This window comes from Carettochelys insculpta, chromosome 14, assembly GCF_033958435.1.
Source record: "Carettochelys insculpta isolate YL-2023 chromosome 14, ASM3395843v1, whole genome shotgun sequence".
In the NCBI taxonomy this organism is placed as follows: Eukaryota; Metazoa; Chordata; order Testudines; family Carettochelyidae; genus Carettochelys; species Carettochelys insculpta.
The window spans coordinates 3372142-3874163 of record NC_134150.1 but is presented as its reverse complement, the minus strand read 5'-3'; the positions used below and the strand labels follow the sequence as shown (position 1 = coordinate 3874163).

The 502022-nt window shown below is 48.6% G+C and overlaps 12 protein-coding genes and 2 non-coding genes across 48 annotated transcripts; 8 read left to right on the top strand and 6 right to left on the bottom strand.

Moving 5' to 3' along the window:
- Window positions 1–7053: 7053 nt before the first annotated feature.
- On the top strand, window positions 7054–14628 carry LOC142020638 (uncharacterized). 2 transcript variants are annotated; one of them, XM_075008689.1, is made up of 6 exons: window positions 7054–7229; window positions 7452–7538; window positions 8347–8473; window positions 8996–9109; window positions 11199–12353; window positions 13964–14628. In XM_075008689.1, exons 2-6 carry the CDS (start codon window positions 7524–7526, stop codon window positions 14086–14088), a joined length of 1536 nt encoding a protein of 511 aa, XP_074864790.1. In that variant the 5' UTR covers window positions 7054–7229; window positions 7452–7523; the 3' UTR covers window positions 14089–14628. The 2 variants fall into 2 exon arrangements, with proteins under 2 accessions (XP_074864790.1, XP_074864789.1); XM_075008688.1 differs by having other exon boundaries at window positions 11196–12353.
- A 6582-nt stretch (window positions 14629–21210) lies between these two features.
- Window positions 21211–33802, bottom strand: TPPP3 (tubulin polymerization promoting protein family member 3). Of its 2 annotated transcripts, XM_075008723.1 has the most exons (5): window positions 33722–33802; window positions 31059–31272; window positions 27168–27361; window positions 25270–25423; window positions 21211–24785 (listed from the first exon to the last, which is right to left on the bottom strand). In XM_075008723.1, exons 2-5 carry the CDS (start codon window positions 31269–31271, stop codon window positions 24597–24599), a joined length of 750 nt encoding a protein of 249 aa, XP_074864824.1. In that variant the 5' UTR covers window position 31272; window positions 33722–33802; the 3' UTR covers window positions 21211–24596. The 2 variants fall into 2 exon arrangements, with proteins under 2 accessions (XP_074864824.1, XP_074864825.1); XM_075008724.1 differs by lacking the exons at window positions 31059–31272; window positions 33722–33802 and having other exon boundaries at window positions 27168–27355.
- Window positions 27377–88270, bottom strand: ZDHHC1 (zDHHC palmitoyltransferase 1). Of its 6 annotated transcripts, none has more exons than XM_075008681.1 (13): window positions 88114–88270; window positions 84312–84530; window positions 78978–79153; window positions 76690–76791; window positions 73631–73755; window positions 72735–72893; window positions 69186–69298; window positions 61712–61800; window positions 54931–55024; window positions 51171–51288; window positions 47531–48850; window positions 43474–43711; window positions 27377–29181 (listed from the first exon to the last, which is right to left on the bottom strand). In XM_075008681.1, exons 2-11 carry the CDS (start codon window positions 84528–84530, stop codon window positions 48324–48326), a joined length of 1722 nt encoding a protein of 573 aa, XP_074864782.1. In that variant the 5' UTR covers window positions 88114–88270; the 3' UTR covers window positions 27377–29181; window positions 43474–43711; window positions 47531–48323. The 6 variants fall into 6 exon arrangements, with proteins under 6 accessions (XP_074864782.1, XP_074864778.1, XP_074864784.1 ...); XM_075008677.1 differs by lacking the exon at window positions 27377–29181 and adding an exon at window positions 35064–35217; XM_075008683.1 differs by lacking the exon at window positions 27377–29181 and adding an exon at window positions 35064–35217 and having other exon boundaries at window positions 51171–51285.
- A 4042-nt stretch (window positions 88271–92312) lies between these two features.
- Window positions 92313–115500, top strand: SLC38A7 (solute carrier family 38 member 7). 3 transcript variants are annotated; one of them, XM_075008702.1, is made up of 12 exons: window positions 92313–92407; window positions 99308–99789; window positions 100878–101076; window positions 102245–102389; window positions 105583–105681; window positions 108152–108209; window positions 108365–108566; window positions 109792–109906; window positions 110255–110402; window positions 110833–111032; window positions 114112–114166; window positions 115112–115500. In XM_075008702.1, exons 2-11 carry the CDS (start codon window positions 99523–99525, stop codon window positions 114140–114142), a joined length of 1464 nt encoding a protein of 487 aa, XP_074864803.1. In that variant the 5' UTR covers window positions 92313–92407; window positions 99308–99522; the 3' UTR covers window positions 114143–114166; window positions 115112–115500. The 3 variants fall into 3 exon arrangements, with proteins under 3 accessions (XP_074864803.1, XP_074864805.1, XP_074864804.1); XM_075008703.1 differs by lacking the exon at window positions 92313–92407 and adding an exon at window positions 98053–98138; XM_075008704.1 differs by lacking the exon at window positions 108365–108566.
- Window positions 115501–123781: 8281 nt separating this feature from the next.
- CNOT1 (CCR4-NOT transcription complex subunit 1) lies at window positions 123782–211947 on the top strand. 10 transcript variants are annotated; one of them, XM_075008675.1, is made up of 49 exons: window positions 123782–123918; window positions 136900–137165; window positions 143605–143712; window positions 144511–144609; window positions 145793–145861; window positions 145964–146018; window positions 146636–146839; window positions 149294–149462; window positions 153022–153148; window positions 153466–153576; window positions 154136–154306; window positions 158396–158523; window positions 159265–159505; window positions 160412–160531; window positions 161636–161758; window positions 161986–162137; window positions 167082–167232; window positions 168516–168714; window positions 169208–169336; window positions 170802–170926; window positions 172978–173264; window positions 174662–174740; window positions 176213–176443; window positions 176932–177072; window positions 178330–178509; window positions 179951–180067; window positions 180451–180561; window positions 181560–181637; window positions 181859–182036; window positions 184551–184681; window positions 185340–185636; window positions 193157–193297; window positions 193378–193482; window positions 195183–195302; window positions 195859–196050; window positions 197510–197652; window positions 198251–198359; window positions 198449–198618; window positions 199487–199718; window positions 203184–203432; window positions 203893–204056; window positions 204321–204438; window positions 204962–205063; window positions 205466–205639; window positions 207319–207468; window positions 208442–208622; window positions 210120–210252; window positions 210435–210569; window positions 211583–211947. In XM_075008675.1, the coding sequence occupies exons 2-49, from the start codon at window positions 137064–137066 to the stop codon at window positions 211659–211661; spliced, it is 7110 nt and encodes a 2369-aa protein (XP_074864776.1). In that variant the 5' UTR covers window positions 123782–123918; window positions 136900–137063; the 3' UTR covers window positions 211662–211947. The 10 variants fall into 10 exon arrangements, with proteins under 10 accessions (XP_074864776.1, XP_074864770.1, XP_074864772.1 ...); XM_075008669.1 differs by having other exon boundaries at window positions 199487–199739; XM_075008671.1 differs by having other exon boundaries at window positions 169208–169351.
- On the top strand, window positions 167568–167703 carry LOC142020941 (small nucleolar RNA SNORA50). Its single transcript, XR_012647566.1, has one exon. It is a non-coding gene; the product is annotated as a small nucleolar RNA SNORA50 (small nucleolar RNA).
- On the top strand, window positions 179418–179554 carry LOC142020948 (small nucleolar RNA SNORA46). Its single transcript, XR_012647572.1, has one exon. It is a non-coding gene; the product is annotated as a small nucleolar RNA SNORA46 (small nucleolar RNA).
- An 852-nt stretch (window positions 211948–212799) lies between the features above and the next one.
- SETD6 (SET domain containing 6, protein lysine methyltransferase) lies at window positions 212800–225441 on the bottom strand. Its single transcript, XM_075008705.1, has 9 exons — window positions 225345–225441; window positions 222825–222926; window positions 222205–222349; window positions 221465–221606; window positions 220065–220259; window positions 219690–219813; window positions 218398–218578; window positions 217052–217194; window positions 212800–216073 (listed from the first exon to the last, which is right to left on the bottom strand). Exons 1-9 carry the CDS (start codon window positions 225369–225371, stop codon window positions 215762–215764), a joined length of 1371 nt encoding a protein of 456 aa, XP_074864806.1. The 5' UTR covers window positions 225372–225441; the 3' UTR covers window positions 212800–215761.
- A 2239-nt stretch (window positions 225442–227680) lies between these two features.
- NDRG4 (NDRG family member 4) lies at window positions 227681–313684 on the bottom strand. Of its 7 annotated transcripts, none has more exons than XM_075008709.1 (17): window positions 313385–313684; window positions 296269–296360; window positions 292873–292917; window positions 258987–259092; window positions 250670–250790; window positions 250121–250183; window positions 248331–248391; window positions 247226–247312; window positions 246006–246062; window positions 245259–245362; window positions 237351–237407; window positions 237212–237263; window positions 236171–236218; window positions 235525–235560; window positions 235009–235060; window positions 233990–234028; window positions 227681–231442 (listed from the first exon to the last, which is right to left on the bottom strand). In XM_075008709.1, exons 2-17 carry the CDS (start codon window positions 296335–296337, stop codon window positions 231288–231290), a joined length of 1152 nt encoding a protein of 383 aa, XP_074864810.1. In that variant the 5' UTR covers window positions 296338–296360; window positions 313385–313684; the 3' UTR covers window positions 227681–231287. The 7 variants fall into 7 exon arrangements, with proteins under 7 accessions (XP_074864810.1, XP_074864811.1, XP_074864813.1 ...); XM_075008710.1 differs by lacking the exon at window positions 313385–313684 and adding an exon at window positions 313256–313370; XM_075008712.1 differs by lacking the exon at window positions 313385–313684 and adding an exon at window positions 312633–312764.
- A 37371-nt stretch (window positions 313685–351055) lies between these two features.
- Window positions 351056–360574, bottom strand: GINS3 (GINS complex subunit 3). Its single transcript, XM_075008717.1, has 3 exons — window positions 360161–360574; window positions 357569–357802; window positions 351056–355416 (listed from the first exon to the last, which is right to left on the bottom strand). Exons 1-3 carry the CDS (start codon window positions 360494–360496, stop codon window positions 355186–355188), a joined length of 801 nt encoding a protein of 266 aa, XP_074864818.1. The 5' UTR covers window positions 360497–360574; the 3' UTR covers window positions 351056–355185.
- On the top strand, window positions 360354–405918 carry LOC142020639 (diacylglycerol O-acyltransferase 1-like). 11 transcript variants are annotated; one of them, XM_075008693.1, is made up of 20 exons: window positions 360354–360469; window positions 361425–361543; window positions 361874–362343; window positions 365142–365247; window positions 368099–368186; window positions 370319–370359; window positions 372166–372251; window positions 374785–374837; window positions 375675–375780; window positions 378066–378191; window positions 380232–380318; window positions 383279–383382; window positions 384460–384498; window positions 386731–386772; window positions 386875–386919; window positions 391299–391411; window positions 398026–398091; window positions 400206–400293; window positions 404144–404206; window positions 405383–405918. In XM_075008693.1, the coding sequence occupies exons 4-20, from the start codon at window positions 365156–365158 to the stop codon at window positions 405548–405550; spliced, it is 1407 nt and encodes a 468-aa protein (XP_074864794.1). In that variant the 5' UTR covers window positions 360354–360469; window positions 361425–361543; window positions 361874–362343; window positions 365142–365155; the 3' UTR covers window positions 405551–405918. The 11 variants fall into 11 exon arrangements, with proteins under 11 accessions (XP_074864794.1, XP_074864792.1, XP_074864798.1 ...); XM_075008691.1 differs by lacking the exons at window positions 360354–360469; window positions 361425–361543 and adding an exon at window positions 360509–360584; XM_075008697.1 differs by lacking the exons at window positions 360354–360469; window positions 361425–361543 and adding an exon at window positions 360528–360584 and having other exon boundaries at window positions 362197–362343.
- A 16809-nt stretch (window positions 405919–422727) lies between these two features.
- PRSS54 (serine protease 54) lies at window positions 422728–427695 on the top strand. Its single transcript, XM_075009123.1, has 7 exons — window positions 422728–422746; window positions 423626–423797; window positions 424449–424521; window positions 424950–425385; window positions 425571–425582; window positions 426374–426501; window positions 427204–427695. The coding sequence occupies exons 1-7, from the start codon at window positions 422728–422730 to the stop codon at window positions 427690–427692; spliced, it is 1329 nt and encodes a 442-aa protein (XP_074865224.1). The 3' UTR covers window positions 427693–427695.
- Window positions 427696–427697: 2 nt separating this feature from the next.
- On the bottom strand, window positions 427698–444847 carry CFAP263 (cilia and flagella associated protein 263). Its single transcript, XM_075008714.1, has 9 exons — window positions 444680–444847; window positions 442028–442154; window positions 438586–438747; window positions 436926–437081; window positions 436315–436395; window positions 435569–435724; window positions 434080–434187; window positions 431016–431171; window positions 427698–428347 (listed from the first exon to the last, which is right to left on the bottom strand). Exons 1-9 carry the CDS (start codon window positions 444793–444795, stop codon window positions 428255–428257), a joined length of 1155 nt encoding a protein of 384 aa, XP_074864815.1. The 5' UTR covers window positions 444796–444847; the 3' UTR covers window positions 427698–428254.
- Window positions 444848–463479: 18632 nt separating this feature from the next.
- CSNK2A2 (casein kinase 2 alpha 2) lies at window positions 463480–501524 on the top strand. Its single transcript, XM_075008715.1, has 12 exons — window positions 463480–463847; window positions 464607–464718; window positions 477817–477918; window positions 479193–479243; window positions 487445–487504; window positions 489436–489519; window positions 491827–491937; window positions 492144–492245; window positions 492666–492766; window positions 494881–495029; window positions 495298–495391; window positions 499562–501524. Exons 1-11 carry the CDS (start codon window positions 463744–463746, stop codon window positions 495372–495374), a joined length of 1053 nt encoding a protein of 350 aa, XP_074864816.1. The 5' UTR covers window positions 463480–463743; the 3' UTR covers window positions 495375–495391; window positions 499562–501524.
- The last annotated feature ends 498 nt before the right edge of the window (window positions 501525–502022 follow it).

Here is a 502022-nt window from a genome sequence, read left to right as displayed (position 1 = left end):
CCGGGAGCTTGCTCAAAGCTTGTGGATTAACCAAAGACCAGCTCATATTACCAACCACCACCTAATGGTAACGCTCTGCATCTTTTTTATGTATTTATTAACGAAGCTTTTGCAAGTAGGACTGGCAGGCTGCATCTACATGACACAGTTATTTCAAGATAACAGCTGTTATTTTGAAATAACTTTTCTAGTGCCTCCAGTACACACACACTATTTTGAAATAAATTCAAAGCTGCGGGTGCATTATTTTGAAAGCAGTAACCCTCCTTACAGGAGGAGTTAAGCCTATTTCAAAATAGATATTTCAAATAGGCGCTCTCAAGACACAGGCTAGCGCTATTTCAAAATAAGCCAATGGCACTGTTTCCAAATAACGTTATGTGGCCAGACATGCTATTTCGAAATGCACTTTGTGCATCGCGGTGTTATCTCAAAATAAGCAATGTCAAAATAGCTGTTTTGAAACATCTTTTTGAAATATCTCTGTAGTGTAGCCGTAGCCTCGGTGACTTTAAAAACCCATCGCAGGCACTCGGCCCCTACGTAGAGGTCAAAAGGTCGAATTTCGGCACTCCGCCCCGGAAAGGTCGCTGACCCTGGTTTTAGCCAATTACATCATGGTTTGTGGTTCTGCAGGATAAACGAGCCCTCAACGTTACAGTCTTACTTTACAAGCTGCTAGGGTCAAGGTTACCTTTTCGTATACTTCCTGCCACTTGCCCCACACTCACATGGTTGCTGATATCTAGAGAGATGCTGTATTTAACTTAGTAACAGAGAGGGAGCCATGCTAGTCTATATACTATGAAAACAATAAAGCAGTCCAGTAGCACTTTAAAGTGGGTCTGTCCCATGAAAGCTCATCACCTAATGAATTATTTTGTTAGTCTTTAAAGTGCTACTGGACTGCTTTTTTGTTTTGATTGTATTTAACTTGTCTCTCTTCCTCACAGAAGATGGTCCTGTAGAAGACATTAACTCAGCCACCAGTCGCTGTGATTTCAAGAGACTGCTTTATTTTCAGCACTGATTCTTCTGAAATTCTATCATTTCTGGATGCGCCAGAACTACTTCTCTGGCTATAGTAATGGAGAGATAGCCGTGCTAGTCTATGTACTATCAAAACAAAAAAGCAGTCAAGTAGCACTTTAAAGACTAACAAAATGATTTATTAGGTGATGAGCTTTCATGGGACAGACCCACTTCTTCAGACCAATTTTCTTCTGATTTGTCAACCTTGTTTACTATTTTTGGTTCTCTGTGCCTTAAATATTGAGGCTGTTCTGGTCTGGCTATGGTCTGAAGAAGTGGGTCTGTCCCACGAAAGCTCATCATCTAATAAATTATTAGTCCTTAAAGTGCTACTTGAGTGCTTTTTGTCTGGCTATATAACTGACACAACCAGGGACATCTTTTAACTGGTTTTGCACAGCCATAAAAAAAATGCAGTGATTAGCATTCGAAGCATTCATTCACACCAAAAGGCAGTAAGGGTTAGAGTAGCTGTTATATGAATGCATTTGCAAGAAATCCAGAAGTCCCAAGGTTTTTTTTGAAGACCACTATCAACCGGGTTCTTGACTGTCACTCCAAAATACCTCTTTGGAAAACTAAAACAGGAGAATAGTAACAGAGAGGGAGCCGTGCTACTCTATATACTATCAAAACAAAAAGCAGTCAAGTAGCACTTTAAAGACTAGCAAAATAATGTATTAGGTGATGAGCTTTCGTGGGACAGACCCACTTCTTCAGACCAATTTTTTTCTGATTTGTCCTCCTTGATTACCGTTTTTCGTTCTCTGTGCCTTAAATATTGAGTCTGTTCTGGTCTGGCTATGGTCTGAAGAAGTGGGTCTGCCCCACAAAAGCTCACCTAATAAATTATTTTGCTAGTCTTTAAAGTGCTACTTGACTGCTTTTTGTTTTGCTAAAATAGGAGAGTAAAAGACGTTATTGTTTTTCTCTCCGGCTGTCCCCAGTTACAGCTCACGGGTGTTGGCAGATATGAGACAGGAATAACCAAAGCGTGCCTTTCTAATCAAGTATCGGAGGGGTAGCCGTGTTAGTCTGGACCCTTCGTTGCCCTTTCTAATCAAGGGAACTTTGGGTTATAAAGTGCTTTGGGAAACACACGGCTTTGAAATCCATTGATGGAAAACACTGTATAAATGCCAAGTATCAGTCTTGTGTGCAGTTTTGGTGTAGCCATGTTGACGTTAGAGAGACAAGGTATCACCAAAGAGTGGGGGAGTTAAGGGGCCCTGCACCCCCATTCACAGGCAGATGGGACTCCCACTCAGCAGGCAGAACAGATGGTTGAATTATTTGACAGGGTCACAGTGTAGAACAGACTTGTCAGCACAAGAACCAGAAGTCATCCGTATGAGCCATCCTGTCCCTCCCCCGCCTCATAAGCCAGCCGAGATTGACCCATTTCCAACTCCTGGTCCCAGTCCTCCAGTCGGGCTCCTCTTCTGGTTTTTGTCCTGGTTCCTGGGTGAAAGGTGTCACCTGGTTGCTTCTCCTCCCAGGCTCAAGCTACAAAGGGCATCAGCCAATGCATACCTGTGGAAGGCTATCACACAGAAATTGCCGTCAGCAGCTAAGTACAGTGCCCAGGGAAACCAAGGCACAGACACAGGGTTACCATATGACAGTAGAACTCACATGCAACATAAGGCAAATAAAATCCCCACTTTGTCACACAAAATGGGTGAGGAAGTATCTTTTACCAGAGCAACTTCTGGGCGTGACAGAGACAATGTTCAAACTTACACTGAACTCTTCTGCTCTCTTTCACCACAAGAAGTTGGTCCAGCAGAAGATATTACCTTATCCATCTTCAAGAACAGCAAGAAGCCCTGTGGCACCTTATAGACTAACAGATATTTTGGAGCATAAGTTTTCATGGGCAAAGACCCGCTTCATCAGATGCATGGGCAGGTCTTTACACACGAAGGCTGATGCTCCAAAATATCTGTTAGTCTGTAAGGTGCCCCAGGACTTCTTGTTGTTCTCGAAGATACAGACTAACACGGTGACCTCTCTGATGCTCATCCTTGTTGACTCTCAAGTACTGTATTACTCTCATTTTGCAAGATATTGAAGAGAAGAGAAAGTGCCTTAACAGAAAGGCCAGGTGGGCTGAATGAACATCTTTTATTGGATCATCTTCTGTTGGTGGAGAGACAAGCTTTTGAGTTTATATAGCCCTCTTCTTCAGCCAAAGTGCTTTAGGCATTTCACAGAAAAGTAAGGGTATGTCTTCACTACCTGGAAGATATCTGCCAGGGATCAGTTTCACGCACCTCTTTGGAGATGCACTAAAGCAAACTATCAGGGGTCAACAGTGGACCCCTGTCATCCTCAAACTCACTAGGAGTAAGGGAGGTCAACAGGAGCCCTTTGTGAGGACAGCCGGGTAAGTCGATTGTAGATAAGTCAAGTCTAGCTACACAACTGCGGTGGCTAGGATTGCATATCTACAAAAGACTTTAATGTCTAGGGTAGAGCTGGCCTACAAAGGCAACCCTAACGCATATTCCTCAGCAGATTACCTGTAATTATCGCCTTTAACTCGGCTGTCACAAGTCCAGTCAAGCGCTCTCTCCTGGCCACTGCTGTGAGGGATTCCAGTCACTCGTATTTTTCCATCAAATTTCTGTGATGCCAGCTATGTCAGAGTTGTGTGTATTTACTGGCATATTGAGTTCTTACTGCTTATTCCTCAGACTTCTCATACGTACTACAAAGCAAACCAAAAAAGCAGTAAAGCAGCACTTTAAAAGCTAACAAAATAATTGATTAGGTGAGCTTTCGTGGGACAGACCCACTTCTTCAGACCATAGCCGTACCAGACAAAGCAGGTCTTTGCCTATGAAAGCTTATGCTCCAAAATATCTGTTAGCCTGTAAGGTGCCCCAGGACTTCTTGTTATAGTGGGTATGGAAACCATTTCAATGCCCGGTGTGGTTATTGGCCCGAAATAGGGTGCCATGTGAGGTGGCTAATGAAAGCTGACGATGCCCTGAATCTGTGTATGCCACTCACATGTCTGTGTCGTGTGCGTAGGTCAAGTTATAGATTTTAGCTCTGTAGCTGTGTTACAAAATATTTCAGTGCTGAGCTTCACAAGAGGAGGTGTGAATTCAGCCCCAGGCAGGACACTGGGCTGAACAATAGGGTGGAAACCAGGTGCTCAGCCACCAAATCCACATTCCAGATGCTTGGATGCAGCCCAAGGGTCAAGTGACCTGAACTAAAACAAAGGAACAGGTCAGTTTCAGAAATTGGAAACTGTCTCCTGGGATTCAGCCAATGGCAGTTTGCCACCACAGCCCACCTGAGTCAGGTGGGGGGTGGACCCTCAAGGAACTATGGGAAGAAGAAGGGGCTTTGTCCCCGAACACGAGAGACAACACAAGAGAGAGCCATGTGGTAGACTTAGCAGAGTCCATCTTGGATCCTTTGTCTTATGGTCTCCAAGGGGCCATGTGCCAGCATGTGGCCCCTTGCGGGCCAGATCTACAATGGTTTGACAACTGAATTTATGTAACCTGTAATGAACTTTCAGAGACTTTTCATGAATCAGCAAATAACATTGGGGGCCTGCATCAGTTATGCCTGATGTATGTAAAGTATTGGTTTAATAATTCTTCTCTCTAACACCGTTCCTCCTTTTTCTTATTAATAAATGATTAGGTATTAGATCTAAAGAATTGGTGAGTGTGTTGTTTGGGTAAGATCCAAGTATATATGGACCAGGGTCTGGAAGAATCTGTGTGGTGTTGAGTGAAACAAGCTTAAGAGCCTCTCACCTGAATTTGGGGGTTGTTGGTCTGGGCTGGTCCAGCAGCTGAGATGTCTGTGGGTTTGCTTGTGGGGCTTCTAGCTGGCCAGTGGGGCTGGCAGAGGTGCTGTGATGGCTGGTTGGATTTGCCTTAGTAAAAAGGAAATCCTAGCCTGGGGCTGTGAGTTTAGCCTGGATTTTAAGCAAAGGTACCCTGGATTGATTTCTCTAGCTGTGCCCAGAAACCCCTTCCTATTACAACGGGGTTCCTTCTGTAGTACCCAGAGGAACTGAGACCTCATCTAGGGTGAGTGAAGTCTCTGTTCTACAGCCTCAGCTGACAGTCAGCTGGCCTATCGCTCATGTGGTAGAGGGCAGGGCTTTAGCCCCTGTGCTTGCAGGTTTTACCCATGGTGCAGACAGCCTGGGTCTGCTGGTGTTACATTCCAAAAGGAAGCCCCACTTCTGAAAGCATCCTGAGGAAGAAGGGTGCTTTTGGAAGTGTACTGGAGCACATGACCTATGAGGAGAGGCTGAGGGATTTGGCCTTATTTAGTTTGCAGGAGTGAGGAGCAATTTGATAGCAGCTTTCAACTTCCTCAAGGGGGTCCGTAAAGAGGAGGGAGAGAGGCTGTTCTCAGTGGTGACAGATGGCACAACAAAGAGCAAGTAGCTCTCCCTCCTGTTTCCTGAGAGATTCCACCAACAGGCACCTTTCACACAGTGTGGCCTCCCCGGCAGGGCTTTCAGACTGTGAGAGTTACAAGCCACAGTCTCTGCAATACCACCCCAGGTTCTGGGTAGAGCCATCCATGGTCACATAGTCTGTCTGCCTACAGGAGCAAGCTCAGGCCTCCGAACCGGCAGGATATCTGACGTCCTTTGTAAAGCCTTTGTGGTGGTCTAGCTAAGGCACATGTACAGCCCCACTGTAAAACCACATTTTGAAAGGGCCCTGAACATACTTCAAAAAAATCTCCTCTTCCAGGATTACAGGGCATAGAAAGCTTCAAGCCAGAGCATAGTCTTTTCAGTTTGTCTTGTATTAAACCAGCATGTCCCAGTTTGATCTGGCCATGGAACCCTTTTTAAACTGGAAAAATATTTTCCAGAAGCCCCTTCCCAGCCTCCATCCCCTGATTGTGTCTCCATAGACAACAGGATGCTTTGCATGGTACCAGGCCCCTCCGCACTTGGTACCGGGACATTCCCACCGAGGTTCAGCGTCTGGTGGAGGTGACAGCAAGCTAGATAGTGACGTTTTGATCAAGGCACCTGACACAAGGGAGTGAGTGGGTGATGTTTAGTTAGGCCCCAGGGAGGTAACGTATGAAAAGGGGAGGTACCTGGAATATGTAACGTACGCGTAATTGTTTGTAGCAGGGTATAAAAGTGTTACACAAAAGGGGCGCATCGGCCGACGTAGGGGAACAGACTGGGGCCCTCTGTCCCCGTAATTGTGCCATGGCCATTACTGCGGAGTGCATAACAGCTAGCGTTAACGTGGACGCCTATGGCAGGCGCGCGGGGGCTAGAGACAAAGAACCTCTCCCAGCTCTTTCTGACCTGGCTGGGTTGGGGGTGACTGGCAGGGGCTCATCCCCAGGGGGAACTGTCCCTCTTTTCTCTCTGGGGAGAGGGGGACACTAACCCCCCCCAGCGGCTCCCACAGTACCAGGACCCCCCCTCCTAGGCCATGGCTTGGTACCCCTGGCTCCAGCTCCCCCTTACCGCACTAGTCCCTGCCCTGCCCCCGCAGCACATTGTCGCGTGTGTACAGAGCGGGCGCCAGGCCTGACCCCCCGCACGTGTGAGAATGAGGGTGGCAGCCACAGCCGTGCTCACTGGGCTCACGCAGTATCCCCCCCCCCCCCCAAAGGAAAATTCCCACCGTGTGATTTCAGTAACGGCCGCGGCTCCAGCTGGTCCGTGGGACCCGGAGCATCCGTCGCGCGTCACTATGGCGGGCGCTGGAGCCAGGGTCTGAATGGGCCCCCACTGGCCCCTGGCTCCTGGGTACGGGTAGCTCAGTGGTTTGAGCATTGGCCTGCCAAAGCCCGGGGTGTGAGTTCGATCCTGGAGGGGGCCCGTTAGAGATGGGAGTAAATAGACTTTAACAATAAACAAGGAGGGCGCTGGGGCCTGGTCCCGCCCAGCTCTCGGAGACGAGTGGCGCCCGCGGGCTGCCCGCTAAAGCGGTTTAGCGCTAGGACCCAGCGGCAGCCGCCGGGAGGAAGTGACCCGGCAGCCGGGCGAGGGGGATCCCCGGCAGCGGCTGACACGTGTGGGGGGGGGGAGCTGTAGCTGCCCCTCCCCCGCTCTGCGCCTGCAGCTCCCGGGGGCGGTTCTGGCTGGGAAGCGACGGAGCAAACACCCGGGGCTGCAGAGCAGGGCGGCTCCGTGCTTGGCTGCTGCCCCCCCAGGGTGCTGGAGGAGGCAGGTGTGTGGCTGCTCCTGCTAGCGGGGCTCTGGCGCTGAGCTCCCTGGGCTGAGGAACAAGGGGGTCTGAGCCCCCCAGGGCATCATCCCTGCAGCTGTTTTTGTGGGGCCGGTGCAGAGATTGCAGCCGCTAAAGCCCCCCCTGTGTTCCGGCCCTGCCTGGTGGTTGTCTGCAGGGAGGGTGTCGGGGTGGCCCCTTCTGACCCCCTCTTTCGCCCCACAGGCCGAGGGGATCACGCCCACGTTTCGCTCCAGGTCATCTCATCTTCCAGGAGACTGGCAGGGGCTGGCTGCGATGGAGACAGCTCAGGTAGGGGATTGCCGGGGGGGCGGATGTAGGACACACAAAGGGAGAGGCTGGGTGGGGATGGGATGATAAACCTGCTGGGTTATGATCAGCCTGGGCCAGATTTTCTGAACAAGCCCATGGGGGGGGTGTTGGGGATGCCCCCCCCCTTTCTGAACCAGGAAACGCCCCACTGGGTAAATGGAACTGACATCCAGTGCTGGTATCTGGCACGCCAGGCCAGAGGCTGCTGGGCAATGCTAAGGGATTCCTTTCCCTGTCCCCAGCTCTGCACCCAGCACAGAGGTCCAGCACCCTCAGGACCTGAGTGGTCCCATACAAGGGAATTTGCCAGACCGGGGCGGTCAGGCCTCCAGGCTCTCCTGGGGGGCTGCCCCTCCTGGCCACCCCTTGGTCTCTGCTCCCAAACTGTCTGGGGTCTCCACTCCTGGTGGAGCTCCCCGGCCAACTGCCTGCTGCCCCAGGGCTGCTGGTGGGGCTCCCTGCCACCCGTGAGGGTGGCCCACTAGCCAGACCAACTCTGAGCACCTGGGACTCTCTGGTCCAGCAACATCAATGGACCTGCCAGACATGGATATCGCCAGAGGAGAGAGTGCTGGATGAGAGCGTTTCAACCTGTCGACGTGTGGGAAACGGGAAGACCCTGCCCTGTGCCATCTGCTGGGGGAACAAGGAGCTCTCAGCTTCTCGCACGTCCTCCTGGCTGCTCTGAGCCACGCGGGCGTGAGATTCTGCTCTTCTTGGCCTCCTCCCAGTCTGAACAGTGGCACTGTGACTGTGGGCGCTGAGCGGGGGACATGTGTTGTTTCAGGTGGCGGTGACCTTCGAGGAGGTGGCTGTGTATTTCACCCCGGGGCAGGGGGTGCTGCTGGACCCTGCTCAGAGAGCCCTCTACAGGGAGGTCATGCAGGAGAACTATGAGATGGTGACCTCGCTGGGTAAGGGATTCCTGTGCTGTTAGGGTTCTGCCCTGGTCAGTCGCATTAGCGGTGGAGGCTCACATAGTCCCCAGTTCCAGTGTGAGAGCCACATTCATCCAACAGGTGACCAGGGGAGTCAGAAACCTAATGGACAGGGTCATTCAGCTCCATCTCTCCAACTTTCAAGGGGCCAGAAGCAAGGTATGTACCTTTCTGTGTTGTTTCTCTTTCACACAGGGGTCATCTTCATTCCTGGGACTAGTTCCAGCTCTGGAGGAAGGCTCCAGGTTCTGCAGGCTTGGAAATAGGCAGGACTTGGCACCCGAAACTGTGTGCATGTGTCAACAAGTCCCGTAGACCCATCTATGCTGAGACCTCCTACGGAGATCTGACAACATTCCCCGCCCCAGGGATCTAAACTACCACTTTGCCATGTTGGGATAGATTAAACTCAAGGAATGTCCCTTGTGCCCAATCCTCCACCAAGATGCCATGTGCTACCATGTGCTTTGACCTTGCCTGATTTCACTGTCCACACAGGATTTCCTGTTCCAAAACCTGACCTGATCACCCAGCTGGCCCGAGGGGAAGAGCCATGGGTCCCAGCTCTGCAGGCTAGCAAGGAGAAAGAGAGCCCAAGAGGCACCTGCGAAGGTGAGGAACAAGGGAAACTGAGGCAGAAGCCGCTGGGACTCCCAAAATGTGCAGTGGGCAAGTGTTACCGGATTTGCCCATTATTTTGGGGTGTGCTCATTTATTAGGGTTACTCTTGGGGCGGGCGCAGCTGATAATTCTATCAATGTGCAGCTGGTATTCTGCTAGTACAGGTTGAACCTCTGTAATCCGGAACTCTGTCATCCGGCTACATCCGTCGTCCAGCATGAATGTAGTTAACCAGACAACCACATATCATGGTTATGGCCGAGTTTCCCGTGGTCCTGTAAAGTTTGTTTCCAGACCCCAGTCCTGGCTGTCAGTGTTCTGGGCTGTTATTTAGCTGTAATTTATCCCCAAATTGTAAGAGCCCAGCAGGCAGTGGAAGTGTTAGTAATGCTGCTAAACAATATTGACCTATAGTCCAGCAAATTCTCTTGTCCAGCACCAGTCCGGTCCCCAGTGTGCCAGGTTAGAGAGGGTCAATCTGTAACCCACTTGATGAGCAAACCACACAAGATTCTGGGGACATGCAGGGATCTTAAGCTTAGGAATAAAAACCGTTGTTGCAGAGTGAATGGGGAACCCAGAAAAAGCACCCTCAAAAGGTTAGTTATTTCCAGGGGAACCAACCAAACAAAACAGTTATAATATTAAATATTACTTAAATCTGATTACAGATTGATTTATTTGGTGATGAGCTTTCATGGGACAGACCCTCTTCATCATATCTGAAGAAGTGGGTCTGTCCCATGAAAGCTCTTTGCCAAATAAATCATTTTGTTGATCTTTAAAGTGCTACATTTCTGCTGCTTTGTTTTGTTGGAGTACAGACTAACACGGCTACCTCTGTGTTACCATTCTGATTACAAATGTTAGGGCTAGCGAGCCATACCAGATCACATAAGGCAGGGTCAGCATGTTATACCTACAGAGGGAGAAACCTTACCACTCCGTGAAGCTTGAACTGATCAGGATTGTCAGGTTGTAATGGCAGCTGGGGGTTCCCAGTGTTGGAGCAGGGCCCGCTCAGGATGACCAAGTGGAGACAAAGGCATCCCAACAGAACTGATGCAGAAGTCAGATCCAGGTAACAGAATTCTTTACTGTAGTAGGAGTAGGGGTTTCTTGTAGGGAAACAGCACTGGTTCAGTGTAGAATATTGGATTTGTGTATGGGTAAACTGATGGTTCAAGGAAGTATTCCCAAGTTGTTTTATTTAGGCTAGATGATAGGACTGGATCCTGCCTGGCTATGGGCAGTGTTCCTTCGAGGGAGCTCATAATACAATTGGGCAGCTTCTGTGTTTTGAAAGCCAACCATAAAACAGCAACAAGCACCGGCTAGATCAGGGTTTGGCAATAATTTCCACGGAAGAGCCATGCCAAGAAGTTTGGTATTGGTCGCAGGCCGGCTCTGGGTCCCCCAGCAAGGGCAGGGCCTTGGGCAGAAGAGGGAGCTGGGGGCTACAAAGAGAGACAAAACGAGTGAGAGTGAAAGAGAAACACTTTGTGTGTGAGACACACACTTTGTGACGCTGAGTGTGTGCTGCAGTGTGTATGTGACAGCGACTGGGTGCGTGTGTGGCACAGACTGGGTGCGTGTGTGCTGGCTGCTGCTGGTAAGTTTCGGAGGGAAGCCGCCCTCTGTCTCGTTAAGGGAAATCTGTCCTGCTCTGTTCTCCTGAGCGAGTCACTGACCATCCATGCTTCAGACTGGAGCAGCTCTGCTGTGTGTCTCTCCCTCCCCGGTCCCTGCTCTGCAGAGGTGGGGTTCAGGGACAGGGGAACACTCTGACCTCAGCACTACCCTCACCCCTCCACCTCGGCACAGCCAGCAGGAGAATCCCAGGAGCAGCTCGGCTGCAGGCGGAACAAGGTTGGGGAGGGTCAGCTGAACACCGGCTGCTGGCTGCAAGTCCGCATGCTCTGCTCATCAGCTGGGCGGGCCGGAGAGAAATGCTTGGTCAGCTGGATCTGGCCCCAAGGCTGTTTTTGCCCACCCCGGTCTAGATGGTCCCTCTTTGCTTTCTGTCCTTTGCTTTGGGCACAGGCAGTGACTCCTGTCTGGCTTCTCTCTCACTCAGCAGGTGATGGGACAGCAAGTGAGAACAAGGAGGTGAATCAGCAGCCAGAAGGGCCTGGGGATGTGGACCCACAGGAGGCATTTTTGAGAAGAGCTGACGGGAATGTTTCCCAGGGCTCGGAACAGGAATGTGCCTGGGGAGACGGCGACCAATCAGACGTTCAGCTGGGAAACGATCCCGGGAAGAAACTGGCTGAACCCCTTCAGTGTGGCGGGGGACGCAGTGATCCCAAGGACACGACAACCCAACGGACAAGTCACTGTGAAGAGAAGCCCTACCAGTGCCTTGACTGTGGGAAAAGTTTTAGCCATTGCTCAGGGCTTAGGTACCATCAGAGAACCCACACTGGTGAACGACCCTACAAGTGCCTGGAGTGTGGGAAAACTTTTGGGCACCGCTCGAACCTTAACCAGCACAGGAGAATACACACCAAAGAAAGACCCTATAAATGTCTCCAGTGTGGGAGTAGTTTCACCCTGAAATCAACACTTTGTAAACATCAGAAAATCCACAGAGAAGACAAACCCAATAAATGCCTTCAGTGTGCAAAGAGTTTCATTCAGAAGTCCCAGCTCCTTACCCACCAGCGAGTGCACATGGGTGAGAGACCTTTTAAATGCCGGGAGTGCGGGAAAAGTTATTTCGAGAACGCAAAGCTCACAAGACATCAGCGGAGCCATACGGGAGTGAGACCTTTTCAGTGCTCGGAGTGCGGGAGATCTTTCAGCCTGAAATCAAACCTCAAAGTACACCAGCAAACCCACACAGGAGAGAAACCCTATAAGTGCTTGGATTGTGGGAAGACGTTCAGTCGGAGCTCACACCTCATCCACCATGGGAGAATGCACTCGGGAGAAAGACCTTACAAATGCCTGGAGTGTGGGAAAGGGTTCAGTGTGAAATCATCCCTTAATACGCACCAGCAAATCCACACTGGAGAGAGACCCCATAAATGCTTGGATTGTGGGAAAACATTCACTCAGCGTTCGCACCTTAATAGACATGGGAAAACCCACAGGGGGAACCAGTCTTATGAATGCCTGGACTCCAGACCTCCGTCCCCCACCAGCCCCTGGACTGTGCTGTCCACGCCCTTGTTCTCTGCAGGCAGAACGTCTCTGGGAGCAGCTAACGCCTCCCCTCCCTGCATCCCCCAAGGTGCTAGGCTCCGGAGAGCAAACATTAAGGGACCGGGTGGAGGGGGTATAGAGAGAAAACTGGGGGCCGAGTGGTGGGAGCTGGGGAGCTGGGGAATGGGGCTGGAAGAGACATGGGGCGGGCAGGTGCCCACGCAAATGCCTTTGGCGGGAAGGACAAGGGGCAGAACTTTGGGGGGGCCCTCGCAACTACCGAGGGGCCCCTGCACTCGCAGCAGAGGAGGGGCCCCTCCCACGCTTACCGGCAGCAGTGGAGGGGAGGGGAGCGACCTGGCCCCAGGCAGCTTAGCCCCTGCAGCCAGGAGCAGGGGGTGTGGAGCGGCCGGGGGCCACATGTCTCTGTGTCCCCCTGCTGCTGCTGTCAGGAAGTGGGGTGGTGGACAGACCCCACTGCCAGCGCCAGAGCTCTGCTATTCCCCTGGGCCACACCCTTTGGGGGAGGGGCTCTGAGGGAAGAACCAGGGAGAGGAGCAGAGGCCTGGGGCAGAGGGGGGGTTGTCCTGGACATCCCCCAGGATAGTAGTGACATGGGGAAGAGTCTGGTGTGTGGGAGGGGGGTCACATGGCCAGTGCCCGTCTGTGTCCCCCACCACCTGTGGCTCAGGAACCACCTCACCCTGCCCAGCTGGGACCAGTGGTGGCCCCCAGCTGTCTGTGGTGACCCATCTCTGGCTCCTGGGAGCTGTGGATACCCCCTCCCCTCATCCTGCAGCAGCCCTGGTGGGCAGGTTTTGGCTGCTACAGAGGGCAGGGGGACCCTGGAGCTCCGAGCTGCCACCAGCTGAAGTCACGGAGGTCCCTGGAAGTCACAGATTCTGTGACTTTTGCAACCTCAAGTTTCTTGGCTTCCGTGTTCCAGACCCCTCCCCCCGTTAGCAGAAGGATCGTTAGTCCCTGAGTGCCCCGCCATTTGGGGCCTGCTTGTCTCATTCCCCATTTGACCCACGTTACACCGGGCCCTGCTGAGCAGCATTCGGCCTTTGTACGTTTTCTCCCTTTTGCATCCAACTTCACTCCTGCCAAACACGGGGAGCAGAGACCATCAGACCCCAGCCGTGGGATGGAGCGTTTTAGCCCGTCTCTGCTCTGCCCAGCTGTGGGGTTCCTGTAGGACTGTGCAGCTGCCTAAGAAGCCCCACCAGGAGCTAAGGGCTGCCCTGCAGGGAGCTGCTGTGGCTGGGACAGACATCCCTGTCCCCTAGCTGCGGCGGCTCCCTGGTGGGGTCAGGCGCACATGCCCTTCTGCTGACCGTGGGAGCCCCAGGTTGGAAGCAGAGGAGAGGCGTGCTCCTCTGGACCCAGCATCAGGACCGATGAAGCAAAGAGCTTGAGTGTCTGCAGCCCAGGCCCCTGTGTTCCATGCCAGCCCTTCCTGGCCATGGAGGGGTGGCTCTGCCCACAGCTGTTTTCCCCCTCACCAGGTGTCACCTGGTTCTCCATGCTTCGGAAGGGTAGTTTTGATGTCTGTGATCCTGACTCAAACTCCTGAGTGCTGCAAAAGAAAGAGCCCTAGACCTGGGAGTGAGTGGGCAAGTCCTGCTGAACCTGAAGCAGAGTTTGACCTTGCTGATCTTACACCTGTTTCCGTCTGTGGCTTTCTCTGCACTGCAGGGTTACTTCTGAAAGGAGCATTCCCACTGCAAGAGCATTTTGAGACGGAGCAGTCATGCCAGAGAGCCCAGTTTCAAAAGAAGAGCAGTGCTGGGAGGCCTCCCTGGAGGCCCATGAAGTCATGATGACCTCTGTTTCCTACCCACTGAGTCAATTTTGGAATTGAAAGGCGGAGGGGGAGTCAGTGAAAGTCATTTGTTTTGGGGGAGTTGTTATTTCAAGTTCAGTGCAGACCCAAGGTTGTTTTTCCCACCCCAACTCCCTGGAAAAAAGTGAAGACAAGCCCTGTTGGTAAAATTTCTTCCCAGCTTTTTCTAGGCTTGACTGAAACCCTTGTGGTCCGGGTGGAACATAGGTCCTCTACAAGTCTCCTCCACTTCACTCCGTCTCAGGACAAAACTTCTAGCTTGTTCCAGGAGTGCCCCAGTTGTTGTCCTTCAAGCTCAGTAGATCTCCACGTTATGCGAGGTCTTCCTCTTTCGCGTTTTCCTCGTGGGTTCCATTGGAAAGCTTGATGGACTCTGCTTGGGTTTCCGTTCCTTGGGCAGGCCGTTTGGACGTGGTCTTTGATATTAGTTTGTCAAATAGGGTGTAGTTCAAAGTTATTGAAGACTTCACAAGAAAAAATCATTTGCTGGAATAGACTTTTTGTACATATTATTTTACACACACACCCTTTGGCGTGAGTTTTTTTTTTTGTGTCATTTGAACAATGACAGCGATCCGTATCCCTCAGCACACACACTGGGGGTGTGAACAAGATTGGCCGCCAGAGGCAGAGGCTGAAATGGAGAATGAAGTCACTGCCTGATCCTTGCAGCGATGGGCAATACCGTGACGAGAGGGCGGGGTTGGGCTTATAAGAAGCACCCAGAATTTTTTGAAGGCAAAAGGCACTATGCTGCCTTCACTGAAAATACAACACAGATGCCACATATACGCACACGCACTCACGCTGTCCTGTAGGTGGTTTTACAGTTTCCATTCTGCTGTGGCTCAGATCAGTCTAGTGGCTAGTTACTTTGTGGGGAACCTCAGGAGCAGAGCCTCCGTATTAATGCTGGTGTCCTATGCGGCCGAACTCACATTCTACAGAGGGCGTGACCACTGTTGGGGGAGACTGCAGAGGTAGAAGCTTTGGGATGCAGGGGGTTGCCAGCTGTCCTGGACCAGATGCCATTTGCTGCAGTAGCTTCTTGTCCGGCCGGTCCCACTCTGCAGCAGGGCAGAAAGGGGTGTTGTGACCATGCTACCAACTGGAGAGAAGCCAGGGTTAAATGGATTTCTCTCCGGCTGCATGGCCACTCTGGAGTCCAGCCCATGCTCATGCCGCTTGCCACCATCTGGTGAGCAGGGGCTGGGCACTGCCCAGTGGGGCTGGTGGCCAGGGCATGGAACTGGGGATCTCGGAGCCGGCACTGCCTGCAGCTGTGTAACGTCCCATCCGTAGGTAGCTGCCGCATTTGCAGCCTGGTATGGCTAAGAATGGTCCTGCCAAGGAACTCTGGAGCCTGGAGCCTGGAGCCTGGAGCCTGCAGTAAGGAATCCCCTGAAGGTCCCAAGCTGCTGGAACGTGGGGCATGAGCCTCTTCAGCTCCTTCGTCTCTGCATGCAGGTAACCCCGGGAGCTCCCTGGCCATTGCACCCAACAGAGGAGCTCCTGGAGCTTTGAAGCCTGGCTAGAAGTCCCTCCCTTCTGCTCCCCAGTTGGGGTGAGGGGTCTCCCAGCCCCCCAGCCCGTCTCTGCAGGGAACTGGGGTACTCTAGCTCTCACAGGTGGGCAGGGGCAGAAGGCTTCCAAGGTGCTTAGGTTGGGGGGTGAGAACAGGGTTGCCACCAAGGTCCCATATAAGCTGCATGGCCGTGCGGCTGCCTAATAAGCCCCGTGCAGAGGCTCAGGGCTCTCATGCACAGAGCTGTCACAGCTGGGGAGGAAGCCCCGATCCCCCCAACAGCTCCCTGCTTGGCCCAGGGGAGAGCCCCTCCTCCAGCCTGGGAGAAGAGATGCATCCCTTCAGCCCCAGCAGTCTCAGCCCCTTTTGGAGGGGAAGTAGGTAAAACAAATATCCCCATTAAATGCAGCCCTGCCTTTAAGCCAAAACATTGGGCACTCTTCAGCCCCACCACCATGTTTCGTCCCTTCCTTTGCAAACTGTACTCCTCATGGTGTTAAATCTCTTGAAAACATTTGTTGGATTGCTTCCTTCTAGCTTTGAGGGGCGTCCCAGCTCTTTTTCCATCACAAAAGACCCCCAAACAGCAGCTTGCCTCTGTGAACTTGCAAGCTAATGTGAAAGAAAAGCTTGGGAAATGCTCAATTAAGTACTCCTGGACTTTACAGAGCCACAGGAAAAATGTCACCACTACAGTTCCCTGGCTCCAGCACATCCTTCACCCACACCTCATGGCGTGTCATGGTGGAGCCCCATCCACTCTCTTCCGGCTCCAGTAGGCAAAGGAGGTGACACAGGCCCTGCAGCTTTCTTAGACTAGCTTGCTGGGCCCTGATTGGCTGTTTCTCATGCAGTTGCTCCAGGCCAGGGGTGTCCAACATGTGGCCTGCAGGCCAGAATCTAGCCCATGGAGCCTTTTCATCTGGCCCATGCACTTGGCAGTGGCGCCATGTTGAAAGCTGGTTAGGTGGCTCTGAGCCACATGTGGCTCTTTCAGGAGCCATTTATGGCTCCTGCTGCTGCCACCGCTCACTCCTCCAGCTCCCTGCCCTGCTGTGCTGAAAGAATAAAATGCAATTTAATTGGTTTAATGGCCACAACTCTCCGGCCGACCATTAAACCAATTAAATTGATTCCCATTATTTCGGCGCGGCAGTGCAGAGAGCTGCATATGCTGCAGGTGGGGGAGGAAGTAGGAAGGTTTGCGGGGAGCTGAGGATGAGACATCGGCCTGGTGAAGGTGCAGCAGGAGGCAGCAGCACCCAGAGCTTCTGTGTAAAGTAAATTAATCCTGGGTTTGAGGCTGTGAGGGGTTAAGCCCAGGGCCAGGGGAGCAGTGGTTTGGAGCTGTGAGAGGTTTAAACCTGGGGGGATGGTTTGAGGCTGGGAGGGGTTTAAGCCGGGGGGGGCCATAGTTTGGGGCTGTGAGGAGTTTAAGCCTGGGGGGTGCATTTTGAGGCTGCGAGGGGGTTTAAGCCCGGCGGGGGGGGCAGCTTGGGGCTGCAAGGTGTTTAAAACTGGTGGCAGGTTTGTGGCTGCAAGGGCCAGTGGTTTGGGGCTGCAAGGGTTTAAGCCTGGAGGGGCAGTTTGGGGCTGCGAGGGGTTAAGCCTGAGGGGTCGGTTTGGGGCCATGGCTGCTACATTCTATCCTGAAGAGGGCAGTAGAGGGCCTCTAAGCTGCCTACAGCAGGGGTGTCCGACCTCTTGTCATGGGGGGGGGGGGCACATGACAATTTTGTACATGTTCTGCAGGCTGAACACAAACTGGCCCCATCTCCCAGCCCAGGCTTAACCCCTCACAGCCCCAAACCAACTCCCCAGGCTTAACCCCTCACAGCCCCCAAACTGCCCCCCCCGGCTTAACCCCTCGAAGCCCCAAGCTGCACCACCCGGCTTAACCCCTGTGACAAGGCCTCAGGGCCTCGGCCACCCTGTCCCGGGGCCCCAGATTGCCTGGTCTCCCTGGGGCCAGGCCCCATTGGCCCATGCAGTAATCCACCACTGGCTGGGGAAAGTGAATATCACCCCCTCTGCCCTCATTACTGCAAGCAGCTATTGTTTCACCAATCCTAGAGAAACCTTCACTTGCTCCCACTTGGCTCTCTCTGCCCCATCTCCCTCCACCCTTTTAAATTCCCTTAGCAGGGTATCCATCTCCATGTTTTCCTCTACGTCAACAATTTCCCGAGCCTTCTCTTCTCCCAACGTCCCCTCACAGAGACTTCTTGCGATTTTGCCCCATCTCCAAATGGCAGTTTGGGCAGAAAAATAACACTTGGAAACGATTATGGAGACGATGAGGGAAAAAAAAAAGATCTAACACCAAAAAGGTTCATTACATTTTTCCTGGGGGCAAACTTGCCAATATCCCCTGAAATGGCCTCATAGGCCAAAAGGGTGACTTCTTTACCGTAAGTATCAAGATGGGGAACGAAGAGTTAATCATGGGATCTCCAGTCCAGCAGAGGAAGGGTAAACACCATCCAAGGGCTGGGAAAAGAAGCCAGATGTGACTTGAAATAAGGAGCAAGCGAGAGTAATGAACCTTCGGACCAAGTTGCCCGGGGCTGCGGGGGCCTCTGCCTCCCTGGCAGTTTTTAAATCAAGATTGGCTAATTTTCTACAGGCTCTGCTGTAGAAATTATTGCGGGGAAAGGTCTCTGGGCTACCTTATGCAGGAGGTCAGACTAGATCAGCCATTCTCAGACTGAGTCAGAACCCTAAAATGGGTCATGACCCCTTTGAAATGGCATCACCAGGGCCAGTGTGCAGCCAAACCCTGAGAGCTTTGGTTTGGCTCAGACGCGAGCTCCAGAAATCACTACTGCCCAGGTCATGTAGCAGTTCCTACTGCAGAAAGGAATCACAGTCCAATGACCTGTTAAGTGAAAGGATGCTTGTTCAAGCCCACCAAGGGACAGCAGTGATGCTGGGTGACTCAAACGCTCCCCTTTTAATTAGGACAAGGAGTAATGGACTTAAGCTGCAGCAAAGGAGGTTTAGTCTGAATGTTAGGAAAAACTTTCCAACTGTCAGGGTGGTTAAACACTGGAATAAATTGCCTAGGGAGGTTGTGGAGTCTCCATCACTGGAGATATTTAAAAGCAGGTTAGACAGACACCTGTTAGAGATGGTCTAGATGGTGTTTGGTCCTGCCATGAGGGCAGGGGACTGGCCTTGACTGCTTGTGGTCCCTTCTAGTTCTAGTGTTCTATTATTTTATGCAGCATGACAACTGCTTGATTAGTTGATTTCAGAGTTCCCCTGCAGCCCAGTAATCTACGGGTCTTCAGGCACTCTTAGCAATGGGGGTCCCCTGCTCTTTCTAGTGTTGGGTGTAAAAGGGATGAGTTTAAGACATCAAAGGCACTTGTTTAACATTGTTTGAGTGTCTCGTAAGCCAGTTTAGCTGGATTTACGCTGGAGCACCTTGCAGACAGCACGACTCAGTTCAAATCACACTTTGGGCTCCTTGGGGTATCATTAGAAAGCACAGACTCAGCAAGGAAACTTTCAGCTATTTGTGGAAAGAATACAACTATAACCTCTGAAATGGAATGTCCCTGCTGCTTCTTAGGCCTGCAATCGTAGAAGAGGGGAGAGCTGACCATGGGGCTTGTCCAGATGCCTGGTAGAGTACAATTCCAAATTCTGTAGCTTCTTTTGTCAGTAGGGCAAACTTTTCTTCTTAGTTCAGTAACCCTGGAGGAATAGGGGGGCTAGCCATGGGCATTCAGCAAAACTTTGAGGTCCATCTTCATAAACCTCCATATATACACTTTGCATTGGGGTTCGCCAGAGAAGAACCATCCTCTTATTTCTACTGAACAATTTTCAAGCAGACTCTGGTTTCTATTCCGTTTTGCTGCTGCTTCCATCAATATCCAGTAGGTGGCAAAAGAGTATAACACGTTTCTTTTATCTTTCTTTTTATTATTGTTGTTGTTGTTGTTGTTATTATTATTATTATTATTATTATTATTATTGTGTTCCATTGTTTTCCAGGGCTATATTTCTGTCTCAGATGCATTATTAAACAGAATACCTCCTTTTCCAAACCATTTCTTTACTACTTCTAAGCTAGATCCTGGTTAGGTGCTTTTTACATCTTTCCTTTTTACAACTTACATCTTTCAATATTCTTTTTCCCTCCCACACTATACGGTTCATACCATTTCAAGAATGAGAGCCAACAAAATCTTTATAGCTACTCTAAATTTAGTGTACTTGTTCCATACATGTATTGGTTATATTCTCCTCCCCTTTCATTTCACATCATTCAGGAACTTACACTGTGATGAGGCTGGCAACTCTACAGCTCTTGATTTGTGGTGCAAGCTGGTTGGCTCGGCTTTTCAGGTGTGTCAGGAGGTTAGATCCATAAAAATCTTTCTTTTCTAGAGGTCATACAGGGCATTATTTCTATTCATCTTAACTTAGTGGGTTTCACACTCCTCCGTGCACTTGATGAATTCCAGGATGCAATGTCCACTTCTTGGATGTCAACATTTGGGGCAGTTTTTATAGTTGTGTGAGAGAGATGCACAGGAAACCCTATCTACATGTAAATTATGAGCTTACAGAAATTGAAACCATTGACACCGTAGAGCTGTTCTTAACTTAAAACCTTGTACACTGGATGGTGCATAGCTCTCCTCCATTTCACTCTGTCTCAGGAGTATGCCAGTTGTGGTCTTTCAGTTTCAGTAACTCTTCTCCATGCTGTCCAACGTCCTCCTCTTTTGCATTTTCCTTGCAGGCTCCAAGGGAGAGCTTGACAGACTGTGCTGGATGGTGGTTTTCTGAGAGTGTGACCTAGCCAGCCCCACTTTCTTCTCTTGATTTCAATGTCAAGTTTCACCATCAACAAATCAAGAGAAGAAAGTGGGGATGGCTAGGCTGCACTCTCAGAATACCATCATCCAGAAGAGGCCATCAAGCTCTCAAGAGCCCTTAAATGAGTGAGTAAAATTTGGAAATGGCGTGTTGTCTATACTTTTTCCACAAGCAAGTTTCCTAGCCAGAACTCCCTATAAAAGCATCAAAAAATTACACCATCCTAAAGTAGTCTCTGCCAGCCACTTCTTGCGACCAGAAGCCAGTTTGCTCCTGCAAGGGACTCTGGGACACATATCCAACTTCTTGTTGAAAAGGCTGTTTAGTGGGTAAGGTGCTTGTTGTTCTGCACAGTTGTCAGGAGTCTTTGGCCTGTGAGACCAGCGGGAAAGTGCCAGGAAGTAGCCTCCACAAAGAAGCAAATGGAGAGAAGGAAATAGTTAATCAACCAATGGGGTTATCTGAGCTATTTGCTGTAATAAGGCAGCATGCGCAACAGGGACCTGCAGTATTGAACCAGAAACCTAACATCATATTAACTTTAATAATACTTTCTTACCATTCCTCTGCTTAGCCCCTCCCCCATGCTTCCTCTCTTTGTGTCTCACTCCTCCCAGTTCCATTGGGATGATGAAATTATATCCACTGACAGACTCTTGAGTTCTCTAGGATGTGTTTTCTGTTCTGTAAAATTCCTAGCACACTTTACGTGTTAAATAAATAATTCAGTTAAGGCCGTGTTGTCACAGGCTCCTGCCATGCTTTATGAAAATTGGCATTTGGACATGCACATGCATAACTTGATGATGCTTTTTGCAAAACAGGCCATGTAACATATCTATTTTAATTTTACAATCCACTGACTGGGTGTATGTCCTATTTTTCGTGTGTGTATCACTCTTGTATGTAAAGTTAGAAATACGAAGTGTGGGGTCTGTTTAAGGTTCTAAATGTGCTAATCAGGGCCATTACTGAGGTCCTGGAATCTGGATGACTCAGTAATCAAGTCAACGACCTGTGATTAGCCTTGTTTGTCCTGTAAGTTCAGACTGTAGTTGGGCCTAGAAAGACATGAAGCCAGGCCACCTGGTTCTGAATCCCACTCTGGATCTGGTCTTTTTCCACTCAAGGTGAGAAAAGTTTGAACTGAGTTCAAGTAATTCCCACCTTAAGCAAAATTTTTACACAGAGCAAGATGTGTTTATTTGGGGTTTTGGTTCCATGTGGGGGGGTTGGTTTCCTGGGCACTGAGCCCTTATAGCTGAACCCTCCCAGAGTTGAACTGGTCCGGCTTCTGGTTATCCTGTGGGCGGGGGGGGGGGGGGGGGCAGGGAGGGCATTTACCCCAACTCTGGGGTTTGGCTGGAGAAGACCAGAGGATCTTGCCCAGCAGGACAAGGTCGTGGGGAGCCCCAGACCACAGGAAGGTGGGCATCGTTAGTATGAACAGCCCACAGGGGAACAATCCCAAGGGAAATTCTGTGCTTCACCCATCACATTCATCTCTGGTGAGAAGAGAAAATCCAGACAAGAGAGGGTTTAGGCTTGTGGAGCATCAGATGCTGTGATGGTGATGTCATCGCAGCATGGAATGCCTGGAATTCCTCCAAGGTACATGAACAACAGAAGGGTTAGGGCTACTCAGGGTGTAATATCTTTGACAACTGCCATTGGTGAATCTATCTTCTGTAAACTCAGCTAGGTCTCTCCTAAACCCCCCCACTATGTTTTTGTCCTTCACAACACTCTCTTGCAATGCATTCAGGTGGGCCATGTGTTGTGTTAAGAAGCATTTCCTTGTGTTAGTTTTAAACCAGCTGCCTGTTAATTCCCTCCTTGGTTCTTGTATTATGGCAAGAGGCAAATACCACATTTTTTCTCCACAGCATTCATGATTTTATAGACCACTATCAAATCTAGGGTTGTGGACCTTCCAGGATTGCCCTGGAGAGCACAACCAGAAGTCCTGGGGCACCTTAAAGCCTAACAGATATTTTGGAGCATAAGCTTTCATCGGCAAAGACCCGCTTCGTTAGCTGACGAAGCGGGTCTTTGCCCACGACAGCTTATGCTCCAAAATATCTGTTAGGCTATAAGGTGCCCCGGGGCGACTTCCTGGTTTTGAAGTTACAGACTAATTCGGTTACCTCTCTGATGCTGGAGTGTACAGGAATGAAAGATCAATCTTTAGTTGACGACGATGCCCTTTTAGGAAACCTTCAGGAATACATCCAACCAAAATTGGCATTCCTGATCCTACCCCTCCCTCAGTCACCCCGTCTACGCTGCGGCCTCCTGAGGCAGTGGCGTGAGATGGCTCAAGATGGGGAAGCATATTGACATCACTCCTGGACATACAGTAGCCCTGAGGGCTGGTCTCTGATGACCTAGGTGTTCTGGCACACTCTGGTGGCCTTTCTGGCCTGGTGACTCTGGGATTTCTCTACTCTCTGACTTTAGAGGAGAGAGGCCCACCAGCTGGGGAAGCAATTCCAGACCTGCTCTCAGCTGATGTGACACCAGAGCCCTAGACCCGGCTATTTAGGTGTCTGGAGTTAAGTATCTTTGAAGAGCTGAGCCTGAAGCCTTGTCTGAACCACAGCAAGGTGGAGATACTGGGCCACATCTATGGGATGTGCTGGTTCCAGTTAAGCCCCAGTTACCAGGGGCTTGTGTGTTTGGTTGCAAACACTGCAGCAGCTGGGGCCAGGTGCCTGAATGTTTGTGTGTCTCTCTGGTTGCTCCGGCAACATTGGGGCACATGGACAAGCCCAGAGCTTGCCAGAGTCATGAGGTGGTAGGCCCAGGCCTGCATCACTCCCCACTGAAGAGTATGACTCACAGCCAAGCCAGACTGGCCTGTTTGATCTGAACCTGGGCGGGGAGGAAACCAGACGCCATCCTAAATTGTCTGCGTTATGTCCCCGCAGGAAAACACACACACACGTGCACGTGTGCGCGCGCGGCACTACTACAAAATGGGAGAGGTTTATTGCCGAGCCAGGTTACAGAGCAGGGAAGCCTTTGGCTTTGGGCTGGCGTCTCAGGCTGGGGCTGCTGCAGGCCCCATCTGGGAGGAGACGTGAGGGATGTGGGTTACACGCCATGCAGGCCAGTTCTCCGGGGAAGCAGGATCACCTTCACGAGGAGCCCTGAGGAAAGAGCACTGTTAAACTCTCATGACTGATGTGCCCTGAGGAGGACAAGGGGTATCATTGCTCTCAGGGCAGGTGAACACCTCAAAGCTGCATCGGTGCCCCTGCGGTAGTGCCTCAGAGAAGATGCTACCTATGCTGATGCCATAGGGCTGCTTTCCTCAGCGTAGCTATGCCACCTCCCTAAGCCCAGCCCCGATGCCTATGGGAAAAGCACTCCCGTTGGCCTAGTGCCGTCTGCGCTGGTGGGGCCAGGTCAGTATAGCTACCTCGGCTGGGGCAGGGGTGCTTTCCACACCCCCCGAGAGAGAGTTGTACCAAGCTCCTTTCCTAGTGTAGCCTGGCGTTAGCTGAAGGGGCGTAGCCTTGGAAAAGGCCCATCTATCACTAGCAGGAGGGAAAAATGGCCTCTGTGGCGGGCAGAAGACCTCCCCAGTGGAAGACATACAGGCAGGCACCTAGCGGTATGAGTAAGAGAAGCTCTCGTTGGAGATAGTGAGAGGAATGTGGCAACCTGGTGGGGGTACAAAGGAAGAAGGCAGCAGGAGAAGCCTGGGTGCCCAGCGGGCATACAGGGAGAAGGTCTGGTTGGCACTAGCAGGAAGGTCGTGGCATCTTGTGGGGTGCACACAGGGAAAGGTCTTGTTAGTGTTCTCGGGAGGGGCGTGGTGCCTGAGCGACGGGTGCGGGAGGAAGACTCGTGAGTGCCAGCAGGAGGGACACAGTTCGTGATGCATCTGGAGCTGATGTAATACTGGGAGCAAACTGCAAGGCCAGGCCAGGTTCTAATCACATCAGCCCTTGGTGACCAAAGGCCCGTCAGCCTTGGCTCCATGGCTAGTGGGTGGGCCAGCCTAGTACCCCGGAAGCCTGTGCTGTTGAGGCCAGTTCCCAGGGCTGATGTGATTGAAGGCCCAGAGGCTCCGGCGCGCCTGGGTCTAGGAGGGTCAGGGGCTCTTCCAGTCATCCCTATTTCTTCACTTTGGCGTCATAGGTGCCCGCGTTCTTGTAGGCTCCCACGTAGCCGCTGTTGTCCACAATGTTCTCCCGCCCGCTCTTCCCTTTGCCCTTGCCGGTCTCGTCGAAGCGCTCCTTGTGGGAGCCCGTGTACTTGCTGGTGTCCGTCAGCCTGTCCACCGCCCCACCCGTTGTGGCTTTCTGTCAGCAAGAGCACGGGGCAGGGGAGTCAAACACAAAGAAGTGGTTATGGTCCTTCCCAGGCTCCTGCCTCCCTTCCTCCCTCCCCCAGATGCTCCCAGACCCCACACCGTCCATCACCATCTGGCCCCTTCATTTCCCACGTGCTCCCGAGGCCCGGCTCAGCCAGTGTCTCACAAACCATCACCTTGGTCCTCGCCCCTGCAGTGTCCCTCCTTGGCCAGACACCTCCATCCCCCTGGCGCTATTAGATCCCAGACTGTCCACCTTTGCTCAGGGTCCCGCCCTGAGTCCTCTCCACTGTGTGGTCACAGCCCTCCCAGAGCCCCGCTCTTCCAGACCACTCTGCTGTGATACGTGGCCTTTGTGGGACTCTCCAGCTGCCCAGAGCCACGTCCGTTTGTCCCCAGACAGACCCCACACTCTTGGCCAGGCCCCTCACCGCACTCCCCCTCATTAACGTCTGAGAATGGCCATCACTCACTGTGACGCCTATGTGAGCCGGTTCCTTCCCCGCTACCAGCTGGCAGATAGACTCATATGCTTCCTCCTTGCTCTTGCCCTTAAACCTCTTTGGGGCCAGCTCCTCCAGGGCCTTCTTGAACTCTTCATAACTAATGACTCTGGCTGTCTTCCCTCTGCAAGGCACAAGGGTGGGGAAGTGATCTAGCACAAGCTCTTCACTAGAACAGGAGCTGCCGCAAGAGACACCCGGGCTGCCCTTCCAGTGGGATGTACGCCCCAGCTGTCACAGCAACTGTCCCTGTTCCCCACACAGGTGGTCTCTGTAGGCCCCCAAAGAGGAACGTTTGATGCACCCAGTTACTGGAATAGTTAACAGGTAAACTGCTGTAAGTACGCAGGGATCACTGATTCAGAAATGCAGCCACTGCTGAGCAGAACCTGGCGCTGGCCTACCGGACAGGTTAGGACAGGAGAAGAGAACCTGAGGTCTAGCTGAGACCTCGGGCGACCCTAACCCTGCTGGGCACAGGAGAGGTACTGCCTTGTTAGGGGGCGGGCTGGTGCAAGAAAGGAGTGACCTGGTTGAGGGGTCTGACTTCAGGGGGAGGTTCATGGCTGTCAATCCTGTGCAGCCTAGAGTTAGGCGCCTAATTCCCTGAGGTAGGCAGAGCTCTCCCCTTAGCATTTCCTGCTGTCTAGTGCAGGCAGCTCCCTGCTCAGCACAGTGGCTGCTGTGGATCCCCTCTTTAGGCATCAAAGGCCTGGACTGCGTTAGAAAATTAAGTCGGCTTCGCTATGTCGGTCAGGGCTGAAAAGCCCACATGCCAGAGCAGCATGGATAAGCCAGCGTAAGTCCCTGTCTGGGCAGCACTAGGGGAGCAGAAAACTTCAGCATGGGTGCTACCTGTGCAGATGGGAGGGATTCTCCTGTGGTTTAATCCACCTCTTTAAGAGGCAAGGCCTACGGTGATGGACGAATTCACCTCTCAAGGTGGGGGGCGGGGCGGTATGCCAGAAGACTCCTTCCCATTTGCACTGGAAGTGTCTACACTAAAGCTAAGTCAGTTGAACGGTGAAACAGAGACAAGCTCTAACTCTCCACAGGCCATGGGCCTAACTCAGGGCTCTGGGTTTCACTACGTCTACACGAGAGCCCCGATTAGAAATAAGATATTTCGAAACGGATGTTTCAAAATTAGCCTTACTCCTGAAACTTTGAGAGTTACCAGATCCAAAATAAGTGGCTCGCTAGTTCCATTTCATTTCAAAATAGCGTGTGCATCGTTTCGACGTTTGCCAATTTATCTCAAAATAACACAAGCTGTTTCTACATAGCCCTGTGGCGTAGACAGAGCCTCGTTGGCAGGGTGGCTCCTGGGCTGGCACTCTGCTCCGTTTAAGTCCCCTTTGTGAGTATGGCCCAAGCATCTCTGGCATCGCCTCTACACAGCAGTCAGCATAGAAGGCCCCACACGCTCTGTGGACAGTTGCGCCCAGGCTTCAGATTCTGGATGTTTTGCAGCCACCTCAGATGCCTCTCAAATTGTGGTTCTGACAGAACCAGATGTAACCGTGAATAATCCCCTCTGCCCAGCGGACCCCACCTTCTCTGTAGTCGCGACAGGTTACAGGCTAGCCCAGGCATCAGGCTGGGGAGTCATTGCCCTCAGAATTTGTCAGTGTGAAGAGGTGACGCTGGGCTCTGGGAAGGTGCAAGAGACAGGCTGGGTCTGTGGGATAAGCATGCAGCTTCCTGGTGAGCCTGGCAGGGCTGGGGATGGCTAAAAGGAGCGGCCTGAGAGCGTGACTGGGGGTGACCTACCAGCCTGCACTGCGGGGCTGGCCCTGTTGAGCTCCAGGAGTCAACTGGCTGCTGCAGAGCAGGCTCTAAGGAAGGGCAGTCAGGGAGCCACTTACTTCACTTTGGAGAAGACGATGTCCACGTCCGTGCTGGTGACCCCTTTGCCATCCATGACTTTACAGTCTTTGCACAGTTTGGCCCAGTTTTTCCCATTCATTTCGTGCCCCGTGGCTTTGGTGTCTCCGTAGATGGCAAACTTCCGGAAGCTCTCTTCCAAAGCAGCCATGTCAGGGCTCCCCGCCATGCTGAGCTGTAGCAGGCAGAGGAGAAATGGCCCCAGTTACTTAAGCAAACTCCAGCCAACCGATCAGATCCTGGGCACGCCACCCACACAACACCCTTATACACCCCACCAAAGCCTGGGCCCCTCACCACTAAGCTGCAATGGCTCTGGGGAGCCTGGGCCTCAGATGGCGTGGGAGCTGCAGGTCAGGCTCATGGGGCATCTGTGTGTGGGCCCCAAGGACAGAATAGCAGAGGGGCTGTGGGTCGGGACTGGGCAGCTGGGTGCGGGCCCCAAAGGGGAATAGTGAGGATGCTGTGGGTCAGGACAGGAGGGTGTTGTGGTAGAGCCATGGGGAGAAACATCTCCAGGCAGCGTTAACCTGCTGTTCCCCCAGCTGAGGGAAGGAGAGCGGAGCCACGTCCTGCCCCGCCAAGCAGAGCCCTTGGCCTGGCTCCAGCCCTGGCTTGCCTGGCTCTGGCCCAAGAGGCTCTGGGCGCTACACCCCTCACCCTGCAGCGGGCTGGATGCTGGGGAGGGGAGCCCCAAGCCTCGTGGGCTGGAACCAGGTAAACCACAGACGGGAGCCAGCCCATGGGCCAGCCCATCCCCACCCCTGCGGCAAAGCAAGCTCTCAGCTCCTCTCACCCCCACTCCTGCTGGCTTGCAGAGCCCTGGAGCCTCCCAGCCCCAGGGCAGAGGCACCAGGTCTGGGCTGGGCGATGGCCTAGCCCTGGGCCCTAGTTACAGTCTGACATTAAACACAAACAAGCGTGTGGGCTTGTCGGCTGGCCTGAGTTTGTGCTGCCTGGAGACGGTTGCTAGGGAGGGCTGTGCTGCTGGGAGCCGTTGCTACGAGAGGCATGGCTGTAGCTTGACTATTAGCATATGCTCTCCCTCGGGAGGGAGGGACGGGGCGGATGAGGTCAGAGCTTTTCTTGGGCCAGCTCCTGCTGGGGAGACAGACAAGCGCTGGCGCTTCAGGGCTGGGAAGGGGGCTCCCTGCATCTCCGTATTAACGCTATTACATCACCCACCTTGTGTGTCCAATAGCTGGGGACCGGCAGGGCTACAAATACACTTTGCGGCCATGCAGCCAGCCAGGCCTCTGTTCCCTTACAAGGCTGCCAGGACCAGGGCACTCCTTCCTGGGCCAGGAACAGGGCCCCGGGGGGGCACCACAGCTTCTAACCTCCTGGCAGCACTGAGGCTCGCTCAGGGCAGCTGCCCTGCAGCTGCCAAGGAGGGGCATTGCAGGAGACACACCCAGCCACACATCCACACGCACGCAGAGCCACTCAGCTACGTTCCAGGTCCCAGGCGGGAACTCATGGCCGCGCCAATGAATTGTGGTAACTCCCTGTCTCTATTTTCAGGCTCCTGGTGGATGTAGGGCACCAACAGTGCCATTTATGAGGCACTAGAGGGTCCGTAGCTCCCCTAAACTTTGGATTTTGTACTTAAGGTCTGCTTATAGAAACACCCACAGGTGGGCTCAAACCTGGGCCCGCTGGATCTTAGTGCAGGAACTGCTATAATGCGAGCTAATCACCAGCTGGCACTGAGCTAAGACTGTTGAGGTGACTCAGACTCTTTCTGTATAATTGGCTAGATGCCACTCCATGGGACAGTGAATCACTCCTTATACCTGCACCTCTACTAATATAATATACGCCATCATGTGCCAGCAATGCCCCGCTGCAATTTACATTGGCCAAACTGGACAGTCTCTCCGTAAAAGAATAAATGGACATAAATCAGACATCAGGAACGGTAATGTACAGAAGCCTGTGTGGGAACACTTCAATCTCCCTGGACACTCAGTGGCAGATTTAAGGGTGGCAGTCCTGAAACAAAGAAATTTCAAAAATCAAATGGAGAGAGAAATCTCTGAGCTGCAATTTATTTGCAAATTTGACTCCATTAACCAAGGATTAAACAGAGGCTGGGAGTGGCTTGCACCTTACAAGGGCAGCTTCTTTGCTCTGCCTGTTAATATCTCCCCATTAGACTCTGACAAAGGCTCACATCCCCCTATCTGAACAAAAAACAGTCGAGTAGCACTTTAAAGACTAGCAAAATGGTTTATTAGGTGAGCTTTCGTGGGACAGACCCACTTCGTCAGACCACTGTTCTGGTCTGGCTATGGTCTGAAGAAGTGGGTCTGTCCCACAAAAGCTCACCTAATAAACCATTTTGCTAGTCTTTAAAGTGCTACTCGACTGTTTTTTGTTTTGATAGTGTATAGACTAGCACGGCTTCCTCTCTGTTACTATTCCCCTATCTGATCTGACTTGTTTTTTCTCCTTTTGATAAGTACTGTTGATACTGGGCCATTTCCACCTCGCTGAGTAGACCTTGCCAGCTCTGGCCCTCCCTCTTACTGGGACCCCCCTCTTTAAATACCCCTCTGAAACCACCCCCCCAACTCATGCATCTGGTGAAGCAGGTCTTTGCCCATGAAAGCTCATGCTCCAAAATACCTGTTAGTCTATAGGGTGCCACAGGACTTCTTGTTGTTCTCGAAGCTACAGACTCACACAGCGACCTCTCTGATACTAGGTGTGTGGGTTACACAAAAAGCACATGCCCTGGCTCTAGAGGCAGTTCTTAACTGTAACAGACCTGGTGCAGCTCCCACTTTGCCTTTGGGGCAGGGAGTTTGTTTATAAACAGAGGGAGGCAGGGTGACAAAGATAATTGAAGGGTTGTTAGATGATAATTAAAACATTGTCAACTACTCCGCTTAAAAGACGGGGAAAAAGAGGAGGAATTAATAGCAGTGTGCTCCGGGGGTCTGCCTGGACCACTGCTGTTCAAATTACTCACAAACGAGCTTGGAAAAGGGGTCAAAAGCGAGGGGGCAAAATCTGCAGACGATGCAACATTACTCGAAATAGGTCAGCCCAAGGCTGACTGCAAAGAGTTACAAAGGGATCTCCCAAAACCAGGTGACTGAGCACCACAAGGGCAGATGGAATTCAATGCTGATGAATGCAAAAAATAAATGGAAAAAATCTAATCCCAGCTAGACATACAAAAAGACGGGGTTTTAAAGTAGCTGTCACTAGTCAAGAAAGAGATCTCACTCATTGTGGATTGTTCCCTGAAAACATCCACTCAATGTGCAGTGGCAAACTGAAAAGCTAACAGAATACTGGGAATCATTAGGAAAGGAACAGTTAATAAGACAGGCAATAACATATTGCCTCTATATACAGTCATGGCACGCCCACATCTTGAACGCTGTCTGCAGAGGTGGTCACCCCATCTAAACAAAGGTGTCTTGGATTTGGAAAAGGTGCAGAAAAGGCACCAGAAACAATCACGGGTGAGGAACAGCTTCCATAGGAGAAGAGACTAACAAGGGTAGGACCTAGCTTGGAAAAGAAATGACTAAAGGGTGAGGGGATTACTTTGTGGTCTAGAAACTCATGACTGGTGTGGAAAAAACCAGAATAAGGAAATGTTATTGAGTCTTTCGCTAACGTAACAGCCGACGCTCACCCAGTGAGATTCAAAGGCATTATCTTTAAAACAACCAAAAGAAACAATTTCTTCATGGTCAACCAGTGGAGCTCTTTGCCAGGAGATGGTGGAAAGGCCCCTCCTCTAACAGGGTCTCAGTAAGACCAAGCTAAGTTTGAGGAGGATTGTCCACGGATGGGCAGGGACAGTTTCTGTTTGCCAGAAGCTGGGAATGGACTACAAAGAGGTGGATCACCTGACGATTGCCTCTTCTCTTTGTGCCCTCTGAAGCACCTGCCCTGGGCCACTGCTGGAAGATAGGACACTGGGCTAGATGGATCCTTGTTCTGGCCGCTCTTATGTTCTTATATAGAGCCCAAATATAGCTGCTCCTGCTGTAACCCGCTAGACTCCCAGTTCTCTTCCAGCGCTGAGCGTGTCCGGACGCCTGGGGTCGGTCTCTCTCCATGCTGGTTGTAACAATGTAAGAACAGCTTCTAAAACGTTCAGGCTAACCAGTGTCCCCAAAGTGACTTGCCACAGACGGTCAGGCTCTATTAGTACAGGCTGAAGCTCTCTTGTCTGACCAGGGCCAAACGAGAGAATTTGCGAGACCATGGTCCTGCCCTCCCGGCCCCTTCACTGCTTGATTTGCAATGAGCATGCTCAATAACGCTACTGAAACCAATTTCCTCAGTCTGCCCCGCCCATGCTCCCACTCCCCCCACCCCGCATCACAGCATGCACTCCCCACACCACCCCAGCACAATCTGAACTGGTGCCCCATGGGGCACTCCTGCGAGAGGACTCGGCCATGCACAGGGAGGGAGTTCACAGCATCTGGCCTTCCTGATGGGAATCGACTCAGGGCCTGGTGCAGCAGAAACAGCTGCCAGCCATTAATCAGTATGTGCTCAACCTGCCAGCAAGCGAAGCAGCCTGTCCCAGCCAGATGGGACTATGCCGTCCCAGCAGCTGGGCCCAGAGAGGGCTCTGGGCATTTTCTTGCTCCCAATTCGCCCAGGAAGCCGGCCTAACAAATGTGCCTCTCTCCCTGGCTCAGGCATCTTTGGTCTTCCTGAACCGAGCCGAAGGCCACAGTTCAGCTGAAGGACACGTTCTTCCCAGGCAGCCCCACAGCAGGCTGCCCATACATGCTGTTTGCAGCCAGAGGGAGGACAGGCCAGCTATTTTAGGCCCCCCGTCTCCTGAAAAGCACGGCCTAACACCCTGGCATTTGTGCTGAGCAGACCAGCCCCTGCGAGCTCCTCTCTAGCCTGGAAGCTGCCCCCAGAACCTGGAAAGAAGAGATCTTCCAGGTCAGGATTGGACCCTGTTTTCCCAGGGATCCCAACCTGATAGCTCACACCTGATTCTTACACCACTAAGCCACCCCTTCCAGCTCTGTCTTCTCTTTCACTAGGACAACTTGCCCCAGAGCTGGCCAGGACTGGCAGGCCCACAGAGCCTGCCCTGGCCAATGCCCCTGCAGGAGGAACCCCTCCAGTGGCAGGGCAGTGTGGGAGAGGGAGGGTCTGGCAGGGGGCAATGTAGGTCCTGCTGTAGTCCAGCTGCAGCCATTCCCTCTGGAGAGGTCCTTGCTCCCCCGGCCGGTCACCCTGCCACCAACCCTCGGGTCAGTACTGGCTACAACTAACCTGATGTCCCCATTTCCGGACTGAGTGGGAGCGGCGGGGGCTTTGCACAGGTGTGCCGTGTGCATAGGGGCTGCAAGGAGCGGGGGAGGCAATCAGAGGAGGAACCTGCCAGCAGGACACAAACCTCCCACAGGTTGAACCTCTCTAATCCGGCACCCTCGGGACCTGTCCAGTGCTGAACGAGAGAATTTGCCGGAGGACGGGAGGTCAATATTGTTGAGCACATCATCAACACACCCACTGCTTCCTGGGCTCTTAGCAGACATTCTGGGGTAAGTGACAGCTAAAGAGCGGCACAGAGCACTGACAGCCAGGACTGGCGGCTGGAAACATTCCCACACCCACGCCCTGAAAATGGCACCACACACGTCTGGCCCTCTCTGGGGGGCACGCAGGGAATGCACAGAGGTGTGAAGCGGGGGACAGGTCCCAGAGCTGTGCACCCTGGGGCAGCCCTAGGGCCTGCACTTGTGAGTGATCAGGCACCATGGTGTGGGCTGGGGACAATCCTGGGAGTTAAAAGACCTGGTCTAGCTGTGCCACTGTCCTGCAGGGTGATCCCATGACTTACCGCTGGTCTCAGCCCCCACAGCTGTGCAGCGGCGGTTGGATCTGGCCCATCCTTTGTCAAAAGCTTAGCGCTCTAGGGCTGGAAAGAGCTAACTACCTCTGTAGTGGGTTGGGCAGGGCACGCCCATGGGCCAGCCTGTGTGTGTGCGCTGAGGGGGCCCACACAAGCGCAGGGGAGGGGGAGGTGTGTAAGGCTGAGGGGGAATGCTCCTGGGTCTGCAGGCTCTGGGTGTGGCTGGGGCGATGGATGGGGAAGGGCTGTCCGCTCCTACCCACAGCACCAGGTTTGCCCCCACTGGAGGCACGGAAGGCAGCCTGGACGCTGGGGAGGGGCCCTGGCAGAGTACCCCATCTCCCCCGGGCTGAGCTGGGGAGCAGCCCTGCAGCCAGCCCACCACTGCCGGGCGCCTCCTTTTCTACCCTGAAATCCCTGGACGCAGCACACACGGATGAGCTCCACCCCTCCTCCCTCCAGCCCTTCACGGCAGCCTGGAGCTTCCCCATGGGCACAGGCCCCCAGAACACACGGCCAGCTCCCTTCCCTGCTCCACACCCCCAGACTGGGGGAAATCAGCCACCTGCCAGGGATGCCAAGTACCGGCACAGAACAAGACCAGCCCCCCGCCACCCAGCGCACCCTCCTCCTCTTCCTGCAGCCGCAACCCACCAGGCTGCTGCTTTGCTGACTTACCGCCTGAAGCGCCTCTGCGGAGCAGTGACCGGCTACACGCAGGAGCCCTGCTCCCTCCTGCTCTCCAGACTGCAGCGCTGCTCCCAGGCTGCTGTGTTATTATCGGCTGTTTATTCCCGTAGTCATAGAGACGGGCTGCTAAACAGGCAGGCAGCAGAACAGCCCTGTGCTAACGCAGGAGGGTGACCAAGGTCACCGCCGAGAGCCGAGCTCCCTTCTGCCGCAGTGCCAGAGCTGCCCCGCCCAGGCGGGAGAGGGTTCGTGCCTCCATCAGCCGGCTGGAGCACAGCCCAGGGGTCCCTGGGCGCCTGCTGCTGGGAAGGGGGAGGGCGCGCAGAGCTGGGAGGGGAGGCTCTTTCCCCGGCATGGCTCCAGCTTGGCTTGTTACCTGGGAAGGGAAGGCTGAGCCGGGCGTCTCCTCAGGCAGCACCCATGGGCGTCTCTGCCCATGCACGGGGGTGGCACCGCTGCCCCACAGGCTGCCCGGGCCCATAGGCTGTGTTAGGCAGCTCATAGGGGGCGAGCCCCAGGGGGCACCAGGCTGCCCTGCCTACTCTTCTCTGCTGCCAGGCCAGGAGATGGGAGCTCAGGGCTCCTGGTTCAGGGCTGGGTGGTGGGGTCAGGGGCTGCTGCCAGAGGTGACTGGTGCCTGCTGGGGGGGGCCAGTTGAAAGCTTTGCCCTCCCAATGGCTTGGGGCGCTTCCCCGCAGCCCCTCCCTGCAACTCCAGCTGTCAGCACCATGGAGAGGCAGCCAAGGGCAGGGAGTGGCAGGGAGGGGCTGTTGCTTTGGCTCCCTGGGGAGCCACGGGAGCTGCTGGAGAGGGACACGGGGGGCACCGGCCAGGCAATCACTCCCTGCATGACGCCTCCTGCACTCGCAGGCAGCTGCCGGGGTGAGTGAAGCACCCCGGCTCCCCTCCCTACTAACCCCCCAGGCTGCCCTGGGACAGCTCTGCCTCCCCAGCTTGTGGAGCCCGGCTCCTCCCCTCCCATGTCTGGGGGGGGCTTTGTAGAGGCAACCGTGAAAGCATCCGCTCTCTCCCGGCACTGCCCAGCTGTTACAGCTGCCTCGCCGCATGGCTGCAGCTTGCCACCTCCTGCAGGGAGGGGACCCGGCAGCCCCATGGGACTGAGCAAACCCAGGCACGAATCTGGGGCACATGACCAGCCCCCCCCACCCATGCCTCACCTCCAGCTTCTGGGGAACAGATGTGTTCTACTCTGCAGGGCCAAGGATCCACCACCACCAGCACCCCAGATACCTCTGAAGAGTCAGGCATGAGTCCCTGCAGTGAACAGCGAGGAGCAGCTGGGGACAGATGACCAGGGAAATCCAGCTGTGACCCACAGGCGTAGTTTAACTTCTCTCTTTAGGGACAATGGCTCCAGTCAGGCCCATGGTCTTTCACAGGGGAAGGCAAACTCCACTTGTGCCACAGCCTTGCCACACTCCTGCTCCCCTCAATTACACCTAGGCTGTTTTGTGAGCCAGGACCTATGAGGGCAACCAAAATGATTAAGGGCCTGGAGCACTTGACCTATCAGGAGAGGCTGAGGGATCTGGGCTTATTAAGTTTGCAGAAGAGAAGAGTGAGGGGCAATTTGATAGAGGCCTTCAACTTCCTGAAGCGGGGCTCTAAAGAGGATGGAGAGAGGCTGTTCTCAGTGGTGTCAGAACACGGAGTAATGGTCTGAAGTTGCAGAGGGGGAGGCGTAGGTTGGATATTAGGAAAAACTATTTCCCCAGGTGGGTGGTGAAGCACTGGAATGTGTTGCCGAGAGAGGTGGTGGAATCTCCATCCCTACAGTCTTTTAAATCCCAGCTTGACAAAGTCCCGGCTGGGATGACTGAGTTGGGGTGGATCCTGCTTTAGGCAGGGGGCTGCACTCGATGACCTCTTGAGGTCTCTTCCAGCCCTGGGAGTCTATGACCTGTTTTCAACTCCTCTGCAGCCCGGACAGTCCCAGCAGCTAAAAACGGGCAAGACTGAAGCAGGGAAAGGAACCTCGGAGAAGGGCACAGTGTAATTTTCAATTACAGGGCGCGCATCCCCCAAGTAGCAGACGTCTTTTGACATAATTAATTGACTTGTGCTAGGAGCAGCAGCGGCTCACCCCAGAGAGACAGAGATGCTGTCCCTGTGTCCCAGGTCACAACGGAGAACACCAAATTCAGGATAAACTGTGGAGAAATAGAACAGACGCCTCCCCGAACTCGTGGTTATTCACCCACGACATATCACACCAACATCACAGTAAACTCCTCTTTCACCACACCGGCAGCCAGAAAAGCAGATCCCTTCAGCATTCCAGACCTTATATGACCACCAAAAAAGCTTGACATAACGATGAGTGGTTATCAGGGTTCCCTCTAATTTTTTCCATCCAAGGGCAGAATAAATTGTGTTATGCGCACCAAGGCCTGTGCAGATGTGCACTGTCACTAAAAACACAGGCTGCCCATGGGTGGCTGAGAAGGCACTTTGCTAATCAGCTGGGCTGCCTCTGATCCTCTCCTGGGCGGCTGCCTAAGCTCTCAGCTTACAGGGAACACGGGCGGTTATTGAAAACCAGTTTAATCAAACAAAGGGTTCTTCTGATCCCAAAGGACCAGCCCTGCGCATACAGGTCAACAGGTCACTCAGAGCTTATCCAGTAATCATGCTGTTGCATGTAAAGGTTCATCTATAAAGAGAAAGAAAGGTGAGCATTTAAATTGGCTAAAGGATTCAAAGCCTACAATAAATTTCAAAGTTGAGGTTTGTAGGAACAATGGCTTGAGTCAGGTCTCTGGTTCCTTCTCAGATTTCACCGTCCCTTGGCTACAATACTTCCTTTAGGACAATTCAGAGTCCAGAGGGTGGAGCAGGAATGGGGCAAAATGGAGATGTTTCCTGAGCCTTTTATAGCTTCTCTACACCAGCAACACCATTATAGGACCTAACCAGATCAGCCACACCATCGTGGGTTCATTCAGCTGCACATCTACCAATATAATTTATGCCATCATGTGCCAGCAATGCCCCTCTGATATATACATCGGACAAACTGGACAATCTCTACGTAAAAGAATAAACGCACACAAATCAGAAATGGCAATATACAAAAACCCGTAGGAGAGCACTTCAATCTCCCAGGCCACACAGTAGCAGACTTAAAAGTAGCTATCCTACAGCAAAGAAATTTCTGGACCAGACTCCAAAGAGAAATTTCTGAGCTACAATTCATCTGCAAATTCGACGCCCTCAGCTGAGGATTAGACAAAGACTGTGCATGGCTGGCTAAATACAAAAGCAGCTTCCCCTCCCTTGGTGTTCACACCTCCAGATCAACTGCTGGTGGTAAGCCTCACCCTTCCTGACTGAGCTAACCTTGTTATCCCCAGCCTTGCTCTGGCTTATTTATACCTGGCCCTGCAGATTTCCATGCCCAGCATCTGATCAAGTGAGTCTGTGCTCACGAAAGCTCATGCTCAAAACTTTTCTGTTAGTCTATAAGGTGCCACAGGACCCTTTGTTGTTGTTACTGACCCCAGGGTAGTCTCTGCACATTGATGGTGTGAAGCTCAGAACCTGCAGCATAAGAGTTTCTGGCCAGCAGCTAATTGATTTCCTACCATGGACCAAGGGAATTATGCTGGTGCCAGTTGCAGTAGATGGGAATTCTCACACTAGGACTATACACCAGGTGAGCTTCGCCTCATGCAAGGGAAAGAATGCTGAAAGGACACCAGTTCATGTTCACCGACTGGTGTGAGCAGTGCCGAGTTCCTGGACTGCCAACAAAAGCCCCACACGTGGCTGAGCTACTTTCCCTAGGCTGGGCGATGTGATGCTTAAATACTTTTCTGTTTCTTGCAGACCAGACTAAACCAAGGCCTAGTAGAGATCCACTGTTGGCCGTTCTCCAGCTCCTAAAGGGGGCACAGACATGGGGCTTGATCTCTTGCTGTTTCAGTCCTAGATGGGCTTGACTTAAACCTTTGTACTGCGTGTGGAGCACAGGTCAGCTACAAGCGTCCTCCACTGCACTCTGTCTTAGGACAAAACTTCTAGCTGATCCAGGAGTTCCCCACTTGTTGTCCTTCAGCCTCAGTAGATCATCTCCACGGCGTCTGAGATTTTCCTCTTTTGCATTTTCCTTGCATATCAGTCCTAGACCCGCACCCAAAGCTGCATTGGCATTACCTCCAGAATATTTGGCGCGCTAGCTAAGTAGCAGACTAGCTCCTTAAGCGTGGGTTCAGAAGCTGGTCTGGGAACACTGCTCCCTGCATGGACTGGCTCTCAGAAGGGCCCAGCGTGGCACGCCTCTCGTCTGGATTTCGGACAGTGAAAAAAAAAAAAAATCAAAATCTGACTTAGTTGCTTGGAGCAGTTGCTTAAATTTGCTTAGTGACTGTACGCCGGCCATGCCTCCCCCATATCTTCATCCTGCTGGGGGCTGAGAAGCTGAGAAGATGAGGCAAGACCCGCTCGTGTCTGCAGAGCTGCTGCAGCACTGTGCTTACCCCTGACACAGGGCTGGCAAGCTGCCCCTCCCCACCCAGCTGTCAACAGAGGGTTGGGTTTCACAGCAGACTTGTTTTCCAAGCAACCGGTTCTGTTATGTGCTAGTTGTCACCATAGCACCTTGGGATACACAGGCCTCACATTAGGGAGCGGGGGAAATGGGGGACCTATACCCACAGGTCGGGGAGGAAGCTCCTCGAGATGCAGAAGGAGCCCAGGGGAGAACAAGACCACGGAGAGAGACGCTCTTGGAACGGAACACCTAGGCTGGTTGGCACCAAGCGGCTACCAAGGAGCTGCACGTGACCCTTCCCCGCGGGCTATCCCCGGGTCAGGGGGCCTGTGCCAGTGCTGGAGTGCTGCCTAGCTCCCTCACAAGCACCCATGTCCAAAGGCAGGGAGCGTGCAAGCCAGGGGGACATTGTGCCCCCTCTATTCCTCAGCTGTCATGAAGCCTATGGGCACCTTGCAGGTATTGTGCAAGTCAGAACCACCCTCAGCGTCCCCAGACTGGGATGGGGGCACAAATCACCTCTCCTTTGCCCATCCAGCGCAGGGATTGTGCCCCTCCACCAGAAATTCCTTCTGGCTGGTCTCTTGGGGGATGCACAGAACTGACACCAGAGAGGCTGGGCGGGCAGGTAGGCTGGCCTCCAAGCAACGGTGCAGGGCATGCTCTAATGCCAAAGCAGCCTCCGCCCGCCAGGAGGCAGCCCCAGCAGAGAAAACCTCAGGGCACGGTGTGGCAAACAAGCCAGCACTGGGTCTTGGGGGATGGACGACATGGGTCCTACAAGGGTTTGGCCATCTGTCCTGTGACCATGGGCAGCAGGTGTAAGAGGCAGTGGAAGTCACTGCCTTCCCACGCTGCCTGTGTGGCTCCACCCATGCTCTGCCCCTAGAAACCTTCCCCCTTCAGAGTGGCTTCCCCAGTCCCCTGGGGCTGCGCCAGGGCTTCAGCCCTGCCAAGGCTGGGGTTGTGCTGCCAAGCTTCCCGGAGCCTGGGAGGTTGGAGCTGCAGCCGCTCGCCCTCACAGTGCTGCCAGGGATGGGGAAGGCTGGGGCCAGATGCCCTCCTGGGGCTGGGGCCTTGGGCAGCAGGCACGGGGCTGGAGTTTTGCTTCCTCCAGACCTAGGTTTACCCATTGCCCACACCAGAGAAAACAACAACAAATGGCCAATGGACAGAGGGGTCGGCGCTCTGAGCATGCCCTGCCCTGCAGCACAGGCCTCTGCGGGCCATTTGCCTTTCGTAACTTCCAGAAAGGGTCGATACCCCCTAGGCCTCCGTTGCTCCCCATGGCAACCTCGATTCAAGAGGCTCATTGGCGTCTATGTCTCTTTGGGTACGTCTACACGACATAGTTATTCCAGAATAGCTTATCCTGGAGTTATTCCAAAATAAACTATTCCAGAGTAATGCATCCACACTACAGTGAAGCCCCAAAATAGGCAAGGCTTATTCCGCAACAGCGTGTCCACACACAGTAAAGCCTATTTCAGATTTCTTCCAGGGGCTCTAAGCCAAAATACTATGTCTGATCTGAAGAAGTGGGTCTGTCCCATGAAAGCTCATCACCTAACAAATTATTTTGTTAACCTTTAAAGTGCTACTGGACTGCTTTTTTGTTTTGATAGTATATAGACTAGCACGGCTATCTGTCTGCTACTCTCCACTTTTGCTGTGCAGATGCTCGCAACGTTATTCTGGAATAACTGCTGCGTAGACACACCCTCTTTGACTTACCGAGGTTGGGGGAAAACACCTCCATGCCAAAGGATTCTTTAGGCTAGGGCAGCGAAGGGCAACCTAGGCTGGTGAGTGTACCACATCAGAGCTCTCCTTCATCTCAGAAGGCTGCAAGATGGTTGTAACCAAGACAGTCTCCCGTAATGGGATAATTTTGCTAATTATCCCTTGTGCACCCGGAATTTGCAGCGAGTGTTGACTGAACCGTAGCAGCTCTTTGATGGAATGTACACGGAGGGCCAGGCTGTCACAGTGCTGTGCGCGATCGATGTGCACCTCGGTTCATGTGCATGTCTCTGTTGTTGCACTATTAGGGGGAAAAATAACCTCTGAGACCAAAAACCAGAGAATGTGGTAAGCCCATGCATGGGTCAGCCAAAGCTCACATGGGTCATACACAGAACCCCAAGAGGCTGCACGCAGCTGCAGATTACCCGTCACTGGGCTAGGGCCATCCATTGGTTAGATAATACTCCAGCAGGTTGCTCAGAAGCCATCCGCACTGCTCCAGGGATACGTGTAGTTCTGTCCTGAATGAGGTGCAACGCCCCTGCGAGGTGGACCGTCACACCAACTTACCAAACTCGAGGAGCTTATTGGAAACATGCAAATCACAACTCCCGCTCACACAGGCAGAGCTCATCTCCTTCTTAGTCCTCGCGAACCAAGGCCACAAAGGTAGGTCTACACCACAGCTGGGAGTGAGCCTCTCCGCCCAGACAGACTTAAGCTAGACGGTCCCATGCTAGGACACTAAAATAGCAGTGTGGAGACTGCAGCTCCGGCAGAGGAGACAGCAACCTGATCCTCTGAGCATCGGTTGCCCATCTCAACCTCTACTGATGCCAGGGCATCCACCCCCATTTTTTGCACATTAGCACAAGCTGCACTCGGTCCCAGCTCCAGACCCGTCACACCCCCAATATATTGTCAAAACAACACAACAGAAAGATAAGAACAGCATCACCTATTGCTGGAGGTGTTGTTCACACTGGCCACTACTACCCATCCCCCGTTTTTAGTTTCATAAGAATTTGAGCACAGTAACACAAGATTTATTGATGTAACGCCAAGGAATTCCAGCGGTCTGCCAGCCACTCAGATTTCCATGTTGGTCTGCCTCTTGAGTGCTGTATCCTGGAATGGAGCATCTATCATCCAGCAAAGGTTTTGTGTCCTTTACACTAGTCCTATTTATTGTGGGTAGCTTCTGAGGTCATACCAGCAATTTCTTGTCCACAACTGGTCTCCAACTAAAAGCTCTAAGAACTGGCTGGGGTATTTCTGAACCCACTTCTGTTATGGAGTAACCTTAGTAACAGCTTGCTTCTGTCTTTCAACTGAACTGCGCACCAGCTCTCATACACTCTTTGGATTAACAAGGGTAAATTATTTAGCTCCTTAGTTATTGTGTCCCCTTCAGACAGGAGTAAGTTTGGTCTTTTTTCCTGGCTGCCTTTTCTAGGTGCATAGCCACACCTTCTCACATTCCTAGATGGACACACCAGTCTTCTTTTTCCTTGTCTTTTATGGCTGGCACGTTTGCTTCGAGCTCATCTGTTTCTTCACTTCCTACGGTGCTAGGCTCACATCAGTGCCACAGTGCCCTCTGTGTTGCTGGCCTTGCTGCCTGAACATCCTGTCACAGGAAAACATAAGTTTGGGGTTCAAAAATAATCTCTTAAGGGGAGGAAAGAATAGCTGAGTGCCAGCTTCTATTGTATGCAGAGATGAGAAAAGGTGACTTTGTATCCCAGCCTCATGGGTCTTAATGTAAGAACCTCAGAAGAGCCATACTGGGACAGGCCGGCGGTCTTTCGTTCCCAGGATCCGATCTTGTAACAGTGCCAGTGCCAGGTGCCTCAGAAGCGAGGAACAGACTAGGGCAATGACCAAATGATAATTATCAAGTGATAATCACAGGTAATCAATGTCCTTCACTCACAGCAGCTGACAGTCAGAAGCTTAGGGACCCCCAGAGCATGAGGTTTCATTCCTGAGGGCCACTGATACACCTACACGCCATGATCTTATTTCATTCTTTTTTTGAATCCAGATGTGCTTCTGACCTTCACAGCATCCCCTGGCAAGGAGTTTCACAGGACAACTGTGCGTTATGTGTAGAAGTTCCTCCTTGTGTTGCAAGCCTGCTGTGCACGCAGACAGCTCCTGAGGCTGTTTATCTGGAGTTGCTGGCAAACTCCGTGCAACAACTAAGATTCAAATGCCTTCCCCTGACTACTGCAGGACCTGAGCCACAGTATCATTTCAAATCCAGTACACGCCCTATTTCGTGCAACAGCCCATTGCCTACCTGAGGGACAGGTGAGGCCTGGGCTGGGTGTCCTCTTTGCTAGATAGGGATCACCCCAGGCTGGCCAGCAGGGGCACTTTCCTGGGGGGGCTTTGTGGCAATCTCCATTGACCTCATACTGAGCTGGCAGTACACAGGCAACCCTACAAAGACTCCACCAGGATTAGCTGCAACATCTTCAGCCTGCGTCTGACTCCTGGGGATGGACATGGCTTGGAATGAGCGAACCCAGCTACACCAGTTCTGTCTGGGTCTCACCGAGGAAATGAAAGATGAGCTTGACCGATGATGAAGACTCCACAACCTCCCTAGGGAACTTATTCCAGAGCTTCACCATCCTCAGTTAGGAAGTTTTGCCTAATGTCCAGCCTAAATGGACCTCACTGTGCTCTCACAGGGTGCCTGGACTACATAGGACTGCGGTGTCCAGTACGCTTAATTGGACACGGTGGTGTGGCAAAATATGGCTCCTCAGAGCCACGCACGTGGAGCCCACTCGACACATGCACTTCACCACTTGGTGGGCCAAGCATTTGGCGGTGGCACCTGCCTGGTGCAGCCCCAGCGCAGCTTGCCTCACGCCGCTCGTGCAGCCCAGTGGCAGCTCTGGAGCCTCGAGCAGTTCGCATGGGAGGGAGGTGTGCCTGGCTCTGGGGGAGGACATTTATTTGGCGGGGCGCTGTGGCAGTCCTTGAACTTCTATGGGACACCACTGATAAAGGAAGACCCTAAGAGAAGCACAAAGCTGTCTGAGCAACAGACCATTGCTAGGTGCTGCCTAGATTGCCTTGTCCTGCTGCTGGCTTTCTCACTTGACCTTGCTTTCCCCCACCCACTGACTGGCTCTTCCTACTCCTGATCCCCATGATGCCCTCAGACCCACTCCCTCACACACCAGGAGCAGAAATATTGCTCCCCACTACGCATGTCCATTTACCATGCAGCGACTGTGGATTCAGAGGGAGCACTGTGCCCTCCCTCCCAGCTCTGCTGGCCTGGGGAGGCTGCAGTGCCACCATTCACTCTCCCTCCCGGTGCTCTGCGGCAAGGGAGAGGGGGCCTGCTGGTACTAGCCAGCTTGGACCAGAGGCTGGCAGCTGCAGTGGGGAGGCCCTGGGCTCCAGGGGGTATGGAAGGGTAGGGCCTCAGGTGGAAGAGGCAGGACTGGGAGCTTACCTTCCTCCAGACAGTAGTTCATGTGTTGTCCGTGACTCAGCCAATTATCTGCCACGACCCCAAAATCTTTCTTTGCTTCCCTGGATAGAATCCCCCAATCTTGAAAATATGGGCTACATTCTTTGCTCCTAGTTGTAAGTATTTAAGTGTATTGAAATATCCATTGTTTGGTTGAGCCCAGCTTATCCATCTTGACCTGTCCTCTTCGTTAGTTAGCAGCCTCCAATTTTTGTATCATCTGCAAACAATCAGTGATGATTTCATGTTTTTACCAAGTCACTCAAAAAATATATATTAAATAGAACAGTGCCAAGAAGGAATCCCAGAGGGCACCCAATAGAAATACACCTGTTCAACGACAGCTTGCCATTTACAATTACACTTTGCCAACTATTGGTTATCCAACTTTTCAGCCATGTAATGGGCACCATATTCATTCCAAATCTTTCCAGGTTTTCAATCCAAATGTTATGCAATGCGAAGTCAAATACCTTACAGGCATCTCAGTGTAGTGCAGGCATCTCAGTATATTGGAATAAAATTATCTACCTTTTGCAACCAAGTTTGTAATCTCATCAAAAATATATACATGCAGGTAGCATGACAGGATAAATAGTTATGAATTATATTCTCATCATCATGACCAACAAATATCTTAGGTAAAAGTATTTTTGCTATCTTGAAGCTGCTGCTATCAGTTGTTACTACAGCTAATCAAAGTTTTCAGTCAAATACTAAATTTAGAGGAAAATGCAGTTTCACCAATTTAGGACAAATACAAAAAGTGTTTAAAAAAAGTCAAAATGGGTCATTTCACCATTTTCAAAAGGAACTGTTTATATACTTAGTTTCTGAATGAATATGTCATTTCGAATCAACATTTTTCAAAATGTCGTTTCTAAATGTTTGAAACCTTTTTTTCCCCCTGACTTTTCACTTTGGCGTGCAAAGCAAAAAATAAAATAAAATAAAATACCACTTTTGGCTTGACATGGATTTTTTTTTCTATTCAGCTACCACATCAGAAAGTCACTAATTTGCTCAGCTCTAGTTTAATACTTGCTTATAGCAATCAAAGGATTTATTGCAATGATGCAAGGAACAACTCAAGCACACACAGGCAGGACTTATCACCTGCCCCACCCACGCGCCGCAGCCCAAAAAAACAAAAACAAAAACAAACAAAAACAAACAAAAAACAAAAATAAGACAACATGAAGAAAAAGATACAGAACCACCTATTAGCAGAGTTGCTGTTTACATGCCATTATAATCTCCCTGCTAACTCAGCACATTGCATTCTGGGCAATATTTGATTAGCTTTATGAAATAGCTTTGGAGGCCCTGAGGAATTGTAAGGCCAGGCAAACCTCCTTCCTATTTGGCCTCCCTCATAGCCTTCATCTTCTGCTCTGTCCTCCCCTGACCCTCCCATGGAGTGTGCTGGCCTATTCTTCTCAGAGGAAGGGCAAGCATCAGTCCCTGGCTGGCTCTGCAGTGTCTGGGGAGGGAGGATGTTGCCATGGAGACATGGCTTCTGTGATGCCAGTTGCTACAAAACATGGTGAAGTGTTTGGGGGGGCTTGTGCAATATGTGTACATTAACCCCGGCAACATCAACGCCAGGAGACAGAAATGTAGCTCAGCTGTGTTTGACCAACATCCAAAGCTTGGTCCTGGGGCCTTTGTCCTCGTGCTAGAACAGGGGCAACAGAGGAGACTAAAACAAAACAAAAGACCCACTGTGCCCACAGCTGGGTAAGCTGTCATTGAACTGAGACCAGAGAATAAGACCTCTTGTCTTTCGTCCAGGCCAGGAACAAGAGGAGAGGAAAGGACAGCTGGCTGAGCCCTCCAGAGGGTTCCATAACCCTGTGCAGCCAGCAGTGCTGGGGCCTCTCTCCCTCTTCTGCTTAACTGGGAAAGTGAAGATGAAGCTTCTTGCAGACTTCTTAGAAGTCTGGAGTGTTTAAGGGACAGGTTCACTTTCTGATCTCAGGAGTCCCTTGAGCAGCTGAATGCTATTCTGCTTGCATTCAGTGCTGGGGGTGAAATTGCCTGGAAATTGTCATCTTCATTCTCACAGAAAGAGGACAAAGAGAAAAGCCCTCGAAACAATCTTCCTGTCCCACCCCTTCTGAGGCTGCTAATCAGGGGCCCAATTAGCAGCAGTGGCTGTGCATTAGGAACTGCAATGTGACCCGCTGATTAAGGGTGAAGTAGTTTCCTAGACTCGGCTTACTCCTTCATTCCCCCTGGCAACTGGCCCACAGGAGCAATGTAACGAGTGATATTTTACATCCCGCAACAGGTTGTGTTACCCGAGTTTGTAAAGTGTCTCGGGGCTGGCACTGAGGCAGGTAAATTGATTGTAGATAAGTCAATTCTAGATATGCAATTGTCATAGTTACCATTGCGTGCCTGCGATTGACTTACCCGGCTGTCCTCACAGAGGGAAGTCGATGGGAGAAAATCTCCCATTGACCTCCCTTAGTTGTCACGATATTGAATACAGGGGTCGACTGCCAACCTCATATAGTTCCATTTCACACGTCCCCACCAGAGGTGTGAAATCAAACCCTGAAGATTGACCCTGCCCAAGCTGAGCCTCCACATAGTCTAGATGTACCCTCAACCAATGCTTTTCGGAACTCTGTGCACCTGCTCTGTTGATGTTAACCCCTCCAATTCTCTAAAGAGATGCCCTTGGTTTCACAGGGATTCAACTCCTGTGTTTGTAACAGAAAACAACCAAGGAAACCTGCACTGACTTGCATTATTACCGAATAACTATTTATTGATGGGAGATAAACTCTCTGGAGTGGGAGAAAACTGGCAGTACATGTTGACACACTGTCAATCACAGATGCGAAGGCGGGCTCTGGGGCAGCTGTGCCCTTATGCTATCACACAGCAGCGTGTGCTGCCCTAAAGAATACGCTGAGGAAACAACAGCTGACTCTGGCTCACAGGGCACATGTGCACCTGGAGTGGAACGGCCACGTGCATTTATTTGAAAAGAACGGGCTGCTTCAAACTGCAAAGCAACAGCACCCTTGGAAGCCACTGCCTCTAGCATTGACGAGACAGCTAGAGGAGGACTCCTCTGGCAGTTGGACACAGTATGGGAATGGGAAGGGAAAAGAACGTGTTGAGTGGGGTAAGAGCCTTTGTACACGTTAGGTGAGTGCCCAGCTCACAGCAGGAGGTTGGCCTGTGAAGAAGAAACGTGCTAGCAAGGGCCTAGCTGTACGAGCAGTCTGCCGCATTTCTAAGCACCTGATTCAAGCAGAACATGCCCCTGCCTGCAGCATCCGGGCACTGTTCCCTGCCTGCTCTCCAGCTCTCCTCTTGGTAATAGCTGAGTGCCAGGAGTTCCAGCCTCAGTTGTCCCCTAAATGAAGCAATAGCTTTTCCTGCCACAGATGACCCACTGCCCCTGCCAAGTGCATCACAGCTGTGGGATAAAGCAGCCACTGAGATTGCTGTTTCCTCCTTGTCCTGCCTCTGCCCAGCCACATTTCACCCCAGTTGCAGCAGTTCTGATGGCCAGTGAGATGCTGTGCATCCGGTTTCATTCTCACCGTTGGCCTTATGAGAATTAGCTGGGACAGATGAGCTAGGTGAAGCTGCCTCTAGATCTCTTAATCCCCTTGGCACCACCAAACAGCCAGAGACAGGGGCACAAAGAGCTACTGCAACACAGACTGGCAAATGATTAGCAAAGGTCATAGAAAACTTTATTGTGGCCAGAGCTGATTATGGAGCTCCACACAATAAAGACTCAGAATATTGCTGCATGAGGAGTAAAGAAAGGGATGAGTCTGATTCAGCGGCTATTGTTTGAGAGAATTTCCCAGCCCTTGCCAGACCAGTGAGAACATTCAGCTTCCTCTTCACTTCAAGCCCAGAGTTTGCACCAAGTGAGTTGCACCTAGATGACAGATATGCCAATGGCAGATGTGAGCGCTTGAGGTGTGGTGGCTCTACCCCACTAACAGGCTGTAGGGGCTCCGCCACCTTTAGGCACTTTTCACACACATGCATGCTCACAGACCTTTGTTACTGCATGGCAGCAGAGGAAGAAAGCTGCAATCCGGACCAAAGCTGTAAGAGTCACCTCATGGAGATTTAAGCATGCTAATTTTGGTGGGTAGCACATACAGATCATCCACGTCACCTTCATCCAACTTCTTTCCAAGACAAGCCGACACACAGAGATGGTAAAAGAGCAATCCTCAGATGCCTTGGCTCAGTGTACCCCTCCTTCACACTCAGACAAGCTAACCTTAAACGGAGAACAACTTTTCATAAGGCTGGAATGCTGGTGGAGTCAGCACAAGTTTCAGCTGCCGAGGAGAAGCAGCTTTCCACAGTAACGTAAGGTAAGCAGAATTCTCTGGCCCACCACTCATACCCTTTGCCTGTGGTGGGAGGGCTGGCAGCAATAAATCTCTCATTGCAGTCTGATGGTCGCCACAGTTTGGGTGTGGGTTTCTCCAGCACACTGGGAAAACACCTGAAGTCCAATATTATCTTCTATGACCCCAGGAAACCCACTGCTCCCCCAGGGTAATATGGGGGGAGCTGAGTTGCTAGCATCTCACCCTGCTCTGCTGCATTTGCTGCTGATCTTGAAGCAAGCAGCAGCCAGAAAGGAGGCACAGCAGGTCTCTTTCTGCTCTGCTGGAGCAGGAACCATCCAAGACAGTGCACTTAGGGACTCCAGAGCATAAGATGAGTCACTGGAATCAACATCTTTGGACATGAACATATTTGTAGAGTGAATGACCTCCTTTCCCCTCCCTTGAAGGCAAAACCCAGGCAAGTAAACTCTCGAAGGTGTATCCCTAAGCTGTTCTCGTGTTTGTCCTCATGTCCCACAAGCCTGGTTCCTGTTCATCCGCATGCTGTTTGCTGGTGCACTTCCTGTGCTGGGGCTTGGCTGCTATCTCACCAGGTTGGACTGGAAGCTCACCACTACTCTCGCTCACAAACACAGCAGGTATCTTATAGACCAGCTCCAGCTCCTGTCCCCCATTGCTGGTTCTCGGGCAGTTTTTCCTTTCTGCCTGGTGCCCAGGATAGGGACTCTTCTCTTCACCACCTCTGGCATGGGCTGAGGACAAGGAACGATGGTGAAAGCTGTTAAGGCTTTTGTTGGAAACCCCTGGAAGGGCTGCGCTCCCCAGGCGGGTCTGAGCTACTGGGATCTCATCCATAGACTCAGCCGATTCGGAGTGGTATTCAACAGGAGGTCCAGCTGCCTGGACATGGCCAATGCTGCTTGTGGACGTGGTTGCTCTGTGAGGGAAAGCTGGCACGGGGAGAAGAACGCTGTGGGAGGATGAGGAGACGGCAGCCAGGGCTGAAAATTCTGAAGGGGGAAAGAAAGGGAAATGGAAGCATCAGGAGACTGTGGTTTCCCTCATCCCCAGACCCAGGACAAATTAAGATAAAAAAGGGACTGATTCACCAAATTAAAGGAGCCCACACTCACTCCTGCAGAACCAGATGTAAGAAGGCCCATGACTCTACTCTCGGAAATGGAAGAATACAGGCCCCGCATATTTTGCAATATTCCCAACACCACATGGCCCACTGGTTTCTCCTTCTAAGGCAGGTTATATACTCCCTTTGCTGACTTCCTACACTCGCTTTATCTTCCTTGCCACATAACGTCACTCTGCAGTTCCGTTCCTGTGTGTCCTGGCACTTGAAATCACGTGTACGCCACGGTACAGAATGAGAAAGTGAAAGGCATGAGTGCATTTCACAGGATTTGCCCTCATCTTCTAGAGACGTCTCATTTTCCTTGTGGGTCACATCCTGCACCCTGGATCTCTGCTGTGCAGAGCTGATGGCAACCCTCTGCAGCTCTGCCTGACCTTAGAGCTGCAAAGCGCAATTAGAGTCTAGAAAAGGCAGTGAAGCTAAATCCTGCCTAGTATTTTCTGATAATATGGGAGAGGTGGACCAGGCAGGGCTGGCATTTGGCCCCTTCTGCAGGGAGGTTTAGAGCACAGCTGCTGGTGTCCTTTCCCTGCCAGTAGTACACGGGCCTGCCTCCAACTGGCCAGAGGAAAGGGAGTGCCCTGCGTGGGAATCCGCTCCGCTATCCGTGGATATGCAGGGCTCTCTACAGATAGGGAAGTCACCCTTTCCGCTGCTGGATGCCCAGGGTTCACATTTCTCCAGTCAGCCATGCCTAAGGCCCACAGGAGGAAACCCTCTATCGCCCCTTGGAAAATAAAGACCAATGGACATTTGCACCCTCAAATAAGAGAAGGCCCTGAAGTACGGGATGGTGGGTGCTCTTGTCCTTGCTGTCGTTCTCAGTCTGGAAGTATCTTTCCCTTGTCCTGTCCTTTTAAGGGCAGCCTCGTGGGAAGAAGCCCAGTCAATGCTGCTCATTTTGACTGTCCTTAGTATGAAAAGTGATTTGTCTTCCAAAAGTTCATCCCACACTCTGCTTTCACTCTTCATTGCATCTCCCTCTTCCATCTATTTTCCTCCACCATCTCTTGCTCCCCTGCACAGTCTCCTCCTGCCTATACCAACAGTCACTCAGTCCTCTGCTTCCCCTGTGTGACCATACTGCTTGTCTGCCTCATTCCCTTTCCCCTAAACCGTCCGTCCTCACTGGAGCATCAGGCCCTGGGTTGGTCTCATTTTCCCTCCATCTTTTGAAGCTGTGGCTCCTAATAAAAGGAGTTGGAAAGGCTCTTCATAGCTGTTTCCAGCCTCCAGCCTTGTTGCCATGGATGAGCCTCGAAATCTGAAGGAGGAGCTATGACTAAGTGCGAACAGCCATCATGTGACAAGCCAACTCTCCACCGAGTTCAGTTTAAAGCTGGTCACCCTATGATATTTGGTAACTTCATAGACTCATAGAACACTAGAACTGGAAGGGACCGCAAGAGATCACTGAGTCCAGTCCCCTGGACCAAGCACCATCTAGACCATCCCTAATAGGTGTCTGTCTAACCTGCTCCTAAATATCTCCACAGATGGAGATTCCACAACCTCCCTAAGCAATTTATTCCAGTGTTTAACCACCCTCACAGCAAGGAAGTTTTTCCTAATACCCAACCCAACCTCCTCTTGCTGCAGTCTAAGCCCATTGCTTCTTATCCTATCCTTGGAGCCCATGGAGAATGATTTTTCTCCCGCCTTCTTGTAACCCTCTTTTAGGTACTTCAGAACCGCTATCATGTTCCTTCTCAGTCTTCTCTTTTCTAAACTAAACAAGCCCAGTTCTTTCAGCCTTCCCTCATCACTCTTGTTCCCTAGACCTTTAATCATTCTTGTTGCTCTTCTCTGGACCGTCTCACATTTCTCTACATCTTTCTCGGAATGTGGTGCCCAGAACTGGACACAAGACTCCAGATGAGGCCTAATCAGTGCATAGTAGAGCAGAAGAATGACTTCTCTTGTCTTGCTCACCACACTTCTGTTAACTCTTCCCCATCCCTCACTCAGGGACTTGTATTCTTCACTTTGTTTTTCCATTTTTCTATTGTTCCCACACTATTTCTCTTACATTTCTCCTAATAGTGGGGCTCAAATAGAGGAGATCCTTGCTGGTCTCTCACTTACCTGGTTAGGATGCTGGGAAGGGGCTCTCTACGATATTCACCTACTTGACTGTCAGGTAAAGGTGGCTGGAACATAGGTGCTTACTGAAGCACACTCACCTGGTTGGATAGCTGGGAGAGGGCGCCTGGGCTGACTGTTTGCCTTGGATCTGTCATCCACGACTGAGGATGGAACCTTATGCACCTTTTTCTTCTTCTTCCTCTTCTGCTGCTGCTGCTGAGAAAACAAGAAGCTCAGCTGAAGGGAGAGCCACTCATTCCTTCAAAGATGTGGCACTGACACTTTTTATAGCAACTTCCTTCATTTTTAAATCAGTTTTAAAAAGGGTTTCACTTTAGGGCCGTCTCAGCGTGAAGTGGGAGGAGACAGCAGCCATTTTGTGAAAGGGAGGGGTTGCAGCATACATACTGCAGAGAGGGTGAAGAATTTGTCTGGAAGTATCTGGGGCAATGGGATGTCCTTATGTACGTGAGGTGGGGCTTGGGGCAGCCAGCCCTGGCTCTGTCCACCATGCTTTCTCAGCGCTGCTCATGCAGAGATAGCACAGTGCTGCTGTAGCCTTTTAACAGGGCCTGGAGCTCTGGCTGCTGCTGCTTCAGCAGAGGCCGTGACCAGAGCTGTGGGCCCCTTTGAAAGGCTGGGGCCCAGGGCAACTCTTCCCTGTAACCCTCCCTCCACCAGACCTCATCTGTGGACCTGCCCAGAGAGAGTTTTAAGAAGGAACCCGCCCCTCATCTGGGCGCATCTTAGATGGTGAAAGATAATAACTGTCCTTTTGTGGGCTAAAACAAGAGATTAATGGAGATGGTCTGAAGCTGTTGTTGTTAAAGTCCAATCCCATTTGCTAGAAGACAAAACAAGGCACCCACACACTAACAAGGAGAGAAAAGAACAACGATGATAAAAATTCTGCATCTATCTCTGTTGTTGACCTTTACTTACAATCTTGCTGCTGGAAAAATACAGAGCCTGCACGCTGTTTTATTAGCCATGCCAAACCCCAGCAAACTTGAAGCAGCCGCAGTCTATTCAGGGCATTGAGTTATCTACCTTTCTGGTCATAGACTTATAGCAATATTGCAAAACGTACGGTCTTGGCTGGTTAAACCACTCTTATTACACAGACAGCAAAATGAGAGCGAGGGGAAAGGAAAAAAATAAGGTGTGAAAGCGAACAGACACACAAAGGCAGGGTGATGACAAAGTCATATTCTCTAGAGATTAAACTGAAGTCATTAGTGGTGTCAACTGGGTCCTTCTCTCTGAGCCAGCCAGGTCATGACATCTCGCAGGATTAATATAGTGATGGCTCAGTGGTGTTTTGGAGCGTCCCAACAATGAAAGCGCCAGGTGCAATGATGAAGCTCACTTGCTTTCGGCCGACAGCATTCTCGTCCATCCATCTTTTGCTTCCCACATCTTTTTCCTTAGGACCTCAAAAGGTACTGTAGCATGGAACAGTCCGGCCCCTCAGCTTGTTCGCCAATTAGACTGAATTTTGGGGCCATCATTGATGTGTGGCTGCACATTTCCCTTCTTTATCAGGAATGACTGTAACACTATCCCTGAGTTATATCACAAGGTCTTTTTGTTTGGACTAATTCATTTTATCATTGGAGCCTTTTCCCATCACCATTTGTTGCTAGAGGTTATCGTGACATTTTATAAACCTTTAGCCACTTTTCTACAGTTAGTCTCACAAGGATAGACCTACCAGCACCCAGCTATCATTCCAGGGGTACACAAAACCACCATCATTGTGGGAAGGATCCATGGAGGGAAAAGCAGGGGGGTCCACACAAAACCGCTGCGAGGAAGATCGGGGAACCTGGAATGGGAGAAGTGGGAGAGTGGGGATGGGAGGAAAGGAGGGGAATAGGGACACAAAGCCTCTGCCACAGGGGGAGAATGAGGAAATCAGGAATGGGGAACACACAGACCCCATAGCAGGAAGGGAAAAGTGGAAATGAGGGGAGAGAGCTGGTGGCATGGGGGGGAGGAAATGTGAGGTACAGGGGGAGGATGGGAGAGTGGATCCAAACAGAGCCCTGCCATGGGGAAGAATCACTGAACACTAGAACTGGAAGGGACCTCAAGAGGTCATCAAGTCCAGCCCCCTGCCCAGACCATCCCTGACAGGTGTCTGTCTCACCTGCTCTTAAATATCTCCAGTCATGGAGATCCCACAACCTCCCCAGGCAATTTATTCCAGTGTTTGACCACCCTGACAGTGAGGAATTTTTTCCTAATGTCCAACCTAAACCTCCCTGGCTGCAGTTTAAGCCCATTGCACCTTGTTCTATCCTCACAGGCCAAGGAGAACCATTTTTCTCCCTCCTCCTTGCAACCCACTTTCAGGTACTTAAAAACCACTATCATGTCCTCTCTCGGTCTTCTCTTTTCTAAACTAAACGAGCCCAGTTCTTTCAGTCTGCCCTCCCCTCAAGAGCCTGAGAGAACCATGGAATTAGATGAGCAGAAAATGGAGGGTGCACGCACACCCCCCCCTCCTCCTGAGGAAATCCGGTACAGGAGAAGGGGAGAACACAGAGTCCATAGGAGGGGGACACGGGGGTGCTTTGAAAAAGATTCTTTTGAATCTTTGAAAAAGAGTGGCAGGAAGAGGACTGGAAGGGCAGGAAACTGATCCAAGGAGACCCAGCGGAGTGCAGTGAGTTTGGCCTACACAAGTGTACACCTGCCTAACAAGCACAACGTGGCTTAAGCCCCGAGAGAAAAGAGAGCATATCCCACTAAGTAGCAACTTTCCACCAGATCCAAAATGAAGAGCAGCGGCATACGGGCCCAGGTGACGGACCTCTAAGCACACCGGGAAGGCCCAAACACACAGACCTTCCCTGCACAGAGGTTCCAAGGGAGCCCAAGATCCCGGCCCTTTTCACTCTGGAAAGGGCTTGTCAGCCACTGAAGGGTTCTGCGTTGCACCAAGTTGGTGAAAGATGAAACAGCGGGAGAAGGTGTTTGCTGCGCGCGTTGCCGTGGGGGCACATTTGTGATGTGACTTGGGCTGTACGTGTTGGGTCCCTGGGGACAGGGTGTGTTCTCTGTGAAAGAACAGGGATGCTGTGCATATGTGGGTGTTTGCAGGAACAAAGTGAGGGGACAGCAGAGTGTATGCATGAGTGGGAAATGAGGGGTTGGCCCATGTCTCTCTGTGGGCTGGTCTACACCAGAAAGTTAGCTCAGCCTGGCTACGTTTAGGGGGCTAGAGCACATAAGCTATGAGGAGAGGCTGAGGGATCTGGGCTTATTTAGTACACAAAACAAAAATATGAGGGGCAGTTTGATAGCAGCCTTCAGCTTCCTGAAGCGGGGCTCTAAAGAGGATAGGGAGAAGCTGTTTTCAGTGGTGTCAGATGGCAGAACAAGGAGCAATGGTCCCAAGTTACAGGGGGGAGGTCTAGGCTGGATACGGGGAAAAGCTATTTCCCCAGGAGGGTGGTGAAGCACTGGAATGCGTTGCCTAGAGAGGTGGTGGAATCTCCATCCCTACATGCTTTTACATCCTGGCGTGACAAAGCCCTGGCTGGGATGATTTAGTTGGGGTTGATCCTGCTTTGGGCAGGGGGCTGCACTCAATGACCTCCTGAGGTCCCTTCCAGCCCTAGGCTTCTATGATGCTCAGGGGTATGTGTAAGAACCCTGTGTTACTGTGGTTAGTGCCTATGCAACAGTGGCTCAGACACCTCCTGTGCGTGAACACAAGAAGAGAAACCAGGAGAAGGCATGCGCATGAATGAAGTGATCATTGTCGCTGTGTTTGGATGTGTCCGCGAGAGACATGGTGACTCACTATAAGTGCAGCAGCTCGGAGTCAATAGCGAGTCTCATGCTTACCTGTGTATGGACTGTGGAGCGAACAGCTGGGAGTTCAGGAGAAGAGTTGAGCTCAGGGTCTGCTCTGTCGCTGGGGACACTGGACTTTGAAAGGCTAAAACACATGAAGAATACACAAGATATTGCAGCTTTCTTAAAGAACAATGAACTCTTGATGCTCATGTAACTTGAAACAGCTTAGAATCATAGAAGCCTAGGGCTGGAAGGGACCTCAGGAGGTCCTCTTGTCCAGCCCCCTGCCCAAAGCAGGACCAACCCCAACTAAATCATCCCAGCCAGGACTTTGCCAAGCCGGGACTTAAACACCTCTCGGGATGGAGATTCCACCACCTCTCTCACCACCTAGCTTGGCTAGGCTCCTTCCTTGCAGGATGTCCCAACTGCTCCTCCCACCTCAGACACTGTTGTGCGCAACTACCCATCGTGTTTCCCCCTCCTGTTCAACGTGCCCATGGGACTGATCAGATGGGAGGGTTAGCTAAGAGGCATGGGTGACAGCCAGCTGGTTGGTGCTCAGTCGAGCATAGATGAAGGTGATGTTGGTAGTCGGCGGACGGAACCAAAAGTTACAGTAAAGCTAATACTGCCTCCTTTGATAGAAGATGGGGGTCCCTTTCTTATTTGGGTGGATTACCATATGTTGTTGGATGATCACCTTGCAGCGGTGCTCAGGAACACTTTCCACCATCTGTGCCTGGCCGGGAGAGTGGAGGGGTTAATCTGCTGTGCAGCAGGCTTCTAAGACCCATGCTTTTGTCACTACGAGGCAGAATCACTGCAATGTGCTTGATGTGGGTCTACCCCTTAAAATCAATCTAGAAACTTAAACTGGTACTGAATGCAGACATCTGCTTGTTAATGGTACTTCTTGGTAGCAGTGTGAGTCACCTGGCTGCCTACTAGTTTCCAGGAGGACTATAAGGCATTGGTTTTGATGTATAATCCCTGAATGCCTTGGGATCTGTACACTTAAAGAGAGCATCTCTCTCCCATGCCATACTGCCATAGCTGCAATCTGCAGAGAAATCAGAGCTCAGTTCTCCATCGTCAGAAGAGAAACTGACAGGATTTTCCTTAGAGGAGTCTCTTTTCTGTGAAATGAATCTGAACCAGCCTGAATGACCTTCCAGACACATTACAAAGCCCAATGAGTATTGGTGGACAGCATTCAAAAGTAAGATCTTTCTGGTAGGCAAATGCAGTGGGGGTTTAGAGCTGCACTGGTCACGACCTACTGATGCAAGGTAGGAAGAAGTGGTCTTGCTGTGATGAATTTTTACTTTATGTCTCCTATACTCTCTTGGTTTCTAAGTGTGTATCAAGAGCACTTAGCGCTGTGGTGGGGAGTTTGGATAAGACTGAAATGTACATAAATAAAGCAATCACCAGCTAGAGTTTGGATTTGGTGCTGTTTCACCAGGTTAGAAGTCAGCTTATAAAATCCCCAACTTGCCTGTGGCATTTGAATTTTCCTTGGAGTTTCCCTTCCCAATCCTCGCAAGCTGAGCCTGACTTTGCTGAGCGACTGAGAAGCTGACAAGAGCACAGTCCCTGGCTGAAGACATGCTAGTAAATCATCCTGAAGTGCTATCGACTGACAGCCACTTTTTAGTTCTTGAAGGGAATGGGGTGCAAATAGGGCACCTGTCCCTCATGTGCCCACTCCCACACAAAAGAGAGGGACTACAGTAAACCCTCCACATGCGCATTAATGCGAGTTAAGCACAACTCAAAATCCCCCCTGCCCCAGCCCTGTGTGGCTCTGGTTCAACACCCTGCCCCGCCCCTAAGTACAGCTCCGGCTCAACCCCTCCCCCCACCTACACACAGGGCCAGTTGAACCCCCCCTCGCCTCAGTTCAACCCTCCCTGCCCACCGGTTCAACCCCCTGTGGCCTGGCTCACCACCTGGGCCCTGGCCAGGCTTACCACCCCCGCATGTGGCTCCAGCTCAACCCCTTGTCCTGGTTCAAACCCCCTGCCCTGGTTCAAAACCCCCGTGCACAGCTCTGGCTCAGCTCCACCCCTCCTCACCCCAGGCTTGTCTCCCCTGCACCCCTCCCATGGCTCCAACCCACCACTGGGCTTAACCCTCCCCAACTGCTCCCAAAACCCCAGGACTTACCTTTCAAAAGGAGCTCCAGGTGCTCCTGCTGCTTTCCCGGCTGCAGAACATGCGTTCCGCTGGGGAAAAAGCTGCCCCTGACTTATGCAAAATTTGAGCTATGCAAGGGTGCATGGGAAACACAACCCTCGTATAACTTGAGTGACGACTGTACAGGTTGAACCTCTCTAATCCAGAACTCTCTCACCTGGCAACATCCGTAATCCGGCATGATTGCAGTTCACTGAATGATCATTTATCATGGGTGTGGCCAAGTTTCCCACAGTCCCATAAAGGTTGTTTCCAGGCACCAGAGTCCTGGGTCTCAGAGTTCTGTGCTGTTATTTAGCTGTAACTTACCCCTAAATGTCTTCTAAGAGACCAGTAAGCAGCGGAAGTGTTGGTGATGCTGCTAGACAAGATTGACCTCCCGTGGTCTGGCAAATTCTCTCATCCAGCACCCGTCAGGTCTCAGCGGCGCCAGATTAGAGAGGTTCAACCTGCATTTATCATTTGCTCAACACGACTTAAATCCCTGAGATCTGTGCATTGTGAGTGAAACATCAGGAAAGCTTAAATGTCTGCTCCACCATAAAGCTAAACTAAGGGCTCACGTACGCCGGTGCCAGACCAGTCTGTGGGGGGATGAGAACTGCAGAGCGCTGTGTGTGTTGTGCTCTAACTGCCCCATGCAGACCCTCCTGGTGCGAAATGAAAGACACTTAGTGCACTAACATAGGCTTCATGGAATCAGGACAACAAAATAAACTGGACAATAGCATTGAGAGACCATGTGAGAGGCATAGGTGGGAAGAGTGTCAAAAAAGTTACTTGAGTAAAAGCAAATTTGCCTTTACCTCTGGATACTTGAGTACAATACAGATGTGATGTGTGAGCGCAAACGTGTGCATGCACTTTTACTCAAGTAGTTTTCCAGAGGGATAGCAGGAACTTGTACTTAAGTACATCTTGCCCCCCCGCCCCACCCCACCCCACCAAGCAGCTGTACTTTTACTCAAGTTAGGTGACTTTTCCCAATTTTAGCACTGGAAGGCCAATCTCAAAAGCGATTTAAAAATACATATTTGAATTAAATCGTGCTCTTGGGGGGTCGTGAATGAGAGGCATCACAGAAAACAGGAATTTAAATAAAGAAAGGCTAACTCCTTTGTTCAAAAAGGAAGAAGAGTTTGAAGAGTAAGGGGCAGAAAGAAGCTGCTGACAGGAGAGGGAGAGAGTTGGAAAGGTGGCTTGTGCGGAGGGGAGGAAATAGTCATTTCTAAAAGATGTGCTCTACATCACAAATAAATGGGGGTCTATAAGCCCCCCCATTGAGCATGGACAGAGGGGGAGGAAAGACTCTTTTGTTGACCACATGCCCACGCAGAGGCCACAACTGCCAGCCATGGACCACCCACAGCAGCAGCAAGAGAGGAAACAAGGTCTGCTGTAAAGGGGAGAGTCCAGAGGAGGAGTGGAAGGCTGAAAGGCCTGGGACAGCAAAGGGGTGACACCTTCACATCAGGCTGCCCCCACAAATGGAACCAAAAGCCAGAAACAGACTCAGTTAGAGGCGAGGGCCCAAGATCTACGCTGAGGTCAAACTAAGGAGGGAGAGTCAGGAGTTGCAGAGCCCCCTCACAATGCCCTGCCAGGAGCTGGTGACACCTGTATTATGTTGGAGGTCAGATGAATGATCACAGTGATCTATGCACTACGAGGGAAGACTGAAAGAACAGGGCTAACTGTCAGGGTGGTTAAACACCGGAATAAATTGCCAGAGAGGTTGTGGAATCTCCATCACTGGAGATATTTAAGAGGAGGTTAGACAGGCACCTATCAGGGATGGTCTAGACCAGTGGGTTTCAACCAGTGTGCCATGAGAACTGTCCATGGGTGCCATGAAATTTAATCAATTTCCCCTGACTGTGGCTCTCTGCAGAGCCCCCATGGCACAGGGAGGGGGGCTGATAACTCATAGAACCCCATTTACTCCAGGAGGCAGGTGAAATGCTGCTTCTCAGCCTGAGTAAGCTGGCAGGGAGCCCCATCTCAATCTCTGCTGTGACAAGAGAGAGGGAGGGCAGGAGCCTGTTGGAGTCAGGACAAGGTTTAAATGCCACATCCTGGCTCCAAGGGGCTGGCAGGGAGGGGAGCTGCTTTCACTGGTTACTTGTTCACTCAACATCTCTAACATGGTGTTGAGCAGATTTTGAAAATGTGTCTGTGCATGGTGTTTTCTGTGCTGGATTTGAAACATTAATGCAGTTGATCCTTGTTTAGCTTGTTGTGTGCACTACTATGTTGCTAACACCTCTAGTAAAACTGTAACCATAGTAAATGTAAGTAAACATGATGCTTATGAGCAATCGATTCAGCTGAGAAAAGCAGGTGTGTTGTGGATCTGTGTCCCACTGAAGTGAGCCTGGCTGCTGAACAGGTTGGGAACCACCCGTCTAGACAGTGCTTGGTCCTGCCGTGAGGGCAGGGGACTGGACTCAATGATGTCTCACGGTCCCTTCCAGTTCTAGTGTCCTATGATTCTAAGATCTCTGCTGGCCTTGGAATCCGAGAACTTTGGCAGACCAGATGTTTGAATACAATGTGGACAGTGAGAAGGCAGCACTGAAGGGAGTGAAACAGCAGAAGGACATGATTTGAGTGTCATGAAAGGAAGATTGATTTTGGAGGAATTGGATAGGAGAAACAGGACAGGCAGGAGGACCAGAGAACAGAAGGTTGCAATAGTCAAGGTGAGAGAGAACCAAACCTGGCTCCCAGATTTTAGCAGTTGGCCGAAGCAAGATAAGGCCAAGGCAAGGGAATAACATAGTATGGTTTGGTGTGGGTCATATTTGAAATCCAAGAGCTACTGGGGTGTGTATGTGGGAAGGGGAACCATGTGGTTAAACTTAGCAATGTTCCCCTTGTCAATGTGGTGAGAGCAGGGGATCTCAATGTGAATGAGGACTGGGGAGAACCACCACTTCCACTGAGCATTCTTTATAGTGTAAGTCACAGGGCTCCTCATCAGAGAGAAGAGACCCCAAAATGCAGGGCAGGTGCGAACTCTCTCCTGTATCCTTTCTGCAGCCCTCAGGCAGAAGATGCCAGGGCATGTGACCTTGGTTCCCACCCCTCCCACAGGAGAACAGTTGGTTGATGCTATTGTTGTGTTTCAGAGGAGGGTTATACCTGGGATGGAGTATATCCAGTTGTCCAATTCTGCCTTTTCCTACTGTTCTAACTGCATAAAAATCGGTGGTATACATTCCTCTCTGTCCTTTTCCTCCTCTCCTCTCTAGCCCTTTCTTGGATGGCCTGGCCTGATGCTGTAGTCCTGGGTGAAGAGAGAGGTTGGAGGGAAGCATGTGTCCCATACACACACATCTCCTTCTACTTAGATTAACAACATCCCCTCACTGCTCCCTCACCTGCACAAACATTTTAGCAAGAGCCACACACTCAGCTTGAATTAAAGTCTGTTCTATTACATACTGATCCTGAGACACTAGCAGAAGCTGTGGGGAAACATGTTAGGCACAAAGACGCAAGAGCATGTCAGTTACAGAAATCAGAACTCAGCCCCACCATCTGGAATAAGAGCACAAGATCTCAGACAGCAGCTTCAGCCTCGAGAGCTGAAGTTATGAGTTACACACATATGAGTTACACACACACAAGTTATGAGTTACACACATAACTCAATTAAGGCACCCCGGCTCAGAGGTGACTACTGTCACCAGCTCAATGCAGAAAGGCTAAGTCGCTTGTCCAAGGGCACAGAGTGAATCCGAATCAGAACCAAAAGAGGAACTCAGGCTCAAGCTCAAACTATTAAGGCTATGCCCCTCTACTCAGCAGCCACGTACTGGATGGCATGGCCTCGTTTACAGTGAGCAGCTGGAAGGCTGGTCACTGTGCATACTGGAACGATAAACGCCTTCAGTTTCACCGAAAGATACTTAGATAAGAGGTCTCTTCTGCCAGTTGAATCCCCTAGGGCAGGATTTTCTTCATGAGTTTATACAGGTTGAACCCCTCTAATCTGGAACGCTCTCATCCAGCAACATCGGCAATCCAGCATGAGTTTAGTTAGCCAGACAACCACTTATCATGGGTGGACCAAGCTTCTCCTGGTCCCACAAGTTTGTTTCCAGCCACCAGTCCTGGCGCTCAGCATTCTTTGCTGTTATTTAGCTGTAATTTACTCCAAGATGTCTTCTAAGAGGTAAGCAGTGGAAGTATTGGTAATGCTGCTAGATAATATTGACATCCTGTGGTCCAGCAAATTCTCTCATCCAACACTGGTCAGGCCCGAAGGTGCCAGATTAGAGAGCTTCAACCTGTATTAATCTGCCAGATAGTAAAGTTCACTGTTTCTTTACCAGGGTAGTTGTCAGTTGTACAATATCAGCTATCTTGAAGAGATTTCATAAACTGGTGCCCAAGAACAATTAAAAGGTAAGGAGAGCAGAGAGCCAAACACCCCGTACAGCAGAGCCTTATTAAGTCAGTCTCAGATACCCATTTGCTGCCTACTCCAATCCCAGTCATGCTCTCAGACATGCCTGTCCAGCTCCCAGGCAAGCACCCACCACTATCTGAGGACAAAGCTCAGCATTCTGGTTTCCAGTCATGTTGCCAGGATCCCTTCACTAGCATTCGTGGTACTCACTCTCTGCCTGCTGTTGCTGCTGCTGAAGAGTCCTCCATCTCTAACTCAGGGTTGGTGTAGCCCAGGCTTCCTGCATAAAAATGCACCTCCTGAAAAGAACAAGAATTAGCATTAACAGAACAATACAGGCATCTGAATGAAGGAGCCCCACACATCAGCAGAGTTAAGCAGAGGGGCCTTCCCTTAATCAAAAGTTAAAAGGAAGCTGTTGTGACATGCAATGGCCTTCCCCTGATTGAGGCAGAAGAAGCCTGTCAAATATGTTGGTGGGTGGGCCCAGAGCACCATTGTCCGGCCCTGCAGTGAGTGGCGCCAGTAGCAGGAAGTGCTAGAGATGGGACTCGGGGCTCATTCAATGTGTGGCCTCTATTGTCCGCTGCCTGCCCTGCCCAGGGCCAGGGCTTGTAAATTGTGTTGCTCAGCCAGGCTGGAAGGCGCGGAGTTATGGGTCCTGAAACATTAGTGGGGTGTTGTGTCCTCTTCTGTCCTGGAGGGGGCGACTCCCCTGGCACAGACCACTACAAAAGGCTTTCTGCACAGCCAACCAATTAATAAGACGCATTAGTGGACCTTACTGTTTAATGAGATGAAAAAATTTAGGGTTGAGACCCCCCTACCATGTGAAGTACTGACTGGAACAAAATAACTAAGACCACGTCTACAGTGCAGTCAAAATTGAGAAATGAAAACCAACCTGTTTCTTTAGACTTATTTTTTTAAATCCACTCCGTCATCAGACTATGAAACGCAAAAGTTTTGGTTAATTCAACACAACATTGAGACTGCAAATGGAAATGTACAAAAGCCAGGAACCACAAAAGTGAAGGTGAGCTCTGCTTTTCTGGCCAAACAGTTTGTACACATACATGCATCCATGATAATGCATGAGCTGGAATTTATAGATTACACTGGGATGTCAGAGTACAAGAGGGCTGAATTAAATCTTTTAAATCCCAGCAAAATTGGATTAAGGGAAAGACCTCCAACCTCTCTACCACCCCAATACATAAATAAGACTGGTCGCACAAGGCAGATGACCAGCATTCAAAAGCATGCAACCTGGAATCTAGCTCAGGCTCTCCTGAGCCAAGTTGGTCTTCTCCGATGACTACGATATCTAATTCACACTTTTTCCAACTGACCTGAAACCTGAACAACTACCATACCCTTTTTCTCCAAGACTGATTTAGCTCGCAGGTTTCTTGGAGATTTTAAACGTAAGCTAAACAAAAATCACTAAGATCAATATAATGTGATGATGACACAATTGTTAAAACTGAATCGTGACTTTGGTTGCCTGCTGTGACATGCCAAGGCACAACTCAGATCAGTCAGGGGCTACATCCAGGGTGCCTTACGTTGTCTTGCTGCTGTACGTCCTACATCTATGGCCCCTTTTCCTCTCAAGAGATGGTGGTTAGCAGTGGTGGTGAGGATCTATGGGCAGTGTTTGAGTTTGCAGCATCTCTCATGGCTTATCCACCCAATACTGGATTTGCACGGTTGATTGCAATAACCGCATGTAAATCTATTTCCGAATTCTTGAGTCTGAGAGTTTTTCCTTCTAAGATGAAGTTCTTTTGCGTCGCTTGTACATATACTATCGAAGGATGACGTGCCCTGCCGTAGCAATTGTTGCCAGGTATTTCAATCTGATGATGTAGATTCCCGAGATTTTTGGATCGATGTTGAATTTTTTCATGGCATTTTTGCATGTATCCTGGAATCTTAGCTTTGATCTTCTTCTTGTTTTCAACCCACATGACAGTTCACCAAAGAGGATTTCTTTGGGAAGACATTTGTCACCCATTCTTCTCACATAACCAAGCCATTGTAGTCTTCTGCTGTTGAGGATCGCTATGAGGCTGGGTATGCCAGATCTTGACAGGACATCTGCATTTGAAACTTTATCTTGCCAGGTGACATTCATAATCCTGCAGCGGCAGTGAAGATGGAAGCTGTTCAGTTTTTTCCTCCTTGGTCGAGTGGGTGGTCCATGCCTCAGAACCATATAGCAGGATACTCAATACACATGCCTGGTAGACTAGTCTCTTTGTTTGCACTGTTATCTTAGGATTGTTCCATGCTCATTTTAGAGTACAGTAGGCATCCTTCAGTCTGTGTAGACTATGGATCATGCCCTTCTTAGTTCCATTTGGGATCATCATTTGCAGCGTTGACTGTGACTGTGAAGGCCCACATGAGAGTGACAGTCCTTGCTGCATCTGTTGCATGTGTAAGGGGTGTTTCTCATTTTGTAAGCCTGCCAAAAATATTAGCTGCCTTTGTGATTCTGATGTTCGGTTCTTTGTCCATGGATATGTTTACCTAGGTTACCTGTAAACAGCCTTCCAGCCTGCAAGTCACACCCTGAGTACCTTGTGAAACTTGGCCAGCCACGCCACAGCTTCCGTTGCTCGCCAGCTTCTGTTGCTTCTGCCGGGCAACTCCAACACAATACCAGAACTAGGCTTTCCCCTCTAATTGAATGTCTTGGGCTCCACAGCCCTTGCCTGGACAGTTCAAATATATTAAGCCTATCATTCCTTTAAGAGAATAATACACACATCTTACTCCTTAAATAGAGATAGCTAGACCCCTGTCTGAAAGATAAAAATGCTTTCTAGTACCTAGCTTAACCACCTATGTTAGATTTAAAACAAAGTTTCTCACCACTTGCTTCCAGACAAGAGGTTTCATGGGCTGTTTACCTCTCCTTTTAGAACTTTCAGTCCCTCTCTTGAAAGACATTTCCAGCTGAGAACCAGGAGACAAAGAGTCTGTGTGGAAGGATGTTCCCACTGTTTATATTTACATGCAGGTTTCCTTTTGTTTCCTCTGTTCCCCTTACTGCTTGATGAATTCGTTTCTTGCTTCAGTGCAAATTAAGGCACAACACATTTCTTTGTTTAGTGTAAAACTGTTTGCTGACTTCTGTATGAACAGTGTTGTAGGGTTTGGAACAGGCGCAAATATCAGGCATGGCAATTTTAAAACTTCACATACATTATTACTATATATATTTCATCACAACAACAATTACTTACCCGGGAGGTAAAATATTTCGAATGATACTTCATGCGGCACATTTGTACAAAGATTGTTACACGTGCGTGTAGGGTATGAATAGAGAGGTGTATTCTCTCACACGTCTTAGGAAACCTTGAAGGAGCTTGCTCTTTACAAAATTCTGAGCACGCAGCCCCTTCAAGTTGGGCACCCAAAATGGTAGGCACTGAAAATCTTGGTCAATGTTTAAAGGACTCTCTTTGGCGGTCACTCAATAACAAGGACATCTTCATGTCACCCTCCTATTTGTGAGTCTGTTGATGGCTGGACAGCCCAATTCTGGACCTGCAAATCTTACCACACAAAGGGAAGGTATTGGTCACTGTTGGAAGGCTGTGGGGCAGCTGTTAGAGGGCTCTAGTACCATCTTAACTCACAAATAAAGGAAAACAAAATGTAGGAATATTTCAGAGCTGCCAAATTTTTGAAAATGCTCTTGTCTTAAACGGATCTTAGGAAAGGAAAAAGGAAAGAGATTCCACTTGATTTTAAATGTTCCTCATTTTAGAACTATTCATTTGGTTTTTTTTAAATATTAAGACAAACGTGACAATCAGTTTAGTGGATTTAAAGATGTGAACTTTTTGAAGTTAACAAATCCATTTGGGAATGTGAAATTCCCTAGCTACAGAGAGGTAGTCGTGCTAGTCTGTATCTTCACAAAACAAAAAAAGCAGTCCGGTAGCACTTTAAAGACTAACAAAATAATTCATTAGGTGATGAGCCTTCATGGGACAGGCCCACTTCTTTCGATCTGAAAAATGCTGAAATTCTCTTCGTCTCAGTTCTCCATTGATAGAAAGATAGGGGGAAAAAAATGAAATGAAAACTGATGAATCAGCTAGATATGACAGAAGCAGGGGCAGAGGGGGAAGAAAAATACTTACTGCAAGTGTTTATTAACTTAAGCGGGCTGCCTAGGATCACTACGAATTTCAAAGATGGGGAAACTTCCTTGTAATGCACAAGGTAATTGATATCTTTATTCAGTCTGAGGTGGAAAGCATCAAACTTGAGAATGAACTCAAACTTCCTAGCTCTTCACATTCTATGAACAGAGTATATGTCAACTGAGGTGATGGGGAGGCCACCATAACAGACAATCTCACACCAAGGCAGACACGTGGCAGGAGAGATTTAACTTTTTAGATTCAGACATGTGGCTGAAAAGAGCTGCTGCTGGAGAGATCCAAGCAAGACTTTGGCCAATGGAGGGGAAACTATAGGAGTGACTGGGGCTCAGGGTTTACAAAGAAAGGATTTCCAATGCTGAGTTCAACCTGCCCAAACAGTTATTGCTCAGTAACAAAGTGTGACATCTTCCTCCTTAACAGAGTTGGATGAGAAAGGTGTCAGCAACAAGGCTCTCACACAGCTTTCTCATCATGTTGATCAGTATAATTTTCATCACTAGACAATGTGTTCTGTTGTTCTACAGATGAGGAAGCTACCCACTAAGACAAAAGGAACATTGATCATCTGTTGTGGCACACATTTTTGGAAAACAGTCTCTGCTATGTTCACAGAATACAAACACAGGACTGAACTCCAGGGCAGGCTTGGCAACACCAATAAGGTTAACAAAGTACACATCTTAGGAATTTTCTGAGCAACGCTCTCCTAGGGGGGGAAAAAAAGCTTTCTGAAACCCATGTCAGTCATTTTAGTCTTGTAAAGCACATGAAACTATAATGGTTACATGGAACCCTGACAGAGCAAGGTGTAAGGGCTGACTAGTAAAAACAAATGGAAGCAGACATGACAGCTAGTAAATGGGATGAACTCTCACTGCGTTACAACCAGGGTTCCCGCTAATTTTTCCAACCATGTGCAGAATAAGTTTTATTATAAGCACCAATGCATGTGCACCACCAACAGAAACATATGCTGCCCACTGTGAGTGTTGTGGGCATTTTGCTAATCAGCCAGGTGGCACCTGAATCTCTCCTGTGTGGCTGCCCAAGTGCTAAGCTTACAGGGAACACTGGTTACAACTGTAATACCGGGCAACCCAGCCACAATCCCCTCTTCAGTTCACAAAGCACCATGTAACGCAGGGATGAGGAACATATTTTGTGTCAGGTGCCACTGACCCACAGAGAAATCACACGGGGGCCACAAACAAGCGAGAAGCAAAAATCAAAACAAACAAAAAACCCTCATGGACACGGCCATAAAATAGTAAGCGGGGGCGGGGGGGAAGAAAAAGGAGAGGAATACATGTGGCTATAGAATGGAGACAACTGCATACCGGGAAGCTGATCCCTTGCTCACAGTGACTCTCACAAAAGAGCAACAAAAATGAATAAAGGTCTAGAAAGCATGACATATGAGGAACAATTTAAAGAACTGGGTTTGTTTAGTTTGGAAAAGAGAGGACTGAAAAAAGGGACATATTAACAGCTTTCAAGTACCTAAAAGGTTTTTACAAGGAGGAGGGTGAAAAATATTCTCCTGAACTCCTGATGATAGAGAAAAAGGCATTGGGTTTAAATTGCAGCAAGGGAGGTTTGGGTTGGACATTAGGAAAAACATCCTAACTGTCAGGGCAGTTAGTCACTGGAATAAATTACCTAGGGAGGTTGTGGAATCTCCATCACTGGAGATTGTTAAGGACAGGTTAGATAGACACCTGTCAAGGATAATCTAGATCAGAGATGGGCAACCACAAATAGTGGGTGGGCTGCATGAGTGGTGTTCCATCTGTGGCCCCATGACCCCCCCCCATGTGCCACCCTTCCCATATGCCTTTCACACACCAGATCCCCACACTTACTGGCTCCTCCCCCAAAGCACCTTCAGAGCATGCAAATCACCTGATTTACGCTCTGCCCCTTCTTCCCCCTCCCACCCAGAACTGGAATGTGGCAAACAGCCGATTCTTGATGTTCCAGCTCTGGGAGGGAGGAGAAGGAGTTGCGATGGAGTGGGACTTATGCAGTCTGCAGTTCTTCCAGAAGTGCTGGGAGGAAGGGGACAGGGAGCAGTGTGCGAGAGGGGCGTGGGGCAGGGAGGCAGCTGGGGGTCAGCAAACTACTTAAGGAGTCCCAAAGAGCCATATGTAGCCCAAGAACCACAGGTTGCCCACTATCAGTCTAGATGGTTCAAGTGTGAGGGCAGGGGCTGGGGCTTGATGACCCCGGAGGTCCCTTTCCACTCACCCCTTGTCTGTCCTGTCAATTCGAATTGCAAACTCCTTGAGGCATAGCCTGTGTCTTCTTACACGCTTTACATAGCACCTAGTACAAATGGGGCCCAAACTTCAGTTATGGCCTCTAGACAGTACTAAATAATAACAACCAATGCAATGTTAACTTAAACATTCCAACATCTGAGACTGGGAACCAGAAGCTCTGCCTCTTGTTCAAATGCACTAAAAATACCATCTTTAACTGCTACTGTATTGTTGAACTAGGTTTCATATCTCCAAATGGATTCAGGATGGAGAGAGCGAAAATAATTTTTTTTTTAAACATCCAAGTAGCTTTTGTGAAAGGTAACTTAGGGGTAAAGAACTAGAAGGAACTGCAATGAAACAGAGAAATGACACAGGACCTCCCAATTTACAACGCAACCCAAAAGGATTTGTAAAAATATGGAGATGCTTCAGTAACAGACTGTGATGCAGTGGGGGATACTCATGCATGTGTGTGGCTCACAGAGGGTGTGGGGCTCCAGCTGAGGGTAACTGAGGGGACACCTCTGTTCGGCAGACAAAGGAGGAGGTGGAGCCTGATGGTTTTGAATTGGAACTGGGAGTTAGAAAGCAGTTAATGGGGGGTGGGGAGAGACAAAGGAGGAGGCAAGGCCCAGGCGGAGGGGTGGGGGGAGCTTACGACCTCCTCTCCACAAAATGGATTGGACTGGCTGTCTCTGCCTGCTGTACTGACACCTCTGTATGACGCTGTGTCCCTATCGAACAATAAACCTGCTGTTCTGCTGAGTGACTCACTCCTGCCTGTGGATGAGGTGCAGAGTTTGGGGACCCCTGAACTCCATTACACAGATTACACCAGTGCACAGGTGTGGATAAGATCCCTGAAACTTACCTGTTCTCCCTTGTTCTTTAACTCCTGGGTTAAGCTAAAGATTACACAGAGTGGCTGGCCACTCTCCAAATATGATTTATACTCTATTTCATAGATAGTACAGCCTGCTATTTGGTGAAATCCTGGAGCCTTGTACAGCTCTGTCAGTGCATCTCAATTATAACCTGCTAGTCCTGTGCAGGGTCCCACAAAATTCCACCAAAATACCTCACAAAAGCTGCCTTCAGCACCGCCTAATGTCCTGAATGGAGATTCTGAACAAAGCTGGATTTCCCCCTGAAATGCACCACAGCATTGCACAGCAAACAAAAGATTTTTTTTTTTTTTGGAGTAAAGGCTGAAAGCACAAGCAGTACCTCAATAGGCCTCACTGGGGGAGGACAGGATTCCAGCTGTTTGTTGGCCTCTTTCATCTCTTGTCGGGGACGCTGCCGCACAATGTACTCGTAGGTGGTCAGTTTGTTCCACACTGGCGGGAAACAAAGACATTTAAGCAGGTGGAACTGTGTCTGCATTTTCATCAGGAGCATTATAATTACCAGTTAATTATAGTTATAATTTCTTAGTTACAATTATTAGCTTTTATAGTTATAATTTCCACCCTGTGGCCCATTCCTTGTCATGGTGAGTAGATCTCGGACAATGTGGAGAGCTACTGAGATTGAAGGACAACAACTGGGTACTTCTGGGGTCAGATAGAAGCTTTGTCCTGAGACAGAGTGAAGTGGAGTTGATGACCTATGCTCTGCCCAGAGTACAAGAGTTTAAATAAATAAATAAATAAATAGCAATAAATAGCTTAGTTGTATTTCCCACCTTTAAGTTCATGCTCCAGTTTTTGGCATCTCTAGGTATCACAGTAATACAATTAATAAGCATAATGAATAAAAATCTGATGGATCATGAAAGCTTTTAAAACGTACAGAGGGAAGGACGAGAGAGAGGCAATGGGTTTACACTACTGAAGAGCAAATTTCTAATCTCAGCAAAAGTTTCCCAACTGGAAGAATGGTCGGACTAGGGAACAAGACTGCATAGAGAGGTTGTGGAAGCTCCTTCACTGGAGGTTTCAAAAGGAGCTTGGACAGCCATCTCTTGGATGGTTTATACACAACAAATCCTGCATCTTGGCAGGAAGTTAGAAGTCCATGATACCATGATCCTAACTGCAATAAAACAGCACCACCATGTGGAAGCTGTGTATTGTACACACACAACTTGCCTTGGATTTGCACTTTGGGTATGTCTATAAGTACCGCTCATTTGACACTCTGTGAACAATCATCTGGAGTTTGATTTGGCCATATCTGTGGCAGCATAACTGATCTCTCTGGGCTCGGCTGTCGACCCTGGTACCTCACACAATAGTAAGTAAGTAAGGGACACTGGCACAAGCCCAAAGAGCCCCAGTCTATACCAGGGAACAAAGTCAATCCTGATACGTCGATTCTAGCTACATTAACAGCGTAGCTAGATTTGCATATCTGGGATTGATGTTGTTCCCTCGGGTAGACCATGCTCTAATTAAATAGATTCTAGTCATAGGGAACATTCTCTGAGCCTATGTCTAGGCTACATGGAAGATCGACTTGGACAGGTTTGATCTTTGTCAGTTCAACTTCGTGCGCCTGGTAGAGACCCATGTAATCCAACTATCTGGAGTCAGCAGTCGACCCCTGTATTCCTCAGTATCACGGGAAGTAAGGGAAGTCAACAGGAGATTTTCTCCCATCAACCTCCCTCTGTGAAGACAGCCCGTAAATCGATTTCAGATAAATTGATTCTAGCTACGCAACTTTCACACCTAGAATTTCATATCTACAGTCAACTTATCTGCCTAGCGTGGACCTAGCTTGATACAGCCGCAGTATTTATTTTGTTTTTAGACTTTTTTCTATTATGAAACCAGCCCTTTCATTTTTCAGATGTTATTATTATTCCAGTACCCCTCGTGTCACCTTCCTTAGAACTGCAACTTGCCAGATAGATCTTTTTGTTTGTAACTGGCAAAAGCTTGTCAGCTTCATTCTTGGTGGAGACTGATAAAAGGGTGCTCAGAGAGGGTTTCAATGCCATGTATGCTTTTAAATGTGAACATGCCTCCTGGATGAGGCAGCATATGGGAGTGCCCTTCCATTGTGCTTCCACCTACCTCTTCCTCCAAATCTCACTTTGCCCAAATGCAGTGCAATTTTCAGAGTGATTATCAGGGGATAACAAAAAGTACAACTTCCTAATGGGAAAAAATGGCTAAAATTAAGCAATATATTCAGTTATTTAAATATTGCCAAAATATTAATAGTTTAGTTAGAGTTTATTGCCTCCTTCTAGCCCTAAATTCAAGAAGCCATCACTTGAATTAAGGACTTAGTGACTGCTGTCCTGTCTTAAACCCTTTTCATGGGGTGGTTCTGGATGAGAGGCTGTGTCTACATGTGCACAAATCTTCGAAATAGCCATATTTTGAAGATTACCAATGAGGCGCTGAACTGAATATTCAGTGCCTCATTAGCATTAGGATGCTTCTGGCCACGGCGCTTCGAAAGCGTGCAGCTCGGCATGGCTACACAGGGGTCCTTTTCGAAAGGACCCGCACCTTTCGAAATCCCCTTATTCCATTCAGTGAGCGGGATAAGGGGATTTTAAAAGGTGCACGGTCCTTTTGAAAAGGACCCCCCGTGTAGCTGCAGCTGGAAGCGTCCTAATGCTAATGAGGCACTGAATATTCAATTCAGTGCCTCATTAGTAATCTTCGAAATGGCCATTAGCATGGCTATTTCGAAGATTTGTGCCTGTGTAGACTCACCCAGATTGCTGAAATGGCTGCAACAGGGTAACTCTGAGTTCAGCTGAATTGAAAACTCGGTAGAGTACTCAGAAAGTATCAGTATATGGGCTCGATGATCTCTTTGTGACAGACAAGTCGAGTGTCCATGCTGATTTATCTGTCAGCTGCCTCTGATATCGTTAATCACAAGTGCTGCTTACCCATCTGGGGAAACCTGGCTGAGGTAGGAGTTTATTTACAAATGGCTTCATTCTCTCCTCCTGGAGAGGTGCAGTGAGCAGCTATCCATTCACCTGAAGAAAGACAGACCAGCACTGATTCCTAGAGATAATTAAGGCTCAGCTGTGCCTTAGCGTCCCTGAGCCAAAGGCTCTGAGCTGCAAAGAGTTCTTCTGCAACTGAAGGATGATAGGACTAATCTAGGGGTACGTCTAAACTCATTGGCAGATTGACACAAGGGCGGGGAAGTCAATTTTCTGGGATTCCATTTAGCACATCTAATGGGGACGTGCTAAATCAAACTCTCATGATGCTGCCTTTGATCCTAGACTCCTGGCAGTCACAAGGAGTAAAGGAAGTCAGTGGGACAGTTTCTCCCATCCACCTCCTGCTGTGGGGATGGCAGCAAAAGTCAATTTTAGATAAGTCAGCTCCAGCTACACACTTCTCATAACTGGACGTGCGTATCTAAAATTTATTTTGCGTCCTGGTGTAGACCAGGCCTTAGTCTCCGAGGCATCAAGAATATCCATTTCTAGACCTGCTGGCTAGAGGGATTAAATGGGTATTGTGCTGAGCTATCTCATCAAAAACCAAGAGTTTGCAGAGTTTCTTCTCCCTCCTAGATTCTGAACCAGACCAAAAGAATCACACTTCAGTTGGAGAAAGAGTCAGGAAAAAGGAGCGAGAGACAAAGATTTCTTCTACTCATTCTGCAGAAGGCAGAGCAAAAGCACGAACTCAAGAAGAATCAGGAATGCCAGGGGGTGGTCATAACTTCTGCTCTTTGCTTGGTGCACCTGCACAATTTGTGTGACAGGTCCGGGTGAAAGCCCAGTGAGTGAATGGCATGAAATGAAAAGAGACGCGAGGGGGCAGGCAGGCATTTGATACCTACTAAGATAGATGTGAAAAATTAGCAGGTGGCCTAGCAGGATTACAGTCAGCAGGCCCAGAAGAATGAGAATCCCAGCTAAGATCAAAATGGCAGGAGCTTGGGTCTCGATGGGAGCTGCAGGTAGAAACACAAACCAGATGTCCGTGTGGTTCTTTAAAACTGAAAAAGAGAAACACAACAACGAAATGAAAGCACAGCAATAGCACCGAGCAGGGAGTGACAGTGAGCAATCACTGCAGTGGGGATAGGTGTGGGGCGGGGAAGTGGTCAGGCCAGGAAGAAAGGCATTAAGAGGTGGAGGGAGATGATGACTTGGCCAAAGAACTTAGAAGATAAAAAAAAATGCAAAACAATAAAGTGGGGAGAAACAGAATGTTTGGGCATTAAACACTTCTCATTGACTAAAGCTCTTAGCTGGAAACACTGTAAGTTTGATGAAAAACTAACTATAGACCTGATCTGCTGTCCGAAAGCCACAGAATGCCTTTAACCTTGCAAGACCAGACAAGTCCAGGACCTTGGACTTGTCTAAGAACCCCCCTGATTTCCACTCCATGAATTTGACAAAGTGGGTTTTACCCACAAAAGCTTATGCCCAAATAAATCTGTCAGTCATTAAGGTGCTACAGGACTCCCCGTTGTTTTTGCAGATGCAAACTAATAAGGCTACCCCTGTGAGACTGAGAACTCCCTTGCAGAGCACTGGGTGTTGGAGGGACATATTTGGGTCACAGATGATTGTAGTCACATAATCATTTGAAGCAGGGTAGAGGGCTGGAGGCTTCTCTTGCATGGAAGGGGTCAGAGGAGTCCAAGCCCTGTGAATAGCTGAGGTTCAGGCATTATGGCTGATGCATGGATGAAAAGCAGCTTTTATCCAGAATATGGCAGATTACCTTCAAAGTGGTGGTTGGTGCGCAGCATCATGGGGTTAATGAAGAACTCCACAAAGACATAGAACGCAATGAGCAGCAGGAGGACCAGGCCTAAGATGGCAGATATCACGCTGTTCAGAAAGAGCCTGCCAAGAAGCATAAGAGACCTCAGCATCTTCAGAGCAAAAGGCAAAACCCACTCCCCTTCAATAACCCTACATACGTACAAATAAACAAAACCCGGCCTCTATTGGCTGGAAGGAAAAGACAGACAGGGAAACAGCTCTGCCTATGTGCCATAATTGTAGCTCAGATGCCATGAGTGATGGTACTAGATAACTACACCCTAGCAATTTCACAACCGTGAAAAATGGGTCCTGGAACATCAAATTAATCCTTCCCTGTGAATGCTGATTGCCCTGCTGCTGCTGAGAGGACTCCAGCTGGGGGGCAGAAACACTTCCAAGTGCCTCCCTGTGACGTAGGAAGCTCCAGCCCTGGCAGCAGCGCTAGAGGGTCCTGCAGCTGGAGAAGTCTTGGAAAGATGGGTCCAATTCCCCCTGCTACTGGGAGAACCCCAGCTGTGGGGCTCTGAGCTGCAAATCCTTGCCAAGATGGGGAAGGACAGATCTCGTTCTTCCCCTGCAGGGCTTCTGGGGATGGGGTGGGGAGAGATCAGACCCACTTTCAGGTACCTTTCGGGTTGGGATCCCCAGAGTTACAACACCCTGATATTTCAGGGGTAAACATGTGAAAACATAAAACTGACCAATTTTAAGACCTCCTGGCCTGTAAATTGATCAAAATGGGCTGTGAATTTGGTAGGACCATACAGATAATCCATCTAGACCAGTGGTATATCCAGTATGTATGGAGGCTCATAATTGTGGCCTTAAGAGTAAGTGTGGTAAGAAAAGCAGCGTGTATTTGCTTATGAGTGGAAAATAAGCTCCCTGTATAACCACGGGACCACCGGAGCTTAGTACAGGAGCCTTTACAGTTTGAGCTAAAAGCCAGTTGACTATAGAGAAGACTCATTCAATCTCTGTGTAAATGGCCTAAGTGCCACTACATGGATAGTGAACCACACCCCTAGGCATGTAAGTTACACCTGTGCAAGAGCTTGTATGGCTGAAAGGGACAACGCTTGCCTCCTCTCTCCTTATGCTGCCAGAAGCAATTCTGAGCAGCCGTTCTCCTGTCCCTGGGCACCAGGCTACTCCTCCTCCTTATCTACTACTTCACAAGGGCCAGGGAATAGCTCTGGTTGTTCTATTTCCTGTACCTAGCACAGGATAGCCCCATTCTCCCATACAACCGCCTACTGCAACTCAGAATGGAGGGAAAGGAAAAGCTGTGCAACCATTCAAGCTACAGCTCCTGGGTTCTCTGCCGCAGCCCAAGCATAGGTCACAACAGACTCTGCACTGGTCTAACTCATACCAGCTCCCAAGTGCTCCATGACGCAAGTATACAAGCAGAGAATAATCAGAGCGGAATATGCATCAGTTACTGTCCAGCCTCCAATTGCTTCAGGAGCTATGGGAAGGGAGGGGTTGGAGGCAACTTGGCTAGCTGTATGCTCACGGAGAATCCCAGCTGGGCACTTTCTGCTCTCTTTAATTTGAAGCATAAAGGGAACAGAATAGGATAGAGAATCTGCCCCAAAACATTGAGTACGGGGCCTTAGCCTTTCTGGATAGATTCAGTCCTCTGGCAAGAAAACTCGCATGCCACTTCTCTAGACAAATACATGATAGGAAGAAGGAACACTTTGCCGCCCCTTTCCCCTTAGCGCATGTACTCTGGCCATCCCAGGAGTCCCTGGCCTTCTCTGCACTCACAGTAGACAAACAACACACGTTTTCTTTTCTGCTTTCCCTGCTGCTGCCCCTTCCAGAGCATCACACATTGAAACTGCTGCCTGGAGACAAGAAGAGGAAAACAGAAAGTTTTAAACTCCTGATCAGGCTAGGTAATTCTGTGCAAGCCTGATCAAATAACTCCCTCCCATTCACTGTAAAAGGAAAGGGTCACAAAACAATCCCTTCCCTAGAACAAGGCAAGGAACCCTACACAGCTGTCACTCCCGCATCTTAGAGCAGGACAGGGATCCTAGAATAACCAGCATACCAAGTCTCAGAACTTTTAGGGATACCTGTAAAACTTCCAATAAATATTTCCTAACACTCCAGACAGAAGCAATTACGAAAATAGTCATGATTCAGATTTTGGTCTAACAGAGGTATCATGTGAAATAGCCCCCAGGGTTGAACTGCGAGACCATCAAAGATACAAACCACAAATCAGCCAAAACAGCAGGTTTTTTCCCCATCCCATCCCATCCCATTTGATCACCAGTTTTGTGGTCCTATCACTCAAGAAGCATATAGCTAGCCATCTCCTACTGAAAGTCAGTGAGAGTTGGGAAACTCCTTCCCTCCTTTGTGCCTTGAAAAATCTCCACTGCCCGTTCACACCAGAATCATCCCACCTGCCTCAGTGCTGGCACAAGTGTTGACTTAGCCAGATGGGCTTTGTACCACAGCTGGCTGTTTTGGACCACGCCAGCAGCTCCTTCCCTCTAATGAAGTGGTGATCACTCTTCAGGAACTCTGTTGATTGTAGCTGTGGCACTACTGCATCAGGATCAGTTACATACAAGAGGTTGAAGCCTGAAGCAGCAGTCTTGAGCAGATACACTAGTGAAGTCCCTTTACAACCCTCGAGTCTGAGTCTAGGACAGGAGCAGCGAATCTCACCCTAAACCTCATGATCCTCTCCACTTGTCTGGGTATCACAGCCTGCTCCTGTTTTCAATTTCTCTGGTTTCTGGCTGAACCGCACTAATTTGGCTCCTTGACAGCAGTCATCTCTAAACCACTGTACCAATTCTTCCAGTCCTCCACTAACACACAGCAAGAATGAGTACAAAGGAATCTGCAATCTCTGCAAGAGGGGAGAGGCGGGGGTTCGGGAAGCTTAATATAAATTGGATCAAGACGTGAGAAAGACTGAAAAGTCCTGTACTAGCATTTCCTGGATGGCTTTGCACTGCTGTCAGAGTGCCAGACCCTTACCAGTAGTTCCTCTCCCCCACGCAGTTATTTAGCCATTTGCAATGATGATCAAAGCCACAAACACACTTGTTGCAGGTTCCACAGTGTTTAGACTTGGAGCTTCTGCCAAAGAAAGGGTCACGTTAATGTAGATTAAAACCAGAATAGCAACAGTAACTCAGAATTACCTGCCTAAAGACCTGTCCTGGGAAACAAATGTTCAGAGGAGGGCTGGGCCACAATGAGAACATTAACTATATCCGAAACACCTATACACCCTTTATTCACTTTTCTCCCACTGCATAAATGAGCTTCTAAACTTAAAGCATTATTCTGCACCTATCAGCGCCTCTTAGATTCCACTGGACACATTCTATTCCTTCTCAATTCCTATTACTTGCAATCCACTCTCATGTGCTGGCCCATCAGCCCCCTGACTTACTTTATCCTATACTACACCAATGGGCTCATCTTTAAATTGGACCATTCTAGCTTCTATTTCTTTGTCACTGACAAACCTATCTAGCACAGAGTTGGGCTAAGCACGTAAAGCAGTGCAAATACCCCTCCTTGTTTCCCTCTTTATGCCGATACAGCGAGATAACCAAGCAAAAAAACCTTTTTGGAACCTTAATAAACTACCCCTTTGATAACTTATAGCCACCAGCTACAATATTTACCAAAAAAAGCCCCATCATATTTTCCTCCTCCAAATCTCTGCAACAGATTCAATCTTACTTAAGCGTTGCCAATTTATAGCACATAAGCAAGTAACAGGCTACACTGTGCACTTTACTAGTCTACATGAAATGGTGTTCCTACTGTTGTTACCACATCATTCCTCTCACCTATCTCTACCTGCCTGATAAAAAAAAGACTGTAAGAGGTTTAAGGCAGGGAACAATTTATTGCTTGTTTGTGATGTACCTAACACAATGGACCCCTGGGGACCTCTAGGCATGACATAGTAATGACAAGAATCATAATCTTCCTTATCTCCTCCACAAATGTGTTAAATTCAATACTGACCTGATAATATAGTGTGTATGTATATACAGTAAACTCTTTCATATCCAGCAGCCCCAGGACTGGGAGGTTGCTGGATAGTCAAGTATTCTGGATAATAAAGAAGTATACCCTGCAATGTATAACACTAAGGAAAAACAAGATTAGCTATTAAGAACAGAAAAAATATATGCAGAGTATTTTATTTACCAACAACAGTAGTATGGTACACTGTAAACTTATACTGTATTTGCTGCATTTATTTTCACCATACTGTTCTCAATTTACATATGGTTAAAATGCCAGTTATTAGAGAGTTCTGGATAACAGAATGCCAGATATGAAAGAGTTTACTGTATTACAGGTTGAACCCCTCAAATCCAGAATTCTCTCTTCTGGCAACATCTGTGAGCCAGCATGATCTTAGTTAGATGGATGACCACTTATCATGGATGTAGCCAAGTCTCCCGTGGGTCCCATAAAGTTTGTTTCCAGCCACCAGTCCTGGCTCTCAGTGCTGTTGTTTAGCTGTAATTTACCTCTAACTGTACTCTAAGAGCCCAGTAAGCAGTGGAAGTGTTAGTAATGTGGTAGAAAATATTGAATTCCTGTTGCCCAGCACCATTCAGATCTCAAGGGTGCTGGACAAGAGAGGTTCAGCCTGTTTAACCCTTCTTCCATAGTCCTATGAAGTCAGAAAGATTTCAGTTGACATCAACGGGTATTACATAAAACCCAGAATTCCATGAGGATGATCTCTCTCAAGACATAATGTTCAATATTTCCAAAACTACCATTTCTGAGTTTCTGAGCCTTTTCTCTAAATTTTGATATTTCTGATCTGGAAATGACCACTAAAATGCTGTCAATCTGTGAATCTTGCCACCACACATTAAGCTTAATGTCTCCCAAACTATCCAGCTTCAAACTGATACCCGCCTAGAATCCAAACAAACACACAAAGAAAGATTCAAAGGCCAAAAGGGACTACATCTAATTTGATCTCCTGTATAATAGGCCAGGGAATCACATGTTGCTCTCTGGGATTCATGTAACACAGAACTAAGCTCAGTACAATCTCTCCTGCAGAACAGGAGCTTAATTAAAAACAGAAACACATACATACATAGTGGGGAGCTCAGAAGTCTTTATGGTCATGAATTTGGAGAGGAGAACATTATGGTCAGTTTACTATTCCAAACTCATCACTCTCAAGGCTTTAGGGAACCCCTCCCATCCACTCTTCTAACTGTGATGGAGAAGAAAAAAAAAAAAAGAAAGGGAGGGACCTGGGAGGTACTTACACATCCACATCACAGACATGGCAGTGGCGGTTTTCGATAACATGAGCATGTTGGCTCCGGCTGAAAGTGGACAGCTGCCCTAGGTACTTATTCTCTCGCACGTTGGCATCTGCTGGATCAATGGAGACCGCGGTGACATGAACCACTAGGTGGCAGATAAAAAACACTCCTGGACACTGATGTATACAGTTAAGGATTCGCTCGGCTTGACATCTCATCATCAATGAATAAAATACAAACAAGCAACCAATTTATGATCTGCAATTAGAAAGTCTCATGTAGCCGATTACATTAACAATAAAAAATCTGCTCCCCATTAAGGCACAGAGTTGTCCATCTCTGCCCTCAATTGGTCTTTCTCCAGGCAAACTGAGCTAGCGCTACTTGACTGCTTTTTGTTTTGATAGTATATAGACTAGCACAGCTCCCTCTCTGTTACTATTGAGCTCGGTCTGAAGGACCGATGCTTCCTGTGACCTTGTGAGGGAGTCCAATGTAATAATTACCTTCCTGTTACAGAGATTTCAAAAATCTTTACTTTACTTGCCAGTACCTGTCCCTTCTTTGAGTGGATGGTCTACATAATCCACACTTCTCAGTCTACGCATTCCTCCTAAACCAATACCAAAACCTTCAGAAAAGGAAGGACCAGTTCGGACCAACCAAACTTTCAGAATGAAGTTAAATAAAAGAACTGTGACTCAGATGCCATCAGTTCCTTTTGCTTATTCAGAATTACAGATTGGACCTCTGTCATCTGGACTTCTGTACTCTGCCAGCATCTGCAGTCCGGCATCCCTGGGGGTGTTCCCAGGCTGAAGCACTTGTGGGAAAAAGCCATGCCCTGTGCAAAGCAACTGCTCCCCGCACATCCTCCCAGAGCTTTTGGAGCACTACAGTGTGGCTAAGGAGCTCCAAGGAGCTTCGCTTCGCTCCCGATCCTTGGTGGCTGCAGAGCCTTCTCCCCTGAACAACCTCCACTCAGTTTCCACTTGGTCAATGTCAGCCCCCCTGCTGCGCTGGCAGCAGTAGAGGAACTGCCACTGACTGAGTGGCAATGGCAGGAAGGGTGTCACTAAGGGGAAGCGGCAGAGTGACTGGGGAGCCCCACATCTGGGGGAGGGGTGGGACTAGGAGTGCAGCATCTCACGTGGTGGAGGGGGCTGGGACCACAGCCCTGTGAGCTCCTTCGAGGCTGTACTCCTGACCCCAGCTCTGGGGCTCTGCAGTCACCCTACCTCTTCCCTGAGCACCCTTCCTCAAAGCCGGCCCCTCTAGTGCAGCCTCACAGACAGCAGCAGCAGAGGGGCTGGCATTGATTTCCCCTGGTCCAGCAGATTCTCTGGTTCAGGGCTGGTCAGGCTGCAAAGATACAGGACCAGAGAGATACAACCTGCAATAGAAAAGACGGACGAAACTGGGATCTATACAGACAATATACTGGAAGAACCACAGTTCCTAGAAAGTAACTTTCCTTTTGGTAGCTATCGTCTCTGCAAATCTCCACTACTTGTTGTACCAACTCTTTAAGAAGATGGGTTCTGTTCTAGAGAGGGAGTTACTGAGAGTGCTGATTAAATAGATACTGATCTTCACCTAATCTAGCATGTTATTTTATGCAGTGTTGTTGTAGCCACACTGGTTCCAGGATATCAGAGAGACCACATGGGTGATGTAATATCTTTCATTTGACCGATTGCTATTGGTGAAAGAGACAAGCTTTCAGACTACAGAGAGCTCTTCTCCAGGTCTGGGAAAAGCTGTCCAAGAATTACAACTAAATACAAGGTGAAACAGATTGTTTAACATAAGCAGTCAACATACATTCTAAGTGACCATTCAAGGTGGAATGGTTTGTTAACATGCACCCCCATCTTACCTGGCCAGAGCACTCTTACGGAAGGAATATGAGAGCTCAGAAACCATCCTTGAACCACTCACCACACCTAGGGCCAGCTTCCTCCAGGACATATCTCACCTCCTCTACAAACTCCTCAACATTAGCAACCTCCCTCAGAACACCAATCCTCACCAGCATGGGTGTCACTTCCCTAAATACCAACACCACTATGACAGCATAAACGGCCTACTTAAAATACTACAAGAGAGTGGAGACCCACCAAGAGCACCCCAGATGCATGGCCAAACTCATCTATTTCATCCTCACCCACAAGAATTTTACTTTCAACAACACACACTTTGTCCAAACCATGGGAACAGTTACTAGGATGATTCCCCAACATGCCAACCTCTTCCAGGACACCCTGAAGAATTTCTGGACAAATGCACCACAAAAATGATGATATAGTTAAAATACATAAATTATATTTTAATCCTCTGGACAGATGACTTCAACACTGTTACAGATTTCCACCACAGCTCCAAAAACCATCTTTCATCCATTAAACTCTCTCTGGAACACTCCCACACTCGGACCAACTTCCTGGGCACTACCTTCTGCTTCAGACAAGTCATATAGAGGAAACCCACAGATCACGTCTCCAGTAATCACCCCAAACAAACCAAGAAATCAGTTATCTATGGCCAGGCACATAGGTACCATGGAAAAATACTCCAAGGAGAAAGTCCAGGATATATGCCTTAGCACACTCAAAACCATCTTCACCAAAAAAGGTCACTCCACCAGAGAAATAGATCACATCATGGAATAGGCCACCTAAATACCTGAGAAAACCCACTTCAGTACAGAAATAAAATGCCATCTGACTGCACAAAACTTAGTTATCATCCCTCAATGGAACCCAGACTGGGTATCATCAAATAACTGTAACTCACATTCAATGGGGACCCCATCCTGAAAGATATCTTTCTAGACCCTTCCATGCTAGCCTTCAAACAATCCCAAACACTTCAAGCTCACTGTTAGAAGCAAGCTCCCCACAGACTGGAACACACGTACTCAAAGTGGCACCAGATCCTGCCAGAACAAAAGATGCAAACTCTGCAAAACAGTTCCACTGCTACAATAATCAACGTCCCTCACAACGCATTCTGCAAAATCCATGAATCCTACATAAGCCTCTATCACAACATACGGTATACCTCACCCAGGGCACTAAAAGCCCCAATAACAATGTGGCTGAAACCAAATACCATGCTCTCAAATGAACTCGCACAGGACAATTTTAAAAGAAAAATACATTCTATCAACCCCAAACCTAGCTTAAAACTGTTGATGTTGAGCCGTGAAACCATGACTGAGGCCCAAGCCAGATGCGATAAAGCTAATTGGTCATTCTTTGGCATGGAGGACAAGAGACAAACAGAGTTGCATTTTAGCATACACGGGTGAAAAGGAACAGTACAACACCTCCTATCCTCCAGACTCCATGTCTCCTTACTGGATAGAGGTTTACCTATGGGATTACTTTTAGGAAAATGCATTTCCAAAGGTGACTAAATTATAAAAGTGAGGGGCAAAAAACCCCCCCATATTATGTCTTCCTGTCCATCTGTCTCTTTTCGCCTATTAAGATCAAAGAAACAGCCACTGAAGTTTGAGAGCAGATCATGGGGAAAATCCAGGACTGAGAGCGTGTTGGTGCAGCCTGCATAAGGTAACAAAGTCTGATTAAAGCAAAAGTGTAACTGTACTGTACTGGCAGGCTGCAATTACGCACAGAAGTTCAGGGTGTTACTTGAATGCTGGAAGGCTATTTGTGAGCAGCCCAAATAGTACAACAGCAAAGCATTACTAGACACCCAACTTTGCAGGGTAAAGAACTGTGTGCATATCACTATTTTATTAGATGCTGGACAAATGCCAGAGAAGCCAATAGGCTGGTGGTGCCAGGGAGCTGACACCCAGTTAAAACACAAGCAAGACTCGCACCTGGTGAAGGCAAGTGGGTAAAAAGGACACCCAGTCCTGAGTACTCACAGAACCATCATAAACAGTGACTGGGTTACCTTAAAACATTTGACTCTTTGGATTCACATATTCCTTCTAAAATAATACAACAGACCCCCATTGTGCTAGGAGCTGTACATATAAAAAACAAAAATACAACTCCTGATCCCAAAAAAGTGCAAGAAAGGAACTCCAGGTAGCAATCTTGTAGGTTTCTGAAGTACATATGTACTGTGGAATTTTATTGGACCAACATCTGGTGAGAGAGACATGCTGTCAAGCCACAAAGAGCTCTTGAATACTTGAAGGAGTTCTTGTATGACTCAACAGCCTGTCTCTCTCACCTACACAAGTTAGTCAAACAAAAAATATTACTTCATCCATCCTAATCTCTGTTTCCCCAACACTCACATTTACGCACACTAATTCCGCTTCCATTAATAAATCCTATGATAGCAGTTAGTTGTACAGAAAACTAATTTTAGGAAATTAGACCATTTTCAACCATCTTTTAACATGATTTAGCAACTGAAAACAAGTAAAGCCAACATCATGTAACTAGCCATCTTTCTGCTGCTCACCAGTAATGCTCTGTGTGCCTGAGTTTGAGACACTCTGACTTTATAGAATCCCACAAATTTACACGGCATTCTTCAGAACAGAAAAAAAAATGAGGCCTGTACTGTAACGGAATTGCAGTCCAACTCCAAATATCAATACAAACATGGAACAGTAGTTCATAACATGAGAACTGTGGCCATATCCTTGTAAGATAGATCAGCCCAGGAAGGCTTCATGCAATAAATCAGTTTACGGATTTGCATAGGAGCTATTCCAAGCTCAGGAGGCAGCATGAGTGGAGTCAAGATGACCAGATTAGAAGTAAAGACAAAAGGCACCGGAGGATTATAGGGAGCAAAGGATGAAACAAAAGAGAGGTAGGCAAAGGTAGAGATAGGAAGACCCCTGGAGGTAAGGATCACTAGCTTCAACATAAAGAGAAAAGAGATAGGAAGGATAGAGTCAAATAATAATAATAAAGTAGTGGAAGAGAAAAAGTCTCAAAAGAAGTATTTTATATAAACCAGAGGAGAGCAAGCTGGTGGTTATGACAGTTAATGCAGGAAATGAGACACAGATGATTTCAGTCTCCAGAGCTCTCTACAGTATCAACAGCAGTAGCAGCAGTAGCATCCTTCAGTCTACGTAGACTATGGAACGTGCCCTTTGTAGTTCTGTTTGGCATCCTCATTTGCAGCGTGGGCTGTGACTGTGAAGACCCACAAGAGAGTGACAGTCCTTGCTGCATCTGTTGCATATGTAATGGATGTCTGGCAGGTCCTTGCTGTGATTTCTGTGGGCTCGCTTCTCCTATCAACATAAACTGTAAATTACCATAATTGTTTCATCACAGTTCAAGGTGTGTTTGTGATAGAACATTAACTGTCAGTCTAAAAGGATACAATGTATCCAGCAGGCACCCAGTGGTGAGGCAGGAGAGGCACAAGGATTCCAAAACCAGTCAGAGCAAAGAAGAGATATAACAGCCAGGCAATAATCTGGAAGGGGTGTAGAGGCCAGCTCCAGCCATTTCTTCGGGCGCGCTGAGACTGGACCTCAGGAGTTGTTACACCCACATCCTCTGGAGCTGTCTTATTAGGAGGTTTGTTGCAGATGTTCATCTACAGAAAGTATGAAAAAAATAACAAAAAGATAATCCTAACGAAAATTCCTTTGTTGCACTTGGCATTCTCAGAAGGTATGGTCGGAGATTCCAAGGCCAGAAGGCATCTATTTTGATCATTCAGTCTGACCTTCTATACAACACAGACCACAGAATTTGTAGAGCAGCTCCTTTAGAAAAGTAGCCAAGCTTGATTTGATCACGATCCTTGGTGGATTGTTCCAAAGGTTTACGGCAAATTTACACATTATTTCCTGCCATAATTTGTTGAACTTCAACTTCCAGCCTTGGATTGTGTTATACTTTTTTCTACTAGATTGACAAGCACATCATTAAACATGTGCTCCCCATGTAAATACTCATACATCGTAATCAAGGAAGCTCTGTCTGCTGATAACTTGGCCATGACAGATTATGTCCTGACACATATCAAATGCTTTCTGCAAATCTGATTAACCCCTCCCTTTCCAAAGGTCCAGCATAGTAAAAATCTTTGCAGGGTAGAGTCTTTGTAAAGCGCATTATTGAGAGGGGAAAAAGCACTGATTTTGAATCATGACTCTTTAACTCCCAGTAGTCAACACAGAGTTTTGGCATTTTTTTTTAAACAAAGAAAATTGGATTTGAGTGCCTCCAACAACTTCATGAACAGGGCTTTGCACAAGAACATCACATACCCATGCAACACAATGAGACTCCAGAGCTGGGGCCATCTATCAACCACTGACTCCTCTCATCAGGCCCATTTACCCACCAGAGTGAACCTCTTCAGAATCACCAAGAGCTACTACATCTTGGACTTATCCACACAATGCTTTCCTTTTGTACTCATTAGCTATGATTCATACATTCTTCAGAGGGCATGCACAACGCAGTTCTGCTCCCACCTTGATGACAAGGCTGTGCCGTAAAACCCAACTGTGGGAACCACAGACTGGGAACTCTTTGTGGTTCAGTCTGCCTTCCTCAGGATTCTCAGTCTGAACAGGAAGTCTCATTCCTCCCAGCAGCCTGATCTGCTGTCCCTGTGTCACTGCTCTGCTAGTATTCAGCAAAAGGAACTCTGCTACCCCATCACAGCTATAACTGCCCCATTGACCTCCAGCCTGAGGCAGAAGTCCTGTCTGGCTGCAATTATACTCGTTCAAAGCCAGAACTTCAGGCTCTCCATGACTACCTCCAGGAAATTCTGCAAAAAGAGATTTTCTGTACTTCCACATCTTCAACCCAGGCTCCAATTTTCTTTGTTTAAAAAAAATGCTAAGACCCTGTATTGACTACTGGGAGTTAAACAGAGTCATGATTCAAAATCAATGTCTTCTCCCGCTCATTAATGTGCTTTACAAAAGACTCTACCCTGCAGAGATTTTTACTATGCTGGACCTTTGCTGCGCCGATGGCTTGATCCGGATTAGAGAGGGAAAGACATGCAAGACTACGCAGAAGACTCACATCTCCCTATACTGAGGGGAGCACAATCTAAACAGGAGGACAAATGACTGCGCTATGTGTCTGCTCTGCCCAGCAACACCCCTGCCCTGATCCCAGCTCTGAGTTTGCCACCTGCATCGGGTGGAAGGTGATCTGATGTGTGACAAACAAAACATTAGTACTTCTTCACACAATACATGGTCAACCTATGGAACTTTTGCCAGGGGATGTTATGAAGGCTAAAACTAACACTGGGTTCAAAACAGCATTAGTTAAGTTCATAGAAGATAGGTCTATTTATGACTATTGGTGGGGAATGCAAGCCCCTGCTCCAGTTATCCCTAAACCTCTACCTGCCAGATGCCAGGAATAGACAAAAGCAGACGAATCACTTGAAACAAATAGGTTTGTTTATTTGGTCATTATTCCAACAGTGTAATAAGAATTCTTCAGGAAATCAAAGACTTAAACTCAACATGCAACAGCTTCACAAGTCTTGAAAATATAACTTTACTTCATAAAAGAAAGTGAGGGGCCAGGCTAGGCCTCAGCGGGGAGCCCCACTTTAATTACTTTAATGCACTGAGCTCACTCAAGAGAAATGAGCATTCACTTCTCACTGTTCTCTGTGGAATGACAGCTATGCTTTTAAAATACAATTTTAGAGCCGCTGTTGAACTTTCAGTCACCTTTTGCTGAAGCACCAGACATTAGCAACAGTCAGAAGACAGGCTACTGAGCTAAATGGACCATTGGTCTGAACTTATATGGCCATTCTTCTGTTCTTATATGTCAACATATTGCTCAAGCATAAAGGGTCAGGCTGGAGAAGTGACACACAGGTGTCACCAGACTCTGCAAGTCACAGGGCTCTGTCCTTTGGGGGACCTGAGAAGTCTTTGGTGTACAGCCACTTGAAACAAAAAAGCAGTCATGCAGCACTTTAAAGACTGACAAAATAATGTATTAGTTCATGAGCTTGCCCCATGAAAGGTCATCACCTAATAAATTATTTTGTTAGTCTTTAAAGTGCTACAAAACTGCTTTTTTCTTTTGTGAAGATAGAGACTAACACGGCTGTGTAACTAGCCACCCAAAGCCACTTCCTTTACTTGAACAACTCCTAGTTAAATCCAGCTACAAGTTGTTACCTACCTCATAGAACTTGAAGGGACTTTCTGAGGTCATGGAGTCCAGTCCCCTGCACTCTCTGCAGGGCCTATCACCAACCCTGACATGGTCTTTTTCCTCCCCATCTGTTTGCCCAAGATCCCCAAATGGCCCCCTTAAGGACTGCACTCTCAAGCCTGGGTTTGGCAGCTAATGCTCAAACCACTGAGCTATCCCACCCCTCTGCACGTAATTCAGTCCCCCTTTACTGGGGTAACACTGCTTCTGTTGAATCTTACACCCATGGTTTTCCCCAGAACATGCCCCCTGGAAAAAGGGCCTGGACCCCACAAAAACAGAGCCCAGACTAAGGAACCCCACAGCCTGGCCCCCCACTGAGCCCCAGCCTGGCCCCTCACTCACCCTCCTGCCTGGCCCCCCATTGAGCCCCTGCCTGGCCCCTCACTCACCCTCCTGCCTGGCCCCCCACTGAGCCCCAGCCTGGCCCCTCACTCACCCTCCTGCCTGGCCCCCCACTGAGCCCCAGCCTGGCCCCTCACTCACCCTCCTGCCTGGCCCCCCATTGAGCCCCAGCCTGGCCCCTCACTCACCCTCCTGCCTGGCCCCCCACTGAGCGCCAGCCTGGCCCCTCACTCATCCTCCTGCCTGGCCCCCCACTGAGCCCCAGCCTGGCCCCTCACTCACCCTCCTGCCTGGCCCCCCACTGAGCGCCAGCCTGGCCCCTCACTTACCCCCCCCCCCGTTTGGTCCCCCACTGAGCCCCAGCCTGGCCCTCCGCCCGCCCGGCGGCGGCTATTTGCAACGCCGCCTTGCAAAGGGCAGGGCAGGGGCCGCCCCGGACACCGGCACACGCAGCAGCAGGCCCCATTCCTGGGGCTCTCGGCCCGCCGGCCCCGCTCCCAGCCCCGCACCCGCAAGCGGAGGCTCCCCCGGGTCGCCTACCGGCTCCGTCCTCCGCAGCCGGGAGAACCGCTCGGGAGACCCCGCTCCTCCCCTGGGCTCCCCAGGCCGCGGCTCACCTTCCCCCCGCGGTCAGAGGCAGCTCCGCGCACCCCGCTCCCGCCTCATCCTGCGGGGCGCGCCCCGGGCCAGGCTGGTGGCTCCGGACGCCTCCCGGGGCCTGGGTCAGGCCGCTAGCCCCGTCTCCATGGCGACGGCTACGGCGCGGCGCAAGGACCAAACGGCGCAGGCGATGGGCTCGGCCCGAGCGCCCGCGGCCGGGAAGCGGCCTCCAGTCTGGAAGAGGCGGGAGGCGCTTCTGGCTCCCCCAGGGCTGAACCCCGGATCCCGCCCCCCCCCAGTGTCAGCCATAGGGCATCCCAAGAGCCCGCCCCACGCTCCCCACACTCACAGCCACTGCTCCCCCATAGCCACTAGCCCCCCGCCCCACACTCACAGCCACTGCTCCCCCATAGCCACTAGCCCCCCGCCCCACACTCACAGCCACTGCTCCCCCATAGCCACTAGCCCCCCACTGCACACACCGCCACCAGCCCCCCCGCCCCACACTCACAGCCACTGCTCCCCCATAGCCACTAGCCCCCCGCCCCACACTCACAGCCACTGCTCCCCCATAGCCACCAGCCCCCCACTGCACACACCGCCACCAGCCCCCCCGCCCCACACTCACAGCCACTGCTCCCCCATAGCCACTAGCCCCCCGCCCCACACTCACAGCCACTGCTCCCCCATAGCCACTAGCCCCCCACTGCACACACCGCCACCAGCCCCCCCGCCCCACACTCACAGCCACTGCTCCCCCATAGCCACTAGCCCCCCACCCCACACTCACAGCCACTGCTCCCCCATAGCCACTAGCCCCCCGCCCCACACTCACAGCCACTGCTCCCCCATAGCTACTAGCCCCCCGCCCCACACTCACAGCCACTGCTCCCCCATAGCCACTAGCCCCCCGCCCCACACTCACAGCCACTGCTCCCCCATAGCCACTAGCCCCCCACTGCACACACCGCCACCAGCCCCCCCGCCCCACACTCACAGCCACTGCTCCCCCATAGCCACTAGCCCCCAGCCCCACACTCACAGCCACTGCTCCCCCATAGCCACTAGCCCCCCGCCCCACACTCACAGCCACTGCTCCCCCATAGCCACTAGCCCCCCACTGCACACTCTCAGCCACTGCTCCCCCATAGCCACTAGCCCCGTGCCCCACACTCACAGCCACTGCTCCCCCATAGCCACTAGCCCCCTGCCCCACACTCACAGCCACTGCTCCCCCATAGCCACTAGCCCCCGCCCCACACTCACAGCCACTGCTCCCCCATAGCCACTAGCCCCCAGCCCCACACTCACAGCCACTGCTCCCCCATAGCTACTAGCCCCCCGCCCCACACTCACAGCCACTGCTCCCCCATAGCCACTAGCCCCCCACTGCACACACCGCCACCAGCCCCCCCGCCCCACACTCACAGCCACTGCTCCCCCATAGCCACCAGCCCCCCACTGCACACACCGCCACCAGCCCCCCCGCCCCACACTCACAGCCACTGCTCCCCCATAGCCACTAGCCCCCCGCCCCACACTCACAGCCACTGCTCCCCCATAGCCACTAGCCCCCCGCCCCACACTCACAGCCACTGCTCCCCCATAGCCACTAGCCCCCCACTGCACACACCGCCACCAGCCCCCCCGCCCCACACTCACAGCCACTGCTCCCCCATAGCCACTAGCCCCCCACCCCACACTCACAGCCACTGCTCCCCCATAGCCACTAGCCCCCCGCCCCACACTCACAGCCACTGCTCCCCCATAGCTACTAGCCCCCCGCCCCACACTCACAGCCACTGCTCCCCCATAGCCACTAGCCCCCCGCCCCACACTCACAGCCACTGCTCCCCCATAGCCACTAGCCCCCCACTGCACACACCGCCACCAGCCCCCCCGCCCCACACTCACAGCCACTGCTCCCCCATAGCCACTAGCCCCCAGCCCCACACTCACAGCCACTGCTCCCCCATAGCCACTAGCCCCCCGCCCCACACTCACAGCCACTGCTCCCCCATAGCCACTAGCCCCCCACTGCACACTCTCAGCCACTGCTCCCCCATAGCCACTAGCCCCGTGCCCCACACTCACAGCCACTGCTCCCCCATAGCCACTAGCCCCCTGCCCCACACTCACAGCCACTGCTCCCCCATAGCCACTAGCCCCCGCCCCACACTCACAGCCACTGCTCCCCCATAGCCACTAGCCCCCAGCCCCACACTCACAGCCACTGCTCCCCCATAGCCACTAGCCCCCCACTGCACACTCAGCCACTGCTCCCCCATAGCCACTAGCCCCGTGCCCCACACTCACAGCCACTGCTCCCCCATAGCCACTAGCCCCCTGCCCCACACTCACAGCCACTGCTCCCCCATAGCCACTAGCCCCCCACTGCACACACCGCCACCAGCCCCCCCGCCCCACACTCACAGCCACTGCTCCCCCATAGCCACTAGCCCCCCGCCCCACACTCACAGCCACTGCTCCCCCATAGCCACTAGCCCCCCGCCCCACACTCACAGCCACTACTCCCCCATAGCCACTAGCCCCCTGCCCCACACTCACAGCCACTGCTCCCCCATAGCCACTAGCCCCCCACTGCACACACCGCCACCAGCCCCCCGCCCCACACTCACAGCCACTGCTCCCCCATAGCCACTAGCCCCCCGCCCCACACTCACAGCCACTGCTCCCCCATAGCCACTAGCCTCCTGCCCCACACTCACAGCCACTGCTCCCCCATAGCCACTAGCCCCCCACTGCACACTCACTGCCACCAGCCCCCTGTCCCCACCGCCCCACACTCACAGCCACTGCTCCCCCATAGCCACTAGCCCCCCACCGCACACTCACAGCTACTGCTCCCCCATAGCCACTAGCCCCCCACCCCACACTCACAGCCACTGCTCCCCCATAGCCACTAGCCCCCCACTGCCCACTCACAGCCACTGCTCCCCCATAGCCACTAGCCCCCCACTGCACACTCACTGCCACCAGCCCCCCATCCCCCCGCCCCACACTCACAGCCACTGCTCCCCCATAGCCACTAGCCCCCTGCCCCACACTCACAGCCACTGCTCCCCCATAGCCACTAGCCCCCTGCCCCACACTCACAGCTACTGCTCCCCCATAGCTACTAGCCCCCCACCGCACACTCACCGCCACCAGCCCCCTGTCCCCCCTGCCCCACACTCACAGCCACTGCTCTGCCATAGCCACTAGCCCCCCACCCCACACTCAGAGCCACTGCCGCCCCCACAGCCACCAGCCCCCCACCCGAGTCCCACACTCAGAGCCACTGCTGCCCCACCCCCACACCCCACACTCACAACCACCAGCCCCCCCACCCCCGAGCCCCACACTCACAGCCACTGCTGCCCCCGTAGCCCCCTGCCCCCACACTCAAAAGGCGGTGCGAGTGTAGACAGAGTTGGTGCAGTAAGTTTTCCTAATATCCAGCCTAGACCTCCAGCTCTGTAACTTGAGACCATTGCTCCTTGTTCTGCCATCCATCACTACTGTGTAGAATGATTCCACCATAATCCAGTGACATTTTATACTCTGTGCTGGTATAACGGACCACATAAGCTGCCAGGCAACAGGGGATCAGTCCCAGGGCCAGCGACACTAGGAGAGGGCTAGAACAAACTCTATGGACAGAACCTAAGAGGTGCTTAGCATTTACATCTGCCATGAAAGCCCATGGGAAATGCAGGTGCTCAGCACTTGGGGTCTAATTGTGTAACTAGTGAATTATTTCACACTTTTGAGTCATTGCATTAAAGCTAGTGGCCAAAATTACATGCTTAAAATATTTTGCGGGGGTGGGCAGAGGAGGTTAATAATCTTTCTTTCCCCCCTCAAGTGAGCATCACCCACCAGCCTCCCAGCAAGGCACTAGCCTGGCCTAGTTAGCCTCCTCTCCCTCTCAAGAACCTGATCCTCTGAAGACAAAGGTGCAGCGAACAGCTGGGGGGCAAGACCTGAAACCTGCCCTCCTTGCTTATTGCCCAAGCTTGGAGGGAGCCAGCTGCGGGGGGGAGATGCAAAAACTTCACACGATTGTGCTGACATGGGAAGCCTCGAAATGGAGAGGGAAAACCCAACACTTGCTGAGTGCGGGGCGAGGAAACAGGAAATGACTCGCGGAGGAGAGCCCAGGCTGCTGAGAGCCGGCTGCGCTTGGAGAGAACTACAGTTCCCAGCCTGCTGCGCGCTGGGTTGCACGCGGTGCTTAATCAGCTGCTTAGGGTGCTGGAGCCGGGGCTGAGCTGCGGGCGTGGGAGGCTGATTCTCCCCTTCCTCCAGGTATGAGCAAGGGCGGAGGTAGGGCCAGGCGGGGGAGGGAGAAAGGGGCTGCTGGGTGAGGGAGCCTGGGAAAGCCGGCGGGGAGGGCTTGGGTGCCCGTATGCACTGGCCCTGCTGTACCATAGGGGGGGGTTGAACAGGCTCCGTAGCAGCTCTAGGGGCATCATTTCCTAGTCAGGGCTGGGCACCCAACCTGGAAATCCCACCGCCACCCCTAAGCTACATGCTTCTGTGGATGCATCCAGGTGATGCATCTGCTGCCAGCCCCATGGGGGAGTTGCTCCCTGCTGCAAATATTGATTGGTCCTCACTTCCCAGCCCCCACTGTAATAACGATGGTTACTGTTCCCTTGAGGTGCTTGGTGATGGTGTAACCCAGACATGTACTGGGTGGGGTTCACTGTTCCTTGTCCTGATTGACACGCTTCTTACAGGGAGAAAGAATGAGTCTTTTCTGCCGCCTTACTAGGCTTTTATCTCAAACTGCAGAGTCTCTTGAAGTTCCAGGTTTGAGTGTGCCCATGGGTTGTTACCCTGGTTCCAGCCTTGTCCTTCCTTATTCTTTTGTCCCCATTTTGTTTGCTACTGGTTCTCCTCTTCCATCTGATGTGCAAAAGAGGGGCTGGTTTTTGCCTGTCTGGAGCTTTCCTTGTTCAAGGCTGCATGTGGCCTGGCTATTTGGTGCCTGAATTTCAGCAGTAGCAGGGCATGGAACTAAGAGTCTTGTTCCTAGTTATATAGTTTCCCTACTGTCAGCAGGTTTCAGGGATAAATGCCCCACAAGGAAACTCTGCAGCAGAAGCAGGAATTTAAAAGATTTCTGTGGGGCTGTAGTTCCGCTAAACAGATTCATAAGAATCATCTGTTGAAACTAGACTGTTAGTTGCAGAAGTTTGATTCTCCTAGCTGTAAGAAGGGACAAAAGCCATCTTCTTATAGGAAAGACTAATCTGAACATAAGAACTACCATACCTCGGTCAGACCAAAGGTCCGTCCAGCCCAGTAGCCTGTCTGCTGACGGTGGCCAGTGCCAAGTGCCTCAGAGGGGGTGGACTGAAGACAATGATTAAGCAATTTGCCTCCTGCCATCCATCTCTCGCCTCTGACAATCGGAGGCCAGGGACACCATTCCTACCCTTGACTAATAGCCTTTTATGGACCTAACCTCCATGAATTTATCTAGCCCTTTCTTAAATTCTGTTATAGTCCTAGCCTTCATAGTCTCCTCTGGCAAGGAGTTCCACAGGTTAACTATGCACTGAGTGAAGAAGAACTTTCTTTTATTAGTTTTAAACCTGCTACCCATTAATTTCATTTGGTGTCCTCTAGTTCTTGTATTATGGGCACAAGTAAATAACTTCTCCTTATTCACCCTCTCCACACCTGTCATAATTTTATATACCTCTATCACGTCCCCCCTCAGCCTCCTCTTTTCTAAACTGAAAAGTCCCAATCTTTTTAGCCTCTCCTCATACGGGGCCTGTTCCAAGCCTCTAATCTTTTTAGTTGCCTTTTTCTGAACCTTTTCCAGTGCCAGGATATCTTTTTTTAGGTGAGGAGACCACATCTGTACACAGTATTCAAGATGTGGGCGTACCATAGATTTATACTCCTTGTCTTATTTTCTATCCCTTTTTTAATAATATCTAACATCCTATTTGCCTTTTTGACTGCTTCTGCACACTGCATGGATGTTTTCCACGAACTATCCACGATAACTCCAAGATCTCTTTCCTGATTAGTTATAGCTAAATTAGCCCCCATCATATTGTGAGTATAGTTGGGGTTATTTTTTCCGATGTGCAAATCCCCTCTAGAACACTGGATGGCAGGTGCTGTGCTGTTTGAGGGTTTAGTGCGAAATAAGCTGGGAATGGAGAACATTTATTTTTGACATTTATGAAGTTTGTCTGCCGGCTTAGGTATTGTAAGTGTGATTCTTGTCTAGGTATGTGTCTAGTTGAATAAGCTCCAGAAGAAATGCAGCCATCTCTGGGCTATCCTGTATGTGCAAGTTCTACTAGTTAGCTGTCTAGTGGGTTAGAAGTTATTTATGAGCAGGGATATGTGATCCTCCCAGAGTGAAAGGTAGCTGACTAACAATCGCAGTGATAGGTGTTTGAAGTCATTCTCAGGACTGTGTCAGGAGGTGCTTCTTCCATGCTGTATGCAGCGTTTATAGACATCCATTTTCTGTGTTAACAAAGACAATAACAAGGAGGACATAAAGATCAACTCATACTTTCTCCCAAGCATGCCTGCTCCTTAAGCTCCTCCCACAAGAGTGCTCAGCCTGGACCCAGGATCCTCTATGCCTGTAGACTTCTTCCCAACTCAGTTATGTGGTATAACAAGGCACCTGCCTCAGTATTAAACCTCCTCCATGAGGGATCAGGAGCTGCTGACAGGGCTGAGGCAAAAACTTCTGGCTTGTTAATTTTATGGTTTAGTTTTGTTTTTGCTACTGCTGTGCTATAATGCTGATGTTGCATGGCTGAGTTGCACATAGTGTAAGGCCCCAGAGTGACAGCTGGGAGTTTATCTTACTAATCCTTGGGTCTTGGTTGATGGTCCCATGACAGGGCAAACTCCATTCTGCTCCTCATTCCTCTCTGTGTGTTTCCTGCGTCCTCATCGGCACTAAAATGAGCCAAATAAAAATAAATGCACTGTGGCAAGCTGAATTTTACCAGTTACTAACTGCCCTTGCCCCCGTTCTTTACACCCTCGGTCCTTCCCCTTTGGGGGGGGCTCAGAGCTGGGCCCCTGTCTCACCTTGTCCCAGGGCCCACAGTGGCTAGTGACACCAATCAGCAGGGCCATTCCTTTTTTTATGGTGGAAATAGTGAAGTATCTCTCACTTAATACTGTGAGGCAGCATTTCCCAAACTAATTTGGCCGTGGAACACTTTTGGGTTTGGAATATAGTGATGGCACACATCATGTGCTGGTCTCAGGGAGGAGGGGGGCTTTCATGCTGAAAAATTGCCACATATAATGCTCAGAAATTGATTTACGAGTTAGATTTACTTTAGATGTCTTTTATTTACAAAGAAGAAAAAACAACAAGAGAAAAATCTGACTTAATAACTAATGTCCTTCTGATCAGAGGATGGTTAGCAACCCTATAATGAAGTATAAAAATTAAAAGTTAAGTACAAACCCAAAACAAACCATCAATGTAACAGTCAAAAGAAGTATGGTTAGTGTCGTTCTTTTGTACAAAAATAGAAAAGACCATATTTTTTCAAAAAAGGGCTGTCCTTCCTTAAAGCTTAAAAATCTTTATGAAAAAGAAATGAAAAATAAATTAGGAACAGAAAATATTTTTAAATTTTGTATCTTTAGTGTGTTATTTTTGCAGAAAACTACTGGAAAATAAAAATAACTCACATTTGACAAAAAAAAAATAACGAAGTCCTGTGGCACCTTATGGACAAACAGATTTTTGGAGCACAAGGTTTCATGGGTAAAGACCCACTTTGTCAGACGCATCTGACGAAACGGTCTTTCCTCGTGAAAGTTTATGCTCCAAAAAATCTGTTAGTCCATAAAGTGCCACAGAACTTCTCGTTATTTTTGCGGCTACAGACTAACAACAGCTACCCCTCTGTTACTTAATATTTGACAGTTTTTAATGGGAAGAGTATTTTTGTATCTCTGTTTCAGCACAAGTGGCATAATAAAGATATTATTATGAATGTGTTTAAAATATTAATATACCTATAATCTAAATACTATTTAAATACCTTAGTATTTTTGATACACACACAATTTATTTAATGTTTTTGAGGGAAAAACATTGCTAGTGTAAGAATTTTTTCACAGAATACCCATTCACGTGTTCCACAGAACACAGTTTGGGAAACACTGCTGTCAGCGATAAGCCAGTAACTGCAGAGTAAAGCTGATGGACACAGTATAAAGGTCCCCTGTGAAGCCCTCACTGCAGGAGAAGGGAGCTAAAATGAAGTCCGACTCATAGCAAGATGCCTCCCTGCTTCATGACCAGTTTTGTAACGTGTAGTTCAACTGTCAACAGAGCTTTGAGGACAAAGCAACCAATGCAGACAGAAGTTTAAACCAGGGATGGGCAATCAGGAGCATAGTGGGTGTAGAGTATGGGCACATCCACAGACCTCCCCAGGCAGCAGCTTCACCTATGGCCCGTGATTACTTTCACGACTGAACCTCTCTTGTCCAGCAAAATCCATAATCTGGCATGATTTAATTAGCTGGATGATCGCTTGTCATGGGTGTGGCCAAGTTTCCTGTGGTCCCATAAAGTTTGTTTTCAGGCCTGACTCTCAGTGTTCTGTGCTGTGATTTAGCTGTAATTCACCCCTAAATGTCTTCTAAGAGCCCAGTAAGCAGTGGAAGCATTGGTAATGTGCTAGACAAGTGTTTCTCAAACTTTCTGTTCTAAGGTATCCCTTTTTTAAAGAAAATAGTAAGACCCTCAGACTTCTGTCACATAGACCTAAGGGTACCCATGTCACTGGTTAAGAAACTTGGGCCTAAGGTAGTCTGAAGTCACGAAACAAGTGCCATTCAACCTTTCCAGATTCCTGTACCCTTTTCAGGAGTCAGATTTGTTTTGCTTCCGATCAGGTTACACCTCACTTAAAAATACTTATTTACAAAAACATACAAAAATATCACAGCAGACGACTACTGAAAACTTGATGACTTTCTACCCTCTTACTATCAAATCAAACAGCTGGAATAGAAATATTGGACCGACATTTCAGTGTAAGGCATATGAAGCAGTAGAAACAAGTCGTTGTCTGAATGAGCTTTTTAGATTGTACTGATTTTATTAATGTTTCTACGTAGCCTCTAGTTGATGGACCCCCTGGAAGACTTCGATGGACCCCCGCCTCCCCGGGTACATGTACACCTGGTTGAGAAACACTGTGCTAGACAATGTTGACTTCTCATGGTCTGGCAGATTCTCTCGCCTGGCCCTGGTCAGGCTCTGGGGGTGCTGGAGAAGAGAAGTTCAACCAGTATTATCATTTGTGAAATGTTGTAGCAGCTGGGAGCCTTAGAGGTGAACTCAGGCCCGTTTGTGCTGGGTACTGTATAAACACAGAATAAAGACACCCCCTGCCCCAGAGAGCTTATACTCTCATTTCTCGTCTCTACTTTTGCCCTGTCCCCTTTGAGTGCTGGCAGTAGGTCTAAAGAGAGGACTTCTTTACACTTGTGCAACTCTCTGAACCTGAGCTGAGGGGCTTACACACAAATGGGGAAGCCCACCCTAGTAGCCAGAGGTGGAAAACTTACCCAAAAAGTTACTTCAGTAAAAATGCAGCTGCTAGGGGCTTGGGGAGTGTGCTTAAGTATAAGTCACTTGTGCCCCCCTGGAAAACTACTTGAGTAAAAGTGCACGCACGTCACATCTTGATTGTACTCAAGTACCCAGAAGGGAAAGCAGCTGCACTTTTACTCAAGTCACCTTTGGGGAACTTTTTCCACCTCTGCGGGCAGTGACTGTGTCTTTTTGTGATGCGTGCATGGACAGCGGAGGCACCTGGAGTGAAGTGCTGCTCCAGATTTCTGCATGGTCTGCTGCGGCGAGGGAGAGGGGCTTATGGCCTCGTGGCATGCTTGGACCCAGTCCCTGGTGCGGAGCTGAGGCAGGGAATGGAAGGAGTGGGACGAGCCACTGAGGACAACCCTCACCACCCCATGGCCCCATCTGGCCCTGGGAGCCAGGGAGAACCCTGTAAGCAGAGACGCATGGGATGACCATGTGCCCCCTCTCAGATTGTGACACCCGAGTTGTGTATGTGGAAAGCTGCTGTGTCTCACCGGGCCTGAGGTGCTCCCTGCACTTTGGCTCCTGTCAGTCCCACAAGCGTCTCTTCAGGCCTGGCTCTGAACTGTGTCCCACAGGAGGGCCAGGGCTGCTGCTGCTGCACTGGCAGAAGTGTGGATTGGGAGGAAGGAAGCTGGCTGTGAAATGCAGCCGCGCTGGGGGTGTGTGTGTGTGAATGACGTCCAGTGACAAGGCATCAGTTCGACAGTCCTGTGGCTTGACGTCCTCTTGCACCACGTGACGGGCGTGGCAGAGACAAGGCAAGCTCCCTTCACGCACCGGCCTTGACTCTGACCTAGAGGGGCCCATTGTGAAGTAGTAGAGAGGGGCTCTCTTTCTGCCCGTCCCACCCCGGGTCTGTCAGCTGAGACAAAGGGGACCAATTGTGCAAAAGTCTGTCACACACACCAGGAGCTGAGCTGAGACTCACTGTTGATGATAGCTCTGAGCTGTTGAGCTCGGGCCATGGAGGCTCAAGCTGTACAAATTGGAGGTCCCAGATTGAATTCTCACCAGGGTTCCCTCTAATTTTTCTCCATCCATGGGCAGAATAAATTTTATGTGCACCGAGGCATGCATGGATGTGCACCACCCCTAGAAATACCTGCTGTAGCTGCGGGTGACTGGGGGCGCTCTGCTGATAGCTGGGCAGCACCTGAATCTCTCCTGGGCAGCTGCCCAAGTGCTCAGCTGACTGGGAACACTGCTTACAACCTACCCACAATGCACTGTCACCTTTGCATGAGAGGGTAAGCTGTGCAATGGGTGTTAGGGCCCAAATTATAAATATATGGAAATACAGATCTCGTAGAACTGGAAGGGTCCCAGAGAGGTCATCTCGTCCAGTCCCCTGCCCTCTTGGCAGGACCAAGCACCATTCCTGACATCTATTTGCCCGCCATTGCTAAATGGCTGCCTCCAGGATTGAGCACACAACCTTGGATTTATCAGGCCAATGCCCAAACCACTGAGTTATCCCTCCCTCTGAGAGGAGCCTTGGGCCAGCAGGCCAGTGAGGTCTAGCCTTGTCTGTGTAGCCATCTGATGGCAATGCTCCTCCTCTGCTTCTCTTCTAGGTGCGGTGAAGGAGCCTGAACTCTGTGCCTGGGGCCCACCAGACAAGGCCCTCGCACCAGCCGCAGAAAAATGGATCTGGCTGCTTTGTGACCGCTTGGAGGCTGCGCCTGGATGGAGTCGACGTGGGCTGCTGTTTCCTTTGCTTGCGGTGGTGGCATGGTGATGAGGCAATAGGGGGACACAGAGAGGGGCCAGCGTGCTGCCAGGCAGGGAAATGGCCCAGCAGAACGTGGGGATCAACACCGAGCGTGGAGACAGGGACTGGAGCACGGATGCTGGGGAACGGGCCAGGCTGCTGCAGAGCCCCAACGTGGAGACGGGGCCGAAGAGCGCTGAGAGGCAGGGACCCGGGGCAGGGACCACCTCTGCCCTCGGTGCCATCTTCATTGTGGTGAACGCCGCCCTCGGGGCCGGGCTGCTCAACTTCCCTGCCGCATTCAGCACGGCAGGCGGCGTGGCAGCGGGGATCGCGCTGCAGATGGTGAGCCAGGCGGGCGGGAAGGGCTGTAGGTGCCTGGGATTCTCTGCAAGTACACAAATCTCTTTACCCCTTCCTCACTTCAGGGACACACGCACCTTCACCCAATCCCTGGGGCTCAAGGTGCAGCCTTGTTAATTCAAACGCTCACCCTTACCCAGTTCCCTAGGGTTCAGGGTGTAACTCTCTGCAGGATCTGTGCCACTGAAAAAGCCTTACACAGTCATATTCTCTATTTATTGACAATTACCAAGCAGGCAGAATACAAGCTAAGCGCTCAGCGTCGCGCTCGCCAATCCTGATAAAGGCAGGCAGCCTTCCCCTTTTGGCCAGACAAAGTCAGTCTCTCCGGATGCTGGTTGCAGCACCTCAGGATGGTTGTGCAGAGGAATTCTGGCAGCTCTGGTCCTAGGCTGTGCCTTGGGGATGAGTTTGTCCGCCGGATCTTTTCCTCCTCCTCCACCTTCCTGTCTGTCTTTCCTCTTGCTCCTCCTGTTTTCCGTCTTGGACCCCAGATTAAGTAGTGAAACCCTGCGTCCTGCTTAGCTATACCGTGACCACTTATTTTGGTATAATGTTACTAACCAGTCGTAACCGACTATAACAAAACAATCGAACCAATCAGACCCCACCACTTTAGAGGATTTACACCTAGCAAAATTAATTATACAACAGTCAAACAATTGCGAACCAGACTGAGATCATACAGACAACAGTAGGAAAGCGAAGACCATCTTCACTGAATAAGGATTCCACAGTCTCCGCTATAGATCAGTAGTTTCTTGCCAGACAAATGCTGCTAACTAAGTTTTCTGTAGCCCCTGCAGCTGTACTTTCTGTATTTGGTGACAGTGGGTGGTGTTGGGACGGGGTGGCCTTCTGACAGCCTGGTGCGACACCATTGTAATGAGATTTAGACGGAATGTGAGGGTGGGACTCTAGCTTCACAGTTACTGGCTGCTGCTCTTCATTTTGGCCGCAGCAGGAGATGTTGTAGTAAATGATCCCAGAGTGAGATGCCAGGCCCAGACTCAGTGCTGGGCGGGATGGGACAGACACACACAGTTCTGACTGCCTTGCTCTTCCTGCAGTCCCTGCTGGTGTTCATTATCGGAGGGCTGGTGATCCTGGCTTACTGCTCACGGGCCAGCAACGAGCGCACGTACCAGGAGGTGGTGTGGGCTGTGTGCGGCAAGGTGCCCGGTGTGCTCTGTGAGGTCGCCATTGCTGTCTACACCTTTGGCACCTGCATCGCCTTCCTCATCATTATCGGGGACCAGCAGGACAAGAGTGAGTGCTGCGGGCTAGCTAGGGCTAGTGCCTGAGAGGGAGGGGCGGGGGTTGCAGCTGAGCAGGGGTATGGAGCAGAAGGAACCTGCTTCTGTGCTTGTGATGTGCTGGGCCCTGCTGCCATCAGGAACCAGGCTGAGGGGATGCTCTGAATGACTAAATAATAAATTGCCCAGGGAGGTTGTGGAAGCTCCATCACTCGGGATATTTAAAACCAGGATAGGTGGCAGTCTAAGGCTGGGTCTACACGTGCCCCTTCCTTTCCAAAGGGGCGTGTTAATGAGCGGGATATCGCCAGATAGGAAGAAGGGCTTTCAAAAACTGGGGGGGCGGGTTCCTTTCGTAAGGTCCTGTCTCCATGGGCGGTGCGCTATTCGAAAAGCTGCACTTTTGAATCGCCTCGGCCACCATTATGCTAATGAGGCGTTGCATATTCATTGCAGCGCCTCATTAGCATCTTTCAAACCCGCTCATTAACACGCCCCTTTTGAAAGGAAGGGGCACGTGTAGACCCAGCCTAAGGGAAAAAACAGGTGTGGATAGAATGCAAAGAACCAAGTATTATCTGTCTTATCTATGAGAGGGGGAGAATATATGGCTCTTTGCGCACTATCCACAGCTATTTTGGCTCTTAGTCTCTGTCTACCTACCCTCCCCCAGAATCAGGCACCCCCCACTCTAACCCAATCCTCCTCCCCCCCCCCCCGAGCCAGGCACCCCCAGCCCTCTGCTCTAACCCAGTCTCCCTCCCCTCCTCCAGAGCCAGGCACCCCCAGCCCCCTGCTCTAACCCACTCCCCCTCCTTTCCCCCACAGCCAGGCACCCCCAGCCCCTGCTCTGTCCCATCTCTAGCCACCCCAAGCTAGATGGTGCTTGGTGCTGTGGCGAGGGCTGGGGACTGGACTCGATGGTCTCTCGAGGTCCCTTCCAGTTGTAGTGTTCTCTGAGTCTGACTGAGTGCCACACTCTTGCCAGACCTGTGTCGTCTCAGGGCTGAATGGTTCGTGCTGGGGCCTCATGAGCTCCCTGCCTCTGTTCCAGGCAGGTTCCATCTCCCATCCACACCCGTGTTCCCGGGCCTGGGTTTGAGATCTGCCCTCCAGCGAGAAGCTGGTACTGGGGTGGGTGGTGTCCTGACCCTACTGTTCTACCCTCGTCTCCTTCCCAGTCATTGCAGCCCTGATGAAGGATCCTCCGGGCACAGATGGGAGCTGCTGGTACACAGACCGCAAGTTCACCATCAGCGTCACGGCCTTCCTCCTGATCCTGCCCCTCTCCATCCCGAAGGAGATTGGCTTCCAGAAATACGCCAGGTGGGTGGCTGAGAGAAGCTCAACCAGGAGCTGTGGGTGGGAGGAGGCTGAAGGGACCGGCCGGCAGTTGTCTGATCAGTGTTCAGTGGCTTTCTAAGACAGAAATGGAGCTCAATGAGTCCAACGTTGGACTGGCATCAAGGAGACCCAGGTTCTAGTCCCAGCTCTGCTGCTAATCTCTGCCTCCTTCAGCCAAGTACCTCCACCAGAGGTGGGGAAAGTACTCTAAAAGTTACTTGAGTAAAAGTGCAGCTGCTGGGGGCGGGGATGACTTAAGTACAAGTTATCGCTGTTGCTCTGGAAGACTACTTGAGTAAAATCACACGTGTATGTGTGTCATCTAGATTGCACTTACGTATCAAGAAATAAGAGCAGCTGCACTTTTATTCAAGTAACTTTTGGGGTACTTTTTCCACCTCTGACCTTCACCACTCTGCCTCAGTTTCTCCACCTGTAAAATGGGTGTAAAATGCTTTCGGGTGCTTGTATGAAAAGCACAGTATAATTATTTTGGTGGGGGCGATATTACATATATTTCTGTATCACCCCTTTCTCCAGCTCTTCTGTGCCAAGCTGTAGGAGGATGCCAGATGGTGGGAATGGGTTCCCTGCCTGTCTGATTTTTCCCTGGGGACAACGAAGATGGTCCCATAGAGAACCAGGAGGTCTCTGCCAATGCTTTCCTTTGCATGGCACACAGTTTGCAAAGCTAACAGTGTCCTCTAAGAGCATTTGGTGCTTTAACCGTCTGGCCCTCTAATTGCTTGGGGCAAGGCGAGAACTCAGGAGTTGTTGTGGTTAGAAAATCAGTGGCTGATGATGGCCAGCCTATCCTAAGGCTACCGCTGGAGGCACTGGTTTGATTTGGAGAGGACGGGTGGGGAATTTTGCCCCACTGCACAATGCACAATTTTGCAGAAATTCACATAGTGCGGGCAGAATTTCCTTTCCCCCACCAAAGCAATGGGGTACAGGGCTGCTACATGCCACTCGGAGCGACACAGAAGACGCTGCTAGAGGGTTCCTGGCAGCTGCAGTTTCCAGCAAGCCTTGAGATGAAGGAGAGGGCAGCTGGCAGGAAACCCTTTGCAAGCCTGAGGGTTTCTTCCTCTAGATCAGGGTGGACAGGATAGGCCCCCGCCAAGCCTTTTAATCTGGCCTGCGGCAGGCCCCTAACATTGCGGAGGGGGACCATAGCTTCAACTGCTGCCCCCGCCCCCCTCGGGATATTCTCTCAGCTCCTATTGGCTGGAAATCAGCCAACGGGAGCTGAGAAATTGGGCTACACTGCTCCACCCTGAGCAAAATGTCTCAGCTCCTATTGGCAGGACACATGAAACCAACAAATGGGAACTGAGAGAAGGCACAGTGCAGCACAGTTTCTCAGCTCCCATTGGCTAATTTCTGGCCAGTAGGAGCTGAGATTTTTGCTGGGGTGGAGACAGGAAGCCCTCCTACCTAGCGCTGAGAGCCACATGGAACAGCGCTGGGGCTGGGGCTGCTGGCAGTCAGGGAAGCCTGCCTGAGAGTGCTGCACCCTGCAGCCGCTTCAGTAAACGCCCTCCGGCCAGAGTCCACTTCTGGAACTGCACCCCAACTCCCCTGTACCTCCTCCTACACCCCCTCCCCTGGCCAGAATCCTGTCCTGGACACTGCACCCCAATACCCTGGCCCAGGTCACAACCGCTCCTTCAGCCACACTCCCTCTCGGACCTCCCCCTGGTTCCTGCATCCGCGTCTACTACGCTGAGCTCCCTTTGCACCAGACCTCCATCCCAGACCCACGCTGTAAAAAGTGCACTTACCAAAATCTGGGGGTGGCCCCCCATACAAATGATTGCTCATCCGTGCTGTAGATCCCTGGGCTCTGGGGTGGAGAGGGGTGTCTGGAGTAGGGAGCTATGTGGCTGGGCTCTTGGGGGAAGAACTGTGGGTGTCTGGTCCCCCAGCTGGGTTTGAGGGAGCAGAGAAATAAGGATTGGGTTGTCATAGGGCTTTCATTAACGCTACTCTTTGGGGGGCCTTTGTGTGCATTTGTATTGTTACAAACATACATGCTGACATTTATTTTGAAATAAATTACTAAAATAATGGATAACAAGCAGTCCCGTAGCACCTTACAGGCTAGCAAGTTTATCAGGTCATGAACTAAGACGTTCTTACCCATGAAAGCGCATGACCTAATACATTTGTGAGTCTGTAGGGTGTTACAGGACTGCTTCTTATTTGTGACGCTAAGGCCTAACACGGCTCCCCCTCTGAGACGAAAATACAGTAATCCCCCACTTTACGCGTCTTCAGGCTGTGCGAAACTTGCTTTAACGTGAGTTTCACGCAACTGGAAGATGCATGGTTGTCAGCCTGTCTAGCTTCCTGCAGCAGCCGGCAGCTAGACAGGCTAAGAGCCCCTTCCCCCTGCTAGGCACTGCTCTGAGAAGGTAGGGGGAAGGGTTTTAGCCTCACAGCTGCCTGATGCCACAGGCAGCTAGAGGGGCTCATACCCCCCTACCCTCCCAATATCAGCCTCCCCACCATGGCCCTAGCTCAGCTCCAACCCGCGTGTGGGGCTCCCAGCCCCTAGCGCACTACAGCCCCACATGGGGCTTGGGCTTCAGACCCCAGCACAGCACCTCCGCGGACCCTGCTCCAACTTCTGCAGACCGGGCTCCAACCCCCGAGAAGCCTGGCTCAGCTCCACCCTCCTGATCCCCTGGAACCCTAAACCACCCCAGGCTTAAGTCCTTGGCCCCAACCCACTGCCAAAGCGACCTCCTCTCCCCGACTTACATCAGTTTCAAGATCCACGAGGAACACAACCCTTGCGCATCCTGAGGGACTAATGTAATTGAAACTGGCCTGATTATGTAATGGTAACAAATTTATTGCAAACTTTTATTTATTTCTTGGCACTGACTGCCCCCAGGAGTCACGGGATCAGTGGTAGGAGGCTGGAAGCAGCCAGGGTCATAGAGAGAAAATGGCCTGAGTGGAGTGGGATGTCGCAGCTAAAATCAACTCCCTTTGGCCTGCTGGGAGAACCATGGGAATGCACTGGGGGGAAGGGAGGAGCCATCAGAAGATGTCTCTGTCCAGGCCCAGTAGATTCGCCTCAGGGAGGCTCTGAACAGGGCAGAAGAGATGCCCCTCATCTCCGTTCACTCTCTCATCTGTCTGTCCGGTCTCTTTCTTGCAGCTCCCTGAGTGTGATAGGCACCTGGTACGTCACCACTGTTGTCATCATCAAGTACATCTGGCCCGACAAGGAGATCACTCCAGGGTACATCCCTACACGGTACGCAAGAATGGTACCCACGCTTCAAAAGCTGGCCGTGCTGGATCCCAAGTTAGATTAGGGAGCTAAAGGGTGGCCCTGGAAGGGAAATCCTGTTCCTCCGGTCCCAGAGCAGCTGCCGTTGCTGGTCAGTAGGGAAGGTCAAAGAGCTAACAATGCTGAAATGTAAACGGTCATAAATTCGCACGCCGAGTTCAGCCTCCAGTCCCTGCAGGCCCGCACACAAGAATTTCTGTGCAGGGTGCTTTTCTTGTAAACAAGGCCTGCAATTTTTTTAAACAGAAAGGAGTTCAGAATAGTCATGCATAGGAGACGTTAATGAAAAATTTGAGTGGAAACAGCGATTGGTAGAATTTTTTTATCATGGAATCAGCAATCTTTTTGAGGTGGAGTGCTGAAATTTCACCTTTGACCTCTATGTGCAGCCTAAGTGCCGATGATACTTTTTAAAGTCACCAATAGTCCTGCTTACAACAGCTTCATAAATAAATGAAGATGCAGAGCTGAGCCAGTTAGGTGGTGGTTAGTAGCATTAGCTGGTCTTTTGTTAATCCACAGGCCTTGAGCATGCTTCCAGCTGCGTGGGGGAAGAGGAGCGGGGCTGAGCTCTCTTCTCTCCTGCCAATGAAAATTGGCTCGCTTACCAATCTTGGCATCTGCGTTGTGGGTTGCTGACCCCTATTTTATAATATACTAAAAATTTATATCGGAGAGGTAGCCGAGTTAGTCTGTATCTTCAAAGACAAGAAGAAGTCCTGTAGCGCCTTATAGACTAACAGATATTTTGGAGCATAAGCTTTTGTGGGCAAAGACCTGCTTTGTCAGATGCATGAGTGGGGGGGGTTTCGGAGGAGGATTTAAAGAGGGGGGTCTCAGTCAAGTGGAGGGCCAGAGCTGACAATGTCTACTCAGTCAGGGTGGATATGGCCCATTATCAGCAGTTCATGTGGAGTTATGAACATCAAGAGAGGAGAAATCACGCCAGTTCAATCAGGGGGGATGTGGCCCATTGTCAGTTGGTAATGTGGAGGTGTGAACATCAAGAGCGGAGAAATTGCTTTTGTAATGTGCCGACCACTCCGTCTCTGTTCAATCCTTGGTTGATGGAGTCAAATTTGCAAATGGATTGCAGCTCTGAAATCTCTTTTTGCATTTTATTTTAGAAATTTTTTTGTTGTAGGACTGCTCCTTTTAAATCTGTGACTGAGTGTCCCAATTTATACAGTAATTAAGGTTTTATAGAAATTACTTTTAGGGATCCTGCTGTAATATCGCATTTGAAAAACAGTAATGAGAACCCCTGGGGTGGGAGGGGATTTTTTTTTTTTTTTTTTTTTGAAAAGCCTGGTATCTTATTAGTCATTGGGGCTAGAAAGAGCTGTTCTACATAATGGGCAAACTGGGATTTGCTAACGGTTAGGAAGGAAACCTTAAAATGGACACTCGGAACAGGCAAAAATAGGGTGTTTGCCTAGCGGGTCAGCTTTCTGCATCCCAGCAATGGGCAAAAAGTGAAAAAAACAATATTCCGAAATATTTCCTTTTGATTGTGGCCAAGGGCACGCTGGGAAATGTAGGACCCAACAGGACTCTTCTGTGGTTATTAATCTTATGCCACAAATATCCTCAAAGGCTAACAATGGAAGTATCCATTTGGCTAAAATGAAATGTAACGAATTCTCTTGTGGCTTACAGAGAGGGAGCCCATTGCAGCTGGCCTTTGTTAAACGTATCTGTAGTTACGGTGTATTTTATGGCACGTTCATGCAAGGCATTTGGTTCGTGGTCTCCAATCTCCCTGTGCTTTTGAGTCTGTCCTACACTGTGTGTGGGTGAGGCACTGATCACTTTCTGCTTTTTTTTAAATTCCATCTCTTTGCAAGTATCTGGGCCAGTTCGAGCTTGGGTGTCTGTCTCACGCCTTTGGACTGGTCTCACACAAAAAGGCTCATTATAATTTTAATATTTTGTCAAATAACATTATTTTCTTACACATCCTTACGCCCACCATCCATACTATGGTCAAACAGATTATAGATCTAGCCTGGTAATCTAATCGCCTTTGAACTTTCTTAGCAGCAATGTACAGATTCCACCCCGCCCCTCCGAACAATCTAATCAGAGAAACAGATTTTAAAGGATGGCTAGTGACTTTCGGGGTACCTCTATTTTGGGGGTACCTGATTGAGATGCCTTTTAGAGGGCTGTGATTTTTTCAGAGGCTGGACGGTCAGCACTTTCTGAAAATTGGGGCCCTTTAAGATGGGCAGTGTGGTCCCCAAAAATCCCCAGTGCCTTTTGAAAATATAGGCCACTGCAAGGCCTTGGTGGTTGTACAGAACTGCAGTGAAATGAGCCCCGCAAATGCTTTCTGGAGGGCGGTTGTTTGTGTCCTGTTGAGATTTGCTGCTTAGCTTAAGTATCGGTGCTGGCAGCTGATGTGAATTGTTTGTGATTTCTCTCTCTGCAGCCCCTCCTCCTGGATGGCCGTATTCAACGCCATGCCCACCATCTGCTTCGGATTCCAGGTACCGCTGCTCTCAGGGAGGCCTGGGACGATGGACAAGTTAGGAGCAGGAGATGCCCATCTCAACTGGCCTAGTTCGCTGTCCTGCTTTTGGATTGTTTTAGGTTGTCCCTCCCCTGTGCTTTAATACCAAGGCTCCCTACTTGTCCCTATTAGGGCCTCAGACAAGGCAAGAGGTGGGATAAAGCCCTAAATAGAAGGACGCAAATGAAGCGAGAGTGTCTGAAAACGAGCGTGGAAGCTGAGGACAGAGATGACCTGCTGTGCTCTACTCGGTCCCCTCTGGGAGGCCAGAGCTGGCTCGTCCCCCGCAAGACTTGGTCAAATGTTGTGGCCAGTATTTTTCTAACTGGCTCAGGTAATGGGATTTCCAGCTCTGCCTTGAGAGATTCTTCCCTAGCCAGAGATTTCGTGGCCTCAGGATGTTTCCTTAGGAATTCCAGCTACAAGTCCCTCTAATTTCACACCAGGACTCCAAATGCTGTCCCTGTGCCAGTGTTTGCATATTGTTAAATTCTGTCACTTAATGGTCTGTCTTCATTACATGGAAGATTGACCGGGTCAGGATCGATCTTCCAGGGTTTGAATTTGTGCGTCTCACGGGGATGCTCAAAATCAAACTCTCAGGCGTTGACAGTCGACCTCTGCACTCAATATTGCGAGGAGCAAGGGAGGTTGAGAGAAGAAATTCTCCCGTCGACCTCCTTCTGTGAGGACGACCAGGTAAGCTGACTGTGGAAAAGTCGATTCCAGCTGCGCAGTTGCCATAGCTGAAACTGCATATGTACAATCAACAAAACATCCTGTGGCACCTTATAGACTAACGGATATTTTGGAGCATCAGCTTTTGTGGGCAAAGTCCCACTTCTTCAGACAAAGCGGGTCTTTGCCCATGGAAGCTGATGCGCCAAAATATCTGTTAGTCTATAAGGTGCCCCAGGACTACTTGTTGTTTTTGAAGATACAGACGAACGCGGCGACCTCTCTGATACTTAGACGTTAAAGTTGACTATAGATACAAGACCTGGCCTCAGTCACGCCCGTTCGATTTGTTCTTCCCCTTTCCTCCTTCATCAGGCTTTCTGCTGGAGGCAGGGGGAGGTAAATTTAGACCGAACCCAAGGAAGAGCTGGGAGGTGGGCTCCCCTGGTCCAGAAACAAATCCAGGTGTCTCTTTAACTCAGGCCAGGTCTACACCAGACCTTAAAGTCGATTCCAGATATGCAGTTCTAGCTATGGCCATTGCACAGCTAGAACTGACTTATTTACCTGGCCGGAGGTCAATGGGAGAAACTTTCCCATTGTCGTCCCTTACTCCTTGCGGTAAGGAGGCGTACGGGGGGGTGGACTGTCGACTCCTGACTGCTCAATTTCATGCATCCCCAGAAGGTTGACCTAAAGACATACCCTCACTTACGTTCCCTGTTTCGATCACCTGTTCAGGTCACGTGTTCGGGCGGGCAGGCGGGCTGCTTCTTCCGGGGCCCCCTCCTGTCCTGTGAGGCGGGGATGGCTGGGTCCCACCGGAGCACCGAACACCTGGCTCAGCAGCCCCCTCGGTGTTCCCTTCCTGTCTCTGCCAGTGCCATGTGAGCAGCGTGCCGGTCTTCAACAGCATGAAGCGCCCAGAGGTGAAGCCGTGGGGAGCGGTGGTGACGGTGGCCATGCTCATTGCGCTCATTGTCTACACGGGGACAGGTAGGTGCGTGGGCTTGGTTCTCCAGCCCGCCCCCCAGGGCCCGGCCACTGCCGCTGTAGCGTGTTCGCCTCAAAAACTGCGAGCTTCCCTCAGGTAAAGCCGCTGCACGAGAAATCCGAAACTGGAAGAGCTGGAAAATCTCTCTCGGCGGCGGCGGCGGCGGCGGCGGAGGAGGTGCCGTCACCTGTGTGCGTTCTGCACCCCGACCCCAGGCTTCTAGCCTGCGGATCCAGCGAGAGCGTGGGCCCAGGGACAAAGATGGCCCCTGCTTTATAGCAATCCTTGTGCGAACCATCCTTCCGCGAACCGCTGCTGGCATGCTCCCCTTGCTTTCTGCTCCCCTCCAGGCGTCTGTGGGTTCCTGACGTTTGGGGTGACCGTGGACCAGGATGTGCTGTTGTCCTACCCCTCCAACGACATCCCTGTCGCCATCGCGCGGGCCTTCATCACCCTCTGCGTGCTGACGTCCTATCCCATTCTGCACTTCTGCGGCAGGTGAGAGGAGTGGGAGGTGGCCAGGAGAGGTCCAAACGCCCGAGAAGTGGGTGGGGCCACAGGTATTCGGAACGGCCTGGTCCTCGTGCCGCCCCCCTCTCTCCGAGGCCGTGCCCTCACATTGCTCCGTCTCCTGGACGCAGCCCCGTTGCTCACTTCTCTCTGCCCCCAGTACCAGGTGGAGGGGCCCCTCTCCTGTTCCAGTGGCCATGGAGGTGGCTCATGAATCGTGCGTTCCAGACTAAACGAGATTGGCCCTTTCCTGTGGAGCAAGCCAGGCTGTGCCTAGGTTACTAGAAACCCGGCAGTTATGAACACAGGTCCCGGATACCACATCAATGGTGGAGGAACAGCGAGAGCTGGGATCTGATACGTGAACTCTGGGATCCCAGCGGGCCCTGCTCCTCCCATGTCTCTGCCTCCCATGCAGGGCTGTGCTGGAGGGTCTCTGGCTGCGCTACAAGGGGGAGCCGGTGGAGGAAGATGTGGTGCGCGAGAGACGCCGGCGTGTGTTGCAGACGGTCAGCTGGTTTCTCCTGACTCTCCTCCTGGCCTTGTTCATCCCAGATATCGGCAAAGTCATCTCGCTCATTGGGGGCCTGGCGGCCTGCTTCATCTTCGTCTTCCCCGGTACGAGTGCCAGAGGTCCCTGGCAGCCAGCCGGCGTGTTGAACAATGCGCTCTGGTTCCTTGGATTGTGGAATTAGGCCCTGGGGTGATGCTTCACGCGAATCCCGGAGGCTTATGTGCCGGGGAGTCAGTTCACCTACATGCCTCTTCCCAACAGGACAGTGCTGGGCAACCTAGGCTAGCGACGGGGCTGCATCAGTGGCCCTCCTTTATCTCTGCAGGTTGCAAGAGTGTCATAACGAAGCTGGTCTCAGGGAATGGGGTGGTTTTGTGAAGCGTGCTTGCGTACCTAGAATTTGCAGGGCATGCGGATTGAACCGGAGCCGTGTTCGACTGGATGCAGCCCGGAGCGCCCAGGTGATGCGGTGTGCAATCAGCACGCGCCTCATTCGCGTCCCCTGGCGTGCGTTAGACCGGTAGGAAAAACAAGTAGGTGGCTGGAAACCAGCAGAATCTGGCAACCCTGTGGGGGGGCCGATGGCAAACAAAATGTCTTGTGAGCCGGCTGTGGAACTCCAGTGGGCCACACGTGGGCACAGATTGCCCACCACTGCACTAGAAGATCAGGGCAGGTTGTCTTTCCCCATATCCCAGCCATCTCAATGGCATGGGCGGTGGATGTAGGAGGCCAGGGGAGACTCTGCCTTGGTCTGTACTAGGCAGGTAAGTCGATTGCAGATATGCAATTTTAGCTCTGTGAGTGCTTAGCTGCAATCCACTTATCTGCAATTGACTTAGCTGGCTGTCCTCGCTGACGGGAGGTCGGTGGGAGAGTATCTCCCCCGTTACGCTGTGCGGTATTGAGCGGGGCAGGGGGTCCACTGCTGACCCCGGACAGTTCGGTTATTTTTTTTATGCTTCTCCGCCAAGCATGCAAAATCGAATTCTGGAAGCTCGACCCTGAACGGTTCAGTCTCCCAGTAAGCATAGGCAAGCCCTGAGGGTACAGCTACGCTTGCTGGAGATCAGATCGCAGTTGTCGTAGGTGGACCTGCGTAGCCACGCTTGACTTTAAGGTCCAGTGTAGACCTGCTCTAAACCTCCCCAGACAAGATGCAGCGCACCTCCCTTTCGTGGCCTGCTGGCTTGCTGCCTGTGGAGCGCTGCCAGTGAAAAGGCACCCGGGTCATGGCTTCGTGCTCCACCCCAAGGCCCTTTTCCCCCGAGGCCCATCCCATGCTCCATCTCTTCTTGCCCCTTCTCTGCCTGTTGCTAGCTCCTTCCTCCCCTCGGGGGAGAGGCATGGGTGGCGGGGAAGCCCTCGAGGAGGGAGCTGAATGGAGGTGAGGTGCAGCAGAGGGTGGGCGCAGGTGCACTTCTAGGGAGGTTCAGTTGCTCACGCCCAGCCTCCCCAAATCCAGCCCTGCACTACAGTCTCCTGAGCATCATGCAGCTCCTTAGAGCCAGAGTTTGGAGGCAAGATTACAGGAAGAACAGGGCAATAAAGCAAACGCAAACAGACCCACATACACCCCAGCCCTTCTCAATACAACCACAGTCTGGTGGTTCTGAGTGAAAACCCAACTGTATCCCCTCAAGGACAGAGATGCCTCAAGGGCTCAGTTCTCAGCAAGGGAGGCCCAACGTCGGTGCCCGTGTTTTCCTGGCTTCCCAGCCCTGCCCCTGAAAACTTGGCCCCAGATCATTAGAAGCAAAATGAGGTTGTGGCTGTCAGTGGCCTGTACTTAGTATGCTTGCTGGGTGAGAGAGACACCTGGTTAGCAGAGCACTTAATACCCATTCGTAGAAGGGGGGAACTCTTCCCTTTCTAGTCCCCTTTGAGCAGACAATAAAACGGAGCACATTAGGATGGACCTGGTAGTGACCGACTGTGCTGTCTCCTGCCATAGAATCATATGTCACCAGCACTGGAAGGAACCTTGAAAGGTCAGTGAGTCCAGTGCCCTGCCCTCATGGCAGGACCAAGCATCGCCAGACCATCCCTGATAGGTGCCTGTCTAACCTGCTCTTAAATATCTCCAGTGATGGAGATTCCACAGCCTCCCCAGGCAATTTATTCCAGGGTTCAACCACCCTGACAGTTAGGAAGTTTTTCCTCGTGTGCCAGCAGGAGCTCAATACTGTTGAAGGATTTGGAGAATGTGTCCTTTAGAGAGCATTTGCATGAAAATGCAAAGGCCTGCATGCTCCCCGAGGCACCCAGGTGTGTGTGAGTTTCCCAGGCTACTGGGTTGGGGTTTGAGGTGGTGCTATGTGAGATGGATGAAAAGGAACCCCTAGATGTTCAACCCATCCTTGGTTGCTGCCCACTCCTTGCAGCAGAAGGGTTACACTAATGTCCAACCTAGCCGGCTTTGCTGCAGTTTGAGCCCATTGCTTCTTGTCCCATCCTCCGTGGCCAAGGAGAGCAATTTTTCTCTTTCTTTCTTGTTCTGGGCTGTTTATTCCTGGGTCATCCACTCCTGGACAGGAGAGAGATCATGCTGGAGTGGGGAGCAAAGGGAATTCCTTGATCCCCTTAATCTAAAGGGGTGCAAAGTGGGGGGCAGGCCTCAGGGCAGGGCAAAATTTCATAAGGGGGGCACAGCACGATCGGCTGCTGGGTCTCAGGCTCATTCATCTCCTTTAAAATGTTGAAATCTGTTCCTGGTTTTTATACCTGTGTAGTCGCATTTATAGACCGAGTCATAAAGTTTTTACATTCTAGATATTTTCTTACATGTGCTGAAAGGGTTTTTGTTTTTGATTTCTGTTTTTCATATGAACATAACCAAAATTTCTGCCAGTTCGGATTACATTAGACAGGTGGGGGGAGGCCCTGCTAATTGCAGGGATGAAAAGTGGGGCCTGACAAAAGGTTTGTTCACCCCTGCCTTAATCTATTGATTAGCAGTGCTGCTGCTAAGGCAGCTCCTCAGTCTGGCTCCTGCTCCCAGGCTGGGAGTGTGGCTTATCTCAGGAACAAAAAGGAAGAACAAAGAGCTCTTGACTCTCTGAAATTCCTGACTCCTCTGCCTTCAGGGTGTAGCTGTGTTGTCTCTACTCAGGAATCTTTTGACTGCTGATTACTATCATTATGCTGATGTTCAGCCTTGTTCCCATTCCTTCTCTCCACTAGGACTCTGCCTGATTCAAGCCAAACTTTCTGAAATCCAGGAAACTAGGCCCACCAGGTAAAAAAAACAAAACAAAACAAATTCCCCTTCCTCTTCTTCCCCCACCCCCCGCCACCCCTTTTGCAAGATGATTCAGACCCCAGGTTCCCATTGAGGGGAACAGCTAGATGCTGTGTCAAGGTGACAAGTATCAGAGAGGTAGCCGGGTTAGTCTGCAGCTTCAAGAACAACAAAAAGTCTTGTGGCACCTTATAGACTAAGAGATATTTTGGAGCATAAGCTTTCATGGGCAAAGACCCGCTTCATCAGATGCATGAGTTGGGGGGGGTGGTTTCAGAGGGGTATTTAAAGAGTGGGGTCCCAGTAAAGGGGGAGGGCCAGAGCTCACAAGGTCTATTCAGTGAGGTGGAAATGGCCCAGTATCAACAGTACTTATCAAAAGAGGAAAAAACAAGTCCGATCGGGGGGGGGGGGGGGGGATCACAACAAAAAAGCAATCAAGTAGCACTTTAAAGACTAACAAATAATTTATTAGGTGATGAGCTTTCATGGGGCAGACCCACTTCTTCAGACCATAGCCATACCAGAACAGACTCAATGTTTAAGGCACGGAGAACAGAAAACAGTAATCAAAGTTGACAAATCAGAAAAAAATTATCAAGATGAGCAAATCAGAGAGCAGAGGGGCGGGGGGGGGGGCAGTCAAGAATTAGATTAAGCCAAGCCAGACGGGGGATGTGAGCCTTTGTCAGCATCTAATGGGGAGCTATCAACACCCAGAGCAGAGAAATTGTATTTGTAAGGGACGAGCCACTCCCAGTCTCTGTTTAATCCATGGTTAATGAAGTCAATTTTGCAAATCAATTGCAGCTCAGAGATTTCTCTCCCCATTTGATTTCTGAATTTTTTTTGTTTCAGAACTGTCACCCTTAAATCTGCCACTGTGTCAAGGTGGGTTCCCTTGTCTAACAATGCACACAGATCTGTGTTCTCTATTCACAGCTGGTGGGCATTGGTGAGCTACGGGACATTCATGGTCACGCTTGGAGCCTTCATCTTTGGACAAACCACTGCAAATGCCATCTTCATGGATCTGATGGCCTGACTTGTTCCCCAGGACTGGGCGATTGCAGTCCTTTGGGCCAGCCCCAGGACCGAAGGAGAAATTTTATTTGGCTTCTGATGTTTCCAAAAAGTTGATTGGAGGGGATCATGTTCCCTTCCTGCTTGGGATTTTTTTTTACTCTGTTTCACTGAGAGTCCTACTCTGTTGTATGTTTGTTGTCCAATATGCCAGCAAGTCAGGGTTTTGTTTCAGCTTCTGGATCCCTTAGTAATTGCAGAGGATCACTCAGCAGTGCTGAGAGCCTCCAAGGGTAAGAGGGGAGGGGGTCCTGTCTCCCTGACGTCAGAAGGGGTGGGGCTAAGAGTGAAAGGGGTGGGGCTTAGGGCAGTCAGCTCTGGCATGCCCCCCACAGGGACCCGGAGGCAATTGCCCCCTTTGGCTCCTCCAGCGCCCTGGTCCGCAGGCCGGGGGTCACTACAGAGAATTCAGACACTAGCCCAGTGGGAGTGCATGTTGTGATGCCCTCTTGGGAAGAGATCATGACAGAAGCCTTCATACAGAGCTATGCATTGGAATCCCAGGCTGAATTCTTGTTGCTCCTTTTGGAACTGAAATCTCTAAAGAAGTCACTTGGGATCTGCAGTGCGTAACAGGCAGTAGCCCTCCACTGGGCAGGAGATCAACGCTTTGTTCTAATGGTGAAGTTACTGGTGCCATGTTTGTTGTATAAAGGGAACTGGTGACCTTGCTTTATGAACGTCGGAATTGTTCATGCCCAGGTTTTTAACTTCAGATAAGAAAACCAAAGGGAATTTTCCCTAGGAAACAATATGGCAAGAAAGTCCTACTCCATTCTTGCATGATGAGACGCTGTCTCTCAGTCGTGGTGCTTCAAAGGAAAGGGACTAGAGATCAGATAAGCTGAAAAAAGGGAATGCATTTTTAAAACACTTGAGTGTAATTCCTCAGTCATGCTTAATGGTGAACTCAATCTGTTAAATTCCTTTCTTTGGTCTAGGCTATCAATTTAGCTTCTATAGAAAAAATTCTGGCATATCACTTGGCTCGGTGTTTTTAAAAGCTGGCTTTTTCATCTCTCTTGCTCTGTGCTCCGGTCCATCTTTCTGTTCTCGCTTATGTCACCTGGGGAATTGCTTAACCTGCCTGTGATTGGTTTACATTTTTTACTGGAAGGTGCTGCTGATTGGCTATTTTGTGTCAAGCACTTTTTTGCTTCTTCATAATTGGGTGGAAACAGGACCTGGAAAAATCCAAGGGCACATCCTGTCCTGACGTGCCACCGGGCACCAATGAAGCAGTGTGATGTTTACAAAACCAATATTCCCCCTTCATACATTTTGGGGGCTTTCTCACTATGTAGATAGGGTGCTATGACTCTGTAACAATTATGATTCTAGGGTTCAGAGTCTCTTGCTATTTCAAATCCTGTTCTTCCAGGATGGATGTTTGCTGGGTGGACTGATAATCTTCAGTTTAAAGGGATGCTGGCAAGGTAAAAATCATGCCTTACGAAGCTCTCGCAGGTGGATTATATTAAACACTTAGAATTATTACTACTGAGAATTTGTAAATTGTTTCCTGTTGGCTATTAATATGTCTCTCTGAGTTGGCATGAGGAGAAACAAGCTGGTTGGTTTCATTTTTGGTTCTGGTCAGTTTCATTTTTGATGGCCTCTGGGGTTAGTAGAGTGGCTGAGCCACAAACTCTGTAGTGGGGGGAGTTAAATCTTGGTGGAAAACTGTTCTCCTTTGAATTTGAAAGCAAATTTCTGTTGAAATTTTTGTTGATCTGTTTTTGGTAAACAATAAATAACTAAAATTAAAAATCTGGATTGGTGGTTTAATGTAAAACCTAAATGCGGAGTCTAAGCTGACTTGATCCTTCTTTAACATAGCCACATTCTCCAAGTAACAAAGAGATAGCTGTGTTAGTCTCTACTCTATCAAAACAAAAAAGCAGTCCGGTAGCACTTTAAAGACTAACAAAATAATTTATTAGGTGATGAGCTTTCGTGGGACAGACCCACTTCTGGCTATGGTGTGAAGAAGTGGGTCTGTCCCATGAAAGCTCAGCACCTAATAAATTATTTTGCCTTTAAAGTGCTACTGGACTGCTTTTTTGTCTTCACATTCTCCAAGGGACCTGTGTCTATCCCTGAATGTTTGTCCCTATTGCTTGAGAAACGGGTTCCCAGGAATGCCAATATTTCCTGACACTGAGATTTGCTGACTGTTGCCTCCCCTGTGGTGTTCAGTATCTGAACTGCAATGCTCTGTTTTTGATCACGTGTGTGTGTGATCATCGTTTTTAGTCTCCTGTGCATAGACCACTGGGGGTGAGCCAGTGGGAGTCTGATTAATTCATTATAATGTTTGCTGTCTACAAACACTCTTTGCAATAAAAGACTACAGTAGCACAACTCCTGAGAACGTCAGACCCTGGCTTCATACGCATTTTATGCCCCCCCTCCCAGTTTTCTGACACTAATACAGTAAACTCTTTAATATCCAGCAACCCTGGTACCGGGAGGTTGCCAGGTATTCAGATATTCTGTTTAATAGAGAGCAGCTGGGGAGAGACACAAGCAGAGGTCAGTGGCTGCCCAGTAAGAAAATTCAGCCCCTCCCACCCCCAGTGCCGGCTCTGGCTCCACTACTGCCCTCTTTATCTTTTGGCGGGGACAAGATACTTTTGCCCATTGTGGATATGGTAAATCTGGATCAGTGGCTTCAGACCCGGCCTCTCTCTCTACCGCCTGTATGACTCCTCCCTTGACATGGGGAGGACAGCGCTTCCTGCCTGCAGCCTGTGGGCCTCCGTGAATGAGCACTGTACCTGTGAGGTCTGTACTTTCAGCAGCAGCAACTGGATCAACTCTGGTGAGTTGGTTGCTGCCGTCTGGGTTTAATAATTAAACTGGGCGGTTCAGCTTTGCACCCTGTGCTCTCCCCAGAGCGGGGAGAACCCAGGGCTTCCTTTTTTTAAAGAGAACCCTGTTTGCTTCATCTTTCACACAAGGAAGTGGTGCACAGAGCTGACAGGTGATTGGTTTCATATCCCAGAGAGGGGGACTCAGCTTTCAAGTTGGAGAGAGGCTGCTGTGCTGGGGCCGCACAACACCTGGAATAATTTAAAAAGGGCCATGGTTTGAGTTTCCTCCTCTAACGGATCCATTGTAATTTGTGGCTTTGACAGCAGGAGGCCCAATGGAATGCACTGCCAGCTTTATCCCAGAAGGATGAGTCAGTCACGGTGCTAAGCAGTCCAGTGGGGTTGGATTCCTACCGAGTTACCACTGACTCCTGTAATTGCTTTTATAGGAACTCCCTTGGCCCTGCTTCACAAAGGTGAAATTTTCCCCCAGGACTGATTCATAGCTTCAAGGCACTCTTCGATCATCTGAATCTGTCTGATTCAATTTGAAAACCCGTCAGTAGAGAGAGTCAGCATAGATCCGCCAGTGTGAGAGTGGAGATTCTTCGCACCTTTGTATCTGACTATAGGAATAAAACAAGGTTGGGCTTGCCCATCTCTAACTGTTTATCTGCTGAAAGATCTACCTTCTGTGGACACCTCTTCAAGGTGTCGCCATATGCCAAAGGATCTGTCCCCCTCTCCTCCTGGAATATCTGCTCTGCTTTGTATTATTTTTTACAATCATTCTGTAAAAAGGTAAAATTTATTTGATATGTATCATATTATTTTTGCTGTGTCCGTCCCATCTGTCTGGGCAAGGTTCTACCATGTTCTCCTCACCAGATTCTGGAAAATTCTACGACATTCTACAAAGCTTCACAGGAGTCTACCAAATTTTTCAGTGTTCTAGATCACCCTGCCTCTCAAACCACGAATGAAGATCACGCTGTTAACGGAACTTAGCACCAAATGAGGGTCTTTCCAATGTCACCTGTCTCTTGGTGAATTGGGTGGTGAATGGACAGCTCCGAGAGGCACCTATTGCAGGAACAAACCATATCACACTTATTCCATGCACTGCATTCCAACCTACCAACAATATGTTTCCATTTGTGTGGCAGAGAAGTCAATTCCCAGTCCAGCTCGCATTTGCCATCATCATCAATAACCGTGGGCTCAGCGCCCATTGGTGTCTGATGCCTCTCTCACTATTTCCTTCCATCTTTCCCTGTCCAGTGCGCAGTGGCTTAGTTTCTGTAAACTAGCTCCCCACAAATCTAGTATATCATCTACCCATTCTCTGTGGGGTCGGCTTCTCCTATTCAAATGGCCCATTATGCCGAATAATCAGGCTCTTCATTTTTTTTCTTCATCGTTCATTCTGCAAATATGCCCGAATAGCTGTAATTTGTGTTGTATAACCTTCTGCAGTAGGTTCTCTTTTCAGCTGTATCTTCCTATATAATTCCTCATTGGTGACCTTCTGCATCCATCCTATTCTCAGGAGCTTTCTAAACCACTCCTCTTGAACGCCAATATTCTTCTCGTTGAATCTTTCATTATCACCCGTCTCACATCTGTACAACATGCTGCTGAATACACACGTTTTCAAGATGCTCAGCTTCGTTCCTAAGCTAATCACTTTGCTTTTCTGGATCTTCTGCATCACCTTCAAACTCAGGGCAGCCACTACAGAGAGTCCATGTCTACCTATAGGACCTTGTCTTTGCACATGGACAACTCAATGTTGCTGCTTCCTTTGTTGGCAGCCCAGACAACATCCTCTTTGTACTGCCTCACAGCCTAGACAATAAGATTCAGGACACAGAAAGCAGTGTTCACAACATTTCAGGATAGTCTAACTTCTCCAAGCATCAGTTTCTTTGCATCGTGATGATAAATAAACTTTGGACGTGTATTATAAGTTTCTGTCTACAACTTTCTTCCAGCCCAACTTCCACTTGCAAGCGGAGCTGCAAGGGGTCCTCTACTAGATAATTAAAGCTGTTCAGTGAGCAGATTGTTGTGTGTGTTATAGTTTATCCCATAAGGAATAATCCTGGCTTCTGTTTGGAGACCTTTCTCAGTCAAAGGTGTTAATTTTAACAGTCAATGTCTGTGGGCCTAGTTCATGTTACTCAGAACCTTTGTGCTATTGTGTGAGGCTCAAAGGTGAGCAGGGAGCCATGGGGATTCGTATAGCTGATGTCTGGTTCTGCCCAAGTTTTCTGAACAACCATGGGCACTAGGGTTTGCAGCGGGTGGAGCTGGGCATTGGCCCTTGTAACAGAGTTGGCTGTCTCTCTGAAGGCCAGGGAACAGGGGGTCTGGTTGTGGAGGGAAGCCCGGCAGGCAGGTATTGGGAAAGCACCCCTGATGTGGACAGCAGCTGATGATTCAGACTCATTCCCAGCTGAAGGATATATACAAGGGGTGTCTCCAGCCACCCGTGGGTGGCTGGGATTGCTGAGTATAGTCACCACAGGCTGCATCAGCAAGCTGTGATGGAAGGGCAGGTCTCCTACCCTCCTCCATAGCTAAGGTGGTCCAGAGCTTTTTAGAATATGCCTAGGCAGCAATAAAAGACCCATGACGCAGGCATAGTTTGTCTGGATCAGCTGACTTGGCCTCAGTGGGCTGGAGCTGATGGTTAGTGGGTGGTAGCACTGACAGTTGAAATCAGGCTGGAGCCTGGCCTCTGGGATTCTAGGGCTTTTGCCTGAACATCTACGCTGCAATTTTATAGTCCTGTGAGCCTGAGTCAGCTGACCTGGGCTCTGAAACCTACTGTTAGTTAGTGGAACTCAGGGAGTTCTGCAGTCTCATACAAAAACTGGTGAGGGAACACAAAGGGGAACACCAGGCATGTGATCCAGCCCCCAGCATGGGGAGGGGCCCGTGACAAACCCCGCCTCTTCCTGCCCTTGTTCTACCTGTTGCTTGCCCCTGATCTTCCATTGACCCGCCTCCAGGGCTGGCCTGAGGTGATGGGCTTGGGGACCACCCCAGCAATACCCCAGACCCTGCCCTTCCACTGCTGCAACCATTGCCCTGCATAACCCCCAGCCCAAGATAATCCTCCCACCTCATTCCATCCATGGGACAGCTTAGGCGGCTGCCAGGGGGCCCCCAAAAGCACAGGGCCTGGGGCAGCTGCCCCGCATCGTCCTACGGATGGGACATGTCTGCCCTCCTCCTTGACCCATCTAATATCGCCCAGGGGACCAGCGGGACCTGGCAGCAGCAGTAGGGGTCCACCCACCACTCAACAGCAGTGGCAGGGGCAGCCGAACAACACAGCTTCAGCTCTCTTACCTCTCCCCAGGCAACACACCTGGAGGAGCAGATCAAGTTAGGGCTGCATTGCTTTACTTCCCCTGCCACTGCATGGGGCAGGGCTAGACCCCCTACTGTGGGTTCCAGCCAGGCCCAACCACTAGCCCTTGGGTTGCCCAGAAGTTTTGGACCCGTTAGCTTCTGGCTGGTCCCTTTCCCATCCTACCTACAGCATTTTGTGGCAACATGTGCCCTTGACAGCAAGCAGGTTGCGTGAGTGGCCTTTCTCAGTACGTTGCATGAGTGTTATAACCCAGATGGTCTCCTGTAATAGCTGAGTTTTGTTAACAGAGGGGAATTAGCCCAAGTGGCAGAGCGCTTGCTTAGCATGTGAGAAGCAGTGGGATCAATACCCACATTCTCCAGTGGATGGTGCGTCCCTATTTCTATTTTAGGGGGGAGAGATAGCTCAGTGGTTTGAGAATTGGCCTGCTAAATCCAGTGTTGTGAGTTGAATCCTTGAGGAGACCATTTAGGGATTGGGGCAAATAGATGTCAGGGATGGTGCTTGGTCCTGCCAAGAGGGCAGGGGACTGGACTATATGACCTCCTGAGGTCCCTTCCAGTTCCAGATGTATATCTCCAATTATAATTTTATTTTTTTATAATAAAAACCTGCACCTGCATACCTACAATTTGCAGGATGTGCAGACTGAAGCATAGCAGCAGTTCTCACAGCTCTCACAGTCCAACTGGTGTGAAGTCAGCACACACCTCACTTCATGTGCCCTTGCTTTTCGAGTGTGTCACTGTCATAGCAGCATTATAAGGGAAAAAAAACAGGGACGGAAACTCGTGAAATCTGGCAACCCTGAGTGCACAACAGTAAACAAAACATCTTGCAGGCCACACATATAACTGTGATGGCCTGCAGCTTGCTGACCGCTGTTATATAGTAATACAATAGTCGTAGCTATTGAATGGGGTGTTACAAGTTACAGAACAAATTCCCATGACATCTTGTTTTTATATATATATCTTTGACTACATGTATTTCTTACATGTTAATCAAAAATTGGGTAGGTGTGTTAGATTTTTTAAAAGGTGAATATACCTCAAGTGAGTAAATAACAAATATCTAAGCACCCACCTGTCCTCGACTCTGTTTGTTATGTAATTAGCACTAACTGCCCCACACCTTTCTGTTTTTGAACCATTCTGCCTGAGTGGCGCTATTTTCCGTTTCCCTGGCCGACATTTCCATTGGTCCATGGGGGGAAATGTGACATGACCCTGCCATGGGCTGGGCCGGGCCAGGCCCTGGTTCTGGCCCCACAGAAGCTGCGGGGAGTGGGGTGCAGGGGGTGTGGGAGTGGGCCAAGCGGGGGGGGGGGATGCTGCTTCCTGGTTGGCTGGGGGCGGTTGTGGTCTGTCTCGAGGTGGTCTGACCCCTGATTGACAGTGGGGGCACAGCACACCCCGATTGCCGGATGGAACCTGGACCCTCGCCTGCCCCCCACGCCGTTGCCATGTGCAGAGCTACTGGGGGGGGGGGCGCTGGCTGGCATGTCATGTGACCGGAGGGCCCATGCGCAGAGCGGCCTGGGAAACCGCTGGCATGTCATGTGACCGTGGGGCCATGTGCGGAGCTATGGGGGCGCGCTGGGGTGTCATGTGACTGGGTAGGGGCTGGAGCAAGGCGGCCCGTACCATGGCATAGCGCCTCACGGGGAGGGCTGAAGGGGAAAGATGCACGCGGCCCATACCACAATGGAACAGTGGCGAGGGAGTGCGGGGGGGGTGGGCAGAAAGGACCGCTGCTTGCGGCTCATGGGGTTGAATGCAGGTGGACTGTACCATTGGGCGTACCGCTCGCACCATGAAGCCGCGCCTCCAGCAAGCAAGTGGACTGCACCATCAGGTAGCGCCAGGCGGGGAGGGGGGTGTTGTCCCTTCGTTTGGCGCTGGGCAGCCACTCCTCTTTCCCAGAGAGACTCCGCTCGCCCTTTCCGGCCTCCTCTACTTCCCCTTCCTCGCCCAGCCGCGCTCCCCTTCCATTGGCCAAATCCTGCGAGCGCAGAGTCCATCGCCGAACGCTGATTGGCTACTTCTCTTAGGAGCGCTGACCTTTGATTTGCCTACGGGAGGGAGGAGACCTTCCATTTCATTAACCAATCAGCGCCCGCTCTTTGCTTTGGGGAAGAAACTCGAGAGTTACCATTTTTTCCCCGAATGAGCCCCAGTCGCTGATTGGGCGGAATGGCACCCGAACGCAGGCGCCTTTGCTACCTGCGTGGAGCGTGATTGGCGAGAAACGCGTACGCAGGGGCGGGAGGGCCGTGGCCCCGCCCCGCGCGTGGCGTGCCGCGAGGGGACTGGGGAGGGGAAAGGCCGCGACGTGAGCGCGCGACCCCGTCCGCCATTTTGTATTGAAACCAGTGGAGGCGAGAAGCTGAGAAGGGGATAAAAGCGCGAGAGGCTGAAGCAGGCGCCCGCTCTGGCCCCGCGACCCCCGCCCTGCCGCCTGAGGTGAGCGCTGCGTGTGGGCGGGCCGCGTGGGCGGGTCCGGAGGCCGGACACAGCTCTGGGTTCAGGGGCTACGGGGCCCGGAGTCCAGGCGAGCAGGACCCGAGCGGAAGGATGGGAGCTGGGGGCGGGTGGGCTCCGAGCGGTTCTGGTCTGGTGCTGAGGCGCTCGGGGCCGAGAATGCGACGTGCCCCCCCCCCCAGTTTGGGTGGGGAGCCTGTAGCGGGGCCGTGGGACGGAGGGCAGCCCGGCTCCCGTCCCGGAGGCGAGGTGGGAGTGGGGAGTTGCGGGCGCGTTTGGGGTGGCGGAGCCCGGCCGGAAGCTGCCGGTAGGGGGAGCCCAAGGTGAGCGCCGAGGCCCAGCCGTGTCCCGCGGGGGGGGCGGGGGTCAGCACGGTGTGCGCCCTTTCCACTCCTCCCACGGCAGGGCTGGGCGGGCTGGCGCCCTCGGCGAGTGTGGCCGTGCTCCCGCTCCCCGGAGTGGGGCGGGGGGGGGAAACTTCCCCTTTCTCTCTCGAACCTGCGCGGGCCTTGGAGTCACTCGAGACGATCGTTGGGAGGGAGCCTAGGGGACAGTCTGTCTCTTCCCCCGTTGGGCGGAGGAGTGATGGACTTGAGGTGCCCCCTTTCCTTGAGCTCCTTTTGCCTCCCCGTGAGTAACCGGGTTTGGAAGGGGTTGGAGGATGTTTTTGTCCCTCACTGATCATATCTAACTAGCAATTACATTTGTTTTCTTCTTGGTAGACGGCTTGGTACTTGCTAACTGAGCTACTAAAACTAGCTGGTTATTTGGTTGAAATTCAAAATACTGAATTTGTGTTGTTACTTGCCCCTTATGAGAAGTGTTTTTTATTAATAAATCAGTTTTTATCAAAGACTTTCTGCTAACTTAAAAAGTCTCAGGGAGGTAGCTGTGTTAATCTGTAACTTCAAAAACAACCAGTGGGCTGGTTGCATCTCGGAGACTAAGAAACTGATTAGGTCATGCGGTTTTGTGGGTGAAACCCATTTACCCAGGAAAGTTCATGAAAAAGCTCAGCACTTTGTTAGTTTGTAAGGTGCCACAGGACTGCTTGTTTCCTCACTTAAAAATAAGCACTCATATATTTCAAGTCTATCGAAACAAAAAGCAGTCAAGTAGCACTTTAAAGACTAGCAAAATAGTTTATTAGATGAGCTTTCGTGGGACAGACCCATATTTCAAGTCCGTTTATCTCAGTGCGATGGCTTTCAATGTGTTGTGGGCTGCTTGCAGTCCAGTTGGTGCACAGCTAGAGCCTATGTGCATCCACATGGCAAAACAAGTACATATATCTTGTGTGGATGTAGTCCACGTAACTGCATATTCCACCCACAATGGTGATTAGGTTAAGAACCCCTGTGTTAGCGTGGAGGGAGTGCAAGGGAAGGGAGTTGATGACCTTTTGGGATCGCTTCCAGTTCTAGTATTGTGTGAAATTCTTGAATATTGTAAATGTCACTATGCAAAATATAGTTGTGGCTTCAGAAAGGTGGTTTTTTTTTCTGGGACAAATTTAAGAATTAAAATAAGTGTTGGTTATTCTAAACTGAGACTTGGAAGTGTGGCATTTCCCACCTTGCGCCTGCTTTGTAGGCTTACTGAGTAACACTGAAACTTTGATCTCTTGAAAGGCAGAATTATTTAGAATCTGCAGACTGAAAGTGTGTGTGTGTGTGTGTCCTGGGCATAACAATAATTTGAGTCTGTAACTCATATGGATAAACTCTCTAGTTTTAAGAATGTGTCTGTCTGTGTATATAGTGTTGGTCTATAGGTCTAGCCTGAGACAGGTTCTTGAAAAGCTTAGTTAAAGGTCTTGATGAAAATCACGTTTGCAAGACAGGGCTATTATGTTACACTGGTTAATGAAAAAAAAATTCCTAAAATGGAGTACTTATAATGTTGTGAAGCAATAATCTTTAATTTCAAATTATTGCAGTGTGCCAGAAATAATTAGGTGTTCATCTGAAAGGAAGAAATATTTCTGAATGGTGTCATCCAGTTAATAACATTAATAAGTAGCTGCTTAGTCCTAACTAGCTTAGTTCAAAACCAGGAAACTTCCTGCAATACTGTTGTTAAAATAGCTTCTTTGAAATGAGCATTCCTCTCTTGCATAATAGCTTTTCCTTCCCTGATCTTGAAATTAGAAGGTGACTGTCGGTTAAATTTAAGAAATTACGAACAGTTACTTACAAATGGAGTGATCTACAGGGTCCTTAAATATAATGAACAAATAAAAGTTGACACTGACAGCCAAATACGCACTGTATGGAATATACAACTTAAAAGTTTTTAAGTCTCCTGTATTGTCATGACTGGTTAATGCACATGCTTTGTGAGCTCTACTTGGAGGACTCTGTATGTAGTGGAAACCATGTATAGATGACAGCAGCTGTCAAGTTAAAATAGTGACACGAAGGTATTTCTAAAGAGAATTATATGTATTAAGAATGAATTGTCCTGCAAGAAACTTCAGGATGCTTTTTGTTTCCAGGATAACTGTACCTTGGATTGAATAAGATTAAGGCAAAATTAGCCCAGGCAAGACCTTGTAAACAGGAAGCAGCCTTGGGTGGCTGTGGAGAAATCAATTTTCTGTCTTACTCCTGCACCTTAATTAGGTATTATACCACACTCCATATCCCTATAAGTAGGGCTGTCTCAGCTTCTGACCCTCATCTTCTTGCCAGACAACCACAGTCTTGAGTCTCCCTCTATCCTTTTCCCTAGAGAGACTTATTTCTGTTCATTCTTCTAGTCAGTATTTACTTTAAAATTATGTTTAATATCTCAATTGGACGTGTAAAATTTCATGGTCATATAATTAAATTGTCGTCCATGTGGCTTGTGCGAGGAGTTTTGCAGTCAAATTTAACTTTGAATCATAGTTCCAGTTTCTTTCCTGAGTAATTCTGGGGAACGTATGCTTCATGAATTCTAGTTATATGTCAAAACAAAAACGCATTAAAGTGGCACTTTAAAGACTAACAAAATTTGTTAGGTGAGCTTTCGTGGGACAGACCCACTTCTTCACATCATAGCCATACCAGAACAGACTCAATATTTAAGACATGGAGAAGCAAAAATAGTAATCAAGGTTGACAGATCAGAAAGATCTTGTAGTTTTTGGTCTCTGTCAGTGGGATCAGGGCAAATGTGATTGAACCTAAGGGCTTGACTGATGGGTGACCATGTTCCATCAGAGAGGAGTTCTGTAATTTTGCTCCTCTGTGTTTTCCTTATGTGGTGTCTTACTGAATTTATATTCCAGTAATGGCCTCTCATATTTGGCTCTGATAAAATGCTAACCTCCATGTTGGTGGTGTGGGATTAGTTGTTTTTCTCATGAAACATGTGGGAGAGCTTGTCTAGTACCTTGAAAAATTCTTAACTTCAGATTAAATCTTACCTGAGCCATTTTAAGACATGTAGAGGGTCATACTGAAATATTTCAAAGCACTGCATAAGCATTTTCACTTCCACCTGCTCAGTGGGAAAACGCGCAACTGAGCTGCCACATGACTTATTAGAATACTATATGCATATGAAATGTCATAAGTAGTTTATAGTGCATTTGTTTGATTTGTAGATTAGCAAAATCATTTCAATAATGGTATGCTAACTTCATCTGCAGAGTGTTTGTGCTCTGTGTTAAGTTACTGAATTCGTCTAGAATTTTTGTTCCTGTATTTATAGCCCACCTGAATTCTACAATATTAGAGGCACTTCACAAGCTGCATCGATTACCAGCTAAAGTTTAAATGTTACAAGAGATTCTTGCGGTGTACCGTTCATTCTCTTTAGAGAACATAATGATCCCATGGAACACTTCTAAACAAACTAAAGTGGTTATTCTGTACCACCTGAAATAAAATTAATGTTTTTCTGTGGAGTATGGATAAGTGCTAATACAAATTAAGGTAATCATTTAAAAGGTGACTGAAGGGCTGAATCTGTTATCACACAGGAACCAATACCTTAAATACTTTAAATGGAATGCTGCACAGGTACAGAATTTCTTCTTCCCTCTGATCTGCAAACATGCCCCATAGATTTGTAGGGTTCTGACTGTGTTCTGATAAAATTGTCTTGTAGCAAAATGTGTGCTGTCTGTGCCTGTCTTATCTTGAAGTAGACAAGATCAAGGTATAGTCTTGGTTTGTTAGGTGTATTAGGTGAAGGAGTGCAGTTTGATTGTCCCATTTGGTCACTGAGCTTTGCAATGTAACATTTGAGGAGACTGCCTTTCCTTGCTTGTTTAAATTCTGGACAGCCTTATTTTAAATGTTACAGCTGAATAAAAAGATTTTGTCCCTGATGATGGCTGTGTAAGCCAATGAAGTAGTCTGTAAGCCCATTCTTCATATTATTCTCAAATGTTTGTATTTAACAGACTTTTGTGTCTCCCATCCCATTCATGATTGCACAGTATCCCTGTGGTACTACAGTGACAGCTTAGATGGAAAAATAATAGTTATAGCTTGAGCTTTCAGTGATTCTAGGGAGTCATCATAACATGGTATACTACATCAATGCATCAGATGCACCAGTAGTTATGTGAATTAAATCCAGACCGTCACTTCACTCTTGAAGGAACTCTTAGAAATATAAGAACGAAAACACCATATAATGTGAGGGCAAATAATGCGATAACTCCATATTGGATCTTTTAGTACTTGTCCTCAGAGGAAATTTGCATAACATCTTCAGAAGGCAAGCATTGGAACTACATAATTCTGTAGGCACCTAAGAGTAAGGATTTAACAGGGACACTGATCTTGTGACGACAACTTGTAGTATATCACACTGTTATCCTTCATCTGCCTCAAATCCTTTATGCATAACAATGTGGCTCCAAGATGCCACTTGATTTCAAAAGACTGGCTCCAATATGCTTTCTCTCTCTTTTGCTTTCCTGTTTTTTCCCAACTTGTGTTTAGTTCAGCTACCTCTTCCTTCCCCTGAAGAAGAGCTCTGTTGTTGAAGTTACAAACTTTACAGCTACACAGACATTGGTCCACTGAAGGGTATATTGCCTCACCTACTTTTTGTCTCAAGAATATACTTTTCTTAATATCTAGTTATTTTCCTCTGGATCTCATTACTAGTCAGAGTTTGATCATTCACTGAATGTTGCAAGATCTGACTACTTGTGTAAGTTTTCTCGAAAGCACTGCAGTAAAATTTTTAATAATCTTAATTGTCATTCATTTTTTAGGAAGGGAAGATGACAAAGGGTTCAAATGTATTTTCTCAGTTGACATAGTTGTCTTAAAGTTCTTTGTGGCATGCCTTGTACTATGTGGATAATAAAATATAATCCAACCCTGCTTACATATGCTTTGTGTCTAAAGCATTGAAATGAGGCTCCTTCCTAGAATTTGCAAGGGCCATCGCTACTGTTTCTTCCTTGAACGATAGTATCCCCTTAGGTGCCTCACATTTGGCTTACTTAAAATCAGGACCCCAAATTTGGCTTTCAGTTTTAGATTGCTGTATGGCCCTGTGAGGAGATGCTGCTGCTGTTGCTCAAGCCTTAGAAGTAGGAAAACCTTGTCCTGGTGAGTGAGGAGTTGGGAGAAGGGGTTATGTTATCAGCTTCCTCAGAAGTTAAGCCTTTGTTTCACTGTCTTTTGTTGCCACTGCGGTGGTTTGTTTTTCCAAATGCAGGGTAGAGTGATGCTAACAAAGCTCTGATCAGTTTTTCTATTGCTATCCACAGGGTACTGCATTTTTTCAAAAACCTTCTACTCTAGGTAGAGCATACTGCATAGTAGGTGATGAAAAAGCAAGAACCATATGAACAATATAGCTTTCCAATGAGTAACCTGTCTGCAACAGAATTAATTGAACAATATGGTAGAGAGTGGGGGAAACAAATATAAACAGGGTTGTGGGTGGTACCCTGCTACTTCTCACATCTGACATCTTTGGCCTGAAATTTCTTCTTGCTTTTCAGCAGCCACAGTAGTGTTCAAACTTGGGTTCTGTACTAGCTCCTCAAAACAGAACCCATGAGCAAAATCGAGGTAGTGTGTGGCATATGGTCTAGGAACAGCAATCACTGTGGAATCGAAGTACTCTAGTGAAGGGAGGGTGAATAATTCTTAGTAAGGAGCTTGACTTAGGCACTGTGCTGGACCTAGCTGGTGGCCATTTTCTATCTTTCATAGTAGACTAGTAGATGTATAGCAGACTTCTGAATATGTGCCATTGTGGGACCAGTAAGCTGCCTGTCTGCACAGTGAGAACTTTTGAAGCATAGGTCCAGGAAAACTAGTCACTGAAACTTTTTCTTTTAGCAATCTAGTCATCCTTTTTAAGCTACCTTTTACAATGTACAGTTCCTTCTCAGATTACTTCCGAGGGCCTTTGTAAATTTAAATCACTTTTTGTTTCTGCTGAGGTAGACTCCCAAACATGGTAAATGTGTTACATGCTCTGAGTAAAACTGAAGGAACTTCTCTAATCTTTTTTTAGTCAGATGTGTTCAGTGTCTAACTTCTCCCTCTGCAGTGCAAGTAACTGACACTTTTTTATAAGTTGAAAGTCTTAGGTTTCTGAAAGTTGAAGTTTTTTTTTTTTGGTTTTTTTTTTTTCAAATTTTAGGAATTTTCTTCCCAACTTTTGAGCTTGGGCTTTTTCACAAACGGTGAGAGTCTGACTCCAGTCATAAAGCAAACATTGTAACTTGTAATTCTAATTGAAGGGGAAGAGATGGACTCTGCAACTAGGAAGTCCCTTTTCATAAATTGGGAAAATTCTTGGTTAAATTTGAGATGACAGAGGTGAAGAGCACAGGTTTGTCAGCTTGTTGATATTCTCTCGCAATTTTTGTTGAATAAGCTTTGAATTCTTGTGCGGCAGAAAAGCCATTCTGGGTAGGGCCATAACTTTTCAAAGAAGTGGCTTTCTAAATTGAGTTGCTGCAAATACGGGATTCAGAATAGTACCATTCACCCTACGTCTGCCCTCGTAAAACAGGCTATGGAAATGTGTCCCAACATGTCTGATCGTGTTAGTCAGAGTATCTTCCTTGCCACATAGTAGTTGCGTATAATGTTTACCCTTTGAATAAGGGGAAGTCTTCAGACTCTTAGCAATTCACAAACTTCTGTTTTTGTTTGTTCTGGCAAATTACATTTCACTACAGACACTCAACAGCTGATAAGGTTTTCTCTACCTTTCCTATACACGTGTAAAATTCATGTTATGTGCACCAGTGTGGAAGTGATGTGACGCTTCATATCCATATTGGTGCACATAACAGAATTTGTGTGGTAGGGCCTAATGTGTGCAGTTCACAGGGAACAAGTGTGGTGGTACAGGAGGTATTTACACTCTGCCCCTCTGATAGTGGAGCTGCACAGCTGACAGCATGTGTTCCCATCCCTCCCCCACCTTAATCTCCTGCATATGCTTCCAGTATGGACCCTGCTGCTAGCATTGTAGAAGTGGGTAGTGCTGGTCTTGGCAAAGATGTACCTCATCTCTGTAGAGAAGTTGGGAGGGAAGGTGTGGAAGAAACAGCCTAATTCAGGGAAGAAATTCGACCTAGTGCAGTCTAAATGGAGACTGCCTGATGTTTGAGATTTCCACAGCCCCCACGCTCTCCCCCACCCCCTTCATCTACTCAGGATGAGGAGAGGACAAAGTCAGGTTCAGGAACACACTTGCTGTGCTCTGAGGCCAACTTTGAAGTGAGTCCTTTCTTAAAAGTGCACTTTTTAAAAGTGCAGATTTCCTCACTCATACTGTGTGGGGTTTTTTTCCCCCCCTTTCCTTGTTCTCTCCCCACCTCGTTCCTCAGGCTGGGGAGGATAGGCAACAGGTGGGACTTCCAAGCTCCAAGGTGACCAGTGTGCTGCTGCTGGTCTCAGAGGCTGTGTCTGCCTCTGGCCCCGGGGGTTGGGGCTCAGAGGCCTGCTCCTGATGGTGGTGCTTTGGCTGTGGGGGGGCTGGAGTGCCAAATAAACACTGAGGTGCAGGGGTGATGTCTTCCCCACCCTTCCCCCTTGGATGTGGTGCAGCTCATAGGGGCAGGTGGCAGGTCCTGCCTGGTGGTGTTGGCCACGGCCTGGGCCTGTGCGTACCCCCACTGGAGCTCTCTAACTTTTGCCTGGATCTGCTCCAGTCTGCAGGGGATGGAGAGTTGCCCTGTTCCACCAGGCTGGTGGTCACATGGATGCAGGGCCAACAGATCCAGGAGGGCCTGCACCTTGGCCCTGCTTCAGGAGGGGGGCCTGCCTCTTGGTGCCCCAGGGTGATTCCTGGGACTCCTCATTCTGCTCCCTTGAAGGCGTGGGGGTGGGGGGGGCTCTGTTCAGGGTGGCTGGCTGTCTGCCATTTGGGACAGCTCTCAAGAGAGGAATGGCTGTGAGGGCCTGGGGGACTGCAGGTGGTACCTCTGCTGCTACTACTACACTTTCATCCTCCTGCTACAGGGTTTGCAGGGCTCCATGTGCTTTAAGAAGGGCTGGATCCTGGCACCATAGAGCGCTGATTGCTGTGGACAGGGTGTCCCCTGGGGCACCCTGCAGGTCTTTTCTGTCAACAGCATGCTAGAATGCCTCCCAGAACATCCAGCTTAGGCCTTCTTCCTCATGGGGAGTGGAATAATATTGTTGACAAAACTGCTGCATTCTGTCCACTTACTGTTGACAATATGTTTTCAGAATCCAGATGCTGCCTGGGTTTTGTTGATGGAAGCCCTCTGGTGTAGACATAGCCTGTGTGCTTTCCCTTCCAGCAGATGTGTACAGTTTTTGCTACTACAGTAAAGCCTTGAGTTATGCAGGAGCTACATTCCTTCAATTGCCATGTAACTCAAATTTTTGTGCAAGTCAGTAGGGCGAGACAGGAACCAGGGAGCAACCTGGTTCCTGTCTCCCACTGATTGCAGAACCTGGGAAACTGATCAGCTCATAGCTGGTCAGTTTCCTGGTTCCTGCCAGCACAGGGCAGCCCAGAAGAAGGCTGCGCTTGGTTCCCAGCTCACCATTGTTTGTGGGACCCAGCATCTGATGAAGTGAGGTCTGTGCTCACGAAAGCTCATGCTCAGAACTTTTCTGTTAGTCTATAAGGTGCCACAGGACCCTTCGTTGCTGTTACAGATCCAGACTAACACGGCTACCCCTCTGATAATTGCCACAATGTGCACATAGCCACCACCCTGTGTGAGCTGTCCCATGGCCCTGAGCGAGATGCAGGAGGAGACCTCTTCGCCACTGACACCATGCGCTTGTCTCACCACGTGATGGGATGTATGGGTGGAGGGTGCTCCATGTGTGGCTCTAACGAATCTTTGTCACAGTGCATTGTCCAGTTTGCCACATGTGGCAAAAGGACGGCATATTGGACACCATGTGTCTGCGCATTCATAACTTTGATCTCTCTTGCTTTTAAATTTTGGGTAGTGAGTATAAACATTCCTAACCTGTTGTGGCTTGAGTAACTATAATGTAACTTCTTAAAATCAAGTGTGTGTTTCTGCTGATGGTGGACAACAGCAGTATGGATCAATGCACATTACATGTATTCCACAAGTAGATAGAAAAAATGAGATGAAGCACTGGAAGTGGGTGCGATAGGATTTGTGGTGTGGGAAGGGGGCTCATAGCTGGAGCAGAGGATTGAGGTGTGGGAGTTATGGGGCCTGGGAATGGGATGAGGGAATCAAGACTGAAGTGTTGGTGGTGACGGCTCAAGCTCCAGTTGTGTGCTCCAGGATGAGGATTTTGGGGTGGTGGTTACCCAGTGGCTGTGGTGGGGAGTGAGGGCTCCTCTTCCCTTCCACCCCCCTTCTTCCAGCAGCAATACCTTGGCTGAGGGAGGAGTGGGGATATGTTTCCCACCCCGGCTGTGGTGAGGTTAGGGGAGAGGGCATCTTTCTCTCTACAGTCTTAAGTGTGTGCGTGGTGCTTAATAAATTGCTGTTTAACTTAGAGGGGTCTGGGGGGCTGATTGATTACAGTCTCTTGTCAACAAAACAGAAATGTAGCACTTTAAAGGCTAACAAAATGATTATTCAGTGATGAGCTTTCATGGGACAGACCCGCTTCTTCAATCTGAAGAAGCGGTCCGTCCCATGAAAGCTCCTCACAGAATAAATCATTTTGTTAGTCTTTAAAGTGCTACATTTCTGCTGCTTTGTTTGTGTGGAGTACAGACTAACACGGCTATCCTTCTTATGAACATAGTTTGTTTTTTTTTTTTTCTTATGAGTCTTGAAGAATAAAAGACATTTCAATATACATTTCTTGTTTGCTAGAAGTATAAAATTTCATCCCCAGTCTTAATGAGCCTTAGTTTTATGTAAGATTTCTTACCATCCTGGTAAAGTAAGTTGTCAAGATTTGCTTTTGTGATTGGAGAGCTGTTTGATTTACCCTAAAATTTTAGGGTTTTATTGAAGATCTGTGTACCTTTTTACAGTTGCTTGATGTGATGTATGGCAAAGTAAAATTGCACACTGCAAGAATATTGCACGTAGGGTCCCTAAAACACGTGGCTGAAGCTTGTTGCTCTGTGGTATTTTAAGTGTTCTCTCGTTCTCCTTGTCTTTTAGCACTGCTAACGAATTAGAGATACTGAGCTATCTTCAGTGCCCCCCCCCCTTCTATCTTGAGCTTTCTTCCTCTTGAGAGGTGCTGGAAAGCTGCATAAATAAGGCTGCGTAGGGAAAAAGTGTAACAGAACTTTGTTCTGTGGATATTGCACTTATGGTACCGTGAGAAATTATGTAAGCCAGTGTTTCCCCAATGTAAAACATTTGTGTACCCCTTTCAGACTTTGTCCTTATTAGTGTGCTGCCTCTCTGAATGCTATCCCAGTGCTTATTGCCTGATTTTTGAAATTTATTTTCTGCTGCGTACCGCTTGAAATCCTTTCATGTACCACCATAGGTATTCATACTACTTTTTTGAGAAACTGATCTAAGCCCTGCTCCATTATATTATGCAAGACTTGTACATTTAAGTGAAATGATCAGGAAATCCATGAAATTTCTTTAGAGGGATGGCCTTGTTAGTCTGTAGCTTCAAATAAGCAGTCCTGTAGCACCTTAGAGACTAACAGATTTATTAGGTCATGAGCTTTCACGGGTAAGACCCCCTTCATATGAAAGTGGAGTATAAAAATATCCCTGGCTCATATGGGGAGGAGGGGGTAGCAAAAAGAAGGTTACTTGTAGGACTAGTACCAGAGAGCTGTTTTTAGTCTATATTCTATCAAAACAAAAAGGCAGTCCAATAGCACTTTAAAGACTAACAAAATAAGCTATTGGGTGGTGAGCTTTCGTCGGACAGACCCACCACCTAATAACTTATTTTGTTAGTCTTTAAAGTGCTACTTGTAGGACTAGTTCATGAAACAAATTGGGATGTGTCCCATTCCTGCAGCTGTCAAAGGTGGGGAACTTGCCTTTGTGTAATGCATAGCATAGTTGATATATCTGCTCAGGCCTAGTTTAAATATGTTAAAATTGCAAATGAATTCTGGTTCAGATGCCTGCCTCTGTCATCTTGTAGTTAAAATAGTTTTGTAGAAGAATGGCTACTTTTAAATCTGTTATTGACTGCCTAGGGAGGTTAAAGTGTTCCCTTATAGGTTTATGTACATTCTAGTCCCTGACATTAGGTTTACAGGAAAGTCTTGTTTAACTGGTATTCAATTAACCAGCATGACTCACAGTTGGGCAGATCTGGTCAGGGGACACTAGGCAGGAGTATGGAGAACAGTATGAGGGCTGGGGTTTGTACAGAGCATGAGAGCAACACCTCTGGAGTGAGACTGGGGAGCAGCCTGCTCGTTGCTGCCATGTGTCCTCCGAGCTGCCTCTTAGTGCTGCTGGCAGGAGAAGTGGTGTCAGGGCTGGGGTTTGTACGCAATGTGGGAGAGCAGCAACCCCCTCAGTGCTGCCCTGCATCCCTCCATGCTGCATTTGAGTGCAGCCATCAGGATCCTCCACTCTCCTACCTAGTGTGCATACTCTGTTATCCAGATTATTTGATTATCCAGCAACTGTCTGGTCCTGTGGATGCTGGATATCCAAGAGCTTACAGTATGTGTGTTCATCCTTTGAAGAGACTGTCCGGTTTGTCCATTGACAGAGGGGCATTGTTGGCCCACGATGGCATATCACATTAGTGGATGTAAAGGTGTGAGCCCTGATGGTGTGGTTGATGTGGCTAGGTCCTGTGATGTTCCTTGTATAGAGGGATATGTGGACAGAGCTGGCAACAGTTTCTTGTAAAGATAGGTTCCTGTGCTAGTGTTTGTGGTATGGGGTGTGGCTGCTGGTGAGTGTTGTCTTGAGGTTGTGTGGCTGTCTGTAGGCTGTCCGGAAATTCCTTGCTACCAGAATTCCTTGTCAGACTGTAAAGCCTGGTAACTGACTCCTTTTCACCATTTATTTTACATTGCACTCCTTTTGGACAAAAACTGAGCTGTGGTCTATGGTGACAAGTATCAGAGGGGTAGCTGTGTTAATCTGTATTCACAAACACAATGAAGTCCCGTGGCATTGTATAGACTAACAGATTTATTGGAGCATCATGTTTCATGGGCAAATGCATCTGCCAAAGGGGGTCTTTGCCCACAAAAGCTTATACTCCAGTAAATCTGTTTAGTCTGTAAGGTGCCACAGGACTTCTTGTATAAGCGGTCATCTGTTTTTATGCTGTTTATAATTTTGAATGTCCAACAGTGAAGGAAATGATTTTCTAACTCTGTTTTTAATAGAAATATCTAAAAACAAAAACGCAGGAAGACCGGTTCAACTTTGTAAAAGTTCTTCTCAAAACGCCATACTTCAAGTGATTCAGAAATGCAGTGTATAACTTAACTAGTATAGTGACTAGGCTTGTTTCAGTGAGAGACTTGAGTGGATTTCGAAAGTTGCTGGAAGGGATTTTAAACTGATGCAAATTGAACCTAATGCAATATTATTTTATGTTGTAGGTGCCATGTTTCAGAACAGAATAAGACCACTGGGAAAGAGCTGAAGAAATAACACAACAAATATAGGCTAATAGGAAAAAAATTAACCTGTCTCTGAGGTGACTAAAGGGGAATAATGGTGATTTTGCGCCGGGCTCGGCCGCCTGCTTCCGCCCCAACCAGCAATGAATCTTGACTCGCTCTCGCTGGCCTTGTCTCAAATCAGCTACCTGGTGGATAATTTAACCAAGAAAAATTACCGAGCAAGCCAGCAGGAAATACAGCATGTAAGTAAATTGAAGTGCTGCAAAAAAAGCTTTGGAATGAAAGGATAGAAGAATCAAATGGTCTCTCTCCTTTGAATTTGTACCTCACAGCATTCGCAGTAAATGTGTAGCAATATTAACTCCTCTCCCATCCATGTCCAGAATTGCTTTTGACAGCAAGTCTTGTTGGAACTGTCACTAGGTGATAAGGCAGTTCTTCTCTCTCCCTTAACTGTCCTTAGTCTTACCATTTTCCTTTTTCATGCCTACCAATTTGTTGTTCTGATAGCCTTTCCTGAAAGAATCTACTATGCAAATAATTCTACCTAAATTCCTCCATGTCAGGACCTTTAGGTTTATATACTAAACTTACCAGTTGTTTGCTTCATACGTCCTGTTCAAAACAATGTCTTATTGAAACCTTGTATGTGATAATAACTGTAATTGTAGAGTCATTGTTCAGTGTTCTGGCAAAATCTAAATGCTCCTCTAAAAGGATACTGTTTTAAAGATGTTAAATGCTTTTAACTGTGCTTGTAACTTAGTTTTTATTTTAATTAGCTACTGGTTGGATGCTTGTTTCACAAGGAAAAATAAGTCAAGTTCACTTTGTTTCTTATTTGCCACCCAGAACCAGAATGTCCACTCAACACTTTTTAACTTTGTTAAAATTATTTACCATTTGTTAGTTTGAGGCAGCATCTAGAGTTAAGTAGCCTTTCTTTGTCAAGGGAGCCCTTGGGCCGAAGAGTGTTGTCCACAGTGGATTGGTGAGAAGGGAATGCATATTACTGGACCAGTTTCTAGAACTGGATTGCCTAAAGCAGCTGGTCTTCCAGATTTGTATGAAACCAGTTCAGTTGAATTCATTTCCAGGAAGTCAGGTGACTACATCAGTCTGCACTAGTCATCCTCTTTGAGTAATGCCAATAGAGAAACAAAGGGCTGAATGAGCATGGAGACTGAACTAACCTGTCACCTGTAGAGCAGTCATTCTGCATCAGGATTGCAGTGTCATGGCAAACGATGGTGAGCAGTGCTGCCTATTGTGAAGTTTGGCTTTTGTGGAAACTTCATTTTCTAGGTCTGTCAGCATAGTACCCTTGAGCAGTAAACTAAAACTTGATTTGACACTTCTAGTGCAAACAGTTAAGCAAGTTTTTTGATACAAAATTTAATTTATTTTAATTTGTTTATATCTCAGCCATTGGCTGAAATTGAATGGCTTTGGTAAACTTGAGCAAGTGAGTTCTATTTGGAGCTGGCTTTCAGAAACTCTAGGTACAGAGATCACCTTTTACTTGCTACTGCTCTTGCCTATTGGTCACAACAAAAAAGGGCTGTGTCTTTTGGTGAGAGGTTCTGTGTAAGGGTGCAATGTAGAAAGACCTGCTTCCTTGAATTTTAAAAAAATAAATCTGAGGATATTACATGTATTTTGCCTTAAGTTATCTAGCTCAGCATATGGTTACTGCTATTTTAATGAAGCTCCTTAAAGATGTCTAAACTAAACTTGAACTATTAAACATTTACAGATTCTGCAGGACAGTTTTTATTTAGTCGCTTCTGATTTGTAGGCATTACCATGGTATTCTGGCTTACACCACTATAGAGGAATACATGTGTTGGGAGGATGTTATCTGTCTATTTTGAAACCTCTCCAGATTTATGTTGTGAATGGTTTTTAATTAATCTTAAATTATTTCATGTTGGGGTCCTGCTAAACTCTTGAAGCAGATCTTCTAGTCTGAGTTCCATAAAATTAGAGACCCATTTTAATCACTCTTTGTGAACTGCTCAATCCTTCTTTCCCCGACAAATTTATTTTATGGCACTAAGTCCGTTAGCAGACTGTTTACTCTGTTCTGTATAGTTTTTCTTACAAATCTGTTATGGAAAAACCCTTGAATGTTATGGAGGAGAATCTGCCACTGCTGTGTCAGTTTAGGAAATACAGATAATCTGCCTCTAAAGTGACTTACAATTCACTTAGTTTTGATTGCTTCTGAGGTTTGACTGGAGAGCCCTTAAGGTTTGGCTTGTGATAGGATGGTGGCTGTTTTACAGGAGGAGTCTGGATTATATACATTAGCCCCTCCTTGAAAACCTAATCTTGGACTCCTAACTCTTGTGGGATCTAATGTTTTAAGTTCCTCTAAGCAGCTACATGTTTGCTCATAAAATGCTGCTCAGAGCCACTACAGCTGTGGGAAAGGTGCCTCGACCCCATGCTGCTTCAGTGAGAGGGTTGGAGGTATTCCTTTCCACTCCGGGCAGCCTACCCCCAAACACCTCATATCCAGAGCCCATGCCCTTAGGTGGTACCCTCCTCCCCAAAAGGTTGCTGAATAATTGTGGTAGTAAAACTTTTTTTTTAAATGTTTTCAGTGGCTTTTACTCCTGGTTGACAGGCACGTTTATGCATTCAAGACCATTCTTCTTTCCATCGGCCTGTCATTGCAAGGAGCAGACGGGCAGAATTTCCTTCACCCTGCATAGACATGTAGCATATGGTAGGAAATACTTTAAGTGAGGGAACAGTCTTATTCTCGTGCTATACCAGTCCATGGATGTTAGTGTGGAGGTGCAGTTGTAATGTTGGCATTATATGCATACTCATTCACTTTTTACCTTCAGTAAACTCATTTGAGTCCACAGATTTATTTGGTGTAGCATGTGGAAGAGGCGGGGTAGTAACTCCCTTCAGAAGTCTGGGGTAGAGCATGGGAACTAGTTTTGAATACCGCTTTGGAAGCGATTTGGATCGCCCAGAGTTCTAGATGGAGTCTGAAGCCTGGACTAATAGATTCACTCTCAAAAGAGTCAGATGAATTTTTGGTTATAGTGTGTGTAAACATCTGGACTCTTCAGGTTTGTTTTTTTTTTGAGCATGACCTGTTACAAAGCTCTCATGGACATGGAGTTGAGTAATTGTCTGGTATAGATGGTAGTACTACTCTTCTGTTGCGTAAACAAAGAAACCTATTAAAAGAGCATGCTGATTTCCACAAAATGGGAGGGGTAAAGAACCAGGCTATAGAAACTGAGTAGGCTTGATTACTGAAAGGTATTTATACACCCATTGTTTCACAGTTCAGTGCCTAGAGATGTTGACAGAGTAGTGGTGGTGGATTCTGCTCAGAATATTTAATGACTGAGGTTTAGGGGATCTTTTTTTTAAAAGGTCCATAATCTGAATTTGGGGAAGGAAATAGATGAAAAGTAGCAATAAGTAACCATTTCTGTGTAGAAAGTGGTTCAAGTACTTAAAACAGCGAGGGGCTGTACTTGAGCTATGACATACTCTAGAATGGGGTCAGCAACCCTGGGCATGGGTGCCAGGAGTGGCACGTTGGGCCAGTTTTCATTTGCACGTGAGGCAGAAGCTTAGCCCGCCCTGCACCTTCTCCCCCATGCAGCAGGGAGCTTGCCCAAAGCCTTGCCACCTTAACAGAAGACCAGGTAATGCTACCAACGACCACCTAAACAGTAATGCCCCTCATCTTAATTTATTGACGGAGCTGTTGTAAGTAAGACTGTTAGTGGCTTTGAAAAGTGTCCCCAGCCTTCAGGCTGTACGTAGAGGTGAAAAGGCCAGATTTTTGGCATTCCACCTCAGAAAGGTTAATAACCTCTGTCCTAGAACTTAATCAAATAAGACGAGTAAGGTGGGCTTGAAAGACAGGCTGTACTGTACTAAGTTTCTGTAATGGCAAGGTGACTTCTTCAAAATATGGGTTGAACCTCCCATTGTCCGGCACCCTCAGGAGCTGACCGGTGCTGGATGATGGGACGTCAATATTTTCTAGCACATTACTGACACTTCCATTTAAGGGTAATTTACAGCTAAATATAATAGCACGGGACACTGAGAGCCCAGACTGGTGGCTATAAAACTTTATGGGACCATGTGAAAGTTGGTCACACCCATGATATGTGGTTGTCCAGCTAATTAAAGCATGCCGGATGATGTTTGCCAGATGGGAGAGTTCTGAATTAGAGGGGTTCAGCCTGTAGTGAAAGAATAAACTTGATGCTGTCACCCTTGCTGTGCTATTTGACAAACTAGTTTTAAATCTTTGGATCAGGTAGACTGATACTGAAGAGAAGTCTTGGTGCAGAGGCTTAGCTTTCTGATGTAAAATCTGTGTTGGAAAACTTGCTGATCAGTAAAGGCCAAACTCAGTTTCTCTTGAGACTTGAGGGTTTATTAAGGGAGTAAAGAATAGTGGGGTACTGAGATTATTTGTACCAGTCTATATGTAGTTCAACACCCTGCAAATGGGTGAATAGTGATAGTGAATCCAGAGGGGCTTGTGTTTCGGAAGAGGTGGTGGAGCACACTGGTTTTATGGAGTTAAGTATATGGCTACTAGTGGAAACTGCTGCTACACCATGGCATCCCATCCAGAATTAACTAGAGCAGTTCAATATACAAACCCTTGACATGCCAAGTTCACAATGTTTTTTTGATAGAATCCTTCACCGTACTCAGCAGTGCAACAAGGGTGCCTGTTATCTTTGCTGCTCTTAGTCACAGAGCTCTGGATTATAAATGGGACAACAGACGGCCATCAACGGAGCAGGCAGTGGATGCTATTTTTCAGACAGCTAGAGGACATTGGTTTTGCTGATGTTACCCTCCATTCACACCAATGCGAAAGCATGGAAGAAAAGGTTACAACATTAATCAAAATTGCCTCAGTGACAGGACTGAACATTAACAAGGGAAAGATCAAGACAATGACGATCAACCAGTCCAACAAGACCAGCATCGCACTGGGAGGGGATGACCCGGAAGATGTGGAGCAGTTCACCTTCTTGGGGCGTATTATGGGCACAGATGGAACAGACAAGGATATCAGTACTAGGATAGGAAAAAGAACAACTGCATTCAAGACTATTTGTCCCATATGGTGCTCACATGATGATATCTGTGAAGACAGAACGGCGGGTCTTCAACACAAATGTGAAGTGTGCTCTTGTATGGATATGAGACCTGGCACACTAAAAAGTCTTCAGCTCACGAGCCGCAGACATGCAAAAACAGATGCCTGAGGTACGTCCTTCACATCAAATGGCAAGACTTTGTCACAAATGAGGAGCTTTGGCATGGAGCAGGACAAGAACTACTTGATGTTCAAATAAAGAGAAGAAAGTGGGGATGGCTAGGCCACACCCTCAGAAAACCATCATCCAGCAGAGTCTGTCAAGCTCTCCCATGGAACCCGCAAGGAAAATGCAAAAGAGACGACCTCGGGCAACATGAAGGTTTACTGAGATTGAAGGACAACAACTGGGGTACTCCTGGTCAGCTAGAAGCTTTGTCCTGAAACTGAGTGAAGTGGGGGAGACTTGTAGATGACCTATGCTCCACTCAGACTATAGGGGTTTAAGTCAGTCACTAGTGCAAGGGCACAGTTGACACTACAGAATCATTTCTCTATATGACTATACTGAGGGGAGTGGACTAGAATCTTGAACAAGTGTCAAGACTGCTACAGTTTTATGCAGTATGGGGAGGATGTGGGACAGGATACCCAAGATTCCTCTTAGCTTTGTTTTTAGATCACTCCCAAGTTAGTTTAAACTGAGCTATTTAATATGGGATTTACAAAAAGCTGTGATGAGTTAGCAGTTCCACTCTTAAATAGTGAACTAGACTGAAGGACATGTAAAATATCTGATGTTTGTTTACTTTCAAAGTGGCCTGTGATCTTGACTTCCTGTCTTAATGAGTCAAAAATTTATTTTAACACTTACCTGAAATTGACTCCTACTGTATTTCCGTGCCCATTTGTATACTCCCTTACCACTGATTGCCCCTTTCTTTCAAAGAGAGAAATTGAGATGCTAGTGTGCGTCAAAGGAGGGGGACCTCCTTAAGTGGTCAGTACCAGATCAATCCTGTTAAATATGGTGCTAACATACTACTAGAGAACCTTTATTCCAACTAAGATGGCTCCATCATCAAACCTCAGTTAAGTAATTGGTAAAACACCACCAATATTTTTGGTTTCCCGTGTTGGTATCTGACCAAATAAATGCTAACACACGCTTCAGTTGTACAGACTGTCTGGGATTCTTCCAAGTATTGGAGCTGAAACGCTTCTCATGCCACCTTGGCTCTCTCAACTAATATGCAGAATAGTTCCTTAATGTGAACAGAAGGATCCAAGATTGCAATTTGGAATTATAAGATTGGGGTTCTATTCCTGTCTCTGTTGGACTGCTTTGATTTCAGTCTTTCCAGCCACTAATGGGGTTAACCTTTACTACACAGGTCTGTTGAGATTTAACAACCAAGCTATTGGATCCTCAGTGCCTCCTATGTGAACTTGAGTATTCCATTGTGCAGATTAGTGAAATTGCTAGAGTAACCAAAGTATTGCTGTCCCATTAACTTGTCTGATAACGTTCCATAAAAATTTTCGTGATGGTTTTGTTCTTGGTTTTTCAGATAGTGAATCGGCACGGTCCCGAGGCAGACAGGCATTTGCTACGCTGTCTATTCTCCCACGTGGATTTCAGTGGCGATGGTAAAAGTAGCGGCAAAGATTTCCATCAGGTAAAATCTACATGTGGACAGTCACTAACTTTTCAACTGGCTTATTGAAAGCTGTCAGGCCATTTTAAGCACAAAAGTCAGGTACAGATTAGTTGTCAGTTAATTGAAAGAGAATATTCATGCACAGCTTTTGAATTTCAACCCCTTTTGTTGGCTCTTAAGCTTGTAAGAAAGTGGAATATGATTCTGCGGGTTACGGGGATGCTCTCTGGCTTTTAAGGGATTGATACAGAATACCTTGTACCAAATTATGCTGACTCTACTGTTTGTTTGCCCCATGAAAGACTTTCTTAAACTCCCTCACATTTTTAAAACTTAGTTGCTCATTGTATTATTAATTTGGACTGTCTTACGCACTTCTGAACTAATTAGACTTTTGGGGAACACCTATTTCCTGGCTTAGTCTGCGTTTGTTTCCTAAAATCTCTTGCGAAACATTCCTTAATTTGGTATACTGTGCTCCTGTTGAGCTGTAGGAGCTTGAGGCAAATGATGACGTAAAGGATCACACTTGCTTATCCAGTTTACTAGGTGACAGAGAAATTTTATTTCGTTAATTTGTCTAGTCTGGCAAATATTAAAAGCTAATGTCTAATGACAAGAAAACAGATGAGCATCCATCAGAATTTGACTGTCCTTCCATGTTTCTTGGTACAAAATACTGAATTCAAAATCTGAGGCCCTGTAACATCTGACTGGGTTATTGCAACTATGTCTGGGGTGAGTAGACATTATAATGTAAATACAGTTGCAATATGTAATGCGGTAGCAGCTTTTCAGTTACTTTGTTCTCTTCAGACTCAGTTTCTGATCCAGGAGTGTGCGTCTCTGATTACAAAGCCAAACTTCATCTCAACGCTGTCCTACGCCATTGACAATCCACTGCACTATCAGAAGGTCTGTATACCCTGTTTGAAAAGGGACAGCATTTTTATTATGGAAAATATTTACAATGCGTTATATTTAAAATAGCTTTTGTCAAATGAGGCAGTAGCATTCATGCAGCGTGTAACTGTGTAGTAGCAAACAGAAAAGGGGCATGAGGAGTATGATGACGCAGGTTTTGCTAGAGTTGGGGCGGGGAAATGGTGTACCCCATAGGAAAGAAATTAGCTATGTTTACCCTTCAGGAACTGTTGTTCTCTGATGGATTAAAGCCCCAGGGTGAGCTAAGTTTGGGGGGGCATAACATTTCAAAAGTGGGGCACAGCATGATCAGCTGCTGCATCTCAGGTTCATCCATCTCATTTAAAATGTTGAAATATGTTGCTGGTTTTATGTCTGTGTATTCTCTCTCGCACGCACGCACACCCCAACTGATAACTTTTACATTCTACACACTTTGTTACACAAGCCAAAAGGATTTTTATATGAGCATGACCAAAATTTGTCAGTTTGGATTACGTTAGACAATTTTGGGGGTGGGGCTTCTAGCTGCAAGGATGAAAAGTGGGGCCCAATGTTGCCTGAAATCCTCACAGGCCTTTTTTGTATTTTTGTGCCCTCTTTGCATTTAAAACAATTTTTCTCTTCTAGTACTATTAATTTTAAAAACTGAATACAGTAAGCCCTTGAAATGCATTATTTTGAGTTGCACCTAACTTGTATTAGTGCATGTTAAGCACAGTTCAAAATCCCGCTTGCCCCTCACGGCCCAGCTTACCACCCGCACACGGCTCTGGCCCCCCGCCCCCCCCGTGCCCAGCTCCAGCTCACTGCCTCAACCCTGCATGCTGCTTCATCTCAGCTCCACCCCATCCCCTCTGCAGCCCTATGCCTCCCGAACTGTCCCCCCCCTCATGCTACTGTATTATGTTGACCTGGTGTTGGTCCTGAACACGCAGTGGCTTAGAACTGAACTGTAACTCTTGGAGTATGAGTGGATTTCAGCTTCCTACCAAGTATGGATCACCTTGAGATTAGCTCTTGAAATGTACTTTTTTGACTGCCCTATTGAGAGTTGAATGGTAGTCTCTACAAAATGGCTTCACTTCCTGCAGATGTCCCTCTCCTGTATTCTCGTTATGTCTCCAGTTATAAAGTAGACCAGCCATATAATTCATGCTTTATTCTGTTTCAGAGTCTAAAGCCTTCCCCCCATTTATTTGCCCAGCTGAGTAAAGTTATCAAATTAAGCAAAGTTCAAGAGGTGGGTAAACATTTTTTTCCCCCAAACTAGCCAGTTAAGTTTGTACAATACAAAACTTGTCTGAAATTCATGGCGTCTTGCTTTCCTCTCACTTGTTCACAGGTGATTTTTGGTCTTGCTTTACTGAACTCCTTCAGCCCAGATCTACGCGGTTTTGGTAAGTGAGGTGTTACCAAAATGTTGCAGCAGAGACTTGTCATACAACACCCTGATGGTGGCATAGTGACTGAGTTACTGAGTTTGCTCCTGCAGTTGAAATCAGTAGGCACTGGAGCAACAGTTGTTCCCCTGTCCTTCCCCAGTTCTGACTTACTATAACTTATGCGGGAGGGATATCTCCGTGGTTTGAGCATTGGCCTGCTAAATCCAGGGTTGTGAGCTCAATTGTTGAAGAGGTTATTTAGGGGTCTGGGGCAAATAGATTCAAAAAAAATTGTGAGGGATGGTGCTTGGTCCTGCTAAGAGGGCAGAGGACTGGACTTGATGACCTCCCAAGGTCTCTTACACCTCTCATAGAACAGGATCTCCCTGTATCTCCATGTCTGTTCCAGACCTGCTGCAGAATCTGTCTTGCTTACTAAAGGTGGGGCTGAGAGGTATGTGGTAGGAAAAGGATCATGCTCTCTGAGCAGTAGACAACTGTTTCGGTGATGTGGAGTCTGTTAAATGTGCCCAGAACAATAGATGACTGACAGACCCAAACTGAATCTTTGGCTATGCTAGTCTTTAAGGTAACATTCAGGCTTTAATTGAGCCTCTCTTCTCTTCCTGAAGCTGCCCAGTTTATCAAACAGAAACTTCCAGATCTTCTGCGTTCTTACATTGACGCAGACGTCAGTGGAAATCAAGAAGGTGGCTTCCAAGATATTGCAATAGAGGTCCTGCACCTCCTCCTCTCCCATCTCCTTTTTGGGCAGAAGGGAGCCTTTGGGGTTGGACAGGAGCAGATTGACGCTTTCCTCAAAACATTACGTAGAGGTAAGTATAACGTGATGGACTTAGTCTCTTTGGATGCCTTTAGTTATGCACCAGCAGCAGTGTTGTGGTATAATAGGATGCTTGGCGTGTAAGATTTTGGCCAAGTTATTTTTCTTGAACAGGTACTGTTGTAGTGTCCTCCTTATTCACACTGGTTTTAAAATAGCTGTAGTCTTTCCACTGGTATGCAGTAAATGTTACCGTATACTTAAAACCTGCACAGTTGTAGAGGTATGCAACCCACCTTTAGTGATGCCCACATGAGCAGACATTAGACGATGGAGAACACCTGTCCTGTAGCAAAAGTTCATTTGTTGTAGCTACTTTTTTGTAGCATTAAACATCTGTTGGTTGGGTTGACACTTTTGAATCCAGCATTTTCTCATCCGTGAACATCCATTGTCCGGCAGGATCATGGATCTTGCAGGACCAGAGTCATGGGGCTGGGAGAAGGGCCAGCCAGACCTGCGGCAGGAGCCCATGGCATGGCAGACACTGCTGGCCTGGTGGCAAGTAGGAACCAGCAGCAGCCAGGGAGCCCAGGCCTTGGAGCTGCAGCAAAACAGCCTCACCCCAGGCTGGGAGCAGTGACCAAGGCTGGCTGGGCAGGAAGCTGCAGCTGGGGTTGGATAGAAAGCCCCAGGCTGGAGAGCGGCGGCTCACAGAGCTCATCACCATGTCCAGGTGGGAGGCCAGTGGCAGGAAGTGGGGTGTCAGGGAGCTGTGGGGAGGGGAGCCCAGGAGCAGTGGGTGGAACACCAGCAGTGGGGGCAGAATTGATCACCCCTGGTCCAGCAAAATGCCTAGGCCGGGACTGCTCAGGTCCCAAGGTACCGAACCAGGGAGGCTGAACCTGTACATGAACTTTGTAAAATGGAATTTTTTGGAATGCTAAGGAGGGGAATTAGGATGGACAGGAAATAGTTCAGGCTATGTAATACTTGGATTAAATCAGCATCTCCTGCAGCAAGTCCTAGAATACATAAATTTCTTTTGGATACCACTGGCCTAAACTTTTTCCTGGAACTTAGCAGTTGCCGCCCGCCCCCCCACCCGGTCAGGTACCCTAGCCCCCCACAAATTGCTGGTGGCTTGCTGGAGCCGCCTAGCCCCACATCTGGCTGCATGGAGCCACCCAGCCCCTTATTGCACTGCCCCCCGAGCCAGCTGCAGGGGGAGCTGCCCCTGCCACGTGCTTGTCCCACCAGGTGGTGAGGTGGGGGGTGCTCTACATGTGTGTCTCTAACGAGCCGCTTTGACACACCACGCTGTCCAGTTTGCAACATGTGACAAACGGACAGCACATTGGACACTGTTTTTTAGGGGAATGTTCAGGTGTATTGTGGGGGATGTGGCTTTGTATAGGAACCCTTATTGATGCCATATGTGTTGTGGAGAATACCTCTGTGAGACTGTGGCAGCTGAAGTAGGGTAGTACATTTCCCTAGCTTTCAGTGTTTTGAGATGGGCCGTGGCAAAATACTCTTAATAAGAGAGGCTCCATGTACTAGATTTAACTTGTTTAATCTACTCTTCTGCACATGCTTCTTCAAACCTCTGTTGTTCTAAAAAGAAGTAGATATTTATAGGTGTATATACAGTGCGTATAAAAGTAAGACACCTGCTTTGTTTTTGCATTATTACAATTTATGCTCGTAAGCACTGTCTGCTCTAAAGAATCCGGTGCGCTAACTGTCCTAAGGTCCCTTAACCAAGCCAGTAACTTGCCACAGAAGTGCCCAAATGTACATAAGGAGCCGCATGGTCACTTGTTTTCAGGAGAGTAACCCCAAGTAGTTCTCCACTGGGTTGATGTGGATGTTCTGCTGACATAATAGCCCAGAACATAAAATTAGTCCTTTACTACTACCATGGTTCATCTGCCTATTGACACCTCTTCTTCCTGGAATGGAGCAGTCCTAAACTGGTCCCCTATTCTCATGGGTGAAAGAGGACAGCTGCTGTCTATTACTGTTCTCCAGAATATGCTTTTTGGGTGGTTGTCCCCAGTGAATAATTCTAGCACCTGTTTCTGCTGCAGTTAGTAGTTTTTCCCAAGCAACTGCAATGAAACTGTAGCAGTCTTGTCAATTTCTTGTTTCTGCTGCTTATGGAAGCTGTAAATAACAATAGAGGACTTGGATTTGTGTTGGTAAGGTGGAGCAAATCACTACATCCACTCACGTTTAGTGGATTTTCTGTGCAGCCTTACTGGTTAGAAAGTGAAAAGCTTTAATTCTATAGGCGTTTGAAGCTTTCCCAAGGAAGGTTCGGCACCTTCATTTTCCTGGGGGAAAGTATTTTTCAAAACCATTACAATCGTCATTTCAGCATAAGCCCTTAGAAACAAAGAATCCTAATGGTCTTGTGTGATTGGAAGTAGTATTGTAGAATTTCCTCTTTATTGGGCCAGTCTAGTGCATTTTAATACATGCTCTTTGCTCTCATTTTTAGATTTTCCCCAAGAGCGTTGCCCTGTGGTGCTTGCACCACTTCTATACCCTGAAAAACGGGACATCCTAATGGATAGGATCCTGCCTGATTCTGGAGGGATAGCCAAAACAATGATGGAGAGCTCTCTGGCAGACTTCATGCAAGAAGTAGGCTACGGCTTTTGTACAAGGTTTGTAGGAAAACTGTGGTGAAAGAGCACATACATATACAATCAAACATCTTGGCTGGGAGCAGTCATTTTTTTTTCCTTGAGGTAAAGAGAGGGAAACGTTAACTTCAATAAACTGTATCCACCAAGTAATAAGATTGGATCGCTTGCTCTTAGTTTGTAGTACTTTGACTTCCAGGGTTGTGTAGTTTCTCAGCAGTAAAAGCACCCAGTTCACTTACAAATCCCAGCCATATTTTCTTTTTATGGAAAATACCAAGGTAACTTTGTTCTTAGAATTTTCCTTTCGTGTAAGTTGTCAAAAATTGGTGAAGCTTTTAAACACGACTTAGGCTAGTGCTCACATGAGGCTGTGTGAGTTTTAGACTGCGGGGCAGGGAAAGCGTCACAAAGTTTCACCTTGCTTCATGCATGAAGCTTTTAATCGTGCAGCATTGTGAGCAGAGGTGTCAAGGAATGGACTGTTTGGCTACACTTGAGAATGGACAGTGAGCAATAAGATGGTGGCGGTTTGCTAGGGTTAGGTCTGTTGGGCAGTTGCCATTATACTTACCCGTGCCTCAGCAGATATGGGTGCTTGCAGCTGCCATTGGCTGTAGTTTGCTGTTCCTGGCCAATGGGAGCTGTAGGAAGCAGTGCAGATTGGCCCACTGCTTCCTCTAACTCCCTTTGGCCAGGTAATGGATTTGTGGCAAATGTGCATTACATGTGCCTGTACTTGTAGAGATTCAGGTGTAAACAGTGACAGTTGCCCTCCAGGAGTGAACTCTGGTGAACTGGATCTAGTCCATGGGCTTGTATATGACCACCACTACTTAAGTGCCTTCCAAATTGTCCCTAAAGCTGCCACCAAAACCAAGTACCCACCAGACTTCCCATTTAAGTGCTAAGCTTCCAGTAAGCGAAACGTTGTTTGGTCAATACTTGATCTTCGCTTCAGTTCACGTTAACGTGCCATACTTCACTTATGAGCAATCTAGACAGGTTGTTGCTGTGAGGGTACATTAGCATGGCAAGTAGAAAGTCCAAATCTAATTCCACAGACTTGGGCTCTCCATGGCTTTGAAAAATAGTTGTTTTTATGTTCAGTCTTGGGCTCTAAATGTTGGTGGTGGGCTTCAGTCAGATCTCTAGCTGAAGCCTGAATGCCTGCACAGCTATTTTTAGTATTGTAGCATGAATCCAGTTCTGTAGACTCTGGCTCGGACTCATGGCCATGGATTTCTACTTGCAGCGTGGGCGCACCTTATGGCTGTACCTGTGGTTTTTAGCCGGAAGTGAACATTTAAGTCTGATTTAACCTGTTCTGTTGGAGCCTTCAAAAATTTGGTGAACCCACCACAGAAATGATATACAGAACTGGATTCATGCTACAATGCTAAAAATAGCTGTGCAGGTATTTTGGGCTTGAGCTCGAGATCTGACTGAAGCTGCAGCTACTTGAAAATCTGTGTGTACAGCATCAAGTATAGTGGACATCTGGTGGTTTTAATACAAATAACCCACCAAAACCATCAGGAGGGTGCAAGAATGTCTGCACATTGACATCGGTTTTTAAAATGCATTTTATTGTAGGATGAAGATAATCTGACACTAGCAGTGGTTACGTGGGAGCCTGCAAATAACTTCAATCAGGTGACCACTACCAACACCATCCTCAAATGCCAGTTTTAAAGGGAGACTTAAAAGATAGCTCAGTCCAAATTTACTGTGTGGTTAGATGGCAGTAAAGCTTAAGAGAAGCATTAGACTGATTCCCCACTTCAAAAAATTCTTCTGGACGTCCTTAAGTACCTCTCTGCAGCATCTGAAACCCAGAAATGGCATCAGCAAGAATCCATTGAAAATAACTGATTATTTAAATATAAATGATTAAATAGGGCCTTTTCCTCATTGATGGAGTTTATTTTCCCCATTCAGTCAAAAAATAAGTGGACTAAATCAATTTTTTTTAATTTACCTATGGAATTGGTAACTTTCACACAGAGCAAAATCAACTTTAAAGGATATGAAGCCCTAAGCTATAGGAGATATTAGCCTTTTATATTTGGTTCCCATAGTTAGGTTGTTTTGCTAAAGATGACTTTGGTACAGTTGAGGAAAACTTTGATATTTGTAGAGAATTTACACAAGCGTGTACAAATTTCCCATAAAGCATTTAGTCAGTCTAAATTACCTGCTGTGCATTGATATTAAAATTTTCTGTAACCTTTGAATACTTCATTTATGACCATTTAAGATGGTGTTCATGAGTAATCTACTGAGTCCTGTCCTATGTAATAGAGAGCAAAGTTGCAAAATCCTTCAATTTAATTGGTATGGATTGTATGCAGAGGTCTACTTTATAGTGGTCAAATACAGATCACAGTTATTACTTAGTGGCAATAGTTCCTGTAACTTTTTCCATCAATGTGCAAAAGAAAAAATTGTGTGCAGAAGAGATTTGTGTCACCAGTAGAAACAAAAAAAGCATCCATGCATGCATACATATTTGTGTGTATGTATAATTTTAAAGTTGGAGAGAGAACTCAGCCAGAACAGGTTAGGCGTTCTAGAACTCGCTGCTCAGATTTAAATTTTAAGTGTGTGAAATGCATAGACCAACCAAACTAAAATTACATCCTGAAAGAATAAAATTACAGAGAATAGATATCTAAAATATACACTTGAGGAAGTAACAAGTAAGGATAATAAAATATGTGGGAGATGTGTGGAAAAACTGCTTGTCAGGGTGACTGTGATAGATGCTGTGCACTCTCGTGAAGGCAGTCGCTGAAAGCTTTTGATCTCAGGTCCTGTCCTCCCTTTCCCCTCTGTGGAGATGGAGTACTTTGGGGGGGGGGGGGCGGGGGGGAAGACAGTGCATGGTCTGTAAGGCTGTGTCTGCACAGTGGGTGCTAATTTGGGATATGCTGGTATCCCGAAATAGCTGCTCGCATATGTGGAACGCACCCATTATCTCAAAACTGTTTTGAGACAACTGATACGCTATTTCATCACGGGAGTAGTACAGGGATGCCTTGAAATAGTGCTTTATTTTTGGCATGTGGCACAGGAAGGTCTTGGGAGCAGCTGCCTAGGGGATGTAAGGCAAAGGAAAGAGGTACCTGAATACACACTAATGGGGTGGGTGTGTGTGCACGGGCGTGTGCGCACGCTAATCAAGTGTGCAGCACATGAATCTTTCCTGGGTGACTGTCTGGCCCTGGAGAGGGAATGTAGCTTAGTGGAGCTATATGGTTTTGAGTCAATAGGGGAATTTACCCAAAATATTTTTCTAAACTGCCATAAAAATCCAATGTTGAAAGTAGTCATCTTGGTCTAACCTTAAATAGTGCATATCAGGAAGTGAGAAGTCCTCCTAACTGCAATCCTAGCAAAGCCAAGCAAGCGTATACTCCATATGTGCAAAATCAATTTGACATAGGGTGCCTTTTGACTTCTTTTTCACCAGAAAATCAGAATATCACACTCTAGTCCCTCTTGCATTATGCTTCCTGTCATGGTGAAACCTGCTCAGGTACGGAGTTAAGTGTTTGTCTTCTGGTTATATTTTTAGTATTGAAGAATGTCGCAACATAATCATGCAGTTTGGCGTTCGGGAGGTCACAGCTGCCCAGGTTGCCAGGGTTTTGGGAATGATGGCTCGCACTCATTCAGGGTTGACGGAGGGTATTCCATTACAAGTGAGTAATCTAATTGAAGGGTGGTGAAAAACAGGAGTGAACTTGTCACTCAACGGGGGGTCACTGGGAGTTGGTATTCCTGGATTCCTTTACTGTTACCTTAAGCAAGTCACTTAACTTTTGTGCTTGCTTCATATTCCATTTGGATTCTGCAGAATCGCAGTGAGGCATGTCCATAAAATGTTTGCTTTTTTGGGTTAAGGATGCTATCAAAAGTGCAGAGCTCTTTCTTCCCAGTGTAATGGCTTGATTTCACTCAGAATGCAGGCAGTTCTGGCAGTTAAACTAGTATCTGATCAGATGCATTTAACTTTCAGTCTATTTCGGCTCCTGGCAGTGGGATCTGGAGTGATGGGAAAGATAAAAGCGATGGAACGCAAGCTCATACCTGGAATGTGGAGGTCTTGATTGATGTTCTAAAAGAGCTGGTAAGTTTGTGGCATCATGATTATAGTGTATCCGTAGAGATTATTTGTAATTAGTAATCAGAGCAACCAGGAATCAGTTCTTATGTACTCCTCCTTAGGAGTAGAGTAGTAGCATTTCAGTTCAGAAATACTGGTCTCTTTTTTACTTGGAGGGGGAAGAAAGTCTAATGCCAGCAGAAACTAAACATGAGGCTGGCTTAAGGGACTTCTAGACTATTCCTTGCTGTTTAGTCCCATCTTACATGCACCCTAATATGCCCTATTCTTCATTACAGAAAATCTTTCATAAGCAAGCTGGCCTTACAGGATATGTATATTGTGTGGAAGAGAGTAGCACCTATTCAGATTCTGATCTTTTCTAGTTGTGATTGCACCAGTTGTTGGTGTTAAACTCCATTGTATGATCATACGTTCACTTAACTTACATCTTTGCCAAACTCTCTGAGCTGAAATTTTCCTAATGACGTGTACTAATAGCATTGAGGGCCTCATTTACTTGCATTGAGGAATATCTATGGATGTTATCTTGATACTGGGTAACCTGTCTTACTGGTTGCAGAATCCTAGTTTGAACTTCAAGGAAGTAACCTATGAACTGGATCACCCTGGGTTTCAGCTTCGTGACAGCAAGGGTCTTCAGATTGTGGTGTATGGTATCCAGAGAGGGCTAGGCATGGAAGTCTTCCCAGTTGACCTCATATACAGGCCTTGGAAACATGCTGAGGGCCAGGTAGGCTTGTTTTGCTGCTTTTACCAAATCATCTACAGAATCATAGAACACTAGAACTGGAAGGGACCTTAAGAGGTCAGAGTCCAGTCCCATGCCCTCAGGGCAGGACTAAGCTCTGTTTAGAGTAGACTGTCTGAGACATGTCTAACCTTCCCTTAAATATCTCCAGTGATGGAGATTCCGCAACCTCCCTGGGCAATTTATTCCAGTGTTTAACTACCCTGACAGTTAAGAAGTTTCCCTAATGTCCAACCTAAACCTCCCTTGCTGCTGTTTAAGCTCATTGCTGCTTGTCCTCTCCTAAGAGGCCCAGGAGAAGAATTTTTCTCTCTCCTCCTTGTAATCCTCTTTTAGGTACTTGAAAACTGCTATCATGTCCCCTCTCAGCCTTCTTTCCTAAACTGAACAAACCCACTTCTTTGTCTTTTGGTAAATTAATGCTACTCGACAGCTTACATGTTGAACATTTACAGTTGTACTGGCTTAATATCTTTGTGGTAAGGAACATCACTTAGTAAGTTAGAGTAGTGCCAGAACTAAGAATGAATTTGGAACTGTCTGGGAGTGACTGGATGTAGAACACACAATGGCAGTAAGATCTACTTATCTGTGTAATTATTTTCTTAACTCTTTGGTGATTCACCTTGTCATGGAGAGGTGGGCTTGTGTGTTCCAGTGAACCCAAGAGCGGTGCCCTAGGGAGTCTTGTACTCCCGTCAGTCTCCCGTTGTGGCAAGGGTCAGGAGGGAGGAGGTCCAGATGGTGAACGATCCTAAAAGTCCTCAATGACAGAACAGCCAGAGGATAGCACAGGTAATCCCTACAATGGCTGTGAAGGCTGCAGTGCACAGGAGATGCCCATGCTGTTGGACTTGACCCTTCTATCCATCAAGAACCGTGTGATGGATGCAGTGCAACAGCTTCCCCATGTTAAAAGATGTCATGCACAGGTGCCTTCCTCTGCATACTACTCTCCTAAGCTTAAGCCCTGTGGACACTAGCCAGTGGCGATGGGAGCAGGGTTGTGAAATCAGGAAGCTTTTAGTCCTGGACCAGCATGTATGCAGTGGATGTATGTATCACTCATTTAACTTTGAGGCCTAAGATGGTAGGATGGTCTGACTGCTGCATCTGCGACTGAGCAGCCGTATTTAGGATCTGCTCTCCCTATGTGGGAAGAGGCCTAGAAAAGGTGCCCTAAATGTAGTCCACCGTTTCAATCTCAGGAGACCGAAGGCTAGAAGCAAGACTTCCACGACCTTGATCGTGGAGCTCAAGTATGCGGATGACACCGTAGTTGCTGCTCCTCCTGCAGCCCTTCCGACCAGTGCCTTTGAAGCATATGAGAATCTCAGCCTCACACTGAACATCAAAAAGACCAAGGTGCTCCACCAACCCTCGCCGAAAGGACAATCTCGTGTACTTTCTATTGAAGTCAATGGAGAACTGCTGGAAAATGTGGAGCCCTTACTGTACGTTGGAAGTGAACATTGGTGCAGAAATGCAGCATCGTCTGAGCTGTGCACATTCGGCTTTAGCCCACGTGAGACAAAGGGTCTTCAAGAACCGGGACATCTATGCCAAGACAGAGTGCCTTGTATACCATGTGGTGGCTCCAGTGCTACTGTAGGTGTGTGAAACCAGGACAACATACATCATTTGAAGGCACTTGAACAACATCAGTGCTATCTCAGGAGAATCCTAAATATTCCTTGGGAAGATAGGTGCGTGAACACATGTGTTCATTGCTCTGGTCATGTGGTTGGGATGCCTGATCAGCGCCTCCCGAAACAAATTGTTCTCAGATTTGGAGGAAAGACAGAGGAGCATTGGGGGCCAGCAGAAGTGGTAAAAAGACATGCTGAAGGCACACATGAAAAGGTGCAGCATCGATGTTGATACTTGGGAGAACCTTGCCCAGGACCGTTCCCAGTGGAGAACAGTAATCTGAGATGGTGGTGCAATTTGAGAGGTCCTGCCGCAGTGCAGAGGAGGAGTGGTGGAGAAGGAGGAAAAAAAGTGTTAAACTGCCCTGTGCCCCTCCAAAAGATACCATTACCTGCCCCTTCTATGGTAAGATCTGCAGCTCCAGAATCAGACTCATCAGCCATAAACACTTACAAATAGGAGGGTGATACGAAGACATCCTACTCATTACTGAGTGACTGCCAAGAGAAAATGTAACTGTCTGAAGACTTGAGGGCATTAAAGAACATTGAATTGAAGGGCAGTGAATATCCTTGTTAGAGAAAAGTTACCCATGCTATTCTAACCTGTAACATAGGTGGAACTGAATCTGTGTTCAACGGCAGTATAGTGCCAAGGCAGTAATCTTGTTAAACAATAAAACTAAAGTCCTAGATAAAATACATATTATTCAGTTTGTAAGCAAGTTCCCTGGCAGAGCTGTGTGGATGTATCCTGAGAAGGCGAGGGGCAAAAAATACCCGCAGTAACCTTTTGAGTCCCTTCTGAAAAAATCTAATGATTATCAAGTAAAAAGGAGGGCAAAATTAGAAAGGCTGAGGCAGAAAACAAGTGAAGGGAAAACAATAACTGAAAATGCAGAAGTGGCAGCGGAGTTTTGTTTTGGATTGCACCAAAAAGTTTGCTGGTGATTGGATGCCTAACATGGTGAGTACTAGTGAAAATGGGGCAGGTTCAGACAAGTTAGATGTCTCAAGTTGCCAGGACCTGATGAAATACATACTAGAATAGTCAAGATGCTGATGGCTGATATCTGGGCCATTAGCTACCATCTTTACAAAGTCATGTAATACAGGAGAGATTCTGGAAAACGGCAAAACAGCAAATATAGTGCTGTTTAAATATAAGGACAACCCAGGGAATTAGACCAGTCAGCTTAACTTCTGTACCAGGAAAGATGATTAAACAATTTAGGAATCAATTTGCAAACACCTAGAAGATAAGAGAATTGGTTTGACAGATTTTGTTCTTGACAAATGCATCTGATTGCTTTCTTTGACAGGATAAGAAACCCTGTGGGTGAGAGGGAAGTAGGTGTATAATTATCTTGCCTGGCCTTCTCGTTAACAAATTATGGAAATACATCGTATGCAGCGGCTGCATAACTGGTTGGATGTCCAGAGAAAAGTTAATTCCTTCCTGCTGGAAGGACATAAGTGGGATTCTGCAGGGTTAAGTTTTGGAACTACTTCTGTTTAATATCTTGATCAACGATTTAGATAATGGCAAAGAGTACACCTACCAAGTCTGCAGCTGTAACTCTTCCCAGCTGGGTTTCAAGCGCTTTGGAGGGTGAGACAATGCTGGACAAGTTGAAGTGGTTTGTGGTAAATAGGATGAAATTCAATAAGGACAAATGCAAAGCACTCCACTTAAGGAGGACTAATCAGTTTCACACTTAAAATAACTCTCTGAGAGGGAGTATTGCAGAAGGGGATCAAGGAGTCATAGTGAAACACAAGCTAAATGAGTCCATGGTGTTACCCTGTTGCAGAAATGGCAAACGTTATTCTGGGATGTATTAACAGTGTAAGAAGCCTGACATGAGAGGTGATTCTTCCACTCTGTGCTGGTTAGGCCTCAGATGAAATATTGGGTCCAGTCTGGGGTCCCTGTTTCAGGAAAGATATGGGCAAATTAGAGAAGGTTCAGAGAAGAACCACAAAAATGATTAAAGGATTAGATGACCTATGAGGGAAGATTGAAAGAACTGGGTTTGTTTAGTTTAAAGAAGAGAAGAATGAGAGGAGGTGTAACTGTCAAGTACCTGAAAGGTTGTTAGGAGGAGGAGGGAGAGAAGTTATTCTCCGTAACCCCTGATCGGACAAGAAGTAATGGGCATAAATTGCAGCAAGAGAGGCTTAGGTTGGATACTAGAAAAAAACTTCCTAGTGGTCAGTGTGGTTAAGTACTGGAATAAATTGCCTAGCTTGCTTTTAGAAATCTTTCTAGGCAAACACCTGTCAGGGATTGTCTAGATGATGCTTGGCCCTGCCATGAATTCAGGGGACTGGACTTGATGGCCTCTTGAGGTTTCTTCCAGTTCTGATTTGTCATTTTGTTGATTTGTCTAAATTGGTTGTTTTGATCATTTTGTTCTAGCTTTCCTTCATCCAGCATTCCCTCATTAACCCAGAGATCTTCTGTTTTGCTGACTACCCCTGTCATACTGTTGCCACAGACATCTTGAAAGCCCCACCAGAGGATGACAATCGAGAAATTGCTACATGGTAAATCTACCCATATGGTTGCATTTATTTGCTCATAAGTGGAGAAGACAAATTAGACAGTTTAAAATGTGGCTTTTTTCAGATGACTTGGAAATTTTAGCTGCACACATAATATAACAGTATTAGAGCACTTCCAGCTTATACCCAAGGTTTTGAAAAGGATGCTTTACCTTTGATCTTTTCTCTGTGTTCAGTTCGAACTCTCCCAGGTAGCCAACTGTGATTTGGGAGTGGTTTTTTTCACTACTAAAAATGTTGTTCTGTTCAAGAACTGGGTTCTGTGATGTGGTTGGGTGTGTTCTCAAAGTAGAAATATCTGGGAAACATTAGGCACAAATGTTCAGAGCTGACTTCAGGGAATGCGGAAGATATAATTTCTGGGGGCCCCCGCTGCACGCAGAATGACAGTGGAGAAGCTAGCCATACATCTAGCCATATATTTTAATTGACCGATTGATTATTCAATTGGAAATATCGTGGTGGGTTTTTAAACCCCCTTCGCTACAAGAGTAGTTGACTCTGACCTTTTTAAAACCTTTTATTAAACACTACGTACCTAAAAATCAGGAATATTCTCATTGCAGGCTCGATTGTGTTCAACAAACGCTAACAGTTGTATGACATTGTCGTCTTTGAAACTGGCATTAGTCAATATGACTTTACAGCTGGCACTTAATAATTGGCATTGCTTGCAAACCGGAATCCTGTTAGTCAACTAGTATGTAACTTTGTTTTCGTTAGGAAGAGCCTGGATTTGATTGAGTCTCTGTTACGGTTGGCAGAAGTTGGCCAGTATGAGCAAGTTAAGCAGCTCTTCAGTTTCCCTATCAAGCACTGCCCAGATATGTTGGTATTGGCCTTATTACAGATCAACACTTCCTGGCATACCTTGCGCCATGAACTCATCTCTACACTTATGCCAATTTTTCTTGGCAACCACCCCAACTCTGCCATTATTTTGCACTATGCATGGCATGGACAGGTAAGTTTCAAACGAATACTGAAACGCTTTGACTTGTTTTAGAAGCTTGTGTTTTAGGTTAATTTGATAGCTGGAACCCTCACAGACGTGGCCCTCAGCTGAAAGTCAGGGAACTCACGTGCCTTAATCCCCTCAAACTCCACCCAGGCGGTTGGGTGAGACATTGAGGCTCAGAGCTTCTCATCAGGGCTGGATTAACTCTTCTGGGGGCTTGGGGCTAGTAGCTTTTGGGAGGGGGGGGCTCCCCCAGTGCTCTGAGTGGTGGGGTGCAAGGTCTGGGTGGGAAGAGGCAGGGTTGGGGGTGCCTGCCTTATGCAGTTTGGGGGCAGGTCTTTGTGTGGCTCCGTGCACTGCAGGGAATCAGTCTCTGAGCTCTGCCTTTGCTGCTCCTGTTGGCCGAATCCTGGCTAACGGGAGCAGCGTGAGACAGTGCCTTCTGGGAGCACTTCCCTTCAGTACATGTTGCTGCTCCCTCCCCTTGCCAGGCAGAGCCCATAGGCTGAATCTGGCCCCAGCTTGCCTTGTTGTGGCCTGCAACGATCAGGGGGGTCTCCCATGCAGCAGTGTGAGCTGGCATTACCACTCCAGCCCCAGGGCCCTGCGTGTGGCTGGAGTGCTAACATTGCTGAGGTGGTCCCGAGTGAGGCTTGGAAGCCGTAAGTTCCCCACCCTGATGTAGAATCAAGTGTAGAGGATGATTTTAGGCTCTTACGGTAGACTGTGTGTGAAATGTAACTTGCATTAACTGCAGAACTTGCATGTAAATGCTATTAAAATTGTGGTGAATAGGTGAAGTATCTTGTTTGAGCTATTCCAAACATCAGCTTTTGAAACAGTCTTAGATATGTCTTGGCTGGCTTTAAAGCAGCCCTGTATAAAGTGAAATCATAATTTAACTTTCCCTAGGGCCAGTCTCCTTCAATACGTCAACTTATCATGCATGCAATGGCTGAATGGTACATGAGAGGGGAGCAGTATGACCAGGCAAAATTGTCACGTATTCTTGACGTGGCCCAAGACTTGAAGGCAAGTATTTTTTTTGACTGTTTGTTACGTATTTCAGATGGCAGTGTGTATAAACTTGGGCCCTTTTTATAAGGGAAACTAAACTGGGCAGTGATAAACTAGTAAGAATTGTATTACTAGAATGAGTCTGGATTCACATGGCTCAACTTAAAAATTATAGGACTCTGCATAGTTACAACAAACTCCTTGAAGATGGTTGGAAATGGGGACATAAGCAACTTCCCCTAGAACTGCAGTGTCCCCATTTGCCAGTGTATTGGAAATGAATTGTGGTGAATGCAGCTCGGTGGGCTGGTGCAGCAGTTCGGGGGCTCGCGTGGCAGCTCCTCAGGCACCACGCGGTGGCTGCATGTGAGCTTGGCTGCCATGCTGTGCACCTTGGGGTTGGGTGGCTCCAGGGGCTGCTCCAGTGAGTCACTGGGGTAAGTGGAGGTATACGAGGCCTGGCTGCAGGGGTGAGGTGGGGAGTATCTGGCGATCAGGTGACTTGTTTTTGGATATCACTGCCTTGGAAGCTTAATTTTCTTAAATGTGGCTGTTATACAGCGACCATAGTTTAGTATGGAAAGTTACTGGTCCACTGGAATTATGTGCTTTTGCAGTTTCAGCTGTCCTGTCTTTGAGGTATCTGTCACTTGTTCATGTGGATGTTCCAAATTTGGAGTGTCGTTTGGTATAGCTGGACAGACTGCCTTCTATAAGTGTTGCTTTGCATCAGCTACTCTTGACCATGAGGCACTTTGAGAATGGATATAAAAGTACACTTATACGTTGTACTCGGGAGGTCATTAGGATATTTTGACTACACTTTTCTGTGATCTTGCAACCAACTGAGATTTTTATTACAATGACTTTTTTTAGCAAGACTTCATATTAAGACTGTAAAAGCCCAGGCACAAGGTCAAGTCTAGTTGAAAGTAGTGTCATGCTTTCAGATCTAGAACCGCTTGCTTAGCAAGAGACAATTATGAAGCTAATACTATCAATTTTTTTGTTAGCCAAAACTTGTCCCCAGAGTAGGTGAGGAGCAGAGATTGTAAAGAACAAGTAGGGTAAGCTGATATTTTGACCAGTGGTCACTTTTTTTTTTCTCCCCCCATTTAGGCCTTGTCAATGCTGCTAAATGGTACTCCATTTGCCTTTGTTATTGACCTTGCTGCACTTGCCTCTCGACGGGAATACCTCAAACTTGACAAATGGCTCACAGATAAAATTCGGGAGCATGGGGTAAAGCAGGATTTTTATTTTATTTGTGCATTCTATTTTGGGTGACTTGAGTCGCCTATAACCATTTTAAATAGCACTGAAGTATAGAACATTTCCTCAGTCTGACGTTCAGTGATCTTGAAATATCTAATAGCTGAGTGCAAATCTTTGCACCTTCCAGTTGCTAAACTTGAAATTATGGCTGGTGTGCAATCTGAATAGAGGTTAAAAGAATTTCTCTTCCCCAGGAGCCCTTCATCCAAGCCTGCATGACCTTCTTAAAGAGACGATGCCCATCTATTTTGGGTGGACTTGCCCCAGAGAAAGACCAGCCCAAAAGTGCTCAGCTTCCTCCAGAAACACTAGCAACTATGTTGGCCTGCCTACAGGCTTGTGCTGGGTAAGACGATTGCATGCTTATGGTAACTGCATGTATGTGAAAACTCTACTGCAAGTGTCATAGTTGCAAAAGGGTCTTAAAACTGAGATTTAGATTCCCTTGGTTCATGGGAAAGATGGAGCTGTAATGTTTAGAGCTGGTCCCAGGTACAGCCAATGTAGTCAGTCTTACTGCTACCTCCTTTTAGCAGTACTGTCCTCGATTTTTTTCATAAGTTATTAAAATCTTGTTTATATTTGGATTTAGAAAGTGTTAGCCTCTACATAGTGGTCATTTTAAGAACAAGCAATAACTGGACTGTGCTCTGAATCCTAATGTGCCCTGAGCTGGAGAAGTAGATGATCCAGAACAATTTTGTCAATCTTTCGTTACTTCCTGAGGATGGTGGTTATTCCTCGTAGTCTTTTAAGGACCAGAACCACTTGCACTCAAGAAAAATAACTAAAAGAAACCAGACTGAGAAGAAAATAGTCTTCTATTCAAACTTGGATTTCAGTCCTAATTAGCAATGAGTATTGTAGTAAGCTTTCTGATTGATGTTAATTCCAGATCTATTGTAATTTGAGAGAGTTTTAAAATAATTGAGCACTCGAAATTGCGCCATAGTGTAGCATGTATTCAAGAGATCTCTATAAAGTGCTACTGTATCTAGCTTCATGTGCTGTGCCAGGGATTTTTAGGGATACCAAAATATCCTAGAAACTTTTAGCCAGAACACTTTGTCCTTTGGAAGTAAACACAGCAGTCTTGTTCTATAGCAGTAAGTTTGAAGCAGTTCTTTACTGTAAAGAACAGTTTGCAATGAAATCAGATGAGCATAAATAATTGTTTCTGTTGAAAAAGTGTCTGAAATTCTCAGATCACTAAGGTACTGGAAGAGGAAAAAAATCCTCCACTCAAAATAGACATGTTTTGAGTCAGAAGCTCCTACTTAACACCACGCCCTTTTTTAAATGAGTGTTTATACAGATTTTATGACCCTAAAAAACTAGTCACTGGGCTAAAACAAGATGTCATTGTTCTTTTCCCAGTCCTTCCAAACATGCCTTACCTGCTCTGTGTAGAGGAATTAAAAACGAAAAGCGTTCTTCATTCACACTTATGCTCTTGGGAAAATTGTCATTGTGTTTCTCCATAGGACCCAGTACCTGTTGCTGTGTCTGGCTCTTGGATCATTGTATCAAGTAGAGCCAGTGCAGGAAAGAGGAAGAAGGGATAGTGCCTCATTTTTTCCACTCCTGTCGTACAATAGGCTCCCTTCTCTGAGCAGGGCTAGACTCCTCTTGATGTTGAAGGGGCAGAGTACATGGAAGAGGAGGAAAAAGTGCAAGTGTGGGAATCAAATGGTTTGGAGAGCAAGTCTGCCTTTGTGCAAATGTAGAGGAAGGAACTACTGAGATCCTAGGATAGGGAATTCCCCAGAAGGAGGAGAGGCTGCTTGTGTTGGGACATGCTTGGCATAGGATGCCTTCTGCTCACTTGGGCTTGTAGGAAGCTTCATGGGAGAGTACTTTCCTTTTTGGGGAAGGAGGAAGCTTCTCTCTTTCACTTGCTTGGTTTTTGAGGGGAGGGTGGTAGTGTGTGGACTTGAGTGTAAAGCTGGCTGGCAAACTTAAGTCACAGGAAGAATTTTTGGGTTGGAGAAGGCAGTGGAGCTTGGGAGACTGCAGACTGAATACATGCACAAAGGAGTGATGGCCTAGAAAGGGATGACAAACCTGGGGAAAAAAGGATGAGAAGGAGAATATAGGAAAATGAGGCGAGGAGGGTTGAATCAAGGAAAAGAGTAAACAGGTTTTACTTACAGGAAGAAGTGACAATTAGTACTTATTTTAAACATAGGTATTTAAAAGGTGGGGCCAGGTCAAACGGTCTGTGCAGTCTTTTGTAATTTGCGCAACATTTTCTGATCCTCTTTTGCCTGGTTGCAGAGTACAGAGGTGAGGCATTTCCTGTATTTTTCAAGAGGGCTGCTACAGTGAAAATGGGCTTCCATGTTTGTAATTCTAAATGGGGCCCTTATTACACAGTTAACATTATGCAGAGATACTTACTTTAAACTGAGAATGTGGTCACATAATGGTCGCATTGTGTGTGCACTTCTTTCTTTCCCCTGCAGAAATGGATTTCAGTGCTGCTAGCCACGACTAGGGGTTGATGGATGAGGCGGAACCCAGCTCTCTCTCTCTCTCTCTCTCTCTCTCTCTCTCTCAAAATAATGTGGGGAGGGATGGGGAAGCTGGGTGGATCTTGACAACTACCTAGCATGCCCTGAAGGAAGGAGAGGACAGCACCCAGGAAACTCCATTAAAGTCTGAGACATGGTATCAGACTGTTTCTCCCTCAAGATCCCTGGGCTCTGGGGGGCACCCACCTATGGGTGGGGAGGAAGTATGGGTATCTGGGACAAGCCCCCCATCCTGTGGCTGAATCGGGGAGGGAAGGAGCAAAGGAGGCAGGGAAATGAGGAGGAGAAAGTGGTGGTTGTAGGTAGTTTCTTAGCTCTGTAGTCTGGGAGAATTTACAGACATCCTTGCTCTGACAGGTATCTTTAAATTACCAAAATAAGTGGAACGTAGCATTTTTGCCAAATAAAATGAGCAAAATTGTCCACTGAATTAATGAACAATTAATGAATGAGTCAAGATTATGGAACTAGTAGATCTCATCCTGGCATCTTGTGTGTACATAGATTAGAAGAGGTTTCCCTGCTTTTTTTTCCCCCAGTCTCAGTTGGCTTAATTTAGGAATTAGTCATTGACCTGAAGTAATTGAATAAATTGAAATGAAGAAAATATTCTCTGCTACTGCTGTTGAAAGGTGGTCTAGCGCTTAACCAACTGGAACCAGACTTTGTTGAACTAGTGACTTCAAGTTAATTTGACTTTAAGACCTGGTACCAAATGTACTGCTTAATACTTCTTGCATTTCATTTCAATGCTTTTAGTAGATTATTTTAGGCCTTAATATAGATTATCAACTTTGAATGGGTTTACTTTTAAATACTACTTGTGTTTAATTTCAATAAAATACGAGTATTTAGTTTTTATTCCTTCTGGCTTCAAATTTTCCTAAGTGTGAATCTCATTTAAAGAGATTGCAGAATGCACAGTCTCATCTACACAACCATATAGCATCCATGCAGTGATTACAGCAGAGGGTTTCATAAAAAGGACTTTCACTAAATCTTTCAGAAGGCCAACTCTCTTGATGTGAATTAGCAACTACAAATGAGAGTAAGGATGGGATGGTCTTGTGGCCAGGGAGGTTAGCCTCAAACTCTGCAGATGTAAGAGCAAGGAATTGAACCCAGCCTACTATGTAATCTTGAGAGAGATGTTAGAATGGTCTCTCTCCCCCTTGCACGCTGCTGAGACTAAACATTTTAGAGTGGCAAGGAAATGCCTCTAGTTTCCTCTTCAGTCTGAGTGGAACTCAAAAGTTCGTTGTCCTTTCAAAGAATCACTGCTGAGAAGGATGCTGAAGCTGGGGGGACCTAATTCTGCAGAGTATGAGAATGGGAACACTTGAGACTGTGTGCGCGTTTCTTGTCATAACCAGTGCTGGACTTAGGTCCGCAGCTGCACCGCCTCTTTCATGGGTTAACCAGTTAAACCTAGCAGTTAACCAATTAAACAGGATTTAATGTCCCTAAATTAAACATCCCTCACACCTTAAGACTTATCACAGACAGACTATTGCTTACTCTTAATTAGGATGTACTCAGTTGAAATATCCTCTGGGGTTTGCTTCAGCAAGTAGATCTAAATCAAACTTAAATTATGCAGATTGTGGGGTAGAGATTCTTTTGCTTGCACAGTGTCTTTCAAACTGATTTAAACATACCCTGTTTGAGCAAGCAACTAGTAGTCTGTCTGCTGTGTTTAAAAGCAGGCTCATTAGCAATGGGTATGTTCTTTTGTGGAAAAAGCACTTCCACTATTCCCATACCATACCTGTCTCTTGGTTTATATATTAAATTTTTTCTTATCCAGAGAAGCTGTTAGTGACTGGTCTGATCTTTTCTTTTGATGTGAATGTGTTAGATCATCCTGAGATCTTGTTAAAACATCTTAAATTTTTTCACCATTGTTTTAGCTCCTTTATTGACAATAGAAATCCCATTCTTTTGAAGCTTTCCTGTGAAAGTAATCATCAGCTAGGTTAAACCACAGCCCTTATATCTGCAAAAGTGTCAGATAATGGAACGGTCACAAATTAGTCTGTAGTCTTGGGTTTATAGCAATAGAATTGACTATCAAGGTTATATCATATAACTGTATCTAACACATGAGTATTGACATGAGAAAACAAGGAAACACGTTTGCCAGGCTAGCCACACTCCTCTTCCTAGGTATTGAATTTGGAAATCAAATAAAATGTAGCTAAGTTTCATTACTAATATAGTTTTGCAAACGTTTATGAACTAGCAGGTATGAGAAGACTTGAGGAGGAGGCAGCATTTCATTGCTCTCTGAGAGCCAATGTTGGTGACTGATTTATTCCTTATGTTTTAGTTCATGGTCAAATGTGGGCCTGAAAACCATGCATTTCAAGATATTCCAATAAGTGTGACATTGCAGAAGTAGATAAGATTTTGCAATTGCTTTACAATAATTTGCCTACCCTACGATCCTTTTATTAGGCTCACAAAAAGGTCTAGTGACTTGTGAAGCACTCAAGACTTCCAGAAGCTGCAATCCCAGAGCAGTGACAGCTGTGTTTTAGCATGTCTCTCTCAAGCATCCCACACTTTAAGGCCAGGACGGATGGTTGAATGATTGCATCTTTAATGAAAAGTTATAAACTTAAGATAATATGCCTGTGTACATGCCCCCAGTTAAGAAGATGCAAGTTCCTCTTGCTAAAGAGAAACTAAACAGGTTGAATTGACCAGCCTCAAGAATGCTATCTGGCTTTATCACTTAACTCTTCTCTACTCAGGAGTGTTTCTCAGGAACTGTCGGAGACCATTCTCACTATGGTAGCCAATTGCAGTAATGTCATGAACAAGGCTAGACAGCCACCACCTGGAGTCATGCCAAAGGGACGTCCGCCGAGTGCTAGCAGTTTGGATGCCATCTCTCCTGTACAGGTATTTTAAATGACAAGCTGCAGTTTCAGGACAGGTGATAATTGGCAATAGTGTTTGCATAAACTGAGCTATGGTAATAGAATTAAATGTAAGTTGGCTCCCTTAATCTACTTATACACACCTGTCTACATAACTTGATTGTGTATTAGCTACAAAATAGCATGTAATGGGTTTAGTTCAGAGCTATCTTTTTGCTTCTGGAATGTTTTGTAACAAGTAACTGAATTTTAGTACAGTGGGAGCAGTAAAAAGTGAAATACAAATTTGGCGTGATTAAAAACTATAGCGAAGGTTTCGTTAAAGTGATAAAGATTTAACATAGACTTTTTAGGATTAAGCACTGCCTTTGAACCTGATGTGTCTTGTTTGTAGCTTCTCGGGCCAAGCAACAGTGCTAGAGCATAAGGACTTGTTATAACTGGGGCTCTTCAGCTCTCAACTGAACTGCTCTTTTAAAAACAAGGTACATTTAAGTTACTCCCTGCTGCTCACCACCCCTTCCTCCTATGGAGGCAACACATTCCAGACAGACTTTGCTTCTAGCAATTACATTCAATGGCACATTGACATTTTTAGAAATGAACTTTTCTGTAAATTATTGGCACTTCAGTATGTCTATAGATGTCATAAGCATTGATATTTTGCAAGCTAAAGAAGTAAAGCTGTTTCTCAGCTCTCAGTAGTGGGGAAAAGTGCTGCTTAGATAACTATTAAATAATATCCTGTGAACACACTACAAATGGCTACTGAGAGCAATTAGAGCAGCAGAATATTTTAGATTATTAGTCTGTAGCCTGGCCATCTTCTGGATAGATGGTGCAGCTTTAGAACTCTCTCTCGTCTTTATACAGTGATATCTATAAATAGCTTTGATCACGAAATTTCTCTGCAGCCAGTAACTTTTAATGTGATCTGCAAATGAAATTCATAAGTTGCTGTAATGGTAGATGTAAAAATACTGCTTTTAACCAATTCTTGTTCTTGTATTAAGTGTTTAACTTCTAATACTAAGGTCTTAGCTCTCTGGAATGCCTTAAGCTTGGATTTTACATCTGTAGGGTTGTACCAGATTTGGGTTAAATATTATTAATATGGTAAATGTCTCACATTTTATAGACAAATTTAAATCTTGTTGGGGTGACCTGTATTTTATTATAGGCTAAAGTTATAGCTACATGTCAGATAGCTCTTAAGAGGAGTATTGGAGTAGTCTCTGTGAGCTATTGCAAAGAAAGAACAGATAAATGTATGTGGCTGATTATAATTTGCATTTCTTTATTCAGATTGACCCGCTTGTTGGGATGGCATCTCTTAGTTTAGGTGGTTCAGCTGTTCCACATACCCAGAGCATGCAAGGCTTCCCTCCAAATTTGGGTTCAGCTTTTAGTACACCTCAGTCACCAGCAAAAGCATTTCCTCCTCTTTCCACCCAAAATCAAACAGCTTTCAGTGGCATTGGAGGACTTTCTTCACAACTTCCAGGTACTATTTGTTTGCATTTTGAGGTAACAGAATAAGTATTGCTATAATTGGTCTGGTCAGAGTTATTGGGCAAGAACAGCAGAACACTTATATTTGGTAGTATTTAATGAAAATCACATTTAGCTTTTGTTCCCACTTCCATACCAAAGCGCTTGGTATAGCATAACAAATCAATATGATGTATTATAACAAAGGGGACAGTCCATTTGGAAAAAATAAGTATTGGTATGCGATTCTGACCTGCTTGGAATGTTTCACATATTTGTCTGGAGTGTTGCATTTGAATAAAAGGATGAGACTTATTTGGAGCAGTCTGAGCCTTTTAACAAACTTCAGTAGCTTTTTAGAAGAACTAAAGAATTAAGTTTGAAACTGGATAACGGGATAGTTGTGATCGCCTTGTCAAGTTGGTGGGAATAATAAGCATTTTTCTGGCTATACGCAAGTAGTGGAGTACAAATGAGATGACTGATGCCTTGTTTGGCCCCAGTAGGTGGTCTTACTACGGGTAGCCTAAGTGGTATAGGGACTGGGGCTCTTGGCCTCCCTGCAGTGAACAACGATCCATTCGTGCAAAGGAAACTGAGTACATCTGGATTGAACCAGCCTACATTCCAGCAGAGTAAGATGAAACCTTGTAAGTGGTAGTGTTGTCTGTGACTGAAGTGTGACTGTGATCTGTTTATCCTGCTTCTCCTGGAGTGTGGGCATGGGGCCAGTGGATGGCAAGTCCCAGATACGTGGTTTTAGTTTTCGCTCTCCAGCATGAAACAGGCTACTTTACAACTAGACATTTGCCAAGTAGGCTTGAGAGACTAGAAAGAAGCAGTTTTGTAATGAAGTAAATAACTCTAAGTGTTGTATCTGCATGAACAATGTTGCTCTGCTTCGTTGTTCTGCTAAATATTGAATATGTGCCCTTTTTATAAGGGGTTGTATAGAGGTATGTGTGGTAGCCATAGCACAGAAATTCATAGAGGAAACTAATGAGCCATATTTACTTTGAGTGGGATATTACCAACCAGTAGATATGATAAAGGGAAGAAGTGCTGAATTAAGATGCTAAAGGTCACGCAGGGGAGGGGACTAATTCATGATATAGTAAACTTTCATATCCGGCATTCTCTAATCCAGAACTCTTAAATAACCGGCATTTTAACCATAAGTTCATTTCAGTTAGGTTTTCCATAACTACAGTATATTGAGTAAATGCAAATATAGTATGTTTACAGTGTACTATACTACTGTTGGTAAATAAAGTACTCTGCATACATTTTTTTTCTTAATATCAAATCTTGTTTTTCTTTAGTGTTATGCATTGGTAGATATACATCTCTATTATCCAGAATATTTGACTATCCGGCTACTTCGTGGTTCCGTGGCAGCCGGATATGAAAAGGTTTACTCGGTTTGGTTTCTGACAATGGAATATTAGGTCTGCCCAGCCCAGCCAGGAGTCTTTCTGGCAGTAACTGGCACAGCTGAATGTCTTCACTCTGCATAGCGTCAAATTTCATACTGTTCGCTTTGGTTACTGTCAAAGATGTGCAACCAGATAGTAAACCTTTCAGGCCTCATTGTGTCAGTAAGGCCACTATCTGGCAGCTTGTACATAAAACTGATATGCAGAAAGCTAAACTAATAGGCTCTCAGCAAGTGTACAACTGGAAGTTGATTTGGGCTAAACATTCAGTGACTTGGCTTGAAGTGCACTGGTTGACCTGAAAGTGCTTGTGTGAAAGACTGTCTGTCTGCATGTTTGTTTCGTGTAGCATGCTTTCTTTGTGTTCACTTGCATATTGGTGTAGGTCTGAATTTAACACCTTTTAGGGGTGAAATCTATTCTAGGAGTATTCGCTTAAGGGATCAATTTGAAACACACTCCATTAACTGCCAGTGGCTTTAGATAAAATTACTGGCACTTACACTCTCACCTAGGAGCATTCTGTTTCAGCCCTTTTAAGATAGTCTGTATCCATGTTTAATTAAATACCTGAAGATGAAAAGACTTTTTAAAAAAAAAAAAAAAAAATCATTTGCTAAGGACTCATCTCACTACTACTGTTTGCTATCCATTTTCCCAACAGCTGACTTATCTCAGGTGTGGCCAGAGGCAAATCAGCACTTTAGTAAAGAAATAGATGATGAGGCAAATAGCTACTTTCAACGCATTTATAACCATCCACCACACCCCACCATGTCTGTGGATGAGGTGAGTTTCCTTCTGTAAATGCTCATATCACCAGTCCAGAGACTTATTTTTTATTGAAAACAATTCTCTTAATGGCTTTTCTAATAGACAAATATGGAAGCAAATAGCAACATTGCTTTTTGTTTGGTTGCAGTTTGAGGAAGTAAATTGGGCACATGTTTTTCAAGAGCCTGTGTCTGATGTACGCAGTTTTTGTTCAACACTCAGTTGCACTTGTGTAATAAGCGCAGTTTTAAGTTCTGGCTGCTGGAAATGTTAAATTGGATGGACCTAGTTTTCTGAAATCAAAGCACAAGTATTCAGCATTGGTGCCAAAGCTTAAAGGGACAATGTCAACTGAAGTATTTTATCTGAAAAGAATAAGGCATGTAGTTAACACCTAAAATTTCTATAAATGACAACTGAAAAATGCACCCTTTGGGTTTAGGTCAAACAGCTGACTACTTTGTTGCGATTTACTTTTTTCTTCTGTCACTAGTCAGTTTCCCCGTTGGGTCTCTTGCATGACAGAGGGAGGGAAGTGCTTTATCTGCTTTCTTTTTTTTCCAAGAGAAAAATTTAATGGTGATTAGTGGCATGTTATAGTCTTGAAGTTCAGTTTTTCTTGTTGAAATAGACTATTTCAAGTTAACAGTGTCCGAAGTATATCTGCACACTTACAGATTATTGAAAAGCGCTGTTTAACAATGTTTCCTACATTTGATCCTGAAACAACACAAGAGTAGAACGTAGCAGTATTAGCAAAGTCTCGTTTGAAGACAACTGCTAATCTGACATTATAAATAGAAAAGTGGTCTTCAATATCTAATAAAGGGAAAAATGGAAAGCTTAACAATATTGTAGTGGGTTTAATCTACAACATTCTGGAATGCCTTGCATTCCTCTCCAAGCAATTGTTTCACAGACCAAAGGCTATAAGAATTTGATACTGAATTTCCAGTTCACGTGTATTGAAGCTGTTGGTGGAGGGGATTGGAGTGAAAGCATTTTCCCTGCTAAAATGTCAGACCAGGGATTTGCTTTGAATTCAGAAGTAAGTATGTCAGAAGTTTAGATCTGACAGTGTTGGAGAATGTGAAGAAAAATATTTTAACTGCCATGTGGCCTGAGTAAAGCAAGCTTTGGCCATAGGTTTGAAGAACTACCTTTAAAATAAAAGCTGTTTATCTGCATATGGGAGGCTGTTATAAGCAGTAATCTCATTTTATTTTCATGGATGGGGATGCAATTAGGATTATTGCTCTGGTGAACAACTAGCATGTTAAGTATTTGCCCAAAAACTTATTTGTGCTTGAAAATGCTCGTTTTGCGAAGCATGGGGTATTTTCGTAATTTAAGATTCCTTGAAGATTTAAAAGGACATCTTCGGATTCTGTTTTGGTCCAACTTAATCGACTTTACAAGTAAAGATCTGTATAACTGCCAGTCCTACAAACTCAATTTTAAAAGGAAATTCAAATGAGGTTTGACTTGTGTATTATCCTGATGATTCTGCAATCAGAATTTAGTCCTGAGCCAGGTGAAATCGACCTTTCATTCTTGTTTGTGCTGTGCAAGTGAGGTCTTTGTAAAATAAAATCAAACACAAATGTGAGCTCGGATATGTCGAGCAGATTTGAGTGAGAGGGAAGCAGTTTATGTGGCCCCTTTTCTGACCGTAATTGTGCTTTTGAAAATTAACACTTTGCAGCTGTTACTATGGTAATAAACTTAACCAAGTTTGAATGTGTACAGGTGAGGTGAGGTCACCTGATCTGTAAATGTAGCAGTTCTATCAGGTAACTGCTTGAAAGCTTTTTCAAAAAAGGTGCTGTTTTGGAATCTGCATAATAGCTACACTAAAAAGCTTCTTGCCAAGCCACCCTTTGACAAGATATTTTTAAGTCTGAGCTTCACATATAGCTCTCCGCCCTCCCCTTTGGCAAAGTTGGCCTGGGAACTGGGCTTTTCCAGTGCAGTGTTTGAGTAGTTACTGGTGCTCTTGAACCCTCTTGTGTGAAAGGACTGAGATGAAGTAAGTCTCTTTGGTAACAGTTTCTATTTCTTTACAGGTGTTAGAAATGCTACAGAGGTTTAAGGACTCCAACATTAAGCGGGAACGAGAAGTGTTTAACTGTATGCTGAGGAACTTGTTTGAGGAATACCGTTTTTTCCCCCAGTATCCTGACAAAGAGCTGCATATAACAGCGTGCCTCTTTGGTGGGATAATAGAGAAAGGACTGGTTACTTACATGGCATTGGGTCTGGCCCTGCGCTATGTTCTTGAAGCCTTACGAAAGCCTTTTGCATCCAAAATGTACTATTTTGGTATTGCTGCACTAGATAGATTTAAAAATAGGTAAGTTAATTTTGAATTTTTTTAAAGAGATCTTTTATTAAACTTATGCTTACTGTAGTTATATACTTAATAGTGGCTATACAGGATTAATGGTATAGGTCATCATACTGACACATCTTACAACTTGTGTAGTTTAGAATTTGGATTAACATACAAACCCACCTCAATCTGTTTTGTTAAAAAATTAAATGTTAAATATAGTACGTACAGTCAGCATGGGCTTGAAGCTGCATTCAAATATCTCTAAAACTCAACTGAGCATATTTTATGAACTGTAATTCTTTCAGTGTTAAGGCTTGACTTAAGGTATGTCTGCACAGCAGGCTTATTTCAAAATAAGCTGTTCTGAAATAGCTTATTTTGAAGTAACACTGCTACACATGAAAATGAATTTCAAAATAGCACTTAGCTATTATAGGGGCTGCTGACAAGGGGAGTTTTGTCCAACAGGACCCAGTCTACATGGCTTGTATTGTAATGACAGAAGCCTCTGCTGGGACAGTGATGCAAATGAGCAGCCATATGCATTGTTGAGTTTCTTCATTTTGCATGACCCTGGCAAGCAGCACTGCACCATGTAGACGCAGCCTTAGATTTTCCCAGATATATTGCAGAAAGGAGTGTAGGCTGTTTGCAAACAGTCTTAACAGAGCTGGATTTTCTGGACAACTTTAAGTATCCCTGGACATGTGAGAAGTCCTCTTCTTTATGTTGTTACATTACTTCAAATGTGACAATTTTAGCATCTTTAAATATGCCCCTGAGTAAGTGCTTCTGCCTGTACCTTTTAATTCTTTACTGCGGGCTACATTTAAGATACAAATAGCCGTTTTACATAGTTAGAATGTTAATGTCTGTAGCAAGACCATCACCTAGTGAACAAAATGGCATGGTCAAGATTGACCTATACAATACTAAAGTAGCCTGTATTTCTCTGTGTAAAATACACACACCATTACAAATGGGAGTTTAAAACTGGGTACTGATTAATGACTATCTAGCATTTGCAAATACACTCCAAATAAAACTGCATATACAGCGAGAGGTTTCATTGTCAAGCATGGGGGCAACTGTAAACATTGAACTAAAGTATAATCATAGTGCTGTTACTGCGTATGCAAAATCCAGCTGCCAATTAGCTTGTTAAGCTGTTAATTACATGGAATAGATGGGTCATTTTGACTTACTAGCAGTGCAGTTCAAGGGTAACCACTTTAGTTTGCAACACCTCCTCTTACAAAAAAAATGACTTGTATAGCACAGCTGCAAAGTTCAGAAGCAAGTTTTAATGTGTTAGGGAGCAACATAGCCAGTAACCAGCTTGTATTGCTCTGTGGTATGTTCTTTATCAGGGCTCACCTTTCTCTCTGACTAATGGATAGTTTTACTGTTGACAGATTGAAGGACTATCCCCAGTATTGTCAGCACTTGGCTTCTATTAGTCACTTTATACAGTTCCCTCATCACCTACAGGAGGTGAGTATTTAAAAATGATAGCAAACAAATTCATTAATTTAAGAAACAATCTACTGAGCTGATTTCTATTTGCATTAAAAAGTCTAAACTTTCATAAATTTTGTATGACTGTGCAAGCCCATTTAAAAAAAAAAAAAACAAACCCAATTTTAAATGGCTTGTGTGAGCAAACCATAGACCTGAATGTGTGTGTTGCCCTTGGTTTTGGGGGAATGGTAGTAAGGGATAAAAGCTGGTGCCTTCCATTTTTCTGTAAGTTTATTTGGATTGCTTGTGTTGAAAATAAGTGCCTAATCTGTGTAGCCATATGGCCATCCACAGGATATTGCCACTTGGAAAGGCTTTAAAAAGTGCTGTCCTATATTAATGTCTAAGGTCTAATCCGTGCTATGAATCTTCCTTGGGTATACATTCTGTCACAGCCAAAATTTTAGCCTTCCCTTTTGAATAAATGACTCTGCTGTGATTAATGATCGAATTATGTGCTCAGACCTGCTAAAAGTAATTCCAAGGAGGGGCAGAAGAATTAGGTTCCTGAAGAACTGATCAAAGTAATGGGAATGCAGTGTAGCCCAAACAGTAAAAGCAGTGTTGGTCTCAATGGTGCTTCTGTTGGGGTGGTGCAGGGGTGTGTCCGGAAGCTTATCCTAAGGATACACTCAAGTGTCTAGTTGCAACTCAGTAAAGGAAGGTTTGCCATGCCACCAAGTAGACAATGCTTAAATCTGCAAATGAAGCAAAATCATAGCTGTCTTGGCTAGTTGATTTTACGCAATGCATCTGTGTAACTTTGGATTGTAAATATCTAGGCAAATGCACCACTATATGTTGACAATTACAGAGTTGTTTCTGTAAGCGCTGAAACATGAGGCTATTTTGAATAGAAGCTTTCCTTCCTTCCTTCACGGTTCACCAAATGCTTCAGCAATGGTATAAAAGTGTGGACTTTTTTATCCACTCTACATAATAGGGCTTTTGATAACATATTCCCTTTTATATCTTTCTCACTCCACAGGCTAGTATGTGGGAGGATGCAGGGTGGTTGTTTGGATTCATGGAGACCAGCCTTGTGGCATTCAGCAGCAGCCTCTCTAACTTGGGAATATTGATTTAAATTTTAGTTCAAGAATCACTCAGGAATTTTCATTATAAAATTTGCTAGTGGCAATTTTTTGTGAAGTTCAGTGTGGTGAACTACAATTTGGTGTCTGAGGGGCAACTTTTAGTCTGTAGCTTAACGAGTAACAAGCCGTTCAAAAGTGCCTTAGAATAGCAACTGCATTAGGTTATGAGCTGTGTGGGCACTTCATCTGAAGAAGTGGGTCTCACCCATGGAAGGTCATGGACTAATAAATTTGAGTCTCTAAGGGGCGCTGCAGGACTGCTTGTTCATAGTTTGGAGGCTTCGTGTTATGATGCGGTTTGATTGCGACCCGTGACTTTCAGTATGTGTCTTGTCTGCCATGCTCTAGTACATTGAATATGGACAGCAATCCAGAGATCCTCCTGTGAAGATGCAGGGTTCAATCACCACCCCTGGAAGTATTGCACTTGCCCAGGCTCAGGCCCAGGCCCAGGTTCCAGCAAAAGCATCTCTTGCTGGCCAAGTCAGCACTGTAGTAACCACCTCAACCACCACCACTGTTGCAAAAACCATTACAATCACTCGGCCAACTGGAGTCAGCTTCAAGAAGGATGTGCCGGTAAGCAACCCCATCCCCTTTTATGGGGCTCTTATTGGGAGAGGAAGAGAATTCGGTTATGGCTGGCTGGTTTTCATTGAGTACCTAGAGGCTAACCACTTGTGAGAAATCTTTTATAGTTTTGGTTATCAGGTTGTGGTCCTGTTTTTAAGATACAAATATAAATCCAGAGCATTTAGGCTTTCAAAGCTTGGTTTAGTAGTAACTAACTTTATTCTTTACAGACAGCCTTTTTTTCAAAGCAGTCTTTAGCTAAATTTTGTTTTTAGACTTCAAAATATTAAATGGGGGACTGGGGTTTCTTGTTGCAGATTTTTAAGGGAGGACTAGCAAGTGAGGAATGGGTTGAATATCCCTGCTTCATGAACAATACTTCCCAACTCTTTAGGTCACCTTTCTCAGATGTTCATAATGTTAACTGGAGTGTTATACTGAACAGAGTCCTTCAACTTTTGCTTTATTTTTAAAATGTCACTTGCTTCCTGCAGCCTTCCATTAATACGACCAACATCGATACCTTACTAGTGGCAACAGATCAAACTGAGAGAATTGTGGAGCCCCCAGAAAATGTTCAGGAAAAAATTGCTTTCATATTCAATAATCTGTCTCAATCAAATATGACACAGAAGGCAAGTGTGGCAGAAATTTCTTGTTCCATTTCATTTTCTGTTTCTAGCAGGAAGTAATCTGTTCTAATGCCGGCTGTTGTGAGGATGAAGAGAAATTCTTTCCAAAAAAAAAAAAAAAAAAACCCTTGTCAGTCTTCCAACTACACTTTTTTTAAAAAATACTAAATTCATTTGAAAAAAAAATCTGAATTAATAGCCTTTCACCTGGGGGGAATTACAAATGTACATTCCTACAGAAGTATATTGAATATCTCCATTCTCTGTTTTAAGGGAGGCCTACTTTGAAATCTCATTGCTTACTACTTTGGTCTTTTTCAGAATGGTTTCAGGTGCTACATGTGTGTCATGTAGCGACCTTGTTTTTTCTTTTTTTTTTTTTTTTAAATCATGGTAACTTCAGGAACAGGTTTGGTAATTGAAACTATTACTGACTTCTTAAAATGGATGGATTTCAAGTGCGTCCTTCTAAAAGACTCTTTTGAATGGTATTTTCAAAAATTCACCCAGAGATAAGAGTACAAGAAGAAATAGTAATGCTCATGTTAGTGTTATTGTTTCATCTCAAAGAAATATTTGGGCTACAATAATCTTGAATAGTGAACAGCTCTCATTCAGTGGCATTGCATTATTCTCCCCTCAAAGCATTAGCTTTTGTCTAAACTAAAACTGTATATTGTCACGTTCCCTGCCCCTGTGGTTCCAGAGGAACACTCTGACAGATACAGTTTTTATAAAAATGTTATGCTTGTTATATTGTTGTGCGGTCAGCGCTTTGTAATCTAGACAAATATTTACATTGCAGAAAATGCAACTACAGTTAATACCTGTTTGATAATAAGAACTAAGGGTTGTATAATTAGAGATTAAGCTAGTCTCTTCCCAGGTCTTTAGGTTGGAGTTTAGGTACATACTAACAGTAGAAACCTGCTCAGGTGCTGCCAACCATGGACTCTGGCCAATTAACAGGCACCTTCAGTGTCTGTTCAGTTAAGTAATATTGAACTCAACTGACTTTAATGATTTGGTAATACAGTAAACATTCAGCATGTCACAGAAGATGGTCACTGCATTTTAAGTGCTTGTGACAGATTTTTAAGTTGATTTGTTGGCTAAGGTAATCTTTGACCACCATAGTTCTGAAATCCATCCAAACACCAGAGTGTATATGGTAACATTTATGATCAGTACTGTTCTGATCACTTTACCACTATCTGTATTTAATATTTGATTTTCAATTTTGTTTTGTGATGGAGACAGGTTGAGGAGCTGAAGGAAACTGTGAAAGAAGAGTTCATGCCTTGGGTTTCACAGTATCTTGTGATGAAGAGAGTCAGTATTGAGCCAAATTTTCACAGCCTATATTCAAACTTCCTTGACACTCTTAAGAATCCAGAGTTTAACAAGATGGTTCTGAATGAAACCTACAGAAATATCAAGGTGAACAGCATATCACTTCTGGCACATGCAGTTTTCAGTAATGTGGGCACAGCACCACTATCCAAATGCAGCTTGGATTTTCTAAATTAACAGGTTTTTTCATAATTTGGGCAGGAAAAGTGCTGTGAGTGCTTGAGGGTGGGGAGGGTTTTTTCTTTAGGCTGTTTCCATTAGAGCTGTACCATGACGTGTAATTCTATTGACTGTACATTATTTGTAAGTTACCAGTAAGCAAAGAGACATTTATAGGGATGCACACCAAATTTTTACTTCCATAAGTTATGTGAAAGACAAGAGGGGAAGAGAGTTACCATGTGCAAACAATCTGTATAGATAACTAGAAAATTTACCTGGCATTGCTTGGGTCTGTAACATCCCCGTATAAATTGGGGGATGGGGAGAAGGAAGCTTCAGTGCCACCCCATGGAGGTGGGAGACTCCAGTGGATCAGAGGATGAGGCATTTGGTATGCAGGCTGCCCCAGGGAAGAGAAGGCTAACCCAGCCCCCTCTTTGCAGCAGCTTGGGGTCAGGTGAGACATGCCTCTGTTGGGCTGCAGCAGGCACAGCAATGGGAGGGAGGCACCTCCCCTGCCCTGGGCAGGTCTAGGTTCGTCTGACCACTGCATTCCCCAACCTGAGTAAGGAATGCCGTAAACGGTCCATTTCCCCTCACCCTGTGATGAAGGGGAACAACCAGTGGACCTGTATGATTCCGAGGGGTGGGGTTGGGTGGGCAAGGAGAGGCTTCCTTTTGTTTGCCTTGTATTAACTTTGTTTGGTGACCAGTAGTGAATCAAGTTGAAATGAAAGATGAAGTGCAGGCAGAAGATGTTTAAAACTGGGTTGTGTAGAAACAGCAATGGGAAAGTGGAAAATGAGTGAATTATCTATCACTAAATGTCACTTGGCACTATTTTTAAACCTATGGATGGAATTCCCCTCCACTTTAGGTTACGCTGTAGTGCAAAATAATATCTTGGTAACTTTCTGAGCACAGCTAACTTACCATTTTAGTTGATGCTACTATAAACTAAGGAACAGAACTTTTGGCAAATACACACTGTGTTTTAAAAGATCTGCGAAGACCAGAACGTGACTCATGATTTGTGAAACCAACTACTTTCATGTCACTGCTTGTGGTTCACATGCTACTATATGGGGGAGATGCAGTGTGGTGTATAGCCATGTTTGGTCCCAGGATTTGACGCAAGGGGCGTGAGTGAAGCTTTCATGGGCCTATGAAGAACTTCTTCACATGTGGAATATGTACTTGTTGTTTATAGGTAAATGCAAAGTGTGAAGCATAAGTTAACATGCTTTTCAATGGATCATTGAGGTAATGGGCCATTTCGCCTTGCAGATGTGCATTACTTATCCTAAACAATTTTTTACTTCAGAGATTTTTCTAAGTTTATTTTTCCTTTTTAATCATCGCTTAGGTGCTGCTGACATCAGATAAAGCTGCAGCTAACTTCTCTGATCGTTCCCTTCTGAAGAACCTCGGCCACTGGCTGGGAATGATCACATTGGCTAAAAATAAACCAATCTTGCACACGGTGAGCTCGTTAAGTCTGTCCTCCCCTCCCCTTCCCACCCCACCCCCAACTCTGGTCATCTTTTTGATGGATTTTACTACTTGTACAAGCTCGCTGAACTATGAAAATCTGATTCTATAGTTTGACCTGTGAAAACTGTGATCCTTATGTATCAAAGGTTTTAAATACATCTTTTTGTGAGATTAACCGTAAATATACATATTAAGTACATAGCAATTACTTCTCAGAATAAGTAGACTGTTATAGAGCTGCTAAGGCTGTCCTGATTCAGTAGATGTCAAAGCTATAATGGAACTGTAACACTACAATAAAGTGTTTTTGTTTGCATTATCACCCCTTCATCCCCAGTCAGCAAGTTTCACTGACATATTTTTTTGTTTTAGGATTTGGATGTGAAATCATTACTTCTGGAGGCTTACATTAAGGGGCAACAGGAGTTGCTTTATGTAGTGCCATTTGTTGCCAAAGTCTTAGAATCTAGTGTCAGGAGTGTGGTAAGTTTGTGGGTTTTTTTTTTTTCTTCTCACACCTACAAAATGAGATGCAACTATTAAAGTGGCTCTAGAACCTAAGTAGCGATGTAACAAATGTCAACTAAACGTGGATAGTTTAACAACCCATTCTAAACTAAATCTCATGTCGGGTGTGGAACCGAAATGGATGAAAACAAGGTGTAGAAAGATTTTAGTGATGCCTTGTGACTTGGAAGCAAAGAGACAGGAGACCTTGTAGATGTTGCAGTTCGTTGTGGAAGAAGGGATTGGCTGGAACGTGTGCTTAAACAGCTCTGCCTTGTTCCTCTGTTTACGTACAAATAGGGAAGTCCCAGTGTCTGACTTTCTTTTCAGGCTGTGTCTACACTGGCAATTGAGCAGCAACCTTTTAGTTCAGAGGTGCTGCCTGGCATCTGAAAGACAAGTTTTGCTGCAGCAAGTGTCTATGTGAACAGTGTGGTGTTGGCAGGAGTCTTGCCAATGCGAACACCACCATTGGCACTTTTGCTAATAAAGGACTTCCGCCCCAATAAACAGTGGCTACACTGCCCTATATTTAGCAATGTAGCCAAGTTGACATAGTTGTCACTAAAAGCTGTGTAGTGTACATGAAGCCTGCAACACATTAGCTTTGTGTCGCCTTCTCCTTCCTGTCTCAGCTTTTCTATCCCCTCGCCTCCCCCCAGTTCTGTTTCTGCAGTGGCATTGTTGATTGGCCAATTGGAAGCCACAATGAACTGGTTCCTTCTAATATTCCAGTTTGGAATTAGCTTCCTATTTAACTTTCCTTTAATGCTAAACTGAGGCCCTCAAAATATCCTACTCAGGTAGGATATTGCTGTACTTTACACCGTTATTGGAAAACATGCTCACACTTTTGCAGCTATACAAATGGATGTTAGTTTGCATTGTGGCTTTAACCTCTCCTTTAAATTAAAACTCAGTTCACTGCTTGGAAAGGAATGTCTTGTCTGATGCTTCCCCCGGTGATCTTGTAGGTTTTTAGGCCTCCAAACCCTTGGACGATGGCAATCATGAATGTTTTAGCTGAGTTGCATCAAGAACATGACTTAAAAGTAAGTTGCTTTAACGTTGTTCTGTGCTTATGTCTTGGGTGATTTAACTTTGCAAAGTGTAATATTGGAAGACTGACTTCCAAATGTCAATTCTTAACTCCATCTTTAATGTATTGCTTTATTTGGCTGAATCTGGAGTCTAAAGATAAGAGGAATAAATAGAGATGGGGTCTCTTACTAGTGTAGCCTGAAAGGATCACGTTGGAATTGTTGTCATGCAGCTAAATCTGAAATTCGAGATCGAGGTGCTCTGCAAGAACCTTGCACTAGACATCAATGAGCTGAAGCCTGGAAACCTCCTGAAAGACAAGGATCGATTGAAAAATTTGGATGAACAGTTGTCTGCTCCAAAGAAGGATGTGAAACAGCCAGAGGAGTTACCGCCCATCACAACAACCAGTAAGAAATTGTGAAATTTAGGTGTATCAGAAAAATGCAATCTGCTGCTTTGTGGAATTAAAATGAGGCTAGGTAAATTTCCATGTAGCAGCAACTTTTAGTGATAAACCTTGTATTTGGCACAGTTCGTAGGAGGAATTGATTAGAAAGCTTCTAGGTGTGTGTCATTCACCAAAACCTGAATCCTTTGGTGCCTTATCAGATCTCACTTTAAGGCACAAAGCTTCCTTGTTTGTATCTCCTGTTGGGCAGAACACTATCTTGTGTTTCTATGACACAACTTTTTTACAACAATACATTGTTTGTTTAAACCAGTGCTACCCACAGTTCCTTAATTCAGGAGCTACATTTGCAACCAGCCTTGACTAAAAGAGCCGTGTGACTGCTATATGCCCTACAGACCAACTTACCAAACGCACAATAGTTATTTAATATTAAAATAAAAACAAATTTCAAATTTTCAGTACCAGGAAAACTAAATTTAGCCAGCTTATTTTTGTGTGCTGTCAACACGAGTTCAGTCTTTCTTTTTAACATCTACTTAACTCGTGGGCCCAACCAACAGCTGGGAGAGAAGTGCTCACTGTAAAGATGCCATACCTCGTAATGATTTGTTGCTGCTAATTGCGTCTTCTGTGCCAGCTGCAGTCTGAGTGCCAACACTCTGGCACACCCCACAAGTTCTGATGAATGTTTTTGGGGACAAATGCCTTCGCCTCAGAGGCTGCATCCAGGCCCCTGGAGCAGTAACACCGCTAACAGTGCCAATTGCTGAAGTTTTTCTAAATCACAGCACATATTCGGTGTTGGTCTTAAGGGGCCTGCTCCTGGAGTTGCCAGATTAAGTGCTAGACCTGCCAAGGGGACAGTTGCCCAGGGGCCTGGCCCATTTGAAAGGGTTCAGCAACTCCAGTTGTGCAGAAATGATTCAGATGCTGCCTGGCAGAGTACAGTCAGCAGCATGTATTCAGGTGCCCTTCCCTTCAGCTCTGTCCTGCAGCAGCAGCTCTAGGGATACTCAACTTACCTGTGCTGCGGGAGAGGGGGAATGCTGCTCTCTGGGCCTCCTGCCTCTGTACCCCATTTCCTATTAGGAAAAAGGGTGTATAGACAGCCACTTGAGGACTTGAGTCAGAACTCACTGCCTGCCTGCCTTGCTTGATTTCCTCAGTAGCCAGCTTGGTCTCTGTCCTCCTCCTCTTGTGCTCACATGCATGGGTGCCTCTCAAATTTCAAATGTAATTCTTTGAGTAGTGAGTTCTGAGATGCCTCACCTGTCCAGGCTGGAGTAATTATTCTTACGGTAACTTTTTATTTAAAAAAGGTACAGCGAGGTTTGTGTTTCTACTGATGATGCACATCTGTACACATACCGGGGCGCACAATTTATTGCTCACTGGGTGAAGGGGGAAAAATAGGAAACATGCCAGCAGTGCAGCTGGTCATAGTTCATCTGGGTGCCATCAATGCAGGTCCAAGCAGAACGTGTCTGAGTGGGCCTATTTATTGACTGTCCTTGCCCTGTCAGCAGGCCCGTGAAATCCTAAGTGTGATTTTTGCTTTATAGCAGTCACAGAAGGCAGGGGAAGAGTGGGGATTCCCTTTTTCCAGGAGTGCACCAAATCAGCATTTTGCTGTGCCCTCAGAGGGAACGTTGTAGAGCCAGGGGCTGTGCCTCAGAGTTACGTTCATGTTGTTGTGGACTGAGTGTCACTCCTTTAAACAGTCCGTCCCGCCCCGCCCCCCGCCCCGAATCTGGAGGACTGGTGGACCGCTTTTCATCTGGTCCTTATACTTTGACCTGTCTAACTTGGATAATCTTACCAGGAGGTAAAACTCCCTTTTGTAGAGTGCCTGGGTCATTGACATGTCAAGGTGCATTTCCCAGCAAAGGATGTACCAAAAATTACCCACATGCTCAGTGTACATCGTCTCTCTTGAGGGGTGAAAAAGCAAGGTGGTGAAAATCACTAATTGATGTATAGGATTGTTTTAAAATTCTTTGTCAGAGTAATATAATTAGTGCAAGCTACACTGGACTGCTTAGCTGACAGGAATCTGATGTGGAGGGGTTTGAAAGAAAAGCACATAGGTACAAATTCTCAGCACTTGAACACCACAGACAGCGAGGTTAATGAAGTGAGAAGCTTAAGCGTTTGGAAAAGCAAAGTAGCATAGTCTAAAGATGCGAGTGGAAATACTTGCTGGGCTAGGATGACAAGATGGACTTGTAGAAAGGCAGCCAAGGATTGCTGTAATTGTTCATGATGCTGTCTTTGTCCAAGCTAAGTGGGAGGGGTGTAATCTGCTGATCACCCTAAGAGGAAAAAGTACAACTTTACCAAACAATTTTTGGGGAAAAAGCAAAAGCTTTGCAATTTAAATGTCAAAGCTTAATTCAGATTATTTACTCCCCAAATGGAGGGGGTAAGCACAAAGCTTCAGTTTCTCAGTGAATTAGTTTTTAATAAGGAAGCAACTCTAAAGATTTCTTTTACAACTTGTGTTCCACAGCTGCTTCTACAACCCCAGCTACCAACACCACTTGTACAGCATCCGTTCCTCCACAACCTCAGTACAGTTATCATGACATCAACGTCTACTCTCTGGGAGGGCTGGCTCCACACATTACGCTAAATCCAACTGTAAGTACTAGAGTTCATTGTAGCTTTCATCTGTAGCCCATAGGAGAAGATGGACTGTGGGACTTCCATCAAAAAACGCTCTGCTTCTGGAATTGAGGGGAATAGTGACATGTGAGCTAAGAAGCAGTGATTGCTGGTTAACACTGATAGTCTTTTTAAACAAGCAAACTGATTTCACCCTCTATAAAAGATCTAGGAGATAAACTGGCTGTTGCAAGTGTGCTCTGGAGATTAGTCATTCTGTGATGATCCTGTTCAGAATCTTGATGTAGATAAGTCTAAGCAGCTTTTCCATGTGTTTTGGCCAGCTCACGAGTTACCTAGATCTATTGGCAAGTTAATTCATTTGAGCGTTAATTAGGAAGTCACACTTCATATTCAGATTTCTCTCCTGAGTTACATCCCTATATTTGAATAAAGTTTTTGACATAAGAAATAACAGGACTGATGAAACTTAAATCTTGACAGTGATGGAATTTCTGTGGTCAGCATGCTCAGGTCACTCATCATTGCTGGCTATAAATGTTTTGAAGTGTGGGATATTTTTGTGCAGGCAGAGGTCTTGAAACACTAGTTTTGCTGGTGTCCTTGTGCACTTTGACCTTGGTTTGGTTCTCTCGTTGCCTAATTACTAAGTTGGTTTCATTTTCCCCTGTAGATTCCGCTGTTCCAGGCCCACCCACAGCTAAAGCAGTGTGTACGTCAAGCTATAGAACGTGCGGTGCAAGAGCTTGTCCATCCGGTAGTAGATCGGTCTATTAAAATTGCCATGACCACCTGTGAACAGATAGTCAGGAAAGACTTCGCACTGGACTCAGAGGAGTCACGTATGCGTGTAGCAGCACACCACATGATGCGGAACCTGACTGCTGGTATGGCCATGATTACCTGCCGGGAACCTCTGATGATGAGCATTGCTACCAACTTGAAGAACAGTTTTGCTACTGCACTGCGGGTAAGATGGTGCAACTTGGTTGAGCTCCACTCGTTAGCTCTGGCTTTCTCATTGCATCACCATGAAGTGTTTTCTCTTGAATGTTACCTGAATTCATGAACGTCAGGGAGAGGGGATCCTGGAGAGCAACAAATTGCGTGACTGGGGGACATCATGGCTAACTGAAGCAGAACTAAGTTGCTCTTAAGATAGTAGAGGGGGAGTTATCCCTCAGGCTTTACAGACCACTGAGCTGCATCTTCTGGTGTCTTTGTATCATCCTTCATAGAACCAGAACTTCCTGATTGATTTCAGCTTTCTTGGGCTTGGGGTGCATTTAGCTTTTAAAAGAAAACCCAAAGCAGTAGGGGAAGAGTCCTGGTTGCTGAATACTATATTTTTGGCCAAGTATATAAGTTGTCTTGATATACATGTTTCAGACAGTCCATTCCATACATATTCCGTTTTCAAATATAAACTTTAGAGATGATTCTGTACATTTTAACCTGCTTGATGTATTGGCTTTTCTTTAAGCTGTTGTCAGGTCTCTAACATGTTTAAATTTTCCATGGGGCTTTTATTTTCCGTTGGCTAAATTTAATGTAAACTAGTCTTGTTTTAAACTATTAACTGCCAGGCCTTAAAAATCACACAGTAAGTCACTAACTAGAAAACTTACCATACTCCTCCCCAAAACTCAACTATATGAACCATTTTGGATAGCTCTTGAGGGTTGAAGCATCATGCAAATTCAAGGTACAGCTGTCAGGAGGGGTAAAACTGGGGCTTCAGAAGAAACCTGTTGACACCTTGGTTGAGGGTTAATCTCCACCCCCCCCACCTTTCTGTCTGAAGGGATCATACTGTAATAGAATGGCTCTGTTGCATGGTAGCGGGCTTGAGGGCAGGATGTCAAAGCTCCATGTGAGGGATTTGAAAGGCTTAGTAAGAATGACATCCAACCTTCCATCACAATTGACCTCTGGAGCGCACCATCCCACCTGCAGACGGCCTAGCCGGAGATCACCACCTCCCTACTCTGCAGCATCACAAAGTTCTGCAAACTCGAAGTTTGAAACAGTTAATGAGGCTCTCCTCCTAGCACCGCCTTGATGATGCTACCAGAACTCGATAGAACATTTATAGCTAGTGCACTGTTGGTACAGCTGGTGTGCATCTAGCCACTTCTTTCCTGTAGTACACCAATGGATTTTCATTTGGTTCTCTTGAAATGAACAATGAAGTTATCCTACAAAAACTCAGTCACACTGGCACCAAACTGTAGTCTGAATGTAGCTCAAATGTTGGTTCAAGTTGCCTGATCTTGTAAATTACTTGACCTATTTCTTAATTTCAGCGGAATGTGCAGAAACCCTGTTACCAGGCCAAGAAGAAGTTTCCATGCAATCCTTTTTGGGGGCATGAAAATTAAACCAGGAAAGCCTTTAAACTCCTTAATGCCTTGGCTTTAACTTTTCCTGGGTGCGAGCCCTGTCTCTAAAGCCAGCTTGCATCCTAGCCTTCTGTCAGCTCTGTCTGTTGCGGTCCTCTGGCAGGTCGTCCATTCAATTTTTATGTTCCACCTGCCACAGTTTCCTGCCGTTGGTCTAAAAGACTAGCTGTGGGCACTCTGGTTGTCAGTGGGGTGGCGCATGAATCTCTTGAGTGGCTGCCCAAGCACACAACATACAGGAAACAATGGACAGAACGTACCCCTGCACCTCACATGAACAAGGAGACAGTACCATGCCACAAGAAGATTGCAGCACCAAGCTCATACCATTGTATCCCCCGGTACCCAAGACTCAGGCCAGTTTGCCTTCTATTAGGCTGTAGTATGGTCTTCTCAAGGACTGGGTGATTTTAGGTTGATCCAGAATTGCTGACATTTTTGGACTAGATAGTATCGCAGAGCATCCCTAAATTATTGGCACACCTTTGGCCAGACCCAAGCATCAGCCATGCTGTAGTCAGTGGTTACTGTGACCGTTTGGGTGGTCACAAGGTACACATGGTATCGAAGGATAATGCCTGTTCCTCAGAGAAGCAGAAAGGGGTGCCATTGGTTATGCTGTGGGTTCAGAGACCAAACATCAGCCCAGAAGCTCCTAGATGCCTGTACCTCCTTGTCGCCTGTACTGTTGGGCTAGGGATCAATAGGAGGCTCCATGGGAATTGACTCTGTATCCTTATGATTCCACCCACTGGGCTCATGGGGTCTGTACATGGGATCCCTGACTGCAAGGGCACTGGGAGTGATTTTTGACAGCAGTGCCCAGGGAAGAGCCTTCGGTCTTTCCAGATGGCTTTGAGCTGGAACAACCAGTCCAGCTAAACCTACTGGTAGCACTTCATTCCTTTCCAGAAAAGGCAGTAGTGGGGACCTGCTGAGGAAGATTGCAGAAACTCTCCAGAATCCCCTAGAAGAGGTTCGAGAGCTTACTCCAAAACTGAATACTCTCCAGACTGGTGCCTGCTCATTGGCACTCCTTATAAATGAGCCCTGATTGGAGCCCACTAAGATACGTTGACGTACCCCAGCTCCCTGTACCTCAAATCCGTTTTTGTTTGTTTCAAGTGGGTGGAATGTTTGGTTTCCTACCCTACCCAAGCTATAGGCACTGGGAGATAAATAGGTGCCCTGCCACTAAGACCACCTCTTTGGACAAAGGTGCAAGGGAGACTAGATCTCTTTAACAAAAGAACTTTTGCATCAGACAGGTGACTTCTGTGTAGTACACAACTAGGCATTAATGTCCAAGTATTACAAAATTAAAATAAACTGTCAGAATTAGCTTGCTGATAAGCTATTACAGAAATGTGGGCCCCAGTTCCTGGACAAAGGGGAACTAGCTATTCTTCCCCCTCCCACCCCCCCGGGGCAATGCAGTGGACTTGGCTTACTGCTCCTGGTCACTCCAGCAGCACTAGTCAGTTTCCTGGCTCCCAGCTCTGCACTACTCATACAGGACAGGAAACTGTTCAGTGGTGCTGTGGTGGTCAGTTTCCTGGCTCCCCTGAGTAACGTGAAATTTGACTTCTGTGGGGTCGCACAGGAATGCAACTTCCATATAAGTTGGGAATCTACTGTATACCCAGACACTCCATAAGACATACTTCTGGTTGTCGTCTTAGTAGTACCTCCTGGCTCTATAGCCTGTGAGCCTCCTAGGAAATGCTGGAGGACACAGCACAACAGGTAAACCACAGCTACTGCTTTCCCCTCTTCAGTCTCACCTGCTTTCCAGGAGGCATTTCAATGGTGTGGGGAGGGGATAGGTCAGTGGCTTGAGCATTGGCGTGCTAAACCCAGGGTTGTGAGCTCAATCCTTGAGGGGGCCATTTGTGGAGCTGGGGCAAATAGCTTTGGCTTTTTAAATCTATCGGAGATGGTGATAGGTCCTGCTGTGAGTGCAGGCGCCTGGACTCTGATATCTTGAGGTCCTGTCTCGTTCTATGATATAGATGTATATCCATATTCAAGGATCCTTGAGGGCTGTCAGCCAGTCCCTGCATAATCAGTTACTACCGCCAACCCAGGGGGCTGCCTGTTCAGTTTTTCCCAATGTGGTGGCACATCTCGTTGGGCCAATTATTGTTAGGTATTAGCTCAACAGGCTACGTGATTCCTTGCTGCTCCTTCTCCAAACTGCCCCTCCCGATCCTTCTCAAAGACTCTCTCTTGAGCATTCTTCCACAAGAGGTGGGCGTGCTAATCCACTTAGGGGCCAGTAGAGTCCATAACTGGACCCCAACAAGGAGTGAGAGCTTTTATTTTAAATATTTCTGTTCCTTAAGAAGTGGGGCTGAACACCTGTTCTGGATCTCTGTAGCTAAATGTCTTCATTGGTCACTGAAAAAAATGCATTGATGTGCCTCTTGATTGGAGGATGCTTACTTGTATGTAGATCTTCACACCCATATGCCAGGATTGGGAAAACTTCTTTGGGTTGGGGGCCATTGACTTATAGACGAATCGGTCAAGGACCACACAAGTGAGAATTAAAAGCCTCACGGTGGTTCCTGACTGCATGGAGTCCAGGGCTATGGGGTCTGTATGGAAGAGAAGGTGCAGGAATGGGCCTGGCCCCGGGTTATTTGATCCGGCCTGTGAGGTTCAGGGCTCCAAATCAGCCACTCCACTGCTAGCCAGGTGCTGTGGAGGGCCAGACTGTGGCCAAAGATTGCCCATCCCTGTCATGCACAGAAGCTTCCTGTGCCTTACAGTGGATTTGGGCACTCTGAAAGTGCTCTTAACAGACCCTTGATAATCCTAAGTGGTTTTTATGAGGGTACTGTTCTGTGCTGACAAGGCAGCCTGAGTTTTCCCTGTCATAGTTGATTAGCTGCCCACGGGACAGTGAGAAGGCACAAGGAGTTGCCTGCTTACTCAACTTCTTTCCATCTATTGGACTTCAGACAGTCCAGAAAAATCTGTTTTAATCCCTGCACGAGTTACAGAATGTGTAAGAACATGGGAACGTGTGCGCAAGCTTTGGCTGCTTGTCTTGGGAGAGGCACAACTTTGGCTCAGCCTCCAGACTCAAGTTCTACTGGTCCATGATAGGGCCTCATGACCTATATGATGCCCTTCACAAAGCTGCATTTATTGTTCCACCAAGCATGGTCGCAGGCGGTTCATACCTTGAGCAGGGAGTCACTGCGCAGATGTCTTGCTGCAGAGCATCTGAGCGCTTAGTTCTCATATCGCCTGCAGACACTCGTTACGGATGCCTCCCGGATGACCATACAGCTCAGGGCCTCTGAACTCTGCCAGAGTACCGATTTACATATCTATTTTTCCTCAAGCTTCAAGAAATATATGAAGTGTGCAAGATATTCCTGCCTTCCATGTGCCCCACGCATTAGGTGGGGCAACATGACTGTTGACTTAAACAAAGGGATGTGACATCCGTCCCGTTAAGCTCTGGAACTGGCTCTTCCAGGGTGTATGTTGTTTTTTGCAGCATTAGGGATTTCCATGGGGCAGCCGTGCAACCCAAAAAGACAGTGATTACCTGTTTTTCCCAAGCTGCCTAGGGCACAGTTTCGGAGGTGATGCCTTCCTCATTCAGTGGCTGGACTCTAAAAGATCAGGCTTGGAAAGGCAATGGTAATCCTGGTGGTGGCTAAGGCAGCTGTAATTCTGCCACTGTCCTACAGATGGCCTATTTCTCACACAACATCTATTGCCTCAAAATGGAAGCATGAATCCCAACCCTTCCCTTGTCCCTCTGGTGTGGTGATTGTACAGACGGCAAAATTTTAGAGAGCAGATTGACAAGTAGTATAGTCTCTTTCAGGATTGTGGGAAACCCTCTACAAGGAAGGGCTATGCCACCAAATGGAATGACTTTTTTCCATTTGGTATCAACCATGTCACTTACATCTTGTGTGGCGATTGTACCTCCCCATCCTGTCTTCAAAGACTAATCTGTCAGTTGACTGCATGTACACTTAGTAGCTTTTCTTCCTTTGGTGGACTACTGCTTGGTTTAATCATCCCACAGCAGTGAAATTTGTAAAAGGCATTATCGGAATGTTCCCTTGGTATTAAAACCTGGTGCTGTTGGCACATAGAAATTTGCCATTTGCACCTATGAGCATTATGCCCTAGTTGAAGCTTCTGCTGATGGCACTGCCTTTTTTTCCCCAACATTCCTGCAACCTGTGGTGTGGAATATTTCCTTGTACCCTCTGAGCCCTGGTGGGAGTTCGCTCAGTGCCTACCCAGTACACGAAAGAAGGAAGGTTACTGCTTTTTTTATTAACTGTAGTCTTTCAAGTTGTGTGGTCCCTACAGTATTCACTTCTTGTCCGCCTTTTCCTCTGCTCAGATCCTCGCTCGTTTCAGGATAAAATAGGAACTGGGAAGGCAGTCGGTCTGCCACACCCTTTATACCTTCGACTTGGAGGTATAGAGCACAGGTGTGGACCAACTGACTATTTTAGTCTCAGATGCACAGAGCATATACCTGTGCGCAGTGAGATTCGTGAGGCCCCCACATCTTGAAGATCTGCAGTTATTACGAGGTAATAACTCTTCTTTCCTGACATTCTAGCTGCCTTACAGGTGAGATCAGCAATTTCTCTAAATTTCAAGTACTAGAAAATTGGATATGATGCAAACATCTACTTCTAGTTTCATGCTTAAAATAGGTGCATTGGGTTTTTGCCTGCAGATGCTGACAATTTCCCTTTGTAGGGGGATTGACTACTTCAGTCATGGCTAAAGCTCTGATTATCAAAATAACATGAGCAGGAAAAAAGGATTTATAATCTCAGAATTTGTGGCAGTTGCCCAAAGAATCAGAAGCAAGTAAATCCCTGCATTTACATGTTTTTCTGAATTAAGGAACAGTCAAAGATTATTTCAGTTTTGCAGAGGCTCACTGCTTATGTGACACTTTGTACTATCCTTGTTCATAGCAATGGAAAAGTAGCAAGGATGTGTCTACTCTTGAAGTGACATGGTAGTAAGAAAATAACTTTCCTGGATTACAGATTATCTTCACGGTAAAATTATGCTGTGAAAAAGATTAAATTCTTGCAGAGGAAAAGGTACTACAGAAGGTGAATGTTAAATCCAGCTTGTGTTCCTAGAATGGGCTGCTAAATACCAATTTTAATATTTAGTGGCGGCATTCTGGCTTCCAGGAAATAGTGGCAAAAAGGAGTAGATTTTCTTTTGGGGTGGGGGAGAACTTATTATTCTGATAGCTTTGGCCACTTGTGTATATTCCTAAAGCACTCTTCCAAAATGTGTGGATTCATAATGCTTTTTTCTTCCTGTCTGGATGTACCATACAGTGCAGTTGTTGAGCACTTAACATTTACAAAGGGAAGGGGAAAACTCTGTGGCTCTCATATACAATATAGCCTTAACTAGAATTTGGTGGAACCATACTGATGCAGTTTTCTGAACTGCTGAGTACTCACATCCCATTACTGTAGTGCAGATTCATTACCTTCTGCAAATAGGTCTTCCTGGGTCTCCCTTGTATTTCCAGTCAGGGCTCATTTCATTAAAGTAGAGCAGTGGTCAGTCAGTTAGTCTTCCAGGATGTGGAAGCCATTGACTGATTTTCTGTGGAAGCAGATTTTAGGGTCAGTGTTTCACGTGCCTTTGGAATAAATATATATTGTGGCTCGATTTACTCTGCTAGTTGCAGATGACTTCTCTTAGTTTGTTTTGGCCACAGGCTGTTTAACATGAAGCTTGTTTTCTCCTGCATAGGAACCGACTGCTCTGTCAGCCTAGTACTGATGGGCTTTCTTCCTTAATTCCGCACACTGGAGGTACAGGAGATCCCTCTTGATTGTATTTCTTGATCAAGTTGCTTGTTAGCTCCCCCACCTGCATGGTTTACTGAAAGCTTTTTTGATATAAAGCATTTAACTTCATGCAATGTGATTCGTGTTCATGAGAACGTTCCTTTTTGATACCGGCATTATGTATAGTCTGGCTCAGATTTCAAGATTATCTGCTGCATTTTACAGTGGAAACTTATAGCCTTCATTAATATACCACTTTTTAATAGGCAGCATCCCCACAGCAGAGGGAGATGATGGAGCAGGCAGCTGCACAGTTAGCTCAGGATAACTGTGAATTAGCATGCTGCTTCATTCAGAAGACAGCTGTGGAAAAGGCAGGCCCTGAAATGGACAAGAGGTTGGCAACTGTAAGTATGGAAGAGTATCTTTTAGAGGTTTTTCCATAAACTATAGGTAGCGCCAACTTTTGCATTTATTGCTTTTGCAGGAATTTGAGCTCAGGAAACATGCGAGACAAGAGGGTCGTCGATACTGTGATCCTGTTGTATTAACTTACCAGGCTGAACGGATGCCAGAGCAGATCAGACTGAAGGTGAACAGTCGCCGAATTTTAACTTTTTGCTGATGATGCTTTTCTCTCTTCCTAATCTTAAAACTACACAAGGAGGTGGCAGCACTTACCAGTTGTCTTTTATTTCTGTTCTTTTGTCTTAGTGGCTAATGGTCCACCTGCCATTAATTAGCTTAATAGCTGAAACATGAAACTTTGCTTCTGAAATTCTCCCCTTCCTTTGAATTTTTTGAGATTTGTAGGATGTTCTCGAACTTGTCTGCACTACTCCTTCAGAAGTGCTGATTGTAGAGGTTCACTAGAGTGTTACCTTCCATCTTTCTAATCTATTTTTGCTTCTCATCATTTTTTCTAATGTCTGCTTTTCTAAAGCTGCAGACCATTTTCTTAGTGGCAGAACGAAATGGATAGTGACTACATACTTGAGCACAATATAGACTCCAGGAGTGGCCTGCTTTGCAGTTAAATAGGATGTGGGGAATAGAGGATTTTCCCAACCCTGCACTGAACTCTTACCCCTGTATAGCTTTGAATTTATGTTCTATAGCAACATTTCCCAAACTAATTTGGCCACGGAACACTGCTGGGCTTGAAATATATTGACAGAACACATACTTGCTGGGGGCAGAAGATTTCATAATGAAAATTTGCCACAGGTAATGCTCAAAAGCTGATTTGAAAAAGATTTTTGTAGATCTTCTTGTAAAATAAAAAGATCATCCAAATAAAAACTAATGTCCTGATAGGAGGATCATTAGCAACCCTGTAAGTATAAAAATAAAGTACAAACCCAAAACAAAACATCAATATAACAAGCAAAAGAAGGATGGTTAGTGGTGTTTTGTACAAAAATAGGAAGGGCAGCAATATTATTCCAAAAAGTTTGTCCTTACTTAAAGCTTAAACAGTTTTATGAAAAAGAAATGCAAAACAAGTTAGGTATGGGAAAAATATCTTTAAACTTTGTATTTTTATAAATTTTTTATAGTTACAGAAAACTACTGGAAAGTGAAAACAAGTTACATTTTGACAGTTTTTAAATGGGAAGAGTTTTTTTGCATTTTTGATCACAAATTTAAGACCGATGCTCGAGAGGTGAATCCTCACGTCAGGTACAGCATCATGTGATTTCCCTGAAGAGGACTCATTCCAAAGCAATCAGAATGGGCTCAGATTGTTTTGGCACAAGTCACATAACTACTATGTTATGAATGTGCTATAAAAATGTACCTACACTCTAACTATTTAAATGTCATAATATTTTGCTACATAATTTTATATTTAATATTTTAGAAGGAAAAATATTGCCAGCAGCAAATTGTTTTCACAGAACACCTATTCATGTCATGCAGAACACTTTTGTGGAACACAGTTTGGTAAACACTGCTCTCTGTGTGTCACTGGCTCTCAACCTTTCTGGACTACTGTGTCCCTTTCAAGAGTCTGATTTGTCTTGCACACTTTAAGCTTCATTTCACTCAAGAACTGCTTATTTACAGAATCGGGCAAAAGTCTGAACAGACTGAAAAATTGCTTGCTTTCTCACTTTCTCCATATAAATGATAGGCTGATATATGCCTACTTCTGGTTAAGAACTATGGCCATCAGTCTTTGATTAGAACTGTAGTTGCAAATTTGTTCTGAGCTTTTTTTCTTCACTGTCGCAGTGCCATATGAATGACTTTCTGTTTTTCTTTTGTTCCCACCTCCCCATTTTAAAGGTTGGTGGCGTAGACCCAAAGCAGTTGGCTGTTTATGAAGAGTTTGCACGCAATGTCCCTGGCTTCTTGCCTACCAATGATTTAACCCAGCCCACAGGATTCTTGGCTCAGCCGATGAAGGTACACATTTCTGTAATCCTGTGTTGGCTTGAAAATATCTAAGCCATTTTGATGGCTATTGCAAAGTTTGACTTACCCTGATATATTCTGCTTTAATGGCACTTGGGAAAGGTGGGGTATCAGTTTTGAAGGAGAACTGAAGAAAACTAACACCTTTCTCCAATCGTGTTACATTCTGAAGTGCTACTCGTGGATCTGAAAGGACTAGATATGTAATTTCTGAGAACATTAGTAGAGCTATTATTTCTGGTAGCTGAGCTAATGGACCAACTTGTAACTAAACGGGGATATGGGTCTCCTCTGCCAGTTACACAACTTACTATGCTGCCAATATCTGACTATATATTCAAGTAAAATATTGCTAACCAAGCAGTTAAATTGCCATTTGAGGTAAAGAAAAATCCTGTGGTGCATTTTCTGGTGCCAGAGGTGGTGCTGCAGTAAAAAGATGAATTGCTATTTAATGAATTCTACTTTTTTTAACTGTTTATACCCCTTCATTTATAATTAATCCTTGCCAAGTCATATTAAATACATTCACTTTCTTTTAAAACAGCAAGCTTGGGCTACAGATGATGTAGCACAGATCTATGATAAATGTATGACAGAACTGGAACAACATTTGCAATCCATACCCCACACCCTAGCCATGAACCCACAAGCTCAAGCATTACGCAGCCTGTTGGAGGCTGTAGTAGTGGCTCGTAACTCCCGTGATGCTATAGCTGCGCTTGGACTGCTCCAGAAGGTTAGTTTTAGTCTTCCGTATCTACTAATAGGTGGTTCAGTTTGCTTTTACTACTAATTTTAGCTGTTGATTGCCTGTTGCTGACAGATTTGTTAAAATTGAACAAATAGTGTGGGGGAACTGCTCAGTGAATTGTATTGAAGGACTATTGCCTCTTTAGAGGTTAAGAAATTTAAATGAAAGCAAAAACAGATTACACACAAGATGCAGACACTTGACATCAAGCACTGTATGGTGCCAAACCATCAGGAGGAGCAAGTTCAACACCTAGATGTTCCTCACTGAGCACTTGCAGCTGGGAAAACTAGTCTGTGGAACGTAGTTGATTCTTTTGTACTCAGGTGCAAGAGCCAATCACTTGATGTGCTTCCAGATCAACCTGGGTCCCTTAAGTATGTTCATCAGTACTTTTTTGACTTCTACTTGGAGGTAGAGAAAACTAATATAAAGTGCTGAGAACAGAGGCCGTACTCCTGAACATATATGATACAGTGGCATTCTGCAATAGTTGAAACATCAAGGTGATCTCTGAGTGTAGGACAGGACTCATAACTTAGAGTCTGAGCCCTGTGCGTATGCCTTTTTATAGTGAGTGTCAGCTGATAAATGCAGAAGAACTTTTGAACTTTATAGAAACTGGTGTTAAGATACTCGATGCCACTGATTTCTTATCACCAACGGTAGTCAAAAATGCTAAAAGCTGAAAACCAGTTATGAAAGTGTTTTTACATCTTCAGACGACAAATGTGGATGCCCTCTACCAGGTCTTGGCAGGAGCCCAGGCTATAACTTGATCAGCTAAACTGATCTACAAGCTGATAGCCCTTGTAGTGTAACACAGCGTAAGTGTGGTGTGGGTGTGTGAGAGAGACACTTTTTTTTTTTTTCTTCCAAGACTGGCTTAGCTACCATATAAAACAAAGCAGCAGAAATGTTGCACTTTAAAGACTAACAGTGGTTTATTTGAGCTTTCGTGGGACAGACCCACTTTTCAGATGCCACTTGTTAGGCCTGACCTGAACAGGCCACTTACACTAAAGCAGACTGAATCTATCAACAGGTGTATCATCTCACCCAGTTTATTTTCATCCATATTCTTATGAGACAGACATAGATTTAGACACTCAAACCTGGGTTTGGTGAAAAGACACTGCAGCCCAAGGAGCTGCAACTTTCTTGCTGTTCAGTGTTTAAAGTCGCTAAGATGTGATACAGACCTGCAGTGTACTTAAAACCTTTGTGGAGAACGAGCAGTTACCTAGAAGCCCTCTGTGTATAGTAAGTTTTTATATAAAACTTTTTAGATACTCTGGCATGAGCTGAGATGGGGTTTTTTGGACAGAGTTGCAGCTTCCCCACTTCACCCCGAAAGCAGCTGTTAGAGTGTAAAGTTTATTGATTTGCAAGCCATAGTGGAGGGCTGGGTTTTCCTCATGCGCTCACCAGCTGCTCCTTCTAGGCTGTTGAGGGCTTACTGGATGCCACCAGTGGTGCAGATGCTGATCTCCTGCTCCGCTACCGTGAGTGTCACCTACTTGTACTGAAAGCGCTGCAGGATGGTCGTGCTTATGGGTCTCCATGGTGTAACAAGCAGATCACCAGGTCAGTAAAGGGAGGAAGAAAACACTTGTCCTCTGGTCTTGTTGCGTTGCTGTTTGTTGGTGATTCCACATTACTTTTGTGTTTAAAATAGTGTAACTGTTCAAAAGACTAACTCCTGCATAATTTCACTTCCAGTTTGTCCTGTACTTGATTAATTAAAACCTATATTGCTGCTTCCCACTATAATTTGATAGGAAGCTACTTTTATGAGGAAGCATTAAAGATACCTGAGGTGCCAGTTCTCACCTCTTTAACAGAGAATCTAATTTGAGTAAGTTTCTCGCAGACTGTTTCTACTAGACTGATTCCTTGAGTGCTTGGTGGGTAGACTTCTCATTTTCCACACTTTGGAAATAGAGCTTCACTGGTTCATTGGAAAAACCCTTTGAAAGGACTTGACCATAGCTAAGGTTTGGCCAAGCTTTAGACTGCTCTGTGATGCAGTTGACTGTTCCTAAGCCCTGCAGACCTCCTCTTCTCTGTTAGAGCTGGTCAGTAATCTCTGTGTCTCATCCAAAGCTGTCTTGAGTTGCAGCACTTCTCTAATAAGTGCAGTTAGGCTAAACACGTATGTGTAAAGTTTGTCTAATTTTTCTAGATGTTTGATTGAATGCCGGGATGAGTATAAGTACAACGTAGAAGCTGTGGAACTGCTCATTCGCAATCACCTGGTTACTATGCAGCAGTATGATCTTCATTTGGCACAGGTAAAAACTTATCTTTTGAGTGCGCTTCATGTAATCAGTTTGTAAAAGGACTTGCACTTCATAGTCTTCACTGTTTTCCATCTTGGCAGTCAATGGAGAATGGCTTGAACTACATGGCAGTGGCATTTGCCATGCAGTTGGTAAAGATCTTGTTGGTGGATGAGAGGAGCGTAGCCCATGTAACTGAGGCAGATCTGTTCCACACCATTGAGACGCTGATGAGGATTAATGCTCATTCCAGAGGGAATGCTCCAGAAGGGTGAGACTGGAATACTGGGCAATAAAGTTCTTTTGGGTGCTCAGTTTAATTTAAATGATTTAAAGCTATTCTTTCTGTTAGTCACATTTCTGCAGGAGATTCATCTGCTTGTCACTGGTGTAGCTGTCCCCACCTGAAACTTTCCGAAATGTAAGACTTTTGCACGCATACTTGTGTGCAGTTTGGAAAAGCAGCTGTAATAAAGCTTGCTTTCTGGGGCTGTGGGGAGAGAGCTCTGTTACGCGCTATATGCCAACACCAGGATGTCAAAAAGGTTCTCGGAGTATCTAACTTGGTTAGTATCTCACTTGTTCATTTTAAGTTCCTCTAGATTAGGCAGAGGGCTGGGAGAGAATAAACTTGGGTTAGCTAGCTAGCTAGCAGGTGGTCTTGAACCAAACTTAACTTTTCTTCACCTATCCTGGATGACCTTTCAAGGAATGTTTTCATTGTGGTCTACTGTACTATCACAGACCTGGCTACTAGGCAATGGCATCTGTCACTAGTTCCTCACCTCTTAAGGGCCCCACTAATGCATAAGATGTGAAGTTCCCGTTCTTTGATCAGAGGGAAGGATGGCTCTGCCAAAATGTTGAAACTGAGGGAGCAGGGCTGGGCTTCAAAACCTGTAACTTTCCCTACAAATGAGTTGGTAATTTTAATTGTACAGGAAAGCTACAGAGGTCACGTTTCTTCTAGAGCATTGTATTACATACAGCACAATGGGACTAATACAAGGTATCAGAAGGACAGTTGCTGTATGGTTTGCAATGTCATTTTAATATATTCTCAGTAGCTTCACACTTGCACTCCATTCCTGAAAATAAAATGTACAGGTCTAATTCTTAATTTGGGTCTGTTTCACTAGATTACCTCAACTGATGGAAGTGGTTCGATCCAACTATGAAGCAATGATTGACCGTGCTCACGGAGGCCCTAACTTCATGATGCATTCTGGGATCTCCCAAGCCTCTGAGTATGATGATCCACCAGGCCTGAGGGAGAAGGCAGAGTATCTACTGAGGGAATGGGTGAATCTCTATCACTCAGCTGCAGCTGGCCGAGACAGTACCAAAGCTTTCTCTGCGTTTGTTGGACAGGTAGAGCTTTTGGAAAGAAAGGTGCTTTTTATTCGACATAAGTAGGGTGTGATGCCCTCAATGTTCAAGCACAGTGTTATGTACCAGTTTTTAAACATCCTTTTAAAGTTTTCATGAGCATGACACCTATCAGAATTCTGTCCTAGCTCATGTGCTATGGCTTGCTTGCTTGCTTGCTTGTTTGTTTGTTTGTTTGTTTTTTCTCATCACTAATGATAGAGACTTCTGTGGAAAAATCTCTCCTCCTTTCCCTGAGTGCTGTTCCGGTTCTGGTACCACAGCAACAAATTCAGTGCAGCTTGATTCCATTTGGTAAATCTAGCAGGAGAGTTTCTCTTGACACATTTTGGTAATGGCTCTGACACACTAAATTTGGCGTAACATTGCTTTTCACCTCCACCTAGCAGAAATTATGGGGCAAAAAATCAGGCTACAGAAACCAAATTCTGCTCAAGAAATGGCTTACGTTTCTCTCCATTTGTTTTTTGGAGGAAACTTAATCTGGATGGGTTAAAATGATGTCTCTGGACAACATACATGATCGCATTCTTCTTGCTGCTGCTTTGAATATAGAGGGTTACCTGAAGAGTAGGAACTCTGCTCCCTTGGGTGGAAGTAGGATAGGGATTGAAGTGAGAATTAAGTAGCCCATTGTTTCTGCTGACTCCCACCCTGGCTATGGACAGATGTTGTAAACGGATGGTTGGTGGTCAGAGTTCTGCGAATTCCATTTTAACATTTACAGTTGCTCTAGCTAGTCAGTTTTAGTCATGGGTGCAAGGAAAGGAAGTTCCCAGTTCATTCTGTCAATTGACTGCTGGTGTCACTTCCCCCTTCAAAACAAAGCAGCAAGAAACAGGGATACAGAAAATGTACCAGCTACAAAGCAACAGCTATATGAAATTTAAAGTGACAGTCAGGTGTCTCAAAAGAGGCCAAGGCAAGCTGAATGGTGCCATACTAAGGGTATTACTTTCTTGAGCTATGTTTGGGTTGCCTTTAATTAGAGGACCCCACTTATACATCCTTCCTGTGATAGGAATAATCTAGTCTAGCTGGTAACCTTTTCACTTGAGATGAGGCTACCAAGCATTGCTGGAATTGCAGCTGTCAAACTTCCTGTATTCTTCAGGCCAGCTCATGACACAGGTGGCCCTAGATTAGTCAACCTTTTCCTTGTGATGGATGGGAACCGGAGCCATGCTCACTGTTCGATCAGCTGCTTTGTCTGCTGATGCCTGACCTATTGCTGCTATGGCTGTGAACCCCGAGGAGCATAAAAGGATTGCTTATGTGGCTCCTTTTATGTATAAGGGGTCTAAGAAAGTAGTGTTGTGCTTTGCCCTGCTTCCCTGAGTGCTTCTATGCAGAGTATAGAGAAGTGCTGCCTCTTCAGGGTTTATGCAGAGCTGTTGAAAATGCAACTCAGTCACATAACTATATCTTCACTTTAAGTCAGCTCAGCATCTCCATTGGCTCCAGGTGGTGCAGCCCCAGGTTTCCTCTAATTTCTTCCACCCATATGCGGAACAGATTTTATGTCCACTGAAGCATGTGCAGAAGTGCGCTGCCAGTAGGAACACATGCGGCTGACTTGGGGGGCCATGGCACTCTGCTAATCAGCGGAGTGGCATTTAAATCTCTTCTGGGTGGCTGCCCAAGTGCTCAGCTTACAGGAAAGCACTGGTGCAACCTGTTTCCCTGAGTTGTGTAAGAGATGGGGGGCACTGTAGAAGCACTAGACTGCTGAACCTGTCTGCTCCTGGCAGGTTCTTCACTGAAGGATTCTATTCGTAATGTTGGTCTGACAAGAATTTTTTAATGTTCTTTCAGTGGTGATGGTGCAATATGGGTTAAAAAGAAATCTTGCACAACCTGGGTATCGCCACATGCTCTGGGGAGGGGGCTTTCCTGTGCTGCTTGCAGCCTGGAAGGTGCCCCTTCCTTGTGCCAAGACGTTTGCTTGAGTGTGGCAGATAATGCTCTGTAAAATCTCACTCTAACTTGCAAAAGAGCATCTACAGTGTTGTCGCTTTCTAACTGGCAGCAAATTGCATAAGGTGGTGTTTGCTCCTTATAAAGATGGATATTGTATATGTTGGACCCTGTATGTTTTTTGTTTAACTTGTTTTACCTCATCATCACACTTGGTCTTTTGTGTGTGTGCTGTTCCTGCCCCTTATCATACATTCAAGGCCCCATGAAGAGCAACTATAACTCATAACTTGTAGCATGTTTCCTCTGCCTCTTGTTTGTCTCCACTCTGCATGAACAATTTCAGTCCCACCCTACTGTAGTAAATAGTAAGAAAATGGTTTTGGTGAAATTTTGAGCTACTTTGTACTCCTGAACAAATTTCATTATGGCTGTTTGATATTTCTTAAGCCATTATTTGGAGAAGCTTGAAATGGTAACAGATTTTTGAAATGCTTTGCTGAAGTCTTAACTCTTCAAGTCCCGTGAACCTTTTTAAAAAGGAGCTCTGGAAACAACAACTGGGAGAGGGGATTGCACTTTGGCGCTTGAAGTGCTCTGCTGTCTAGTTTTATTAAATACTGTCATCTCTTCCCCCCACATATCCTTTAAAGCAAGAAAGAACATGTCTTACAAAAAAGCAGGCATGTGTCCACACTTTCCGAAGGCCATTTCGGAGATGCTAGACATGTCACCTGAAAGTTTGCTGTGGTGGTTCATGCCCATTTCACTGCGGTAGGATTTCTGCTGCTTTCAGTGACACAAGTATGCTGCCAAAGTAATTTCCAAAAGAAGTGATTTATCCAAGAACTGAAAAGTACCTTACTCCTGTTTGACCTTATACTTGGATAACAAACAAGACTTATATATATTTTTTTTAATCTTGAGATACTGGCACTGACCCTTGAAACCATGTGGAGTCTAGCGTTTCTTTTGTATGTTATGTCCCTATAAAAATTTTTTCATCTGAAGAGTTGAAGTGCAGTATCCAGATACAAGGTAAAAAGTAGATTTGTAGCTTTATAGTCCAAGGCATCTGGCAGAGCTTACCAGCCAGGATAACTTCAGTTATCCCAAAAGTGAGGCAACTTGAACTATTCCCTCTACTTTTCCCCTTCCAAGTTTGTCACCAGTAGCTGGTGAAGGATATTGCTGCATTGATACTGAATCATATGTCATCAGCTGCGTTAGTGATGGGAAAGTAGATGTTTCTAAAACCACTGGGAATAGTCAGAGGGTTAAAGCTGTGCCTCTGCATAAAAAGCATTTAAAAATGGCACCTGCTTCTAAATGAGCAAAATATGTAATCCTATTTGGGGAGTGAAGAGATGGTAGTGTGCTGCCTGTTTTACAGAGGTAGCGATGAGTTACACCATCTGCCGTGCAACATGGATGTATCATAAAATGTTACTTGTCTGCTGCTTCAATGTAATGATTTTTTTTAATTACCATATTCTGTAGTTCTGAGTGTTTTTCTTGTCCTTGTAATAGATGCACCAGCAAGGAATCCTGAAAACAGATGACCTGATAACTCGGTTCTTTCGTCTTTGCACTGAAATGTGTGTTGAAATCAGTTATCGTGCTCAAGCTGAGCAGCAACACAATCCTGCCGCCAATCCCACCATGATCAGAGCTAAGTGTTATCACAACCTGGATGCCTTTGTGCGGCTTATTGCCCTGCTAGTGAAGCACTCTGGGGAGGCCACCAATACTGTCACAAAGATTAACTTACTGAACAAGGTTGGAAATCCTTCCTCTTCTAAGCAGTACCTGGCATGCTTAGATTGTGTAATCTGCTGTAGTTTTGTTTATTTAGCTAAGAAATAGTGTAACTCGGGATGGGGGAGAACCTGTTGGAGATGGGAAATAAACTTTCTGATGGTTCTTATTGGCATTACAGGCAGGACTGCAGCCTGGTCTGAGGAAGTGGGTCTGTCCCATGAAAGCTCACCTAATAAATTATTTTGCTAGTCTTTTTAAAGTGCTACTTGACTGTTTTTTGTGTTTGATATAATTTGGTTGTGTGGGAATTCAGATCTGTTTTGAGGCTGAGCAGCACACATAATTAATACGGTGGCACTCCAGTTACCAAAATGGCTTTCAGCTTTCATTAGCACTCAAGCGTATGTGAGAATGCAAGCTTTGACTGTAGTGAAATGGCTTCTACAGCAGCGAAGCTTGTTTGTTTGTTTTTCTTTAGGTTCTTGGTATAGTGGTGGGAGTTCTCATCCAGGATCACGATGTTCGGCAGAGCGAGTTCCAGCAGCTGCCTTACCATCGCATTTTCATCATGTTGCTGTTAGAATTAAATGCTCCTGAACATGTGCTGGAGACTATCAACTTCCAGACCCTTACAGCCTTCTGGTATGTATTTACTCTGAATAACTGTTGCCAAGTAGTTACCCTTTCTAACAGGATGAGGACTCAGATTTAAAAGTCGCTTGGCAGGTCTGGTAACTTTTGTAACCATGAATATAATCGTGGATTGTCTAATTCCTTATTAATGGTGGTTTAGTAGAATTTAGATGCTTGTGTGGGGTTTTAGCACTCTGTGTGTTCTCTCATAACATTTGTGTAAACCAGTCTTACCATGGTGTGCTCTTAACCAGCTTTAACTTTTCTTTTCAGTAACACCTTTCACATCCTGAGGCCCACGAAAGCTCCAGGTTTTGTTTATGCCTGGTTGGAACTGATCTCCCATCGGATCTTTATTGCGAGAATGCTGGCACATACACCACAGCAGAAGGTGTGGCTGCAGTTTCTTCTGTAAACTATAAGTTCTTACTGAAGAGTGCTTGGCTGGTTTGTTGCCACTTGACATCTTTTTCTGAAACGCATTAGCAACATACTACCTGTACTCTTCTATAATTGCAGTTAATGACCACGTGGAGCGGAGAACCTGTTTCATTAAATGGGCAAGTTTTGGATAACTGGGGAATCTGTAGTAAATAGGAGCGTGACTGTAAACCCCACCATTAATTTTACCATAAGCTTTGCTGTCAAATCCTGTACTCTTTGCTGCTTTAAAGCATAGTGCACTTGGTGCTGTACAAAATGTATGGAAAGACTTAAATACACATTTCAGGAAACCCTGAGACTCTTGGAAAAGTGGAGCAGCACTAGTCATTTTCTAGTCGGAGTGCAAATGATGATTTCAAATATATGTGGGGAAAAATGAGATGCCTTCTGCTTTATTGCCAAGCAGTAACAACCTTAGGTTTATCTGGTTGTGATATCACGTTACTTATGTGATGTTTTTCTCTTGGCAGGGTTGGCCGATGTATGCCCAGCTGCTAATCGATCTCTTCAAGTACTTGGCTCCTTTTCTTAGAAATGTGGAACTCACTAAACCTATGCAAATTCTCTACAAGGTAAACAGCATTTGCCAGGAAAGCACTGTGAAGATGCATTTGAGTGGACTGGAAAGTAATTTAATTTTTGTTAGCTGGATATAAACATGTGACTTCTATTTACTTCTCTCTTGAGGGGCAAAGGTTAATATAAGTACATGACAATGGTCGAGACAAGTGCTCGCCGTATGAATGGAAGATAACTGTGTGTCGGCTGAAACTCTGGAGCCCGGGGAGTGGCTTTGTCAGCTAGACACTGCCTTATTAAATTCATTACTGGGAAGAAGAATCTTTAATTACATGAGGGGTTGAGAAGAAAAAGGAATCTGTGCGTGCTTGCTTGCTCCTCTGGTTGCCGTGCCTTTGCTGTAGGAGAGGAACTCAGAATCTGCCACTTACATGCCCCATTCCTGTCTCTTGTAGGGCACTCTGCGTGTGCTGCTGGTCTTACTGCATGATTTTCCAGAATTCCTTTGTGACTACCACTATGGGTTCTGTGATGTGATCCCACCCAACTGTATCCAGCTAAGGAACCTGATCCTGAGTGCCTTCCCACGTAACATGAGGCTTCCAGATCCTTTCACTCCCAACCTAAAGGTAAGTAGACTTGAGTCTGCCTCAAACGATCACACAAAAGGAAACACTGGGAAATTTAATTTTAAATATAATATAGGAAGGAGTGAAACTTCAGAAGCTGTCATGGTTTTTAACAGCTTAGAAGTTCCTAAGAGATTCAGCACTTTGGATATACCATTTGTTGTCAAAACAAAATAAAATGGCTGTTACAATTAAAACTTGGCATAATAGTGTGCTAGGGACTTTTCAAACAGACTCTGCCCTCAGGCTGTCAAACGGAAACATACAAAACTCTGGCCTGCAATCTGATCCACATGGACAGATGGTTCCGCCTGTGGCGCTTTGCTATGTCAAGCAACCTCTGCAGGGCTGCAGCAGTCTGCCTGCATGGATCCAATTGCAGGATCAGGTCCCTCAGCTTGGTTGGCTCAGCTGAGGCGTATTAAATAGGAAGCTGGATTTCTTGTAGTAAAATACCATAAGGGTTTTAAGTGTGAAAACCTGAACCAAACAGACTTTTCATCTATATACTGGAACAAAGATGGGAGGCATGATCATGGAATTAATACCCTCTTGGCTAGCCTTTGAGTCGCGTGCGCGTGTACTACACAGATTCATCTTCTGTGTGGCTTATCTGTGAAACCAAACTCTCTGGTTTGGCAGACTGCCATGTGAACAGACTTATGCTTCATTTCATGGTATCATTGGAGTTGTACATAGTATTTCATCCCCCCTCCACCCCCCGTGTATCTGTGGAATCCGCTTGTGCAACCAATGAAAGAGCAGTTTGTCCTCCCTACTGAATCAGAATGAGTGCTCTCTGCACGGGGTACCAGTTACTTCTTGCCTCTGGGTATAGTTTTTTAGAATCTGCCATTCTGAAGTGTCTGTAAATCAAAAGAATTCTGGATTTGGCCTATTTAAATCCTGAAGACTAGTTTTAACCACATAATGGGCACAGCTGCAGCGGCTCTACAGGCCCCAGTATATCATTCCTTCCTGCATGAGCCAAGTCTAGATGACGGTGGAAGTTAAGTTGTCATAGCCTCTTCAGTTTTCACATCTCTTGCTGAGACTGCAGAATATGGGTGGCAGGTTTTGAAGAAGACTCATTCTCTAGGAACTAGGCTAAGACTTCCAAATCCTCTTCGCACAGATATGCCACTTTCATTGAATGCTACCAATGTGGCATGATTTCAAACAACTGGTCTGGGGAGGACAGACTCTGTCCCCCACCAGCAGTCCTGGGACATGTCCAGTCTTCAGCAATTTGACATTACACTGCTCCTGTCAGGGACCGCAACAACTGGGCAGCTGCTGCTGACAGGAGAGGTTTTCCTGCTCCTTACAGGGGCAGGAAAACTGAGGGCATTAGCCCTGGTCAGTTTCCCATCTCTGCAGAGGGAAGCTGGGAGCCAGGTTGCCCCTGGTCCCCAGCTCCCCTCCACTGGCTGGAGCCAGGAAACTGACCTGGGCTGGTGCCCTTGTCAGTTTCCTGGCTGCCCCAAGTTGCATGGGAAATTTGACTTAGGCAGGGGTTGCAAGAACACAACCCCAGCGTAAGTTGGTGGTTTGCTGCACATAGATAACAGTGGCTGGTATAACTAAAACTCTTTTCCCTGAGGAAGTCGTACAACCATAAGTTTTTGGATGAAAATAACAGGAATTAAAGGGTTGCTAATAGAGTCTGTCTTTGGCAGGTGGACATGTTAAGTGAGATTAACATTGCACCGCGGATACTCACCAACTTTACTGGAGTGATGCCACCACAATTCAAAAAAGATTTGGATTCCTATCTCAAAACTCGCTCCCCTGTCACTTTCCTGTCTGACTTACGCAGCAATCTACAGGTTAGTGGTGCCATCCCTGAAAATGTTTGAGCTGAAGACTGTTGGAGGTGAGATTATGTGATGCAGCAGGCATGAAATACTCTGCTGGGACAGACAGGATCCTCCAAACACTATATTTCCTGCTGAATACTTCATTTTTTCCCAGTGAGCAACAGAGATAAATCTTTATGGTAATTTAGTATCACCAATGAGAAATGTGGTGTTTTTTAGCACAGTGTTAACTGCAGTGATCTTCAGGCAATGTAGCTTTTGAGAACCGTCTGTCTTAAAGCAGCACTTCTTCACTTGCCGTTCAGGGCACCATCATTTCTCCTGAAACTGCTTCCAGGTCAAGAGTTGGCAAAAAAAAAAAAATCTCCGAACCCCAGAGTTTTTGGTTTGCTCCTGCAGTGGGAGCCACTGGTACCAGCTGGCTGAGGAGTGGCCAGAGTCTCTTCAGCAGTTCTCAGATAGGCCTGGTGATTTTAACCTGGGCATCTTTGAGACTCACCAGACTTATAGAATTCACCTCAATTAATCAATTTCTAAAACTGACTAATCTCAAGTCAGCATTGCTTTTGAATCACTTGGTAATGGAAATGCCTTTATTTGTGTATTATGCATTCAGATTTGGTACGTGATTTCATGCAATTGCAAGTGTTGTAGACACAAATGCTTCTGCAAATCAGGTGATGGTAGCTAATGCACTCTTCAGTGTGTGTCAAATGTTAATTCAGTAACTGCTGAGCTTGATTTGCAACAGAAAGGGATGCTAAAAGGTGGCTGTAGAGACCTAATTTTGAATGTCTGTCACGCTCTAGGCACTGGCAAGTGCTATCTACAAAGAAAAAATGTCAAATTGGGGCTTCAGATATATAATTATACATTACTTTCTATAAAGCAAATATTTGCCCCAAATCTCTTCATATCCATTTTTCACATTGCTCAGCTTCTGAGAGCACTGAGGGACTTTCTCTTATGCTTTGCCTACTAGGTATCAAATGAACCTGGCAATCGTTACAACATCCAGCTGATCAATGCACTGGTGCTCTACGTTGGCACTCAGGCTATTGCACACATTCACAACAAAGGTAGCACACCCTCCATGAGCACTATCACCCATTCAGCTCACATGGACATCTTCCAGAACTTGGCTGTGGACTTGGACACAGAAGGTAAACTGAACTACTTCTTTGAATCAGATATTTGCTTCTAGCCTGAAATGATTCTTGAAACTTTCTTGGTTAAGCGAGCAGATTAGCTCTGGGTACTGTGGGGGATGGGGGAAAACTTAAATACCACTTAACTGTCACATGTTGAACCTCCCTTGCCCAGGACCTGACCGGTGCCAAATGAGAGAATTAAGGACATGGGGAGGTCAATATAGTCTAGCAGGTTACCAACACTCCCACTGCTTACTGGGCTCTTAAAAGACATTTAGAGATAAATTACAGCTAAGTCACAGCACGGAACACAGGGAACCAGGACTGGTGGCTGTAAAACTTTATGGGACTACAGGAATCTTGGCCACACCCATTATAAGTGGTCGTCCGGCTAACGAAAATCATACTGGATTAAGGATGTTGCCGGATGAGAGTTGCTGGTTAGAGAGGTTCAGCCTGTACTGGTTTTCTGTTGAGCAACACTGCATTAGGAGGGAAGAGTTCTTTTATTAGAACTCTGCTTATTTGAAACACATTAGCAGTTTGTTAAAATGCTAATTTTTGAATGAACTTAGATTTTGAATGTCGGAGGAATAGTCTTTCCTTTCCTGAAGATCTGCTTAATGTGCTGAGATCTGTCCTGGTGTACCCTTTATATTCAGTGTAAGCCTGGAGTGGAAAGAGTTGTATTTGAAGACAAACACCGGGGTCATGTTCTCCAGAGTAATCTACATGATGGAAACTGGTTTCTGTCCTGAGACCACATAAGTGACTAGCCAAAAAAATCCCCCCAAACCCTCACTGACCTGGCCCACAAGTGAAGAGGGTGAAAAGATTCCCCTCACTCCCTGCGAGTTCCAGCCCAGGGCAGGAAGGAGCTGGAGGCACTGAGGCCCAGAGCCGTGTTGTCTTCTAAGGGCCTGATGATCAGATCTTGTGGGTCTCCTTAGGCTCTAGCCTGGGGCCAGCCTGAGGGGTTCAGTGTGCCGGACAGGCTCCGGGGGTGAGAGTGGGTCTGGGTAGGCAGGTGGTGTGCAGGAGCAGGGTCTGGGTTGGAGTATTAGGGCACCGACTTGCTGCAGTTCCTGGGGGTGCACAGGTGTCTCTGCACAGCTGTGTGTGCTGCAGATGTTGCCCCCAGTGCTCCCATTGGCTGAGATTCTTGACCAATGGGAAGGATGGTGCCAGCAGAGAACACTTCCTCCCCTGCCGCGCAGAACCTGCCAGCTGGATATGACCCATGTCTTGCCTTGACCAGGCTTGTGGCTCCCCTGCCAACAGAGAGGTGATGTTAGTGCTCCAGCCAGGGTGTGCTTCTCCTTTTCACTGTGGCATCAACTAGCAACTGGCTCATGGGGAGGGAATGGAAGAGTCCTGAGTCTTAAGGGCCAGATCCAGGCAAGCCCCGTCCCTGCCTTAAGCAGTGTTCCCAAGGGGGCTTTTTCCCATCCACTGTCATCAAAGGGAAACTAAGTACTTCTCACTGAATGCCTACTTTTCTCTTTCCAGGCCGGTACCTCTTCTTGAATGCAATTGCCAATCAGCTGCGGTACCCCAACAGCCATACACACTATTTCAGTTGCACCATGCTTTACCTATTTGCAGAGGCCAATACCGAGGCTATACAGGAACAGATCACTAGGTGAGGAGAGGTGTTCAAAATCACAACTTCTACAGTTCAGCTGTTCACTTTGCTTGAGCACTTAATGCAATTTGTTATTGATTATACGAGCAAGTGTGTGTGTGCTCTTCATAGTGTTAGAGTTGTAAATGTTGGTGCCTTAGAGATCAGTGCTGAGCCCTGCTTTCTTTGTGTCCTTCCAGGGTGCTTTTGGAGCGACTGATTGTAAATAGGCCTCACCCTTGGGGTCTTCTGATTACCTTCATTGAGCTGATAAAAAATCCAGCATTTAAGTTCTGGAATCATGAGTTTGTTCACTGTGCTCCGGAAATTGAGAAGTGAGTAGATAACTTTGTGTGGCTGAATTACAAACTCACTCACTTTGGTTTATTCAGCTAAATACTAAGCTGATATGGACCTAATGGAGAAAATACATGACAGTAGTACTCCTTAGCCCATGTGAGGAATGTTCCGCATTGTTAGATATCAAAGGGCAGGCCAAAATTGCATACTATGGCTTGTGAGCAATGAGGGTTTGCTATCCCCTCGACTGTGCAGCCTGTGTACACAATCTGGCTGCATAACCCCATGGCTGTGTAACATGACATCTGAGCAAGGCTGTGTGTGGTAGTAAAGGGTGGCTGTCTTTTTGGGAGTGTCAGAACAAGTATTCCCGTGTCTGAAAGCTGTATCAAACTGGCAAAACGGCTATCCTTTGTGGCAGGGGTGAGCGAACATCTTACATCGGGTTCCTCTTCTCCTCTCCCCGCAGTTTAATGTAATCCAAACTGACAGAAATTTTGGTAATCTTGATATGGGAAAAATCCCAACTTTTTGGCTTGTGTGAGAGAAGTCTGTAGAATGTAAAAATGGAGATATCCATATCAAGGTGAAGATACCTGCGTAATAACAGTAACATCCTTCAGCATTTCTAATGAGATGGATAAGCCTGAGACCCAGCTGTGCCCCCCTCTTGTGGTGTGGCTTCTATGACAGCTACTTCAGAACAGCATTTCAACATGCAGCTAATTCTTCACGCCAACCACTGCATGGAAATGGGAGCTGGGAGGTGACAGAGCCAGTGCTATTTCTTCACTCTGCCCCCACTGTTACGCAGAATGAGGAACATGCCGTACGAACTGGACGTTCTTATTGCATCTTTCTGGCCTTCACATTGTGCAAGGGACTGCAGGCCCAGATACCCCTCCACAGCACTCGATACTTGATTTTATGTTGAATTCCTACATTCCTGTGTGTATGGGAAATCGCAGTGGTGAAGAGGGTCTAACATGAAGACTCTGAGCCGGCATAGTTCTGTCTCTTACTGTTCTGTTCTTCTGTCCACATTTAGGTTGTTTCAGTCAGTTGCACAGTGCTGTATGGGGCAGAAGCAGGCACAGCAAGTGATGGAAGGAAGTGGTGCCAGTTAGATGAACTGTATCTCATATTGTAAGCGTGCCAGCCTGGGGGTCCCCTTCCCATCAAACTGACAGAAGAATCCTTAAGGCTCTTCCTGACCTGTCTCAGCCTCTATTTGGGTACACACAACAGACCTCTGGGTGAAAGTCTGTGTGGACATGTTCCAAAGTTCAAAGCAAAATGTTGACTCTTGGCCAAAATTCAGAAGATGCTGTGAATATCCTTTTGAACTAGTGTAAATACATGGAACCGGAAACGTTTGTCTGGACTTCTTGGGGTTTGTGCAAACTGTTTAAAGGCAGGTGGCTAATTTGGTGCCTGTCCAGCTCGTAATACAGGGGCAGTTGCCGATGCCAAGCACTTGTCTAGGGCAGACCTCCTTGTCCTGACATTCCCGGACTCCCAAAGAATATTGAAAAGCCAGTTTTAAATATTATGTAACTTATTTTTCTTTGTGGATGGGGGACCTTTAAATCACTAAGTTGTTCAAAAACCAGTGGCTGTGTTGGGATATGGGACTACTATGGAATGTGGGAGGGAGGGTTTGGCATTCAGGTCTGGTGTTGGTTCCCCCCTCCCCACCTACCCCCAATCAACTGCGGAGAGTGAGGAGAGTGAGGAGCCTTCAGAACCCCCCTCTGCTGAGAAACTTCAGGCCCTTTGGGAGAGGGCCAGTTGTTTTTAGTAAAGAAACCAGAGACCAGGCCTTCCTTTTTTTTTTTGTTTTTGTTTTTTGGGGTTTTTTTCTCCTGACACTTGTAAATGTTGGAAGGAAGCGGGGGGCTAAATGTAGAGCTGTCCCCCTGTGGCCACCCAGCATAAGTTTGTAAAAAGAACAAAGGACCAATACAGCCCATTTTGTAAGGATTTTGAATGTTTTGTAAATGTATTGGTCCATGTGTTGTATTTTGTAGCCTTTCTAGTTCTTGGGCTTTCGTTCTCCCACTTCTTGTATGTATGCATACTGTAGTTACACATTAAAGTCATGACATGCAGCAACGCCGCTCTGCTTCTTTCCTCTGTAGCCTGTTACGATCAGCGAGTTTTCAAACTTCTGTTTATTCCTGTGAAGTGCATTACATGGGGCGGGCCCATTCGAGGCAGGCTTCAAATTTGAGCGAAAGGTGGAGAAAATTCAGGTAAAATAGGTTTAATTCTTAAGGGAGGCAATGGCAGTATAACCATGGAGGCTCAGTGATTAGTCACAGTTTTACATATACAAATTATGCCAGTTAGTGGCAGTTCACCCAAGGATCCATACTTGAGCTTGGGATATGTTCCAGGCTAGATTATCCTGTGATGGAGAAGCTTTAGTTTATTACCACATTGTGGCAGAAAAGAAATAAAACAGTAACCTGTAGCTCCATTGTCTTGGTGATCAAGTAAATATTCCTCCATAAATCCTCTCAAAGGAATCTGATCTTAGAGTTGCTGGCTTCTTTGTTTACTGACACTTAATGGATTGGCGTTCAGCTGGACAACATTGCTGCTCCAGCTGTGGTGTCTGTATGCTTTTGAAGCCAAATTTCAAATCCTAGAAGGTGCTCAGATTTACAGCAGAGAACCTGTCTGAAGAAAAGCTACAAAACTCACCTGCAAAGGTAAGATGCCTATTTATTCTTGAATTTACAAACGACTTGATATGAACAGCACCATCAGCCCCTCCAAATACTGGAAGTTCTAGAGCTGTTTTCCTCTTCCTCTGCAAGGACCTTTACGTCAAAATACCACTTACCCTTTTAAATCTCCCCCAGCAGCTTGTGAGACAATTACATGCTCATTTTAATATTGTCCAGCTTTGCAACACCCAGGGAAAAACAGGCCCCTAGTGCTGGGTCCTTATGAACGGCCACCCTAAGCCTCCTGCGAACAGTGTTCAGTACTTTTGTAGATGTGCTTGACAGAGGCAGTTGAACAAAGCCTGAGCAGTCCTCGCAGGCATGTGCACTGAACTGCTGAAGGTGATGAGGCCTAGCTAGCAGGGAACCTAGTTTATTGATTAGCCTCATTTTTCCATGGTTAAAATGAAACCTGCCAGCCACAGTCCTATGTTTTGCCATTGTAAATGGATTTCTAGAATCCCTGGATATTTGCAACTGACAGCACTAAAACCCTGGTTCCCAGCTAGCACCATTGTTTGTTTTTAGTTCAGTTGGTGCAGTTTAACTGTAGCAGCCCTTCCCAAGAACTGTCAGTCATTGAAGAGACAGCCCCACTGCCCTGCCTAGCACTAGCAATGACAACCTTCAGGCCTGTCTTTCTCCCAAGCAGTGCCTCAAAAGCTGAACGGCATCCTACAAAAATGCCTCGAGAAGGCCATAGCTTGCAACCTGAAAAAAGCTCTCCTCCCTCTAATATACACAGGCATTAAAATTCTGCCATTCATTTCTAGTTATGGGAGAAAGAAGCAGATTTGTGGCTAGAGCCTGAGCAAGGCACTGATGGTTTGACTAGAGATGTTAAGCAGCCTCACCCTGAACAACTGAGGCTTACTGGTAGCTGCTGGAGCAGCCCTCTAACCCACCTGCAAGGTGCTGAGGCCTGACTCTGTCCCACCCCATTTAATCATTAAACTTAATGTTTAACCTGTTAAAGGGGATTTTACATGTCTCCTTCAAACCAGTGCCATGGACTACCAGCTATCCAGCAGCTGAGGTCAAAAGCCTCTGCCCTGTGTGGGGCAGTGTTTCTGGCCCCTCAAGCTGAAGGAAAAGCTCCTTCTCTCAAAACATCAGCAGCTGTGACCCTGTCCTCCAGGCCCTGCCTACTTAAGAGAGGCTCCTACAACTGCAGCTGACCGACAAAAAGGAAATGAGAACTACACACTTAAAAGAATGGCAGATATGCCCAAAAGCTTGGGGTAAGTTCATCTTACTGCAGCCACACTCTTCCTGCATGAATTCTGTCCTCTAGCAGAGAGACTGACTGACTGCGCTGAGGCTGCTGGCCTGGGCAAGCAGCAGTGGTAAAGGAACAGAGCCCAGCTCAAACTGGCCTGTACAAATTCCTTTTGCTTTCCTGGAGAGCCTGATGGGGCTTGCAGAGTATTCTTAAGCGAGAGTTTAAAAGAGCTCTGATTGCTTAGTGAAATGGGCTTCTAACTAACAGCTTCATTTAAAAACAGGACTGCTCTTTGCCAGCCATTCTGAGAAAGAAAGAGGTGGCTTAAGTTCCCAGAGCTGTACCTACCTTAGGGCATTCCAGGATGCTACACGGTGGAGCAAATCCAAAAAGACAGCCTCTGCCAACCATCACTTACTAACAGCTGACCTGGTACCCATCAGTTAGCTGCTCTGGCAACTGAGTCTGAGGATGGCAGAAGGGTAAGCAAAATAGCCATCTGTATTTGCTGCTGGGACAGCTCTGCAGAAAGCCTGGACACCAGATGGACATTGGCCATCAAAGCAGCCAATAAAGACATCCTGTACTGCCTGCTAAAAGGTGCATAATGCTAAATCAGCAGTAAGTCATCTCCACCTCTACCTACACCGAAAAAGTCACAGGGTCTAGTGCTAGTTGATAGATCTGTCTCATGCGTTGTGGCTTCAACCACCAGCAGACATTGTCGACTGTAGCACATCAAGGGCTGGGAAGCAGGTTCTGCTGTCCTTCCCCCCCCTCCCCCCCAGCTGTTGCTTGGAAAAATCTGCAGCCCTGCTCAGGCCTTGAACAGACCCCCCAGTACTTCAGGGCTGGGCCAAACACAGCTGCTGCTGGAGTTTTGAAGGCAGGGTGGTTAGAATGTGTTTCTAATGGAAAAAACTCCCCATTGACTAGAAGCAGCATTTTCTTGAATTCTTTAAATAATTGTCATCCTTGCATGGCATAAGATCCTCCCTGACCCTTTAACAAGCAGTGCTGGCTGGGTGGTCATTGCCTCTGCTCCACAGCACTCCTTGTTCAAAGTTAGCAGGACCGGACTTGCTAAGCTGCCTCCTTAACTTGCACCCATGAGGCTCAAATTGAATGAACAGACCCTCCTCCCTAAGTAAAGAGGTTTGTAAAGTCACATAGTAGATGGAAAAATCCACAAATAGCAGGAGTTACTGCATTGATCAATTCCCCTCTTCTGTGCAATACATCCATCCCCAGGGCAAGCTGCAATTCTCTGCTAGCTCGCCAGCTCCAGCAACTGGTACAAGATCCTCTTCTGCCCATAACGCACTTGCAAGGCTTGCTGCTCATGCTGGCTTAACTTCCCGTAAGCTATCTTGTTGTGCAGCAAGTCCTGGTCGGCTTTCAGGTCTGAGCTGTAGGACTCCAGCGTCAGCAACACACTGTCACGGAGCAGCTGCTTCCACGAGGCTTTGAGTCTGGGAATGGTCTCGTTGGACAAAGTAAAGCTTTCGCCATCCTCTGTATCATCTTCCCACCCCTCATGTGCTTTAAACTCCTTGAATTCCTCTGCAGACATGCACAGCACCTACAACCAGGGAAGCACGACTTATGGGATGTACAGCCCCAAAGTCCCAGTTTTCAGCTACTCAACACTGCAGTTCAGGGCAGGGAAAACTCTCTACTGAAGCTAGCCACCCACAGCCTTTCTAGGGCCTTGCACTGATGAGCAAGTTGGTTTAATGGGGGAATTTTGGCTCAGACATGACCTCCAGAACTTAATAAAACTGCTGTGGCTCTTGTAAGTGGTGACTGTTTTCATGTTAAGATTTCTAGCCTTGCTGATTCCAGAGTGCTTAACCCAATCAACTGTACTGGGAAAGCTTAAACTAGACTAAACCAGTTCTCCATTTAAGGTTGATATTCCAGTGCCCAATTTCTGGTTTTTCAGGGCTGCTTGTCATAGGGCCTTCTGGCAGGCTATTAACTACTGCTCAGCTGGTTTCCTGAGGGCTGTCACAAACATCGAGTAGACAGCACTGGTAGCCTCTGACTGCTGTTTCTTGGACTGTTTGCTTCACTGCATGACATTCAAATACATTGGCGTGTTAACAAAACAGATTAGATGCTGCAAGGTACAGGAAGGTCAATATCTTTCCATCACAGAGTGCAACCCACCTTGACCTCCCTCTAATCCCAGATTCATGAGCCTTACCAGAAGGGAATTGTGCTCCTTTCTCATTCTGAATATAAAGCTGTAATCCCATGAAGGCAAAATTCCCCCCCACCCTGCTTCCTACAGTAAAAATCCCCATAACAGGCAAACAGTTTTCATAAACTAGTCCAGAGCAGCTCCAGGGCCATCATAGGGCCACCTGCCACAAATCAGGGTTGGCTCCATTCTCCCCTTTTGGCAGGTTCTACCTGTCACCCCCACTGAAGGTACAACAGAAGTCACCTCTGTGCCTTCAGAGAACAAACCTCCCACCCATGATGCAGAATCACTGCAGATGTCAATGACTATCACCTAGAGATGAAGTCAGTTCCACCACAGAGAACCTCTCACCTTCAGTGTCATGGACAGCTCTTCCTCTGTTAACACTTCTTCCCAGCCAATCACAAAAGCCCCTTCCTCTCCCACCATCTCCAGCTGGCACAGAAAATCCCACTGCTCCAAGACAAGCTGCCGCTCTGCTTCAGTGCTAGCACCTGTTTGAGGATGTCAGGGGAGACAGGCCAAGACTTCACAAGCCACTGGTGATTTTATATTCTAACCTGCAATGCATTAGAGGCCTGCCTGCCCCTAAAGAGCTTAGCATGCACACATTTGAAACCTGCAGGCCAGAAGCACATCTAGAAATCCTGGTCAGGGCCCGTCTTTCATGAAGCTGGAGGTTGGGGCTAGGCTCAAGGAAGCAGCAGCTAAGAACGGTCTGAAAGCAATGCTGCTGTTTGTTCACTTTGGGAGTATGGCTTAAGCGAGCATCTCTCTCAGCCTCTTACTCCAGTCCCCATAGCAGCCCTGCATCAGACTGCCTAAAGCAGAAGGCAGATGTTAACTGTGAAGCTCAGCACTGATGCTGGAAAGAGAATTTAGTGAGTGTCCCACACTAAGGCTACATCTACACTCACACTATTTTGACATAAGAACATCAAAATAGGCTACTTTGATGTGTATTGTCTACCCACCCTCCAGGGCTGGTGCCATCAAAGTTCAATGTCAAAGTAGCAACAGAACATCAAAAGGAGCTGCCCCAGAAGGAAATACGGAGTGTCTGCACACACAAGCACTCCCCATCAAAATAAGGGGCCAGCAGAGCCCCAAACCCCTCCCTTAAAAAGAGTCCCTCCCAGACACACACACAGCCTGCACAGCACAAGATCCACAGAGCCAACAACCAGTTGCAGACCCTGTGCACGCAACATGGACCGCCAGCTGCAGCAGCAGCCTGAAGTCCTGGGCTACGGGCTGCTGTCCACAGCAACCAGAGAACCCTGCAGGGGCTGGACAGAGCATCTCACCCCCTCAGCTGATAGCCGCCATGGAAGACCCCGCTATTTTGACACAGCAGGACACGGATCGTCTACAGACGCCCTACTTCGACACTGAACATCAAAGTAAGGCGGTATTCCCATCTTGGGATAGGAATAGCGATTCAATGCCTTGCCACCTAACATCACTGTCAATGTCGAAATAGTGCACAGTGGTGTGTAGACGTGACGTGCTATTTCAACATTGTGCCAGCTACTTCGAAGCAGCTGGCTAGCGTAGATGCACCCTAAGTGGTTATGAAAACTTGGCTGCTCCACGCCAGGGGTTACGGCCAGTGTCGTCTCCTCCATCAGTCATTCAGAACTACATTACCCTACCTCCACATGCTGGTAGGTCACCCAGTGCTACCCGCCACTCACCCTGCAGCGCAGCTCTGCGCACTGTCACCATCTGGATGTCAGCAGCATCATCGGTGTTGCCAGGATATGGCTCAGCAAAGCCGTACATGTGCATGAGTTGCCAGTTGGCCATCTGGCCATAGGTATTGAAGATCTCTTGGCCTTTGCAGATGGGCTGGGTGGTGACCATTTTCAAGCACTCCTGTAGGGAGAGGGATGGAACAGGCCTGAAGATGAGGGCACTACCGTTGTACTTGAGACTCAGCCTTACCAGGCAAATGTGGCCAAGTTCCCCTCTGTGGCTGTAAGGAAATTGTCTTGCTGGCTCCCTACACTGGCCCTACGGCCTGAGAGAAAGTTGAGTCTAGAACATGGTTATTCTATTGTCTGGTGAAGACCAGGCGCGTTTCTCTAGGTCTGATCCAAAACCTGGTGCAGTAGGCTGACCTGAGCGCCAGAGAGGAGTCTTGCCAGGGCCTTGGCACATCCTGGAGCTAAGCAACCTTCCTGCTACCAGGCTGACATCTCTCAATGCCCTAGCACCAATGCCAATCTGCTTGCAAGGGAGGGGATGCAGGCACACCCTGCTGCCCATGCAGAACCCCACTGAAATCAGGTGGGCTCCATGTGGGCCAGTCTGACCCTGGCATGGGATCCCCTAGAGCTACCAAAGAATTCTAGGGCTGGAAGGGGTCTCAGGAGGTCATGGGGTCCACCCTCCTGCCTGCAGCAGGACCAACCCCAACTGAACGTTCCCAGCCAGGCCTTTGTCAAGCCACAAGTTACAAACCTCTAGGGATTGAGATTCCACCACCACCCTGGGTAACGCATTCCAGTGCTTCACCACCCTCCTGGGGAGATAGTTTTTTCCTAATACCCAGTCTGGACCTCCCCCACTGCACCCCATCACCATCAAGAACAGTTTCCATTCTCTTTAGAGCCCCCCTTCAGGAAGTTGAAGGCTGCTATCAAATTCCCCCTCACTCTTCTCTCGTGCAAACTAAATAAGCCCACCTCCCTCAGCCTCTCCTCATAAGTCACGTGCTCCATCCCCCAAGTCATTTTGGCTACCCTTTGCTGGACCCTTAGCCAAGCAAGACAGACCCCAAATCATGGAGCTCACAGTCCACCTGGCTATGGAATCCGAGTCTCCAGGGGTGCGAGGCCTGGGCTTGCCCTCCAGCACCTCCATCAAAAGGGATAGGGAGCTGCACTGCAGCTGGGGATGATCAGACAGAGCCAGCTGTAATGAGCCATAGCCAACCCTCAAGGATACACACATCCTGTGTTCACCCAGCTCCTCGCCTACTCACCAGGGAATATTCCAGGTTGGCATTGTGATTGGCCACGTGATTCAAGATGTCAGCCATGGGCACCATCGTGGGTGGGTTGGGCTCCTTCTCATCCTCGTCTTCCTCGTCCAGCGGCTCCTGGAAGCTAGTTGGGAGGAGAAGTGAGGCCAAGCTGATTCCCAGACCTGCAAAATGAAACTGGGGGCCCAGGGCTGGCTGGCTACTGCTGAGAGCACAGCAGGGGTAAGCATCCTCTTGGTAGGAGAAGCCAGGCAAGCTGCCATCTGGCTGAATCATAGGAGATTCCTTGTGCTCACCCCAGGGCAGAGCCTGAAGGCTCCAGTTCAGCCCCCCTGGATCAAGCCATCCACTGCACAACTGCACTGGCCTGCTCACCTGTACGCCATGACAAATGCCACCAGCCGCTGGTAGAGCTCCAACGTGTGCAGCTGGGGGTCAAAGACATCCAGGTGGGACTCCATGAAGGGCAGGATGATGGAGCTGTACTCCTCCTGGATGTTGGCCAGATCCTTGTCCACCGCTTCCAAGACGCCAGTGCCTCGGAGGAGCCTCACCCGCTCTTCTTCAGGCCTGTATCAAGGGACAGGCAACGACCCCGTTACCTGCAACGATCCCACACTGGAAGGGACTGAATTAATGCAGACATCCTCGCGTGGATCCTCTACGGCAGGGGTGGCCAACCCATGGCCTGCAAGCCACTCGTTGAGCGATTAAACGGAGCTCCCACTCAGAGCCGCGCGCCGGGTGTGCCATCTGCCACTCTGCACGTGCGTCCCAGCGCATGGTGGGAGAAACAGGTGGCAGCAGCTCCCATGAGTTGCCAGCATCGAGTTTCAGCAGGCGACTGGGACTGCCTGGCTCTAGCGGAGGGTTAAAGTTGAGGGGGGTTGAGAGGCTGGGGATGCCTGGCCCTAGGGCAGGGGAAGGGAACGGAGCCACCTATTATATATTTATTTTTACATGTGGATAGAGAAATATGACAATACTTTTTTTTTAAATGTGGTATTTGAGGAACCAGCACCCACAACTCACAGCTGTGGACACCAGCCGGGACCGCAGAGAAGTGGCGTCACGGCTGGGATGAGAGAGTTACAGAACGCAAAAGCTGAGCCTGGCCCCAGCCCAGGTGGCTGGCCAGCGTCCCTCTGTGCCGCGTGCGCATAGCCAGCTCCTCTGCTCTCCTGCCTGGTGCCCATTGCCACCTTCATCTGGCTCCACACTCTCCCCACTAACACCGTGTAGGCAGTAGTTGAGCAGGCGCTGGTGCTGGAGTGCCACTGGGGGGAAGAGGGGCTGAACTTTTATGGGGGTGGGGGGTGCCAATGACCCCCATCTGTCCCTTCCCCCAGCTCATCTCTGTTATGCAGATATTCTGGTTATTTATCAACGTCCTGGTCATGGGGCTGCTGGATACGAAAGTTACCATCTCTCTATAGAAATAGAGCTCTTTGCACTCTATCTGTGGCTCTGGCTCCCCAACTGGTTGACCACCACCAGTCTATGGCCCCATACGCCACTGCTGTCTGCATGGAGCTAGGCCAGGCCTTGAGTTCAGCCCCTGCTAAACCCTGCCTAGCATTTAGCATAGGCAACCGTGTAGGCAGAAGTGAGCTACATGCGCACGGGCCTAGTCCTAGTGCTGCTCAGCTCCGGAGAAACAGCTCAAGAGAGACCAAGAACCAGCACTCTAGCCATGGAAACACCCTGATCCCCCCAGCTAGTGCCCTGGGGCAGGCCAGAGTCTGGGGCAGTCTGCCACCTGGGGGGTATCTTACCAGAACATGGGGTGATCCATGGTGCTGAAGTCAGGCCACAGAGAGAAGTAGGGGCGCCAGTGGGAGTTGCTGGCCGTGTATTCATGCAGCAGAGCCAGGAGCAGAGGCACCCAACCAGACCGACTCTTCAGGGACGCTTGGTCTAGAGAGCCAAACACATAGTGGAGACACAGGAGGAGCACACTGAGATCCCAGGGTCCTGTTAATCCTGCGCCTGGCTTTTGACGCCCGAAATCACTGCAGCACTCAGCTCCCAGCCGAAGGGGGCAGGCAGAAAGGGGAATTCTACAGTGGGGACTCCAGAGCGCCAGGGGGATAGGAGTGCAGGGGAGGCACTTCCCCAGCTGTTTGCTAGAAGCCCTGCAAATCACTGCCCTTCCCAGATCCAGCTCACCCGCCACTCAGGTTCCCCCCAGACAAGCTGCCTGAGACAGAGGAAAGCACAGAGACCATGGTAAGGTCCTATTTGCTGCTCCTGAAATACTCCAGCCTCCTGCTCACAAGACACTGGCCTACCTGCGGCAAGCATGACCCTAATATATATCTAAATTCCCTTTCCCTGCCTCAGCTGGAAGAGGGAACAGGGGCTAACACAGTGATGGAGCAGACCAGGTAGCAGGAGAAGTCAGGAGAATCAGACCACCAGGCCAGAAAATCTCCCCAATTTCCGCAAACTTTGCTGTTATTTCAGCAAAGCAGCCGCCAGGCTCAGTGATGGGCCCTGTGCCCTGTTCGCATACCTTTCTCCAAGAGGGACTGAATAGAGGTGGTGTGCTGGGACAGGAGCGCAGCTCTGGGAATGGTGAAGAGGATTTCTCCAATTGGCAGGTCCTCTCTGGCCAAGAGGCCGTAGGCGGACACCGTGCCCTCTCTGCTCACGTAGACCTAAGCGAGAGGTGCCTGTCAGAGCCTCGGGCGACCCCAGGGGAACCTGTCTCTGAATGGATGGCTGGGAAGGGCTTGCAAGGTCAGGAGAATAAATCCACAGAAGCCACTTAATCTCATCCAGCAGGAGGTGAAGGAATTTCCTCCAGTGTAAAGAGACAGTTGTTTTTTAAACAAGAAACCTACAGACACCGTGACGGCTGCACCCTGGCCCCAGTACATGGGAGAAGTAACCAGAAATCACCACTCAGACTAGCGGCTTCCCTGCCTGCCTCCCCAGCCCCTCCTCACCCAACCACGCAAGTCCTGGGAGCGCCTTGCCCACGGAAAGCCAGTTCTTGCCCTATCAGCCCTATGGGCCGCAGTACCCATGTACCAGATTCAGCCTGGCCCAGGAAAGGCTCTTTGAACCCCAGAACTCCCGTGCAGGTGAGGGTCAGCCGATACCCATCTCTCACCATCTGGATGCTCCTACCTTCGGGCTGAGCTCCAAGCCAACCTTCTTACACCAATCCAGGAAGCCAGAAACAGCATCAGCACTGCCAGCTTCAGCAGGGCTGTCCCCTGCGGCCACCTGCTAAGAGAAACAGAGGTCAAGCTTCAGGAACAAGGACAGATCAAGTGCTCAGATCTTGTGGCAGAGGGTGGGAGGCAGCCCAAGCCGCAGGTTGGGTAAATCAGACCTGGCAACACCAAGGCCCAAACTCCAATGATCTAAGTGGGCGATGGGCAAACAATCCATAGAATAAAAATCGCACACCAAGACTCTGACAAATCGCTACTTGACTAATAATGAAAATCATTTAAAACCGCCGGAGTAGCTCCAGTGCAGACATTCAACCTCAAAGCTGTAATCCCTCCCTCCAGAGCGAAGTTGCTTCCTTCTGACTCACAAATCCGATGGAGCTGTTGCTATGGCGAGCAAGGTGATTTTATTTCCAGATTGTAATCTTCACAAGAACAGCCATGCTCGGTCAGATCAACAGTTCATCTGCCTCAGGGTCCTATCTTCCAGTAATGGCCAGGGCCAGGTGCTTCAGAGAGAATCAACAGAAGGAACAGGGCAATTGCTGAGTAATTCAGCCTCTCTCATCCAGTCCCAGCCCCTCAGAGACTTAAGGACACTCAGACTAAGGGGGTCCCATCCCTGAGCTTCTTAGCTAATATCCTCCAAGAACTTATCTACTTCCACCTATTAATTTCATTGGGTGACCCCTGGTTCTTGTGTTACACAAACGGGTAAAAATACTGCCTTCGTCCCTTTTTTCACACCAACCATGATCGTCCAGACATCCCTCGTCCCCGCCACCCCCAGCTGCCTCTTTTCCAAGCCGTGCCATCTCCCTCACATGGTAGCTGTTCCATCTCCCTCATTTCTGTTGCTCGTCTCGGCACCTTTTTCCAGTTCTACCCTAGCTTTTCTGAGACGGGGCAACCAGAACTGCACCCAGTATTCAAGCTGTGCCCAGACCAGGGATTTATTCAAAGGCACATTTTCTGTCTTACCACCAGTCCCTCTCCTACTCAGTCCCAACAAGGTTCGCTCTTTTTGACTGTGGCTGCACTTGGGTGGGCGTTTTCAGAGAACTAGCCACACTGACTCCAAGATCTCTCTCTCGAGCGGTAACAGCTTATCTCGATCAGTGCTCCGCAACCAGCATGCCACCAAATTGCGAGAAGCTGCACGCCGGGAATAAGAACATAAGAACGGCCATACTGGGTCAGACCAAAGGTCCATCTAGCCCAGTATCCTGTCTGCCGACAGTAGCCAGTGCCAGGTGCCCCAGAAGAGGTGAACCGAAGACAATGATCAAGAGATTTGTCTCCTGCCATCCGTCTCCCAGCTTCGACAAAAGGCTAGTCACATGGCAGCAGCGGCGGTGCCAGTGAGTTGCTGGGGTCAAGTTTGAGCGGGGGGCTGGGGGTTCCCTGCTCTGGGAGAGAGGAGTGGGTTATCTACCTGGGCTGTGCTGTCAAACTGAGTGCTGAAGAGGCCCTGAGGTGATAAAGGTTGCTGAGCTCTGCTTTACACCTCATCGTTCAGCAGGGCTAGCGAGGATGCAGTTGGCCAATGCGCGCTGCTTTTCAATTATCATGGCTGAATTCCATCTGCCGATTTGTTGGCCAGTCACCCAGTTCTGTGAGACCCCTCTGTAACTATTCAGTGCCTGCCTTGGACTCCGGGATCAGGAGTAAATGAGTACCCCCTGTAAACGTTGCCACCTCACTACCCATCTTTCCTTCTCAGGTTAAGCCCACGCTAGGAAAATAAGTTGATTTCAGACACGCAAGTCTTGCAAGGGCAATAGCGTAGCTAGAATCAACTTCTCTGAAATCTACGTACCTGGCCGGCCTCACTGAGGGTCCATGGGAAGGTTTCTCCACCGCTGACCCAGAGAGGTCGATTTCACAAGTTCCCCGCCCCCCAGGTGGGCAGAACTGAACCCCAGAAGATTGACCCTGCGCAGCTGGATCTTCCGGGTAACGCAGACCCGGCCTCAGAGTGGGGCTCCAGACTAAGACATTTTTCAAGTAACTGCAGCGTAAGTGGAGAGCCCCAGGGGCGGACTCCGCTCTCGCCCGCAGGGCTGGAAACAGGGTCCAGCTGTCAGCCTAGTAGGTGCTCCGAGGGACGAAGCCCCAGGTCCTAACACGTTTCTGATGGAAGTGGATCCAGTGCCGGGGGTGCCAGTGGAGCAGAGCGGAGGGAGATTTAATCTTCACCCGCAACTGGGATCACATCACGGGAGCGCCCCAGACGTTACCCGCCGCAGCTGCGTCCGCTCCCTCCTCGACCCTGCCCGCCGCAGCCCCGGCACACGTCTCCTTCCCACGCGGTGCAGACGCCTCTCTCCGCGGACGGGGCCCCAGCGCGAGTGGAGCCCTGGCTCGGGGGCCGGCCCGGGAGGAGCTGCGGGGGCGGGAGGGCTGGACCTGGGCCCCCTCCCAGGGGTAATCCCCAGAGCCGCCCTCTGCAGTGGCCTTTCCCCGCTACCTTGGGCCGCTTCGCCGCGCTCGCCATGTCCGCCCGCGGGGGGTGGGACGCAGCCGCCTCCCTCGTGGTTCCCCACGGCCCGGGTCCGACTTCCGGGGGCGGGTAGGTTACGCCCCGTACGCTTACGGGGGCCGAGCTGGGCCAAACAACCTTACGGTTGCAGCCCCGCCCCCGCGCCCGAGGGGGCTGCGTGACGGGGGCCAGCAGCGGGGAGTGGGACCAGGGTGGGGAGCACTCCACCAATCACGGGCAGCCCCCGGGCAGGGGGCGGGGCCGGCAGCCAGGGGCAGCCCCAGCCCCCTGGGAGTCTGGGGTGGGGGGGTCCATACACAGCCTGTGGGGCCTTGGCAGGCAGGGTCCCCAAGGGGGCCCAGTGCAGTGGGGTACACAGCAAGGGGAGGCTGTCAAAAGGGACCAGTGATGGGGGGGCAAGAGATGCCCCCAAGGAGCCTGTGCAACGGGGCGGGCGGCTCAGCACACATCCGCCAGGCCCGGGGTAGGGGGTCAAGTTGAACACCCAAACCTGCCCGCGGCCGGGCTGCCGGCGTGACACCCTCTTCCTGCTGACGGGGCCGGGAACTCGGGGCTTTGCGCGGGCCTGCTGGCAGAAAGGTTGGCACCCGCAGAGCCAGGGTGGCAGCTGAGCAGGGGGAGGTGGAGCATGTAAATGCTGGAGTTAGGCACCGAAGCCCCTGTGTGGCTCTCGCTGCAGGAAGCCCATCCAGGAAGGGGACCTGAAAAACCTTAAAGTAATCCCTGAGCCATTGGCCCAGCCTTCTTCCAGCAGCCACTTCCTTTTGGGGGTTTCAGCCAGAATTGCCCCCTGCTACAGGCTAAACGTAAGACACGATCGCAGCCTTCTAGTGACCGTAGGAGACAACTGTTCGTGGCCCATCTGCAAGTAATATATCCCTGAGACTGTCCTACTCTCTCTGTTCTGGCCTGGCAGGCTGCTACAGGAGCTAGACTATTCAACCACCTCCTGGGTTATCACAGTGGTAACCACCAGCTAGGAAATGCCTTCCTTGGGCAGGCAGGGAGGGGGCCTGCTCTCTGGAGCAGCTGGTCCTACAGCCAGCTCGTTGGAGGGTTCCCTCTTTGAGGCCCTCCCTTCTGAAGAGTACCAGGACAGGTGAGCCCCTGGGCTGTAGCCTTGGGTGTTACTGCAATTCCTGGGGCCCAGTCAAAGCAAACGCTTTACTGCCTGGTAGAAAGCCAGGCTCTCAAAGGACATCTTGCCACTTGGCTTCTAAGTAATTAACCACAGTCATTAACCCCGTCCAGCCAAAGTCTGATTCCATGAAAAATCAAGCTCATGCAGCTGGTGTGGCCCCCTTCTCCCCCAGGCGAAACCAGCTCTGCCTGCCCAACCGCATACACGCCAGCCCCCAAAGGGGAAGGAATAACAACACATGCACTTACACCCAGTTCTTTGGATAGCTTAGGCTGTCCAGCTGTGGGCTCCCCTCTGCCCGTCTCTGCCAACCCTTTCGCAGATCCACACACCCCGGCCCAGAAGGGCACGAGACAATAACAGTTACTGAGAGGCAGGTTGCCAAGCCCACTCAAATCCCTTGTGCTAGAATGGCAGATGATGATTGCCTCCACCCCCTGCTCCCTGCCCAGGCAACTCCAGGGCAGACATTTCAGCGGAAGGAACGAGGTTTTCTGCATGCTCTCAAAGGCCCCCAACAAAACTCCTGGCCTGTGTGGTTCTGGAGATACACAGGAAGACGGAGCAGCTTTTCCCTGGTTCTCACCACCCCTAAGCGACGCAGATGCTTGTGAAGGGCCAGCCTCTGCTCCTGGGAATTCAGTGCCATCGACTTGAGTGGAACTAAGGTTGAGCCCGAATTTCATGAAGTGCCACAAGATTCTCCTGAACCCCGGCTGCAGCAGTACAGCTACTTTTCCGGAGTCCTTTACCATTGTGCAGTAATGACCTGCCCTCCCCAAAACATTTACAGACCCAAAAGCAAGAGACACGGCAAGGTTCTTCTTAATGTCTTTATTAAGTGTTCGACACAGTACTCCTTTCTACATCAACCACTGGTTGTGGTTCCATTATACATTGTGTGGTTCTCTCTAAATACCATGGCAGCAATGCGACTTTTGGAGCATCAACCACCCTAACGCACAAAAATATAAGGATTCACCTCGTACAGAGAAGTTTCAAATTCATTCCATTCAACCTTAACCTGGAGAAAAAGAAAAATCTCAAAAACAAACTCCAAACAAAAATTACAGCCAAAATGTTAAAACCACACACTTGTTACCAGTTACTACGAGAACAAAAGAAAGTGGGGGAGGAATCCAATATATATATTATGTATAGGTATTTATATATATATTATCCGAAAGGACACACTGAAAAAACAAGAAGAATTGCAGCAAGTTCTACAGTAAAAAGAATTCCTAGTAGCTTTCAAACATTCACATTTAATGTTCAGAAGGAAGCACACGCAGAAACAGAGTCTGGGACAAACTAATACACCACGGACGGGTTCTAGAATGGTTGGGGCAACGTCATATCATTTCAATGCAGTATGCGTGTGGGTTCTGGGTGTATCCGTACGGTAAGCAGAGGTGGGAGGTGCCCACGCTCCTCCATCGCATATGGGTGAAAGAGACACTGTATCGGGACCCTCATGGGACGCTCTTTTTTTAATCGTTAAGAGAGTTTCTTCCTGCTGCTAGCACGATCAGCTGTGGGGCTAGTCCCGCCAGCTCCTTGTCTGCCCAAGCCATTCCACACAGCACAGGACAGTATGGCCAGAAAGGACCTGGATGGAAGCTGGGGGGCGGTCACAGGGACGGGAGACCCAGCAGCTCAGACGATGAATGCTCAGCACCTTATTAACTGGCTGCAGCCTCCCAGAGCAGTGAGCTGCATTCATTGGCAAAAATGGCCCACATGCCAGTGGAGGTGCTCCTCACGGACCTCTGGAGTCCCTTTGACTTCATCTGATGGTCCACTTCCCCGCTTTTCAACGCAGGGGAAATGCAGCAGGAAGGAGGGAGCGCTCACCCTGACATAGGAAAGAGGCACTCACTTGCAGGCACGGCCCACGCGCGGACCACTGATGCGTAGCTTCGCTAGGCCACTCGTGTACCTGGGTGGGGTGGAAGCAGATGGTGGCCAATCCCAGGGATGGGTGAGGCCCTGCCCTCCATGGAGGGTTAAGAGGGAACCCTGCGGTGGAGTCGCATGCTGGAGGCGTACTCTGCCGACACTGTGTAGTAGTGTAATGCGTCACTGGCATGGGGCTTCCGGGACAGAGCCCCGCAGCCAGGTGACACCGTGGGGCTGACGTGAAAGGACTTGTTAATGTAGCTCCCTGGCCCCATGCCTCCTCCAAAGCTCTCCTTGTCCTCTGCATACAAGGTCCTGCCAGCCACGGGAATCCACCGACCGCTTAGCCTAGGGACATGCCTGCTCCCTCTGCGCCGAGCAGCAAACACAGGAAAACACCAGCAAATGAGCCATTCACCTGACGGCCCCTGCAATGCTGCCTGGCCAGGGCCTTGTACTGCTAACGGCTTGCAAAGAGTCGGCTTTAGCTCGAGTGTGCGGAGCTGGGCTGCAGCACGGAGCCATGATTTGCTACAATACAATTTGCATTCCCAGCCTGCGCACAAGACCCCAGACCTGAGCCATGCACTGCCCCAGAGCCTCGCAACGGAGCATAGACCCGTGGGAACCTCACCAGTGCAGCCACAACCCCGAGGAAGCCCCGAGCCCTGGCATGCTGAGCGCCAGCCGAGTGTGCCACTATGAGAACAGGGCAGAGGAGTTGGTTCTGGGGGGGGGGGGTCGCAAGGGGAATCCCACCAGAATCCGGGGCGTAAAGGCTGACTCAACTATCCCCATGGACACTGGTGCCCAGATGCCCGGATTCCATTGCGCCAACTGCGACACCGCTGGCGCGAAGCCCCACGACTGCCTCGGAGCGGGTAAAGGACGCCAGGTTCAGGGCCCAAGTCACACAGCCAACCATGAACAGAACAAGCAGGGGCGAAGGCCTGACTGCATTCAGCGAGTGCCAGACGCGGTGGGAGGGAGAGACCCGTTCCCGGAGGCCGTCCTGCCTGCTTGTGGTGTGCATGCCACTCCCGGAGGAGTCCCAGCCCGGCTGCACCAGGTGCTGTACAAACACCACAGAAGAGCCCTTTGCTCAGTGCTTGATTTGTCACGAAACAAAGCACCGGTTTTGTCCCAGCACGCGGCCTGTAAATACCAGAGTCATCTACCAACAGAGCACAGCACAATAGCAGCTGATCCCGGAGCCTTTGGACCCTTCCTCTAGGTTCCTGGCTTCCCACAGCCCTTCCCGAGCGCAGAACCAGGCATCACATCATGGACGCCTGCACAGGCAGCAGCCGCCAAACACACCACAACCTGTCCTGCGGGCCTGGCCTCCCTCCTCTAGCCACTTCATCCGCCTCCCGCCGCGAGCCAGGAACGAGCGTGTCCCTTGCCACTCCCAGAGCCACGGGAAGGTGGGGCAGGTGGGGGAGGCACAGAGACGGCTGAGGAGTTTAGTCTGTTTTTGGTTACTGTGGCTGATTGTCCTTCGTGCAAAAAAATAATTCTCAAGGGGAGGCGTGAGTGAACCCCACGCACACACAGGCCAAAAGTGCAGGTGCCCCGGCAGCTAGCTTACAGCACTGGTTCATGGGCAGCTGGGCATCATTTCTAAGGACAACTGGGATACTTAATTTTATTGCGCCAAGAAAGGGCAAAGAGCTCCAGGGATTTCTTCGGGGTTTGGTTTTCTTGTGATGTATTTTTGCATGTCTCAGCCCTGCTGCATTTGGGTAATGTTGTCTTGGAGGGGCGGGGCTCATGACATTTCACTTCCTGCTTTAAAATTATTCTACTTCCTGTTTTGGATGGACCGGCCAGAGGGCTTGGAAGGAAGGGCCCAGGGAGCCATGTTGCAGTGTTGCTACTTTTGTATTGCTCCTTCCAAGGCTAGGCAAAGTCTTGCAGACTACTGCATGGACCCACCCTGAGCTCCACTGCCTGGTGAACATGCAACGACATGGGAAGCCAACCCATGGAAACGCTGCCCAAATGTGAGCATCACCCTTGGGTGAAGCACCCCATGGAAAGGCCATGTAGGTCTTTGTCCTCCTCCAGTGGCCAAACCAACTACAGCCCTTGAGGAGCCTCTATGGCCATACGGGAACTGAGGTGGTCTTAGCTCAAGCGGTAGGGAGGGGCTCATGCCTTCCGCTCCTGGGGGTTCTAGGTTCAGTTCTTCCAGGAGCGGGTAAAATGGAGGGGGAAAAGAGTGGGGATCACTGGAAGAGGGGCCATGCAGCGTTTAATACTTAGTCTGTTATTTAAGCAAACAAACCCACCCAGATCATTACAGCCAACCTGCCTCAGAGGAAAGGAAATTGTGATGAACGGTTCAGTGACTCCGGACACATAGACCAGTATGGGCCTGCTTGAGCCCCTCTCCAGCTGGGCAATTTGCTGCCACTTCCCACAGGTGACCTTGGCTTAGGAAACCAAAGCTGTTGGCTGACCAGCTCTGTTGCCTCCACCAAGGGCTCATCTCAGCAGACCTCCTCGTGCCTTAGCCCTGGTGAAAAGGGGAAGGGGAGGAGTCCCACCTCGTAGGAAGAACCCTACAGGCCTGGCCAGTGGAAAGACTTGTTACTGCTTGACTGACAATGGGATAACATCACTAATTCAAAGGCGCAGCTGTAGCTAGACGTGGATTGAACTGTCGGTCTTAGAAGGATGCTTCCCCACCCCCTCTTTAAGTAATATGAAAAGAAACTGAACCCGACAACCGAGACAATGAAACCCCCACGTGGTAACCGTTGGAAGCTGCACAGGATGGCAGTGTGGGTGGTGACTCAATGCAGAACGATGCGAAATGTCTCCAGCGGAGAAGGAAGAGGAGACGGCGGAGGGCCCCCACAACCTCAGCATGATACCTCCATGGTGTGGTTGATCTGCCCCATGGCCTCGCTGCTCTCTGAGTGGGTGCAGGCCCGAGGGCGGCTGCCTTCCACCGAGCTGGCGCTGGTGAGGGAGGCGGTGCGCGAGCGGGCCAAGCGGGTCATGCTGGCCGAAGGCACTGGGGGGGAGAAAAGGGGGGGGGGGGGCAGAGGGCGAACGAGATGGTTAGGGACGTCACTCCAGCCTGCCAGGCCTCCCGCGGGCATGACACACAAGCAAAGCCAACACTGGTGAGGTCCACAGGCTCGCCGGCCCGTCCAATGAAGCGCCATTCGCTCAGCCTCGGGCACACTCTGAGACCAACTGCTCAAGCTGGAAGCATGCGGTGTCACAAGAGCCTGTACCCGCCTGTGATGGAGGGCAGCAGGGATCCATCGGTCCCTGGGATGGTGGGGGACAGCCTCCTGCTGCAAAACACAGATACCTTCGGAGCTGAGCCTTCTGTGTGGGAACAGGCTTTGGGAGGGGGACGGGATCCCACCCTTCCCCAGTTCCCCAGTGACGTGTGCACGCTGGGGGTTTAACACGATCGTTGGTCCCTTTGGGCAGTCAGGTGCCAACGTTCAGATCCACAAAGGACTTCCAGGGAGAGGCTCGGGGCTTAACGCCTGACTGATGAGCCACCCTGCCTCTGCACACAGGGCCCCGTGCACGCTGCTCTGGCCGTGAAAAGCCCCACGCAGAAGAACGCTGGCGTGCAACTGTGGTGGTCAGGGCTTCTGGGCAACGTACCCCTCAGAGGGCACCGCACATGAGGTTGTGACTTGTCTTTGGCCTTGAGTCACCAGGCCCAAGGGACGGTGGTGAGGCAGCCCCCTGCACTGCTCCGCCCAGCTGGCAAATCCCTGGCTGGGGGGGCACAGACTTCTCAACAGGGCCCTGGGGGGTTTCTGCCAGGCCCTGGGGGAGGGGAACACTGACTGCTCCCTGCAGCGAGGGTATAACAGGGGAGACCTGACCTGCACCACTGGAACAGGTGTCAGGAAGGGGACACCCCTGCAGCAATGGTTGAGTCCAGCTAAATTATGTGTCTGGCTTATTCCCAACGCAGGTGGGAGCCCAAACGGACTGGAGATGCGTTCGCCTCTCTGTGCCGTTTGTCTGCGGCCGGGGGCTGGACCGGGCCGGGGTGGGGGATGAAAACAGACTGGTCCCTCGCTAGACCACTGCAGCCGGACTGCAGAGAATCCTAGAATCTGAGGACTGGAAGGGACCTCAGGACTGAGTCCAGCCCCCTGCTCAAAGCAGGACCAGCCCCAAGTAAATCCTCCCAGCCAGGGCTTTGTCAAGCCGGGACTTACAAACCTCCAGGGATGGAGATTCCACCAGCTCTCTAGGCAACGCATCCCAGTGCTTCACCACCCTCCTAGGGAAACAGTTTTTCCTAATGTCCGACCTACACCCCTCCCTCTGTCAGTTCAGATCATGGCTACTTGTTCTGCCGTCTGACACCACTGAGAACAGCTTCTCTCCATCCCCTTTGGAACCCCACCCTTCAGGAAGCTGAAGGCTGCTATCAAATCACCCCTCAGTCTTCTCTTCTGCAAACTAAATAAGCCCAAATCCCTCAGCCTCTCCTCATGGGCCATGCGCTCCAGCCCCTTAATCATTTTCTTTCCCCTCTGCTGGACCCTCTCCAGTGCATCCACATCCTTCCTATACTGGGGTGGGGTGGGGAGCAGAACTGGATGCAATACTTCAGCTGTGGCCTCACCAGTGCTGAACAAAGGGGAATAATCACTTCTCTAGATCTGCTGGAAATGCTCCTCCTAATGCACCCCAATATGCCATTAGCCTTCTTGGCTGCGAGGGCGCCCTGCTGATTCATATCCAGCCTCTCATCCGCTGGAATCCCCAGGTCTTTTCCTGCTGCACTGCCTGTCAGTCCCCAGCCTGTAACAATGCTTGGGAGTCTTCCCCTGCAGGCCTGTTCTCCAGGACCTTCTGCAAGAGCTGAGCCGGTGGTCTGAGCCTCGGAGCAGAGTGGGGGCAAAGTCCCCGGTTTGTGGCAGCAGAGCCGGGGCAGGCGATCGTCAGGGAGCTAGTTCTGATTCGGAGAGTCGTTACTCCAGGCTTGGCCCGTCCTCCCGCCTTTGGCGCGCCAGGCTAAGCAGCCTTCCCCCGCCATCGGGGAGGGGGCCAAGAACAAGGCAGGAAATGGCCCCAAGCCACAGAATCATCCCCTCCTCCCGCCACTAACCCGTCCCCAGCCTCTCCAAGCAGCTCAGGGCAGCAGCCCTGGGGGGAGCTGGCAGCCAGCCCACCTGCCAGGGGCTTCTCCAGTCTAGGTGGGGAAATGTGTGGCAGCCCCATGCTACACAGGCCCCGCACTGATCCTTGCCACCAACACACACAAGCGAGACCCTCAGGGTATCCCAGCAGCGCCAGCCACTCAGCTGTTGCCGGCAGTCCCAAACAGGCACCCCTTGGTGCCTGGTCACAGCGGCGGGCAGGGACCCCAGGCCCGACTCAGCCTGAGATGTCCTCACTTGGGGAAGCCCCTGCAGCTCTTTCTGCCCCTCTCCTCTCCTGGAGCAAGGCGGGAGAGGAGGGCAGCCGGGGCGGGGGACTGGACTGCAGCCCCTCCAACGATGCACATGGAGCTGGGGGCGGGCAGGCGCATGCAGCGGATGGGGGGGAGGGCGAGCGGCAGTGAGGGGGGTACCTGCTCCTCCACTCAGCCTCCGATCCTTCAAGTACGCAACTGAGGGCGAGACAGAGGGCGAGAAGGGGGGTGGGGGGAGACAAGAGACGTCGGGAGAGAAAGAGAAGGTCAGGATCCGATCGGCCCCCAGAGCCCAAACAAATGGGACGGCAGCCACAGGACGGAGCGTGGGGGAGGGAGACAGACAGCTGGCTGGACAGGGCACACGCACACCCCCATCGACCTGTCTGCACCCCCAGGCCGCAGTGACGTGCACACACTTGCTCCACCTCCCTCTGTTCCCCCAGGGGGAATCCCGGGTGGCTCTGATGCGCCGCAGGCCCGGCCCGGCCCCTGCCTCCAGGCGCCTCTGTCCAGAAGGCGGCCGAAGGGCTGGGGAGGGCGGAGCTGGGCCGCAAGCAGGACCTGGGACGGCCGCCGCCCCGCGCCACATGCACCGCTTGGCTAGGAAACTCGCCCTCTGCTGTGGGGCCGGATCCGGAGGCACCTGCAGCTCCCAACAGGCAGCGGGTGCTCTGGACCTGGGGAGGCCGGGGCCGGGGCCGGGGTTTTTAAGGACAGAGGGCTCCCTGCCCGCCTCTCCTGGAGGATCTGCCTGCTGCCCCCAACCCTGCAGAGCAGACGGGCCTTTGAAGGCAACACTCATCTGCAAAGAGCAACAGTGGACGCAGGGCGGAGTCCAGAGAGCCCTTGGGAGGTGGCCGTGGTGTCCTGCCCCATAACCAGCTCAGGCTTCCCTTGGCACAAGGGGCAGGGCAGCGGGCAGTGCCACAAGGGCAGAGCACAGGCCTGCTGTGGGCCAGGCTGGCAAATTCACCAGGCCCGCAGGCAACGTCCCCTCCCGCCACGCCTGGGCAGGCACAAACCCGTCTGCATCCCCCCGGGCCCTGACACACCCACCGCCGTGGGGCAAGCTGGCTGCACACCCCGGCACTTGAGCCCCCCGGTGGAGGGCACTTTCCCGCCACGTGTCCCTCCTGCCCCGCTCCAGCCCCCCGGCGCCTGGCACCTGCACTTACTGTAGCCCATGCCTTGCAGGAAGTACTTGAAGGCCTCCGTCAGCTTCCCAGGCTGTTGGTGGAAAAACAAGGCTGAGAGGGCAGGAGGAGAGGCCGGCGGCTGCTGCCTCCTCACCAGACCCAGGAGGCCCAGAGACCCACTGCAGCCCCTCCCTGGCCAGGAGGAGGCCTGGGGCGGACTTCCCCCCGCTGGGCAGTGGGGGAGCTGGAAGCAGTGACACCCCAGGCAGGGGAGCTTTGTTCTGGGCCTCACTGGAGCAGGGCAGGACGCTGCACTTGCTCCGGCTCCCCTACCAGATAGGGCCGGGGCCTCTCTGCCCCCCTAGGGTAGCAGAGTAACACGGCTGCTGCAAGGCAACAAGGACAGCTGGGCGGCGCAGGGCTCGGGGTGGTGGCAGAGCTCAGCCACACACGTCCCGCCCACGCTGCGCCCAGGACGGCCGACAGCCAGGGCAGCGTGGAGCCGGGGCTCGGGGCGGGGGAAGGCAGGAGCGCGCGCGGGGCTGGAGGACTCACCTGGGTGACTTGTGGGAGCCCCCCCGAGTCAGCCATCTGCAGGGTGGGGGGATGGAACGTGGTTAGCGGAGGCTCTGGAGAGAACCCTCCCGGCGCAGGGTCCTGCCTCGCCAGCCCCCAGGCACCGAGCCCAGGGCTCATGCTCCCTGCCCGCCTGCTGCATGGGGCCCTCTTCCAAGCTGGCTGCACCTCGGCCCAGCAGGGGCGAGGCGGCCAGGGCGCTCAGGAGGGGTGGCAGGGACAGGCACGATGCCCACGGTGCCCTTCCCCTGCGAGAACACCCTCCTCCCCATCATTCACTGGGGGGCTGCAGATCCCTGCGAGGGGCCAGGGAGGGACAGCCCTCAACCCCGCCTCCCTGTGTCCAAGCCAGCTGAGCTGCTGCGGGGGTGCGGGCAGGAGAAGTTTGGCTCAAGCAGCGGTGGCGGTGGGGGCTGCATGGCAGAACGGGGGAGAAGGGCTGGTGCAGCCAGGGGGGTTGCTGAGAAGATGGAGGGGCATTGGCAGAGCCGGGGGGCAGAGCTGGCGTAGCTGTGGGGCAGGGTGGGGCTGGCAGAAGCCAGAGGGAGGAGTCTGCGCCCCCCTCTCAGCTCATGGGGGGGCCCGGCCCCACGCAGCAGCTCGACGGCTGACGGGCTCAGCTCACCTTCAGGAAGGTGGTGTTGATGGGATCCAGCTTGGAGTTGCACTCCACCTGCCGGGGAGAAGAGCACGGCTCGGGCGCTCAGAAAGCACAGCCTGGGGGTTCCCGCCACGCCCCCACCGCAGCCGTCCCCCGGGGGCCGCTGGCTACATCCAGCCACCGGTGGGTGGTGTTCTGAAAGCTCGGCTCTGGGGCAGGCCCCTGGCCGTGCTACGTGGGATCCGGCCGTAAGCACGGTGGTGCCTTCTGGCCTTTGGTCTACGAACGGGAGACTGCCCCGCCCCTGGCTCTGGCCCACGCGGGCCTCTCTGCTGCTCCCGAGCCAGGTGTCCTCCCGGGGCCGAGAGAGAGCGAGGAAGTCGCTGAGGGAATGCGCACCTGGAACATGCGCTTGGCCCACCCCCGACGGCGCCTGGTGGCCGCAGCACGCGGCCCGCTCCACCCCAGGCGGGGCGCAGGTTTGCCTCTGTAATTCTTCCCACCCCTGTGCGCAATTAACTTTGTTATCAGCATTGATGGGGTGGGAGTCGGAGGGGACTCAGGGCTGGGGCAGGGATTGGGTGCAGGGGCGTCAGCTCTCGGGCTGAGGTGTGGCCGGGGCAGGGGATGATCTGAGTGCAGAGGATGAGCAGTTTGGGATGCTGGAGGGTGCACTGGGGCTGGGGGAGAGGCATCTCTCTCCCCCATGGCAGCCCCCGGGCTGGGCCCTCCCAACAGGGGCCTCTCCCTTGGCCCCAGCGGGTCCAGGTCAGGCTAGTTTGGGGCCTGGGTTCACGCCAGGCTGGTCAAGCCACGTCCCTGAGCACCTGCGTGGTGCTAACAAGCTGCTGAGCAGCCTCCCAGCAACACGGGGCGTAACTCGGGGCTGCAGGCAGCGTCTCGGACTTGGGGAGAGTGGCCTGGCCCACAGAAAGCACCCCGTGCATCCTTAGGGAAGGGCTGACTGGCTCCGGCCCTGCCGGGACGAGGGAGGGGGCGTTCAGCTGGGCCCGCACATGACATGACCCCCACGGCAGGCAGCGTGGAGTTCAAACCTCTACTCACCACCCCGTCTTCAGCTGGCGCGTTGTCCCCCACCACCAGCATGACTGGGCAGCTGGAAACACCAAGAGCAGGAGAGAGGTCAAGGGCTTGGTCTTTCCCGCCCAGTGCTGGGTCAGCCCCACCGGGAGCAGCGACTTACCGAAGCGTTTTGGCATTGGGGACACTCCCAGGCCGGTTAATGTCCAGGTCTCTGCGGCTGAGGGGGAGAGAGGGAGGCCAGAGGTTAGAGCATAATGGCTGTGCTACCAGAATCCCCACTGACGAAGCAGGCTGGTCTGCCATCTCTCTGCCGTCTGGGCAGGGCAGTTGTGGACTGGGGTGCAAGAGGGCGCCGGAGCCCAGCCCAGGGCGGGGAACACGAAGGGCTGGGCTCCAAACCCCAGCCCGTAGCACAGCGCCAGACTTACCTGTCCCTCGCTGCCCAGAGTGGGGCTGATCAAAATGGCCCCCGCCCCATGCCCCCAGCAGGGCTGGATCGCACACCCCACCACGGCCCAGCTGAGAGCACAGACGCGCAGGCCTGGAAGGGACCTCAAAAAGTCCCCTAGCCCCGAGCAGGACCAGACACTATCTAGCCCACCCCCTGACAGGAGTGGGTCTAACCCGCTCGTAATCTCCAGTGACAGCGATTCCACCACCCTCCTGGGGAATTTATCCAGCACTCAGCCTCCCTGACAGGATGGTTTTCCGGATTGCCAACCTAAACTGCCCATTGCTTCTTGTCCTCTCCTCAGAGGAAAATGAGAACAAGCCTTCCCCCGCCTCCCTGTAACACCCGTTTATGTACTTGAAAACTGGTATCATGTCTTCTCGGAGGCCTCCTCAGCGCGGCGTGCCGCGGAAGAACTGCTTCTCGTGGCTTGTGCGCATCACTCCTCCTAACGCTTTGCTTTTTTGCTTTTTTTTTTTTTTCAGATGATGAAGCGGGTCTTGGCCCACGAAAGCTGATGCTCCAAAATATCTGTTAGTCTATAAGGTGCCACAGGACTTCTTGTTGTTCTCGAAGATACAGACGAACACGGCGACCTCTCTGATACGCAGTGTTCTGTATGTGTGCAGCTGATTGTTCCTTCCTAAGTGGAGCTGGCTCCAAACAATTTCTCCACATGGTTTTGAATTAGAATCCTACCCTCTAAGGTAGTGCTGAGGTTTTTTGGGTTTTTTTTGCAGACCACTTGAAAATTGCCAAGATGAGCCACTTCTTGGCTTTCTAAATGTCTGTCCCCCACAGTTGCAGCCCTAGGGAAAGATGCCTTTTTCTGGCTGCCACAGCCCTGCACGTCCCAAATTCAGTCCCCGATTGCTCCCCCCACCTCCTATTTCCCCCACCTCACCCCACTGCCCCCTACCACTCACCAACGCTACCAGTTCACCCTACACATGACTACCACAGGCTACCAGTTTCTCTATAGCATTCAGGAACTGACAATGGAACCACACCTGCACGGCTCCCCCAGTCTCTCACGTGTGGCTGCCTAGGCCCCCACCTTAGCGGTAACTCTCCATGGACCACCTGAATGGAACTCGCAGACCACGGGTGGTCTGAGGGCCACAGGTTGAGAACCTCTGCTCTGAACAACTGCAGGGCCCTCCTAGCTTGGTGTCATCTGCGAATTTTGTACGTGTGCTTTCTATGCCCTTCCAGCTGTCTGTGAACCATAGACAACTACTCCCAATTTTCCAATCAGTTAGGTGCCCACTTGATAGCACCTTCATGTAGGTTGTATTTCCCTAGTTTATTTACGAGGAAGTCATGGAAGAGAGTATCAAAAGCCTTCCTAAAGTCAAGATAGACCACATTTCCCACATCTCGCCTATCCACAAGGCTGGGAACTCTGTTAAAACCAGCTATCAGGTGGTTAGACGTGAATTGTTCTTAACACCTTGAGCCTTGAGACCTTATTATCTTTTAAGTGTTTGCAGACTAACTGTTTGATTAACTATCAAAACAAAAAGCAGTCAAGTAGCACTTTAAAGACTAGCAAAATAGTTTATTAGGTGAGCTTTCGTGGGACAGACCCACTTCTTCAGACCATAGCCAGACCAGAACAGACTCAATATTTAAGACACAGAGAACCAAAAACAGTAAGCAAGGAGGACAAATCAGAAAAAAGATAATCAAGGTGAGCAAATCAGAGAGTGGAGGGGTGGGGGGAAGGTCAAGAATTAGACTGAGCCAAGTATGCAGACGAGCCCCTATAGTGACTCAGAAAGTTCCCATCACGATTTAAACCATATGTTAATGTGCCGAATTTGAATATAAAAGCCAACTCGGCTGCTTCTCTTTCCAGAACGGTGCGATAATTCTTCTTCAGTAACACACATACCTTTAGGTCATTGACAGAATGCCCTTGCCATTAAAATGTTGACTAACTGGTTTGTGGATCTGGAGTTTGTGGATCAAAAATAACCCAGACATAATAATCAAACCAGCTGACAAAGGGGGTGCTGTTGTCATCCTGAATAAGTCAGGCTATGAACAGGAGGCAGCCAGACAACTCTCCAACACCACATTTTACAGACCTCTCTCCGCTGATCCCACTTTGCAATTCCAAAGGAAATTACAACAACTACTGAAGGAACTCCCTGCTGCTACTCGGGACCTCATTCACTCAGACACACCATCTGAGCCGCAGCCTGGATTATTCTATTTACTTCCAAATCCACAAACCTGGAAACCCTGGACACCCTATCATTTCAGGTATTGGCACCCTTACCACCGGACTATCCAGTTACATGGACTCGCTCCTCAAACCCTATGCCACCAACGCTCCCAGCTATATCCGAGATACCACCGACTTCCTGAGGAAATTACAAAACATCGGAAAAGTTCCTGATAACGCCATCCTTGCCACAATGGATGTAGAGGCTCTGTACACTAATATTCCACATAAAGACGGATTACAAGCCATCAGGAATACCATCCCTGACGCCACCACAGCCAATCTGGTGTCTGACCTCTGTAACTTTGTTCTCACACACAATCATTTCCATTTTGGGGACAATTTATACCTCCAGATTAGTGGAACTGCTATGGGCACCCGCATGGCCCCACAATATGCTAATATATTTATAGCTGACCTGGAACAACGATTCCTCAGCTCTCGTCCCCTATTACCACTCCTCTACTTAAGATACATTGATGACATCTTTATGATTTGGACCCATGGGACAGAAGCTCTAGAAGAATTCCACAGAGACTTTAACAATCTACACCCCACCATCAACTTATGCCTTGATTACAACATGCAAGAGATACATTTCCTGGAAACTACAGTACTAATCAAGGATGGAGTGATCAGTACCACACTGTACCGAAAACCTACTGATCGCTGTACTTATCTACAGCCTTCCAGTTTCCATCCTGCACAGGTGACTAGATCCATTGTTTACAGTCAAGCTCTTAGGTACAATCACATTTGCTCTGATCCAACTAACAGAGACCAAAAACTACAAGAACTTTACCAAATATTCACAAATCTGAATTACCCACCAGGAGAAGTAAAAAAACAAATTGACAGGGCCAGACGAATACCCAGAGACCAGCTACTCCAAGATCGGCCAAAAAAAGCCAAGAACAGAACACCACTGGTCATCACCTACAGCCCCCAACTCAGACCACTGCAACGAATTATTAAAGACCTACAACCTATCCTTAATCAGGATGCTACACTCCAGAAGGCCCTGGGTGACATGCCTGTTCTCTCCTACAGACAACCTCCCAACCTCATGAGGATCTTCACTAACAGCCACAGTCTATACCCCAGGAACACCAGTCCTGGAACCTTTCGCTGCAACAAAGCCCGCTGCCAGCTTTGTCCACATATCTTCTCTGGAAATACCATCACTGGACCTAACCAGGTTACTCACAGAATCACGGGCACTTTCTCATGCTCCTCTACTAACACCATATATGCCATCATGTGCCAACAATGCCCAGATGCTTTGTATATTGGACAGACTTCTAACTCCCTTAGGCAAAGGGTCAACAGGCACAAAACAGACATCAAAACACTCCAGATCCACAAACCAGTTAGTCAACATTTTAATGGAAAGGGGCATTCTGTCAACGACCTAAAGGTATGTGTGTTACTGAAGAAGAATTATCGCACCGTTCTGGAAAGAGAAGCAGCCGAGCTGGCTTTTATATTCAAATTCGGCACATTAACACACGGTTTAAATCGTGATGGGAACTTTCTGAGCCACTATAGGGGCTCGTCTGCATACTTGGCTCAGTCTAATTCTTGACCTTCCCCCCCACCCCTCCACTCTCTCATTTGCTCACCTTGATTATCTTTTTCTGATTTGTCCTCCTTGTTTACTGTTTTTGGTTCTCTGTGCCTTAAATATTGAGTCTGTTCTGGTCTGGCTATGGTCTGAAGAAGTGGGTCTGTCCCACGAAAGCTCACCTAATACACTATTTTGCTAGTCTTTAAAGTGCAACTTGACTGCTTTTTGTTTTGATAGCGTATAGACAAGCACGGCTTCCTCTCTGTTACTGTTTGATTAACTGTTCATTGTTTTCTGGGTACTGAAGTTAAGGTGACTGGTCTAGAAATCCCTGGGCTGTCCTTATAGCCCTGTTTGTAGGTTGGCACGATATTTGCCCTCTTCCAGTCTGCCGGAATCTCTCCCATCCTCCATGAGTTTTTGAAGATAGTTGCTAAAGGCTCAGATATTGTCTCAGCCAGCTCCTGGAGCGTTCTGGACTTTATTTCATTAGGCCCAGACAACCTGAGGACAGCTAACTCGTCTAAGCAATTTTTAACTTGTTCGTTCCCTATTTTATCCTCAGCTCCTATCTCATTTTCACCGCCATTACCTGTATTAGGTACCCAGTTGCTACTAACCTTGCTGGTGAAACCAAAAGGGTAGTCAGCATTCCTACCATTTCAACATTTTCTGTTGTTGTCTTCCTCCTCTCGCTGAATCACAGCCAACTCTGTCCTTGGTTGTCCAGAATGTTTTCTGGTTACCCTTTCTTTCTCTAGCTAGTGGAATCTCATTATGCGCCTTGGCCTTTCTAATTCTGTCCCTGCATGCACATGTTGTTCATTTATAGAATCACAGAACACTAAAACCAGAAGAGACCTTGAGAAGTCATTGAATCAAGTCTCCTGCCCTCACAGCAGGGCCAAGCACCTTCTAGACGATCTCTGATAGGTGTCTATCTAAATGCTCTTAAATAACTCCAGTGACGGAGATTCCACAACGTCTCCTGGCAATTTATTCCAGTGTTTAACCACCCTGACAGTCAGGAAGTTTTTCCTAATGTCCAGCCTACACTTCCCTTGCTGCAGTTTAAGCCCATTGCGCCTTGTCCAATCCTCAGAGGCCAAGGAGAACAATTTTTCTCCCTCCTCCTTGTAACCCTCTATCATGTCCCCTCTGAGTCTTCTCTTTTCTAAACTAAACAAGCCCAGTTCTGTCAGTCTTCCCTCCTCGCTCGTGTTCTCTAGACCTTTCATCATTCTTGTTGTTCTTCTCTGGACCTTCTCCAATCTTTGCTGTACTGTTTTCCCTTCCCCCATTCCTTAGACTCACAAATTCTACCATTTCATGTATCAGAGAGGTAGCCGGGTTAGTCTGTATCTTTGAGAACAACAAGAAGTCCTGTGGCACCTCATAGACTAACAGATGTTTTGGAGCATCAGCTTTCGTGGGCAAAGACCCGTTTTGTCATCTGACAAAGCATCTGTTAGTCTATGAGGTGCCACAGGACTTCTTGTTGTTCTCTACCATGTCATGATCATTTTCACCCAAGCTGCCTTTTACCTTCACCTTCTCAACTAGTTCCTCACCGTTGGTCAAAAATCAAACCTAGCACAGCCCCTCCCCCAGTGGCTTCCTCCACTTTCTGAAATAAAAGATGATCTCCCATGTATTCCAAGAACATGTGGGACAATCTTTCCCTGCCATGATGTCTGGGTAGCTGAAGTCCCCCTTCACCCCCAGATCCAATGCTTCAGGTATATTTTTTCAATAAAAGCCTCATCCACCTCTTCTTCCTGGGGAAGAGTCCAAGAGTTCTCAGCCTTTCCAAACTCCCTGGCAGGAGTCTGATTTGTCTTGCCTACCCCCAAGGTCCCCTTCACGTAGCAACGCTCCAGCTCCCCATCTCTGCAGGCACAGAAGCAAGAGTAGCAAGGGAAGCCATGTTATCGAAGAATCCTAGGTTGGAAAAGACCAACTCAAAGCAGGACCAACCCCAACTAAATCATCCCAGCCAGGGCTTCATCAACCCGGGACTTAAAAACCTCTAGGGATGGAGATTTCACCACCCTTATTTATTTACTTACTTATTGGCACTCTTACTTCTGAGTGGCGGCTGCTGGCTGGGACATTCATGTTGCTGGAGGTGCAAGAGGGCTATTTTTTTAATCCTGTCCCCCAGTCTGGCCACCCCACAATATCCACTCCCGTGCACCCTTGCTCCCGTGCTGTTGAATTGGTAACCCTCTCCTGCTGCTGCGGCAGTGACTTCTAGGGGATCCCAGGTCCAGAAGAAGGCTTGTGGTTCACCCTACCAGCACATCCCACCCCACACAATGCTTGCAACATGGCCTCTGACTGAGGTTGCCAGACGTTCAACAATATGTGGGAGAGTCCCAGATTTCCCGGGCAAGCCCAGAGGTTTCCCATTTACGCAAAGATGTCTGGCAGGACATTTTTGCATAAATAGGGGACCCGGGACTTGTCAGGGGAATTCCCCACCCCTGGATGGGGTTCCCATGGCTGGAGCTGCTGGCCAGGACATGTCATAGAATCATAGACTCCTAGGGCTTGAAGAGATCTCAGGAGATCATTAAGTCCTTGCCCAAACCAGGACCATCCCTAACTAACTCATCCCAGCCAGGACTCCAAAGAAAAGCAGCATGGTTCCCAGCTGGTTTTGAGCCAGGGAACTTTTGCATGTTAGGCCAAGGCAATAACCACTATACTACAGCAACTGCGTCCAGCAGAACCCTTCTGAGTATCTGGCAACCCACCTCTGACCCCCACTGCTTCCTGTACAGAGCGCGGCCGTCCGACATGCCCCCACCACCCACCTGAACCAGCGCTTCTTCAGGTGCCTGAGAACCACAGAACCCTAGGGCTGGATGAGACCTCAGGAGGTCATCGAGTCCAGCTCCTCCCACCCAGAACGGGGTCCATCTGCAAGCCGCGCTGCTCCCCTCCCCAGGGCGGGGCTGGGCTCTCCCCTCTCCCTGCCTGGAGTAGGGCTGGCTCACACACACCCTTCTCCCCAGCTGGGAGTGCGTTCTATCCGGCTGCCTGCTGCCCTGGGCCCACTACTGCACCATCAACCTTCCTCCATTACCTCAGGCAGCAGGTCCACCACAGGTCGCTTTCAAAGCTGGGTTTTCAGGGACACACGACCCAGCTGCGATGTGACTCCCACTGGCCAGAAGGTGCCCAGGACCCGCCTCTCCCAGGCAGCGGGTGGGGGCCAAGTAGAAAGGCCAGAGGGACTGAAGGGGCTATTTCCCAGGCTTCTGGCTGTTGCTCACCAAAGGCCTGAGGCTGTGGGGGTGCCACGTGAGAACCCGGATCTATGCGTCCAGAGCCTCGCTGGGAAAGCTACAGCCTGTACCAGCCTGGCTCTTAGAGCTTGGACCTGCCAGCAGCAGGGCGCCACGGCTACCCCCATGGGGTCCTCTGCTCCTCGACCACTGGACAGCACACGCTGGTCTTAGGCTGTCATGGCTCCATCTCCACAACCTGCCATTGGGCAGACAGAGCCGAGGTCTCCCTCCCATCGCCCCAGGTGCCCATCACCCTGCCCCAGCTAACAATGGCCATTAGCTGCACAATAGGGTCACCCTGTCCGGGGCACACCCTCTGCTGGGTCTGCATGTGAAAGGCCAACAGCCCCCTCCGCCAGCTGGAAGAGATTCCACCTCAGCACGGAGCATCTGCAACTGGCTAAAGGGGCCAGCCGCCCCCCTCCCCCGTGCTCTTCACCCCAGAGATAATCCCTCCTGGGTGGTAGGGGCTGCCCCGGGTGGACCCACACCCCACCGCCCAGAGGTGAGGGGGCAGGTACCTGTTGTACATGTTCCAGAAGAGCTGCAGGTTGTATTGGTTCACCACACTCACAATCTGCTGCCGGTAGCTCTGCACGAGCTCCGTGTTGCTCACCAGCTCCTCCTGTGCGGGCAGAGCAGGAGAAGCGAGAGCTCAGCTGGCTCCGGAAGATGGGTGCTCCTGGGCACCCCTCGCTTTGCATTGCAGGGGGGACAGACTGGCTGGCAGGGCATGTGGACTGAGCTGAGTGCAGCTGCAGGGGGAAGGACCCCCGTTTTCCCTGGAATTACACCCAGGCCTTGGGGGACGAAGTGCCGAGTCCAGGACATGAGTTCAGCCCAGTAGAAAGATGGGGAGCATCACAGCTGGGTTCACTCTTCCAGTAGTCGGGGCTGGCTCCAGGGGACAGGTTCTGACCCACCCTGGTAACTAGTTCGTACTGAAGAGGCTGCACTTTGGGGGCCGAGGGGAGATGCCTCACACTGGGCCCGACAGGCCCAGTTGTCAATGGGCCCCTGCAAACACATCCTTGGCCCTCCTGACCCTGCTCTCTTTGGGGGCCTGTGTCATATGCAGTCCACCGAGAGTCTGGACCAAAGAAAGGGACATCTCCTGGCCTGGTCTTCCCCACAGGTCACAGCACAGAGGGGATCGTTAGGAAACAGCAAAGCAACCTAGGTGCTGATTCACTCCAGCCATTAGCTGGTTGACTCTGCCTGAACTGTGTCCTGGCAGCTGGGAAGGTGTCCGGCACTCGCCTCCTTACCTGGCTGAACAGGTGAGATAACACGGTGTCGGGCAAAGAGCTGGTGAGGCCAGAGAGCTGCAGAGAGAGAACACGGCAAGCGTCACGCTGATGGACACTAGGCACTAATCATTCCCTCCCCTCCACCTTCGCTGGGCGAGGTTAACCGGAGACAGGCAGGATTCACTGGAGACCAGAGACCAGGACCCGCTGAGCCGTCTCGGGCCAGTCCGAGCAGAAAGGAAGGAGGATGTGCTGGAGCCCAGAAAAGTCGGCGGCTCAGCAAGTGGAAGGGAAGTGTCAGAGACCATCCCTGTCCCTGGGGAGCTGTAGCCCAGGACTGGGCCAGGGAAGAGCCAGGTGATGGTTCCACACCCTGGACTGCCCAGGTCCATGTCCTCTGAGGGCTGCTCTTCTCTAGGGCGCAGGACCCTTTACCTGGTCCCCCAACCCCGGAGCAGGGCCACAGACAGGACTGGGGGCCATGTTTGGGGGTGGAACCAGTGCTGCAGCGAAGGCACTAGCCAGGAATAAGACTTCAGTCAGGGCCGGGAGCCAGGGACTGTGTCCAGGAGTGGTCTGTGGTCAGGGCCACGATCCAGGGGCCGGAGGCAGGAGTGGGGCAGGGAGACATGGCTGGGAGCAGAGCCTGGACGGTGGCTGAAGCCAAGGCCAGACCAGGAGTGGAGTGGAACTGGGGCCAGAGAGGGGCTGTGTGGTGCTCCCTCCTAGCCCTCGGGGTGGGGGGTGGCCAGGTCCCACCACAACTCCCAAACACCCTCACGCCCTCCCAGGGGGCACACCCCACTGTTTGGGGAGCACTGCCCTGGGGGGGGGGGGGCAGCCACAGCCCCTGCACACTCCCAGGGCAGCTCCAGGGGTGGATCTGCCAGTGGGATTTGGCCACAAGCAGTAACTCAGTGATCCATGTTACTCCATCCCACTCCCAGCTCCCTCCTCGCCTGAGCCCGGGGACCTCAGCCAGGCCAGGCCTGAGGGAAACTCGGTGTGGGGAGACCAGGCAACGTGGCCTGTGGTTAGTCTGCAAATGGGGGTGCCGGATGGAAGCACTGGGTCAGCAATCAGCCGCCTCCTTAACAAATTCCCTCTCCATTCCTTACAGCTGCCCCTTGGCTCTCCAGTGCCCGGTGGGCCCTGCCGGCACCGACATCCGTGCCAAGGGATTTCATCCTGGCACATCCCGGCTGGCAGCTGGAGTCCGAGAGGCGGACGCGGCTCACCTTGGTGGCTGCCCAGTCAATCCAGCCTTTGCCGTTGGGGTCAATGTTCATCAGGACCAGCCCTTCGACCAGATCGGGGAAGATCAGCTGCAGCCAAACATACACAGGCTATTGCTCACGGCTCTTGTGGGACGGGCAGGGCCTATGCTTGGGGCAGGCAGCCGATGGGTGGGGCCACCGGATAGGAAGATCCCCAGCGGGCCGTGATGCATGTCCTCAGCTGGACCCTCTCGCCACCTCACGACACCACACGGTCCAACCAGGGCTAAGGAGGTCGAGCCTCGGAACACCACTGGCGCGTACGTCTGCCCCCAGACGATCTAAAAGAGGACCTCCATCTCCAACAGCCGGAGTCCAGGGCCTCTCCCAGCCAGGCTTGGGAGCAGCGCACGGCCAGGTGGGTGTCTGCCCCCATCCCCCGGACCAGGGAATGCAGCCGCTCGCTCGCTTTCTGCCACACCTCCCTGCACTCGGACTCAAGGAGCTGCAGGGACAGAAGGAACTGTCCTGAAATGGCAGAGGCCCTTCCTGTTGGCCTGAACCCCAAGGGCTGCCACTGGCAGCTCCAGAGCCCAGCCCCAGAAGGCCCAACTGGCTCGTGCGATACCCTCAGCTCTGCAGCTCCCAAGCCTCCAACGCGGACAGCCCCACCCCCCAGGGCCTTCAGCGCCTGGCCCAAGTCGCCACCGGGATGAAGAGTAGCTGCCGCACAGGTGATGAACAGTCATGAGACACCGCTGGTGCTCCGCGATGCAGGACACCCTATGAGGTGCTTGCCTCAGCTCTCAGATCCCCCGCTGCCAAGAGCGTCTGGTACCCCGAGGCTATGGGTGGGCATCGCTGGAGGCTCCTCAGTACTGTCGGATACCCAGCTCGTCACAGAGGCAAAAAACGCCCACTTTGACTGGCCGGGAGGTCGTGTTCTCCAACCAGAGACAGTCCTGAGCCACTGGCTCTGAGAAAGCTCCCACTGGCGCACACCATCCTGATTTGCTGCCTGCGGGGTCAGCTCTCCCCTTGCCCCTGGACCTCCCGCAGAGGTGTCCTGCTCTGGCCTGGGCTCCCAGGTGACCTGGCAGGACACTCCCAGCCAGGGCTCACTTACAGCAAACTTGGCCAGGACGTAGGCTCCGGCTCCCACACCGATTCCGATCACATACTTGAACCTGAGAGACAGAAGCAGCATGTCACAGGAGCGTCCCTGTGCAGCTCCCAGCAGCCCTTACTAGGCCAGCCTGGCTCTTTAAGGAGCCTCTGGGAAGGGGACACGGAGCAGCAGAGAGACCAGGAAATGCGGCTGAGGTGAGAGGACGCAACACTTGGGAGATATTCCCACAGGGCCTGGCTGGGTCCCCACACCCCGGCCTCCTGTCCTTGCCCTCAAGTCCTGAACAAGCAAGTTCCTTGTACCATTCAGGAGTTGGGTAGAATCAAAGATCACAGCATTGTAGAACCTTAGGGCTGGAAGGGATCTCAGGAGGTCATTGAGTCCAACCCCCTGCCCAAACCAGGACCAACCCCACCTAAATCATCCCAGCCAGGACTTTGTCAAGCCGGGACTTACAAACCTCCAGAGATGGAGATTCCACCACCTCTCTCGGCAACGCATGCCAGTGCTTCACCACCCACCTGGGGAAATAGTTTTTCCTAATATCCAACCTAGACCTCCCCCTATGCTCCTTGTTCTGCCATCTGTCACCACTGAGAACAGCCTCTCTCCATCCTCTTTAGAGCCCCCCTTGAGCAAGTTGAAGGCTGCTATCAAATCACCCCTCACTCTTCTCTTCTGCAAACTAAATGAGCCCAAATCTCTCAGATTCTCGTTGTAGGTCACGTGCTCCAGCCCCCTGATCATTTTGGTTGCTCTCCTGCCTCCACTGGACCCACTCCAATACATCCACTTCCTTTCTATAGTTGGGGGGCAGGCACAGAACTAGATGCAATACTCCAAACATGGCCTCACCAGTGCTGAATAAAGGGGAATACTGACTTCCCTAGAGCTGCTTCTCCTAATGCACCCCAATATGCCATTACCTGTTTCTTTGTTTTTTTTAAAAAAAAGAGTTGGAGATACACGTCTCCTAGAACTGGAAGGGACCTCAGGAGGTCACCTAGTCCAGTCCCCTGCCCTTTTGGCAGGACCAAGCTCCATCCCTGACACCACCTGGGTGTAGCAGGCCAATGCTCAAACCACTGAGCTATCCCTCCCCACAAGCCAAGCTTCTTGGCTACAAGGGCGCACTGTTGACTCCTCTCCAGCCTCTCATCCACTGTAATCCCCAGGTCCTTTTCTGCTGCACTGCTACTTAGCCAGTCGACTCCCAGCCTGTGACAGTGGTTGGGATTCTTCCGTCCCAAGGGCAGGACTCTGCATTTGTCCTTGTTCAACCTCATCAGGTTAGTCTGTGAGCTTCTGGTGGTGCTCACTGCGCTCTGCCTTTTGGAAAAGAGGTGGGAGCCAGAGACATCCCAACTTCTTCCCCACAGCCACCAAGCAGCTGCTTACTATTGACCTGCTCTGCATTCAGACCCAGGGGCCAGAGGGTCAGGCCCGGAGGTGCATTTCCAGGCCCCTGAAATAGCTATTCCACAAGCAGCAGCTCCCTTGGCTCCGTGTTGGGAACGTGACTGCACAAACCACTTGCAGGGGACAGAGCGCGAGTGTGAAGTGACTCTGGGGGGAAGGTGAGTCTGTGACACGCTCTCAGTCTGTCGTGGCCAGAGCAGGGGAGTAGGGAAGGAGGCGTGAAGCCTTGAACCACTAGTTCCCTGCTGGTCTCGGGTCAGGCTCAGCCCTTGCAGTACAGAGCAGATGCAGGTGGTCTGGTGCCTGCTCTTCAGCCCTGCCACTCTCACGTCCCAAACCCTCCCTGCCAGGAGGTCCCCAACACTCACCCGAAATGCTGGACCACGCTAGGGAGCATGGCAGCCAACTGGTCCATGGATGGAAACTGGTACCTGGGGACGTGACGGACACACACTGAGAAAAGGCAGGAAGGGGTTTTGCAGGGGGAGCCCAGAATTTGGGGTCAGGGGAGCCCAGGCCAGGGCTGGGAGGGGCCCTGGTGCCTCTCCACACACCATCCCACCAGGCTGTCTCCCTCCCACTCCTCACTGCCTGGTCTCTCCTTCCCCCAGAGCAGGACACAGGCTTTCCCTGCTCTGGGACAGCCACAGCCAGCCCCTTCCTAGCCCTCCCCTCCCAGGGTGCGGGCCAGGGCCAGAGGCAGGAAGGGCCCCCCCGGGGCCCAGCAAAGCTCAGGCCATGCAGCTGGTGACAGGATGAAACAGGCCAAGTCCCTTGCTCTGAGCACCTCCTAGCAGCTGGTCCAGCCGGGTGTTCCCAGCAGGAGACCCCCCCCTTATGAACCGAGACCCGGCCCGAAGAGCCCATCTCCTCCACCAGCAGCAGCCCGAACAGGCTGGCAGGGCTCAGGTACCTACCCCTGCGGGAACTGCGAGGCTCCAGCCTGCTGGCCGGGGGCATCCACATGACACACCACGAAGTGTTTGGTGATCTCTTGCATGTCCTCGAAGTTGAAGAAGGTGTTGAAGCACAGCTTGTCTGCACAAGGGTCGGCGTCCAACGGGCACAGGGGAAGGAAGATCAGAGGCAAAGGGTCAGTGGCCGTTCAATCAGGCACGGAACGATCTGATTATTAGCCATCAATGTCAGCGTACCGTCAATTTCACTGGAGGCACAGCAAGATTTCTGCCGAGCCTCGCAGACCTGTGCAGACCGGCACAGAAAGGAAATGCTGCCTGAGAACAGGGGGTTAATTTCAGGACATTTACACTGGCTGCATTATGACGTGCAGGGTTGACAATTTGAGTGTTAACGGTGCTGAAGTTTTTTGCCGCCCCAGTAATTAACTGTCTGCTCCCTCCGTCCGTGCCTGCAGCTGTGCAAATGTAAAAATCGACGCAACTTTTCTAAAAAGAAATAAATGCTTCCAAATAAACAAACACTGACGTGATCCATCAAAACAATAAAAACAGAATTCGGCCAACCTGGCATTTAATCTGGATGACGGCTAAAGAAAAGAAATGCATGGAGAGAAAGGCGGAGACACGAGCCCTGGCCACCAGCTGCTGTGTCCGGGGTCCAGCCTGGCTCTGGGAGCAGAATAGATGTGGCAGACCAGAGCCTGGCTCACCTTTTCAGGCCCACCTCACATTAACACTGCTGCCATGATTGTCGTCTGCTAACTCACCCTGGGGTAAACGGCTACGTCTACACGTGCAGCCAACATCGAAATAGTCTATTTCGATGAATAACGTCTACACGTCCTCCAGGGCTGGCAACGTCGATGTTCAACTTCGACGTTGCTCAGCCCAACATCGAAATAGGCGCAGCGAGGGAACGTCTACACGTCAAAGTAGCACACATCGAAATAGGGATGCCAGGCACAGCTGCAGACAGGGTCACAGGGCGGACTCAACAGCCAGCCGCTCCCTTAAAGGGCCCCTCCCAGACACAGTTGCACTAAACAACACAAGATCCACAGAGCTGACAACTGGTTGCAGACCCTGTGCCTGCAGCATAGATCCCCAGCTGCCGCAGAAGCAGCCAGAAGCCCTGGGCTAAGGGCTTCTGCCCACAGTGACCATAGAGCCCCGCAGGGGCTGGAGAGAGAGCATCTCTCAACCCCCCAGCTGATGGCCACCATGGAGGACCCAGCAATTTCGACGTTGTGGGACGCGGATCGTCTACATGGTCCCTACTTCGACGTTGAACGTCGAAGTAGGGCGCTATTCCTATCTCCTCATGAGGTTAGCAACTTCGACGTCTCGCCGCCTAACGTCGAAGTTAACTTTGAAATAGTGCCCGACGCGTGTAGACGCGACGGGCGCTATTTCGAAGTTGGTGCCGCTACTTCGAAGTAGCGTGCACATGTAGACGCAGCCAACAAGAATCAGCTTGTTCTCTTCTCAGCATCTCGTGTTCTTGGCCGCATACGCTGTCTGCTGCACTTTCCTGCTAGGCTGTACTCGCCCATCACCAGCAGAGGCAATGTAGTCTAGTGGTTAGCACCAGGATTCCTGGTTGCTACTCATGGCTCTGCCACTGACTTCCCATGTGGCCTCTGGCACATCAGCAAGGCCAACATTTTCAACCCCGCCTGTCAAGGATCGGGCATTTACATCCATATCGGGACACCTTGATAAAGGGCCTAGTTTTCAGAGTGGCCAGTCACTGACAGTTTCCTGACCCTGGGAAGCAAACCACTATTCAGGAGGCACAGTCAGGCAAGCTGGGGCCAGAGGAACGGAAACACGTGTGTGCCCCCCATCACCCTCCCACTCCCCCCCTCCTGCCCAGACCACCCACCCCCAACTCCCTCCTGCACCCGCCCTCCCACCCGGACCCCACACCCTCATCCTGCTCTCTGGCAGCTCCCTCCCACACACTGAACCCCTCATTTCTGGTTCCAGCCCGTCCCTCCAGGTCTGCCCTGAACCTCACTCCCCACTTCTCCACCTCCCATCCATGGGGCTGGAGCATGAGGGAAGTGAGGTTGGGGGCTGCATTCGTGAGAAGCTGTTCTTACACTTCCCACTTTTATGTGGACGCCCCACTGAGCCTCCTGTGGGTCAGTGGCCCCCACCCCAAAAGAGGTCCCCCACCCCTGCTGTGGTCATTACAGGCACGTGCCTTTTAAAACCGCATCATGGGATTTTCCAAAGCGTCTAAATGACTTAGGAGCACACGCCCCCTTGGAAATGCTACTGGACTGGACTTGAGCACCTAAGTCCCATGGGCTTTCCCCAACCTTCCAGCCCCTAAGTGTTGTGTGCTCCACTTTCCCGGCCTGGGAGCAGGTAAACCTCTTCCTATCCCCCTCTTGCTGGCAGGCGAGCCCGGCTGCCTGCTCTTCCCCTCCCACTCTCTGCAGTCCCTCCAAGGTCACCTAGCAGCAGCAGCAGCAGCAGCAGCTTGCCTCCGGCCAGCAAGCAGATGCCAACTGTTCTGCTGGGACCGAGCAGCACCTGCTCTCGGGCCTGGGCAGGCTTTGGGGAATGCCCAGTGCAGAGGGGAGGCAGGGCAGCAGGGAGGCCCCCCCCCCACTGAGGACTCCCTCCCCACTCTCACAGTGCCTGGGAGCACCCAGCTTCAGGGCTCCTTGTCACAGCTGGGCAAGGAGAGGAACCAGCTCCCTTCTCTGGGCAGGGCTCCTGTCAGGGCCGATCCCCACTCCGACAATTCGAGGGCAGAAGGGAGGTGCCCACAAGAGCCCTTACAATCCCTTGCCTCTCCAGGCTTCTGCTTAAAAGCCTCCCAAGGTCACAGATCCCCTTACCCTGGGAGGTAGCTGCCGCCACCCAAGTGAGAACCCCCCATTTAAAACCCAGGCGGACACACTTGGGCTGTCTGCCTGTGGGGTAACCCCAAGCACTGAACCCTCCCTTCGGGGAGAGCTTGAAATCAAAGAGGAAGAAATGAAGGTGCAATCCGATAGCCGACCTTTCAGTCTCAGGCAATGGAGATACACAGGCCCTTCTCTAGGGCATGGGAAGCAAACCATTGCCTTTAAGGAGAACAGGTGATTTATTAACAAAAGATAAAGTATAGCAAGGAAGTGATGAAGCCGAGGTGGTTACAAGGTGTGCCAAAAAACAGCTTCAAAAGAGGGGAGATAATAGCACAGAGGTTCACTTCCCTGGGATCCAGTTGAGAAGTTACGGTGTACAGGGCGGCACAACAGTCAGCCTGAGAAGCCCCGCACCAAGCCCAAAGCACAAAACCACCTGATCGCAGCCGACGAAACATTTCCTCTCCACTTACCTGTCTGAATGCCCCGGTCGTGTTGGGGCCTGAATATAGACTGGATTCATTAAGCCTGCTCAGGATTAAACAAACATCTTGGTCTCTCTGCTCTGGCCAGACCCCCTCAGCAGGCAACTGCTTCAGTTCCAAGGACCCCCCTCTTCCCACTGGCTCACCTGGGCAGTGTGAGGAGAGTGTCTGATTCCAAGCAGAGGCGCCCAGGCTCCCCACCGCGCAGCGAGGCCCCGCCGGACCGCAGGACTCAACCAACGTCCCTGAAAACCTTCGCACCAAGATCCCCGGGGGAAAGAACAAACCTGCCGGCTCTGGGCCGGCGGGTTGAAAGTCACCCAGGCTGCCGCAAGCCCAAGGCTGTTCCGAACTGGAGTCTGTTCCCTGGCTTTGGGGATAGGCCAGACTCAGGCCAGCTCCGAGGACACAGCAGAGCACACTGCAGCCTGGACAAGAGCTAAATGGGTCATGGAGCCTCTCTTTCATTCTCCCCAAGGGGGTGGGGGGCACAATCCTCCCGGTCAGCGGGGGAAGCGCTTCCTGCTTTGGATCGGGAGACGACCCTGCTCCCCAGCCCCCTGACCTTTGCCAGCACTGAGTTCACCACAGCTGACCACCCACACGGCTCCCTTCCTGCAACCCAGCAGCGTGGGGCATTGCCGGTCTGGTTCACCCTTGCTGCTGTCGGTGTCCCTCTGCGCCCCTGGCCGCTGCGCCCTGAGGGGGCTCTTCTGCGCTTCCCTGCCAGGCTGCTCACAAGAGTGGGTGGCCCAGGAGGAGAAGGGAAAAGATAGTGTGATGCCCGCACAGGCCCTCCAAGCCAACACCCAGGCTGGTGGGGCTGATCCGGCCCCTTTGGCTGCTGTTTGGGGAGGAGGAAACGCTCCAGGCTTTTAAATGCCGACAGGCTGAGCGGGCCCAGCCTAGCTGCCCGAGTCTCATGGTCACATCGAACAAGGTTTGCAGGCTTGGTGCTGTTACGCTGGGCAAACAATGAGCCGGAGGTATCAGACCCCACCCCGCCTGTCCTCTCACCCACCCCTCCTTCAGAGGCTTCCCTTTCTACCTCGGAGCCACTGCTGCGTTGGCTTGGTCTCCTGGGGGGCACGCCCTGCTTTCTGCACGCTTCGGGACAGGGCTAGTGTCGCAGAAGTACCCTGATTTACATCCACAACCTGGTGGCAAAATCCAGCCGCTGCAACCGAGACGGCCCAGCCCACCATGGACGGCAGCTACCTGTGGGGAGCAGCAAGTCTAGAGGCCAAAAGGCAGTCTGGAGGCGTTTAATATTAGCATTCATTTGCTTCCAGTTAAGTGCCGGGTGAGCTTCCCTTTGTCGAACTGGGGGCGGGGGCCACTCAACAGCCTTTATATTTAGGAGGAATAACAGATGCATTAGAAGAGAAGGAAAATGTCAAAAAGCTTCTTATGCCATGTTGAATATATTTTGAAGAACCCAGGGGGTGATTTTCAGAGGTGGGAAAAGTACCCAAAAAGTTATGTGAGTAAAGGTACAGCTGCTACGGAAGGAATGCACTCAAGCACAAGTGCCGGTGTCCCCTGGAAAAGTACTTGAGTAAAAGTACACACAAAGACACCTACGCATGTCCCATTTAGAGTGTACTCAAGTGGCCAGAAGTGAAAGCAGCTGCACTTTTACTCAAGTAACTTTTGCGGTACTTTTTCCACCTCTGGATTTTTAAATAGACAAGCATCTGACCTAACCCAATGTGAATTGGACTGCGACACTTGTATGTTTAAAAATACAGATATTGGAGTTTATAAAGCTACGTAAAGTGTCCTCTGCCACCCTGGGACTCTTACTCAGCCCTTCTCAGTCAGCACATGCTATTTTATTTTAAAAGCAACTTTGGAGGGTCATTGCTGCTTGGGAAGCAATAATTCTATCCTGGGTTAACTCGGAAGTAGAACTGGGCAAGATTTTTCACTAAAAACTTTTTTTCAGCAACAAATTCAGATACAGTGACCCCGAAGTTTTCCACAAATTCATGCTGGATTTGCCAAATGGATTTGTGTGTCCCCCTCTCCCCGAAGGGTGGAAAAAACAAAAAGGTTTGTTTCAACATTTTTAAAAACAAAACATTCTGACTTTTGAGGTCAAGATTTCCTTGAATTTAAAACAAAAAGCCATCCAACCTATTTGAAAAGGCTGTGCACCCAAATAAAAAACACATTTTATTTGGACAAAATCAAAACTCTCTGATCCCAACTAAACGGCTTTCAGCTTTTTGAACTAGGATCTCTTAACAAAGATCTCAACTATCTTATGACCTTACAAAGGCAATTTCCCGCCTTTGATATTCACAGGAATGGGACACATCCTATTTAATCTGATTCATCAACTGGTCCTGTTGCCAGCTGTAGCTTGGAGGTAGTTACTGGAGCCATTCTGCAGGGTGGGATGATATTAGCCATTCGGAGTAGATAGATTCATTTTGTCACAGTCTGAGATCACTGTAGGGTCTGAGATCACTGTTATGCAAATCCATGTAATCTGATTGGTTAATCACAGCTAAGAATCAATCTACAGCCATTTGGATACAGATACTGCCTGATAACCATTCAGTGATGATGCTGGCCACTGTAGACAATGGGAAAACTAATGAGAAGTCCTGTGGCACATTACAAACTAACAGATTTATCGGAACATAAGCTTTCATGGGCAAAGACCCACTTCATCAGATGCAGTTAGTCTACAAGGTGCCACAGGACTTCTCTTTGTTTTTCTGGATATAGATTAACATCTCTGATAAATGGCAAAACTCTGACCGTCTTCAATGCAACCTGGACTTCATGCACACTCTGCTATGCTTCCAGGGGCTCTGATCTGCAATACTATATCTACACAGCAGCTTTACTTTGAAATAAATTATTCTGGAATAGTTTATTTCAAAATAGCCCTTCTTCCCTGTCTACATAGTACCTATTTCGAAATAGATCTTTCGAAATAGGCGCTATTCCTCATACAATCAGGTTATGGAAGTTGTTATAGAAAGATCCTGAGAATAGGATGGATGCAGAAGGTCACCAACGAGGAATTACATAGGAAGAGACAGCTGAAAGAGAACCTACTGCAGAAGGTTATACAACAGAAGTTACAGCTATTTGGGCATGTCTCCAAAAGGAACGATGAACGAAAAATCAAGACCCTGGTATTCGGCATAATGGACGGTTCGAATGGGAGAGGCAGACCCCACAGAGAATGGGTAGATGATACAGTAGATTGGTGCAGAGCTAGTCTACAGAAACTGAGCCACTCCGCACTGGACAGGGAAAGATGGAAGGAAATAGTGAGAGAGGCATCAGACACCAACAGGCGCTGAGCCCATGATTGTTGATGATGATGATGATGATGATGATGAAACATGTGAAATCTTGAAATGCTAAAAAACTTCCATTCTGAAGCAAGCAAGTAAAAAACATGTCAAGCAAAAGAAATTGTGAATCCATAGATAAGATCTAGAATGTAAAGGAGAATAATTTCTGCTCAAACATTAAAAAAAAAATCCCCCACAACACCCTGGTGAGCCAAAAACGGGAATCATGGAATGACCTTCGGATGGGAAAAATTAAGAGTTAACTGGGCCTTTCCCAGAACCACCCAGAACCAGCTGCAGAACTAACTCAGAAATTCCAATTCCAAGTCCCCTTCCTCTAACTCCTGCATAATGTTCTGTCCCAGCAGCAGTCACAGAACCCAACTGACCTGATTCACACACCCTTGCTGTAACCACTAGACAGCACACCCTGGCTGTGCAGCCAAGAGTACAGACTGAGGCTTGAGTCCAGAGGTGAAATACTGGGCCCAGTGAAATCACTGGCAAAACTCACATAGACTTCAATGACGCTGGGATTTCACCCCAGGGGCAGAATCTCCGGGAGATTACAATCAGAAGCCCACTGGGCCACAGTGCAGTTGTGAGCCAATGCCCATCATCAAGGGTTAAAAAAAGCCCCTGGCTCCAATCCTGCCTCCCTGAGCTTTGACAGCAACGGGGAAGGAGCCCTCTCAGTCTCTCCCTCACAGGGATTATTTCTTTCAGAGCTCACTTCTAACCCTTCTTCACTTTCTGCTTCCACAGAACCTCGTTGCTCTCCGCTGGGGATGTGCTCGGAAAATCAAGACCTCCCGCCAGCTCCCTGTGCCACATCTGGGCTCAGACCACAAGGCACTCTTAGGCGACATTACCCGCGCCGCAGTTTGTCTCTTACTAAGTACCTTACGGCTGAGGAGGCTCAGTGCTACTACCCCAGGAGCTCCAGGTTCTCTGGCAACATACTGGGAGGCTGGAAGAAGATGTAATTGATGAGATACACGCCCCGACTCCGGCAGCACCTCTGCAATGTCAGGAGATAGAGGTGGAAGCATTCCCGCATGGGAGCAGGCTAAAGCTTCACCTTCTCCCGCATCCTGATCAGTGGCCAACATGGGCTCTTGAGAGGAAAGTAAATATCCTTCATGCATCACAACTAGCCACACGTAATACAGCGCCATGGAGGGGAGACTGGGAACTTCCTGCCCTCTGCTGGTGATCGCTTTCCATCATGTGCACGAAGAACAATACCTGCTGTACTTTGACCCAGCAGCCAACACCACGTACTATCAGGGACCGTCGCAGCTGCTGAAATCTCTGGTAAATCTTACTCAGTGTCAATCACAGGCTGCTGCTGCTGCTGAAGTGAGTTCCACAGATATCCCGCACCCCCTCAGAAATTGGATCTGAAACCCCCGAGGCAAGAGCAAGCCATCTCTGGGATCCGTGCCCAGGGAGCTACGGCTATTTACTCACTATTGGCAGGCGGCATTGTTAACCTTGGCCACTTGTTCCTGGTGCCAAACCCCATAGGCAGCTGTTGGGAGTCCCTGGGAATGACACTGACCAGACAAACCTTGGGATTGTGCTCCCTCCTCCCCTACACTGTTAGCAGCCTACGGCCAGCATGGACAGTTGCACTTACGGTTGAGTCCAACATCGTGGTAGGTCAGGATGGCTGGGCGATTGCCCTTAGGTGACCCCCGAATGACCACATGCAGCAGCCCATATGGGGTCTCGATATCATGCTCCTGGAAGAGAGAGAAGAAACAGGTTTACGTGTCGCCCCTCCCTGGGATCATCCTATTAGCGAGCAAGGAAGAGACCAAGGACTCCATTCTCTCAGGTAACTCCTCTCCCATTGCAATGCAGAAAAGCCTGGTCATGGATCAAGCTGGGATGAGGTTAACCAGTGACAGCAATCACTAGCCTGCCCCAGATACACACCTCTGACGGACATGCCCACAAGCCTGTCACACACACGTCCGTGCTTTCACACTGACACGCCCACCGCACCTTTGCACAGATAGCGTGCCCACCTCGCCAAGCTGGCAGACTCTCCCAGGCAGAAACACACCCATCCTGGGCGTGCTCACGTGTAAGCTCCCAGTGAAGCTTCCCACGTGACAGATGTTCCCCAAACTGACCCCACTAAATGCTACAGCTGTTTTCACGGCATTGGATCAACTTTACATCCTTCCCAAAGGCAGACAAGGGGCAACGGATTTTTAACAGCTGTGTGCCAAATCCACACCCTCATCTGCACATGGGACTCATACCCAGTTCACCGACTGGAAACACACATGGCCATTTGCATTCACAAATACCCAACCGGCATGAGCAATGGGGCAGGCGACATATCCAAAACCAGGCACACCAGCAGGGACAGGCAGGAGGCTCGGAGCAACCCGGATCCCCTGGGGGACACAGTGCCACGGATCAGATATCAGGGAAGCCAGGATCGAGGCCTTCATTTGCTGCCTCCCCCTTGTCACCATCAAGACACACCTCACAAATTACACCGGATCACTCCCTTGTGAGTGGGTATAGGTCACATGGCACGCTCCGGAGGAAGTCTGTAGTGTCCCGGCCAAAGAAACCTCTCTGTACCTGCTGCTCCCATTCCCATTAGCCTCTTGGCCAGTGCATGGACATAGCGTCCCCATGAAGCATCAGCAACCAGTGGGAAGAAACCAAGTCACCTCCCTTAAGGGCGCATATGTTCCCAACACTCAAATGTGGCTCTAGAACAGATGGGCTGGGTCTGGAAGAGCCCAGATCAGTGCTAAGTGTGTTCTGAAGATTCGGATGTGGGTACATTGGAGAGCGTCCAGCGTAGGGGTCCGAAGAGATGAGGGGTCTGGAGCACATGACCTACACAGAGAGGCTGAGGGATTTGGGTTTATTTAGTTTGCAGAAGAGAAGAATGAGGGGCGCTTTGATAGCAGCCTTCGACTTCCTAAAGGGAGGCTCTAAAGGGGATGGAGAGAGGCTGTTCTCAGTAGTAAGGATGGCAGAACAAGGAGCAATGGTCTCAAGTTACAGGCCGAGGTGTAGGTTGGGTATTAGGAAAACCTGTTTTACTAGGCGGGTGGTGAAGCACTGGAATGTGTTACCTAGAGAGGTGGTGGACTCTCCAGCCCGGGAGGTTTTTAAGTCCCGACTTGACAAAGCCCTGGCTGGGATGGTTTAGCTGGGGTTGGTCATGTTTTGGGCAGGGGGCTGGACTCACCAACCTCGTGAGGTTCCCTTCTGAAGTGGGTACACAGGGAAATAAAGTCCTGCCCCTTTAAGATTCTTGAATCAGCAGCTCAGGCGTTGCAGAGAAACACCAGCTAAAGCGTCGGCTGGCAGTGACCCCCATAGCTCCTTTGAAGTCAGTGCCCCAATGTCCACTTACATCAGCTGAGAATCCCACACAAGGGGGGCCACCCCGAATGCTGAGAGACACACCAAACTGCAGACAAGCAAATTTAGCTCCCAGTCACTAGGGAGCAGACACAAGAGATCTGGGGTGATCACAGGGCCTGAACCCACAAGTGGTTTTTAGTGACAACAATGGGACAACGGCCCAGACAATTATAGCTGAGTCAGCAGCATGATACCCAAGTGCCTTGCAGTCCTGTGGCACCTTAACAACGAGCAAGGTTATTCATTAGGCAATGAGCTTTCGTGGGTAAGACCCACTTCATCAGATTCTGGAGCAAAAAGGATTACAAAATCCTTAGTATTAAATGATGGTTAAAATGATGATGAAAAATGAGTTTTGCTCCTGAATCCGAGGCGGTGGGTTTTACCCAGGAAAGCTCATGACCTAAGAAGTAAATTGGGTAGCTGCCGAGGTCTGACAGGACCGCTCTAATTCCAGCTCTCCCGCAGAAACACCACTTGCCCCAGTCTGTCTCCAGCAAAGGGGGGCTCTGGTCAGACCAAGAGTCATGAGAGCGATTTACAAGCCAGACGGCACCCTGAAGTTTTCAGTCTTCCCCATCTGCTGCTTTGTCTCCCAGCTCCAGTGTGCGGCTGCTGCAAGGGCCACATCCTGTCCTGGTCCTTCCCAGGACTTCAGCAGAGAGGGGATGGCATCACAGCACTTGGTTGCCTGGCCTTCCCCCTCAGCATTTCTTTCAGTTCCCAGCCCAGGCCAAGCGGGAAGAGGCCCAGTCGGCTCTGCTTGCCAGCTGCCACTTGCCCTCTTAGGATCCGTGTCCCAGCTGCCTGCTCTGATGGGTTTGCTCGATTGACTCCCGTCCCGGCAGAGTATTGATCTGGGGCAGGGATTAATGGAGACCTGGCAGAGAAGCAGCATGCACCAAAAGGGAGCCGGGGCTCAGAGCTCTGTAATGCACTGGAATGGACAGGAGATTTTGATCTCCAGAGTTTGCATCTGCAGCTTAGTCCCCAAAAAAGCAGGCAGGCAGAGGCTGTGAACGAGAGTGCATAATGGAGCTTCGTCCACTGCAGCAAAAAGCAAGGACATCTCTGGCCATAGCTCCAGCGGCTGGACCGCAGCTGTTCTGGAATGTGGCCCCATCTTGCCAGGGAACCTGATCTTCGACATGATGCTTTTCCTTTTTGTAAGGGAGAACAGTGTTCGGTCAGAACTGCTGATAACCATTCCTTGGTCCAGCTACCACATCTGCAGCAGCCTGGCAAACACCACCGGGGAGGGTCCCCAATAACACCGAGCCCCCACATATAGTATTAAGGAGGGGACCCAAGCCAACGCCCTGCATCCACATCATGGCCAGGGACACGGGGGTTCCAAATCAAAACCCAGATCTGGACCTGGACTTTCCAGGTTGGCCTGAAATGAAGACTCCACTTGGGACAGCCCTGCTAGTGGGGGTCTGACGTGGAAGGCAGGCAGTCCAACCCAGCGGATGGGCATCGGGATAACCGTAACAGTGATAGATCAGAAGGCCCCAGGCTCCGAGGTTCCCCCCTCTCATTCTCAGCAGCAGTGAGGAGGGAAGTGACACCACCGTATGAGGCCCAGGGTGTTACATCCCCAGCTGGCGATGCCCCCTGGCCACCTGCCCGTGACCCCAGCAATGCACGTATGGCCGTGCAGAAAACACAGACCGCACAGAGCGTGTGGCCACGTGATCAGCAGCTACATTCCAGGCTTGTGCTCTGGGAGGGGCATGGGGCGCCTTCCTGAGGGTAACAGCCTCTCTCTTCTGCCCCAAGGGCAGCCGTGACGCTCAGACCTGTGCTGGGGGATTCAGAAAAGGACAATTCACAAGAATCAGGTGTGAGTCGGCTCCTGCTGCCATCCCAGACGTGGCCGGTTCACTCAGCCGGGGTAGAGTCATGGGGCACTTGGGGGTCAGCTAACCACGCCATCTTCAGCTCTCTCTTTTTCTGCCCCTCGTTTCCCCTCTATGCCCAGCGTGCAAGGCCTGGCAGCCCCTGTGTGGTCAGCGGCGTGGGTAACTCAGCCGGGAAAGGCAATCTCAGCCCAGGAGGGGAGGGGCTTGTGCCTTGTCTTGGCCAGCGGAGCATGAGCCTGCCTCTAAGCTCACAAAGTCACCTCCACAGCGAGGAGATTTCAAGGCCGGGGCTGGTCTGCTTGTACAGCACTGAGCACCAGCAGGCCTCAGTCCTGACTTGGACTTTGGACACTGCCCAATAGTCAGCACCTGTCAGCTTCGACGGGAGTGCCGGGTGCTCCAATCCTCCAAACCTAGGCTCCAGGCCTCGGTATTTCCTAACCCCCCATGAATGTACAATTTGCCTGGCAAAGGAGTCCTAAAAGCATCCCCTGAATCAGTGAGCTAATACACATCATTGCCTTTTCTTAAACAGCCCAGGGCCAGGGGCAGGTGGGAGGAAGGAGGGAAATATGCCCCCCCAACCCACCCACGTCCCCTCCTCCCTCTTGTGGTTGCTATTTTGGGTTCACTCTGCCCAAAGTGGCCAAGTTCCCATGGTTACCTGGAAGGGAGGGAAAGCTTATGAGACAGGGAGCTTTCCAAAATGGCTGCTGCCACCGAGTGGGTCACGTGCGGGGCTGGGAAATGCTGCCCCAGGACCTGTTCCAGCTGGTTGAAAGCAGCAGGAGGATGCTGTCAGCAGCGCGCTTGTAACAAAATGCCAGCCAGATCCTGCCCGCCCAGCCGGAGACAGTTCCAGCCTGCAAATTTCCAAGCTCCTCTCCACCTCAGCCGAATCGGACTGGGCCTACGAGAAGCTTTGCTTTAATTCCGATCAATTAAAGACATAAAAACCAGGAGAGAGGGATGCTAGCGGGAATGTTGCCACCGAGGCTCGGTGGGCCTCAGAGCCCCTTAGCTTGCCAGATGGGGTCTCAGCACCCCAGTGGGCGTGCAGCTTCACACTCCAGCGCCGCTGCGCACGACATGGGTCAGAGTCAGTGTCCCCTGGAAGCTGAGAGCTTGGGCAGGCGCTCAGGAGAGATTCAGGTGCTGCCCGGCCGGTTAGCAGAGCGCCCGCAGCCGGCAGCCTGCTGCTATCGGTGGTGCATGTCCACCCATGCCTCCGTGCACAAAACAAAATTTATTCCGCCCCGGATGGACAACATCAGCAGGAACCCTGGTCAGAGCGCCTCTGTGGGGATGAGCTCCTGGGCTTTGCTCAGCGTCCAGGCTTGGGGGTTGGAGGTGGCTTGGACGCCTGACCTAGAGCTGCTCACATGCCCGTGACCCAGAGCTGAGCCAGAAAGAGGATGAAAAGGATGAGGCTCTGATCTGACTAGGACCTCTATCTGGAGTGCTGAGAGTGCCCCTCGACCCCTCTACCGGACCCTGCATTGAGCACTCCCAGCTGCACAACCTCTGGTCTGTATGCGCAGGCCCGGGCTGCCAGCCCAGCCCCCGCCTTGCTCAAGCAACTTACACATCCACTGGTAATACTGACCTGACAGCTACTGCACAGTCACCCTCTGCATTACCCAGCTCTGGCAGGGATCTCCCAGGGCTGCATACACTCACACAAGCTCCACTTCACAACTCCACCCTCCCACCAACACCCACCGCATTAGGTAAGAAAGATCCATTCTCTCCAGGGAAACTGAGGCACAAAGAAGTTAAGTGACTCACCCAAGGTTTTCCCAGCAGCTCAGTAGCAGAAGCGGAACCAGGCTCTGAGAATCCTGACTCCCAGCCCTCTGCTCTAACCCTAAGCCAACACTCTCTCTTCAGCTATTCCAGCCAAAATTCCAGCAGCAGCAAAGAGAAAACACGTGGGACGCAGGGCACAGTGTCTGCCCTCGGAGGGACCCTCAGCAACGTCATCGCCCAGCCTGTGTTCCCAAGGGGGAGCAACTGAGCCTCTTCTAGAGCTGTGGCTATCAGACGAGCTCCCCTCAGTGAGTGAAAGGCCTTTTGGCTGCTAGACTGGACCCCCTCCTAGGGCACACTGCCCTGATTCACTAGCACTCTCACTTTGCTGGTTTTGATAGACCTACCCCGCTGCTGGCCCGCTGGATCATTTGTTTACAGCCAGGGACCCAACCCTGTCCACTCTGTGGTGCTGCACAAGGGTAACTTACGGTTAACCTGCACCCAGAGCCTGTCTGGCTAGAAAAGTTCTCTGCCACCACCTAGACCAGCGGTTCCCAACCTTTTCACTAGGGCCAACCACCGATTGCTCACCCAAACCGATCACGGGCCCCCAGTCACCCCCCGCAAACCATTCACAGATGCCCATCAAAGCAAACTCTAGCTGCCATTTACCACTTCATTAAATGAAAAAGGAAACAGAGATTTTCAGCCAGCAATGAATAACGTCATCAGAGGGTATTTAATTTAATAATAATAATAGATTGTAACTTTGCAATTTATTTAAATCTTATTTTCTAGGATCATTTTTACGTATCTTTTATTTTTTTCACAGACCCCCTGCAATGCCCTCGCGGACACCCAGGGGTACTCGGACCCCAGGATCTAGACAAAATGCATGTGCTCTGTCTGAGCCAGTATGTCTGCCTTTCCAGCAGGTCACCCTGGGCTTTGCCATCGCCTCCTGGCTCTGGGGCAAGGCTCACAGCCCCGTGGGGCCAGAGGATGGTGCTGGGCATCCAGCTCACCAGCACTGCTGTCGCACACTTGTCTTTGCACAAGTATCACTTGTTGTGGCCTCTTCAATGAGGCCTTTTTGCCCCCTGCGGAGTCAAGTACGTGTGTCCCGCAGGACTGCCCACGCTGTTGCAAAGGATGCCGATGCTCTGCAGTTATGTTCTCAGCTCCGGAAACTGAGGCACAGGGAAGGGATTTGCCCAAGGTCACCAAAGAGGGCAGTAGCAGAGCCCGGACTAGCACGCAAGTGTCATGTCTCAGACCAACCTGCCCTGCTGTCCCTCGCTATTCCTGGACACTGAGCACATACGCTGTGCTAGTAACACTCACCCCGCCCCACACCTCACGGACCAAACATAGGAAGCTACCCAAAGCAGCTGCTGCATCAGCATCTCCCGCCAGACCGTTCTCTAGCACTGCACATTTTACCCAACCCAGCTCCAACCAGCATCAATACACGGCACCTTCCTGCTCCTTTCCCAAACCCCGCCATGCAGCTCCATGTCTAGCAACACCACTGGGTACCTGAGCCCACAGCCACAGAAACCCCTGCCTCCCTCTGGGCCGAGCAGAAGGCCCTGAGTCCCTACAGGGGAGATCCTAGGTCATCCTGAATTAGCCCCACATCAGACACTGTTGCGATGGGGAGGGGATCGCAGCAATGCCAGGAGCCTGAGCCCAGGAGCACCCGCCAGGCACCGGCTGTGCAGAGCAAACATCAGGGACCACAGAGCTCATCGCGGGATGCCAGGTGTGTCTGCAGGTCACGGGGACGACCCATCACACTGCAGCAGCAGTGGAGTACAGGGAACCCAGCCCCCACCAAACCCGCTGCAGCACCAAGCCCCCCACCCCCGCCCCCACCCGTACCTCCCGCTGCCCACCCGCCTCTGGCCATTTGCTACGGCAGACCCTGCAGAGGGCAGAGGGGTTCAGCTCTGATGGCTGCTGCTGAAAGCACACCGCATCCAACAAGAGGTGCAATGCCCTCCGTCGGAGCTGCAAAGAGCAGGGCGGTTCCGGGCAGCTCTGGAGCCCGGAGGGGGGGGACAAAGACTCAAGGATAAAGCTGGGGACTGGGCCCCCCTGCAAACTGCTGGTGACTCAGGGGCTGGGGGACCAGAGGGGTTGGAAAGCAAGCGAGATATCTTTGCCTTGCTGCTTGTGCAAAGAAGCCAAAGCTAGGGCAAGCACGCCGGGTGGATCGTGGGTGCGTGCCCTTGAGAAGCCCTGCCTGGCACCAGGGAGGGGTGGGTGCCGCACTTACCCCGTCCCAGCACTCTGGCATTGTGAGGAGCTCGTCCAGTGCTGAGTAAGGGCAGCGCTGATGATTCCCTGTCCAGAGCGCGGAGAGCTGTGTGTCGAGGCAGCCCCTGGGCTGGGATTTATAAATCAGCTCCATCCCCTCCCTTAATCCCTCCCATTCTCCTGCCACCAGCTCTGGCTGGGGAATTTCTTCTTCTCTTTTATTGCAGGCAGGGGTTGAAATGGAGCCCCTGGAGCTTCGTGATTGGCTGCTGAGAAAATTATGCACACTCCAGTTGGCTCAAAATGCCCGTTTATGAAAAGCACATTGCAGCTCATCGGTATGCCCTCCATCTTCCCCGCTAGGAGAGAGAGACACACACACATATGGGCATGTGCTGACTGGCGTGCACACAGGAACACACAAACACAGAGATGGGATCCTGCACACACACACAGACCCACAACCGGGGATGCACATTAGCATTTATGCACCAGGCTGCACAGAGAGATGCAGGCCCTCAAGGTCATGAGCAGGCTTACGTGCAAACAGACTCCCATGCCCACGGAGATCTAAAGTGTGCTCCCACACAAATGTACACACAAAAGCCCAGAGAGATGGGCACAGACGTACGCTGCACATGGTGCATTCGCAACAGGCCTCTCGCTCTTTGCCATGACAGCTGAGAGTAGGTTCATAAGAACATAACATAAGAATGGCCGTACTGGGTCAGACCAAAGGTCCATCTAGCCCAGTGTCTTCCAACACAGGCCAACGCCAGATGCCCCAGAGGGAGTGAACAGAACAGGGAATCATCAAAGCGATCCCTCTCCTGTCAGCCATTTCCAGCCTCTGACAAACAGAGGCAGGGACACCATTCCCACCCAGCCTGGCTAACAGCCATTGATGGACCAAACCTCCATGAACCTCTTTTTAGAACCCTTTTAAAGTCTTGGTCTCCACAACAACCTCTGGCGAGGAGTTCCACAGGCCGACCACGTGCTGTGTGAAGAAAAACTTCCTTCTGTTAGTTTTAAACTTGCTACCCATTAATTTCATTGGGTGACCCCTAGTTCTTAGGTTAGGGGAACAAGTAAATAACTTTTCCTTATTCGCTTTTTCCACACCAGTCATGAACTCATAAACCTCTGTTATATCCCCCTTAGTCTCCTCTTTTCTAAGCTGCAAAGTCCCAGTCTTTTTAATCTTTCGTCAAACCCCAAACCCAGCTCCAAACCCCTTATCGTTTTTGTTGCCCTTTTCTGAGCCTTTTCCAATGCCAATATACCCTGAAAAAGTAACACTCAGGATGCTAAGAGGTTAGAGCAGGGGTGGGCAACCAAACTAGCTAGAAGAGACATTTTTTTAATTCAGTAAGAAGAATCATTAATTCAAGAACCACAATGCCTGTGACTATGAGACAGTCCTTAGTAAATAATGGCAAACCGTACTTTTTGTAACCCCCGTTTTAAGAACAGCGCACACACAATGATTTGTGATGCGATACATGCTTACTGCAGGCCATTCACAAACTCTTTACATATTCTGCTTCCTCGCACTTTACATGTGTGTTTGTACCACTGTCTTCCTGACTTTTGAAGCCATTCCAATCCCACTTTAGCTATGGCAGTTTTACTTCCCGTTTAATTTCCGTTTTCTTTCTTACAACGTGCGTTGCCCTTCCCAGCCAGAGTGCTGCAAGCTCCCTTTTCCTTTCCAAACTCAAGGCTTTATTAGCAACACATTCAAAACACAGACCCAGTATCATATCCCACAATGCACTGCACATATTAAAGGAGGAGTTACCCAACACTTCAAGACCACACACTGTTGGCTATTTAGATAGGAATTGTTCTTTGTTGGGCTCTTAGACGATCACCATTTATCAAAAATAACGCGGGGAGTTTTTTTCACTTTGCAATTACAACATCAGGAGCCACGAAGAAGTTCTTAAAGAGCCGCAGGCATCCTGGGAGAGGGGATAAATCACAGGGGGCTGCATGATTGATCAGAGCCTGGATTCCCATGGGAAAGTCATATGTATTGACCAGAAGGTGGGACAACATCCCTCATTTTTCCTGCCTGAAAATCTAGGTGCAGAAGGGAACCTGTGACCGAACCACTCCAGCCCATGTGCTCTTCCTCTGATGGAGCTGCAAGGCCTGGGTGAGGATTCTTGCTGGTCCAGGCCCTCCCAGCCCAGCAGTCACACCTATGAGGCGCAGCCATTCGCATGTTGCTGCCTTGGCTATTTTGCTGCCTGCAGGCTAGAGTCTCCCCTGCTGTGCCCGCTTGGGTGGTCATGGGATAGGAGGAAAGATCCTTTCATGGATTGGGAACTGGTTAAAAGACAGGAAACAAAGGATAGGAATAAATGGTAAATTTTCACAATGGAAGGAGGTAACCAGTGGTGTTCCCCAAGGGTCAGTCCTGGGACCAATATTGTTCAACTTATTCATCAATGATCCAGAGAAAGGGGTAAGTAGTGAGGTGGCAAAGTTTGCAGATGACACCAAACTGTTCAGGATAGTCAAAACCAAAGCAGACTGTGAACAACTTCAAAAAGATCTCAGCAAACTGAGTGATTGGGCAGCAAAATGGCAAATGAAATTTAATGTGGGTAAGTGTAAGGTAATGCACATTGGGAAAAATAAAGAGAAGTTACTCACCGTAGTAACGGTGGTTCTTCAAGATGTGTCCCCGTGGGTGCTCCACGTTAGGTGTCGGGCTCGCCCCGGCGCCGCAGTTCGGATCTTCCAAGCAGTTTCTGCCGGACCGCGCATGCACCGGTGTGCGCCGCTCCCTTGCGCGCTCCCGGCCATGTGCGCGATCCAGTCCCCGCCAGTTCCTTGACCAACCGCCTCGGATGCTCCTGCAAAACACTAAACAGAGATCCGAAGCAGGGAGGATGGGTGGGTGGTGGAGCACCCACGGGGACACATCTCGAAGAACCACCGTTACTACGGTGAGTAACTTCTCTTTCTTCTTTGAGTGTCCCCGTGGGTGCTCCACAATAGGTGACTACCCAGCAGTAACCCAAGATAGGAGGTGGGTAATCGGATCATGTGCAGCTTGTCCCCAAGAAGACTGCTGTCGAGAGACGGGTATCCTCTTGGAATACCCTGTGAAGGGCGCAGTGCTTGGCAAAGGTGTCATAGGATGACCAGGTCGCCACTCTGCAAATGTCTTTCAGCGCAACGCCCTTGAAAAAGGCTGTTGATGCCGCCACCGCCCTAGTGGAGTGAGCCCTGGGCGTGGCCAGTAAAGGAGTCTTTTTGAGTTCGTAGCACATTTTTATGCAGGATACGATGTGCTTCGAGATTCTCTGCAAAGAGAGACCTTCCCCTTTTGATTTGGGAGCGAGAGAGACTAGGAGTCTATCCGTTTTCCGGAAGGACTTAGTCCTGTCTATATAGAAAGCCAGTGCCCTCCTCACGTCCAGGAGGTGTAGGGGCGCCTCTTTGTTGGAGTTATGAGGCTTTGGATAATGAGGGTAAAACTATAGGTTCATTAATATGAAACTCTGAAGAAACTTTGGGAGCAAAGGCTGGATGCAGCCGTAAGGTTACCGCCTCCTTGGAAATTACTGTGCAGGGTGGCATTGCCATGACTGCCGCAAGCTCGCTCACCCTGCGAGCTGACGTGATTGCAAGAAGGAAGGTCGTCTTTATCGTAAGGGGACGGAGGGAAACTGTGGCTAAGGGTTCAAACGGTGGTCCCGTTAGCGCATTAAGCACCAGGTCCAAGCTCCACGAAGGTGGAAGCGGTTTCCGAGGGGGGTATAGGTTTACCAGCCCTTTGAGGAACCTGGTAACCATGGGATGGGCAAACACCGTGGGCCCTTCCTCTTCATGTCTGAAAGCCGATATAGCGGCAAGGTGGACCCTTCAACGAGGATAGGGAGAGTCCGCCTCTCTTGAGGTCCAGTAAATACTCTAGTACTACAGGTATATGCGCAGCAAGGGGGGCTAATTGCTTGGTAGAACACCATGCAGTGAATCGAGTCCATTTTTGCTTATAGGGCTTCCTGGTGGAAGTCCTCCTGCTACTTTCTAGGACTTGTTGCACTCCCTCCGTACGCGTGCTCTCTAGGGAGCTGAGCCATGGATTAACCATGCTTGCAGTCGCAGGTCTTGGGGGCGTGGATGCACTATGGAGTCCTGGGCTGTGTGAGCAGATCGGCACCACCGGGAGGGGCATCGGTGGACGGTCCGACATGCGCAGGAGTAAGAGGAACCATTGCTGTCAATCCCACGTTGGGACTACTAGGATCATTCGGGCTTTCTCTCTCCTGGCTTTCTGCAAGACTTTGTGGATAAGCACTGTGGGAGTACAGGCGTAGAGCAGGGGGCCCCTCCATGAGATCGCGAATGCGTCCCCCAGGGACCCCCGTCCCAGTCCTGCCCTGGAGCAGTATTGTGGGCACTTCTTGTTGTGTTGAGTGGCAAACAGGTCTACCTGGGGAAAACCCCATGCGTGAAAAATCGGTCGTAGCAGATCGGAACGGATCTGCCACTCGTGTGTGAGTGTGAAGCGCCTGCTCAGCTGGTCTGCCTTCACATTGTGAGCGCCTGGTAAGTACGAGGCTTTCAAGGTTATATTGTTAGCGATGCACCAGTTCCACAATCGGACTGCTTCCGCACATAAGGCATGGGACCGAGCTCCTCCTTGCTGATTTATATAAAACATGGTGGAGGTATTGTCTTTACTGATCCCGACTACTTGCCTTGTATATGGTCTCGAAAGTGTTTGCAGGCATTAAACACTGCTCTGAGCTCCAGTATATTTATGTGCAGTGACTGTTCCGTGGAGGACCACAGCCTTTGCGTCACCTTTTCACCCATGTGTGCTCCCCACCCTATGTGGGAAGCGTCGGTAGTGAGAAAAACAGATATTTGTGGTTGGTGAAAGGGCACCCCTGTTAGCATGTTCTTGGGGTTCACCCACCATTGCAGGGATCTGCGCACCTCTGCCGTGGGCGACACCACCCTGTGGACAGTGTGTGCTGCCGGTTTGTAGACGCTCGCCAGCCAGTGCTGCATGCTGCACCTATGCAATCGGGCATTCTGTACCACAAACGTTGCTGCTGCCATGTGGCCCAGCAGCTGTGAGCACGTCAGAACCGGCACCGTAGGGCTGAAGGTGATGACTTGCACGAGGGAACCAATGGCGCGAAAGCGGGCATCTGGTAGATAAACACTTGCTGTGATAGAATTTATACGTGCCCCTATGAACTCTATGTCCTGTGCGGGGTCTATCTTTGATTTTGCCAAATTGATGACCAGGCCCAGCGAAGAGAACGTGTCTGCTGTGACGCGTATCATGCGAAGTACCTCCTCCTTCGAGGCCCCTTTCAGTAGGCAGTCTTTTTTTTTTTTTTCTTCTCTGATATGGGAATATAAACACCCCCCGTCTGTGCAGGTAGGCTGACACCACTGCCAAGGTCTTGGTGAAGACTCTGGGGGCCGAGGAGAGGCCGAATGGCAGAACCTTGTACTGAAAATGTTCTTTGCCTACCATGACCCGGAGAAAACGCCTGTGAGCCGGGTGAATAGTTATGTGGAAATACGCGTCTTGTAAGTCGAGGGCTGCAAACCAATCTCCAATGTCCAGTGCCGTAAGTATAGAGGCGACTGTGATCATCCAAAAGCGTTGCTTGCGCAAGTACCGGTTGAGACCTCGAAGATCTAGGCTGGGCCTCCAGCCTCCTGTCTTTTTCTCTGTGAGGAAGTATCTTGAGTAGAACCCTTTCCCTCGGAGTTGCTCCGGAACTCTTTCCACTGCCCCTATAAGCATAAGATGGCCTACCTCCTGCTTGAGTCTCGCTTCCTGGGAGGCGTCCTTTAGGTGGGGTCTGTGTGGAGGTCGTGGCGGTGGGAGCAACTGGAAGGGAATCGCGTAACCCGTGGCCATGATCTCCAGTACGCATTTGTCTGTGGTGATCTTTTGCCACTGGTCGTAGAATGCTCGGAGGCAATGGTGGAACAGTAGCTTCGAATGACATTGCGCGATGGTAGCGATAGTGCAGCCCTCGATCTGAGTGTCAAACTTGTGGCCTTTGGCCCTGCCCCGAGGACGCACTGCTCTGTTGAGAACGTCGCCTGGGAGTTCTGTACTGTTGGTGCTGTTGATGTCGCCCTTGCTTGTAGCCCCTGTGTTACTGGGGACGCTGTGGTTGATACTGCAAACAGCTTCTGCGTGTCAAAGGAGAGATCAACCATCTTCGCCTGCATAACCCTCGGGATACCCGATGTCTGGAGCCAGGACTCCCTGCTCATGACCACTGCCGTAGCTGTTGAGCGTGCTGCCGTATCCGCTACGACTAGGGCAATCTGAACTCCCGTCCTCGAGGCCGCATAGCCTTCTTGCACGATAGCCTTGAGCACCAGCTTCTTGTCCTCTGGAAGCGAGTCCATGAGGGAGGTTAAGCTAGAATAGTTGTCAAAATTGTGGTTCGCTAGATGCACTGCGTAATTCGCCATTCTCAACAGTAGGGTGGAGGAGGAGTAGACCTTTCTGCCGAACAGCTCTAGTTTCTTGGCATCTTTGTCTGTTCCCCCTGTTTTGAACTGAGATGTTTTTGATCTCTGTTGAGACGATTCTACCACCAGAGAATTTGGTTGCGGGTATCTGAATAGGAACTCCGTGCCCTTCGCCGGCACGAAGTATTTCTTGTCCGCTCTCTTGTGGACAGGCGGAATAGTCGCAGGGGTCTGCCATATTGTGGTGGCGGACTCCAAGATTGCTTCGTCGAGCGGTATGGCTATTTTAGAGGAGGCCGGAGGTCTCAGATTTTTAAGGAGCTTATGGTGCTTCTCTTGCACCTCTGCTGTCTGGATGCCTTGCGTGAAGGCCACCCTCTTAAACAGCTCTTGGAACTGTTTGAGATCGTCCGGAGGATGGACGTCCCCCGGGGCCGTAGCCTTATCCGGGGAGGACAACGAGGAACCGGTAGGGTACGACTCTCTGGACCCCTCCAGGTCCTGTTGACGGTGGTACAGCCGCTCGCTAGAAGCTTGCGAGGGAAAATCCCGGGGTTCCAGAACCAACTCCCCCTGAGATATCTGAGTCTCTGTCCCCGTTCGCGATTGCCCTCGGGGATACGGAACCATCTGTGGGGATCTCTCCCTGGTAGTATGCCTATGGTGTCTATGCCCTGCATGATAGGGGCGACCATGGCAACATGGGCACTGCTCCTGGGATGGTGACCTGGACCACTCCCTTGGTGCATACCCCCTACGTCTGGGGGAGCGAGATCTTCTGGAGACCTGGGACGCTGGAGAGACCGATTTGTGATAGTACTCAAGTGGCTCGAGAAGGGCGAAGGTGGTCCAAGCCATGGGGAGGCTGGCTGTAGAAATGGAGATGGGGGCTCCGGATAGGCTAGGGGTGACCCCTGCCTTCTCGTTGGAGTCCGCAGCACGAGAAAGCAGCTCTGTAGCCCTGTATGGAGAGGGACTGCGGTGCCGTGTTTTCTGTGCTGCCTTTCCCCTCCCCTGTGGGGGTGGCTCCACCCCCTGACGCGTCGGGGATCTCGGCCCCGTAGTCTGCACCGCGCTCGGCACGCTCCTCAGCGGTGCCACGTGGGCGGTCTCCACCGGTGCCAGCAGGCTGCGTGCCTGTGCGCTCTGCGCCGCCGGTTCCCCGGGGGTCGATGCCGCTGCTTGCGGTGCCGCCGGTTCCGGCGCTTGCTTGGCTGCCGCCCTGCCTGCGGTGCGGGGCGGCTGTTTGATCATCGGAGGCTGAACCTCCGCCACGTGCATCTCCGCGCCGCCGCCGATCAGCTGTAGCTGCGGCTGGGAGCTGTGCGCTCCACCCGTCCTGCTCGCTGTTGCTGCCGGCAGGGATCGGGCTGGGGAGATTTTCCTCCGTTTTTGCGCTGATGGGGTTAGGGACGCGGCTTTCCTTTTATGGGCCCCGGAGGGTCCCTCCTGCTGCGGCCGCTCCAGCATGTCTGGCCGGGGGGCCTTGTCGAACAGCAGCATTTTCAGCCGCATTTCCCTGTCCTTCCTTGCTCTGGCTCTTAACTTGGCGCAGAAGGAACATTTCTGAGTGACATGGGATTCCCCCAAGCACCTTATGTTCTGACTGTGCCCATCAGACGCTGGCATCGCCTCGCGGCACGACTCACACTTCTTGAATCCTGAAGAGGACTTTGTGGTGAGTCTTTGAGTTGTTAATAGGGTACTTAGCACCTTCTCTGTGCTTGTTCCCCCTCAGATAAAGCCTGCGCAGGAGGGCTAATGGCCCTAGGCTCCTGGCCTCCGGTGCTCCGCTTGTTACTAGGATTGGAAGCTTTGAATTCCTTTCCTTTCTTTGTTTTTTTTGAAAACAACAGCCGACTAACTTAATCTAAGACTGAAGAAACTTTAAAACAATTAAAAACGTTAAATACGCTAACTCTGGCCGTAGCCTGAGCAGATTCTGTCTGCAGCCGATGGTGGTTAAAGAGGAACTGGCGGGGACCGGATTGCGCATGTGGTCTCCTCACCTCTGAAAAGATATATTGGCATTAGAAAAGGTTCAGAAAAGGGCAACTAAAATGATGAAGGGTTTGGAACGGGTCCCATCTGAGGAGAGTCTAGAGAGACTGAGACTTTGCAGGCTAGAAAAGAGGAGCCTGAGGGGTGATATGATAGAAGTATATCAAATCATGAATGGTGTGGAGAAAGTGAATACGGAATAGTTATTTACTTGTTCCCATAATATAAGAACTAGAGGACACCATATGAAATTAATGGGTAGCAGGTTCAAAACTAATAAAAGAAAGTTTTTTTTCACACAGCGCAGAGCCAACCTGTGGAACTCCTTACCAGAGGACGCTGTGAAGGCCAGGACTCTAACAGAGTTTAAAGAAGAGCTCGATAAATATTTGGAGGTTAGGTCCATAGATGGCTATTAGCAAGGGGTAAGGTATGGTGCCCAGCCTTTTGTCGAAGGTGGGAGATAGATGGCAGGAGACAAATCGCTTGACCGTTGTCTTCGGTTCACTTCCTCTGGGACACCTGGCACTGGCTACTGTCAGCAGACAGGATACTGGGCTAGATGGATCTTTGGTCTGACCCAGTATGGCCGTTCTTATGTTCTTATGTTCTTCGAGGTCATGCCATGCCTCTGCCATGCACACAGCAATGTTGGAATCGTTTTCAGAGGGGCCTCTACAAACTCTCGAGACAGACCAGTCAGTCGTTTGGGGACAGAGGCAAGCGCAGCTTTGCCAACGCACTTCGACTCTGAGTCCTGCCAGCGCCCTGATCTGTTACTGCCCCTGCCAGCCTCAACGTCAGCCCAAATACAGTCCTGCCGATCCCCCCGGCTCTCAAGGGTTCAGGACTCAGGTGCCATGCCCTGGAACGCCAACCCCTGCTTCCAGCCGTCAGACAACCACAGGGAGCACCTGCTGGGGCAGGAGAACAGCACAGGGGTGCTCAGCACCATACTCCCCGGCGTCCAACAACTGTGAGAGGTGGGACGCAGAGAGAGAAGGCAGCCCAGCTGGCCAGCCACTGTGGTACAACCAGGGCTAAAACCTCACTGTCAGTCTCAACTGGCTGGGAGGCTGGGGATCTCCATGGGATCAGGGCAGCTGGAGGCTGCAGAGACACATTCTGCCCCCATCCCGCCCCGATTACACCATGCTAAGGACAAGCAAGTCACTTCTGACGGAGCAAACGTAACCCACGCACCCCTAGGCCACTTATGCAGAGAAGGAAGGTGCCTCCCTACAGCAGCCATTCCCAGCCTTCGCGAAATGGGGACCCATTTTCACAAGTCAGGAAGACTGTTTGAGCCAAGGCAATTCAAAAGGTGGGGTGGGTTTCTTCCCCTGGGAAAAATGCACAACCCCCAGCCCCACACCTTAAACCCCTCTCAGCCCCCAACCGCCCCTCCCCCAGACTTAAACCCCTCTCAGCCCAAAAACACCCTCTCCCCGTGGCTTAAACCCCCCTCAGCCCCAAACAGTCCCCTCCCCCAGACTTAAACCCCTCTCAGCCCCAAACCGCCCCCTCCCCCAGACTTAAACCCCTCTCAGCCCCAAAACGCCCCCTCCCCCAGACTTAAACCCCTCTCAGCCCCAAAACGCCCCCTCCCCCAGACTTAAACCCCTCTCAGCCCCAAACTGCCCCCTCCCCCAGACTTAAACCCCTCTCAGCCCCAAAACGCCCCCTCCCCCAGACTTAAACCCCTCTCAGCCCCAAACAGCCCCCTCCCCCAGACTTAAACCCCTCTCAGCCCCAAAACGCCCCCTCCCCCAGACTTAAACCCCTCTCAGCCCCAAACCGCCCCCTCCCCCAGACTTAAACCCCTCTCAGCCCCAAAACGCCCCCTCCCCCAGACTTAAACCCCTCTCAGCCCCAAACTGCCCCCTCCCCCAGACTTAAACCCCTCTCAGCCCCAAAACGCCCCCTCCCCCAGACTTAAACCCCTCTCAGCCCCAAAACGCCCCCTCCCCCAGACTTAAACCCCTCTCAGCCCCAAAACGCCCCCTCCCCCAGACTTAAACCCCTCTCAGCCCCAAACTGCCCCCTCCCCCAGACTTAAACCCCTCTCAGCCCCAAAACGCCCCCTCCCCAAGACTTAAACCCCTCTCAGCCCCAAACTGCCCCCTCCCCCAGACTTAAACCCCTCTCAGCCCCAAACTGCCCCCTCCCCCAGACTTAAACCCCTCTCAGCCCCAAAACGCCCCCTCCCCAAGACTTAAACCCCTCTCAGCCCCAAACTGCCCCCTCCCCCAGACTTAAACCCCTCTCAGCCCCAAAACGCCCCCTCCCCCAGACTTAAACCCCTCTCAGCCCCAAACTGCCCCCTCCCCCAGACTTAAACCCCTCTCAGCCCCAAAACGCCCCCTCCCCAAGACTTAAACCCCTCTCAGCCCCAAAACGCCCCCTCCCCCAGACTTAAACCCCTCTCAGCCCCAAAACGCACCCCGCCACAAACTCCGCACGCTGCCACTGCTGCTCCTTTCCTGGGCTGCCACTGCCTCCCCTGAGTGGCTCCCCCCAGCCCTCCTCCTCCCTTCCCCTGCCTACTGCCCTGCCATGCTGAAATGGGACTCCATGTAATTGGCTTAATGGCTGGATCCCTCCTGCCGGACGTGAAACCAAGGCGGCTGAGTTCAGTTTCAGCACAGCAGGGCAGGGACTGGGAGCTGGAGCAGTGAGTGACAGCAGCGGCAGGAGCAGTAACTTGCTCCTTGAACAGCCACATGCGGCTTGGAGCTGCCCAGCTGGCAACCCTTAGAAAAACTAATGATGACCCATGTTCGGGTCCCTACCCATAGTATGGGAATCCCTGCTCTACAGCCTTAGCTGAGAGCCAGCTGGCTTTTAGCTCCAACTATACACTCAGCTCCAAAGGTCCCAGGTTCAAGTCCACCCGTAGGTGCTAAATCAAACACCCGCACCCCCTACTGGAACCAGCAATCAGAAAACCTGATGCGGCTGTCACCCCACCCCATCCCAACACCATCTCCTTACAGCTGTAGCCAACGATTGTAGGTTACTGGTCTCGTATTGTGCATTGCTATGCTTAACTACCACATTAGGTCATATATAATCATTGTATGCTAAACAGACTTACATTGTAGGATTATAGAAGACAGATTAATCAATAGTCAGAAGGATTAAGTATGCATTAGGCATTGAAGTATGTAGGGCTGAAATGCAAGGCCGGTAACATTTTAGCTTAGCCATAACTAGGCTCTAAGCTTAAGACAATGCTTGAGATGAGTAAGTGACCAAAGAATGACCCTATGCCGCTGGATTATGGGAAAAGATGCACCAGTGGGTGATATTGCAAAAAACTGACAGGAAGAGAATTTGCTTACAAAATACCTGGTAGGTACAATTTGCGGACACGTGCCCTCACTGTAGCACGCCCCGTGTGCGTCAATAATGAGGCACAGTCAGACTTGCATTACTACAAAGGGTGCCCAGGGTCAGAGAGTTGAGCTGCCTTGTAACTCATGCCCAATCTTTACCCAGCCGCACAACACTTCTGTCAGCAAAACTTTAACTGGAACTTTCATCACGCTTGTAGAAACAGACTAGACTTTGTATTTGTCCATGAATGTGTGGTCACTATCCCTGGTCCGCCTGTCTTCCTAGGCACTCTAAGGCCATGTCTACATTACCCGGGAGATTGACCTGCTCAGGGTGGATTTTCCGGGGTTGGATTTCACATGCCTGGACCTATATGGGGTCAGCAGTTAACCCCTGTACTCCTTGGAATGGCCAATGGGAGAAACTCTCTTGTTGACCTTTCTTAGTGAGGCTGGCCAGATAAGTTGTTTGCAGATAAGTCACTTCTAGCTACACAAATGCCGTAGCTACAATTGCATATTTGCGATCGACTTATCTGCCCAACACAGACCAAGCCTCAATCTAAACCAAGCAGCAGGGGTGACTTTTACTGCACTCAGCTTGACACTGTAGCCACCAAAGCCAAACCCACAGCGGTGTAATACAGTATTACTAAAATCACTTTAAATACAGTAAGAGGCTATCTAGCCAAGACTGGAAGGACTTGCACAGGCCAGGCTCAGCAGGAGCCAGAAGACCAACCGGAAAAGCCTGCCATCCAGACCAAAGACGCGGGAAACGCCTCCCTCTGGATTCTTATCCCATACGCCTGAGTGTCTCCCAGCAGCGGCCAGCACACATGGGCTACGTCTACACGTGAAGCCAACATCGAAATAGGCTATTTCGATGAATAACGTCTACACGTCCTCCAGGGCTGGCAACGTCGATGTTCAACTTCGACGTTGCGCGGCACCACATCGAAATAGGCGCTGCGAGGGTACGTCTACACGCCAAAGTAGCACACATCGAAATAAGGGTGCCAGGAACAGCTGCAGACAGGGTCACAGGGAGGACTCAACAGCAAGCCGCTCCCTTAAAGGGCCCCTCCCAGACACAGTTGCACTAAATAACACAAGATCCACAGAGCCGACAACTGGTTGCAGACCCTGTGCCTGCAGCATGGATCCCCAGCTGCCGCAGCAGCAGCCAGAAGCCCTGGGCTAAGGGCTGCTGCACACGGTGACCATAGAGCCCCGCAGGGGCTGGAGAGAGAGCGTCTCTCAACCCCTCAGCTGATGGCTTCCATGGAGGACCCCGCTATTTCGATGTTGCGGGACGCAGATCGTCTACATGTGCCCTACTTCGACGTTGAACGTCGAAGTAGGGCGCTATTCCGATCCCCTCATGGGGTTAGTGACTTCGACGTCTCGCCGCCTAACGTCGAAGTTAACTTCGAAATAGCGCCCAACGCGTGTAGCCGTGACGGGCGCTATTTCGAAGTTAGTGCCCCTACTTCGAAGTAGCGTGCACGTGTAGACACAGCTATGGAGAACTAAACCATGTGGCTACAATTCAGTTTTGCTCCCTCCCACCTGATAGAGGGAGGAAAATGTATTTTGTTCCCCATCAGCGACCAGCTCTCTACACAGGTTGACCCTCTCTCGTCTGGCACCCTTGTGACCTGACTGGTGCCGGATGAGAGTATTTGCCCGATGACAGGAGGTCAATATAGTCTGGCACATTACCACCAACTCTGCCATGAAGCCACTGCGAGCTCCATGCCAGTCCCAAGCCTGGGTGAAGGAGGACGGTTAGTCAGATGAGTGTTGATCCGCTGTCAAACAACAATACGAATGAAATCTGATGCCAGTACAACTAAATGTTAAAAGATGCTGGCTCGGACGTTGCCCGCAATACCAATCAAGCGATCGGGGTTGGGTTGATAAGTTGGCTGCCGAAAGAAAATTACAGCTAACACATATGCTATCCATTGGAACATGGAACGTCCTAATACTGTGGGCAACTGGAAAATTGGAGCTGCTTCAGGAGGAGATACAGAGATACCAATGGGATATACTTGGACTGGCAGAGATGCGTTGGACGGAATCCGGAGAGATATGCAGCTGCGAAGTCATTTGGTCAGGAAACGACGTGAAGCATGATGCAGGAGTTGGATTCTTCTTAGCAAAACAGGTAGAAGAGCATTATTAGGATACAAACCGGTGAGTGCAAGAATGATGGTCGCACAATTTGAGGCAAAACCATTCAACATCTCAGTCATTCAGATGTAGACACCTACGTTGGACAGTGCGGAGGAAGAGACTGAGCTATTCTATAAAGAATTGACAAAGAAGGTGGAGGAGATACTGAAGAAAGATGTGCTGATCACTGGAGAAGATTGGAATGCGAAGGTTGGAACAGATAATGAAGGTTGGAAGAGAGTCATGGGAAGGTTTGGATATGGAGAAAGAAACGAACGAGGTGAGAAACTGCTAGAGTTTGCGACAGAGCATGGGATGGTGATCTGCAACACAAGATTCCAGCACAAGGACTGTAGGAAGTGGACGTGGCAATCAAATGACGGGAAGTCCAAGAACATGATAGATATGATTTTGATAAGAAGAAGATAGATAACTTCAGTACAGCTGTGCCGAACTTTCCAAGGAGCAGATATAGACTCGGACCACAGTCTACTGATCGCAAACATCAAGATAAAACTCAAACGAAAATGTAAGTCACAGTTTAAGAAAAGAAGAGACGTGGCGAGGCTATGTGAGGAAGAAACAGGGAACGCGTACAGAACAGTGCTCACAGAGAAGATAAAGAATAACACCACAGAGAAAGATCCAGATAAGAGAGTCGCAGGGATAGCCATCGCTATAGAAGAGGCAATTGAGCAGACTGTTCCAGAAGCAGAAAAGATCAATAAGAAGTGGATTACCCAGGAGACACCGAAGTTGGTTCAAGAGAAGAGAGCATTGAAGATCAGAAGAGCTGCTTCTAAGACGGCAGAACAGCAATATAGGATGAAATGCAATGAGGTAAGGAAAGCAGTCAGAAAGGATAAAGAGAAATGGCGAGAGGAGCACTGTGAAGGTATCGAGAGATATTACGGCGAATGTAAGACCAGGGAAGTGTATAAGACAATTAGGAATATTAATAGGAAATGGCAACCAAAGCAGATGGCGATCAAAGATGAGAATGAAGAAGTGCTCATGAACAGGGAGAAGATTGTGCAGCGATGGACAAGACATTGCACCAATCTATACAAACCACAGTTGGACCCGAGTGTTTCAGAGAGACTGACTGAAGAACTGAAAGAGAGATCTCCCCCAGGCATTGAGAGCAAGACTGATATTTCGAAGGAGGAAGTCGAAAAAGCAGTGAAACGACTAAAGAACAACAAGTGCCCTGGAAATAATAAGATCATGGGAGAGACGATCAAATACGGCAGAAAAAGCATGATTCAGGAAATACACCAACTATGTAATATAGCGTGGAAGGAAAGGAAGGCGCCTAAGGAATGGACAGGATCTGTGCTAGTGAAAATACCCAAGAAAGGAAGTATGTTGGAGTGCAAGAACTACAGAACGATTGCCCTAACGAGTCATCTAGGTAAGGTGCTGATGATGATACTGACTCAGAGACTAATATCGCAGACAGAAGAACATACAACAGACGAGCAAGCGGGGTTCAGAAAAGAAAAATGTACCGTACAGCAGATATTGGCACTAAGACTGGTAGCGGAGAAAGCTCGACGAAAGAACAAGAACGCATACAATTGCTTCATCGGTTTTCAAAAGGCATTTTACAGTATAGATCAGAAAGTGACTTGGGTGGTGTTGGAGTCATACAGAGTGGATAGCAGACTGAGTGGAAACCATCCTGTATAAGAAGCCATTTCACATCCCTTTCTTCAGCACGTACACAAGAGCCTGTACTTTCCTTGACCTGTTTGGGAGTAGCAGGAAGGATGAGCTCTATGGAATGCGTTAATGGACTGTTTGGAGTTAAGGGTCCAGCTCCCCGGTACCTGTTTCTCTTTGCTGATACCGGTTTCTCTTTGAGAAGTGATTTACGATTCTCTAACTAATTGCCTCTGACACTGGGCTTTGTTTGTGGAAGGGTGTACAATACTAGAGTTAGCTGCATCAAGCAGCCTTGCTGGACCTGGTTTTACTAGTGTCCAGTTTGGCTCATCTGTTGCCTTATTGAATTCAATAAAGCTGAATGTTAGCTGTCTAAACTCAAAGAAGTCTTGTGCTTCAAAAACTGATATGGCTGTTGAAGGATATCAATGATAATGCGGAGGCAGCAGTGAGAACACGCGGGGAGTTGGGAAGTTGGTTTAAAACAAGTAGAGTACAAGACAAGGAGTTCCAATATCGCCAAGTATCTTCATCACGCATCTGGAGAGAGCGATGGACAAGATCAAGGAAGAGGCAGAAGGGAGAGCTGTGCCTGGGAAAAGAATTAACAAGTTGAGGTTTGCAGATGATATAATTATCATTGAGGAAGATGAGGAGAAGCTAGAGAAAATGGTGCGGGTGTTAAACGAAGAAGGGAAGCAGAATGGACTGATTATAAACATTGATCAAACAAAAACAATGGTATTTGGAGATAAGGAAATAGGAAGGAAGATCAGTGTAGATGGAATTGAACTAGAAAATGCAGAGAAGTTCACATATCTGGGGAGCAACATAATGTATGATCTAGACTGTAAGGAGGAAATAGTGACTAGAATAGCGAAAGCAAGAGCGAGTGTGAAGGCGATGGATAAGATCTGGAAGAGCAAAGCAATTAGCTTAAGAATGAAGCTGGGCGTCTTGAAAACGTGTGTATTCAGCAGCATGTTGTGCGGATGTGAGTCATGGGTGATAATGAAAGATTCGAAAAGAAGAACATTGGCGTTCGAAAGGAGTTGTTACAGAAAGATTCTGAGAATAGGTTGGATGCAGAAGGTCACCAGCGAGAAATTATATAGGAAGATACAGCTGAAAAAGAACTTGCTGCAGAAGGTTATAAAATAGAAGCTACAACTATTTGGGCATATTTGCAGAATTAATGAGGAACGAAAAATCAAGACCCTGGTATTCAGCATAATGGACGGTTCGAATAGGAGAGGCAGACCCCATAGAGAATGGGTAGATGATACAGTAGGTTGGTGCGGAGCTAGTCTACAGACACCAAGCCACCCTGCACTGGACAGGGAAAGATGGAAGGAAATAGTGAGAGAGACATCAGACACCAACAGGCGCTGAGCCCACAGTTAACGATGATGATGATGATGATGACATTACCAGCACTTTCACTGCTTACTGGGCTCTTAGAAGACATTTAGGGGTAAATTACAGCTACGTAACAGCACAGACCACTGAGAGCCAGGACTGGTGGCTGGAAACAAACTTTACAGGACCGCGGGGCACCACTCAGGATAAGTGGTCCTCCGGCTAACTCAAATCACACCGGATTACGGATGCTGCCAGATGAGAGAGTTCCGGATTAGAAGAGGTTCAACCTGTACTGGTGCAAGAGGCAGAGTGAGAGAGAGGGATCTGGCAAACCACAACATAATGCCATAAATAAACGCTGCTTCGAGAACAAACTCTCATTGTCCTTCAGAGGCGTTCAGGCCAAATGATTTATTATCGATGGTGCTCCTGTCCTGCTCAGGCTGATCCCCACGCTCGTGCTGCAGAAAACAGGAGCTTTCTAAAACCCCTGGGAATCGTTGGTTGCCCCCACAGTTCTCTGTCACCAGCTAGCTTGATCTGAAGGGGGATCATCCCTTACATCCCAGCCACCTGGGCAGCAACATGCAGTCAAATCGCTGCTGGGGAGGAGTGGGGATTCCTTGGCTGTGGGATGCCTGGATCTGTCCCACTGCTTTGGAATGGGGCACTTCCAAGTCCAGCTTCACCTAAACACAATGGCCTGTCCCCGTGAGAGGGACTGACACAGGCAGCGGGGCTGCATCCATAACCTCATCCCCGTGCCAAGCTCTGCACGTCTCACTGGGCGGCGGGTTAGCATTTAACGCCAGCTAAGCCTGATGCCTGGCAACAAGGCATTTACTGCAGTAATCTGCCTTTGAATTGGGTCTCAACCATCCACTCATTCAGCAGCGGATCTGAAATTCCCTCTTCTGGGGGCTCAACTGCAATACCCTACAGATTCACAGTGGTTCAGGACAGTAAATACAATTATGATCACAGAATCCTAGGGCTGAAAGAGACCTCAGGAGGTCATCGAGTCCAGCCCCCTGCCCAAAGCAGGACCAACCCCAACTAAATCATCCCAGCAGGGACTTTGCCAAGCCAAGACTTAAAAACCTCTAGGGATGGATACTCCAGCAACTCTCTAGGCAACGCATTCCAGCGCTTCACAACCCTCCTGGGGAAATAGTTTTTCCTAATATCCAAACTGGACCTCCCCCACTGTAACTTGAGACCATTGTTCCTTCTTCAGCCACCAGAAACTACTGAGAACAGCCTCTCTCCATCCTCTTTCCATCCTCTGATCATCTAGTCTGACCCGCTTCACAACTGAAGTGTTTATTGCCTTTTTTCCTTCCATCACCACTCAAAAGATTATCTGTGACCAGACGCTTACCATATTTAACATTAATCAGGGAGGAAGTTATTGGGCCAGAATAGGGAAAGAACAGGTTAAAGAACATTTACGTAAGTTACATCTACTCAAGTTGGCAGGACCTGACGAAATTGATCCAAGAGTACTTAAGAGAGGAGCTGAAGCACCATGGAGTCATTAATAACCGTCTCTGAGAGCTCATGGAGTGCAGAGTCCTGCCCTTGGGACGGAAGAATCCCAAGCACTGTTACAGGCTGGGGACCGACTGGCTAAGTACCACTGCAGCAGAAAAGGACCTGGGGATTACAGTGAATGAGAGGTTGGAGATGAATCAGCAGTGTGCCCTTGTAACCGAGAAGGCAAATTGCATATTAGGGTGCATTAGGAGGAACACTGCCAGCAGATCTAAAGTAAGTCATCATTCCCTCTGTTCGGCACTGGTGAGGCCACATCTGGGGTATTGTGTCCGGTTCGGAGGTCTCCAATAAAGACAGGATGTGGATGCGCTGGAGAGGGTCCAGCAGAGGGCAACAAAAATGATTAGGAGGCTGGAGCACATGATCTATGAGGAGAGGCTCAGAGATCTGGGCTTATTTAGCCTTTGCAGAAGAGAAGACTGAGAGGTGATTTAACAGCAGCCTTCAACTGCTTCAAGGGGAGCTCTAAAGAAGATGGAGAGAGACTGTTCTCAGTAGTGACAGATGGCAGAATGAGGAGCAATGGTGTCAAGGTACAGTTGGGAAGGTCTAGATTGGCTATTAGAGAAACTATTTCCCCAAGCGGGTGGTGAAGCACTCGCATGAGTTACCTAGAGAGATGGTGGACTCTCCAGCCCTGGAGGTTTTTAAGGCTCGGCTTGACAAAGCCCTGGCTTGGAGGATTTAGTTGGGGTTGATCCTCATTTGAGGGGGTGGGGAGCTGGACTCGATGACCTCCTGAGGTCTCTTGCAGCAAGATGAAAATGAAGAAAGACAAGTGAAAAGTACTACCCTTCAGAAGGAAAAATTAAACATTCATTTACCAAATGGTGACACTGGCTAGGCAGCAATATTGATTAAAAGGATCTGGGAGTATAATGGCTCACAAACTGAGCAGGAGTCAACAGTGTGATGCTGCAGCAGAAGAGGCTAATATAAGACACAGAAGATAGTGGTTCCAGTCTTTCCAAACTGGTGAGGACTTGGGTGTGTCCAATTTTTGGGAGCACACTTCAAGAAAGATGTGAACAACTTAGGGTGAATCCAGGGGAGAGCAATAAAAGCAAGCAGTTTGAAAAACATGACCGAAAAGGAAACACTGAAAGAACTGTGCCTGTTTTGTCTTCAGAACAGAAGGGTGGAGGGTGACTTCATAATAATCTTCAAATACGTTCAAGATTGTTACAAAGAGGACAGTGATCACTTGTTCTGTATCTGTACTAAGGACAAGACAAAGGCTTAGTTTGCAGCTTGGGAGATTCAGGTTAGACATCAGCAAAGAACTTTTTGACCTGTAATGGCGATTAAGCACTGGGACAGGTTACCTGGAATGGGTATGGAATGTTCATTCTTAAAATCCACCAATAACAAGTTAAGCCATGTCTCTATTACCCGGCAAATCGACCCGCTCAGGGTTACTCTTCCGGGGTTCGATTTTGTGCACCTAGTAGGGACGCACGACATCAACCTATCCGGGGTCAGCAGTCAACCCCTGTACTCCTCGCTATCATGAGGAGGAAGGGAGATTCATGAGAGCAACTCTCCCCATCGACCTCCCTGAGTGAGGATGGCTAGTTGAGTCAATTGCAGATAAGCTGATTCTAGCTATGCAATTGCTGTAGCTATCTGCAATTAACTTATCTGCCTAGTGCAGACCAAGCCTTACACAAAGCAATTGCCAGGAATAGTCTAGGTTTCCTTGGTGTTGGCTCAGAACGTAGGCGCATGGACCAGACAGTGAGGTCCCTTTCTGTTTACATTGCTAGGATTCTGCAGCACAGGCCTAAAGATCTCTCCCAGAAATTCCTGAATTATGCCCATAACTTCCATTTGAGCTACTGCAGGTCTTTTAAGAGCTCCAGTCTTGATTTAAAGGGTTTAACTGATGGAGAATCCACCACATTCCTGGTCAGGGTTCCTACGGTCAATTACCCTGACTAGTAAAAATCTGCACCTTATCTCTCATCTGAATTTGTCTAGCTTCAGCTTCCAACCATCCGCTCTCGGTCCATCTTTTACTGCTAGATGAGGAGAATGTTCTGCTGTCAGAAGTCTTCTCCACCTGAAGATAGGTGGAGACCATGACCTAATCACCTTCTGCCTTTCTCTTTGTTTGGAATCCCCGCTTTCCAAAATGCAGCCTTCTCTGAGGTGTCACCTGCAACAGATATCGCAACTATACACAATCTATTTGGGGTCCATATTGCATTAGATTTATGAATGGGCCATGTAGGATTCTGTTCTATCCCATGAGGGAAGAGGTTTATGACAGCTCCTCCAGGCACTACAAACTGCAGAGAGTGATGAAAGTGATTCTCTGAGAGCAGGTCTCCACTACGGGAGAATGTCAGTGAAAGATACGCAACTCCAGCTACATGAATTGGAGTTATCGATTTTCTGTGCCATCCCCACTGTGAGAGGCAATGGTAGAAACTCTCCTGTTGACTTCCCTTACTCCTTGCTGGGATCAACAGGGCACGCTCTGCATTCGATTTAGCATGACCCTACTAGACCTGCTCAATTGAACCCTGAAGATCAATCTCCAGTGTGTCAACTCTCTGTTAAGACCACACAAGCCCAAAGAGTGAACAGCTCTAGAGAGGAAGCCCCAGTTGGAGTGGTTTGCACAGACTGGTTCATGCTGGATTTCCTGAGATGAGGAGACAAAGAGAGGGCTTTTTGGTATAAAAGAATTAGCATGGCCCAAGACAGGCTGACACACAGCAATGCTGACCCAGCAAAAGGACAGACTGTCTGTACAAAGGGGGCCCTAATTCTTACAGAAGGGTTGGAAAGACTCTGGTGTACCAGGGACCCGTAAGTGTGACCTCTGGTGAGCTTTAAGCATACTTAAAAAAACCAATACATCATTCTATGGGTTTTCTCTGACACACTTTTACCTTAAGAATAAAGGTGCTTGCTTATAGGAACTGTATGATAATTTATAAGTGCTGGTGATACACTGCCCACAGAGAGAAAGCAAAACCTATAGGCTGACCTTGAGGCAGACAGTTTCAGGTACGAGCCCCTGTATTTCCCCCTGTTCCTATTTAAGATTTCTGTCTTGCAGCCATCACCCCTGCTGGGTGGAGATTCTGGTCTCCCTCCCTCCTGCGTGGGGACGTTTTAAATCTGCACAACTCCCAACCTTACACTGACTAAAGGAGAGTCTCCATGCTTTGCTTTTTTCTCCAAGAGCTATGAACCACACATTGCAGTTACAACTACAAACTTTACCTGCAGTAATTTTATGTTTTCCTGCACATCACTTATAAAGATATTCAACAGCGCCAGGCAAAGACAGATCCCAGTGGGATGCAATTAGCAACATCTCCATTAGAGCCGTGTCTACACGTGCACGCTACTTCGAAGTAGCGGCACTAACTTCGAAATAGCCCCCGTCACGGCTACACGTGTCGGGCGCTATTTCGAAGTTAACATCGACGTTAGGCAGCGAGATGTCGAAGCCACTAACCCCATGAGGGGATGGGAATAGCGCCCTACTTTGACGTTCAACGTCGAAGTAGGGACCGTGTAGTCGTTGCGCGTCCTGCAACATCGAAATTGTGGGGTCCGCCATGGCGGCCATCAGATGAGGGGTTGAGAGACGCTCTCTCTCCAGCCCCTGCGGGGCTCTATGGTCATCGTGTGCAGCAGCCCTTAGCCCAGGGCTTCTGGCTGCTGCTGCCGCAGCTGGGGATCCATGCTGCATGCACAGGGTCTGCAACCAGTTGTCAGCTCTGTGGATCTTGTGTTGTTTAGTGCAACTGTGTCTGGGAGGGGCCCTTTAAGGGAGCGGCTTGCTGTTGAGTCCGCCCTGTGACCCTGTCTGCAGCTGTGCCTGGCACCCTTATTTCGATGTGTGCTACTTTGGCGTGTAGACATTCCCTCACTGCGCCTATTTCGATGTGGTGCTGCGCAACGTCAAAGTTGAACATCGACATTGCCAGCCCTGGAGGACGTGTAGACGTTATTCATCGAAATAGGCTATTTCGATGTCGCTACATCGAAATAAGCTACTTTGAAGTAGGCTTCACGTGTAGACGTAGCCTAGATGAGGATTCTCCATTTACAGTTACTCTTAGTTCTCTCAAGTAACCAGGTCTGAATCCATTTAATACATGTGCACTGATTTTGTACACTGCTAATTTTGTATTCAAAATGCCACATGGTACTAAGTCAAATCCTTTCCAGAAGTCTAAGCACATTATGACACAGCTGTCTCTGCCAACAAAACCTGAATTCTCACCAAAATATATCAAGTTTGCTAGATAAGATCTATTTCCCATATAACCATGTTGACTGACATTAGGCTTCCATCTTTAAATTCTTCACCGATTGCATCCTACGTCAGTTCTCCCTTGATTCTCCTAAGGACAGAAGTCAAGCTAAGCAGCCCATAGTTAACTAGGTCAATCCCATTTGCCTTTTTTCATACACTGGAACAACCCTAAATTCCGTGCTCCCTCCCTCATTCCTCACAAGTCTTCTGAGATATCCTCTGGACTCTAAGCATCACTAAACAGCAACATCAATGACACAGAGCTCCTCGGCCAAGTCTTTTAAAATTCTTGGGCCCAAGTTATCCAGTACTACAGACGTGAAAAAGGTTAGCTTGAGCAGTTGCTGTATAACATACTCTACAGTTACTGTCAGTATAGAAGTACTTTATTATCACTGTAAGCTGCAGTGTTGCAACCGGCTCCTCTGTTAGCATATACAGGTCAAAGCCCTGGAGCTTAACTGGGTGCTGAAGAGGTTCACAGACTATCAAACCTTGCCTCAAGAGGTCCCACCAATTTCTTATTGCAGACTGCAACAACTCTTGCTCATGCATTCTAGCTGCTTACTGCCTTCGGTCTAAGTTACAGCCAACGTTTGGTCTGTACACTTCTGCAGGGCAGGAAAAGGGGCCCAAAATTAGGACTCATTTGGACACATCAGGCTGATTGCCCATTCGGGCATGTTAACCTCTTCTTCCTTCCCCAGCACCTCGCACGTGGGGATAGCAAGACGGTGGCTGATGGACTGCGATAGAGATCACTGAGATCAGCTAGATCACAGGATGGAAAGAGAGGGAACGGCAGCGGGCGGCTACTGCATCCCACCCAGCAATCACGGGCAATGCAATCATTGTCAATTTCACAGCTCTCTGGCCTGCCAGTCCCGCCGCTTCCCATTTATGCTAACCCCTGGGGAAAGCAGAACATCCAGCCACGCTAATGAACAACCGTCCCCCAGCAGCAGCGCGTGGGCCGGGAAACCTCAGGCTGGAGCCCTGACATCAGTGCATGGGCGGAAGGTGGAAGACTGACTTGCCCTAGGCCTATGGGAGGGGATGTTCCTGCACACAGGGCCAAGCTGCTCCTGGGGGCAGAGCTTGCTCAGTCTGTTCCTGGAGCACAGGAAGCTGCTGCCCCGGCTATGTCTATCGGCAGGATTTTTCAGAAATAACTTATTACAATTTTCTAACACAGAGGTCAGCAACCTCCCGGCACGGGTGCCAAGAGTGGCACGTGAGCCGATTGTCATTGGCACGCAAGATGGGAGCTCAGCCCTGCCCCTCCTTTCCCAGGTAGCCGGGAGCTTGTTCAAAGCCAGGCTGCCTATAGACTAACAAAAGACCAGCTAAAGCTACCAACCAACACCTAATGGGGAAAGCTTCATATCTTAATTTATTTATTAATGCAGCTGCCTTAAGTAGGACTATTAGTGACTTCAAAAAATATCACCAGCACTCTGACGGTACATAGAGGTCAAAAGGTCGACTTGCAGCTGTCAGCAAATAGAGCTCAAAGCCCTTTTCAAAGGGCGGTATCGTTATTCCCATTTTACAGAAGGGGAAATAAAGGCACGGCAGAGCAGGGAAGCAGCTTGGGCAACAGTGATACCCATCAAGTCCTGCAGAGATGGCAGAGTTGTTCGCGTCTGTATTATGATGAGACGCAGACCTGCACCGTGCTGCAGTCATTCTTTATTAGCTGTGTGTGTTGTCAGCTGGGAGAGCTGCTCTTCAGAAAAGCCAGACTCAGCAGGAGTCAGCCGGCCCAACACAATTAGATAAGAGCTCTCCACGCAGGGTCCTGCTGAGACGCAGGCTGGTGGAAAGGGGCTTGTTCTCTGTGATCTCTCTAAGAGAGATGGGCTGAAATCGCTCTGCAGCGCATGCAGCAGCTTCCTAGCCCTCCAACCAAGCGGGAGATTTGCAGGCTTTGCATAAAACCAGAGGGCGGGGGGGAGGGAGTAGCCCAGGCAACCGCTGTCATGGAAACAGCAGCTGCATCTGACACTCTTCAGCTTTTAGGGGAGGAAATTGCTAATTTAGCATCTCCCCCACCACACTTCAGCCAATCAACACCTGTTCCACTGCGACTCCTGCTGGGGGTTCTTGGGAGCGCCCCACAGCCAGGGCTCCTGCCTAACGCCCTGAAGCTGGTCCTCAGAGGCACTGGGGACAAAGCAAAGGATGCCCCCCACCAGACCAGGGCTCCATCCCCTACAGTGCCTCCTGCTGGGGCACGCTGGGAGCTCTCCTCTCGGCTCCCACTGAGGAAGGGGGAAATTGGACCAGTTTGTGAGCGGTTGAGACTCTGTGGCCTCCGAAAGGCAGCGACTCCAAGCAGTTGCTTGTGTGACCCGTGCTCCAGGACAACCCCACCGAGCACCCATCCCCTCCCCAGCCAGTGCTCCGGAGACTAAGGAAAGAGCTTGCAGCTATGCCATGCCCCACAGGGCCTCCTTCTGAGAGACATGGGGCAATGCAGTAATGACCCCTGGCCCCACAGTGCCCCCTGCTGGCGGAGGCCGAGAGCGGAGTCGCTGTGAGCGCTACCCCCTTTGCTCCTGAGGGAAGGGATGGAGCAGGAGCGGTCTGTTTTCCTGAAGGCCGGCTCTCTGATCCCACCACTCGCAGAGCACGGCCGCCACAAGGGAGCACACGTGCCAGGAGGAGCCGGGGGAGGCGTGGGCACACACAGACATCTCCTTGATTTGTTTTGGTATAAATGGGAAATGCGATTCAGTAAGATCCAGCCTCCCACGCCGCCGTGCGGAAGAGGAAAGGAGACAGAAAGCATCACAACATGCCCCCGACAAGGACCACAGACACCACGGCAGTGTAAGTATCAGGGCACCACCAACAACACTCTTACGCTAGGGCTGAATTTGGTCCCCTGCACTTCATTGCATTATGGGGCGGGGGGGCTGCTGTTGCATCCCTGGATTTTTTGTACTTCCAATTCCTGACCCCCATCAGAAGCCAGGGCCGCACACACGTACTTGCTCCGTAGTACCGTAATGCGTTAGCTGTCAGCTGCTCTGAAGCTCACGGCTTCAGTCCCATTGATTAACAGGTGCACAGACTATAGCATTGAGAGCACTAGTATTCATCTAGGAGATACGCAAATCCTCGGAGTGGGATCCTGAGCAAAGATCCCACCTCAGCAGCACAGCCTCAGGGCTGTGCCCACAAGCCATTTTGTTCCCCTCGCCCTGGAAGGCCAGGCCTGCAAGGAGGGTGACTGGCCTCAGAGAGCCCAAGCAGGGCAGGACCAAACAGCTGCTGAAACCACAGGGCCAATCGGCACAACAGGAGCAGCCCAGCCAGGCCCAGAAAATAGGCAGAGGGGCTGGACAGTCCGAGGTGGGGCCTTACCTTCCAGTCCGTCTCCACCGTGGAAAGAAAAGTGTCCGAATGTTCCTGGAGGGGAAACAGATCAGAGGGAACCATCACAGCTCATTCAGACACCCCTGCAGAGCAGGGACACATCCCCATCCCCTCATCCCCTCATCCCTACCCTGATGAGCCACAGCACAACCTCCTGCACTGGACCCTGGAGAAGGCTAGGAAGTAATTCACACCCACTCAATGATGGACAGGAGGTCTGGGAGCCCAGGGGAGCGGGAAGCCGAGGTGGTAGGGATCAGAAAGGCAGAGGGCTGCCAGTCCTGGCAGACAACTGAAATGTGCTGTGTGGCTCAGCCTCTGACGCAGGCCTGAGGGCATGGCCTGGGCCACAACTGGCTCTAGAAACCCTACCTGGGGGCACTGACCGAGGTCCTGATAACTCTGCCCCCTACAGGGTTTGTTCAACCACTCCTCTGTGCATGCCCAGCTGCCACCAGCTCAGCCCATGTGAGGGACTGAACCAGGGACCTTCAGAGCCAAAAGCATAAAGATGCGATAGCCTGAGCTAAATGACCAAGGCTCCCTAACCGGGCCTGTAATGCCAGAGGGTCCAGCACACAGAGGAACATGTAACACACTCCCCCAGGGCTTACACACACATCCCACATCTGATGGGAGGCCACCCCAGGAGCCTGGTGAGTGGTCAAAGGCTGCGCTTTTCCAGGGGGGCTGGGATGGAGGTTGGGTGCAAAAGGGAGCTCAGAGTCAGGGGTATGGATGCTGGAGAGAGTGGGGGAGGGAGGGGGTTGTGACGTGGAACAGGGGATTGGGGTGCAGGGGAGGGGGTATGGGTACGGGAGAGGATTCTGGCCAGGTGGATGGGGTGCATAGAAAGGGGTGCAGGGGGGTGCAGGGTCCAGTGGAACACCCCAGTGCAGCACCAAAGCAAAGGTTGAGGCAATGAGCACGGGGGGCCCTGCCCGCCCACACCCAGGCAGTCCCCTGGCTCCCCTCTCTCAGACTGAGGAGGCTGCGAGATGAGCAGACACCCAGAGCTCACACGCAGGCTTTGCAGTCCAGCCTTTCAACTCCCCAGGTCAGACAGGTGCTGGAGACCAGCCCAGGAGAGAACTGGAGGCCCAGACCCCTCACCATTGGGTAAGGCCTTTCCAACAGAGAGAGCCAACCCATGTTTCACAGCAAGCTGGGCCGTGTCTGAGGTGCCTGCAGCGGTGCCTGTTGAACTCGGGACACAGATTACCTGGCTGGGTCTGGCAACCTGTTGGCTCCTTGACTTCACCCAGTTTACCCACCACCCTGGCCTCTGGACAGCAAGACCCTGTAAGTGTGGCATGGGGGAACCGGGGAGACCAGCAGAGACCAAGCTGGGCCCTTGGAGGTCAGCACGAAGGCAAGGAGGAGGGAGTGCCAGAGCTCTCATCCTGCTGGTGGACTTAGGGAGGGACTCAGAGCAGTGGTTCCCAACCTTTTCACTAGTGCAGACCTCCGATCACCCCCTAAACCGTTCACAGACCCCTCATCGCCCCCTAAACCACTCGTGGGGCCCCCATCCGAGCCAATTCCAGCCGCAACGGACATTTCCTTGCCTGAAAAAGGAAACCACGGCAGAGGCTTTCGGACAGCCATTAATCATGTTATTGGAAGAGACTTAAACTTAAAAGTGATAATTGCTTGTAACTTTGCAATTGATTGAAAACTTATTGTCTAGGATCATTTTTAATTGTTTTTTATTTTTTTCACAGACCTCCTGCAATACCCTGGCAGGAACCACTGAGCCATAGGGCCCCAGGAGACAGAGGGAGGGGGAGAAACAAGCCCACCCAAACCAGCCAATAAGAGTGGTTCCAACTGCCACGCGCCCAACCGACCCAGCTCCTCCATCCTGTCTCCTGCACCCACTCACCCCAACAGGCCTCAGGAAGAGGGATGAGAGAATTTTGCTCCCCCCAGTTCTCAGAGACTGTGCTGGGAGCATGGGCTGGCTGCATCTTTCTAGCCTGCACAAAGCAGTCAGCTGGCAGACTGGTACAGCTTCCCTCCCACTCTGCTCTCACCCAATAGGTGTCAGACGGGAGCTTTGCCAGAGATGGATCCCTCCTAAGCTCTAATCACAAAAGGCGCAATTCCAAGCCCTGGTGCGTCATCCCTTGTTCCCAGGCCTGGCCGGGGCAGCTGGGCGACCTTGCACCATTCAGTTGTAACCCCCTGCAGCTGAGCTAGGAGCAAGACTCCAGAGGGAATTCAGGCTGCTATGAAAGGAGCCTTTGAGGAACCAGAATTGGTAGGGAAACCAGATCACCCTGATCTCCTGCCTTTGCATTGTCCACCACCTCACCTGCTTCAGAACCTACTGCCCAGATGGGCACGGCCTGTCACTGCAGCCAGCCTGCATACCATTAGGAACAGACAGGGACTTGATGCTTGGCTGCTACCTCCACAGGGGCCCAGCTGGTGTGTGGACCACAGACGCCTGCATGGTTCAAGCTGCCATTCTTCAGCTCAGCCACATGATGTCATCCTAGTAGCTCTTAACGCAAGTCCAGCCTCCCGCGGTTCCTGTTCAGAGTGGACAAACGCCCCACCTAGGGCTCTGTCTACACTGAAAACATCTAACGTCTAAATAAATTATTTCTGAAAAGAGTGTTCCCACTGCAAGAGCATTTCAAAATGGAGCGTTCGCACCAGAGAGCCCAGGTTCTAAATAAGAGGCATGATGGGAGGCCTCCCTCAAGACCAATGAAGTCATCATGACCTCTGCTTAGTGTACACTGAGTCAAGTTGGAAATTGAAGGGGTAGGGTTGGTGAAAGTCATTTGTTTTGGTGGCAATACTATTTCGAGTTAAATGCCCTGTTATTCCAGAAAAACAGCTTTGCAGTGTGAACGCAAGGGGCTTTTTTCCAGAAAAAAGGGTTTTACTCCGCAAAATAAAAGTCCAGTGTAGCCTGGCCCTAGGTTAGCTCAGCCGTCCTTCTTCCCTGCATCCCCACAAGGAAGACATGCAAAAACCTATGCACCTAATAACAGCTCTTTGGGACAGATGCGTCAGGGTGTCCCAAAATGCCCTGCTAGATTCATGGCTATAGGATAAGGGGTGCGAGGAGAACAATCAGACAAACACATACAGAGAATCAGGCCTAGATCCCTCACATTTGAGTTAAGAAGAGCTCCCCTAGCTGGCAGCAGTAGTAGGTCCCTTATCCACCCTGTTGGCTGAGCCACTAGAGGGCACCATCCCTCACACAGGAAGGCTGTATGTTAAAGACATCCCGTGCTGCTGAGGCCAGGGCAGGGAGGCATTCCATACAATCACTATCTCCTCGCTGGGCCCACGTGCCTCCGGCCTGGGGATTAAGGAGCCCGGCGGGTGGGATGTCCAAGGCAGGGCAAGAAACCAACTCACCAGCTCAGTCTCCTGGCCTCGCAGCAGCGGCTTCTCCTCCGTGAAGCGCAGCTCGTGCAGCCCTGCCATGGTCACTTCCTGCAGCAGCAGCCCTGTAGGAGGGGGAAAAGAAACAGCACACAGGTAGCTGGCTGACAGCCCCCCATTCTAGACCAGCCCACAGGCTGCAGCCTGAGCTTCGGGCAGTAGCCAGCAGCAGAGGGAGCTGCCCAGGCTCAGCTTTCTGACACGGACTGGGGTGGTGTCTGGAGGGGGACTGTGGGCCGAGTACATGGTGGCTCTCACGACTGGCTGTAACCAATCCCCTCACAGGTAGCCTCGGAGAAGGGACCAGGACCTGCCTGGGCCGTGGAGACCAACCCTGGGGGGTGGGTGACACTGGCCCTACTGCTGCCCACGCCAGACTCCTTTGGAGGTTGGGGAGGAGAGGAGGAAGAGAAGGTGGGAGGACGGTCCCAGACTAGAGGCGCTTGCTGCTCCCTTGCCTTCAGCTTGGCGGGTGCGGGAACAAGATGTGACATCTTCTCCCATGTGCTCTGCCAGGAGCTGGCACCCTGGGGTGCACCCTAGGCCCAGAGACCCTCCCCCATGGGAAGACGGGGGCCTGCATGTCACTGAGCAACAGGCTCTCCTTATTTCAGCAAACGCTCCTCCCTAGAGACCTCACCCCCTCTCTGCCTCCTCATAAGAACATAAGAACATAAGAATGGCCATACTGGGTCAGACCAAAGGTCCATCCAGCCCAGCATCCCGTCTGCCAACAGTGGCCAATGCCAGGTGCCCCAGAGAAGGAGAACAGAAGACAATGATCAAGTGATTTATCTCCTGCCATCCATCTCCTGCCCTCGTACTGAAGGCTAGGGCACCATACTTTACCCCTGGCTAATAGCCATTTATGGACCTAACCTGCAAAAATTTATCAAGCTCTTTTTTAAACCCTAATAGAGTCCTGGCCTTCACAGCCTCCTCGGGCAAGGAGTTCCACAGGTTGACTGTGCGCTGTGTGAAGAAAAATTTCCTTTTATCAGTTTTGAACCTACTACCCATCAATTTAATTTGGTGTCCCCTAGTTCTTGTATTATGGGACAAGGTAAACAATTTTTCTATATTCACTTTCTCCACACCATTCATGATTTTATATACCTCTATCATATCGCCCCTCAATCGCCTCTTTTCCAGACTGAAAAGTCCCAGTCTCTCTAGCCTCTGCCCATATGGGACCCGTTCCAAACCCCTAATCATCTTAGTCGCCCTTTTCTGAACCTTTTCTAATGCCAACATATCTTTTTTGAGGTGAGGAGACCACATCTGCACGCAGTACTCAAGATGTGGGCGTACCATAGTTTTATATAGGGGAAGTATGATATCTTTTGTCTTATTATCTATCCCTTTTTTAATAATTCCTAACATCCTATTTGCTTTACTAACTGCCGCTGCACACTGCGTGGATGTCTTCAGAGAACTATCCACTATAACTCCAAGATCCCTTTCCTACTGCCTGCCTTCACTGCTTTGTAGCCACCACCCCGTACAGAGCCAAAGCATCCTCCAGCTCCCATTGCCCAGAGATGCACTTTGCTTAAGGCATAATGATACCCTAGCACGCAAGGTATTTCTACATCCAACTTCTTAGCTCAGCCAGGGACTGACAGCCGGAAGCCCCAGAACAGGCAATGCCGGCAAACAGCAACGTGCAGCGTGACATGAGCAAAGGCGTTCAGCTCAGGGGTCTGTCCCCACCCACTGCTGCTCACAACCAGTCTCAGCTGTAGCTCTCCCCAGAACCCTGACACCCAAAGATAGGTCCCAGAGCGTATCACCCACCAGTTGAATAGCTGTAGTTTTCTGTACGGTTGGCACCTTTCGTTTTCCTGCACCCTACAATGCCGACCCAGCAGCAGAGGTGGGGAAAGTACCCAGAAAGGTTACTTAAGTAGAAGTACAGCTTCTTTGGTGGAAATGTAATTAAGTACAAGTTGCTGTGTCCTTCTGGAAAGCTACTGAAGTAAACTACTGGTTTTTTCACTTCTGGATGCTCGATACTGGATACTTGAGTGCAATCAAGTTGCGATTCTTTTTGACCTTTACTCAAGTCGTTTTCCAGAAAGGAAATTCTGACTTTTTCTTGAAACATGGAGACATATCTATCTCATGGAATTAGAAGGGACCTTGAGAGGTCATTGATTCCAGTCCCCTGCCCTCACAGAGGTAACAAACACCAGCCCTGACAGATTTTTTTTAATTTAACCTGCCCCAAACCCTTGAAAGGCCCTTCAAGGATTGACCTCAGAACCCTGGGTTTACAGGCCAGTGCTCTAACCACTGAGATATCCCTCCCAAAACACACACAAAAAAACAAAAACAACCCCAAAAAAAACAGGTGTACTTTTACTCAAGTAACTTTTAGGGGTATCATCAGGGAATGTTTTCCAGCTCCTGAAGAGCTGACTGCCTCCCTTGCATTCTTGTGGCATGGCTAAATCTGACCTAAAAGGCCACACCCCTTTCCTTTCACAGAATCACAGAATCATAGCGCTGGAAGGGACCTCAGGAGGTCATCGAGTCCAGCCCCCTGCTTCAAGCAGGATCAACTCCCACTAAGTCATCCCAGACAGGACCTTGTCCAGCCGGGACTTAAAAACCAAGACGGATGGAGAATCTACCACCTCTCTGGGCAACACATTCCAGTGCTTCACCGCCCTCCTGGTGAAGTAGTTTTTCCTAATATGCAACCTACACCCTTCCCTCTTCAACTTCAGGCCCCTACTCCTTCTTCTGCCATCTGACTCCACTGAGAACAGTTTCTCACCCTCCTCTTTAGAGCTCCCCTTCAGGAAGTTGAAGTCTGCTATTAAATCACCCCTCAGTCTTCTCTTCCATAAACTAAACAAGCCCAAATCCCTCAGCCTCTCCTCACAGGTCTTGTGCTCCAGAGACTTAATCATTTTTGTTGCCCTCCACAGAACCTGCTCCAGCAAATCTACATCCTTTTTATACTGGGGGGCCCAAAACTGGACACAATATTCAAAATGTGGCCTCACCAGTGCCGAATAGAGGGGAATAACCACTTCTCTAGATCTGCTCAAAATGCTCCTCCTAATGCACCCCAGTATGCCATTAGCCTTCTTGGCTACAAGGGCACCCTTTTTACTCATATCCAGCCTTTCATCCACCATAACCCCTAGGTCCCTTTCCATCGTACTGCTGCTGAGCGAGTCGGTCCCCAGCCTGTAACAATGTTTGGGATTCTTTCACCCCAGGTGCAGGACTCTACACTTCTCCTTGTTGAACCGCATCCAATTTCTTTTGGCCCAGTCGTCCAATTTATCCAGGTCACTCTGGATTCTCTCTCTACCCTCCAACATATCTACCTCTCCCCCTAGCTTTGTGTCATCCGCAAACTTGCTGAGGGTGCAACCCAGTCCCTCGCCCAGGTCATTAATAAAGATGTTGAATAACACCGGCCCCAGAACCGAGCCTTGTGGGACTCCACACCCTTTAAGCCACACCCTCCTCCATCTCTCCAGTGGGCCCCTGCATTACCCCCAAAGACTGTCTCCTTATACCCCTCACCAGCAGCCCTCACACAACCATTTACATCTTCCCATCAGAGTTAAACCCTTTGCATCAAATGGCAAGACTTGGTCACAAATGAGGAGCTTTGGAGCAGAGCAGGACAAAAACCACTTGATGTGCAAATCAAGAGAAGAAAGTGGGGATGGCTAGACCACACTCTTGGAAAGCCATCATCCAGCAGAGTCCAGCAAGCTCTCCCATGGAACCCGCAACAAAAACGCAAAAGAGGAAGACCTTGGACAAAGTGGAGAAGATCTACTGAGATTGAAAGACAACAAGTGGGGTCCTCCTGGGGTAGCTAGAAGTTTACCTATACTCCCCCCCAGAGTACGAGCATTTAAATAATAAATACTAAAGGAACAGACACGTAGTACTCCTGGTACCAACAGCTCCAAATTTACTCACAGGACTGTTTTTCTAACGTGTGGGGAACCCGTGTTCAGAAGCGCTGAAGATGGGAGGTTATTCCCCAGATGCAGACACATTCATTTCAAAGTGCAAAAGCGGGAGATAGGACAGAGGAAGACAAAGCCACTCAGGCTATGTCTATACTAGGGGAAAACTTCGAAATGGCCGTGCTAGTGGCCAAATTGGAGAATACTAATGAGGCTTACTCCTATCAGCTGATGGGAATAAGGGGATTTCAACATTTGCAGGGCCCTTTCAAAAAGGACCCCCATGTAGACGAGCCATGTGTGAGCGAAATGCGGCACTTTCAAAGTGCCGCGGCTGACAGCATGCTAATGAGGCACTGAATATTCACTGCTGTACCTCATTAGTATTCTCTGATTTGGCCATTAGCATGGCAATTTCGAAGTTTTCCCCTAGTGAAACTCCCCTAGAGTTAAAAGTTAGATAAACCATCAAAGTATGTAAAAGAGTCCTTATAATGGGCCAGATAATTGCTGTCCCTGTTCAGACCACGTGTTAATGTGTTGAATTAACTCACATTCATATTCAAATTCAACACATTAACTCGTGGTTTGAACAGGGACAACAATTACCTGACTCATTATAAGGACTCTGTTACATACTTTGATGTTTTATCTAACTCTTAACTTCCCCACACCACACACACCCCGCCTCACTGTCCCTCTGCTCTTCTGTTTTGCCAACCTTGATAACAATTTTTGGACCTCTGTGCTTTATATATTGAGTCTGTTCTGGTAGGGCTATGATCTGAAGAAGTGGGGCTGTCCCATGAAAGCTCATTGCCTAAGAAATTATTTTGTTAGTCTTTAAGACTGCTTTTTTGTTTCAGTCCCAGTTGGGTATCATTACACATTACACAGAGGCAGCTGATGTATCATACAGCAACATTGCAAGGCTGGGCAAAGCAATTAACCTCCAGTCTTGTCCAGTGGTTAGGACACTAGCCTGAGAGTGGGGAGATGGGGATTCATTTCCCTGTTCCGCCACAGACTTCCTAAGTGATCTTCAGCAAGTCACTTAGCCTCTGTAGGACCCAGCTGTACAAAGAGGTTAATACCTCACAGGACAGGGGTGGAGCCATGTTACAAAAACAGATGGAGGGTACTACTGTTAGTGTTACCCAGTTACTCCCATTTATATCTTACTGCAGATTTTCCTGCAGTGACTCAGGCTTGGGAGCAGAATTTGCCTCAATGTGATTTTTATTATATAATCATTTGCCCTTCCGTGGGGAGGACCTCTTTGGCTACGTCTACACTAAGAGAAATCTTCGAAATGGCCATACAAATGGCCATTTCAAAGATTACTAATGAGGCACTGAAATGCATATTCAGCTCCTCATAAGCATGCCGCTGGCCATGGCTCTTTGCAATTGCTGCGTTTCGCTCCCCCGCAGCTTGTCCAGAGCGGGGTCCTTTTCAAAAGGACCCCAGGAACTTCAAAATCCCCTTATTCCTATCTGCTGATAGGAAAAAGGGGATTTTGAAGTTGGCGGGGTCCTTTCAAAGAGGACCGCTGTCTGGACAGGCCGTGCGGGAGCGAAACGCAGCAATTTCAAAGAGCTGTGGCTGGCAGCATGCTAATGAGGCACTGAATATGCATTTCAGCGCCTCATTGGTAATCTTCTAAATGGCCATTTGCATGGCCATTTCAAAGTTTTTGCTAGTGTAGACATGGCCTTAGCCTCTCAGGAACACTGTGAAAGCAAACAGTCAGCATCCCTGGGAAGTAAGGAGTGATCATCCCCGCTGAGGCATGCAGAAGCAAAGTGGTTTGTCCAGGTTCATGCCGTGAATCAGAGGCAGATCTAAAAGCAAGGGCCATGAGTCCCAGCTCCAAGGCATTAAGACTTATTAAAGTCATATTCTTTCCCTACCTAGATTCTAAATCAACAAAAAGTGCAAGAGCCCTGTAATGGGGTAGACTACGCCCTGATGCCTTGCCAAACCCCATCCCTGCGAGAGGAGAAGAAAAGAGGTCCTCCAGGCAGGACAGAGTGGCTGTCTCTGCAGCAGCCAATCAAGACCCAGCAGGCTGGTGTATAAAGGAGTTGCTGGGCTAAGGCCTGGCAGTTCCTCACAGGAGTTTGAGCCAACCAGGTTTACATACTGACTGGGAGACCAGCAGCATTACAGACAGCTCCGAGTGCCAGCTGAGCTTAACACTTGGGTAAGGCCCAGGCCCAAGGGCTGAAGACCGGCCACAAGCCTAATACCAGAACCAACAGCACCATGGACAGGGCTAGTCAAATCCTAGCCTCAGAACCTCAAAGACATCCCCAAAGGCAGCATCCAGATGAAGTGACGCAGGGAGCAAGGAACATACCAGACAACCTTACGCAGCACCCCTTTGCCACAGGGGGGTGTTCACAAGCGTCTGAACCCCGTTACAAGCCCCAACACATACACAAAACAGGGCAGCCTCCCCATTTGTGAGAGCTCACCCAAGTCTCCATGAACAAGAGAGTGTATGCACTGTGGAACAGCCCAGCCCAGGTGCCACACTGGGTCAGCGGCTTATTGGGTCTCCTTCTTGCTAGTCGTGCATCGCAAAAAAATTTTAAGTCCATCAGAAGCGGGAAGTCTGCCCATCGGTGGGGCCACTGGACCATCCAGGGGTAAAGAAGCACTCAAAAAGACAAGGCTATTGCAGAGAAACTAAATTAATTTGTTGCATCAGGGCTGACCCCAATCCTGACACTTCAAGTGCAGAAAGTGGGGGGGCCCGCAAACCTTAAAAATGCCTTTTCTTATAGGCGTGCTTAAAGAAATTTCCCCAAGGTCACAGATTCCTTGACCCTAGGGGACTAGTGCTGCCATCACCAAGTGAAAAAGCCCCCCTTAAAGCCCAAGAAGACACACTTGAATATCTTCCTGTGGGACAACCCCAAGCTCCACCCCTCCTTTAAAAGGGAACTTGAAACAAAAAGGGAAATTAAGCTGTAATCTGTCAGCTGACCCTTTTGGTCTAAGCATGCATATACACAGACACTCCTCTAGGACACAGGAATTAAATCATTGCCTTAAAAAAAGTAATTTATTAACAAAACAAAAGATGAAAAATGTCAAGAAAATAAATAAGCACACTTGGTTGCTGGGTATAACAAAACAACCAAAAACCAACAAGGTTAGAGCATTTAGAATTACTTCCCTGGGATTCATCTTAGAAGTTACAGAGTACAGGGGAAAAATACGTCCACCAACCTAGAAAATCCTCCCACCAAACCCAAAATAAAGATAACCTGATCACATCTAACTAGACGTTTCCTTTCTACTTATATATTGATGTTCTGATTATGATGTGGCCTGGGTATTTTCTGGATTAAACCTACTTTAAAATCAATCATCTTGTTCTTTCTCGCCTTCAGCCACACAAAGATTTTCTCAGCAGGCAACTGCTTCAATTCCAGTGAAACTCTTTTCTCCCATTGGCTTACCTGGCTGCTTCCCTTTCTCTGTGTTTACCCTTTACTGGCATTCATTCATGCCTGTCTTCTATGCAGACGAAGCAAGAGAGGATTCCACACCCAAGCCCTTCTTTTTAGATGAACATGATTTGTTGATGGAAGAGTAAACAAGGGTTTTGCAAAGCAGAATTATCCTCCACCAACCGGTTAGGCTTCTCCAAGGAGGTCAACAAACAGGAGGACAAGGGCATTCTAGTGTCCTGGGAGTTGCAAAAAGCCATTGACAAGATCTCCCAGCAAAGGCTCTTAAGCAAAGTGAGCAATTATGGGATAAGAGAGAAGGTCCTCTCATGAATCGGAAGCTGTTTGAAAGGAAACAAAAGAACAGGACTAAATGGTCAGTTTTCAGAATTGGGAGAGGTAAAGTGTGATGTCCTTCAGGTATCTGTATTTGGACTACTACCGTTCAAGAGATTCATAAATGATCTGGGAAAAAAGGTGTAAACAGTGAGGAGGCAGAGTTTGCAGACGGTACAAAATTACTCAAGAGAGTTAGGTTTGAAGCAGACGATGAAGAGTTACAAACCAATCTCACGAACCTTGGTGACTGGGCAACAAAATGCAATGTTGATAAATGCACACTGGAAAATATAACCCAACTACATATAAAATAATCGGGCCTTCATCAGCTGTTACCATCCAAGTAAAATCTTGGGAATCATTGTATACTTCTCTGGAAACATCCCCTCAACGTGCAGTGGCAGTCAAAAAAGCAAACAGAATGTTAGAAACCCTTAGGAAAGGGTTAGACAATAAGACAGTAAATATCGTAAAGCCACTATATCAATCCATGCACTTGAATACTGGCTATCCTCCTCACACTCAATGGGACTGATGACAATGACAATATGAAGATCTGGTAGTCCCAGCTCAAAAAGATGTATTAGAAATGGAAATGCTACATAGAAAGGGAATCAAAATCATTACAAGAATGGAACAGCTTCCACATGAGGAGAATCACAGAATCAAAAAACACTAGAACTGGAAGGGACGCGAAGAGGTCACCGAGTCTAGAACCCTGTCCTCACAACAAGTGCGTAGCTGGAATCGAAGTATCTGAGGTCGACTTATCAGGCCATCCTCACAAAGGGAGGTTGACGGAGAAACTCTCCCACTGATCTCCTTTACTCTTCATGATAATGAGGAGTCCCAGGGTTGACTGCCAACCTCGATAGCTCCATTTCACGTGTTCCCATTAGGCGCACAAAATCGAGCCCTGGAAGATCGATCCAGTCAGGGTCGATCTTCCAGTAAGTATAGACGTACCCCTAGATACAATCAGCCTGACTCAGTATGGCCATTCTTGTTCTTATGTGGTTGCTAGACCAGTTCCCCACCCATGGCTCTCAAGATCTCACCCTCCAGCTCTCCATATATAGCACCCACCAGACACAGAGAAATCTGAAGACCCTATTCCAATACCCATCCAGAAGTCCACACAGGCATAGAAACTGCTAGCACCAAAACCTTCAAGCATTTGCATCTTGCTTAACTGGGTAAGGCTCCTGCCTGGGAATCAGGAGGCCTCGGGTCTATTCTGGCTCTACCACGGATTACCTATGTAGCCATGCACAAACGACTTTACTGTTCTCTGCCTCTGTTTCCCCATCTGTAGAGCAGGCAGCGTTATACTAGCCCTCCATTGCTGTAGCTGTGCACAAATGACTTAGCCATTCGGTGCCTCAATTTCCCCATCTGTGGAACAGGCAGCATTACACTAGCCCTCCTTTGCAAGCACTGTGTCTGGTGTGGATGTTTACTGGAGGCAGAGCTGACTCACTGAAAGGTGCCCCAAAGCCAGGGCCCTGCATAGATCACTGTGGAGTACACAGAAAGGCAAATATACATAATTCAATAGCAGCCACTTCACTAGCTCTCTCCCTGCCTAACAGGGACAATGGCCGGCAGCAGAGAATCAGCGCAGTATCTTTCAGCAGCTCTGAACAATGGATTATTGGTGTTCCCTGTCTGTTTAATTGACACAGGACGTGGTGCCTGCAGCCAATTAACAGTAAACAAATCACGCTTTGCTAGCACACATTTGCCATTCCACTGTTCTCACCACAATGCTTCCCTGATCTGTGATAGCTGCTGCATGAGTTCCTCTTACCTTCCCTTGATTTGCTCTAGCCCCTTAATGCTGCCTCTACAGCGAGCCATGAAATTCAAGCTAATCTCACCTGTGCAAGCTAAGGTCACTTGTGAACCTCTGAGGACCCAGGGTGTCGCTTAACAGGTGCTTTCTTCCATCCGCAAGGCTCCGTGCCTCCTAACAGGATTTGATCGTATTAAATAACAAGGCCACCCAAAACAGCACTGACCAAGGGGATGTGACAGGCACCACTTAAAGCCACAGACTCAAAGACGTTCAGGGCCGTGCGATGTTCTACACGCGGAAGGTCAGACAGCGTCACTGCAGCATGTGAATGGCCCAGACACCAGGGAAAGAAGGGAGGGCGGCACATTTGGTAGCATTTTTGCAGTCCGTGCTTTGCACACTCAATGTGGGCCCTGCTTGGAACATCTCACCTCCCAAGGAACCCCTGAAATGGCCTCCAAGATCCCATCCGTGGTAGGGCACAACCCTCCCCCAGGTTTTAAATCCAGCTGTGAACCACAGCTGAGGCTAACCATGTTCTGATATGACTTCTTCCTGCTCGTGTGACTACTGCAGTGTCTGCTGCAGAGACAGCCACCCTGCTAGGGTGATCACACAGCTAACACAAGGGTCTCCCGCACAGCCCCCAAGATGGTGAAAACAAGGCTTTATCTTAGAGCGCTCAGTCCCAGCTGTTTAACCTTGTCACTGGTTTGGACAGAGCAGGGCTGTAACATAACTGAAGCAGTCAGTCCTCAAAATAAAAAAACATGACTTAAACAGTGTCAAAGCACCCTCAGCACCATAAGGGCACCCTGGCACAATTACTCGAGCAGAGACACCATCCGGGACATGGTTCCTTCCCTTGACGATGAGGAGCCCTGTTATAACACACCTGGGCCCGGAACACATTTCATAGCAATGATCAGACAGTTATTCTGACAGCCAGGCAGGGCCTTAAGATGACATTAGCTGCGACAGTCCCAGTACACAGTGTGTCGGAAGTGTTAGAATACACACAAGCCAACAATCTACTGGCTTGAAATTTTGTTGACTGGCTCCCTTCCACTTGCGAGTGGTGGGCTCTTAACACAGCGCGGACGCACTGTGCTCACATAGACAAGGGGATTGCCCTGTAGTGTTAAGCCCGGTGTCCGAATTTCACGCCATGCCCTGGTATCACGGGATCTGAGAATTGGGATGACAGTGTGAAACACATTATACATGTTTTAGGACCAGTGCATATAAAGGGCACTGAGCCGGACAACCACTTTTAGCCTGACTCTGACTTTCTGGGCTCTTTGGAAGTTTGAGGAAGACAAAAGGGCTGGAAGGAGAATGGAAAAGCATCGTCCCTGTTAGCTGCTTAAGATCCCAAAGCAGAAATAAAGCAGCTTTGTTCTGAAAGTTGTAATCAAACAATCAGACAGTCCATCTCTTGCAATGGTAGGTAACCTCCCCAACTCCTAACGCAAAGCAGCTTTCTATATTACTCCAGGCTCTCCGCCAGCCACACAGCAGTTGGGGGAACACGCAGCCCTGCCAGGAGTGTAAGCGGAGGAGGAATTTGTGGGTGGTTCAGTGTATTTGGGCTGACAAGTACGTTCCACCAGCAGTTTGGAGTCTCAGGAGATGGAGTAGCTGAAACTGTCTGGACACCGCTCAGCACTGACGTAAGGCACTGTATCTCTCTACCCTGTTCCCTGGCAACTGGCCAGAGGACACAGACCATTCCTCCCTGAACAGAGTCCCTGCCACTGCCAAGCTCCATCATCGCAAATCAGGATTCAGACCTGGCCCCAGCACAGAACCTGCTAGAGCAGTATCTGTGGTCAGATTTCTGTGGTCCTCTGATCAACAACTTACAACGCACTGCATCACACGGTGCTCCTGACCTGGCCTCACCAAGAGGTCATCATCTCACCCCAGCAAATGCCTGTAACAATGCTGCTCCTCCTCCAAAGGGAAATCCTGCAGCAGCCACGCCAGGGTCCTCTTCCGGACAATAGACACCCCAGACTCCTACGGCCAATCAGCAGGCACCGTGGGCTCCCCTGGCCTTGGTGCGCCAATGCCACCCTGCCTTACACCTGTCTCAGCAAACTGTCCCCATGCCCATCCGAGACAGCCCCAGATGGAGCTCACCATGGAAACAGCTGACTGATCTGACTGATGTCCCAGACGGACAGGGAAACCAACTGAGGAGGCGGTAACCTTCCTCTAACCCTTGACTGCCATCCTACTGCAAGGCCTCATGACAGTATCAGACTTACATTAAAAGAGGTAACCAACTAAACAATAGCGCATAACTGGTTAACAGTTTTAACGTGGACTTGGAGTCCTGCTGTGGCCCCAGCTGCCATCCCTGACATGGACAGAGCTGCTCCAACTCGGCATGGGTGGTCACCACTACAGTTCACTGGCGAGGGCCGGTTAACTGGTAAGCATATCAGTGAGCCTCTTGCTGGTTATCATCCCTCCTTCTAATTTCTCCTGGATCACCAGCGAGCAGGAAAAATGTCTTTCCAACGTGCTTCCAAGGCCTGGAGACCGTAACCCACCATTGAGACTTACCGACAAGCTCCCTTGTAGGACATTTAGCTGGCCACCTCCTGAGCAGGTCTGGTCACAGAAAGAACATCAGACCCAGGCTCTGACGCTGATGTAACAATCCTAGTGGGCTAGGACCAATGTTCAATAACCTTTTCCATACACGTGCAGAATAAATTTTATACACACTGAGGCATGGGTGAATGTGCACCATCGACAGCTCTGCTAATCGGGTGGCCGGGATTTGAATCACTCTTGAGCGGCCGCACATTGCACAACTTACAGGGCATGCTGGTTAGGACGAAGCCTTGTTGTAATCTAGTCAGGGCACATCTGTGTGCCAGTGAGACCCCTGACACAGTCAATCTGCCTCTGTAGGTGGAGGGCTCCCACATGGGTTGCCATCTTTCTACCCACAACCCTCCAATCCGGCATCACTGATGAGAGACAAACAAGAAACGGCCGCAGTCTGACCACGGGGAGCAGGAGACAGGGCATTGTCTGTGCTAGGGTGGAGGTTGTGGAAGGTAAGGCCTTATCTACGCTGCTGTGGGCCGTCACCTATGTTACACAACGTCAGCTAAATCGATGTATTGAGGTCTGTTTACCACTGTCTTCATCCCGTTAAGTCAACAGCTGAACATCACCCATCAGCGCTGCTTACACTTCTCATCCAGGTGGAATACTGAGTTGACAGGAGAGAGCACTATGGTCATTTTATCATGTCTTCGTGCTAAACTGAGCGCCCCATGGATTGACTGCTGCCCATCAATCCAGCCTGTAGCAAAAGACATGTTCTCAGCTGGCCACATTCAGAGCCCAGGGCAAATCCCACCTGAGTGAAACAGGCTCATCATGCATACAGGAAAGAAGCCGCCAAGAGAGAGCCGAGTTGCTGAACCCCTGGGGAGCCCATGAGCAGGCAGCTTACGGCCTCTCCTTGTGCCATACTTCCATCCCCAGATTCTGCAGTGACGGGCTCTTACCACAACAGAGAAGACCTGCACTGAAGCAGAGGGAGACACCCACTTGCGCCAAAGCTCAATTTAACTCTACGTAACCCTGCCTGAGCCACAGCTGCCAGGGACTGGCTTCTCCTCGCTGCCAAAAGCAAAGCCTCCTCCAGTCTCCCTCTACCTGTGACAGGCAGGGAGCGCTGATGAATGGACTGGCTACAGGTCACATTGCAGGCCCATCGCGCCAGGCGTTGTACAAACCCAGTGAACAACAGCCCCGTGCCCAGGGAGCTAGCAGACCAAAGCGGCACGTCCTGCAAAGACGATGCAGAATCCTGCCCTGCCGGTGCTGTGCTGGGGCTCACCCACAACCCCTCCGTTCCCTGAGACCCTCTCCCACCAACCCCACAATGCAGGCAAAGGCAGCCGAAGAGAATGCTTGCCTCCTGGAGAAGGAATACACATTCTCTCCCTGAGGTGGCGTTTAGTATTAAGCTGCGGGGAGGGTTCTAAGAAGGAGCACAGGAGGCTAGAAAGGAGCGTGTCCCGATAACAGCAGCGCACGGGGCTCATGCAGCGTCTGCTGCTACGGCCACGAATTACAGCACTGCGCTGGGGAGCTCTGAGCAGACTGCCCGGCTTGCTGGCTCTCCAGCAGGCCGGCCTCCCCAGCTCGGCGACTCATGTGTCTGCATGCCTCCCTGGCGCTGGCGCCGGCTCCTGCTCCTTAAGAGTCCCGTCACGGAGTCACTGGGCTAATAGAGCGATCCTTGGTTGACGGGGAGGAATGAAACCAGCTCCCGGAGGAGCCAGGCCTGGCCTGGTGCCAGATGGACGAGCGACAGAGAGCAGGAGCAATAAGAGGAGGAGGGAGGCTAGGGGAACGTTCAGCAGGAGACCCTGAATCAAGACAGGGTAGAATAAAGCCGCAGCGAAATGGGGAAACAAAGACATTTTGCCTCCATCTATTGCTGGTTGGGGGTGGGCAGGAGGCACTTACATCATCAGATCTTCATAGTCTAAGCTGGAGTACCCCCAGGAGGGGCAGGCACCGCTAGTTTGATGGAAATACCAGGGGAAATCATCCACTTAACACATCTGGGTAGCTTGTTGCGCTGATTTTTCCCCATAGGGCCTGCTCTGCTCCGCTCCCCAACGCAGCTCGGAGAGACCAGAGTCCCCCCATGCTCCCTGAGTCTCCATCTCCACACAGTCCTCCCCACGCTCCCTGTGTCTCCATCTCCACACAGCACCCCAGTTTGGCCAGATCGGAGTGCAAGGGATTGGCCCCTCCTCCAGCACCTCTACAATCCTCATCCCCAAAAGCCCAGGCCTTAAGGCTGCACAGCTGGTGCCAATGTCAGAGGGGAGAGCCCCATACCAACCAAGGAGCACTCCCTACCACTCACTGAGACAGCAGTGTGCTTCACTGCAGGGCACAGGCATAGACCGTAGCATTTCACTGTAGTACAGTCCCCCCGGTTCCCTTCAAGACGAAGCCTTACACATACATCACACAGAGAGGCAGGTGCTGTTGTGAGCTAACGAGATCCCCGGGTACGTCAGCCTTGGCCGCGCGCTCAGGCCCTTTATTTACTGATTGACTCCAGGGGCTGCAGCTGTAACAGAGTGACACTTACTCTCCACACCCCAGTCCCCAGAGCGGGGAAGCAAAAAAGGCAGCCAGACAGCCCAGGAGGCTTTTGCGCAAGAGAGAAAACAGGTGCCTTGACCTGCACTTTCCCTGCCTCTGCTCTGCTAAGAGGGACTTTGGCTTCAGCCATGTCTCCTGACTCCCTTGGTGACACTCCAACAAGGCGGGTGCTCATAAGGTCAGTAGACTACGGACCCAAGGACAGATATCTTGTCTGGGTCCTCCACCCTGTTAGCTGTGGCTTCCCTGCTAACAAACCAGGCTGCCTCCTTCCCCACCTCCAGCTGGTACTGAGCTACAGGGGATTAGCCTCTGAAGGAGACTCGGGTGCTCTTCAAGCCTAGGATGCAGGTGTACAGGGTTCTATTGACCTGGGCAAGTCACAGTGCTGTTCTGTGCCTCAGTTTCCCCATCTGTATAATGGGGATAATGATTCTGCCCTCCTTTGAGGTCCACTGATTGGAAGCACTGTAGAAGAGCGAGGGATTATTATTATTATTATTATTATTATTATTATTACACCCCAAAGATCCTGCCACAACATACCCCCTAACCTCCCTTTGGGGGCTATTACTGCAGAGTACTGGGGTTAGAACTGTTCCTAGGATACAAGCCAATGGGTATGAATCTTGCCCCCCCAAACACGGATTGGAGCTGCAGGCTAACTCGGAGCCCCTCATCTGTCAACACCCCACAAGTCTGGCCCCCAGACACACAGTGCCCCCCACCCTCCCATGCAGAAACTCACTGTCTTGGTACACCCTGAATTGTCCCGTCACAGCATCTTGGCAGAAGCACCGGTGATTGGCGACCAGAAGCAACACAGGGAAAAAACCAAGCAAGCCCTTAATTACTGTGGGCAGTGTGTACCCTACAGTACCTCTCCTCCCTGTCTGACCCTCATGCATAGACCCGGGCTTCAGATCAAGGACCAGTCCTGTGGAGGAGGCAGACAACAACCTGCGTCACAGAGGGCACAACTGTGGCCTCCAGCATGGAGAAATGGCCCCCTTCTCCATTCCTTAACCACCCTCCTCTCCCCAGCAACAGGCAGATCACCAAGCAGGGCGGAAGTCCATACCCCAGAAAAAGCTGCTGCCAGCTGCCTGTCAGCTGGAACTTTGCTTGTCAGGGCAGAAAAACACACACCCGACTTACATGACACCGGCCGCGTCAAAGCACTGCACAAACATTCTCTAGCTAAGCAAAGAGGAGGACTGGGGAAAAGAGGAAGACTGCCCAAAAAAGTGAAACATACTCCGAATTCGTCTGGAATCCTGCAGTCAGCTGACCCAATCCCACTGCCTCCTATTCAGGAGTCCATCAAAAAAAAACCCATTGCTGTCATTTTCTTGTTTAAAGCCTAGCCCACCCTCTCTCTTCGAGACAAGCAGATGACGGAGGGCTCGAGCCAGTGCCTGATGATGTCTGTGGCTGGGGATTTCCCGACTGGCAGGATTTTCCCCCCAAGCCACTATGCCATCGCAGCGCCACAAACTAGCTGCCTTGATTTAAGAGCCTTTGCTTGGGATGGGAAAACCCACTTGTCTGGAGGAGGTAACTCAGCCATCAGCACAGCAGACAAAACAGTGTCTTCACAATCTTGTGAGGGGAAAAAAATATTTAATTTACCTGTTAATAATTCTATCTTATGTCCCAGAACCTTCATTGCGATTCCCGTTCTCCCAACAGGTGAAAGTGACAAGAGGGGAGAGTCTTGGAGCCAGTGAGGAAAATCCACTGGTAGGAGATGATCAGAGTCCTCTGAGCTGAAGGCAGCTTGGATCAGAAATGAGACTGGGCGGCTGGATGGAGTGGGAAGCGCAACATGGAGCGTGTGCGTGGGGTAGAGAAGGACAGACTGTGTGTTTAGTGCAGGTAGGCAAGCGCTTCGTGCGTTGCACAATAAAACCAGGGAGAAAAGCCCTTGCTTATGGTGCACAAATGCCAAGCACTGAAAAAGCCTGGCTCTGCAAGGCTGGGCGAATCCAGGCACAGATGGATGGCCAACCCAGGCAGCGCGCTCAGAGACAAAACATCCCCCCGCTCCCCACTTCTCAAACAAAAGAGCAAAGCTTGCGCTCTCTACACAATAGTTGTCATGTCTGCAAAGCGGGGCGGGGGGAGGATCTGCTGCCAAGCAGGCAGCAACAAGGAGCGCTGGGAAAACAGGGTTTCTTCCCAGCACCAAAGATGGACACCTACCCTTAAAGGCGGGGTGCGGGGGGGGACGATGAAATGGGGCCAGATTTTACCTTCCAGCTCCCGCCTGGATCAACCCGGTGCAGAAGGGAGCTGCAGAGCTCCCCAGGTCCGAGCTGTGCAGAAAGGTTTCCGGGGTGGGGGGCCCACGGGCGCGGAGACAAGCGGGGCGCAAGACTCACCGGATCAGTACGATGCAGGGCGGGGGGGCTCCGGTCCCGCCTCTGCGCCTCTATCTTCGCGGCCTCCTGCGCCCGAGCTGCAAATCCTCGAGCACCTGCAGGTCGCGAGTCCCCCCCCGCGCCCCCCAAAGGAGGAGCAGCCGCACCGAGTCGCCCCCAGTCTCCGTCCCCGGGCGGGGTGGGCTGGGCCAGCCGGAGCAGGGTGGGAATCAACCCACGTGCGTGGGCTCGCCTGGCTCCGGCGGGGAGAGGATGCTGCGGCTGCTGACGGCGCCGGGCAGGCGGGCGCGCAGGCAGGCGGGGCTCCCCCGCTTTGCACGGGCGCTGCACCGCTGCGTCAGGCTGGGGAGGGGACGCGAGGCGCAGGGAGCGGGCGCCCCTCCGGCACTCTTGCGGGGAGCGGCGCGGACAGCACCGGGCCAACTCGCTCTTGCGTGGCTGCGTGGGTGGGAGAGATCGCCCCAGCTCCCCAGCCCCAGGCCCTGATCCTTCCGGCTGGAGCGGTGGGGACTGGGGGGAGGAAGAGGGAGCCTGCAAGGAAGGCGGTGCAGGGTGCAATGTCAGACAGGGCTCTGGAAACGGGGAGGTGGGGGAGCCCACGGCCCCCACCCGGCGATGGTGAGCACATGCCCGGGGCGCACCCCCTGTGCTCTGCTCAGGCGCATGGTGCAAAGGCCCCGCTCTCTTAGGGTGGAGTAGCAGGAATGTGAGCTCCACTGCCCCCTCGCAAGAGCCAGCCTGTGTCATAGGCCCCATACAGCACACAGCCAAACCAGCTTCGTTTTCTAGCCTCCAGGGCAGGGGCCCATCGTTTGGGATCAGGAGGAACTTTGTCCTGCCCTTCCTGTGGCAGTGCAATGACACGCCTGGGACTCATGGACCAGCAGCTCAGCAGCCCCTTTTACACTGCAAAAGCCAGTCGGCGCTGGAACCAGGTAAATGTTTAGAGCAGGAATTTCCAGCTGCAGTGAAAATGTTTCAGCTTTTCCCCTTACACCCTAGCTGCCAAAGCCAGCAATGGACACTGATTTATACATGCTTTTATTTGTTGGCTACATAGGCCACAGGTTTAGTGTGAGCACCATGGGGTGTGCTTCCTGGAAGTAAGAGCAGTTCTGTAAAAAGCTAGCAGTGCAGAGTATTAGGCTGCCATTTCAAAGGGCACGTCCTGCTCTACGGGTTGAGGGGTGACCTGGACGAAGCAGTACTAATGAGGTTACGCTGCACACGAAGGCAAGATGTAAGCAGGCTGTGCATGAGATCCGCAAGTGTAGCTGCCCAGAGGCAGACTCAAGCCTGGGAGTGCAGTGCGGGAGTCTTTACAGTTTGAGCTAAAAGTCAGCTCGCTCTCAGCTAAGGCTGTAGAGGAGACTCGTTCTTTGCGTAAGTGGTCTAATGGCCACTACGTGGGACAGTGAACCACACCGAGGTGAATAGGTTACACAAATCTCGCATGCACGAAGTTCCAAGAAGGCTCTATGTGCTACCAGCGTCTCCTGCTCATGCTGGAGCTAATGGGAGTTCAAGTGCCACGTTACCACAGAAGGTCTCCTGCAACCGCCCAGCAAGTAACAGAAGCATGATGAAGCTGAGAAGCAGGCACTACGGACCCCTTAGCTTTCAAACGTTCATGGATTTATACATCTTAAGGGACCATGACAATCATCTTGACCTCCTGCATAATACAGGCCTAAGAACTTCATGTAGTAATTGCTGCATCAAGCCTGTGACTTGTGCTATAGCATGAGTTAGAGAAAGAGCTCCAGAGCTGATTGCAAGGGGTGGGGATTCCCTTGCTAAGCTCTTGCTTAGAACAGTGACCTTGAAGACTCAACTTGACCAGCTTTTTGCCTAGAAGGTATTTCCACATAGTTAGGATTTGGTGTGTGACCTCATGTCACCTTGTTATTGTGAGCTGGTGGTTCAGAAATTTACTAATGACTTGTTTGCTTTCCTTGTGCCCGATTCTGATCTCCTTCACACTGGGGGTAAAACTACAGTCACTGCATTGACTTCACTCTGAATTTACATGGGGGATTGGAATCCAGCCTTTTCTCATAGAACTCCCAGGAATCAAGGACCTTTCGGGACAGAGTTTGAGAGAGATGTACAGAGACAGAAGTCACAAGTGTCCCCCGTTCTCTCTTTAGCCTACCAGCAAGGTTGCTCTAATGCAGGTTGAACCTCTTTAATCCAGAACTCTCTTGTCTGCAACATCCTAATCTGCCATGATTTTAGTTAGCTGGATGCCTACTTATCATGGGTGAGACCAGGTTTCCCATGGCACCATAAAGTTTGTTTCCAGCCACCAGTCCTGGTTCTCAGTGCTCTGTGATGTTATGTAGCTGTAATTTACCCCTAAATGTGTTCTAAGAGTCCAGTAAGCAGTGGAAGTGTTGGTAACGTGCTAGACAATACTAACTTCCTGTGGTCTGGCTAAATTCTCGTGTCCAGAACCAGTCAGTTCCCAAAGGTGCTGGACTAGAGAGGTTCAACCTGTACTAACTTACTGCACAATGTCTTAAAATTACAAGCATACATCCCTGCAATGGGGAAACCTGTAAGCCACTGAGTATATTTATTCAAGGGTGATTCGTAATTTCAGATAACTCCCATTATTCCAGTGAAATAAATGACTGATGAGACACCAACTGTTGATATAAACATTTAATTCCAAACTCAGAACATCATCACTCGTCTATTTTAATACTTTTCATGTCACCTGGCAACCCTTTTTAATTTAAATTCAGCCCTTCTGCTGTCTGAGCTGAAGATCTAAGAGCTAAGTATCTGGTATAGCATTAACCTTCACTTATCAGTGAGAAGTCCTGGGAGAACAAGAAAACAGAGTGCATTTAACCACGACAACTTGCTGCCAGGCAAGTCGCCAGCAGTCACATGGCCTTAAAGGCTGCCCTCTGCATTCAGTCCTCTTGCTGTGGCTGGGGAAATGATGGGTATGAATTTCATCCTGCTTCCCTAAGTCAATAGGGAAAGAAGGGCCAGGAGAGAAAATACAGAACTCAGTGGTTTATGTGAGTTTCTGTGATGGGAATAAAATGGACCCAATTTCAGTCTCGTTTACACTGCTGGAGGAGTCAGCAACCCCCAGCATGTGTGCCACTCTTGGCAGTGGGAGAGCAGAGACAGGGACGGACAAGCCCCACCCGCGAGTTGGAGGGTGGAAGGATATGCATCTGGGCTGTGTGTCTGCTCTGCCCCTCACTCCCACCCTGCTGCCTCCTTGTGTAACAGTGTGGCCGTCCAGCCCCTGCACATGCCTGGCCCAGGAAGGTGACGTGCAGGCTGGTAAGTCATTGTGCAGGGTGAGGTGGGCGTCTGGGAAAAGAGGGACCCTGGCAGGGGCTGGCCTAGCAACTGCACCTGGGCTCTGGGCATGTGCTACCCACCCCTCCATGCCTGCCCTGCCCCCTCCCTGGGGAGCCAACCTGGCTCTCCAGGTCTGGTGGAGTCCCCAGTATATATGTGGGGGAGACAGAAGGGGTGACTGGGCCCAGAGGGAGCCTGTCAGGGGCTGGCCCAGCCCTGCCCTATGTCCAGCCCCAGAGTCTGAGGCGCGCACAAGTCTTGCATCCACACACCCCCAACACAGACAGGTGGGGTCGGGGGGTGTCTCACAGGGGGTGTCAGATGGTACATGGAAGTCAAAAGGTCAAATTTCAGCACTCCACCTTGGAAAGGTTGCTGACCCCTGCACAAGTGTAAACGTGGACTTCTAGAAACTTGTATGAGTGTAAATGAGATCAGAATGTGACCATCATCTCTGCACCAAATCGAGCCTTACTGAATCATCCACTAAAGGCTTTTAGATGGAGACCCATTAAGAAGCACAGCCAATGTGCCAGAAATAAATTGCAAAATTAATTAGTCTTCTTAAAAGCGCAGGCTTTCTGTACCATATGCCAAAGACTGTAGAACAACACAGTTTGACAGCTACTTCAGAAACAGAGCTTGTAAAAAGAACAACATCTGTTGAAAGGACAAATGGTGTGCACTGAAGTCATGTGTTGAGAGGGAGAGAAGATAAGGTTCTGCAGCGTGGATTTTTTCCACATTGCTCTTCAATTCAGGTCAGTGTAGTACTTTATTTTATTTTTATTGTACATTTAGTTAACTAAGCATCTCAAATACTGGTTGGGCTCTAGAAGGAAGATCAGGAAAACCAACATACTAAAATGTGGCTCCCAAGAAGACCTAGGCATGAGAATACAGATGAGACGCTCCCTGTCCCATGTCTTGCAGGGTTGGTTCCTAGATGCCCAAGAAGTTTGGCTTTACAAAAGACAATCCTCCACCTGCCATTGAAATACGTTGGCTTGGTTTGTTGAAGTCAGTTCCTAGGAAGCTTGAGCTCTAGAAGGTAGAAGCATCTACAAGCTTTTCATTGGAGGATTGGAACCTCCCAGAAAGCTCACCCACCAGAAATGAATGCCTGCTACTGATGGCTTGAGTTTCAGAAGTTTGATTCCATCTCAAGAAGCTTTGAGTTCCAGAAGTCTTGAGCACCCCAGTCCCTATCACAGATTTTAAGTTCTAGTATTTATACCCCCTGGGGCATGGGTTCTGGAAGCCGTGTGCCTTGAAGGGCTGGTGTCTAGTGACAGATCCCTAGAAGCAGGAATGGTTTTTGTGCCATGGGCTAAGCCACTGTACAGTGGGCAACTCTGCTATCCAAAGAATGCTCCTTGCCAAGAACCTGAAATAAAGGGAAATTGTAAGAAACGCCTGTGAGCATCTTAAGAGAAAGAACTGAAATGAGGCTGCAGAAGCCAAGTAGAGCAGTGTGATGGGTGTGAAAGTGGGGTTGGGGCTCTTGGGCCAATCGTGGAAGTAGCACTTACATGTTCCCAGACAACACTCACCCCTGCTTCAGGCTACCGGGTGTGAAAGGTTGCAAGGTGCTGAGGAGATGCTGGCCTACAAGGACCAGAGTTAACCCCGTTGGGCTCCTCCAGGCCTCCTCTAATGTAACCTTCACATCAGTGGTCGTAGGTACCAGGGGCCCAATTCTGATCTCATTTATGCCAGCATAAATCTGGATTTACCCTGGTATATCTGAGAGCAAAATCTGGAGCGAAGACACCCACGGGCCAAAATATGGAATCCTATCCCTGCTGAGGTCAATGGGGATTTCAACAGACTTTAATGGGACCAGATTTTAGCCCGGGGAAACCAAAACAAGGAAACGAGTGTTGCATAGAAAACATCTAGCCTTTGATGTTCAGTGACTTCATGCAGAAATACAGGGCCTGTTATCTCTCACCATCTGCTGACAGGTAGGACTGTACTTGAGCAGAGAGCCTGAGCTGCCACCCATGTCACCAGGGCCATGCTGATATTTTGGTGCACTAGTCTGAGCAGAGCTAGTAGATGTAGCTCTGCCTGAGCAGGGAATCACATCTACTTGCTGTGTAGACAGACCCGTCTCTGCCGTAGGTGAGATCTGAATGAGACCCACTGGCTTGGCTTCACCATAACCCTCCCGATGAGCCAGCCAGTCTGGTAGTCTGCTGCTCATGGTGCCAGACACAAATGCGTTGGAAGAAGCCCCTACAAGAATGTAATTCGGCCTGCTTTTTGCATAGCAAAATAGGGCAACATTTCTCCTTGATCCCAGCTGCTGATCAGCTTCGTGTCTTGAAGCCTGACAACTGATGGGTCTTGTCATTTGGTCTGTAGTAGAGGTTTCTTTGCAGAACCAATCCATCAGGAGATGTTCTTCCTGCCAGGACATTGGCATGGTGCCCGAAAACTGCTTTCTAGCCCTCTCCAATACTCAGTCTTCCAACGGCTCCTTAATTCTCCGGAACAGCACAAGGGGGACGACCAGTCTGGGGATTCAGATGCAGGAAACAAGACATTGGGGTAATCAGGGGAGGTTCCACTTGATTAACACACACTTTAGATGGAGGGATGACTGTTCAGCCACTTATGACACTTGCCCATACACTCCACAACAATTTTCACCATTGCCTCTATGGCACGGGAGCAGACCACCCGGCTCAGCTCCCGTTCCATTGAGACCTTTACACTGGGTCTGGCCTGGTTTGAGATCTGAACACTGTCCAGTCACTCTGATCAGATACGGCAGTGGTTCCCAACCTGTTCAGTAACAGGGCACGCTTCAACGAGACAAACAATTCCACAGCAGACCTGCTTTTTTGAGCTGAATCAATTGTTCATAAACATCATTTACTTACATTTACTGTGGTTAGGGTCTTACTAGAGAGCTTTGCAACATAGGAGTACACACGACGAGCTAAACAAGGATCAAATGCATTAATGTTTCAAATCCACCACAGAATACGCCCTCTTAGACAGCGAGCACAGATACATTTTCAAAATCTGCTCAACCAAAATGCGAGGAATGTTGTGTGAATGAATAACCACTGAAAGCAGCTCCCCTCCCCGCCAGCCTGTTGGAGCCAGGACACAGCATTTAAACCATCTCCCAGCTCCAAGAGGCTCCCGTCCTCCTTCCAGCCCCCTTGCCACAGCAAGGAGTGGGGGTGGGCTCCCCACCAGCTTGTTCAGGCATTTCAGCCACCTCCCAGCATGAACGGAGTCTTCTGGGGTCATCATTTCCCCTCACGGGGGCCCTGCAAAGAGCCACCATGGTGAGGGGAGGAAATTGACAAATCCTGCACCAGCTGGGACTCAGGCAGGGTTGTCAATTTCCCCTTGCAGTTGGTCTGCAAAGAGTCACAGGGAGGGGAAATTGACAGAATTTCATGGCACATTTGGACAGTTCTCATGGCATACCAGTGTGCCATGGCGCACTGCTTGAAAACCACTGAGATACAGTTTGGTACCATTGTCAGCAGGAAATTTTCTGTCACTCGATCATCTGGTTGTTCTCTCACTTTGCAGTGAAAGCCGAAGAGGGAGGAGGAGGAAAGGACAGCAGCCAGGTGAGTCAGGGCTTGGTCATAAGACCAATCAGGCTCCATTGACTCAGCAGCGCAGGGACGTCTGAGCTCCTGCAATAACTGCAATGTCATCTGCCAAAGCCATCTGTACGACTTTGCCCTGGCAGTATGTTGAATGGATTGGGATCAAGGACCAGCTTGACTAAAATAACTGGCAGCATCATTAACCCTTCCTTCCCCAATGCCCATCCCCAAGTATCCCCACCATGCTCCTGCAAACAGATGCTACCGCAGGGGTCCATGCAGCTGCAATGATGCACACCATGTCTGGGAACTGGACTCCTAGCTGTACAGTATTGCTGACGTTTGCTTTACGAGGATATAGCCCCAGCCCCCCAGCATGTCTCAAGGGTCACATCATTCACCACGTCCACAGATAGGGCCATTAAACTGTCCAGTGCACGCAAAGTGCCACCCCCTCAAGTCCCCCAGCTACACTACGGAGCAGTGGACAGAATGCTTTTTCATCTGTGTGCCACCAGCAGCAGGCTTTGTCCTGTGAATGGCTTTTGTAACAGCTCCGTATTGGGCGTATGTGTCCAGCGATGTGCACAGAGTAAGGGAGCTGTGTACCAGTAACTGCATGGACCAAATCCAAGCCCAGTGGAAACTGATGAGGATTAGCTGATGCAGGGAGTTGCAGTTATTTACACTAGGCCTCCATGTACATGTACCCTTAGAATTAACGTTACTGTCACCTGTAATAGTTTGCACTTATGTCTGAAGAGCTCAAAGGCCTTTAGGAAGATCAGTTCATGTTACCAACTCTCCTGCAAGCTGAGTTTTATTAGCCCCATTTTGTAAACTGAGGCACGGAGCAGCTGAGTCCATGTTGCAGAGCAGATTGGGGACTGAGCTGCCGGTCTCTGAGCCATAACCAAAGCACCAGCCTGCTTCCCTTGATGTGGCTGTTGTTCACAAGCAGCTTATCTGTGCTCTGAGGGCCAGGCCGACCAACGTTGGGGATGGGAGGGAGGGGGCAAAGGGAACAGCTGCCCCAGGCCTGACAGTTCAAAGGGCCTGGAGCTCTGGCCACTGCCACTGCCAAAGTAGCAGTGGCAGCCGGAGCTCTGGGCCCCTTTAAAATGCAGTAGCAGTTGTGACAAAGTCCCTCATTAACCCCTGTGGGTCCCTGCGCTTCCTGGCAGTTTCTCTGTTGTGCCTCAGGGACTCATGGAGACCCCTTATCTACACAGCCCTTTTCAGAGGCAGGATCTCCGCTTAGTGAGCCATCCTCCTCATAGGCAAGTCCCAACTGGGGAGGTCACTGCCAGTCCCCTCGCAGGCCCGTGCCTGTTCCAGTGTGGTAACCCTCCAGGGAAGGGTGGGGGGAGTCCAGACCCACCCTCTACCCTGGACTCTGGCCCAGGGTCCCTATGAGGTCAAGAGGCTGCTGGCAGGGCCTTCACCCCAGCACCAATGTAGCAACCTCACCCTGAGCCACTTCATTCACCGCTTCCCTGTGCTCCTGCTCCTGCTCCTGCTCCTGCTCCTGCTCCTGCTCCTGCTCCTGCTCCTGCTCCTGCTCCTGCTCCTGCTCCTGCTCCTGCTCCTGCTCCTTCCAAAACCTTCTGCCCTGCAACCAGCTAGGGGGAACCTTTTATAGGGAGTGCCGGGCCTCAGCTGGCCAATGAGGGCTGATTCCTAATAAGGCCCCAGCTGGCTGTCCTAATTGGCCTAGTCAGGGAACAAGAATGCATTAGCCCACCACCCTGCATATCTTCCTTCTAGACGGTTCTTGAAACTGCCAGGTAAGGGTCTGCCACACAGTGCTGCTGTGCCACTGCACGCAGCTGTCAGGGACTGGAAGGGGCCAATGCCATGGTCAGGGTGGTGCTGAGGGCTGACTGCCCTTGTCCCACCATTCTACTCTTGACCCAGCCCCTTCTGGGTGTGGAGCACAGCCCCCTTCCCACCTTGCCCTGGGGCCTGCGGCACCTGTCAGTGCTGCTGTTGAGGGCACAGGATACCAGGAAGTTGAGGACAAGGAATCTGACAGAGAAGTTAGAATTTCCTGACTCTTCAGAGGTTAAATTCTTCAACGCTGACATGCATCAGTGGTTGCATTTAGCCCCCCCTTGATTCAAGAAAAACAAAGGAAAGAAGGCGTCAGGAAAGGAAAACCAAGTCCTTCAACCCCTAGCCACCAAGGGTTGATAGGCTTTTGTCTTTAGGCCATATACCAAGGTCTGATGACTAGGAAGGCTACCACCCTTTCTAGCCATCCAAGCCATTCAGTTAACTAAATTACCTGTAAAGGGTGAAACCCAGAGATAGTGGGTCTCTGAAAACCTCCAGGAAGTGTTGGCAGGCAGCCAATGGGAAGAGAGGGGGTGATTTGAATGGAAGCAATGATCTGCGGCTGTAGCAGTCTTTTGTGAGCTGGGAGAGATGGATTAAGTCAGAAACCAGGCCTGGAATTTCCAGTGATCAACAGAGACAGCAAATACATGAATAGAAAGGGGAGGTTTAGTCAGATGCGATGAGGTTATTTGTTTTAATTTTGGGTTTGGTTCGTGGGACTTCTCTAGCCGATGTGTGTGCCCCCCATACACTGTAACTTTTCACCTGAATCCCAGGGACACAAGTCCCTGTGTTTTAATCTACTTTTTTCTGTTGCTCTGTCTCACTTAGCAGCTAGGTGTATCTACCAAGCACGTCTTCTTTGTTTTGTTAATAAAATCACCTTTTTAAGACTATGATCTGATTCTAGGAGACAGGAGGTTCTGTGTGCACGCCCCTGTGACCCAAAGGTCAGCCACTAAGAAAGTGTAGTTTGTTTCCAAGCTCTCTCCTAAGAAAGGGCTCAGTGCTTGGAGTTACCCCAGGGAGACATCCCATATGTGTCTTCCTGGGTTTTAAATGGGGGTTTCTCACTTGGGTGGTGGCAGCTACCTCCCAGGGTCAGGGAATTTGTGACCTCGGGAGGCTTTTAAGCAGAAGCCTAGAGAGGCAAAGGATTTTTAAAGTCTTCTGCAAGCCCCCACCTACTACACTCAGAGTGTCAGAGTGGGGAACAACCTCACTCCAGGGTCAATCTCTCCTGTGTATTTAGGGGCCCAGTTTGGAGGCTTGCTCGCCAGAAGCCCCTGTGGTATCTGGCCTGCCTCCTCCCTAACCAGTGGTATCCCCCACCAGCTCTTCTGTGTCCAATTTCTGCTTTGGGAATTATTGTCCTAGTTAATTCCATTACTATTCTGCTTCTTAACTGTCAGATGTGCTCTCCTGGCAAAAGGCCTCCTCCTTGCACATCCACTTTCCTACCTCTCTGCCGTCTGCTTCTGTGATTGTTGCATGGTGGTTGCCAGAGAAACCAAGGCAGGCGCAAAGGTGATTGATGGCCCTGTGGTGCTTCCAGCGAGGGCTGTGCCTGAGGTAGAAAGCTGGGCAGCTCTTTCAAAAGGAAAGGACCACCTGGCGGTGAGACAGAGAAAAGAACCTTAAACACAGGATGAGGAGAGGCCAGAGTGTGTTGCCCTGGGACAGTGACTGCTAGCCGGGAAGGTGACACAGAACAGATCTCATAGACTTTAAGGTCAGATGGGACCATTGTGATCTCCCTGGAATTGACCCCTAGGCCCTGGCTATGTTACTGAAGTCCTCAAAGCATGGTTTAATGCAGGGGTGACACGAGGGGGTGCACAAGGGATCACAGGTACCCCCCAGCACTCACCACCAGTGCCACGCTGCTTCAAGTGAGTGTGGGGGTGGTCTCGCCCCTCCCCCCGATCTTCCCTGAGCTGTCTATCGATTTCTGTCTTCATTCTCTCCAAATGAATCCTACTGAACACTTTTCCTGTAATAGACAGTAAATGTGATGCTCCTCCAGTTCTTTCATTTCTTCAGGTTGCCTTTCTTTGGAAGCTTGATAAGGTAGCCATGTTTCCAGTCTTGTAGGATCTCCTCAGTTCCCAAATTTTCCCAAACAGATTTATGCATCACATTGACCGACGTCTCACTACCTACTTTGATTGCTTCTGCAGGGATGTCGTCTGGACCAGATGCTTTTCCGCTGTTCAGACATGCAATGTCTTTTCTGATTTCTTCTTCTGTGTGTCTGTTGATGTTAATTTGCAGAGGTATATTTGGAGGTGGTAACTCCAAAAGTGCCACGTGGGCAGGACAGTTCAGAAGCTTTTCAAAGTATTCCTTCCATCTACTGAGCTGCTTGCTTGGGTTTGATAGCACATGCCCCTCCTTATCCTGTACTGGCTGATATATGGTACGTCATGACCCAGCTAGCTTCCATGTGATGTCATACAGCTCTTTCAAGTTTCTCTGTCCTGCAGCTTGTTCCACTTGTGCTAGGTTTTCCACAAAGTTGTTCTTGTCCCATTTTACAGCCTTTTTAACTTCTCTGTTGGCTTCTGAATACAGTCTATGATCTTCCACCTTGGCTGCTCTTGTTTTGCTGTTGTTACCACCCACTATGGTCCATTTCTTGTCATGGTGAGGTGGTTTGTGTGTGTCAGTGACCCGGAGGAGCTCTGCCAGTGGGTTACTCAAACTGGACAGATCAAGGATTAGAGACCAAACAAATTTGCACCACCTCTCCCTGAGGCAAAAGGGGTTGGTTTAGGATTAACAACCCTATCTGTAAAAAAAAAAAAAGTTACAGAAACATCTACAAAGAAACCTACAACTACACGTGTCTTGGAAGAAGCTGGCAATCTGCACAGTTTGAGTGTGAAACATGGCAGGGAAAGCTGAAAGGAAGCTGCCCCACAGACAACCCTTCTCTCACCCAGGACAACCACCCAGTTTCATACGTGAAACATTCGGACCATGCATCAAGTGGGGAAGACAGCACGGATTGCAATAGAGATGAAACAGTACAAGTTTGCAGTTTTGGGCTTTTGTGAGGCAAGATGGACACAATCTGGACAGCTACGCCTGGCAACAGGTGAAACCCTCTCCTAATCAGGACATGAAGAAGAGAGACTGAAGGTGTGGGCTTGATGTTATCAAGAGAGGCATTTGATGCTTTAATGGAGTGGACAGCAGTAACATCACACATCATCACAGCCAGATGCTACACCAAAGTGCGGAAGGTACTGATTGTGCAGTGTTATGCAACAACCAACGAAGCAGCTGAGGAATGTCAAACCGACTTTTATGAGAAACTGTAAAGTGTTGTGAGCTAGAAAGCAAAGCATGGTATCTTGATTTTGATGGACAACTTCAATGCAACAGAACTGCTCATTCCCTAATAAATAAATTTGATAGTCTTTAAGGTGCTACAGGACTCCTTGAACTTTGTACAGCTTCAAGTCCTGGGCCTGCCCCGCCTCTTGGACCATGTCAAACCAGTCTATGCTGGAGGCATACCTTCCACAGACTTGGTACACGCCTGGCTCCCCCATTGGGGATCTGCATTACTTAAGCCCACCCTACCCCACAGAGATATAAAATTCTGCAGGGAGCAGCACTGGCTCACCACTGAGCCAGGAATCCAATCGTTAGCTCGCTCACAACAGTACAGATAATAGTATAACGTTAATACAATAGTCTGAGCATTCCGTGTTTCCAAAGCATCTGTCACAGCTCAGTGCAATGGTTTGAATCTTCCCTGTTGCCCAAGCATCGCATCTGTCATAGTGACATAGGCACGGACTGTCGCAGCAAGATGCCCAACTGAGAGGAGCAATGGCACCTCCCAGCCCAGGCAGATTAAAAACACCATCTGGCATCTGCCATGGGATTGTTCAACACCGGGCGGAAAGAACAGAACTCTAGCCAGCAAACTCTCGAATCAGATGATGTACGTGCCCACACAACAGCAACCCAGCCCTATTAAAGGGACAAATGCAATACCTGGATTGAGCTTCAGCGAGTTACCCTTCTTCCATACTTTGTGCAAACTCTCAGCCCTGCACCAGATCTGCTGGACTGAAGAGGCCAGCAGCCTGAGTGCCACGTTTGTGGAATTTTGAGTGGTGCCCAGAATGGGTCCAAGCAAAGCTGTCTTGTCTGTAGGCTTCAGTGCAACAGAATTGTTCGTTCCCTAAGAAATAAATATTAGTGTATAAGCCCATAGGCTTTGGGGGTCCCTGCTCTTCAGGGGAACACCGGGTCCAGGGCAGCCTGGTGGACTAGCAGTGGGTGACCTAGTCCCAGTCTGCATCTCCTCTTCCTGATTGTGTTCCACTCCAGCTCTTAGCCCATCCCACCCCTTCTTCCATCCCCCTGCCCCTCCTCCTTCTGGCCCCACCCCACCCCTAGAGTGAGGCTGGGAGCCAGTGGGGTGGACTGAAGTGGACTGGGACCAGGCTGCTTGTTGCTACCAGTACCAGGTCCTCTGCTAACTACCCACACCAACATGGACCATGCATCCCCCTGAAGGATGGGGGTCCCCAAAGTATGGGGCCTGGGTGGGTTTGTCCTGGTTCATGAGATGGTTCTGAAACACTGATGGAGAGGAGTCCGTGTGCCTGAACATTGGTGGAGCACGGGCCCCACAGGCCCATATAACTCTCCACCCGCAGACAGCAGAACAGAGGGGAATGTTACCTGTAAGTGGGAATCTTCTCTAATCATGCTGTGTACCCAGTGAATGGGGAGCAGGGGCGCACACAGCTCTCAGGCCTGAAAAGCAATTGCTCCAAACTACTCTCAGGGTGATCTTTCCCTTTTTTGAAAAATGAAGCTACTGCTGGGAAGCCCAATCTACTCCTGGTTCAGCTGGTAAATGAGTCAGCAACAGTTCCTGGTCAGTGGTGTCAAAGGGAGAGAGTAGATCGGGGTCAGCAACCTTTCCAAGGCAGAGTGCTGAAATTTGACCTTTTGACCTCTATGCATGGCCCAAGGGCCGGTGACACTTTTTAAAGCCGCTAATAGTCCTACTCACAGCAGCTTTGTTAATAAATGAATTAAGAGGCGGAGCTTTACTGTTTAGGTGGTGGTTGGTAGCATTAGCTGGTCTTTTGTCAATCCACAGGCTTTGTGCAAGCTTCCAGCTGCATGGGGGAGGAGGGGCAGGGCTGAGCTCCAGCCTCGCATGCTGATGAAAATCAGCTTGCGTGCCACCCTTGGCACCTGTGCCAAGGGGTTGCTGACCCCTGCAGTAGATGGACAAGAGAGAGAAGCTCCCAGAAGAGCCAGCTGCTCACTCACTCTCCTTTTTCCTGAAAACCACATTGAGAAGTCTACATTTCTATCCCAGTGCAGAATGGGAGAAACTGCTGGAATCTTGAAAACTTTCCCAAGGCAGAAAAACCAATTCCTCCCCAGCTTAATTAACACCACCTGCAGGGATACCTGATCTCCTGGCAGCTCTAGGAGTCAATCATCTGCTATTGTAATCAGTGTCTTGGTCTGAACCCAGATAGAGGAGTCTGGAGGTGGTTGGAAGCCACCAGATACTCAGGCTCCACTCACTGGAATGTTCTCATAACCTTGGCCAGGAATGGAAGATGAAATACAGGGTTAGGGGAATTCCTTCCTGACCTCCGCTCTGCTCAGTTTATGTCCTGAAGCATGAGGGTGGATTCAGGCTGGGTACTGACAAGTGTTATCACTGGCTGTGGGAAGATGCAGGACAGCTTGAAGTTCTGGAAAAAAAAAACCCATGTGAGAACAGATCTGACACCCATTCTCTTGCATTCATCTGTATCTAGCTACAGAAGTATTTTTAATATACCAGCCAATGAGAGCACTGCAAACAGTACGTTACCCGACTGCCACATATTGCTGGATGGTACGTAAATAGATATCAACATAGACACAGAGCTATGAGGGGGCATCTGTAAAATAGGAATAAAGACACACAGAAACAGATGCCAATCCACAATTTCAGTGGTGAAGATCATTCTATATGAGGTGCAGATGGTTTTCAATGAAGTTGATCTGCCTATATTGAAGTGCTTCGGAAACATAAAACACACTGATGTCCGCTCCTTCCTGCACACTGGAGAAGAAGAAATACAGTAACTGAAATATGCGATTTTGAATTGTGCTTAACTTACATTAACACGAGTTAGGCGCAATTCAAAATCCCACTCCCCCTGGTCCTGGCTCTACTAAGCGCTGATTAGACCTCAACTGGAGTATTGTGTCCAGTTCTGGGTACCACATTTCAAGAAAGATGTGGAGAAACTGGAGAAGATCCAGAGAAGAGCAACAAGAATGATTAAAGATCTAGAGAACATGAGCTAGGAGAGAAGACTGAAAGGACTGGTCTTGTTTAGTTTAGAAAAGAGAAGACTGACAGGGGACATTGATAGCGGCTTTCAAGTACCTAAAAGGGTGTTACAAGGGGGAGGGAGAAAAATTGTTCTACTCCTGGAGCCAGCTAGACGTTTTGTCCCAAGACAGCGTGAAGTGGAAGAGACTTGTAGATGATACACACTCCATGCAGAGTACAAGGCTTAAGTAGTAGGAGGAGGAGTTGGCCTCTGAGGATAGAACAAGAGGCAATGGGCTTAACCTGCAGCAAGGGAGGTTTAGGTTGGACATTAGGAAAAACCTCCTAGCTGTCAGGGTGGTTAAACACTGGAATAAATTGCCAGGGAGGTTGTGGAATCTCCATCGCTGAAAATATTTAAGAGCAGGTTCGACAGACACCTATGAGGGATGGTCCGACAATACTTGGTCCTGCCGTGAGGGCAGGGGACTGGACTCAATGACATCTTGAGGTCCCTTCCAGTTCTAGTGCTCTATGATTCTATGTGTCTATGATTAGTTGGGAAGGATGCAGTGGGGAAGCGGCATGGGGTCACTTTTGTCTTTATAAATAAAAACGGAGTGAAGATTTTGTCCTGTGGCCCAAGAAGATTTTTCCCTGAGTCAGGACTAAGAGGAGCAGGGACCTCAGGCTGGGGCTTGTTGGAGATCTAAGACTGACAACACTGGAGGACTTTGTTCCCCTTGGCTTCAGCCCCAGGATTCCAAAGGAAGCAGCTGTGTGTAAGGAGGCAGGGTGTGTGTGCCTGTGTGAACGCTCTTTCCAGGACCCTCTGGTTAGGGGCACATATTCGGCCTGATCCTCCAAGGAGCGCAACATCCTTTAGCATCATTGAAATCAAAGGGAAGAAAGGGTGCTCAGCAACTCCCAGGATCAGACCTGACCAGTTCAGCGTACAGCTTTGCAACCACAGTGATGTGGCAAGAGATTCATTGCCGTTCCTCTCCCGCAACCTCAGCATGTAACGTGTGCTCAGGCTGGACGGGCGCCAGGCTCCCCAGGCCATTTCCTCCCCTCCAGCAGCACAAGGCTGCCAGTAAATTTCCACCCTGGCAGACAGTGCCTGCCAATCCAGAGTCCCTGCACGACAGATTCCTCTCTAAGTACCATTAGCAGGGCTGGGTCCAGCTGCAGATTTTCTTTACATGAAGATCCCCATTCATATAGTGCACGTTTCTTTCCTTATTCGTGCTTCAAGTGAAATAAATTCACGATTCAGAAGGAATCTCTGATCTCCTTGCAAACCCTGTATGCACACATACATTTGAACTTGTACAAATATGAAGCAGCTCTTAAAGCCCAACCATAGAAATGCCATGGGCCAGTCACAGCTCCAGTGGCTTCAGTGGGGTTACACCCACAAGGCTGCATCTGGCCTCTCTGTGCCACCTGGCGGTTCTGTCTGGAGTCTGGTGCAAGCCAGGCACAAAATTATATACACAGCATCACTCTACAGCCGTGGTGTGCAACTAGCTCTACAGTGGCTAATGCTACAGGGAGCTAGCCACATTATTCTGGAAATATATTTATTCTTCAAGCCAGCTAGCTCCACTCAAACGGCTGAATAGCCACTCGTGACTAGCAGCTAGCATGTGGGACCCCACGGCTCTAAGGTCTGGCCCTCCAGGGGTGTAATTCAGCACCACTCCACCAGGCTTCAAAGAGTTGTGCTGAAATGTACGTGGCTTAGGGGTCCTTTTGGAGGTGCACCAGCTTCCAGTCTAGGGCCCCTTATTTCACTGGCTCAGATCTGGCCAGCTGTGTAATGTTCCAGTTACAGTCTCAGCCCAAAAGGGCTGGTTTTCAGGGTGAGGACAATTCTTCCAGAGGTTTGGGTTGTTTATATATAAATCCACTGCAGCGAGCGGTCATTCCGTCGGCGACCCAGCTGCTACACTTGACTGGCACAATTTCCATAGGCTTCCAAGGGAGTGACCCCCGTGGCCAAACTCCCCTTCTGCATCCATGGCTCTGCTTCGGGATACCTGCCTTTGTGGCTCTGCGGGGCCTGAGGTGGCTCCGCCTCAGTCTGGCTACATCACATGACATTTCCACCCTTCCAGCACCCAGAGTCTGCAATCATCAAAGAAACAAACCCTTCCTGCACCCTTAGGTGCTGGCTGTTACCTTCTCCCCACTGCTGGGAGCTCACTGTCTGCCCTTCCTCCTTCTCTCCCAGCCAGACAGCAACTGTCTTCTCCCTTGATACCTTACACCTGCCTGTGGTGTCACCAGGAAGCAGGACGCATTGGGCCCCGAGTAGCCTGTTAACTCTTTCCTGACTCAGGTGGGGACACCCTGTCTCCATCTCCTACCACTAACCCTAGGTGCTATCGAAATCTGGCCCCTAGAGTCTGATTCAAAGCCCTCCGAAATCAATCACAGTTTTTCCATGGACTCCAAGCCCAGACGTTGGTGGAAAGAGCATGTAAGACATTACCATTCTGATGGCATTTGACATCCATTAAGCACGGGTCCATTTGGATCCCCAAGGCATTGGGGAGTGGGGAAAGCAGAATCATCCTCCCTACAGCTCCCTAGCTACATCCGCCACAGCCAACAAGCCCCTTCGGAAGAAACCCTGATCAAAGCCCCTAAAGGTTTTGTGTTTGCCTAAAGGAGAAGCACAAGAGACAGTTGAATGGCTGGAGGAATGGATGAGCTGATTGTTTTTGTGGTTCAATGAGATACCACTGCACTGGAGAACAACCTGAGACCTAACAAGACAACCGCCTCCTATGGACTTCACCAAATGATGGAACAAGTGCGCTCCCACTCCGTAAAAATGACCCTTTACATATGCATAGCGGGGCCAGCAGCATTGCCCGGCCCCTGGGTGTCCTGTTCTGCATCCGCAAGGGGCAGACCCTCTAGCAGGAGGGGAAGGGCAGGGGCAGGCAGCCCAGACTGCAGCATGCTACCCCATTCAGCCCTCAGCACTGCCCAGAGCCTGCAGCGTGACACTCTAGTGCTGATTTAAAGGGTCCTAGGGGCTGTCCATTGCTGCAGCCAGGTGCTCCACGCCCTTTTGCATCACCAGGCCAGGGGCAATTGCTCCCTTTGTCTCCCCTGCATATTCAAAGCCCCACCTTTTAACTCCAGGGACAAAAGCGAGTTGTCACTGCTTTGTCCTCATTAGCGGGGCAGGACCAACATAGATATAAGGGAACGAGCTGAAATCCTGGATCTCTTGAAATCAACAGCAAAACTCCCCTTGCCTTCAACAGGACTGGGATTTCACCTGCATCCCATGCACACAACAAGATGGTGTGTTCAGATCCAACCTGCGCCACCCTGCCAGGAGGGCAGCAGGGTCACAGAAGCCTTGGTGACCTGCTGGGAAGCAAGATCCCAGCTTGATATCTGCCACCAAGACAGGAGTTTGCTGGGCCGGCGGTCCCCCTGAACCATTTTCCCTTGCAAACGGAGCACTTCTCAGAGCACAGCTGCATGTTCAACCAATTCCTGTCCACGGAAGGCAGGGGAGCTGTTAAGGGAGTGATCGCGTGTGTGTTTAACAAGCCGATACAGCAGAGAGAGAACAGGGTCAGCATGGCTCCAGTTATTAAATCGGCATGTTATCAGAGGAAGTGGTAATAAGCATTTTCAATAAACCAGCCACTTATCACGAGGCAGTAGGACGCCCTCGGTTTCTGACTTTACCTATGGGTACTTCCACAATGCAGCTCTCCAAGATGCGGATCGGTGGCTTTTCAGGGGGTGGAACAGAAAGAAGTCATTTTCCTGGGTTCAGAATTCCATGACAACCAAAGCCCAGTTTGGGAAATCAAAGGGCCAGGGTTGGAATCCAATTCCTCCCATCCCGGTGAATGTGGCTCTCAACCACAGAGCACGTCAATCCAGCCACTTGCCGGAGCCTCAGGAGATTAGCCATTGGAACAGGAGTGGGTGTTGGGCGGTCCTTTGCCTTTCAGGCCGAGCTCCCACGCTGAGAAGGAACCAGCTTCCTTTCTCAGGTACCAGGCTCATTTCTGGCCCAGAACCGCCTGACACGGAGCACGATGTCACATTTGCCTCTGAAATGGACTGCTCTGATTTATGAGAGACACTAGCCGTGTCTACACGTGCACGCTACTTCGAAGTAGCGGCACTAACTTCGAAATAGCGCCCGTCACGGCTACACATGTTGGGCGCTATTTCGAAGTTAACATTGACGTTAGGCGGCGAGACGTCGAAGCCACTAACCCCATGAGGGGATGGGAATAGCGCCCTACTTCGACGTTCAACGTCGAAGTAGGGACCGTGTAGTCGTTGCGCGTCCCGCAACATCGAAATTGTGGGGTCCTCCATGGCGGCCATCAGCTGAGGGGTTGAGAGACGCTCTCTCTCCAGCCCGTGCGGGGCTCTATGGTCACCGTGTGCAGCAGCCCTTAGCCCAGGGCTTCTGGCTGCTGCTGCTGCAGCGGGGGATTCATGCTGCATGCACAGGGTCTGCAACTCGTTGTCGGCTCTGTGTATCTTGTGCTGTTTAGTGCAAGTGTGTCTGGGAGGGGCCCTTTAAGGGAGCGGCTGGCTGTTGAGTCCGCCCTGTGACCCTGTCTGCAGCTGTGCCTGGCACCCTTATTTCGATGTGTGCTACTGTGGCGTGTAGACATTCCCTCGCAGCGCCTATTTCGATGTGGTGCTGCGCAATGTCGATGTTGAACGTCGACGTTGCCAGCCCTGGAGGACGTGTAGACGTTATTCATCGAAATAGCCTATTTCGATGTCTCCACATCGAAATAGGCTACTTCGAAGTAGGCTTCACGTGTAGACGTAGCCACTGTGTGTTAGAGGTATGGAGCACCCAACTTGGGTGACGGTTCTGGAAGATCTTCCTTTGGAATTATTTTGGGGATGCTCCCCCATGGCTTGTGTATACAGATCAGACTGTTCCCTTCTGGCCTTGGAGTCTGTGAAAATCATGGGACATTTTGGTGGAAGCCCCCACCTTGATGGGACAGGGGCTGGATTTGAGTTCCTATGTATAACTGAACGGCTCCAGCAAACTGTGCTCTGTTATCAGTTCTCTCTGTACTATAATGAGGTCAATAACCATCAATAAATCCCTGCATGACACATCACCACCAATAAATCCCTGCATGACACTAATAGCCCTCTCTGTCTGGGATAGGGTCTGTCTCCCAACAACCAAGATGCCTGTGGTTCTGCCCCATTATTTTGCGTATGGACCCTGTGGGGAGGGAGTCACTGGAATAAAAGTTTATGGACTACACCAAAGTCAGAGAAGAAGGAAGTGACCTGGAGAGATTGTGTCAAAGGGAGCTGCTGGTGGTGTGGAGACATTCCAGTGTGTTCAACTAGTCTGACCTCCTGCAAAACCCTACCTACCTTCAGAACCTTGTTCAGGAATCCCTTGCTCATTCCTCAAACATCTCTTTGAGCTACAGTAGGATGTTCAGGAAGACTTGAGTGATGGAGAACCATGTTCTTAGATAAAGTCTCCTTAGTGCTGTTCTAATATATAACTTCTTCCTGTGGTGGCCACAGGGCTAGGTTATGGAAATGCCTTGAACTCAGACCCTCTCCTTGTCTTCACTGGGTGAATCTGACTTACTTATAATTTTGATTAGAGGCTTGAGTGATCCCAGGTAAGGCCTGGTCTATGCTGCATATTTAGGTCGAATTTAGCCATGTTAGGTAAATTTTATAACAAATGAGTCTACACCACCAAGCCCCTTCCGCTGACTTAAAGGGCACTTAAAGTCAATTTCTGTACTCCTCCTTGATGAGACAAGTAATGCTAAATTCAACCTGGCACGGTCAACTTTGGGGTAATACAGATGCAGCGCTGTTTTAAATGAACATTCCTGGACTCTGGGAGGTGACCCATGGTGCCCCAGTGTGACCTCTCTGGCCACCATTTCAACTGGGCTGCGCCCCCTGGTACAGAGGGAAAGCCCTAGGAAATTTTGAATTTCATTTCCTGTTTGTCCAGCATGACGAACCCAGTGGCACATCTCAGCAGCACACCTGGCCATGGGTCGCCAATGAGCTCCAGCATGGAGCATGCAGGAGATACTAGATCTGATTGCTGTGTGGGGAGTAGGATCTGTGGCGGAAGAACTCCTAAGCAGCCGAAAAAATGCTGCTCTCTACCCCAAAATCACACAGGGCATGGTGGAAAAGGGATAAGGCAGGGACACCCAGCAGTGCCATGTGAACATAAAGGCACTCAGGAGGAGATAAGTGCATTATGGGAGGCTGTCGACCTGTACCCAGAACCACCGGCTGAAATGTTTTTATGCCATCAGGCACGGGGAGCCTAATACAGAATGCAAATTGGTGGCAGGAACTGTGGGGTGGTTACCCACAGTGCATTGCTGTTCAATTCCAAGGCAGCTATACTACCGAGGACGCACTCCGTCAACCTCATGTCACCAGTGAGGGGAGGCACTTTCGACTTTGTAAATTCAGGTGTTAAAAAAGTCAACCTTCATAAACTAAATCTAATTTCCTAGTGTAGACGTACCTTTATATTGACAGAGTTGCAGTAGGAGGGAAAGGGCTCGGTGTACTGGTTTAACTCTCCTGTCTCCATCCCTGCAGAAGGAACAGAAAGTGAGCAAGGAGGGGAGAAAATGAAATGGAAAGAGAATAAATAATACAAATATCCAGGTTTCACATGGCGCCCTTTTCTTCTGTAGCTCTCAAAGTATTTTGTAAAGGAGGGCAGTATGCTTCTCCCCATTTTACAGATGGGGAAAATGAGGCACAGAGCGAGGAAGTGGCTTGCCAAAATCAACCAGCAGGGTAGTGATCAAGTTGGGAAGAGAATCCCAGGTCTCCTATTTCCCACTCCAGGATCCAATCCACTAGTTCACAGGTCACCCACCAAGTGGAGACCTGCTTCCTTGGACTGGGTTCTCTCAAAGCTGTCGTGAGGCTGCACAGGTAAATGGATGATTTGCAGATGGGTTTTAAACAGGTGCACAGGTCTAGGGGCTCATCTCTACTTCCATATCACTTAGCACGGACTAACTCCTTTGTTACTAGTGCTCTGCTGCTCGCACTGTGGGCCCTTCTTCCACTGAAAGCAATGATCAATTTGGAAACAACAAGAAGTCCTGGGGCACCTTATAGACTAACAGATATTTTGGAGCATAAGCTTTCGCGGGCAAAGACCCACTTAGTCGCATGCATGAGTGGGGGGAGGGTTCCAGAGGGGGGTTTAAATATATGGGCTTATGGAAAAAGTGGAGACACCTGGCTGCAGCTGGCTGTCAAAGCTAGCAGGATCTCCTGCAGTTAGATACAGGGTTTTCTGTTGTTTTTCCTGTCTGTGTCGTAATTCCTATTAACCCAGTCAGCATGGACCAAATTCTGCCTTTGGCTGTGCATACGTGTGCCCCTCCCCAGCCACCCCAGAAGTCAAGGGGAACCAGGCAATGAATTTAAAAACAAAAACAATGCCTGAAGCAAGGACAGTCATGCTCTGCCCCTCAGCTACAGCTGGGAATGGATTAACCAATAGATTCAGGATCTAGGGTAACAGAAGACAGAATCTGACTCTCTATGTGTAATCCCTTCTGATGTAGTGAGGGGTAGATGATGACCCCCTGCTGTCTGCAACCTAAGCTGGCAGGTAACACCTCTGTCCCTGAACAGAGGTATGCCACGGTGAGCTGTGATTTCAGGTAAGGATGTCTTCCACTCTCTGGGGTGGAAAGTGGCTTTGCCTGTCCATGCTGAGTCACTGGTGGCTGAAATCAGGACAAATCTCCCATGCAGACGAGGCCTTACTGCTCTCATTGGAATGGTGCTGCATGGCTCTGTCTAAGATGAATTGACTCACTGGACCAAGTACCTTCCCCTGAGCACCTCTGCATTATTAATAGCCAACACACTGGGGCTTGCTGCACCAAGGGCTGTCTCCTTTCTAAAAGCAACTTCAAGTAGCAGTCTCATCAATTTGTGCAGTTTGCTTCCTCCGCTCAATAAACCTTTCATCTATCTTCTGTGACCTTATTCACATGCTCCTAAAGGGGTTTTCAGAACCGGCACAAACTGGCTTGTATTCCCCTCTGGGCTGGCCTCCTCATTCCCTGATAGCATGGTGCTTGGTGCCTGTCTTATGTGAATTTCTAGAGCACATGGTATTGTGAAGTGGTCAAAATGTGGCACGAGAATCAGGAGCTTTGAGGTTCATTCCCAACCCTGTCACTAACTCACTCGGTGACCCTGTGCAAGTCGCTTCACCACAGCCTCCTCCTTTGCAAAATGTTGATAATAACACAGGGATGATGGGAGCCTCGGTGCCGTAATGTTTGCAGAGTGCTTGGAGATCCCCTGATGAGAGGCTTGGTGGACATTCTGAGCGTTGCCGCAGTATTGTAAGCAGTGGAGAAAAATAGATCATGCACATTAAGCCAATAGAGAACAGTTCTGTTGACCTGTATCTGAGCATCACAGCAAGCCAGCTCATGTCCCTGTTCAGCATGGTCACATGGCCTGACATTGTATCCACCACAAGCAGACGCTTCTCCTACAGCTGCATCCACATTGTTAAAAAAGGACTTCGTGGCTCTCCTGGGTCAGGGAGAGAACCAGCATGCAGGGGGTGGTGGAAAGTGTCATCCTAACTGCTGCTGCTATGTGGCATGCACTCAAGCAAGGGTGCAGCAGACAGGGCACAATGAACTGGCTTGCACAGAATAAACACCTCTCTAATGCAAACAGTTGAACAAGAGTTCCACAAACACAATTTCTGCAGCCACACCATTTGTCACGCCCCCATGCTTTATGAAAGTTGGCTTATGAATATACATAACCTAAAGATGGTTCATATAAAGTACCTCATGAGACACGTTACTTTAAAAATTGTCATCTCCTAAATCTGTATGTGCTCTGTGTGTGCCTGTATCTTGCATGTGAAGTTAGAAATATGAAGTGGGGACCTCTTTTATTAGCCCAGGTATTCCAGTAAAAGCCATCAATGACACTTTGGAAACTTAATGGCTGTATGATCAAGTCAACAATGTATGAATGGTTTTGTTTTTCTTGAAAGCCTAAGCTGTGGCTGGTCCTATAATGTCATGTGTCCAGACCACCTGATGCTGGAAGTAATTTTGGATCTGGTTCTTTTCCACTTAAAGTGAGAAAAATTTGAACTGAACACAAAGAATTCCCACCTTGGGAAAAAGAGATATAAAGGCAGGGAGAACCACAAAATAGGGGAGGGGTTAGATGCCAGGAAACCCTCCTCTTTACTTTTACCACCCAATATGGCTGCTGGAAACATCTAAGATGGAACAGGGGAAAGGATTGGGCCCAAGCTAGAAGGCTGTTTAGCTTGTGAGAGATGATAAGAACAAATGTTAGGGTGAGAATTTGCATGTAACAAGTTTCTTAGTGTATTAGGATTAGCTGGCATGTTTTGTTTATTTTGGCTCAATAATTTTCTTTGATTTGTCCATTTTCATTTGTAATCACTTAAATTCTACTTTTTATACTTAATAAAAAACACTTTTGTTTTTATCAAACCTTGTATAAATAATTGTTACTGGGGGAGCAACTACTCTGCATATCTTTTTCATCGATAAAGAGAGAGGACTTACAAGCTTCCTGTGTGTAAAATTTTTATACAGAGTAAGATAGATTTATTTGGGATCTTGGTCCTCTTCTGGAGGTTGTGTTTGTGGCTGTTGTCAGTGGCCTTGTACCTGAACCCTCCCAGAGCTGAGCTGGTTCAGTGTCTACGTTGCTCTGCTGGGAGGGCTATTACCCCAACTCTGTGCTTGGGCTGGGGAAAACCAGAGCTTCTTGCCCTGCAGGTCACGTTGGTGGACCTGTAACCTCTAGGCAGGTTGACAGGCTCAGTGATATGACCTTCATGCCAGGTGACAATCCCAAGGGGATCTCTGTGATCCATACCATGACAGTAGGGCATGCCTTCAAGTGACTGAGCCGCAGAAGGGACATGATGAATTGTCTTGTGCTGAACAAACACCTCTCTGATATACACAGTCTAACCAGAGGTCTCCAAACACAGCTTCTGCAGCCACACCACTCTCGGTGACCCAAGTGTCTGCACTGAAGCATGCACCAACACTGAGAAGAAACCATGTCAAAATGGTACCTTTGGACTCAAAGAAACCTCCTCCTCCACCAGTATCCAGGTTTATATCTGCTCTTACTTCAGAAAACAGAACTGCTTGTATCTGCTGCTGTCCATTCCTTCAGCGGCATCTCTTACAGAGTGCCCTGAAGCCCTGGTGTATTAGGTGCTCCACACATACAGTGTGAGACTCCAAGTAGACAAAAGGTTGGAGGGGAAGGGGACAGCAGGTCAGAGACAGAGCTGGAACAAATACCCACGCTGTCTGACTCCCCACCCAGCCTTCTGTGCACCAGATGATGCCACAATTCATGGATATTATCACTCGAACTGATTATTAAGTTGCACCTCTACCAAACCCGGTGGAGAAGTATGACTCCAGAGAAGTCCCACACGGGGCACAGCTTAAAAACATTGTGGTTATACAGGTCTAAATTAGAGGTGAGCAATCTTTCTGAGGCAAAGTGCTGAACTTTGACCTTTTCACCTCTATGTATGTGCCGGTGATACTTTTTAAAGTCACTAATAGTCCTACTTACAACAGCTTCGTTAATAACTAAATTAAGAGGCAGAGCTTTACCGTGGAGGTAGTGGTTGGTAGCGTTAGCCGATTTTTTGTTAATCCACAGGAGGCCTGGCTTTGAGCAAGCTCCCAATTACATGGGGGAGGAGGAGCGGGACTGAGTTCCCGACTCGCGTGCCGACGAAAATCGGCTCCCGTGCCACTCGTGTGTGGGGCCCGAGGTTGGGTTCTTAGCCACTTCCCAAGGGATGCAGGACACAGCAGTTTAACACCGAGTTCTAGGATTGTCATGTTTAAGCTGCTGACCTTTAATAGAGAGACCTGCATCCCTAGAGACTGAAGAGGTAGACTTGTACTGCTCCGATTCAGGGGCTGCCAATTGTCCACTCCGCCCCTGGCAGCCGCTCCATCTTGTACTCCCACTGAAATACTCCCAGGGTCATTGCAGAGGTGCAGAATCAGCCGGCTTAAGAACTCCCGAGCCATGCCCCAGCCCTGGCACACGCCCCCTCCCTCCTGTGACCCACTCTTGCTCTGCCTTGAAAAGCCCTTCTGTGGAGGCATAACACAGCAGCGGAGGTGGCAAAAGTACCCCAAGTGTTACTTGAGTAAAAGTGCAGCTGCTTTCACTTTGGGATGCTTGAATATAATAAAGATGTGATATGCGCACATGCATGCATGTGTACTTTTACTCAAGTAGTTTTCCAGAGGGACACCCGTGACTTGTACTTAAATACCCCCCTCAGCAGCTGTACTTTTACTCAAGTAGCTTTCAGGATACTTCTTCCACCTCTGCACAGCAGGCACAGTTGGCTCTACCTGTCATAGAAGGCTATCCCCTGGGGTATCTGTCTGCTTGCTCTAATGGCCCAGTTGCCCCAGGCCAGCTTGCAGAAAGCCACACAGGGCAGCAACAAGCAGAGCCCTGGCACTTCTTCTCTCCCTGTTTTCATTGCCTGTCTCCCAAAATTCAGCCTGGTATGTCGAGAAGCAGCCACAGCCCAGCCTGGCAGCCTTCCCCGCTAGCTTCAGACTGGCACTAGATTGATGAGACCTGGCATGAGTGTCTGATCAGGTTTTCAATACTGGCTGCACACACTCAGCCCCAGCCCGCTCCCATGGTAAAGCATGGGCTCTCAGCCTTCCTGCAGACCCCAGCATGGACGCTCGGCAGCACAGAACTCTGCTCAAAGCTCCATACACCTCCTCCTCCAGCTCCTGCTGCCTGTTTTTTTGCTACTCTCCTTTCGAAAGTCACGGCAGCATTCTGCAAAAGCAAGGTGAGCTCAAGGTGCCAATTTGGACCTGGATTGCAAATCAGCTCGGCCTTGCAATTTACTAAGAAACAGTTTACTCAGGAGCTGGTGAACTCTCCCATCCTGGCAATTTTTAAAATCAAGATTGGGTGTTTTCCTAAAAAATCTGCTGTAGAAATTATTTTGGAGAAATTCTTTGTACATACAGGTCAGCGCGGTGGCTCTCAACCTATTACGTTAATGTATTATGTGGACCACATCCAATACTGCCTTTATGGCCCTGCGGACATTGCATGGGCTGCAGCTCTGTGCTGACTGGCCTGGAAGTGGCCTGTGGACCGCAGATTGAGAACCCTGGGTAGATGATCGCAACAGTCCTTCCTAGCCTCAGAATCCATGAAACGGCCAACATATGGAGATACTCAATAACAACACTCAGCAATGCTCCCTGCAAGTGATCAAAGCACGGTACGAATAACCCCAACCCCTTTTTTACAGATGGGGAAACTGAGGCACACAACAGAGCTATGACTTGTCTCAGGTCATGCTGCAAGGTGATGTCTAAGCCAGGAATAAAGCCTAGGTCTTAGTTTGGTCTCTTCCCGGCTTGGCTATACTGCTCTCTGGAGTTGGGGCTGGGTTGCCTTGTTTCCTTATACTCTGCATCCATTTGTCGTCTCTTGTCTTCTCCTTACACTGGAAGCTCTTTGGGACAGGGACTGTTTTTTGTTTGGTGACCGTACAGCACCTAGCACTATGGCCTACTACTATGTACAGCTCCTAGCACCAGAGGGGTCCTGGCCCATACCTAGGACTCCCAGAACTGCCAAACACACAAATAAATGGTTAATAATCATATCAAGACAGGAACCACTTGTCTTGTGGAGATCTGGATTGGAAGTTGGATTTCAAGCTCCACCAAAAATAAAGGGCTGGTGGGGAAGGAACAGTTCACTGGTTAGAGCATTGGCCTTTTAAACCCAGAGATATGGGCTCAGTCCTGGACAGAGCATTTCAAGGCTCTGGGGCAGGTGAGATTTAAAAAAAAAAAAAAAAAAAAAAAACTATCAGGGATGGCGTAAAGCCAAGTCCCTCATGCAGCTGACAATGCCCCTTGGGGTTAGCACAGCAGAGAGGATCCCCAAGGCAGCCTGCTGAGCTGCAAAAGGAGAAAACCCAGGGCACAAAAAGATGCCAAATCCCCAGGGCCCAAGCTAACTCACTGAACAGCCATAGCGACTGGTTCTGCAGTAGCCTCTGTCCCCTGATCCTTGAAGCACATGAGTGCTGCTGCTGACAGATAGCATAAGGTCCAAGGGAAGAACTGTTGCCCCACCCCTGCCTTCATGGAGAGGTCTGAGCTCTGCCTCCCAGTCGTGTCTTGTTACCTGACAGAGCATAACAAGGCATCTGCCTGTCAGCAAAATCTTGCCGCCTCTGGTTCTTCACCTCCAGTAACATTTCTCCTGCCAGAGGATGTGATCTGGACAAAAAGGGACTGAGGCGGGGAAAGCGTGCGTGGGCGGAGTAGAGGTGGTGCAGTGCCAGTGCCTCACCCCCTGGAACCCCCACACTAGTCACCTCAGAGGATCAGGAAATCCGAGAGGGGTTAAGTGCCTTGCCTCTGCTTCTGGCCAAGAAGACTTCAACCTTCCTCTCCATCACAGATGTGGGGTTAGGGTTGTAAAGGGGCCTGGCCCACTTATTTCATACCTCTAGCTAACTGCAAGCACAATCCGGCCATGTTGAGGGCTCAGGACTGAGCAATTCATGGACTTAACCTCCTAAATAGTCATTCATTGCACTGCCAGTGCCAAACAAATATGCAGGCACACGATCTGCAACCAAACTGCCCCCAAGGAAAGGGAGCCTTAAAAAAATTGCATTGCTCAGCTCTGCAGCAGAGAGAGTTTGTTTTCCCCTCCAGTCAAATCCCTGTGTGCTTCTGACCCCCAAACATCAGAGAGCTGTGTATAGGGATGGGCCCCTCTGGCAGCAGCAGGGCCATTCAGCTGCAGCTTCCAAACAAAGCAGCTTTCCTCCAGCCACAGAGTGTGGCCTGTCTCCAAGCTCAGCCCAGAACAGAGGCTGCCAGGGCTGAACCTGGACCTGCTGTGCTCTCCAAGGCCTGCTGGAATGGGAGGCTGGCTCTGACCTTCACTTTGCAGCCCGTCACATGCGCTACGTTAATAACAAGGCGGGTGATAACAAAATGAGCTGTCACAGCCAATTAACACGCTGGGCTTAGCTTACGGAGGGCTAGGGGCCAGCTCTCAGGGGAGGAAGTCACAGATCTAGAAGCATGCACCCCGACCCCCACCCCAGTGCTTCTTCCTCTCTGGGGGATGCAAGGGCCTATGTCAAACAATGCAAGTGAGGCTGGGGACTGGGTCAGCAAGATCACGTCCCCCAGGAGAGCTCTGCTACTGAGTGGGAGACAAGCAGGCAAATCTGAAAGCAGGCCAGCCTCAGTCCTGTGCTGGGAGCTCTGCTCGGGGAGCACGGTGGTTCTATTATTTGTGTATTAGGGAGCTCCTTTGCCAGGCACTACCACATCACCGCCATCCAATCTCCTCCAAAGCTGCCTCCCAGACTACAGCTCCCAACATTCACTGCTTCCCAGCTAAAGGCTGCCCGGGACAGGAATCTGCAGTGGCCATGGACTTAAGAACCACCCTTAGTCTGGAAGTCCTGTCTCTGCCACTGCATCCTCTGTGCCAGGTGAACCCCCAAAGGATCTTTTACATAAGGACCCAACTGTTGGACATCAAAATGATCTGCAGCCTTGGGCCTCTGCTGGATCCTTCCCCTGCAGGAAGGTGCCCCGAGCCACCTTAGATTCCCTGCCTGCCTGCCTGACTTTTGTGTGTATTAATATCACACTGTCCCCAAGCGCAGCTGTGGTGCAAATCAGTCTTGCACTGCCAGACAGAAACAGTCTCTCTCCATAAGTTGATACCCAACAGGGAGACTCCATCTTTCAGGACCTTCTCTGTGCTGATCACTCTGCTAAGAGGTGCTCCCCAGTGTCATCTGCCAACGTATTTATTCAGCTTCTCTCACTGCAGCGGCTGAGTGCCAGGATTCTGCAGAGGGAGAGTCAGCCCTCCAGAATTCCTGTCTGCAGCCTTATTCGTTTGTTTACTAGGCTGCAAATCCCTTTTATTGTCCCAATGCAGCTGATTGCTCAGCTGGCTCCCAAATGAGATGATTGCTGTTTACTGAGCTCCTGGCATCAGTTGGGCTTCTCTCCATCGCCTGCCACCTGGGTTGCTTTGCAGTAACAGCTACTCACCACACAGCCTGCAGAGGGTATGACACTGTGGTCTCAGTGTTGCGAAAATCGACCCATCCTGCATCATCGCCCATCGACCCGACGATACAGGCAGAGGATGCCAACCAGAGACATATGATCTATTCATCACGGCAGCGGTCAGCTATTATGGTCAAAAAACGAAAGGGTTCAACAGATTTGCTCAAAGCCAGGAGAGAACAGAGCTCTGTAGGCAGATGGATCCCAAGTCATTAGCTCCCAGCTTGTTTTTGTGATAGAAGCAATTGTAAATGAGCTTGTCTTTCTTGGCCCGGATATTGGATGCAGTCCCCAATGAGCCATTTAAAACAGTTACCTCTTTCAAGGTCATCCAGAGGTACTGTAGTGCTGCTGCTGACTCAGGCACAATGCCTGGGCCTCTCCACATTCATCAGCAATAGCCTTGTAACCCCGGATTTATGGGTAGTCCTAGCCACAGGGAGGCGATTGCTTCCTAGATAGGTTGTTTGGTCACTAATGCCACCCGCGCACTCAGTGCTGGAGAAACAGAATTGGAGACACGGGGCTGTATACTGTATAACTGACCCCCCAGGATCAGTGGAGTTACGCCAAGATCAGAATCTAGCCAATGATCTCTGCCCAGGGGAGTGCGTGGGCCAAGTTCTGTCCTTGCATACTAGTGTCAGATTCATTGTGATGTTAATGGGAGTGGTCCACGTGTCACCAAGGGTATGATTTAACACTGAACAAACACCCAAAAAGCAGATGAGACCTTCAGAAACCCAACCAGCGACCAGGGTAGGATTCTGGTTTCACCCACACAAATGTAAATCTGGGACAGCTCTGCTGATTTCACTGGAATTACTCCACAGTTACACCAATGTAAGAGTGACCACACAGTGGTCTTGCTTGGAGTGGCACAGTTTGGACCTGATTCTGGTCTCCATTCCCCCAGTATACACCTGCTTTACACCGGTCTGAGTGAGCTGAGCAGCTGGCCCTTGGCTGGCCTTGATCCTTTTTCCATTGAAAGCATTTGTGGGGGGAGTGTGTGTTGTGGAGGGCTCAGGAATGCATGTTGTCACTAAGCTGATTCATTTCTTTTAGCCTGGCCTCAAAATCAGTTATTGAGCCCTCGTTGAAAAAATGCATCTTCTCTACCACTAAGGAAGGCTGGGCACATGGACACCACTAATTCTGACCAGGGCCCCAGCATTATTTCCCTTTGTTGGTTACTGGCCATTGGGAGTTTAACTCACAACCCAGGCTAACATGAATTACACACGTGATCAGGCTCAGTCAGAATTTACATTTGAGGTGGACATGTCCACTGCCTGGGGCTTTAGCATGGAACCAAAGGAGGCACTGAATAATGCTGGATGGGCCACTGCGTGGTCCAATGAAGCCAGCACTGGACTGGGATTCAGGAGAGGTGGATTTTGTTCCTTACTCACCCACTGACATACTATGTAACCTTGGGCATATCACTTTGCCAATTAATCAAAGCCACACAATTGGCCCCCACATCAGGAGATTTTATTGGAAGGGTTTTGGTGTTTTGGCCTATCTTCTTACAGCTGAACATCCCCTGCCTTTCCTCAGACTGTACTGAGTCTGTTAACACAGCCCTTTTCCCTGCGGTATAACACAAGGGAATTTTGGGCTCCTCTGCAGGAGGTCAGTGCCCTTTGTAGGCTACATGCCTGTTTCAAGCTGTAGGAAAGAAAATGCCTTATTTCATTCCAGGGATTTTAGGTAAAGAGTCTGTTAAAGATAATATACTAATTTAAATTCATTATAGCCCAAGAAGCTGTAACCTGCGCCACCCACAGGAGCCAAGAACCCCAGATATCCTGGCTATAACAACGGGAAAGCTCCAGAACCCATCTAGACAATCCAGAACAGATACAGATGCCTCTGGCAGCCAGGCGAAGCATTCACTGCTCTAATGATGGCCTCTGCTGAAGTCCTTACTCAGCACCTGGAAGCTCCATGACATTGACTTATGCTGTTTCATCCCCATTTTTCCTTCAAAGGCTGGGCTGCCCTGGCAGACTCCCCCTCCAGCTGGGCATGCCAGCAAGAAAGGAGATCCCCCCAGCCTTCTGAGGGAGGCAGGGAAGAAGGGGATCTTTATTGAGCCTGGTCTATAGCTAAGGAAACTAGGGCACAGAGCAATTAAGGGACTTGCATCTTATTCCCTGGGTGAGCTTGGGCAGCACCAGGGTCAAAGCAGAGCTAGTACCAGAAGCATCTGGCACCAGCCACGGGAAGAGACGGGATACTTATTTCAATGACCCATGGGTCTAACTCAGTATGGACATTCAAATGAGTTCCTGGCTTTGAGTCCCATGCTTAAACCATTAGACTGTGAGCCAGATCCTCAGCTGGCGTAAACTTAGCATAGCTCCTTAGACCTCACTGGCTCTACAATGATTTACAGCCACTGAGGAGCCAGCTTTGAGTTTGTTTTTCCATGGTAATTTTGAAGTTATTTTGCAATTTCTTGATGTGACACCCCAAGGCAATGGTTTATTTGATAAATTCAGCCCTGGCACTTGATGTTTTCCCATCCTTTCCTCTTGTTCTTCTGGAAATTTTCCATGTGCTTCTACCGCATCCAGGAAACAAGCCCAGAGCCCTCCTGTGGCTAGCAAAACATTGGCATCTGCTTTTATGTGTTTTGCAAGCTGAGTTCACATCCTGCAGGGGTTGGCTTTTTAGTAACATTTCTATTTGATTTTTTTCCACTGATGCCTTTGTTATACTGTCACAGCAGAATTGTAAGTCATGGTCCAGGAGGGGATTTTCACTGCAGGCCTCTGTTTTCAGGCACTTATTATCTTTGGGGAGGGGGCAGATTACCTTTAAGTTAAAATTTCTCTTGCTCGTTCTCAGGCCAAATGACCTTTTTGTGGCAGAGATTTAATATAGGAAGCCTGTTCTCTTCAATCCCAGAGTGAACAGAAAAGGGGCTTCATGCTATAAAACATTTTCCAGGTATCTTTTCCCTCCGCCCCCAGAATAATTCAATTTTAATGGGTCAGATGTGCATAAGGCTCAGTGAGGAGGACACAGACTCTGAAGCCTGGGAGCAAAGAGGATTCACAAGTAATGTTCTGTTTGAAACTTGTGTATTGCCCTACCCGATACTCAGATATGACAGCATCAGGCCCTACAGAAATACCTTCAAGAGAAATACCCAGGCAGTACAGGCCTGATCTTGGGAGGCGCTTTGCTCCCTCCGCTTTCAATTGTAGCTGAGGAGCATATGGCCTAAGTTTTCAAGAGGGCTCAGTTACCACTGAAAACAATGGAGATCCTCACACCGCACCCCACGCTGCGAGAGAATGCGGTTGGGTGCTGAACATTTTTTTGTTTTCATTTTTTGTTTTCATTGGTCACTAAGGTACAGAGCTCTAGTTCTACTCACGTTTGTGAGCTGGTGTGCTTCTGTGCCCTCACACGTAGACAGCAGCACACCCCTTTTGACTTCTCAACCATCTAAAGGCTTGCTGGGCTTCTCCCACGAAACCGAGCCCCATGCGATGCATTGCTTTGAATGTGCAGTTAGATATCTGCTTACAACAGCAACACACGCTGCACTCTGTGACTCCCCTCAGCAGAAGGGGATTCTCCCTAGGATCTGTAACATTTTAGAAGCCCCACCATAACCTGGCTGGGCAGCACTCTGGGTAACCAACTCATGATGGCCATGCCTGAAGACTGGTGCATGCAGCTTGTGGCCCTGACACAGAATCAGCTTCCTCCCTCCCACAGGGCTAATTGCAAAATGTGAATACGAATTTTTTTTTCAAGGCCCGGGAAAGCAGCACGGGAGAACTAAAGCTACAGGAATGCACAGAGGCTGATGCAAGGCGAAAGACCACAGTGTGTCCTGCCAATCCAGATAGGAAGATTACTGAGGCCACCGGGCCTGCTTGGCAGGCCGCTGTTAGAAAGAGCTCTTCAAAAATAGAAGCACGCTAATCTCAGGGACCTGCTGGAATCGTCAGTGATATTAACCAAGTGTTTCAAAAGTGGAGTGAGTGCCTGGGTTTCTTGGGCTGTGCCATTCCTTGTAATTTTCCACAGCAGTCTAAGGGAGGCCCCAAATACTGCTCTCTGGAATGGAGTTCTGCATTAGAAGGGGAATGGCAAGCACTCAAGCCAGAGGCACACATCACCTACACAGGAAGAACGGTGTGCAGCACTGTGCCCTGAAAATGGTGAGGAGGAGGGAAAGTGGGTGTGCTGCACAGAGGTGGGAGGAGCAGTACAGTCTAATGCACAGGGAATCCTGGGTTCTCAAGGGAGCTGGCCTGCTGGGTTACCTTGGGCAACTCACTTTCCTGCCAGTGCCTCAGTTTCCACATCTGTACAGTGGGGTTAAAGAACTTCATATAAAAACAAAATATTATTTCTCTAAAGATGTTTTTTTCACCTGCATCTGAGGAAATAAAACCGGGTGTGAGGCACTGACCTGTTGGATGGAGGGGGCCCATATTCATAACCAAAATATGGGAGGAAATTGCAATTCTCCAGCTCTCAGATAGTTATTTAAGCAGCTGTTTCAGAGAGAAAGCAGTCAGAGAATGGGACAGGGAGTCAGGCTGCCTGGGTTCCAACCTTGACTCATTGTAGCATCTATGGGCCCACAGGTAACTCATAGTTATTCATGCATTGATGGGGCTCCTTTTATGCCAATGTGGATGAATAATCTGTTAATGCAAGCAAGCGGTTGTTAACAGGACACGTAAGGAATTGTCTTTACCATTGCCCTACTGTAGCAGAATTGTCCTTTGCTTGTAGCTCAGAGTCCCATCTTCGTTCTTGCCAGTTTGGTCCTTTTCTGTTTGGCAAATGGCACTATGTCATCCCCAGTGGAGCTTGATATTAACATTTTGGATTTTGTTCACAGCTATCTAGGCCTCAAGTTAGGTCCCATTTGATGTGTTCCATCCTGTTACTATACCTGAAAGTGCAAAGAGAGAGCCTCACGTTATTAGGCTCCAAGTCTCACCGCAGCTGGACTCATAAAAAACAAGATCTACTCAGTGCTCCCTCTGCTGAATCTAAAGAAGCAGTTCACAAACAGCACCAAGAAGGTAAGTGCACAGACAGGATCACTTCAAACTCCTTTCGGAACTAGTCAGGAAAATTCAGTAATTAACCGATGGAGAGTCAGCAAGCAAGGAGTTAACACAAACACGGCCATCTACAGAAGGGAGACTGCATGTCCCTCACACTATGAATAATATTGGCAGTAGTCAATACAGCATGTGTTCCTGACACAAATGGCCTAAAGGACTGGCTGTGATCACAGTGAACTGAACTCACACATCCCCAAGCCTTCTTCCTTTCCCCAATGAAACTGAATCTGGAGACTCTGTATTTCCAGGTCTACACTTAACTGCAGGGAAAGGGGTTGGGCCAATAAGGTACATGTAAAAATATAGCCTTGACAGGTCTGTTCTCTCCCCATGTGTGTGAGTAGCTGCTGGAAATGGGAGGAAGTGGAGGTGGGGACAGGGAGAGGTAGTAAGAGGCCTAGCGCATGCCTACTTTCAATGGGGAGCTAACTTTTCAGCCTGGGTAGACAGACACACGCTTGCATGGCTTGCACTGGCACAGTAAAAACAGCACATATGTGGCATCTCAGGATACAGCTTGGGCTCTCAAGTATACCTGAACTCCCAGGCTTGAGAGGCCAAACTGCAGCCTCCACGCTGCTACTTTTAGCATGGTAGGTCAAGACCTGCTAGAGCAAGTCTAAATCTGCTGGGTGCTCACTCCCACCTTTCAGCCTGAATGTGCCCATAAGGTATTGCTGATGCTGCCGCCCCGACAGGAGCTGGGAAACTGACCAGTGCAGGAGCGCTGGTCTGTTTCCCCACCACTCAGAGTCACGTTAACCTGGGATACACACAACTTGCATGTATCTTGGGGGTCTCCTGTACTGCCACTCATGGAAAACCACAGGCAAAGAGGAGAAAATTGAAGCTCAGAACTGCTTCTATGGCCACTTTGCATTAGTGACAAGACAATGTTTAGCCATGATAGAAGGCTGGAGGGTGTAAGAAAGCCTGCCCTCATGGTGACCAGGATAAGGTTATTGGTTAATCAAAGAAACAAGAATGATTTCTAAACAGGGAAAACTTATAAATGCATTGTTGAGCCCTAAGAGAGGAGTAGAGGTTCAACTGACACAGAAAACACTGGCATCTTTCCCTAGTAAGGTACAGACTTATTGGAACACATTAAAACTTTGCAAGTATTTTAATTAGATACTTGCAGGAATTCAAACAGTAGTAGGGTTGCTATTATCTTCATTTTACTGAGGACCAAACTGAGGCACTAAAAGGCCCAGATATTTAAAAGTACTTGGGCACTGAGGAGACAAAATCCCACTGCCAATTCAAAGTGCCTAATCACTTCCAAAAATAAGACCTGGGTTCCTAAACCAGTTAGGCATGGCATGCTAAGTTTAGCATTCCCTACATATTTTTAAATATCTAAGCCTATGGCTAGGGCAACCATATCTTCCTGTCCCAAATATGGGAAGGGTGGCTTCTCCAAGCCCCAAAGAGCTGGGAGGGAGACAGCAATTGTCAGTGCTCCCCGGGAGGCCGGGGGAAGCTGCAGCAGCCGATGCTCCCTCTGCTTCCCCAAGGCTGGGGGTGGGGGGCAAATATGGGACAACGAGTCGCTTTTTAAAAAAAGTCAGGATGCCTTTTTGGCCTCCCAAATTTGTGACTGTCCCACCCAATATGGGATGGATGGTCACCCTTCCTATGGAACTTGTCTACTGTCAGAAAAGGAGACCGATGAAGTTAAGAATAGATCCCAGATCTCCTGACTCCCACTGCTGTGCTTTAGCCACTACACACCACAGCTGCAGCCACTCTATATTGAGAGAAAGTTTACCCCCTGCTATATTTGGGCTGGCTCAGACCAGCACTGTGCCAGATCAAGATGGATTGTGCCACAGCCTTAATCAGAATTTTGAGTACAGCTGTTCTGACACATCACTGCTTAAAAAGAAGTGATCAGACTGAATGGGCTGCTTTCTGGAGGTGCCCACAGTTCTGAGGCTACCAGCCAACCTCAGCATCAGGGAGCTTTGTCCATGCCTGCCATGGATCATCTCCTTAACTCCACTGGCCACAGGCTACACAAACCATCCCATCTAGGCCTATAGAGGCCCTGCCACCTCTCTATAGGTTAGCTGCAGGAACACTCCAACCTCTGAGAGACTCTCCAGAGAGCTTCCAGCCAATGACCGGTGGGCATCTGCAGTATCCACGGATTTGCCTCTCTAAGGAGACAGTACAGGCCGGCTTACCAGTTCCACTTCAGATTACTCCTCTGCTTGATGCAACACACTTAGATACAGTGAAAACAACTAAAAATTTATTGAACACAATGTAGAAATTCAAGTGACAGCAAGTACTAAAAACAAATGATTACATATAAAATAAAATAATACCACATCTTCTAATCTATACACTTCCGTGTGTAACAGAGTAATGCTCACACAAAATCCTTGGAGCATTTTACACCTAGGTTTGGCTATAATCACCCATTCATGAAAAAAGTCAAGCCAAGTTTTGTCTACTCGGTGAAAGTTCCAGGATGCTGGTTTGCACCCCATAGACATTTCGTAACTATTCACCATTCTTATACATAAACCAGAGAAAATATAAACCGTAATTCATAAAGGCCCTCTGCTAGTTGTTTTTGACTGTATACTCCTGTCTTGTAGATTTTGCAGTCTCAGTCAGCATTTGGCTGAGTCTCCAAGTTGGCATCCGTTGTGAGACACATAATACACCATGAACACACATGCCCATGGAAACAAGTCCAGAGATACCCTCTACCTAAAAAGAACCTCTCCACTGCATGATATTTCCTGGTTACCACCCTTAAAGCTTTAAGGGCACATTATCCTGTATGGATAAGTAATGCCTTAAATATTAGCCCTAGAAACATTTTGAAATGGATAGAAAGACCCTCAATACAAACTTTATATGCCACCCCTTTGGCGTACTAATATGCCTATATCTGACCTAGGAGATCCCCATACAACCTTTTGTGATCTCTGCAAGTTGGCAACAAGAAGCCCCTGGGTCATACTCCATTCCTCAAATTCACACAGTAGGTTCAGTCGCTAACTCATCTGCAGGCATCAGCTCATAATCACTCTTGCCAATAGTGGTGGGATTTTCCAATGAACTACAGCACAAGCCTCATTGATTTGCAGTAAGATTTGTGCTCCAAACTCACTTTGGTACTTTCAAAAATCTTACCCTGAATGTCTTCACAGCAAACAATATGCTAAAAGGTCTGGTGCCACTTTTTGCTTTACCTTTTCCTGGTTTCTATTTTTTGATCTTGCATGACCTTTCCGATATGGAGACTAATTTCCAATACAGAAATCAGAATGACAAGACTTAATGCTTACAGTCTGTTGGGCCATTGATACCTTGTCACTGACAACCAGAAATAACCCACGCCCAGAGGACAGACTGAAACGTTGACAAGAGAACAGAGCAACTGGCTCAGAAGCTGCAATACAAGTAAAAAAAGAGAAAAGAACTGGAATGGGTGATTTTGCATGTTGGTTGAAAAGCTATTTATATTTAACTGGTGCTCATGCACCAGTGGTTGCCTCTGCTATAAAGAAAAGCACCCGAGAATCAATTTTAAAAAGGTTAAAGAGACTCTAAGCTCAAATGTAGGCTAGGGAGGGAGTTTTCAACTCATTGGTTCTGGTAGGGCTTTGCTGCCAGTATTCCAGTGTAACTTTGTTCATCAAACACCAAGAATTGTTTCTTTTTCACTAGTATGCAAATCCAAACTCTTCTCACTTTAGTTCACTCCTGTGTGATTATGAACTACAGTTTATGTTTATCAAATTACATAGTAAGTCTAGCCAGATACCTTAAAAAACAGCACATTGGCATCTGATCTCTGAAACAGCCATGAAATATTTCTGAATAGAATTAAGGCATACAAGATACGAAGAAAATCAATAGAGCATTAGATCTAATAATCACAAGCTTCAATTTCAGAGGACACTGTCAGGTTAACTATCAGGTTCTTTTAAAAAGTCCTATTGGGAGGTTACTAATAACACCTGAAAGTACCAAAAAAAGAGCAACATTTATGTGAAAATTTTGTATTTACTATCGTTATAAGTAAATCCAAGATTACAGAACAGGTTAGAGAAAAAAAACCCTATTTTCAAGTTTGTAAGTTTATTTACTTTGTGCACTTGACAGCCTTTTTGGAGAGTTGTTTCAATGTCTTTATTGTTTGAGAGAAAACATTTTTTCAAAACATAAGGTTGTGTAGCCACAAAAATTGGTAAGGGGACTTAGAGAGCTTGTGTTGTTTGAGAAAGAGACTAGATCTCAAGTCAGTACTGTCTCCTTTAAAACTAAGTTTTTAAAACCTAAATTAGTTTTAATCACATGGCCGATTGGTTTCTGTATTCATTTCACTCACCCTGGGCAACAAAAACAGACTGTGTCTGTTTTGTTCTTATTTTGGAGCACCTGCATTCTAATGATTAGAGCATGGAGTTGGAGTTGGAGTCAGAACACAGATTGTATTCCTGGCTCTGCCATCTTGTTATCTGACCTTTGGAGTCAGTCTCAGCCTCTGGAAAATGGGGATAATACTTTTCAAAATCTCACTGCAAGGGACAGAACTAGTTGCTTGTTGGATCTCCCTGGTTAAACACCCTTGGGACCTGACTGGTCCTGAAAAAGGGAGTTTTCTGGACTGGGGAGATCCATACCATGCCCTCTGCTGATGGCCTTGGGGCACTGCAGGGGGACTGCCAGCCCCAAACCTGGCTCGCCTCCTGGCCACTAGCCCTGGATCCTGGCGTCTAACCTTGCTGTTGGCCCTGTCCACCAGGCTCTGCTCCCATCCCTGGCTGGCTTCCTGGGCATCAGCCCCCCTGCTGCCAGCCCAGCTCCGCTCCCAACCACCAGCCCTGCCAGGCACTTGCCCTGGTTCCACTACCAACCCCTCTGCAGCCAGATTCCTGGGAAGCCCCTGTTCCCAACCACCTGGGTTCTCTGGTCCAATAACATCTGTGGTCCTACTGTCAAACCACAGAGTTGCAGACCAGCGAGGTACAACCAACAGTTAATATTTGGAAAGTTCTTTGAACATAAACACTATAAAAATACTGTATTATCAGCAATTTCCTTTTCTAATTCCTAAGTATTATCAAAATGCTTCAATGTGTGGGCTGCACATGCTGCAAGAGAATGCTTACATTCAAAACATCAAATCCCTTTCCCTGTAATTGGGGCGGGAGGAGAGAACAAACTCCAAAATTAAATATAAAAATGCGGTAAAATTTGTCACTGGTTACATAAACATACATATCTCAAAGGCTAGCACCTTCTATCGACCTAGTCATGTTCATGTGACATGTTGCAAATACTAGGGTTTGCCTCAGTAGAGCAAGGAGTCAGATGGGCGATGTTTCTATGCCCACAGAAGCATATGAACACATCACTATGCTTGGGAGCTGTGTAAAGAATAGTGAATTCTGGCAATGAGACTTCACTAACTATGACTAAGGGTTCTGAGAGGCTGTTGTTCTCCTGCTCCTTGACAGCGTCTCAGCAGCAAGACAATTTCAGAGGTTCACACACAGTAAGTTCTTCTCCAGAGAGTAATGCTCATTTATAAAGCACAGAAGTCCCCAAATGCTAAAAGTTACTTTGCTATAAAAATATTGGGATTTAATCCCAATGCAAATGTGTTCATATCACAAAAACCACCATTCAATGGACTCTGCATTCCCACCTCAGCCAGAGGTAGGCTGATTATGGGGCATAGCAGCAGAGATGGGGAGTCAGAGAGCATAAAACTTGCAGCACCATTTTAACTGTAGTGAGGACACACAGAAGACCGTTCTACTGGGGTACCGAGGACAAGCATTAAAAATCACATTTAAAATTGAAGCAGCAAAAGGATCAGCTGACAGATGAGTGCTTTGAGCAAAGGTGCTTGTATTGATGCATTAAGGCACAACAAGAGAGAAGAGGATAACAATGCAATGCGTACCACTCCTTCTCCCTCATGTTATTGGGATGTCTTCCAGAATCATAAAGTTCAAACCAGCTCTTCCCATGTAAGCACCCAGGGATATGTGTGGGGAAGGTGGGATTCAAGGAGGGGGTGAAATAGAAGGAACTACATTTTCAAAACCTCTATTTACAATTGCAGATCTGTTTAGATGATAAAAAATAATAAATAGTAAATTATCTTCTTTCAGAAGAGGGACTTTTATATCCATTTAGCCACGAAGCCTAAAATACGTAGGAAAAGTAGATGCATGCTATAAAACAATTTTGTGGTGTATTCCTGTTATATTTCTCTAAAATGTGCTTTGTTCTAATCTGGAAACACTATTAGAAGATGATCAGTTAAACTAGGAGGAAAGTCTGTCCCTTTCCAAGGTTGGTCTCTACTTCAGTGGCCCATTAGCGATGCATGCCCTTCGTGCTTTCAGCCATCCATGTCTGTGAATTTTCTCTTCCTATAATTCTGGACCAGGCTGGAAGCTGTGATCTGAGAAGCCTGCCCTTTCTCCCAGCACTGAAAGTCATTCAGCCCTTTCTGGCCAGCTCGAAATAATGCTCGCTCCAACTCATCCAGTCGTGCCACCAGTGCAGAGGTATCTTCATTGTAGGCATTCTGGGAGGAGTCCATGATGCGACGAAAACGGCCAATAAATGTCTAAGGGAGAAAAGCAGAATTACCAGTGGCTGAGGGAGATTCTTCTTGAACTTAAGTGCTAGAAGCCTTTGCTTATGGAGCCCAATGATTCACAGTTCTAGTCTCTATACTGTCTGTACATAGACAGATTTGTTCTGGGTTAGCTCCTGACTGCTGGTAATAAGCCTGACGTACTCAAAGATGAGCTTTTCGTGATGGGTGAACATACAAAATACTTGCTGGAAAGTACATATACCATTGCCTTCTACGAGGTGGAATTAGATTTGGTCAAGAAGGACTTTTGCGTTCCAGTGACTGGCCCAGAGAAGCTACTGAAACATAATACAAGTACAATTCCATCTCTGTTCAAAGTGGAAGATGCCATTGGTTTTGGGGCAAGGGCCTGTCCAGCTGCAGACCATGAAACTGTGGATATGTTGGTTTTTTTTCTTCCACAATGCTGTTTAATGTCTTTCTTTGAGCCAGATTGAGCCAGAATTTGACTTCCGTTTTTAAGGGCATATTACTATTCCTGATTGGAGACAGAGGGAGGTTTGGTAAATACAAAGTACTTGGAGGGAGGGTAGCTCAGTGGTTTGGTGATAGGTCCTGCTGTGAGTGAATGGGACTTGATCACCTCTCAAGGTCACTTCCAGCTCTATGAGAGAGATAGCTGGGATGCTGCTCAAACAGGTCATATTCAGTATAACTCAAACAATACACAAATAACACATTTAAAATGCTAAACGATGACAGCGATCACTTATTGCTGAATATGATCATCTTCCATGGGAATCGTGGATCCACAGGTGGCTGATAAGGCCTATTACAATGAGTACAGGTGTTTCCAAGTACGGCATGCAGCTGCCGACCATGACTAAAAGCCAGTCTCTCCTTCCTGCTGTGCCTCTTGTCTTCCCGAGCTTGTCAGTGGGCAAAACACTAGTTTAACAAAGCCAGATAAACAAAGTAGTCATCTTATATTTTTTCTACCACTAGGGTACAAAAAAAAAAAAAGGATAAACCCTGATTATCTTTGGCAGTTGGGTTTAGGTTTACTTGGGAAGCCACGCTTTTAGGAGCAACAGTCTTTTAAAATACGATGGTTTTATTTATGTATAATATCTGGATCTATTTGACATCCAAACTCAGATTTGAGTGCTCTACAAGCATCAAATAGATACTTTCAAACACTCAATAAGGTCTCTGTACTTCAGTCATATTTCATACGTACCTCCTTGAACATTATTTATGGCATGATACACAAAACACAACTCTTCTCATTAGCAGAGAAGAGGAACACTACAGTGGTCACTGCAGTCACAAAGGAGTTAAAGAACTCTTCTGGGCACAGTTAGCCCTGGGCATCTGCTAGGCCTGTCAAGATCAGAGATGGTAGCTCCACACAAGGATGAATCCTTGCTCAATGCACTGTGGCATCCAGAGGAAAGCACAGCTAGAGCACCTTAGGCTCACAGAGTAAGGGTAATTTATGAGCTGCTGCTGCTGCTGGACCCTTGGAAAAGTGAAGAGATCATGTTCACTTTGTTTTCTTTCTATTACAGCCCTGGGCATTCAACCTGGGCCTCTCAGATACACAAAAGAACCCAGACCTCCCACCCTTTCCACAGGGGCTGTCTAACTTTTACTCTGCAGAGAACGGGCAAGGCTGTATTGTGGGATTACTTTATTTGCCATCTTTGTTTTGGATACTGTTATACCAAGAAACAAATTGGTACACCGTGGAGCAGCATCCCTAATATGTACAACTGGAGGACTACATGCTGCACTCTGAAGCAGTGATACAATGATGTGCATAGCCTTAAAAGGACATCTGCAACTAAAAATGCACCTCTGAGGCAGAGGGGATGCCATCTATGATAGACTCTTCACATTTTCTGTTAATTAAGAATTAATGTATCAAAGTGGTTCCTCTTCCAGGTGGTATATTGCATACACAAAACTCACACGATCAAATTCAGCTCCTGCATTCCTACACATGAATACCACTGATTTCACTGGGATCTTTACAGGCACACCTGAGGCCAGAGGGCCTGATCTTGAAGTCCTTATTTAAACTAAAATCAGGCTGTTTACAACAGAAGGTTTGCCTGAGTACAGCAACGAAAAAGGAAACAAAGGTACCAAAGGAACTAATGGTTCAAATACTTGCCTGCAGTATAGTCTGAGCTATTTCTGGATTCTCTGGATTGTCGAAATTCAAGAGCTGGGATCCAAAGCCATAATAGTATGGCCCCATTTTATGAAGGTCAACCACATTAGCATCAGCACTGAACACTGTCCGCCAGCCTTCCTTGTAAATCTTTGGCAGTTCCACTGAAAGTATCCTCCGTTTGTTGTCATACAATCCTTTTGCTAGCCACAAGGGTATTTCCACCTTTGAGCCCTGAATGCACACAACAGAATCCCATCAACCCAAAATATATAGGTAAATAAACTCTGACCAGGAGACAAACATATATATTACTCAGATGAATACTGAGACTCCCAAGACAGTGATTTTATTTCAATATGTAGTAGTGAAAAACTAACATAAATCAAGTTTATTTTTAAATAAAAATTGGGTGTCATTGGCCATGTCTGTGAACACCAATATTTTGTTGGAATGGGTGACATACTACAGCGCAAAGATATTTACAGGTAGAATCCCTGATCTTGCAGATACTTTCAGATATGTACAACTTGGCTTATATATGGTTCCCTCACAAGGGCTACTCCAGGATATAATTTTACTCATACAGTAGAACCTCCTGGTTATGAATAGCAGGAGTACAAACTGACAAATCAAACACACATCTCATTTTGAACAGGGGTCAGGCAAATGGGCAGCAGAGGGGAAAAAGGCAAATACATTATAGTACTGTCTTAAATATAAGCTATTAAAAATTAAAGGAAAAGTTTAAAAAGTTCATCATATTAAAGGAAACAGTGTCTGTACTTGTTTCGTTTGCATTACGACCATTAAAAGCAGTATTTTTCTTTTGCATAATAAAATGTGAAAACTGTATTAAAGTTCACTTGTAAACTTTTGAAAGAATCCCAACATTTCTTCCAGAACTACAAACGTCTGAATTAGAACCTCTGCTCCTGAGCTGTTTCATAACTTTGAAATTCTATTCTATATACAATGCCCCCCCACCAGTAGTCCTGTAGCACCCGAAAGACAAAATGTTATTTGTGAGGCAATGAGCTTTTGTGGGTGGGTGAGACCCACATCTAGAATCTGTGGAAGTGGATCTCCATCAGATTCTGGATGTGGGTCTTACTCACCCACAAAAGCTCATTACCTCATATATATATAATCTTTAAAGCGCTACAAGACTATTTGTTGGTGGGTTTTTTTTTGTGAAGGGACAGACTAACAAAGCTGCCCCTCTGAGACTATGATTAATTACAAGGCAGGATCCCTAGCCAATAACCACAATTTAAAGAAGCAACGAACCAACAGTAACTACAAGCTCTACCAAATGACTCCCCTCACTTGAATATTTAGTAGGCAGAGCATTTCCAGACCCTTTAAAAAAACCCTAGCCACAGTAATTGTTAGTAAATGAATTCCACAGGCTGATTTCACCCCTATTTAGCTGATTCTTCAGTTTTCCCTCAACAATTCTCCAGCTCTGAAGTGGGTCTTTCCCATGAAAGCTCCTCACCTACAGTCTATTGTTACTTCCAGCAACATTATATATGTTATTATGTGCCAACAATGCCGATGCTAGGCACATTGGACAGACTGAGCAAAACCTTCGCCAAAGAATAAACGGACACAAAGACATCAAGAAACTCAATACGCATAAATCGGTCAGTAAACACTTCAATGGAGTGGCCCATTCTGTTAAAGGCCTAAGAATGTGTGTCCTGGAACACAAAGAACTTAACAACAGATTAGAAGGAGATTTGTGAGTTAGAGAACTGCAAGAAATCCTGTGGCACCTTATAGACCCACAGATATGGTGCCACAGGACTTCTTGTTGTTCTCGAAGATACAGACTAACACGACTACCTCTCTGACACTTGTGAGTCAGAGCACATATTCAAATTCAACCCATTAACTCGTGCTATGAACAGACACATCAACTACCTCACCCATTACAAGGACGGCTTCCCTTCCTTTGATGCTCATAATTATCTCACACAACAGAGTGAACATCCCCCCACCTCTCCCCCCCCTTCCTTCAATCCTATTTGATTTGTCAGTTTTTATTGCAATTTTTTGTTCGGTCCTCTGCACTTATAAACGTCAGTCTGGACTGGCAACGAGACTGATCTGAAGAAGTGGGTCTGTCCCATGAAAGCTCGTCACCGAATAAGTCCTTTTGTTGGTCCTTAAAGTGCGACACTCCCGCTGCCTTGTTTTCTTTCAGTCTATTGTTAGCCTTTAAGGCGCTACAGGCCTGCTTGCTTTGTTTGCCACAGGCTGAGGCAGCTAAATAAGTAGCCGCCGGCAGCCCGGCCTCCCGCGGCACCCGTTACTGACACAAACGTGCGCAGAGCCTAGGATCCTTTACGGCGCCCAGGGCCACAACGGGCGACGACCCCGCTTCAGGGAACTCAGGTCGGCCTTAGCAGTACGTGACGGAGTCAGTCACACGGAGGGGACTACGCTTCCCAGAATGCACCGCTCCACCCGGCCGCTCACCCCTCGGAGACCCCGGGTCTCATCTCGCCCTCACCCCGAGCGTCACGTGGCCACGCGCGGTGCTGCCGGGAAGTGTAGTCCCTGCGCCCTGAGGCGGCGCGTTACCTCCGGGATGCCGTCGCTCCGGCCGGCCTCCGCGCCCTTGCCCAGCACGGCAGCCAGGCGGGGCAGGGCGGCCTCCACACGGCCCGGTAGCTTCTCCTGGGACATCAGGATGTCTCCCAGCGAAAAGAAGTTCTCCTCGGGCCCCAGCCCGGGCTCCACAGGGAAATAGGCCTCGGACATGGCAGAGCGGCAGCGACGGCCTAAATTCCCGCGCTCTGCCGTTGCCAGGCAGGAGTAGCTGCTAGGCCAGGGAGCGACAATGCGCATGCGTCCCTTTCTCCCCGCGTCGGAAGCCGGCAGCCACGCCAGGCGAGAGCAATCGAGGGGGACGCGCATGCGCGCTTCTTGCCGGCCGTCGCGCAGCCGATGGGTGTCCGTGTAGAGGGGAGCGGGGAGGCCAGCGGTGCTGCTCCCCGGTCGTGCTGTGGGTGGGAGGCGCGCGGGGCGGGAGTGGGGGGGGGGGGTTTCCTGGCCACCTCGCCCCCCGCCGGGGGTGCCGCGACCCCGCCCTACCTGATGGATTGTTGGGAGCGCGCGGGCGGGGCGGGGAGGGGGGCGCGTGCTGCCTCATGACTCCGGCCGGTAACCGACAGCGCGGCGTCGGAGCGCGGCCTCGGGGGCCAGCGGGAGGCGGAGCATGTGAGGGTGAGGGGAGGCCCCCTGCGGCCGGGGGGGGGGGCTGGGAGGGGGAGCTGACCTCGGATGGGCCTGAGGGGGGCGCCCCAATATTCAGAGATGTTCTTGGGGAGACCCCCAGTGCGCTGCGTGCGTCCCCAGTACTCAGTGATGCTCTCTGGGGGACCCCAGTACGCAGTGTTGTTCCTGGGGACCCTCCGCCCCAACGTTCAGTGACAAAAACAGAAAACAGGCCCAGTGCTGGCAGTTTGCCCCCATGGTCACTAGCTCTGCCCCTGCATTGCACCCAGCTCCGCCCCAGGGGTGCGTACCAGCCCCTGGCTCCTAGTGATGCCCTCCTCCCCTTTTTCCCAGTGCAGAGGGGCAGTTTGCATTCGGGTTGATGGGACAGGTTGAGTCTCTATGGAATACCCTCTGGAGACAGCGCTATGCCTTTCAGTGACTTAATAACATTACACTGGTGGGAGATAGCGTAGGTAACCTCCAACAGCCCTGCATACAGGACCGCCCTGGAGGAATTAGGACGATTGTATCAAAGCCTAGCCTCTTGGCAGTCTGTCTCACTCCACTGCAAAACAAAAAAGCAGTCCAGTATAGCACTTTAAAGACTAACAAAATAATTTATTAGGTGATGAGCTTTCGTGGGACAGACCCACTTCTTCAGACCATAGCCATACCAGAACAGACTCAATATGTAAGGCACGGAGAACCAAAAATAGTAATCAAGGTTGACAAATCAGAAAAAAGGTGAGCAAATCAGAGAGTAGAGGGGCTGGGGTGGGAGTCAAGTTTTGAGAAAGGACTTTAGAATTACATGTTGCACCAAAGGGTTCATCGTGCCATATAGATTCATAGGAAGACCATCTGTGCCTCTCAGAATTTACAACTCATTTAGATTTGAACAATCTAGGGAGAAATTCTAAAGGCTGAATTCTCATTGATTTTAATGGGGGTCAAAAGTCACCCTAGTGAATTTCAATTAACACTAAAAACAAATCATTCAGAAGCTTATCAGCAGGTTGTCATGAGAACATATCTGCATTCCATAAACTGTACTGTCTTTTCATCTACTCCCAGATGCAAATCAAAGCATTTTTATTTGATGCAAAACTCTCTGACCTAGAATATGAAAGGTATTGAGACACACACTTCACTCTTATGGAACTGAGGCACTTAACTGTCTTTGAGTATCTCAATTAACCTTCAGCACATTGTCATAAGCTAATCTTTTCAACTAAGCCATTGCCAACTGGATCTAACATATGCACCGGGACAGGTTCACACTGATGCAACTCAAGGAGTGAGATGCTGACAGCAGAAAGTCAGCCTGGAACAGGGTCAGTGGTACAAACCATCCTGGAGTCTTGTTGACTGAGTTTAAGGCTAGCCTTCCTTCTCAGAACCTTGTGATGTCACAAGTGCCTGCATTTGAGGTTTGAATCTTCTTCAGTTCAGCCACTCCAACAGCATGGGGCACTGCAAACTGCACCCCCTTTGTGCCTAAAGGGGTGAATCGGGCCTCATCCACAAACTGTATAAAGAATGCAGTAAGTAAGAATTGAGTCTGTATGTCATTAGGTTTTAACTCTTTTTGTTTTGGTAGTGGGAACATGGGTCATCCTGCTTACTAAGGGACAATGTGAAAATCCAGGCAAATTAATATCCATGCTAAGCAGATTTAAGTAGATCTAAATGATCTCATAATGCCAAAGCTTTAATTATTAAATTGTTTCCATGCTGAGGCAGAATACGGGATTTGATTTCAAATACCACATTCACTTCAGTGCTATAATTCAAAAGACCAGAGATAATACTTGTAGCTTAAATTCCAACACTTTGGTTCAAATTTTGATCTTGGGTACATAAGTATAACTACAGAGTAACTATATTGATTTCACTGGAGTTACTCCTGACTTACATTGATTTAACTGAGAGCAAAATTTTATTTCTTTTGTCATTGTAATGTTTAGAAATTTTAAAAGGTTTTAAATATTGTTTGGGAATTCATTTTTTTTCTTTGCTTATTTAAACCTTGTTTGCCCTGCCTTTAACTGTGCATATTGAGAAATAAAACAACAAAACACCTGTAGTGTTACTATATTTTATATTATTGGTAAAGATTTTATTTTCCTTGTATCAGGGATTATAGCTTTGTTTATCAGTCTGAGCTCCCACAGATTTAAGTGGGTTTCAAAGAACTATGAGCATCTGTACACCCATGGGAAATGGCGATTTGGGTTGTTCCCAGTTTTAGATGACTTAAGCGGAATGATATTTTTGATATTCACTATTTCCCTGTCAATCAAAGACAAACAGGCAAATGGACCAGGAATGGATCAAAGCTATGGGTGGGATTTAGAAAAATGCTAAGCAGATTTCAGTAGGAGTCAGGGGCTAATTCTCTTGAACATTCTTGAAAATTACATCCTTTTTTATTGCGGTCAGCATTAAAGTTGAAGGATGATACCTAGACAAAAACAGGCTAGTCTGAAAAAAGCCTGAATAGAACTATATAAGGAATATTGTAATCATAAGACTTCTTTCAGCATGTTTTAATGAGTATAGGATCATGATGATTTAGCTATGAATTGCAAAATTTCTCCCTAGTAGTTTTAAAATTAACATCCACAGATTCATTGTAAAAGACTTGGCTTTAAGTTAGGTCCATATTTGGACCACCTTTGAATTTGTCTCAGAACCACACTTACAACTGTGAATACACCCATAGTTTTAGAATAAATCTGGTTTGAATCCACTGAATCTTATTTGCCCCCAAATAAGTTCATGTACTTGTGGGATCAGATTTGTAAAATTTGGAGAGTGTTTTAAGTGTGTGAGGCCAACACACCCAGGTCATCAGAATGAGAGAATGAATCTGTCACCTTGGGGCTAAAGCCTTGCACTCTGTCATATGAACTAAAAGCCACTTTCCTCTCAGCCAAGGCTTTAAAGCAGAGACTTCACTCTCCCTGGTCAGTGGTCTCAGTGCCTCTGGGGTTACACATGGGTGTAGCTTCTCTTTGTTTCCTGTGAAAAACAGTAATGGAAATGTATAGAGAAGTGGAATCAGAAAAAGAAGGTGTGGTAATTTACCATGAAAAGTTGTTTTATATTCTTTTGTGGGGCAAAATCAGTCACTGCACTTGACAACCAAAAATTTACATGTAAATCTTTCAAGATTTTCAATCTGTAGTTCCTTTAAAATCATATATATTAAAAAAGAGAAAGAATAAAGGAAAAGATTTTGCAGTTTATGACTAACTCACCAGCCAATATTGGTTTATTCAATACTTTTACATTCTTATGATCACAGTGTTCTCCATGCAGCCTTCTGCTCGAGCTGGTTTCAGACTGGCCTGATATTGTTTTGACTGCTCATTTCCATACTGATATTTTGATCAAGATCAAGCTTGCTAAAACAGCCAAATTTTCAACAGTTTGTTAAATCTTCTATTATCTCTTTTGTTCAAGGAACATGGCATCGTAACTTTTTTTTTTTTTTTTTAAAATACAAAATGTTGGGCTAAGCTACCACGGTAATAGGAGTTATACAAAAACATAAGTAGATAAAAAGTAACAGTAGGTTTTTGTGAACTCCAGTATACTGAAGTTGTGAAAATCCAAATTAAATTGATTTAAGTCAAGTCTCAGAGGGGCAGTCATGTTAGCCTATACCGGCAAAATCAACAAACAGTTCTGTGGCACATTACAGATTAACAGATTTATATGGGCATAAGCTTTTGTAGGTAAAAACTCTTCATTTTTAATGTGCCACAGGACTCCTCATTGTTTTTGCTTGCTAGGATAGTTATCTGAGTAGAAAGAACACACACAGATCAAAAGTGCAGATGTTCCTTTCACATGTGTGTACAAATAGAACACCCATATTTTGCCACTTTTCGAAAGTCTTTTTTCCCCATTAATGAGATACGTGAAATCTTTGGATCAGTGGAATGCACAACTGCAGGGCAAAAACCAACACCAGAAAAAAGATTCACATAAAAATGACAAGGTCTTTTTCCTGGAATTCCAAGCCTTCATCCACTGGGAAGAAAACAGTGTATTTCAGGTAGAAGTCTTAAGCACTGCCCTTGTTTTGTGATGTGAGAGAAACTTCGGGATAATTTTATTTCCGTTCTTGCATATTATCCAGTGGAGTGGTGTAACAGTTTTCAAGAGACCTTTCTAAAGGACATTTGTGGTGAAGAGTTTAATTTACAAGACTGGACTAAAAAAGATATTCCATTCTAACCAAGTAATAGGAACAAAATCATTGTGATTAAAATGGATTTTTGCAGAGATTGTGAGAAGAGGGTATTGTACAAATAGAGTAATCTTTTTCTAGGGTTTGGGATCAAAATGTCTGGAAGGAGAAAAAAGAAAATTAATATTTCCATCAATCCTGAGATGCCTCAGCCTGAAGTGAGACAAGACGACCCAGAAAAACTGAGGTACAGAGCAAGCAGAAGGATAAAGTAATCAGATAATTTCAAGGAGCACTCTTATTACAGGGCTACACTGAGGCCATGTGTACATTGTATGTGCTATACCTGGCACAGCTACTGTGCTACAGTGCCTTACTGTAGACCCTTCCTACTGTGATAGAAGGGGTATTTTATTGCTTTGGGTAACTGACCGTTCCCAGTGGCACTAGCTAGGACAAAGGAAGCATTCTTCTGTCATCCAAGCCACATGCACTGTGTGGTTTAGGATGACATAGTGATGGTGCTCGTCAATGTGAATTTTCCATTCCCCGTGCACCATAGTATGTAAACCTAATTGTTAAGAGTAGACAAGGCCTGAGAATTGTATCTCTGAATGTGTTGTAAGAAGCGTTGGAATTCAGCTGCCAGATCATGTGCCTCTTTTTATATAGTTTGCCCTTCCATGATAAGACACCTTACTGGGAGTAGCTTACTGTGTGAGTTTTGAATGAGTTCCAGCATTCAAAAATGTGTATAATCGCCCTTGAACAGCAAACCAGATTATTATTGGCCTTGTTGAAAGAAAGGGAATGGTCTTTTGTATAAGTGCTTGTGTACTGTGGAATTATAATTCCATATTTACATGAGCATTAGCAGTGCTTTTGTGCTGGCACTTGCTGGTAACTGAGTAGTGGCACTTTGGGAGCCCCAGCTGTGGGATCTCCAGCTGGGTGACAGGGGAACCCCACCAGCCCCGTGGCTGGGAACCATCTGGGGCATGCAGCCCCACTGGCAGCCCCAGCCCTGGGAACCCCAGCTGGAGGGGACCGGGGTCCCCAGGAGCTGGAGTGCAGAGCCCCAGCGACAGCCCCAGCCCCAGCTGGGGGAGGGAGTGAGGAGCTGAGTATCTGCTCCTCTTTTTTTTTTTTTTTTTTTTACAAAAAACCCCCGCTGAGCATTAGTATAAATTGGGGGTGATCCTGTTGAAGTCACATGGAGTTACAATGGCATACAATGGTTTGAGAGGAGGATCAGACCCATTAAAGATATGAATTAATTAAAAATACACTGACCTAAGATGGAAGAGGGCAAAGAGTGGAGTAGAATGGGGAAAGAAGATGATGGGAAGATAGGAAGCAAAAATTAGGCCAAGTTGAAATACAAAAGCAAAAGGAGCAGGAAATCAGGCTAGGGCACAGAAAACAGACATGGTGAATGTCCATCTTCTCACAAGGGGTAATGGTTGAGACCTGACTCCCACCCCTCCCCCCAAAGAGGAGAGTGAAGTATTGCACCTGTAAATATTGGTGGTTAGGGGGCAAATGGAATAATCTGATCTTATGTCAGTGAAACTGAGGTAAAGCAGGCGGTAGCCCTTTTGTCTTTGTATTAATCTGGAGCCCCAAAATCTGGAGCCCCAAATCTCCAGCCTAGTGTTTCACCCTGTGTCATAATGCAAGGAATAGAGGTAATTGTGTGCGTAGGTAATGTTCCTGTCTGTTGGGGATATGCACAGATTTGAAGATGAGGCCCTTAGTGTTTGTCATGTGTGCTTTGATGTTAAGTTACTGTCGTTATCCTTCACCTGAAACTATCCCAAACATTAATTAAGCCCATTTCTTTACTGTGACATTTTTGATAGGAAGAGTTTGGGTTTTTTATTCAGCCAATTGGGCTGATGATGGGGTATCGTACTTACAGTGACCAGACAGACTTTTCAACTCCTACATTGAGTAGGACTGACAGTATTTGTGGAAATAGTTCTATGGCTTCAGTGGCGTTACTTGTGGGAATGAATCCTGCTCCATACAAATGAATATTAGAGAATCTGTGCCTTCTTGTGCAACTTATTTGCTAATTCATTTCTTGTAGAAAAAAATTAAAGCAAGGCTAGGAATTTCCAGTTACTGATGGAGCCTGGGTGAGAATAACAGCCTTTCTGTGGCTTCTAGACCCTTGGAAGGTACATTAATAATAATTAGGTCTTGTCAACCCATAGATCCTCAAGTACTTTTCCCTGTCAAAGGAGGAACACATTTTACAGCTAGTGAAAATGAGGCACAGGAAGATAAGGTAACCTGCCCCAAGTCACTCAGCAATAAAGCAGAAAATAGAAACCAGGTTTTCTAAATCTTAGTATAGCATAGGGTGTTATAGGCCATACTGTAATCTTGTGACATTAATGCCTTCTACAGTTGGCGTATAAGATTAGGACTTGACTACACAGGTAATACATGTCAAGCAGCAGTATAAGGCCAAGTCTACTTGAGACCTTAAAGTTGATTGTAGGTACACAATTCCAGCTACAGCAACTGCATAGCTGGAATCGACTTATCTACAATTGATTTACCTGGCCGTCCTCACTGAGGGAGGTTGATGGGAGATTGAGAAGTACAGGGATTGTTCCCTGATAGTTTAATTTCACACATCCCCAGTAGGTGTGTGAAATTGAACCCCAGAAGATTGACCTGGTCAGGGTAGTGTAGATGTACTCTAAATCTGTCCTGCACTAGTTTGCCATACTCTTAAGTGTTCCTGGGAACCCTACTACTATATGCTAAAATCTCCCCAGTGCATTTTAATCTGTTTCTGTCTCAGCATAGCATACTGCATAATGGAGTTATTACTGGGATGTCAACAGGGGCTATAGAATGCTTAGCCTGTATGAGGCTAGAATAGAGTAGATTTACTCCCCAGCATTCCATAAATTAACTGTTTGTGTAGAAACTTTCAAAGTTTTGAAAGAAGTCTTACACACTGATAAGGAAAACTAAAGTGAGAGTGTGTTTATTTTTGAAATACTCCAGTTTCTATTGAAAACTAACTTTTCAGTAAAAATGAAAGCATTACAACAATTCTTTGATTTTTTTTTTCGTAGCTGCCATGCTTTGTGTGAATCCTTATTATCATATGGGAGTGGATTCAGTAATTTTCAAGGCATTTTTAACTGGTCTGTAGTCCTATTGGTAAGTGGAAAAATCAGCACGTAATTTAGAACAATAACTGATGGTTAATTAGTGTTTCTAACTTTAAACTCTTACAGGAAAATGCTGAATAGATTAAACCTTTTATGATTTACTTGGTAATACTTAACAAAAATGCTTGGTATTTCTTGTCTCAGGTCCTAAATTTAGGTACAGCAGTCACTTCTTTGTTGTACCAAGTCAGTAACTTTCCATTCTCTTCATATTTCTTTATGTGTAAAACTAACTCTTTGTAAAGACTTGCAGCTTAGAATTGTGGGGAAATGGTCTGCAAATGTGTTTTTCCTCCAGGGTTAAACAAGTCACTGATACAACATGAAACCCTGTCTAACGTGGGTCAACATATTTCTCTAGTAGATCCCAGTGAATCAGCGTGATTCCCCACAGTTTCAAGCCCCTGCAGTTATAAAATCATAGAAGTTTAGGGCTAGAAGAGGACCAGCCTAAAGTAATTGTTCCAGCCAGGAATTTGTCAAGCCTGGCCTTAAAAACCCGTAAGGACGAAGCTTTCACCACCTGCCTAGGTAAACCATTCCAATGTTTCACCTCCCTCCTAGTGAAATAATTTTTCCTGATATCCAACCTAGCCTCTCCCCACTGCAACTTGATACCATTGTTCTTTGTTCTGTCTTCTGCTATTACTGAGAACAGCTTGGCTCCACCCTCTTTGGAAATCCCCCCATCAGGGAGGTGAAGGCTGCTGTCAAGTCCTGCCTCACTTTTATCTTCCTCGGACTAAATAAGCCCAGTTCCCACAGCCTCTCCTGAATGGAATTTTGTGTGTGCAAGTCTGGTACAATGCCATGGAGAACCAGATTCAAAACATTTTGTTTAGTTTGTTTTAGAGAGAGGACCTCGCTTCTTCCTAGAATGGGGAAGCTCGTCTTGCTCAGTCAAGCAGTCAGTCATTTCCTCCTTTAGGGTTTAGCACCTAGCACCTTCCTACGTTAGAGGGTATGTCTGCACTAGAAAATTAAGTTGAATTTGTTAAGGTCAATTTTCTAGCACCCTGTTTTGTGAAGTCGAGGGTGCCCCTCGTGGCACATTTTTGTTCTGTCAAACACTGGGACAGAAACCCATAATGCAACAGGTCAGCAGGAACTGTAGGATAGGTATCCACAGTGCATTGCTGACAAGGTCAAAGCTGGCAACCATAATGAGGGGACAAAACTGGGATTTTATCAACAAAACTAGTGGAGCATCTACGCACAAAATGTGTTGTGTTGACAGAAATTGTCATTAAAAAAGCTGTGTAGATGCTCCATGTGGCCCTTTTGTCGGCAGAGCAGTTCAAAAGATTGATCTGCTTTTATGTGTAGACGTGATCTGTCAACGGAAGTTTTGTTGGAACATCTCTTCTGACAATAACTTCTGTAGGCAAATACTTCTAGTGCAGATGTAGCCCTGGAGAGCAGCAGAGCTGAAAGTGATGGCCAGGGTGGTTTACATTGGGGCACTGTGGGACAACTCCAGAAGGCCAGGAACATCAAATTTCACAATGCTTCGCCTCCGCTACCCTTAATTTGACCTTAAAAGCCCATAAAGTCAACGGAACAGACCCTAGAGTGTAGACTGATTCCTTAGAAATTTGACCTAAGTCACCTAAATTCAACCTAATATCCTTGTGTAGACCAAGCCAGAGTTTAACACCGTCCATCCCTGAAATTTGTTACCTTCCACAGCACACTTTGTTACTGGAACTTATTCTCTTCTCGTGCCAGATATGCACAGATATAACTCCATTGTGTGGAGTGACTCCTGACTTACATGGTAGGAGGGAAGAATATATGGTTTCTCCCATGAGATCCGTTGAATAGATTGTCGTTTTTAATCAGAATAAAACAAAGTTCATCAAGAAGTTTGACATTGAGATTGCTGATCAGTTTGAAAAATAATAGGCTATTTTACATAAATTTGATTATTCTGAATGGACCCATCAACTTCTAAGCTACTCTAGCCAATTCTAATCAAGCAAAACGAATGCATTTGTCATAAACTTTTTGGTTTATGCAAATGAAATTAGTTCTTACACACTATTTCCAGCCAATCTGAATGCTGATATTTTAAGTGTGTTTTTGCATAGCTCTCTAGTGAACTGTGTTTCTTTACCCTAGGTCCTCACTCATGTTCACATGAGCCTTGAGAATTTCATCAGGTAAGTATGTCACTAAATAAGTAAAGCACTGTTTCATAGTTCTGGGGGATTTTAATTTTTAGTTGTAGGGGAAGTGAGCATATAGTGATTGAAAAGTCCTTTTTTGATATATCATTTAACAGCAAGAAAAGAAGTAACTGCATCAAGTTTTCCTCGAAACACTATAACAGTGTCCCAGAGTTGTTCATGGGACTGGATGGGATAGTGGTCTAAGCTGCAGATTTAAAAGATTCTCTCTAGCCATGTAACAGCAACGAAGGGTCCTGTGGCACCTTATAGACTAACAGAAAAGTTTGGACCAGACTCCAAAGAGAAATTTCTGAGCTACAATTCATCTGCAAATTCGATGCCCTCAGCTCTGGCTTAAACAAAGACTGCGAATGGCTGGCTAAATACAAAAGCAGCTTCCCCTCCCTTGGTGTTCACACCGCCAGATCAACTGGTGGTAGTAAGCCTCACCCTTGCTGACTGAGCTAACCTTGTTATCCCCACCCTTGCTCTGGCTTATTTATACCTGGCCCTGCAGATTTCCAAGACCAGCATCTGATGAAGTGAGTCTGTGCTCACAAAAGCTCATGCTCAAAACTTTTCTGTTAGTCTGTAAGGTACCACAGGACCCTTCGTTGCTGTTACAGATCCAGACTAACACGGCTACCCCTCCAATACTCTCTAGCCATGGTTTCATATCCTAGCACAATTAATTCAGATCTTCATCCTTCAGTGCTTAACAAATCTGTTTACTCTGCCTGGACATTAACAATCCCATGGTAGGTTTTAGCTGAGTATGGGTTTGCCCTCGTGTCCTGGACCAAACTTCCCATGCATCCCCCAGTTATTGTGTACATCATTTGTCCACCCGACAGCAGACATCTACTGCCATCATTTCCGGAGCTGAGAATTTGGCCCATATAATATGATGACCATCAGAACCAGCTCAGCAAGGATATTTTGCAGTACTATAGCACCCTTATTTTATGAACTAAGTGGGAACTGAAAAGTTAATAAAATTGAAATGTTGAAATTACAGTAGTATGCTGCATATGTTAATGTATTAGTTGTTCAATGAGTGTCCTTCATGAATGGTAAAGAGTGTATATAGTATACATGATTTTTTTTTGAGAGATCTACCTTTCTTTGTGGCCTGCTCTCTGAGCCTTTTCAAACTGTATAGTCACTTGAACATTGGCCAAGGGGTTAAAGTCACAGTTGGTGGCAGAAAAATGGTTCCTACAACTCGTTGTTCATACAATCAGGCTTCTATTATATTTGGAAAAGCTATTAATCTAGGCAGTGGGGAACGTAAACAAGGTGAACTATCTAGAAAGGCCAACTGAAGAGGCATGAAGCAGCATATGTGCCCAGTCTCCACTTCTTTGGGATGCTCAGAATCTGTCACTACTTCCTAGCAAGTAGGCAGTGTTGTCCAGTTAGAGGTCAGGGCTGTAGTGCTAGGAAACGTGTGCTGATTCTGGGCACTTGCCACTTACAAGGCACCTGCACAACCCTAACTAAAATTTTACAACTGCTACCTCTTGTTGAACCCCTGGGTGACAGTAAACTGTAGCTTTTCAGCTGGAACGTGGAGAGAGTACAAGGGAGCTGGTTTCAGTCACTTGAACCAAAGACTGGCTCTATCGCAGTCTTCATTTTGAACAATTAATACAGGTCAGAGAGATTTGGGGATTCAAAGTAGGAGAAATGAGACAGGTGTTTTAATTTGACTCCTAGGCAGAAGTATAGTATCCATTGTTCTAAGAATATCAAACTATAGAGTTTCTCCACCACCTCACTGTTTTTCTCTGTCAGGTATGGACTGCTATTTGACCCAGTCAAGATCATCTCGGTTTTCCTGAAAGACCCGTATAAGTGGCCAGCAGTATATCTCATTGCTGGTAAGCTGACGGTGTGCAAAATATCATTTGCTGAATGCCAACAGTGTCACTTTTGGATTTGACTGCATCCCATGAAATATTTCTGTAAGATATATTTTCTTTGCACTTTTCTGGATCACATGCAGCATCCAGTTTTATCACACAAAACCAGATGTGGATTTTTGCCAGGGTTTAAATAGCCGGTAAAGCTTTTCTTCTTTTTTTTTTTTTTTTTTTTGTATAATTGCAAATTTACAAGTGGTATTAGTGAAATAAAACAAAAGTACATTCAGTGAGAATGCCAAACCAAGAATGAATCTAGCTCAAGTTATTATGACTGACGCCTTGGGATTAGATTTTCTTAAAAAACATAAAAATATATCTCCTAGCAATGAAATATGAGGGCCAAATACATCAGTGGTGTAAGTACCTGTAAAAGAAAGCAGAGGTGGATCCATTTAGCTTGTAAGATAAATGCTTCAAAAGAAGAGGTTTTTTTACTATTTTCTGCTGGTTGTTCTGTTGACCTGATCACCATAGCATCTGAGACCAGGTTAACATTAGGACTGCTTTGTTCATACAGATGTGCCGTGCATTATACAGGCAAAGAGCTCCTAGAATGGTCACAGCATATACTGGCATACATGCACTTTTGACAGTGTGTTTTTTCCAAGCTCCAGAGCAAAATAGGGGTGAGGGTGAGAGCATAAGTCCCCTAAAAGCGCTTTTTACCAGTATATGTATATATGTATTAGAGGCTTTACCAACACAGATATGGAGGTCAGGGATCACACCTCTTTGCACTCCTGATCGATATAGTTATGCCAGCAGAATGAGCCCTGAGTGCTTTCCAGTGGTGCATTAAGCAGCATGACCAGCATCCATCACATGTGACTTGTTTTCTGTCTCCCCTAGGGGAGATTTGCAGTGGGAGCACTTTGTTTTGGTAGGGTTTTGTTTGCATTTGTAAATGACTGTGCTGTTTGGTCTTTGTGTTAGAGAAGTCAGGTCAGAGTGGTGTGTCTGCAGTGTGGACCAGAAGTTGGGGAGGTTTGTGGGTAGTCCTTGGTTCCTCGAGGAGTTCGTTCCACAGTTTTGGATCAGCTCCCAGGAAAGCTGTCTCCTGCACAGATGAGCTTGACCTTTATGGTTGCAAGTTTCATTCTCATTCCATCAGAATCAAAGCTCCAATTTTCCCTAATTCGAGTGAGATCAGTCGTTCTACAGTTGGACTGTTTCTGAAGCTACTGTGCATGCACAATTCTTATTGACTTCCAAATGAACTGGGCCCAGTATCTTAAACCTTTGTGATTTACAGAGCAGCTTACTTCCTCTTACAAACAAGTGCAGCTGTACAGACATAGTGGCTATGTCTACACTTGGAGAAAACTTCTAAATAGCCATGCTAATGGCCATTTCAAAGAATACTAATGAGGTGCTAAAATGCATATTCAGCACCTCATTAGCATGCTGCCAGCTGCGACACTTCAAAATTAGCAAGGCTATTTCGAAGTTTTCTCTAAGTGTAGACATGGCCAGTAAGTAATTTTAAAATGCTAATATTTTTTTAAAAACTAAGTCAACCCTGAAAATAAAGATCTGATACAATTACTCCGGACTCCAGCAGAATGCTGATAACTGTACTGAATTTAAGTTGATTTTGGCTTTAAAGAGTGGCAGTGGTTTTTCTCTGTAGCACACAGGAAAAGTGATTTTCAGCTCCTTATTAATGAGAACTGCACATCTCGTTCCCCCCATACGGCATGACAAATTTAAGCGTATGGTGCTTGTCGTTTTTAATTTTCCTTCCGTTTCATTATATTTACTCAGGAGTGACGAAGTGATGATATTCTGCTCAGTCTCTGTCCTCAAGACAAGAATAAGTGGCTGTCTTTTCTAGCATAATTAGGTGTAAAATAATCAACAAGTTTGAATTTAAACTGTCTTTGTCAGATATGAATGTTAACATCTCACTGAGATGAATGAGAACAGCTCACAGCCTCTTGGCACAAAGTGCTGAAACACTTTATGCAAACCCCAGTTTTGGACAAGAAGATCTCAGGGAAGTTGTAGGAAAAGAGATTTTCCCTTCCCCAATCCAGCTGGTTGATGCTGAGCGGCTGCATAGTCACTTCAGCAGTGAATTTGCTTTAATAACGACTTGAGTCCATATGTATGCCAAAGTGAGCAGTTTAGAACTATCCATATAGTAGCTGCTCTCCGTGCCACTTTTCTCTGTGACCTCTGCCACGCTACATTGCTACTGCATGCTGTCCATACCCTTGCAGGGAACCACAGTTGTTCTGCAGTTGTGTTGTATGGCATGCATTTAGCATTTGCCCCAGGAGCTGTGATTTCCCTCTGTCTGAAGTGTCATCTTGAGTCACAAAAATGAAAGCTTCCATTCTGCTGAATCTTGTAGACCTCCAGAAAAGTGCTAATACAATATATCACTGCTGACAAGTTGAGACCAACTCAGGCGCTTACTTATCATAGATGTGTTTGACACAGATTTATTTCTTGATGTTTTCTTATTTTCCTTCCTTCCTTTCAGCATCTGTTTTGTTTGCACTTCCTGCAGTTTTTATAGAAAGGTATTTAAGAAAGGTAGGTGAACTGGTTGTTTGTTATGCATCATGCTTGCTCTCTGTAATGGGTGGTATTTCTGATTCAATGCTTTTTATTATGGACCAAACAGGAGAAGTGAAATACCCATAAGCCTTTATTGATTGTAAAGACCATTAGAACTGGAGTGAAGTAGTACAGGTTGAAGTTCTCTTGTCTGGCAGCATGGGGACCTGAGCAGTGCCGGAAGAGAGAATTTGCCAGAAAACAGGAGATCAATATTTTCTAGCACATTACCAACACTCTCATTGTTTACTGGGCTCTTAGAAGACAGTTGGGGTAAATTACAGCTAAACAACAGCACAGAACACTGAGCTCCAGGACTGGTGGCTGGAAACAAACTTTATGGGACCACAGGAAACGTGGCCACACCCAGAATAAGTGGTCATCCAGCTAACTAAAATCATGCCCATTAAGGACGTTGCCAGAGGAGAGCATTCTGGATTAGAGAGATTCAACCTCTACTGTTCAATGCACTCATTTTTCAACTTCAGGGATCAAGAGTAAAATTTGAAAAATTTGGTCACCAGTGAAGTGAATTATGTGGCTTCAGCCTAACTTTTTATCCACCCTCAAATATCACACAGTTGGGCAACTAAGTGTGTGAATCGGAGGCTGAAGCTGAAATACTTGTTATAAGCCAGGATTATTGACATTTTTGTAGAGGTACACGGAAAAGACTATAACATGTCTAGTTTTCCTTTCTGTGCAGCACTTTCATGAGTAGTAAACGCACCAGAAAAAGCATGATTTAGACAGCACATTAGCAAGAAGACCAGAGCATAACCAAATATGATAAAACATTATTATCCTTTGTAGGTTCGTGGCTCCGAAAGCATTGGTTTGGTGTTGCAGTCACTTAATCTGTTTTTACTGGTAACATTCCCAGCTGTGATGGTTTATAGAATGCAAGCCATAACTCCAGGTGAGAGAGACTTGTTTTGGGCTAGATGTGTTTGTTTTCAGGTGGTAGAAGAAGGGAAGGGGCTGATGGCCATAATACATTGCCTTTAAAATTCAAAATGACAAAAGTATTTAAAAGTTTATTGACAGTCTTGTTAATTTAGTATTACGTGGTCTCTGAACAGCTACACAGAACAACAGGCATTAAAATTCTGACTTTGATGCCATAAAGTTGTATTATTAATATATAAGCACATTCCTTTGACTTGTGTGGCATGCAGAATATGAAGAGAATTCTTCAAGACATTCCATCCTTCTGTTCTAAATATTCTGTTCCTTGGTCCCTCTGTACATATGTGTAGCTTCCATCACCTTCCATAATAATAACAATTTTGTGTATCAAGAGAATTCAGGAGTTTCAGCTCTCCTCTCTGAAAATGTATAATATTAACAGAAACCTTTGTTGGTCTATAGCTTCATATAATAAGTTTGTGCTTGTACAATAAATTATTAGGCCATCTATCTCAAATTCTGATTTAAAGCAGTGAACATACAAGTAGACATTTTAAAAATATATCGTAGGAAACGTGTTCAGGTTTTGCATACTTACGTTCCTTTTCCCAGTCTAGCTGTGTGTAAACAGGTCTTCTTTATAAAAACCTGTTCATTCTGGCAAATATATTCTTTAGGATCCCAGTCTGGCACCAGGTCACTTTTGTTCTAGGGACCTGTGATGTTTTAAAACACTGGATTGTGACTTCAGTGAGGGAATCGGGCTGATTATCAAGGAGAAAGCTGTTGTTTACATACACATAGCAAGGAGTTAGACAAAGGGCCTAAGTTTGGGACCCAGAGCTCTGCAAATGCACATACAAAAATGTGAACCTAATCTGTGGTGCACATGGCCAGTTAAAGGTCCAGCTGCATTTGCAATCACTAAGTTTGCATGTGCATGTATGTGATAATTACATGTGCTACCTGTGTGCACACTAATGAACCTAGGATTCTGACACTTCACTGAATGTACATTGCAGGTTAACCAATTTATGAAACTTTCATATTGTTTATAATCTGCCTGGATGTAGCAGGCAGTTCTTCCAGCAAATAACTAAGCAGAAAAAGGTTTTTTTTTTTTTCTTTCAACACATTTGCCATGTGTAGTACTGCAATAGTAATAGCTCCATCTAGTGAAACAAATAGTAAATCATTGGAAACTCTGGGTGTCACAGAAAAAGTGTATGCATGGCTGCTTGTAACTCCCAACATTATTAGCCTCCAGTGCAGTGATGCTTTCACGTTTTGCATGCTTTGTTTAAAAATACACTGAACAAAAATATTCGTATTCAAATGTTTGAGGGTAAATATGTGAGGTGGGTGACGGTGTTAATTCAGTCAAATGAAATGATGAATGACAATGCATAAAGAAGCTCTTTCAAAGTGGTGCTACTTTCATTTGAAGTGTCACTTAGAGTTTTGCGGTGTGCAGATGAACAGTGTGACAAAGAGCATATGGCTACAGTGCCAGGGAGAAGGAAACCATATTTAAAGAGGCTTTCTCTGACTTGCTTTATGATTTTAACTAACACTGTTTGCCATTAAAAAGTCACAGGTGCCACCATTATTTCCTATACTAAATCTATAGATGGTCTATGGTATCTTTGGTATCCCTGTGTGGTAACACGCTGACAGATGCTTTCTGTTCAATGGTCACTTCTGTTACCCATCTTCTGATTCACAGTTTTGCATGATTTAAGGATTGATTCACCTTCCTAGCACAGCGCAGTTCACACAGTGCTCCTCCATAGCAGCAAGGCCCCTTTCGCTGTAGGGGATTTACTGTGGGGAGAGCTGGCTGTGTTTCCACTGGTGCATCCAGCACTTGCAATCTACTGGATCAATCTACTACTAGACTCAGGGGTATATTGGAGTCTTTCTGGCAGAGGCTTCAATAGAGATCCTCTGGTGCCGTTTTGGCTCTTGTGGGCTTTGTGACAACCTCGATGGCCAGAATCTCTGCTGCAAGGGCCCTGTGCCAAAGTTGGTGCCTATCGTAGACTGGTCCCAAGGTGTGTATAGTTTTAAAAGACAGTCGAGCAGCCAAGTGTCACTTGGTGGATCATTGTAATGAGAAGGAATTAGTGTGCACGTCTATTTTATAGATATGTTTGGCAGGTTGCATAAATATATTGATATCCTTTATTTAATTAGCAAACACAGCATCATTGTATTAAGCTTGTATGTTTGGGGAAAAAAGATAAACCGAACCTGGAACTATCACACTTGGTTATTTTCTCTCTTGTTTCTTAGCTGGAGGGTTGCTGACCATGTTTGTGTATATCATCATTGCAATGAAACTGTTCTCCTACTATCAGGTGAATCGCTGGTACAGGGAGGGAACCCCCAGACCAGTCAGAGGAACGTCTAGAATGCAAGGTCAGCAAATTCTTAACCTTCCTATCGCTATCAGTAGGCACCCAAAAGAATGTGCTGTTGATGTGTGTCTCGGTGGGCTGACTGGTGAAACAGCAGGTGCCTGGGTTCTAATTCCAGTTCTGCCGTGGATTTAACATGTGGCTTTGATCGTCAGTCTCCCTGTCTCAGCTTCTCAATCCATTGATAGAAAATCTCTCTGTCTAGAGCAGGGGGGCCACTCCAAGAATTTGGTAAGCGGTCAAGGGCCACACTCTTCTGTGATATTAATGGAGGAGGTGCAGGATCTGGGATGGAGATTGAATGCAGAAAAGAGTGCATGGGGGGTGTAGGTCTGAGAGGGAGTTTGAGTGAAGGAGGCGGTTATGACCTGGGGCAAGAGATTGGGGTGTAGGAAGAGAGGAAGTATTGGGGAGAGGGTGCAGGGTCTGGGAAGAGTTGTGACCAGGATCAGGGGTGCAGGAGGGAGTACAGAGGGTTTGGGTTGTGACTTAGGGCGGAGGGGGGTGTTGTGAGCTGGGGCAGGGGATTGGGGTGCAGGAGAGGTTTCTGAACTGGAGAAGGAATATAGGTGGAGGTTGCAGAGTCTGGGAGGGGATTGTGACCTGGGGCAGAGGTGCAGGAGGAAGTACAAGGGTTTAGATTAAGACCTGGAGCAGCGAGCTGTGCAGAGCCATGTAAGGTAAGTACCTCCTGGCCAGAGCCCAGCAGGACTCTCGAGCAGGCTTCCTTCCTGCAGCAACCCTGCCACACCACACGAAGCAGCCAGCTGTGGGGACGGTGTGTGTTTCTACGTGCTGCTCGTACCTATTTTAGACCGGGGGGGCCCTACCCATGCTACGTGCGCTGCGAGCACAGCCCAGGCAGCTCCCGTTGGTCAGTTTTTGAGCAATGGGAGCTGTGAGTGTGTGCAGGGTGCTGGGACAGCACACGAAAGCTGGGAATCCTGTGGAAAAGGTAGTGTTAATGACATTGATTACGTTCTGTATGTTAATTCATACAACCAGGATGCTGAATTAATGTTGCCCAAGCAATCTGAATTCTGACATTTCCTAACTTTTTAGGTTTTACAATTTAAATGATCATTTAGCATGGTGTTTTGCATGTAATTTTCCAGGTTTTAAAAAACTTGACAGAATAAGCAGATATTTTGTCCTATGGAACCATACTGACTCCCACGTATGTCACCAGCAGGGCTGGGGTCTTCATCTTGAGCTAGCTGTCACACCTTTTTAGCAGTGAAGACATAGCTAGGACTGGGAATAGATGGATTGAAGTTATTCAAATTCCTCTTTGCCATTGCTTCAGTGGGTTTAGAGTTAAGGTAACGCTGTGCTCATCTGAATATCCCACCCTCAGCCCCTTCCCACTTAGAACCTCTTGCTTGTTTTTTCTAGAGTTGTCTTTTTGTAGAATATTAGCCTTCTCTCATCCTACAACAAGGTCCTGTGTATTGGTTTGCCCCGTCAATGGCAGGTGATGCACATAATCTCAAACAAGAAGGAGAGTGGTTTGTGTAATCACAGAAGGAAGGGGTCAGTCATGCATTTATGAGCTGATTTCTTTTCCATGAAGATGTTTTTATCATGAAAAAGAGGAAGAGCAGTTCAGTGATTAGGGTACTTGTCTGACACTCAGGAAACCCAGCTTCAGTTTTCTGCTTTGCCATAGACATCCTGTGTGATGGTGGGGAAGGCCATTCTCTGCTCAATGCCCCATCTGTACAGTGGGGATAATAGTACTTTCCCGCCTCATAGAGATTTGGAGAGGGCAAACACAATCACTGGAAGTTGTACAAATGTTATAGTACTGGGGCTACCAAAGTGCCTAAAGAGAGAGGTAATGTTGACCCATAATACAAAGTGTTGGAGACTATGCACACAGTGATTAGCAGGAAGTCAAAGGTGGACAGAATGTTGCTGTCACCTCCTTGAACTTTGTAAAAGTTAAGCGCTGTGGCATCAGTCCCGGTGCATTATATAATGTCATCCATGCCCATCAGTTCACTTGAAACAATATGATCGCTATTATACCTTTTGTTAGCAACAGATTCCTCAACCTGTCAGTCCAGAAGAAACGAAAGAGGACAGTCAAAGCAGATTGTGTACCCAATGAACCTGAAAGTAAAAGGTAACATTTCCTTAGAATGCCGCATTTACCACTTCAATGTTAACAGATCAAGATTTTTTAATTATATATGCAGCGTCTTCACTATACCTGGAGCAACTGAAATGCTGGTGGAAGCCTGATAATCAGATGAACAAAAATTACATTTACAAGAATTCTTCTTAAAAGGATATTGTCCCTTAAAAATCACACTTCTGGCTGACAGTGCTTTACTTGCCACTGTTACAAGTTCACTTAAGGCTACTGTTAAGTGGAAGAGGACAGAAAAAAACAGTATGTGTTGTTGGGAAGGAGGAGGGTTAATTTATTTTGTGTATTTGTGGGACATTAGTCAGTTTCACTGTTCCCCATGCATAGTCTATTTTTTGTAGGAGTCTTTCAAGGAGTAGTAGTGTGTATATTGGCAGGTGGGAACATTTTAAGTGGAAAAATGCATTTCTAAAGCCACAAAAATTACCAGTTGCATTCAGGGGCAGATCTGTATCTGTAACTGCTTTTTAAATCATTGTGATTTTTTTTATTAGTTGCCTAACTGGTATTGGTGGTGTGCAAAGATATCCCTACCTTGTCTCAGTGGGAGCTGTGTAGTGCTCAGCACTTTTGAAAATCAGACCACATATTTAGATGCCTTAGTATGATTTTAGGAGCCTCACATTAGACACACATTTTATAGAATCTTGGCCTTAAGCTTGAAAATATGGCACCCATTTCACAGTACCCCCATTTAGCATGCATTCTAGTCATTGGTTCTGTGAAAACTTAACTGTCTTTAAGTGTACATGCACATTGCTCAGAGCCATCACTACTAGGAGTAGGCTCCCAGAGGAGGTTGTGGAAACCTTGCCACTGGAGGGTTTTAAGAATAAGTTAAGGGATGTTCTAGGTTTACTTTAGTAGAGGGGGATGGATTAGGGCCCTTCAGTGACCCTTCAGCCTTACATTTCTAGGATTCCATTATTCTAAAGCTGTTTTGTCCTACTGATCCAGAGATAAGAGCCTTGTCTTTGGTTCAAGGTGCTCTCTTTGCTGTGTTGCCCATTCTGCCATCTCTCTGCATGATTTGTGTTGAATTCTGAGTGAGCTCCATGCAAGCTCCCTAATTTGAAATGTTATGAGAACTGCAGCCTCACCCATTCCAAAGTGTTTTGTGATGCACAGTGAAAGCTTAATACAGTCACAGTCTAAAGAATTGACAAATGTAGCAAAATTTAGCTGTTATGGAGTACACTGCATGGCAATCTCATGCTCCTGTCTTAGCCCTGCTATGACCGTGTGATAAAGTTGCTTAGAAGATGCAAAGGTAAAGGATAAAATCCTGACCCCACTGAAGTGAGTAGTAAACTTCCACTGGTTTCAGAGGGCCAGGATTTCACCCCAAATGAATAAATTCATAAATACTAAAAGCAAATAACATCAAATGAGAATTTTTAAATGAATCTTTCAGTCCCTCTGTCAAGGCTGATCTCCACTCTGATATTTTGAGTGCAAAAGTGGAGGGCCCATAAGAAACCTTAAAAATGCCTTGCCTCAATAGGCTTCTGCTTGAAAGCTTCCTCAGGTGACAAATTCCCTGACCCTGGGAGGGTAGCTGCCACAAACCTCGTGAAATCCCTGCATCCTTTAAAACCCAGAAAGACACACTTGTTACCCTCCTTAAGAGCTGTAAGCCTCTACTCTCTGGGGACTCCACAAGGCACTGTATCACCCAGTGATTGCTGTGCTGTGCGGGGTTTGGTTGGGTGACTCAGCACCAACCACACTTCAGGCTGCTGCTGCATGCCACAGTTTAGCTGTCAGTACATACGTCTACACTGCAATTAGTCACTTATGGCTGGCCTGTCCCAGCTGACTCAGGCTTGCAGGGATTTGGGTTAATGGACTGCTTAATTGCAATGTAGATGTTAGGACTTTGGCTTTAGCCCATGCTCTGGGACCTTCCTACCTTGCAAAATCCTAGAGCCTGTGCTCCATCCTGAGCCTGTGTCTCTACACTACAATTAAATAGTCACTTACGGGAGCCTCGTGACCCTATGTCACATGGCACGTGGCAACCATGGGTATGTCAATCCACAGTGTAAGCTAAATCACCCACCCACTTCTTAAGTGACATTGACTTATATTAGAGGTTGTGCTTGTAGTGTGGGTAAGGCTCTTGCTTTAGATTATTTATCAGTGGAATCTAGGGTGACCATATCTCACCCAGCCAAATATGGGACACAGGGAAATGATGCTGTCCTGGCCAAAACAGGACGGAGAGTTACCTTTTGTCAGAGTCAGGGGTGGTTGCCCTGTGGGGGCTGCAATCCTGCTGGGGGGTGCTCCCTGGCTGCAGGGGGCAGCTATGGCTCTCAGCTGCCCTGTGACTTGGGGGGCCTGGAATGGGACTGCCGCCCCACCAGCGAAGCTGCCGGCAGTGCCAGTCCAGCTCCTAGCTCCCCCAGCTGTGGGAAGCCGGGTGGCAGCTGTGCCAGAGCACCGGTCTGGCTCCCAGCTCCCCCAGCTGCGGGAAGCCAGAACTGGGCGACAGCCGTCTGCACTTGGGGAAAAAGTGGAATGCAGAGCAATTAGTCCCTTTAGCAAAATAAGTTGGGACGCCTTCCTAGCACCTGTAATACAGGGCTGTCCCTCCCAAAACAGGATGGATGGTCACCTTAGTCAAAACACATTTCATTTATGCATTCCTACAGGTTATTTGACGCACAGACTGTGGGGTGAATGGCATCAAGTTACTCCATGGCTCTGTTTATGACTGGAATATCAGGTTGCCTACCCCAGCAATAGGACAATCTCTTTCCCAGTTTCACATAGCAACACTACACTTTCAGACAAGGCGTGTATTGATTGAAATCACAGTATTTCACGTTAAAATAAATATGGTCCAATTTGGGTAGCTATTCTAATTCTAAAGTTGATTTGCCATAAAATGAATTTTTTAAAACCTGGTATTTTTCTTCTTCCCCAAGATCTCTACTACTTCCTACTAGCTCCCACACTTTGCTACCAGTTAAATTTCCCAAGACTAAAGCATTGTCGGCAAGGCTATATCATCAGAAGATTAGTTGAAATGGTAAGAACAAGGCATTGCATTTCAAACTATCCTCTTCTTTCCTCGCACTGCCACAGTGAACATATCAGACCTTGAGGTTTCACATTTGCATACGTTCACTTGCAGGCTGAATGTGACAGTCCTGAGCCAGACATTTTTTCCCATGTATTTTGCAAACACAAGTAAGCTATTTCTGCTATGTTAAATATTTTCCAGGTCTGTCAGTCCCTGAAGGGTTAGAAGAATGTCCTAGGACATCCTTACAGCTCTTCGTCTACCTGGGATGGAACGCCACCCTAAAAATGCTGCAGTCAGCAGTACTTCCTGCAGCTCCTCAAGCTTCATTGAGGCAAATAGGATTGCACTTTTGTTGTGAAATGTCATCAAATAACACAAATTTCAGATTTTTAATTGACATTTTTGTGAAAATGTCCCTTCTTCACAAATCCATTTTTATCCCCACCCCGTCTTTAGAACACTCGAATGAGAAATGAGTTTTGGCTTTCATAGATCATCTCTATATGGAAGCCCTCTGATGCCCCATGCTGCCCCTTAGAACCCTGTGCTACAGCAAGTTGTATGCTAAAGTTTTCTTTTGCAGCCTGTAAAGTGTTGGCCACTAGAGTCACTGAATCTGATGTGATGCCTCTTGAACTCTCCTGTCTCCAACCAACATAACGAGCAAAGGATCAAACTTAGCATCCAAACGTGGACCATCCACGTAACAGCTCATTGCACGGCTTTTACTGCACCAGATCAGCTGATTTGGCCAGTTAATGCAGGGAATTCACAAGAGTAAAATTGCATTGCAGACTCCATCAAGACACACATGACAAGTCCTTGCGTTTTGAAGATGTGGATGTTTGACATCTTGTGTTAGCTTGAATAATACGCTGGGAAGTATGCCAATCATTAGACCTTCCCCAGAAGACTGCAGCACAAGATGTTTCAGTGTCAGTTGTACTTAAAGATTGTGGAGTGGTTATGACACTTAAATACAAGATAGAGTGGAGATTTTGCAGTGATGCCCCAGAATATAGTCAACTCAGCCTAAGGGAACTAACTCCCCAAAACCTTCTCTTGTTGTTTTCTTTGCAGATTTTTCTCTTTCATCTCATGCTGGGGCTAATACAACAGGTATATTTTTTGTCTATGGGATTCAGCTACTGTACATAATGATGACTCTGTGAACCATAGATTACCACTTAATGCTATAAGCTACTTAGGTCTGACCTTCACTACTTCATTTTCTTTACTATCAAACTCACCTCCCTCCCCTGCACCTACCTTGATACACGCAATTTGGAAATGGGAATTTAAATGATTGTTCTATCTCTAGCTGCTTAGACTGAGGCTATAGCTACACTCCAGTGCCTATGCCAGCATAACCCACTACCATGGGCACAGTGTACACTGACAGAAGAATTTTTGATACTATAAGCACACCATGGCTCTCATCAATGTTAGTTATGCCGACACAAGCACTCTTCTGTTGGCCTAGCTGTGTCTCCACTGAGGTTTTGCCATCATGCCTGTCTAACATAGCTATGCCAGAACAAGTTCTACCTGTAAGCTAAGACAGTTAGTGCCTCAGAGAACTACCATGAGACCACAATGCAGATATAATAACAACGTAAAGATTGCTAAAGTTTCAAGGAGTGAGACAAGGTGGAGGGGAGTTCTCCACTCCTAGTTGTATTGTATGTCCCCACCACCTGCTATCTTGCTCCTCTGTAGCTGTCCATGCTTCAGGCTATGTACTATGAATCCACAGCAACGAAGGGTCCTGTGGCACCTTATAGACTAACAGAAAACTTTTGAGCATGAGCTTTTGTGAGCACAGACTCACTTCATCAGATGCTGGTCTGTTCCAAGATCAGCATCTGATGAAGTGAGTCTGTGCTCACAAAAGCTCATGCTCAAAACTTTTCTGTTAGTCTATAAGGTGCCACAGGACCCTTCGTTGCTGTTACAGATCCAGAGTAACACGGCTACCCCTCCGATACTATGAATCCACAGGTGCTTGTGACAGAGAGTATAGGGGAAGTACGGCTGTGTCCCTCATCACCAAGCGTTAATTGTCCTGCAGCTTCCTCAGGTTTCTCCCCATCTCAGCTGCTCCTCCCCCAGCAACCTGGAAAACGTTTAGTAGCAAAGATCTAAACCAGTGGTGGGCAATAATTTTTGATAATTCCAAGATTCTGGGAAGTGGTCCAGGGCTGCACTTCTCTGTGGAGAGGGTGTAGGGTCTGGGAGGGAGATAGGGTTGCCAATGGGAGCTGCAAAGATTGGCTTGGGGACAAAGTCTCCCTCCCCCACACATTATGCAGCACAAAGAGGCACATATAGCAGCCAACAGCTTTGAGTGCTCTGGGGCAGTGACGTGCAGAGAGCCTGTCTGAGGGTCCCGACGGGGCAGGCTGGGAGCCAGATGCAAAGGCTTGCCTGCCCTGGTGTCAACTGTGGGGTTGGGTTGAAGTGGCAAAGGAATTTGTACCAGGACTTCCAGAGAAGTCAAGATTTAATGAGAAGACTAGATCCTCAACCTAGTGCACAGATATCCATGCCCCATATTGGTCTGTTTCTACATTGGTTCCCAATTGCTACCCTAAGACCCGGTTCATCAGCTCATCCGATTCACTCTCTGTCCTCAGCGATTGCCATCTGCCTTGTTACTCAGTAATTTCTGATCCAGGATGTGTTCCAAAGACAGCAGCAGTGGCAACTGCATGCAGCCTAGAGAAGGATTCACTTAGCTGTGGATTTTTTTTCAGTAATCAAACATAATTTAAAGTGCATTGTAACAGTCCATCAGTGTAACAATCCATCTGGTAAACTGCTAACTTTACTAATGAACACAGAGCTCTTATTACTGCCTGTTCATCTACGATGCCCCTTTTTGCACCATGAGAGCAAGTGCTTAGGCTTCTTTATCATGCTAACATACCCCCATATAATTGACTGCCTACCTTTGCTCATAGCTAGAGAAAGTGAAAGTGCTGTGTGCCCCAAAATGTCAATGGGACCTGCACACACTAATGAAGGGGATGCAGATTCCAGATCCAGGTCTGAACTCAAGCTGAAGGCATTATAGAACTTCATTGTCTTTACATCCGAAAGGAAGTGCTACCCATGAGGAAAACAGTAGTCATCCAGCAGTTTGGGATGCAGCTGTTTTAACAGGATGTCAGATGTCCTCCCAGCTATTCAGGTGGTACAACAGTCTCAGGAAGAGCTTGTATGCTAACCAGGCAGCACTTGCACTTTTTCATCATAGCAGAGACAGCAAAGAATGAGTCACTTTACAATGCCTTCTAGAAAGAACTGTTCATAGGCTCAACTTGAAATATGTTTCCTTTTTTTTTCTAGTGGATTGTACCCAACATACATAAATCAATGAAGGCAATAAATGTAAGTACTCTAAATAACACATGGTTATTTTGTTGCACCAAATTGTGATTCATTCAGACCTGAGCCAGAGATAACATTCATCTATTTTGTTTATTTTTCCAGGAAATAGAGTCCACCCTGCTCACCGAATACATCTTAAAGCTAGCGGTGAGGTCAATCTGTATGCTTTTTCGCTCTGAGTTAACTCGATGTTTGGTGGGTTATTTATAGAGATATACCTATCTCATAGAACTGGAAGGGACCTTCAGAGGTCATAGAGTCCAGTCACCTGCACTCACAGCAGGACCAAGCACCATCCCTGACAGATTTTTTTAACCTATTTGCCCCAGACCCCAAAATGGTCCCCTAAAGGATTGAACTTGCAACCCTGGGTTTACAAGGCCAATGCTCAAACTATTGGTGGATCTATTAGAAATTTCCCTTTGGAATAGAAAACAAAGGAACTTTGGAACTGCCAGGGGTTCAGTCAATCTGTCCCCTTCCAGCTCTTTAATGTCTCTTGGGGTTTTACACTGCTGCCCATCACCATAGCTTCTGAGTGCCTTCCATGTAAAATCGGTAGCAACAGTGAAGATCCTAATGGACCTCATGGACTCTCTGGCACTTCTTACTTTTCAGGGTCAAAACTTTATTTGGGATATGATGGGATTTTATTGTTCTGCGCAGAGCTTACTGAGTAGAAGTGGGGTCATTGCAGGAGGCTATTGGATACAAGGGGGTGCTACTGTTGTGGCATTCTTATGGAATTACTTTTCCAAGGAATAAGGTTTTATATTATTTATTGAAGACTATCCGATTCTGGATTGGCCCAGTCTCTTCTAGAAGTTTATTACATAGGCAGATTCCCTGAGCTGAGAATGCTTTGTCCCTACTTCTCTTGTGCTTCATTCTGGGCTCTGTGATCTGCATTGTCCAAGAGCAGCACAGCTGTCCTCAAGCAAAGATCGAAAGTCAATCTTCAGTATAGCTCGCAGTTGATCCATTAATTGCTTTGAAAATAAAGACCAGGGCCTTAAATTGGCAGCAGAATGTAACTGGAAGCCTTGCGCACTAGCCTAATATGCTGACAGCGGCCTAAGCCATGGAGAAGGCAGTCAGTTGTTTTCTATATTGTCTAGACCTCGTGCCTGGCTTTCACGTTCTGCTTCAGGTACAGGGAATTTACAGTAATCCATCCTGCAGGCAACATGTGCATAAATCCATGTTGGTAGATCCTCATATGGGAGGAAGGGACAAAATATCTTAGGCTACGTCTACACAGAGAGTTTTGTTGACAAAATGCCAGGTTCTTTGACAAAGCGTGCAGAGCATACACATTCCCAAGGCGTTCTGTCAACAGTAAATCAACAGAACATGGCACTCCTGTCAACAGTGCTCTGCCACTCCCCCATGAGGCAGAACACCTCTGTCAACAGATTCTGTCTGCCGAAAGCCAGTCTGGACGTTCCGGGGAGCCTTCTGTTGACAGGGCTTCCAGGACACTGGGCAGCCCTATCTGCTGTGCTTCCAGTTGGCTGTTCTATCAAAAGAGCAGCCTAAATGCCTGGCCGCTCTCTGTTGACAGAGCGGATTGCTATTTCAGTCTGCTTGGCAGTCTGGCCATGATCTGTCAACAGACGTTTCGTAGGAAGATACCTTCCGACAAAGTTTTACAACAGTTCGCTCTAGTGTAGACATAGCCTTATAGTGAACTGGAGTGAAAACCCTTTTGTTAAGTTATCAGTTATATCTTTACATCAAACAATTACCTCGTTGTGGAAAAGACCTCCATATCCCTGAGTTGAGCCCTAAGCCTTCTTCTGCTTTCCCATGTTCTGCTCAACACACATTCAAAGCTGTGTACGGTTCTCATCCCAAGCCTCATGCTTCTGGCCAAGGAGACCTAGGCAACACTCGCTTTGGATCATGATGAGAAGTTGCTCATCAGGGATGAAAAGGTCCTCTCACCAGGGGCTGCATGCTCTGCCTATGTAGCACTAACCCCTGTTAGTTTCTCTGGCAATGGATTGGTATCAACATCTTTGTATTAGCTTAAAATGGATTTAGGGCTTGTGGAGTTTTAGTGCTTTAAATGGATTTAGTGCTGGAGATTGGAATACTTTGTGTGTCCAGTTGAACTGGTATTGCACAAGAAGGAACAGAATCTAATTCACTCTTAGCTATGTCGCTTCTGTAAAGCTGTGGCAGCAGTCATGGTGTGTGCAAAGGGATTAATTTACCTTTCCCCTGCCCTGATTTTTGCATCAGCAAACCCCATTTATTTCAGTACAGTTACTCTTTATTTACACCCACAAAAGTAAGCACAAACCCAGGATCAGGAAACAGATCTGTTTGAGTAAATCCAGTTTGACATGATCACTTTTCAGAGTAACACTTTGTTTTGTCAGGATTTTAAACTGCCATGTTCCATTTGATCATACCTCAATCTTGAACTAAACTGAGAGCAGAAAAAGGCATTACTTGGTGTCCTCTATTTACTAGCGTAGATCAGGAAAATGTAATCCTTCATTTTAGATATAAATACAAGGGGAGTTACACATATTCAGTGATTATATTACTAATTGTATTAGTTTTATTGAGGTTGATGTGGGATTGTACTAAGAGCAAAGCAAAAGCCATTAAAAAAACTTCTGCTGTTAGGTTCCCATTGTGGCAGGTGTCTAGAACTAAACAGGTGTCTGAGCTAAATCGGAGGATTGGAAAAGCAGCCACAACTCTGTCCAGACTCAGCGAGAGAGTGTGGAATAACATCAAGTTGTACACCCACACCAAAATGCAAGTCTACAGAGCCTGCATCCCCAGCACCCTCCTTTACGGCAGTGAGTCTTGGACCCTGTACGCCCGCCAGAAAAAGAGGCTGAACGTCTTCCACTTGCGCTGCCTCAGGCGCATCCTTGGAATATCATGGAAGGACAGAGTGTCCAACACTGCTGTCCTTGAGTAAGCTGGAATCCCAACTGTGCACACCTTGCTCAGGCAGCGGTGGCTCCACTGGCTTGGCCACGTCCACAGGATGAATGATGGAAGGATCCCAAAAGACATCCTGTATGGCGAGCTAGCCTCTGGCAAAAGACCTCCCGGACACCCCCAGATGCGCTACAAAGACGTTTGCAAGAGAGACCTTAGGGAGGTAGACATCGAGCCGGACAGTTGGGAGGAGCTGGCAGACGATCGCAGCAGATGGAGGCAGGAACTACACAAGGGCCTTCAGAAGGGTAAGATGAAGATCAGACAGCTAGCAGAGGAGAAGCGAGCTCACAGAAAGCACAGTAAGGACCTGCCAGACACCCATTACACATGCAACAGATGCAGCAAGGACTGTCACTCTCGTGTGGGCTTTCACGGTCACAGTCAACGCTGCAAATGATGATCCCAAATGGAACTACGAAGGGTGCGATCCATAGTCTACGTAGACTGAAGGATGGTACTACTACTACTACTCCTACTAGGTGTCCAGAAATTTGCCGTGAGAGCTGAGCCCATTTGAAGTGAATGCCAAAATTCACAGTGATTTCAGTGAAGCCAAGATTTCATTCTGTTTTGTTTACTGCAGTTCTCTAGGAACGGAAGATTGAAAAGCTGCTCTCTGAATTCCTAGGAGACAAACAGAGGGACTGGAAAACATGCAAAAAACCAGACAAAATCAACTCCAGCCTAGATGTGTGTCAGAGAGGATGGCTTAGTGATCTAACTTAGCTTAGGCTAAGTCTACACTGGGGAAATAAGTCAATTTCAGATAGGCAATTCTAGCATTTGCAGTAGCTAGAATTGTGCATCTGAAATCGACTTATTTCCCTAGTACAGATTTAGCCTCTGCTACTCTCCTGTCGACCTCCCTTACTCCATGCGGTATCCTGGAATACAGGGGCTTGACTGATGACCCCAGAGAGATTGATTTTGCATGTCTTTACCAGACATGCAAAATCGAGCTCCGGAAGATAGACCCTGACTGAGTCGAACTTCCTGGAAGTATACACATACTCTTAGTCCCTTCCCTCTTATCTCATGACAGCTTACGTTGTTGAGGGACCTTGTCAAAGGCTTTCTCAAAATCTAAGTACACTATATATCAGTCCAAATCTGGACAAGGGGTCTGAGTAACATTGGAACAGCTGCCTGGAAAAGTTTGTCTGTCCTCTGGCAGTTACTTTCTGTCTTGTACTCTCTATGTTCAGTTCCGAAATTACTGCATTACATACCATAGCCCCATAGGATTTCTCAATTTCACACAGAAACCCTATCCTGCATTAGTCTATGACTTTATATTTATATTTGAGTCATTTTCATGTGCCTTTTTTATCTTAAAATCATATTTAAAAGCCTTTTACCATTGCATTGGCTGCAACTGGATATTTTAAATCCAGAAGCTGGTAGATCTTTTTATGAGAGCAGTTACTGGGGCAAGAGACAGTTTATACCAATTTATACCTGATTATATCAGTTTTTACTTGATGATGTGCAAGCTGTGCTGGAGAAGTGGCAACATGCAGGATGGAAATAGTGTTTTTATTATGTTTCCTACACAGGTGCCAAATCATTTCATCTGGCTGATCTTTTTTTATTGGTACTTTCACTCCTGCCTCAACTGTCTTGCAGAACTGCTCCGATTTGGAGACAGGCAATTTTATCTAGACTGGTGGTAAGATTTCTTCTCTCTTGTCAAAACAGATTGCTGTTGCTTAATATAACCAGCCTACTATGTTGCATGCTTAATGTCAGTGGAAGTCTGAAAATTAGCATTCCAAAAATAAAAAAAAAAAGAGGAATTCGATTGCCTGGCAAAGTTTCTACTTGTGTCAAGCATGATTGAGTAGAGTTCTGTAATTGCTAGTCAGTTAGCACGCTAAATAACAATGGAGCTGGGAGAAACAAGGTAAGGAATTTAAAATACTGGTGTAGATGTTCTACTGTTCTGCATCTTATGCAGTCATTTAGACAATGGAAAGATGATAACATGCTAATGAAATGGACAGTGATTTATACTACAGTTTGCACACATGTATATGATGGCCCAAGAATCTGCCTCATAAACTTTACAAATATACTTAAAAACTTTTACCCGTCTCTGGAGAAGTAGACTTTGGATCTCTTAAAACAAGATTTAAGCAAGGTCCGCAAGGTCTACCTTATTTTGTCTAATTCCCTGTGGAAGCAGAGAACCAGCCAGCAGCTGAAAGTAGTAAGTGTTTTGGTATCTGTTTCTTCTTTCCGCTGCTATTTGCATGGGTGATGGACTTGAGAAAACAAGACAAAGTAGCAGAAATGTAGCACTTTAAAGACTAACAAAATGATTTATTTGGTGATGAGCTTTCGCGGGACAGACCCACTTCTTCAGATCAAGCTCATCACCAAATAAATCATTTTTTTAATCCTTAAAGTGCGACAATTCTGCGGCTTTGTTTTGTTGGAGTACAGACTTACACAGCTCCCTCTCTGTTACTATTGAGAAAAGGAGGTACAGGAGAATTCTAAAACAAGATCTGCACTTTAAATCATTGCCTGATTTTGACTGATCTGATCTCTATTTCCAGAGAAGCTAGTAATGTCAGTATCCGTAGCAACTGATAAGTATTCCAGCTGTGGGCTTTGCCCAGCAAGATCTAGTTTTCAAAGGTTGCTCAAAAGGCTGCAGTACTTCAGATTGGAAAGGATATTTTTCATTCTAAAAACAACATAATTGGGTTCTTTTAAAAAATGAAATAATAATGTAGGTGAATTCACTGTGCCTTTAGCTTTCAACTTTGTAAGACAACACAACTTTCAGTGTATTTTTACATACATATATATATATACACATGTATATATATGTTTGGAAAGGGAAGCTGCTGAACTCTCTCTTATATTCAAATTTGACACATTAACACATGGTTTGAACTGGGATGACAATTTTCTAGCTCATTATAGGGGCTCTTTTACATACTTTGCTTGATCTAATTCTTGACTCCCCCCAGCTTCTACCCCTCTGCTCTCTGATTTGCTCACCTTGATGATAATTTTTCTGATTTGTCGACCTTGATTACTATTTTTGGTTCTCTGTGTCTTAACTATTGAGTCTGTTCTGGTATGGCTATGGTCTGAAGAAGTGGGTCTGTCCCACGAAAGCTCATCACCTAATAAATTATTTTGTTAGTCTTTAAAGTGCTGCTGGACTGCTTTTTTGTTTTCACAAAATATAGTGTAATTGCATAGCTATGCTGCTGTCAAGAACAGGTATACAGATAAGCAATGAGTCATGGCCCTGCAGGAGTGGAAGGGATGTTTTGCATACTGTGGATGCATCAGGAGACGTGAAGCTGAAGCCAGGAAAAAATGTTTCAGCCTCCCAACAAATGGCATAATCCACCTGCAATGTCTGAGTAGATATACAGGGTGCAAGTTGTGAAAAAGATGATATTTTGGTCTTTGTTGGGCATAAATGAGGTGAATTCTTTTATCGACAGTCAGAAAGAGGCATGCATAGAAAGTGCTACAAAGCAATTCTCTCTGCTGATCTAATCTCTGCAGTATGTGGGAAAATTAGGGCAGTGATCTCAGTGGGGGTATTTCAGTTCAGTACATAGGCTTGTTCCAGAACCCTCAGCACCCAGAGTGCAGGACAGAGTGCCTGTTATATTTGAAAACTTGTGGCTACCATGGGTGGTCCCTTATGATTGGAAAAAGGCAAATGTAGTGTCCATCTTTAGAAAAAGAAAGAAGGAGAATCCAGGAAACTACAGACCAGTCAGCCTCTCCTCAAACCCTAGAAAAATCATGGAGCAGATCCTCAAGGAATTTATTTTGAAGCATTTGGAGGAGAGGAAGATGATCACGAACAGTCAAAATGGATTCACCAAGGGCAAGTCACGCTGACCGTCCTGATTGCCTTTTCTGATAACTGGGTCTGTGAATATGGACAGAGTGGTGGACATGATGCACCTTGATTTTACCAAAGCATCTGTTAAGGTCTCCCACAGTATTTATTCCAGCAAATTAAAGAAGTATGGATTGGATGTATAGATTATAAGGTGGCTAGAAAACTGGATAAATCTTTGCATTGAGTGGGTAATGATCAACTGCTAGGTATCTAGTTGGCAGCAGAGTGACCTAAAGGTCAGTCCCAAGGCCAGTTTTGTTCAGTATCATAGAATCATAGAACAGTAAAGCTGGATGATTATCTGGATGATAGGATGGATTGTATCTTCAGTAAGCTTACAGATAGCACTACGTTAGGGGGAGAGTTGGGTACACTGGAGGGTAGTGATCGGGTCCAAAGTGACCTGCACAAATTGGAAGGTTGAGATAAAAGAAATCAGATGAGGTTCACCATAGACAAGTGCAGAGTCTTGCACTTAAAACAGAAGAATTCCATGCACTGCTACAGGATGGTGAGCAGCTAAGTGGTAGTTCTTCAAGTCCAGTGGATAAGAAACTGGGTATGAGTCAACAGTGTGCCCTTTTTGCCAAGAAGGCGAGTGGCATATTTGGCTGTATTAGAAAGAGCATTGCAAGCAGAGCCAATGAAGTGATTGTACCCCTCTATCAGGCACTGTCGTGAGGCCACAGCTGGAGTACTGTATGCCGTTTTGGGCCTCCCATTACAGAAAGGATGTTGACACATTGGAGAGGGTCCAGCGGAGGTCTATGAAAATAATTAGAGGTCTCGGAGACTTGACTTATGAGGAGAGGCTGAGGGAACTGGGCTTATTTAGTCTGCCGAAGAGAAGAGTGAGGAGGGGTTGATAGCAGCCTTAAGCTACCTGAAGGAGGCTCCAGAGAGGATGGAGCCAGGGTATTTTCAGTGGTGACAGACAACAGAACAAGGAACAATGTTCTCAAATTGCAATGGGGGAGGTCTACATTGGATAATAAGAAAAAACTAGTTCACGTGGTGGTTGGTGAAGTACTGGGTTACCTAGAGAAATGGTGGAATCTCAACACTTATGGGTTTTTAAGGCGAAGTGTGACAAAGCCCTGGCGAGGATAGTTTAGTTTCAGATGTTTCTGCTTTGAGCAGGGGATTGGTCTTAATGACCTCCTAAGGTCTCTTCCACCCCGATCTTCTAGTCCATGATTGGCATTCGCTGACTAGGTCCGCCTCTGATTCAAACATCAGGTCCAGTACTCACCAATGTCAGCTGGAGGCAGGAGAAGGAGCAGCTAGCAAGGCGTGACATGGTGCTGTCTACAGGACCCAGTTATACAGATTTAAGGCATAGGCAAGCTAAGCAAGTGGCCCTAATTCATGGGGTAGAGGGCAAAGTGAACCCTCCCCCTACAAGCATGTGGTCACAATGCCACTCACTCAAATTTGGCCTGGCCATGCCCTCTACCTTTACCCATCCTGAAAGAGTGGTGACTAGGCCAACCCTGAGTGGCCTTGCAATCCACATGCCAAGTGCCTAGGGCTCATCAGAGGATTAACCCAGCCTTGGTTGTCTGCTTTGTCTGGCAGGACGTCCCACGTCACATAATTGGCCATGTCCATCCCTGCTCTACTCTACTCTGAGTCTGAGAAATACTATTTTAGGAGCCTTGCATGTTTCTTCCAGCCCCTAGTGTCAGGAAAGGTAATTGGTGCTTGAACTTCCTACTCTCGAAAGAGCGAGACTGCATTCCCCAATTGGCTTCCATTGATACCTAATGGTTATCTATTAACAGAAACACAGGGGATTACAAACCCCATTAACCCTGTGCCAACTCACTACCCCCAGAGATAACAAACAGTTTGTAAGTATAAATATTTAGCTACAACATTGCCAATTGCCAGCCCTACGTGTTTCAAACATCATGAATCACACTGAGATTAGCTCAAAAATGGGATTTAAAAAACCAAAAGTTTGTGGTTCTTTTCATTTGCCTTCTGACTGTTGAGTCTTTAGAGTTAACATTTTCACTCTGCAGGGCTAAACATTTCTGATTTTTTAAAATTGAGACTTTTCCAATATTCACATAACCCCAGGAGACTCAGAGACTGGTCTTATTGTAAACTCCAGTTGTAAATTCTTTGTAAATACAGTATAAATTAAATGTAAGATAGCACCATAGATGCAGCATTCAAGAGAGCAGCAAAATGATGGTCAATAGTACGTAAGACATTGTATGTTCAGTTTGTATGTATAATCTTCTGTTGCTGGTATAAGCATTGTCAGGCAAATGAGAATGTCATACTCTAGATATATGAATAGTAACAGAGTGAGAGACAGGAAATGATGGGTAACTCATTATTTTGATTAACAATTACATCAATCTCAGGTTGCCAAAGATGTAAGAGGGAAAACAGGAATGGCTGCCAGTTAAATTAGTAACACTGAAAAGTTTTAAGTGATATTATGCTCTGCAGCATCCGCACAGTATGTATAAAGTATTGATGCTGATCAGGTGTATGTGATACAAGTTGAGCGATCTTGCCACTCTCAGTCATCCTTCAGAATATCTGTTGGAGGCACGCTAACCTCTGCAGCTTTTTTAGATATTGAATTTTGCTGAAATCAAAAACCACTGGCTTTTGGAGCTCTCCCCTCTCTGCATATTTCAGTACCTGATGCCTTAGTCTTCCCTTTCTACATTTATGTCTGATAACAGTTTCATTGTCCATGAGAGACCTAAAACTTTAAACTCATTGTCACAGGTCAAAGCAACTGTGCTTGTAGTTCCCCTCCATGGTCAAGCATGGGGAACTCACATCAGGCTTCCTACTTCCAGCCATCACCTCCGTGGGCAGAGACCTATGCCTTACTCCCTTCTGGCTAGGTATTTCAAGGCTGCACAGCTCTCTGGCTTTTCCTGTGATATCCAAAAAGCCAGACTGCCTAAAAGGCCAGTGCCTATTTTTGGCTGTCTCTCTGAGGACTGTTACTGGTGTATAACCTGCGGTTTCAGATTACTCACCTAGTTCCCTAAGCAAGCACATTTATTCTTCAGGTAAAAGCTTTACAAAGAAACCAGATTAAAATAATAAAAGAACCTTCACTTGTGGTAGAAAGCTTACCAAAGATCACTCCCACCTCTTGTGTAGGGTTCTGGTGGGTTTCAGTAATTCAAATGCACAACTGGGTTTTTCAATGGAAATGAGTTCATCTGTCTTAGACCAAGAACTAGAAATGAGGCTGCTTCTACACTATGAGATAAATTTGACATTTAGTAAATTCAAATTTTAACCTAATTCTTATGAATTCAAATTTAAGTTTCTACAAACCTTCTGGAAATTTGAGCAGGGTGGACATGGGGGTCTGGGTAGCAGGGGTGTGCAGGAGGCTGGGGGGAGGTCTGGGCAGGAGGACGTGCAGGATCAGGCTCAGGGGTCTGGTTGGGAGGATGGTGCAGGAGCAGGGTGGGGATGGGCATTTTGGGTATGCCATCACTGCTGCCATCCCGTCCCCCATCTGGGGAACAGCAGTCTGGAGAGAAGCTCCCTGGAGAGGCTTGTCTGCCCCACTATTCTGATTGGCCAGAATTGTGACCAATCAGAGCATCAGAGGAACCATCTCCAGGCTGCGCTATGCTGCCATTCCCTTAGTTGGGGGAGGAGGGGAGTGGCAGCTGAGCCACTTCCTGCCCCAGCCAGGCAAAGCCCAATCCGCCCCCAGGTTGCCTGATTCCGGCCCCCAAGGCTCGGGGCTCCACACGCCTCGCCCCTGCCCTATGGGTAAGGGAAATCCACTTCGCTTTTATTGTCCCAAAAGTCCATATGTGTCTGGTTCATTTCCAGTCTAATATTGAGAACTCTAAGGTCTCACATGTGTCACATCTTCCCCCTAGAGACTCTACATAAAAGCCCAGCCCACAATAACATATAAGTGTAGTACAATAAAGTATTTCAAGGGTATTGCAGGAAACCTTATCTGTATCATATACAGTGCTTTGTGGTTTCATCATGTGTGTTCATTAAGTTGAGGTAATTGGCTCCCAAGTGCTAGATCTGATAAAATGATGGACCTACCGCTGGCAGGGTATATGCATGCAAATCAACAGCAGAGAAGTTCCATGTGTGAGTAAATGGTACAGTACACCAGGGTACACTTGAATTTTTTAAACCTTCCACTGCATTTATTTCTGACTCCAGGATTTGTATTACAGAGAATACCAAAGCCGCTCTCCTAATGTTATTTTAGTAGTGCCTTGGGAAATGGAGCTGTAATCAGCATGTTGACTGGGACACATTTCGATCTTTGGTGAACCAACATTGGTGCTGGAAAATGCATATCTGGTAGAATAGGTGTGTGCTGCTCCTTCTGTGTCATACGAAACATCCCCTTACTTGTTCTGTTCTTGTAGGAATGCAGACTCAGTCTTACAGTTCTGGTCCAGATGGAACATCCCAGCCCACAAGTGGCTAGACAGGTACAAAAATGAGTTTTGCGCTTTGCAATTAAGATTCAGTTTCATTGAGGACATGAAGTATTGCTGCTGGGAACCAATAATAATAATAATAGATTTTCTTCGTGAAGGGTTATATCACCATAAATGGGTCTATTTGCCAGCACCCAAATCTTGGAAATGGCCATGCAAATGGCCATTTTGAAGATTACTAATGAGGTGCTGAAGTGCATATTCAGTGCCTCATTAGCATGCCGCCGGCTGCAGCTCTTCGAAATTGCCGCTTTTCGCTGCAGCGCGGCTCATCCAGACAGGGGTCCTCTTCGAAATCCCCTTGTTCCTATCAGCAGATAGGAATAAGGGGGTTTCGAAGTTGGCGGGGTCTTTTTGAAAAGGACCCCTGTCTAGATGAGCTGCGCTGCAGCGAAAAGCAGCAATTTTGAAGAGCCGCAGCCAGCAGCATGCTAATGAGACACTGAATATGCACTTCAGCGCCTCATTAGTAATCTTCAACATGGCCATTTCCACGGCCATTTCCAAGATGTGGGCTAGTGTAGACACGGCCCAGTAGTTGTCTTGGATGGACAATTAACTCTGAGGCATTGCAATTAAGCCTTGACATTCAGTCATAATGAAGGAGTGAGCTTCAAGGTTCAGGTGGTCATGGAGGAATAGCCAGGCGATGGAGAAAATGTAACGGTTTTGTTAAATGCTTTAAAGTAGCTCTAAGAACCTAGCATGTGCTACTGATCATGAGATCTTCAGGAATAATGTAGCAAGCCCGTAGACTGAGTCCTGTCCCCTCTGCAGTTGCAGGAGGTTCTGACCTGTGCAGTTGTGTTTAGGAACATCCCTCTCATTAGAGAATGTGGAGCTCTTGCAGCACAGACCTCTGCTGTCTGAGAGTTTGCTTCACTCTAGTGTGTAGAAGGTGGTCAGGGATGGGGCAGAGGAGATGCAGCATGGCAGAACTACCTTTATATAGATACCCCAGTCACCTTCCCCTGGGTTAATGGAGCATGTTGGCTTCATGGAGTATTGAGGCTGCAAGAGCAGGTGGGAGAAAAGATTCTTAGCACTGAGATTCCCCAGAATGCAGCACAGCTATCCGACCCCTGATTCTGCACCCTAAACAGTCTGCATATCCATCCGTTCTGTTGAATCTGGTAGCTCTCATAGTACCTTCAAGTGCAGGTTGTAAAGGCTGAACAGGTAGCTATGTTCTCCAGCCTAAAAGCCTCTTGAATTTTGGAAGGGTACATATGTACCTGTTACTCCAGTGGGAGCCTGAAGTGTTTGGGACCTGTACAGAAATGACTCCTGCTCCCAACAAAGTCACCTGGACATGACTTGAGAGAATTCCTTGTCGCTATGTTCCAGTGCTTCCTCAGCCGTAGTAGCAGGGTAGTCAGCCTGAAACACTGTATGATCTTTCTAACCCCAACAGTGAAGAGAATCATACACCCTGACCTCCTTAACACTGCAGGTTACTGTGCAAGAAGCAGGGCCAGGGTATAAGCATAGGTAAATCTATGGCCAAGATTTTCCCAAAGGGGAGTCAAAGCCTGCTTTTGATTCAGCTGACTTCAGTGGAAGCTACTGTTGCTCAGCACTTCTGAAAATCAGACCAGGCCATTCACTTTCAGTATCTTACATCCAAACTTGGAAGCAACAGGAATAGCCCGTTTTTTTTGAAAATCTTGGCTCTTTTTATGTGTTTGATGCAAGTTCACTAAAAGATATGGAAGAACGAGTAATCTACTGAGATCTGTGTGGAAGCTTACAGAAACAGGAGAGTTTATGGAAGTTGCAGCTTACTGTCCTAGTAACATATCTCTCAGCCAGATCCATGCAATTACCCTTCCACCTAACTCCTTCTGTCACTCCCTAGAGCTCAGAGCAGGCCAGGACACTAATGAATGGTGCTTTTGTAAATCAGAATAGATGTCCTGTGGGTCAAACTCTGCACATATTTACTAGTGTAAATCTGGAATAACACAATTGAATTCAGTGCCGTTACTTTGGTACAAGATAGGTATCTAGCTCTGTAGGACTAATGCTGATATTGATGACTGACTGCATCAGGAAGCAATGCAAGTAACTCTTTTGTGTACAATTCTTTTGCCCTGTGTATGTAGACACATATACAGGCCCTTGCTGCATCATGGCTATGACAAGTGGCAGGCCCGAATGACAGTATTCCTACTGTCTGCATGCTTCTATGAGGTAGGTCATAATAATGCTGATCTGAACAGGTCTAAGCACTAGCAAGAGTGCACTGCCCTGAGACCACTTATGACACACATGGCTATCACTGACTTCTAACAAATTACTCATTTAAGATGAGAAATCTACAAAGATTCTCGTTCTTTCTCTGTGATAAGAACCTCTTCTACGGATCCCAATCTGTGCTGTGTCTCCTGGGTGTGCTAACTCAGAAGCACTCAGCATATGTGGCTCAGTGTTTTAGCAATGTAAGTGGCAGTGTAAGTTAGACAGAAAGTTGGTTTAAGCGCTGGAAGTAAACGAAAATCCACCCGCCTGGAATCTATCAGATTTGTACCAGGAGTCGCATTCCACTTAAGTGTCCCAGGACTTCATACATAAAAGAGGGTGTGGTCAGAGCAGAGTACTGCTGAGGCAGGTGAGCAGGCGCAGACATGCCAACTTCCCAGCCTACATCATTTTCCAGAAAAATTAACTCCTTGAATAAGGGACTCTGTTTCCCACTGAAAAGGACATCACCAGTAACTGATGAGCCATGGAGTGCTGAGGGGACACAGTTTCATTTGAAGGTCTGGGCAGCTTTCCCCATTCCCTGCAGCCCCCACCCCGCACAGCTTCTGAAGCAGTCCTCTGAGGCAATCCCCCATTTTAGGTCTGAATTCAAATACAGGGCCCTGGGAAATGCCATTCTTTTCATATTTCATGACCAAAGTTCTGAGTTACTCTGAATCCTGCCCTGTTAGTGTTAACCCAATTCTGAAATGCATATCCAGATATCTGCCCCTCAGGACTCATGCAGCACAGTGAATGGTAGAGCAGTCCTATTGCTATAGACCATGGGTGGCTACATGACCTGTTACCTAACCCTCATGTTGCAGCCTCTTTTGCCTCCAAGGCCAGGTTGCAGCATAGGAAAGGAGCCAGGAACTGCAGGAGCCCTCGCTTGGTACAACAACTTCTCATCAATAGTTCTTGCTGCCCTAGACTCCAGAAACACCAGCTTTGCACTAGGTTCAAGGCTGAAAGGCCTCCTGCTAGAAACAGCCTAGCACCTTTGTAATCCATACTGCTGCTGCCATGTGCAGAGACAGGCCAGAGGATTAAGGAGGCTTCCCCGTGTATACCCTTGGCAGTTAGCTGTCCAAATGGCTGTGCTTTAGAACATGAGCTTGGAAATAGTGACCACAATATAATAACTTTTAATATTCCTGTGTTGGGAAGAACACCGCAGCGGTCAAACACTCTGGCATTTAATTTCAAAAAGGGGAATTACACTAAAATGAGGAAGCTAGTTAAACAGAAACTAAAAGGTAGAGTAATTAAACTAAAATCCCTGGAAGCTGCATGGAAACTGTTTAAAGACACCGTACTAGAGGCCCAACTTAAATGTATACCCCAAATAAAAAAACACAGTAAGAGACCTAACAAAGAACCACCATGGCTAAACAGCCATGTTAAAAAGGCAGTGAGAGAGAAAAGGGCAGCTTTTAAAAAGTGGAAGTCAAATCCTAGTGAGGAAAATAGAAAGGAACATAAACACTCCCAAATTAACTGTCATAATGTAGTAAGAAAAGCCAAAAAAGAGTTTGAGGAACAGCTAGCCAAAAATTCAAAAAACAATAGTAAAATGTTTTTTAAATACATTAGAAGCAGGAAGCCTGCTAAAAAAGCAGTGGGGCCCTTGGATGATAAAGATATAAAAGGAGCGATCAAGGAAGACAGTGCCATTGCGGAGCGATTAAATGATTTCTTTGCTTCAGTCTTCACGGCTGAAGATGTTACAGAGGTTCCTAAATCTGAGCCAGCCTTTTTAGGCGACAAATCTGAGGAACTCACTCAGATTGAAGTGACATTAGAGGAGGTTTTGGAATTAATTGATAAGCTGAATAGTAACAAGTCCCCAGGACCAGATGGCATTCACCCAAGGGTTCTGAAAGAACTCAAATGTGAAATTGCGGAGTTATTAACAGTGGTTTGTAACCTATCCTTTAAATCCACTTTGGTACCAAATGACTGGAAGACGGCCAATATAACACCAATATTTAAAAAAGGCTCTAGAGGAGATCCTGGCAATTATAGACCGATAAGTTTAACATCAGTACCAGGCAAATTAGTAGAAACACTAGTAAAGAGTAAAATTGCAAGGCACATAGAAGAGCACGAATTGTTGGGCAAAAGTCAGCATGGTTTCTGCAGAGGGAAGTCGTGTCTGTCTAATCTATTAGAATTCTTTGAAGGGGTTAATAAACATGCGGACAAGGGGCACCCAGTGGACATAATATACCTAGATTTCCAGAAAGCCTTTGACACGGTCCCACACCAAAGGCTTTTATGTAAATTAGGTGGTCATGGGATAGGAGGAAAGGTCCTTTCATGGATCGGGAATTGGTTAAAAGACAGAAAACAAAGGGTGGGAATAAATGGTAAATTTTCACAATGGAGGGGGGTAACTAGTGGTGTTCCCCAGGGCTCAGTCCTGGGACCGATCCTGTTCAACTTGTTCATCAATGATCTGGAAAATGAGGTAAGCAGTGAGGTGGCAAAGTTTGCAGATGACACCAAGTTGTTCAGGACAGTCAAAACCAAAAGGGATTGTGAAGAACTACAAAAAGATCTCAGCAAACTGAGTGATTGGGCAGCAAAATGGCAAATGAAATTTAATGTGGGTAAGTGTAAGGTAATGCATGTTGGAAAAAATAACCCAAATTACACGTACTACATGATGGGGTCAAATTTAGCTACGACAGATCAGGAAAGGGATCTTGGAGTTATAGTGGATAGTTCTCTGAAGACATCCACGCAGTGTGCAGCGGCAGTTAGTAAGGCAAATAGGATGTTAGGAATTATTAAAAAAGGGATCGATAATAAGACAAAAGATATCATACTTCCCCTATATAAAACTATGGTACGCCCACATCTCGAGTACTGCGTGCAGATGTGGTCTCCTCACCTCAAAAAAGATATATTGGCATTAGAAAAGGTTCAGAAAAGGGCGACTAAGATGATTAGGGGCTTGGAAAGGGTCCCATATGGGGAGAGGCTAGAGAGACTGGGACTTTTCAGTTTGGAAAAGAGGCGATTGAGGGGCGATATGATAGAGGTATATAAAATCATGAATGGTGTGGAGAAAGTGAATATAGAAAAATTATTTACCTTTTCCCATAATACAAGAACTAGGGGACACCAAATGAAATTGATGGGTAGTGGGTTCAAAACTAATAAAAGGAAATTTTTCTTCACACAGCGCACAGTCAACCTGTGGAACTCCTTGCCCGAGGCGGCTGTGAAGGCCAGGACTCTATTAGGGTTTAAAAAAGAGCTTGATAAATTTTTGCAGGTCAGGTCCATAAATGGCTATTAGCCAGGGATAAAGTATGGTGCCCTAGCCTTCATAACAAGGGCAGGAGATGGATGGCAGGAGATAAATCACTTGTCTTCTGTTCTCCTTCTCTGGGGCGCCTGGGATTGGCCACCGTCGGCAGATGGGATGCTGGGCTTGATGGACCTTTGGTCTGACCCAGTATGGCCATTCTTATGTTCTTATGTTCTTATGAGCTCAGGCTGATGCCAGCAATCCTGCTTGTCCTGACCCACCCTGCTTGTCCTGTGCCAGCGCAGTAGGCAGGCAGCTCTTTACGAGCAGTGAACCTTAGGAGGCTTTCCTCCCTTTCTTCAGTCTTTGACTATGAAGAGAATTGATCATCCTTATTCCGTCTGCAGGGAAAAATCCTACTGAAGTCATGTCAGGATCAGGCCCTTCACACTAACATGTCCACTGGTTACTGCATTAAAGAAGAAGGAGTAACATTCAGGGTAGTGCAGCTCAGACCCTTCATTTTGTCTTTTTCAGTATCTAATTGCCATCCCGCTGAAGATGTTCCGGTTTTGGATGTTTTTTGCTATGGCAGCACAGGTATGGTCAGATGGAAACTGCCAGTGAATGGAAGTCTAACAGGGGAGTGGTTACCAAGCTGTTTGTGCAGTTGCTGCTAACTAGAGATGATCTTTATAACTAAAGCGTGAACATTTTTAGTTTAAACCACAAGTACAAGCTTAGCTAAGCCCAGAGGCTTTCTGGTGTGCATTGGGCAGGCTGTGATTGCCCTGCCATCGTCTGCTTCACACAGGGGAGCTACACTACAATATGTTTTTAAACTGTTGCATTCTGAAATGCAGTAAAAATGCAAAGAAAACCTACACCCAGATTTATTTTTATGTCAAAAATTTCCAAACACCAGAAGTCTTGACTTACAAACCACTCACAGTTTTTTCCCATGTTCTTTGGTATAATGTGTAATACTATTAGCAATATGATATAATAGATTGGTGTGGAGTTAGTCTACAGAATCCAAGCCACTCCGCAATGGACAAGGAAAGATGGAAGGTAATATTGAGGGAGGCATCAGATACCAACGGGGGCTGAGCTTACTGTTGTTGATGATCATGATGGTTCCCTTGGCAGTCTGAGAAGAAATGTACTAAATTCTGCAGTAATGTAATCCAGAACAGTTTAGAAAAGCTTGGTAAGCATCCAAGATAAAAACCTTATTATGATCTTGTAAACAGTTCAGTAAAACTCATTCAGGACACCTGTTCTACATTATATAGCTCCACCTGGTTTTAAAACTTGTTTGAATTTTGAGGATTAATTTCCTCAGTGTAACCCACAAACTTCTGCTGTGATGGCTTCTGTGGTGCAGAATTTGTTCTACTCTGGAATTTTATTTAATCTCTCCCTATCTTTAAAAATGTCTTCAAGCCTTTCTGTTCTCCCAGTGGCTTATCATTTGACATCTGTTGGTTCTCTGTGTAGGACCCATTCCTTCTCCTTGTGACTTCTGAGTTTTGAAGCTATTTGCAGGTGGTTTCCTTAATGATATTTTAAAATTGTTTTAGTATGCTGTGCACAGACCCAGAGCAGGTTGGCAAAGTGAGGCGTTAGAAATAAAATGAATCTTTGTTTAATGAAAGTAAATTCATTTTGAACCTCTTCTCTGGTTAAAAGCACTTGTACCATTGAGGAAATGGCAAAAAACTACCTGTATTGAGAGGAATATTGGCAGTAACTGGTGTTTGCTTCTCCCTACAGGTCCCATTGGCTTGTCTAATGAAAAAGCTTTTTGGTGGTAATTTTGGCAACATCCTCATGTGGATCAGTCTGGTCCTGGGTCCTCCCCTCATGATGCTCTTGTATTTTCATGACTATTACATCCAGCACCATCGGAAGGATTCAAGCTGGAGACTATTTTTTTTCTAATCAACCCCCGTCCTAGTTCCTTTGCAATCCTTGTCTGTCTGTCTTTATGTAGACAGAGGCTCCGAAACTTGGCTTGAATTAGATGGAAGCCAACCTGGTCTTTAGTACAGGAGGGGTGGCCCATGCTTGTAGTGCTCCAGCTGACCACTAGGCTGGAGACAGAGAATTGGATGCTGGTCTCCCCCCTTGCTGAAGATCCCTCCCCACTTCTGATCCTTTGTCTCTTCCATAGAAAGTTGATCTGTGGCTCCTGAAGGACTGACTCTACAGAGTATCTGCTCAGAGCCCCTGAAAAGTCCATTGACAGCTCTGGAGATAAATAGACAGTGTAACCGATCTCTTAATTCATATTAAAATACTGCTGTTTATGACAACATCTTGCCTGCGAAATGAATTTCCGAATCAGGTAAAACCAAATACGGTTTCCTCACTTTTTCCATCAGAGGTTTAAATGGAAGAGTGGAAATAATGAGGCGATAATGTCAATTAAACAGAAGGTTGTCGTGGGAGTAGGGCTCATGCAGCTAGAGAAATGGGAAGGTGAAGCCAAGACATTTCTATTTGCAGCCGGAAACATCAAAGGTTTATGAAAATCTTTCTCTTTCTTTTCTCCCAAGTCACTGCTGTTTAGTAAGTGTAATTATTTTGAGCCTGCCTTTGCCACCCGTACTCATACTGAACACTTCCCTTGCTCCTCAAGTAGTCCCAGAACTTCTCGGGCCTGCTTGCAGGTAGTTATTCTACTCAGTGGAATGAAGGGTGGAAACTTTGGATTGCAGTAGCGGAGTTGCAGTCGCTAACGGATGGCTAACTGCATTCTGCCTGACCCGAAGGCATCAGGTCTTCCTAAGATGATGTGTTTCTTATGCCGGCCAGGCAGCAGCAGCCTCTTGTTGCCACACCTGTGTGGGGAGAGGCCAAGCTGCCGGGGAAATATGCATTACACTTGTCCCCATGATCTACCCAACCATTGCTCCCGCCACAGTATTCTGACGACAAAGAAGTTGACTTTTGTTATGTGGAGGCAGTGAAGTGGGTAGAGGCAGACCTAGGAAGCTACCATTTGGCAGGAAAGTAGCCCTGAGGTACTGAGGTGCCTTGCAGTGTTCTGGGGAGAATCCCTTTGAATGTAGCTTGTGAGGATGCTTTGATCAATAGATGGTTTTACCAACAGGCATTTAACAAGGATCACCTGACATAAGTTAGCTTTCACAGAGCCCATGATGTAGGTGGCCAGTATCAGAGACAGGGCCGTGTTAGTCTGTATCTTTGAGAACAAGAAGTCCTCTGGCACCTTAGAGACTAAGAGATATTTTGGAGCATAAGCTGCATCTGTTGTTCTCAGTAGGTGGCCAGTACAATGCAACTAACCATCCCTGCTTGGGAAAGCACTTAAGCCCTTGCTGAACTTTAAAACTTGTTCTTAAGAACTTTGCTGAACAAGGCCAAGTTACGCTGACCCTGACAGGCTTCATTCTTTGTATCCATAATAGTAAGGCCAACACTTTCACTAACAGGCACTTGAATCCGGGTTTGTTTATCACTCTTTTCTGGGTGCTGCACCTGCGGCATAGAAAGACAGCCCCAGTCCTAAGGGGTGTACATCCTACAGCAAGAGACAAGGGGGTAGAGCACAAGGAAACCAAGCTAGGATTGGTCAGCATGATGGGCTGGGGTCTCAGTACAACCGCAGGCTATATTAGCCTACGTAGGCACCTAAGTCAGCAGCTTGATTTTCAAGCATCCATTGACAACCATCAGATGCCTTAGATTAGATTTACTTAAACTGTAAATTCTTTGGGACCAAATACACAGAGCCAGGAGAGGATGATCAGGCCCATTGTGTGCGGGATGTGTGATGTGCAGGGAGCCAGGCACTCAGTGATCTGTGTGGGGAAACCAGGTACTCGGTGAAGGGCAAGGATGAAGGGAATTTCTTGGAAATCAGTGATTACAATTAGCGGGTTTCTTTTTAACCAATGTAACAGCAAGTATGTTAAACCCTGCCCCCCAGAAACAGTCAGTGACTGTGAATGTTGGTTAGCCAGAGAGCTGGGGTGCGGCATGCAGGCCACTTCTTCATTTGAAGAAGTTATTTATTTGTTTGAAGAAGTTACTGAAACAGAAGGTCTCTCCACTTCCTCCCTGGCTGGGCACTGTCTCACTGCATCCTGGATGCGGGTGGGAGTCTGTACCAGCAATAGTGCACCAGCCTTTAAGGGAAGCCTCTTTCACAAGAGTGAGCACACAAAGGCCCAGAGAAGATGGGAGGCTGCAACTTTGCCATCTCCTATCACTTTACAGTTGTTACATAGTTTTTGTAGGTAATACAGATGTGCAAAATGATCCATTTGTACATTTCAGGCACTTTCAGGGGTCTTAAAATATATGGGAGGTAGAGCTGATCAAGCCCATCAACTTCCACCAATTTTGCACCTCAGAGAATCAAACCCAGAACAGGACCTCTGGCAGGGGGTGGCTAAAAGGAGTCAAAGGCCAAGGAGTCCCACTACTTATCTTGACCCCTCCCCTTCTGCAAGTTCAGGGATTCCAGCTGCTCTTTCATGATCTCCATGTTTCTATTGATGATGGTGTCAGCATAACTGGCAACATTCTGGGAGAATGTGGAAAAATCTTCTTGCTGCATGTTTGACCTTTTGGGACACTGCAGTTGCTGAAACCGTGACTCTGTCCCACACACCTTTCCCCACTGTGACCAGCCTTTGTTCTCTGGCCTTCCCCCCCCCGCACAGTTTTCTTTTCTCATAGGAAGGGTGGGACTTGCGAGACCTTTTTAGAGCAACACAGAACCCGTGGAGACAAGGAGCAGTAGGCAAAAGAACAGATGGATTTTCCATCCAGGGAAGTTTTTAAAGATGGGCAGCTGTGTAAATCAACTATGTGTCAACTGTCCTGAAATATATCTGCACTTGCCTCAAGCATTGGCCACTAAGGGCTGCACCATTTCTTCATTACAAGGTCACCCAGTGTCATGAAGATGAATGCCATCCTCTCAGCGTGTCTGACATACTTCCGGCATATGTTTTCTGCTGGGAGAAATGTGTCAGTCAACAGGGACATGCTGGGAAATTTTTGCGGCCTTCCTGTCCTTGCACTCCAGTCATCCATGAGCTAATGTGCATTCTCCACAGGGCTTCCATGTCTGCCATTTCTCTCATTGAGCAGTCAGTGTATTCGGAGCAAAAATAAACCTGGGCCTGGATGCTTCAGAGGATTGGTGGTGAGAGATGGAACTTTTCACATCTCAGAGACAGTAGTAACTGAAAGCTGGTACAGGTTAAACCTCTCTCATCCTGACTGGTGCCAGATGAGAGAAATGGCCATGGGAGGTCAATGTTGTCTAGCACATTACCAACCCTTCCACTGCTTACTGGGCCCTCAGAAGATGTTTGGGGTAAATTAAAACTAAATAACAGCGCAGAACACTGAGATCCAGGACTGGTGGCTGGAAATAACCTTTATGGGACTGCAGGAAACTTGGCCACACCCATGATAAGTGGTTGTCCAGCTAACGAACTTCATGCCAGATTACAGATATTGCTAGATGAGAGAGTTCCAAACTAGAGAGATTCCACCTGTATCTTCTGGTGACCACTTAGCCAACCATTGGAATAAGGCTGCCATCTCAGTCTAGCTCCTGGTGTAAATTTGTCCACGTCACAAAATCACCACCACAGACAGCATTCCCTGCAGCCATTTATATTGTGGCTAGATTCAAAACACCACTCAAAAGCAGTGGGCAGGAAATTTTTATGGAATCTTCAGGGATCCTGGAACGCTTGACTGCTTGAAAATCTCTGGCTGCTTCCCTTTTGAAGTTATCAGAGAGGTAGCCATGTTGGTCTGTAGCTTCGAGAACAACAAGTCATCTTGTGGCACCTTATAGACTAACAGATATTTTAAACAGAGGATTAAACAGAACTGGGAGTGGCTTGCAGCTTACAAAACCAGCTTCTCTGCTATGGGCGTCAATATCTCCCCATTAGACTCTGACAAAGGCTCACATCCCCCTGTCTGATCTGACTTGTTTTTTTCCTCTTTTGATAAGTACTGTTGATACTGGGCCAGTTCCACCTTGCTGAATAGACCTTGTCAGCTCTGGCCCTCCCAATTACTGGGACCCCACTCTTTAAATACCCCTCTGAAACAACCACCCCTGACTCACGCATCTGATGAAGCGGGTCTTTGCCCACAAAAGCTTATGCTCCAAAATATCTGTTAGTCTATAAGGTGCCACAGGACTTCTTGTTGCTTTTGAAGTTAGTTAACTAAGGACGTTGCTAGTCCCTGGCTTGCCTGCGGGCCAAACGTTTCTGTCTGTAAAACTCACTGAAAGTCACTGAGCAGCATGTAACAGCAATGAAGGGTCCTGTGGCACCTTATAGACAAACAGAAAAGTTTTGAGCATGAGCTTTCATGAGCACAGACTCACTTCATCAGATGCTGGTCTTGGAAATCTCCAGGGCCAGGTATAAATAAGCCAGAGCAAGGGTGGGGATAACAAAGTTAGCTCAGTCAGCAAGGGTGAGGCTTACCACCAGCAGTTGATCTGGAGGTGTGAACACCAAGGGAGGGGAAGCTGCTTTTGTATTTAGCCAGCCATTCACAGTCTTTGTTTAAGCCTGAGCTGAGGGTGTCGAATTTGCAGATGAATTGTAGCTCAGAAATTTCTCTTTGGAGTCTGGTCCTAAATTTTTTTGCTGTAGGGTACCTACTTTTAAGTCTGCTACTGTGTGGCCTGGGAGATTGAAGTACTCTCCTACAGGTTTTTGTATATTGCCATTTCTGATATCTGATTTGTGTGCGTTTATTCTTTTATGTAGAGACTGTCCAGTTTGTCCGATGTATATAGCAGAGGGGCATTGCTGGCACATGATGGCATAAATTATATTGGTAGCCGTGCAGCTGAATGAACACACGATGGTGTGGCTGATCTGCTTAGGTCCTGTAATGGTGTTGCTGGTGTAGACATGTGGGCAGAGCTGGCAACGAGGTTTGTTGCATGTGGGTCCCTGAGTTAGAGTGACTGTGGTGTATCGTTGCTGGTTAGGATTTGCTTCAGGTTGGCACGTTGTCTGTGGGCAAGGACTGGTCTGCCTCCCAAGGCCTGTGAAAGTGGGGGATCATTGTCCAGGATGGGTTGTAAATCCCTGATGATGCGCTGTAGAGGTTTTAACTGAGGACTGTAGGTGATGGCTGGTGGTGTTCTGTTGGTTTCTCTCATGGGCTTGTCCTGTAGTAAGAGGCTTCGTGGCACACGTCTGGCTCTGTTGATCTGTTTTTTCATTTCCTCAGGTAGGTATTGCAGTTTCAAGAATGCTTGGTAGAGATCCTGTAGGTGTTTGTCTCTGTCGAAGAGGTTGGAGCAAATGCAGTTATATCTTAGTGCTTGGCTGTAGACAATGGATCGTGTGCTGTGTCTGGGATGGAAGCTGGAGGCATGAAGGTAGGCCCACCATCTCGGGTATCGGCACTCTCACTGAAGGACTGTCTGGTTATGTGGACTCTCTCCTTAGACCCTATGCCACCAGCACTCCCAGCTATCTCTGAGACACCACTGACTTCCTGAGAAAACTGCAATACATTGATGACCTATTGTTGGGCAAAAGTCAGCATGGTTTCTGCAGAGGGAAGTCGTGTCTAACTAATCTATTAGAATTCTTTGAAGGGGTTAATAAACATGCGGACAAGGGGCACCCAGTGGACATAATATACCTAGATTTCCAGAAAGCCTTTGACACGGTCCCACACCAAAGGCTTTTATGTAAATTAGGCGGTCATGGGATAGGAGGAAAGATCCTTTCATGGATCGGGAATTGGTTAAAAGACAGAAAACAAAGGGTTGGAATAAATGGTAAATTTTCACAATGGAGGGGGGTAACTAGTGGTGTTCCCCAGGCGTCAGTCCTGGGACCGATCCTGTTCAACTTGTTCATCAGTGATCTAGAAAATGAGGTAAGCAGTGAGGTGGCAAAGTTTGCAGATGACACCAAGTTGTTCAGGACAGTCAAAACCAAAAGGGATTGTGAAGAACTACAAAAAGATCTCAGCAAACTGAGTGATTGGGCAGCAAAATGGCAAATGAAATTTAATGTGGGTAAGTGTAAGGTAATGCACATTGGAAAAAATAACCCAAATTACACGTACAACATGATGGGGTCAAATTTAGCTACAACAGATCAGGAAAGGGATCTTGGAGTTATAGTGGATAGTTCTCTGAAGACATCCACGCAGTGTGCAGCGGCAGTTAATAAAGCAAATAGGATGTTAGGAATTATTAAAAAAGGGATCGATAATAAGACAAAAGATATCAGACTTCCCCTATATAAAACTATGGTACGCCCACATCTTGAGTACTGTGTGCAGATGTGGTCTCCTCACCTCAAAAAAGATATATTGGCATTACAAAAGGTTCAGAAAAGGGCGACTAAGATGATTTGGGGTTTGGAACGGGTCCCATATGGGGAGAGGCTAGAGAGACTGGGACTTTTCAGTCTGGAAAAGAGGCGATTGAGGGGCGATATGATAGAGGTATATAAAATCATGAATGGTGTGGAGAAAGTGAATATAGAAAAATTATTTACCTTTTCCCATAATACAAGAACTAGGGGACACCAAATGAAATTGATGGGTAGTAGGTTCAAAACTAATAAAAGGAAATTTTTCTTCACACAGCGCACAGTCAACCTGTGGAACTCTTTGCTGGAGGAGGCTGTGAAGGCCAGGACTCTATTAGGGTTTAAAAAAGAGCTCGATAAATTTTTGCAGGTTAGGTCCATAAATGGCTATTAGCCAGGGGTAAAGTATGGTGCCCTAGCCTTCAGTACAAGGGCAGGAGATAAATCACTTGATCATTGTCTTCTGTTCTCCTTCTCTGGGGCACCTGGCATTGGCCACTGTCGGCAGACGGGATACTGGGCTGGATGGACCTTTGGTCTGACCCAGTATGGCCATTCTTATGTTCTTATGTTCTTAAAACACTATCCTAGCCACCACGGATGTAGAGGCTCTCTATACCAACATCCCACACAAAGATGGAATAAATGCTGTCCGGAAGAGTATCCCTGATGATGCTACAGCACATCTGATGGCTGAGCTCTGTAACTTTATCCTCACACACAACTATTTCAGATTTGGCGACGATATATACCTTCAAATCAGCGGCACAGCTATGGGTACCTGCATGGCCCCTCAATATGCCAATATTTTTATGGCTGACCTGGAACAGCACTTCCTTAGCTCTCGTCCACTAACACCCCGTCTCTACTTACGCTACATTGATAACATCTTCATCATCTGGACCCATGGGAAGGAGACTCTGGAGGAATTCCACTGGGACTTCAACAATTTTCACCCCAACATCAACCTCAGCCTGGAACAGTCCACACAGGAGATCCACTTCCTGGACACCACAGTGCTAATACACGATAGCCACATCAATACCACCCTGTACCATAAACCCACTGACTGCTACGCCTACCTTCGTGCCTCCAGCTTCCATCCCAGACACACCACATGATCCACTGTCTACAGCCAAGCACTAAGATATAACCACATTTGCTCCAACCCCTCCGACAGAGACAAACACCTACAGGATCTCTACCAAGCATTCTTGAAACTGCAGTACCCACCTGAGGAAGTGAAAAAACAGATCAACAGAGCCAGACGTGTGCCACGAAGCCTCTTACTACAGGACAAGCCCATGAGAGAAACCAACAGACCACCACCAGCCATCACCTACAGTCCTCAGCTAAAACCTCTACAGCGCATCATCAGGGATTTACAACCCATCCTGGACAATGATCCCCCACTTTCACAGGCCTTGGGAGGCAGACCAGTCCTTGCCCACAGACAACGTGCCAACCTGAAGCAAATCCTAACCAGCAACTATACACCGCACCACAGTCACTCTAACTCAGGGACCCATCCATGCAACAAACCTCGTTGCCAGCTCTGCCCACATATCTACACCAGCAACACCATTACAGGACCTAACCAGATCAGCCACACCATCGTGGGTTCATTCAGCTGCACATCTACCAATATAATTTATGCCATCGGGGCCATGTCTACACGTGCCCCAAACTTCGAAATGGCCACGCAAATGGCCATTTCGAAGTTTACTAATGAAGCGCTGAAATGCATATTCAGCGCTTCATTAGCATGCGGGCGGCCGCGGCGCTTCGAAATTGACGCGGCTTGCCGCCGCACGTCTCGCCGCCGCGCGTCTCATCCAGACGGGGCTTCTTTTCGAAAGGACCCCACCTACTTCGAAGTCCCCTTATTCCCATGAGCTCATATGCATTTCAGCGCTTCATTAGTAAACTTCGAAATGGCCATTTGCGTGGCCATTTTGAAGTTTGGGGCACGTGTAGACATAGCCCATGTGCCAACAATGCCCCTCTGCTATATACATCGGACAAACTGGACAGTCTCTACGTAAAAGAATAAACGCACACAAATCAGATATCAGAAATGGCAATATACAAAAACCCCTAGGAGAGCACTTCAATCTCCCAGGCCACACAGTAGCAGACTTAAAAGTAGCTATCCGACAGCAAAGAAATTTCAGGACCAGACTCCAAAGAGAAATTTCTGAGCTACAATTCATCTGCAAATTCGACGCCCTCAGCTCAGGCTTAAACAAAGACTGAATGGCTGGCTAAATACAAAAGGAGCTTCCCCTCCCTTGGTGTTCACACCTCCAGATCACTGCTGGTAGTAAGCCTCACTCTTGCTGACTGAGCTAACCTTGTTATCCCCACCCTTGCTCTGGCTTATTTATACCTGGCCCTGGAGATTTCCAAGACCAGCATCTGATGAAGTGTGTCTGTGCTCACGAAAGCTCATGCTCCAAACTTTGCTGTTAGTCTCTAAGGTGCCACAGGACCCTTCATTGCTGTTACAGATCCAGACTAACACGGCTACCCCTCTGATACGGAGCAGCATGTGAAATTTACACATTTCCACCAGTCTCCTGAAGGCATTTCTGCAGGGCACCCAGCCCAGACTTCAGAGCTGTGTCGCAAGGGACTGCATCTGCCCTTAAAGGTCACTATGGAGCAATGTTTTTCAACGCCAGCAGGGTGGGGGATGTGATTTTAATCTGGAGACACAGAGGAGCCTCACAGCACGGATAATTTAGAGGCAGGCCTCAGCTGTTCCACTCAGTACAACAAGGGGACTGAATTCTGGGAAATAAGGAGAAACCAGATTTCAGATGACTCACTTTGTTTTGTTAATTTAAATAAGGTTTTTGTTCAAAAATGTGAGTAAAATGGCTGCATTAATTTTGCTAGGTGGGAAACCTAAACAAATGCGTCTCCGAAGCAATGTTAGTGGTTTTCCAGGGCCAATAGATTTTTTTAAGGTAGCTACTACTTAATTGTTGAATCTTTCCTGACTCTCAGGATGAGTCCAAAACATGATAAAGCACAAGGGGACGTTCAGCCAAGCAGACCACTTGTTTGGACGAATGCTCTTAACTCTCAAACTGGATAGAGAAGGCTTGATGCCATGGGCTGGCTTTCATAACTGAGCCTGTCCAATACCACCTTCAGTAGGATGACCGACGGCAGCACAGCCATGGGTCTGTCTACACACAGGCATTATCCTGGTGTAACTAAAGGAGGGTTTTAAACTGATTAATTCATAGGCTACATCTTCATTGCCAAAACAGTGTGTTTTTTCCACAACAAGATAGTTAACCCACATTCGCTGTCACGATGTAAAGAGCATTCCTCATCTAGTTACACCAAGGTACAAACTACGCCTTGCCTCCACTAGGATTTTACAACAGGATGGAGTGACAGTAAAGACAGTGTCTTTCAATTTTGTCCCGAGCCACTAAAAATGCTCAGATTCAGCTAAACTGCAGTTAGCCATGCTGAGAGTCTTGCTCTGCTTTTAAAAAATGATTTAAGTTCAACTGGTGCAATTTCTGTGCATCAAGGGCACAGACCTTGGGCCAAATGCTGGTCCCTTAATCCTCAGTCATCTTGGTGCAAAACTAGAATTAACTCCAGGGCCTTCAGGAACTCCAGATTCACAACAGTCTGAGTGACAGAGAAATCAGCTCCTCCTATAAACACCTTTTTACCATCTTGCCGTAGTGAGACTGGGAAGAGGAACCCAGCCTCACCTGTGATTGATTGGGTGTCTCCTAAATGCAGCTGGGGTGGGGAAGGATCAGATGATACCTTGAAGAGCCTTATAAAAGGCTGCGCCGCGAGCACTCAGCTGAACCAGAGTCCTGCAGGTTGCTGGAGCAGAGGAAAGACTCCAGGTGGAGGACCTTGTGAGTGAGCAGAGAGCAGCAAGGGCCCTCCTGGGGTCAGTTGCTGATGAGGCTGTTTACCATACGTTAATCAGCTACTCCGTGCTTTGCTTGGTCTCTGCATGAGAAGCTCTCGCTGCAATGGCTCCGTTTCATTTGCGGAGCAGCAGCCTCACCTGTTTCTCATGAGACATCTTTTCCCTCCAACCCTGAGGCAGTCTGTGCTGGGACAAAGCATCTAGCCATGCTCCTCAGCCAAACAGGGCCTCCGGCTCTGCTTGCACAGAAGCAGCAGTGGAAATCTGAGAGGCGTCTGCTGAGCCTCCTTTCAGGACAGATGAAGAGGTGCTTCTCCAATCCCACTGCCATAGACACTCTGTAAACGTAACAGTTAAATAAGTGCTTCCCTCCACAAGTGCTTAGCGGCCAATCCTCCAGGAGCATCGGCTGCAGCATGGGTCTGCTCTGTCAAGCGACTCTAGAAATGGCACTATGGGGCTCTGAGCTTGCTGCCAATGGGTTCCCTAATACATGTGCGGAGTTCAAAAGTAAAATTGCCAGCCCTGCCCTCCTCTGGCAGAGTCAAGCTGAGATCTTCTTATGCACCATCACCAGCAATGAAGATGCTGCCAGCCAAATGTCCTTCCCTTTGTTACATCTGTTCTGCACCCAGGGTCTGCCTTCAATAAGCAGGTTGGACTTTGCTAAACAGCTCTGTGGGTGATGCCAGAGATGGGATAGAGCTGAATGACCAAGCCACTGCAGAGATAACCGGAGTACTGTGCATATTTTTGTGGCTAAATTGAGACCTGACGCTGAGTACGCACGAGAAGCTGGCATGGGAAGCAAGAAGAGGCCATTTTCAAAAGGTCTTTTCCTTCTGTTTTAAACCCACCAGTAGCTCCATTTCAAATGCACCACATTGCCTGTTGGAAGACTGAGCAAAGGATTTTGCTCTGGATCATCTCATTTCTGCTCCTTAATCTGACAGGTGCCTTTTGGTGAATTACAGGAGGGTTGCCATCAGGGCACTGCCTCCACAGCTCCCCCAGTTTCTGCTGGCTTGAGGCATGAGAAAGCGGAAGCCAGATTCTGGTCTCTGTTCCTCCACCCAAGTGTAGTGTGAATGCAAAGGCCCTTCATCCAGGCAATGAAGTGCACTCTGAATACGCACCAGCGAAACTGGCATCAGACCTGCCCCAGCGACCACAAAGCACGTCCCAGTCTCTGGTGGGGCACTGCTTGGCACTAGCACAAAGCCATTTTAAAAAGGCTGCGTGATGGGAATGAAAGGCTGTTTCCACACCCCTCTGCAGGATAAGAGTCTCATGGTCTGGCTTCATTGACAACCATGTGCCAGTGTCTCCTGTCCTGGGTGAGCTTTTCGAGCTCTGACCAGGTGTATCCTGTCTTTCTGGTGTCTGCCTTCAGGTGTCTGTGCCAGGTGTTTCCCTCTTTTCTTTTTCCCTTGTGGGTTCCAACGTAAGGCTTGCCTTGTGATGGTGCTGGTTGGCTTTCTGAGGGTATGTCCAATCCATCACCATTGTCTCTTCCTGTTCCGTCTTCAGCAGGAGGTTGGTGAGTCAGTTGCCACAGGTCTTGGTTACTGATGGTGGATGGCCAATGGATCCAGAGGATTTTACGGAGGCCGTTATTGATAAATGTCTGGATTTTTGGACAGTCATTTTTGTTGTTCTCCAAGTTTCTGCTCCGTACAGTAGGACTGTAGTAGTAGTGCTCAGGCTCCAGGAATATTCAACCCTGAGGGTTCAGCTCCAGCATTAACTGCAGCCCAGCCTGAGTGTGACTGTCGTGAATTATGGAGCAGCCCAGCCCTGGCCACTTGGAGTTTGTGTACAAAAAAGGCAGGGTGATTAACATAACCAAAGACTTGTCATTAGGATCATTAGACTATCCTCAAAGCATTGTCAGGTATTCCAGGCAAAAGATAAGAAACACAAAGTGGGCTAAGGGGTTTTGTGATGAAGTTTAGAGGCACAGACATCTCAGAAGCTTGTTGGAATGAGGATAATGAATAGGACACAGTCATACCGGGTACAAAACACATTGGAAGGGCAGAACAGGTCACCCCAATGTGGGGGAGCGTCACTATATGTGAAAGGAAGCAGAGAATCAAATGAAGTAAAATTCTTAAATGAATCAAATGGTACCACAAAATCTCTCTGGATAGTAATTCAGTGCTCTGATAAGAGTATAGCACTAGGCATATATTACTGACCACCTGACAGGAATGGTGGTAGTGAAAGAGAAATGCTCAGGGAGATTAGAGAGGCTATAAAAATAAAAAAAACAATGTGGGATTTCGACTACCCCCTGTTGACTAGGTGCACGTCACCTTGGGACAGGTTGCAGAGAGAGTTTCTTGACACCTTAAATGTCTGCTTCTTTCAGCAGTTGTTTCTAGAACTCTCAAAAGGAGAGTATTGGAGGGGTAGCCGTGTTAGTCTGGATCTGTAACAGCAACGAAGGGTCCTGTGGCACCTTATAGACTAACAGAAAAGTTTTGAGCATGAGCTTTCGTGAGCACAGACTCACTTCATCATGCTCAAAACTTTTCTGTTAGTCTATAAGGTGCCACAGGACCCTTCGTTGCTGTCAAAGGGAGAGGTAATTCTTGATTTAGTCCAAATGTGGAGCACAGCATCTAGTCCAGGAGGAGAATGTAGCTTGGAAATAGAGAATTCATTAAATTGAACATCTCTGTAGTGGGGAAACCACCACAGCTGCCCAACACCCTGGCACTTAATTTCAGAAAAGGGAACTGCACAAAGCGAAGAGGTTAGTTAAACAGAAATCAAAAGGTACAGTGTCAAAAGCGAAATCCCTGCAAGTTGCGTATCAGTCTTTGAAAGAGACCATCACTGAGGCCTAACATAAATGTAAGAGAACTAAAAGAGTTCCAGCTGTGGCTTATCAACCATGTAAAATAAGCAGTGAGAGATAAAAAGGCATTGCTTAAAAAGTAGAAGTTAAATCCTAGTGAGGAAAATACAAAATAAAAAAAGAAGTGTAAATGTATAATTAGGAAGGCCAAAAACCAATCTGAAGAACAGCTAGCCAAACCTCAAAAATCAACAGCAACATTTTAAAGTACCTCTGAAGCAGGAAGCTTGCTTTACAAACTCTTTGTCAGAGCCTTAAATGGGGTGGGGGGCGGGATGGAGGAGCAGCTTGGGTGCTTGGCACCGAAATTTCTGCAAACCTGCCAGCCCTGATTGTGCCTAAGGCTAATCTGAGTACAACTGGGGATTTTCATGCTGCCTGATCCTGTAGGCAAGTCCCAGACTCTCGCCAGGCTGCCCTGGGCACCAGGTACTGTAGTGTTAAACCAGCTCTCTTTAGCCTCCTCCCTAGGTGTGGCTAGGGATGCCATAGCAACAGTGATCTCACAGTGCGTGATTGTGCAGCATCAGAACCCTGCCAAAGCACGTGGCTCCATGGCTGGGCCCAGACAAACAATGACGTTGGGAAGCGAGGGCTTGCAAAGCCAAGGGACGAACCACGTACAGGAGCACCATGAGGAGCTCAGACCGAATGCTGGCAGGAGCAAGGTGGGGACGAAAGTGGCTCAGGGGAGCAGTCTGTGCTACGCTGGGGAATTGGTCAGGGTGGCGCTGGGGTTTGGCAGAGGGATGGAGAAGGAAGGCTGGGGTTTTGGAGATGCTGTAGGAGGACAGGTCTTAGTAGGAGTCTGGCTGAGGAAAGTGGAGCTGAAGATGAACCAGAGCCAGGATGGAGATGACACTGGTGTGAAGCAGCCATCTCTGGACGAATGAACATGACACAATAGGCCAGTGGGTCCCAGCCTGTTCAGTGACCAGACACACTTCAACAAGGCAAACAATTCCATGGTTCACCCACTTTTTTCAACTGAACTGATTGTTCAAACATCACCCCTCCCTGCCAGCCCATTGGAGCTGGGAGGTGTCTTTTAAACTTGCTGCAACAAAGGAGCGGGGGTGGGCTCCCTGCCAGCCCATTTGGGCCAGGAAGCAGAAATTTCAGCTGCCTCCCAGCCTGAACGGGCTCCTGCAGATTGGCATTTCCCCTTGCAGTGGCTGGGTGGGGGGCGGAACTGACCAACCCCATGCCAGCTGGGACTCAGGTGGGAGGGCTGGCATGGGGTCGTCAATTCCCCTCCCCTTGGCTCTTTGGGGGAAATTGAGAAACCCCGCCCCAGCTGACATGTGGTCGTCAATCACCCTCCTTCATCCCCAGTCCCTGGGGAATCTGCAAAGGCGGTACAGAAGGGAAATTGATGAAACTTCAGGGCACGCTTGGACAGCTCTCAGGGCACACAAGTGTGTTGTGGCACACTGGTTGAAAACCACTGCAACAGGCCCTGCCTGTCAGTCCATGCAATCCCCTCTTGGGTGGGGAAAGCCTGGCACTGGCTGGCCCTAGATGAGTCACAGTGAGGCTGCCTGGGGAACATCAGGATGTGCAGAGTCCAAGTCTGGAAGGGAGGCAGGGCTGGGACGGCTCTGGGGAGAAGACACACCTTCCAGTGCGGCCTGAAGGCACACACAAGCCCAGGCCTCCCAGCCCAAGCAAATGCCAGCAACGCCCCCCTCACTGCGGCTGCTTGTGCCGGGCCTGAGGCAATGCCAAGTCAAGGTGCAGCATGCAGGTGACAAAGGGCAGGGTGTGCTTGTTCTCTGGTTTCCCCAGGGGGGGCCATAGGTGAATGGTTCCATCTCTTTGCCAGGGCAGCAGGACAAGAGGCCTGGTGCTGCTGTGGCTGTGCATTTCCTACTCCCTGGCAGCTGGTGAGTGATGCTGCATGGCCAAACCCTTGCACTGCCCAGATGGTGCCCTCTGGCTGCTGCCGGTGGTGACAGGGCCTGGGCCCTTCCTGATGCAGCCCCATGGGAGGTCAGCATGGGGACAAGTTGTGTCCAGGAGAAGGTGGCGCTGCTTGGGGGCCTGCTCAGATTTCCGGAGGCAGCAGCAGCTGTCACTCACTTTTTATGATACGACGGGTGGAAAAGGGAGGCAGAGCACGAGAAGCAGAAGAGATGGGGTATTGATGGAGGAAAAGCAGAGCTGAGGAGGAGGTAATAGACTGGGAAGTACAGATCTGCTAGGTCCTAGGAGGACCCCCGGGGGACAGTGCCCTCTTTCAGCAAGGGCTTGTTTACATCAAGGCTGGTCAGATGCAAGCAAGCCACATGCACAGTTCCTGGAAAGTTTGTCTCTCAGCAGCTCCATTGCATCAGCTGTGGAACCCTCAGGAGTGGCACCTTCCTGGCACTCGATATATATGACCCTGCCAGCTTGATCCTTCTTACAGCCTGTGATGGCTGCTGGAACCGTGAGTGGCTTCCTTGCAAGTTCTCCTCACCCTTCTCGAGCTCTGTTATCTTGGAATCATAGAACACTCGAACTGGAACAGACCTCAAGAGGTCACGTCCGGTCCCCTGCCCCTCAGCAGGATCAAGCCCCAGCCAGACCATCCCTGATCTGTGATCTGGCCTTATGAGCTGAAGAGGTGGTGGGACATGAGGACCCAGACATTCAGGCCCAAGAGGTCCTTCCTGAGTGGCACTGCTGCTCATGAAGACTATCCAGAACAATGCCCAGACTGAGTGGCAGATGCCAGCCTCTATCCCCACCCCGATGGCCAAAGAGGTAGAAAGTAAATACTTGGTTCCCTCCAAGTGTTATTAATGGACCTGAAAGGGGCGGGGGGGGTGGCCGGGGCCCAGGCCTGAGACCAGGGACACAAAAATTCAACCTTTTTGTGAGAAAAGTCTGTCCCACAGGGCTGCAGGCTGCATACCGTACCCTACAGGATTCAAGGGTGACCCTGAAGGTGCTAGAGGTGCATAGGAAGCTACTCTAAGGAAACATTCCAAAGCTCATCCCCATGAACGTCCTTACCAACCTCACTCTGGACAAGACCGGGCCAGACAGCAAGGTAGAAATGGAAAGTGTAAGCCATCCCAGCCAGAGGTGACTGGTGAGAGGGCCACGAGACCCACACAGCCTGAACAAACCCTCTCCACCCTTGGCCCCACACCCCCAGCCAAGACAGCCAGGGACCAGCGAGGCCAGAGGGCTAGCACCACCAGCAGCGGAGACGGGGAAGTGCAACAGGGTGGCCCCAGCTCATGCCACTCTCCAGCTGCATGGTTCTGCTTCTCGATGGTGAGGGTGGCATAGGCCCTTGCTGCTGACACTGGCCTCCAGCCTTGCTGGTCCCCTGCCTCTGCTGGCCAGCCCTTCCCACCCTGGTGGGGTGCACATGACCCCTAGTGCCTTCCACACATCACCCCCGATTCCAGCCCTGAGCCTCACGGGGCCAGGGGCACACATCTTCGCCTCCCAGCAGGCCTTCTGAGCATGTGCCTGGGGACAACGTACCAGACTCCGCACCAGATCCTCAGCCCCAGTTCTGGGATCGTTTATCCCACTTCTGGCATGCATAGGCTCTGGTAGCCTTGGACTGCTGGGTTCTTTGTATGGTAGAAGTTCTGCTCCTCCCCTACCACTGCCACACCTCTGGCCCTGGCCCTCTTCAGGGACCCTTTTACAAACAATTGATTGTCCATCTGGGGTGTGACAGCCTGGATTTGTAGAGACGGTGCCGGACACACACCCCAGTCCCTGCAGTGGTGGCTAGACCTTCAGACTGCATGCAGGAGTCCCCTCCAGCAAACCCCAACCATCCACATCCTTAGGGACAGACAAGTGCATCAGCTCTGGGTTGGGAGGGATGCTTCTGAGAGATCTCCAGACACAGGAGCTACAGTCACAGGACGAGCATTCCCTGCATATCGCTATCAGAGAGCTCCAGGCAGTGCCACTCGCATGCCAAGCCTTCCTTGCTCAGCTCCAAGGCCTGTTTGTGGCAGTGATGGAGAAAAAGCAGCAAGGTAGAGCTCATTCTGCCCATCTTTGTCAGGAAGCCCTTTAGCCCCGGGAGTTCTGCATAGCTCACTCCATTCACCTGGGGGCAGCCTATTGCCCAGGAATAGTAATATCAGAATGACCACACTGGGTCAGACCAAAGGTCTATCTAGCTCAGTATCTTGTCTTCTGACAGTGGCCAATGTCTGATGCCCCAGAGGGAGTGAACAGAACAGGGAATCACCAATGTAATCCCTCTCCTGACGTCCATTTCCAACCTCCGACAGACAGAATGCAGAACCAACTCACTGAGCACCTCCTCACTTCATGCCACAGTCACGAGCGGTCCATCCCTGCGGATGTCCTACCTTCCCTTTTCCAAAGGTGGGGGTTTCCCCAGATGACCTGTTTGCCTCCAGGAGCTGTGTTCTGTTCATTCCAGAAGCACAGCCCAGGCACGATCCTGGATCCATTCCTGCCACCCAGGGAAGCCCACCTGGTGCCTGCCTTTCCACCAGTCCCACACCTGCCTGACCTGTGCTCAGCATTCTCAGGCACAAAGCAAGAGGGATGCCGCTGGTCCCAGCATAGCCCCAACACCACTGGTAACACCACATTTCTAGAGCCCCAGTCACGCTGCTTCTCCTTCCTGGTCGGATCACTCAGTATCAAGGTCGCCGTCAACACCCAAAAATGAGAAGTCCCATGACACCTTAAAAAGCAACCAATTTATCTGAGCATAAGCTTTCATGGGCTGGAACCCACTTTGCCAGCCCCTTCTGGAGCCAAACTTTCCAGGAACTGCGCAGGTGGCACACACACACCTGAGTGGAACGGATGTGAACAAGCCATCTCACAGAAAAACAGCTACGGGCAGCTGAGTAACCGTTTAAGTTACTTTGCAGGTTGTGGTACCCAGAGCACCTTGGCACCACCTCGCTCCACGCAAGAGTTTGTAGCTGTAGGGGAATTCCCCTGGGTGGTGTCCATCCAGGACCTACAGCACAACCACCTGGCCTTTGGCTCCATCCTGAGTGAGCACTGGATCCTGAGTGCGGCAGCCACGTTTCAGATGAGGTACGTGCTAGGTGCTCTTTGAGGGAGGGAGGCAGGGTGATGCTTGATGGTGTGGGCTTGCTTTCATCTCTGCAGGACATGGCTTCTGGGAGGTCTTCCTGGAAGGCTGTGAGGAACACCCTGGCCCTCAGTAGGCACCAGCCATCCAGCACAGACTCGACGGGCAGCTTGTGCTGTAGAACATGTCCTGGAACTCAGCCAATCGCAAGAGTCCATTCGCTCTGCCTGCTGAGTTGCTGGGACTGCTCATACCTTGGCTGCAGCTGTGATCCAGCCAGATGGAGACAGTGCTGAACACAGGGTTCAATCACACCATTGCTGTTTGCATTGGGCTCTTCTTCCCACCCGGCATTTCCTTTTGACCCTTCACATATTTAGTCCCCTGAAAAGATCGGGTTTGGAAGGCCAGGGCGTGGGGAGCAGCGTTCCCTGTAAGCTGAGCACCTGGGCAGCCACCCAGGAGAGATTCAGGTGCCGCCCAGTTGATTAGCAGAGTGCCCACAACATGTGTGGCGAGTGGTGGTGCATGTCTGCACCAGCTTTGGTGCACATAACAAAACGTTGTCTGCACCGTGATGGAAACAAGGAGCGGGAACCCTGGCGGGAAGGGATTGTGAGGTCTCCTGTCCTCCCCTCATCTCTCACCAGTAGGGGACAGGACACCTGCGCCCAGAGCTGCTGTCAACCCTTCCCCTGCACGTGCCACCCAGATGCTGCCAATATGGTATCCATCCTGGTGATGTGGGCAGAGCGCCCATGCTCAGGATTCCAGCCTGTCCCTCCTAGACTCAGTACAGCTAAGACGCTGTCCTCCCCCGAGCTGCTCTGCTGGCGTAAAATGCAATGGGGAATCATTGGGTATCAGAGCTGCTGGGGCATCGCCTGTGCCCCCTGCGCCACTCCCTGCAGTGGGATACAGGGCTGAGTGAAAGGGACAGAACTACAGGTGGAAAATAGCTCCTACTACAGCCAGAACAGGCCCAGCCAACTGTGCAAGTCGCAGCAGCCCATCGGCTGCTTTGAATCATGCCTTGGGGCCGGACGGTGCTGGGCAACCCTGGCCAGTGGGGTGGTGGCACAACGGGGGCATGCAAATCACTTTTGCACACACCCACCCGACCTGTGCAGGGAGCCAGAGCCTGAGCCCCCGAGTCACAGGTACAGAGTCCAATTCTGATCGCCCCTAGGCTTTGCACCCATATCAACTGCCTTACCCAAGGCGACGTCACAATGCGGCCCCAAGTCTGTCACCTTGTGCCCACTGAGCTGTCCGGTTCCTGCCACCATCAGTTCCTAGGTCTCTGTGCACCTTCAGCTCCGCTCTCTCTCTCCAGGCAGCCGGCTTTCGCCGTGGTGGGACTAACAGATCTCAGCATGCAGAAGCCCCAGCTCCAATACTCAATCAGCAACGTAACACCCCACGAAGACTTCAACGAAATCACGCTGGACAGGAACCTGGCCCTGCTCAGGACAGCCACCCCAGTGCCCTTTACTGAGGCTGTTCAGCCCATCTGCTTCCCTGGCAGGAACCTCACTGCAGCCGCTCTGGAGAACTGCTGGGTGGCAGGGTGGCTCCACCCCACCACAGGTAACCCCATCCTTTGCCCGGTGATAGGGACTAGAGAAGGGCATGTCCCTAGTTTGGCTGCTATATCTTGGTGGGGGACAGCTCCAGCTAGACCAGTGGGACCAGATGCGTGTGAGGAGGACAAGCAGACGGATTCACATGCTAACGCCTGTCCCCCTGTCTTGCTGACTCTCTCCCCCCTGAAGTGGTGGGCACAGGTGAGCTGTGCATTACTCAGGCTGTGGGTGCCAGGGGAGGAAGCACAGGCTGGCTTAGCAGGGAAGCCCCAGCTGTGGCTGTCGGCTGTGCCGATCTGAATGCAGGAGCTGCAGCCTCTCTGGCACTGGTTGCTGTAGCTGGACTTGCTGCTACTGTTCTAGTGCCTCTCGAAGCAGCTCTGGCTGCTGTGCGGGGCTCCTACTTCCCCACCGCACCACACAGCGGCACACAGCAGCTTGGGCTCCCGTGGGACTGCAGAACAGCTGGCTCGTGGAGCTGCTTGGGGCACAGAGAAGGAAGTCACAGGACGGAGGCCAGCTGGCAGGCACCCATCCTTGCCTCCTCAATCACGGCAATCCCCCATAAAGTTGGCCCTGTTGAGCAGATAATACCCCCTGTGCCCTCAAACAATGTCTATGGAGAAGGGCAACACTTAAGAGTGGATTTCAGAGTCTGAGAGCTTCCTGAGAGTCCGCAAAAGCCAACCAGAGCAGCACGGCTAGGAAATGGAGACGTCCGATCCCACCCAGCGCCCTTGCTAGGAGGGACTGATGCTGGTGCCATGTCCTAGTGTGAACGGAGAGGCCAGAGGGAGCCGTGGTACAGACCCAGCTCTCCCAGCTGGCAGTACAGGGACCTGCTCCTCTCCACCCAGCTGGGCGGAGCCCAGACAGTGCTCCTTTGAGCACTGGGCGTGTCAATAGGAAGAAATGCAGCACTCGTGAAGCAGCTCCTTTCGGTTCCTCGCCCTCGGCTGGGAGCCTGATCTCTAGGTCCTTGGCTCAGACAGGGAGTCGCGCGGCTGTGGGCTTTCTGAGGAAGCTCTCGGTGGTGGATGCGGATCCGTGCCCGCTGAAGAGGATTGTCACGACCGAGTGCAGCAGCCACAGGGATTCCGACAACGTGACTGGATGCTTGGTAAGGAGCTTCCGCTCACCCAGAACCTGAGCAGCCTCTGCTCCCAGCACGTTATCCCCGCCCCCAGTGCCCATGAGTTTCTCTGTTGTCCATGAGGTCTGGGGCCCACATCATCTGTGGGCCATAGTAAAGACCTTAACTTTGGTCTACCCTAGGGTCTTAAGTCAATTGCAGATACGCAATTCCAGCTACAGCTACTGCGCAGCTAGAATCAAATTATCTGTAATCAACTTACCACGCTGTCCTCACAGAAGGAGGTCGATGGGAGAGTTTCTCCTGTTGACCTCCCTTACTCCTCACGATATCGAGAAATACAGGGGTCAACTGCTGACCCCTGCTAGGTCAACTTTGCACGTCTCTATCGACTCTGGCCAGGTCGAACTCCCTGGTAGTGTAGACATACCCTTAGTTTTCACATGTCACTTTCCACCCTCCATCCTGAGGCTTTGTCACATCATAAGCTCTGGTCTTTGCATGGGAAAAGGGAATTGGGTTCCCTCAGTGCTCCATGAAGCAGCCTGTTCAGCCAGCAACCTGAAGTTTGGTGGTGGTGCAGAGGACACAGTAAGGAAGTGGGATTTGTCCTTCTCCCTGTTTAGGATTAGTGCAGAGAGGCACCCACCGGATACAAGAACTGTAACATAGCAGAGGCCAGAGGAAAACAGGCCGGGGTGACTGAAACCTGCCTCTTCTCTTTCATAGGGGGACCAAGGAAACCCAGTCATGTGCCAAGCTAAGGGAACCAGGATCTGGGTTCTGAATGGAGTGCTGAGTCAGGGTGGCATGCGATGCTATGGGCCTTTTCTCTACACGAAAGTGGCCTATTACAGTGGCTGGATTTCAGCCACAACAGCGGAGGCAGAACTCCCCATATATCCCATGTTTCCCAGAGGGCACTCTGCTTTGCAAGCTCCGGCTGGGGATCTGGAAAGTTCGGCTGAGCCAGCAGAGGTGTTTCACTTCTCAGTCATCTCAGAAGGCAGGGCTGACCACGGCCAGACAAACCAGCAAGCGAAGGACATCAAGCCAGCCGAGGGAGGGCTTGCCCGGTCTTATGCCAAGTCGGACCCTGTATACTACGACTACTACAGTGGGGAAACGCTCCCCATTTCGCAAGGGAGCTTAAGTCAGCCGCAGCCCCTCGCGGAAATGAGCGCTGTTTTCCTTTTGATTTCATGCCTCTTTTACTAGATGAGACGCCACGTTATAGCAGCAACTGTGTGATTGACTGGGGGATATACCCAGCACTGTGGACCCCATCACTCTTCGTGCTGCTAACAGAGGCTGCGTGACTCCACCCAGGTGCCTGGTGCTGACACGTCCTCCCCCACAGTAACGCTGGGGTGTGTTAATCTCGTGCGCTCCCTTGGGACTATTAAACTTTAACCTGCTCCCCTCAAAACATCTCCTGATTTCTTTTGTCACAAGGGACAGCCCAAAGAGGGCTCGGCTGGATACAAGCCAGAGAGCAACTGCTCCGCCAGATGTTTGAGAGACGATGGATGGTCAGGAGCAGAGCTGATTTGAGACTTTGGGAGCCCTTCGAAGAACTCAGGTGACAGAGCCCAAGGGCTGATCCTGGGACTGTGGAATGTAACAAAATGGAGGTGTCTTACCCCTTGGCACTTTTGATTTCTTTATCGATCAGGCTGAAACAGTTCTGTCGCTTTTTATGGACCCAGCTGCAGTATAAAGCGTTCTGCAGTCCCCCCACGTGATAGCTTCTTCCTGTGGCTGACTCCAAGCTAATCCCTCATTGGCTACCTTGCACGGGGAGACAAAGCTGGCGTTGGTCACTAGTCATCTTGACCTTGTCCCAAGCTCTGCGGTAGCTCTGCAAGGACATCTGCAGAAATGAAAATGGAGCAGTGGTAAGACAGCGGCAAACTACCCTGGAGTGTACCGGTCAGCAGGGTGCATACAGTACACCTCTGAGTTGGTACACATCTGCAATCTCAGGCTATCACGGGCTCTCCTGGCCTTCCTTTGAACAGGCCATCCCACGGTCAGGCTGCCAGGAGCTAAGGGGGCAGTTGTCCCAGGGCCTGGAATTTCAAAGGTGCCCAGAGCCCCACCGCTGCTATTCTGGCAGTGGTGGTGGCTGGTACTCCGGGCCCCTTTGAATTGCTGTGGCAGCACTGTTACGGCACTGTGTACGGCCATGATGGAGCAGGGTGGGATCCTGGTGTAATGCCCTAGGCCCTGCCCCGTCTGGAGTTGGCCTCCTCCTTTCTGGGGCATGGAGTTGGGTCTCCCTCCCACCAACACACCAAATGTCAGCACTGCTGCCTGTCAATAGGCTGAACCTCTCTCATTCAGCACCCTCGGGACCTGACCGGTGCCAGGCGGGAGAATTTGCCGGACAACAGGAGGTCAATATTTTCCAGCACGTTAACAACGCTTTCACTGCTCACTGGGCTCTTAGAAGACAGTTAGGGGTAAATTACAGCTAAATAACAGCACAGAACTCTGAGTGCCAGGACTCGTGGCTGGAAACAAACGTTATGGGACAATGGGGAACTTGGCCACACTCATGAGAAGTGGTCATCCAGCTAACTCCCATCATGTTGGATTATGGAGTTTGCTGGCCAAGACAGTGCTGGATTGGAGAGGTTCATCTGTAGAAGGAAAGCGGTGAGATCCCACACTGCAGGTTGTATTGGGATCTGAACTTTAGGGCCTGAGACTCTGAATAGGACCAGCCTGGGGTACGTTGGACTTCAATCCCAGGGTAGATCTGCCCCTCATCTCTTGGTGTTGCCAAAGTGCCCGGGAGCCCCAGCCTGAACCAGAACTCAGTGGCCCCACACGCTGAACAAACAGCATAATCAAGCTGGTCTCTGCCCCAAAGTGCACAGCGCAGGCCCATCTCTCCATGGCAGTGAACGGCGCGTGGGTTAGACTCTCCACTGAACAACAGGGACTGCTAAGCACTTGCTCTTGCTACCTTGTTTCACCACCCTGCTGTAGATCTGCACCCACTAACTGTGGGGCAAGCTTTGCTTTTCAATGCAGAGGAACTTAAGGCACGGCATTAAAAGGTTTGCCACTATGCTATTTTGTTTCTACCTATCTCACCACACAGCAGGGCATAATCTAAGCAACATCTTCAGGATCCTTCTCCTAGCTCGGCCCCAGAATCACCGTGTGGCCATGGCCAAATCACAACCATCACATGCTTCAGTTTCTTCATCAGTAATGTGGCCTGTGCTGCTGGAAGACCAGGTCCCAGCTCATGCCAAGGTCCAGAGGCCTCACTGGACACTGACAAATGACTAGCTGGAAACCAGGCTGGCTTTCCCGGGCGCACTACAGTGACGCTAGATCTCAGTGTTACAGAGCAGTATTTAGACTTCATGGAATGCTTGTACAGGTTGAACCTCTCTTGTCTGGCAGGCTCAGGACCTGACCAGTGCCGGATGAGAAAATTTGCCAGACCATGGGAGCTCAATATTGTCTAGCACATTACCAACACTTCCACTGCTTCCTGGGCATTTAGGGGTAAATTAGAGCTAAAGAACAGCACAGAACACTGAGAGCCAGGACTGGTGGCTGGAAACAAACATTATGGGACCACGGGAAACTTGGCCACAGCCCTGATAAGTGGTTATCCAGCTAACTAAAATCACGCTGGTTTACGGACATTGCCGGACAAGAGACTGGCCTGGGATAAGTGACAGGTTCTTTGCGACTGGTAGTATCATGAATATGGTTGTGATTTTGGATGTAAAGTGACCGTCACATAGTCCAGCTTCTCAGGGTGGCCAGATAAACCGGAACGCCCAAGGGGACTGTCTGTGACTCCATGGTAATACTGTTATAGTGCATTAGGAGTTTTCACTTGTTACAAGGTTAGTGAAATCTAATTATAGGACATATCACCCAGTCGGGGTTTCTGCTCTGCTTTTTGATAGCCTGCCCTGAGTCTCGCACTCACAAACATCAACCATTCCAGGACTGCATGTCAAGTGCTTTGAAATTGTCATATGAAGATGATCAGAAATCAGATCCATAACATTTTCAAACAATCATGAGCATGAGCGTTTGAAAAAGCCCACAGTAGTTACATGTGCAGTCGTGAGAAGGGAGGATAGGTACTTGTCTGTAGTTTATAGTTGTTAATAACAGCAGAATAATAACACCAATGTGTTGATGACCCCTTCTAACTCATTAATAACTATGCCCCACCTTAAAACATCTTGGCTTCCAGCCTCAGAGTTTAATTGTTAGACACACGCTAGCCTTTGAATACATTCACCCAGGACACAATCACAACTTCGTAAACAGGAAGCATGCTGAGTTGTTCTGTTATACAGTAATTAAAACCACCACTAAAATCTCCTATTCTTGCTGCCTGGTTTGTACAAAGCAACAGACACCTTCATCATGATCCTATGAACATGTGTGGGGACAGATGGTTACCCTCTGTTTAACCCCAGCTGTGTCCAGGGAAGGACAGACACCCCATCTAGGCTCAGCTACAGACTCCAGGAGGAGATCTCATTTTACCATACCTCGGCAATCTCCACCTTCCTCTCCCATATCTTGATGTTGTTTTCAAGGTCGAACATGGCCATCTTCTGATTGACATACTTCAGCACTGGGGGCACTCTGTAATCCGAGAGCTGCTGCCGCAGCTGCTTATTCACACTTTCTGCTTTGGCTCGTTCCTGAGAGAGGAAAGAAGATCCAAGGTGGGTAGAGTGGATGGGCCTTTCCTTTCTGCAGACTGGGAATTTAATTTGGAACCCCACCGCCACAAACCAAAGGCTGAGCAATGAAGCTGCTTATTAGCATTTTGGTTTCCTGTCTGCTAGGTGCACTCCGGAGCTGCGTGAACTCACAGGGCAACTCCCTGGTGCCACAGCTGGGCTTGGTGTGTAGCTACAGCCTGGTGCAGTGGTGTGGCACAAAACACAGCTGGAGCCCTTCTTAGCACCCTCACTGGAGGGGTGGGACAGTGCCTCTAAAATTGCAGAAAGCGATGCCAAAGGTCCAAACTCCATCCTTTGGTACCTAAAGAAAAGTGAGCGGCTTTTCAGAGCACCCCGAAGTCCTGCAGAGGTCAGGTGCAGGTACACAGCCTTGCTGGTACCAGGTCACGTGCCTAAACATGGATTTCAAAGCATAACTTTAGGCACTCCGCTTCTAGTATTACAATTAAATATATTTTAATACTGAAATATTCTTTTGCTCTATTACATATGTAATAGACAAGCAGTTCCCAACCTGGGGTCCGCATGGGTATGGCAGAGGGTCTGTCAAAAAGTAGAAAAGATAAATAAAAATGATCCTAGAAAATAAGTTTTAAATAAATTGCAAAGGTACAATCAATTATTTTTAAATTAAATATCTTCCAATAATGTTATTAACTGCCATCCGAAAACCGATGTTGTGGTGCCTTTGTGTGACAAAATGACCTTGATGGTAAGAAATATACAAACATTAGCCCCAGCTCTGTGGCTGAAATCAGCCTCGCTGGGAAAGGAGATTGATGAGCAGAGTGAAGCATCCACAAGTGGAACGTCTAAATGTTAATTATTTGCATGTCCTTTTCCATTCAGTGAAGTGTACATAGAGGCTCGAATTGGCTTTGATGGGGTCCACAAACAGCTTGGGAGGTGATTGGGGGTTTGCATTACTGAAAAGATTGGGAACCACTGCATAGCTTATTTGGAATATTATTAAGATCATCAATGATTTGTGCTGGGGTAGTGTCTAGGTACCTAATCAGAGCTCAGGCCCCAGGAAGCGAGGCAATGTACAAACAAAACAAAAAGTCGGGCCCTGCTCAAGGAGGTGCTGGTCTAAATATGCTAGCAAGTTGACACCCTTTTGAGAATTAATGGTTCTCAATCCTGCTGGAAAGTTATAACAAGTGGAGTTTCACAGGGGTTCTGTATTGGGACCGGTTCTGTTCAATATCTTCATCAACGATTTAGACATTGGCATAGAAAGTACGCTTATTAAGTTTGCAGATGATACCAAGATGGGAGGAGCTGCAACAGCTTTGGAGGATAGGGTCAAAATTCAAAATGATCTGGACAAATTGGAGAAATGGTCTGAGGTAAACAGGATGAAGTTTAATGAAGACAAATGCAAAGTGCTCCACTTAGGAAGGAACAATCAGTTACACACATACAGAATGGGACACAACTGTCTAGGACGGAGTATGGCAGAAAGGGATCTAGGGGTTATAGTGGACCACACGTTAAATATGAGTCAACAGTGTGATGCTGTTGCAAAAAAACAAAATGTGATTCTGGGATGCATTAACAGGTGTGCTGTGAACAAGACACGAGAAGTCATTCTTCTGCTCTACTTTGCACTGGTTAGGCCTCAGCTGGAGTATTGTGTCCAGTTCTGGCCACCGCATTTCAAGAAAGATGTGGAGAAATTGGAAAGGGTCCAGAAAAGAGCAACAAGAATGATCAAAGGACTAAAGAACATGGCCTGTGAAGAAAGGCTGAAAGAACTGAGCTTGTTTAGTTTGGAAAAAAGAAGATTGAGGGGCGACATGATAGCGGTTTTCAGGTATCTAAAAGGGTGTCATAAGGAGGAGGGAGAAAACTTGTTCTTCTTGGCCTCTGAGGATAGAACAAGAAGCAATGGACTTAAACTGCAGCAAGGGAGGATTAGGTTGGACATTAGGAAAAAGTTCCTAACTGTCAGGGTGGTCAAACACTGGAATAAATTGCCAAGGGAGGTTGTGGAATCTCCATCCCTGGAGATATTTAAGAACAGATTAGAGAAATGTCTGTCAGGGATGGTTTAGACAGTACTCGGTCCTGCCATTGGGGCGGGGGGCTGGACTCGATGACCTCTCAAGGTCCCTTCCAGTCCTAGTATTCTATGATTCTAATCTTCACTCCTTCATCTCCTGGATATTTCTGTTTCAAAGTCTCTCCTGATTGCTGCCATAACCAAAATGACTCCCGTTGCTACGCCAGCGAAGGGCAGCATACAAACAGCTGTGGGGCTGCCTTGGGAGCCCATCAATGTAGCTCAAGTGTGTCTCTGCTGAGGCTGAGAAAGTTACAATATTGCAAAATAAGGCCAGGTCTACACTAGGGAGATAAGTCGATTTCAGGTACAATTCTAGCTATGGCAATTGCATACCTAAAAATCGACTTAGCTGAAATCGACTTACCTGGCCGTCCTCACTGAGGAAGGCCAATGGGAGAGTTTCTCCCACTGACTTCCCTTACTCCTCACAATAGTGAGGAGTACAGTCACCGACTGCCAGCCCCTGAAAGTAGATTTCATGCATCCTGCCAGGCGTGCAAAATTGAATCACGGAAGAGCAACCCCGAGTGGGCTGATCTTCCAGGTAATGTAGCCATGGACTAAGCCTGTGATCAGAGCCAGGCTCACTGCCTTGAATGGAATTACTCCAGCCTTACACCTGTGGAACTAGGATCCAAATCTGAGAGTAATTGAAGACCAGCCTCTCGGTCTCTGCAGTAATGTAACATTAGGAACACTTCAGAGAAATGGCCTCATAACATGACATTTCAGGATTAAAAATCCAAGTGGCCCCACATGCCCTGCGCTGATTGTTTCTGATGTTCCTCCTACCTCCTCCACCAAGATGATTTCTCTTTCCATCCTCTCCAGCAACTCCGTTCTCTGGGAGATCTCTTTCATCAGGCGGGCGGACGCTGCGGTGGCATTGTGCAGCTTTCTCTGAAACAGCACAATGCAGCAAAGTCAGTGAGCCCCAAGGAGGGCGAGGGCTCACTAGTGAACAGGGAAGCCTGGACTCCCTTTGCGCAACACACTGAGTTTCTTGTCAGCCATAATCTCAGGCTGCACCTTCCAGGATTCCAGTCCCTACTCTGCCTGTTCATCATAGGATGCATTGATCAAAGTGGCATCTCGTTTCTGAGCTTCCCTTGTAGGTGGCAGCCTCAGGTAGCCAATATATCATCCAGAAGTGGTGAGGCAGACTGCAAGAATATTTCAAGTACAACTACTGCTGCCGCCTGTTTTACTCCAAAAAAAAGGAAGGGAAAAACCTGCCCTTTTCTGTTGTATTTAACTAAAGCATGGGAGGACAGCTGCAAAGGCACGAATAGGAATAAAACATCCCAAGTCATTGACCATCTGTGGGAGTAGGCAGGGCCTGTGAAAATCTCCCCTGTGGTTTGTAAGGTAAACAGACCGAGGGATTCAAAAGCAGGTAATAACTGAGCTCTTCGTTTTTCTCCCACAGAGATGCAGCCAGCGCTGGGGTGGACTACAATAAGACCTGCTGCGGGCTGGACTGCAGGAGAAGTGACAGGCACACTAGAAATGTTTATGGCATTATTTTGACCAGGATACTAAGCCTAATAACCCAACTTTTGCAAAAATATAGCCATGGGATGGACCTATAACGGCCACATCCCTCTATTTTATATTACAGCCAAGAGACAGAATCAGGTTCAGCACAGGGCCTCAAGCTTAGTACTGACTTCGAGGAGAGGATTCTGCCTCATGTGTCACCAGTATTTGGATTTGTCTTGAAGGTCACCCATCCAAGAACAGGGCAGTCTTAACCCTGTGTAACTGACATGATCACAGCAGCAGCCATAATGGTTAATGACTTAAAATCCATGGCTAGAGCCAGATCTATTACAAGGATACACAAAAGTCTTTAGTTAGGTCGGGACTAAGGCTACTGCTTACTGTCCTGTGGGACTAGATAACCTCACTGCAAGGTTTGCAGCTTTGCACCGTCCCAGGTGGATGCCATAAAACACATAGCAGGAGGGAGTGTCAAAACCATCCAGAGAGCCACAGTGTAGGTAGGGATCTTTCTTGGCAGGCAAATCCATCAATAAAGGAACTGTCCCAAAAATTCCAGGGCAGGTGTCAACTCCCAGCCCCTACCTGCTGGCAGGTATATCACAGGGAAGTCAGGCAGCTGTTAAGCTGAAATAAAAATGCTGCTGTTTGAAAGAGATGGCCAGAAAAGAGAGAGAGAGAGAGAGTGGGGACAGTGTTAAGCACATATACACCTGTTCTCTTATCCTGCAGGAACTAGAGAGAAAAAGAGAATGCAGTTGCCATGGGCCTGACTTACTTTGTAGGAATTGAGGATCTGAAGAGTGTTTCCCGCTGTTAATTTTAGCTGTAGCAACTCCCGGTTCCTCTCATCAATTTTCTCCAGAAACTGAGCATTCTCAATCTTCAGCTGCTGGAAATCAACCTCATGGAGCGCCTCGCCCATCTCTTCCTTCTGCAAGCCGGCAAAGATGCAGAAACTGCTCATCGCTGACCTGAGGCTAAATGCCACACAGTCGGGCTTTGCTCTGTGAGGACAGCCATGAGGGTGAGTGGCCAGGCTAACTCAGGGCATGGGGAGGAGTTATGGACTCAACCTGTGCCCCTACTTAACCTTGGTTACCATGCCTGAACTCTCTACCACTGGCTATGCTCCTGTGACACTCATGTTAACCCCTCCAGGAGGACCTGCAAAGGTCCACCCAACATCTTCTCTGGGGCACAAAATGGGTGCCAGTTCCCCCTCTTCAGGGTCTCCGCTTCTCTCACCCAGCACAACTAGCTCACAGCTTTTACGCTGCTTTGGGGCCTGCCTCTGGCATATAAGCTGCTCCTACTTGGGGGCTCTTCTTAATAAACTAAGAGATTAATAAAAGTTCTCACAAACACAGGAAATAAGAGTAGAAGCAGAGAAAGTTCACAGAAACGTGAGGCTGCCCTGTCTCGGCTAGCTCCTGAAATCCCCCTCTCTGCAGTGAGATCCCATTGTCCCCTTTCATTTCCAAAGGGCTGCAGCTTTACTGTTGCTCTTCAGTCTTGACACACCTGCTTGAGCTGCAGCTGCAACTTTTTCTTCTGGACTTTGAGAGAATCATTTTTCAAACGCAATTTTTCTTTCACTGCATCCTAAAATAGATATCAGAAGAGGCTGTCATAGTCACTGCTCTCTCAGTCATTGGTATGGTGGGGCCCACCACGAGAGAGCCCCAAGCTCTACTTCTTATCATGATGCTTCCAGTCTTCCAAGCCACTATGTCGTCTGCGTTACACTTCACCACGGGCCAGCATTCCCACTTGGTGTCGTTCAGACCCCTCGATATAAATCAATAACACATGCTCTGACAGCACCCTGCCCCATGCAACCCCGCCATCGTCCACTAGGGTGAGCCCTGCAGTCTCTCCTGTACCGTGACTCCTGTATCAGATTCAGAACTGGGCATGGAATTGGTGAGCCACCACGTGGGCTTCTAGCGCACAACGGTAACAGTGAATTGCAACGTAAAGGGTGATAGTCAAACAGACCTGTCAACGTAGGTAGGCTACGTCTGGCCCAAAACGTGGGATAGGTTACACATGTGAGTCAGGGGATTAGGATTTGATCTAAACTATTTAGCCTGGCATATAATACATACATATATATACAACTCTGAACTGACCCTGTAGTGGTTCTTCTCCTCCAGATATCTCAGCACCTTCTCAGAAGCTATGACACTCCCTTTCTTCTTGGATATTGTTTGCATAATGTCTCTGTTAAAGTCGCACGTGGCTTTCTTAATATCAGCCCAGCGAATATCTGCTTCTTCCATGACTGCCTGTAGAATCAAAGTCACATTCAAGCAAAGAGATGGGCCAGAGGGTCGGGGGAGGGGTGAAGAACAACATAAAGGAATGGTGGGCCAAGTTCGCTATTAGCATAACTCCGTTGACATCAATGAATTTTGCCCCATTTGCCCTGTGGCAGTGAGGTGTTGGTAATAACATCAATCTCTCAGTCACTGAAGAACAACAAAGACAAAACATCTTATCATACTTGCTCCCAGTTCCTCTCATCAATCTTCTCTAGAAACTGAGCATTCTCAATGTTCAGCTGCTGGAAATCAACCTCATGGAGGGTCAATCAGTTCTCCCTTGACCTGCAAATATCTCCAGATCTACCAAGTCTGCTGAAAGTGGTTATGTTAAAAACACCCTTTTGATAAGACATGAATGTTCAGGATTATACAGTTAGGGTCTAACCACTTTGCTTAATCAAAGGGATTCTGTCTCACTCTTCTAACAGAGAAGTGGGTGCGATGAAAGTTGCCTTTATAACATAGGAGGAGGCCTTCAAAATTTGGATTGACGTTCTGAATTTAAGAGTCATAAGAACATAAGAACGGCTACAGTGGGTCAGACCCACCTAGCCCCAGTATCCTGTCTTCCAAGACTAGCCATGATTTACAGCCAATGCCAGGTGTCCCAGAGGAATACACAAAACAGGGAATCATCCCTTGTCACCCATTCCCAGATTCTGACAGAGGCTAGGGACTCCATTCCTACACATCCTGGCTCATAGTCATTGATGGACCTTCGTCTATGAATTTATCTAGCTCTTTTTTGAACCCTGTTAAAGTCTTGGTCTTCACAACCTCCTCTAGCAAGGAGTTCCACAGTGTGTTGCATGAAGAAATACTTCCTTTTCCTAGTTTTGAACCTGCTACCTATTAATTTCATTTGGTGACCCCTAGTTCTTATGTTATGGGAACAAGTAAAAAAACTTTCCCTTATTTGTCTTTTTAACACCTGTCATGATTGTACAGACCTCTGTCTAGTGATGCACAACCTACCCCAGCCCTGGCCCTCAGATTCGGGCAAGTCTGTGACACTGAGTTTAGGGGGAAAAAAAATACAGTTTACTTGTAAATGGGTACAACTGACAAAAAGTCATTGAGTCAAACATATGGAAGCCCAACAGGATGATGTTTCAGAGTTCTTGGGACAGCTGCTTTACACCTCCTGTTGCTGCCCAATAAGTCCCTCTTGCCCTTTTAGCTGGAGGCTCACAGTGGAGTGATTGTAGTATTCAGAAGCATGCTGTCATGCTACATATTGGCACAATGACATTCCAGCCCTCTGAGTCTTTGTGCAGCGGGAAGAAGCTGAAGAAAGACAACTGGTGATAAGGCAAATGGAATGCCACCATGGCAAATGATCGAACGGAACGGGACAATAATTGGGAGCTCTGGTAGCTTTTGTTTTAGCTAAACTAAACGAGGTAGGCCAAATAACACAGTTGTTCGCTACACCCAGTGTTTTACAGCTCATGGAATGCTGTACCTGGTAGTTTTGTATCATCCGTTCAGACTCCTCTTTGGTTCGCTGAATTTCTTCCTTTGTTTCATCCAGCTCCCGCTGCGCTAGATCATTCTTCTGCTCCACTGTCAGGCCTAAAAAACGATCTGCCGCAATGCGGGATTTAGATTTACGTCTGGCACGTGTCTGTAATCCAAACAAACAAAAGGACTGAAGGAGCAAGTAGGTAGCAACAGGACCCATTCAAAGTGGTCACCACTGAAAATTCAACATTTGCCGGCAGTTACTATGTTTTCCTTATACTTAGAATGGGAAATAACCATGGTGACTATGATGAATCTGTAGAATCATAAAATTGGAAAGAACCTCAAGAGGTCATCAAGTTCAGTCCCCTGCACTCATGGCAAAACCAGGCCACCATTCTAGACCAACCCGAAGGGGTTTGTCTTACTTGCTCTCTTAAAAATCTCCAATGATGAAGATTCCACAGGATCCCTAGGTAATTTGTTCCCGTGCTTTACCACCATGACAGGAACTTTTTCTTAATGTCCAAACCACCTCCCACTCCTTGCTGCAATTTAAGCTTCTTGTTTCTTGTCCAATGATTAGAGATCAAGGAGAATAATTTTTCTCCATCCTCCATGTAATAACATTTTAGTTACTTGAAAACTGTTATATCCCCTCTCTGTTTTCTCTTTTCCAGACTAAACAAACCCCATTCTTTCAATCTTCTTTTTAGACCTTTAATAATTTTTGTTGCTCTTCTCAAAAATTTCTCCAATTTGTCCACAATTTGCCACATAAAAATGGACATACTACACCAGCTAAGGCCTAATCAGTGCAAAGTGGAAGAATCACATCTCGTGTCTTGCTTACAGTGCTCCTGCCAATACATCCCAGGATGACGTTTGCTCTTTTTGCAACAGTATCATACTATTGACTCTCATTTAGCCTGTGGTCCACTATGACCTGTAGATCCCTTACTGTACTACGCCTTGCTAGACAATCGCTTCCCATTCCATATGTATGAAGCTGATTGTTCCTTCCTAAATGAAGTACTTTGCATTTGTCCTTATTAAATTTCATCCCATTTATCTCAGACCATTTCTCTAGTTTGTCCAGATCATTTTTAATTACAGTCCTATCCTCCAAAGCACTTGCAACTCCTTCCAGCTTGGTATCATTCTCAAACTTTATAAGTAAACTTTCTCTGTCGTTATCAATTCATTGCTAAATATACTGAACAGAACTGGACCCAGAAAGAATCCCTGCAGACAGAGCCATCCTGTCCATAAGGCACTTTGGAGCAACTGCCCCAGGCCCTGCTCGTTGTGGGGGGCAGCTCAGGGGACTAGCAAGGGGCTTGGTCCCAGCAGCAGGCGTTGGGCCTGTCCCTGAGCTCACTGGCAGTGGCAGGAAGCAGAGCACATTAGCCCCGTTCCACCCCATCCCCCTGACTCCCAGCCACATTGCCCCGGGGAAGGAGATTAGGGGAACACGTAGGACCATCCCTGCACTCACTAGCAGCAAGGGGTAGAGCCAAGGGAGTGGAGCGAGCTGGTTCAGGGTTGCTCTGCTTCCTGCTGCCACTGGTAACTAGGGGGGGAGGAGGGCTACCTGCCCCCTGCTGCCAGCGCTAGTGGCCCCAGGCTACATTGTTTGGGTAAAGAGGTTTGGGGGAAGGCATGGAGTGGGAACAGGGTAGAAAGAGCTGGGACCTAGGGCAGAGGAGGGATTGTCCAAGGCTCCACATCCCCCATGAAGGGTTATCCAGCCATTCATGCATCCACCTTATAGCTCCATCTAGACTGTATTTCCTGCTTTATTAATAAGGTCATGCAAGACTGTCCCAAATGCCTTCCTAAAGCCTAGATAGACCACATCTACCACATCCCCCTTACCCACAAGGCTTGTTACCCTATCAAAGAAAGCTATCAGGTTGGTTTGACATGATTTGTTCTTTAGACATCCATGCTGATTGTTACTTACCACACTATCTTCTAGATATTTGCAAACGGATTCCTTATCTATTTGCTCCATTATCTTTCCTGGGACTGGAAGCTGACTGGTCTAATTCCTAGGGTTGTCCTGATTTTCCTTTTTATGTTGGGAAACATGTCAGGCCTGATTCTGATTTACATTTAAGGCATATCTTCACGGCAGAATTACCTAAGACACTTCCTTGTTCCTCCAGCTCCGTTCCTGTACACACACTAAACTCTCTTACCCATTTGGTGGTGCTTTCAAACAGGGCTAGGGACCAAGGCTTGGGCCAGGCTTTCATGTGAGCTAGTAATGCACCCGCTTGACAATGACGACACAAACTACCACCTCAGATGCTCTTAATCTTTCAATATCTTCCCCCAGAGTGCTCACAAGTTCTCCCACAAATTAATGGGAAAGACTCAACGAGCTGCTCAGCACACAGCTGCACAATGAGCCAGGGGATGTGCCCCTAGAAGTTCAGAACACATGAGGACCCAAGCAGAATTCTGCACTGCGATTAGCCTAACCCAGGTGCCAATCACGTGTTAGCTCTGCATTGAAGCCAGCCCTACTTTGGCAGCATATAGGGGCCTTAAAAAGGGTGCAAATTAGCAAAGGAACTTTTGTGCAAATGAGATTCAGGCTTGTAGATTATTTGGTGGCATCCATTTATAGCCTCTTTTTGGCTGTTTATAAACTATTTGGCTAGTCTTTCAAGTGCTACTTGACTGCTTTTTGTTTTGATAGTGTATAAACTAGCACGGCTTCCTCTCTGTTACTATTCTGGAATAGATTATTCCAAAATAAGGCTGCTGTGTAGACACAGTAGTTCGGATTAGCACCCGTGAAAGCAGTGCATCCGGGGCAGTAATCCAAAATAGGCACTATTCTGTGTGGCCATACTATTTCAGAATAAGTTTTGCTTATTTTGGGGCTTCCCTGTAATGTGGACATGTAATTCCAGAATGGCCTATTTTGGAATAACAACTCCGGAATAAACTATTCCACAATAAGTCTGTAGTGTAGACATACGCTACGGAAAAAAGGAGACTGTCTCTGGGTGGATGAGAAACTGGATCGATCTTCGGGCTAAATCTGGCTGCAGCAAGGGGCAGCCCAAACCCTGAAGCCTGGTAGACCAGCAGTACCTCATCTCAAGTGTGTAGCTAACTTCTTTCTGAGCCATCCATCACCGTGGTGTTTAAGCACTGCAGCTGTAAGGTAGAGATGTTGCATTGGAAGCCATCACCTTCCTGTTCCACTTGCTTATTTTCAGGTATTCCAGGGTATGGATCAAACGGGGTGAGATGCAAAGAGAAACGCGTTTGGATGTGTTTATGCCTGATGGCTCCCACACACAAACATGAAGAAGGAGAGGACAACATGAGAGCTGAAGCAAGAGGAAGGGGCCAAATAGTCAGAGTCATAAGGATAGTCAGGCCCAGATGCAAACAAGTAAACTACCAACATAGTACCATACCTGTCCCAAATCCAGTGAAGATCCATGTATATCAGGCAACAAATGGCTGACCAGATCCTGTGGCTCCATCTTGTTGTAGTATTTTTCAAACATTTCTGTCTCCACTTTGAGAATAGAGAGGGCATGGCTGCAAGGAAGTGGAGGTTGGAATGAGCAAGTTCTGGATTTCAGAAATAAGCTATTATAGAGCTATCTGGTCAATGTATGAAACCAGAGGAGAAACACACGTCTTGTAGTGGTGAAAATTTTAGGTGGGGCACCATAACCATCCTTAGATGCATGCAAATGACCTGGTTTGCCTCTTGATGCAACAGGGGGCTAAAGGAAAGAGGAGCCAGGCCCCAATCCTGTTCAATTTGAAATCCATGGGAGGTTTGCCATGGACACGAATGGGACCTCAGGCTCTAGGGGAAGGGGACTTTGAAAGTGCCCTTTCAAATCTTCTGTTTGGACAGCAGGGCCATTCTTTCCCACACAGATCCCTGCTGGTAGCCCAGATCCCAGTAAGGCGTTCCTGACTGGAACACACAGCACCCCCTCTGGAGCTGCCCCCTCTGGATTTTTCCTCCAGTCTGGGAGACAGAAGCATGATGCTGGTAAATCGACAGTTGTGAATGACATACATGATTGGGGTGGAGATAAATTAACTTTGATCTTCTTTTCTCACATTTCGGGCTCAGCTGTAATCAGAAACATCCTTACATCCCCAGCCCTTCCCCATACCCACAGGTCTCTTGTCAATCTAAGGACTCGCCACACCTTACAAAGCATTCTGATTGCATTCAAGGCTCACACCTTTCTGAGGGGGCTGCGCTGAGATCACTGAATTGACTGCTAAGCAACTCCCAATCCCTATGTGATCCATGACACTTGTATTGCTTCACCCACCCACATCCCCAGGATATTTCCTCACTATTACATTTGTTCGGTCACTGTATTTCCAGCAACTGACAGATGGGACCTTCAACTGGGATCTCATTATAAAAGGAAGAAAATGTTTAGCAGATGGTTCCTGAACAGCCTTGAATGACGGACCTTGAAGATGCCTCCTTTTCTATTAAATACACACTTCGCCCCTCAGCAGGGGGACAGGCACCGAATGCAGGAGGTAGAAACAGCTTCATGCCTCATGCTACTCTACCCAGAAAACATAACCCCTAGCCCCCTCTCTTGTCAGGGATACAGTACTGACCCTGAGCCAAGCCTGTGTCATTATGTACGGATTGAGCAATGGGGGGGTGTTATAATCCAGCTTCCTGTGTACAGAGCAAGGGGTTTTCTGATGGTCCTGTGTAAGACCTCTAGGGAAAGCATTGACTCAGACTGCTCTTGATCATAGAGACTGGGGGAGATTGCATCAGTGATCACGGCCCTCTATGGAGTTGGGCACTGTGCCCAGCCCCCACAGGGGGCAATATGGACCCCCTCAGAGCCAGGCACTGTGCCCAGCCCCCACAGGGGGCAATATGGACCCCCTCAGAGCCGGGCACTGTGCCCAGCCCCATAGGGGGCAATATGGACCCCCTCAGAGCCAGGCACTGTGCCCAGCCCCCATAGGGGGCAATATGGACCCCCTCAGAGCCGGGCACTGTGCCCAGCCCCATAGGGGGTGCTACGGACCCCTCAGAGCCAGGCACTGTGCCCAGCCCCTAGGGGGCGCTACGGACCTCCTCAGAGCCAGGCACTGTGCCCAGCCCCTAGGGGGCAATATGGACCCCCTCAGAGCCAGGCACTGTGCCCAGCCCCCACAGGGGGCAATATGGACCCCCTCAGAGCCGGGCACTGTGCCCAGCCCCATAGGGGGCAATATGGACCCCCTCAGAGCCAGGCACTGTGCCCAGCCCCCATAGGGGGCAATATGGACCCCCTCAGAGCCGGGCACTGTGCCCAGCCCCCACAGGGGGCAATATGGACCCCCTCAGAGCCGGGCACTGTGCCCAGCCCCATAGGGGGCAATATGGACCCCCTCAGAGCCAGGCACTGTGCCCAGCCCCTAGGGGGCAATATGGACCCCCTCAGAGCCAGGCACTGTGCCCAGCCCCATAGGGGGCAATATGGACCCCCTCAGAGCCGGGCACTGTGCCCAGCCCCCATAGGGGGCAATATGGACCCCCTCAGAGCCGGGCACTGTGCCCAGCCCCCACAGGGGGCAATATGGACCCCCTCAGAGCCAGGCACTGTGCCCAGCCCCCACAGGGGGCAATATGGACCCCCTCAGAGCCGGGCACTGTGCCCAGCCCCATAGGGGGCAATATGGACCCCCTCAGAGCCGGGCACTGTGCCCAGCCCCCACAGGGGGCAATATGGACCCCCTCAGAGCCGGGCACTGTGCCCAGCCCCCACAGGGGGCAATATGGACCCCCTCAGAGCCGGGCACTGTGCCCAGCCCCATAGGGGGCAATATGGACCCCCTCAGAGCCAGGCACTGTGCCCAGCCCCATAGGGGGCAATATGGACCCCCTCAGAGCCGGGCACTGTGCCCAGCCCCCACAGGGGGCAATATGGACCCCCTCAAAGCCGGGCACTGTGCCCAGCCCCATAGGGGGTGCTACGGACCCCTCAGAGCCAGGCACTGTGCCCAGCCCCTAGGGGGCGCTACGGACCCGATAGGAGAGCGGGGCGGGGGGCGCGGTGCCCCTCCCCGTCCCGTACCTGGTCTCCTGCACCAGGGCCTCGATCTGGGCCAGGGGCAGGGCCGCGAGCTCCTGGGACTCCGCCGTCAGGACGCTCTCCGCGTCCTCCTCCGCCATCGCGGCCCGGGTTACCATGGCAGCGGGAGGCACCGTCCCGGCCCCGGCCCCGGCCCCGGCCCCGGCCCGCGCGGAGCAGTGGCCCCAAGGCCGCCCGGGCCTCGGGCTCCTGCGCGCCTCGCCCCTCTCGCTCCCAGCTCTGCTGCCCCCGCCCCTGCGCCGGCTGCCCCTCCCCCTGCGGTCCCCTGCCCCCAACCCTGCTGCCCCTCCCCCTGCTCCCCCCAGCTCTGCCCCCCCCCTGCGGTCCCCTGCCCCCAACCCTGCTGCCCCTCCCCCTGCTATCCCCAGCTCTGCTCCCCCCGCCCCTGCGCCGGCTGCCCCTCCCCCTGAGGTCCCCTGCCCCCCACCCTGCTGCCCCTCAGCTCTTCTGCCCCTCCCCCTGAGGTCCCCTGCCCCCAACCCTGCTGCCCCTCAGCTCTGCTGCCCCTCCCGCTGAGGTCCCCTGCCCCCAACCCTGCTGCCCCTCCCCCTGCTATCCCCAGCTCTGCTCCCCCCGCCTCTGCGCCAGCTGCCCCTCCCCCTGAGGTCCCCTGCCCCCCACCCTGCTGCCCTAGTACTCCCTAGTCCTGTCCCCACTCCCCAGAGCTCTGCTGTCTCCTCACACTCCTGAACCCCCCGTCCCCTACCCCCAGCTGGCTGCTGTCCCCATGTCCCTGTCCTTGTGCCCTACTGTTCCCTGTTGCCCCCAGCAGGCTGATTAGTGTGGTCTCTGGAGCGTACAGGGAGTTGGAGGGTCTTTCGGGAACCCTAGTTGTGTGGTGGATTTCCTCAGGTGGAGGAAATGCAAAATCTCTCCCTCCACAACCCAGCTCTGTGTGCTAACCCCCTGATGCTGGTAACTCCAGCCCAGAGATGCCACCTCTGTGTCAAAGGGGACTGGTTGTGTTATCAGGATGCTTCATCTGAGCTGGGCAAGGTATTAAAAGATTGCATTTGCTTAAGTCCCTATAAGAGTTAGGATGACTCTGGCATGCTTAGTAGCATGCAGGTGGGCTCCTTTATTTTTTGTAATCTGTTTTCCTTGTAATGCTTTCTACCTTAAGAACAAAGCCAGCGTGTGTACAGAAATTCTGCAATAACTTCTATCCATAGCAATTCCACTCTGATCCATCCTGAATAGGACAGCCTGTCCAGTGAAAGCAAGAAATTGTCCAGCCTGGGACTACTCAGTCAGAAGGGAAAGAGAGGTGATCTTCACTGAAGAGATACTGCAGCTGAGCTGGATCTGAGTAAGATATGATACCATATTGCTATGATACCATCTTGCACCTAGCTAGAAAAAGCCCAACTCTGTTCCTCCACACCTCAGTGTACCGCATTTACAGGAAAAACTACTGCACCAGGAGGGTGGTGAAGCCCTGGAATGTGTTGCCATAGAGGTGGTGGATTCTCCATCCCTAGAGATTTTTAAATCCTGGCTTGACAAAGTCCTGGCTGGGATGACTTAGTTGGGATTGATCCTGCTTGAAGCAGGGGGCTGGACTAGATGACCTCCTGAGGTCCTTTCCAGTGCACTGATTCTATGAAAGCACGCTAGCATTAAGCTCCCTAATAAAATCCCGGCCCATGGGAAAATTCCCACTGCTTATGTAAAGCCAGGATGTAGCCCCAGTGTAGTTGCCTGGAACTGTGACAACATTATCTCATATTTTAATACAGATAAAATCACATTAGGGGTTTGTTTGTTTTTTTGGCGGGGAGAGACCATTTCAGTCCCATAGGATTTGCTTAAGGCCCCCAAAATCTCAGGCAGCACTGACAATTTGAATAGCTGAGTCATCCAGGGGAAAGTGTATGGGCCTGGCAGCCAAGCTACCTAAGTGTCTCTATATTCCTAATAAAACCTTAGATCATTAAAAGTGAAGATTTTAAGAAGTCAGTGTGTTCGTCACTACTAATGCGTTGCTCATTATTGCAAAGGCTTGAATAAGAAAAGAGATGAAGTTGGTTTCACGTATCATTACACTCCATTTTACTTTGAGTCTTAGTCTTTCTGTTTCAGCCACAGCAATGGAATGCTGAGTTGTTTAAAGCAACTCTCGTCATTGGCGTTTTTGGAAAAGAATAAATGGAAATGTCTTTGCTGGGTGTAGAGTTGAGAGGAGTTTGATTTTACAGCATGTGGAGCCAAATTTACGTGAACCATGTTTCATTTTCTAAGTGTCTTTCCTTCTTGAAATTCCCAGAGCACTATACACACGCTTACCACTGAAAAGCAGCCATCTCCAAGGTGGGATTGTCATATCATGTCCTACCTGAGCCCTGCCACATAAATCTCTGAGGGAGGAAATCACCACAAGGACCCTCTGATGGAATCCCTCTCTGAGCTTTCCATTGCAAACTGTTTTCATCCCACAAGTGATGAAATGTGGGATCTGTCAGCCTCCTCCAATCCTCACCATTCCACCAATGCAGAAGCTCTGAACCTCCCCTGCTGTTCCCACCTCCATCGCCTTGTGCCTTCCAAACACACTCCATCCCCTGGCAGTAGGTTCCACTGAAGGCCCATTATCAGAGATTCCCTGCAATGTGGATGCCCCAGGAACACCCCCATAACTGGGTTCCCACTACTAAGAATGCTCAGTGGAAGAAACAATAGGTTCTCAGATAGTGTTATCCTTTTTTGGGAACCTGTGTGTGCTTAAAGCTGGGAAGACAATATCCCAGCCCTGCCCTGGCCTAGCTAATCTACAGCCCTTTCTCCAACACAGTATCTTCTGGAAGGCTTCTGAGGAGGGCGGAGTGGGGCTGGAACACACCTTCTCTCTCCCCCATATTGTAATGAGGGGATTTAGAAGGGAGAGTTCCCCATTATGATCCCATCCTTGCAATGGGAAGCAGCCGCCAAGTTCGCAGCACAGTGTGCAACAGAGCAAGAGAAAACTCTGGAGGCCAGATTTTCAGTGAACACAAGCTCCAGTATCACTTGCAAATAGATACCTGAATTTGGAAAGCTTGGGTCCATACCAGATCCATACCTTTGCAAGGACTGAGAGTGCTTGGATCTGGATTTTGGTTCCATTTCCTCTCTAGCTAAAATATACCATATCATATACATTGGTATTGTTGCTGTAGCCTTATTACTATACTATAGTAAGAGCAGGACTTGGGACATGCCAATATCATAGAGCTGTTTTAAAAATCATAAATCAGAAAGTCTGAACCTCTCTAGTCCAACACCCTCGGGACCTGACCACTACCAAACGAGAGAATTTGCCAGACCATGGAAGATCAATATTGTCTAGCACATTACCAACACTTCCACTGCTTACTGGGCTCTTAAAAGATCTTTAGGGGTAAATTACAGCTAAATAACAGCACAGAACACTTGGCCACACGCGTAAGTGGTCGTCTGGCTAACTAAAATCATGCCTGATTATGGATGATGCTGGATGAGAGTGTGCCGGTTTTGAGAGGTTCAATGTGTAGTACAGAAGAAGAGGGGTGGTGGTGGTCAGGGACTCCCTCCTAAGAGGGACAGAGTCATCCATCTGCCATCCAGACCTGGAATCTCAGGAAGTTTGCTGCTTACCAGGAGCAAGAATCCAGGATGTGACAGAAGGACTTCCAGAAATCATCAAACCTGCAGATTATTATCCCTTCCTACTTCCCCATGTAGGAACCAACGACACAGCAAAGAATGACCTTGAGCACATCGCTGCGGATTAGGTAACTCTAGGAAGGAAGATCAAAGAATAGGGAGCACAAGTGTTGTTCTCGTCCATCCTCTCTGTTGAAGGAAGGGGTCCAGGCAGAGATCGTCAAATCATGGAAGTAAATGTCTGCTTGCACAGGTGGTGTCGGAGAGAGGGATTTGTTGTCTTTGACCATGGGTTTCTGTTTTGAGAGCAAGGATTGCTAGGAAGTGATGGGATCCACCTAACAAAGAGAGGAAAGAGCATCTTTGCAGGCAGGGTTCATCAGGGGATGGCTTTAAACTAGGTTCATCAGGGGATGGTGAACCAAGCTCTGAGGTAAGTGGGGAAGGAAAAAGGTACAACAAAGGAGGACCAGTCATTTTAAAGGAGAAAGTAGGCCAATCAGCTTATTATCTAAGGTGTCTGTATAGAAATGCAAGAAGCCTGGGAAACAAGCAGGAGGAATTAGTGGTCCTGGCACAGTCAAAGAAGTATGAGGTGATTGGAATAACAGAGACTTAGTGGGATGACTCACATAACTGAAGCACAGTCATGGACGGGTATAAACTGTTCAGGAAGGACAGGCAGGGGAGAAAAGGAGGAGTTGCAGTTTATGTGAGAGAGCAATAGGATTGTTCAGAGCTCCAGTCTATGGAGGGAGAAGAGACAGTTGAGTGTCTTTGGGTTAAGCTTAGAAGTGGAAGCAGCAGAGGCGATGTAGTGTTTAGTATCTGCTATAGGCCACCAGATGAGGTAGATGAGCATTTCTTTAGACAACTAAGAGAAGCTTCTAAATCACAGGTGCTGGTTCTCAGGGGAGACTTTAATCACCAAGACATTTGTTGGGAGACCAATACAGCAGCACACAGACAATCCAGGAAGTGTTTAGAGAAAGTTGGGGATAACTTCTTGGTACAAGAGCTGAAGGAACCAACCAGGGGCCATGTGCAGCTTGACCTGCTGCTCACAAACAGGGAAGAAATAGTAGGAGAAATAGAAGTGGGTGGCAACCTGGGCTGCAGCGATCATGAGATGGTAGATTTCAGGATTCTGACAAAAGGAAGGAAGGTGAGCAGTAAAATACAGGCCCTTGATTTCAGAAGAGCAGACTTCAACTCACTGAGAGAACTGATGAGCAGGATCCCCCGGAAAGCTAATATGAAGGGGAAAGTAGTTCAGGAGAACTGGCAGTACTTTAAAGAGGTCTTATGGAAGGCACAGGAACAAACCATCCCAATGCACAGTAAGAAAAACAAATATGGTAGGCAACCAGCTTGGCTTACAAGGGAAATCGTTGGCGAGCTTAAACTCAGAAAGGATGCTTATAAGAAGTGGAAACTTGGACAGATAGTAAGGAGGAGCATAAATATATGTCTGGAGAGTGCCGTGGAGTAATCAGGAAAGCGAAAGCACAACTGGAACTGCAGCTAACAAGGAATGTGAAGGGCAAAAAGAAGGGCTTCTACAGGTATGTCAAGAATAAGAGCATTATCAGGGAGGGTGTGGGGCCGTTACTGGATGAGGGAGGTAACCTAGTGATAGATGATGTGGGAAAGGCTGAAGTAGTCAATTGTTTTTTTGCCTCAGTCTTCATGGACAATGTCAGCTCCTCAACTACGGCACTAGGCAATACAATATGGGAAAGAGGCGGGTAGCTCTCGGTGGGGAAAGAATGAGTTAAGAGCTATTGAGAAAAGCTAGATGCACGCAAATCCCTGGGTCCAGATTTAATGCACCCAGGGGTACTGAGGGAATTGGCAGATACCATTGCAGAGCCTCTGGTTATTATCTTTGAAAACTCGTGGCGATTGGGAGAGGTCCTGGATGATTGGAAAAAGGCAAATGTAGTGCCCACCTTTAAAAAAGGAAAGAAGGCCAATTCAGGGAACTATAGACCGGTCAGCCTCACCTCAGTCCCTGGGAAAATCACGAAGGGAGTCCTCAAGGAATCCATTTTGGAGCACTTGGAAGAGGGGAAAGTGATCAAGAGTAGTCAACATGGATTCACCAAGGGCAAGTCGTGCCTGACCAATTTGATTAGCTTCTATGATGAGGTAACTGGCTTTGTGGACATGGGGAAGTCAATGGATGTGATATACCTTGACTTTAGCAAAGCTTTTGATAGTTTCCCACAATATTCTTGCCCATAAGTTAAGGAAGTCTGGACTGGATACATGAACTGTAAGATGGATAGAAAACTGGCTTGACAGATGGGTCCCACGCGTAGTGATCGATGTTCTGGAGTCTGGATGGCAGTCGGTTTCAAGTGGAGTGCCCCAAGGAACAATTCTAGGGCCAATACTGTTCAATATCTTTATTAATGACCTGAATGAGGGGATGGATTGCATCCTCAGCAAAATCGCAGATGATACTAAGATAGGGGGTCAGGTAGATATGTTGGAGGGTAGGGATAGGGTCCGGAGTGAGCTACACAAATTGGAGGATTGGGCCACAAGAAATGTGATGAGGTTCAAAAAGGACAAGTGCAGAGTCCTGCACTGGGGACAGAAGAATCCCAAGCACGGTTACGGGCTGGAGACCAACTAGCTAAGTAGCAGGTCAGCAGAAAAGGACCTGGGGATTACAGTGAATGACAGGCTGGATATGAGTCAACAGTGTGCCCTTGTAGCCAAGAAAGCTAATGGTATATTGGGGTGCATTAGGAGGAGCATTTCCAGCAGATCTAGAGAAGTTGTTATTCCCCTCTACTTGGCTTTGGGGAGGCCTCATCTGTACTACTGCGTCAAGTTCTGGGCTCCCCAGTATAGAAAGGATGTAGATTCATTGGGGAGGATTCAGTGGAGGGCAACAAAACCGATTAAGGGGCTGGAGCACATGACCTATGAGGAGCGGCTGAGAGATTTGGGCTTATTTAGTTTGCAGAAGAGAAGACTGAGGGGCGATTTGATAGCAAGTATCAGAGCGGTAGCTGTGTTAGTCTGTATCTTCGAAAACAACAAGAAGTCCTGGGGCACTCTACAGACTAACAGAAATTTTGGAGCATAAATGTTTGTGGGCAAAGACCCGCTTCATCAGATGCATGAGTAGTGGTGGGGGGTCAGAGGAAGATTTAAAGAGGGGGTCCCAGTAAAAAAAGACCCCCCTCTTTAAATCCTTCTCTGAATGTGCCCCCCCATGCGTCTGCTGAAGCAGGTCTTTGTCCATGAAAGCTTATGCTCCAAAATATCTGTTAGTCTATAAGGTGCCACAGGACTTTGATTTGACAGCGGTCTTCAACTTTCTGAAAGGGGGCTCTAAAGAGGACGGAGAGAGACTGTTCTCAATGGTGACAGATGGCAGAACAAGGTGCAATGGTCTGAAGCTACATAGGGAGAGGCAAAGTTTGGATCTTAGGAAAAACTTATTTCACCAGGAGGGTGGTGAAGGCCTGGAATGCGTTACCAAGAAAGGTGGTGGAATCTTCATTCCTAGAGGTTTTTAAGTCCCAGCTTGACATAGTCATGGCTGGGATGATTTAGATGGGGGTTGAGCCTGCTTTATGCAGGGCGCTGGATTCTGACCTCCTGAGGTCTCTTCCAGCCCTAGAGTTCTATTATTCTACAATTCTGTGATAGTATGAATCCGCTTTTTTCACATACTATCGTGAAGTCTAATTGACCCCATTAGGAAACACTGCCTTTCTCTAATCAAAAGTAAAGATCAGGTGTTTCTGTAGCCCCCAGATTCCTATTCCATTATTCACAGCCCCTGATCATCTCATCCTGAATTTCCAAGGGGTTCAGACAACTCCTTCCCTTTAGGAAGGCCTCTTTAAAAGGCAGATTGCCCTGCCGTTTCCCTTTAGTGCTGTGTCGGGGCAAAAAAAAAACAAACATGACCCAAAAATTTAGTTATGTGAAAAGACAGTGAAAGTTTTACCTTCCTCTCTGCTAGCTGGGCCCTGGTGCCTGCTCTTATCAATTCTCCTCTGGTTCTCCAGTCAATTTCCTGGAGCAGAAGCTTTGCAGTATTTGCCATGTGGTGCAAGTTAGATTCCGTCTGTTGGCCACTTTTATTTTTATATTTCCAGTGTTGTCTGGGCTCTCATCCCAGAAGGCACTATGGGCCTGATTCTGATCTTATCGCAGGTTCACACTATCCAACTTCAGTAGCATTCTTCTGGACTTACGCCAGAGTGAGAAGAGAATCAAGTCCCCTGTGTGCTTTTCCATGCAATTTTCTCAAAGGGAAACAGAGAAACCAGATGCCTCAGTGGAGCAGCTATGGAAGTGAATCCCTTGGAGAGCAAAGGGCTCTGGAGGGGAAAAGAAGAGAAGGCAACCAGTGTTCCTTCTAATTTTTTCCACCCCTGAGGAGAACAAATTTTCTTATGGGCACCAATGTGGAGGTGATGGAGGACGCAGCGGTGACGTGTAACGAATCGCCTTCAGATTGGTGAACATAACAAAATTCATGGTAGGAGTGAGGCCGAAAGGTTCAGAGTGTGGGAGGGGGCTCAGGGCTGAGGCAGAGATTTGAGGTGCAGGAGTGTGAGAGCTCTGGCTGGGGTTGCCAGCTCTGGGGTGGCCTGGGTTTGAGGGGCTCAAGGCTGGGTTAGAGGGTTGGGGTGCATGGGCTCTCTGACTGGGAGTGCAGACTCTGGGGTGGTGATGAGGGGTTTGGGATGTGGGAGGGGAGCTCCAGGTTTGGGGAGGGCTCAAGGCTGGGGTTTGGTGTGCAGGAGGGAGTACAAGCTCTGTATTGGGGGTTGGGGTGCAGGTGCAGGAGAGGGTACAGGTTCTGGTCTGAGGACTGCAGTTCACGGCGGGGTGGAGGCTATGGGCTGGGGGGCTGGGTTTTGGGGTGGGGCTTTCAGATGGAGGAGGGCCCAGGGCTTGGGGGGCAGTCCATGATGGGGCAGGGAGTGGAGGCGTGGGCTTATCTGGAACCCTCTTCCCTTGGCCGCAGCTTGGTGATGGAGGACTGCCCCTGTACCAGCCCTGGCAACTTCTAGACTTGGGGAGAGATTTCTCTCCCTACTGCAGCTGTGAGCCCCTGTGTGGGACCTGCAGCTGCAGATATTAGTGGGAACCCAGAAGGCAACCCAAAGTGACACCGAGTCAAAGAAATAAAAACCAAGGGGGCCAGCCAGGGTCAGTGGGTTTGCTAGAAAGACGGAGGACGGGAAGGACACACGGTAAAGTTAGGTAAACTCATGAATGGTGAGGCCAGGCAATGGCAGGTCTAGAAGAACTACTTTTCACCATAGATAGTCAGTGGAACTCACCACCACAGGACATCGTAGGAATCGAGAGTTTAAGGAGACAGTTGTATGGATCATGAGAATGCATGTAGATGTGTCAGGATAAGAAGAACAAACCTTACCATGCTTCAGGGCACAAGCCAAACGCTATCTGAGGGGAGTTAGAGGGAATTTTCTCTTATGTCCTCTGTGTGGTTCTTCTTGCCTCTGGCATCAGGAGTAGCTGGTCCTAGAGACAGGTACTCAGCTAGAGGTTTTGCTGATCAGCTTTGGTGGTCCCCATTCTGTGGTCAGAGATGGTGTTAATCATTATGTTATCTGATGTTGCTGTATCTAGGGGTAAACAAGAGCTCCCAGGACACAGGAGAACTAACTTTGGTTGAATGAAAAATTTCTATGGAAACTTTATTTCTTTTTTAAATGCCTTTCTGCCTGAAAATTTTCACAGGAAAAAAAAGTAGCTGTGTTAGAAATTCCAGTGGAAAGCTGAAAACTTTCTAGTTTTTTTTTTTTTCCAAAAATTGCATTTTTTCTACAAATGGGAAAGCCATTTTTAAGAAATTTCTTTCAACCATGTTCACAGAAAACCCCATTTCCCGAGCAGCTCTACAAATAACCAGTTGCGATGGCAATTTATAACTCTTGGGTAAAGTTGAGAATAAAAAAGCAAGAGAATGAAAAGCCAGTTGGCTCCAGGCACTAGAATAATGGGCCTACCCATTTTTAAACCAAGAGTGCATGTTGTAGGCTCCCTGGAGCGAATGACTCAGGTCTTACATAAAACAAATGCTTCTTTCACACAGAGTCCACTGACTCATTTGAAGGTCTAAGGAATTGGATTAAGCATAAAGCAACATTTTATGTATACATTCAAGGGAGGAGAGGAATTTGTTGTACTGGAGACCAAGGAAATCAAGTCATAAAACCCATGACCCAACTACACTAGCTGGGGAGAGTGCTTGGACTTTCAGCAGATCTTTAGGGAAATGTTACAATCGACCAAGAAGAGCTTGCAAGACTGCCAAAGCTAGAGATATGGAAGTAGGAGGTCAGATTGTGGACTTCCTTTTCTGACTTTGGTGAACACTAACTCTTTCAAACAGCCCCCACAAAGACGCTGGGACTGTGTGAGTAATTGCTTACAAGTGGGACGAGAGCTTTTCAGTCTGAGCCAGGGTTATCCAATAGCCTGTGTGGTTCTCACTTCTGGCCCATATCCCTATTTTCTTCACTTTTAGGGCCAGATTGTGTCCCCTTTACTCCTTTTGAAGAGTACTTTGCTCTACAAGGAATAGAACCACTCACAGAATCGTAGAAAACTAGAACTGGAAGGAACCTTGAGAGGTCATCAAGTCCAGTCCCCTGCCGTCATGGCAGGACCAGGCACCATCCAGCATCTCTAGACCATCCCTGATAGGTGTCTATCTAACCTGCTTTTAAATATCTCCAGTGACAGAGATTCCACAACTTCCCCAGGAAATTTATTCCAGTGTTTAACCACCCTGACAGTTAGGAAGTTTTTCCTAGTGTCCAACTTAAACCTCCCTTGTTGCAGTTTAAGCTTCTTGTCCAATCCTCAGAGGCCAAGGAGAAAAATTTTCCTTCCCTCCTCCTTCTAACCTGCTTTTAGGTGTTTGTAAACTGCGATCATGCCCTCTCCCAGCCTTCTCTTTTCTAAACTAAACAAGTCCAGTTCTTTCAGTCTTCCCTTATAGTTCATGCTCTCTAGACCTTTAATCATTCTTGCATGGTGACAAGTATCGGAGAGGTAGCCATGTTAGTCTGTATCTTCAAAAACAAGAAGTCCTGTGGCACCTTACAGACTAACAGATATTTTGGACCATAAGCTTTCGTGGGCAAAGACCCACTTCTTCAGCTGAAAGCTTATGGTCCAAAATATCTGTTAGTCTATAAGATGCCACAGGACTTCTTGTCGTTTTTAATCATTCTTGTTGCTCTTCTCTGGACCTTCTCTGGTTTCGCCACATCTTTCTTGAAATGTGGTGTCTAGAATGGGACACAATGCTTCAGCTGAGGCCTAATCAGCACAGAGTAGAGAGGAAGAGTGACTACTTGTGTCTTGCTCACCACACTGTTGTTAATGCAACCCAGAATCACATTTGCTTAATTTGCAGCAGTGTCATGGGTACAAGTACCTCATGTAGGCACCGGTGTTAGAATCTAGCCTTCATGTAGCTGCACTTCGGTGTCCTTCATGGAATTTGAGCCCAGTCCTGCTCCCAGTGACGTTTCTTAGGTACACACCTGGTGGTGGAACTGGTGGAAACAGGCCCTACTGCATTTAAACCTCTCTCAGTGCTGGAGTTTTTTCCATGGGTTTAGCAGAGTCAGCCCCCCGTGTGCTGAGACACTGCACCAGGGAAAGAAAGGGGAGGCACCGGTGCAAGTTGTTTCAGTGTATGGCTGGGGGAAATCGCACCAACACAAGTGCCGTTTTCACTAGTGCATTGTGTCTACACTGGGGGTTTGCCTCTCAGTAGCAACATCTATGTAGCACTACTTGCGCAATGGTCCATAGGCTAGACCTGCCCTATTGACTATGACAAAGGGGCAGGGTTGGGGCTGTAGGAGTGGGAAGGAGCGAGGGGGTTATAGGGGTGGGGCGCTGGGGTGGGAGTTTGAGGGGTGGGGTTGGGGCTGTAGGGGTGGGGGGAGGGAGGGGGTTATAGGGGTGGGAATTCGAGGGATGGGGTTAGGGGCTGTAGTGGGTGGGAGGGAGGGGGTTACAGCGTGGGAGTGTGAGGGGCGGCGTTGGGGTTGTAGGGGGTGGGAGGGAGAGAGGATTATAGGGGTGGGGCGCTAGAGGGTGGGAGTTTGAGGGGCAGGGTTAGGGGCTGTAGGGGTGGGAGGTACAGGGGGTTATGCGGTGGGGCTCAGGGGTGGGAGTTCGAGGGGTGGGGTTATGGGCTGTAGGGGAAGGGAGGGAGGGGGTTATAGGGGCAGGGCTCGGGGGTGGGAGTTTGAGGGGTGGGGTTAGGGGCTGTAGGGGGTGGGAGGGAGGGAGGGAGGGGGTTATAGGGTGCGAGTTCAAGGGGTGGGGTTAGGGGCTGTAGGGGAAGGGAGGGAGGGGGTTATAGGGGCAGGGCTCGGGGGTGGGAGTTTGAGGGGTGGGGTTAGGGGCTGTAGGGGATGGGAGGGAGGGAGGGAGGGGGTTATAGGGTGCGAGTTCAAGGGGTGGGGTTAGGGGCTGTAGGGGAAGGGAGGGAGTTATAGGGGCAGGGCTCGGGGGTGGGAGTTTGAGGGGTGGGGTTAGGGGCTGTAGGGGGCGGGAGGGAGGGGGTTATAGGGTGGGAGTTCGAGGGGCGGGGTTAGGGGCTGTAGGGGGTGGGAGGGAGGGGGTTATAGGGTGGGAGTTTGAGGGGCGGGGTTAGGGGCTGTACGGGGAGGGGGTTATAGGGTGGGAGTTCGAGGGGCGGGGTTAGGGGCTGTAGGGGGCGGGAGGGAGGGGATTACAGGGTGGGAGTTCGAGGGGCGGGGTTAGGGGCTGTAGGGGGCGGGAGGGAGGGGATTACAGGGTGGGAGTTCGAGGGGCGGGGTTAGGGGCTGTAGGGGGCGAGAGGGAGGGGGTTATAGGGTGGGAGTTCGAGGGGCGGGGTTAGGGGCTGTAGGGGGCGGGAGGGAGGGGGTTATAGGGTGGGAGTTCGAGGGGCGGGGTTAGGGGCTGTAGGGGGCGGGAGGGAGGGGGTTATAGGGTGGGAGTTCGAGGGGCGGGGTTAGGGGCTGTAGGGGGAGGGGTTATAGGGTGGGAGTTCGAGGGGCGGGGTTAGGGGCTATAGGGGGCGAGAGGGAGGGGGTTATAGGGTGGGAGTTCGAGGGGTGGGGTTAGGGGCTGTAGGGGGAGGGAGGGAGGGGGTTATAGGGTGGGAGCTCGAGGGGCAGGGCTAGGGGCTGTAGGGGGCGGGCAGGAGGGGGTTATAGGGTGGGAGTTTGAGGGGCGGGGTTAGGGGCTGCAGGGGGAGGAAGGAGGGAGTTATAGGGTGGGAGTTCGAGGGGTGGGGTTAGGGGCTGTAGGGGTAGGGGGTTATCGGGTGGGAGTCCGAGGGGCAGGGTTAGGGGCTGTGTGGGGGAGGGGGTTATAGGGGCGGGGCTCGAGTGTGGGAGTTTGAGGGGTGGGGTTAGGGGCTGTAGGGGATGGGAGGAGGGGGTTGTAGGGGTGGGGCTGGGGGGGAGTTCGAGGGGCGGGGTTAGGGGCTATGGGGGCGGGAGGGAGGGGGTTATAGGGTGGGAGTTCGAAGGGCGGGGTTAGAGGCTTAGGGGGCGGGAGGGAGGGGGTTATAGGGTGGGAGTTTGAGGGGCGGGGTTAGGGGCTATAGGGGGCGGGAGGGAGGGGGTTATAGGGTGGGAGTTCGAGGGGCAGGGTTAGGGGCTATAGGGGGCGGGAGGGAGGGGGTTATACGGTGGGAGTTCGGGGGGCAGGGTTAGGGGCTGTAGGGGGCAGGAGGGAGGGGGTTATAGGGTGGGAGTTCGAGGGGCGGGGTTAGGGGCTGTAGGGGGCGGGAGGGAGGGGGTTATAGGGTGGGAGTTCGAGGGGCGGGGTTAGGGGCTGTAGGGGGAGGGGGTTAGAGGGTGGGAGTTTGAGGGGCGGGGTTAGGGGCTGTAGGGGGAGGGGGTTATAGGGTGGGAGTTCGAGGGGCGGGGTTAGGGGCTGTAGGGGGCGGGAGGGAGGGGGTTATAGGGTGGGAGTTCGAGGGGCGGGGTTAGGGGCTGTAGGGGGCGGGAGGGAGGGGGTTATAGGGTGGGAGTTCGAGGGGCGGGGTTAGGGGCTGTAGGGGGCGGGAGGGAGGGGGTTATAGGGTGGGAGTTCGAGGGGCGGGGTTAGGGGCTGTAGGGGGAGGGGGTTATAGGGTGGGAGTTCGAGGGGCGGGGTTAGGGGCTGTAGGGGGAGGGGGTTATAGGGTGGGAGTTCGAGGGGCGGGGTTAGGGGCTGTAGGGGGCGGGAGGGAGGGGGTTATAGGGTGGGAGTTCGAGGGGCGGGGTTAGGGGCTATAGGGGGCGAGAGGGAGGGGGTTATAGGGTGGGAGTTCGAGGGGTGGGGTTAGGGGCTGTAGGGGGAGGGAGGGAGGGGGTTATAGGGTGGGAGCTCGAGGGGCAGGGCTAGGGGCTGTAGGGGGCGGGCAGGAGGGGGTTATAGGGTGGGAGTTTGAGGGGCGGGGTTAGGGGCTGCAGGGGGAGGAAGGAGGGAGTTATAGGGTGGGAGTTCGAGGGGTGGGGTTAGGGGCTGTAGGGGGAGGGGGTTATCGGGTGGGAGTCCGAGGGGCAGGGTTAGGGGCTGTGTGGGGGAGGGGGTTATAGGGGCGGGGCTCGAGTGTGGGAGTTTGAGGGGTGGGGTTAGGGGCTGTAGGGGAAGGGAGGAGGGGGTTGTAGGGGTGGGGCTGGGGGGGAGTTCGAGGGGCGGGGTTAGGGGCTATGGGGGCGGGAGGGAGGGGGTTATAGGGTGGGAGTTCGAAGGGCGGGGTTAGAGGCTTAGGGGGCGGGAGGGAGGGGGTTATAGGGTGGGAGTTTGAGGGGCGGGGTTAGGGGCTATAGGGGGCGGGAGGGAGGGGGTTATAGGGTGGGAGTTCGAGGGGCAGGGTTAGGGGCTATAGGGGGCGGGAGGGAGGGGGTTATACGGTGGGAGTTCGGGGGGCAGGGTTAGGGGCTGTAGGGGGCAGGAGGGAGGGGGTTATAGGGTGGGAGTTCGAGGGGCGGGGTTAGGGGCTGTAGGGGGCGGGAGGGAGGGGGTTATAGGGTGGGAGTTCGAGGGGCGGGGTTAGGGGCTGTAGGGGGAGGGGGTTAGAGGGTGGGAGTTTGAGGGGCGGGGTTAGGGGGCTGTAGGGGGAGGGGGTTATAGGGTGGGAGTTCGAGGGGCGGGGTTAGGGGCTGTAGGGGGCGGGAGGGAGGGGGTTAGAGGGTGGGAGTTTGAGGGGCGGGGTTAGGGGCTGTAGGGGGAGGGGGTTATAGGGTGGGAGTTCGAGGGGTGGGGTTAGGGGCTGTAGGGGGCGGGAGGGAGGGGGTTATAGGGTGGGAGTTCGAGGGGTGGGGTTAGGGGCTGTAGGGGGCGGGAGGGAGGGGGTTATAGGGTGGGAGTTTGAGGGGCGGGGTTAGGGGCTGTAGGGGGCGGGAGGGAGGGGGTTATAGGGTGGGAGTTTGAGGGGCGGGGTTAGGGGCTGTAGGGGGCGGGAGGGAGGGGGTTAGAGGGTGGGAGTTCGAGGGGCGGGGTTAGGGGCTGTAGGGGGCGGGAGGGAGGGGGTTATAGGGTGGGAGTTCGAGGGGCGGGGTTAGGGGCTGTAGGGGGAGGGGGTTATAGGGTGGGAGTTCGAGGGGCGGGGTTAGGGGCTGTAGGGGGAGGGGGTTATAGGGTGGGAGTTCGAGGGGCGGGGTTAGGGGCTGTAGGGGGCGGGAGGGAGGGGGTTATAGGGTGGGAGTTCGAGGGGCGGGGTTAGGGGCTATAGGGGGCGAGAGGGAGGGGGTTATAGGGTGGGAGTTCGAGGGGTGGGGTTAGGGGCTGTAGGGGGAGGGAGGGAGGGGGTTATAGGGTGGGAGCTCGAGGGGCAGGGCTAGGGGCTGTAGGGGGCGGGCAGGAGGGGGTTATAGGGTGGGAGTTTGAGGGGCGGGGTTAGGGGCTGCAGGGGGAGGAAGGAGGGAGTTATAGGGTGGGAGTTCGAGGGGTGGGGTTAGGGGCTGTAGGGGGAGGGGGTTATCGGGTGGGAGTCCGAGGGGCAGGGTTAGGGGCTGTGTGGGGGAGGGGGTTATAGGGGCGGGGCTCGAGTGTGGGAGTTTGAGGGGTGGGGTTAGGGGCTGTAGGGGAAGGGAGGAGGGGGTTGTAGGGGTGGGGCTGGGGGGGAGTTCGAGGGGCGGGGTTAGGGGCTATGGGGGCGGGAGGGAGCGGGTTATAGGGTGGGAGTTCGAAGGGCGGGGTTAGAGGCTTAGGGGGCGGGAGGGAGGGGGTTATAGGGTGGGAGTTTGAGGGGCGGGGTTAGGGGCTATAGGGGGCGGGAGGGAGGGGGTTATAGGGTGGGAGTTCGAGGGGCAGGGTTAGGGGCTATAGGGGGCGGGAGGGAGGGGGTTATACGGTGGGAGTTCGGGGGGCAGGGTTAGGGGCTGTAGGGGGCAGGAGGGAGGGGGTTATAGGGTGGGAGTTCGAGGGGCGGGGTTAGGGGCTGTAGGGGGCGGGAGGGAGGGGGTTATAGGGTGGGAGTTCGAGGGGCGGGGTTAGGGGCTGTAGGGGGAGGGGGTTAGAGGGTGGGAGTTTGAGGGGCGGGGTTAGGGGCTGTAGGGGGAGGGGGTTATAGGGTGGGAGTTCGAGGGGCGGGGTTAGGGGCTGTAGGGGGCGAGAGGGAGGGGGTTATAGGGTGGGAGTTCGAGGGGCGGGGTTAGGGGCTGTAGGGGGCGGGAGGGAGGGGGTTATAGGGTGGGAGTTCGAGGGGCGGGGTTAGGGGCTGTAGGGGGCGGGAGGGAGGGGGTTATAGGGTGGGAGTTCGAGGGGCGGGGTTAGGGGCTGTAGGGGGCGGGAGGGAGGGGGTTATAGGGTGGGAGTTCGAGGGGCGGGGTTAGGGGCTGTAGGGGGAGGGGGTTATAGGGTGGGAGTTCGAGGGGCGGGGTTAGGGGCTGTAGGGGGAGGGGGTTATAGGGTGGGAGTTCGAGGGGCGGGGTTAGGGGCTGTAGGGGGCGGGAGGGAGGGGGTTATAGGGTGGGAGTTCGAGGGGCGGGGTTAGGGGCTATAGGGGGCGAGAGGGAGGGGGTTATAGGGTGGGAGTTCGAGGGGTGGGGTTAGGGGCTGTAGGGGGAGGGAGGGAGGGGGTTATAGGGTGGGAGCTCGAGGGGCAGGGCTAGGGGCTGTAGGGGGCGGGCAGGAGGGGGTTATAGGGTGGGAGTTTGAGGGGCGGGGTTAGGGGCTGCAGGGGGAGGAAGGAGGGAGTTATAGGGTGGGAGTTCGAGGGGTGGGGTTAGGGGCTGTAGGGGGAGGGGGTTATCGGGTGGGAGTCCGAGGGGCAGGGTTAGGGGCTGTGTGGGGGAGGGGGTTATAGGGGCGGGGCTCGAGTGTGGGAGTTTGAGGGGTGGGGTTAGGGGCTGTAGGGGAAGGGAGGAGGGGGTTGTAGGGGTGGGGCTGGGGTGGAGTTCGAGGGGCGGGGTTAGGGGCTATGGGGGCGGGAGGGAGGGGGTTATAGGGTGGGAGTTCGAAGGGCGGGGTTAGAGGCTTAGGGGGCGGGAGGGAGGGGGTTATAGGGTGGGAGTTTGAGGGGCGGGGTTAGGGGCTATAGGGGGCGGGAGGGAGGGGGTTATAGGGTGGGAGTTCAAGGGGCAGGGTTAGGGGCTATAGGGGGCGGGAGGGAGGGGGTTATACGGTGGGAGTTCGGGGGGCAGGGTTAGGGGCTGTAGGGGGCAGGAGGGAGGGGGTTATAGGGTGGGAGTTCGAGGGGCGGGGTTAGGGGCTGTAGGGGGCGGGAGGGAGGGGGTTATAGGGTGGGAGTTCGAGGGGCGGGGTTAGGGGCTGTAGGGGGAGGGGGTTAGAGGGTGGGAGTTTGAGGGGCGGGGTTAGGGGGCTGTAGGGGGAGGGGGTTAGAGGGTGGGAGTTCGAGGGGCGGGGTTAGGGGGCTGTAGGGGGCGGGAGGGAGGGGGTTATAGGGTGGGAGTTTGAGGGGCGGGGTTAGGGGCTGTAGGGGGCGGGAGGGAGGGGGTTATAGGGTGGGAGTTTGAGGGGCGGGGTTAGGGGCTGTAGGGGGCGGGAGGGAGGGGGTTATAGGGTGGGAGTTCGAGGGGCGGGGTTAGGGGCTGTAGGGGGCGGGAGGGAGGGGGTTATAGGGTGGGAGTTCGAGGGGCGGGGTTAGAGGCTTAGGGGGCGGGAGGGAGGGGGTTAGAGGGTGGGAGTTCGAGGGGCGGGGTTAGGGGCTGTAGGGGGCGGGAGGGAGGGGGTTATAGGGTGGGAGTTTGAGGGGCGGGGTTAGGGGCTGTAGGGGGCAGGAGGGAGGGGGTTATAGGGTGGGAGTTTGAGGGGCGGGGTTAGGGGCTGTAGGGGGCGGGAGGGAGGGGGTTATAGGGTGGGAGTTTGAGGGGCGGGGTTAGGGGCTGTAGGGGGTGGGAGGGAGGGAGGGGGTTAGAGGGTGGGAGTTTGAGGGGCGGGGTTAGGGGCTGTAGGGGGAGGGGGTTAGAGGGTGGGAGTTTGAGGGGCGGGGTTAGGGGCTGTAGGGGGGGGGGGAGGGAGGGAGGGAGGGAGGGAGGGGGTTAGAGGGTGGGAGTTTGAGGGGCGGGGTTAGGGGCTGTAGGGGGTGGGAGGGAGGGGGTTATAGGGTGGGAGTTTGAGGGGCGGGGTTAGGGGCTGTAGGGGGCGGGAGGGAGGGGGTTATAGGGTGGGAGTTCGAGGGGCGGGGTTAGGGGCTGTAGGGGGAGGGGGTTAGAGGGTGGGAGTTTGAGGGGCGGGGTTAGGGGCTGTAGGGGGAGGGGGTTAGAGGGTGGGAGTTTGAGGGGCGGGGTTAGGGGCTGTAGGTGGGGGAGGGAGGGAGGGGGTTAGAGGGTGGGAGTTTGAGGGGCGGGGTTAGGGGCTGTAGGGGGAGGGGGTTAGAGGGTGGGAGTTTGAGGGGCGGGGTTAGGGGCTGTAGGGGGGGGGGAGGGAGGGAGGGAGGGGGTTAGAGGGTGGGAGTTTGAGGGGCGGGATTAGGGGCTGTAGGGGGGGGGAGGGAGGGGGGGAGGGAGGGGGTTAGAGGGTGGGAGTTTGAGGGGCGGGATTAGGGGCTGTAGGGGGAGGGGGTTATAGGGTGGGAGTTCGAGGGGCGGGGCCCAGGGTGGGCGGGGCCACGGCCGCACTTGGGCTCGAGCCGGCGCGCTGGGTCCCCCCAGCCGCAGGGGTCGCTGCGCCGCACCCGCCCCGCCGGTCTCCGCCGCGGCCGCTCTCGTCGGCTGGGCCGCGGCCGCCGGATCGGCCCCTTTTCCGGGTTCGCTGCGCTGCGCTCGGGGCCGGCTGAGGCTGCGGCGGCCGCCGCCGGGGATCGGGCCTCGGGCAGAGACCGCGCGGGCCCCTCCCCCCGGGCCGGCCTGGCTCTGCTGCCCCCCGCCGCCGCCCTCCTGCGCTCCGCGCCCCGCCTCGGCAGCCCCTTCCGCCGCCCCCTCCTGCCGCCGCCCGGCCCCGCCATGCCCGGCCCGGCCGCCGGCAGCAGGGCCCGGGTCTACGCCGAGGTGAACAGCCTGAGGAGCCGCGAGTACTGGGACTACGAGGCGCACGTCCCGAGCTGGGGGTAAAGCGGCCGCCGGGCGCGGGGGCGGGGGCGGGCTGCGGCGCGGGGGGCTGGGAACGAGCGGGGCAGGGCGGCGACCCGTCCCGCTCTCCCGCATCCTCCCGGAGGGGAACCCCGCGGCTGCTCCGTCCTGCGGGGGGGGACGGGGACCTCCGCTCCCTCCGCCGGAGCCGGGAGCCGCTCGCCTGGGGGGAGATCGCTGGGCTCCCGCAGAGACTTCCACGTTTGTAGGGAGGCGGCTGACCCGGAGACCCGGCAGCCGGTCCTGCTTCGGAAATGCCCTGCCCCTCGGAGGGGCCCGCCCCGCGCTTGGCGCACTCCTGCCCCAGCAGAGGCGTTGGGGGGTCTTGGTGCCGCCCTTCGGAATTGCACTGGTGACCCGCCAGCGACGTCCGCCCCAGAACCGAGCCTCGCTGCGGACTCTCCGCCGGCGCAGATGCCCGGGGGTGGGTGGAGATCTCTCAGCAGCCCGCGTGTCTTCCTCCTTGAGGTGGCTATTAAAGTCCGTCGAGGGAGCAGCCTCAGGGGAGAGAAGGGGGGTGTCACTGTGCCCCCTCCCCTCTTCTCTGCGCGGCTGTGCTGCCAACAGAGTTACTGGATTGAAGGCTTTTCTCAGCCAAGGGGGAGAACGGTTTGGGAATGGGGTTTGCAGAACGTAGCTGTTTCAAGCCTGCCCCCTCATCTGAAAGCCGATCATTCACTGCATTGTTTTCGTGGACTTAATCAGGCATCAGTTATTTTCCTTCCTGCTGTCCGCAGGAATCAGGACGATTACCAGCTGGTTCGGAAACTGGGCAGGGGAAAATACAGCGAAGTCTTTGAGGCCATAAACATTACCAACAACGAGAGAGTGGTTGTGAAAATCCTCAAGGTGAGTGTCCAGTTGATGATTGTTCATCTTTTTCAATATGGAAAAGAGTGGGAAAGGGGAGCTCTTACTGGGGTTATTGGGGGCAGGTGGGGAGGTTTTAGGTCTCATTCAGTGTCTCGTAAACTGAGTTTCAGCTCCGCCATCTCTGATGTTGGGGTGCTGGATTACATCTCCGGAAGCAAATTTTCAACTTATTTCCTGTAGTGATGTTTTGATCTTTCTTTCCTCCAATCCTGGGTAGTAGGAATCAAGGCGTGCTTGTCAGATTGCTGTTCCCAAGAGCTCTCGGTCACAGTGTTGTGCGTCCCAATGTTTGAATGGGGTTGAATGTGCTGTCTGCACTTGGTAAATAATATCTGTCAGTGTGCGTGCCAACTGTCCTGTCAACAGTAATGTGAAGCCTTGAGGGGGATCCTTCCATTAACCTTTACATGACTGGGATGTATCTGTGACAGAGCCCGGCTGGACAGGTTTTTGGGAAAGCAAACGAAATCTTGGATGCGATAATCTGGAAAGCATATTGGATGATGAATTCCTGGATATCTAATGTTAGTAGTCAAGATAATTGAGAAAAGGAGGAAACAAGCACATGACAGTGGCACAGTCAAGACACAAGCACAGAGGTAGCTGTTAAAATCCTCATGGTTTGGGTCAGGCAAGTGCTCTGCCCTGCCAGGTGGGAAGCACAGTTTTGTTATCACTGCTGCCTGGGAGCGCTGGAAGCAGCGCACTCAGCCTATGAAAGGGATGAGAACTGTGTTGTTTAGCAGCAGACTATTCAGCTAATTAAGGAAAGCTATTAAAGGGAGAGAAATAATGGGTTGCTGAATTAACAGAATGCTTTGGCTTCATGGTGGTTGGCAGCTACAGTTCTCGTCCACCATCATCATCTTGCTTTTTTCCCTCGAATGTACAGAAGCCTGCTTCTCGTATTAGGAATGCTGAGAACTTGGACGTGCATCAATCCTCAGGGTTACAGTGGGGATAGGCTGCATTTAGGAAGTGGCCCTTTAGCTGCTGTGGCTGGTAGGTAACTGACATGCATACATGGTCCTTTTCAGCGTGGCAGTATGGATCTGTAAGACTGTAAATTGGTCACTAGGTCTGACAAAATCCCGTTGATAGCCCAGGCTGCTTTGTTTGCGTGGTTGGCTGGTTAACATTGGCTCTTCTCCTGCAGGGCCAAGTTACCTGCTCCTCCAGGGCCTCTGCTGCTCTGCTTCTTCTCCCCACTCAGCTTGTTCTGCCATGGCTCATATTCTGCCTGGCAGCAGTTGCTAGGCTGGGTGTGATATCGCCCGTACTTCTGAGTCCTGGCTTGACAAAGCCCTGGCTGGGCTGATTTAGTTGGGATTCATCCTGCTTTGAGCAGGGGGTGGGACTTGATGACCTCCTGGGTTCTCTTCCAAGCCGATGATTCTCTGGGTTAAGCACAGGAAAGCACGCTTTTCTGTTTACTGCCAGTGTAGCAAACCCCACGTAGGGCTTTGGTGGTAACATCGGGTGGCTGACTCAGTGCAGGGATAATCCATGTATCCCATGTGCCAGTGAGCAACTCTTGCCTGAAAGGTTCTTCTGAATTCCTCCTGTCCCCTTCTTCCCCAAAGGGTCTTACTTCGTATGATCTCTTCTCCTTGCTGGGGACTGGCTCCATGTCCACTTTTGGGAGCCTATCAGCATCACTTGTGAACCCGCTGGAGAAAGCCCTTTGAGTGAGGCAAGGCATTTCCTTTCCCCAGCGGCTGAGCGTGTTGCAACAGCAATGTCCTTTGTGCCTGCTGGCCCTGGAAGTGAGATTGTACTGCCCCAGACTCAGTGTGCTGTGCTGCCCATAGGGCTCAGGCTGCCATGGGTCACTGCAGCCATGTAACCACCGCTCCTGGGAGTTATACTGTGAAAGCGGAAAATACGGGAAGATAAAGATGAGCTTTCTTCAAAGTGGAAAGTGGATCTGGAAAAGGCAACTCTGAGATTCCCGCTTTATGTGTTGTTCAGATTAAAGGAGGTGTAAATAATATGTCACAATCTGATATACCTGCGTTAGTTAGTTCTCTGCCACTACATCTGTAATAATTAAACCTGTTTGCGTACTCTTGAGTTTTAGTGAATTCGGTGCATCTTTCTCACCCTCTGAATTTAGCGTCCAGCGCTGTGGTGTCCAGCGTGCTAGCCACATGTGGCTGCTTGGCCAATTGATTGTGGCTAGTTGGCTTGAACAATAAATATATTTTCAGAATAATGTGGTTAGTTTGCTGTTGTGGCTACTGTTTCAGAGCTGGTCGGACACCACTTCTCAAGTCTGGGAAAGGAAAAATTAAACCAGACTGTCACAAAATGCATAGCTTTAAAAAATCACTTGCTGATGGATAAACCTATTTAGCTTTTTAATGTTCCTAATGTTTCCTGAAGCGTAGAGCTGTTTGTACATAATCACCTAGTATGTTTCTACTGGACCCAGGCCTCATTCGCTTTGGAAGTTGACACGGTCCTTACTGAACACCTGTCTTGTTCACTGTTTTTACCCTCAGTCCTCACTATAGAGGCTAAACCTGTGTCTTATCTGCTGCACACCACACTGCATTCATTGAATAAGGATATGTTCTTTTTAGGCTTTTCTGTGACTCTCCTCACCATAGTGTCTGAGTTTCTGATCTCATTCTTGTGCTATCAGGAAGTTTTATCACGGGTTTCAGATATGAGCTGAGCCATAGAGAGAGAGACTTGTCACTAATCGCGCAGGAAGTCTGTGAAAGAAGAAAGAATACAGCTTAGATTTTTTTTTCTTTAGGTTCCAGACTTCTGCCTTCACCGTCTAGCCAATTTTCTCTCCTAACTATTTGTCACAATTCATGTGGCTTTGACAGTGAATGAGGGCTGGATGCAGCGGACTGAGGCTTTTTCAGGACACCTGTGTGGGGAATAAGACAGGATGCTGGGGATGGATACCATTTCACTGCCAAGCCTTGCCTCACTCACTGCCCATCCTGTACTCTAGGTGAGGCACAGTCCTGCAGAAAATGCAGTACGTGAGCATGTCATTAGATACTCCTGTAATGCCTCAGTGCCCGATTGTGCAGGTAGCCTAACTTTGTCACTTCCTGACTTTTGAAAGCTTCACTTGCCAGCCTCAGTGATCTGTGAATGTAATATTTTTGTGTGATACTTCCTGTGCGTGCATGCATGCGGGTGGGTGTGTTTTAAGCAAATGAAGAACACAAGTTCTTCCAGATGCCACCTTACCTAGGCAACAACCGCTGTGGTATGCTGTATGTACTGAATGCGAAGCAGGAACCCTTCCTTGTCCCATATGCATATTCCCTGGCACTCGTCTTTTAAAGGTCAGTCGTGCAAATAGTCTGTAATGCTGCCCTAACCAGGCACCGCCAGTGAACCAGCCTACTGAGCATTTTCCTAGTGTGGAATAGTCTTTGAATGATCTACCAGCCGTCTGTCAGCAAAGGGGGTGTGAGGCACTGTCCTTCTGGTTTGGAAGGATATGGTCAGAGTGGCACCATGCTCCAGGCATCCCTGTCTGGAGCACTGGCCTCTTGCGGGCCACGGGCCGCTGAAGTTCGTTAGAGCACCTTCAGGGATCAAGAGACGTACAGAGATGACATATGGCCATCTTTGCCTCCACTTAGGTCCTAGCCCAAGAACAGCTCAGTTAGACCAAGGATTGAGCCCTGAAATTCTTCTGCACAGCCAAAGGAATACCAGGGCATCATCTAGTCAGTGGGGTTCCATTAAGTTTACATCATGTACGTACTTGATCAGTTGAATACGAGTTACCTAACATAAACCCAGACTGTGGAGCTCTGTGTTGGGTTGTTACGATGTTTAAAAATAAGCCGAACTAGATTTTCTCTGGACTGGGGAAACGCCAAACTATGATTCAGGTGCTGTCGGCCTGCCAAATGTCAAGTTTCCATCACTACCTGCTGAGGTGCTAAAGCTAGTTTTTTAAAAAAAAAAAAATCAAAAACAAAAACCCAAACTTGTCAGGAATCACATTCTCATAAGAAGGTAAAAATGACATTTTTTTTTTCCCGTTAACTCTGTGCCTGGCTCCGGGACCCCTTTTTTCCTTTTCTCAAGCATAACAAATTGCACCCCCAAAGGTAAAACTTTGAGGAAATTCCAAATGAGGGAAGGAAGATGGGAACATAGTGGGATGTTAAAGTTGTCAGCAAATGCTTTCTATGATGTCACTTCCTTGTTGATTTTCACAGCCTGTGAGTTTGAGTTCCCTCTTGTTCCTGTTGTCTGCAATGTTGTATCTGCACAAGGCAGTGACTCTAGCATCTATATATTCAGCTGTGGTCAGGATTTTGCCTGCTTCTGTTCTTTCTAGATTTGTGTATTTTGTTCAGCGTGCAACATGTCTACAGGTACAGAAGGGAAGGTTCCTCCCCTGAGATGATTAGTTTGAATAGGCAGCGTACACATGAAGGATAGAGTGAGGATGCAATAAAATGCAGAAGGATTGAGTGGTGATCTATAAACACTTGTGCTTCTACTGGGAATTGAATTAATCCCTTGTTGGTTTTGGTGCTTTCAACCCTTGAGCTGCTGCATTAACTCGTGCAGGTTGAACCTCTCTAATCCAGAACTGTCTTGTCCAGCAACATCTGTAATCCGGCATGATTTTAGTCAGCAAGGCTCATCATGGGTGCAGTCAGGTTTCCAGTGGTCCCATAGTATGTTTCCAGCCACCAGTCCTGGCTGTCAGCTGTGATTTCCCCTTAAATGTCTTTAAGAGCTCAGTAAGCAGTGGAAGTTGTTGGTAATGTTGCTAAAAAATATTGACCTCTGGCGGTCAGGCAAATTCTTTCATTCAGCATCAAGGGTGCCGGACTAGAGAGGTTCAACCTGTAACTGCAGTGTGACAGTTCTGTCCATTCTTCCTATTAGAGTTACTGGGGAAGACGCCTATGCAAAGCTGCTTCTAAGCAGTTCTGGTGACTTATAAGCCTATTGAAGAAATTAACTTTAAGAACTACAAGAAGTCCTGTGGCACCTTATAGACTAACAGGTATTTTGGAGCATAAACTTTCATGGGCAAAAACCCACTTTGTCAGATCTGCCGAAGCAGGTCTTTGCCCACGAAAGCTGATGCTCCAAAATATCTGTTAGTCTATAAGGTGCCCCAGGACTTCTTGATGTTTTTGAAGACACAGACTAACATGGCTACCTCTCTGATAACTTTTTAAGGTACTTAAATTACTTTCATATAGGTAAGAAGACAAGAGAGTGGAGGATGGTCAGAGAGGTCATTGGTTCACCGTGACTGCCGCTTTTGGCACAGTCACACTTTCTGTCCGAAAAACTGAGCCTGCACCAAAGCATGTTCCTGGTAGTTGTGTCTCTTCCCTTCTCCTCTGTCGCTTGTTTTATGAAGTGCCCGAATCATCTGCCTTTTGCATACGCCACGGTGGGATGATAAATCATTTAATCATGTTTAGCTAAAACACCCTGCAAGACTAGGAAATGCCAAGTGAAGGAGCATGCTGTGCTGTTGGCCTTGTCTGGTTTATAGCTTACTCTGTTGCCAGAGCTCCATTTTATGAATGCATTTGTGATTGATTAAAATTTGTGTATTTGATTGAAAGTGGTAATATAAAGATGTTACTCAGCTGCACCAAATGGCTGCAGGTTGAAGCTCCCTAATCCGGCACCCTCAGGACCTGACCAGTGCCAGATGAGAGAATTTGCCAGACCACAGGAGGTCAATGTTATCTACCATCATTACCAAAACTTCCACTGCTTGTTGGGCTCTTAGAAGACGTTTAGGGGCAAAGAACAGCAGACTGCTGAGAGCCAGGACTGGTGGATGGAAACAAACTTTATGGGACCCCGGGAAACTTGGCCACACCTATGATAAGTGGTCGTTCAGCTAACTCAAATCATGTCGGATTACGGATGCCTCTGGATGAGCGAGTTCTGAATTAGAGAGGTTCAACCTGTACTGGTTTATCACAGTACGCAGTCAATTGGTTAGTAAAGAACTAGGAGAGTGTTCATAGCCACGCATTTGCAGTGTGGCTGTGTTAATCAGTCTGTTCACCCTGGCATTGGCAGAACCTTAGTAAATAAGTTCCATTAGGCTGGTCCAGCTAGGAGGGTCCAAGTCTAAGTCCTGAATATTAGAAATGCAGCAGTTTTGAAGTGTCCTGGCTGAAGGGATGAATGCTTGCAGTGTGCAACCTTAGAGAGTCGTAGAGGAGAATTACAATGGCCAAACAATTTTTTCTTTCCCCTGTGCTGCTCTTAAGAGTTTAAAAAAGAAAGTTTTGACTTTTTGGAAGACGTTTTTCAAAACAGCAATACCTTGTTAAAGCAAATGATCATTTCTGCACCTGCTTTAAATCTCTATTACTTGGTTTTCCAGTTAATGTCTGCTAACAACAAAATAAATTCAGCTGTCCTGAAGCCAGTTTCCCTATGGTGCTATCAACATGTGCATAGGATGTTGGTTATAATCCCCTTAGTAACAATCGCCAGCTATACAAAGTCTTCTGGCACTAATCTACCTATTAAACGTTGTCATACAGATGCTGCTAGGTAAGTTCTTTGGAGGTTGGACTCTGCACATCCAGATTGGCTTGCTGGTGACTGGAATTATTACAGCATCTGTTGGTAGGTTAGGTGAACAAAGAATATATATAAATTGTTTTTTTTAAAGGTTGGAAACATTAGTTTGCCTCATTAAGCATGCAAAGCAGGAAGTGACAAAGTTAAAGTTGAATGTGGAATCTGAAATCAGAGTTACACTAAGGTTTTAGTGGCCAACATATTTTTTTTATTCTCCTTACACTGTTTGTCATAATCTGGCTTCCTATATGTAACCTATCTCAAAGGGATGTGAATTAAATGGGGTCAATGGACATGCAAGGTACATTTTTCTTTTCAGGCCTCAGTACCTTTCTGTGGATTGTGCAGTTTGGGAGGGGAGGCAGCTGTCTGCAGAAGAGAGGCCTTATTGCCCTGACACGTTGCACTGCTTTTACTAGACCAGTGTCATTAATCTGGTACAAAATGCCACACCCCAGCACGGACATGCTTATGTTGATGTAACATATATACTGATAATAGAGATTCCTGTACAGGAGGAGGAATAACTTTCAAAATCGAGGGCCCCTTTATACTAGTGGAAGTAGGGCTTTTAGCAGTATAGCTACGTCAGTTAAAAAAAATTGGAGAATGGGGGTTGAATCACACCTTTGCCTAGAACAGTTATACAGATTAAACCTCTCTAATCTGGAACTCTCTGGTTCAGCAAACTCCGTAATTCAGCATGATTTTAGTTGGTTGGATGTCCACTTATCATAGGTGGGGCCATGTTTCCCGTGGTCCCATAAAATTTGTTTCCAGCCACCTGAGTCCTGGCTCTCAGCGTACTTTGATGTTATTTAGCTGTAATTTACCTCTAAATGGCTTCTAAGAGCACACTAAGCAGTGGGAGTGTCGGTAATGTGCTAGACAAGATTGACCTCCCATGGTCTGGCAAATTCTCTTGTCTGGCACTGGTCAGGTCTCGAGGGTGTCAGACAGGAGAGGTTCAACCTGTGCTAGTAAAACTTGGAAGTTCTGTCTAGATTTAGCTATGATGTGCGGTGCCCTGCAGCTACAAGGAACAGTGAAGTTTTTGTATTCTTCATCTACAGGGCTGAAATGGGCTTTGCTGAAGATCTCAAGGCTAGAACTGTAGAGTAAAAAAGGTTACACAGATATTTACGGCTGTAGGAGAAAATTGTATGATGCATCGGAGAGGATGACCATTGTGCATGCGTATAAGGGGGTTGAGGGAAAGCCACACGTGTGACCGTTCAGGTTGTTTTTTTCCCTGATTCTTGAACATCAGTTGTGCAAACCTTCTCTTCACCGAAATCAGTGCTTTGTGGCAATGTGGCTAGTGCATTTTTAAGGAGAAACCATAGACAAAAATGGAATAATCCTGACAGTTTGCCAGAGTGCTGTCAGAAGGCCACGTTCCAGCCACTTGAGAAGGTGTCAAGGCAAGAGCCCTCTCCCATCCAACCTAAAATGTTTACGAAGGAGGGCAGGCTTGTATAGCGTTGCCAAGGACCGCAAGAGCAGGGTTTCCTTCCTCTGCTCCTTATCAGGGCAGCAGGTACAGAAGCTCCTGGCTGGCAGGAGTCTTGTGGGGGGGAAAAACCTGCTAATGTTTGCAGGGCTCTGAGGGGCCCTGAGCTCTGTCCATGTACACCTGGTAAAGTATACAGCTGAATTAGCTACGCGTGTACTCTGTGGCCTTAGCTACATGCTTCCTGAGCGTTGTACACACATTGCAGGTAGCTGTGAAAGGGTCCTAACTCAAGTTGAAACCAGTTTTTGCTATTAAGCTCCAAATGATTTCTTTTTAAAGACCACCTGAACCCTGTCCGATTTTAGAGTCCACCTGCTGGCATTTCAGCTACAAAGATTTAAGTCATGTTCTTTGATTTAGAAAGTGGCTGAACCTTTTTTACTCACATTTTGAAAGGAAGAAAAAACACTTTCAGCCAGAGACTAAGTGTAGGAGTTTTCACGACAAAAGGCAAAATTTTGGGACATGGGTGAGTGATTGAAAAGTGGGTTAGAAGAGAGATCTTCCTTCAGCCTTAACTAGGATGGTTATTGCTGCTATAATGAAGACTCTTATCAGAAGGTAGAGGAATCACAGTTGCGGAAAATGTGGGGTTTACACACCCTGGTAGACTTTAGGTACCTCTGCACTTATGGGAAGATCGGTGTACTGGTGATTGATGTTCCATGGTTCTATTTAGCTCGCCTAGTGGGGATGCGCCAAATCAAACTGTCATGGCACCACTGTCAACCGCAGTACTCCTGGGTAGTTGCAAGGAGTATGGGAAGTTGCCAGGAGAGTTTGTCCTGTCAGCCTCCTCCTGTGTGGATGGCAGCAAAAATCTATTTTAGGTAAGCCTGCAATAGCTATGCAGCTGGATTTCTGTTTGGTCTAAAATCAGTCTTACTTCCCAGGGTAGATCTGGCCTAGAATATGAAGGACAGATCCTCTCTTTGGGAGAGAGGGTGGAGTAATAGCTTGTATTGGACTGATTTTCCATTGGAGAAAGAGACGCGGTTTTGAGCTGAAGAAGAGTTCCATGACATGACAAAGCTCGTGTCTCACCAGCAGAAGTTCCAATAAAGGATATAACTGCACCCATCTTATGTCTCTACTATCCTGGGACCAGCCTGGCTACAGTGCTTTGCAAATTACATTTTTGCCCTTTGGACAAGTGAAGGATGCCTCTTTGATTTCGTGACTTGCCTACATATTACGGCACATGTGATAGAGCAGTTCTTGCGTAGTTCTGAGGCTTTGGTGGTGGCCAGGCTTAATGACTTTATGTAGGGGATGGAGTGCCAGCCTAGTTAGTTCCTTGAGTTACTAGCAACACAAGAGGGAGGGTGGGTGTAGGGGTGTGTGCGTACGCACGCATGCACACATGTGCCTTGGTACAGACTGACAAATAAAACAATTGGATTTATATCCCTTTAATTCCCTCTTGCCCTTCTGGGGATGATCGAACCACATGAACAAAGCTAGAAGATTTACATAGCCATTCTGATATAAACAGAATTATAGTCTCATAATGACACGTCCTTCCTGGTAGTTGTAACAACCCTCTCTCACCGACTACAGAAGTGGGTGGCGCACACACGGCAATTGCTCCCTTCCTGTTGCCCCAGATGATCCAGTTCTATTCTTACTGCCTATGTGACTCTTGCCTTCCATTTTCGACTCTCCTTTAGAGACTGAGGAAGTGGTGACAACAGTCTGATTGGCTCTTGCAGTTGATGGGTATGATGCAGTTTTATAAGGTTGTATTGTATCTTATGCTGTGCCATGTGTTCAGGAAACCTCAGTCGCTTACTTGTGAGGGTTTGCTTGATGTATTTCCCTACGAAACCAATGTTTTCAGTAGTTTGTAACATTCTGCAAATTGAGACTGAAAATTCCTAACCTTGGTCTCTGTTGGAAGGTAACATTGTGGAAAGTTTGAGTCAAAATGGTTCTAACACGTTTGAGGAAACATCATAGGACACTAGAACTGGAAGGGACCTTGAGAGGTCATCGAGTCCAGTCCCCTGCCCTCCCGGCAGGACCAAGCACCATCTAGACCATCTCTGATAGGTGTCTGTCTAACCTGCTCTTAAATATCTCCAGTGATGGAGATTCCACAACCTCCCTAGGCAATTTATTCCAGTGTTTAACCACCCTAACCATTAGGAAGTTTTTCCCAATGTCCAACCTAAACCTCCCTTGCTGCAGTTTAAGCCCATTGCTTCTTGTCTTATCCACTGAGGCAAAGGAGAACAATTTTTCTCCCTCCTCCTTGTAACACTCTTTTAGGTACTTGAAAACCGCTGTCATGTCCCCTCTCAGTCCTCTCTTGTCAAAGCTAAACAAGTCCAATTCTTTCAGTCTTCCCTCCTAGCCCATGTTCTCCAGACCTTGAATCACTCTTGTTGCTCTTCTCTAATTTCTCCACATCTTCCTTGAAATATGGTACCCAGAACCAGACACAATACTTCAATTGAGGCCTAAGCAGCACAGATTAGAGAGGGAAAAATGACTTCCCACGTCTTGCTCACGCCACTCCTGTTAGTCCATCCCAGAATCATGTTTTTGTTTTTTTTTTGCAACGATGTCTCACAGTTGGCTCATTTAGCTTGTGGTCCTCTGTGACCCCAGGTCCCTTTTTGCAGTACTCCTTCCTAAACCATCGCTTCCTATTCTGTATGTATGAAGCTGATGGTTCCTTTGTGAGTTGAGTACTTTGCATTTGTCCGTATTAAACTTCATCATATTTACCTCGGACCGTATATCCAGGTCATTTTGAATTATGACGATGATATATCGTGTTTGATAAGGGAGAAGATACTTGCTCTGTTATATAAATAAATGCAGTTGTAATGCCTTCAGAGCTCTAAAATGATTGGACAATAAAAGCAAAACATACTTTGGCATGGAAGTAGCCCTTATTGAGGGTTATCATCTTTGGATGGTTCTGGTAAAAATGGGGTTTGTTTTACTGTGTCTGACTTTCAAGATCTGACCCTTCTCTCTGTGTAAACATGGGATGACATTTTAGTTCTTTGACGGTAGGCTGTGCCTAAAACTTAATTACAGGTTGAATCTCTCTCTAGTCCAGCACCCTTTGGTTCTGACCCATGCTGAACCAGAGAACTGGCCAGATGGTAGGAGGTCAGTATTGTCTAGTAGCGTTACCAACACTTCCACTGCTTACTGGACTCTTAGAAGACATTTAGGGGTAAATTACTGCTAAGTAACAGTATGGAACACTGAGAGCCAGGACTGGTGGCTGGAAACAAACTTCATGGGTCCGTAGGGAAACTTGGCCTCATCCATGAAAAGTGGTCATCCGGCTAACTAAATCATGCTGGACAACGGATGTTGTTGGATCAGAGAGTGCCAGACTAGAGAGGGTCAACCTGTGGAAGTTAAATTTACTTCAGGTTCACAGTGAACGAAAGGGCTATGTAGAAGGCCTTGCCTCATTCACTGCTCACCTTGCAAAGCTACCAAGAGTTTCAAACAGTGTTGTGGTTGTGTGACCATTTGTTTGGTTACTGTATGGAACTTTTTCCAACAGCCTAAAATGACTTTATTTGGCAGAGTCTGTGATTATGGTTAACTACATAGTAACGTGTAGTCACAGGAGTTAAGGTTAAATTGCACGTACCACATTGTTTTCCTGATTTGTATGTTTCTAACACATCGGTGTGTTTCTGATATGCTCTCTATTTAAAGGCAGGATTTGATGAGGCAGGAAGGGTTGTCTTCGTAACTGTGAGTAAGGAGTTCTTACGACTGTTTTGGTTTTTAGATTGAAAGCACTTAAAGACGTATTGCTTCAGGAGGCAGTCAAAATTAAAAAAGGAAAGTTCTACAATTCAGTGTTTCAGTGGTGTATCTCTAAAATATCTCGTAGTACAAAATCTTTTTCATGGGGGGACAGTTGTGGGGAGTAAGAGTGTGCTTCTCATGAACTTAAATCCCTTCTTAGTACCTCACTGCAGTTCTCTATGGTTCATTCTACAGATCACTGGTGGTCCATGGGCCGTTGTCTTAAATGGCCATTCATAGCCATTGTCTTAAAATTTGCTCTTTTCCCTCCAAGCAGGCACAGGAAGAGCAAATCAACAATGCAGCTCCCCTTTTGCTGAGCTATATAATATATCTCTTTTCTGTGCAAACGGGAAGTAGATAAGTATGGTGAAAAAAAATCAAACAAACAAAAAGTGGGACCTTTGAGTTGATAAGAACTCTCCTTCTGAAAGTTGGCTCCCAAAAAGAGTTTTTTTGGAGTATGTGTTTGAAGACCATTTTAAAACAGTTTAAAATGTTAAGTTTCTTTTCCTCTGTGGGCGGGCGTGTGTGCGCGTGTGTGTGTGTGTGCGCGTGTGTGTGTGTGCGCGCGCGCACCCATATATAAAAGCAATAACTTGTCAACAGGTGTGGTTTTACTGGGATGTCTGCACTCCCTGGGGCAGTTGAAGGACTCAGTGGTGTGTAATTAGACACTTAAGTGTCTGCACTCCTTCATAAACACTGACCTCTGGAATTTCAGCAAACTAACTAACTGAAGGATGACTCAAGGATGACACGTGTTCAGAAGAAATAAGAACTGCCCAGCAGTGGAACAAGAAAATCATGTGTGTGTTAAACCAGTAAACACAGGCTGTGGCACATCCTTTCTATGTGCTGATAAGTGCATAACAGCTACAACCTTTTCCAGGGTTGTTGGTTATTATTCAAGTCTTCAAATGCTTTTATGCTCAGGGATGGCCCTCGTACTGCTAGATGATTTTGGGCCGCAAGATGCTCTGATGTTGCATGTAACAGAAAAGTAGCCCATCCTGACAAGAGGGAATTCCCTGTCATATGCCAGCCCTTCCTGAAAACTGCCTTCTCCTGGTGGCTAGGCGTGTTCTCATCCTCCCTCCCTCAAGAGGAGAGAGTTAGCTTGGTCCAATCTGAATCACCAAATGAGAACTGGTGGTACCTTCTGAAGGGGTCTCACTTCTAATCGCTTTTGTGTATTTAAGCCAGTGAAGAAAAAGAAGATAAAACGGGAGGTTAAGATCCTGGAGAATCTGCGAGGTGGCACCAACATCATTAAGCTGATTGATACTGTCAAGGACCCAGTGGTAGGTGTCAGTATATCTTGGGGTATCTTATGTGATGGGTTTGTCTTTAGCTGCAGTCTGTAGGGTGGCTGATGGACTTCCATGTTTCAAGTACAAGACTCCTGTTTGCTGCTAGTTGTCTTGTCACCTTAGCTTTCGTCATGCTGCTTGCATCTTCCTTCCATGATGAAGAAGAGCAATGTTGGTTTCTTAGGAACTTGTGAGAATACTTTTTGGTTTGGATGACCTGGTAATCTTCCTTCTCCTCCAAAATCCTTGGTTCCTCTTCTGTATCTAGTGTAGGGACAGCCAGCCAGTTAGGAACAAAGAGCCACGTGGATAGAATGCAAAGAGCCACATATTATGCAGTTTGAACCTCTCTACTCCAGAATGCTCTTGTCCGACAAACTCCATAATCTGTAATGATGTTAGTTGGATGACCACTTAGGGTGTGGCCAAGTTTCCCATGGGCCCATAAAGTTTGTTTACAGCCACCAGTTCTGGCTCTGTGTCCTGTGCTGTTTGTTTATCTGTAATTTACCCCTAAATGTCTCCTAAGAGCCCATTAAGCACTGGAAATTGTTGGTAATGTGCTAGACAGCATTGACCTCCCATGGTCTGCTACATTCTCTCATCCGGCACCAGTCAGATATATATCTGCATATTTTATCTATATTGATAAATTAAAATAAATATGTGGCTTAATGCCCTCCCCAGAACCAGGTACCCCAACCTCCTGCTCTAACCCAATTCCTCTCCTCTCCCTTGGAGCCAGGCAGCCTCACCCCCAGGCCTTCCCCCGCATCCCATTGTAACTTGATGCCAGCAGCTCACCAGAGCCACTGCCGGCATGCGATGCTCCTGCTGACGGCTGAGGCGCACGCACGGAGTGGGTGGCCAGCTCTGAGGAGGAGCCACATTTAATAGCTCAAAGGGCCATGGGTTGGCCACCCCGATCTAGTGATACCTCTTAATTGATTGGCAGCGGCCGGGGAGAGCTTTGTGGCTGCTTTTAAAACACCCAGATAAATGCTATCTCTATGTCATGGCCACTTGTGGCTTAAACAAGATTTGTCCAGTTAAACTGATAGCAGGTGCTCAGCCTCCTACTTGGTTACATCTCGTTGTCTTCCTACCTAACAGCTACTGCTTATTTTCCCCCTCCTTCCTTCTTTCCTGCTTTCCGCTTCGGGCAGAAGAGCGTGGGTTTTGTCAGTCAGAATCTTGGGGCTCCTAAAGGGCAGAAGGTACCGCTCATGCAGGCAGGTGGCTAACCTATTCTTTTCCTCTTGCAGTCAAAGACCCCGGCTTTGGTGTTTGAGTACATCAATAATACAGATTTTAAGGTGAGTCTGTCTTGGTACCTAAGCTGGGGAGGTGGGAGGGCTAAAGGGCGACGTCATACACCGGGTGTACTGAGGACCCTTTGAAAAGCCAGGTTGTTGCTGGGAAATAGTATACACCGCCTTGCCTTGTAAATTCAGCCAACACAGTGCAAGTACGACTCTGAGAAATAAAACACGAAACTGCCCAGCTGTCCCTCCTTGTGACTTCGAGGTGCAAGTTCCAAGGATACAGGAAAATGGGAGAGTTTACTGCATTTCCTCTCACCCATTCTGAATATAGCAACTGCTGCTGTGCAAGGTTTTAAATCTACCTTAATCCCTCTGCTATCATACTCTATTTATGGGAGGGCTGTTGATGGAGATGGTGGCATGGATTTGCATAGAAACACTGGTGCATAGAGTCGCGACTTAGTCGGGGAGAGAGAGAGTGAATGTTCTGACTTACAAAGGTCACAACCGAGGTCTGATATAACTGTGTTGGAGTAGATCTAAAGCTTTTTTCCAGACCGCTGAATATTGTCCTGCCTGTTTGATAGGTGGGGAGCTGAGTGAAATATTTCTCTTTCCTCTGGTGAACCTTTCGAAGCAGGTCCATCAGGGAGCATATGTGCTACTAGAACAGTTTTTGGCTGGGGGAAGAGTATCTTTAAAGAACTGTAGTTCAGTAACTTTTTGACATAAGTATGGTTATCCCTACTTGCCCCAGATGTGTATATACCATAAGTTTTGAACTGTGCCAGATGGCCTTTTTAGTGACGGACAGTCATTCATAATCATTTTCAGCAGCCCTCATTAGCACTCCACTGTGTTTGAGAGCCGTTTTCTTACTCTATAGATAGGAATATAGTGGGGTGTCAAATAACGTGACTGACCCTGGGAACTGTTGTTCAACGCTCACTTCTTAGGACTTAGATCTCAAAGTACTCAGTGAACATACCGGGGATGCACTGGCAACAACCCAGGGACAACTTCTCTTTCTGGAGAAGAGCAGAGCTTGGTCCTTCACTCCAAGGTCAGCAAGGGCCAGATTTTTAAATGTATTTAGGTGCCTCAAGATGCAGGTAGACACCTAATGAGCAGAGTTAAGCACCTAGGTGCTAAATGTCTTTGGTCCCGGGGTTATTACATTGCATCCCTTTGTCTAGTTAAGTTCTCTGGACTTCAGGATGGTCCCCGTAAGGTTCAGGTTCCAGGTCTCTCAGAGATGGCGTTGCTAGAATATGGGGTAAAGGAGGAGAGGCCATAAAAAGAGGAAGCCTCTTGAGTTGAAAGTTCAGAGAATCGGGGTTCCACACACAATGTTGCAAACCTGTGGTTTACCATGAAGGTTTAATAACCCAGCCTTGGGAACCATTTACCTCAAGGTGGGACTGCTAGCAACTCTGATACCGCACTGAGAGGACTAAGGCAGCAGCATCATACTGGCTGTGTAAGAGCGCTGCACGTCGTCTAAGCCTGGCCGGTCCAGGATTGCATGCATGGCTTCCATCACGTGGGAGTCGGTGTCGTGATTCAAGGGCTACTGTAATGTGCTGCCCACAGCCAGTGCATGTAACTAATCCAGCGGCAGCACTGTGGACGTTATTTACGCTATGTAAGGCTCTAGTGGGGAGACCGTAGCAGCGTGCAAGAGAGCCTGTCCTGACGAGGCTTGAGGAGAGCAAGCGTTACCCCCATCAGTGGAGCTGTCATCGAGCAGCCTTTCTGGGCTAATTAAAAGGACCTTGATTGTTTTTAACATGGATCCCATTGGACGATCCCCCAGAAGCCACGGGGATGCCCAGTAATTTCTCTACACAAAAATCCAAAGCAGGGCATGTCTCCCTAGTACTCAGGTCTGTGACTTGTCTCCATTCCACAGTCCGTGTAGCATGGGGGGAGATTGTAGATTTAACTCCTCAAGGCAAAGCACCTGTCTGAGATGGTCTAAATAATACTTGATCCTGCCTTGAGTGCAGGGGACAGGACTAGAGGATCTTGTGAGGTCCTTTCCAGTCCTGTGATTCTACATTACATGAGAAGTTCTTGCCAGATAACGTTATGTCCGAAATATTCTAACGGTAAAGATAACTGGGTGTAATGGTCAGTTCAATGGCTTCCCTTGGTGGTTTGGCATGAATATTGTGCCGTGTTCCCAGCAAACTGTCCTTCCTACCAGGAACAGGAATAGTTGTTCATTTCCTTCCCCCAGCCACCATTGATTGCATGCTAAGCTGTGCAGTGCTACCCACGAAGTTGCATTGCTGAGCTGCGGCCATTTGCATCATAAGAAGTTAAATTTGTTTTTAAATAGAATCGTTGAAAAGCAAATGTAAAAGCCCAAGTCTTGCGGGTAACTCAGCAATGATCCCTAACTTTGGGATGAGACAGTCCTGGAACATTTTGCTTGAGACTGAAAATATGCAAATTAGGGATGTTAATGGTTAACTGGTAAACTTCATCCTAAATAGCGGAGGCTTACTCTAGTTACCATTAACTGGCAGCGGCTGGAGCAGCCCCCTGCCTTGTGTGGGCAGGGGGTTGTTCTAGCCCTGTGGGGCTGGTGGGGGCAGTCCAGCCCAGCTGAAGTGGTCCTAGTCTCTGGTGCACTGCAGGGGGGAGGAGGGCAGCTGGGGAGGTCGCCCCCCCATCCCCAGTTGTTTAACAGGTTAAACCCAGCAGTTAACCAATTAAATGGGGTTTTACATCCCTACGGCAAATCTGTCTATACCCCGGAGACTCAGCCTAGCTAGGGAAAAGCATATTTGCAGTCCTGTTTAGGGCCCACGTGTTTTTGAGTTTGCAGGTTCAGGTATGATTTGGTATTTACCTGCGCAGGTGACTGAGTGCCTGTCTAACCGATGCACATGCAAAAACTCCCAAGTGGATTTCCTCCTTTACACTAAAGCCCCGAAGTCTGTCTTTCTCTGTACTGAGACAGGAGCAAGGTGCTTGGAGTGTTGAGTGAAAACAGGTCCAAGAATCCTCATGTCAGTTCTCACTGGGTCTCCTTGAGCCCTATTAATAAAATGTCTGGAGATTCAAACTGGACTCTTTCCAATGTGCTTCAGTTTTTTAACTTCTTTCTTTCAATGCTCCGTGTTCCTAATTACCTTGGGGGCCTCGTTCTGCGAGAGTGAAATGTGATGCACGCTAAGTTAAGTGAAAGGGCATTGTTGTCTTACTCATTTTGGCGGGGTTAGCCCACACGTGAAGTGTTTGAACTCGTCATCGCTGTAATAACTCATTCCCCCAACAGCAGCGTGACGACCTTGTGTGTCTCAACAAATGTCAGAGGAGTCTCAAGCTAGTTCCATGTAACTGTTTTCGTGATCCAGGGCTACTGCCAAATACTTTAATTTTGCGTTTTTATGTTTTCCTCATTTGTAATGTTATCTTTGAAGCTACAAAATGTCTGTATTGATCTTTTTTTTTTCTGGTAGATGGTATCCTTTGTGCTTTCAGTGAAATTACATTTTTATTTAATGTTAATTGCTTGTTGGGCCACTTGGTTAATGTTACTTTCTTTGGAGCACATGTCTCGCCAGTGACATCTCTGGAATCATCAGAACAGCTCCACTTGGGCTCCTGCAGCTGTCCTATGGCCTGTCTTTGCAAGAGTGGAGCCTAAAAAATTGCAGGCCCTACTCCAAGGCTGTTGAAGTTGCCTGATCTAGTAACTCAGACTCTTAAAAGCAAAGGAATTTAAATATTTTACCATAATATTTGGTTGCTGTGGTGATAAGTACCTTAAATAGATGAATAGCATATCTTTTAAATTGGTCAAATTATAATCTTACACTACTTAATTGTATACTTGTGTGTGTGTGTGTGTGATGAGCCATAGTTTGAAATATCATACCTGTTATTCTCTCACATGAAATGTAACGCTTCTATTTATGTCTTAAGAGAAATATTGGCCCTCCATTAAATTCTGTTTATCCTTCTATCTCTGAGGCCACAAACTACTCATCAACGATTGCCTTCATTTTTTGACTTTCAGGCAAAATGAAAGTCAGGCAAATGGTCTTTCAGTCTTCAACTAAAAATTAAAATACCTGCATTGTCCCTTCCCCCCAATAATTTGCAGCGTACCAGAAATAGGTCTTTTGGCCCATAAGAAAACGTCTCCTGCCTGGAAGAGAAATATGTATGGAAGTTCTTTCAGGCTGCCCTGCATGGGTTTTGCTATCCTTATTTTTAGTAGAACCTGCTTTGAAAGGCAGGAATAAAGTTCACAGGCTGTTCAGAAGTGGTGTCTGGGGGGGAAAAAAAGAAATGGCAGAGGTGCACAGCAGGTTGGGAAGGCAAGCCAGGCTGCCTAGGGCAGCATAGATGTGGAAGGAAAGGGGCTGTATCCAGATCACTTTGGGAGCAGTTGGGATTACATCTCTGCCCATGGCAGATGTGATCACAGACTGCGGACAGGCTGTAGCTGTTCCCTGCTCTTTCACTGTGTATTGGCTGCTTGGACTCCTATCTGCTGGGATTCCCTTAAGTTCTATTTTCACCTCGAGTGACCAATCCCCTGCGCTTCCCACCCAGACTTATATATATGGAGGATAAATATATAGTTTCCCACAACATTTGCAACACATCCAGGGGAGAGTGAAATCAAACTTTGCCTAACTATAAACACTGGCAGTCAAAGAGCAAATGGTTTTCAAGTGATCCCACCTGAATGTTTTACACTTTCAAGCAGCACCCCGGAAATGTGGCATTATGCAGGAAACTCACAGAAAGAATAGTGCCATCTTCCAGAAATCTGCACTTCCTGACTAGTGGGCAGACTAGTGAGGAAATGTTAACTGGTTAATTTCTGCTACCCCCGCAGGGACCACCATAGCTCAGAAAGGGAGCAGGAGCTGATTCCTTCTTCAGCATCAATAGAATTGTTCAATGACAGCCCATTCCATCTGTGCAAACCCCCTGAAAGCTGTTGAGGGATGTACAGGTGCCATTCATGGGCCTGGGAAGCCTTTATTGCTTGTGCTGATGCATGAAAAGGAAAGAGACCAGCATGACTCACAGCACAGAGCCCAGGGTCAGTTTGAAGGTCTGGCAGTTAATTTGGGATGTTAGAGTGACTAATCTGGTAACCGGGGAACTGTCAAAATTTCTCTGATACTTAGTTAACTGCCCTTCCCCACCGCTGCTCTGCATTTAAAATTTTAAGTCGGCGCACAGCCTGGCTCGGCTTCTGTACCCGACGTGGGGATCAGGCTCCTTCCCCTGTTGCTCTGTATGCTGGCTAACTGAAGTCTTGAAGATACAGAGCTTCACAGGGATGCTTGTGTCCCTCTTCAGACTAAAACCACCCTGAGACCAGAGCTTGAGAACAGAACTCTAGAGACAACTTGGTGAGAAAGGGATGTGCCAGTGCTCTGTAAATAGCTTTGGTAGAAAGAACCTGGACCCCTGCTGGAAGGATGTTTATTTTTTTTGGTGGACAGAGATTTCTCAAAGCTGGGTTCATACTGGTGTGCCAAGTCCTATGTTGAGGAGACCTAGGCTCTTGTTTTAAAAGGCCACGTGGTCAGCAGGTTAAAAGGGGTGGCTTAAAAAGGTACAAAGCAGCTGGACAGAGGAAGGCCCAGATGGAGTTTTCGTACGTGTGTGAGCACCTCCAACAACTTCTCTGCTTTTCTCTTGTAAAGGCACAGGGAACCGTTCTCTGTTTCACCTCAGCTTTTGCAAGGCAGCAAACTTCAGCTGAAAAGGCCACTTGGCTTCGAGGGAATGGTGTGGGGAGAGGATTGGTAAAGGATAATAGCTCATGGAGCCTTGCAAAAATTAGAATACTGGTTTAACCTCTCTCTTCTGGCACTCTCAAAACCTGACTGGTGCTGGGCAAGAGAAATTTGCCAGATGATAGGAGGTCACTATTGTCTAGCAGCATTACCAACACTTCCACTGCTTACGAGGCTCTTAAACATTTAGGGATAAATTATGGCAAAATAACAGCACAGAACACTGAGAGACAGGACTGGTGGCTGGAAAGAAACTTTACAGGACTGCGGGAAACTTGGTCACACCCATGATAAGTGGTCGTCCGGCTAACTGAACTCATGCGGGGTTGCGGATGTTGCCGGCTGAGAGTAATGGATTAGAGAGGTTCAACCTGCCCCTTCATCAGGCTAAGAGAGGGAAAGGGTTTTATAATCTCTCCTGTGCTGTTTTACCCCTCCTCTTGGGAGAAAGCAGCCCAGCATGGGGCTCAGAGATGAAATCCCTTGTTTCTAGCCCTTGAACTGACAGACTCCCCATGAAACCAGCAGGAGTTACTGGCCTGTGTGTTTTGGGGGATCTGGGCCTTAGTCTCTCATTTGCCATCTCGAAAGCAGGAAGGAAAATCTGTATCCACTTTCTGAAATCTCCAGATGAAGGGTACTGTATTAGCAAAGAGGATTACGGTCTGGCTTTCTTGGAAAGATTAATTTCATAACCCCCAATCTTCCTCCCCCCCCCCCCCCCCCCCAAAAATTTTTTTTTCAAAATGGTTTCTTTGAAAACTAAACAACTTCCAGACGGAAAAAGACGTGCTCTGTCAGCAATTGTACGCACGCTGTGGAGCACAAGGAGGCTGCTAGAGAACTTAGTGAGGGCAGAAGGTTCTTTGGTGCTCCCCAGTAGGCAGCTAGCCCCTGTCATAGCTTCTTGCTGTATCATTTTATCTACTCCGTGCTGACTTGGGCCTGCTTTGCTGGGTTGCACTTGAATGCTAAGCACAGTTCTGTGCTTACAAATGTCCTTTGTCCATTGCTGGATGATGAGGCATCTTATTGGAGCAGGGGTGGTAAAGGCTGAGCTGTTTGGTGAGGATGCTTGGGGCATGGGCGGTGACTTATTTACATCCCTCTTCGGCATTTCACAGGACATAGCTCCAGAGCAGGATTAGCTCTAGTTACTTGGAATGTGAATTTCAAATCTCCACTGTGGGGTTTTCTTGAAACTACCAGGCAGTGCCCTGAGCCAGCAGCAGCCTTTGAAGTTAATGAAATCAAACAATTTGACTGAGCTTGAAGGAGCCTCTTGTTTATTAAGAAGGAAAAAAAAAAAAGGCTAATTCCTGCTGTTTTTGGTGAAACTTGGCACGAAAGTTGTTCTTAGCATCGTGCTGTGCCTCGTGGGGGTGAGTTCGTCCCTCCTTCCCAGGGGGCAGGAGCCGACGAACAGAATTGGGCTGATGAAGGTGCCAATGATGGATTTTAAGAGCAATGCTAAATCTGTGCCCAGTCGCGATTGATGGCTGTGTGACAATGAGATAAGTGATGTTGTGGTGTAAGTTGCACCCTGGCCCTAAATGCTTCCAGCTATTATTTTACAGCAGCAGTTGTTACTAATTCCAGTGGGAACGTGGAGGAGAAAGTGAGATGGCAGTGGATCACTTACGCTGCCAGTAACAAGCTCCATGCAGTGATCTCGGTCCTACCCTGGTGATGGAATCTTGGTGCTTCTCCTTTCCACGTTCCTGGCTCCATCCCTTTGGAGTAGCTGCTGCTCTAGCCTTCTTGAGTAGTGTAGGTAGAGTTGAGACACAGAGGAGATGTGAAAGCTGATACTCTCCTGAACACCTGCTTTCTGAGGTTGTAGGGGGGTCATCCAGTTTAGAGGAAGCAAAGGGAGAGTGATGGTGCTGTGGCATGCTGTCATTTACTGCTATGCCTCCTCCTATCTGCTAGTACATAGTCTATTAACCAGAGTAACGCCTCACTGATAATTAATGTTCATTTTGAGTTCAGGCACTGAGTTTCTGCATTAGAAAAGGCTCTAGGGCAGGGGACAAACGACAACCCCCAGCACGTGTGCCAAGAGTGGCACCTGAGCCAATTTTCATCAGCACATGAGGCAGGAGCTCAGCCCCACCTCTCCTCCCCCAGGCAGCCGGGGCTTGCTCAACACCAGGCTGCCTGTGGAATAACAAAAGACCAACTAATGCTACCAACCACCACCTAATCGGCAAAGCTTTGCCTCTTTAGTTATTTATTAATAGGACTATTAATGACTTTAAAAAGTGTCACCGGCACTAGGACCATACATGGAGGTCAAAAAGTCAAATTTCAGCACTCTGCCTGGGAAAGGTTGCTGATCCCTGCGCTAGAGTGATTTTCAGTACAGGAGGAAGTGGGGATTAGGACCTAAAAGGTGCGGTTAAGGACTAAAAACAATTAAGATCTAAATATTTATTTTCCCTTCTCTTTCTCTCTCCAAATCTGTTTCAGCAACTGTACCAGATCCTGACAGACTTTGATATTCGGTTTTATATGTATGAGCTGCTCAAGGTGAGTGATGGTCACAGTGAACGATTAAAGGTCACTGAGCCTGGCTGGGGTTCGGACCCTCTGAAGCAATGGCAGAATTTCTGGGGCAGCCCGCTGACAAGCTGACCCTTCACATTTTTTCCTCTTCCTCGCTGAGATTTAATGCAGAACTCGCGTAACAGGGCCCACTTGGGAACGGCTGGGGAAAGAAGATCAAACTCACAAAGCCCATTGGAGAAGGTGGGGAGTTCAGAACTAAGCTGGGACTCTCTCTGGTTTCATACGATCGGTATCTGGGGGCTTTCCAGGAGTGTAGTAACTGTATCTATATACAAGTGGGGAGTAGAGCACCAGGGACAAAGCATTGGAAATGGGTGGGGTGAAGGAAATGGCCCAGGTGAGCTAGAGATGGTTGGCATTATGCAGAGCCAGAGGGGGTGAATTACTAACCCTGTGTTACAGTGTTCCCTCAAGGCATGTGTGGCTGTGCACCACCAGTAGAAACAGATGCTGCTGGCTGTGGATACTCTGGGACCTTTGTCAATCAGCTGGGCAGCACCTGAACCTCTTCTGGGCGGCTGCTGAAGTGCTCAGCTTACAGGGAACTCTTTTTTGCCGCCTTATCTCGGCCTGCCTGCCCAAGAGGGGCCTTCTCCTGGTATTTTGTGGAACTTAATTTTGTAGACCCAGTTGTCCAGAGTCATGAGGGCAATTCGGGAACTGGGCGGGAAGTAGGTGGCCTCAGACCTCCTGCTATCCACTTGTGGGTCTCCGAACAGTCGACAAATCTTGATAGATTGAACTCCGCCATCCAGAGTGAGCAACAAGAATGATGAAAGGTCTAGAGAAACGAGCAGTGAGGGAGGACTAAAAGAATTGGGCTTGTTTAGTAAAGAGAAGACTGAGAGGGGACATGATAGCGGTTTTCAAGTACTTAAAGGTGTTACAAGGAGCGGGGAGGAAAAGTTGTTCTTCTCGGCCTCTGAGGACAGGACAAGAAGCAATGGGCTTATACTGCAGCAAGGTAGGTTTAGGCTGGACATTAGGAAAAGCTGCTTAACTGTCAAGGTGGTTAATTATCTGGGGAGGCTGTGGAATCTCCATCACTGGAGATATTTAAGAGCAGGTTGGACATGTATCAGGGATGGTTTAGATGGTACTTGGTCCTGCCGTGAGGGCAGGGGACTGGGCTTGATGACCTCTCGAGGTCCCTTCCAGTTCTAGTGTTTCATAATTCTGTCCCTTTGAGGTAGAAAAGCTGCATGCCCCTGCCTAATGTGCAGAGAACAGCTTCACAGAGATGCACCTAGCCCGGGCTCTCAAGCTCTGAATAGAATTCAGGTCTGCGCACTCCCTGCTTGTGTGGCCAGTGCTTTTGAGCTGCATGATCATTCCTTCTCTGGTGTTTCAGTCCTTGGGCTCTTGGATGTGCGTAATCCTTTGTTTAGAAACTGGTAGACCCAAGCAAATCCTGGCGGTTCAGAAGAAAAGTTGTCATCAAAGGCGCAAAAACGTTGAGCAAATGTTAGAAATTACTGTCGACCTGGAGAGGGCCTCTCCTGCCAACAGTGTGGGTCCATTAGCACCCATTGTTTCTGTTACCTCCTGTTGGGACATCTATCTCATGAGCTCTTGAGATGTAAAGAATATGGTGGGAGCACAGGTCTAGGAGTTGGGGCCTTGCACGACAAAGTGGGTGTAGAACAGCGGCTGCATCATCCTCCGTTCTGTACTCGCAACATACAACTTCTGCTGCAACCAAGATGGTGACTGAAACAAGGGTGATGGGTGTTCAGAGTCCTTCAGATGCAGTATGCTCTCAAAGCCAAAGGACTGGTCCTTGTATTCTCTTGGCTTAGGCATACCTTCGCTATTGGCTGGAGAACCATATGTTACATTGTGGATTTTTTAGCTGGTTTGTCTAACAAGAATGTGTATTGTCTGTCTGCCAGGCCCTGGATTACTGTCACAGCATGGGGATCATGCACAGGGATGTCAAACCCCACAACGTCATGATAGACCACCAACAGAAAAAGGTACTGATGCAGTAGAGGTGTAACAGTGTTGAGGTTTCAGGGCAGCTTGAAATTTTGCCACTAAATCCTTAATCTGAGCTACTGCTTTCTTCTTTCCCCCTCAGCCACTTTCTTCTGCCTGAGTTAGAGCCCTGGTACTACTGGGGATTGTCTCTCTCAGCTAATACCCCTTACTTCTGTCTCCTTTGCTCTGAACTCAAGAAGCAAAGTGCTCTGACTTGACCAAGAGGGGGATGGGATTATTTCTAATTACTCCAGTTCCTCTGCATATTTGGGGAGTGGTGTCTAGCCAGTGGTAGAGGAAACTGCCTAGAGAGGTTCAGGCAGGAGGTAAGGGACAGAGGGAGGGGAATGAGGCACAAGTGGAAGGAGAGAAGAGCAGAAGTGCTGTTGTTGAACCATGTCATTGTTATGACAATCCTGTTGTGACCTCCTCTTTTCTAAAGAGTATGTGGACTTTTGTGCACTGAGAACAAATTTATCCTGTCGTTGGATCCTGTGAATGACAGGTTGAACCTGTCTAATCCGGAATACTCTCATCCAGTAGCATCTGTAATTCGGCATGATTTTTAGTTAGCTGGACGACCACTTATCTTCCAAGAGCCCAGTTAGCAGTGGAGTTGTTGCTAACGCTGATAGACGATATTGACCTCCCATGGTTGGGCAAAGTCTCTCGTACAGCACTAGTCAGGTCCTGAGGGTGCTGGATTAGAGAGGTTCAACCTGTAATAGTCTCAGTACAAAATTTGGCTTTTTTTACGGGAGAACGTGTGTAAAATCTGCCAGTTCTCTTGGTTTTGGTTTGGTTTTTTATGCCTTCTACATAGAAGATCCTTCTCCCAGTTACCATCCCACTCCCACGCAAAGCCAAGTGGTTGCATTTGCTGCCCCAGCCCCGACTCATCTGTGTGTAGCATTATTTGAGATCACAGCATTTTCAGAGGCCTTCAGTAAGTATGCTCCACTGACCTGAGTTGGACCCCCTCTGAATTCTGTAGCTCTAGTACATTTCAGATGACAGTTCTCTCTGTGTGGATGATGATAATGGATCACCTGATGCTGCTAGGCTGGCCTGATCACTTAAAGGAAAGCCTATGGCTTATCCGCTTGGTCCTGCCATGTGCAGTACTGTGGTCTTCTTTTCACGTTTTAAAAAATTGATAGAGGATACACACTGCAAGTTGAACCTCCCTGGTCTAGCACCCTGGGGACCTGAGTGGTCCTGGACCAGGGAGTTTGCCAGACCAAGAAAGATCAACACTCCCCTACTGGCCTCCAGCCCCTGTTTCTGGCACCAGGTAGCCTACTTGCCGGTCCCACGGTTCCTCAGCTCCAGGGTTGCTGGATTCCTGGCCTGGCCGCTGTTCCCAAGCTATGGTTCCCTGATTGCTGTTGGCAGCCAGGCTGTGGGTGTCCCAGACAGGGCTCCCAGCTGCCTGCCTCTCCCTCCCTCCCTCCCCCTGTCCGACAGCCACTGAGGCTGTCTGGTCCAGCAGCATCTGTGGTCCTGCCACACCACTGTGTCCTGGATTGCAGAGGCTCAACCTGTTGTGAATCCATGGCGTCAAATACATCAGTGGGTACTTGTCCGTTGGGTCAGAAACCAGTGTTGAGCCTGGGAGTGCCATCTTAACATCACTGCCAGGTGCAACCAGAAACTGCTGCACATAACAGAGACCATGGTCTTTCCCTCAGTCTAACCAGTTCAAAGGGTGCCATAGAGTCCTTCCACATGTTTTTCTCCTGAGCTGCTATGCCTCATTTCCCTCCCTAGGAATCAGCAGTAGTTGGCTCCCAGCTAGTGCCTGCTACTGAGAGGTTCACAATCTCCCTGAGAATTATAACAAACCATCTACCAGCACCACAGGCAAATGTGATGCCGTCTGCATTTTTCCCCTGACAGGGCAGCAGCTTCCCTCTGCTCCAGCCAGTGACTCTTGGAGCCCTTCCTACTTGTTAGCACGGATCCTGCATTCAGGCAGCTGGTTCCTGCCTGTTCCCTAGCAGCCAATTAACTGTCTTGTTTTGACTGGTGGGGTTAGTAAGGGATGAGTCACCCGGTAAGTTATTTGATTAGGAGGCAGAGAATCCTCTGAGCCGTGGTAATTCCACAAAGCGCTGCAGATAATAGAGTGAAGAAACGGCATGAGCAGAGCCCAGATGACAGTGCCTCATTGCACAAAGGGCTTTGGGCTTTCACCAAACCATGGGGAAAAGGCTTGGGCAGATGGGCTTCCCCGACTGGTTTGTCCTTGGCAACTAACTCTCTTCGTTCCTTCTCTGTGTTTCTCTTCCCTTCGCGTGTAGTTACGGCTCATAGACTGGGGTTTGGCAGAGTTCTACCATCCAGCTCAGGAATACAATGTCCGCGTGGCCTCGAGGTACTTCAAAGGACCAGAGCTCCTTGTGGACTACCAAGTAAGAGAGCGTGCAGAGTGTTACTTTTAGGGCGGTGGTTGTGATGGCGCTCAGACCGCTTTTGGTTGGTCCATGTGCCCTCTGGGGATTAGCAGGTTAGAGCAACTTTGCTGTGAAGTTGGAAAGCTGAGAGCCTCCTTGGACTCGAGGTCTTGGGTCTGAGGGAAATGTGGCCTTACCACCTTGATGGTTTCTTTTCCTCTCAGATGTACGACTATAGCTTGGACATGTGGAGTTTAGGCTGCATGCTGGCCAGCATGATCTTCCGAAAGGAGCCCTTCTTCCATGGCCAGGACAACTATGACCAGGTGAGCAGATGCTGCCTGACTCAGAAAGGGGGAATTCTTGTTCCCCTCTTGTCTTTGGTTATGGGTGAGGTTCCTGGGCTGGGACCATTTGGCAGGGCATCGTTATGCATTTGGTAGAAGCAAGATTTCGGGACCCGAGCAGCAGAAAGCGAGTTCCTTTTGGAAGGCGCAGTGATACATGGTTCAAATTGTTGCAGTGTTGGAGAAATGAGTTGGTAAGGGAGCTTCCCTTGGACCTCAGGATTTCCCCAACGCTGAGGTCCTGACCTTGGACCTCCCACATGCTACTAGACAAACTTCCCTCTCTGGTTTGTGGGCACCACCCACGGAGGCAACAGCCCACCCATCCATCTGGTACAGTGGTATCCGGGCTCTCTCAAGTCAGTGAACCACCTTCTGTAAATCTCTCTCTTGTTGCAGCTGGTTCGCATTGCGAAGGTTCTGGGCACAGATGAACTGTACGGGTATCTGAAGAAATACCACATAGAACTGGACCCACACTTCAACGATATCCTGGGGCAGTAAGTAGGGGAAGTGGGAAGTAAAACATGGCTGTTCCATCAGAGGAAAGGGAAGAGTCTGTAAACTTCCATCCAAGAGGGACTTCAAATCACACATCCTCCTATAGCTCACCTGGGCTGCAGGGTTACTCCTCTGCCTTCTTGTCTGGTGTTTTCTCTAGCCCCAACCATCTGACAGGACATTAGACTTCTAATAATAGAGAGCTCGTCTAGGTTTAGGGGCTACATCTCCCATTCCTCCCGTTGTCAGTAAAACAACTGAAATGGGGTGGGAGAACATAAGAACGGCCACACTAAATCACACCAAAGATCCATCTAGCTCAGTATCCTGTCTTCCGACAGTGGCCAGTGCCAGATGCCCCCAAAGGGAGTGAACAGAACTGGTAATCACCAAAGCAATCCCTCTCCTGACCTCTGTTTCCAGCCTCTGACAAACAGAGGCAGGGACACCATTCCTACCCAGCCTGGCTAACAGCCATTGATGGACCTATCCTCCATGAATTGATCTAGCTCTTTGTTGAACCCTGTTAAGGTCTTGGTCTCCACAACCTCCTCTGGTGAGGCGTTCCGCAGGTCTACTGTGCGCTGTTTGAAGAAAAACTTCCTTTTGTTAGTTTTGAACCTTCTACCCATTAATTTCATTAGGTGACCCCGTAGTTTTTGTGTTATGGGAACAACTAAATAACTTTAGTCACTTTTTCCACACCAGTCATGATTTTATAGACCTCTGTCGTATCCCCCCAAGTCTCTTTTTTTTTTTTTTCTTTTTTAGCTGAAAAAATCCTAGTCCTTTTACTGTTTCTTCATGTGCTTCATATGGGGTCCATTCCAAACTCTTGATCATTTTTGTTGCCCTTTTTCTGAACCCTTTCCAATACCAAGGTATATTTTTGAGATGAGGCAACTGCCAAGCCTAGCATAGAGGTTATGAATTATCCCATATGAGTCAGTCATACAGGTTAATGCCAGGAACAACCAGGAGATCGTTAGCCTGACCTCCTGCATTCTCACGGTTACCAACACTACCCAGCACCCACAAGCTAACCTCACCCACCAATATTAGTCTCCTGTGAGCTGTAACACTTTGGTCTAGATCATTATGTGCCTTAGAGAGAAAAGAGTGGGACCAAAGTGAACAAGTGCTCATGGACTCTGCAATGTTGGGGAAACCCTGACCAAGAGACCACCACCTGCACCCTGCAGACAGAGGCAGAATTTCCTCCAGACCCCTGGCACTCTAACTTGGAAGGGAAGCTTGTTCCCAACCCCACATACGGCAGTCTCTGCTTTCCTTAGAGCCCAGAAGTGGCATGCTTTCAGTCTTGCAGGCTGATCACAAACTCACCAGCCCAGGCTCAGGCTCTGCTTGCTCATCCTTTCCCATGATGGATGATGATTGAGAGATATGTAGATATTTTTGAGGGCAAGGAATTTGATCCTACATCTGCCAGTAAATTTAATAGGAGATATGTGGCTGAATTGACTGTGTTGCTTTGAAAGTGTCTCTGATGATCTCACTGGTCTGTCAAAGTAAAATTACACACCTCATGGGGGTTGGCAAGTAGAATTTGCAAGGCTGGTTGACCGGCTAAAGACATTCTCACCAGTGGGAGCCTGATTTTGAAGGCCTTGTACCTCACAGACTTTGAGGCCCAGAGGGACTATCCTGATCTAGTCTGATCTCTGGCATGTTGCGGGCTACAGAACCTAGTTGTCCTCCTTGATGCTTGGAATTCATGTCTGTTCTTTAGTGAATGGCACCCTTGGCAGCAAAGGGCCTTTGTAATGCTGCTCAGAAAGAGCTACACTTACTATGCAGTTCTCCTCTCTTCTGTTGGGCTGTAGAATAATTCCCTTGAGTCCAGGATTGCCAAAAGCCCAGGTTGTAAAGGAAGAGGCTTGAGTGCCGCTCCTCTTGTTGGGTGTCCCTAGTGAAATGCTGGATGTAGAGATGGCTGGTACGCAGCTCTAACGAGCTCCAACACTACCCTTTAAATTCATATGGGAGATGGTGGGTGTGGGGGGGTGATAGGTGACTGCTCATATGATATGGTGGTAGCTGCTGTGCCACTTGGAGATTGATGTGTGCAATGAGGAACCTTCCTCTGCTGTAGGCATTCGCGAAAGCGTTGGGAGAACTTCATCCATAGTGAGAACAGACACTTGGTCAGTCCAGAAGTCCTGGACCTGCTGGACAAACTCCTGCGATATGACCATCAACAGAGACTGACTGCCAAAGAGGCTATGGAGCACCCCTATTTCTGTGAGTCCTGGGGCAGAGCTGCGTGGCTGGGCCTGAAAAGGGAAGGTTTATTGATCAGGTGGGAGGTGGATCTTCCATTCAGAGCCTCCCTCTGGATCTTGCTGTCATTCATAGTTGGAATTCCAGGCTCCCCAAAGTCTAACAGAAGCTTGTGACCCTTTCAGGAGGATTCCTTGGGAGAACTTAAGCCCTCATGAAATCCAAGCTTTGGTAATTGCTTGTGGTAATGTTGCTTCCCGTCCTTGGCTGATTCTTGTGTCTCTTGCAGACCCAGTGGTGAAGGAGCAGTCCCAGCCCAGCTCAGAGAATGCCGTGCTCTCCAGTGGCCTGACAGCAGCACGATGAAGACTGGAAAACAACGGGTAATTCAAGATGTTTACAAATAAAAACCAAAACCTTCAGTCACCCAGTGAAGGGAATAACCAAGATCTACCCCAGCCCCCATTTATGGTTGGCAGAAATCTGAGCTTTAGCGGGCTAACACCTCTGTTCCTCTCTGGTGGTTGTGGATAATGTCACTCAACCTGTGGTACCAAAGCTCTGGGCCAGGGGTGTGTGACACCCTGAGCTTTTGGCATGTGATTCTGGTTCACGTTTCCATGGCAATGACTCTTCCTTCCCAGGTGAGCTTTTCCTTTCTTGCTGGCCAGACAGACTTGCCGTTCCATCAGTGGATGCTGCTATGCATCTACATACATAAGCCCTTTGGAACTGGGAATGGGTAGGGCCAAATTCAGGCCGGGTGTAAGCAGATGCAGTTCTGAGGTCCAGGAGTCGCACCTGCTCTCTCCAGCTCCGAGTTTGGCCCCTTCATTTCAGTTTCAATGGAAGAGTGTCCCAGGATTGGTTTGGATCTTAAAACCAATGGCCACCTTCTGTGCCACTCAGAGAGCAGTGAGCACCCTGGCAGGTGCATTCAGAAAAGGTTCCTGCGAGGAAGAAATGTGATAAGCCTCGTATGGAAAGGCAAGAGCAGGAAAAGTACTTTCCCGCAGACTTCAGGCAAGCTGACCCTGCAAGACTGTAGTGATGTGGCTGTGTCTCTTCCTTGTGGTAGCTCGTGCCAGGAGAAGGACAATTCCAGAGTGTTTCAATTCAGTGCCCTTGAACAGAGAAGATGAGAGAGTGTCTGGGGGTGCACTAGTGGGAACAGGAGGCCGTGGGGTGGTGGGAATGGAGGTATTTGGGGTGACTGTGTAGCTGCTTATCTGGAGCTTAGTGTGTTAGTAATGGGCCCGATACTGAATTCTGTCGGGCGTGGGGTAGTATTCTTATGGCTTTTCAGCCCCACAACTCTGTTGCCTCTTCTGTTTGTTTGTTCTGTGTGTGATTTCATCCAGCAGTTCTAGTACCCTTCTAAACCTAGAAACCAGAGATAATGTTTTACCACCAGCATCTAAACACTGAATTACTTTCTCCGGAACAGTCAAATATTTAATTATTTTATAATATAAAGTTAGAATGTTTCTATTTGAAACATCCCTGTTTGCATTCCATCTTACAATAAAGTTACATTGGCGTTGATAGCAGGTCAAATCCATTTGTATAATTTACTGAAACCAATAAATATATCTACGTGTGTGAACTTCTGTTGTCTTCTAGTCTATGATGATATGCAGCAATTCAGAACAGCTGAGGCTTTGCATCCTGTAGTTAGGGTTAAATTCAAACGTCTATCCCAATTTCCTTTTTGTTAGAACTGTCTGTCTGACTCTCCCCAGCTCCTGTTGGCCGGATATTTTTCATACCTGGTCCCAGCCCAAAGGTGGAATTCTGGGAAAGCCTCCACAAAAATCACATCAACTACTGTTGAGTTCAGAGGGAGTCTCATATGCCCCGGGAATAAACTTTTGTGCTTGCAGGACTCTCAGAATATGTCTGCAATGCAATAAAACACTCTCACAGCTGGCTCATGTCAGGTTGTGGGGCTCTGAAATGGGCAATGCAAACATTCAACCCTGAGCCGGAACCTGGGCCCTAGTACAGTGCAGTGGGGAAATATTCTGAGCACCCAAGCACCAGGCTGTGGATCTGCATTGCAATTTTTAGAGCCCAGAATGTGAGTTATGCCAGCTGCAGCTGCTTATTTACACTAGAGATAGACCCTCCCAGTTGAAACTTTAGGGTTGTTTTCTAGAGCGGTCCTTCAGAGAAAGAGTTGAAGGCATGTGACACATTTGGTTTTCAAAGCTGAAGTCCTGATTTCTTAATCTGCATGTTCATTTTCTTTCGTAGTTTAAGGTAAGAACTTTAAGTGCGAGCACTAATGCAATGGCTGGGTGGAGGATTCCAGCACTTGGAAGCCTGACTATTTCAAAAGTGAAGGTTTCGTGTTAATTATGGACCTCCAAAGTGGTGTTTAACTTGTCCCTAGTGCTTCTCAGCTGTTTTCATGCTGGGATGATCGCTATGCTTGCTCCCTTTTCTCTGGAACCCACTTCTCCCTTTTTTGGCAGATGGAATGAGCCCTTGTTTGATGTGTTCACAGCCCCAAGTTTGAGTATCCAAGATGTATACCAGAAGCTTTCAAAGTCGGGGGTGATAACATGAGAAGCTGAGGGGGCTGGGCTGAAGGACATGGGGCAAGAGGAGGCTCTGTCTGTCAGGGGAGGTGGATGGGGTTCTGTAGACATTTCAGCTGCCAGAAACAAGCTCCCTGCCTATCTCTCTCTCTCCTACTGCACAGCTGCAGCACCTACCTGTTGTCAGGTACCTTCCTCTTCTGGGAGGCTGATGGGAGAGTCTGATCAAGGCTACTGGCCCTTACCGGGCAGAGCCCTCTCCTGACCCTGGCCCTTCAGTGTGGCCATTTGCGAAAAGCAGAGGATTACGATTCTTGTAGCAGTGGGGGCAAGCTGTTATTTATGCAGATGATTCTCATGGCCATTACTAGGCCCTGTGCTTTAGATTGATAACAAATGAGGGAGGGATGTAGAATCTTCACCCAGTGTTGTTTTTGTAGGCTTGGTCTATACTAGGCAGGTAAGCTGATTGCAGATACTCAGTCATGCAGCTAGCATCAACTTATTGACTTACCTAACCGTCCACAGAGGGGGGTCAATGGTCGAGATTCTCCCATTGACCTTCCTTACTCCTTGTGTGAATGAGGAGTATAGGAATCGGCTGCCATCCTCAGCTGGTTTGATTTTCCTGCTTCTCTACCAGGTGCATGAAATCGAACTCTGGAAGTTAACCCTGACTGTGTCAATTTTCCCAATGGTATAGACACACCCTTAATCTGAAGAGAGAAAAGAGGTGGAGTCTTTGAGTAGGCAGGGAAGGTTGGGAGTGATCCAGGGTCATAAGACACTGCTTCTGTCCTTCCTTGGGTAGGTGTGGAGACCTCCTCATGTTCTTCTCTGGCACAATCCTACTGACATGCAGCACACACCTTGTCCTCTGTCAGGACCGTCTCTCTGAAGATCTCAGCAACGCTTTCCAAACTTAAGGGGAGTTAGGAAGAGAAGCCATGTTCCCGCCTTAATGAAAGGGACCTGTGGGGTATAGAACGGATGAGCCACTTGCCCCAGCCATCTGACAGATTCAACTCCGTGCCACCATTCCCCCTGCCTGGAAGCTGGGGTTGAGACTAAATTTGCATGGCCTCAACCCAAAAGGAAATGAGAAGACGGACCAGAATTGTGGTTCTGGTGGAAACATCTTGGAACTGTAACGAAAGCATCCTTTTGCTTTTTGTATTGCACGGTGTGCAGTATGTGTGAACGCACAACTCTAGCTTCCTCGGGTGCTCCTCCCCTTGAGCTACCACGAGCTGGAAATGCCACTTCTCCCTGGTCAGTAGCAAAAACCCTTCCCCTGCATCCGGAGGAGGAGATAAGAAGCTCCTTAGGAAAGGGGGCAAGAGAGGGCCTGGAACACATCCATCCTGCTTGCTCATGAAAGTTGCTTAGATGTGGCTCTATGTCAGGGTGAGCTCACTAATGTACTGTGAAAATTCTGGCCTGTTGGTACAACTTCTTGCAGGGGGGCTGGTGTTCAGAGGCCGAGCTTGGTGGGGTGCTCTTGAGATGTGTCTGGGAGCACATTGTGCACTGGTTCCAGAGAGGTGTGATCCAGGTATACAAGTGGAGGGTGAGATAACATGTTGGGGGTCATGAAGAGACTTACCTGCCGCTGGTAAAAGCATTATGGGGGGAACATTGCTAGCCAATATGAGAGGCTGGGGGAAAAGCAGATTTTGATTCACTCGTCTTCCATGCAATATCAACTTAGCACTTCTCCTGGGATGACCTCTTCAGAGCACTCTAGGTATGCCACATACACCTCACACCACTCTTGGGAGCTAGGTCAGCATTATCCCTTTACAGATAGGGAAACTGAGTCTCAAAGGATCCGTGACCTGTCCATGCCTGTGGAGGGAATCAGATTGAGGGAGAAGGGTTAGAGCATGTCTGTCTTTGGCCCTGTGCTTCATCCCGCAGGTGCTGAAGAAGGAAAAAGTTCTGGCAACACAGTGGCTTCCACTGCAGCTCATGTCTGGTGCTCACTTCCCTCCTCCCATCTCTCCTCAGGTCTGATGCCGTTCCTCCCAACTTTCCATAAGCAGAACAAGAACCAAATCCAACGTCTTATCAGCGTGTGTACAGAGCTGGCGGCCAGATGGCGTTGTGGCGGCAAGTGACGAGACCCGGAACCACACGGGCTCTGGGGCACCCACCAGTTTATAAACACAAACCTTACTTCTGAATGTAAAAGGTTCCTCTGCCTTTGACTTCCTGTTGACCTCTTCCTGACCCAGAACGCATGGAAAATGTGAAGGGTATGCAAAACGGTTGTTGGCTAATGTTGCTCCCCCCCCCCCCACCTCCATGCTGACCTTTGCCCCCTCTGAACCCCAGCGTGATGTATTTAACTAGCTGGCTCCAGACTTGACACAGCAGGGAGGGGGAACAGCAGGGGGGAAAATCCGGCATGATGGACAGTTCTATATTCTAATGAAAGGAATTCTATATTATTGAATAAAAGTTTTAAAAGAAATGTATGGCGAGTATTCAGTATGGAAGGAGCCCTGGGGCGTGCCCCCCAGCAGGGCAGGTGTTGGAGCTGGTCAGAGCCCTTCCTGGGGCTGTCTCTGCCATTTGATTGTTTTTCTGTGGGGAAAGACAAAATCATCTGAAGGGCAAGGGCAGGGTCAAGCCTGCCGCCTCCCAACGGCTGGGTGGGCTAACAGAGAAGAGGAGGCAAGTATCAGAGCGGGAGCCATGTTAGTCTGGATCTGCATAAACAACCACTGTGGCACCTTATAGACTTAACAGGCTTTTTGGCACCTAAGTTTTCATGGACACAGACCCACTTTGTCAGATGCGTGTATCTAACCAAGTGGGTGTTTGCCCACAAAAGCTTCTGCACCAAAAAAATCTGTTAGTCTAGAGAGGAGAAGGAAAACTCCACCCTGGGCCTAGCATCTTTCCCTCGATGTCCTGCTCCTTTGGGGGCCTGGATAAACACTAGATGCTTGATGTGGTGTCTGCTCCTCACAAGAAGGTGAAGCTGGCTGCCACCTTTTGGTAGTATCCCCTTTTTCCAGCTCTCTCTCTCCTTCAGCTGCTAGTGGGGCTTCTCAAGAGATCCCATAATCAAGAGAGGCCCTTGCAAGTACAGTTCAAGGTCTGGCTGCCAGGAGATCTTTTTTCAAACTAGCTGGGATGAAGTAGGCCCTATTTGCACCAACACTCCCACATGGGGGGACAATGGGTGACTTCAGTCCTCTGGGCAGCAGAGAGGATCATTCTTGTTCTCCTAATCACAATGGATTCCCTACTCCCATGGTTCTCTGTGGGGGCCACTGGGTGCCTCCCACTCTCCTGCAAGCACCGAGGGACAGAACCAACAGTGCCTGCAGGGCTTCCTCGTTCGTGATTGCTCCCTGGAGGGCTTCTGGCTTCCTCCTTGGCCTGCTGCTGTGTCCAGCTGCACCTCAGTCCAGGCAGCAAATTGAACCAGGGCTTCCTTCCATCCCGCTAACCACCCCTCCAAGCACCTTCCTGCCACTGGTGGTGCCACTTGCCTTTCCTGATGCCCTTGGTTAAGGTAGAGATCCCTGTTATGGCAGCCAGCTTGTCACCTGCTCAGTCATCAAGTGTTTATCCGAGCCGGGTCTCTTCCATGGGCAGGCAGAGTTTCCGAGCCAAGTAGCTTGATGTTAACAAACCCGGACGCTTGAAGCTGCTTTTTAAAATCTCAGCAGGAGTCCAGTTCCACTTTGTCATGTCTTTTCTCTGACCTGCTCTGCCTCTGGGTCCCCTGGCATAGTTTTATCCAGCGCCCTGGTACTGAAGCTGTCTCTTGTAAGGCTACCTCTGATGTAAGGCCATCTGCTATATGTTTTGTCTCCTGGCTCTTTGGAAGCTCATTATAAATACCTCTTTATAACAAGCACCCCCCTGTAATGTCCGGTTAGTTTCTTTGCAGCCTTATAGAAGTGGTGCTATGTATGTGAGCGTGTGTATATAAAGGATGTATTTATTGTCTGTTTCCACGTGTGAGTTCGTCTAGGGACATGCTGGGCACTGAGGGTGGAATACGCAGGTGGGATATTAAAATGGACTCTCTGCCTATAATGTGCTGTCTCTTCTGCCCCTCCCCACTTACCAACCTCCTAGTTGTGCGTTCCCAAGAATATGTGCTAGCTGTGCTTCCTTCTTTGGGGCCTCAGAGCTGGTGAGGAAGGGTCCTGACTCCCTGGAGATGTCTTCGTCCCCAGAGACAATCTGTCCATCCCTAGCTATTAATCCTAGTCCCATCTTCTAGCCTCTTGGCTGTTGATTCCAGGAAGTGAAGCTGGCTTCTGGGGTCACAAGGAACATGGTCACACCCTGGTGTTCATTTGGGTTGTGGCTATAGCTCATACACAGGACTGTGCGGTAGCTCAGTTCGCTGAGGTGGTAAAGCAGAACCTCATTGTTGCAAGCCGTCGCGAGCATCGGTTTCCAGGGTAGAGTACGAAGTACATCTACATGTAATGAGCAACAA

Bases quoted from the DNA above. Each gene is read 5' to 3' on its own strand.
- CSNK2A2 (XM_075008715.1), top strand. From the start codon at position 463,744: ATGCCCGGCCCGGCCGCCGGCAGCAGGGCCCGGGTCTACGCCGAGGTG. The intron at 492,246-492,665 runs GTGAGCAGATGC...CTCTTGTTGCAG, and splicing joins GCCAGGACAACTATGACCAG to CTGGTTCGCATTGCGAAGGT. The intron at 492,767-494,880 runs GTAAGTAGGGGA...CCTCTGCTGTAG, and splicing joins TTCAACGATATCCTGGGGCA to GCATTCGCGAAAGCGTTGGG.
- SETD6 (XM_075008705.1), bottom strand. From the start codon at position 225,371: ATGGCGAGCGCGGCGAAGCGGCCCAAG. The intron at 222,927-225,344 runs GTAGCGGGGAAA...TGTTTCTCTTAG, and splicing joins GCGCGGCGAAGCGGCCCAAG to CAGGTGGCCGCAGGGGACAG. The intron at 222,350-222,824 runs GTAGGAGCATCC...CCTCTCGCTTAG, and splicing joins GCTTGGAGCTCAGCCCGAAG to GTCTACGTGAGCAGAGAGGG.
- ZDHHC1 (XM_075008681.1), bottom strand. From the start codon at position 84,530: ATGAACATCTGCAACAAACCTCCTAATAAGACAGCTCCAGAGGATGTG. The intron at 76,792-78,977 runs GTAAGTACCTCC...TTTCTTTGGCAG, and splicing joins CATGTCTGTGATGTGGATGT to AAGCTCCAAGTCTAAACACT. The intron at 72,894-73,630 runs GTAATCTGCCAT...TCTCTTTTTCAG, and splicing joins CACCAACCACCACTTTGAAG to TTTTAAAGAACCACACGGAC.
- LOC142020639 (XM_075008690.1), top strand. From the start codon at position 360,730: ATGACTCCGGCCGGTAACCGACAGCGCGGCGTCGGAGCGCGGCCTCGG. The intron at 372,252-374,784 runs GTAAGCTGACGG...CCTTCCTTTCAG, and splicing joins AGCAGTATATCTCATTGCTG to CATCTGTTTTGTTTGCACTT. The intron at 400,294-404,143 runs GTAGGTCATAAT...TGTCTTTTTCAG, and splicing joins TGTCTGCATGCTTCTATGAG to TATCTAATTGCCATCCCGCT.
- GINS3 (XM_075008717.1), bottom strand. From the start codon at position 360,496: ATGCGCGTCCCCCTCGATTGCTCTCGCCTGGCGTGGCTGCCGGCTTCC. The intron at 357,803-360,160 runs GTAACGCGCCGC...GTGTGCATTCAG, and splicing joins GGAGCGACGGCATCCCGGAG to GGCTCAAAGGTGGAAATACC. The intron at 355,417-357,568 runs GCAAGTATTTGA...TTTCTCCCTTAG, and splicing joins TAGCTCAGACTATACTGCAG to ACATTTATTGGCCGTTTTCG.
- CFAP263 (XM_075008714.1), bottom strand. From the start codon at position 444,795: ATGGTAACCCGGGCCGCGATGGCGGAGGAGGACGCGGAGAGCGTCCTG. The intron at 442,155-444,679 runs GTACGGGACGGG...ACTTCCTTGCAG, and splicing joins GCCCTGGTGCAGGAGACCAG to CCATGCCCTCTCTATTCTCA. The intron at 436,396-436,925 runs GTCAGTTCAGAG...TATCTATTTTAG, and splicing joins AGGAGAAGAACCACTACAGG to GATGCAGTGAAAGAAAAATT.
- PRSS54 (XM_075009123.1), top strand. The intron at 424,522-424,949 runs GTATCCATCCTG...TGAGCCCCCGAG, and splicing joins ACCCAGATGCTGCCAATATG to TCACAGGTACAGAGTCCAAT. The intron at 426,502-427,203 runs GTAAGGAGCTTC...TCTCTTTCATAG, and splicing joins ACAACGTGACTGGATGCTTG to GGGGACCAAGGAAACCCAGT.
- CNOT1 (XM_075008665.1), top strand. From the start codon at position 137,064: ATGAATCTTGACTCGCTCTCGCTGGCCTTGTCTCAAATCAGCTACCTG. The intron at 170,927-172,977 runs GTGAGTTTCCTT...ATTTCTTTACAG, and splicing joins CCACCATGTCTGTGGATGAG to GTGTTAGAAATGCTACAGAG. The intron at 180,068-180,450 runs GTGAGCTCGTTA...TTTTTGTTTTAG, and splicing joins ATAAACCAATCTTGCACACG to GATTTGGATGTGAAATCATT.
- NDRG4 (XM_075008707.1), bottom strand. From the start codon at position 311,908: ATGCATGAGGGTCAGACAGGGAGGAGAGGTACTGTAGGGTACACACTG. The intron at 296,361-311,748 runs GTGAGTTTCTGC...CCCCTCCTACAG, and splicing joins ATTCAGGGTGTACCAAGACA to GGCTGCTGCTGCAGGAAGTG. The intron at 235,561-236,170 runs GTGAGCTGAGCC...CCCACCCTGCAG, and splicing joins TCAACACCACCTTCCTGAAG to ATGGCTGACTCGGGGGGGCT.
- TPPP3 (XM_075008723.1), bottom strand. From the start codon at position 31,271: ATGGAGAGAGACCGACCCCAGGCGTCCGGACACGCTCAGCGCTGGAAG. The intron at 25,424-27,167 runs GTAAGTGGCTCC...TGTGCCTTGCAG, and splicing joins ATCGTCTTCTCCAAAGTGAA to AGGGAAGACAGCCAGAGTCA. The intron at 24,786-25,269 runs GTGAGTGATGGC...TCTTGCTGACAG, and splicing joins CGGCTCACATAGGCGTCACA to AAAGCCACAACGGGTGGGGC.
- SLC38A7 (XM_075008702.1), top strand. From the start codon at position 99,523: ATGGCCCAGCAGAACGTGGGGATCAACACCGAGCGTGGAGACAGGGAC. The intron at 99,790-100,877 runs GTGAGCCAGGCG...CTCTTCCTGCAG, and splicing joins CGGGGATCGCGCTGCAGATG to TCCCTGCTGGTGTTCATTAT. The intron at 111,033-114,111 runs GTACGAGTGCCA...TCTCTCCACTAG, and splicing joins CTTCATCTTCGTCTTCCCCG to GACTCTGCCTGATTCAAGCC.
- LOC142020638 (XM_075008688.1), top strand. The intron at 9,110-11,195 runs GTGAGGAACAAG...TCTCTCACTCAG, and splicing joins CCCAAGAGGCACCTGCGAAG to CAGGTGATGGGACAGCAAGT. The intron at 12,354-13,963 runs GTGCTAGGCTCC...TCTGCACTGCAG, and splicing joins CCCTCCCTGCATCCCCCAAG to GGTTACTTCTGAAAGGAGCA.